At 42.1% G+C, this 526,753-nt stretch overlaps 1 protein-coding gene across 2 annotated transcripts; it reads right to left on the minus strand.

The window, feature by feature from the left end:
* Positions 1–34,745: 34,745 nt before the first annotated feature.
* Positions 34,746–284,292, minus strand: prkd1 (protein kinase D1). 2 transcript variants are annotated; one of them, XM_067991385.1, is made up of 19 exons: positions 283,859–284,292; positions 161,079–161,217; positions 119,436–119,567; positions 94,665–94,825; positions 79,267–79,290; positions 77,344–77,554; positions 74,214–74,291; positions 73,633–73,843; positions 59,192–59,315; positions 55,869–55,946; positions 53,773–54,052; positions 50,716–50,768; positions 44,840–44,912; positions 42,911–43,017; positions 42,210–42,371; positions 40,540–40,638; positions 40,129–40,396; positions 37,817–37,902; positions 34,746–35,805 (listed from the first exon to the last, which is right to left on the minus strand). In XM_067991385.1, the coding sequence occupies exons 1-19, from the start codon at positions 284,048–284,050 to the stop codon at positions 35,587–35,589; spliced, it is 2,697 nt and encodes an 898-aa protein (XP_067847486.1). In that variant the 5' UTR covers positions 284,051–284,292; the 3' UTR covers positions 34,746–35,586. The 2 variants fall into 2 exon arrangements, with proteins under 2 accessions (XP_067847486.1, XP_067847487.1); XM_067991386.1 differs by lacking the exon at positions 79,267–79,290.
* Between the last annotated feature and the right edge of the window lie 242,461 nt (positions 284,293–526,753).

A 526,753-nucleotide genomic window follows, 5' to 3' on the forward strand; every position in this document is an offset into this window, starting at 1 on the left:
CCACTGATGCTAGAGCCGCTGATCTTCTCCAGGGCCCACCCAATGATGTCCACCTACCCCACTCCTCCAATTTCTTCCATGACCCACGATCTCTCTCTCCCTCTGCCCTCTCCGATTCGCAGCTCCTTTCCCTCCCAACACGCGGCCAGCCTGTCAATCTGGCTGCCTGGCGCATGGGAAACCTGGAAGATCAAATACTTACCTTCAATTGAGTTGCGATCGCAGATTGCGATGCACTCACTTGACTTCTGGGTTCCCCATGCGAATATCTGTGGACGCGCTGGGTTCCCGGCTCCAAGTGAAAATTATGCCCAAGGAATCAGGACCAAGTGTGATCTTCAGATGAAGTAGGGTTAGAGGGTAGGAGATAATTGGATCCATTTTAAAATCATATATTCTGTCCTCAATTTTAAATAATAGCTTGAATTTGTATTATTATTCATACTTAAATAGCGAAACATATGGAATTTTGGAAAACTGAGAAGTAAAGTTGCTTGGAGCTTAGGAGTTTCTCTGCAATACAGGCTGAGGAGCTGGAGGCGCAAAATTAAGGTGCAACAGAACCAATATTAGAAAGGTGAAATTACAGTGTGTCAACTTTACATAGGCAGTTTCCATTTTAAATGTGGACATAGTCATTTATAATGGACAAAGTTCACAATAGGAAGTGCATAGTGGCTTGGAATCACCTCTTCAAGGCAGAGTTTTGACAGAGTGGTACTTCCGTCCACCTTGCCATGGCTGCCCCAGCTTTTGACCCATTTTCCTGGCTGGGAGCTCATTAGAGAAGTACAACAAGCTTCCGGCCAGATTCCCGCCGTTAAAAGGGAACCTGATAGCGTGGAGAGCAGAAGATCCAATGAGGGACCATAAAGGGGCAGAAACACCTGAAGATTGGAACAAAGGCTCCCGCTGAAGGCCTTAGCTGAGATTGAGGCTTTCAACGAAGTCTCTGGGGCCTTCAGAAGAGAGAGGAAGCCACTTCCCCATTAGGCACGTGGTGATAAGTTCACAGTGCACCCTACACACTCACCTTTTTAAATTTATTATAGCTATAGATATGCTGAGAATTACACACGAGAGAACTGCGCAGTGTTTTTAATAGCCCCATTTCCAAAGCCCTGCTGATGGTAAGGAGCCTCATGGCTGGTGTGTGTGAGTTGGAAAGTCAGGTTGCCATACTCTCTTGTACAATTGCTGTATGACCAATTTTGCACAGTGCACTTGGGTGGAGTGGGAGATAGAAAGGCGTCACTACAGGCAAGGCACACCCATATTGCATACATAAGTTATGGAACTTAGATCCAATGCTGAATTTCATGACTATGGGAAAGGTTCTATCCCTTGCATACACCTTGCGCATATAAAATAGTTGTGTGACTTTTCATCAGGCCTGGCCTGTTTTGGATCAATGAAAGTAAGGTTGCTGGCATTTCAGGAAGTATTGAAGAGTAGGTTTGTGGTAGTGATTAATGACCTACTTCTGCATTGAACATTCAGCATACTTTTCTCTTTGTGAATTTATGCCTTGTTCCTGAAGACTTCAGTTTGCTAAGCAACACCTTTGCTGAAAATCGTGCCAATTGTTGCTGCAGTACAAGTTGCAGCTGACAAAGTTGAGAGGATAAGAATCCCCTTGCCACAGTGCTTAGCTGAGGAGGACAGAATTATGAAGGGATAACAGGCCCGCAACAGCTCAGGTGGGTTTTTTTTTATTCGTTCATGGGATGTGGACATTTCTGGCAATGCCAGCATTTATTCCCCATCCCTAATTGCCCTTGAGAAGGTGGTGGTGAGCCGCCTTCTTGAACCGCTGCAGTCCATGTGGTGAAGGTTCTTCCACAGTGCTGTTAGGAAGGGAGTTCCAGGATTTTGACCCAGCGACGATGAAGGAACGACAATATATTTCCAAGTCGGGATGGTGTGTGACTTGGAAGAAAACGTGCAGGTGGTGTTGTTCCCATGTGCCTTCTGCCCTTGTCCATCTAGGTGGTAGAGGTCGCAGGTTTGGGAGGTGCTGTCGAAGAAGCCTTGGCGAGTTGCTGCAGTGCATCCTGTGGAAGGTCACGCTGCAGCCACTGTGCGCCAGTGGTGAAGGGAGTGAATGTTTAGGGTGGTGGATGGGCTGCCAATCAAGCAGGCTGCTTTGACCTGGATGGCATCGAGTTTCTTGAGTGTTGTTGGAGCTGTACTCATCCAGGCAAGTGGAGAGTATTCCATCACATTCCTGACTTGTGCCTTGTAGATGGTGGAAAGGCTTTGGGGAGTCAGGAGGTGAGTCACCCGCCACAGAATACCCAGCCTCCAACCTGCTCTTGTAGCCATAGTATTTATGTGGCTAGTCCAGTTAAGTTTCTGGTCAATGGTGACTCCCAGGATGTTGATGGTGGGGGATTCGGCGATGGTATTGCCGTTGAATGTCAAGGTGGTGGAGGTGGTTAGACTCTTGTTAGAGATGGTCATTGCCTAGCACTTGTGTGGTGTGAATGTTCGTTGCCACTTATCAGCCTAAGCCTGGATGTTGTCCAGGTCTTGCTGCATGCGGGCTCGGACTGCTTCATTATCTGAGGGGTTGCGAATGGAACTGAACACTGTGCAATCATCAGCGAACATCCCCATTTCTGACCTTATGATGGAGGGAAGGTCATTGATGAAGCAGCTGAAGATGGTTGGGCCTAGGACACTGCCTTGAGGAACTCCTGCAGCAATGTCCTGGGACTGAGATGACTGGCCTCCAACAACCACTACCATCTTCCTTTGCTAGGTATGACTCCAGCCCCTGGAGAGTTTTCCCCCTGATTCCCATTGACTTCAGTTTTACTAGGGCTCCTTGGTGCCACACTCGGTCAAATGTTGCCTTGATGTCAAGGGCAGTCACTCTCACCTCACCTCCGGAATTCAGCTCTTTTGTCCATGTTTGGACCAAGGCTGTAATGAGGTCTGGAGCTGAGTGGTCCTGGCGGAACCCAAACTGAGCATCGGTGAGCAGGTTATTGGTGAGTAAGTGCCGCTTGATAGCACTGTCGATGACACCTTCCATCACTTTGCTGATGATTGAGAGTAGACTGATGGGGCGGTAATTGGCCGGATTGGATTTGTCCTGCTTTTTGTGGACAGGACATACCTGGGCAATTTTCCACATTGTCGGGTGGATGCTAGTGTTGTAGCTGTACTGGAACAGCTTGGCTAGAGGCGCAGCTAGTTCTGGAGCACAAGTCTTCAGCACTACAGCCGGGATGTTGTCGGGGCCCATAGCCTTTGCTGTATCCAGTGTACTCAGCCGTTTCTTGATATCACGTGGAGTGAATTGAATTTGCTGAAGACTGGCTTCTGTGATGGTGGGGATATCGGGAGGAGGCCGAGATGGATCATCCACTCGGCACTTCTGTCTGAAAATGCTTCAGGCTTGTCTTTTGCACTCACGTGCTGGACTCTGCCATCATTGAGGATGGGGGTGTTCACGGAGCCTCCTCCTCCCGTCAGTTGTTTAATTGTCCACCACCATTCATGACAGGATGTGGCAGGACTGCAGAGCTTTGATCTGATCTGTTGGTTGTGGAATCACTTAGCTCTGTCTATAGCCTGTTGCTTCCGCTATTTAGCATGCATGTAGTCCTGAGTTGCAGCTTCACCAGGTTGGCACCTCATTTTTAGGTACGCCTGGTGCTGCTCCTGTCATGCTGTTCTACACTCCTCATTGAACCAGGGTTGATCCCCTGGCTTGTTGGTAATGGTAGAGTGAGGAATATGCCGGGCCATGAGGTTACAGATTGTGCTGGAATACAATTCTGCTGCTGCTGATGGCCCACAGTGCCTCATGGATGCCCAGTTTTGAGCTGCTAGATCTGTTCTGAATCTATCCCATTTAGCACGGTGGTAGTGCCACACAACACGTTGGATGGTGTCCTCAGTGTGAAGACGGGACTTCATCTCCACGAGAACTGTGCGGTGGTCACTCCTACCAATACTGTCATGGACAGATGCATTTGCGACAGGTAGATTGGTGAGGACGAGGTCAAGTAAGTTTTTCCCTTGTGTTGGTTCGCTCACCACTTGCCGCAGGCCCAGTCTGGCAGCTATGTCCTTCAGGAATCGGTCAGTAGTGGTGCTACCGAGCCACTCTTAGTGATGGACATTGAAGTCCCCCACCCAGAATACATTCTGTGCCCATGGTACCCTCAGTGCTTCCTTCAAGTGGTGTTCAACATGGAGGAGGACTGATTCATCAGCTGAGGGAGGGCGGTAGGTGGTAATCAGCAGGAGGTTTCCTTGCCCATATTTGAACTGATGCCATGAGATTTCATGGGGTCCGGAGTCAATGTTGAGGATTCCCAGAGCCACTCCCTCCTGACTGTATATCACTGTACCACCACCTCTGGTGGGTCTGTCCTGCCAGTGGGACAGGAGATACCCAGGGATGGTGATGGAAGAGTCTGGGATGTTGGCTGAAAGTTATGATTCTGTGAGTGTGGCTATGTCAGACTGTTGCGTGACTAGTCTGTGGGACAGCTCTCCCAATTTTGGCGCAAGTCCCCAGATGTTAGTGAGGAGAACTTTGCAGGGTCGACTGGGCTTGGTTTGCCTTTGTCGTGTCCGGTGCCTAGTGGTCTGACGCCGGGTGGTCCGTCCAGTTTTACTCTTATTGTAACTTTTTGTAGCGAGATTGTACAACTTAGTAGCTTGCTAGACCATTTCAGAGGGTAATTAAGAATCAACCCCATTGCTGTGGGTCTGGAGTCACATCTCGGCCAGACCGGGTAAGGACGGCAGGTTTCCTTCCCTAAAGGGCATTAGTGAACCAGATGGGTTTTTACGACAGTCTGGTAGTTTCATGGCCACCATTACTGATACTAGTTTTTTTTAATTCCAGATTTTATTTAATTAATTGAATTTATATTCTCCAGCTGCCATGGTGGGATTTGAACTCATGACTCCGGATTATTAGTCCAATTACTAGTCCAGTAGCATAACCACATATGTTTGCTCCTATCCGTGCCCAAGGACCCATCTTTACAGACTCACCTTTGTCGATCATCTCTACAGATTTATGACCCAAAGGAGACAAGGCCATCTCCTCATATTATGTGAGATGCTTAAGCATTGCTGGGCCACAGTCTCTGATCCTTTCTCAGTGGTTGTGAACTACCTATGACCGGTAGGCAAAACACTTTAGGAAGATGCAAAATAGTGGCTAATATGTTATTTGGAACCTGAGAGAAGGCAATCTTAGCAAAATCGTAAACGCTTTCTTTATTCTCGTATTTACAATTTCACAACAAGCAGCAACATCTCCCCCACTGGACTTTACTTTCATTTTAACTATTCTTGTCTTTTACACTATTCCTCAATTTTTTCTGGTGATTCAGAGAGAGAAGTAATTTCTTGGCCCTACAACATCCATCTTCCAGTTTCATTTCTTCCAGTTCAATTGCTTCCCAATATTTTACCTGGAATTTCTCTTGGTTCTCTCAATACTATCTGCTAAATGTGATTCTGTGGCAGGCTTAGTTTGATTTAGTTTGACTAAGTTGACTTAATGTGCGGCCTACCAGTTAAGTACCTTGATAGTCACCTTATTCAAACCTCGTACATGCACCAGATCTCAGAAAATTGCACAGTGTACATCAACGCTCAAACTGTATATATTATTTTCCTTGTTCGTGGAAGCCCAACACTACCCAATGTTCATCCAAGGCAAATTGAGTCCATCAATTAGATCTTTATTCTCCTGCGAATTGGGTCTTCCTTAGACGACCACGCATTGTAATTATGTATGGCAGTGATTCAAGAGATTTCAAATATACCCTATGATTCCCTCATATATTACCATGAGGTCAGCCGACACAAGTCTCACAGAAGAAAGAAAGAACTTGCATTTATTTAGCACCTTTAATGACCTTGGGACATCCCAAAGCACTTTACAGTCAATTAAATACATTTTTGAAGTGTAGTCACTGATATAACGTAGGAAGTTGGCAGCAGTCAATTTGCGCACAGCAAGGTCCCACAAACAGCAATGCAATAAATGACCAGATAACCCGTTTTACTTAAAATTAATTTAATGGTTGAGCAATAAATATTGGCCAGGACACCGGGGAGAATTCCCCTGCTCTTCTTTGAATAGTGCCATGAGATTTCCTACATCCACCTGACAGAGCAGACGAGGCCTCTGTTTAATAGCTCATCCAAAAGACGGCACCTCCGACAGTACTGCACACCCTCAGTACTGCACTGAAGTTTCAACCTGGAGTTTATGCTCAAGAACTGGAGTGGGCACCATTGTCTTTTTTTGTCCTTTTGCTCTGTAGTGTATGGTAATGTGCCTCCTAAAGTGTTTATGCTTCATTTTAAGGTGGCAGGTATGTTAACGATCCTCATTTTTTTGTTTTCCTGTTTTATAATTCAAAAATTGTTTAAAATTTATGAAAATGTCTGTTGCCAGCAGCTTATAAACCGAAAGTTAAATTTCCACACCTGTGATAGGCCACGGTCTGCTTTTATGATTGATGCTCCAAATCCCTTCATTATTCTCAAACAATTTTATTTCATCTTAGAGGAAGATACCGTACTGTACTGGACAGATCTACTTTAATCCAAGGCACTTACTCCTTTTGCGTCTCATATATTTAACGTATATTTAAAAAAATTACACTTGATTGCTACTGTTGTACTGCACTTCTGAGATTTTTGGATCTGGTAGAGGCCCTTATCTGAGCTCAGTTGATATCAGCCACATATCTAGTCAATGATCGCCTGTACCTACAGAATGGAGATTGTCATCCTTTTCATTCAGGGATTGATTTGGGACTTTCAATCATTTCCTAATTTGGCTCTGGTTGAGTACAACTGTATAATTAATCAGTACTGAATCAGAAAATGATTAAAAGATCCACCAGGGACTTCAACTGAGGATTCATATAAGGTGAAAAATGGGTGCTCTTTCTATATTTTGTTTAAACCCTTAATTCAGGTGAAGTGCCTCATTGTACTAAAATTGTATAGTTCTGTGGAGATCACCCTTGTTCATAGAATCAAGAATGCTGGTGAGTAATGCATTTTGCATCTTTTACCTCTAAGTTCATTTATGCAATGAAACCGTCTAGGTTCTGCCTTTGTTCCCTGTAATCATCCCACTACACTGTTTGCAGATCGGCTGAGCAGCAGTGCAGCCTGGCTCCTACCACAGTGCTACATGAGAGCACCCAAACTATTTCTCCATTTTTTTCCACTCATAATGCTTCTTGTGACAAAAACCTTTTAAAACTGATGGGTTCTCCCTTGACTTCTTGACATTTTCCTTCAGTGCTTCCTCAAATCCAGATGATCAAAACTGTCTGATTCCCTTCAGAGTCTGGTGAATCACAGTTGTGTTACAAAACCTTCTATGTGAAAATCTCACCTGATTTTAACTTTTAACATCTTAATAATAGTAAGTTTGTATTTTTTTCCCCAAGGAATAAAAAATGCTTCAGTGACGATGGCATAGTTTAGTACAGCTAGTCTTATCACAATAGTCAAGTTCTGTTCGAACAGTGATTATAACCCAGAGTTTAATTTTCTCCTCAATCACCACTGGGTCTCCTTTCGGATGCATAATCTCCTCTTCTGACAACTGTTATTTGCTTGACCCTGAATATCTTCATTGTCTTCAGCACTTACATCATTGGTGCAATGTTTTTGCGCCAAAAAGATCGAGGAAATTTGTGTTTTAGCTCATTTGGGTGCATTTCCGCAAATCCCCTTTATCTTTTGAACAGTACAAATCTTATGCCTGTCAAAGCCCCTCAGGGCTCATTTGCATAGCTGCATTATTCAAGTACACGGAAGTTTCCTGGTTTTACATCACTCCTACAATTGGTGTAACATTATACCACCAAAAAAAGGTCCAACAGCACCTCCTAGCACTTCAGAAGTGAGGGGTTGGTGAGCTGAAAGGGACACGAACTTCACTTACTGATTTCAGACTTCCAAGAAACATTTTTTTAACCCATTCCTTCACAGTTTTTTTTAATGATTGATTGACACCTGCACTGCATTTTACCACAATGCTTTCCTCTCTTCCCAGAAATGCTTTTTGGGACCCATGACTTAACCCAGCCCCAAACCCACACTCAGCTTGACTTCAAACAAGGGATGGCTTTCCTCATGAGCATACCCCTCTATACCATCATAGAATTATAGAAAGGTTACAGCACGAAAGGAGGCCATTCGGCCCATTGAGTCCATGCCAGCTCCATGCAAGAGCAATCCAACGAGTCCCACTCCCCCGTCCTATCCCCGTAGCCCTGCAAATTTTTTCCTTTCAAGTACTTATCCAGTTCCCTTTTGAAAGCCACGATTGAATCTGCCTCCACCACCCCCTTAGGCAGTGCATTCCAGATCATAACCGCTCCCTGTGTAAAAATGTTTTTTCTCATGTCACCTTTGGTTCTTTTGCCAAAGAAGTGATGATGAAGGAGGAGTTGCAGCAGCAGCGTGTCCACACCAGGAGAATCAGGCAGCAAGGCAGAGGACAGATACGATCCTCCCCAACGTGGACCTTCTCAAGGAGCTGCACATCTGACAGCTGCACCTCTCTAAGGAGGCCATTGGGCATCTCTGCCAACTTTATCACAAAGACTTGCAGACTCGCTCCACTGCCACGACTGCTCTGTCCATGGCAATTAAAGTGACAGCAGCCCTCAACTTTTACGGGTCTGGATCCTTCCAGGCTGCCGGAGGGGATCTGTGCACGATAAGCCAGGGAGCTGTCAGAGACTGCACCCAGCAGGTGACGGATGTCCTTTTTCATAGAGAAGATGAATTCATCACTTCAGCATTGCCCCCAGATGTCACCAAAGGACATCTCTTTGGCCCAACTGGACCTGGCCAGGAATCCTCACATGTGAAGAAGCTGTAACCTACTGAATTGTCCATTTCCTGACTTAATATAATGTTCATAAATAACAAATCATGGGACAAGTGCCCAGTGTATTTCAAAGCAAACATTCCTTTTATTGCAAACAATGGGGCTGGAAGTTGCGTGTGTGAGGACAAGGAGTGTGTGTGGATTGTGATGGAAGAAGTGAGAGATGTGGAGTTGTGAGGATGTTAGAGTGGAGGAAGGGGTTTTGGCGATGTGCAAGGTACTTGGTAAGTGTCAGGGGAGTTGGACAGACCCTTCCCCAAGTGTAGTGCGCTTAGTAGTGTGAGTGTTGCTTTAAGAGGGTGAAGAGTGTGGTGGTTCCCAGGGTGAACAGGGAGGGTGTGATAACATGCTACCCTGGCCTGCCCTCACAGTATAACCCCTACAAGGCCAATATATCCTTCCTGTGGTATGGTATCCAGAACTGAATGCCTGGGAATCCCTGCCCCCCCAGTCCTGTCCATTCTATAAGTGACCTTGAAAATGGCGCTGAATGGAAATTCTTATCTAAGGTCAGGGCCCAGCCTTTTTTCAAGCTGTTCTGCCAGAGTTACAGTGGGAATCTGGTGCAACAGCTGAGGGATTTAGCCCCTCATTTTTATGACAGCTGGCTCATTGTAATTTTAGCACGATGCTCGCAGCACCTACAGATGACGCGCTAAGTGCTAAAGGATCAAGGGGAGGAGAATTCCAAGCAGCACATTTTAAAGGAATGCTGCTGTCTCTTAAACCTATCCTATTAACGAACAGCAGGAGAAATGATTAGAAGAACACAAGCGAGCCAAACAGCTCCATTTAATCAAATGGTTTTGGAGATCCAGGAGGTACTGCAAAGGAACCTGGTTATTTTCGGAGCAGAGGGCCACCCTCCAATGAAGACCATTATCATGGCTACAGGGGTGGGTGTAGCATCAGGCTCAGTGCAGGTCAAGAAGAAATTTGCTGGTCTTGGGAAGGTTGTCAAGGTAACAGCTATTCACATTTTGCTTCCTTTGAAAATGTTGCCTTACAATGCATCTTAACAGCACTTCACTGTAAGCTTGTTGCCATGTCACAGAGGGACGATACACAACACTCCACAACTATTTGTATTCTTTCTAAATGCACAGGCATACCCCTCTTCTTCCTGGACTCTCTTCATTGTGGGTAGTATAAGGTGTTTTCCCACTGCCCATTAAGTGAGGCAAACAATGATCACCAAGCATACTGCCCACACCAGATACCTGAATGATCACATATTTGCATAAGGTGGCTGATGGCCTGGGCAATTGGATCAAACATATCTTCCTTCACATCTTTCATAATTACATATGTCCCTGGTCCATATCCTGGCAAGAGAAGGCCACACCAGCATCTGAAGACAGAGGGAGATTTGCTGAAGATCTGACCCTCGACTTCTTATGAGGAAAAGGCCTCAGAGATTGTAGCATGGAGGTAAGTGAGGTGTGTGAGTTCCTCCAAGCTCATGGCAAGCATTATCCTTTGCTTTTCATTCCTTATCTCCTTATGCACTGACTCATTCAGTCCCTCGTATACAGACATAGACTGCAGCACTTTAGCATAACACATTACATGTTTCAAGGACTGCTTCACTGCTAGTATTCCGAAATATATTCTAACAGGAGAAGGTTGTAGAGTGCAATGACCTACCTCAACCAAGCACCTCACAGAATCCTGAGTCACCTACTGCTAAATCAGCAAGCACCAACACATATATCCACTTTGGGGGCCGACACTGAGAGCTACTTCAACTGCAGAGCCCAGAGGTTTGGACCTCACAAATGGAGTCTGGTAACTCATTGTGGGCATTTCATGCAGTCACAATTAATGTGCCAAATATATGTGCAGTTCTGTATGATTGCCTGAGCAAGCTGCTGACCACTGGGAAGAGTGTGGCCACTTCAGGACCCTTGGCAGTTGAGCCCCCGCTTACAGAGCTTAGGGTTGGGTGCCATAAAAAGAAAGACTTGCATTTATATAGTGCCTTCCATGACCTCAGGATTTTCCAAAGTGCTTTACAGCCAATGAAGTACTTTTGAAGTGCAGTCACTGTTGAAAGAAACACAACAGTTAATTTGCACACAGCAAGGTCCCACAAACAGCAATGTGATAATGACCAGATAATCTGTTTTAATGGTGCTGGTTAATATTGATAAATATTGGCCAGAACACCAGGGACAACTCCCTTGCTCTTATTCAAAATATGGGATCTTTTACATCCACCTGAGAGGGCAGACGAGGCCTCGGTTTAACGTTTCGTCCAAAAGGTGGCACCTCCAATAGTGCAGCACTCCCTCAGTACTACCCTGAAGTGTCAGCCTAGATTTTGTGCTCAAGTCTCTGGAATGGGACTTGAACCCACAACCTTCTGACTCAGAGGTGATAGTGAGCCACTGGGCCAAGGCTGACACAATGAATAACAAATGCTTTGCCTGGGCTTATCGGGATCTTGGACTCTAGATTACACCAGTCTTTCTTATCTGGATTCACCATGTTGGAGAACGAGATAACACTGGTTCAACAACCTCATTGCTGTCCAGAGATCTGCTCATTAATAAATATTTGCCCTTGCTGAGGGGTCGCTCAGCAGCAGGGGAATGATGGCGATGTCTCACATGATGGTGCCACATACATTCCACCCAACACACTGCTCCAATGACTCCGCATTTGCCAGATAATGTGCAGACTCAGACAGCCACCATAGTGATACCCATGGTGCCTGCAGTTGCAGGGCCATCTACTGATCCATCACAGGCAGGTACCAATCGCCTCCGTCCCTGGAGGCAGACACTGACTTCAAGCAGTCATCCACCTCACTTCTTCCTTCCACTGAGGAACCATTCAGAAGGAGAATACAGAAAGGGGAAGCACCTGGGCAAAATACAGCGAACACACCTGCACTGTTAAGGTGAATAAAATTTGGGTTAACTGGTACTCCAATGTGTTAAGAGACGTTCTTTCACTGGACTACTAATCTAGAGAATATGAGTTCAAATCCCACCATGGCAATAAGTAAAAGTGACCGTAAAGCTGTCAGATTGTTGTAAAAACCCAACAGGTTCACTAATGTCCTTTCGGAAGGAAATCTGTCAACATTACCCAGTCTAGTCTATATGTGACACCAATCCCATACCAACGCAGTTAACTCTTACTGTTCTCTGAAGTGGCCGACCAAACCACTCAGCTGTATCAAATCACTACAGTAGGTGGTCCACCACCACCTTCTCAGGGCAATTGGGGCAATAGACACTGGTCTTGCCAGTGACACCCACATCCTGAGAATGAATTTTTAAAGAGGCAGAATAAGGCCATTATATTATTGTATTCACAGGTGCTAATGTAAGGCTGTGGGCAATGTCGGTGAAGGTATGGAATACATGACTGTAGTGCATTGGATGTTTCAGGCATTTAACTAAATCTTGTCTTCTATTAGACCTGCCTTAAGACTCTTGCTGAATAACTGGTTGTATGTACAAGTATGTCTTTTGTCTTCTGGTCTTGGTAGCCTTCTGTATCTGGTTGATGTTGTGCGTCTTCTCCGACCTGCTCCACGGCAATTCCTTGTCACAGTGTGAAGTTATGTAAGATGCTGCAGGCAATGGTCATTTTGGTAATCTTGGCTGGGCTGTACTGCAGCACTCAGCCTCATCATTCCAGGGATCCGAATCCTTCTTTAAGGATGCCGATGGTCTCCTCCACTGAGACCCTTGTAGCAGCGGGCACTTCATTACATTTCCCATTGGATCTCATCCTTTGTGGGTTACAACACATCTAACACTGATTGAAATACATTATCATTGCGGGTAGTTCAATTCTTGAGATAATTACTACTACTCTGTATTTTTCATATTATCTTTAAACAACTTGTAGTTCTGCAAATTATCTATAATATGAATTAAGGTAATTACTAAGCGGTGGATCTGACTAAAAGTAAAAGTGGTATTGTCTTCAGGAAATAGTTCAAGCTGTATTATTGGTGTGCAGTCAAAATTAACGTAGCTTTAATTTCCACTCCCCTTGCCACATTTGTGAGTTCAGAAATGTGGGGACTTCCCTTCGGTTGGTAGTGTAATGTGCTATGGACAAGATAGAGGAAAGAGGCAAGTATGGAGGATGAGAGAAAGAATCCTTTACAAAAGATATGCAGTACTGACCAAAGATGAATTACTGACTTGAAATAAGGAATAGCGTGTATTCAACATGTAAAATCAGTATCTGAATCTCCATGTCTACCTGTGATAGGTCAGCCAGGCACAGTGATATTAATGAGCCAAATTATTTTTATACAGTCAGCTCTTTCCAGGCACCAGGATGTGATTTGTAGCATTGCGCAATCTACAAGTTATGTCGAATAGATTGTATTGAAGACAGAGAGATACATACATTTCCCCAGTCACTTTTAACAGATATAGACAGAATTCAACAGTAGATTAACACACTTGTTTGAAGGACTGAGACAATTCTTGTTTTGGACTTGGTGAAAGACAGTAATCTCATTTCCCCCTGCTGGTAATCTCAACTAACTAACCTGTTTGGGCTCTGGAACCTTTCTTTGGGTCCTTGAGTAGTGGGGAGGAAATTTATAGTTACTACTTCCTACCAGCACTGTAGAAACAGTATTTGTGGTGTTGGATCTTCGCGATTAAGGGAAATAAATGTTAGAGAAATAAAACTAATTTTAAAGTTAAAATAACATTAAGACAGGGGATGATGCAAAAACCAACCAAGAATCTTTGGCCAGAATATCTTGAAGCACATATTTTTTTTGTTCAACCCATTGAAGCAGGTTTGTAGTAAGTGTGGTTCCTTAAATATGAATTAATTCAGATATATATAATCAAATGACAACTACACAATCAATATTTAATGATAAAGTACAATTGTTGTTTTTTCAGTGATATTTGTGTTTAGCTTTTTGATGTATGCTCAGCTGGTTGTCTTTGTGATCCTTGTTACAAGTGGGGCATTGTTAGTGTAGGGAACGAGCACATCCAATACCATACTGAGGTTGTGAACTAGGCCTAATAGACGAGACAGTGGTGCTAGTTGTTCTGACCTAGGGCCTTCAGGACATTGAGGGTGCATGCTGCCTCACTAGAGGACATATTGTCACTACAGGTGATGTGTAGATTGTATTTGACACCACCACAGGCATAATATTGACCAGGGAATCCTCATTCTGCCTCAACTGTTCCAAGTCAAATTGTACAGGAGTCTGCAGAACAGCCAGGTAATCATCTGAATGGTGAAAACCAGTTTGGATACATGTACTTTTTGTTCCTGCTAATTTTCTTCTCTTCTCTCTGGTGTAGAAGGTGAAGTTCGATGGGCAGTGGATGCCTTCTGTTACCTCACCCAAATCGGGTCTTGGCGGCGAGCAGCAGGCTATTCAATCACAAGTTTGGGGAGTGGGGGAGTGACATAACCGCTGAGCCCTATTCTGTCCTCACCTGACATGCACACATCCTTGGGGATTTCTGGATAGGGAGCTGCAGCAGGAACCTTGGCTAATTTTTCTTCCTAACCCAAGGATAGTGAGGCCAATTGTAACACCCTTCAGCTGGCCCTTCAGTACCCCAGCTAAGATCAGCTAACTCACTACAGACCATGGGTCAATCCTGTGACCTGTCTGGTGTGATGGCTCAAGTACTCAATGGAAAAGTGTGCAAAGCCATTAGGGGAGCTTATCTCTTAATCTTTCATGCAGTAAAGTCTGCAGGTCATCCTAAAACTTGCATGCAGGACCAGTGGTATTCCAGCCAAATCGTCAACAAAATCATGACACAGTTCAGACCACAATGGACAGCAAAGCCAACAGTAAAAGTTGTCGCCAAGTTAGGAACATAGGAACAGGAGTAGGCCATTCAGCCCCTCGAGCCTGCTCCTCCATTCAATTAGATTATGTCTGATCTGTATCTTGACTTCATCCACCCGCCTTGGTTCTGTACCCCTTAATACCCTTGCCTAACAAAAGTCTATTTATCGCAGTTTTGAAATTTTCAATTGATCTAGCCTTTTTGGCAGGGTGGGGTGGGGCGGAGTTCAAGATTTTCACTAACCTTTGTGTGAAGAAGTGCTTCCTGACATCACCCCTGAATGGCCTAGCTCTAATTTTAAGGTTATGTCCCCTTGTCCTGGACTCCCCCACCAGAAGAAATAGTTTCTCTCCATCTACCCTATCAATTCCTTTAGTCATCTTAGTCGGTTGACATATCTGACTGGAATGCATCACCTATGTTGATTGCACTAACCGGAAAACCAGACTGACATGCAGTCATTAAGTTGGTTGCAGCAACTTGCATTACAGACTAAAATCCTGCCTAACATATTCCAATAAATCATACAAGCTATGAATAAATCTTTGCAAGTCTAGCACACTGACCTGCCCACCTTTCATAATGTGGAGCACAGTTCTTCCATGTATTGCAGCACTGAACACTTTAGGCCCACTATCAAATTGTGTTCACGCAGCAAACTCCTTTCCCTGAAGGTGGAAGCAAAGAGGTTGGTTTGCATTTCATCATCAACCTGTACCTGGAGCCTGTATCTGCTTTGGATTTTTTTATAAAAAAAGCTGTGGGAACCACTGGCAGAGCCATGGTTTGTAGAACCGGTGAATGCTTATGTGATGGTGTGGATTGTGCTTGTCCTGGTCCATATTCAAGTTGTGTTGCTCGGCTGTAGCAGCTTCTGTGCTGGTGTTCTATCTAATGGATCCTCAAAATTCCCAATGGCCAAACAAAACCTGTGGAGAGATTAAAATCATGAAGAATTAACCTGTTTATATATTTCTAATATTGTCACGAGACATCAAAGGCGATTGCACATTTAGAATTAAATATACAGTATTTTGGAAATGGAAATTTCTCGTTGAGTATTGTACGTTATTTGCATGAACTGAATCCCACGGTTTATACATTTATTGTATTAAAAGAGATACTCTGAAAGATATACCAAGAGAAGGGAGTTCCACTCGTGTCATAGCCTACAACTGTCTCCAAGCACTCCAGAGAAAAGAGTGCAGATAATCTCTCAGCAGTTGCTGTTTCTTACGCTGGTCCAACTGCTGTGGCCATGGAAGCCATGAGCTTAAACGCAATCTTCTCCCTGGCTGTCTTTCATGTATCACTAAACTTTTCATTCTTTTGATTCTAGAGACTGTGTTCAGCCGTTTGGTAACCTGTTCCCGTGTCTTTCAACTTGTTCTATGATTAAAGTAATTAATACCAGTGCCAAACATTCCAGTACGTTTCTTCATGACATTGAGATCAACCTCTTTTGTGTACCGAGGTTTCATCTGTTAGTTAGCTGCTTTCTGCAATTGTGGTATGTTAGTACCATCGTACACTAATTTGTCGGAAGCAAAGGCCCTGTACTCAATGTGCTCAGGCTAAGTTAGTTAAGCCAGTTATTGAAATGTTCATTTTAATTTACCACTGGTAGTAAATTGCCGTGTGTGATCCTGTCTATATTACTGATGAGTAGTGAGGATATGCTGTTTGTGCATAATTACCTCCAGAATTGCCTTCTGTCTCCACTCAGGATAATTCCCTTCATTTGTTATCTCTCTGGCACAAGTAAACTGGCAACAGCAGTGGATGATGACATTGTCTGACTGATTTCACATCACAACTGCTCTTTGTAGCAATCAGCTTACCTGAAAGATGTACTTAAAATAGAAAATACAAAACATTAATGTTATATAAAGGTTCTTTAAAAAAAAAATCTGATCTGGACTTCATAGTCTATTCATATTTGAGACATCCATGAGTCATGTAATCTAAAATAATGGATCTGCTTATTTTTCCTATGAGTGTTTAAAACCAGGTAACCTCTCCTTAACACCTTTATAAAAGGAGCTGTTTTGTGGTGGTGATTGCTATGAAGTTGTCACTAGATATCATTTCAGAGAACCTATGGCTATCGTCACCAGATTTCTGTCCTTGCATTCAAAATATACAGTATAAAACTCAAATTGTCTATCAACATGGTAACAAACTGAGATTTAAAAAAAGAAAATATTTCTCCTGATTTCACTCTACAATTGAAGAGGCCATTTTTTACATTTAAAACTGACTAAATAGTTGATGGATGGGGATCACTGAAAAATGTAGTTGGTAAAATTACCATAAGGTGGCAGAAGATACTTGTCCTGCCAGATGTTTTGTGGCAGCTGATCAATAAGGTATAGTCTTTAACACCTTTTATATTATGGAAATATTAAGCTGAAGGAACTGATTTTAGTGTGTGCACGAGCTACTCTGTCATCAAAGTAATATGTTTATAATATCCTTCTGATCAATGTCCTACATTTCATTATGCCACTTAAGCTTTTAATGTATCTTCAGTGCCAAGAATGGCACATAGATAGAACAGAGCTAAATGAAGTAACTCAGTTTGGGGTTCAATATATATAAACTGCATGAAACATCATTCATGTGGTTTATGACATTTGAGCCCTTGGTTGAATCACATGCGGTGGTGACACCCTCCTGCTTATCCATTGGTCTATAATTCTTCAATATTGTTGCAGTAATGACTGCCCAGGAATGAATCCACTCTGTAGAAAGCCTTTTAGAGTCTACAGTTTTACAGGAGTATTGGAGAAGTGCAGATGTGTGTAACAACACATGTTACCACAAAAATAGAATTCATTGTCATGTGACCTTTTAAAGTGATGCTATCCATTAAACCTGTGAGAATACGGGCTCAATTGTTCAAATAAGTGGAATTATTCCTGCAATTTGGTCGTTCTAATGATGCTTATAGCACTGTGGTTCTTATCAGAGTAAGCAAAAAGCCTGGTGTTTATGATATATTGAAAGCTGAAGTTGCACTCAGCAGTGTTAAGTGATAACTTGTGTGTTAGTTTTTGCCAGTAATGTATCTGTACAGTGCTAAAAAGTCACCTAATGATTATTGTGGCTCACCAGCACGCTGAAGCAGTCGGCTTTATTTGGTTTAGAAGGCAAAATCTTTCACTAAATTTGCACTGATACCAATAGCGATATGCAAGTCCTGAAAAGACGGTCATCAGCACTCTATGGCATGTTAAGCAGCAATGGCTTTTATTTTTTAGTGATTTTCTTTGGCTCGTTAAAGCAAGGAATATTTGTGCTCGGAAATAGAACACTTTCCCCATTTCAATGCCCCTGTGCCAGGATGAAGCAATTTGAGGTTGAGCTTTCATTGGGTAGATTCAAATTAAAGATCTTTGAACTCCACGTGATAATATCAGTTCCATATCAGAAGAATACCCATACTGCAATGTGACATTTCCATTTTCTATAATAACTCTCCATCAAGGATAAGTGAGGTTGCGAGGTTATGTTATGACCACTTATACCCACTCGGACCTGAAGTGACTCAGCCCAGATCATTTTATATAGGACTCAAAGATAGCAAATAAAGGAGTCTTTCACCCCATCAGCCTGGACTGAATTGAAACCTAAGTCCCAGAAATGAAAGGAAAAGTGCTGATCAATTTTTCCACCTGGTGTCTCTTCACATCAACACTAGTCCTAGATGTCACACAAGACAGGTGGGTACCAGATCCTGCGTCTGTGCTCGGATAGCTGATCTCAACTGGAATGGCAGTGGGAGTGACACAGTTGGCCTCAGCAGTCCTAGGCATGGATGAGATTAAAAATAGCTGGGGATCCAGTTCCTTGTGGTTTAATTTGTTCTGTCCCATAAAGCTAGCACATGCACTAATTGTATATTAAGAGAGAGTCATGTTTTGAGTTGGAGGTATTTAAAAAAAAATTCTGCAGTTGTTTCCTCCTTTACCCCCCCCAAAAAAAATCCTTCAATTTTGACCTAGTGGAGGAAAGAGTTTTGACATTTGTCCTGCACCCCATGAAGATATTTTCTCCCCAGCACTGCTGCACTATTCTTGCACAAAAACACATCAATATAGATGGAAATGGTATTATTAATATTCAGTTGCAGGGATAGTCAAAACAATACCCTGAGGAATTGCAAGACACAATGCAATGGCACTCAAGCCAATGTTTTTAAGAGGAACAAAATTCATCCCACTGTCTTGCTAAGTAACTGCTTTAAGCTAGTTTCTTCCTGAAATAATCCATAACATTTACTGCTGAAACTTCAAGTATGCAGAAAATATGACGATTAATGGTTATTTATAATATTGAGCAGTATTAGTTCCTGGTATTTGCTGCAGGTTAAAATCCCTTACCATTGATATTGGCCTCTTCATCCATTTTGATGACTAAAACTCCCGAGATGCAATTATTGTTCAGACTTACATTTAAGTGGATTAAAATGAGTGTTTTTTTCTATATGGAGCATCACTCCCTAATTGTTTAACAGATTTGGGCAGAGAATAGGTGAGCTGCACAAACCAGGAACATCCCAAGGACAACCCCTGATCTCTGCTGAGTTGGTTGATCTCGGATGGGGTTGCCAGTTATTGTACTAAATTGGTCCGAATGCTCCTTTGTTAGGGAGGGAAGATCAACCTGATTTTCTATCTCTGATCACTATCCCACAGCCTCTGCTGGAAGTGCCTGTGCGTACCTTGCGTAAGGACAGGATAGTGATGTTCCTGTAGTTAGAAAGCCCACACACACACTCACTGTCAAGGGACTCAGTGTCAGTGTCCACTTTCTGATAGCTATGAGAGTGTTAGGGAAATCTATGGGAATGGGAATGCATAGTATAACACTATTTTATAATTTAACATAAATTGACATATTCAGAAATGCCTCAAAGATTGCAGACATTTTTGTCCGATTATGCTTCAGTGAAGCACCTTGGGACTTGTCTTTTACATTAAAGGCACTATATAAATGCAAGTTAATGTTGCTTTTAGTAGTAGTAGTAGTAGTAATAGTAGTAGTTCTAACAAGGTTGGGGTTAAATCATAGTTGGAGGCCAGAATGGTGGGATAACATTTTTATACATGACCTGAAACTGCTGATGTCAACACTGGTTACAAAAAAGTATCCCCCACCTTTATAAATATTATTTAAAGTCTTGCCTCACTGCAACATTTCCTGAGGCAATCAATTGTTTTCCCAACTAACCCTTTGAGACTATTATCCAGCACTTTTTTCCTAATTTTGAGTTAAGCAGTCTGAGCTAAGAGATTTCCTCCAGTAAGAAGAAAATTGGCAGCATAGCATTTCTGCCCATATTGCTTTTTCTCACCAAGTGAAATTGTCCTATAACTGCATCCAAGATCTCTTGCGGAGAACCATATTGTCCCCACTGGTTCCTTACTGCCAACTGAATCTGCATATAGCAGAAGAATTCTGAGTTAAAGGCGGCAGGGGGGGGTGGGAGGGGGGGTAGAGAGGAGAATTTTAGTTTTGGGATTTTAGGTTATTCAACATTTATTTCAACTCTCCTGAAATAAAAACTTTACTTTGGGTTTAAAATGAATTTCTGGCAATCAGATGGTGTTGCATAAGGGGAGGAGAAAAAAAACATATGTTTATTTTCATTAATTTTGCCTGAGAGCTCAGTGAGGTGCAGTAAATGTTGGAGAGAATCTCTTCCGTTTCCTTTCCTGGCTGTCACACATAACACACACACGCACACAGTTACACTGATATCACACCCAACTGTGCTGCCAGCAGGAATATTTGAATGGAATCAGTACAAAATAAAAGAAAAGTGTGTATATAATAAAATTGCTGTTTGTTTTTCTTCAGGCTAACAGTAAACATTAAAATGATCTTGCAATGCTCAAACGCCCACATTTGTTCTGGCTTTGGGCTGTTTATTTTTAATCTAGATTGATCATATTTTGTGTTGACGCTCATGAAGTTTAAGAAAGAAAACAGGCTTTCAACTTCCAAATTTAACAAAAAAAACCCTCATAAATTCCTATGTAGTCTGAGCTGACGGAATAAACAAAAATGATGCCCTCATATTTAAAGGTATAAATGCAGATCTGTCCAGGTTTCCCTGAGTTTAATTTTGGCATAAGCTTACAGCTAGATTACAAGGATGTAGATATTATTCATAAACACTCGATCTCCATGACTGTTTCAGGGTAGTCTGACAAATGATAGGTGTCATGGTTCTCGAGATTTCTGCTGCTTCTCCTCAAATGATTTTGCTTTGAAAGTGCTATTAACGGGAAGGTTCAGCAAAAAGGGAAGGCAACCTCTCAGCGGTATACTCAGAGAAATGGGGTGAACTTCAACAGTAGTTTAGCTAACAGTCTAATTATATGCTACTTGCATCTCAATGCTGCTATTAAAGGGGGACCATTGCTGTTTTGGGGAAGGATGTCACATATAAGTGATGCAGTGGCATTTCAAAGAAACAACAGATCAGACTTCTAATGAGAAATGCAAAATGGTTTAAAATATTTTTACAGTAACTGGGAAAAATCAGAGGATTAAATACTGTTCTGCCATGTTTATTGAGCCTGCTGTAATGCAGTGCTTTCCAGTTTTGTGTGTGGAGGTAAAATATTATGTTAGGTTTGATATTTTTATAGCAGCACTCTACTATTTTAAAGCTTACATGATTTGATCTTTCATCATTGAGAACTGCACTAGGTAATGGATCCTGAATAATAGCTTGCAATGTCTTCTTGAGTGTTATGCTCATTTCTTTAAACTGACAAGTGTCATTAACTGCCTTATCCATCTAAAAGTAATTATTTAATAATCCATTTTAAACCTTGTAAAGATTCTGGAAAGCAGAGCAGAGAGCAAAGTGAGAAGGATTGCGCAGTAATCAATCAAAAATGACTGCAGATTTTGACAGAAGTGTACACTGGTTACTTAGAAAACATTTTAAAGGAAAACATTATTTTCAATCTTTTAAAAAATCTCAAAAGTGCAGATGTTCATAAAATGACTTTCATTATTTTTGTTTATTTAGATGAAGCAATCGGCTAAGGTAGTTGTTGCACAGAATTGAATATGAATTACAATGATACCTTAGGAAACATAACTTGAAGACAAATGTCTAATGCTTAGATGATAAATAAACCTAATAGAAATGGTGCACAGTTATTATATGAAAAAAACAACACCCTGCTCTGATACTCAGAGTTTAAATGTCAACCATTGCTAATGGTGAAAAGTCATATCCACATCTCTGTTAAAGTTGTCATTTTGTATGTAACTGCAACAGTAATATTTGGGGGTGATTTATATATCACAATTAAAATATTATTTCAGTTTTACAAGCGATTTAGAATAGGGTGCCCTTAAAATAAAAATTATATTTCCACAAATGTGCAAATATTACAATGACATTTTAAAAGATACAAGTGATAACGTACCTCATGGCAAACATGAAGATAAAATATAGAGAATGTTGAGTCTGACAACAATTTTGGCTGTGACATTATTGTTTGAGAGTTATCTGGTTTGGCTGTGTATAAAGATATTCTCACATCCCATAATTGGACGTGGCACAGCTGTTTAGTAATACAGTCCAGCTGAACAAACTCCAAAAATACAGGTATCAGTGATTGGCTGTGATACAACGTGCACATCCAAGAATCAGCATATTGAATCATTTATAAGCAACAATTATTCTGATGATATCAAATAGTTAAATATGATTTAAAAGTTATTTGTCTTTGTTTTAATTTTAAAGAGGTAAGTATCAGCAGAGAAGCCACGTTAATGTTCACGATTATAAGCCATCTCTTGCATTTGCCCACGGCTGCCATTTTGAAATTCCCCTAAATGTATATTATTATTTAATGCGGCTGTTCCAACATGAAGTATGAATTGATTCAGCCAGTGAGATAAATATGGAGGTAATATGAATTTGGAGCTATCTTGGTTTTTTATCTCTGTGACTTGCTATGAAAGCCAAACATTTGAGACCATATTGAAACTTATTGATGGGCACTGTATGAAAGCAAACCCTATGGTTATTACTTTAGCTCTGTTCAGCAACCTGTAAGTACAGTACTCTTAAAAAATCCGTGAGTATTTTGATTCCCAACACAGTGCAGTTATGGTCAAGTCCAATATATCCAGGTTCCCACACCACAAGCATGTTATAAATACAGTTTTTTTGAAAATTGCTGCAATTTCATATAATTTGAGAGGCATTAAATACTTAATCGATCAGTTCCAGGAGTTATTTGTTTCTCCATCAGTTGATGTAAGAGTATAGGAGATCATGGAAAGGGTAAAAACCTTCAGTTCACTAGGCCACCATTTCCACAGATCTTGTGCAATCAACCCAATGCTGATCTCCACTTCCTGTCTTTAAGTATCTGAAGGAAACTTTGGGAAAATTTCCGCCTCCCTTCAATCCTCAGAGATAATCAAGCAACACTCAAGAATATCTTATTATTCCCCATAACTCCACTGCTCAACTTAGATGGTAGCTTTCAACACACATTTCCTGAACACAACAGCACAGGAATGATCATACTCCATAGAATATTTAAGAACATAAGAAATAGGAGCAGGAGTAGGCCCCTCGAGCCTGCTCTGCCATTCAATAAGATCATGGCTGATCTTCAACCTCAACTCCACTTTCCCGCCCTGCCCCCATATCCCTTGATTCCCTAAGAGTCCAAAAATCTATCGATCTCAGTCAACTCAATGACTGAGCATCCACAGCCCTCTGGGGTAGAGAATTCCAAATATTCACAACCCTCTGAGTGAAGAAATTTTTCCTCATCTTGGTCCTAAATAGCCGACCCCTTATCTTGAGATTATGATCCCTAGTTCTAGAATCTCTAGCCAGGGGAAACAGCCTTTCAGCATCTACCCTGTCAATCCCTCTAAGAATTTTGTTTGTTTCAATGAGATCACCTCTCATTCTTCTAAACTCCAGAGAATATAGGCCCATTCTACTCAATCTCTCCTCCTAGGACAATCCTCTCATCCCAGGAATTGATCTAGTGAACTTTTGTTGCACTGCCTCTAAGGTAAGTATATCCTTCCTTAGGTGAGGAAACCAAAACTGTACACAGTAGTCCAGGTGTGGTCTCACCAGAGCCCTATATAATTGCAGCATTCCACAACATTCACCTGAGGAAGGAGGAAGCCTCCGAAAGCTTGTGAATTTCAAATAAAATTGCTGGACTATAACTTGGTGTTGTAAAATTGTTTACAATATATAATTGCAGCAAGATCTCCTTCCTCTTATACTCCAACCCCCTTGCAATAAAGGCTAACATACCATTTGCCCTCCTAATTGCTTGCTGTACCTGCATGTTAACTTTCTGTGATTCGTGTACAGGGACACCCAAATCCCTCTGAATACCAACATTTCTTAGTCTCTCACCTTTTAAAAAATATTCTGCTTTTCTACTGCACTGATCCTTATGGCACCCCACTAGTTACAACCTGCCAACCCGAAACTGACCCGTTTATTCCTACTCTCAGTTTTCTGTCTATTAACCAATCCTCAATCCATGCTAATATATTACTTCCAATCCCATGAGCCCTAATCTTGTGTAACAACCTCTTGTGTGGCACCCTATCGAATGTCTTTTGAAAATCCAAATATATGACATCCACTGGTTCCCCTTTATCTACCCTGCTAGTTACCCTGTTCAAAAAACTCAAATAAATTTGTTAAACACGATTTGCCTTTCATAAAACCGTGTTGATTCTGCCCAATCATATTCTGATTTTCTAAGTGCCCTGTTACTATGTCCTTAATAATAGATTCTAGCATTTTTCCTACCACTGATGTCAGGCTAACTGGCCTGTAATTCCCTGGTATCTCTCTCCCTCTTATCTTAAATAGCGGGATTGCATTTGCTACCTTCCAATCCGATGGAATATCATAACCAATGCACCCACTATCTCTGACGCCACCTCTTTAAAAACCCTCGGTTATAGGCCATTAGGTCCAGGGGATTGATTGGCTTTTAGTCCCATTAGTTTCTCAAGTACTTTTTCCCTACTGATAATAATTACTTTAAGTTCCTCACTTTCATTAGCCCCTTGGTTCCAAACTATTTCTAGTATGCTTTTTGTGTCTTCTACTGTGAAGACAGATACAAAATATTTGTTTAATGCATCTGCCATTTCCTGATTCCCCATTATAATTTCTCCTGTCTCAGCCTCGAGGGGAACAACGTTTACTTTTGCTACTCTTTTCTCTGGATTACTTTTCCTCTGGAGTTTTTATTTCTCAATGGAATGTATATTTGTTGAGAATATTGAAATATTTCTTTAAATGTTTGCTGTTGCTTTTCAACCATCATACCCTTTAATTTAATTTCCCAATCTACCTTAGCCAACTCGCCCCTCATATCTATATAATTAGCTTTATTTAAGTTTAAGACTCCAGTTTCAGACTTAAGTACGTCACTCTCAAACTCAATGTGAAATTCTATCATATTATGATCACTCTTCCCCAGAGAATCCTTTACTGTGAGTTTACTACTTAACCCTGTCTCATTACACAGTGAATAACAATAAGGCTAAACATGGGTGGTCAGCAGCTTTTCCAGAATTGCAGGAAAGCTTGCTGACATAGGTCAGTAAAATAATGTAATGAAAAGTTAAGTTTGACATTATTGAATTTATCAGAGTTCAAGCAATAGCCTGGAAATTTCTGCAGCTTTGTGAATCAGAGATTAATGGTGCATTACTGCAGGTTATCATAAGAATGCTCACCTAGTCAATAACCACATTGAAAAAATCCTGAAATGTGACAATCATTTTTCAACAAAAAATTTGAGCGATAAAGTTTATATTTGAAGTTGGGCTTTTAAGACCATAACATAACCACACAAATTTAAAACAAGAGGTTCTGAGACAATAGTCAAGATACTAATGAACTAGCATTAATGTTTCTTCATTAATGTTTCTCGGAATTGTAGTAAACAATGAGGAGGATAGTAATAGACTTCAGGAGGACATAATGGGCAAACACATGGCAGATGAAATTTAATGCAGAGAAGTGTGAAGTGATACATTTTGTTAGGAAGAATGAGGAGAGGCAATGAGGAGAAGCTAAATGGTACAATTTTAAAGGAGGTGCAGGAACAGAGAGACCTGGGGGTGTATGTACATAAATCTTTTAAGGTGGCAGGACAATTTGAGAAGGCTGTTAAAAAAGCATATGGGATCCTTGGCTTTGTAAATAGATGTGGAGATGCCGGTGATGGACTGGGGTTGACAATTGTAAACAATTTTACAACACCAAGTTATAGTCCAACAAATTTATTTTAAATTCCACAAGCTTTCGGAGGCTTCCTCCTTCCACACCGTTCACCTGAGGAAGGAGGAAGCCTCCGAAAGCTTGTGGAATTTAAAATAAATTTGTTGGCCTATAACTTGGTGTTGTAAAATTGTTTACATTTATAAATAGAGACATAAGGTACAAAAGCAAGGAAGTTATGCTAAACCTTTATAAAACACTGGTTAGGCCCCAGCTGGAGTAGTGTGTCCCATTCTGGGCAACACACTTAGAGATATTATAAAGGTACATTTTGTAGCATGTATATTTAGAGAGGGTGTAGAAGAGATTTACTAGAATGGCACCAGGGATGAAAGACTTTGGTTACGTGGAGAGACTATAGAAACTGGGATTGTTTTCCTTAGAGCAGAGAAGGTTAAGGGGAGATTTGATAGAGGTGTTCAAAATCATGAAGGGTTTTGATAGAGTAAATAAGGAGAAACTGTTTCCAGTAGCAGAAGGGTTGGTAACCAGACGTCACAAATTTAAGGTAATTGGCAAAAGAACAAGAGGCAAAATGAGGGAAAAAAAATTATGCAGCGAGTTGTTACGATGTACCCACTGCCTGAAGGGGTAGTGGAAGCAGATTCACAGCAACCTTCAAAAGGGAATTGGATAAATACTTGAAGGGGGAAAATTTGCAGGGCTATGGGGAAAGAGCAGGGATGTGGGACTAGTTGGATAGCTCTTCCAAAGAGCCAGCAGAGGTACAATGAGCCGAATGGCCGCCTTCTGTGCTGTGTCATTCTATAATTCTATGATTCATTGGCTGTTAATAATAAGCATATTGATAGACTGTCTCAACAATTGAAAAATATGTCACACCCAATGAGTTGGAAAGTCTATGATCCCTTTTCTGGTTATGGAAGGTGAGAGATAAAATACAGTGATGGACAAGCAGCCAGGGAGGGTTTTTTTCAAACACAATGCTGTGAGGCAGTCAGGCACCAAAGGGTTCAACAAGGTTGGAATGCAGGAGAGAATAATCAGAAATTATCTTGTTCATTAAGATGACCCAGCACTGTGGGGAAGTGTGGTGTGTTCTCTATTTTGTATTATTACGTGAAAGTAAGTTGGACCATTTGAATTAGTGAATCTGATCATAACTGCTGTTCTGCACTTTCATCCTGTTGTAAAATAAAGCAGCTTAACGATTTGTATCAAGCCTCATCTCACCAAACTATGTGCTCAGTCTGCCTTTAAAAAGATTGAAGAAGCTCCCTTAAGATGCCAATATCCAGTTTAGATCCCAATGGGATTCTATCGTTAGGCACTTGGATTGCATGCTACAAAATGTACCTTTATGGTACCTTTATGGGTTCAAGTCCCACTTCAGAGACTTGAGCACATAATCTAGGCTGACACTTCAGTGCAATATTGAGGGAATGCTGTATTGTGGAAGGTGCCGTCTTTCGGATGAGACGTTAAACCGAGGCACCGTCTACCCTCTCAAGTGGACGTAAAGGATCCCATAGCACTATTTAAAAAAAGAGGAGGGGAGTTCTCCCCGGTGTCCTGGCCAATATCCCTCAACCATCATCACTATCTGGTCATTATCTCATTGCTGTTTGTAGGACCTTGCTGTGTGCAAATTGACTGCTGTGTTTCCCTACGTTACAACAGTGACTACACTTCAAAAGTATTTAATTGACTGTAAAGCACTTTGGGACATCCTGAGGTCATGAAAGGCACTATATAAATGCAGGTTCTTTCTTTCTATCTTTCTTGTAACTCATTTAGTCTTGCCTCATTATAAGCATTTATTGCGAGCAAACTACAAAATGCTTACCATTCTGCAGCAAGACATAGGTACAAGCAACAATTTACAGCATGGTATTGCTTTGAAATCTTCAATGCATCTGATGCAGGAGAATCTTGCAAGACAACCTAGCTGGCTGATGCATGTCCATTTACAGTCAAACAGGATGGGTAGATTCATGTCATTGTGTGTGCTTCCTAGACTTGCAAAGTCTCCACAACATTTTTCTGTTGGTTGCTGCTTCATTTATAAAGGCAGGGTTCTTCTCTTTCCCTCCCACCCCCTCTCCCGTGTTCAAACATTTGTAAGTAGGAGCTGCTATCTACATAATTGACAAATTCTTTACTTCTACTTTTCCACCAGATGTAGACACCACTAATGAATAGGAAATTTATATTTTTCTATTTTTGAGTGACTAATCAATCACCAGTTAAGATCATTTTTATTGCCTGGATTCTAAGTACTCCTTTTCATTAAATGGTATATTTGCTATTCCTAGTTGACTACTTTTTGGTTGAAAATAATGACACTAACTATCAGGTGAAGGATTTCAAGCTGAAGAATCCATAACTCTTCTTGCTGCAGGTGGCAGAAGGATTGAGGAAGCTTAACTCAAACAGATTGAAACAGATAAGGAGAGGATGTAACAAAAGACACTTGATGAAGAATGTTTTGAAAAGTGGGTCAGGTAAGTTAGCTGGAGAAATGTATCTTTATCTAGAATTTCAAAAGGTATGTTTTTAATAGTTGAAGAGCATCTATTCAAATTAAGAATAAGGGGAAGTGAGCTTAATGGCATGTCTCATCTTTCTTCAGCAGCAGCCAGACCCTGCTGTTTACACAGTGAGTGAGCACTGCTTAAAGTAGAATTAAATGTGGATACCCCAATCGTGGTTGAAATCATACAAAATACATCGATTATTGATTTGATATAGAGCAAAACAAAGACTAGGAAATTGTGTGATTCCAGTTTATCCCAGGAGTCTGAGTGCACCATAAGTGGGAAATTAGCATAAAGTTAGTAAATCATAAGATTAGTAATAAACTGGAAGAAAGCCGATTTTCAGGGGATGAGCATGGAACTAAGGAAAATAAACTGGAAAAATTTACTGACAAACAAAGAAATAGAGCAGCACTGAGAAACATTCAAAACGGTGATCAATAGAGTTCAGGAGAAATATATCCCACTAAAAAAGCAAGAACAAACTAGCCAGTAATGATACACCATGAATGAATAAAGAAATAAGGGCAAATTTGAAACTAAAGAGAAAGGCATACACTAAATACATAGACATCAAAGGAGAGGATGACAAAGGGGAATATAAAAAGGTTAGGGAAGAAGTTAAAAAAACACAATTAGGAAAGCAAGGAGAAACTACAAAATTAAATTATCAAGGAATATAAAAAGAAATAGTAAAGTATTCCACAGACACATAAACAACAAAAGAAAAATCAGGACAGGATACACATGAAAAACTCACAGGAAATGTCAGCGAAATGGCAGAAATATTAAATAATTACTTTGTTTCAGTATTTACCAGGGAAACTAACAAGGTGGGCATGACATTAGAAAAAGAGATCAAAAAAGATATAAAGACATTTAAGATAGAAAGGGGGGAGATAATTTATAAACTAATCAAACTTAGAGAGGATAAAACCTCTGGTCCGGATGGATTGCATCCGTGCATATTAAAAGAAGTTAGGAAAGAGAAAGCAGAGGCACTATTACATATATATAAAAATTCATTAGAAAAGCGAATAGTGCCAGAGGACTGGCGGACTGCTAATGTGATTCCTATATTTATAAAGGGAGATAGAACCAGTCCAGGGAACTGTAGACCAATTAGCTTAACGTCAGTGGTTGGAAAGCTAATGAAATCTTTACTCAAAGATGTATTAGAAAAATATCTAGAAACCGAAAATATAATAAAGAATAGTCAGCACGGATTTCAAAAGGGAAGGTCATGCCTGACCAACCTTACTGAATTCTTTGAAGTAACAGAAAGGGTAAACAAGGGTAATGCAGTAGATGTAATATATTTGGATTTTGAAAAGATCTTCGATAAGGTGCCGCATAGTAGACTCATGACTAAGGTCAGAGCATGTAGCATCAGGGGCTAATGAATTAGCAGAATGGATAGCAAGCTGGCTACAAAACAGAAAACAGAAAGTAGGGGTTAAAGGTCGTTACTCAGACTGGCAAAAGGTGGGAATTGGTGTTCCACAAGGATCGGTGCTGAGACCTCTGTTGTTCACCATTTACATAAACAATTTGGACTTGGGAATCGGAAGTACAATTTCAAAATTTGTGGACAACATCAAATAGGGGGTATAGTCTAGACCGAGGAGGACTGTGACAAAATATAGGAAGATATTAATAAACTTGCAGAATGGGTGTGTAATTGGTAAATGAATTTCAATATAGATAAGTGTGAAATGGTGCATTTTAGTAGGAAGAATAAGGAGGCCACATACTGCTTGGATAATAAGAGTCTAAATGGGGTAGAGGAGCAAAGGGATCTGGGGTACAGATACACAAATCACTAAAAATAGGTTAATGAGGCCATAAAAAAAAGTAAACCAAGCACTGGGGTTCATTTCTAGAGAGATAGAATTGAAAAGCAGTGAAGTTATGTTAAACTTGTATACAACCTTGATAAGACCACACTTGGAGTACTGTGAACAGTTCTGGTCTCCATATCATAAAAAGGATATAGAGGCACTGGAGAAGGTGCAAAATAGATTTACTCGGATGATACCAGGACTGAGAGATTATACCTATCAGGAAAGATTATGCAGGCTGGGGTTCTTTCTCCAGAGAAGAGAAAACTGAGGGGTGACCCGATAGAGGTCTTTAAGAATTTAAAAGGGTTTGATAGGGTTGACGTAGAGAAGATGTTTCCACTTGCGGGGGAGACCAGAGCTTGGGGTCATAAATATAAGATAGTCACTAATAAATCCAATAGGGAATTCAGGAGAAACTTCTTTACCCAGAGAGTGGTTAGAATGTGGAACTTGTTACCATAAGGAATAGTTGAGGTGACTGGCATAGATCCTTTTAAGGGGAAGCTAGATAAACATATGAGGGAGAAAGGAACAGAAGGATATGCTGATAGGGTTAGATGAAGTAGGGAGGGAGGAGGCTCATGTGGAGTATAAACACCGGCATGGACCTGTTGGGCCAAATGGCCTGTTTCTGTGCTGTACATTCTATGTAAATAGCGCAAAATAAATCAATACATGGGAGGGATATCTGAGTTGTAATTCATTGAGAGATTCAGGTAATGTTGATAAATATGCCAGGTATTCATTGCTTTTTAAGCACAAATGCTCAATAATTGATGATGGCAGTTTTTCTTTTTTTTTGCAAATGGCAGTTGTCATGGCAAACAAGAATGGACTACAGCTGATGCATATGACATCTTCGCTAAAAGATGGAATTGCTAATGTTTACCAAAACTCAACCTGTAGTGGATTGTAAAATAGTACCCATTTAATTTCTTGTATCAGTACATCGGTTTGTTAAAAAGGGCCACCATATTAACATTCTGAATTACACAGTGTGAAATGATTGCAACCTCATTTGTGTTGATGTTAGTAATCCTGGAGTTCAGAAGGGTCAGAGGTTGTATGAAGTTAAGACTAAATGAACAAACAGACAAGAATCAAAGCAGGGGGAAGGTACTGGATAGAAGCATGTGTTGGCAGCAGAGCAAAGCTTCGAGCACTCAGGGAAATGCCAACATAGTCCGTCTAGAAAATAAGTTGGACTTGGCAAGAATGCTAATCACACAGCTACAAACTAAAAAGAAATAAAATATAGTGTGCTTCTGTAAAGCAATTGCATATTTTGGCCTTGCTGCTACCCAGCTGTGTTTAATAGGCATTCATTTCACTGGTATTCTGTCAGGAGGCATTGGGATACTTCGTAATGAAGGTAAAACCATTCTACTGCGTAAAAACTAACATGGGTTAAGGGGAGGAGGTGGGGGCCAGCAGAGACCTGGAAACAAGTCAAGAATGCATCAACTATTTAATGGTGAAGGTGAGATAAACCCATGTTATTACTTCAAAGTACACTAAGAAATTAGAACCAGAGGACATAAATGGAAATTAATTCAAAGTAAATTGAAAACACCTGTTAGGGAAACAAAATCTTTAGTAAAAATGTTTGGAATAATCTACCCAGCAAGGGAATAGAAACAAAAACACTGGGATCATTCAACATACTGTTAGATGCTATGATGGGAGAGTTACTGTATGAGAGGGATGACTTTTAAAGACCAATTGGCCATTTCTCATCCCTGGTTTTTCTTGTGCACATATTCAGTTCTACAACTCCTGATGAAAACCAGATTTCAGTACTTAGATTTTTTATTTAAGCTGTTGATTTAAAGTGATAAATGAATCGGTTAACACACATTAAGCAGGGCTCAAAGCAGTTCATGATAACTACTTAGTGAGTTTAAAAACATGCATTTTGTAGCCATAATGAACTGATAAAATGACAAAACTAATAGCTTCCATCAAATAGTAAAGAATTGCTCTGTTTATTAAATATGTGTTTTGCCAATTAAGTTTACCTTTTGGAATTAGGTAGACACTTTAAGGTAATACTGACGGAGAGCTGCATTGTCGGAGGTGGTGCCTTTTAGATGAGGCATTAAACCAAGGCCCATCCCCCGGCGCTATTCAAAGAAGATCAGGGAGTTCTCTTGGTGTCCTGGCCAACATTCCTCCTCCAACCAACACCCCAAAAAATGCATTATCTGGTCATTCATTTATTTGTTGTTTCTGTGACCTTGCTGTCACAAATTGGCTACTGTGTTTGTCTACGTTACAAAATGACAGCACTTCAAAAATAATCCATTGGTTGTAAAGCATTTTGGTACATCCTGAGGATGCGACAAGGCACTATATAAATGCAATTTCTTTCTTTCATTGTATTTGCTCCCAAGTTGAGTCACAGGTTGAAATTTCCAAACTATGGTTCTTGAACACTATGGTGGGCAGTACAAATTTCAGAAGGTTTTTCAGTGTATGACTATATACCCCTTCAAGTTTTTTTTCTACAGAATGATGCCGAAGAATGTACAAAATTCCCATATTAGTCCTTAATGTAAGTTAATTCAACTGCTTTTAATATTGAAACCTAAAATAAATAAATTAATGATAAATAAACGGAAGCATATAGTACTTATTTAATATTGGTCAATCTGTGGTGTTACACATGGGGAGTCAAGGCCAAATGCAGTCTTCAGGTGAGGCAGGGTTAGAGGATGGACAATAATTGTCCCTGGGTGCACAGATGTAATTCAGTCCCATTTTAAAATAATGCACTCTGTCCTTTTTAAATATATTTGATTTTCTATTATTATTTAAACTTTTTGTAGTTTGGGAATCAGAGAGGTGGAGTTGCTTGGAGCATAGGGGTCTCAATGCAGTATTAGCTGAGGAATTGGGAGATGCAAAACTTAAGTGCTACAGTGCACCACTGGCATGAGGGTGTATTATAGCAGAGCAAGTTTAGGCAGTTTCCATTATAAAAGTGGAATATAAAAGAATTTATCATGGTAAAGTCAATATAAAAGTGAAACAAAAACATGACAGCAGTGTGTGTAGTCAAGAAGTACCTGTATGTATAACATTTTTAATATATTATACATATACCAGAATGTACCTGTAAATTGTAGACATATGAAATACTTCAGGTGCTGTCATGTGACTCACAAAAATAATCAGAACTTCAATCCAAAAATTTTCATATTTTAATGGCTCCTCAGCTAGGGTTTTCAGCCTTCCCGGATTGTCTCCCAGGAGTCTTCCGGAATCAGTGATTGATCTCCTGGGCGCTGCTGTTCATGGTATGCAGGCGTGGGACTTCTCAAACGACAGCTTTGTGTTCTGGCGCCAAACCCTTTCTGCCCCCAGTGTCGTGAAGGAGAACTCTCGGAAGACTACAGTCAGTGGGAAACGGCATATGTAACATGGGTGAGGTCGCCATGTTTGAATCAAATTCAAAGGGAGTGGTTAGAATGTGGAACTTGCTACCACGAGGAGTAGTTGAGGCAAATAGCATAGATACGTTTAAGGGGAACCTAGATAAGTACATGAGGGAGAAAGGAATAGAAGGATATGCTGATAGGGTTAGATGAAGTAGAGTGGGAGGAGGCTCGTGTGGAGCATGAACACCGGCACAGACCTGTTGGGCCGAATGGCCTGTTCCTGTGTAATTCTCTGTAAATCCAAAACCTGACAAGAGGTGAGATGGATTCACAAAATATCCTTAATTGCTTCACACCGTAACAAGTGATTCTTTTTAAATGTAGTACCTGTTGTATTGATGAATGTATCAGCCATTTTGTGTATAACAACATCCCACAAACGGCCACAAAAGGAGGAATGTTGGACAAGACATAGAGAGATCTCATTGCTCTATTTTGAATGGTGAATCCACCTAAACAATAGGAGCAAACAGACTACATCGATGTAACGTATCTTCCCAAGAGTGGAAATCTATATCTTTTTTGTTTGATTTTGGTGTTATTTAATTGTAGATGAGAAATTTGATTCTGTGATGTCAAGTGAAGCCTCAGTGTGTGCATATAGCAAAGGAGAGCAGCTCGACAGAAACTACAGCTGAGGTGGTGGGCACCTAGTGGATTAGGGTTTCATAGCAAGAACCTTGCTACAGTAATTCAGAAGTTTGTTTTATGGCAAAGAGTTGAAATGGCCAGGACAGGCATGGCGGTTAGTCATGTTGGAGAGAAATCTAGGCAGTTGGAGAGATGCCAAGGACCATATGATTATATGCCAGAGATTTCAAAAGTTCGATTCAGTTTTTGTTCTTGAAGTTGTGGCAAAAAAATTTCAAGGCTACCTGGAAATGAAACTTCCTGATCAGACAAATTTTGACAACACTTTAATTCATTCAAACCTTTTAGACAGAGGCCACATGGTATCAAGCAATGTTTAGTTAAAATGCTACAACATAAAGAAGGTAGCAGAATTCAACCTGACCAATCCTGTAAGAAACACCATAACTAAGGCATTGAGGCTTACAAGAGCAGCTCACATTTGTACATAAAACAAGTGTTCTTTCACTGTACATCGAGTATTATTCCCTCATTGCAGTTTGTTGCTGATAAGCTATACATTTTGAACATGGTTATCCCAAAAATTACATGTATATTTTTAAAAATTCTTTCTTCTAAACAAGCTGAAAATTGTTCACAGAACAGCTATAATGTTATACTCTTCCAAGAGTTGGCATACAGCTAAATACTGAAAGAGGTTAAAAACACGTTATAAAGCAAAATTTACAAATAAGTTCTCACCCCAACTGGAGGTACGTTGTAGAATACATGGAAATGCTCACCAGCAAAGGCACACTGGAAACCGGAATGTGAAAAATACAATCTATTAACTTGGAGTTATAGATTTAGTGCTTCCCATTAGCACAGGGTGTACAAGAACATAGTCGCACACACACAAAAATATATGCACAATGCTGTTTGAAATGCAATAAGTGAACTTGTCAAATTTAAAAGTCTCAAGTGTACATTACTTTTTAACTGTTGGAGTATGACCATTGGGGTTGAAACTGGATTAGAATAGCAGTTGCTTTGCAAGTTTACATTCATCAGTAGAAACCAAGCAACCCTCCCATCTGTGATTGGGGCAGAAGTTGCAGCTGTTTGACATGGGTTCTTCCCGCTTGCTCCTTGGTCTGCTCGTTAGAATACTTGAGTCCTACTTCCTTTCAAAGAATGCTGACCCGCTCGCTCAGAGCCTTCATTTCTACCTCCTCCATCTCGGTGTTCTCACTGCAGTCAGTTTTTTGATTGACTAGATGCGTTGGGTACTCCAAGCCATGCAGTCCAGCAAACTGTTCCCAGCGGGAATCATCACTCTCATGAGTGATATAGCGTTCTCCAAATTTACACTCAAGCTCTCGTAAATCCAGCCACGTTTGGTAATCCTTCAAAACAAAGAAAAAGAAAAGAAACCATGAGGTTGCAGAGTCAACATGTTGCTGTTTACAGAGTTCATACACATGTAAAACCTTTAGGTCAAAAGCAAAATCCTGCGGATGCTTGAAATCTGAAATAAAAACAGAAAATGCTGGAAATACTCAGCAGGTCAAACAGCATCCATCGGAAAAGAAACAGAGTTAACATTTCAGGTCAATGCCCTTTCATCAGGACTGGAAGAAGTTAAAGATTTAACAGTTTTTGAGCAAGTACAGAGCCAGGGAAAGGGAGGGGGGGAGGAGGAAGGGGAGAGAAGGAAAAACAAAAAGGAAGGTCTCTGATAGGGTGGGAGGGCAGGAGTGATTAAATGACAAAACGAGTGATGGTGCAAGGCAAGGAGGGTGGTAATGGGACAAGTAAAGAAGCAAAAGATGGGTCAAGAGGAACTGTAAATGGCAACATCAGAACCATTACCAACGCTTCCAGTTCTGACGAAAGGTCATCGACCTGAAACATTAACTCTGTTTCTCTCTCCACAGATGCTGCCTGACCTGCTGAGTATTTCCAGCATTTTGTGTTCTTATTTTAAAACCTTTAAGTAGATTGTGATCAGCTTTATATTTTTCTTTATCACTGTCACTTTTTGGGATTTTTTTGGACCATTGTTCCACAGAAAGGATTTGGAAAAGAGTTACATTTAATGTTTGTTTTTTAAAGCAAAGTTCATTCACACAATTTTTTAAAGAAACACCAAACCAAAGGGTGGTTAAAATGCTAATGAGCTAGGCAATGAAGCTGTTTTCCAAACACTGGACACAATAAGCAATATGTTAGCCTGTCTCAGTAATTGATAAACACCTTGCACCCATTATGTTGGGAAGTCTCTGGTCCTGCATTCAGCAGGGGTTCTCCGGCATAGGCCCTCTCCTCTGGTTGTGAACAGATGGGTTCAAAATAGGGACAGAAACATGTGCTGACAGGTTTTTAAACAGAAAGCTGTTCGGGCAGGCTTTTGTCCAGACTCAGAAGGTTAGGGTGCAGGAGGGTAGTTAGAAATTATTTTGCTTAAGTCAAACAAGATGACCACCAATATGAGAAGCACAGCATATTTATTATTTTGTATTACTATAGATAGACAAGTTGTGCTGATTAAATTAAGTGAGTCCAATCATAACGGTATGTTCACTTGCTGTATGAAAAATAAAACAACTTAATGATTCTTCTGGCCATGTCTCATTGAATGGGTAACAATCTGCCTGGTGAATGATTGGAGGAGCACAGGTGGAGACATGATATCCAGGACGTATGTCAAGGGGGATGTGTTGTTACATCACCTGTGTTAAGCTATCACATAAGGAGGTATTGGGCAGTGAGAGGGTGAAATTCATCCTGGGCAGGTAGCGTAAAATGAGCAGTGAGGGACGTGGGAACCATTTATGTGAACGACCAATGCCACTGAACCTAAGAAACTATTTACAGCAAATCCAAATCTTTAACAATCATATTAAAATCGATTTAGACAAATGGTTTTAAAAACCTAGTTACAGTACAAATACTAATATAGCAAGGATGGCAACGGGTGCATGTTTACTCCTGGTTTTAGGACAGTAGTGGTCCTGATAGGACACAAGAATGGACTGACCTACAATATACATATATGCACTTATACACACTCACTCTTATTCCATTATAGCTGGGTGTTAGTACATTTTTTTCCGAGCTGATTTCTACAGTTATGAAATGAGAAGGGACTATGTCTAAACAAAATGCAGTTCAGTCTGCAAGGTCTGGTTCCCAGCTATGGGAGATTTACAAAAATGAAATGAAAGCAATTCAATTTTAAAATAAAACATTGACAAACTATTGCATTCTTGAATCTTTGTGCTAGTCTGAGAGAGACTGTACTGAAGTTGATAATGCAGGAGCATCTTCCAGGATTGGCTTAAGAAATGACAAATTGTGCAGAAATTCTGACTGACTATCCTAATGAATTATAGAAAAAAACTCCCCTAATCTCACCTGCAACCAAGGATGACTGAGAGACTTGTCCACACTAAAACGTTTCCTCATTTTTACTTGCAATAGGTTATTGATGACATCAATAGCTGGAACATAAAAAAACAATCAATTGCCATGCACTTTTTAAATCCAGAAGTATAATTTAGATTCTAAAGCCAAATATGTCAATGAAAACAGCAAGTGCGTGTAAACAAAATAAAGCTTATCTGAAGGGTCAAGTGCTGGCTCTGTGAACTTGACCCCAGGGCTACAGATTTCAAAAGCTATCCATCATCATCATTCGGCTGAATGAACAATCACAAAAAAAGCATACACATTTGACATGAATTATAAAGGCCGTTTACAAATGCTTTGGCAAACACAAGCAATTCCGTTTACCAGTGTGATTGCTACTTAGTGCAGTAGTTTGTTCTCAAGTTACACTGAGGTATTATGAAACAAAAATATGCTAATCAGAAAGTTAAGCAGTAGCTCTGACATAAATGAAAAATGTTGAGGTATACGGGGTTTAACTTATTATTCTGAAAGTGAACACAGTTATACATTATACTGAAAACAAAACTGAGCAGCAACTGCGAAATATTTCTTCTAACTTGATATTATACTCTTGAACAAAGTAACTAAGGAGCTGGTGCTATCATTCCAGACCTAGTATCTCAGCTTCCCCTACAGCTATGCTGGTTCTTCAATTTATGGAATCTAACCAGTGACCAGAAAAAATAAAATTATGTTTTCCAATATCTTTACTTGGTCTTCCATCCAACATACAATCACTGAAGCCTATTTTGAATCTCATTAGTTGCATTCACAATTTAGGAAAATAATTTGGGTAGATTTAGACTCCAAATTAAATCTGAAGTTTTAATTTAACACGGCCAATGTGAAGATCAGGCACTCAAAACTCATATTTCTCCAACTAACCCACCAAGGATTCCTATGGTTAACCCACAATGGCAAAAATGAAAATGGCTGTCTTTGCAATCACTTCTGGCTGATTACACCTGTTATGTTAGAGGCTAATCTATGGCACACTGAACAAAATGGAGTCACATTCTGTTTGAATATTTGCAGCGTTGTTTTCAACTGTGCCACTAGGTTCAATCAATACTATGTTAGTTATTCTCAGCCGGTTTGTGCTATAATTGGCCAATGATAGTGGGGGGGGGAATTGCCCAGATTACTATCTAGTGACTCCCACTGGAAAGTGGATGCTGAGTGAGGACAAGATCTAGTCTGGCTGTGATACTCTACAGTGAACAGCCTGCCAACACTCACAGTCTAGACACACACATGAAGAACAACTGCTTGTGACAACATAAGGAAGTACCTTCAGGAGAGAAGAGGAGAAAAAGGGGAGAAAAAAAATGAGGGTTTAAATATTTTTTTAAAGCTTCTGCAGAACATGTGGGTGCATTATAGTTTCAGAGATTAAAAGTATGATCGAATAAGGATGACAAAGATAGACTGGAGTTTGGCTCCATATGTGATTGCTATAACCCGGTTCCACTAAAAGCTGTGTGCTTTGATACATTTACTGTCACACCAGCACCAACTGGTAAACTAGTATCGTTATCCTGATACCGTTGCATTGTTTAAATCCCATTGCGTGCATGAGAGAAACCAGGACTGTCAGCTCTTTCCTATTCTTTGCGTTATAAATTTACATGTGGTGCAGGAATGATCTGAGTTATTTTAAAAAGTCAGCTGTAGTTATACTGCAGCTGTTGCACAGGGCTTATCGTTCTCACAACTGTTGCCAATCTGCCAAATTCTCTGTAATTATCAGCGCAACAGTGCCTTTCTGACAGCTCTTTTGTACTCAGAGACCACAATTTGTAAAGGGAAGAAATGTAAAATTCAAAATGGAAACAAACAAGACAGACACAGTATTTAGAATTACTTTGATAATACCTCTGAACATAAAGCAGATCAAACAAAGTATTATAAGATGGAGATTAGCAAGCAACATCGTTATAATTTTCACCTCCATGAAGAGGTGACGATATCACAATGTTGTATGAAACAATGTTGAGTAAATATTCAGGATGTGTGCCTGATGGAGTGGGGTATTGCACTCATACCTACCAAAGATATTAAATGTGTGATTAATTTTTCTTTGGTCTGATTTTTACTCTGCAAAATAATTAAAGCTGGGCGGTAACCAAAGCATTGTTTTCTATGTAACTCTCCTTCAGAGAATAATGAGACTGCATCTCGCTTTGAGCTTAGAAATGAAATGAGAAATACTAAAATATTACCTTGATTCTAGCACCCCATTGCTGTGCTTTAGTGAGTCTGTTTATTACATTTACCTTCAAGGGAGATCTCCTTCCAGGGATTAGGTGGGTACATGAAAGCAGCATTCTGGATTTGATCATGAATGTCTTCGTCCTCATTAAATGGAAAGGTGCCACTAAGACTGACATAGACGATAACGCCTACAGACCACATATCTAACGATCGATTATAACCTTTGTTCCGAAGCACTTCTGGGGCCAAATATGCTGGTGTTCCCACCACAGAACGCCTGAAAGACTTCTCCCCAATTATACGTGCAAATCCAAAGTCACAAAGCTTGACCTATATTTAGAAAAGCACCAGTATGATGAGTATTAAAATGATTAGGGCAACATTTTGAGAGAAAAGGATGGTACAGAAGTGGAAAGAAATAGAAAATCTACAGGATCTGTATTCAGATACTAAGATTTTACATTGACTCTAACCTGTGGTAAGGGATCAGCCGATGCTAGCAGCACATTCTCGGGTTTCAGGTCACAGTGAACTATGTTCTTGAAATGAAGATGTCGCAAAGCAACAAGTATCTGTTTTTAAAAAATATCAAATTACTAAAAACACGATGCAAGGACGATTATCTACTGTTTATTCAACATATGTTTTGGGAATAGACATAATTGGATTTTACTATACTGTAAGAAGTGCTCTATGAGCACTAAAGAAAGGAAGAATGCACAATGTAGAATATAGCAATTTGAGCTACTGTAATGGGAAATAATGTGTACCACAATTCTATGCAATGTATAGCATTTTCATTTTTACAGCATGATGAACATCTGGCTGTTGTGAGGGTATGATGCCAAGCAATCTGTTCAATTTTCTATATGTAAGAACTCATCAAAAATTCACTCAATTGCATATCTGACAGATTTGTGTTGCAACAAGGTGAGTCTTTACATTTTGGGATTTTAATTGACTGGAAAACCAGGTGTTTAATGCTGGTTTTCAAGCATTAAATAAAAAAAATTCCCCCCAGAGCTAATTTGGTATCATCTGTAAATTTTGACACTACTCCCTCTAGGCCTACATCCCAATCATTGATATACACAATGAACAGAAGTGGCCCCAGAAATGAACCCTGAGGGACACCACTACCAACCACTCTGAAAAAACTGCCTCTAACTCCTAAGCTCTGCTTTCTCGTAAATTTTTAATTAAAAAACAATTTTTAATCCAGTTTGCCCTAATTTCACACCCTTTAATCTTCTCCAGTAATCTGTCATGTGGTACATTGTCAAAGGCTTTCCGAAATTCCATGTAGACTACATCCACCGCATTTCCCCCTCTACCATGTCTTGATTGCTCTAACCGTTATTTTCATAGTCAGTGAGCTGAAAACTTGAAAACTATTTTCAACCAAGGAGCCAAGAGTTTTGCTGGACCTGGCAGCAGTTTAAGGGTTAATTCTGTTGTTAAACTGAGATGAATGGTAAATAGAGTCAAGAAGCCAGCAAAGAAGAATCAGCATCCTTCGATAACAGGCAAGAGTTTTGACTAATGGAAAGAAAAGATAGGGCTTCAGATCTGTGATGATCAAACTACTACTTAAGCTTGTGGTGAAAGACAGCAGTGGAGGGATATGTCATGACTAACTGGAAGGAATCTCAAGTGAGACAACCAGAAATGACTTGATGAATATGTAGAGCAGGCTGCAAAGTAGTTTGAGCAGCACTATTTTTCACCACTCTGAATCAGTCTTAAGATCAGACCTATGGTGAGCACAGGTGGTGCCCAAGGTCTAAATTGATTTCAACAGAGTAATCTGGGTGAGGAATAGATCTATAATGTAAATTCAGAAATGAGTTTGAGCTTCTCCCTTGTTCGAACTAAACACAAATAGCTAAGGGTTCAAAGGGGATTGCAAATTAAATCCCATACATTGGCTTTTTAATATTTCATTTCCTTTCACGTTAAGTCACCTTAGAGATATTTTTGCAGCAGAGATGCTTCACTTTAGCTGCAGGCTGGGTATTGGTTTTGACAACTATTTAAAAAAAATACAGTGAAAGTGCACCAGCAGTACTATTGATGATCCTGTTTACATGCCAGTTTTGAAGAATGTATTATTAATCAGCTGGCCCTTGTAATTGTCACATACCTGTGTAATAAGAAACTTTGTTATGCGTTCTGGCAGTCGTCCTTTCTCACTTGACAGGATCATTTCCAGCATGTCTCCATGGAGTTTTTCCATGACAACAAACACTCTTTCTGGAGTCTCAAACATGCATTCCAAATTCACTACACCAGGGTGATGCAGGTTCTAGGCAAAGAAATTGTATCTATAAAAAGATGTTCTTTCCCACAGATAATGGAAGTTTTAAATGGAACAATATCCTTAAAATAAGTTGTCTGGGTGTTTTGTGGAAAAGTTAAACATTATGGTAAGATTGACATTACAGAATAGGCACCGACCATTTAAAGTTTAAGACATTAAAAGTTTATATTTGAAAGATTTATATTTTGGGTGTTTTTTTGCATTCAAGATGATTTCAGCCCGACAGAATGAAACAATTTTTTTCAGTGTTGGTACCAAGCAATTCGCCTCGGATAGAGTAAAGCTCCCTCTACTCTGCCCACTAGAAAATGGGCTGAGAATTCCCAAAATTACTTTACATAGGATCCTTACAGCCAGTTGTGAGAGGGCTTTCAATGCTTCAGTCAGGACTAGATTTTACCCTGGGTCTCAAAGGTGAAAGGACAGTGTGTTAGCCCCCTATGTCCCACCCTCCATGCTCCCAATGCTAATTCTGAAGTTTCCAAGTGTTTTGTGCTAATATTCAGAATTTCTCCTCCATTTACCTGTAAAATGGCAACTTCATTCCGAAGCTGACTTTCTTGCTTAGTTGGGAATCTTAGCTTATCAATTACTTTGATCGCTACATCTCTGCCTGTCTTGCGATGTTTGCCTAACAAAAAAAAATTCAAGTCTTAAGTAAGGACTGTAATGATGGAACATTTTTTTTGTGATATTTAAATTGTTGAATTGCATTTCCTCCCCTCTCCATCTCTCCTCGGTTATCATTCGATGGTCGTATGGAGCTTCGCCCAAATGGCCACTATTGTTGTCGGAATCCTGGCAGCGAGTGTCAGCAGGCTATTCCTGTCCTCAACCAGTGCCCACATGTGCACATTTTCAACAATGGTATTTACTGCCTTAATGGGCTGAGCATTGCTTCTATGCCAATTGCTTATAATTTTTGAGCTACATCACCAAAGTAAAATGATCGTTGCTGCCTCTTCTTTGGTGGAGACTGAGAAAAGACCCAGCTGTAATCAGTAGCTGAAGAGAACAAGCACAAGGACTGAGTGCTTGTGCTGCAAGAGGATTCCTTAGCTGACTGGGTATCAGTGCATCCATGCCAGTCTCTGCATCACTGACTCAACTAATAAAGGGCCTGAGGGACAATTTCCATGACTAGATATTGTTAAAGCTCTTGGAATTTAGAAAGACATAAAGATGACTGCAGTGAAGCACTTTCATTGACGGTAATTGTCCTTTAGCAAGGCAGAAAATAGATTGTAAAAATGAATCACGAGTGGAAGAATAGATTTCTTGGTGACTGGCTGGTTTGTTGGTACTCTTCAGTAAGTGATTATTTGCCAATTGTAACATGTTTTGCATGTTTTGTGTGTGTAGCCGCTCACTGTGACTTTACTATTCAGGATATGTTTAAGCTGATCTAGTGACTGTAGTATATACCTGCACATTTTCCATGAAGTGCAATTCATGATTTGAAATAGAATCTATATGCATCTGATTTTCCTGGTTTGTGATTTCATCCACTTACATTCCAGGTTTTGATGGTTGAAATTTGTATCCAATCATTCTGGATATCAATGCAGGCAAAAGTAAGATCTGCAAGAATGATCAATTATTTGGCATGATAATAACAGATTTAGCACAGCAATAGGAGCTCGCAGGAGTTTACTCTTTTCGTTTAGTGCTTTGTTGTAGATAAATGTTTAATTATAGTATTTAAATAAGAAATTAAGCTTAAATATAGGTGACATTTCCTGTAAAATTTTCATACAATATCTGCAATCTATGCAAAGCTTTGCACTACCATCTGCCCATCATATGATGGAGGAATCATTAACTTACATGTTGCAGACAGCTGTTAAACCTTTTCTCCTACATCTCTTGCATCACTTGGTGCAACTGTCAAGTTCTTCACACTAACAGGAGAATTGGCACATCAAAGCGAGTGATTGCCCAGGTTAAAGATTCATTTTACAAACCTGATTTTTCTTTCTCTCAGACCATAAAATGTCATGTATAAAATAGTACCAGTTTATTTTATACTACTTGCTGGAGAGAAATACCTTTGCAAAAAAGATTATTCAGTCTGAAAATCACTGCCTGCAGATCACCAAATGTAGATTGTGTGACTGGTTATAATACAAAATAGGATTTTGTACCATGAATGGAGAAATTAAAGTTTACAGAAATATTAATAAATTGGGAAATCGCTCAACATAAAATAGCTACTTTCAACTGAATGAGTGTACTTAGGATATAGTTTCCTACATTACAACAGTGACTACACTTCAAAAGTAACCCATTGGCTAAAAAGCGCTTTGGGATGTCCTGAGGTCATGAAAGGCACTATATAAATGCAAGTCTTTCTTTCTTTATAGTTATTCTACAGTTCAATTACCCGTGAATACAGACATCCTTGATGCTGTTAAATTATGGTAATTTCTAGATGTTATGGTAAGTTTTATTACCTCCGTAGACTATTCCAAACTGTCCCGATCCCAGCACTTCATCTGGAAATATTTGATACACTGTGCTGATATCCTGTTGGAATACAGTAACATTATTGCATTTTAACATTTACTAAAATAGCTTACACAAGCCTCATTACTGAAGAAAGATTTCCTCACCAAGATAAAAAAAAAATCGCAGTTAAAGACTCTGCATCTATTCCTGAAAAGGCAAAAATTAAGCTCCTGTATATTGCTCTCATATTTTCCTCATCTCCAACTCAGAGTAATATTTTATAGCATTCAGGGGCAAAATATTTCACAAGTTCTATGACAGAAAAGTATATATTTAGGAATCATCAGAGATGTTTTGTAACTTAAGCAAGTATTGTCTGAATAAATGGAAATACATACAAACCTTTCATAAAGATTGAATTAAAATTTGAAACTATAATATAAGATTTTTTATAAAGAGCTAGGTTACCTTGTAAGACGACTTTCTCTTTTTATACCACAGGTCGTAATGCTTTATCAGTAACTTATGAACTGATACCACTGTCAGTGCTCTCTTTGTGATGTTTTTCATGATATAAACTAGTTATAAGATACACAAATAAAGCTAATAAACTCTGAAGAAACACAATTTAGTTGCACCCTTAGGGCATCAACTGAGAATGTAATAGATGAGTGTGAAACAGTCATTTATGTTTAGTGTGTGAAGATCACTGACACAACCCATTGAAGACAGTGTCACTCATGATCCTTGAAATTATCCTCACCCATCAAATATAAATAGGTATTTGACATTTGGCTACAACATGTCCTCAAAGTACCCCAATCACATTCTTTAATATAAAAAGCAACTTTTTCAAGTTAAAATTATTTTTGTCGAATGGCTGGAGAGAAACATCTGCTTCAGGCTGATTCATTTCTTACAGTGATGACGGTTTTTACAGAGAAGGCTATTCCAAGGATACATCCGATCCGCATAACCCATTTTAAATGTTCTATTGATTTTCCCATTAGTTTAACAAGTGTAGAGATGCAATTGAACCAATTGACCACATACACAAGTGGATAATTGGAAGACTTGTGGAAAATTAAGTAGAGTAACTCTTGGATGTTCTAAATGCCCCCGCTCGGGAAGGTGGAGAAATGAAAATATTGGAAGGGTAGAAACCCAATAGAAATAAAAACTCTGCAACACATGAGTATATAAATCAAGTCAATGGGGAAATGAACTATTGTGATCTCAGGTTACCCTTTCATAATCTCCTGCGGCCCTCCAAATCCTTCTTTGTTCAACACAGATTGAGAGGTCCTCATAAAGTACTCCATTTATATACTTGTATATATCATGGTGGACTAGATTAAGGTGATTTTATGTTAACAGCCTGTGAAGACTTTGGACCTTGGTTCTAAAATTTTACGCAGAACGGTAAATTAAAAGTGGAAATTTAAGCCATAAATTGCTATTAGGAGCTAAGTGTTTAGCCTGTTCATATGACATTCCTCTGTCAGTTATTTTAGCAGAGATATTAATCCACTTAAAATAAATGGGATAAATATGTTAAAAAGAGCGACAAATGAAATGTCATACAAGCAATGCAGGGTAAAAAATTGCCTTGGGCAGTAATGCAAAACAGGCGGGATTGCCTTCGTTGCCCATTAGAGCCCCACCCATTAAATGCCTCGCCCGATATACACTCCGCCCGCTACAATCAATGGACTTCAATATCAGGCATGTAACGGGCGGGGAGTGTATCGGAAGGGGAATGTAACAGGCCGGCGAGTAACGGGCGGGGCATGTATCAGGCAGGGAGTTTTTTTTTATTCGTTCATGGGATGTGGGCATTGCTGGCGAGGCCAGCATTTATTGCCCATCCCTAATTGCCCTTGAGAAGGTGGTGGTGAGCCGTCTCCTTGAACTGCTGCAGTCTGTGTGGTGAAGGTTCTCCCACATTGCTGTTAGGAAGGGAGTTCCAGGATTTTGACCCAGCGACGATGAAGGAATGGTGATATATTTCCAAGTCGGGATGGTGTGTGACTTGGAGGGGAACGTGCAGGTGGTGTTGTTCCCATGTGCCTGCTGCTCTTGTCCTTCTAGGTGGTAGAGGTCGTGGGTTTGGGAGGTGCTGTCGAAGAAGCCTTGGCGAGTTGCTGCAGTGCATCCTGTGGATGGTACACACTGCAGCCACTGTGCGCCGGTGGTGAAGGGAGTGAATGTTTAGGGTGGTGGATGGGGTGCCAATCAAGCGGGCTGCTTTGTCCTGGATGGTGTCGAGCTTCATAAGTGTTGTTGGAGCTGCACTCATCCAGGCAAGTGGAGAGTATTCCATCACACTCCTGACTTGTGCCTTGTAGATGGTAGAAAGGCTCTGGGGAGTCAGGAGGTGAGTCACTCGCCGCAGAATACCCAGCCTCTGACCCGATCTCGTAGCCACAGTATTTATATGGCTGGTCCAATTAAGTTTCTGGTCAATGGTGACCCCCAGGATGTTGATGGTGGGGGATTCGGCAATGATAATGCCGTTGAATGTGAAGGGGAGGTGGTTAGACTCTCTCTTGTTGGAGATGGTCATTGCCTGGCACTTGTCTGGCGTGAATGTTACTTGCCACTTATGAGCCCAAGCCTGGATGTTGTCCAGGTCTTGCTGCATGCGGGCTCGGACTGCTTCATTATTTGAAGGGTTGCGAATGGAACTGAACACTGTGCAATCATCAGCGAACATCCCTATTTCTGACCTTATGATGGAGGGAAGGTCATTGATGAAGCAGCTGAAGATGGTTGGGCCTAGGACACTGCCCTGAGGAACTCCTGCAGCAATGTCCTGGGGCTGAGATGATTGGCCTCCAATAACCACTACCATCTTCCTTTGTGCTAGGTATGACTCCAGCCAATGGAGAATTTTCCCCCTGATTCCCATTGACTTCAATTTTACTAGGGCTCCTTGGTGCCACACTCGGTCAAATGCTGCCTTGATGTCAAAGGCAGTCACTCTCACTTCACCTCTGGAATTCAGCTCTTTTGTCCATGTTTGGACCAAGGCTGTAATGAGGTCTGGAGCCGAGTGGTCCTGGCGGAACCCAAACTGAGCATCGGTGAGCAGGTTATTGGTGAGTAGGTGCTGCTTGATAGCACTGTCAATGACACCTTCAATCACTTTGCTGATGATTGAGAGTAGGCTGATGAGGCAGTAATTGGCCGGATTGGATTTGTCCTGCTTTTTGTGGACAGGACATACCTGGGCAATTTTCCACATTGTCGGGTAGATGCCAGTGTTATAGCTGTACTGGAACAGCTTGGCTAGAGGCGTGGCTAGTTCTGGAGCACAAGTCTTCAGCACTACAGCTGGGATGTTGTCGGGGCCGATAGCCTTTGCTGTATCCAGTGCACTCAGCCGTTTCTTGATATCATGTGGAGTGAATCGAATTGGCTGAAGACTGGCTTCTGTGATGGTGGGGATATCGGGAGGAGGCCGAAATGGATCATCCACTTGGCACTTCTGGCTGAAGATGGTTGCAAACACTTCAGCCTTGTCTTTTTCACTCTTGTGCTGGACTCCGCCATCATTGAGGATGAGAATGTTTGCAGAGCCTCCTCCTCCTGTTGTAATGGGCGGGGAGACTATCCAGCGGGGCATATAATAGGCGGGGAGTGTATTGAGCGGGGAGTGTAACGGGCGTGGAGTATAACAGGCAGGGCGTGTATCGGGTGGGCCGTATATCGGGCAGGGAGTCTAATGGGCGGGTGTGTAACGGGCGGGGAGTGTAACGGATGGGGAGTATAACGTGCAGGGAGTTTATTGGGCAGGGAATATAATGGGAGGAGAGTGTATGGGGCGGGGCAAGAATCGGGCGGAGCATATAACAGGAGTAATGGGCGGGGATTGTATCGGGTGGGGAATGTAATGGCGGGCGTGTATCGGGCGGGCCGTGTATCAGGCGTGGGGTGTAATGGGCGGGGAGTCTATCGGGCAGGCCGTGTATCAGGCGGGGAGAGTATCGCCGGAGCATATAACGGGCAGGGAGCATATCAGGCGGGGAGTATAACGGGTGACCCATCGTCTACCACCCGTTTTGTGCCACTGCCCAAGGTGGATTTCTGCCCCCTAGTGTTCATCTGATAATATTGCCATCAATCATTTCTAGGCTCTAATTAGTTTCTGCTCCTCAAAGCTAACTTCCTCTCTGCCGTTCTCTTGCCTTCTTTTAATGAGTATTTCCATTTTCCAGGAAACACGTTTAAAAATAATAGTTTACAGCTGGAAATTTATTTCTTACATTTGCATTTTACTTTTTAGCTCCTCTATTTCCCGGTCCACAGACAGACCTGTGATACAAGATAAGGGCACATGGGGTTGGGGATAATATATTAGCATGGATAGAGGATTGGTTAAAGGACAGAAAACAGAGAGTAGGGAAAAATGGGTCATTCTCAGGTTGGCAGGTTGTAACTAGTGGGGTGTCACAAGGATCGGTGCTTGGGTCTCAGCTATTTACAATCTATATTAATGACTTGGATGAAGGGACCGAGTGTAATGTATCCAAGTTTGCTGACAATACAAAGCTAGGTGGGAAAGTAAGCTGTGAGGAGGACACAAAGAATCTGCAAAGGGATATAGATAGATGAAGTGAGTGGGCAAGAAGGTGGCAGGTGGAGTATAATGTGGGGAAATGTGAAGTTATTCACTTTGGTAGGAAGAATAGAAAAACAGAATTTTTTTAAATGGTGAGAAACTATTAAATGTTGGTGTTCAGAGAGACTTGGGTGTCCTCATACAAGAAACACAAAAAGTTAGTTTGCAGTTACAGCAAGCAATTAGGAAAGCAAATGGCATGTTGGCCTTTATTGCAAGGGGGTTGGAGTACAAGAGTAAGGAAGTCTTACTACAATTGAACAGGGCTTTAGTGAGACCTCACCTGGAGTACTGCATACAGTTTTGGTCTCCTTATCTAAGGAAGGATATACTTGCCTTGGAGGCAGTGAAGGTTCACTAGATTAATTCCTGGGACGAGAGGGCTGTCCTATGAAGACAGGTTGAGTAGAATGGACTCTCTGGAGTTTAGAAAAATGAGAAGTGATCTCATTGAAACATTTAAGATTATGAGGAGGATTGACAGGGTAGATGCTGAGAGATTGTATCTCCTGGCTAGAGAGTCTAGAACTAGGGGAATAGTCACTGGATAAGAGGGTGGCCATTCAAGACTGAGATGAGGAGGAATTTCTTCACGCAGAAGGTTGTGAATCTTTGGAATTCTCTACCTCAGAGGGCTGTGGATGCTGAGTCATTGAATATATTCAAGGTTGAGATGGATAGATTTTTGGACTCTGGGGTAATCAAGGGATATGAGGATCGGGCGGGAAAGTGGAATTGAGGTCGAAGATCAGCCTTAATCTTATTGAATGGCACAGCAGGCTCGAGGGGCCGTATGGCCTACTCCTGCTCCTATTTCTTATGTTCTTATGAAACAGCCTATCTGCATTGAAGTGATTTAAGTTGCAACTTTGACCAGTACTTGCTACTTTAAAAAAACTGATCCGAGATTAGGTGAACATTTACACCTGAACCATAGTGTCTCATTGCAGGCAAGATAGGATTGGAGGGGCTGTGGAATATGAAGGGTCAATAATCAGCTACTCTTGAATTTGGTTGTGACTTTTCTGATCGATCATCCGTATCTATTTTCAGTATCCTGCAAGAGGCCATTGACTGGCCCTCCCAGAATTGACTGTTCTTTTAAGCAGGCTTGATAAACAAAATGGACAGCACAGAAGAAAAATAAGACTGTCTGAAGTGCAGTAATTTAAAATGGCACAATTGGGCTGCAGTGATGGATTTTCATTGCAGTTTGTGAACATTAAAGTGCTTTTCTCTTCTTCAAACACTACTCACCACATTCTCTTGGATCTGGCAGTTTGACACTGAGATACTGATAGACACGTCTCCTGTTAAAAGAGAATAAAACTGAATTTACTGCCATGAAATGACCCTGCTCGCAGCGGATCTGTTCAGTAATTCAAAATATGTCTTTATTTGTGTCATCTCAAAAAAGGGGGCACTTGTCTTAGTTTTCTTTAATTTGGGTTGATGACACTGGGGCAACCCAGTGTCTCCTAAAAAGAAAAGAAATGATTTGTAACTCTTGTGTGCCAATTACGGTAAGCTGATGGTCCTTGCTGCTTCAAATTATTTATTTATCTAGAGGGGAAGCAAACAATCTAATGTTGGTGACATCACAACACTCTCTAGACAGAACTGTCAATTGGTTTTACTCGATTTGTTAAAAAATTTTAGTGCCGGTCATAATGCAAACACCCAATATGTTAGCTAGCACGGTGTACGTGAAGAGTTTCATACTGTGAGAGTGTGTGTTGGGCAAGTAAGTGATGCCAGGTATAATAGGGCCTTCTCAGGTATCTAATCATTCACACTGTGCTTGTGTGGCCAGAGCTATGACTGTTCTGCCATTCAATTGTGAAGCTCTCGCATTTGTGAAAAAGATTACAATAAAAGTTCTCGTCTACTCAAACCCAAGATCTGCCGGTCACGTTCGAGGCAATCCCCTACAGCCCTGACCAGTAGATCCAAATATATCATGTAATAGTGTCCTTATATATCTACTTCTCCAGATTTCAAACATATTTTGACATTGGAACCTGAGCAATACTTTAAGAAGAAAAAAGAATCAAGGGGATTTTCAGTCACAGGTTCAAATCAAAGATTTATTCGATAAATGTTTATTTCGTGCTTACCTGAAATTATATTTGCATTCTGTGCCTATTCTAGAAACAGCCTGCACAGTTTCACCTGAATGCTCAATTAAAAAGTTTCCAATATCGTGTGCAAGGGAGAAGGGGAAACATAGGAATTGCTAGATGAAAAAAGACCAAGGTCCATCCAGTTCGCCTTCTACCATCCTGGTAGTTGCATGATACAATGATAATGGAGTTTTTGACTAATCGAAGGGGAGGGGGTGGAAGCAGAAAATAAATTTACAGCTTTTCATAGAATAACTTTGCATTAAAAAAAAGTTATTCTATTGATAGCCATAGAAAACAGCATTACGACTGGACCTGCGTTCTGCTTCTTCCCTTTCCTTCTACAGCTTTGTTTCACTTGGAGTGTTCAGTTTCAGTCATGTCTGGGCTAGGTTGGCCACAAAGAAACAGGTAGTTTTCTGATGATCACAGAACTGATTTTTTTTAAAAACTCAATGGCTGAGTACGACGAGATGTCATCCTTGGCTGAGTGGTTGTGCTCTAATCTCTGAGCCAGAAAGTCAAGCCCCACTTCAGAGACTTGAGCCCATAATCTAGGATGACACTTCAGTGCAGTACTGAGGGAGCACTGCACCATTGGAGGCACCTCTTTTGAAAGGGACATTAAACTGAGGCCCCATCTGGCTTCTCAGGTGGACGTAAAAGATTCCATGGCACTTTTTCAAAGAAGAGCAGGAGATTTCTCCTGGGATTCTGGTCAACAATTATCCCTCAACCAACACCACTAAAACAATTTATCTCATCATTTATCTCATTGCTGTTTATGCGCAAATTCGCTGTCACATTTGACTACCTTACAACAGTGACTATACTTTAAAAGTACTTCAATAGCTGTGAAGCGCTTTGAAACATCCTGAGGATGCGAAAGTTGCTATGTAAATGCTGACTCTGGATTCATAGAAACATAGAAAATAGGAGCAAGAGTCGGCCATTCGGGCCTCCTCCGCCATTCAAAATGATCATGGCTGATCGTCTAACTCAGTACCCTGTTCCCGCTTTTTCCCCATATCCCTTGATCCCTTTAGCATTAAGAAATATATCTATCCCCTTCTTGAATACATCTAATGACTTGGCCTCCACTGCCTTCTGTGGTAGAGAATTCCACAGGTTCACCACCCTCTGAGTGAAGAAATTTCTCCTCATCTCGGTTCTAAATGGCATACCCCATATCCTGAGACTATGACCCCTGGTTCTGGACTCCCCAACCATCGGGAACATCCTCCCTGCATCTAGTCTGTCTCGTCCTGTTAGAATTTTATATGTTTTGATGAGATCACCTCTCATTCTTCTAAACTCTAGTGAATAAAGGCCTAGTTGACCCAATCTCTCCTCATACGTCAGTCCTGCCATCCCAGGAATCAGTCTGGTAAACTTTTGTTGCACTCCCTCCATGGCAAGGACATCCTTCCTCAGATAAGGAGACCAAAACTGCACACAATACTCCAGATGAGGTCTCACAAGGCCCTGTATAACTGCAGTAAGACATCCCTGCTCCTATACTCAAATCCTCTTGCAATGAAGGCCAACATACCATTCACCTTCCTAACTGCTTGCTGCACCTGAATACTTGCTTTCAGTGACTGGTGTACAAGGATACCCAGGTCTCATTGCACCTCCCCTTTTCCCAATCTATCACCATTCAGATCATAATCTGCCTTTCTGTTTTTACAACCAAAGTGGATAACCTCACATTTATCCACGTTATACTGCATCTGCCATGTTCTTGCCCACTCACCCTGCATTTACATTGCAGGCTGCATTTACGTTGTTAACTGCAGTGTTGGTGTGAAGTGAAACCTTTTCACACTGATGCTGCAGCCTTAAATAAAAGCTTTCACTAGATTTCTAATCAACAATATGATGATGGGCTAACACAAATTGTGACAGCCCACATAGTTTTACCAAGATTCTCCCCCACTACTTTTTTCCCAATATTATGGTGAAATATTCGTGAAGGCAGGTGAATCCTGTTTTATATGGTTCTGGGAATAGTAACACATCACAAATCTTAGATATTCTCCAACTACCTTTTAAAAATAACACATTTTTCTTCTTGTATAAATATATAGAAGGGAAAAGCATTTTACTGTTAGCAGCGAGTGTTTTCCACTATATTTAAGACGTTAAAGATTTTTGCATTGGATTATTTCATATTATAAATCTCACTTACTGTGCAGGCTGTGCACTGATGCTGCAGATGAACCTTTTGGAATGACTGGCATCAAAGCATGCTGGATGGCCAACTCCCACATCTGGGCAACATCCAACCCTGTGCCACCTGTCAACACACTGTTGTTTTTTGGTGTACTCAAATGATTAGTCAGGTTTTCACCAACAAAGTAGACCACATTTGCAGTGGTAATTTCAAAACAGTGAGCATTAGCTCCAGCAGGTAATACATTGAAGTTCTTTGCAGGTTCCAAAGATAGAATTTCAGATAGCGGAATTTCCTGCAATTAAAAAGAGTTTTAAAAAATTTCATGCATTAAAAAAAAATCACTCATAATAAGCAATATGACAATTTGAGCAAGGTGTTATTTTAGGATCACAGATTGTGAAAGCACTGTTCAAAATTATATCAGAGTGGGTTACAATTTTGTAACAAATATATTTTTCCCTCCTCCCAATTTTTCTCTTCCCCTTTCTCTACTCCTTCCTTGAAGGCTAATGTTGGGATCCAGTTCCATTGGTACAGGCAGCCTTCTGGTATCCGGACAATGAGTGTTAACAGACTATTCAACTGAGGAACACTGCAGTTCAGGCCAATATTCTCCTCTCCAGAAGTATGTGCATGCACACTTTCCATTAGGGATCGCTGAATAATGATCAGGAGCCTGAACCCTGACTCATGTCCCCACTGCGAACCCAGGGACACTGAGGCCAATTGTTGTCGCCTTAGGTCAGGTCACTCAGTCCAGAGCAACGTTTGAACCAGAAACCTTCCTTATCTGTGTGGCTCAGTTCCGCAACATTTAATATATTACACGCTCAGACATCAGGGAACACCCATGATGCAGTTTGTTACAAGTTTGTAAAACTAAATGATTTGTGAATTTTTGAGACTCTTCATTTAAAAAATATTTTTGGCCTATGTAATTTTGGGGAGGAAAATCTTGCAGAGTAACCTCCCAGAGGAAGCTTGTCTCAAATTTTCACCTCCATGGAATATGATGTATTTTTCATCCCTCCCCATTGTTTTGTCAGTGGGGATATATTGAATTGTGTTGGACTATAAAACACATGTCACAATATTTGCTTTATAGATTTACAAATGGGTTAAAATCACCGTGTACATGCAATGTTACTTTAGGTTTTAAAATTCTGCAATCTATGTGTTTATAACTTACGTTTATATAATACACACAACTTTAAGTGCCACTGAATCAGCAGCTTTTATTACAATAATGCAGTACTCAAAATTACACTTTATTTTAAAAACAAAAATGTTGAAAGTTGCTTTTAAAGTTATAACTATATAAACTTTAACACTGGCAAATGGATGCTTACCATCTGTTGACACAAGGTCTACAATGCTAGCTGTCAATCATAGGCAGCAATGTGCCATGATGATATAATTCCTCCACATGTCAAAGTGGCATAGATTATGAATCACAGTATGTCGTCCTCTGAGATTGACAGTCACTTTTACAGGACCAATGTAAATAGGTGATGAGCATATTTGTTTACAAAGACTGACATTTTAAACTTGTTATAGGTTCACTGTGGATTAGATTTTAAAATAATTTTTCAAGGGCACTATCATTTTCTGAGTACTGTTATCTTTTCCATATGCACAGTGGAGGAAGTGAAGCTTTAAAATGTTTCAAACTGTAGACTGTTAAGGTTGTAGTACTTATTTCTGTTAATCTTCAATGTGCTTCTCAATACCATTAAAAAAATCACAAACATCCCATTTTGCCCATTGAAGATAACACAGATCAGTCCAACTTTGTTTTCCACTATATCCCAAGTATGTTAGTCTTATTTTATTCCTCATATTGTAAAAGTACAATTTAAAACAATTCATTTTACTTGACTAATTGAAGTATTCAAAGTAGAAAAGCTGATTCCATTTCAATATTATGTCATTATTTTCAAATGCAATCCATTAAAAAGTACCCCAAATGCTTTCAATAGTGATCTGAAATGGAAGGGTTAAAGCAAGAGTTCAACCGGAACTTTTCACTGACATTTAGCTTGCATCATTTTGGATTATTTATTCAGTGTTAATGTCTGACTGAGAAAATCAAGTAAGGAATGTTTTACCTTGTAATATTTGCTTCCTGTATCATTCTGAAAGAGGGTGATACATTTACTGTCTAGTCTCCAATAGTGTCTTTTTCTCTATAGGATAAAAACACACTCCAATGTTAGAAAATTCTTAAAAGAACAGTGAATAGCACATTTAAATGGTAGCATCATTTATGTACTAGTATTAGGCAATAAAAGCCTTCTGTGCTGAATAAATGTCAGTGTCACAGGCGGAGGTGTTTATACAGTAGTGCGGAGGTTTTTATGCTAAGTGCCCAAAAAGGTTTTATCGATATTATAGTATATCTCAGGAGACAGGATAATGCTGAGAGACTGATGCAAATTGGACAACACCATACTGAAGAGTCATATAATAATAAAAAATAAAACAGATTGTGTCTCACTTTCCACTCCCCCTCCCCAAAGTATCCTTGCTTACAGTCTCCAATCTCCAGTGTTTATTTTATTTTAGTGTACTTTTTAAAGGTTTTTCTCCTTCCCTGAACTCCTTCCCCACCCTTTACTCCTATTTCTCAGCTTTAACTGTTCATCACCATGCACACCCAGATTAATTATAATGTAACTTTAAGATATCTTATTATTGACAAAGGGATCAGGCTATAAACTAATACATTGTCAAAATGGTCATCTGACATATGACAGTATAGCTACTATTAAGCGTCTCTGTCTCAATTACCGCTACAATGAAATTATATTGCAACATATATTGAAACTGGGCAGCCACAGAGCAAACTCTGTGCATATCTGTTTAAAGTATCTAAACAGAGAACAGTTGAGAAAAAGAGTGTGCATTAATAGTGAATATAGCACACCTTGCATAGAAAGAGCAGCTCACATACACCATCTTTTGCAGTTGCAAATATATTAAATGGATTGTTCATGTTCAACTCTTGTAACAGTAGTTATTTACTGCATTAATCACATGCAGCTTCTGATCAGCTTCGTAACAATTAGCTAAATACATTTTGAAGCTATGAAGCATAGTATGAGGGCAATAATAAGGCAGTGTATATCATTCATTAAGAATACAATTTATAGGCTCTCATCCTTTCTAAAGCAGCAGTAGGTCAACAATAACAACAAGTTGCATTTATATAGCACTTTTATCGCAGTAAAACACCCCAAGGCGCTTCACAGGAGCGTTATCAAACAAAGTTTGACATCGAGCCACGTAAGGAGATATTAGGACAGGTGACCAAATGCATGGTCAAAGAGGTAGGTTTCAAGGAGCGTCTTAAAGGAGGAGAGAGAGGTAGAGAGGCAGAGAGGTTAAGGGAGGGAATTCCAGAGCTTAGGGCCTAGGCAGCCGAAGGCATGGTTGCTAATGGTGAAGCGATTAAAATCGGGGATGCACAAGAGGCAAGGATTGGAGGAGCGCAGAGATCTCGGATGGTTATCGGGCTGGAGGAGGTTACAGAGATAGGGAGGGGCGAGGCCATTGAGGGATTTGAAAACAAGGATGAGAATTTTTAAATCAAGGCATTGCTGGACCGAGAGTCAATGTAGGTCTCCAAATATACCAATCATTTCTTACATTATCATGTAAGTATAACAAAGCTTAAATATGGACTAAGCTTGCAACACCAAGTGATGGTAGGATAACTGCTCAGACTGCAGTAACGTTTCTGTGACATCAAAGAAGGTAATATGGCTGATGGAGAATAGTGTCACTTGTTGTGGATGTTCCCCACAGAGGCTGAGAGGAGAAATTCTTCCAAATCTGAGGACAGGTCATCATTATTAACTGCACAAGAAGCAGAGGCCTGGTAACTGATTACTTGCTTGTAGGAGAACTGAGATGACTGATGCAGAAAGTATAACTAAGAGAGTCACTCTCAGCATTGGATCTCACCCTTTGTGACTGGACATTTCTACTGATCAAACGTCCATGCCACTATTTCTTGCAGGATAACAGGTGGTAATTGCACTGTGTGGCGAGTGCCATTTCATTCAGTTATACAGAACTAGGATGTTGGATTTTTTCTGCAATCTACATCACTTTTCACTATGAGCAGGTGTCAATTTCTAGTTTAAAATGGCAACTTGCATTTGGGGTGAAAACACTGTGTGTGCTGTCAGTGGCAAGATAATTCATTTGTACTGGGAAAAACAGTCTTGATATCAGTGAAGGAAAACATTTAACTCCATATGAATTATCTGCGAAGGAATTTGCTTCCTTTCCCTGCGACACTCTCACTTTCCATATAGTTGAACTATTTTGCTATTTTAGTATTGTAAGAAGATTACTCAGCAATCCTGCGTCATAATTGTAAAAACACAAATTGTTGCGATAAGAAATTATTGATTTTCTTTTTAAAAACGTGGCCGTATTTAAAAACAAAGTGCTTGAATTGACAGAAAATGATCAACAACTGGAAACAATAAGAAATACATAAAAATAGTGTAAGCATTTCAAAACGTAAAGAGGAGTAAATCTCATTCCATTATTGGTATAGAACAATGTTCATATATAGTTGGTGCACAGTTTGTCAGTCTGTTCATAAACTTTCCCAGATGTTACAGGAAGATATAAAGAGGGCAGCAATACCGACAGCAGAGTTTATTCATGAGCAGATCCAAAATGGTGAACCTGACTTGGTGCCAGCATTACACACTGTTTAAATTTGTTGCCAACAGCTGCCCAGAATGTTGGGGACACCAAGCCATGCTCCTGAATAAAGGAAGACCCTTGGTGCCTCTTATAGCACTGCCAGGGCTAAATTTGCTTTGCAGAGTTGTCTCCAATGGTGCTTTTTGTATTGGAGCCAATCCTGAAAATAAATGGGCATTTTATAAATCAAGTTTAACAAAGCACATCAAGAAGTTCACTTTGATTTTACACTGCAGTTCCCAGTCTCAGACCTGTAGCCACAGTTCTGGTTGCAGCCAGGCCCAGTTTACACTGCCTGGCTGGAATACCAGTTCTTCAACCTATGTGCAGAACTCCTTTCCCAGCAGATCAAATTTAAATGTTTAGAGAGCACAGGTAGTAATGTCCGCACTGTCTAAACATTTAAATTAATTCCAGAAGGACCAAGGGAATTGCTGTCCATATGGTGCGACACCCAAGCGGTATGAGATTACCTCCTCCAGGGAGGTACACATTTCTTACCTCAGGAGTAAGGTCGGGTCCTTACAATGGATTTATTCAGAAACATTAGCATTAGTAGGAAGCAGAAATCACTTTGCAGCAATGCTAAATTTGTCATCTAAACAAACCCTTCCAAGAATTTAAACATATTGTTGTACGTGTCTTTAACACAGGTGTGAACACTCAGTACCCAATACCTGACAGGTCTGTATAATAATATTCTTACCAGAGTGTCCTTGCTGGTGAAGTGAACCATCCACCCCTCCTTCAGTACGGTGCTACTTCTCCTCTTTGTGTGTTTAACAGACTGTACCACTCTCATCAAAGGAATGTTATTACTTGTGGAAGGGCTTAAAAGAGAAAAACAGCAAAACATCAATCATTTAGAATTCTGACACATTTTTGGGGGCAATGTGATGCTATCCACATCTGGAGCCAAACAATACATCTCGAAAGACCCACTGGAGTTCCTGAACTTCATCATTTTTTATTTTAAATTAATACTGTTCAATTAACTGTTTTAAAAAGATGGATGAAAATTTAATTAAGATGTTACTGAAGAGCTCCCCTGATGGCTCAGTTGGTAAATGTGCCACTCAATGTCCATACAGACCAGGAAGATCCCAAATTCAATCCCTGGTCTTTGTTGGGTTAACATAAGTGCATGAATAAATTCAGGCTGTTGAGGTTTATGATACTCCCAACTCCCCCATTATATCCAACTGCATTATGAACATTTCTAATGTTTGTCCTTATTGCCCTTCCTGGCAGATTATTTCAAACATTTATTACTTTTTGAGTAAAAACGTACTTTCTATTACCTGGTTGAAATTCTCTTTTCACTAATTTAACTGGTTTTACTTGCCAGACTTTAAAGTAGCTGTACCATTTAATACATATACCTCAATGAGGTTCCCCTCTAATTGCCTTCATTCTGCACTGTAGAGCTTGAGATTCTGTAACCTTTCCTCATAGCTCATTCCCTTTGCACTTAGGATTCATCCTGTTGCTCTTTTCTGTACCTCTGTTTGTTTTTGTGACATAGGGCATGATTTTAAAAGGGTGGCGGGATGGCGCCGGTTGGGGAGGGGGAGTGAACATGTGCATGGGTAACCTGAATAATAAAAACTTACCGTTCCCCACGCGATCGCAACTTAATTGGTGGCCATTAACCTTGTTTCCAGGTTTGCCGTCCGAAAGCTGCGCAGCGGGCGGACTGCGCAGCCACATGACCTGCTGTCAGCTGGAGCATCTAGATTTAAAGGGCCATTGCTCCAATGGATTTTGCTGAAGCAAGGAACAAGGAGACAAAATGGAACAGCACAGGGGCAAGGCTGCTCCAAGATTCAGCGATGCCTCACTTGAGGTGCTACTGGCTGGGGTGAGGAGGAGGAGGGAACCATTTTACCCAGCCGTCAGGAGGAAGTGCCCTGCCTCTGCCACCAAGAAGGCCTGGCTCGAGGTGGCAGAGGAGGTCACGAACAGGAGCAACATATCCCGCACCTGGGTCCAGTGCAGGAAGCGTTTCAATGACCTAACTAGGTCAGCAAAAGTGAGTACACTTACTGATACTCCTGCATTCCGTCTTCCACATCACCACCCCCACCCCACAACTCATTCTGCCCTGCCAAGTCTACTCCATCACATCACTCCTCACACCCACTTAAGGCTCATCCTCAACTTACCTTCACTTCCTGAGCACTTCCTCACCTCCCCATTTGCGACCCCACCACTACCACTCACCCCAATCTTGATCCGATGTGATGTCTCTGTCTGATACTCACCCTCTGATGCACCTCTTTCACGGTCAGCCTCACCCAAAGCAATGCATTCATCGGCTGACCACTTCACCATCATTCACTCAATCGTCTGTACTTTCTCCCTTTCTAGAAGAAAGCGCAAAATGCACACAGGAGGGCGAGGACTGGAGGGGGGCACAACAAGTAGTGGTCCTCACAGAGGAGGAGGAGGCCCTGCAGATCAGCTGCACCCTCAAATGCCTGTCCGTCGGGGACGCTGGGACTGGCACCCCACAAACGTCTGGTGACACAACTTTAACATTCATCACATACGACATGAATTGATGTGAGCAATGATTGGCATGTTGAACACCTCGGTATGCTCATCGCAACATGACACATCTGTGATGATGCTTAATATTACCTTCTGTTCTCTTACAGGCCAATCAACGACCACAGTGAGGGGAGAGGGCGATTCCTCAGAGGAGCTCCCGGCCTCTGAGGGCACACCGTCACATCTTAGTGAGCCATCCACCAGCACAAATACTTGGTGGGTCCTAATAGTTAGTTAGTTGGGTTGGCACCTGGTGAGGCACCACACACAAGTGAGCACAAGCAGATACTGGTGGCAGGGGCAGCTGTGGAGAGTCCGTGTCGGTGGGCGCACTCCTCTCCAGGTTCTGCTCAGCTGGACGCAGATGCTGAACCCCAGGGGCCATCCTTTAAAAGGAGAATGATTGAGGGACAGCAGCACATTTGCGAGGTACTGGAACAGGTGCCACGCACACTCTCCACAATAGCGCAGAGGATGGAGGAGTCCAACTCCTGAATGAGTGGAATGGTGGCACAGGTGCGTGAGGGAATCTCTGAGATACTGTCACAGGGAGGTGAGGAACTGCCTGAGATGGTGTCGCACATAACTGCTGAAATGTCTGAGATAGTGTCGCAGGTAACTGCGGAAATGTCTGAGATAGTGTCACTGGTAAGTGCGGGAATGTCTGCAATGGAGAGAAGGCTGGCCTCCATTGAGCTTCAAGCACGGCTCACAAATGAGTCCATTCAGGCCAGGATAACGGCCGTTCGGACTCAGGGTAAACAACATTCTGCCGCCTTAAACATGCAGTCAGAAACTTTACAACTGGGCTTACAAGGCGTCACACATGTCCTCCAAACTGTTGTCCAGCAGGGTGGCAGGAGAGGGATGATGGCGAAAGGGGACATGGAAGTGGGGACGCCACTCAAAGCGCTCCCACGTCTCACCCGTTGTGCCCCTCTCAACCAGTACCTGCAATGCTGCCTCCACTCCAGGTGGCCGAGTCTGCCCCTGCACAGGTGCAGGTGGAGCAGTCTTTGGCAGGACCGTTATGGGCTCCAAAACCCAGTAGGCCGAAAGCATCTAAGCAGTCTGGGCATGGACATGAGCAACCTGCCACTACCTCTGCTGCAGCCACAGGGGATGCACCACATAGAAGTAGTAGGAAGAGAAAGGATAACGTTTAGTGATCATGAAGGGTTTGCACAAGGGTGTTTGACAGACTGTCATGTTTTTCATTTATATTTGGTTTTTGTTTAAGCCACATTAAATGTTATTATTCTCACCACTATTGCCACATCTTGTCCATTCTTGACTGCCTTTTGTGATAGCGCCCTTTCATGTGCTTCATCATGAAAGGTGAGACTTGATGCCACCCAGTGGGTGACATTACAATGGGTGTACGTGTAGTTATAGGACTGTTTTGTGCAGGGAGGTGCGGGGGAGCTGGTGTTGGCGCTGCTCTTTCCAGGTGGTCTGAAGACTGGACTATCCTCACTTTGTGATCTTATGAGAAGCGTTCACATATGAGTGACTCCCTGACCTCACGAGCAGCCAGGTGAGCCGCTGCTCTGCCAATGGGTTCATCGTCCTCCTCCTCCTTCTGCTGCTGCTGCTCCTCCTCAATGTTCATTGCAGATGAGGATGCTGGATGGGGGCATGGGTCCTCATCAACCAGTACCTCTCTCTGTTGCACCATGTTGTGCAGGACGCAACACACTATTATAATTCTACCCACTCTCGCTGGTGGGTATTGAATGATCGAGTCACCGAAATCGCATCTTCAGCAGTCCTATCGCATGTTCAATGACCGATCTGGTGGCGATGTGGCTGTCATTGCATTGACGTTGTTGCTCACTGATGGGGTTCCTCAGAGGTGTCATCAGCCACGAGTGCAGGGGGTATCCCTTGTCCCCAAGGAGCCAGCCCTTAAGGGTGTTCAGTGCGTGGAAGAGGTCCGGGATGTTGGATTCCCTCAGGATGAACAAATCATGGCAGCTGCCAAGGAATCTGGCGCACACGTGAAGGAATCTTTTGCGATGGTCACAAACGAGCTGGGTGTTGATGGAGTGATACCCCTTTCTGTTGATGAACAGTTCTGGCTCATGTGGAGGTGCTCGTATTGCTATATGCGTGCAATCGATTGCATCCTGCACATGTGGGAAGCCAGCCACAGAGTGGAATCCTGCTGCCCTTTCCGTCTGGCTGAGGTCGTCCATGGGGAAATTGACGTATTGCGTGGCCCAGCGAAACAAACCATCGGTGTCCTGCCTTATGCACTTGTGGGCGTACGACTGAGAGACCCCGGCGATGTCACCGGTGGCACCCCGGAATGATCCGGAGGCGAAGAAGTTAAGGGCAGTGGTCACTTTAAGGGCGACGGGTGGTGAGATGTCGCCAGGCCCAGTCGACAGCAGCTCGGCATGAAGGAGGCTGCAGATGTCTGCGACACCTGGCGACTGACTCTCAGCCTCTATAGGCTCCGCTCCTTAGAGAGGTCCAGGAAGCTCAACCTCGGTCTGTAGACCCTCTGACGAGGATGGTGCCTCCTGCAATGTTGCTCCCTCTGTTGTTCCCCTCTCTGCTCTTGTGCAGGTGCCTGTGGCACAGCACTGTGTTGTGGAGCTCCACGTGGTGGAAGTGCATGCCATGCCTGGCGAGGATGGTGATGTTCCTCGTTCTCAGATGTGCTGGTGAATGCAGCCATGGTGCCCTGCATCCTGATGGTGTCAGTTTGATTGGGGTCCGAAAAGTTGGTAAATATGTGTAAACAGAATAATTCTGAGTGGAAACCAAGAATTTTCAGTCTAAACACAAAGATCTCCCGGCCAAAAGTTTGTCTGAGGGAACTGAGTGCTCTGCTGCAATAACTGACCTTTTACCCCCATCTGTCAATCAGGGATTTAAATGTCCAAATGGCTGCCAGCTGAAACCTGACTACTTTCCTACGGCGTGCTTCACACAGCACAGGAAACACGATGAGACAGCGTTGAAATCGCTTGCCTTCATTCTTAATTAGATTTATGTACATTTCAGTTACTTTAAGTATTTGAATTACTGCTTTGAATGACGTCCTGCTGGCAACTTCCGGGTTTGGGAACGGCGCGTGAACTCAGATGGCTCTGGGTCGTGCGCGTTCTTTGGTGTGTTGGAGCCGGGATTTCTGCCCGCTCCTCAAAAACCTGATTTTCTTTGTCCCGCCACCCCCAACGCACCCGCACTTTTCTTTTAAAATCGTGCTCATAGTGACCACAGCACTCTGGTGTGATCAGTGCATTGTAAATCCTTAGCATAACCACTGAAGACTTCTACTTTACGGTTAGCTCTGCAGAATGTTCCAGCATTCTTTCGCTATCTATAATTGTTCTGCCACATTGCCCAGAAGTTGAAAGTGATGAGTCTACTATTCCTCCCACGTCCCTTTATAATTTTCCCTCACAATTCCATTTTTTTCCACCAATGTACACTACAGGGCAGGTTTGTTGGTGCAATTACAGTGCTGCACCACACTGAATAGTTGCCTGGTGTTGTCCTTTGCGAGATGGCCCTGTATAAAGCTTGTTTGATTAGTGTGTTCCAGTCCAGGGAGAACTGGCCAATGCTCAGCCCCTCTCTTGTGCCCAGGTCTACTCGACTGGCTGGCTACAGAGTGCGTGAGTTCTGGTTTGTTAGGTCATCTGCTGGGATTACCAAACCCCAGTTGGCAACTCTGTTGTCACAGGGTCAAAGACCCTTGCATTTAGTGAATAGCATATGTCTTTCCCCATATAGTTATATTGTGTATAGGTTTGTTGGCAATAGTGCAATAAGTTAAGTACTTATGCAGATAATATTGAATGTCTAGTAGCCACTGGGCTCAACAACTAACCCCTCCATCACTGGGGGGGGGGGGGAGGGGGGGTGCACTGTGGCTACACTATGTATGATCTACAAGATGCCATGCAGCAACTCACCATTCTCACTTTGACACCCCTGTGACCTTTATCACCAAGAAGGACAAGAGCAGCAATGTTGTGGGAACAACATCACTACCAAGTTCCTCTCTACATCATCCTGACTTGGACATATGTCACTATTCCTTCATTGTCACTGGGTCACTATCTTGGAATTCTCGACAGAACACCACCAGATCAACATCACCACATGTACTGCAGTGGTTCAAGAAGAAGGCCCACCACCACTTGTCCATGGCAATAGGTTGCTTGTAGTTTTTGGGTTTTTTTGTTACTCGGGTGTGACATCTTTTATTCATAGCTGGGTGAGATGTTACTTTGTTCTTCTGAGTATTAGGATCTCCGGTGTTGACAGGAGTTTGGGATTTGGTGGTGCTATGCGTGGCAATTTGGGGTAGCAGCAAAGAGTGGCATATACTGCGTTGGTGGGGGGGGGGGGTTGAGATCTGGGTGGGGAGAGATGCCCTTTTTTCTCCCCTTCCTTGTCAACTGATAGTTGGTCGCTATAGTGCCCTCTCCCCATCACACAACTAGTGACTGTCTTTCACCCCTATGATTAAGTTAAGTTAATCCCCCATTCTTCTCCACCCTTCCCCCCCCCCACTCCCCGCCATGATCCCAATCTCTTCCCTCCTACCTGTCGGTGTCCAACGTCATTCTGCTCAGTTTGGGCGGGTTGTCAGATTTTGCATATCCTGGTGCTTTAGCAGTGGGGGTAGGGGGTGGCGTATAGGTCTTTGCATTGACAACCCTTTCTCCTGGGTTACATGGTGAGCGGTAGGTATGTATATCTTTCTCCTGTTTAGGAAGGGCTTGAGCATGTTTGGGATCTTGAAAGGGGAAGCGGCACCTCCTGCACAATTTTCAGAGTGGTGGAATACAGCATTCTGTACTCAATATTGTGATATTGGAGGACAGGCTAATGCCAATGAAGGTCTTCTATTTTTGGAAACAGATCTGAGATAATGGATATGATGGCCCTGGCAGTGCACATCTCCCTTCGTCCTTGCTTGAGACATTATCAACTTTATCAACTTCTGGGCTACTGTGAGTTGGTGGATATGGGGACCAGCATTCTATGGGCCCTGTCCAAAGCCAGATTCACCTGTCTCCTGGCTCTGAATGAAGGGCATAGTTTTATTTTGTGAAAAAGATGTTATTGTAATGCCCTCAGTTGTCTAGGTCATTATCTTTGTGATCATTTCTAGGTTCCTCGTTAGCAGGTGGGCTACCTGGGCCTGCAGAGTCATATCTCATCTTTGTTTTTGCAATCTGGGATTCCAGTTCATTTATTTGGTTTTCCACATGGGTGTTCACAGTGTGGAGCTCACCGATTTCTGCATTCATACTCTGGATAGCTCCCAGAAAAGCTTTAGTCAGCCTTCTAAATACCGCTTCTAAGTCAGGTTTGATCTGTCTGCCCTTGGTGCCCAGGGAGACCATTGTGAGAGGGATTTGGGGAATCTGAGTGGAGCTCTCCGCATTCCAGAATGTAGGATGTACTTTGGTGGGGCAGATTTAGGTTGTTGTTGGCGATGGCGTATCTGATGGAACTTTACGTCGTCCATACCCTGAAGAGTACCACATCGGGGTGGTGGGAGGGGCATTGGCTGAATCTCCGGGGTGGGGAGGGCAGGTTTGCCACGGCCAGCTTTGGTAAGCGCGTTTGCCTTCAGAGATGCTTGTAAATAGCTACTCCTTCCTGGTTCAGTGGCTTGAGATCCTGCAGTGTGATTACCTGGGTCGTGGTGGGAGGTGTCTATTATGGAGCCTTGTTCCAACTGGGGAGTTTTGTGCTTGGGCTGGGTCAGTTTTCCCCAGTTTTGTGGGAATAGTGACCCAGCTGTCTGGGCATTTCGAGGGAGCACTGGGAGAGATAGCTATTCTGCAATTGAGAGGACGGTAGCTCTGTTGTGGTTTGTGTGACAGAGACTGTGGTAGAGTTGTTGAGGGTGGCCACATGAGCTCTTCTGCGTACACCTCTTTGGGTCAGGAACAGCTCTGTTTAAGTCATGGTAGGGTATCTCCATGCTGACATAGTTGGCTGTCTCTTGGCTTCACTGATAGAGGAAGTGGGTTGGCCCACGGCTTGAGGGGGTCCAGAGCCATTTTAGCATTTCCTGTTCCTTACAGTTGCTGTGTTAAGGGTGAGTGTGAGTTTGCAGCAGCCTAGCACTCACCTGGTTTCCTCCTCCTGTTGTCCAGGCTGGAGGGGCTGCAGTAATGCTGTTAAATATCGTGCCTGGTCTCCTCACGCTCTTTGTATCCAAGCTCCTCGTGGCCTTTTGAGCTGAGGTTTTCTTCTTTGGAGAAATATTTGCTCTTTTTTTTGTCTCTTTCCTTGGATGCATTTTGTATAGTTACAGCACTGGCTTCCTTTCTGGCAATTATTGAGTTCCATGGGGAAATGATCTGGTGGGAAATGATCTGGTGGGAAATGATGCAAGAGACCAATGTTCCCTGATTAGGCTGCTGGCCAGGTTATTGCATGAACAGCAGCCTCCTCTTTAACCTTATTCCCGTACTTTCACCTTTCTCGCTTTGACTTCTTTATTTCTCCCTTTCTTCCTTTCCCTCTCATAGCAGCACTATTCCAACCTCTTACTGTAGTGACTGCTCCTTCTTTTGCTGCTGTAATCTTCCTGTTTTCATCTGGTTTCTGAGGCTTTTTTTAAAAAAAAGAAAATTCAGCTTCAACTGCTATCTCTTTCTTCTCTCTGTCCTGCTGCAGCTTTTCCCTCTGTCACTGTTTTTGTTTGCTTTAGTTCGTTTACCATTTTTATTTTCCTTTTTGCTCTGCCTCTTCCTCTTTTTAAATTATGAGGACAGATGGCATAAATTGGTTTCTATTCCCTTGAGTGTAGAAAGTTGAGGGGTGATCTAATCGAAGTCTTTAAAATGATAAAGGGATTCGATGGGGTAGATGCAGAGAAATTATTTCCTCTGTTTCATATCAACATACCACTACTCTTACATCTACTCTTTCCATTACAATTAGTGAACAGAAGAAAATACGACCCATCATGGCATGTGTGTCACTTTGACGGAGTCATTGCAGTCAAACTGCTCTGAATCTGTGTCATACCTGGCAAAATGCTTAGAGTCATGTTTACATACATTTTTCTCATACACTCATTTCTCTCATAATAAAAATACATGGGGTAGAGTTTCCGCTTTGGGCACAATTGTTAATTGGGCATAAATTGCGCCCGAAAATTGCGCCGGTTGGGTTACAGTTCGAATTTCTGCTAAAATGCATTTGCATAATCACAAATGTAAAATCTTCCATGAACCAGTGCAATCCAGCTGCTTAACAGAGTGTAATTGTTTATTTTGTTTCCTTTGCAATAAAAAATATTCATTGATGTATTTAAGAGTGGTAACCTGGTGCAATTGTATTAATACAGATGAAAATAGGTTTATCACAAAAAGTAAGCATTTTTAATGAGTGTCTCGTCTTCCAACTGTGAGTAACCTGATTTTAAATTACTGAAAATGACTTAAGATTATACTGAACCATTTACTACTTTTATTGGTGTACACTAGTCAATGTCTTAGTAAATTAAATATTTTTTAATATGTAAAAATGTTTAAAATGTGTCTACTAGTGCCTGTGCGCCTAAGAAAACGAGCTTAATTTCAAGACCCTCCTCGAACGGCCGCAATCAGCGGAAATGCTCCATCCTCATCTTTTCGATTGGGGGGGGGGGGGCGCGTGGTCAGTTTTGTGGACGGGGCAGGCATCAGTGCAATGATTTTTAAACCAACACAAAAGATCGCGGAAACTCAAATTACACTGGACGTGATTTACGCCAAGCGTAAACAGAAATTCCGCAATCTTTTGCGCTGGTTTGGTCGCATTGCGCTGATAAAACCAGCGCAATCTAGCGGAAACTCTACCCCATTAAAACAGATTTCCATTTTCTTCACTCATTACTTTCTCATTTTTATTTTTTCTTCTTACTTCTTTGGTTTTTCTTTCCTGATGCTTTTATTTCCTTCCATTTTGAATGTTTTCATTTTTCTTTGATTATCTTTCCCTTCCCCCAACCATTTACGCTGTGTCACCTCCACATACCTGATCTTCCTGCTACCAGTATCTCACCTTAGTATCTCCTGTTTCTCCATAGGACCATCTGCTTCTACACGTACTTTCAGGTTAAATATGCAGCTGACTGGAAAATTAAAGATCTTACACAATGCTTTGGAGATGCATATTCACTAGACAGAATTAGCAACACCCTGTTGGGCATTTAGAGGAACAAAAGACAGGAACATTGGCAGTTTGAACGACAATGCCACAGAGAATGAAAATTACGATAGCAAAGAGCATTCTTTCTCCTTGATATCAGGTTTACTACACAAAGGCACAACCTATAAAAAGGGCTGTGGTTAATTAAAGAACTGCAATGTCTCAAGACTACAAGTAGAGTACTTTTTAGTGAAAATGGATAATGGTACTTCTTGTGATAGAAATATTTGCAGGTAACTGTTCTACCACAATCTTCCCAGATTGAACTGACAACAATGGTTAAAATGTTTAGAGAAAGCATGCAGAGAAAACCCAAGTTGGTACCCGAACCATCCCATCCACTAAAATTGACAGCTGCTGCAAAACGAGGAATGCCATGATGGCTGGTAGTCCAGATTTACTGGCCTGTGAATATGTTAAGTATTTAGTAATGAAGCAACCACTGGACCATCCTTGTAGGAAATGTACCATAGAACCAGAAGTCTTGAGAACTTAATGTGGTCTACGCAAAAGCAAACAGCTCTATGCACAGAGTTAAAGTCACAGGCTATTTATCAAGGACTGTGCACGTAGGAAGAAATGCAACCCAATCCTTGAAGGTTTATTGTAAATAAAGTACATTTGACTTTAAAAAATAAACAGCAACTAGAGTCTGTATTTTAACTTATGCGATGATGGCTGGAAGCCATTTTGCTTTCCATAATAAAAATGTTCAACAACTGTACTGTTTATAGACTTATTCTGTAAATAATTCTTGTGAGCCTTCAATGAACATTTTTGCCTGTAAATTTTGTTAGGGAGCATTGCTCATATATTAAATTTGTGTTCTCTATCAACTTGGTCAATGCATTGTGTACTGGAAATTATCTCAGCAATATTTAATCAAGTAGGAATTTTGACTTGATTCCCAATTTGTGCAATTCTGTAAGGCAATACATAGATCAGAATGTTGGCTCCCCTGGTGATTTGCTTTCTGCTTTGCAATAAGCTTAAGGCAATCATCCCTATTTATAGCAGCCAATTAACAGAAGCGAATAGAGAAATGCATGGCTACTGTCCACCAGTTCACAGGAAATATGTCTGGGTTGTGCTTGTTGAACATTTGAGGAAGTCAACTTGACAGCGTTCAAATCCCAAGCCATTTACAGTAGAATCAATGTTAAATCAAGTCATAGATAAACTTTTAACTTATAGCCTTTAAATCCTAAAATGATCCGAAGAGTTAAAAATGTATTTTAAACCATTACTTTAAAAATATAATGGATACCATTTTCTGTGGCACCGTACAAATTCAGAGGAATTGCTTAGTGTTACGTTTGAATGCCCACTTGTACACCACTACTCATTATGTTCATTATGCTGGGCTTTGGCTGACTCAATACAGTAATGAAAATACTTTATGTACTCCATGCCTTGAAATACGAAAAAAAGCTGGCTCTACTAAATGTTGGAGATATGAGGATTGGTCAGGAACCCTACCTCAATTCTTGTGGGATTATCCCAGAGGACAACTATAATCGTGTCAGGTGATAGTATTCTACAGGGAAGCTCACCACATCCCAATTAACCTGGTGCTATTAATTTTGTGCAGCTATATACTCTTGTGAGTATTGAACTATAAATCAGATTAATGCTGTTGTGTCCCTTGGTAGTGCAGAGAGCAATTAGATACTCTTCAAAAAATAAATGTAATGGACTAGGTAATTCAAGTTAAAAAATATGGTTGGGTGCTTCCACATATAACCTGAGAAATGTGAGAAAACTTGAGAAGCAGAAATGACCAATAAAATGAGCCATTTTAATGGACAGAGCTGAGGTGCTACTGAGACATTCCATCAGCCAAAAGCCAAACTACTTTATTTATGGATTGTTGCAAACCGCGAAGGAGCTCTCAAGAAACTGGTGTTGTCAGACTTTAGTTATACTAAGTAAGCCCCTAATTGTTTGCTTTAATAAGTTTACTTCCTCTCACTATACCAGGTGACAGCATTCCATACTTACTGTGAGTAAATGATGTGGATTTTCACATCGTTCACCTGACGAAGGAGGAAGCCTCCGAAAGCTTGTGAATTTAAAATAAAATTGCTGGACTATAACTTGGTGTTGTAAAATTGTTTACAAGTGAGTAAATGAGTAAGGGCCCAATCACATTCTGAAAGGGAAGGAAGGGTTCAGTGAGGCAAACTGTGGGCCCCACTACATAAAGCAATAACAATCTTTAGAAAGTAATTAGCAGGCCTTGTCCAGGTTAAGCATGTCAATACATCCTCTTAAGCTTCTATACTAGAAAAGAACAGATTGCAAAGGAAGGAGCAGTCTTACACTTGTGCCTGACAAGAGTAGAGTCAAGCTGTGCCCTGTTTATCAGTCTGGAAAACAGAAGTGCTCTGCTCAGTAAAAATGGATAAAGAGACTCCTTATAAAGACTGAGATTTTGGCTCTGGTGTACCCACTTTGATCTATTGATGTTTGCCAATGGTCTATATGTGGTAGCCTTCTGTTGTCTGATGTACTTCTGGGAATGCATCAAGTACTTTATAAACACTATTTACCTCAATAGATTTTTTCCTTAAAAATTATCTGTACCTTTGCTTTGCTGTATCAAATGTTGAAAAAAGCCTGTGGGAAAGCAGAGCAGACACCAGCCTCTTTTAACATGGCTACCCGCACTACAACAGAACAAACTTGTGAACAGAAAACTCTTAATCATCCACGTGAAGCAAGATGGCACATGGCGTTTTCAATTCTTTATGATCTGTACAGGCAGGTGCAGAATAGACTTTAGGATCCAGCGGCTCAGCAACATACATATATTACTCCACTTCATGTAAAAAATTAAAGCTTAATTTCAGCACATAATGTTGCTGCAGAGTTGACTTGTCCAATTCATCTTTATTTGCCAAATTTAACTGATTTCAGTCCTAAGTCCACAACAAAGTACATCTGACATCCGACAGGACATCATTTCCTCACCCTCTCCAGCTCATTAGTGTAGAGAACTTCCATAGTCACCTCATGTCACAATGTATCAATATTCTTATAATCACAAACTGAATGATGATTGGATCTTATCATCTTTGATGCATTCAAGTTTCTTGGAATAGGGAAAGAATTGAGCTTTTTGTACCCACCCTAATATACAATTAATATATAAAATATTCAGAATTTGTCAAATATGGCACAGCCAATTCTTGTTAAATGAAGAACTGCTTTCATTTAGTGGATGCAGGAATAACATGAATCACAACATATGCTGAAGGTGTGTAATCTTCAGCTGTGAACATGATAAAATGTGTCATTTGGCCTACAATGCATCTAGTTAAAGGAGAAGGTTATTCGTCTGAATGTCTCCACAATACTATGATTAAAGTACAATGTCTGCAATCTAATAGTGCTTTCACTTTTCATTTGTCCTCATATTTTATGCTTTATAACCTGACCATGTGCAACCTCAACCCTGAGCTGAGGTACATATCTTAACCATCAACAAGACTGCCTACTTCCACCTCTGCATCATGACCTGTCTACACTATTAATCTTCACTATTGCCACTGAAGCCCTTATCTACATTTTCATTACTTTCAATGGCCTCCAACTCCCTTCTCGGTGTCCTCCTGAGTTCCACCGTACACAAACTCCAACTTGTCCACAGTTCTGCTATTCACATCCTGTCCCTCTCTCTTGTCCATCAATCCTGGCCTCCCTAATCTCTAATGGCTCTCCAACACTGATGCATTGAATTCAAAATGCTGATCCTTGATTACTAATCCCCCTATGGTCTCATTTTGAGATTTTGTGAATATGAATCATTCAGGGATATAGGGCTACCATTGCCATAACCCAGCCCCTGTCCTTTTGTGTTCTGACTCTGGTCTCTCGTGCATGTTCCCTCATTCTCCTTCACCTCTGGTAGCAAAACCTTCAGCCATTTTCATCCTAATCTCTGGAACTCCCTCTCTAAACACCTCCACCATTCTAACTCTCTCCCTATCTTCAAAAGCCTCCTTAAAACCTTTTTGATGCTTTTGGTCATTTCCCCTAACTCTCCTATAACTGCTTGACATCTGTTTTTCCTCTGTGAAACAGCCTGGAACGTTTCAAGATGCTATTAAATGCAAGTAGTTGTTGCTCAGAGGCAACCCAGAAGCAGACATTATGCCTAACATTTCCTCATCCTTACATGAACTTTTCCGGTGACATTGTGAGCCAGGAGCATTGTCTAAGACTCTTTAACAGCATTGTGTTATGGAGTGCAATTGGCAGCTTTAACCCAGTCCATTAGATGGCATATATATAATTGTGTGAACATGAAACATTTAGCAATATACAGCCTAGTCAAATATATCTGTCTATTTTCCAGCCATCTCTTCATATTGTAAACTCTATTTATTCTCATCAGCACAGACTAACCTTATCGTTCGGTTTACATCGTCATGTTCATGGTCCTGATCATGGTCCTGCATGTCACCATTGTCACCGTGACTCCCTGGGATTAATATTTCAGAGTCATGAGATATGGACTCTTCCATGTCATCGATAAGTGCACTGTTTCTTTCACTGTCATTGTCATCACTTCCTTCTTCCATTACTACTTCCGACTCTGCACCAGGACTAAGCAAATCTAGCAAAATATACAGACCACACAAACCAATCACTAATTTTGCTGGTGATGCTCCAATATTAATCTAATACATAAGAACTATTAAAGAGAAAAATGTCTAGGAGTCCGTAGACTTTACAAAAGTAACATATATGACTAGGGAACACTTCCTCTTGACATTTGACACCAAGTGTACAATTTCTTTACAGTTTAAGTGATGACTGAAGAGGTTCCACAGGTGATGGCTCACCAAATCACTTATTTGCATGAAATATTCAAGTGCATTATTGTGTCATAAAGAATTAAGATTTTGAATCAGAAAAAAACCAAAATGTTAAAAACTCCTTCGAAGATCCATAGTTTGTGCAGATGGGTATGAGTTTCAACTTGCCTCCATTAATAGCCACTTCACCAAGGCAATTATTTGGCACTTTAGGGGCACAACGTTTATGACAGTTGAACTTGCAATCTAACAGAAAAAATTGAAGATTTAGTTAATAATTTGTGCTCGTGGAATATTATTCATTAATACAGTTCTTGAAAACGCAATACTGCAAAAACTTGGTTGATTATAAAAGGCAAAGATGGAAATCACATCAACAACAATTAATTTTAGTAAACAATTGAACTTTGTCATATTATGTGAAAAATAAAGTAGGTTGTGTCCTGAGTCAGTTCACTGGTACCGCACACTGTGAGCTGGCCTGCTGCACAATGGGAAACAATGGGGAGACATGGGATTGACCCTTGATCTTCGGTCAGTATCCAATCAGAGATTCGAGAGAGACTGAAGTGAAGGGAGGTGCTTCCCCACAGTGAGGGGTGGGTTAAAAATTCTACTTAGACAGGAGTCAATCAATATTTCAGGAAAGCATTTCCTGACAGTTGGGTCAAAAGCAGCATTCCAAGAGCTCTGGGAGGAGGCTGGTGCCTGTCCGATCAGATGGGGAATAGAAACATGAAATAGGGTGAAAAACTGCAAATTGCATTTCGATTAAACACCATTTTAATTTTCAGTAATGGATCAAGCAAATGGAATATAAAAGCAAGAAAATCGATAAGCAAGTTAACTAATGAACATGAAGTTCTGAGCGAGAACGGCCTTTTAGCCCATCAAGGCCACTCTATGCAGAATTTTAGTTTTATTCTCAGGATATTGGCTTAGCTAGCAAGGCCGGCATTTTATTGCCCATCCCTAGTTACCCTTGAGAAGGTGGTGTGCCTTCATCTTGAACCGCTGCAGCCCATGTGGTGAAGGTACTTCCACAATACTTTAGGTAGGGAATTCCAGGAGTTTATCCCAACGATGATGAAGGAATGGTGATATATGTCCAACTCAGGATGACATGTGCCTTGGATTGGAACTTGGAGGTGATGGTGTTCCTATGCACCTGCTACCCTTGTCCTTCTAGGTGATGTAGGTCATGGGTTTGGGAGGTGCTGCCAAAGAAACCTTGGCGACTTGCTGCAGTGCATCCTGTAGATAGTACACACTGCAGCCACGGTACGCCAGTGGTGGAAGAGGTGGATCTCTGAGCTGGTGGATGGGGTGCTGATCAAGCAGACCGCTTTGTCCTGGATGGTGTTGAGCTTCTTGAGTGTTGTTGCAGCTGTGCCCATCCAGGCAAGTGAAGAGCATTTCATCACACTCCTGACTTGTACCTTGTAGGTGATGGAGAGGCTTTGGGGAGTCAGAAGGTGAGCCACCCACCAAAGAATACCCAGCTTCTGACCTCCTCTAGTAGCCACAGCATTTTTGTGACTGGTCCAGTTGAGTTTCTGGTCAATGGTGACCCCCAGGATGTTGATGGTGGGGGATTCGGCATTGGTAATCCCACTGAATGTCAAGGGGAGGTGGTTAGGCTCTCTCTTGTTGGAGATGATCATTGCCTGGCATTTTTGTGGCACAAATGTTATTTGCCATTCATCAGCCCAAGCCTGGAGCTTGTCCAGTTCTTGCTGCATGAGGGCATGGACTGCTTCATTATCTGAGAAATTTTGAATGGAGCTGAACACTGTGCAATCATCAGTGATCAGCCCCAATTCTGACCTTATGATGGGGGGGAAGGTCATTGATGAAGCAGCTGAAGATAGTTGAGCCTAGAACACTACCCTGATTATGTCTGATTACTCTAACATGGACCTCCCCAAATTAGCAAGTTTATTATGATTACCTTTTAGACATTCTGAAACCTTTGACTATTTATGTTGAGTCCTCCAGGATGGTAGTTGTGACAGGAACTGCCCGTTATTTAAGTGTAGCTGGGACGGGAGTTTCTGCTAGGTCTTATAGAAACATGTAAGCCAGTTGATAATTTTGGTCAGCAAAATTACAGATTAATTGTGAACAGAGATAAATGTACAAAGATGCTGGTTTATTAACATTGCATCCCAAAACTTTAGTTCATACAAATTAATTATGACCTGGAATCCTCTGCTTAGTGGTTCAGGTCTTCAACCACAACAGCAAAAATATCTTATTTATTGTTTCTTTATCCTTCACATTTTCAATAAAGAAACGCCCATCACAGCAGTGCTTGGCAGACATTAACATATTTGAATTTTTGCTTTCCGCTGGCACAAAATGAGAATGCAATTAGACGGCCATTTTCAATTCAATACAAAGGAGTTTCAAGTATGTACTGATGCAAAAAGGGGCAACAGTTCCTGATCTAACCCTGCCATGCATTAAAACCAAAAGGTGTGAGACCCCTTTGGGGAAGCCCTCTCACACCACTTGGGCTTGGCACAATGTGGAATGTAACTTCAATGCAGCGTGAAGCCCAGTTTAAAAAATGCTCAGTACTTACTACGGAGTCTACTTAATGGTTTGAGATAGTAGAGCTTGCAGCTGTGCTCTCAAAATATTAAAATATACTGTCTAAGGAATGGAATTCTGCATACAGGTGTAACTTAACTGCACTTTGCAGCTACCGGTCTCAGATCGGTAATGCAGTATATCTTCAGCCTGAGCTATGAGATGAAATAGGATTTACCATCAAACCTGAGTAAAAAATTCTCATGTTATACTTTCAGACATTAAAATAGGATGATTTTAGAAAAATGAAATCAATAGAGTTGTAGATAATGTGTGACACGTGCCATTTTCCCAAAGTCTGAACTGTATCACAAATTAGATTGGTTAAGGGTGGTGAGGAGCTATGGTGGTTATATTGTGAACAAGCTTTGAAAACAGATTTGTAACATTTGAGTTTAAACAGTGTGGAGTATGTTGGAGACTTTTTCAAGCAGAAGAGATTTTAGACAATTTTAAAATGTAGCCTCTGAATGAAATATAAATATATTATTAATATGGGCATTTTGGTGACCTTTATTGAACAAGATGAGTCGGATCTGAACTAATTTAATGTGCCAACACTGTACAAATAAACTGCAGCGATTTAATCTGAGAGAAGTAAATGCAATACACATAACACAACTTTTTTATTAGTTTTCACAGAAATTTCAACAGTTTTCACTGTTTAGAGCAACAGTGCATGCATATTGATTACAATACTCACCTTTACACTGCATACCCTGTCTAAAAAGCCCTTTCAAAAGCTTCTTACAGTACTGGCAAACAGTGGGACGAGTGTAGGAATGAATTACAAATGTGTGAGGCACTTTAACTTTGGAAAGCAAAATCTTATCCAGTTGAATGGGACGACCAATGTATGACTGTGAGTTTGAGCGTTTCTCTCTTCCAATGAAAGACTCAGATGGTGTCTTCTGCTACAAGTACATAATAACAAAGTGTCATTTCATTTGCACAGTTATTTTTCTGTAACAGATTAGAAAGACTTTTGTAAAAATGTTAAGCACGTAATGATCAAAGGCTAAATAGATAGTCATTTACATGATATTGAATAAGGCTGGGTAACCTGTTAATAAATTGCAAACATGGCAAAATGTATACAGCAATTAGGAATTACCCAATTACTTAGGAATAGTACATATTAGAGACAGACACATTTTTATCCTTCGCTATCTATTGTTTCTTGTTCTATTAAACAGCAATTTGTTGATTGGTTTAAATTTCTACAGCTATTTGGTTCACACTTAGTGATCAGACAGCATTATACAGGCTGGAAAGATATACTGTTGAGTCAGTTTTAAAGTGCTTTGGAAAGTGAGAGGCTTTAGTAAGTACGTGCAATATGCAGCTATGCAAATATAGTTGTAGCTTAGCAATAACATTTAGGTTAAAACACAAAACGAATGTATGATCTTTATGTTATTTTACTGAATCAGAGATGTGATTGTTATTTTCTATCAATGACATTGCAGCAGTCAGTGTGTGCCTAGGTTTTAAAATACTGTTTTATCTGACATTTTCTTTGAATTCTAAAACATTTGCACTCTATGTTTTCTCAGTTTCCGGCAGATGCTACTAGTACACCTATTATGCAACTTAAATACTAATGTATTGAACTCACAGTATGTTGGTATTTATACCACAAGTGTGAGGGTAGATTGCTGAATAACAAATGCAGTCATTTGAATAATTTATTCTACTGTAGGGACTGGGATTGCTTATCCTGCCACTCATTCCTTTGTTCCCTCCCCACAACTAATTCCATAGCCCAGAATATGCTATATTTTAATAATATGATGGCGGTATAGCCTACTCCTTTTAATTTAAAGTCATTTAATTTGAATTATCCAGTAACTAGGCATCTTAATTAAAGCAAAAGTTAATGTATAATTCATTTTCTTCATGCAAAAATGTCTTTGAATTAACAGGAGTAGACTGTACTTTAAATTTCTACCTCTATGGCTTACTGGGACTTCAATATTAAGAAATAGATATGCACACACACTTTAACCTTGCAGCATTACTGGTAAGGCCTTGTAAGGGGGTTATGTTTCTCCCTTCAGCTTTGCATTTGGCAACCTTTAGCAAATAGCAATACCTGGCATGTGTTTTAAAATCTTCACACTCCCATGAAGCCAGGCTGCCAAAAAAGTAAACTATTTCTGTGACAATTTAAAATAATATTTTGGGGGCTGGGTTCCTAATTTGTAACTTCAATCCTATTTCATGACTTTGCAACAAATCTGCCAAAATCAATTAAAAATCATGGGAAATGTTGAATTAACTAATCTGGTAATAATAATTAAAATTAAATACCCCCCAAATAAAATGAAGTAAAATTTTATTTCACAACTAAACTTGTATAAAGACTCAACAACTAACCGTTGGACATAGAATTCTTCTTACATGAGGGGAATTACATGTACCACTCAAAATTTGTCACTCATGAATTATTTGGTATCCTTAATCGAAGAATAAACAGTATTTCAACCATTGGATATTGAATATCTTCTAGGTCTGCTACTGAGGTTACTGTATCTTCTGACACTAAGCTATGTGGATGGAGGTAACTGAATTGTTTGTCCTCTGTAAATATTAGTATGGGTAGCAGACATGAATTTGTACATACCTCAGTGTTGGAGCCAAGAGGAGACTGAAGCAAGAAGCAGAAAGTAAAACCCATATTGGAAATACACAAAAAAAAAGAGACAGAAATGAGGGGATATTTAAGTGCAGACTTTCAATATTTAGGTTCACAAACTTGGGTTAGAAATTTCTCATCAAACCATACTTAGTCACTGAATTGAAGCCGTCAGTGTTTAAAATTCACTTTCATCCATTTCCTTCGGAATGGTTAAGATGTTAGTTATTTGGTTTCTAGCCATTGTATATAATGAAATATTTCACAAGAGGTGAGCTACAAAGGTGTAATCTGATTGACAGCTTCCCATAATATAAATTAAAGAGCAAAGCTTTATATACATCTTCTGAACCTCCAGATTAAATTATAACTTTGAAATTACTCTCTGCTGCAGTGGACAATATTTCAAATGTAATTGTGTAGCTAAGGTACTATTTTTTTGTACTGTTTCAGGTTTTGTGAGGTATTTGAAAATCGAATAGTCACAGAAGGTATTACATTGGTTTGTGATGTCAACACATCGACACATAAACAGTTTAGATTGCAGGGAAATCTATGCCAAATGTAGTTAATATACAAGTTACTGTCCCCATAGCATATAGCAGGCATGTTCGTGCTAACGTGATTTACCTGCTATACATGGTGGACAGTAAATCCATCAGACGTCCTAGTGCAAAACAAAACTGATCAGTCTCGATTATAATGTTGTTGGTGATATATAATCTTGTTAACAATCGATCGCAATAACCTGTAGCATTGATCAGCCAGAGTAGCGAGAAAATCATGTTGGTTTGTGAAAGTGGAATCCTTTTGGCTATAGACAGATGAACTGTATGTAATATAAAAAGAAAGAAAGAAAAAACTTGCATTTATATAGTGTTTTTCATGACCTCCGGATGTCCCAAAGCGCTTTACAGCTAATTAAGTGCTTTTGAAGTGTAGTCACTGTTATAATGTAGGTAACATGCAGCCAATTTGAGCACAGCAAGGTCCCACAAACAACACTGAGATAAATGACAAATAATTTGTTTCAATGATGTTCGTTGAGGGATAACTATTGGCCAGGACACTGGGGAGAACTCCCCTGCTCTTCTTCGAAATAGTGCCATGGGATCTTTTATATCCAACTGAGAGGGCAGACGGGACCTCGATTTAACATCTCATCCAAAAGACAGCACCTCCAAAGAGTGCAGCACATCCTCAAACTGCACTGAAGTGTCAGCCTGGATTACGTGCTCAAGTCTCTCAAATGGGACTTGAACCCAAAACCTTCCATAGTACAGTACCGCATACTGATCGAGTGTGCTTATTGATAAAAATGTATTAATTCTCCAGCCTCTCTGTACCAGATAATAATTTATTTAACTGGAAACCAATAGATCATGCGTATTTAGCGAACAGCTGATTGAAGCTGCCTCTAGTCGCCATCAGCTGCTCGCACTGTTAACAACTGCGGGAGGCAGTCAGAAAGTGGAAACTTTGGGCAGCTTCAAACAACTGTTTTCTGTGGCATTAAAAACATGAAACGGGTAGACAGTGTTTTCAATAGACAAGGTTTGTAGGAAGTGGATTCCTTTTTGCTAAAACATTTTGCATTATAGCGGCACAACAGTACTGAGACACTTGCCTCCTCAGGTGAATGGTTAACAGTACTTAATCACATTTTAACGAGGTGTAAAAAGCTTATTGAATTGCCCTTAATAGCCAGCGTGCTTAATGACTTATAAGTGGTGCCTTTGTAATTGAATTCAATGGGAATGACAAATGGTTATCACCATTTGCCCGATGTATGGATAAGCGTGTTGAGGACTGTACTTGGTTTGACCCATGCCCTTTACCATGTCAGTCAGTTTAAAATCAATAATTACACAGTCTGAGAGTTGATTACAAAATGATCCTAGATAACCCTTGGACATTGTTTTAATGTGTGAATCCAGCTCCAAATCTCAACCATTAATCAAGGACAATTCACCCAGATTTCAGTGATGCAATAGAGCTTTTTGGGAGCACCATTTAATTAGCAAGGGGACTATCGCTGAACATTTGCATTCTCAGTTGGTCAATAAAAGTAAAAGTTCAAGTCAGATTTTACAGAGTGAAGCATATTCATGAACATGTGTATGACTGCAATACCTAGATGTATTGTCTAATGCAGTATAAACTGCAGAAGCAGCGAATTGTGAGATTACACCAATCTTTTAGCTGCTCAGCACAAGGTCAGAAATCACCCTGAATTGCTGAGCTCTTTTTCTCATGAAGCAAATAATCAGCTATTTGACCAGTGAATTGAAAACCATGAAGTTGCCTGTAAAATGAAATCCACTTGACCAAGATAAATTTAAAATGCCTTAATCTTACCAGTCACATCTAAATTGTCCTTTAGAGGATCTGATGGGGTAAAATTCACCATTAAATGGGCTTCCGTTTAGTGCACTTTAATTAGGTACACTTTACTCTGAGTGATGTAGCGATTTAATTGAACGGGAGTGTGCGTAGGAAGAAAATTGAGACTTGTGTGAACTAGAAATGACTGGGTGTGACATGGAAACTAGAGCTAGTCAGACTGAATTTAACTGAGAGACTGAATATTTTAAAACATTTATATTTGCTTATGGTGGCTGCACATGTTTATGTACACAAATTTACAAAAATGACAAAGTTTTTTTTCCGAAGTATATGCAGTTTTCAAGTTAGCTGGGGGAAATGAGCCACAGCCCTTATTTGAAAAAAAACACAGACCACAATTCGGTTCTACAATGTGTGGTGTTGCATTAACGACACCATATAGTTAATGCATAACTTTATTAAAACCCATCAGTTTCAGATGTTGTACTAAATGCTGAGAAGCTCAAGATGTTAATAAAAATATAATATAATTGTAAGTAATTTTCATAAGCCTGAACCATCCTTCAGATAGAACACAGAGCAGAACCCATTCATCCAATCTGACCAGCAAGCAGGAACGGAGTTTGGAGAGCAAGAAGTTCAGATAAACATGCCCATACTTTCCACTACTGGAATCCAAGTTGGCGTCTCAATAAATCAGTAACAGCAAAACAAACAGTTACCCTGTAACACCTCAGCCTAGCTCACGTGATCTGGCAGCATGTCATTACCGTATACACAGCGGGTCCTGAAGGACCACAGCCAGTTCTTGCAATGGAAGGTTCTGCTTTATTTATGTCAAATTTACTAGCTGGAAAAATAAAGTATTTTTAACACAAATTACTTATTGAAGGAGTTCGGATGACGTTCAAGTCTTCTCATGGTGAGATGTCATCTGAAGCCTTTCACTTGTGTTACTCCTTATGGCAGATTATATATATTGGCTGCATCTTGTCAGGCCACTTGATTTAGAAAAGTTGTACATGCATATGGGAGTCAAGTCTCCACTTTAATCTTAGTGGTGTTTGAATAATGGGTTAAATAATGTAAAACAATAAGGAGAGTGTTGAAGTACTGTCTGTGCTTGTAATAGTCTTCCTAAAAAGTAAATAGCCCAAAATACTACTATTTGATTATAACAGCAACAGCAATGAATCATGAATATAATCCATTCAGGAGGCAGACGATAACTTGTTTATGACTTCATTTTGAGTTTTCAGGCTACAATGGTCTCACCTCTCAGCTGAACTTAATGTACCCACATCTTTAATCTTCATATATATGCTATGCATCAGTCCACTTTCTCTCCAGATACAGCACACAACAGAAAACATGCCCTCTCTATATCTTACCAATCTACAGTTGTTCTCTGTTGATCAAGAGATTCTGTACTGGCAGCATTTCATCAGGAACCAGTTGGATTCCCAATATTTTTGCTTATAGATGGTTTGTCAAAAGAGCCGACTAAATTTCCAAATTGTCCCTATCAGAAGTCTTAATATATTACAGAACATTGCAAATTAGCTCTTAGTACTGCACCGAAAGACATACAAGAATTCAAAGAATAAAAATGAAGACCCTGGAAACTATTCAATATCCTGTAAGTCCATTCATGTTTCAGAAGAGGTGGAAGCTTGGCTCGGCTAATACAAGCAGACTAACTTTGTTTTGATCCAGTTACATGTTCAGAGATTGCTTCTGCGCATGATCTATGTGTGTTGCATTTATTGTGGTCTGCTAGCTCAGGGTCCACATAAGTCGATTTGAGTAATACCATCACGTGTGGTCATTCCAACAGTGGCTTATTTTTAACATAAACCGCTGCTGAAACACTACTACAATATGTATGAAATAGTAAACTTATCTGGCCTTCAATTCATAGTGGGATCCGTCTCAGTGCTGTGTCATCCTTATTCAGAATTTCAAGAAAGAATTTTTTACTTTTTGTAGTCTCTATGTCCACCTCTGCATCTTTTCCTGAAAAGTTAGTGGTGATTTACCTACTCCCTACAACTAGACTTCTGACTCTGTCCATCCAGGTTCGGTTCTGATCTCTTTTATGACTAAGGATTCTCTGCTATTTGATTTTTTTTTCATCTCCAACGTGCTACTCTTGTTCTTTCCATTTCTTTAGTCTCTTTCTCTTCATCACAGAATAACTATAACACCAATCAGTCCCTTGACTGAATTCACACCAAAAACAAACTAAGGTGAAATCATGCATCCCCATTACAAAATCCAGCAGATATTACTCCATTCTCAGTTTCCATTCTACTAAGGTGTATTTGTCCAAAAATGATGTAGTTGTGGTAGAGATATATTCAATTTGAGATTCACTATGCAGTCCCAGAATAGGTAACCTTAGATCTACAGCTTATATGGCCCCATTCACTTTTTAAAAATGTTATGGTACCATAACAAACCATTCATCATGCTGCATACCACTGCAAAAAGTGCTTTCTAAATTCAAATTTATTGCAAATGTACTAACTCCATAACATTTTCCTTAAACAATTTTCTCAGCGGGGTGGGGGGGGGGAGATAATAGAAATACTTTTTCGAAAGGTATTTTGAAAAAGAATCTGGAGAATGTTTCCTGCCTGACAACATGTCATTTTTTCCTGGTCCAAACGTCTGCAGGAAGCATTGGATTCCCTGGTCGCTTGTATAAGATATTTTGTAGGTGTCATTGTGTTGAAGTAGGACACATTTTCAACAAAGTATTTTTAGTGTATTCAATGATTCGGGTGTATTTAAAATGATAAAATACTCTTTCAGTCCTCCTTAGAGATGGGGGTGTTACCAGAGGATTGGAGAATTGCAAACGTTACACCCTTGTTCAAAAAAGGGTGTAAGGATAAATCCAGCAACTACAGGCCAGTCAGTTTAACCTTGGTGGTGGGGAAACTTTTACAAACGATAATCCGGGACAAAAATTAATAGTCACTTGGACAATTGTGGATTGATTATGGAAAGCCAGCACTTGATTGAGTTTTTTGATGAGGTAACAGAAAGGGTTGAAGAGGGCAATGCGATTGATGTTGTGTATATGGACTTTCGAAAGGCACTCGATAAAAGTACCACATAATAGGCTTGTCAGCAAAATTGAAGCCCATGGAATAAAAGGGGCAGTGACAGCATTGATACAAAATTGGCTAAGTGACAGGGAACAGAGAGTAGTGGTGAACGGTTGTTTTTCAGACTGGAGGAAGTTATTCCCCAGTGGTGTTCCCCAGGGGTCGGTACTAGGACCACTGCTTTTTTTGATAAATATTAATGACTTGGACTTAGGCGTACAGGGCACAATCTCAAAATTTGTAGATGACACAAAACTTGGAAGTGTAATAAACAGTGAGGAAGATAGTAATAGACTTTAAGAGGACATAGACAGTCTGGTGGAATGGGCGGTCACATGGCAGATTAAATTTAATGCAGAGAAGTGTAAAGTGATATGAGTAAAGTGATATAAAGAATGAGGAGAGGCAATATAAACTAAATGGTACAATTCTAATGGGGGGGAGGGGGGAGAAGGAACAGAGAGACCAAATCTTTGAAGGTGGCAGGACAGGTTGAGAAAGGGGTTAAAAAAGCATACAGGATCCTGGGCTTTATAAATAGAGGCAGAGTACAAAAGCAAGCAAGTTATGGTGAACCTTTATAAAACACTGCTTCATCCACCGCTGGAGAATTGTGTCCAATTCTGGGCACCGCACTTTAGGAAGGATGTGAAGGCCTTAGAGAGGGTGCAGAAAAGATTTACTAGAATGGTTCCAGGGATAAGGGACAGCAGTTACGTGGCTAGATTAGAGAAGCTGTGGTTGTTCTCCTGAGAGCAGAGAAGGTTAAGAGGAGATTTGATAGAAGTGTTCAAAATCATGAAGGGTTTAGATAAAGTAAATAAAGAGAAACTGTTCCCATTGGCCATTAGAATTGTACCATTTAGTTTACATTGCCTCTCCTCATTCTTTATATCACTTTACTCATATCACTTTAAGGTGTTATGTGTAAAGATTTACGGTAAGATTTAAGGTGATTGGCAATAGAACCAAAGGCGACATGAGGAAAAACTTTTTTGCGCAGAGAGTAGTTATGATCTGGAATGCGCTGTTTGAAAGGGTGGTGGAAGCAGATTCAATCGTGGCTTTCAAAAAGGAATTGGATAAATACTTGAAGGGAAAAAATTTGCGGGGCTATGGAGAAAGAGCGGGGGAATGGGACTAACTGGATTGCTCTTACAAAGAGCCGGCATGGGCTTATTGGGCTGAATGGCCTCCTTCTATGCTGTAACCATTCTATGGTTCCTTTAAATACTGACTTTCTGTGTAAGTTTCACAGCAGACACATGCTATCCATCTACAGAATGGACGTTGCTTGAATTTGGAATGATGAATAAATGGGATATGTCTAGATCACTAAACACGGTTTGCCTATTTTTTTTAAATGTACCTGTTGACTAAGTTAAATTTCTGGAGTGGGCCTTGAACCCATAACCTTTTGCCTTAGAGGTGACAATGCTATCACTGAGCCATTGCTGACACCTAATAACCATTTTAAAAATAAAGTCCCCCTCCCCCACCGAATGCAGTACCAAAGAGCACAATTTATATTTGGGTGGCAAACAGAAATAGAATCTTTTTTGAGGAGGCATTCCGCAGCAATTTATACCCAGTAGTTTTAATGCATTTACAGCAATGATCATCAATGGTAAAATGTTGGACTTGCACCACTTTTTCTCAGATGTAGCCCTTGTAAGAACTTTAGCCAACCACACACTTGGGTTTTAAAAAAACTTGTCTCTCCACTGCTTCGTATAATAGTAATTCAAGATGGTAAGAGTAAAGGGTTAAAGGTCCATGCCAGCTGCTGATATTTATGCGATTTTATTTTGCATTTATTTATCCCACAGACATTTTTACAGGTTTTTAAAGGTGTTCTTTTCAACAGCTGCTTTTATTTTGTTGTAAACACAAACCTCTTATGTCTAATCCCATGAGTCTCCCAATAGGAAACATTAAACATTCAGTGCAAATTACAAATAGATTTGAAGATTTAATTAAACTGCATAGACAACGAACATTATTTTCTTCATTATCAAAACTAATAGATTTGTTGTGTGCTAAACATATATTTTCCAGAATAGCTCAAATATCGAGTAACAAATATAACGACAGCACTTGCAATACTGATCAATAAATGCAGTCAACCTCCATAACAGGTTTCCTGCATCCCAGCTACTCATATCATTTGATGCAATATTGTTGGACGTTTGTCTCAATCTCTCTTATCCTGTGTTGAAAAGTGAACTGCTGCAGTACTTCAAAGGAAGTCTACCTCAAACAAGGGCTAGTAACACCTCTGCAGAAATAACTGGAAATTGGACACGTGAAATCCATGGCTTCAAAGATCAGAACTGAAGAACATGGTTCTTTTATTTTTAAGGTGGGAAGATGTGCAAGTAGAAAATGTCACACTGCACCTGCTGCGCTCATTCTATACTGGATAATGGGCAGTTCAACAATGCTGAAACCAAATTCCAAGTACTGCACTATGGTAAATGATCTAAAGTGCCTGTGTCCTCCACATGCTGCTGTGCCTCTACCCACAGCCCCATTACTGTATCGTCCACTGGGACATCTCAAGTATCGGCACCAGCATAGATCTAGTGTTTTTACCAGCCAGTAATCTACCTCTATAACATAGTATCATTTTTTTTCTGTTTAATTTTAAACATATAGATATTCTGCCTTCTTGTGTATCATTTAAGAGTGAAACAAGGTTATAGGGGGGTTGGGGGATAAGGAGTCTCACTGGATACCAGGTTGACATGATGCCTAACACCTAGCGTAAGGGCTTCATTGGGGTCCAGGATTCTGTCAATTCAGAGGTTAGCCTGGGGATTTCCTTGGGTGTGGGGACTAAATGTGGCTGAAGATTGGGCATGCAGGAAGGGCACTCCCGGCATCATCCTGGCTCTGGGCTTCGGCTGTGTAACACTTACTCCCCTTGACAGATGTAAAAAAAAATCTCAAATATGTACAACACTTAGGTCTAAAGGTGTACAGTCATCAAGAACTTACAAATTGTACAGCAGAATCAAAGACGGCAGGAAACAATTTTCACAAAGATATTTGAGAAGTTCTAAGGTTGTTCTATTTAATCTCCTTGCAACGCTAGCTGTAAAAACTGCAGTAGACTTCTCCTTACTGGCATCAATTTTGTAGCTCAGTTTCTGCACAGTAAATTTCTGGCATGCACTGCTTCTTTTAAACCTGTATTTTAAAATACATATACCAGAAAGTAGTTTTCAACAGGTTAGTCTTTTAGTGCATTTCAGTGATATCAGAATGTTGCAAATGGAAAAGTATTTGGATGGACATAAATTTAATTAAATGAGCCTGTGTTTGACCCCGGATAGATAAATACCTGGCACCGGCACAGAATTTCAATGTGTAAAACAGTTCCCTTCTTTATATATAGAATGTCTGATCTAGTATAAACAGCAAAATGCAAAACTTTGATTCAAGCTTACGATGTTTTCTACGTGTCCATCTTTTTACAAAGAGAAGACAAACAAAATCAGTCTATTGCCAAATTTCAGCAAGCCACAGTAGCATACAACAGAAATGAGCCACCTTTATGGAAAATAGGCTTTTGTACGCAGTTGTTTGTTTTTCTATTTTCCCATTGAATTGTTCAATGAATTAACAGATTTTGGTAAAAATATTTGGAAAAGCCTCACTTTACTTGCCAAGAAGAACAATCTTTTGGCAGTGTGCACAGAAATTTATCGGGATTTGAGTACAGTTAACAACAACCTAAATTCTCAACAATTTACAGCCCTTTCAGACCAACAGTGAGATAGGAAAACTAAGGGAGAAGCAATTCCCAAAAGGGTATATTAAGGTCAAAGATCACAAATTGGGCAAAGTAGTGGTGGTTGGGAAGAAGAATTCATAACACTGGTCTATTTTGTGAGCAAAGTAAAGCACTCTTAAAGGCGAAGAGATGGTGAAGTAATTGTTTGCTTCAGATTACTTGTTTTTCTCCATTTAACTGACCCATCTTTTTCATCTGTTACACATTTCTTTGACTTACTGCTTTGTCTTTACTTACTCAGACCATCTTGTTTGCTATATAATTTATAATTTACCCATACTTCTTAGTGGGAAATATATCATTCCACACTCACTGACTTAACTTGTTGCACTAGCACAACTTTGTTTATCCCACCCCCATGATATTATTCTCAATTAAGCAATGTAACTTTTGATATCGGGCAGTCAATGCACAGAAATGGTAGGAGGGAGTCACACATGTTACCAGTAAATGGTTTCCTCAGCACTATTCGAGGAAAAGGGAAAAGTTTTATGGGTTTAATTTGAAGTGTTAGTTACTATAATTTAATTAGTTGCACTGACCAGAAGAATGAAAAATGGCTGAAAGCATCAACTGCAATTTAAGATAAAACTAAATAATTTAATAAAAAGGTACAAATTTGCCTTTTGGGTTTTAGTTCTTCTGTAATTTATAACAGTATCTTCTTATTGTTAATGGGTCATTTACATCACACAGTCCTTATGGTTCTACTTTGCTTTGCACACGGTCTTCCTCTTGTATTAATATAGAGGATACCATGAAGTCCTGATTTACCACCTGATAAATGGATCTGACCACATTACACATGCGTGGCAAAGTAATTTTAGTTTTAAAACATTTGTTTAAGCAAAACAAAATTCAAGGTGAATTTCAATATCGATAAGTGTGAGGTGGTGCATTTTGATAGGAAGAATGAGGAGGCCACATATTGAAAAGAAAAGGCTGAGGGGTGAACTGACAGTTGTCTTTAAGATTATGGTAGGATTTGATAGGGTAGACGTAGAGAAAATGTTTCCACTAGTGGGGGAGTCTAAAACCAGAGGTCATAAATATAAAATGTTGCTAATAAATCCAATAGGGAATTCAGGAGAAACTTCTTTACCCAAAGTATGGTAAGAGCGTGGAACGTGCTACCACAAGGAGTAGTTGAGGCAAATAGCATAGATGCATTCAAGGTGAAGCTAGATAAGCACATGAGAGAGAAAGGTATAGAAGGCTATCCTGATAGGGTTAGATGAAGTAGGGAGGGAGGAGACTCATATGCAGCATAAACGCTGGCAGTGACCAGTTGGGCCGAATGGCTTGTTTCTGTGCTGCAGTTTCGATGAAACTCAATGTAAGAAAGGGAAGATCTGATAAATGTCATTGAGGAGGATTATAGTAAGTAAAGCAATTATGTTTAGAGTGGATCTCATGAATGAATCATATGATTTGATTGTGTAATGTTGAAGATTTTGTAATCTTTTCATGTTTTAAATTTATTTAAGCATTTCATTTTGCCATTAATTTTATAATACTTGAAGAGTGATAGCAACAGTATGACACCTAGTTATGTAATGCACCTCACAATCTTTAAATTCAAGGGAATGGGTGAAGAGCTTCAGTACATTGATTGGCAGATTCTTTAACAAACCATCAGTAAAGGACAGCTGCAATACCTTTAAAGGCATACCGCTGAGCACACAGGATAAATGCTCACCTAGGATTCAAATCAGTGACATTCACTGGGTTAATTAATGTTAGTATTTCAGCGATATTCATTGAATTAACAGTAGTATTTCAGTGACATTCATTCCGCAAATGTTAGCATTTCAGTGACACTTACTAGAGCAACATTAGTGTTTAAATGACACATTGGGGTAATGCTAGCATTTCAGTGACACTCATTGGAACAACGTTAATATTTCAATGACATTCATTCAGTTAACATTAGCATTTCAGTGACACTTATTGGAACCAATGTCAGTATTTCAGTAACGCTCATTGAGGTAACAGTATTTTAATAACATCCATTGGGGTAATACTAGTATTTCAGTGAGATTCATTCAGTTAACGTTAGCATTTCATTGACACTCATTAGGGTAACGTTAGCCATTTCAGTGGCATTCATTCTGTTAACACGAGTATTTCAATGAAATTCAATGGGCCAATGGGCTAAAGGTCGTATCACCCTGACACTCCTTGGGCTTAACGTTAGCATTTCTGTGACACTCATTATAGTAAGGTTAGTATTTCAGTGGCACTCATTGAGCTATTGCTAGTATTTCAGTAACATTTATATAGTTAACAATACAATTTCAGTGATACTTATTAGGGTAATATTATTTCAGTGAAATTCATTGAGATAACCCTAGTATATCTCAGTGAAATTCACTTAATTGATATTTGCATTTCATTGACATTCATGGGGGTAATGCCAGTATTTCAGTGACACTCTGTGGGGTAATACTAGTATTTCAGTGCTTATTGAGGTAATGCTAGTAGTTCAGTGAAATTTATTCAGTTAATGCTGGCAGTTCAGTGACATTCATTGGGCTAACAGTATTGTGGTGACATTTAACTGGCTAATATTGGTATTTCAAAAATAACAACCTGCATTTATATAGTGCTTTAACATTGAAAAGCTCCCAAGCCACTTACAAGTAAAAATAGACAGGGAAAAACATACTCAGAAGAAAGAAAGGAAAGATTAGGATTGGTGACCAAAAGTCTGATTGAAAAGATGGATTTTGAGAAAGCTTTTAAAGGAGGAGAGAGATGCGGAGAGGTTTCGGGAGGGAGTTACAGAGAGTGGGGCCAAGGCAGCTGCCATCAATGGTGTGCGAAAGGATGGACATACACAAAAGACCAGAGTAATAGGACTAAAGGGGTGTGGGATTAGATAGAAGATGGAACAGGTTGTGGAGTTAGGCTGAGGTATAACCATGGAGGGATTTGAAGACATATATGAGGAGTTTAAAATTTAAAAAAACTAGGGGACAGTGAGCCAACATAGTTTAGAGAGGTTTTAGGTGATATAGAAGCAGATCTTTGTGTTCAACAGGATACAGGTGGCTGCAATGTAGACATGCTGGAGTTTGCGAAAGGTAAAGGGTGGGATGCCAGAAAGCAGGACATTGTGCAAGATGGCTGAAAATTATGACTGCAGTATTCCTGAAGTCACGTTGGAAGAAGGTGTGGCTTTTCTATTACTTGATGTCAGGCAGGGTCTGAAAGTATGGAGGTGGCGATTGGGCTGAGAGATGGTGGACAGGTAGAGTTTTGAGTCATCAGCATATGTGAGCATTGCTGTGACATTCATTGAACTAATATTAATATTTCAGTGATATGCATCAGGATAATGATACCATTATGGTGACATTCATTGGGGTAATGTTAGTATTTTGGTGTTGACCATTTCTGCTGATTGGAGAGACCCTTTCAATGTTTTTCCTCCATTAATGTCTTGGATGTGAAGCACTTCACTAAACTGAATGCCTGAACAGATGGAAAGTTTGAGCAAAAATGTAAATGAGCTGTTTGTTAACAAAGGATACGAACAGTTCTGGGGATTCTTTTCTTTCCTGTGATAACTGATAAAAATAAGTGGTTAAGGAGATAGCAGGGCAGTGTTTTTTTTTAAACTAACAGAGACACACACTGAGGGTAGAGCAAAGAGAAAAACACACAAAGCTGAGGACAATGATGGCAGGGAGAGAAGTAGTTTAAGCTGGAGGAAATGGGAAGAGATTCTGTGGAAACACTATAAAAGAATCAGATTTATACAGTTACCAAATTTAGGGAATGTTTCAATCACGAACAATGCTCAATGTAATTCTATAAACCTGAAATTCAGTTCATTAACAACATGTGGAAATTTAAGGCCATGTCATTCATTTTCTTTTCCAATATTTTATAGTATTTTCTTCCAATAGAGAAAAGCTGAAATTATTTTCAATTGAGATTTTCAGTGCTTGTGTTGTTTTCCCCTCTTTAGATTCCTTTGATCTTTTGATAAATTGTAAAAGATACACATACATAACATGTGCATCATACAAACAGCCCCCAGCATGTTGGATGATACAAATTCCCAACCTGGGATATCAGTGGATTATTACCTATTTAAATACCAGCACTTGTTCATCATTGAATCCTGCGGCATTTAATACTACAGAGTTCAAAATATGCAATATTTCTTAGAGTGGAACAAATTGCTATAAGAAGGTTGGAAATAGAATGAGTACTTTACTCTGTCTCCAAATCCCGTAACGGGTGAAAAATTGCACAAGGCTGATTTGCAAATATATTGAATTAGATAAGTGGCCCTACACAATTTTAAATATAGTACCAATCCTGGGTCAAAGTAATAAAGTCCCAAGCAGTACATAACAAATTCAAGTGCTTTTACATTACAGGACAGCTGCCAATGACAGATGCCCATTCATCCTCTGTTAACTGCACTCCACAGCAACATAGAATGATAAAAATGTAGGTCTGCAAAGTTAACATTGAGTTCAGGCTGCCTGTCCCTGTAAAGAAAATAAAGGGACCTTGAATTTGTTCCGTATTTGTGCCCAGAGACACGTGTACCAGGAGCATAAACCAATTACGTGGTCTAAAAGATAGCAGAATTTTGGCTTAAGTACAATACGCCCAAATCTCCTCCGTCTTTTACAGCCGTCTATCGATCCCTCTGCTCCAACGCATCTCTGCCCATGAAACTCGCCCCGCCCCAAATTACAGAACCTCATATGCGAGTTTCCTGCAATTGCGCTTGCTCAGAGGCTCTCTTCAAATTTTTAGGTGCAGCAGGAAATAGTCATTTTTCTGGTGTTTCATTGCAATATTTTGAGGGTTTCTAAAAAATTTATAATCACGGAGACCTGTTCTGTATTTTCTGTTTCTTTCAATGCATTTTTATGGCATAAGTATAAGTCACATAAAAAATTGAAAAGCTTCCCCGATTGCAGGTTGTTAAACATACTGTGCCTAATGTGCATGAATGATGGTTGAACGAGTTGAAACTTTAATTTTCATACTTAAAAAGAAATATATGGTGTGAGTTTTACGCTTTCCTTAGGCCCCGATTGTTTAGGCCCATTTTTACATTTGGGAGTATTCTAATTAGATTGGCAGGGAATTCCGGCTAATCTTAAGATCAGGAGAATGGACACATTTTCAGCTCCAACTTCCGGGCTGCGCCCATGCAGGAAATTCAAGGCCATGGAGTTGGTCCCCAATTTGCACTTGAAAGCATGTTACAGAGTGGAGCCTAACAATGCTGCACAGAACAACACCCGACTGAAATGGTAAAAGGGTGATAGTGCCGCACACAGATTGCTCTCCCTGAAGAAGTGTAAAAATATCTTTATTTATATATTTGGAACTTCATGCACAATTGATGAAGCATCCAGGACAGAATATTTTCAGAGTATTTACATTTGTTGAATATAGCAGCCATTTAAACAAAAAAGCCAACACAGTAGAGAGCAATTATTCACATACCAGTAAACAAGCTATCAATTCACCTGTACTGTTTAACAGTTACGTTTATTAATTCTTACATCTTTACTTTACTAAAATGCTCAAACAGAAGCTTTTCTCTTAGGGAGGGGAGTGGGGAAATTAGAAGTCCCCCCGTATAACGAGAGGGTTAATATAATTTCAAATTATAAAATTATAATAACCTCAGATGTTTTTCTTAATCACCAGAAATTCTTGTAAGGTATGAGGCCCATTTGTATTCCTGTTATAAAGGCCTCGCCAACAGTGGGAATAAAATGATGGGATTCACCGTCCTTGGGCTACGGTTGTTATTTCTACAGCAATCAGTTGCAGAGAATAACACCTGAAGAAATTTGTATGCTGAGTAAGAATCGTCAACTGTGAAATGTATTGTATCATAATGTGGAATTTACTAAATGCTAGAAATTATACTGCAGCGTAAATCAACAGATGGTGATTTTTCTGTATCAGAAGCCCTTGCAGTCAAGCATCCCATTAAGCAGAGTAAGAAACTGGGATTCCAGTCTTATATACAACTTACTGCACATTGTATATGTGTGCCCACCTGTGTTTTCAGGAGACACTGGTACTGTATTGAACACGTATTATAATAATGTGTGGGTTTCTAAAGGACAACCTACCAGCAACATCTCATCTGGCGTAGTCGGTGATAGATCATTAGAGATGGACCGTGAAGTGCTCAATCCCGTCAGTGAAACATTGGAAAGGCGTCTCTTACGCACACCACTGCAGTTGTTGGGGATTTTGAACGCACATCTCTTGTGGTAATTGAGACCACATCCTGTAAATATTTAAATTAAAAGATGCGATCAGTAAGTAATAGAAGCAGACTCATTTTGATTTTGATTTTTTCAAAAACTGCAGTTCTTTCCTTCCTGTGGGAAAATGATCAGTAGCCATTGAAATTCCTGACAATCAACTCCTTAATGGAGTAACTGCCATTAGACCTGCCACAATCTTAGCTGTAGCTTAGTGGTAGGACTCTCGCCTCTGAGTCAGAAGGATTTGGGTTCAAGTCCAACTCCAGAGACTTGAGCACTAAATCTACGCTGACACTCCAGTGCAGTACTGTGGGAGTGCTGCACTGTCAGAAGTGCTGTCTTTTGGATGAGATATTAAACCGAGGCCTCATCTGGCCTCTCAGGTGGACACAAAAGATCCCCTGGCACTATTTCAAAGAAGAGCAGGGGAGTTCTCCCTGGTCTCCTGGCCAATATTTATCCCTCAACCAACATTACTAAAACAGATGATCTGGTCATTACCTCATTGCTGTTTACGGGGCCTTGCTGCAAATTGGCTGCTGCGTTTCCTACATTACAACACTGCAATAGTACTTAATTGGCTGTAAAGCACTTTGGGATGTCCTGAGGAGCTATATAAATGCCAGTCTTTCTTTAAGAAATAAATCGGACCTGGAACCCTGACAAAGATTGCATTTTACTTTTGTTAAGAGGTACAATAAGGCTCAGCACATAAGAATCACAGTGCTAAATTTTGATACTGATTGGAAAACTTACTGCTGAAATGTATTTTTCTGTAATTTGCAAATAATCATTTGTCATCTACTTGGGCAAATGAAACCCAATTTTAAGAAATTGCAGTAAAGTGGCATAAGATTCACAAATCCTTTACTCACCACATACGTTAACTGTCTATAATAGAGGAATAAAATATTCATGTCTGAGGAAACTAGTAATTATAACAAACACTGCATTACTTAATCACAAGATGTCAAATGTGCTAAAATTGCTTGATTTCTTTCAAATTCATCTTTAGTGTTTTGAAAAACAGATGACCAAATGTAGTCGATAGATTAAATGAATAAGGTCAGTCTGAGCCCACTACCACTCTGCCCTTTCACAATTCCCTATAATTTTCATGAACCCTAAAGCAATGTGAACGCCAAGATTAATCTAGCATTTTTTCACTAACTTCTCCTCACATACATTCATTAGTCTCCTAAAATTGAGCGAGTAGATTTAATTAAGGTTTGAAAGACTTGCAGTTATTCAAAGTCTTGGCCCAGAAATTGCTGCAATGGCGCATCTTGCGGCGAGCTAGGTTAATTGGACATTTTTACCTCACCCTTCAGATCGCACTATATTTGTGTTACTATTGCTGGAATGTCGATCCAATAACAGCGCAGTGATATCAAGGTCGCAACTGGGACCTTATGAACGTCATGCCCAATGATCTATCTCCTTAATCAATAAAAGAAAAGGATAGAGAAAGAAACAGAGTGAATGATGGGTAAGGAAATAGGGTGATTTAGAATGAAGTACAGAAAAAGAAATAAAGAGAAGGAAAGAAAGTGAGTGGATTAAGAGAAAGAGAAAAAAAGAGACAAAGGAAAAGTAAGAAAGACAATAAAAAGAACAAGCAGAAGAAGAGGATATTGTAACCCAGTTGTGTTTGGAAATTGTTGTATTAGTCTCTGAGAAGTTAACGAGTGAATGGCATAGTAGGTGTGTGAAATATACAAACATTCTTGACCTGTGAAATGGAGATCCAGTGGCCCCATCCATCATGATCAGGAACAGTGGATCACCCAGTGGATGCCCCATTGCACTGCTTTCATGGAAACATAGGAATTGCTGGGCGAAAAAAGACCAAGGTTCATCTAGTTCACCTTCTACCATCCTGGTCGTTACATGATACAATGATAATGGAGTTGTTGACTAATCATAGCAATCAATCTCTATCAATTAGTCTACAATAGAACCAGAAATGACCAGAGGAAAACCCCAGTGATGGACAGCTTTGGGAATCATAGGTCCAAAGTTACTTTTTTCCTTCCAAGCATGTTACACTTACCACATCATGTCACAAATTACTCATATACTGTATCCTAAAATTATTTTCTGAAAGAAATCTATCTAATTTGCAATTCTAAGTGTCGAAGCAGCTTCGCATCCAGAAAATTATTGCCTTCTGACACTAACAGAAGGTGGATGGCAAGACTGGCATAAAAATGCTGCCAAGATAGATAAAAAGTTTTAAAAAACCTCTAGGAACAATTCATTACCTGCTGGAGTGAGACTCCATGGCTTCATTGTTCCCTTTCGGGGCCTCCAAGATTGAGTATCATGTCAGGCCCATAATTCATATCATTAACAGGATCCTCATGACATGAATTACCAGCCCGAAATGGCTGCGGCGAGATTAATTCACATTAACGGCGTAAATCCAGCAATTTCATGACACACAATTAATTTCAATGGGGAGGCCAATGGCGAGGTTGCAATTTTTTCGGATTTATCGAGGCTAATGGTGGATCGGCGCAAATCGTCCAGCAATTTGAGGAGCTCACGACATATCTCTTTTTTGCCATAAATTGCTGGATTTTTTACGAACTTATAATGGTGAACGCTGTTAATTCGAACATTTTTTTCCCAGCATTTTCTGGCTCCTTGATTTGTATTGGCACAATTGAGTTTTGTGTCTCACTTTTCTTTACATTTAAAGACAATAATTCCATCTCACTGTTAATTATCCTGGTTTCAAAATGTTGCAGGTTTTACTGATGTCTTTTAAAGATAACCACTTTTACTCATCCACCTCGTCCTGATATATCTTTCTCTTTATTTACTGATTACAGCTTTTTATTATCACATACATTTATCTAAATCTATAGTTACCTAAACAGAAATAACAAAACAGCTGCTTATTTTACAATTATATATATCTTAGATAGAGAGATAACAAAGTGTATAATTCAGCAAATAAGGAGCTAAATTTCCACAATTAAGAATCATTTGGGATTATACTGTTAAGTATCTCTCTTCCTCCCCGCCATCTTTAATTTTCAGTCTCCATACTGCAGTAACTATGGTAACATTAGTAAGACTACACAAGCCAGAACTGTTAAAATTATTTATTTGACAGATTCTTAATAGCTAGAGAGAAAGAACTTGCAAACCAAACTGAGACATTCCAGTTAACTGAATGGCATTACGTTTGCCTTTGTTATTTGCTGTACAAATGTAGAAATTGTTAAGCCATTCAAAGACTGCAAACTCCAATAAATGTTCACATACTAGGCCCTTCAATACTGTGGAGTTTGATGTTGGCAAGCCTGTTTGCTCAATAACATCATCATGAGGTATTTCCAGTCTGTGCTGCCCTTTTCATCTGTTGTGACATATGAGAACTGCTGAAAAGATACTTTAATGGCAGAAAAAGCTCTGTTTATGCTTATATCCAGTGCCTGAGACCTCTGAGCCTGACAGTTCTTGGGGCAAAGCTAAGAAGTGCCTTAATTGTCTGTTGCGTTTCTTTGTACATTTTTCTAAACCATGTGCCCTAGAACAAGTGAGTGTTGGCAAAAGGCATCAGATAATTCTGGAGTCTCAATCTTCTTTTCACAGTAACTTCAGAGATTTTGCCAAACAGTTCTGCAAGCTGTTGGTCAAGATGGTTAGTTGCGACTTGGATGAACTAGCAATGTTCCCACCCACTCTGCCATGCCCATTGCTATCATCCTGTCTTCTCCTCCCCATACCCAAGGAATTAATTAATGTGGACGAGCACAAGACAACCATCAGTATTTCAGATAGTGGTGGCAAACTTGTTGAATAATTACTTTGTGCTGGTCTTCATAGTAAAGGAAGAGGATAATATACCTATCATTCCAGGAAAACTAATAGTGAATCAATGACTGGAACTCGCTAAAGTTAACATAAACAAGAAAACAGTATTAGTAAAAATAATGGCACTAAAGTTTGAGAAATCCCCAGGACCTGATGGTTTCCATCCCAGGGGTTTAAAGGGAGTAGGCGAGGAAATTGCAGATGCTTTAACCGTAATCTTTCAAAGTTCTCTCAATTCAGGAATTGTCCCTTTAGATTGGAAAATTACAAATGTAACTCTATTATTTAAGAAAGGTGACAGAGAGAAACCAGGAAGTTATAGACCTGTTAGTCTAACATCTGTTGTGGGGAAATTATTGGAATCTATAATTAAGAACAGTGTGACTGAGCACTTAGAAAAATTTGAGCTATTTAGAGAGAGAGCCAACATGGATTTGTAAAGGGTAAGTCACATCTAAAGAACCTAATTGAATTTTTTGAGGAAGTAACTAAAGTAATAGACAGGGGAATGTCTATGGATGTCGTTTAAATGGACTTCCAAAAGGCATTTGATAAGGTTCTAAATAAAGAGACTATTAGCTAAAATTAAAGCTTATGGAATTGAAGGCAAATTATTGACCTGGTTAGGAGATTGGTTAGCCGGTAAAAGACAGAGAGTAGGGGTAATAGGTATGTACTCGAATTGGAAGGATGTGACTCGTGGTGTCCCACAAGGATCTGTGCTGGAGCCTCAATTATTCACTAAATTTAGTAATGACTTAGATAACATAATAGAGGGCCATCTCTCCAAGTTTGCCAATGTCACAAAGATTGGTGGCAAAGTAAGAAGCATAGACTGGAGCATAAAATTACAAAGAGACATTGATAGATTAAGTGAGTGGGCAAAACTGTGGCAAATGGATTTCAACGCAGGGAAGTGTGAAGTCATCCATTTTGGACCAAAAAAGGACAGATCCGAGTATGTTTTAAATGGTGAAAAGCTAGGAACAGTGGAGGTCCAAAGAGATTTAGGGGTCCATGTACACAGATCTCTAAAATGTAGTGGTCAGGTACAAAAAATAATCAAAAAGGGTAATGGAATGTTAGCCTTTGTATCTAGAGGACATGAATAAAAGGGGAGGAAGTTTTGCTGCAGATATACAAAGCCCTAGTTAGAACACATCTGGAGTACCATGTACAGTTCTGGGCACCGCACCTTAGATAGGATATATTGGCCTTGGAAGGAGTGCAGCGCAGATTCACCAGAATGTTATCAGAGCTCCAAGGGTTAGATTATGAGGAGAAATTACATAAACTAGGCTTGTATTCCCTGGAATATAGAAGGCTATGGGTTGATTTTTTTGAGGTTTTAAGAATTTTGAAAGGTATTGATAGGGTGGATGGAAAGAAACTCTTTCCGCTGGTGGGGGAGTCTAGGACAAGGGTACACAACCTTAAAATCAGAACCAGGCCTTTCCGGGGAGATGTTAGGAAACACTTCTTCACGCAAAGGGTGGTAGAAGTGTGGAACTCTCTCCCACAAACAGCAGTAGATGCTAGCTCAATTAATTATTTTAAATCTGAGATCGATAGATTTTTGCTAGCCAAGGGTATTAACAGATATGGAGCCCAGGCGGGTAAATGAAGTTATGATATAGATCAGCCACGATCTCATTGAATGGCAGAAACGGCTCGAGGGCCAGCTCCTGTTCCTATAACACAGTTGCCAGTTCTACTGACGTTCTGCATTCCTAAGTGAATTCCAGCATTCGTTTGTCAGTGCCTTTATCTTGAGTTTGGCACAGGTGCCCTAGTGCCCATATATGTGTATGTTATACAAAACCCTGGTTAGACCGCACCTGGAGTACTGTGAGCAGTTCTGGGCACCGCACCTTCGGAAGGACATATTGGCCTTGGAGGGAGTGCAACGTAGGTTTACTAGAATCATACCCGGACTTCAAGGATTAAGTTACGAGGAGAGATTACACAAATTGGGGTTGTATTCTCCAGAGTTTCGAAGGTTAAGGGGTGATCTGATCGAAGTTTATAAGATATTAAGGGGATCAGATAGGGTGGATAGAGAGAAACTATTCCCGCTGGTTGGGGATTTTAGGAGTAGGGGGCACAGTCTAAAAATTAGAGCCAGACCTTTCAGGAGCGAGATTAGAAAACATTTCTACACACAAAGGGTGGTAGAAGTTTGGAACTCTCTTCCGCAAACAGCAATTGATGCTAGCTCAATTGCTAAATTTAAATGTGAGATAGATAGCTTTTTGGCAACCAAAGGTATTAAGGGATATGGGCCAAAGGCAGGTATATGGAGTTAGATCACAGATCAGCCATGATCTTATCAAATGGCAGAGCAGGCACGAGGGGCTGAATGGCCTACTCCTGTTCCTATGTTCCTAATTCCCAATACTGATTTGCAGAGTGACATCAGGGTGGTAATACACAGTGGAAGGGAAGGTACAGTCTTGAAGAAACAGATAGTCTGAAAACATTCCATGGCTTGTGTCAAAACTCAAGATGTAGACAGTAGAAACAAGTGATCAGAATATTTATAGTCAAAACTGCAATAATGGCTGAGAAATTGCTCCGAGCGGTGAACCAACAGTCCTCGCTGCTCCATGGATTTATACTAACCCACTAACTTATCACGGTCTTTACTGGGTGCACTTCCTCTAATAGGAAGTGGAGAAGAGCCCAGCATCAGCTCCAGCGAAGCTAGGACCCATGGGAGAAGTGAGAGGATCAATCTCTCCCCTCGATCAATCAGATTGCAGTACTTTTGACAAACTGTGAACATTTTCTCCAGGCTGGAACATAAAATACAGGAAGTGAAAGGTACAACACTAAAATCATTGTCAAAACAGTTCTAGACTGCGAAAAAGAGGGGGTGAGAAATAATCGAATTAAATAAAAGAGACAGAAGGAAAAAGTAAAAAAAAGCTTAAATTTTTTAATTTTTACATTTTTTTAATGACCATAAACTATTAAAATAAGGAGGAATGAGACACCACATTTTTAAAAGTTAATTTTCAATTGTTTGGCAGTCATTAAGACTTAGATTAGACCTGGTATTTTTAAGTGTACCTGTTTTGTGCCGATATTAGTTACTTTTCAGCTGGGCAGATTCCGCTGATTCCAGCCGGTGATATCCCTTTAATTCAAAGCTGTCTTATCGCCGGCGAACCAGGAGGAGCAAGTTCTGGATTTCTGCGTTTGACTGCGCATTTGAAAACGCCAGAACTTGCTCCTCGATTTCCCCACTAAAAACATTGAGCGCTGTTGAGCTCACCGTTTTTTAAGAAATTTCCAGCCTAATGTATTGAAACAAAAAAACGACCAATATCTTCCATGTACCAGATCAAAGAAACCTTAAATCACAATTGTGTCATTTCATTTTTCTATAAACTTTCTAGACATCTGTGGAATTTTGCTTATAATGTTATCAGAATAAGAGGACTTTTCCTAAAGACAACTTTGTAAAATGTGCAAGAGCAGTATCCAGAATTAATAAAGGTCCCATTCATTGTTTTCAAGTTACGATGTACTGCATTAATCAAATGGTATGAAGTATCAAAGTACTAGTGTGCAAATCTATTATTTAGGATTTGATATAAAAGAACAGAAAATATTTCATCTGTTAGAATCGGTGTTCAGTCAGCTGTGGGTACACAGTTGTCAACTTTCAGACACAAGCTCACATGCTTCTCCCCTCTGTGTTAAGAAATTGAAAAGTCTTAAAAATAATTTCTGTCTCCATCCCATTGGTTTTGATGGCACCTTGGGTTTAGACTGCACAAGGCATACTAGAGTTCCAATTTTGTCATGTCTAATTTTTGTAACTGAGATTTATTTTCAGTAATACAGTTATGGAAATTTCATGGGGTTTGTGTGAAAAATAAACTGCGGCTTTATGTCACATCTGATGCTGATTCATCACATATCAGATTCAAATCTCCAAGGTGTATGCTAGATCAAGATTTTTCCCTAAATTCAGAATTTGTTTACAATTATTAATCTTGTTGAGTCAATTCAATTTATCATAAGACAAAAATATTGCCATGTCAAGGTTACTGTATTACTGAGAGGCAACAGTGTATTTTCAATTTCCCACCAATTTCCTCAAATATTGTGCATTTAGCAGATTTGATTTCTTATTTACTATGGTTATGGGTAATTTAATACTCTGTTGAAAATCAATTGAGGGCAAATTACTTAGATAAAATGCAAAGTACATTTGTAGCATTTTTGCTTCAGTCAGATTCAGAAAGCAAGGGACATAGGCATGTCCAAGAATGGCAAAGAGCATCTTGGTCCATTTGACTGGCCTCAAAATTCAAAACAGAATGTAAATATACAGTTCACTACCTATATCCCTCAAATGATTTTCTCAACAATTGCCTGCCCAACTCCTTCCTAATATTGTCATTATTGATAATTTGCCTCTGAAAAATTTATGCTGGATATTATAGCAGATTTTTTTTTAAAAGCACAGAAAGAACAGCTTTCAGTTAAAATGGGGTGTCTGTTATAGGAAAGTCCACCCAGATACTTTCAGACAATTTGTTCAACAGCAAACAGCACTCATTACAGATATCCTAATTCCAGAGGTACTTAGACTCAGTGAGTGATTTACAAATTTATTTATTAAAAACCAGTTCAGGCTCCTCACATCCATTTCAAAGCAAAGTAGCAGCACTCCATCTCTTGGTGCATACGGTTAGTTCATGCTAGTACAAAAACACCTCGCGCTATCATTCAGCTTTCCAGCAATATACAGTTATAAATAATAAAATTGCCTTCCATTTTCATAAGCCTTTCCATAAAATTCATTTTTTAAATTTGATATAATAATCTCAAAGAAATGAATGTTGCAATAAAGATCATTAATCTTTATCTCAATTCAATTTATCATAAGACAACAATATTGCAATGTCAAGGTTACGGTATTGTTAAAAGGCAACAGGGAATTTTCTATATACATTTATTTTAATAAATTAACACATTTTATAACATTTGTATGAGGAATTATATTATAACAGGCTATCAGCAGTCTATGTATCTGTTCATCACCAAATGTGTCAAATGATTTGGAGATTTGCAAAATTCCCATTTCAGAAATAATCTACTGCAAATAAACCAATGATACTCAATCTGCATATGTGGTTACAAAAGGAAATGGTTAACTTGTCTGCACATGCTGCCCACTACAGGTAATTTAAACAAAAGTTCAGTCGCATAAAGATTTACACATACACTGCATCTTGTTAATTTCAGCAATCTTTACACTTTAGGCAGAGACACCACTTTGTGTGAATGTTTTTTTTAAACAGGTATAGTGAGCCTTGACAAAACAACCATCAACACTGCTATCCAATAAATGTTAGTTTATGTCCTTACTGCTTGAACAACACCACTTCTGGGTCACAGCACCTGCTCAGTCATTAATTTACAAAGCATTCTTGCCAGCAAAATGCTTTGACCTCTTTGGAATTCCCACCTTAACATTCGTTAAGAAAAATAATCATCTCTTGACCAGCCCATGTTTTATGTCGATGGAAATTGTTTCTGTAGGGTACTATACACTATGAAAAATTTACACTATTTACTTTATTTCATCCTAAATGCAGATTTTCAGTGAGTGGAGGTATGACTGTCTGTAGAAGTCATAAATCAGAAGCTCACAGCTATCTAAAAGAGGGTAGCCTCCAAAAAAAATTATGACATCAAAAACCTTCAGCGATGAATCCTACTTAGTTATTTTTGTGCTGTTAATATATCGGGGGTGTGGGAGGGGAGAATTCATGTAGCATTGATTATTTGCCACTAGGTGTTGCTGGTGTGCTTTCTGACGGTTGTACTATAAAGCATAACTTTCAACCTTTTAGCCAGTGTTGGACAAAGACCTTAGGAAATGTGGAGCAGAAATAAAAGGCACTTGTGTTTTTAACTATGGATAGCATTATTAGTCATTTTTGGACCTCTTTTTAAACAATAAAGGATCTCTGCATGTCATGTCATGGGCAGTTGAGTATAGATAATTGGATTCAAGGATGGCCACTAATCCAACTGCCTATGTTAAATTCTCTGATTCAATCACTGGGTGAATGTGAGAAAGGGGACAGGTTTCTTTGCAGAAGAGTTTCCTGACCAATACCTTAAAATGCATTGGTTCAATGAAGGGGTTGAATGTTATCATTCCCCTCAGGTCACCAGTTCCTTCTAAGGGGTTACTGAAGTTAACCGCAGTTTTAGTCAATCAAGTTTAAAAATGTGATCAAATGAAGCAATGGTCTTTGTTCTCTTAAAATAAACTGTCAGTATTTAGAAAGGCTGATCGAGACAACTAGTTGCAATTAAGTTGAACTTATCTAAACATCAGAAGAAAGCAATTGCTTATACCTTTGCAAAGATGTATTGCTTTGATAATGTACAGGTGAGTCAAATTTCAAACTTAACTTAACCAATAGCAAGCTACTGTTATTGTCAAAAGGAAGATTGAGAATTTGTTCTAAAATAAACTTGTATTAAAGTAAAGGTTTGAAAAATGTGATCTTAATATTTGATCTAATGTAGCTATTCTTTACATTCATTGTATTTGTTAAGAATCAGTTAGTAATTATCTTAAAAGAAATTTGGGGGCCAAAATTCCTCAGAGGTTCTGCTGGAATCTTATAGTAACTCCAGGAGACCAATAGAACCCTTTGGGAAAATGTGTAGATTTAGTAGCACCAGTTCTTTGCCATTTCCAGGAGTTTATGATTTGCTTTTTCCAGGTGTTTCCGATTTGCCTTTTAAGGGGCAGAAACTATTTTGCCTTTTAAAAAGCAAATGATACCAAGGATGTAGAGCCAGGGTGGGGAATCCCTGCTCTAGTAGCTCAGTCAGGACTTGGTGTATCTGTGGAGCATGTACACCCAGTGAGGTGAGACATACTGGCCTCCACACGGGCAGATGTGGGACCCACAATCGAGCAACCTGGACCCTGGCAGGAACCCATATTTTTTTAAATATGGGCTATTTCAAGTGCATCTGATATTTAAATTGAACTAAACAGTAAAAGTGAATTTCTGTCTCCAAACCTGTCTCTTGTGTTCCTTTCGGCTTAAGTTTGACTTATTCTGCTGACTATCTTCTTCTTTCTTTTAATGAAGAAACCATTTTGACCTCTTCTGAGGAAGAGGTAATCTGAGTGCCCTCCTTGCTGGTGTAGGTGGGAGGCCTGCTTGTATGCATTTACAACCAGATAGATCAGTGGATTCACATTTCCACATTTCAGGGTGTTGTGGTGACTGATGAGATAGCTCCTGGAGCACAGGAAATTTTAATTAGCTGATTTATCTGGCTGTAAAGGCAAGTAAGTGGGCTGCCAAATAAGTGAGCCCAATTTAACTGAGCCAAAGGCAATCAGCTCAGATTGCGTGCCAATATTAAATTTGGAAGAACAGTGCCTATGAATAAAGATGCATCATTACACCTAAGAAAGTAACTAAGGACGTCTCATTGGTGACAGGCAGTTAAGAGGACTCAGAATTTACAACCACTGTGGATCTGGTGACCTTTGGCATGAGCAAAAAAAAAATCTGGCCCTCACTGAAACCAGGGAACCATTTTGTTCTAATCTATGGAGTTTTAGAACAGGATTCAAATCAACTGTATAATATGTGTGGCTGCTCACTATCTGTATCATCATAAAAGAAAAGCATTAAAACTACTCTAAGAGCCTTTGACCTGTCACCTGATGTCTTCACGTGCTTATGTCAAAAATGGTTGTGATACCCTCTATTTATTGCTCAGTGTTGAACTTCCATGAACAACATTCCTACTGAAGAATGCAGACATCATTGTGAAAAATAATTAGATCCTTTTAGGTACAGTACTTCTGATTTTGGGAATAAAGAATCTCCATATGGGTCGATCAATTATCCAACTAGAAGGGACTTGTACCTTTAAGAAATTTCTGAGTTGAAAGCATAAGACCTTCTCCTTTGTGCACTATGAGAGAGTGCCACCAGGCAGCTACTTTCCTATAACCCATAAGGAGCTTCTCACCATCACAAGTCAAAGAGTAGAGAACTGTACTGTAATAACTAATTGCAATTTAAACCAGAGGAGATTTCCTGAAGTCTTGTTGTACCTAGTTAGAAGCACTGATGTAGTGACATTTGATAATGATAATTTTAAAGGTGCAATTCACTAATTGTAGACTGATCTGTGGGCCAGAATACTATAGAATGGTATTTTAGGTCTTAAACAGCATTCCCCATGTGAAGATGACACTTGTAAATATGGCCTATTTTCTCACTGCCCAGTGTGTCTGATTGCTCCCTGTGATACAGCATGTGTGTGACATACTATGGCCTCAGCCCAATAGCACTATCAACTGAGTCTTGAACCCCCCAGCACTGCTGCCTGAGTCCTGCCTATTGAAGTAGGGGTAGGTTTGCTTTAGATAAGCTATAATTTTGAGATGTTTCATCCACTTGAGGTATATCTAGCTCAGCTGAGCACATGGACTAACATTAAGTCTGAAACAGTGTGATAAAAATCTATTGGGCCAGATTTTGCTGTGAAAATAATGGTGAGATTAATGGCGCTAGCCGCTGTTTATGCGTAAATGGTACGACAACTGCAGGCAGGGGCAGATGCGCAGTTAATTGAGAATATCCAAAAGTTGCTTTCCAAGTTGCACCGCTCCGCCGTTAGCTTTGCGAAAACTGCATCTCGCAGTCTGCCTCACCGTTGAAATGCATTGAATGGCGTGAAGTTGCTGTATTTGCGCAGTAAATACGAACCAAACCTGCTACAGAAAGATAAGCCTTGTCATTTCAAGTCCAAGTACCTTTTAATGACATGATAAGAGTCAATTACTGCCAATCAACCTCACTGAAAATTAAGTACTTCAAGTGTGGAGTCTCATTCCTTCAGGAATTAATTGTTGTTGCAGATTTTAAACAAGTAAACTTTTTTATTTTAAATTTAAACATTTTTTAAAAACTTTTCCTTTCTATCTCTTTCTCTCTTAGTCCAATCTTTCTTTGCCTCTCTTTATTTCTCTTTCTGTACCTGATTTCACATTGAATTCACCCACGCTAATTTACACTTCCTTCTCGGACTTTGTGCTGTTTATTTCTCAATCCTTCAATCAGGTTAGTTAAGGAGATACATAATTGCTTGCCCTGTTCACTCAGATCCCAGATGCCCTGTTTCCCTCACTGCGCCGTAATCAGCTTGCACTTTCAGCAACTTGCCATGCAAAAATTTTTAAAACCTAAGCGAGCAAAGGCATGTCTAACTAACAGCAGACTCCGTTAGATACCCTGCTACAGCAAAATCTGGCCCATTACTTTTATCTGTCTACCTTTGGCTTGGAGGTTGTCTCATTATTTACAGACCCACATGCAGACTAGGTCAAAGGGGGAGGGGCGGTCTCGCAATGGGGGACAAAAGTTCTGAAAACCTTTAGAAAGGCTCATAACATATATCAATCTTTCAGCAACCTTTGCCAAGGCTGAAAGAGCATTGGGTTAAGAAGTTACAGGAAAAGTGAAGACTTGAGTCCACTGTTGACTAGTTTTATCATTTACTGTGTTAGCCCTACTGTGCATATTAGCAAGCTGTGCAACTGGCTGTGCTAACCTGGACCCTGTGAAGACATTTTTCCAGATCCGTTGGTACAACAATGCCTGCAAATATGAATGGTAGCATCTTGGAGGGTGTCGAAAATCAGGCTTCATTGATGATCACCCTGGCATGTTTTCTTTCATGTAATACCATGTGATTGGTGTGATTCTGGAGAACCATCCAGCATAATAGTTAGTCAGGCCTTCACACTTAACTACGCCATCATGCCTACTACCACAACCTATATTGAAAGTTAGAACCTCCACTGCACTAATTGTCCACCAAAGTGAGGCCTGGTCACCTCTGTCAACAGATATATGTATCGATGAGTGGGCACAGCGCACTTCTCATGCATTTCAATGTGGCTGCCATCCCTTCGGGCATTTTCCTCTTTCACCTAGCGCCTCACATCAGAGGATTCCCATTGGGAACCCATTGATGGTTACAATGGTTAAGTAAATAATTGGCCACAAATGTTCACGTGAATCTATGTGCCAGAAGAAAACAAGCAGATAAAACAGGCCTGAAATGGCCTCAGTACAGCTAAAAGTTAGCTTTTCTGTGGCCCTTCATATTTATTTACCTGCAGTGCCCGGAGTCTGGTAACACTGGATACCCAATTTCAATGGGTGTTTGATTTAAAGGCATAATTGGATATGGCGTTAAACTCTCCTGTAACCCCATTACCCCCAGATCCCTTTATATTCCTCCTTTTTAAGTACTTATCCCATTCCCTTTTAAATGATGTTCCAGTGTCCTCAATAGTCACTTGTGGTGAAGCATCCTATGATACAATAGCTATCAGTTCAAAAACCTTCCTTCTCACTTGCCCCTTGGTTCTTCTAGTGAGAATTCTTGGTCTCCATCCTCTTGTTCCCCATTTGCCCACCAGTGGAAACAATCTTTTACTATTTACTCACAGTAAAGTTCACAGGTTTTAATCACCCCTTTACTGGCTGCTCCTTTCAGCGTGGCTCCCACTCACCACGTTGCTGCTGCTGCTTGGGGCTCTGCGGGAAATGCTAGGACCACACCCACCCTGTTACCCAGTCACCCTCTCTGCCCCCCGCCCAAGCCCCAATCCCCGTGCACAAGCCCCAAACCCCCTGAACTCCCAGTCTCCAGTATCCCTCTCTTCCCCACTCCCCTGGACCCCATGCCCTGGTCCCCCTCCAAGAGAGAGTGTCCGTTGGGAGCAGCGATGCAGTAACAGCACGGCAAAATGGACAAGCTAGATAGACCAGCAAGTCTATTCCTGTCCTATTTTATATGTTCATGTTCCAAAGTTTATAGAATTTTATGGTTCAAAGACAAACAAGAGCTGAAACATCTGCATAATCAGTGCAGTCTGTCATGTTTGAGGTGTAACTCTGTTTTCTCTCTCTCACATACACAAATACAGCCTCACTGTTTTAAAGAAGCATTCAATAAGAACTACCTGAATAAAGCTATTGAAACCTGTCCACTACTTAAAAAAAAATGTTGAAAAATAATCACATACTATTATTAGAGCCAGAAGAGAAGCATTGGCCCCAATATTTACGGGGAGACGGGGAGGGAGCGGGGGCGCATGTTTGTGGGGGGCAAGGGGTGGGGGGAACCCAGAAATGCCAGGAACACGGAGGTCCTGCAAATTTTCCAAAAATTACTGAGTGATCCAATTGATTCATCAATAATGTGCGATGAAGAAGTGTTGATCTAGGCTTTTTTCATTATAAATGTTTACATAGAGTTTTTCTTTTTGACATGTTGATATACTGGTGTTCCATTATAAAAGCATGACACAGCAAGTAAGGATAATGTTTATATGAAATGCATGCACATGCAAGACTTTGAATAACACATAGATATTCACATTTTCATTAGATAATGCAAAAATTTTAATTGTTTTTTTAAAGAAAAGTAGTAAGTGTGCTTGTACTTCAAAATGTTGTCCTTCTTTTGTATAAGTAACTCACAGGTTTGAAATGAGTTCATAACTCAGTTTTAGTTTTTGGAGTTTCTGGTATTCGCAGCTTTCCTCAGGTTCCCACAAAGAGAAACCTGGCTTTATAAGTAAGATAAAAGTTTTAATTCATACCAATTGATTTCTTGTAATGTTGCTCAATGATTTATGTGGACTGGGCTCTGATCTCTCCCCATTGCTATTGTTGGGTGGTGTTAAGTTTATGGTGATCAGAAGTGGAGTTGTTGCTTTCTTCCAGGTTACTACCTCTGCCTCCAAAATATTTTTCTCCCTCTGAGCTCATTCCATGGCGCTTTGCTAATGTTGTTTTATTTCAGAATTCCTTCTCTCCACTCCACAGCTGGATTAACACTTGATTTGCTGTAGCAACCACAAATTTTATGTTAAAAATCTAACTGAGCAGGGAATTCAGCTGGAGCTACGATACACATCAATCAGAAATGATTCTGGATTTAATTCATCCTTAGTTACACGTCTCTGGTTTGATTCTCAGTTCTGATAGTTTGAAGGTCAAAGTTCTGGGGTGTGATTGGTGAAGGGAAAGTGTTCTCTGTTATTGTGATCTGAATTGTTGATGGGACTCTGCAGCACTACCTCATGGGCTCGATTTTCGCACCCGCGATCGGGTGCGTTCGTGGCGGGGGGGGGTGGGGAGCTGCGAAAATCGGGGATTCCCGGAGCGGGTGCGGAGCCCGGCTCCAACACGCCAACTTCCGGGTTTCCCACTGATGCGCTCACATGCGCGCGCAGCCCCCGCATGTGGGACTCCCGCCGGCAATTAAAGCCGGCAGGGTGCCACTTAAAGTAATTGAACAGGTACTTCAGGTCGTTTACAGACCTGATTGACCTGTTATTTTAGCAGGGATGGGATTTTGCAACTGACTGTGACTGTTTCCCGTACTGGGGGAAACACTCCCAGTTCAAATGGACGTGTTGCAGCCATCAGCCTGTGGCAGCTGCAAAAGTCCATTTGACAGGTGGAGGGGGGGGGGGGTGCGGTGTGGAGACCGTCACTCATTGCCGGAGGCCACTCTGTCACTTTGGACAAAGTTTGGCCTCCACCACCCTCCTCCTAACAATACAATTCACCAACTTGCACACTTACCCCGGTGTCCAGACACATTTACCTACCTTGCGGACCACCTCAGACGTACATCTTCCGGATGGGGGCTGCCGTAGCTGCAGTCATGACCTCCTCGGAGGGCGAACAGCATCAACAGCCTCGCCGGCCATGCCGTCCACCTCTGACATGTGGAGCTCCACAACACAGTGCTGTGACACAACCACCTGCACAGCAGGAGGGAGGGCAACCGCAGAGAGAGATGCGTCGCAGAGGGCACTACCCTCGCCACAGGGTCCACAGACCGAGGCTCAGCTTCCTGGCCTCTCTGAGCAGCAGTGCACACGGAGGCTCAGAGTCACTCGACATGTAGTCGTGGACATCTGCAGCCTCCTTCATGCCGAGCTGCTCCCAGCTGGCCCGAGCACCATCTTCTTACCTGTCGCTGTCAAAGTCGTCGCTGTCAAAGTCACCACTGCCCTCAACAACTTCTCCTCCACATCCTTCCAGGGTGCCACCGGGGACATCGCCAACGTCTCTCAGTCATCTGCACAAAAGAGCCCTGAAAATACACCTACACCCACTCTGCAGTGATACAATGGGTGGCATCAGTTGTGGGTCTTCATTGTGATCCTCAGGAAAGGGCATTATTGCACAAACCAGACAAGATTCGCGAAGACGTGGCAGTAGTGGTGCCAACATAATATGTAATGAGAGTTGCTCAGAAATTAAATATAAGTAAAAACCATGACAAACCCTCAAACACCCTTGTGCATCCCCTTCATGCTCATGACACGTTTGCCTTACGCATCCTACTGCACATATGTGATGCATGCCCTGTGGCTGCAGCGCAGGTAGTGGCAGGTTGAGTGAGGCTGACCGTGAAAGATATGCATGGGAGGGTGAGTATGAGATTGAGCCATGAGATTGTATGAGGATTGGGTTGAGTGGTAGTGGCGGGATGAGTACTGGTGAGGTGAGTAAGTGCAGGTAAGATGAGGATGAGGTTTGAGTGGGTGTGAGGGGTGATGTGACAGAGTAGTGTTGGCAGTGCAGAAGGAGATGTGGGGTGGGGGCGGTGATGTGGCAGACAGAGTGTAGGGGAATGAGTAAGTGTACTCACTTTGGCTGACCTACTTAGGTCATTGCAGCGCCTCCTGCACTGTATGCAGGTGGGCGATATGTTGATGGTGCAGGTGACCTCCTCTGCCACCTCGAGCCAGGCCTTCTTGGTGGCAGAGGCAGGCCGCTTCCTCTCGCCCGCCAGGGGGAAGATCTCTGTCCTCCCCCTCCTCCTCACCCCATCCAATAAGAGCTGGAGTGAGGCATCATTAAACCTGGGAGCAGCCTTCCCCCTGGGCTGCTCCAGGCTGTAATTTTTCCTATTTCTTGCAGCATCTGTCAGTGGAGGACTGCCCCTTTAAATAGAGCTCCTCCAGCTGACAGACCTTTCTGCGCATGCGCAGTCCGCCCGCCGCGCAGCTTAGCAGCGGGGAACCTGGAAAAACAGGTAAGTGGATCCAATCAGCCTGCGATTGCGTGCGGAGCAGACTGATTTCACCGGGCGCGTTACCCACACGCCCAATCTACCCCCCGCCGCAAACCTGCCGCCATGGTAATATCTGGCCCCATATGTTCATATTACTTTTAATATAATTATATTTAATTATATTAAACAATTTACGCCTTACACGCACTTTTGTCTACAAATCCCATTTTCTGTTTTGAAGACTTTTAGTCATACTTTGTGTCAACTTTTCTCATTGTAAATTCCTGTGCACACATTTCCCATTTAATTTTTCTATGTCAACTTTTACCATCACTCGGAACCAATTGAATCTCTCAAAATGCTTTTTCAAAAAAATTTCATCTGTCATTTTTTTCTCAGCAACAATATTTTAGTATTCAAAATAAGGTTTCAAACAAAATTTTAAAAAATACATATTTCAAAATAACATGATTAAATTTATCAGTTGAATTGTTTTTGTGTCTTCTATTACCTTCATTAATTTTTTTTCCCTAAAGACCTCAGCCTCTCCCAAGTGCCTGGGCTGAGATTTCATATTTTTGTCCAGAGTGGTGGTTCTGTTACTTGAAGACAGGCCCTGCAGTCTGAGCATGTGCAGTGTGCATAATTTCCCAGAATGCATCAGTAGTATTTAAGCTGGACAAATGATAAGACGATTCTCTCTCGGTTTCCACCAAAATCTATTTGGTTGTTTTTCAAAATTACTTGAAGAGAAACTAGAAGACAAATTTCAAAAGTTTTATTCAGGTAACATTTATCTTGACGTTTTAAGGAGAGAAAGAAAAAAACCGTGAAGGATTGTACTAATTACATACCTGTTGCAGCTTTAGTTGGTGTTTGAATCCTACTTTATGGACTTCAGAAAATGTATTAAGCTGAGAGAGAGATAAAAGAAACCCAAGAGTGTCTTTTCTCATTATAACTGGAATTCTTCTTAGAAAAACAAATCAGTTGAATTTTGATAAAAATGAAAAACCTCTAATTATCATTTGATTAGCACTTGTACTTCGTTGATCGTTAAAAATTTACACACTCTAATTGCTGACACCCGAGAAACACAAAGCGACAGATAGAGACACAGAGAAAGAGTGGCAAATCAAGAAATAGACAGACACAAAGAAGCAATTTTAAGAACCTATTACAAATACCAAATTTAACGTTTGCGGAGATCATTTAAAACGTTACAAACCAGTGCTGCCAAACTGAGGATGCCTCTGCCCGACAGTGCCCTCCGCTCACTGTCGACAGACACTAGGGGGTCGATTTTGCAATGGTAGCGGGTTGGCAGCAGGGGGGTGAAGGTGCACGTGGCAAACCCGCATGAACAAAACTTAGCGTTTCCGACGCGATCGCAATGTTGATTGCTGATGATTAACGTCCTCTCCGGGTTTCGCACCCGCAACTTGCCTGATTGACAGGCTGGCTGCCGTCAGGAGCAGCAACGCGAGGGGGAGGGGGCGAGAAAGAAAGAGAGTGAGACGTCATCTGACGCTGGACTGGAAGACCGGGGAGGAGAGAGGGGATGATCGGGGGGGCGGGGGGTGGGGGGGGAAGAGAGGGGATGATCGGGGGGGGGGGAGGGAGGGGGATGATCGGTGGGGAGAGAAGGGAAGATCGGGGATGAAGAGGGGGAAGTCGGGGGGCAGGAGAGTGGACGATCGGGGGGGTGAAGAGGGGAAGATCGGGGGGGTTAAGAGGGGGACATCGGGAGGACATTGGGGGGGGTGAAGAGGAGGAGATCGGAGAGGGAGACATCGGACATCGGAGCAGGGTGCAAAGGTAGGTTCATTTTGTGTTTTAACTTCCTTCTATAGTGCTTTATGTAATTTATTTAGTTTCTTTTTCCCTGATCCGACCCTGAAGCGGTGGGCAAGCCACCCAGATAAGTTAAAAAATCGTTATAATCACTTAATCTGTCACAGGTAAAGTGCCTTAAGTACCATGAGGTACATTTGACTCTTTAACTGACTTCTGGGGCTCAATGTTACCAGGGCTGCGGGTTCGCGGCGGGGGGGCTATTGGGCGCGTGGGAAACGCGCCCAGCGAAATCAGTCTGCCCCCTGCGTGATCGCAGTCTAATTGGATCCACTTACCTGGTCTTCCGGGTTCCCCACTGCTGATCTGCGCGTCAGGCGGGCTGTGCATGCGCAGTAAGATCTGTCAGCTGGAGGAGCTCTATTTAAAGGGGCAGTCCTCCACTGACAGAGGCTGCAACAAATAGGAAAAATTACAGCATGGAGCAGCCCAGGGGGAAGGCTGCTCCCAGTTTAATGATGCCTCACTCTAGGTATCATTAGATGGGGTGAAGAGGAGGGGGAGGACAGAGATCTTCCCCCCGGCGGGCAGGAGGAAGTGGCCTGCCTCTGCCACCAGGAAGGCCTGGCTCGAGGTGGCAGAGGAGGTCACCTGCACCATCAACATATCGCTCACCTGCATACAGTGCAGGAGGTGCTGCAATGACCAAAGTAGGTCAGCCAAAGTGAGTACACTTACTCATTCCCCGACACTCCGTCTGCCACATCACCGCCCCCACCCCACATCTCCTTCTGCACTGCCAACACTACTCTGTCACATCACCCCTCACACCCACTCAAACCTCATCCTCATCTTACCTGCACTTACTCACCTCACCAGTACTCATCCCGCCACTACCACTCAACCCAATCCTCATACAATCTCATGGCTCAATCTCATACTCACCCTCTCATGCATCTCTTTCACGGCCAGCCTCACTCAACCTGCCACTACCTGTGCTGCAGCCACAGGGCATGCATCACATACGTGCAGTAGGAAGCGTAAGGCAAATGTGTCATGAGCATGAAGGGGATGCACAAGGTGTTTGAGGGTTTGTCATGGTTTTTACTTAGATTTAATTTCTGACCAACTCACATCACATATTATATTGGCACCACTACTGCCACGTCTTTGCGAATCTTGTCTGGTTTGTGCAATAATGCCCTTTCCTGAGGATCACAATGAAGACCCACAACTGATGCCACCCATTGTGTCACTGCAGAGTGGGTGTAGGTGTATTTTCAGGGCTCTTTTGTGCAGACGACTGAGAGACGTTGGCGATGTCCCCGGTGGCACCCTGGAAGGATGCGGAGGAGAAGTTGTTGAGGGCAGTGATGACTTTGACAGTGACAGGTTAGAAGATGGTGCTCGGGCCAACCGGGAGCAGCTCGGCATGAAGGAGGCTGCAGATGTCCACGACTACATGTCGAGTGACTCTGAGTCTCCATGTGCACTGCTGCTCAGAGGGGTCCAGGTTGCTGAGCCTCGGTCTGTGGACCCTGTGGCGAGGGTACTGCCCTCTGCGACGCATCTCTCTCTGCCGTTGCCCTCCCTCCTGCTGTGCAGGTGGATGTGTCACAGCACTGTGTTGTGGAGCTCCACGTGACAGAGGTGGATGGCGTGGCCGGCGAGGCTGGTGATGCTGTTCGTCCTCCTCCGAGGTCATGACTGCAGCTACGGCAGCCCCCATCCAGAAGATGTACATCTGAGGGGATCCGCAAAGTAGGTACATGTCTCTGGACCCCAGGGTAAGTGTGCAAGTTGGTGAATTTTCTTGTCAGGAGGAGGGTGGTGGAGGCCAAACTTTGTCCCAAGTGACAGAGTGGCCTCCTGCAATGAGTAAGGGTCTCCCCCCCCGCCCACCTGTCAAATGGACCTTTGCAGCTGCCACAGGCTGACAGCTGCAACACGTCCATTTCAACTAGGAATGTTTCCCCCAGTATGGGAAACAGTCCCAGTTGTCTCTAAAATCCCACCCCTCCTCACATATTCACTTAATCAGGTCTGTTAATGACCTGAAAAAGCTAGATAAATATTGTTAAGTGGCACCCCGCCGGCTTTAATTGCCTGTGAGAGTCCCACATGCGCGCACGTCGGCGCCTCTGTGGGGAACCCAGAAGTGGGCGGGTTGGAGCCGGGCTCCGAACCCGCTCCAGGATTCCCCGATTTTCGGAGCCCCCCCCGCCAGGAACGCACCCGCTAGCGGGTGCTAAAATGAAGCCCCTGGTTTTGGGCCATCCACGCGCACATAGGTGAGTCCCTGGGAAACTCGGAAGTCGGCAGGTTCGAGCCGGCCTCCCAACCCAAACGGGATTTCCTCAATTTTCGGAGCCCCCGCCCCCAACACACCCACAATTGCCCTCTAAAATCGAGCCCCAGGGATCCATCAGTGGGCCAAGCCTCCATTCCTTCCCCTTCCAACAAACATCTGGTTCCCACTCCACAATGATGCCAAAGCAAAGCGTCCTCCCCTGCTGCCAGACACCAGGGCCCCTCACTCCAATAGCACCAAAGCCCATAACCAGTCCCCAGTGCTACCAAAGTCAAAAACTATCCCCGGTGCTACTAAAACCTAGAATTAACCCTACTGCAGCTAAGCCCTGCATCCCTTGCCATTACTGTTAAATGTCAGATATCTAATCTCCAACTGGTACATCTTGCTGTGTATTCTCATCATTAAAATTGGTTGGGGAGAAAATTTAAATACAAAGCTAAAGGAATATAAGGCCACTCATTTATGGTGTTCACAGAATAATGGTCAGTCATGGAATTCAATCCAGTGTACCAGTAAATCGCAGAATACCATTAATAAAAATGAAACTTGTCTTATTCAGTCACAGTAAATCAGCGGTCTTCACGTTAACTGATGCATGGCACAAACACCTCTGTCCGACTCACTGTGAATAATACCAGAGGAAATCTGGTAATATTTGAGAAGATTCAAGGCCATCATACCTGAGATTGAATTGTTGAATGTCGATGTCATTTTCAGTAGGATTATTCAGTACTATTAAATGGCTGTTGTGGCCACCATAAAAAACTGCTCTGCACTCCCGATGAGACCCAGCACTTTAGGTCAAGAAGAAATCAAAATACTCAGCTGTACATTGAATGAAGCGAGAGGGATTGGTATCCCTTTCATTTCTGCACATTGCCAGTCAATTGACAAAAGTATCAGCTGAACACAGCTATCTACATGCCTTGTACTAATATAAGAATATGAGAAAATACAATATTGATTTGTACATGCTAAATATTTAGCACAAAAGACCCACTTTTCATTAATTATTCCTGTCTCTTTAATTTTAAAAAGTCTAAAGTAGGTAATTAAAATTAACAGTGATTTAAATTCTGTACTTGATCCAAAAAATATATGGAGCAATTTTCCTTAATTTGCACCAGGGGAACACTTATTTTCTCAGTCGAAGACCCATGAGGCTGAGTCTCCATCCTCTTTATGCTGCACTGGGACTTCCAGCGGCTCCTCTGAGGGGACAGAATGTTTGCGCCTGCAAGAGCTGTAAGGATGGCAAGAATATGGAAATGAAACAGAAGAGACATTATCATTTCTCCCACCTCAGTTAACTGGGTCTCTGCTTGGCAAAGGCCCAAACGCAGGTGCACCCACTGATAATGGACCTTACTCCTTGCATCCAGCCCTCTCAGATCATAGGACTGCACTGTTGGAGGTGCTGTCCTTTGGATGAGACATTAAACTGAGCTCTAGGTGCCTACTTCTGTGGTTCAGGTGGACATTAAAGATCCAATAGCAGTATGTGAAGAAGAGCACAGAGTTCTCCTGGTGTCCTGGCCAGTATTCTGCCCTCAACCGACACCACCAAAAACAAATTAACTGGTCATTCATCTCATTGATTGTCGGACATTGCTGTGTGTAAAATGACTGCTGCATATGGTTACTTAACAGCAACTTCATTTCAAAGCAATTCATTGTATGTGAAACACTTTGGGACATCTTGACGTACGTGATAAGGAGCTATGTAAGTGCATCTTCTTTCTTTATCCACTCCCAATTTAATTTTTTTCTAAAAAGAGTTGCTTCATAGCTTCCTTTTTATACATTGGGCTTTTATTTCTCTTTTCTGTCTTCTTAACCATTTTCTCTCTTTCTATCTTGACATACTTTTTAGTTTCAGTCTCTCATGTTTTTCCCACCCCTCTATTTCTTTTAATTATACTTTTACGTGTCTTGATTCTTCCACCAGTGTATGTCTCTCCAGCAATTTACTGAAAGAATAATTCTTTACCATTGCTATTAGGTACTGAAGGCTGCTGAGTACAAGGAACCTAGATGAGGTTGATTTAACAGAAATGTTGCACCAGGCTGCTTTACCATCGGGCAGGAAAATGGCCAGAGCATGGCAGGGTTTGCTGTTATAAGTAGCGAAAACTCTGCCTTTATTTTATTTGTTTTTATGAAGATATACCAACATCCATTTTCTTTCAATATATGTGTGTGCATGTACATATGCACATGTGTGTGCAGGATAACAGATGCCTTTACATTAACTCATGAGTATAAGCAGAACTCCTGAGATTTCGATAATGCCTTATACTCAGTGCCAACTATTTGTAATTTATCATTATTTTCTGAAAATTTGTTTGTAACATTTCTTACTGCTTTGTGACAAGGGCGCTGAGTACAATTGAGGCAATATGATGTGGGTGAAAGTACAATGAACAAAGGACCTGAAATTTTATCATGTGCCTGGAGCTTTACTTTTAACAGCTTTCGAGGGCAGCGGGTTACTGGAAAAATATACGATACAGGCTACATATCATTTCTGTTTTGTCTGGCATTGGTTGTCTTAACAAAGTACAGCTTACCTTCACATTTGAGTCCCTGCCGCACTAATCCCCACAGCATCTCCCCACAGTGATCACAGAATGCAGGAGCTCTGTAGGAATGGACAAACAAGGTGTGTGGTCGAATCTGGAAATCTTCAAATGTGGCAGCAGCTGCATATTACAAACAGAAGAAGAATTTAGGAGCCGCGCAAAGTGAACTGCAATTGTATACAATACATTAGTTTGTCAACAGAGTTTGCTTTCCACATGCTTCATAACTGTTTTCTATATCCAATGTAGTGGAGTGTGAAGTCAAGAAATGAAAAAGTACAGGCATTTTTCTAAATTAACCAACATAGTTTTAATTATTGAATCACATGTTGAAAAATTGGAGTGTTATAACAGTAGACGTCATTTGGGTCACTGCCTCGGTTGAAATAGGAGGCAAAGGAATTTCATACAAATTCTGGACGTTATTGTTCAGATACTTCAATTTGAAAGGAAAAGACAGCTACACTGAGAAATGGAAATAATACGCTGTGCAGCAGGAATGCTCTTGTGAGCTCAGTTAAAAAGAAATTATATTGAAGAATAATATTTATGCTGCACCTCTGCTATACCCAGCCTAGGAGTGCCTGATGCCAACGTTTGGTGTACAGTGCTGTAAACATCATAGAAATGTTAGGAGTGACATTTGAATGCATGGAGCTGTATAGAGAGTCCCACACAACAAAACCAAAATGAGTGATTTTTACTCAGTCAATAACAACTTTTAGACCTTTTGAATGGCACATTTTTCCTTAATAGACACAAAATTAGTCAAAACATTAATTAAAAAAGGTTTCATGTGGCGAGATGATAAAAGAATGGCGATATATGTCAAAGTCAGGATGGTGTGTGACTTGGAGGAGAATTTGGAGGTGATGGTGTTCCCATGCACCTGCTGTCCTTGTCCTTCTGGGTGGTGGAGGTCACGGGTTTGGGAGGTACTGATGAAGAAGCCTTGGCAAGTTGCTGCAGTGTATCGTGTAGATACTACACACTGCAGCCACAGTACACCAGTGATGTTTAGGCTAGTGAGAGAAGTACCGACCAATTGGATTGCTCTGACCCAGAAAGTGCCGAGCTTCCTGAGTGTTGCTGCAACTGCAGCCATCCAGGCAAGTGGAAAGTATTCCATCACACTTCTGAGTTGTGGAAAGACTTTTGGGAGTCAGGAGGTGAGCCACTCCCCAAAGAATACCCAACCTCTCACCTGCTATAGTAGCCATGGCATTTATGTGGCTGAAACAGTTGAGTTTCTAGACATTGGTGAACCCCATATATTAACAGTGGAGGACTCGCCAATGGTAATGGCACTGAATGTCAAGGGGACCCTTATGTTTTGCTATTTAACTATAAATAATAGCATAAAATAACAGGATTATATGAAATAAGAAAAGAATGTATAATTTTGAAATGGGAACTGAATATGTCTGCACACCCTGGTCCAACTATCCCTCACCCTCTAACGCTGCTTCACCTAAAGCTGACACTTGGTTCTGGGTTTTCTGCTTCTGCACTTGCCTGCTCATGATTTTTCTGCAATTGAAGCGAATGGGAGAAAAGTTAGGGGCTGGTGAGTGGAGAAGCAGAAAACCCTGATCCCTGTGCAATGCCACGGAAGATCCACTAGTATCTAGAATACATATAAAAACAGATATTAAGGTCTGGATTATGGTTATTTATAGTCCCTTTGTTTTCAGAGCATCTTGGGACTCAAAATAATATGATGATGTTGAAAAGTTCTTCTGCAGCACAGGAGAAAGAGAAGCAAATACTTCCTCAAAACAAAGTACTGCACCTCCTACCAAAGTCATATATACTTTCAACCTGTTGACCCTTAAAAAGGGCTTCTCTCCCCAGTGAATTATTTCAGCTGCCAGTAAAATGAATGGCAAAAATATGGACAAGGGAAAATGTTGCCGTTTATTTGCTAAAGCTCTTTTGCTATTAATTCATCAGTAAGAGAAACAACCAAAATCAAATACTGATCTTTTAGATAGAAAGGTGGGTTGAATTTAATATCATTTAGTGGATGCAGAAAATTGATTTGATTTAACACAATAGCAGCATGAAATTACTGAGGAAGTGGATGAGGGGGTGGGGTGGGTAGAGTTCTACTCATCCTCTTGCAGGATGAATGGCATTTAGTTTTTTTGGACACATTCCCTTAGGTAATAGTCTTTCCTGACACAATGATTTATAAAATGCTTTATTTTGCGAAAGGAAAGGGAGCGTTTAATGTGGACCAATTTATTTGAATTATGGCTTGCAGACATTTGAACAAAGAAGTTAGGAAGGAGCTGAGAGACACATGAATAGGAGAACAAATATTTCTGGCACAGGGCTCTACTTTATAACATTAAAAGGCTATGGCAGTTTCGATACAATGCTTTGTTCTATATTGGTTAGCCAATAGTAATTTCAGGGCAAGGTTTTAATCCTGTTGTGTCGCTAGTATATAGCACAATGATCTGAGGCACCAGTGCTGTTTAATAGTTCAAAAACAACAGTGATAAATGTTAATTTTCTCTCCTCCCCCAAATTAGTGGCGGCAGAGGGAGTTGCAGGCTGTGTTGGCACAGAGGAGCTGTGGACAAACAAATTGTCTATACTGCTGCATGTCAACAATAATGTAACACTGGAGATTGCATTCCCTTCCCCCCCCCCCCCCCCCAGTGCTGTCACTTCCATATTCTGCTACCAGAGATGCTCAAACAGCAGCATCTGTACTTCACTACCTAAGCAGGAGTAAGCAATAGCATCAAAAGTAACATTCCTCCTCAAACAGAATACAGCCGAGAAATTCCATTCCTTCTTGGACTGGAAATTAGGCATCCAGGGAGCAAAGGAGCTGGAAGATGCAGCAGAACCCATATCTGCCCATTTCTCGCTGCATCAGGAACTTCCAATGGAGAGAACAGGTGCTTCTCCAGTCCCACCCTACCCAGGTTCCCCCGTCACTTTTGGGGACGTGGCCGGCAGGAAACCCGGCTCTGCCGAAAATTTCGCCAGTTGTGTCACCTAAATGTTGGGCAGGATTCTAGGAGACCACCCTGCTGCTCCTCGAATAGTGCCATGGGTTCTTTTAGATCCACCTGAACAGGCAGACGGAGCCTTGGTTTAACATCCCACCCAAAAAACAATACTTCTGACAATGTAGCACTCCCTCAGTGCTACACTGATGTGTCAGCCTAGATCGTTTGCTCAAGTTCACACAAACATTTGACTCAGAGACAAGACTGCTATCACTGAGCTAAGGATGACATTTTAGCTGAAGTTGCTACCAGCAGGATTGATGTATAGACCAGATGTAGAGAGCAATGTTGTTTCAATGGATTTTTAGCTTCACTGCAGACTGCACATTATGAAAACAGCTCACGATTCATTAATTTTCGTACCTCACAGCTGAGCTGCAGTCTTGAACTTAACAGTTCAAAAAATCTACTCAACTGAATGTTAAAGAGTACAGTGCAGGAAAAAAAAATCTTCATCCTTGCCAGCAACGGTTTCTTACACTACAATAATAAACCTGGCATTGTTTCTTAATAGACTTGAAACAGTACAGAGAATACTGCCAATTATAATCATTCCAAGTTCATAAAATCATAGAATCAGCACAGAAGGAGGTCATTCTGCCCATCATGCTTGTGCCGGCACTTTGAAAGAGTTATCCAATTAGTCCCATTCCCCTGCTATTTCCCCATAGACCTGCAATTTTTTCCACTTCAAATATTTATCCAATTCCCATTTGAAAGTTATTATTGAATCTGCTTCCACCACCCTTTCAGGCAATGCATTCCAGATCATAACAACTCGTACGTAAAATTTTTTTTCCTCATGTCGCTTCTGGTTCTTTTGCCAATTACCTTAAATCTGAGTCTTCTGGTCACCGACCCTTCTGCCACTGGAAACAGTTTCTCCTTATTTACTCTATCAAAACCGTTCATGATTTTGAACACCTGTAACAAATCTCCCCTTAACCTTCTCTGCTCTAAGGAGAATAACCCCAGCTTCTCAAGTCTCTCCACATAACTGAAGTCTTTCATCCCTGGCACCATTCTAGTAAATCTCTCCTGCACCCTCTCTAAGATCTTGACATCCTTCCTAAAGTGTGGTGCTCAGATTTGGACACAATACTCAAGCTGCAGCCTAACCAGTGTTTTATAAAGGTTTAGCGTAACTTCCTTGCTTTTGTACTCTATGCCTCTATTTATAAAGCCACAGATCCCATATGCCTTTTTTAACAGGCTTCTCAACTTGTCCTGCCACTTTCAAAGACTTGTGTACTTACACCCCCAGGTCTCTCTGTTCCTGCATCCCCTTTAAAATTGTACCATTTAGTTTATATTGCCTCTCCTCATTCTTCCTACCGAAATGAATCACTTCACACTTCTCTGCATTAAATTTCATCAGCAATATGTCTGCCCATTTCATCAGTCTGTCTATGAAGTCTGTACTGTCCGTCTTACTATTTATTACATTTCCGAGTTTCCTGTCAGCTGCAAGCTTTGAAATTATGCCCTGTATACCCAAGCCCAGATCATTAATATATATCAAAAAGAGCAGTGCTCCCAACACCGAGCCCTCGGGGACACCACTGCACAGTTCCCTCCAGTCTGAAAAACAAACGTTAACCACCATTCTCTGCTTTCTGTTCCTTAGCCAACTTCGTATCCACACAGCAACTGTCTCTTTAATCCCATGGGCTTCAATTTTGCTAACAAGTCTATTATGTGGTACTTTATCAAATGCCTTTTGAAAGTCCATATGCACAACATCAACTGCACTACCCTCATCAATCCTTTCTGTTACTTCATTAAAGAATTCAATCAAGTTAGTCAAACACGATTTGCCTTCAACAAATCTGTGCTGGCTTTCATTTATTAGCCCATATTTTTCCAAATGCCAATTAATTTTGTCCCATATTATTGTCTCTAAAAGTTTCCCAACCACCGACGTTAGGCTGACTGACATGTAGTTGCCGGGTTTATCCCTCTCCCCTTTTTTGAACAAGGGTGTAATCCTCCAGTCCTCTGTCACTGCTCCCATATCCAAGGAGGATTGGAAGATTTTGATCTTAGCTTCAAGGATTATTTGAACAAATGATAAAATATCTAGTTTTCTTTTTTTCCCCACTCTCCCACTTTTTCACTCTTGCTTCTCTTACAGATTTCTCTGAGAGAATGAGCAGGTCACCAATTCCTAATTTGACTGGCTACTAGGGAGTTTGGAAAAGAAGACCAGGTCAATTTGGCTATGTTTTTCTCCATCCACAAAGCTGAGGAGAATTGGCACCTTCGCATGGTGGCTCAGCCAGGTTTGTGAAATCAACCTGACAAAGAGCTACAGCCTAATACCATTGCAAGGTACAATATGCTGGGGTGCCAACACCTACTTCTGCTGTGCAGCTACTAAGCTCTTTCTGTACATTTGTAAAATATTACATCTGTTCTCTACCGCCTGCACACTGCCACCACATCTCTCATTGGCCAAACCAACATTGGCATTAATGGTGGCTGTTTCAAACTTTATGAGGTGCTGAACAGCTGAGTAGAAAAAGCATCGTAGTTAGTGATGATGGTGTGGAATATCAAGCATAAAACAAGAACAGACAATTGGTGCAAAGTATCTTTTTTACACCTTCCATATTACATGTGTTATTAAGATTGCTTATGCACTGTTAATTTTCTATAGTTCATGACTCTTACTTTATTGAACTGCTCATCAATACATATTTTGTTGTCCATTGATTTTATTTACCTTTTTTCCATGTCTGCTTTAGAAATGAATGATATTAGGCAATGCCCTGCAGCTTCAGCAACACTATGCTGACTCTCGGCTTGATGGCCTAAGATTTGAATTCCATTCGCAACTGACAATTGAACGCAGTGATCTAGGATCTGTAGGAGTGACTTCCACTGGATCATTGCGAGACTGCTAATTGCTCTATTTTAACATGTGGAAAATTAGTTCGCCTCAAAAATATGCTTTCTGTTTGCTGTTATACAGCAGTATTGTTAGGTTAATGGAAAGTCTGTAGTATAGTCTATCCCCCACCCCACCCCCTATCATACGAGAACAGAATGCAGGTCGACTGGCAGTAGGAACATAGGAACAGGAGTAGGCCATTTAGCCCCTTGAGCCTGTTCTGCCATTCAATGAGATCATGGCTGACCTAACTCCATATACCCGCCATAGCCCTATATTCCTTAATACCTTTGGTTAACAAAAATCTATCAATCTCAGATTTAAAATTAACAATTGAGCTAGCATCAACTGCCGTTTGTGCAAGAGAGTTCCAAACTTCTACCACCCTTTGCATGTAGAAGTGTTTCCTAACTTTACTCCTGAAAGTCTTGGCCCTAATTTTTAGGCTATGTCCCCTAATCCTAGACTTCCCAATCAGCAGAAATAGTTTCTCTCTATCTACCCTATCAGTTCCCCTTAATATCTTGAGAACTTCGATCAAATCACCCCTTAATCTTCCAAATTCCAGGGAATACAACCCTAGTCTGTGTAATCATTCCTCGTAATTTAACCCTTGGAGTGCAGGTATCATTCTAGTAAATCTGCGCTGCACTCCCTTCAAGGCCAATATATCCTTCCTAAGGTGCAGTGCCCAGAAATGAACACAGTATTCCAGGTGTGGTCTAACCAGGGCTTTGTATAGCTGTAGGATAACTTCTACCCCCTTGTATTCTAGTCCTCTAGATATAAAGTCCCACATTTCATTAGCCTTTTTGATTATTTCCTGTACCTGTCCATGACATTTTAATGATCTGTGTACATGGACCCCGAAGTCTCTTTGGACCTCCATTGTTTCAAGCTTTTCACCATTTAGAACGTACTGATCTATCCTTTTTAGGTCCAAAGTAGATGACCTCACACGTGCCTACATTGAAATCCATTTGCCACCGTTTTTCCTATTCATTAATATCTTGCTGTAATTTGATGCTTCCATCTACACTGCTTACAATGCTTCCCATCTTTGTGTCATCGGCAAACTTGGGTATGTGACTCTCTATCCCATCATCTAAGTCGTTAATAAATACAGTGAATAGTTGAGGCCCCAACACAGATCTCTGTGGGACACCACGCATCACATCCTGCCAATTTGAGTACATGACCATCATCCCCACCCTCTGTCTCCTGTCACTCGGCCAATTTCCTAACCAGATCAACAATTTGCCCTCAATTCATGAACTTCAACTTTAACTAACAGTCTCCTATGAGGGACTTTATCAAATGCCTTCTGGAAGTCCATATAAACAACATCCATAGAAATTCCCCTGTCCAGTATTTTAGTCACCTCTTCAAAAAAGGTTCGTCAGGCATGACCTACCCCTTTACAAATCCAAGCTGGCTCTCTCTGATCAGCTGAAAATTTTCAAGGTGCTCAGTCACTCTATCCCTAATTATAGACTCTTATAATTTCCCGACAACAGATGCTAGGCTAACTGGTCTATAATTCCCTGGTTTCCCTCTCTCACCCTTCTTAAATAGCGGAGTGAGATGTACAATTTTCAAGGAATGGTTCCTGAATCGAGAGAACTTTAGAAAATTATAGTTAGGGCATCTGCAATGTTCTCACCTACTTCCTTTAAAACCCTGGGATGGAAACCATCTGGTCCTGGGGATTTGTCACTCTTGAGTGCCATATTTTCTTCATTACTGTTAATTTGCTTACATTATTTATGGTGAGTCCCCGTACATGATTCAAAATTAGTTTCCTTGGGACGTCCGGCATGTTACCCTATTCCTCTACTGTAAATACTGATGCAAAGTAATGATTTAACATGTCTGCCATTTCCTTATTTTCATTCACAATATCACCAATTTCAGTTTTTAAGGAGCCCATATTGCTCTTGACCACCCTCTTTTTCCTAATAATTGTAAAAAATTTTTGTGTTGATTTTGATATCCCTTGCATGTTTCTTTTCATACTCCCTTTTTGTAGCTCTTACTCTCTGTTTTGTCACCCTTTGCTGGCAACTTACCTCATGATTTTTCCTCCATCGCATGGTTAATTGTGTAACCTCTGGTTACTTTCTCTTCTTATTGGTTAATATATATCCCACTACTGGGATCAGATACTCATAAAGATGAAAGCTTTGAATGTTAATTATCCTGATAACTATTGCAGTTAACTACTATCTGAAATGTTTCATTAGATGCCATATAATTTCTCTTTGTAGCTATTCATGAACATTTAAAAATTGCTATATTATAAATAACTATTAATTTCTAGCAAATCCTAATTTAAAGTATCTGATTATGGCAATTAGTTGGCATTGGGATTGCTGGACAGACAGAAGAGCTGGCAAAAATATTCTTGATATTATAAAGTTTTTTGTGGGATGTCCATGTTAGGGAATTAAACACTTTTCTACTTTGGCATTTTATGTCAAGGTCAAACACAACCATGTCTGCTACAAAGCAGGAAAAGTACAAAGTCAACCTCCACCCTAACAGTATACTTGAATCCAAACTTCAGAAGAGCACTCAACAGTCAGTTTAGTGCCAATTGTATTAAATTATGAGCAATTTTGTGCAGTGGACTCCTGCCAACTAGGGACGAGGTTCATACTTTCCAATCTCAATTCATATAAGGAAACTGACAGCTAGCTGAGAGGCCACTTTCATCCCATCACCCATCAGCTGAATTTATTGTGCTAACCACACCCTTCCCCCCATCCATGATCATCAGTATCTGAGACTATATGAACTGATGAAGTGCACATTTGTTATTGGATTGGAGTGAGATCCTGATTTATTACATTTTTACATTACTTGGTTTAAACTGAAATTATGCAATTCTCAATGTGCTGGAGTCATCCCAAATTGAAACTGGACAAATATTGCAAATATAAATAAAGACCAAGCAGCATTTTCACTATTTAAGAATATGTATAAATAGTTTAGTTGGTCCTTTTTTAACCTAAAATAGAAATTCTCTAAAGCATGTTCGACATTGTTTTCTTGCAAGTGGTTTATAGCCCAGTAAAATACAGGTGTTCAGTGAAAAGAATGATATGTCAGTTGGTGCCATCACCTAATAAGTTGATGTATAATTTTCTAACTTGCTTACCAGAAGAAGCTGCAACACATCTTGTCTACAAAACCTTAATTCCGGTATTCACCTTTTTTATTACACTTTTATGTCTACTTTTCCCATTATAAATTCCTATGTCCACATTTGTAATGGAAGCACCTATGTAAGCTTGTCACATTGTAATTACATCCTCGACCAGTGGTGGCTCTGTAACACCTCAATCTCCCGGCTCCACCACGCTGTGGATTTCAAACTATTGAATAAAATCACAGAATCATAGAAAGGTTACAGCACGGAAAGAGGCCATTTGGCCCATCGAGTCTGTGCCTGCTCTCTGCAAGAGCAATCCAGCTAGTCCCACTCCCCTGCCCTATCCCCGAATCACAGGTCATTGGTTCAAATAAATTTATAGTGGACATACACTGTACTGAACTGCCTGTGAGTTTTTAAAATTTAATATTTTTAATATTTTTTCCTCTGACAATGATGCCTGCTGATAGTTTTTCTCTATTTAGCTTATTAAAACCCTTCTTAACTTTGAACTCTCAATCAGATCTCTATTCACCTTTGTTTAACCTTCTGGCTCTGTTATTTTGTTAATAAAAAATGCCCACCCAAACCCAGCCTGAAGCGTAGTCCTTCCAATTTTAATCCCTAACTCAATCAATCCTTTGGCATGGGCCTGCTGATGTAAATTTTGCTTTGGGGCTCTGCTATCGACCTCTTTAGTTTGTACCCTGCTAAAATTATAATGGCTAGTTCCTCAGTTGCCCAGCGCCTCATGTACCAGCACCATCACTACCTCACTTTACAGCCCTGCTCTGAAATTTCCTGACCTGACTGTAAGCATTATTGCCTGCTCCTGCCATGTTCCCTTTCTTGACCTTTTTTTTCTGCTCTCTCCCCTCCCAGCAACCTCCTTGTTCCCCAAACATTTTCCCTCCACTTTATTTCTGCCTGCTCCAATGGCTCGTCACCTGCCCACACTCCCTCCTAGGCTTTCCACCGTTCCAGGCTCAGCTCTGCTGAAATTGGAATCTGGCCTGCTGCCCATCCACTCCAACCCCTCCTTGTGCCTCTGTCTGTAGCCCAGCTCCACTCCTTTGTTAAAATAAAATCTATCACAAAGATATTTCTTCCTCAATAACCCTCTGCATAAAAAGATTTCTTCTAAACTAGCTCTTCATTCCTTTGGTGATGATCTTAAATTTATGCCCTCTAGTTACCGACTCACTGGCCAGTTTAAATAGCTTATTAAAACCCTTCATAATTTTGAACTCTATCAAATCGCTCTTATCCTTTTTTCTAATGAAATGCGCCCGAGTTTATCTAGTCTCTCCTTATAACTAAAGCTTTTGCTCTTTGGTATAATCTTTTGCACTCTCTCCATAGTCTTGACTTACGTGTTAAAGTAAAGCCCTAAAACTGGAGATTATATTCTAACTGTGATCAAGCAAATGATTTGTATAGGTTTAGCATAGCTCTTCATTTTTGTACTCTGTATCCATATTTATAAAACCTAGGATCCCTTATTTTGTCTTAACTTGTCCTCCCACTTTTAAAGATTAGTGTATCTGAACCCCTAAGTCTCTCTGCTCCTCTACTCCTTTTGCAACCCTTCCAAGACTTGATATTGGACAAGCAGTCTGACAGCACAGATTTAGTCAGGGCTCGAGAGATGTGGAAGAGAGGTAGAGTTGGATGTCATAAGCATACTTGTGGACACTGACCCTGTGTCTTTGAATGATGTTATCAAGCAGCAGCATGTAGATAAAGAAAAGGACATGGTTCTGGTACTGGACTAGCAATCCAGAGGTCTTGAGTTCCCAACACGGCAAGCTGTGAAACTGATTTAGATAATTGTTTTTTATTCTCAGGATGTGGGCTTCACTGGCAAGGCCAGAATTTATTGTCCACCCCTAATTGCCCTGGTTTGATACAACTGAATGGCTTGCTAGGCCACTTCAGAAGACAGTTAAGAATCAACCATGTTGTTGTGGGACTGGAGTCACATATCGGCCAGTTCAGATAAGGACGGCAGGTTTCCTTCCCAAAGGACATTAGTGAACCAGTTGGGTTTTAGTGATAATCCAACAGCTTCATGGTCACTTTTTACTGATACCAGCTTCTTATTTCCAGACTTTTTAAACTGAATTCAGAATTCTCAAACTGCCATGGTAGGATTTGAACTTACATTCTCTGGATTATTAGTCTAAGCCTCTGGTTTACTAGTGCAGTAACACAACCACTACACTACCATTCCTATAAAATCTGGTAATTTTTGAGCTGACACCAGAAAAGAGAAACCATGACGGCTGGATTGTTGCACATCCCATTTAGTTCAGGGAAGGGAACCTGCTACCCCTACTTGGTTTGGCCTACACAGGACTAATGACTGCAGTCCCACTAGGTAGTTGTCTTTTATTGTACGCTGAAGTGATCTAGCAAGCCACTCAGTTGTAAAAACAATTGCTAATATTGTGGGTGTACTATCACAACCGAGGACTACAGCACTTCAAGTGGCCTACCACTGTCTTCTCAGGGAAAATAGGAATGGACAATAAATGTAGCCTTGCCAGTGTTGTCCACATTGTGAAAACAAATTTAAAAAGATATAAGATCCTTGGGGTCTCTGGAGGTGACTGAGAGGTCATTGCTTGAGAAGGTACTCGCTGCATCCGGACGAATGGAATGGAAAGGTGCGAGAGCAGTTCCATGGAGAGTCATTGCAGGCGGACAGCGTGGCCAACCATATCAGATGCTGCAGAAAGGTAAAACTGCATAAGTTTACAATAGAGAAGGCCATCTGGCCTATTGTGTTAATGCTGGCTATTTGCTACAATTAACCCAAAACTAATCCCACTGCCTGGCACTCTATAGCCCTTTATAGGAGGGGTAATGCACTGTAAGGTTAATATTTAAGGACCTTGTGCCAGATCAAGTTTACACTGAAGTTTAGCGCAGCAGGTGCAGCTGCTTGTTATTTTCTATCTTCCCAGGAGAGATCATTAAGCTTGTTACTCTGGTAAATCTACTGTGTATTATTGTCATTCTTTATTTGACTATTTACTGTTTAATAATTTGTTTAGCAGTTTTTTTAGCCTTAGCCATGGTCTAGTGAAATGTTTATTCTACCGCCTTCTGATGGCAAGGCAGATCACGTCAGTCCATGTGATACAGCCAATAGATGGAAATACAGTGACAGGAGTTTTCTCTTTGGTCCCTATGCAAATTTCTAGATAAAGCACGTAAAGATGCTTCATAGGGAGCAACACCTCATGAATGGGAATGGTCTGAGATGCTGAACCTAAGAAAAGTGTATGAGTAAAATCACAACAATGTAACAGCCTTCACCCTCTCCTTCTCTCCTTGAGAAAAAATACCCTGAGCTTCCTTACGGGTGCCCTTGCTCCAAGCTTCCTCTGCTCTGGTCCATCACCAGTACAGATATTGAGATCACAATCGATCTACTCTATTACTGTGTTGGCCGAACTTTTGATGCCCAAGGCAGTATTCTTTCATCTCTAGAACATCACTGTACTTGTACCCTCTGTTGTTCTTACACTGGAATACTGATCATACCTCATTCCCTGCACTCCATCGTTAGAGGCTATTCTTTACCCACTAGAATCACAGATAGGTTACAGCACGGAAGAAAACCATTCGGCCCATCGAGTCTGCGTTGGCTCTATGCAAGAGAAATCCAGCTAGTCCCACTCCACTGCCCTTTCCCCATAGCCCTGCAAATTTTTTCCTTTCAAGTATTTATCCAGTTCCCTTTTACAGGCCATGATTGAATCTGCCTCCACCACTCCCTTGGGCAGTGCATTCCAGATCCTAACCACTCGCTGTGTAAAAAAGTTTTACCTCATGTCACCTTTGGTTCTTTTGCCAATCACCTTAAATCTATGTCCACTGGTTCTTGACCCTTCCGCCAATGGGAACAGTTTCTCTCTATCTACTCTGTCTACAGCCTTCAAATCTCGTCGCAACCGTCTCTGTTCCAAGGAGAACAACCCCAGCTTCTCCAGTCTATGCACGTACCTAAATTCCCTCATCCCTGGAATCATTCTAGTACATCGCTCTGCACCTTCTCTAAGGCCTTCACATCTTTCCTAAAGTGCGGTGCCCAGAACTGGACACAATACTCCAGTTGTGGCCGAACCAGTGTTTTATAAAGGTTCATTATAACCTCCTTGTTTTTGTACTCTATGCCTCTATTTATAATGCCCAGAATCATGTATGCTTTTTTAACCGCTTTCTCAACCTGCCCTGCCACCTTCAATGATTTGTGTACATATACCCCCAGATCTCTCTGTTCCTGTACCCCTTTTAGAGTTGTGCCCTCTTGTTTATATTGCCTCTCCTCGTTCTTCCTACCAAAATGTATCACTTCACATTTTTCTGCGTTAAATTTCATCTGCCCATGCCACCAGCCTGTCTATATCCTCTTGAAGTCTATCACTATCCTCCTCACTGTTTACTACCCTTCCAAGTGTTGTGTCATCTGCAAATTTTGAAATTGTGCCCTGTATACCCAAGTCCAAGTCATTAATATATATCAAGAAAAGCAGTGGTCCCAGCACTGACCCCTGGGCAACACCACTGTACACCTCCCTCCAGTCTGAAAAACAACCATTCACCGCTACTCTCTATTTCCAGTCACTTAGCCAATTCTGTATTCATGTTGCTACTGCCCCCTTTATTCCATGGGCCGCAATCTTGATGATAAGCAAATGTAAACAATCTTACAACACCAAGTTATAGTCCAACAGTTTTATTTGAAAATCACAAGCTTTCGGAGGCTTCCTCCTTCGTCAGGTGAAAGCATACCATGCGGCACTTGATGATAAGCATACCATGCGGCACTTTATCAAACGCCATTTGAAAGTCCATATACACCACATCAACTACACTGCCCTCATCTACCCTCTCTGTTACCTCATCAAAAAATTCTATTAGGTTAGCTAAACACAATTTGCCTTTAACAAATCCATGCTGGCTTTCCTTAATCAATTCACACTCATCCAACTGACTGTTAATTCTGTCCCGGATTATCGTTTCTAGAAGTTTCCCCACCACTGAGGTTAAACTGACTGGCCTATTGTAGCTGGGTTTATCCTTACACCCTTTTTTGAACAAGGGTGTAACATTTGCAATTCTTCAGTCCTCTGGCACCACCCCTGTATCTACAGATGTTTGGAAGATTATAGCTGGTACCTCTGCAATTTTCACCCTTACTTCCCTCAGCATCCTAGGATGCACTATATCCTTGCCCCCTGAAATTCACTGGAAAACTACTTTGCCTTGCAACTCCACTTCCTGCCTGCAAAAGCATCCTAAAAACTCTTCTCTTCAAACATGCCTTCAGCCTCTCACTAAATTTTTCCCCTTTATTCCTGCACTGTGTCCACCTTTTTCATCTTAAATGCTCTGAGACATTTTCCTTTACTTGAGTGCTAAAGAAGTGTAACTTGCTTTATTTCCTATTGATTATTATGATATTTTGAATTGATATTTGGACAGGGCTGACTGTTGAATACTCCAATCATTATGTATATTTTGGTATTTTCATGACAAAAAAAATCACCATTATCTGTGTGATGGAAAATAAAAGACACAAAATGTACTCAAAATTTTTTCCGCAGAACTCGGTTCTTTGGATTGCTATTGCCTTCTTTTGAGTCTGCTTTATGACGTGGGGAGACAACAAATGTTTATGTGTGTATGTCAGTTAAAATATAACACCTCAAAGAAAATGCTCAGCACTTACAAAGACTTTTATCTTGTATGTTTAGTGTAAATGGAGTAAGCTGTTTGTTGACGCAGACAGTCAGCACCAGTGAAAACAGATGTGTTGATGTACGTGGAAATCGGATATACTGGAAAAGCACAAAAGGGGCTTCGTGTTGTATCTGAATGATTGAGCAAATACAATAGCAACCATGAATCAATGTATGTTCAGATCCAACAGGCATCATCACTGTTATCTGGAACAGTGGATCAAGACTACATACTGCAATCCTAAACATCAGATCCAATTGCAGAAATGCACTTAATATAATTGAAGCAATTATTTTTTTCACAAAATAATTCAATTATATTAATCAATTGAATTATACAATGATCCCAACATTATTTTCTGAGTTTTCAACATTTAGCTGTAAATTTTATTTCATACTGTAGCAAACCCAGATAAATGCATATCTGATACAAGAACCACCAATTCACCCTAACTACAGAATTCTTCATTCAAGAATATTATCAAGGATCTGTTTAAATGCTCAGCATGTTTAATGGAGTCAATATATCGCCAAGAATCTGCAACCATAGCACAATTTAGAAGTCTAATCACTTTTATGTAATTAGTTTTATCTAAGTTGAATTATTAAATGAATAATTTGTTACATAAATGTCCTTAACTCCCAACTGGGCTGTGGTACAAAATAATTACAAATTAGTTAATTTTATTTGCAAGTTGTACAAACACCTAGCCAAATATGCAATTTGAATTTGTACATAAATTAGTTATACATCTTTTCAAACTATCCAGGGTTACAAACCAACTAATGAAATAAAATGGTTGGTGTTAGCAGACACAGGAACTCAATATGAAAGTGTTAACTGTGTGTTACTAATATACTGCCAAATCGACTTCAACTCCATGGTTTCCAAATTTTGAACTTCTCCCAACTCAACACTAGACAATTACTACAGGGAATGTTATCAGCAGTGCTTTAAAGTTAATTGTAATAGACATGGAGCTAAGAAAATCAGTACAATTTGAAGCCCATCAGTTATTTGGTCAGTATGTATGAGGTAATAACTGAATCCTGTGTTGATTTAATTTCGAAGGCTGCAGACTGAGAAATGTAATCAAAATGTAGGCCTGTTTGTCGATGAAAACACATTCAACAAATTAATCAGGGCTGCTATTAACAAATTGAAGCTACCATGGAAAAGCTATATTTTATGTTAAAATGTGACAGTACATTCAATTCATTCATACAAATCTTTTATTGCGAAAGATAAGATTTTCTTTTCATATCTATTTTTGTCACTAGGTGTCACTATGGCAGGTGTTTAATCCATACGATAAACAAAAGTAGAGCACATTAAAAAAATAAAATTACTTCTTTGCCTGTTTGCATGGTGCACCTTATGCTGTGTGAAGGATAAGTAATGTTATCCTTTGTCTGGAATGCACATAAAGTCTTCACCATGCCTTGTAAATGGAGCCAGTATTGTAAGTAGTGTCAGCTGTGGCTCAGTGGGTAGCACTTTCACCTTTGAGTCAGTAGATTGTGGGTTCAAGTCCCACTCGAGGAACTTGAACACGTAATCCAGGCATGTATATTAATGGTCTGGACTTGGGTATAGGCGGTATAATTTCAAAGTCCGCAGATGATGCAAAGCTTGGAAATGTATTAAACGGTGAGGGGAATTGTTGCAGATTTGAGGAGGACATGGGTAGATACATGGCAGATGAAATTTAATGCAGTGAAGTGATGCACTTTGGAAGGAAAATTGAGGAGAGGCAATATTAACTAAATGGCACAATTTAAAGTGGGTGCAGGAACAGAGAGACCTGGGGGTGGACATACACAAATCTTTGAAGGTGGCAGGACAAGTTGATAAAGCTATTAAAAAAGCATACTGGATCCTTGGCTTTATAAATAGAGGCATAGAATACAAAAGGAAGGAAATTATGGTATCAGCTGTGGCTCAGTTGGTAGCACTCTTGCCTTTGAGTCAGAAGTTGTGGGTTCAAGTCCCACTTGAGAGACTTAAGCACAAAATCCAAGCTGATACTCCAATGCAGTTCTGAGGGAGTACGACACTGTCAGGGGTGCCATCTTTCTAAGGAGATGTTAATCTGAGGTTCTGTCTGCTCTCTCAGGTGGATGTAAAAGATTCCATGGCATTATTTTGAAGAAGACCAGGGGAGTTATCCCCAGTGTCCTGCCCAACATTTATCCCGCAACCAACACCACTAAAACATATTATCTGGTCATTATCACATTTCTGTTTATGGGAGTTTGTTGTGCTCAAATTGGCTGCTGTGTTTACTGAACTACAACAGTGACTACACTTCAAAAGTACTTAATTGATAGTAAAGTGCTTTGGGACATCCTGAGGTCGTGAAAAGTGCTCTATTAATGCAAATCTTTCTTTTCTTTAAACCTTTATAAATCACTGGTCTTCTCGCAGCTAGAGTATTGTGCCCAATTCTGGGCACCACATTTTTAGAAGGATGCTAAGATTTACTAGAATGGTAACAGGGATGAGAGACATCAGTTATATGGAGAGACTAGAGAAGCTGGGACTGTTCTTCTTAGAGCAGAGAAGGTTCAGGGGAGATTTAATAGAGAAATGCAAAATTATGAGGGATTTTGATAGAGTGGATAGGGAGAAACTGTTTCCACTGGCAGGAGGGTCAGTAACCAGAGGGCACAGATATAAGATAACTGTCAAAAAAGCCAGGGGGGAGATAAGGACAATTTTTTTTATGCAGCGAGTTGTTATGATCTGGAATGCATTGCCAGTAAGGGTGGGGGAAGCAGATTCAATAATAACTTTCAAAAGGAAAGTGGATATATACTTGAAAAGGAAAACTTTGCAGGACTATGGGGAAAGAACAGAGGCGTGGGACTAATTGGTTAGCTCTTTCAAAAAGCCGGTACAGGCTTGATGGGCTGAATGGCCTCCTTCTGTACTCTATGATTCTATGAAGTGAAATTAAAGGGGATGGGGACAGTTAAAGGTCAGTGTCACAATAGGGGACAAAAATTCAGAAAACTATCGGATAACCTCAAAAGACATATCGGCCCATTAGTAGCCTTTTCCAAGGCTGATGGGCAGGGCATTAAGAAGTGTCAGCCTAATATGAGGGAAAAGAACTCTAGGTGCATGCGTGAGTCTGTAGACAAGTGATTGAGAAGCCAGCACAGGACCCTCCTGTTTGACAGCTGCAGAAGTTAGAGTGGTGCAGCGTGAGGTGCTTGCCTCATGCAAGGATGGTTGACCCCTGTGGTATTCCATGTTATCACCCTCTTAGGTCAGATTCAGTATGATGGAAATAGGTGAGACAAGTATCTGGCAACAGCGAACTGTTACAGCCCTTAATATCTTAATGCTTAATATCTGCAGATGTCTTTGCAGCAGATTGCATTGTTCTGAATTGGTCTCAATGCTGACCGAGACCCTAAGAAGAGACTTACCTACAATCATTGGCAGGTAAGTGTGCCAGGTCCTGCAGAAATGCCTGGTGGCATATCGGCAGGTACAATTAATCAGGCAATACTGGCTCTTGATCACCTTGGCATGTCTTCTTTCATCCATTACCGCATAAAGCATGACGTACTGTGATTGGGATACTTCTGATGAACCATCCAGCCTCACGGTTGGTCATGCATTCGCATATTTTAATAACATCATTGGTGGTTTTGGTGGCTCAGCTTCTTTTGGAAAGTGAAGCCTCCACCTGCACTAATCATCTGCCAAAGCAATGTCATTTCACTTGTCTGCTGATTCAGGTGCCAGCGGGAGATCATGGAAGACCTCTCAGACAACCTGACCTGCTGGGCATACTTCTTAGATCGTCCTCATCTTCCAAACACATCAGCTTGGAAGATTTCCATTTGGAAACCCTTTAGTGCCAGTAATGTGGTCGGGGACAAAAAATAATAATAATTAGGAACTAGCACAATGACTCATGAGAGTTGAAAAAAAAAATTTTTTTAAGCCTAGAAATAGCCATTGAACATTTCTTTTTCTCATTCTGTGGCCTTTAATTAACTCCCTTATTTGTCAGCCCGTAGCAACCCTGGGCAACAGGTTTCCTTTGCATGGAATGCACTTGACATCCTGCATGCCTGCACATCAGGGAATTGTGTGTAGCATGTCCCTGCTCCTTTTAAATGTATTAATGAAGCTCCTGCCTGTTTCAGACAGGAGCTTTTGACCACCCCAGAAACCATGGTCCTAAAGAATGATGGAAATCAGGCAGAGAAACAGGCACAAATGGGTGTAACAGAGACTAAAATCACCCCCCATACCTCCAACAGCAGTCAATTCCAATCAGCTATGCTTGATAAATGTGTGAGCATTACTCCAATAAATGCTTTACGGACATCCTCTAAAGCTACGTGCTTGAAGTTAGCCCACATAATGGTCGCTTTTTTTTTGTAATAGCCATGGAATTTGTCCTGCTAACTGATTTTATAGTACAATAGGACACAAACAAGTGAGGTTATTTCATGATAGCCTCAGTTATGTCTACATAGTCACAGGAACATCTCTTGATAGTGCCCTGCTTAAATTTATATTCCCCCTCAAACTTATGTGAAGCATACTGCAAGAGTCACACTGTAATCACTTGAATTAAATGAAACTCTATATAACCTTGACCAGGAATTCTGGATGTGAACAAAAACTGCTTTGTCCTCATGCCTCAAGCTGGCCAGTGACCAGGGCATGCAACTCACCTGCCTTCCAGCTAACACGAATGTCAGAAAGAATGAGATCTTTAGGTGCAGATCTTCAAGTTATTAGTAGCTTTAAAGGAAGAATATGTTCATTTATATAACCATATGGATGACCCGGGCCAGAGCCAAGGAGACAAGTCTAATACCACTCTCCTATTTGCTTCTCATAACCTTTAATATCCTTCATTTTCAAGCAACTATCTAATACTCTTTTAAAGGAATTTGACACCCCTTCTTCAATAAGTTTGTACTATAGAATTCCATATTCTCCATAGAGAATTTTTTTCTAATTCCCCTTTAATTCTTCCTGTGATTATCAAAAATTTGGCATAGAAACCATCTCCACTGCCTCCATATGAAATCGATGCACCCTAATCATAGCTCTTTTGAAGATTATCTTAAATTTGTGCCCTCCTGTGACTGTCATGCCAACTAGTGGAAGTCAAATTGGTCAGTTTTTTGTGAAAGGGGACAGATCTAGTTCAATGTTCATTTGCCACAATAAACGAGGATTCAAATTAGCTAAACCATGCTGAAGGGAAATTTGAGATTTGGGGCTAAAATTATTTTAAGCTCTGTAATATGATTCATGCTACTGAGTCCCCTCATTATTACAATAAACATTATTTTTAACTCAGTATCAAAAACTATCCATTGTTATTGTTGCCAATTTCTGGTCATATGACCAAATATGACTAAAAAATGTACAAATACAAAAGCAGCCACATACCATCTTTTTACATAGTAGGTTTTTGTTACAGCGCTTTTCCATATATGGCACATTTGTATATAGTGTCTTATTTCCTTAGTTCCATTCTTTGTTCCAAGTTCTGGCTTTACTCCAGTTCCTGAGAACAAACTATTCCGTGCATGTGAACAGAGAGTTCATCTGCTGCCCCGTGCAGTGTGATATGGAAATGGTTTCACTGACAGACCTTCACAACCTACTGACAAATAATTGTCTCAGTCATATTTTAAATTTGATATATACAGTAATTGATTTTTACATTCAATGCTGCTTCTAGCCTTTCATTTTTAAAATTTATCCATTCTTCTTCTGAGCACTATAGCTTGATTTTTGAGCCAGGCTTGCTCTCTATTTCTCAGTGCTGCAGGTTTTCTCTGACTCCTATAGCAAGAAAGAAGACCATACAATGTTTCTGAATACCATTCCCCAGCATTTGTCTTAAATATGCTAAGATTTTGTAACAGTTCCGTGACTGTGACATTTAATATGCTACCATCCTACATGCTACAGACATTTTCTAATTCTCCAGAGGGGAAGATACTGCAGATACTAAAGGTGCTTTACTGGTGCTCCTATCTGAATCAGGCTGAAAACTGGATGGAAGCACTAGGTCCAAAGCAAATATTATACAGTACCACCTACACTTGACTCAGGAAGGGAGATTATTTATTTATGTATTTTTCTCAATGCAAGTGATCTCCATATTTCCATATTCAAGTCCATGTGCGCTTTCAACTTGAGTTGCCAAGAGAGCAGCCAGCTTGTTCATTGGACAGTGCCCCCTTAACTCGCAATTAGTAGATATAGGGTACCACTAATTCAGGACGCACTTGTATCATCTGTCCTCCTGTATGACGTAGAAGCACAACAGAGGACGGTGTCATTCCATCACAAGGAGTGGAGAAATGACCACCCTCAGCTGAGGAACCTCGGGACCTACATATCAGAGTCCAGCTATGATTAGGAACATAGGAATTACTAGACGAAATAAGACCAAGCTCAGTGTAGTTCACCTTCTGCCATCCTGATAGTCACATGATACTACGATAATGGAGTTGTTGACTAATCATGGAAATCAATCTCTATCAATTAGTCTATAACAGAACTAAATATGACACGAGGAAAACTCCAGTGGTGGAGAGCTTCAGGATCCATATGTCCAAAATCACCTGATCCTTCGAAGTATACTATACATACCACATCATGTCTCAAATTACTCATATACTATAATCCCAAAGCATCAGTTTCATATGGAAGCAGTGGAGACTGTTTCCACGCCACATGGTTGAGATGATGAACAAATGGAAGGAGTCCATTACCCATATCTGCAACACATTGCAGGAAGTTTCCCACAACCTGCTGAACATGCTGGACACTGTGACAGCCAGGGAGATTTCTGCAACATCAAGACACTAGGAACAACTTCTAAAGACATTGATGACCTAGGGAGTGGCAGCTACCACTGATTCAGTAGATGCCTTGAGTGTCAATCTGAACGTCATACTTGCACAGGGCTTCCAAGAGCTGATTGGGGCTATTCGATCTGTAATGACACTGACCAGTAGTACCTCTGTGCCTGTGCCCTGTGTCAGTAGGCTGCACAGAGTGGGAACAGATGTCACAGTCTCTCTGCAGACTGGCAGTGAGCCTGCTTACTTAAGACTCCCTCCACTATTTTTACATGAAGGAGCTCCAGACATGTGCCCGGCACTCTGCCACTGCAAGAGAAAGGCTGCAGGAGGCAAATCCCTTTGGAACAGCAGCTACCCTGAAACAAGTGTCACCTCTGGCCTCTAACACTCCAGGAGAATCATTCCAGTCACCCATCACTCAACCCATTTCACTTGGAGTTTTTTTGTATTTGTTCATGGGATGTGGGCATCGCTGGCGAGGCCAGCATTTATTGCCCATCCCTAATTGCCCTTGAGAAGGTGGTGGTGAGCCGCCTTCTTGAACCGCTGCAGTCCGTGTGGTGAAGGTTCTCCCACAGTGCTGTTAGGAAGGGAGTTCCAGGATTTTGACCCAGCGACGATGAAGGAACGGCAATATGGTAGATTAACAGCTAGAACAAGTAAGTCAGCTGGCACAAAGGCAAAGGGTCATAGAGGTTTACACCACACAGGGAGGCCATTCAGCCCATTGCTAGAGCAATCCAAAACTAATCCCATTACCCAGTTCTCTCCAAAAAGCTGTGTATCTTCCTCTGCTTCAAATATTCATCCAATTTTCCCTTAAAAGATGTAGTGCTCTTGGCTTTAACTACTTCCTTTAGCAAAACATCCTGTGCTCTAGCAACTCTCCATAATCAGCCTGATGTGTCCTCAGAGTGTTTAGTTTGACTAATTAGAAACCGATCACATGATTTCCACGGGAGTTCTCCCGGTCTACTGCCGAAACTTAAGCGGAAAACCAGCCAATTGCCCAAAGAAATGGCCAGAAGTAGTTGTTTATGTCATTTCTCCAGGGTTTCTGCCGATACTCTACTGAAATCATGGCAGGAGATCGGAAGAAGCCTGTGGAAATTTCCCCCCAAAATGTTTTAGGGAAAGAAATATTGGAGACAAGATTGTCATTTACAATAGTAATGGTCTTCTCTTTCTATTTCTCCCCTGAGGCTTAGCTTCATGTAAAGACTGGATCCATACCTAATTCAGAAGAACAAATCATTTTGATAAAAACCTAAGTGAGAAATGTTTTACATCAATTATATCTAGTTGATGCTAGTGTCAATTCACAATGAAACAGGCTTATATCACGGTGTTTAGAACAATTTGTAGATAGGGAGTATGGATTTTTGTGCACTTCCTGCTGAATGTTGTTGTTTAAAGTAAACATGGCTTGATCATATAGAGTTGTGAGTTTATTCACATATATGCTTTCTCCTGTTGGGAGTTGAATGATGGCATGAAAAATGTGTCTTCTTATGAAGGAACATGGCAGAAGTTTTGGACACTGACGGACTTTGTGAAGGTCTGGGAGGAGGACAGGCAATTGTGAAGTGACCTTATTTTGGTGGCTCAAGCTTTATTTTTTGAAAGCATTAGGCTATCAGTTGTGCCGTCCTCACTTTGGCAGCTGGCTGCTCAATCTCCTGTTCCACTTCCTCTCCTTCCTGCACACCCTCTCCGTGCTGTGGGGCTGCAGGTGTTTCCTTCCCCTCATCGTCAACGCCTTCAGGTTCCAGTAACAAAAACCTTTCCTAATGGCAATGTTATGAAGCACACAACATGCGACAATAATCCTGGAGACTTTGGCTGGGCTGTACTGCATTGCTCCACCCGATTTATCTAGGCATCTAAACAGAGACTTCAGAATGCCTGCGATCTGCTCTATAACACTTCTTTGGTTGCATGGGTCTCATTAGATCTGTTCTCCCATCTGTTTGTGGAAGCCTAATTGGAGTCATCAGCGGAATGGAGGGGATAGCCCTGGTCACCAATTAACCAGCCTGATATGTGGCCTTGAGTCATGAAAGCTGGAATGGTATTTTTGCATGATAAAAGAGTCGTAGCAGCTCACTGGATATCTGGCACTGACATGTAGGATTAGGCGATTAGTGTCACACATTAGCTGCACATTGATGGAATGGAAGTCCTTTCTGTTCATAAAATACAAATTACTGAGGGCTTTGCGTGGCACATAGGTTCCATCACTTGCTCCCTGCACCTGTGGGAAGCCAGCCAGCCGAAAGAACTAGATAGCTCTCCCTCTTTGCTTCTTTGGTTCCATTGGGAAAGAAAAAGATTGTGCAGCCCTTCTGCCCGGACACTTCCCTCCCCCACCCCTCCGATCGCACACTTGCTGACCCCTCCCCCCAGCAAATGAGTTGGTATCGGGACATGCAAATGAGGCCCGGGAGTTGACATCTCCGAGGCCTCACGCTAGTGGGCCAGATGGTTCGCCACCCACTTCAACCTCCGTACCGCCAATTCCCACCCTGACTTAAAATCAACCACTAAGAGTCTCTAATCTAGTACTCTAGCATGTCTCATTCATTCTTCTCTTCATAATACAGTACTTTGAGCAGACTTGAGCAAAAGTAGCAGCAAACATCCTGACTCAACCACCCAAAAGTACTTTAAAGATCACTGTGCAGACACAGAACCTTCACTATGAACACACAAAATGACTACTTCCAAGCTGCAACCTCCGCTTTTCTAGTGGAGTTAATTATTTGGGGTTGGTTTAGGATGGATATAGAGGGGAATGGGTCAGAGGGGCTGGCCATGCCCCCTTGACCATATTATATAGACAGTAAACACTTCTGGTGAGTCTTAAAGGCATTTTTTTGGAAGGAGAATGCAAGAGCAGATTTTTGGGATGAATTTGCCCCGGGAGCTTTAAAGAACCCATTCTGCTCCTTTTACCACCCAATATCTGCCCCATAATGTGGATCCCAATTTAAGCTTGTCTCTCTGAATTTTATGTAATTTGACAAGTAGAATTCAGCAGTGAGGAAGTGCTGCTTCAGTTGTAAAGAGTCTTGGTCAGACCCCATCTGGAGTACTGCATTCAGTTTTGGGCTCTGAATCTCAGGAAAGATATTTTGGCCTTAGAAGGGGTGCAGTGCAAATTCATCAGAATTATACTAGAGTTTACAGGGTTACATTATGAGGACAAGTTGCATAAACTTGGCTCGTATTCCCTTAAGTTTAGAAGTTTGAGGAGTGAACTAATCGAGGTCTTTAAAATTATTACGGGATTCGATAGGGTAGACAGAGAAACGATTTCCACTGGTAGGGGAATCCAAGACAAAAGGGCATAATCTTAAAATTAGAGCTAGGTCATTTCGGAGTGAAATCAGGAAGCATTTTTTCACACAATGGGTCGTGGAAATTTGGAACTCACTCCCCCAAAAAGCTTTAGATGCTAGGTCAATTGAAATTTTCAAGACTGAGATAGATAGATTTTTGTTAGGAAAGAGTATCAAGGGATATGGAACAAAGGCGGGTAAATGGAGTTGAGGTACAGATCAGTCATGATCTAACTGAATGGTGGAACAGGCTCGAGGAGCTGAATGGCCGACTCCTGTCCCTAAGCATCATGCAGGGACTTCTCAGTGCCTAATTGTTTTTGAACTCTTCATTTCTTCCTATTTTACTCCTCTCCTTTTTCAAAAAAATTAATGGACAAAATGTTTGTTTTTATGCTCAAGATTGAACTAGCCCATTCTTAGATTCTGTTGTGGTTGTACTCCACTTTACTTGCTGCATTTTTGATGTAAACACAGGCTTATTATTCAACGGAATAATCTGTTGCAATCCCAAACCCTGAAAGCCTCAATTACACAAAATGACAGTTGACAATATGTTGATTAATCAGAACAACTCTCATCCCCAGGAGCTATAGTGCCAGTGTTAGTAATTACTTTAACAATACTGACAAGAAAAATTCTTTTTCTGTGAAGACTGCAACTTAATTGCTTGTTTTAAGAGGCACCTCTACATTTGGAAAAATCACTAACAACTAAAGACCTATTTTTCAAGATTTAAACATTCTGTAAAGCATCTATTTGCTAAATTTCTCAGCTCCAGTGGGAGCTTTCACTGTTAATGTATTTCAGATTTGTCCAAACATTAACATGAAAATGACTGTCAGCTCAATCTAATACTGAAAGAGCTTAAAATAACCAATCAGTTTAAAGGAAACAATTATTGCAAAGTTTTAGTCTGGACTTTGTGGGTTTTTTTGGAAAATACAGTTACTGGCCAAGATAAATACTTATTCTTTCAACAATAAAAAAAAGTGTTTTCAGGGTCAGAACTCCTAAAATGTAATCATGAGCAATGTCAGAAGTTCAGAGTCTTCAGTTCTTAAAAATATCCTTTTTAGCACCACCAGTAACTGCTGCAAGATTGCTTGTGCTAAAACACTAGCGACGATTTTAACTTGGTCCGTCAAGTGGGAATGGGGTGGTAGCAGCCCTAAAATCAGAGTGCTGCACTTACTATCCCATTCCCGCTCCAATCCCACCCACCACCATTTTGCTCAGGGCCTTTACAAGGGCTGCCCAGGCTCTTGCCTGAATCAGGTGGGAGCCTCATTAAATTATGCAAATCGACGTCTGATGACTTACATAGGACCCTGATTGCAATTTGGAGGTACAAGTGGGTGGAGCAAGCACTGCTGGAGGCCGTGCTCAAAATGGCCCAAGATATAACTAATTTTGTTTATGGTGAGATCAGCAGAAGAAGTCCCCTTCCTGGGCTCACAAAAAAAATGCAGCCATTGAAAGCACATCCAAGGCCTCCTCCAGAATGACCTCCCCCCCCCCCCCCACCTTCCCCCACTACACTGCAACGTCAGCAGACTTAGCATGGGAGCCAGCCATGTCACACCCTCCCAGAAACGATGAGCTGCACTGCACAGTTTAGCTCTCCACTCGCCAGCGGTATGGAAATGAGACCTAGGCCTCAAAATGGCTTGGTCCTCAAAATGGTTCAGGCCTCCTGGCAGCAAGAATGGTGCACCCCACCCACTGCCTGTCCATTCTCCGCCGGTAGTTAAAATCGGTTCTACTTACTTTACACTATACTATACAGAGATATATATATAGAACAACATGGCATTTAAACACAATGGCATTTCAAGTAAAGGCTGACAAGATTATATTTTTTATTTTGTTATATCCTTGGATTGAAAAAGTTCCAATAATGCCTTTCCGATTGAGGTCAGAAAGCCAAAGACTGCACCAGGTGATATCAGTGAGAGAACAATGACAACTGCCTATTGACTCTGCAAAACACACAGAAATCTCCATTTGGCCCAGCTTTTTGTGCAGCCAAGTTGGAGAATTGTAAGGAGTCGCACAACACCAGGTTATAGTCCAACAGCTTTATTTGAAATCACAAGCTTTCGGAGCTTTGCTCCTTCGTCAGGTGAGTGAAGAGTTTCATAAAGGCACAGCATATATAGTCAGAGAACAATGCCTGGTGATTACAGATAATCTTTCTAACTGCCCTTTATCACACCTCGGCAGAGAGATAATCACAGCAATCAAAGGTGTGAATGGTGTTCATACAGGTTAGTAAGGGAAACATTACATCCAAGAATACTGAGGTGGGGTCACAAGGAGTCAAATCAGAAAGACAGAGAGAGAGAGAGAGAGAGAGAGAGAGACCAGAAAGACAGAGAGAGAGAGAGAGAATGACCAGTTGTATTAAAAACAGATAACTTTTTTTCGCTGGAAATCGCAGCAGGTCCGGCCGCCTCTGTGTATGGAGAACAAGCCAACTACGACTTGAGTCTGGATGACTCTACGTCAGGTGGGGTTACATGTAGCGTGACATGAACCCAAGATCCTGGTTGAGGCCGTCCTCATGGGTGCGGAACTTGACTATCAATTTCTGCTCGACGATTTTGCGTTGTCGTGTGTCTCGAAGGCCGCCTTGGAGAACGCTTACCCGAAGATCAGAGGCTGAATGTCCTTGACTGCTGAAGTGTTCCCCAACTGGGAGGGAACCCTCCTGTCTGGCGATTGTTGTGCGGTGTCCGTTCATCCGTTGTCGCAGTGTCTGCCTGGTCTCGCCAATGTACCATGCTCCGGGGCATCCTTTCCCGCAACGTATGAGGTAGACAACGTTGGCCGAGTCACAGGAGTATGAACCATGTACCTGGTGGGTGGTGTCCTCTCGTGTGATGGTGGTGTCTGTGTCGATGATCTGGCATGTCTTGCAGAGGTTGCCGTGGCAGGGTTGTGTGCTGCCGTGGACGCTGTTCTCCTGAAAGCTGGGTAATTTGCTGCGCACGATGGTCTGTTTGAGGTTAGGTGGCTGTTTGAAGGCAAGTAGTGGAGGCGTGGGGATGGCCTTAGCGAGGTGTTCATCGTCATCGATGACATGTTGAAGGCTGCGAAGAACATGGTGTAGTTTCTCCGTTCTGGGGAAGTACTGGACGACGAAGGGTACTCTGTTGGTTGTGTCCCGTGTTTGTCTTCTGAGGAGGTCTATGCGATTTTTCGCTGTGGCCCGTCGGAACTGTCGATCGACGAGTCGAGCGACATATCCCGTTCTTACGAGGGCGTCTTTCAGGGTTCCTCCTCGTCTGAGCAGATCCTGTGTATTCACAGGACCTGTCCATAGGGGATGGCCTCTTTGACGTGGTTTGGGTGGAAGCTGGAGAAGTGAAGCATCGTGAGGTTGTCCGTGGGCTTGCGGTAGAGTGAGGTGCTGAGGTGCCCATCTTTGATGGAGATTCGTGTGTCCAAGAATGAAACCGTTTCTGAGCAGTAGTCCATGGTGAGTTTGATGGTGGGATGGAACTTGTTGATGTTATCGTGTAATCTCTTCAGTGATTCTTCACCGTGGGTCCATAGAAAGAAAATGTCGTCGATGTATCTGGTGTATAGCGTTGGTTGGAGGTCTTGTGCAGTGAAGAAGTCATGCTCGAACTTGTGCATGAAAATGTTGGCGTATTGGGGTGCGAATTTGGTCCCCATGGCTGTTCCGTGTGTTGGAGAATAGTACTATTCTCCAAGTTGGAGAATAGTACTGAATTTTATGACATAAGAAACTCTAACATGACTTTAGGTAGAAACTTCTCGCATTGCTCTTTCTTCATGCCAGGTGAAGTCAGGTGACTCTGACACCTGTGACCAGTGACAATATAGTGCAAAGCTTGCTCACTTTCTGAAGTGAAGTCAGAGTCAAAATGAATTTGCTCCTTCAGCAAAGGGAGTGCAAGTAGGGAGCTGCATCATCAGCACCACTTTAAAAATTCAAATAGTTAAGCAATTATGGTTAATATCTTTTCTCTTGTCAGTGGAAGGGTGCTAATTTAACATTTGCAATTGGATTATTCACAGCATCTTTGCTGATACTGGTTTAGCTTCCCAAAGTCTGTAAACCAGTTCCTCCTATAATGTCATCAGCACTCAATGTTTAAACAAGTCTTTTTTTAACATCAATAAAGAAAAGGTGAACACAAAGGTTAAAGGTGACCATATTTCTTTGCAACGTGCATACTTTCTCAATGAAAGATTGAGATGTAACTCTATCAGAGTGTATATGACAATTATTACTGATTTTACACATTGATGGGTGGAAACTTATTAGGAGGATACCCATTATTTTCAGGAAGGGGCTTTTTAAAAGGATACTCACTTTTTACAGTCATATTAACCATAAGCTCAAATGAAAATATGTATTGCTAAAGCTGCCTCCAACAAGCTCAGTTTACTCTGTCATGTCCAGTACTTCTTTTCCTCACAATAATTCTTTATTTTCTATAAAGCCAAAGTCCTACAAAGACTTCAGTATCTTCACACATCCCTCCAACACTACTAGATAAAATATAAAGACATGGTAAATGATCTGTGAAGCTTTCCTCTCTTGTTCCTTTTAAGCCTCACTTATATTGTCTAAAACATTCTTTCTCCCCCCACTGTGTTGACCTATTTCATGTCTTCTACACTAACTTATTCTTTCCCAGCACCTCAAAACTGAGGAACTCCTCACCTCTCTCAGTCTTTTCTTTAAAACCCAAGATTAGCATCATCTAAGCACAACTTACAGATCTACCTCATCTCTTTTCAGTCTTGCATTGTGGGCCTTAGCCCTTCATCCCAAGCCATCCCAGTTTACCAGACTGATTCCTGGGATGGCAGGACTGACGTATGAAGAGTGATTGGGTCAACTAGGCCCATATTCACTAGAGTTTAGAAGAATGAGAGGTGATCTCATCGAAACATATAAAATTCTAACAAGGCTAGACAGACTAGATGCAGGGAGGATGTTCCTGATGGCTGGGGAGTCCAGAACCAGGGGTCACAGTCTCAGGATACGGGGTATGCCATTTAGAACCGAGATGAAGAGAAATTTCTTCACTCAGAAGGTGGTGAACCAGTGGAATTCTCTACACAGTAGGCAGTGGAGGTCAAGTCATGAGATGTATTCAAGAAGGAGATCGATATATTTCTTAATGCTAAAAGGATCAAGGGATTATCGGGAAAAAGCGGGAACAGGGTACTGAGTTAGATGATCAGCCATGATCATTTTGAATGGCGGAACAGGCCCGAAGGGCTGAATGGCTTACTGTTGCTTCTATTTTCTATGTTTCTATGTTTCCATGTTTCATGTTGGCTTCTCAATTTTTAAAAATGTCAAATATCTCAGTGACACAGAGACTTGATGGGTATTCGGATTTGCTAAACCTCTTGCTCAGAATAATATGTGTCCTCCTCGGCAATTCCATATGGTTATGTGAAAATCAATTATGTTTATCTTTTATACGCTGATGAGGTTAGGATTTATCCTGTCGTTGAGAAGTGTTGCAAGCAGGAAAACTGTTGTACTATTTTAAATTAGTTCATGTATACCTTGTCCTTGACATCCGATTTATTTTGCTTATAACTATAAAAGTTACATAAATTGAAGGGAATCAGAATTAAACAAGTTTAATGTGCTTAATGACCATGGCATCAGGCACAGTTCATCTGGGATTGTGTACCAGAATTCCACTTGTTTATGGGATAACTGTCTAGCAGTTAGAAAGGATGATCTTGCAATCTGTAAATAATGGTTTCCTTTGCCTATACGGAACCACAAGGATGAAGCTAACATGCTATCTTCCATGACTCTGGTGAGAAGGCAGGGAGGTAACCCATTAATTGTTCAAACACTGGGACGCCAGAAATAGACTAAGTATATTCTCCATCACAATAGACATATTGACCCCTGTGCAGAGTCAATTTGTGGGTTTGGATTGTGCACTTTCTGAGAAGATACACCATTATGTTTTCTGTGGCCAGCAGACGCTGAGCTGTCAATGCAACATTATGAGATAAACTTTCATCTTCATCGCCTGGCTGGTAATTTGGCAGAGTGGATTGTTTTCAATGGATTGAAGATCAGGCAGGTTCTACAACGGTTGGGCGATCCACTCCGCCAGATCACCACCCAGGTGGTGAAGATGAAATTTACCTGTGGATCCCAATGTGTTTTATCTCCGTGGTATGCACACATGAATTCCTGATTGTCTGCCCATTCTCCTCATTGGTTTATGTAACATACTACAGTGGAGTTCTCTGCGCATTGCCAAAACAAATGTTTCTGTAACTCTGGCTGAAATGTTAAAACACAGTCAGTTTGCCCTACATTCTAATTTATTGATGTGTGAGGCAGGCAACATTTATGACCAAGTGCCTTGGGTTCACATGCCTTGCAGATAAGCTGCCCAGTTATAATTACGGAAGGTCAATTGAAAATTTCAAAACTGAGATTGATAGATTTTTGTTAGGCAAGGTTATTAAGGGTTACAGAACTAAAGCAAGTAAATGGAGTTAAGATGGTCTAATTAAATGGCGGAAAAGGCTTGAGGGGCTTAATGGCCTTTTCCTGTTCCTATGTTCCTTTGTAGTGAAGGACACTCTATAAATGATCCCACCAGAATATTGGCTCAACTTTTTCGCTATTGGTGTTACTGACTCAATTGAAAGGTATAATTGGCTGGTTGGTTCTTGTACTGGGAGTTAGGATAGTATCCTGACATACCCTGCTAAGAATTTAGACTCTCATCATGAAGAAGTTGCTATCTGGTTTTAGATTTCTCATGGGTCTGCACTTTCAATTCATAGTATGTGAAGTCGGAGAGATGCAATAACCCACTATGGGGGTAAATTTCCATTTTCACCACCTGGACGGTAATCTGGTGGAACAGGTGGCAACCCCCACCCCCGGCATTTGTAGAACCCGCTCAATTTTCAATGATTCATTGATTTCAATGAAATAAAAATTGGGCACAGGTTCTACAATGGCGAGCAATTCACTCCACCAGATTACTGCCCAGGCACTGAAGATGACAATTTACCTTCATATGAAGGCAAGACTTTCCTTCTTTTGGGTAGCTTGCTTTTGACCAAAAATGAGGAATTCCCTTCCTGATTCACTGATTCTAAATGCATTTTGATACACATCTCTTCTTCTCACCAAAAAAAAGTTGGTTGTAAGATTTTTGCATTCCCAATACTTTTCACCACACATTGATGTAGTCGGTGATACCACATCACAGGTATTATGAGGCCTGATGCTGCAGGAAAGTAACCTGCAGTACACTATCACTATGAAATAAAGGAAGAACTTGCATTTTTGTAGTGGCTTATCATGACCTCAGGCTATCTCAAAGCACACTCACCTGACGAAGGAGAAAGCCTCCGAAAGCTTGTGATTTTCAAATAAAACTGTTGGACTATAACCTGGTGTTGTAAGATTCCTTACATTTGTCCACCCCAGTCCATCACCGACATCTCCACATCACAACTAATAAGAGGCACAGCAGCCTCTTGTTTCTGTGACTTGAGGTGTTGTGTAATGCTACCTAGCTGTCCTGTTTGATGATAGACAAAATTTTCACCTTGCAGTTAGTTTGTAGCAATACAAGTAGCCTGCAAGTACAACTCACACCATATTGAAATCTACCTTACTTGCTTTTTTGGGTGGGTACTGGATGGTGCACCTAAAGGACCACAGACATTTATAGCACAGACGGAGTATATTTGGCCTATCGTGTCTGTTCCATAGCCCTGCATCAAATGTTAATCATCCAAATGTTTAGCTACTCTTCCCTTAAAAGATGCAATTACTCACTATTAAAGAGTATTCCTTATTAATGTTTGAACTAGCTGTAACATTTCATTCTCTGAAGGAGTTTTTAAATGATAGATGGCACTGCAACATAAATCCCAAGATAAATAAAGTAATAATGTAAGCAAGAGTGGGAAGAAAATTACACCCATGAAGAATGTTAATGTGCTCCATTTGTAGCATCCTGTGTTACAGCCTTCTTAAACATTTTACTTTTGGATTATTTAAACTGTGGTATTGTTATTTCATAAAGAGTTTCACAAAAACAGTCAAAACCACTTTTATTTGGTGTAAATGTATGTGCCATTTGTTGATACAACATTTTAAAAAGCCATACTTTGCCCCCTTTATTTCAATGATATTATAATCCATTTGTAATTTAAAAAAGTATTCTATAATCTATTGCAATGCAAATCTCTATAAAAAGTTCCATATACAATTCTGGCAAAAAATAATGTAAAAATGAATAGATCTCATGTATTATAAAAAATTAGATTGCAAATGCAGTTTTCAACATAACAGCAAATTGTGTACTCTGAGTTGCAGATTAAATGCAGATTAAGAAAACTCTGGATTTGGGTTTTATTTTTACGTTAGCATAAATTACTATGCCCAATCTGGTTATATGCAAATTCAAAAATCTTCACATTTTCTAGGCTCAAAGGATCTTAATTCACTGTACTGAAATAACAAAAATTGTGAATGCTGGAAATCTAAAATAAAAACAGAAAATGCTGGAAATATGCAGTAGGTTCATCAGCGTCTAAACGAGCTCTGATTTAACCTATCTTTCTCTTTCAGATGTTGTCTGGCCTGTTGCATATTTCCAACATTTTCTGTTTTCAGTCACAATATATTGAAGCCTGGGCAGAAGTAGTGCACAATTTTCTTTATTGCCATTTTTACAGGAAAAAATCAAGCATGATAAATTGGGCCAGTGGGCCGATGAATGGCAGATGGAGTTTAATTTAGATAAATGTGAGGTGATGCATTTTGGTCGATCAAATCGGGCCAGGACCTACTCCGTTAATGGTAGGGCGTTGGGGAGAGTTATAGAACAAAGATATCTAGGAGTACAGGTTCATAGCTCCTTGAAAGTGGAGTCACAGGTGGATAGGGTGGTGAAGAAGGCATTCGGCATGCTTGGTTTCATTGGTCAGAACATTGAATACAGGAGTTGGGATGTCTTGTTGAAGTTGTACAAGACATTAGTAAGGCCACACTTGGATTACTGTGTACAGTTCTGGTCACCCTATTATAGAAAGGATATTATTAAACTAGAAAGAGTGCAGAAAAGATTTACTAGGATGCTACCGGGACTTGATGGTTTGACTTATAGGGAGAGGTTAGATAGACTGGGACTTTTTTCCCTGGAGAGTAGGAGGTTAAGGGGTGATCTTATAGAAGTCTATAAAATAATGAGGGGCATAGATAAGGTAGATAGTCAAAATCTTTTCCCAAAGGTAGAGGAGTCTATAACGAGGGGGCATAGATTTAAGGTGAGAGGGGAGAGATACAAAAGGGTCCAGAGGGGCAATTTTTTCACTCAAAGGGTGGTGAGTGTCTGGAACGAGCTGCCAGAGGCAGTAGTAGAGGCGGGTACAATTTTGTCTTTTAAAAAGCATTTGGACAGTTACATGGGTAAGATGGGTATAGAGGGATATGGGCCAAGTGCAGGCAATTGGGACTAGCTTAGTGGTATAAACTGGGCGACATGGACATGTGGGGCCGAAGGGCCTGTTTCCATGTTGTAAACTTCTATGATTCTATGATTCATTCTCTTCTATTAATCCTAATACAAATATATCAGTTTAACTGGTAACCATACAATAATAAACTCATCAAATAACTGGCAAAAAAAGAATTCTGGAGCGGTTAATACAACACAAGTGAACAAGAGAGCCTCCAGCACCTCCATATCTCTATGTCCCAGAATGATACAGGGAGTGGAGCAAAGACTTGATTTAAGCTTCTATAGTTTGGAAAATGATATTGTTCTGGTGGATGTTGTCTCCAGTGTGTAAGAGCAGGTGCTCTAAGGCAAAATACGTAGACTGGGATCCATATTCATGAAACTCTATTTGCATTATGGCTAGAAACCCTGAAAATCTGATTTGGAAACAGCTGCTCCCTGACATGTGAACTGAAGTGCAGTTCCTGTCATTATCTGCATGTCATTTACTTTAGTAAGCACAAACACTCGCTGTTATTACATCTTTTGTTTGAAGACATAAGATACTTTTTTAGATTTTCGAAGAATCGGCTTCAGTTTTAACTGCTAATACTATAGCAAAGGCAAAAATGCAACTGACAGACATTTTTAAGGAGAAATTGCACTAAATAATTATACTAACAACAGCCCATTTTAAAATACTAGATCTCTAACACACTAACCAAATCCCTTTGGAGTGTTGGGGCAGAAGCCCTGAATTTGCTAATCTCCACAGATAGTACGGAGCCTTGCTGTGGACAAGCATGGGTCAGGATTTTGGAAAAGCTCCTGAGTGGCTGTGCCAGTTCCAGTTTGTCACAGGAAAAAAAAGATGGGACAAAGGGGGACTATTACTGCTGGCTAGCATCAGCCGCTTTGTAAAGGAAGAGTTATGTTAATAAGTTCCTATGCCAAAATTCACCATTGTTTAAATGAGCTCCGCCCCCAGCATTCCCAGTGCCCATTTAAAATAGGTGAATTATTAAGCCAGAGCATTAGCCTGCTGTAGTTGGATTCATAAAACTTCCTTTCTGCTCTTAAATTACATTAAAAAGTTGTACCTGTTCTGGTGGAAGTGTAGATACTTAGTTGCATTTTGCTCCCTATATTAGGTTATTTTGACGTGGAGGCTGTCTTATTTGCGTATTTCTTTTGTTTCCTTACTGACCACTTCGAAAGTATTGTGAATTGCCAGGCTTATCTGCCAGGGCCTATTTTCCAGGCACCAGGAGCCTATTACAATTAGAAAGGCTTCCTCGCTGCTGTCCCTGTAGTGTTGTTTTAATGGGTGATATAAACTAAACTATCTGATGGGAAACATTAAACAAGTTCCGGAGCCCGAAAAATGTTTATGTTTGAATATGACCTTTCAAAACCCTATTTAAATATCTTCGATACCTCAATGGATCAGCATGTTTAAGTACAAACTTGGAAAGCCATTGGGTGAAAGAATGGTGGTTCATTACCATTTGAGTTCCTGAACTCAGCCTTGCTGCCCCAGGGATGCTGACAAAGGGATGTCATGTGTGTTTCTTTAAAAGATTGAGGGAAAGTTGGACAGGGAATTTCCTTTAGGACATTTTGCGCTCTTCCTATTGTCTGGTCAAAAAGATTATGACCTCGATATTAACCCCCACCACCACCCGATGGTGCAATTGGGAGCCTGATTTAAATTTAACAGTTGCTGCGCTGGTTTCCCAGGATCGGGAAACCCAGCAGTGAAAGGGAGGTGGGAGCCGCCGGCTGCACAGGGTAGGTGCCTTTTACAGCACTTCTATGGGCCAGAAGGAGCAGGAGTGCTCCCCTCAGCCCCTCAAGGAAGCCTTTTGACTCCCCTCTGCCTATTGCAGTCTCTCTCTCCCCCTGCCGCGATCGCAGACCTCCCCCTACACCCAAAACCGCAACGGCCTTTCTCCCCATCCAGCTGATCGCAACCGATCCCACCCCCAACCATGTACTGATCTCTCGATCCCCCCTCCCGATTGCCTTTCTCTTCCCCCTCCCCCAAGCCCCAATCTTCAGCCTTCTCCCTCCCAATTGCTGAAGACCGCCCCAAGAGTCCCAGCTCCGGCCTGCTGCCGCTGCTTTTTCCGCTCGGCCGCTGCCCAGCCTGGCAATTTGACCCGGCAAGGCTGGGGACGCGGAGGTCCTGCCAATTTGAACTTAGGACCTTGTTCTAATTTTTTTCTTCCGTTTCCCGCCCAGCCTGGCAATTTGGCAGCTGCCGGGCGGGAAACAAAAGAAAAAAATTAGAACGAGGTCCTAAGTTCAAATTGGCAGGACCTCCACGTCCCCAGCCTTGTCGGGTTTCCCCGCACCCTCTACGCCTCCACGTAAATATGGGAGCCTATGTTTCTGCCTCACCCTCTCCGATGCTGGACATACACGAGAAGTGGAATGGCAAGGAGGGAAATTGAAAGTAAAATATTATTATTGTAATGCCTTTCAAATGCACTCAGACAAGTGGGCACAGCCAAGCAAAGTCAGAAAATAAAAGACTGGTATTCATTGTTTTAACATGTCTCTCCATTCGATTAAAAACTGAATTCTATGACACACACGATAATGGTAAGGTTTTGGGTAAATTTGCAAATCTGATTTCAGGTGCAATTCAGTAAAAATTGATTGGGAATTAATTCATAATCTAGGAATTATCAGAAGAATCTGGTAAAATTCTTGGGCCAATGTCCTGGCCAATATTTATCCCTTAACCAACATCGCTAAAAACAGATTATCTGGTCATTATCACATTGCTGTTTGTGGGACCTTGCTGAGTGCAAATTGGCTACCGGGTTTCCTACACTACAACAATGACTACACTTTAAAAGTACTTCATTGGCTGTAAAGTGTTTTTGGATGTCCTGAGGTTGTGAAAGACACTATGTAAATGCAAGTCTTTCTTTCTTTAAAATCTAAAAATCAAGAAACTTAAGCATCTGGCACTGGCCTTGCTAACTGAAAAGTATTGTGATAAAAGTACAGAAGCAGTTCATTAGACTAACAGGACAAGTGGGCATAGCAAAGTGCATACTGGGTAAAAACTCTCTTGTGAATGATTATCAAGCAGCATCAACCTTATGGTTAACAAAAACAAAATTGTCTGAAATGCTGAATGCATCTGAAAGGCATTATAATAATTCAAATGCTATATAATTGAAGAGTTTGTCAGACTGTTAACAAAAAATGTGAGCATTATCATACACTTCAAAAATTGTGTGTAGGTGGGAGATTTGCATTGCACTGAATACTTTCTTAAAAATGTTACTGAAAAAATAAATAAAATGCATGCATGGATCATTCATTATCGTAAATGTGCATTGCCTTTATATTTTAAGCTTCACTGTTAATGAGAATACAGAGGCAAACACTGAAATTATAGAGAAGTAGGTGAAAATACTGTAATAAGAACACATTTGCCAACATGCCTTTGATGCCTGGCCTGATGGCTCAGTAGACATATGCACTGATCATTATGTAATTGAACCGCATGGGAGGATCCCAAGTTCAATTCCTGGTCTGTGCTGAGTTAGCTGATTAAAATGGATGGCAATTTCGTCAGGCTTTGTTCCGGGTGTGCAATCCTCCCTGCCTGATTTTCCTCTATGCACTCCACCCAAAGCATAACAGAGGAAAAGCTGCTCTTTTGTATTTTATCCTATAGTGAGCCCTAATGAGATTCCAGTCTTCGGTTTATCAGCAGAACAACTGACAGATATAGTAGCTGAAAATTGTGATCTAAATGACCGGTGCTTCGCTCAGTGTGACTTCAATAGTAATCATTCAAGCCACTACGTATTTAAACAAAAAGTAGCATTATTTAAAGGTAATTTTATGTGTCCAAGTATTTGATTATCATCATTGACAAACAACAGAATATTCAACATTGAATTGCCTCAGTGCAAAAATGAATAGCTACTTAAGTTCTGCCTGGACCACATTATGTATAGCACAAATAATTTGGATATACAGTATCTAAATTTGGAGGGTACAGCATTATTACCTCAACAAATCCTATAAATATTTTCCCTAAACTCAATGGCAACAAAAGCAAACTAATTAAAATATTCCTACTCTACATATAAAAGTTCGAGAAGACATAGTTCTCATATTTGCATTCATCACCTAACAGTAACGGAAATGAATTTCCATTATATTTACAGTTCATTGGCTAAACAAATTAAAAGATGCAGGTGTAAGTCAGAACAGTTCCTGTCTCATGCCTAATGAGTATGTCTTTTGCACAGCTGAGGTTAACAGCTACTCAAGTGTCATGACAACAATGCTGAAAAAAGTCATACACATTCAGATTCCGTTTCTTCTTTTTACATGCTTCATGATCTCTTGCACGCATCTGTGGATTCTGTTGTAATTCTGTCTCACTGTTTGGAAGAAGTTATCACCTATAAATTTCCAATTTGATGCAAGAGCAATAATCCCTGCCATGTGTAAGCCCTCTGCATATGTAAACCATATGTTGTCAGTCTGCAATGCAGCAGTCCCTGCTGCAAGAATTGTAATCACAGGTTCTGTTTTTATCTCAAGATACACTCTAATAGAAGTAGGCTTCAATCCCTCATTGACAGATATTGGAGCTAGGATAGGACTTTGACCAAAGTGGAGACGGGTTCCATGTGAACAGCAGTTCAACATGGGTCAGTTGGTCCCAAATGCAATGGGGGCCTGGAATGGGGGCCTACAATGGGGATAATGGGTGTGCTCACCTACAGTATAAAGAGGCTGCAATTCCAGCCATTAAGGATCATGATCAGTGTGGAGAGGAGACAGGGACCTGTTTCAATACATTAGCATCCTGACTCAAGTCGGAGCAGATGGGCAGCGGGGGGAGATGGCAATGAAAGGGGGAATGGATGGCATTGAAGGAGAGTGGGAAGAGGAAAATGAGGAAAGATGAAAGCAGAAATGATTGGCAATGAAGGAGAGAGTGAAATGGATGGTAATCCAGCCTAGAGTACCAGCTCAGAGGGGTAGAATGCTAGGTTCAATTGATGTGGAGATGACGGTGATGGACTAGGGTGGACAAATGTAAGGACTTGCACAACACCAGGTTATAGTCCAACAGTTTTATTTTAAATCACAAGCTTTTGGAGCTTACCTCCTTCGTCACCTGACGAAGGAGGTAAGCTCCGAAAGCTTGTGATTTAAAATAAAACTGTTGGACTATAACCTGGCGTTGTGCAAGTCCTTACATAGGTTCAATTGAGGGGGAGATGGAAATAAGTGACAGTATGCACTGGGAGAGTTGTGAAAGGTACAGATTTAGATGGGGTACAGTGTCTCTGTGAAGTGGGACCGGGGTTCACCCCCTCCGTACCCACTTCACAGAGACAATGTACCCCATCTAAAGTGCCTTTATGAACTGGGCAGCAGGGTGGGGGAGTTGGATGGGGGAGAGTGACTGTTAAGAAAACCTTTGAATAACTGATGGTCTGGTTCACCTGTAATAAAAACTGCTTCAAGGGACCTCTAACCACGTCAGTAGGGCAGTAGGCGTAGCATTAGAACTTCAAATCTCACTCCACAAGTGCAGATGGTTGTAAATTAGCTGAAGGGTAGGAAACAATGAGTACTCATTAGGAGTTATGTCAGAGTGGGGGTGGGGGGGGGAGGGGGTGATGAGTGCAGTCCCCCAGGGCTCAGTGTTGGAAACAGTGTTCTACTGTTTCTAATTTCCGTAAATAACGTAGATTCAGAAACTCAATGTAAAGTGGTCAAGTTCGTAGATTGTACCGAACTAAGCGGGGCAGTGGAATTAAATGAGGCAGCTCAGAAATTATAGAATGAATTGGACAAGATATGTAAGTGGGCCGAACAATGGCAGGTGAAATTTAAAGCAAACAAGTGTAAAGTGCTACTCCATCAGTGGTGCTGAAATAACAAAAGGATGAAACAAAAAAAGACTAGGAGTCTTAATAGACTTAATGCTAAACATGTTCAACCAATGCAGAGCAGCAAACAACAAAACCAATAGGATCATAGAATCATACAGCACAGAAGGAGACCATTCTGCCCATCGTTCCTGTGCCGGCTCTTTGAAAGAGCTATCCAATGTTGAACAACATAACCAAAACAGTAGAATTTAAGTCAGCGGAGATAGTGGTCAAACTTTATAGTGCTCTGGTCAGACCGTATCTTGAATACTGTGTCCAATTCTGGTCACGCAGAAACAAGAGAGACATTCAAGCACTCGAGACAGTGCAGTGAAGAGCTACTATGCTGATCCTAGTGTCAGGGGCCAGTGTTATAAGTGAAGACTGGAAAATTTGGACTTTTCAGCTTAGAAAAGAGGCATCTGAGGGGTGACCGTCTAGAGGTATATAAAGATTGCTAAGAGTATAGAAAAAGTTAACCTGGAACATTACTTTAAACTAAACTGCAGGAGTTGAACTAGGGGGAATGTATTCAAACTATGAAAGGTCAGGATAGAGCAGTGGAGGCAAAAACCCTGCAATCATTTAAGAAACAAATGCATGCTACAGTTGAGGGATGCTAGGATCTCTCTGTCTGGATGAATTAAGTCGGGCGGAATGGCCTTCTTAATCGTAATTACCTGGTGATCTTGTGAATTGTTAGGCAAGTTTCCATTGTAGCTTCTCAAAGAACATGATTCTGGTGACCCCTGCCTAACAAATTTATTTTAAATTCCACAAGCTTTCGGAGGCTTCCTCCTTCGTCAGGTGAACGGTGTCAGGCTTCCTCCTTCGTCAGGTCACCTGACGAAGGAGGAAGCCTCCGAAAGCTTGTGGAATTTAAAATAAATTTGTTGGACTATAACTTGGTGTTGTAAAATTGTTTACAATTGTCAACCCCAGTCCATCACCGGCATCTCCACATCCTGCCTAACAGTTATTGCAGAAGCTTGCCATGATAGCTGACACCTCTCAAGAGGGCAGGCCATCAGTAACTTCCACTGCCAGTTACTTTAGTACTAAAGTTATCAATGGAGATCGAGCCTGAATCAATACCAATATTAAATTCAAATCAAGTTGTGTTATATAATTGCATTATTGGGAGAGAAAAGATGCATTTATGTTATATAGTACCTGACAGGACAACTTCAATCAAATCTCCCTCTTGAATGTCAGTAGCAGCCTTCACCAACTGTAGGATGTTTTCTGAGTTAGATTCGTGACGGAACAAGAGAATTTTATCATACATCCCATAGAATCCGCATTCAGGAAACTGAAATTAAAGAGATTAAAATATAAATAATTGGTAATGTGTAATCATGTAAAAGAACATTAAATTGACATTAAACTAGCTGGTAAAACTACAAACTTCGATAAACTATTTACTATAGCAGCATTTCTGTTGTACTGTAATTTAGGAATAGTCCAATGAGAGTTTTACAGAAGCAAACTTTACTGGTCAGCTACCCTGTAAGCCCCCAATATTGTAACACAGGAAAGATATCTATATAGGATACCTGTGATAATGGGTCCTGACATATTGGGCCAATTTTCCTGGGACATTCTCCCCTCCCCAGTACACCTGAATTTGGTGGGCCAGGTCATTTGACTGACCCCACAGTGCAGGCCTATTCCCGGGATCTTCCAGCTGCTTTCCCAAAACAGCAGCCAGTAGGTCTCCAGCCAATTCCTCGTCCAGCATCAATGAAAAGCAGAAAATTGACTTACCTTCAGGCCCACAAGGTCTTAAGGCCTGCTTCTTTTGGGTGCCCTTCCAAATGGGTGCCTGGCTGGTGAGAGACCAGGAAAATGGGGTGGGTGAGCCAGGAATGCCTCTTCCTGCCTCATTTGAATAACTGCCCTGGCCTGCATCTATTACAGACACTTTGGGCTCAATTTTGAAATGGTGGCGGGTTCACAGCGGGGGAGTGAAGGTGCACGTGGCAAACCCGAATAAAAAAAACTTAACGTTTCCAACGCGATCGCATCGTAATTGATGGTGATTAAAGTTCTTTCTGGGTTTCGCGCCCGGCAGCCAGCCTGTCAATCAGGCTGGCTGCCGACAGGAGCTGCAACGCTGAGGTTGGGGTGGGGAAGAGAAGGAGAAAGAGCGAGTTGTCATCCGGCACTGGAATGGAAGATTGGGGGGGAGAGAGTGGTAGATCGGGGGGTGGGGGGAGAGGGGAAGATCAGGGGACGTGGGGGGGAAGCGGGAGAGATCGGAGAGGGGGACATTGGAGAGGGAGACATTGGAGCAGGGTGGAAAGGTAAGTTGATTTTGTGTTTTAACTTTTTTATTTCATTTATTTTGTTTATTTTTGCCTGATCCAGCCCTTCACGCCGCCCAGGTAAGTTAAAAATCGTTCTAACTACCTAATATGTCACAAGTAAAGTGCCTTAAGTACCTCGGTACATTTGGTTCTTTAACTATAAAGCCGGACGGACTTCCGGATTCGGGACGCCCGTGCGCACACAGGTGCGTCTGTGGGAAACTCAGAAGTCGGCGGGTTAGAGCCGGCTTCCGAACCCGCTCTGCATTTTTGCAATTCTTGCAGCACCCCCCCCCATCCCCAACGCACCCGCAATTTAAGTTTAAAATTGAGCCCATACTGGCTGCCGCCTCTTTGGATAAAGCCCCAGAAATCCCAAAGCAACAAAGCTGGAGAACTAATGTCATGGGTCCCTGTACCACTTTTGTGCTTAACACCCAGAAAATAAGTTGTCTGGGTGCAAGTTACAGCAAAATTGGCTTCATTCTTTTCATACCACATTTAATATGTACTAGTGAATCACCCGTGGAATTGCTCCAAGTAAGCTGCAGGATGCAGTGTATGTTCAATATATGTTATTCATAGAAATGTAGAGAGGAGATCCAAGATAGCTAACAGGTCTGAGATTTGGAAAGAACTTTGTGACAGATCTGCTCAAAATAAGTTTTCAAGCATTTGATGACTGGTTCAAAGAAATTTCAGCCAATCAGAAAAGTTTGCAGTTTTTTTTGTCCTAAAAGTACATTTAATGTGTGATATATGCTATACACAAGAATTTGATTATTTAAAATAATTGTTAGGAAGTGACCCAAATATCCATTTTGTCACATGCACCACCTCTTTCCCGTCTTTTAAAGTGACTTGTCAATTTTCTTTTGGAATTTTCAAGATGGTAAATGTTCAATGGAGAAGGCAACCTTGGCCACAGTCATATGGAGGATACAAAATGGGTTCCGGTGTGCTTCAACATTTCATAACAAGTGGAACTGAATGTGACAGACTATGTTACATCGGCTGGACCCAGGTATTGTTTAAATGTTGTATCACTTCAAGACCAGTGCAGTGTTCGATTTATACAAAATAGTTGTCAAAAGTTGAAAGAAAAAGGATTGGCTGAAACAAAGAATAAGAAAATAAATGGAGGTCCAACCTTATATTTACATGTGGTAACATAGAGGAAAGCTGTAGTTGTAGATTGTAGTGGTTCGCTTGGCACAGTGGCCATTGGCATTTGGTTCTGGTAATATATGCTTATGTTAAAAGCTGTAGTTTTATTTTCCAGAGATATTTGTACACAGTATTTCCATGTATAGAACATTGCTAATTTTTTTTTAGTGTTTGATTTTTTTTTTGGCCTCCTGGTTGAATTTGGCCTCCCAAGAACTATGACAGCAGCAATGTAAAACCAGGTCACGTGGTGCCATTTGTGACTGTCAAAAGTGGTTCCTTAAAAATTGGTATCGCACTGTTCTTGAGATTACAGCCATTGTACAAAATCTGCTTCACTAGCGAGTCACAGAGCTGGTATGAAATTGTAGCTCTGAGGCTCGATATAAACAGATAATATTAAGTATTCATTCATCCATTTATAATCAATGTGCAGCACTGTACAAAAATAAATTCTACTGCATGAAGCATTAGTTTATTTTCATCCAGCATCTGACACTTACTTGCCCACAGCCAAGACCTGATGAAACATTTTAGTCTCACACCAGGAAAAAGAAACTAACACTGGCCTATTACTGATGATCTACTTCCCTTATGCCTCAACTTTACAATAGCCAAGTAATGTAGTATTGAGAGCATGTTCAACAGCAACATGTAGAAACAGCTGCAATTTTGAGTGCTGTTGAGTGGGGTAAAATAGAGCTCTGTGTATAGTAATTCAAGTACATGCAAGGAGGTCTGCTCATCAGCCTCCAGAGAAATTACTGATAGTGGAAAAGTGACAAAGTGAGCAGAATGATATCAGTGGAAGAGTAGTAATAATGGTGTCAAAATATGGAGCACAGGTCTGCTATTTATTCAGCATGACAAGTGCTAACATTTAGTGTGTGTGTATTAAGTGTATATGACAGTTATGTCCTCACTAGTTTTTCTCCCATGACATTCCACATGGGGAATCAAGGCCAAGTGTAGAATTCAGGTGAAGCAGGGTTAGTGGGCAGAGAATGATTAGACTAGGGCACATAGACATAATTCAGTCCCCATTTTAAAGTCATATATTCTCTTCTTATTGTGATATTTTCATTATAAATTCCTGTGTCAAAATTTATAATGGAGACTGTCTATGTAAACTTGTCATGCTGTAATTACATCCTCCCACCAAACACTAATGTTTACATCGACACCTGTCAATCAGTCATCTTGTGGCAAGATGGTATCTTTAAAAAGACCAACTTAAACCGATTGGAGTAAAGTGCAACATATTTAAGTTACATTTCTCTAGTATTTTATTATATTTAAAATTATTCCCTCAGATAACCCGTGTAAAATTCAGCTCAGTACATTGAATTATTTTTGCTTCTTCTTTAATGCTTGTTGCTCATTACCAAAGGCTCTATACCTCTGAGATCAATTCACCTTAATGGACTGCCTGTATTTTTTCCTAAATTGAAATGAAGATTGTACCTTATACGTGCAATATGAAGTACCAAACAGGGAATTAATTCCAAAGAAATTGTTTTGGAACATAAGTGTATGGATGAGAAGTACATATATGATAGTCTGCTATTCTATTCGAAATGCTCATCAGAGCAAACATAAGCACGAATGTTTACATTGAGACCTGTCAATCAATCATCCTGTAGTAGCATATCTTAGGTAGACGCTGCAGTCAGCCATGTTTGAAGGGCAGAGGTTGATTGGCATGTCTTACTCTATTACAGCGAACTTTACTTACATTTAACAGAATTTCAAGCTCTATTTTGTTAAGTTTTTTGTAGAGTATTTTGGAAACTGAAATAAATTAGAATGTGAAGCAATGAATGCATTAAAACATTTTGAAATTAATTGGCCAACAACTTGCTCCAGAACAATTCTGTTGTTTTCCTTTTGGGAATTTGATTTAATTGTGATATTTGTACAAGTCAGGCTCTTTGTCAGCGTGTCTGAGTCATTTTTCATCTTAACAGTTTTATTTCAAATAACTTGATACACATTTAGTTTTTAAGCTAGATAATAGTGACAAAAATTGCTTCCACAGCTGTGTACAACACGAACTCAGGATTTAAACTATCTTGAAAGTGACAGGATTATTGGCCCAGAATTTCCTCAATCCAATTTATGTCGATGTTGTGCAGAAATCACGTCGATTTCCACACAGACCTCACTGACGGCAACTTACACTGAAATGTCCTGAGAATCTCATTAGCACACACCAGTATGTAAAAATCAGCATAAAACTAGCGAAAACCAGCATAAACAATCGGGGCTAGAGGAAAGTGCAGAGTATCCGCCGTCTTTCTACTTTAAGTTCCTCTTTATTTTATAGATGTTATGAAAATTAAAGTTTCAAGCCATCAAGCCATCATTTATGCACATTAAACCCAGCATGTTTGAGAAAATGCAATTGTGGAAGCTTTTCTCTTTTTAATGTAACAGATTCTGATACCATGAAAAAGCATTCAAAGGTATAGATAATACATAGCAGGTCTCAATAAGGAGAACTAAAAAAAAGCTTTAAAAATTTGATGTAAAACACCCGAAATAGTGACTTCAGATCTTGCTGTGCCTAAAACTATGGACGTAAATTTACGCCCTTGCAGAATGAGTGTAAATGCAGGAAACCTGCGTTCTCTGGTCTTTTACCTGGGGGTGGGGCTATGCCAATGACTCAAGTGGAGTTTCAGTGGACATATCTCAGGAACGGAGCAAATAAATGAGGAAATTCACATGTAGCGATATTTCAACTTAAAACTGGCGTGGATCAGTTACACGTGAATTTCCTTAGAAAAAATGGCACAACTCCGCTCTTATGCCATAGTTACGCCAAAACTTTCTAGGAAATTCTAAACCATTGCCTTAAAGCAAATGAATCACACTATCATTAATAAAAAGAGAAAATGCTGGAAATACTCAGCAGGTCAGGCAGCATCTGTGGAGAGAGAAACAGAGTTAACGTTTCAGGTCAATGACCTTTCGTCAGAACTGGAAGCAGTTAGAGATTTAATAGTTTATAAGCAAGCAGGGAAAAGGGGGGGGAGGAGGGGAAGAAAGAACAAAAGGGAAAGTCTATGATAGGGTGGAGGGCAGGACATATTAAATGACAAAAGGGATGATGGTACAAGGTAAAAAGGGGCGGTAATGGGACCAGTGAGAAAACAAAAGATGGGTCTTGAGGAGCTGTAAATGGCAACATCAGAACCATTACCAGCACCTGCTATCCGAAAAAATGGGAGCAGTAGTTATTATCTGAAGTTGTTGAATGCCATGTTGAGTCCGGAAGGTTGTAAAGTGCCTAATCGAAAGATTAGATGCTGTTCCTCGAGCTTCTGTTGAGCTTCACTGGAACAGTGTAGGAGGCCGAGGACAGAGAGATCAGAGTGGGACGGAGAATTAAAATGGCAAGTGACCGGAGGGTCAGGGTCACACTTGCGGACTGAACATAGGTGTTCAGCAAAGCGATCACCCAATCTGCGTTTGGTCTCTTCAATGTAGAGGAGACCGCATCGTGAGCAGCAAATACAGTATACTAAATTGAAAGAAGTAGAAGTACAAGTCATTAGTTATCTGATAATTCCTTATTCACATTTACCAAGTTAAGTGCTAATTTATGCAAGTGGTACAGCACCATTCACCAACATAGATTTGTTTAAGATATTGAGCAGTATCTACAGTTTGTTGATGTACAAATATATACCATTCCACCAAAAAGTATGGCACGGGTGCATACACAATTCCACAAAGTCCCCAATCTCGACCAAGCTACCGAGGAAAGGTATCAAGCTGAAATAAAGTGCTTCATCACTAGAAGGGGAGGGAGAGGCAGAGATATGGCAGGTGAAATTTCTGGTACATCTCTTGTAACTGGCTTAAGAGCAGAATTGGTCAAAAGCAAGAAGAAAGCTGCCTTCCCCTATTGGGAAAGAATAACTAATATACATGTCATTAAAAAAAAGTAGTGTAAGAAAAAGCAACAACAATTCATTGAAAAAATAGCAATGGGTCAGTTAAAGGGGAAAAAACTGAGGTTAGCAATGTAACTTTTCACTATTTAACTGATACTATTTACCAGCTTAAAAACTTGGTTATGCTTACTAAATGTGAATTCAGTATAAGCATTCCTTTGATTATGACTGGAATTCAACAAAAGCCTTGAAGAAGATTTTAGGGTGCCACTCATTGTCCATCTGTTAATTACCAATGTATTATTGCTCTGCGTTATGACAAAGCAACAAATAACAGCAAAGCAGCAGATTCAACATACTATTAGACACCTAATTTGTTGAATGAATGTATTACAAATTACAGTTGTTTTCATGTGTTTTGGAACAAAGAACTCCTTCCTGTACTTAACATAAATTTTGCTTTACACTTGTACTCAGGACTAGCCACTGTACGTTGACTGATGAACAGAGCATTAAGGTTATGGTGCAGTTGTCATGACAGCAGTACCCAAGGCTCTTTCCTGATTGAATACTGTTTTCCTACTTGGCAGAATAAATGCACGCAAGCAAGTCTGCTATGTCCTTTGTTCGAAACAACATAAAATATAAAAAGGTTCACCATTTCACCATACTCCCTAACCCATATTCACTTTATGCCTAAATTTAAAAAGAAAGTCATTTTTTTAGGGGGGGGGGATTCCACCAATGCTTCAAAAATGTTTTCCCATTTATCCAAGTACAAGTTCAAAAAGAAAATCTGCATAAAACATTACTTGACTGCAAATGTGTGCAGATAAAATAAATGCAACTATTTTTGGAACAAACTGCCTGTAATTTCTGATGCTCACAGTTGTTTCCTGTTCTACATTTAAATCATATTTGAGACTCATTTGCTGACCAGAGCATGGAGATTTTGTCAACATGCCCAGATGAAACTCAGACAGCCAGGAAGAAACCAACTCCATTAACCATTAGCAGAGAAATGAAGGAATGGCACAAAGTGTGACAAACAACAGCAAACTTACTGCAGAGGAAAATTTATGTTGTGTTGAAGGCTTTTTGATAGCACTTATTAGTTTAAGCCATTAACACTAAGAAGTTTGAAATAAACCACAGGAGTAATATCCTGAATTGGGCATATTAATTAATAGAGAGTTATGCAGTGGTAAGTGTGTTCGCTTACCGCCTATGCAGGAATGTTGCAAATTTCAATAAGAAGCAACTTAATTTGCCATCACTGGCAATCAGAAATGAGTTGGAATTATTTAAATCTCTCACTTCAACAAGCAGGAATAAGATACTTGACCCATGCTGATGAATGTGCTCTGATGCATTGATAGTGGTCAAAGGCTTAAAGTGGAGGCTACAATTGAAGTGCAAAGGCAATTATGTTTCACAGAGACCAAAACTCTTATTTTGGGGAAACTATTCATTTTGGTTCAAAGTCGTTAATGGAACAATGTCCCTCTCATCTCCACGGGTGAGGTATCTTCAAGGAGCTCCATGACTCTCATTCTGAGGCTATACCCATTTCAAAGGAGGACAATGATGAGCCATAGGGGGATGTTGTTTCCTCAGTTGCGAGGGAATCAGTATCAGTCATTGGAAACGTGTCACTCAATGGCCAGATTCTATAATGTGCCCCCACATGTCCGTTCCTTCACAAAGTTTTCTTTGGGGTACACCATACAAGCCAGAAGGTCTGTAGCAACAGAATAGGAATAATGCAAATCATATGAGGCAGATGCTGGCCCTTCCATACCGCACCATCCCAGATCTTGCTGGAGGAAAGTATACACTTACTTCATCAGGCTACTAAGAATATCTATGCATTTTGGTAACAACTGGATTAGTAATGATCACCTTGCATTATTAGGCAGCTGGGTTAAGTGCAGCTGCCAGTGCAGATTGACCAGAGGGCCATTTTGTTCACGTTTATGTAAAACCAGCAACTATTTTGTTGCCAATTACAACTCTCATATGAAGTTAACTACACTGACATATACATTAGTTTGGAAGTATAAGTGAATATTTACCTGTGATAATACCTGTAATTTTTCTGGTTCTTAAAATAAAAGTCTTGAATGAGTCACCACTTCCTTCAGCTGAAAATCAGAAAGACCGAAGCCATTGTTTTTGACACCTGCCATAAACTCCCACTCCCTTGCCATTAATGCCACCCCCACACTGACACTTGTTCAGGCTGAACAAAAAGAACCTGTTCAATCTGAATTTCATATTCTACATGCTCTTCATTACCAAGAGCACCTACCTCCACCTTCGCCCCTACCTCAGCATCCCCACCCCTCAAGACTTTGTGCATGTTTTTGTTAACTCCAGACTCAGTTACTCCAGTGCTCTCCGTGGTGGCCTTCCATCGTCTACCCTCCATAATCTCCAACTTGCCAGAACCCAAATGCCTGCATCCTGCCCCATATTAATTCTCATTCACTCATCACCCCTGTGTTTGCCAACCTAAACAGGCTCCCTATTTCCCAACGCAACCAATTTAAAATCCATGTTCTCACCTTCAGATTCTTGCACAGCCTCACCCTCCCTCTGCAACCTCCCCCAGTCATATACCTCGTCCCACACCCCTCAGTCTTCTGACTCTGGCCTCCTGTGTTTCCCCGAGAGATCAGAATCTTTACCTCTTGTTATTTCTCTGCAAAGTGCCTAGGGATGTCTTCTACATTAAAGGCACTATATAAACGCAAGTTGTTATCGTAAAAGATGTTTAATTTTCTCACTTCTGTCACCAATCATGCCTCATTTTGTATATAGATTTGAAACCTTCAGTATGTTGGTTATTAACCTTTCTTGGTTTGGTGTTTCTGGAATATTCAATTATATGTAATACTTTTTTATCCTGTATATCCCTAATAGATTCATTCCTCCAAGTATCAGCTTGGCTCAGTGCTGCTGCTCTCACCTCCCAGTCAGAAGCTTATGGGCTCAGGCCCCACCCCAGGTGTTAAGTGCATAATCTAGGCTAATACCTCAGTGCTGAAGTGAGGCAGTGCTGCATTGTCGGAGGTGCGATCTTTTGGATGACACATTAAACCGAGGTCCTGCCTGCCTGTTCAGGTGGACCTAAAAGATCCTATGACTTCAAACAAAAGTGGGGCACTCCCCCAGTGTCCTGGCCAACATTTATCCCTCAACCAATACCAATAAAACAGATGATCTTGTCATTATCTCATTGCTGTTTGTGGGACTTTGCTGTGTGCAAATTGGCAGCTGTGTTTGGCTAGATAAAAACAATAACAATACTTCAAAGGAATTAAATAGCTGTGAAGTACTTTGGGTCATCCTGAGGATGTGAAAGATGCTATGTAAATGCAAGTTCTTTCTTTCTATATAGATGTTGCATATTCATCCATATCCAATGTACACATTCAGAGTGATCCAATAATCTCATGCAAGTGCATTTTTTACTTGCATTCCAATGCATACCATCATCAGCATTTGAGCATGATGCCTCCATAATCATTAGTACGACAAGCATACTCATACTTTCTGGCACACTGGGCTCGATCTTGCAATGGTGGCGGTTTGGCAGCGGGGGGGGGGTGAAGGTGCGGGTGGCAAACCCGCATGAACAAAACTTACCGTTTCCGACGCAATCGCATGTTGATTGCTGATGATTAACGTCCTCTCCGGGTTTCACGCCCAGCAGCCAGCCTGATTGACTGGCTGGCTGCCGTCAGCAGCAGCAACTCGAGGTGGGGTGGGGGGATAGAAAGAGTGAGAGTGAGACGTCATCCATTGCTCGATTGGAAGATCGGTGGGGGGGGAATGGTAGATCCAGGTGAAGAATGGAAGATCGGGGTGGGGGGGAGAGAGGGGAAGATTGGGGGTGAAGAGGGGGACATCGGGGGGAGAGGGGAAGATTGGGGTGGTGAGGGGAAGATCGGGAGGACATTGGGGGGATGAAGAGGAGGACATCGGGGGGGGTGAAGCGGGGGAGATCAGGAGGACATGGGGGGGGGTGAAGATGGGGAGATCGGGAGGACATCGGGGGAGGGTGAAGAGGGGGAGATCGGAGAGGGAGATATCGGACATCGGAGCAGGGTGCAAAGGTAGGTTCATTTTGTGTTTTAACTTCCTTCTATGGTGTTTTATGTAATTTATTTAGTTTCTTTTTCCCTGATCCGGCCCTCGCCAGGCGTGAATCAAAAGCAGTGGACAAGCCGCCAGGTAAGTTAAAAAAATCGTTACAATTACTTCATCTGTCACAGGTAAAGTGCCTTAAGTACCCCAATGAGGTACATTTGGCTCTTTAACCATCATCCCGCCAGCTTTAATTGCCGGCGGGACTTCCGTTTTCCGGTCGCCCATGCGCACACAGGTGGGTCCCTGGGAAATTCAGAAGTCGTCGGGTTTGAGCCGGCTTCCCAACCCAAACGGGATTTCTGCCATTTTCGGAGCCCCCCCACCCCCAATGCACCCGCAATTGCCCCCTAAAATTGAGCCCATTATAACAGATATTTATGATAAAACAATTGAATCATATTTACTTTAGTGTGCTGGTGCACATTATAACATGGTCTGAGTGTGACTTGTAATGCCGGTAGAGTACAAATTATTGCAGTAATGATTCAGAATTTACATTCAGCGGTGATTTAAGTTACTTGCATCAATTTTTTTGTCAACCAGTGTCAGGGGTTTATTGCCATATTAAACCTACGTCAGAATTTATGACATTGAGTCACTTTGATGTACATTTTGACATGACAGTAAGTCTGTTTATAAATTACCAACAGATGGGATATCACCTAATGATACCACACACAGCAAGAGGAATAAGTAAAAGGTAAGGTAAAGACGATTACCTGAAAAATCAAAGGAGGTATCACACAAATTGATCTGTGGGTAGAAAACCTACCCAAGTCAGGAATAAATGAAATATTAACAGCTGTAACACAGCACAATACAGGGCATAATTATATGATGGGGATCAAGAAAAAGGAAAGAAAATTAATTGTTCCAAACATTAGGGAATTTACAGAAAGGGAAAAATAACAAATTTGTAGTTATTTCTCTGTTGACTGATCATTTATCTGACTGAAAAAAGGCCCATACATTTGGAATAAATTGCAACCAGTTTTTACTAGAAGTCTATATCATATTTTCTACAAGTATTGTCAAAAATGTATCTTATGTTCTTTTTTGCAATAACTGTTTAAAGTTGTATCTTCCCATCTATAATGGCTTGTTAAACCTCCCCTTGATGGTTTACTGAGATTGTCATACTGGCTTGTTTTCCTCTGAACAGATTTGAAGGTTTCCTACCTTGTGGGTGGCAGTTTGAAATGGAAAAATTGCTTCCTGGAAGGTGGGCGATTAACTTTTGAACCGGAAATGCTGAATAGTTTTAATAGGGCTTTTTTGGGGAATTTTCAGAGCATGCTCAGCTCCCATCCTGCAGTCACTATATTATCCTCTGCAAAAATTCACATTGCATCAGATAACACTAAACTTTGTATTTTTTTGCCAGGTTTTTAAAATATATTTTGCAAAAACACATTTTGTGATTAAAATCACAGCGGTAAGTTGAATGTATACATATCCCTTTAAGATAATGGCAGTTCTTGTGGTTTTATTGCAAACCCACCCAGAAGAAAATATTAAAGTTGATTCATACAAATGCTCTGCCAGCATGATTGATAGTTGCAAGGTTAGAACAAATGAACACACAATAGAACTGATCAGCAAAAACATTTATTCTCAAAAAAAATACTGACAAAAAAGTGATGGGCTTGTGGGTGTAGCACAAGGTTATGGACTCCACCAACATTGCCACATGAAGAGGTAGGATATAGTTTGCATCATCATTCCCCAAGGACTTCAATTTCAGCTGTACAGTACTTTCATGGAGATAGGCCAGATTTAAACCAAGGAGGAAGTGAAAATCAGGTGAGTGAGTCACCTCAGGCATTCTTGTGCACCTCCTAGGGACCAGTTATAAGGGCAACATTGACTGAGTCCTGTGAGCAGGTCTCCAGGGAAGGTGTGTGGTGTGAGGAGAAAAAGGGGGATGGGGAAAAAGTGATAAAATAAATTACCAAAAAAAATTGGGTGACAGTTCAATAAATAGGAAACTAACTATTAATGTATGAAAAAGATACAAAAAGTCATAAGTTTAAAAAAATGAACATTTCTCTTCTAAAAGATTGTGTAATATGGTTCATAATTAGAAGGTGTGTGCAATATTTTAATCTGGTTTGGATATTGGATGTTCCCACCTACCTTTATATAATGATTAGTCAACCATCGTTACACATTTAAATACTTATCAAATATATCTTAGGTATAATTTTCAAGGCATACCATCAGTTGAGGTCAAAATAACTGACAACAACTCCCTAACTTTTAGATTAGCTTAGTGTATTACTGATTCACTCAGTAAGAAATTATTCCATACCTAGGACATGACCAATTTGTTTCACTTTGTTTATGTGGCTTTTAAGAGAGGTATTAAAAACACTTTCAGTTTTACTCAGACCAAATGATTTGCCTTACTGTTTACATATGATCAAAAGCATTCTTCCCTGTTGAGATTCACAGATGGTCCTCTATTGTGTTTATAGTGACAAACGTTGGGCTGGATTCAAGCCAAAATTGGGCAAATTCCTGATCTCTATCACTCTAACTTATGTTTTCCAATTCAGTGCCAGCAGAGTCTTATACTGGTGCTGATTTGGATGCATACCACGATAACCTACAGATTCATAATCTCCCCATACTTGCAAAAGTATTCCTTATTACTTGGCCACTTGTCCCAATCAGCAACAGCATCTTTCCCCAAAAACAAATTGTTTGTGCACAGACAGCATTTGTACATGCAGACTCCAATGAACCATTTCCATTGATAACAATACTATTGCACCAGGTCTTAACATAAAATGGTACTTGAGTCATGCCGAAGCATCCACTGTTGACTGAACACAGTTCGGATTCACATAAGCCGTTCGGTCTACATCGTTATGTTTGTATATTCTGAAGTGAGCGAAACTAGCCCTGTTTATAGTGTTCTTTAATTCAGAGTGATTTTAAATGTACAACTCAAATGTAACTTAATTCTACAAATTGCCATTAAGTATTATCTGGATTTTGAGGAAAGGAGAAACAGAGAACTAATTAGACTGCAGTGTAAGTGGCTAGTCTGCAGATGGAGATTTTATTTTCGGTGTCTGTATTCTGTTTGTGTAATGCCATTATTTGACAGGTAACGAGGAACAGTTTGAAACATGGCCTCTGCCTCTGCCTCTGGTATTAAGTCCACAAAAGTAAGTGTGAGAGAGGTATATAAGAGGCCAAAATATCCAAACAGATAAAGTGCACTATGGAAAATTAAAAATGTGACTCAGAGCTTATGTTGCACCACAGCAGATCACAATACAGTCTGACGTTGGTCTGTGAATACATGTGCTTATTGTGTCCTGCACATATAGCAAAACTGTGGTGTTAATATCATCTTTGAGAGAGGAATAATGACAGGCATCAAGACTGCGCACTGGACACCGTCAAACATAACAGCTTTATGTAAGAGTTATTTGGCAAAACCACCGGATGTAGCACATTGCAATGGATAAAACTTATGGATAGACATGAGGACGATTTCACTTTGCTGCAGCATTTAGGGTTCAATTGTTATCAGTGGGCACATTTCTTTAAAATCCTAAACTGGCCAAGCAAAGGGAGGCTGTCATCCTAGGAATTGTTTATGAAGACAAGTGCAAAAATGCAAATATGTACACAGAATAATCTTTAGTACTACAAGTTTAAATCAAAAGGATAAAACACTCTAATTCACACTTTAAACCTAAAATGTTAGATTTGGAAAAATAAATAACTCCTCATTTGTGCAAAAATAAATAGTAATTGTCATTAAATCACATTCATCTGATTGATAATAAAGTAGTTGCTGGGAAATCAAAAATGCTTTTGTTTGAAGCAGAAGGGGTGTCAACTTCTTTAGATAAAAGCTTGAACAGGTGATTGGGAGCACCAGGACCAGCATCCACTTTGGTAGCAGGCGATGCGGGAAATGCTAATTTATGGCATAAGCTGTTGCCCTGATGCTTCTGCCTATTTCATTACACTTTCTACCGACTTCCCCGTTTGGTTCACCAAGTCTTCTGTACCCCTGCCTCTTATGTTCTACTAGGTGTGTTCTACTATCCCTTACCCCACCTCTCCAAAGACGTTAGCTCTTCTCTTAACTACTTGCTTTTATTCTTTCCTCCTAAATTTCCCTCACCTCCTCATGGCCTCTTGCACAGCTTCCCCAAACGTCCCAGTTGTACATTCAACTAATTCAAGCTTTGTCTTTTGCTGGTCCATGCACTCCCTCTCAATTATACCCACACAACATGTTGTAATGTTGTCTATCAGATTAACAGTCAGTACACTTCATCTGAGGAATCCTCCTGATGAAATGTAGAAATTAGTGATATTACATCCTTTGTTCCGAGAACATCAATGGCTACACTTTTACATCTATGGATTACAAAGTTAATAGACATTAATTAATGCAGTTTGCAAAAGAGTAGTTGTATAAGATAAATAAATAATTATGCACGTACCTATTTGTATGCTGCCCTATATATTCAACTTGATTCCAATTTAATCTTTATGTATACATGTTTCTGTGCTGGGATCACTATCCTGGAGCAGGAGTGGAAATTTGAAACATTTTTTTAACAGTACACTTTTATTTTGTCATCATTAACAAAGGGAGGCATGTGTAGAAAGTTTAATATTTGTTATACATATTCTCCTTCTACTTTGCTACAGCAAGAAAAACATCAGCAAATACAACAATTACACAATTTGTGACAAACTCCAGTATTTCAGAATAACCTATCTATTACTAGGTCAGTTATACATATAAAAGATTATATTTGTCTGTTACTTTGTTTGAAGTTTCCTTTCTAAGAAATGAACAGTTTTCTTATATTACTGACTATGAAATAAGAGGTATGCTAAGTTGGGTTAATTATCATCACATCATTGATGTTTGAAGCACACTGCACAATTTTGCATCAACAACCTTTTGTACCTATGTCATTACACTTTTTTTGTTGATCTATTTCCCAGATTGGTGCAATTTGAGTACAGATATTTTTCCATTCTTCTGTGGTGTTTGAGATTTAAATGGATCGCAAATGACATTATAGCGATTAAAATTAGCGACGAGAATCTATAAATGGGCAGTTTAAAGCTGGAGTTTACAAAGTAAGATGCCATAACGCAGAAATGGTTGACGAAGGGTACAGCAGTTGCAGCAACACTGAGCTCTCCAGTTGAGGGAAAACTCATTTCATTGAGCAGGATCTGGAGTTTCTCGTGACTGGATTATAGAATCATAGAAAATAGGAGAAAGAGTAGGCCATTCGGCCCTTCGGGCCTGCACCGCCATTCAAAATGATCATGGCTGATCGTCCAACTCAGTACCCTGTTCCCGCTTTTTCCCCATATCCCTTGATCCCTTTAGCATTAAGAAATATATTTATCTCCTTCTTGAATATATTTAATGACTTGGCCTCCACTGCCTTCTGTGGTAGAGAATTCCACAGGTTCACCACCCTCTGAGTGAAGAAATTTCTCCTCATCTCAGTTCTAAATGGCATACCCTGTTTCCTGAGACTGTGACCCCTGGTTATGGATTCCCCATCCATCGGGAACATCCTCCCTGCATCTAGTCTGTCTCGTCTAGAATTTTATATGTTTCGATGAGATCACCTCTCATTCTTCTAAACTCTAGTGAATATAGGTTTAGTTGACCCAATCTCTCCTCATACGTCAGTCCTGCCATCCCAGGAATCAGTCTGGTAAACCTTTGTTGCACTCCCTCCATAGCAAGGACATCCTTCCTCAGATAAGGAGACCAAAACTGCACACAATACTCCAGATGAGGTCTCACCAAGGCCCTGTACAACTGCAGTAAGACATCCCTGTTCCTGTACTCAAATCCTCTTGCAATGAACGGCAACATACCATTCACCTTCCTAACTGCTTGCTGCACCTGAATGCTCGCTTTCAGCGACTGGTGTACAATGATACCCAGGTCTCGTTGCACCTCCCCTTTTCCCAATCTATCACCATTCAGATAATAATCTGTCTTTCTGTTTTTACAACCAAAGTGGATAACCTCACATTTATCCACGTTATACTGCATCTGCCATGTTCGTGCCCACTCACCCAACTTGTCCAAATCACATTGGAGCCTCTTTGCATCCTCCTCACAGCTCACATTCCACCCCAGCTTTATTGAGAGACAAGCAAAAACTCTTCAGAACTGATAAATCAATGTCTGAAAACCAGCAAAAACATGGGTAGATATTATCCAACTCAAAAATGCCTGTTCCAAAGATAAGATGAGAGTAAGGAGCAACAGATATCCTGGAACAATATGGCCAAAATAATAGGTACATGCTGCAAAAGTAGGGAAGGAACAAGCAATCTTCCTGGCTGTAGGGGGAGCTAATATATTTTGCAGACCCAAAACAGTAAAACCACCACTATGCAGCCCGACTCCTGGTTGTTCCCAGCAGTGAAATGAACACCCACCACCACCATCCCATCAGTCAAGATCACCACTATGACAAACCTCTAAGTGAGCTGCAAAGCTTATAAGTAAGTAAAAATTTTATTTAATTCAATCACTTCAGCACTGACAAAATCAAGTGTTGTTACAAGCAGCTGTCTAAGATGTTAGTTTAATTTTGCTGAATATTTTTAATTTGTATAGTTTTAGTTGGATTAATGTCTCTATATTCCACAGAAAATGATGAACTCTGGTTCCAGACAGTCAGAAGCTGACTACGTCCCAGGGATGTTGGAGGCCCACTCTTCAGGTAAAGAATTGTTCTCTTTTCTGCCAGATAACCTCAGCTTCCATTGAGTGTAATCTTAATGTGTTTAGAGAGCATATCTGGGCCTATAATTTATTAAAAAGCTATAAAAGAGGATGAAACTCATGGAAAGGAGTTATAATAGACAAATAATGAAGAAATAAGGGAGCTAAGTCAAGTTATATTAGGAAGGATGTTCGATAGGGTGGATGTGGAGAAACTGTTTCCACTTTTGGTAAGTCCAGAGCAAGGGGACATAAATATAAGATACCCGCTAACAGATCAAATAAAGAATTTAGTAGAATTTTCTTTACACAGAGAGAGGTGAGAATGTGAAACCCACTGCCACAGAGAATGGTCACTCCAGAAGTAGTAGTGGCAGGCCTCATAACCCCTACCAAAAATACAAACAGGTAAAAGTTAGCAGACATGTAATTAATTTTATTTTATTCATTTATGTAACGGATGAAAGAAATAATTATTTTTGTGAAAACTGCATAATATTTTATAAATGAAAATAAATATCTTACTTTTTGTTACAATAAAAATGTAGCACATCTCACACTATGCAAAATCTCTTCTCCATCCTTTGAGGGGTTTTAAGATATTCATTCATTGCAGACGTTTTCTTAGACTTCAGAATATCCTTCACCTTCCCCTATTCTTTCTGTGGCAAATCTTGATCGTACAAAGCAAAATATGCTCACAGCTAGCACTTGTACCCACAAGACATAAAGGAAAATGATGGCGTGTCAGTGAACCATTGGTTTTGTCCGCACAATATACTTCATGTGAGAATGTGAACGTGGTGCCAAATCACCGTCTGTAAATATTAGAAGATGATGGCATCATCAAGTCCTTGACAGCCACATGATTTTGATGCATAGGTCCTTGGACAGCTACCTCCACTGTCCATCCTTCATTGTTGGCCTTTCATTGGCATTACAGTCAACCTCACAGCAAGTTTCTATGTTGTGCAGGATACAATAGACAACAAAACACCTTCTTAGGGTCATCTCCCAAAATTATTTACCCATCCAAATGTCATCTCTAAAATTCCAAATATGTACCTTGGGGCTATCTGAGTAGCTACCTGAGCACTGCTATACTTTTCTTGATGTAAGGAATCTTACAACACCAGGTTATAGTCCAACAAATTTATTTTAAAATCACAAGCTTTCGGAGATTATCCCCTTCATCAGATGAATGAGTGAAAAGGTTCTCAAATCGTATATCTTATACTAGGCTGGGACAGCATCACACCAATCAAAAGGTGTCATTGTTATTCAAACAGGCCAGTCACGGAGAACAGCACGTCCCAGTACACTGGATATACATTGTGTCAATTACACAGACAGGCAGAAAGAAACCCAAAATGGCAGAGAGAGAGAGAAAATATTAAAAAACATAATTTTTTTCCCCCTTTTTGCTGGTGGGGTTACGTGTAGCGTGACATGAACCCAAGATCCCGGTTGAGGCCGTCCTCATGGGTGCAGAACTTGGCTATCAACTTCTGCTCGACGATTTTGCGTTGTCATGTGTCTCGAAGGCCGCCTTGGAGAACGCTTACCCGAAGATCGGTGGCTGAATGTCCTTGACTGCTAAAGTGTTCCCCGACTGGGAGGGAACCCTCCTGTCTGGCGATTGTTGCGCGGTGTCCGTTCATCCGTTGTCGCAGTGTCTGCATGGTCTCGCCAATGTACCATGCTCCGGGGCATCCTTTCCTGCAACGTATGAGGTAGACAACGTTGGCTGAGTCACAGGAGTATGAACCATGTACCTGGTGGGTGGTGTCCTCTCGTGTGATGGTGGTGTCTGTGTCGATGATCTGGCATGTCTTGCAGAGGTTGCCGTGGCAGGGTTGTGTGGTGTCGTGGACGCTGTTCTCCTGAAAACTGGGTAACTTGCTGCGAACGATGGTCTGTTTGAGGTTGGGTGGCTGTTTGAAGGCGAGTAGTGGAGGCGTGGGGATGGCCTTAGCGAGGTGTTCGTCGTCATCGATGACATGTTGAAGGCTGCGGAGAACATGGTGTAGTTTCTCCGCTCCAGGGAAGTACTGGACGACGAAGGGTACTCTGTTGGTTGCGTCCCGTGTTTGTCTTCTGAGGAGGTCTATGCGATTCTTCGCTGTGGCCCATCGGAACTGTCGATCGACAAGTCGAGCGTCATATCCCGTTCTTACGAGGGCGTCTTTCAGCGTCTGTAGGTGTCCATCGCGTTCCTCCTCGTCTGAGCAGATCCTGTGTATTCGTAGGGCCTGTCCATAGGAGATGGCCTCTTTGACGTGGTTGGGGTGGAAGCTGGAAAAGTGGAGCATCGTGAGGTTGTCCGTGGGCTTGCGGTAGAGTGAGGTGCTGAGATGCCCGTCTTTGATGGAGATTTGTGTGTCCAAGAAAGAAACCGATTCTGAGGAGTAGTCCATGGTGAGTTTGATGGTGGGATGGAACTTGTTGATGTTATCGTGTAGTCTCTTCAGTGATTCTTCGCCGTGGGTCCATAGGAAGAAAATGTCGTCGATGTATCTGGTGTATAGCGTTGGTTGGAGGTCCTGTGCAGTGAAGAAGTCGTGCTCGAACTTGTGCATGAAAATGTTGGCGTATTGGGGTGCGAATTTGGTCCCCATGGCTGTTCCGTGTGTTTGGGTAAAGAACTGGTTATCGAAGGTGAAGACATTGTGATCCAGGATGAAGCGGATGAGTTGTAGGATGGCGTCTGGAGATTGGCTGTTGTTGGTGTTGAGTACTGAGGCTGTTGCAGCGATGCCGTCATCGTGGGGGATACTGGTGTAGAGTGCCGAGACGTCCATCGTGGTGAGAAGTGTTCCTGGTTCAACTGGTCCGTGGGTGCTGAGTTTTTGTAGGAAGTCTGTAGTGTCGCGACAGAAGCTGGGGGTTCCCTGTACGATGGGTTTCAGGATGCCCTCGACGTATCCAGAGAGGTTCTCACACAGGGTTCCGTTGCCTGATACGATAGGACGTCCGGGTGTGTTGGCTTTGTGTATCTTTGGGAGGCAGTAAAAGTCTCCCACGCGGGGAGTACGTGGGATGAGAGTGCGTAGGATGCTTTGAAGGTCTGGATCGGTGTGATGCTGTCCCAGCCTAGTATAAGATATGCGATTTGAGAACCTTTTCACTCATTCATCTGACGAAGGGGATAATCTCCGAAAGCTTGTGATTTTAAAATAAATTTGTTGGACTATAACCTGGTGTTGTAAGATTCCTTACATTTGTCCACCCCATCTCCACATCATGGATACTTTTCTTAAGTACAATTTTATGAGATTGCAATGGTAATACAAGTCACAGCCTCGAATGACTATAAAAGATTCAAAGGCATGAGTCAGACACATTGAGATTCACGGACTCATGCGTTACCCTGCAGTCATCGTTCATTTAATCCTCGCTAAAATTTTCTACCTAGTAACAGAAGTGGCCAGGGTAAATGAGTCATGGTGCTGTAGGTAATTTGGCACAAATAATAATATTGATCTCACATAACTCATAGACATTAGTAGAATGTAAGCATTTGTAGTTAATATGGATGTGCACATTTTCTGCAGAGAAACCAATAGCTCCATGGGTGCAGTTGATGGATCTGAAAGCATTTGAGAAGTCGGCCATGGCAAATAATTCCTCTTTGGATCTCTGTTGCTGTGGCAATGTTGGGAAACTGGCTTAGTGAGGTGTCCTCCTGAGCTGGTGATTTGAGAAATGACTTTGCGCATTTTCAGCTAACTGATGGCCAGAGATGCTCTGTCAGAAGTCTGAATTCCAAATCTGTTTTACTCTCCACACAGCTCCTACCTGCTGTATTTCCATGTTAAATCTATGTCCTAAAATCTGTGAGTGTCCAACTCGTCAAAAACAAATCTGCGGCAGTTCTAAATCTTCATGGCTATATTTGCTTTCTGATTTCAACTGTACCCGCTATCAATAAGCAGCATCTATTTTCACATCTGAAAATATGTCCAGTTCAGCAGCTGTTTGTTACTTTGGTCCATCATTTGCCCCACTAAGCAATGCACTAATCAGTGATGTAGAAAATAGATCATAAAACCACTTATTAGTGAACTGAATTGCAATCTGTGCCATATTTAATTTACAAAGATGCAAAATGCATAATCCACAGAAGACATAACAGATATTCTACTCTTCCAGCAGTGACATACACCACAAAATATGCTGCTTTAGCCAAAGTTCCTTGTGAGACTTTAGGCCTCAACCTCAAACACAAAGGAAACTACTGCGACTCACAAAGCTCATTGAGTATGGCCACATTTGCATTTGAGTTGCTGTTCGAATCATATTTTATTCAAAAACACAAATTTAAAAAACTAAAAGCAATAATCTGGAATAACCATTTATTTGTAACCTTAATTCACACTTGAGGAATTAACTTCCTGGTAATAAATCAATAAAAGTTAGTCACTGCAATGCTTATGAACGTTTAGATAATTCACCATCACCTACTTCTTGTAAACCTGGAATACATTATGTTGTATTTCTGTATTTCTCTTCCTTTTAAAGTAACATTTCTCCCACACACGTTCCCTCCATGCCACGTACCATTGTCTGAGGCGAGGGCACCCTGCTCCCAGATCATTGTCAGTGATTATCTTTGCTCCCTCCCCTACTCCCTTTCTGAAGAAGTCACCTCCCTGTGTCTAGCAGGTCCTTTGCATGGCCCAAGTGATGTTAGGAACTCATTGAGTGAGGAATTGCACTCGTAATTCTGTGCCCCAACACAACTTAGTGCAGCATGCTGGCGTAACAATTTGACACCCTGCTGGATGCAGCTCTGAAGTTCATTCAACATCAAATAATTCCTGAAAATAGTGCCAACATTCAAGTTGTTCTGATTCCAGTCTCCGTATAAATGCATGAGTAAAATAGTTGTCCCCTCTTCACCTTTATTATCTGCAGAATGGTTTTTTTTGCAAATAAATTCAATTTTATATGTTTCATGTAAACCCTTTCATTAATAAATTAATGTTGCAGTTTCTCTTTCTTAAAATACTCAGAAATATACATTTCCAGCTCTAAATTCTCTACAATACGAAATATGGAACAAAAAGAATCACAGTATTCTTAGAACACACACACACAGATGTAACTCTACAATCCATGTTTAGTGGATAGATTTTGCTGTGGTTCACAGGAAATTAATGGATGCTATCTAACACATTTGTAAATTTGTATTTTTTGACACGAGCACTACACCTATGACTGTGATTGTGTGGGAGCTCACAGAATGACTAATTACTTGTTATTTACTGAGTCATTGTTGAATTCTGTTTTCTTTATTTTCTTGGTGTGTTTTTTTTCTAAAGCACAAAACTAAATAAACAACTCTCACTTGATTGCAGGCAGGAACGTTTGCTTTGAGACTAGTAAGGGGCTCAGTCACACTGACAGAATACCATATTTATACAACATGTGAACTTGCTCAAAAAGCACATAAATGACAAAGTTAAGAGTGTATGTGTTGGTTGGGGAAACGGATTGTACAAATGTGGTATAGCACCAGGACCCATTGGGCATCCTATTTACACAGTGAATGTGCCAAAACTGTCCAGTTATTTTTGTGTGTCTGCCTGGCATTGCACAAGGTAAGCCGGATGATGCACTGACCTATAAGAACAGGAATGTTCTGCCATGTGATATACAATGCATTATTCTGATAATCATGATGTGGAGATGCCGGTGATGGACTGGGGTTGACAATTGTAAACAATTTTACAACACCAAGTTATAGTCCAGCAATTTTATTTTAAATTCACAAGCTTTCGGAGGCTACCTCCTTCCTCAGGTGAATCCGCATCGTTCACCTGAGGAAGGAGGTAGCCTCCGAAAGCTTGTGAATTTAAAATAAAATTGCTGGACTATAACTTGGTGTTGTAAAATTGTTTACAATTATTCTGATAAGGTGGAGTTGTGCCCATTTAAGGCCATAGAGGATGAATTTCCATGGGAGTCCTCCCACATGTCCGCAGTAAGTTTCACGAAAGAGTGGTGGAAACCTGAAAAAACAATGTAAAGAACCTCATGGAAACTCATCGCCATGAAGTCTAATTGTTGCTCAGTGAATAGAGGCTCAGGTCATTCAGAGTTTAATTGTTGTTTGGCGAGGGAACTTTGCAGATTGCCATGTGCAAGTCAGTTTTAGACTGGAGGTTAGATGTGCAGGTCAAAGGCACCCGGCATTTTAAGATTGTTCATATCTGTAACAATGTGTGACACCTGCAAGTGCTGAGGTACCGTTTTAATGTATTATCAGTGAATCTCCCATGACATTGTTCATGGTAAGTAGGACGATACACTTTTAAAACAATGGGAGTTCTACACCATGTAATGCACAATGTATTATTCTGCTAATAGGCAGCTATATCCCTTTAAGACAACAAAGTCTTAACAGTTGCTAAGTAAACACAAGTTCAGGTCAGTCAGAGTTTAATTGTTGTTTAGTCAGGGAACTTTGGAAATTTTAAAGTGCTCTTTATAATTTCAGGCTCCAGGTCAGAAGAACCCAGCGTTAAGTAACTTGCATTTTTCTCTTTTTTTAAATACTGCTTTGCATCTGTGCAATATCTACGGTGTGCCATCGTATATATCTAGCTGCATATATTGTTAAAAATGTGGTAACAAAACATTCTCTGACATATTGGCCCAGATTTTCCTGGGGTCTTGTGCCATTGTAATGGCATGTCTATGGCATAGGGACCCTTGAACAGCACAAAAGGAGGAAATTATGGAGTAAGTGCCTTACACTATTAATTATACCTCTCCATAATTTCCTGGCACTTCTGCGCCATTACCCTTGGTGAAAAAAGTTAGAAGGTAATTATCATAGTTCCACCTCCATTAAAATCAATATCGATCGTGATTTTCCTGCATTTAAGCCAGTTTTCCAGCCATTGCCACTCTGAGTGATTTTTTTGATTCAAAGGATCAGCAGTGAAACTAACAAAAATCTTGAAACTCGGAAAGGGACACTACAGCTTAAAATAAATCATAATTAGCAAACATCATTGTCACGTAACAGTAAAATGTCCAAAGTGCAGTCTAAAATTAATTTCCCCTATTTCCTGCAAAATTTTTGAAAACAAAATAAAACAATCGCGGTCAAGTTTCCACATTTCCCCAGAAGAAACGAACACGGAAATCACAGGTTTTAACCTACGATGGCGCCTGTTGCTTTTCATGTAGTTTCTCAGCCGAAATCATTGCTGCCTCTGTAATCACTTTCGATTTTGTCTTCGTTATTCGTGGAAAGGTGGTTAATGCCCATGAACTAAAATATTTCAGTGTCAAAATGCACAGCGGTCCTTCATTCACTGCATTCTTGACTTCCCATTATCAATTGGATTTAAAGTGTAACCTATTAATTAAAGTCCACAATGGTATTCGCTTGAAATTACTGGATGCCTGGCAATTTTAAATTGAGGTAAAAAAAATTTTTTAGCCACTAGGGGGTTTAGTTTATTTATTGCAGTTTTTCAGATACAGCATTTTGTTCACATGCTTTCTTTCACTTTTTAAAATTTCCTTGGAGTTACATTTGAAACTGACTTTTTTTTCAAAAAATATACTTTATTCATAAAATTTGTAGCAAAAACATACAATGCAGTTGTCATATCACATTCCAAATGTACACAATACAGATTATACAATTTGCAGGTTAAATCAAGTACAGTTCAATGAACACATTGCACATAATTACAGTTCATGACACTCTTGGGGTGTCTCATTGCATTACACTCAATACAGATTATTGATTACAGATTCATTACAGGTACATTACAGCAATTTGAATTTTACATTCTGCCCGGGGTTTTTTTTCCCTGATTGCAGCCCCTCAGTATACAATGGCGGGAAGGCTCTAAATGGTTGCCTTTCCCCACAGAGCCTTTGCGGCGGCCGCACCTAGCTTCATTGCGTCCCTGAGTACGTAGTCCTGGACCTTGGAATGTTCCAGTCTGCAACACTCGGTCAAGGACAGCTCCATGCACTGGAAGACCAGCAGGTTTGGAAAGTGACCAAAGCACCCCTGACAGCCTGTGAACACTGCTGTGGTTCAATGACCATTTGCTGTGCTGCATCTGATTCACCTCCATGGTCACTGCGGTGAATTCTAATTAGATACCAGCAAAATAAAAGCCCAGATTTTGCTGGAACATTATTTGGACTTTGTCCCTCATCCTTCAGCTCGAAAATGTTTTGTCCTGTAAGTTGCTGCAAATGCAAGCTGATAACAGCACAATGATGGCAACGGGACATCTGGGACCTTGCTGAACGACGGGACCAATAGTCGATCTCCTTAACCATTGAAGTTTAAGGATAGAGAAAGAAACAGAGGAACAATGGAGAAGGAAATAGTGTGAATTAGAGTCAAATCAGGTACAGAAAGAGAAATAAAAAGAGGGAAAGAAAGAATGGATTAAGAGAGAGAAAAAAGAGACAGAAAGGAAAAGTAAGAATTTTTTTTAAAAAACTTAAATTAAAATGTTTTTAAATCCCCAACAACAATTTACTATCTGTAAGAATGAGACTCCACAGTTTAAACTGTTCCCTTTCTGGGCTGGAGAAGTTGAGTGGCATTGCAGGAACATAAATCTCGTCATTAAAAAGGTACTTACGCTGTTAATTTCCAGCCCTAACTTTCTGCGGCGAGTTTAATTGGCAATTAATGTGCAAATGCAGAAACCTCATGAAACTCACAAGAGGTTAAGCGCGAGCTGTCATTTTCGTGAGGTTTACGGCGGAGCTGTGCAAATCATCCAACAACTTGCGATTCGCAATTCATTTGATATCTCTTTGTCGCCACAAATTGTTGGACGATTTACACATTAATAATGGCAAGAGGATTAAACTTGCTGTTACTTTGGCAGCAAAATCTGGGCTAAGGAGTAAGTTATCAACAGCAAGATCCATGCACATCATGGCAAAATTCACAGTGTACATTTCAGGAAAGGCTGGACAACATATGTCCATGGATATATATTTAAGAAACATGTTTTGTGACATCACTCACTTGTGCAGAGACAGAACCACTCAGTTGAATTACTGGCTTGTAAGCTCACTGACTCACCACTAACCACCCATTATCATTCATGTATTTCACCAGCACTGGAACACGGTTCATACAGTTAAGCTCAAAGTGCCTTAGTGTTGGCATCTTTTAAATTCCACCACTGGAGTATGGTAAAGCTGTTGGCTCTGTCTCTGCCCAAGTGAGTGATGCCAGAATCCAGTGATGGCATCTTACAAGTGCTATCATTAGGGCGTACTGAGATTCAAAACATGCTGTGCGAGTCACTGGCCACTTTCATTGTATGAATCCTGTTCCACTGGTCCTGATCAATGATAATTGCTAATTGGTGGTGAGTCAGGCAGCTACAAGGCATTTATTCAATTGAGTAGTTCTGATTATGTTGTGATCTACGACAGCAAAGCTTCACTGGTGTATGAATATAAACAGAACCCAGATGATGCGGCTTTCCTAAGCGTTTCAGTGAATGTCATTTGCAGAATTCTATTTTTTTTAATTCGTTCGTGGGATGTGGGCGTTGCTGGCGAGGCCGGCATTTATTGCCCATCCCTATTTGCCCTTCAGAAGGTGGTGGTGAGCCGCCTTCTTGAACCGCTGCAATCTGTGTGGTGAAGGTTTTCCCACAGTGCTGTTAGGAAGGGAGTTCCAGGATTTTGACCCAGCGACGATGAAGGAACGGCGATATATTTCCAAGTCGGGATGGTGTGTGACTTGGAGGGGAATGTGCAGGTGGTGTTGTTCCCATGTGCCTGCTGCCCTTGTCCTTCTAGGTGGTAGAGGTCGTGGGTTTGGGAGGTGCTGTCGAAGAAGCCTAGGCAAGTTGCTGCAGTGCATCCTATGGATGGTACACACAGCAGCCACAGTACGCCGGTGGTGAAGGGAGTGAATGTTTAGGGTGGTGGATGGGGTGCCAATCAAGTGGGCTGCTTTATCCTGGATAGTGTCGAGCTTCTTGAGTGTTGTTGGAGCTGCACTCATCCAGGCAAATGGAGAGTATTCCATCACACTCCTGACTTGTGCCTTGTAGATGGTGGAAAGGCTTTGGTGAGTCACTCACCACAGAATACCCAGTCTCTGACCTGCTCTTGTAGCCATAGTATTTATGTGGCTGGCCCAGTTAAGTTTCTGGTCAATGGTGACCCCCAGGATGTTGACTGTGGGGGATTCGGCAATGGCAATGCCGTTGAATGTCAAGGGGTGGTGGTTAGACTCTCTCTTGTTGGAGATGGTCATTGCCTGGCACTTGTCTGGCGCAAATGTTACTTGCCACTTATCAGCCCAAGCCTGGATGTTGTCCAGGTCTTGCTGCATGCGGGCTCGGACTGCTTCATTATATGAGGAGTTGCGAATGGAACTGAACACTGTGGAATCATCAGCGAACATCCCCATTTCTGACCTTATGAAGGAGGAAAGGTCATTGATGAAGCAGCTGAAGATGGTTGGGCCAAGGATACTGCCCTGAGGACCTCCTGCAGCAATGTCCTGGGGCTGAGATGATTGGCCTCCAACAACCACTACCATCTTCCTTTGGGCTAGGTATGACTCCGGCCACTGGACAGTTTTCCCTCGATTCACATTGACTTGAATTTTACTTGGGCTCCTTGGTGCCACACTCGGTCAAATGCTGCCTTGATGTCAAGGGCAGTCACTCTCACCTCACCTCTGGAATTCAGCTCTTTTGTCCATGTTTGGACCAAGGCTGTAATGAGGTCTGGAGCCGAATGGTCCTGATGGAACCCAAACTGAGCATCGGTGAGCAGGTTATTGGTGAGTAAGTGCCGCTTGATTGCACTGTCGACGACACCTTCCGTCACTTTGCTGATGATTGAGAGTAGACTGATGGGGCGGTAATTGGCCGGATTGGATTTGTCCTGCTTTTTGTGGACAGGACATACCTGGGAAATTTTCCACATTGTCGGGTAGATGCCAGTGTTGTAGCTGTACTGGAACAGTTTGGCTAGAGGCGCGGCTAGTTCTGGAGCATATATCTTCAGCAGTACAGCCAGGATGTTGTCGGGGCCCATAACCTTTGTTACATCCAGTGCACTCAGTCGTTTCTTGATATCACATGGAGTGAATCGAATTGGCTGAAGACTGGCTTCTGTGATGGTGGGGATATCGGGAGGAGGCCGAGATGGATCATCTACTCGGCACTTCTGGCTGAAGATGGTTGCAAACGCTTCAGCCTTGTCTTTTGCACTCACATTCTGGACTCTGCCTCATTGAGGATGGGGATGTTTACAGGATATTATATAATATGGCATTTTCGTTGATTTTCTGCACAAAGGGAAACTTTGGTTAATTACGTCTGAGGGATATTTAGTTCAGCCTGGCAGGTTGGTATGGGACCTGGTGCCAGTGTATCTTGATAGGCATGTAGCTAAATTGTCAGCAAAAATCTAAACTTAGCTCACCTTTTTAAAAAGATTCTTTGTTGATTTTTGGTATGTCAAATAACAAACAATGTAAATACATTCATTTATAAAAAACAGAATACATAATATCAATGCAAAATGTGTCCAGTATTATAATGCAAATTTTTCAATGGTAGAATATCATAATCCAAAATTATTTAAGAGAACTTTGTGTAAAATATATTAGCCTTGGTGACTTATATACCGACATAAGAAAGCCCAGTTTGGATTAGAATTCTGTAATGAGAGTAAACAGCAATGGTTTATTAACATTTTAGATTCAGAGCAGGTATACATTTCACCATATTCTGTAACATAGTGACATGCTGCTAGATTTCAAAATATTATTTCATCACTTGTGTATTAGGGAATAACTGGTTCATATTTAAGTGTTTGCTTTCTGGTGCATGTCTGAACCAGACACAGAATGGTCGGGGCATGATAACTATACATAACTGTTATGAATTGTCTGTTGTCGATACTTCCTCAGGTTCAGTGGTCACAGTTGCTCCTTTAAGCAGTTTGAATGTCTTGTTTTTATAGGAGTTGACTCACATTGCCCTATATTTACTTGTATGAGTATAACCCAGGGATGTGACAGTAGCTTTCCCTGTGAACTGGACAGGATATTTTGCACATATGTTTCTTCAATCGCTCAAAACCCTCAGCAAGTTAACACTACATGAGGCGAAGTTTGCTTTGAATCATATGCTGCCTTATTCCACAGTAAGGTGAAATGCACAGAACAATAGGTATGATCAGAGTCATTTAGTTCAATACATACAGTTTGGCTTCACTTAATGATACAGAGATATAATGAATGCACAACACTATGCCACTTTGACGGGTCGTCAAACCTAACATAAACAGAATAACTTTTCTGCTTTCTGACCTCCAGACCTGGGGTAGACCATTTATCTCTGCAGCCTCTTGCAATCTGATTACCTTTACAATCCTGTTCCCAAAAGCTGAACTGTCTTTTGGCATTGGTGTCTCTAGTTTTAAGAGCTTGACTGCAGTCTCAGTTTTTAGTCAAAATCCTCCCCACCAAGAGCAGGGTCCACCAACCTAACTTGGCAATGGCCTCTGCTGAGTTCAAATGGATAGTCAGCAGCAATGAGTGTGACGATCATTGGAATGTCAAATGATCTTTCATTGCCTCCAGGATGTTTGGTTCAGACACCCTGTCTGAAACCTAATAGACATCTGCAAACCCTGCTGTCCTGTTAATTTAGCCCCTTTAAAGCACGCCTTAACTTAAAAGCACATTTTTAAATAACTCACATCTAGCTCTTTTCTATGGAAAAATGGTCAAAAATATCCAGAAATGTGACAATAACCAACAAGTGAAAATATTTATAACTCAAGGATGACCACAGGGACATCAAGTGGAATTACACAGAACATTTCAGGTAATCCTAAGACTGATCTCTTCAAAAAGTGGACCTGTGACCATTTTCTAAAATTAGACATATATTCCACTTTCACTTCTTTATAATACAAAATAGAATGTAAAAGAAAAAGTATTTTAAGAAGAAATGCAAAAAGAACGATGAGGTGGTCTAAGGTGCTAGAGTTCTAGATTTGTACAAAATCCTTAATTTTGGCCTTATTTTGATGAGACTTGATTCGAGTTGACCAGTCCCTTAAAAAAAAGGCCAGTCCTGTGCGCAGCCTTATTGCCATTTTTAAATCCCCCCACTCCAGAATATTTACTTTTAAAACAGCAAGTGGTGAGCAAAGGACTGCTAACCTAGCTGCAGCCTATGCTACAAAGGCAGCTGCATTTTCTGTATTGTAATATACCTGATCTACTAAAGGGGGAAGGGCATTGGATTCATTCGCCAGAGGAAAGAGGTGTGGTGGGTGTCTCGCATCTGACTTGTGGTCCATATACAACTGTGCACACTTTAAGTATCCAGCTTGTCGATCCAGACTCTGCTTTTGTTCAGGTAAGTATGCGTCAGCTTCCCTAGGGGTTTAGCATGGGTTTGCATCAGTATTGCTTTGCACCCAACAACTGGAATAATCTTTGGAGTTGACTTCAATGAAAGCCAAATTAAATGTTTGAACCTGAAGAAAAATCATATTTTTACCAAAGCTGACAGAATGCAGAATAACGCCCATTCACTTAGATTCCGTTTTTTGCATCAAGTACACCATACGTCAACTGTCCAAATTATAAAAACAAAAATTTCAATTCAGTATTTTGTTATTACAACAGTTTACCTGACTTCCATTGAACAGGATCTGAATTACTTTGTACACACTACTGTGTGACTGTGATAGAGATTTCTGGGAGTGATTACAAGGCAGTAATACAATTGAAGGCTTAAGATAACGTCACAAAGCACAAGACCACAGCTAGAGTGGTTACTAACAGTCATCTAATCTCAAGATTAGATTAAAGCCCTGACATCATTCTTTAGTATCTGCTATTTTTCTGATAAACATACAGTTTTAATTTAATATGGGGATTTATTCAGTTTCGGTGTGTAGGTGTGTTCCATGTCACTGGTGCATGATGATCCCCACACTGTTGTAGCAGCTACTGTGAAAATTTTGCTGAGAAATAATATGAAGTTGATTATTGCTAAGTTCTTTGTATATTTTAAACTGAATTTAGTTTCTGTGATCAAAATTTTCAAATCAACAACAACTTGCATTTATATAATGTTTTTAACAAGGTTCCAAGGTGCTTCACACAAGTGTAATCAGACAGAAATTGACACCTCGCCACAGAAGGATATATTAGGAGGATATATTAGGAGGGCTAACTGAAAGCTTGGTTTAAGGATGGTCTTAAAGGAGGTGAGGTAGATGGAGAGGCGGAGAGATTTAGGGTGGGAATTCCAGAGCTTGGGACGTAGATGGCTGAATGGTGGGATGAAGGGATTTTGGGATGCACAAGAGATCAGAGTTGGAAGAACGCAGAGTTCTCAGAGGGTTATAGGGTTGGAGAAGGTTGCAGAGATAGGGAGAGATGAGGCCATGAAGGGATTTAAACGTGAGGATGAGTATTTTCAATTTGAGGCATTGGAAGACCAGGAGCTAAAGTAGGTCAGCAAGCATAGGAGTCATAGGTGAGTGGGAGTTGCTGCAGAATAGGATACAGGCTGCAGAATTTTGGAAGCGCTGAAGTTTATGATGGGTGGAGGATGGGAGGCTGTCCAGGAGACCATTGGAATAGTCGAATTTGGAGATTATATAGGTATGGATGAGGATTTTGGCAGCTGCTGGGCTGAGGCAAGGGCAGAAACTGGTGATCTTACAGAGGCAGAACTAGGCTGTCTTTTTAAGGAGGACATGGAATTGAAGCTTAACTGCGTCAAATAGGACGCCAAGGCTGCGAACAGTCTGGTTCAACCTGAGACTATGGCCCCGATACTAATGAGAAGGCAGGGTGGGTGCAGGAGAGTACAGCAGCGTGTGGAAAACCCAGCAAGGTCGGGGACGTGAAGACCCTGCCGATCTTAACAACAGGGCCTCATTTAAATAATGTGCTGCAGTCTCCCGCCCGTCGGCCAACCACAATGACAGCCTGGCCGGCAGGCGGGAGCACTACCAAGCAGACCGCAGCCGGGGACCCGTTGGGGGAGAAGCTCAGGGCCGTGATTGGTGGTGGGTGGGGGAGGCGAGGGAGGCGAGGAGTTCCGGGCCACCATCAGGAGGAGGGGGGAGGCTGAGAGGTCTGGACCACGATCGGGGGGTTTGGGAAGCTAAGAGGTCGGGACCATGATCTGGATTGGGGGTGATCTTGCTGTGATTGTTGGTGGAGGGATTGAGATGTCGGGGCCACGAACTGGAGCGGGGTGGGGGGGGAATCTTGCCACAATCAGGGGGGTGTTGGAGGCTGAGAAGTCGGGGGCCACGATCGGTGGTGGGAGGGGTTGTGCGGGAGGCTGAGAGGTCGGGTCCCCCACGATCGGGAGTGGGAGGGGGGTCTTGCTGCGATCGGGAGTGGGGGTGGAGGCTGAGGTCGAGGCCACGATCGGGAGTGTGGGGGGTCTTGCCGCAATCGGGTGGGAGGGCTGAGAGGTCGGGTCCTCGATCGGGAGTGGGGGGCGGGGTGTCTTGCCGCGATCGGGGAGGGAGCGTGGAGACTGAGAGGTCGGGGCCACGATTGGAAGGAGGAGGGAATCTTGTCGCGATCAGGAGAAGGGAGGCCCAAGGCTTCCTCATGAGGCCAGGAGGAGCACTTCTGCCCCTCGTGACCCACAAAGAAACCTGAAAAATTAATATTAAATTTAAACTTACCTTCTGGGCCAGGTTCCGGCTCCCATCAGGTTCTGTGACCCTTTCCTCCTCCCCCAGCTCAGGCCTCAGGTTGAAATTGCAGACCAGGTTCAGATGACATCATTGGATCCGAAATGTATATTTAAAGTAGGACCCCGCTTCCTTCCTGCGGGTGTCCTGCTCGCCTGCGCAAAGGAGCAGGTTAATAAGGGGGCACGGCAGGAAGAAAGTTAGAGCGGTGGGGGTAATGACTCCCATTACTTTAACTGCCACCCCACCTGCTGGGGGCAGTTAAAATCGGGACCAATGTCTTCGGATGATTTTACCAAAAGGCAGCATGTAGATGAGTAGACGGCCAATGGTGGATAGGAGATTCCAGAGGAAATGGTGGAGGGGCAGAAAGAGAAGCCAATTCTGGAGAAGCTCTGGGTACAGTTGGATTGGTAAGAGTGGAACCAAATGAGCACAGTCTCACTTAGCTGGAGGAGAGGTGTTGGAGGAGAATGGTGTAGTCGACCGTGTCAAAGATTGCAGAGAGATCAAAAAGGATGAGTAGGGCTAGTGCACCATGGTCGTGGTTACAGACTATGTCATTAGTGACTTTTATAAGGGCCGTTTCACTGCTATGGCAGTGACGGAAATCTGATTGGAGAGATTTAAACATGGAGTTGTGGGAAAGATGGGCATAGATTTGGGAGGCAACAACATGTTCAAGGACTTTGGAGAGAAAAGAGTAGTTGGAGATGGGACAGTAGCTTAGAAGGGCAGAGGAGTTAGAGGGTGTTTTTTGGGGGGAGGGGGATGATGATAGTGATTTTGAAAGGATGGCGGACAGTACTGGAGGAAGGGAACCATTTACAATGTCAGCATGGGATCCAGGAAGGGAAGTTGGGTGGTCAGCAGTTTAGTGAGAGTGGGGACAAGGGATGGGAAGGTGGGTCTCAATGAAAAGATGAGCTCAGAGAGTGCTTGTGGGGGGGATTAAAGAAAAATTCTAAAAAGACGCAGGTTCCAGGATAGGGCACAAGGGAAACATGGGGAAGGTTTGGCTTGATGGGCAGGGGAAAGGAGGGGATGCAGCAGAGTTAGCTAATTGAATGGTCTCAATCTTAGTGATAAAGAAGTCCAGGAGCTGCTCGCACTTGTTGGAGGTGAGGGGGCAGGGGAGAGGGGTTTAAGGAGATAGTTGTTGCTGGGGAAAGGGAGGTTGGGGTTATATTTGCTTTCCAGAATGATCCTTGAGTAATAAGGGGTTTTGTCAAAGGACAGCAAGGTCCAATAATACTTGATGTGGTCCATCCAGATCTGGCGATGAATGGTTAAACTAGTTGTGTGCTAAATACTCTCAAATCTGCACCTCTTGGACTTGAGGAAGTGAAAATGGGGTCTATACCAGGGGGAATGACCAGACTGGGGGAAAGTATTGGTTTTACTGGGGACAATGGCATCAAAGGTGGAGGTGAGTGAATGGTTGTACAGATCACAGCTGCAGAAGTATTGGGGCAAATGGAGGGTCAAAGGCTAGACAGCTGGGAGCTCGAAAGTGCCATTTTAAGTGACTTGGGGGAGAGTTTTTTCTAGGGCCGTCTACAGGAGGAAAAGGGGTTGGAAGGCGGTAAGGGGATGTGAATGGTGAGGGATACAAGGAAGTTGTCAGAGATGGCCCTGTCTGTGATGGAGACCATGGGAGTAGAGAGACCACATAAGAAGGCAAGGTCGAGGGGATGACCATGAATATGGGTAGGAGAGTTGATATGGAGTTCAAATCAACTACAAATTCTGTAGCTCTATTCACTGCATAGGGTGACTAAACTCCACTACCATTTAAGTGACGTTTTCACAAGAACCTTCTTGGTTAGAAACTGTAATAATGAACAAATACTTTTTTAAGGGGCCATTTCCCTCTTCCCTTAAGATTTCATTTATTTTCCTTGCTTGTGTTTCTCTATCTCACACGACCCCCTCAAGTAGCAGGTGCCGAAGCTTCACTAACATTGCTCTTAAGCCAACTGATAAGAGGCACACATTCTAATTTCCCTCCCTAAATGAGCTGTTTACAGTAGTTGAGGGGTCAGAAACATGGGCCTATAGATACAATATAACTGTACTAGAATTAGAACAGACAGCAGGAAAAACTTATGAAAACAGAGAAGTGTGTGGCTGTGGAATTCATTTACAACGTTAGTGGTTGAGGCAGAAACTATGTCAACATTCAATATTACATTGGATAGGTGGGATGAAGAAATAAGAGATTGAAGGGAAATGAGAACATGGTGGGTAAATGTGATTAGCTCATATTATTATCTCAAGTGGCGGGTAAACAATAACACAGACTGTTTGGGCCGAATAGCCTGTTTCCATATTGTAAGTTTTATGTATATCTACGTCTGGTTTCCACTCGGTAGTTCCCTACAATAGCAGAGGTCAGATCAGGAGCGTGGTGCATGTGGCCGCACAGGTGAAAACCCATATTGTACCTCTTTGGGGCACAGCACACTGGAGTTTCAATATACTGTGACACTATGCTATCCCAAATTGAAGGAATAGTCCTTAAAAAATTATTTGTGAATGACTTAGATAAAGGAATAAAGAGTTTTGCATCCAAGTTTGCACATGACACTAATTTAGGAGGCACAGTAAGTTGTGTAGATGGGAACAGGAAGTTACAATGGAACATAGATAGAATAGGTGAGTGGGTAAAACCATGGCATATGAAGTTCATCATGAAGAACTGAAAGGTCATCCAATTTGGATCTGAGAAACACAAATTGGAATGTTTTCTGAATGGCAAGAAACTAGGAACTGTGGAGGAGCAATGGGATTTAGGTGTCCATTAGGTTTTTCACTAAAAGCTAGTGCACAGATACAAAATATAATCAAAAAAGCTAATGGAATGCTGGCTTTTAAACAAGGGGGTTGGAATACAAAAGTGAAGAAGTGATGCTTCAGTTGTACAGATCCTTGGTCAGACCACATCTGGAGTACTACAAATGGGCACCGAACCTCAGGAAAAATATAATGGCCTTGGAGAGGGTACAGCACACATTTACCAGGATGAAACATTCCAATTAAAGGGTTAAGGGTTAACTTATGAGGACAGGTTGCATAAGCTTGGTTATGTATTCCCTTGAGTTTAGAACATTGAGGAGTGATCTAATCGAGGTCTTTAAATTAATAAAGGGATGCAATAGGGTAGATACAGAGAAACTATTTCCTCTGGTGGGGGAATCCAGAACAAGGGGGGCATAATCTTAAAATTAGAACAAGGCCATTTAGGAGTGTAATTAGGAAGCACTTTTTCACACAAAGGTTAATGGAAATTTGAAACTCGCTCCCCCAAGCAGCTGTGAATATTGAGTCAATTGAAAGTTTCAAGTGTAAGATTGATAGATTTTTGTCAAGCAAGGGTATCAAGGGATATGGAACAAAGGTGGGTAAGTGGAGCTGAGGTACAGATCAGCCATGATCTAACTGAATGACAGAACAGGCTCGTGAGGATGAATGGCCCTCTATTACTATGTTCAGTTTAAATTTATCTTCCTTTACTGATTTATTTTTTAAATAATAAAAAGTTTTCCACATATCAGAATGGCTGAGTCATCACATACTTCCCACTTTTATTTTTGAAGCACTGAGACACCCAACAACGATGATACTGAGTCCAGCATAACTCTGACTTTAGTGCTGAGTCAAAATAAAATTGCATTATAACAGTGTACTGTACTCCCAGCTGTCAAGAAGTATGCACTTAATGACACGGAAAGGCATACAAACTGCATCACCTTAGCTCACACCATTTATCCTTCCATAGTCGTAATGGTAAGTGGACCCAAAAATGAAGAGTACGGCAGTTATTAATTTTCGAAGTTGATATCATGAATATTTCCCACAAAGCTGAATCTTGGAGGTTCAGAAGTGATATTATTGGTTGATTAGGCTTCAACCCGATTATTGTGAATTGCTCAAAACAAAAAAATGAAAATACTCAAATTTCAGGTGCAAAAAGATAAATGCTAAAATTATGGGCAAGATGATTCAATTGAAACTATTAGAAAGTCACCCAGAATTAATTTGGTTCGTATCGATGTTTTTAAATCTCTTTTATGTATTTTAATTCATAGAAAATGAACAAGAAAACAAAGTATTTCAACTTCAGAAACTTAATAAAAGAAAATAAGCCTTTTCCATGTGAGCACTAAAATAGTCTCAGCATAACACACTACTGATGCATGCTTATGCTCTCTATTGAAGGTCTGAACTCTTACATTTCACTTTGTGACACACTTCGAGAAGCAAATTAAAACAGTCTACCTACTTTATCTGCCCAGTCATTCAACAGACAGCAGAATTGTGTATCTCCTCTATTGGAGTTCTACTGCTCAGTCTTTGACTGTTAAAGAGAGGAGTACACCAACCCCATATTGATAACTTTTAAAGAACCAGAGGGAACAGGAAATGTGGAAAACAACAGAACCTATTATCTCTCTACCTATTTTCATGTTTCAATTTCATTAATTCAAAATTTTTCTTAAGTATTTAGAAGCAGTATTCTTGAAAATTGGCAAATGTAGATTGCAAAGAATTAACATACATTTTGTTATGCTGATGTATTTTGATCTACAAAACCAATCTCCCTGATTATTTAACATGAATTGGTACAGATTATGACCACTGCAACTTGAACATCTTTCTGTTCTCTACACATTTCCGTTCTTGAACTGACAGCATCAAGGGGTCGAGCAAAAAGGAGGTACTCGGCATGTCAATATGATGGTGCTGAATTGACATCAATAGATACACTCATTAGTCCACAATGTTTCAGTGATCATATCATTTCAATAGATGTACGCTAATGTAGCTCTCTGCTACTGTTGAGCTGAATATTCCCTCTTAGCCAGCTCCTCCTACTATCTCATCAGCAAAAAAAGAGAAAGTGACTGGGAAAAAAAACGAAATGGACTCTAATATTAACCACAGCTCTTTGTATCTAACTGATTTCCAAAAGAGATACCTTAACCATTTGAACTTTGAATTTTTCCACAGAAAATAACATTTAAAACCTGATATTAGGTGTCCCTTTCTGTTTGACTTCTCAGCTCTGTTGGATGTGAATTCAACACTAGCTGGCATATAGTTCCAACTTCACACAATACAGATCGACATCTTTGGATTCATCAGCATATCTGAAGCCTGCCCCAGTATTACCGAATTGTAAACAATTTGGCACAAGCTTGAGAATACAGCGACCTAGCCCACTGCTACTCTGTAAACACAAAACAAGGACAATTTGGCCTGGTTCTTGAGCTGCTAGGACTATGAAAATGTCATATAAATAAAAGACAGATGGCCTAGGATGTGATATCTAATAACAACGGTTCGCCAATCATTATAATACAACAAACTAGCACTGACTTCCTGTTACAGGCTGTACACATTCATACCTAGGCCTTGACCTTTTCAATTTCCCTGACTGACTGGTGAGAAAGATCTCTCTGTGTATCTCCTTGTTTCCCTCTTCAGAAGGAGAGAGAGAAAACAAAGACTGTCTTCTGACCCCTCCCTCACCTCTGGGTGTCGAGTATTGTTAGCTGAGCCACCAATCAAAGTTACCGTCTTGAATGAAAAACCACACCTTTGGTATGGAAGCTTCTGGCACTGGGTTGTCAATTCAGCTAAGCTCCCCTTTTGAGATGCACTGAATGAAAAATACATTCTATTAAAATAGTATGAAATACCTAGTACCAAGCATTAATGAATTACATTGTCTGAAAACGAACACAATATGCATAAGTAAGCAGTTTGATGGCTGTCCTATTTCCCTTCCAATCACCCAGGCTTCCACCCACTTGTCCTGGGAATACAGGCTTTTTAATATTGTCGAAAAGAATGATGCACCTCTGGGAATTAACCCTTTGTAAGCTGGATTTAGTCTTTATGGCAATAAGAAACAGCAACTCAAGGACAGTTAATAATGTGAACATATTTTTTTATTCATTCATAGGATGTGGGCATCGCTGGCAAGGCCAGCATTTATTTCTCATCCCTAATTGCCCTTGAGAAGGGGGTGGTGAGCCGCCTTCTTGAACCGCTGAAGTCGGTATGGTGAAGGTTCTCCCACAGTGCTGTTAGGTAGGGAGTTCCAGGCGTTTGACGCACCGACAATGAAGGAACGGCAATATATTTCCAAGTCAGGATGGTGTGTGACTTGGAGGGGAATGTGCAGGTGGTGTTGTTCCCATGTGCCTGCTGCACTTGTCCTTCTAGGTGGTAGAGGTCACGGGTTTGGGAGGTGCTGTCAAAGAAGCATCCTGTAGATGGTACACACTGCAGCCATGGTGCGCCGGTGGTGAAGGGAGTGAATTTTTAGGGTGGTGGATGGGGTACCAATCAGGCAGGCTGCTTTGTTCTGGTGTCGAGCTTCTTGAGTGTTGTTGGAGCTGCACTCATCCAGGCAAGTGGAGAGTATTCCATCACACTCCTGACTTGTGCCTTGTAGATGGTGGAAAGGCTTTGGGGAGTCAGGAGGTGAGTCACTCGCCGCAGAATACCCAGCCTCTGACCTGCTCTTGTAGCCACAGTATTTATGTGGCTGGTCCTGTTATATTTCTGGTCAATGGTGAACCCCGGGATGTTGATGGTGGGGGATTCGGCGATGGTAATGCCGTTGAATGTCAAGGGGAGGTGGTTAGACTTTCTCTTGTTGGAGATGGTCATTGCCTGGCACTTGTCTGGCGCAAATGTTACTTGCCACTTATCAGCCCAAGCCTGGATGTTATCCAGGCCTTGCCGCATGCGGGTACAGACTGCTTCATGATCTTCATTATCAATATTCATTACCCTAAACCCTTTTACTCCACCACAGCTCCTAGTCTCACCATTAAGAAAATAGTCTTCAACTAAAAAGAGAGTGCACTGAGTAGATTATATAGTTACAATTTTATAAATAATATGAATGATCTAAAGTATACTTTATGATGCGTCTCTGCACAAGTTGCAAAATTACTGAACCTGTAGCACAATAAACTGAAATTCCACAAACCTATCAACTTTAAGGTTTTAAACGAGCTTTCAATTTAAAAAAAAATTAGATGTATTTTTAAACCTGACCAAGTAGAACGTCTTCTAGAAGATGAATTAGAACCAAATAGAAATGATCATGTTTCTAGCCATGTGTAACAAGTAATGGTTTTACATCACACTGACTGAAATGCATTTAAAAAACTACCCCGCCCCCAAACTCACCAGGCCTATTATTTTGGAATCATTCATTTGCAGAACTTTGTCCTTCTTATTCTTCTTCATTTAGACAAAAATCCTTTCTTAAAATACTCTGCCTCTTAAGTCTGCATCTCTGTTCCCTTCAGCAAAGCTAGGGCTTGAGCTGGCCTTCCAGTTAGCTCTTCCCTTGGCAGGCAGTTTAGCAAGTGTTCAGTACATTACAGGAATTGTATTTCAAGTTTACTGTGAGAAATCTCAACTGGATCCCATGCAGAGACTGATATTTGTTGGGGAACATATCAGTATGCTATTTGGGAGGGCATTCTAAGCTTTAGACAGGTTCACAGTATTCTTGGGATCCCACAGTATTTATGTGGCTGGTCCAGATAAGTTTCTGGTCAATGATGACCCCCAGGATGTTGATGGTGGGGGATTTGGCAATGGTAATGCCATTGAATATCAAGGGGAGGTGTTTAGACTCTCTCTTGTTGGAGATGGTCATTGCCTGGCACTTGTCTGGCACAAATGTTACTTGCCACTTATAAGCCCAAGCCTGGATATTGTCCAGGTCTCACCGCATGCAGTCACGGATGCTTCATTATCCTTTAACCTATCATGTGCAATGTCACAAGAGATCATTTAGTGTATATCAATGGATCTTCTGTCTCACTTCTCACAGTAAGTCCAAGATGCGCTATTTGCTGAGGGACGGACCGTTATAACTTTTAATGAACAATATTATTATTCTACTGCTAAAGCACAAGTAAGTGTCCCTTTAAGGCTACAAGATATAATTGCTCTGCTTCTGATGCTGTTCAGTTTTTACAGATAAACGAGACAATTGGATGTCAAATTGACTTTCCTTCTTTTGTTAAAATACATTTTTATGTGACTCCTGAAGTCAGAAGGTATATTTTGTACCTTGTTCATGTCAATTAAAAGCTGATTAATCTCAGCAGAGGTTCAGGTCAATTACAGATCAGGCTGGCTTTCTTTTTTCTGTGTGACACAGAAATTTGCTTGTGACCGCGACACCTGGTATTATTCACACTGCATGCAACATTTTCTTATACATAGATCGGTAAAATGCTACTTTATTCCTAAAACAGTTGGAACGTCATTAACTCAAAGCATGTAGAATCATAGAAAGGTTACAGCATGGAAGGAGGCCATTTGGCCCATGCTTGCTCTATGCAAGAGCAATCCAGCTAGTCCCACTCCCCCGCCCTATCCCCATTGCCCTGCAAATGTTTTCCTTTCAAGTACTTATCCAGTTCCCTTTTAAAGGCCATGATTGAATCTGACTCCACCACCCCCTCGGGCAGTGCATTCCAGATCCTAACCACTTGCCCTGTAAAAAAAAGTTTCTCCTCATGTCACCTTTGGTTCTTCTGCCAATCACCTTAAACCTATGTCCTCTGGTCCTTGACCCTTCCGCCAATGAGAACAGTTTCTCTCTCTCTACTCTCTAGACCCTTCATGATTTTGAATACCTCTATCAAATCTCCTCTCAACCTTCTCTGTTCCAAGGAGAACAACCCCAGCTTCTCCAGTCTATCCACCTAACGAAGGTCCCTCATCCCTGGAATCATTCTAATAAATCTCTTCTGCACCCTCTCTAAGGCCTTCACATCTTTCCTAAAGTGCGGTGCCCAGAACTGGACACAATACTCCAGCTATAGCCGAACCAGTGTTTTATAAAGGTTCGTCATGACTTCCTTACTTTTGTACTGTATGCCTCTCTTTATAAAGCCCAGGATCCTATATGCTTTTTTAACTGCTTTCTCAACCTACCCTGCCACCTTCATTGATTTGTGTACATTTATCCCCCGATCTCTCTGTTCCTGTACCCCTTTTAGAATTGTGCCCTTTAGTTTATATTGCCTCTCCTCATTCTTCCTACTGAAATGCATCAACTCGCATTTTTCTGTGTTAAATTTCATCTGCCACATGTCCACCCATGCCACCAGCTTGTCTATATCCTCTTGCAGTCTTTCACTATCCTCCTCACTGTTCACAACCCTTCCAAGTTTTGTGTCATTTGCAAACTTTGCAATTGTGCCCTATACACCGAAGTCCAAGTTATTAATATATATAAAGAAAAGCAGTGGTCCGAGTACCGACCCCTGGGGAACACCACTGTACACCTCCCTCCAGTCCAAAAAACAACCGTTCACTACTACTCTCTGTTTCCTGTTACTTAGCCAATTCTGTATCCATGCTTCTACTTCCCCTTTTATTCCATAGGCTTCAATCTTGATGACAAGCCTATTATGCGACACTTTATCAAACGCATTTTGAAAGTCCATATACACCACATCAACTACACTGCCCTCATCTACCTTCTCTGTTACCTCATCAAAAAACTCAATCAAGTTAGTTAAACATGATTTGCCTTTCACAAATCTGTGCTGGCTTTCCCTAATCAATCCACACTTGTCCAAGTGACTGTTAATTCTGTCCTAGATTATCGTTTCTAAAAGTTTCCCCACCACCAAGGTCTGTCGCATATCTGTTAAAGTAAGCAGGATCTATGTTGTGCATATCAAGAAATGGATAACAGCATAATCAGATGCACAATGCAAGTGGACGCCCTGATTTTAGCCAGTGCGTTCCCTCTCCTGAGCTCCTGCTTGCTTCTTTACTGCTGCATTTGCAGGAAACACCCCAATTGATTCCTTGATGGGGTACAGTTGCATGGTGTTGGATCCTCTCCCTCTTGCCCAAATGCCATTAATCACAGGTGGTTCTGAAGATAGGTTATGGCAGCCATTTCAACTGTGCAGGGGAGTAGGAGAGGAATAACATGACCGAGCCTGCACCTGCTGTCACCTGACTTCCACAAGCACATGTTTCCAGCAGGAGTGGCTGGATAGTGAGCAGGAGTGTGGAATTTCATTTCCCCCCTCCCTAATAAAGGGACACTGAGACCAATTACAGCATCCCTACCATTGTACTGGTTGAGATCAGCTAACTTGGCACAGACCAAGAATCTGAACCGGGACTTTCTTGTAAGGTTCAGTTACTCACTGGATAAACTCACTGAACCATTGAGAAAGCTTTTACAACTATTGTTCCTGAGGGAAAAATGAAGCCCTTATATCAAATTAATTTTATTTGTCAGATGGGCTCACGATTTGAGCCAATGATATTAAAATCTGAGTCTTGAATACTTGCATGCCATTGATCATCCTGACTTCGAGTTCATATTTTATGTAACATGTTGTGAATGGCGTGTTGAATTTATGGGGATAGTTGGGCTTTCAATCATAATATACATGACAACATTCTTTGCTTCTTGATAAAGTCTACACATAGAAGGTCTTTTTTTTTATTCGTTCACGGGATGTGGGCGTCGCTGGCAAGGCCGGCATTTATTGCCCATCCCTAATTGCCCTCGAGAAGGTGGTGGTGAGCCGCCTTCTTGAACCGCTGCAGTCCGTGTGGTGACGGTTCTCCCACAATGCTGTTAGGAAGGGAGTTCCAGGATTTTGACCCAGCGACAATGAAGGAACGGCGATATATTTCCAAGTCGGGATGGTGTGTGACTTGGAGGGGAACGTGCAGGTGGTGTTGTTCCCATGCGCCTGCTGCCCTTGTCCTTCTAGGTGGTAGAGGTCGCGGGTTTGGGAGGTGCTGTCGAAGAAGCCTTGGCGAGTTGCTGCAGTGCATCCTGTGGATGGTGCACACTGCAGCCACAGTGCGCCGGTGGTGAAGGGAGTGAATGTTTAGGGTGGTGGATGGGGTGCCAATCAAGCGGGCTGCTTTATCTTGGATGGTGTCGAGCTTCTTGAGTGTTGTTGGAGCTGCACTCATCCAGGCAAGTGGAGAGTATTCCATCACACTCCTGACTTGTGCCTTGTAGATAGTGGAAAGGCTTTGGGGAGTCAGGAGGTGAGTCACTCGCCGCAGAATACCCAGCCTCTGACCTGCTCTCGTAGCCACAGTATTTATATGGCTGGTCCAGTTAAGTTTCTGGTCAGTGGTGACCCCCAGGATGTTGATGGTGGGGGATTCGGCGATGGTAATGCCGTTGAATGTCAACGGGAGGTGGTTAGACTCTCTCTTATTGGAGATGGTCATTGCCTGGCACTTATCTGGCGCGAATGTTACTTGCCACTTATGAGCCCAAGCCTGGATGTTGTCCAGGTCTTGCTGCATGCAGGCTTGGACTGCTTCATTATCTGAGGGGTTGCGAATGGAACTGAACACTGTGCAGTCATCAGCGAACATCCCCATTTCTGACCTTATGATGGAGGGAAGGTCATTGATGAAGCAGCTGAAGATGGTTGGGCCAAGGACACTGCCCTGAGGAACTCCTGCAGCAATGCCCTGGGGCTGAGATGACTGGCCTCCAAAAACCACTACCATCTTCCTTTGTGCCAGGTATGACTCCAGCCACTGGAGAGTTTTCCCCCTGATTCCCATTGACTTCAATTTTACTAGGGCTCCTTGGTGCCACACTCGGTCAAATGCTGCCTTGATGTCAAGGGCAGTCACTCTCACCTCACCTCTGGAATTCAGCTCTTTTGTCCATGTTTGGACCAAGGCTGTAATGAGGTCTGGAGCCGAGTGGTCCTGGCGGAACCCAAACTGAGCATCGGTGAGCAGGTTATTGGTGAGTAAGTGCCGCTTGATAGCAGTGTCGACGACACCTTCCATCACTTTGCTGATGATTGAGAGTAGACTGATGGGGCAGTAATTGGCCGGATTGGATTTGTCCTGCTTTTTGTGGACAGGACATACCTGGGCAATTTTCCACATTGTCGGGTAGATGCCAGTGTTGTAGCTGTACTGGAACAGCTTGGCTAGAGGCGCAGCTAGTTCTGGAGCACAAGTCTTCAGCACTACAGCTGGGATGTTGTCGGGACCCATAGCCTTTGCTGTATCCAGTGCACTCAGCCGTTTCTTGATATCACGTGGAGTGAATCGAATTGGCCGAAGACTGGCTTCCGTGATGGTGGGGATATCGGGAGGAGGCTGAGATGGATTATCCACTCGGCACTTCTGGCTGAAGATGGATGCAAACGCTTCGGACTCCGCCATCATTGAGAATGGGGATGTTTGCAGAGCCTCCTCCTCCCGTTAGTTGTTTAATTGTCCACCACCATTCACGACTGGATGTGGCAGGACTGCAGAGCTTTGATCTGATCCGTTGGTTGTGGAATCGCTTAGCTCTGTCTATAGCATGTTGCTTCCGCTGTTTAGCATGCATGTAGTCCTGAGTTGTAGCTTCACCAGGTTGGCACCTCATTTTTAGGTACGCCTGGTGCTGCTCCTGGCATGCTCTTCTACACTCCTCATTGAACCAGGGTTGATCCCCTGGCTTGTTGGTAATGGTAGAGTGAGGAATATGCCGGGCCATGAGGTTACAGATTGTGCTGGAATACAATTCTGCTGCTGCTGATGGCCCACAGCGCCTCATGGATGCCCAGTTTTGAGCTGCTAGATCTGTTCTGAATCTATCCCATTTAGCACGGTGGTAGTGCCACACAACACGTTGGATGGTGTCCTCAGTGCGAAGACGGGATTTCATCTCCACGAGGACTGTGCGGTGGTCACTCCTACCAATACTGTCATGGACAGATGCATTTGCGACAGGTAGATTGGTGAGAACGAGGTCAAGTAAGTTTTTCCCTCGTGTTGGTTCGCTCACCACCTGCCGCAGGCCCAGTCTGGCAGCTATGTCCTTCAGGACTCGGCCAGCTCGGTCAGTAGTGGTGCTTCCGAGCCACTCTTGGTGATGGACATTGAAGTCCCCCACCCAGAGTACATTTTGTGCCCTTGCTACCCTCAGTGCTTCCTCCAAGTGGTGCTCAACATGGAGGAGGACTGATTCATCAGCTGAGGGAGGACGGTAGGTGGTAATCAGCAGGAGGTTTCCTTGCCCATGTTTGACCTGATGCCATGAGATTTCATGGGGTCCAGAGTCTTAGTGTACTTATGCAGTCAGTTCTAATGTTCATCATTCACGAAAGATTATTAGATAATTAGATATTGCTAGTGCAGGTATTGTAATTTCAATCCATCACACATCTGAGGAAATTAATATAGTTATTTACTCGGTACATTTTTCGTATTGTGCTGACCCAATTTACATCATTTATACTTGCAAGATGCACATCCATAAAGCTTAAAGTTTCTATTAAGTTTGTACAGTTTTCTTTTCATATGGCTTTAGTTTTTGTTTACTCCTTCAACCATGACCATCCGTTTACTTGGCATATTGTGGAGCACTTCAGCAATATCCTATCCCTTTTATTAAATCGCACTGTTCTTGTGCAAAAAGAATGACTCCAGTGTTCTTTACAGTGACAAAAAACCGCCTAACATTTCAAATTGACTTGAAATAGTACATCACTAAGTCATTTTATCTGTAAAGTATTGGATTATAGTTCGCAAACCAACTGTATTGCAAAACAAATTCAGTGTTGTACGAACAAAGCAACATTAAACCAACTCATTCACATGCAAAGCTTAGAACAAAAGTTTGAAACAGTAAAGGCGATTGTATGCAGCCGACGATAAGATGTTACTCCAGTGGGCTGCACGTTATGTAGCTTTCCTCTATCTCGTTTTCACCAAAAACTTCACATTCCTGTAATTTGACCTGCCCTTACCCAGCCCCCATATGGAAAATCTGAATCACCCATTACTTCAGCATTTCATTGCAAGCTTTTACTCACAATGTGCCTTTGTGCACTACTGGAAAATAGTAAAGAAAAATTCCCCATGCTTACTACAACTACTGACTAAATAAATATTCAGGCTGACCACTTCAGAGGATTTTGACTCGGGTCGGTTTTTCCTTTCGGGTGTTCAATTTTATCAGATTCTTTCCTCTGCAAATTGCAATGTTCTATGAAAATGTTTATGTTGCCCAGTCATATCATGATTGGAAAAAAATGAGATCCTTCATTTAGTCACAGGACCAAAGTTGAAATTTTACTGACATTTGAACCATATTGTATTCAATAGAGTTTTCCCAATTGTCATCCTGTCTACGAGATGGAGCACTTCACAGTATCTAAGTGCTCCATCTCAGAGGCAAGAAAAAAAGAGCAGGATAAATATACAGAGTGACACTGATGGCAGCCATGGAAACATCTATGGCCTATCCACACAATCCCTCCCTGATGAAGGCAGAATAGTGACAGTGACAAGTAATATGTGCAACCTAAGGACAAAAAGCAGAGAGCGATTTCTTGTTTTATTTATTTAAAGAGGGGGTGGTATACATTGATGAGAGCAACGCAAATTGATTAATGTAGATTGATTCTTTGATTATAACTTACCGTGCACAGAAATTTACACTGAAGGTTTAGCCAGAAAGATGTTAGGCTCTCTTTTTTAAATCTTTATGTAAAACATCTTTGTAGATGGTCAAGTTCTAGTCTTCTCCATTAACAAAGGCACTTTGCACATTTCAGCACTCTCTCAAGAGCACTTATTTTTTGAATATTCCATAATAGCAAGCCTGCGGCAATAATGAATTTTTAAAATGTGCCGAGACAGACTGGGAGTGACCAAATTCCACTCTTATCATTCCCTATTTAAATTACAGAAGCTGGTTTACATTTGTAAAATTTGGCATTGAAAATATGCATTTTACAAAGTTTTACAAATTATGTCAAAGTATCCCAAAACGGAATCACATTTTTGTGCTCCCATCTCTATCAATGTGGTAAGGTGACAAACTGCTTAAATGTTAGAAAAAACATTTTGATAATGATCAGATGCTATCAGTGTATTTTTTCCAATTGCTCAATTTTACACTGCACGTTATTCCTCATTACCTTGTGTTAAGTCTCTGTAAATTGAAATTAATTGCCATGTAATGCTATCCATGCAATGTTTAAATAATTCTGCTGTTCACTTGCCACATTTTGGCCCACACTTCGACCCAATGTGGCATTACTGGATGCAAAATGAGTGTAAAGGTCTTATTTTTGTACAGATAATGATGCTGATTAATGCAAAAAAAAATCAATTTAAAAAAGTTTATTATTAGGAATAAAATATTCTATAAGAAATTGTAGCTTCCTTTCTTTATATATGGATGTGACAACTTATCATTGATTGTACAAAGGTACATTGCTAGAGTACAGTATTCATCATAAATTATGGGTAAATTTAGGTAGTCCAATATGGGGCGCAGAAAAGAGAGGAATCTACATACGTAAGAACATACGATCATACGAATTAAGAGCAGGAGTAGGCCATTCGGCCCCTCGAGCCTGCTCTGCCATTTGATAAGATCATAGCTGATCTGATTGTGACCTCAACCCTACTTTCCCATCTACCTACTAAAACCTTTGACTCCCCTGTTAATCAGGAATCTAGCTAACTCTGCCTTAAAAATATTCAATGACCCTGCCTCCACCGCTCTCTGGGGAAGGGAGTTCCACTGACTCACGACCCTCAGGGAAAACATTTCTCCTCATCTCCGTCTTAAATGGGAGACCCCTTATTTTTAAACTGTGGCCTCTAGTTCTAGTCTTTCCCACAAGGGGAAACATTCTCTCAGCATCCACCCCTTCTAGTCCCCTCAGGATCTTATATGTTTCAATAAGATCACCCCCCATTCTTCTAAACTCCAGTGTAAACAGGCCCAACTTGTCCAACCTTTCCTCATAAGACAACCCCCTCATCCCAGGAATCAGTCGAGTGAACCTTCTCTGAACTGCCTCCAAAGCAATTATGTCCTTTCTTAAATAAGGAGACCAAAACTGCACACAGTATTCTAGATGCGGTCTCTCCAATGCCCTGTACAACTGTCGCAAAACATCTCTACTTTTATATTCCATTCCCCCTGCAATAAATGACAACATTCCATTTGCTTTCCTAATCACTTGCTGTACCTGCATACGAACTTTTTGTGATTCATGTACTAGGACACCCAGATTCCTCTGTACCTCAGAGTTCTGCAATCTCTCTCCATTTAAATAATATACTGCTTTTCTATTCCTCCTGCCAAGGTGGACAAGTTCACATTTTCCCTCATTATACTCCATCTGCCAAATTTTTGCCCACTCACTTAACCTATCTATATCCCTTTGCAGACTCCTTATGTCTTCTTCACAATTTACTTTCCTACCTACTTTTGTGTCATCAGCAAATTTAGCAACCGTACATTCGGTCCCTTCATCCAAGTCATTGATATAGATTGTAAATAGTTGAGGCCCCAGCACTGATCCCTGTGGCACTCCCCTTGTTACATCTTGCCAACCTGAAAATGACCCATTTATGCTACTCTGTTTCCTGTTAGGAATCTAGGAATGTCTGTCTCTAATGGATTTTCCCCCCATACTCTGTGATTTCTCCTTCCTGCAACACCTTTATGCAGTCCATCTTCAATAAATTTATTTTAAAAAGAGTGCAAGTCAAATATGATTAGAAAGGCAACTCAAAACAAAACTATCCCCGTTAGATCTAGCTACAAATATCTGATCAGCAAATTAAGTACGTTTAAAACAAATTTTAATTAAAAACATATTGGGCAGGATTTTAATATGCCGGTGGGATGTTAGCGGAGGGAGGGGGGGTCATTCAGTGTTCGGGAAACCCTCCAAAAACATCCCTAACTTTCCCCACATGAGCACAACTTAATTGATGGCTCTTAACGTGGCTTCCAGGTTTGGTGTATGAAAGCTGCGTAGCGAGCGGACTGTGCATCCGCATGACGTGCTGTCAGCTGGAGTGTTTGTATTTAAAGGACCATTGATGCAATGGTTTTTGCTGGAGGAAGGAGGAATTCTGAAGACAGTGGAACAGGCGAGGAACAAGCATGCCCCAAAGTTCAGTGATGCCTCACTTGAGATGTTGCTGGCCTGGCTGAGGAGAAGAGGAGAAATATTCTACCTGGCAGACAGGAGGAAGTGCCTCTGCCACCAAGAAGGCCTGGCTCAAGGTGGCAGAGGAGGTGACCAGGAGGAGCAACAGCTCCTGCACTTGGGTGCAGTGTAGGAAGCGCTTCAATGACCTGACCAGGTCAGGAAAAGTGAGTATACTTACTGATTCACCTGCATTCTATGGTGCACACCACTCCCCCCCACTTACATTCTGCTCTGCGAAGCCAACTCCATCACATCACTCCTCACACCCACTTAAGGCTCATCGTCAACTGTGCACTTCCTCACCTTCCCATTTGTGAACCCACCACGACCACTCACCCCAGTCCTGATCCAATGTGATGTCTCTGTCTCATACTCACCCTCTCATTCACCTCTTTCATGGTCAGCCTCACCCAAAGTAATGCATTCGTCGGCTGACCACTTCACCATCACTCACTCACATGTCTGTACTTTCTCCCCTTCTAGAAGAAGAATGTTCAGAATGCACGGGAGATCACAGAGGAGGAGGAGGCCCTGGAAATCAGCCGCACGGTCGAGTACCTGTCCCTCGGGGACTCCAAGACTGGTACCCCACAAACTGGTGACACAACTTTAACATTCATCACACACAACATGAATTGATGTTATTAATTATTGACATGTCGAACACCTCAATATGCTCATCGCAACATTACATCTGTGATGATTCTTCATATTGCCTTCTGATCGCTTCCAAGCCCTTCAACCACTGAAGTGACAGGAGAGAGCGATTCCTCAGAGGAGCTCCCAGCCTCCGAGGGCGCATCGTCACATCTTAGCAAGCCATCCACCAGCGCAGATACTCACACCTCAGTGGGCCCTCGTAGTCAGTTAGTTGGGTTGGCACCTAGTGAGTTGCCACACACAAGTGAGCACGAATAGACACTGGTTGCAGGGGCAGCTGTGAAGAGTCTGCATCGGTGGGCACACTCCTCTCCAGGCTCTGCTCAGCTGGACGCAGATGCAGAACCCCGGAGGCCATTCTTTAAAAGGAGAATGATCAAGGCAGCAGCACATTTGCGAGGTACTGGAACAGGTGCCACGCGCACTTTCCACAAGCGAATGGAGGAGTCCAACTCCTGCATGAGTGGCCTGGTGGCACAGGTACGTGCAGGAATGTCTGCAATGGAAAGAATGGCAGCCTCCATTGAGTTTCAAGCACAGCTCACAAATGAGTCTTTTCAGGCCCTGACAATGGCCATGCGGACTCACGGCAAACTACATTCTGCTGCCTTAAACAGGCTGACAGATACTTTAGAAGTGGCCTTCCAAGGCATTACATATGTACTCCAAGCTTCTTTTTTTTATTCATTCATGGGATGTGGGCGTCGCTGGCAAGGCCAGCATTTATTGCCCATCCCTAATTGCCCTTGAGAAGGTGGTGGTAAGCCGCCTTCTTGAACCGCTGCAGTCCGTGTGGTGAAAGTTCTCCCACAGTGCTGTTAGGAAGGGAGTTCCAGGATTTTGACCCAGCGACGATGAAGGAACGGCGATATATTTCCAAGTCAGGATGGTGTGTGACTTGGAGGGGAACGTGCAGGTGGTGTTATTCCCATGTGCCTGCTGCTCTTGTCCTTCTAGGTGATAGAGGTCGTGGGTTTGGGAGGTGCTGTCGAAGAAACCTTGGCGAGTTGCTGCAGTGCATCCTGTGGATGGTACACACTGCAGCCACTGTGTGCCGGTGGTGAAGGGAGTGAAAGTTTAGGGTGGTGGATGGGGTGCCAATCAAGCGGGCTGCTTTGTCCTGGATGGTGTCGAGCTTCTTGAGTGTTGTTGGAGCTGCACTCATCCAGGCAAGTGGAGAGTATTCCATCACACTCCTGACTTGTGCCTTGTAGATGGTGGAAAGGCTTTGGGGAGTCAGAAGGTGAGTCACTCGCCGCAAAATACGCAGCCTCTAACCTGCTCTCGTAGCCAGATTATTTATATGGATGGTCCAGTTAAGTTTCTGGTCAATGGTGACCCCCACGATGTTGATGGTGGGGGATTTGGCGATGGTAATGCCGTTGAATGTCAAGGGGAGGTGGTTAGACTCTCTCTTGTTGGAGATGGTCATTGCCTGGCACTTGTCTGGCGTGAATGTTACTTGCCACTTATCAGCCCAAGCCTGGATGTTGTCCAGGTCTTGCTGCATGCGGGCATGGACTGCTTCATTATTTGAGGTTGTCCAGCAGAGTGGTAGGAGTGATGTGGCCCTGGCCCAGGGGAGGGATGATGGCGAAAGGGGACATAGAAGTGGGGACTCCACCCAAAGAGCTCCACGTCTCACCCGTTGCCCCCTTCTCAACCAGTACCTGCAATGCTGCCTCCTCTTCAGGTGGCCGAGTCTGCCCCTGCACAGGTGCAGGTGGAGCAGTCCTTGGAGGGGACCTCATGGGCACCAAATCCCAGAGGGCATAGACCTAGAACATCTGATCAGTCAGGACATGAACATGGGCAACCTGCCACTACCGCTGCTACAGCCACATGGGATGCACCATGTAGAAGTAGTAGGAAGCGAAAGGCTGCGATTTTGTGATCACAAAGGGTATGCACAAGGGTGTTTGACAGAGTGTCATGTTTTTCATTTATATTTGTTTTTTGTTCCATGCACATTAAATCTTATACTTGCCACCACCACTGCCACGTCTTGTCTATTCTTGAGTCCCTTTTGTGAAAGCGCCCTTTCCTGTGCTTCATCATGAACGGCGAGCCTTGATGCCACCCAGTGGGTGTGTTTACAGTGGGTGTATCTGTGGTCGTGGGAATGTTTTGTGCGGGGGTGGGGGGGGCTGGTGTTGGTGATGCTCATTCCAGTTGGTCCGAGAACTTAACTATCCTCACTTTCCAGATCTCCTTATGAGAATTGATCACATACGAGTGACTCTCTGGCATCATGAGCAACCAGGTGAGCCACTGGTCTGCCGATGGGTTGCAGTTGTTCCTCCTCCTCCTCCTCCTCGACCTCGTCCTTGTCTTCGTCATCCTCCTCGTCCTCGCCTTCCTCCACCTTCTCCTCCATCATCATGATGTTGATGGCTGATGAGGATGCTGCATGAGGGCATGGGGCCTCATCCACTGTAACGCTCTCTGTTGCATCATGTAATGCAGGACACAACATACAACGATAATTCTACCCACTCTCACTGGTGCGTACTGAAGCGTTCCCCCAGATCGATCCAGGCACCGAAATCGCATCTTGAGCAGTCCTATCACATGTTCAATGACAGACCTGGTGGTGATGTGACTGTCATTGCACCGACAGTGCACCTCGCTGATGGGGTTTCTCACTGGTGTCATGAGCCATGTCTGCAGGGGATATCCCTTGTCTCCGTGGAGCCAGCCCTTAAGTCTGTTTGGTGCGTGGAAGAAGACCTGGATGTTGAATTCCCGCAGAATGAAGGAATCATGGCAACTGCCAGGGAATCTGGCACACACATGAAGAAATCTTTTCCGGTGGTCGCAAACGAACTGCGCGATGATGGAGTGATATCCCTTTCTGTCGATGAACAGTCCTGGCTCATGTGGAGGTGCTCGGATTGCTACGTGTATGCAATCATTTGCGCCCTGTACCTGTGGGAAGCCAGTAAGAGAGTGGAAACCCACTGCCCTCTGAGTCTGGCTGATGTTGTCGATGGGGAAGTTGACTTAGTGGGACGTCCTGCAAAACAATCCATCTGTGACCTGTTGTATGCACTTGTGGGCAGATGACTGAGAGATCCTGGTGATGTCACCAGTGCCGCCTGGAAGGATCCAGAGGCGAAGAAATTGAGGGCAGTGGTCAATTTATCTGCCATGGGCAATGCGACGCCACCAGGCCCAGCTCTGCATGAAGGAGCCTGCAGATGTCTGCGACCACCTAGTGACTCACTCTAAGCCTCCATTGGCACTGCTCCTTAGAGAGGTCCAGGAAGCTCAACCTCTGTCTGTAGACCCTCTCACAAGGGTAGTGCCTCCTGCGACCTCGGGCCCTCTGTTGTTACCCCTCTCTGCTCTTCTGCAGGTGCCTGTCCTCTGTTTTGTGGAGCTACAAATGGTGGAACTGCATGCCGTGCCTGGCGATGGTGATGTGCCTCCTCCTCGGATGTATTGGTGAATGCAGCCATTGCGCCCCCCCCCATCCTGATGTTGTTAGTTTGATGGGATCCAAAAAGTAGGTTAACATGTGTAAACAGAACAATTCTGAGTGTGAACCAAGAATTCTCAGACTAAACACAAAAAACTCCCAACCAAAAGTTTGTCTGAGAGAACTGAGTGCCCTGCTGCAATAACTCACTTTTTTATCCCCATCTATCAAACACGGATTTAAATGGCCAAATGGCTGCCAGTTGCAATCCCCCTCGGTTTCCGTGGCGTGTTTCACTCAGCACGGGAAACATGCTGAGGCAGCACTGAAATCGTTTCCCTGCATCAATAAAAATAAAAATCTCCATTTCAACGACTTTAACTACCTTCATTCCTGCTTTAAATATCAGCCTGCCAGCTTTAATTGCTGGCGGGACTTCCAGCTTCCTGAACGCGTCTGGATCGTACGCTTTTTTTGGCAGGTTGGAGCCGGGATTCCTTCCCGCTCCACAAATCCGCGATTTTGATTGCCCCCCTGCACCCAACACACCCGGACGTCGGGGCTAAAATCGGGTCCATTATTTCAGTTTTTCTAAATTATTGCAATTTGATAATAGATCAAAACATGAATAATCCAGAAATCCAAACAATGGAACCTCATCACATTAGACATAAGGTCATGTGGGTACAAACTTTGGAGAGGACATTATTGGAAGAATTCCTGCATCTAATAGGTGAGTGATCTACCTTGTTTCTTGATTCATTACCCTCCATTACATCGGATGTAATCTTTTTAGTGGTAGAAGGGGAGGACTATGTAGCATCGGATCTGGTCACCAGTTCTTAAGGGTAGAGCAGTTTTTCAATGATGTCTGACCTCAGGGGTCATCACTCAATCCTTTTGTCCATATCAATCTACTGGGTTAGTAAGGGGGTTTCTTACCAGCCTGAAAGCATATTCTTTCTTCATACTGCTTCAGTTTCTAAGTATGTTTGTTCAGTGCTGTCTTTAATGCCAAAGAATGGATCTTTAGCTTACACATGCAAACTTGGATCTCCTCAGTCCTGATCTTCCTTTGCAAATTTTCAATCACAGAAGTGTAAATACAAAGAATTGTAAATTGTTTTTGAATACTTCCTGGTTTGCTTTTTCAGCAACTCAATTTTGAATCTGTTATTTCCTTAGGTTTTCTAAAAGCACAAAACATTCCCGAGATAACAGCATCGGCTGATAAACTTCTTGTAGTAATTTGACAATACTGCTTTGATTTAGTTGCTCAGAAGTGGGCAGTAGTCACCTGGGGTGATTTTCCCACAGGTTAAAGTGTTGTGTTGGCTCACTTTGACAGCATGGCAGAGATCAGGAACTCATCACAAGTGCAAACCTGTCACAGTGCCTGATCTATGGGAGGCATGGGTCATGACCTTCAGCTACAAGAAACACCTTGGTATATTTGATGAAAATCCTGAAGCCAGGAATTTAGCATAAGTTAGAATTGTTGATTTACAAATTGTTTGAACTCAAACTCACCATACTGTAAATAATTCCTAAAGCCAACTCAGAAAAGAACTGAACAGGCCACACTGAAGGAAAGGGGTGGGACATAAAGGAAGGACGATGAGTAATTGTGGTGCAGGAAGAGATATGTATCCCTAGTGATGTTGCCACTGGATCACCTGACTTACAAAAAGTATGTGGAGAACTAATTAAAGTGTAGTCATTTTAACTGTTCAAAAGATTCTGTTTAATTTCTATTTCTGAAATCTAGAATATCTCAATACTACGTTAACCACTCAGTTTGTATTCTTTGTAAAGTTATGGGATGAGATTATGAATGCTTAACATGTTCATCTGAAATTCCTCTCTATTTTAGCAGAAGCATTAACACCTTTGTTTCAATCCATTACCCCATTAATCAATATACGTAACACCCATTCAGGTAAAATATGAGGCTGAAGTTCAGAAGTTATCTTTTAATTAAACCTGATATTCCGCAGATTAAGATAATACATTTGAACATTTTTAATGCTTAAATTTTAGCTACTTCTCATGTCGCCTGTATCTAATATGCACAATAGCAACTTCACTCATTAGAATGCTTAATCAGACATTCCATAGAAGAAAACAGACTTGTCATGTCAATAAGTTAAATATTTTTTGGATTTTTACCAAAATTGATAATAAATCAGCTGATAAAAAACACCTCTGTACCTGACCATGCATTTCTAATTCCTGTTTCTTTAAATATTAGCATGTCACAACAAATTATTAAAATCTCCTTACTGGATTTTCACAAGACTTGGGTTTCTTTGTGCAGCTATGAAAAGTAGTTGAATACTTTAACAAGGCATTGTCAGATTTTTACTAAAGCTGAGTGACTTCTTTTCGGATGTCAGCCTTAGCTCAGAGGCACTCTTGCCTCTGAGTCAGAAAGTCATGGGTCAAGTCCCACTCCAGAGACTTGAGCACATGATCTAGGCTGAACACCTCCGCTCAGTCCGCAAGCGTGACCCTAACCTGCCAGTCGCTCGACATTTTAATTCCCCTTCCCATTCCCACTCTGACCTCTCTGTTCTCGGTTTCTTACACTCTTCTGATAAAGCTCAATGGAAGCTCAAGGAACAGCACCTCATATTTCGATTAGGCACTTTACAACCTTCTGGACTCAACACTGATTTCAGTAACTTCAGATCATAACCACTGCCCCCTTTTTGTCGGATAGCAAGTGCTGGTAACGGTTCTGATGTTGCCATTTACAGCTCCTCTAGACCCATCTTTGTTTCTTTACTTGTCCCATTGCCACCCTCCTTGCCTTGCACCATCATCCCTTTTGTCATTTAATCAGTCCTGCCCTCCACCCTATCAGGGACCTTCTCAATTGTTCTTTCCTCCCCTCCTGTTCCTCCCCCCTTTTCCTGGCTCTGTACCTTCTTGAAAACTGTTTAATCTTCAACTTTTTCCAGTTCCGACAAAGGGTCATCGACCTGAAACGTTGACTCTGTTTCCTTCTCCACAGATGCTGCCTGACTTGCTGAGTATTTCCAGCAATTTCTGTTTTTATTTCATTATTGGTTCAGTTTGAAGGTCATATTCAAAAAAGGGTGTAGGGATAAACCCAGCAATTACAGGCCAGTCAGTTTAACCTCGGTGATGGGGAAACTTTTAGAAACGATAATCCCAGACAAAATTAATAGTCACTTGGACAAGTCTGGATTAATAAAGGAAAGCCAGCACGGATTTGTTAAAGGCAAATCGTGTTTAACTAACTTGATTGAGTTTTTTGATAAGGTAACAGAGAGGGTCGATGAGGGCAATGCGGTTGATGTGGTGTATATGGACTTCCAAAAGGCGTTTGATAAAGTACCACATAATAGGCTTGTCATCAAAGTTGAAGCCCGTGGAATAAAGGGGCAGTGGCAGCATGGATACAAAATTGGCTAAGTAATAGGAAACAGAGAGTAGTGGTAAATGGTCATTTTTCAGACTGGAGGGAGGTATACAGTGATGTTCCCCAGGGTCGATTCTAGGACCATTGCTTTTTTTGATATATATTAATGACTTGGACTTGGGTGTACAGGACACAATTTCCAAATTTGCAATGACACAAAACTTGGAAGGGTAGTAAACAGCAAGGAGGATAGCGATAGACTTCAAGAGGACATAGACAGGCTGGTGGAATGGGCGGACACGTGGCAGATGAAATTCAATGCAGGAAAGTGTGAAGTGATACATTTCAGTAGGAAGAACAAGGAGAGGCAATATAAACTAAAGGGTACAATTCTAAAAGGGTGCAGGAACCGAGCGATCTGGGGGAACATGTGCACAAATCGTTGAAGGTGGCAGGGCAGGTTGAGAAAGCGGTTAAGAAAGCATACGGGATCCTGGGCTTTATAAACAGCGGCATAGAGTACAAAAACAAGGAGGTTATGATGAACCTTTATAAAACACTGGTTCGGCCACAGCTGGAATATTGTGTGCACTTCTGGGCACCGCACTTTAGGAAGGATGTGAAGGCCTTCGAGAGGTTGCAGAAGAGATTTGCTAGAATGATTCCAGGGATGAGGGACTTCAGTTACATGCACTGACTGAAGAAGCTGGGGTTGTTCTCCTTAGAGCAGAGTAGGTTGAGAGGAGATTTGATAGAGGTATTCAAAATCATGAAGGGTCTGGACAGAGTAGATCGAGGGAAACTGTTCCCATTGGCAGAGGGGTCAAGAACCAGAGGACATAGATTTAAGATGATTGGCAAAAGAACCAAAGGCAACATGAGAAAAAACTTTTTTACATAGCCAGTGGTTATGATCTGGAACGCACTGCCTGAGGGGGTGGTGGAGGCAGATTCAATCATGGCTCTCAAAAGGGAATTGGATAGGTACTTGAAGGGAAAACATTTGCAGGGCTACAGGGATAAGACGGGGGAGTGGGACTAGCTGGATTGCTCTTGCAGAGAGCCGGCAGGGGGCCGAATGGCCTCCTTCCATGCTGTAACCATTCAATGATTCTATGATTCTATATGCCTAAATATAAGGCGAATCTAAAAAGCTGGTTTGTTATTCCTTTGAGCAATGTAGCTCTAAGTCAAGTCTTTTAGGTGGGGTAAACGGATCAGCTGTATTTGAATTCTGTTGATTTCCTAATTTAGATAAATATTTTTGAATTGAAGAGTAAAACTGGTCTCTAGTTCAAAATCAAGGGGTTATACTATAAATTTAGGTGAGTTATTACAACATTAGGCAGGTTAGCACCGAACATCTTTTCCCACGTCATGGTTTGAACTATTTCCTGAGTAGATAGATAGACATTCTGTTCTTGGATCTAAGATCTGAAAGTAATTGCTAGAAAGTACCCCAGGCTGTCATTTTAATGGTTATTTCTAATTATCTCCCTCCACCTTTTTTTTGCTTATTACTTAATGTGGTAATATGATTTTAGGAATTTAAGTTCCTGACAATTGTGTGAAAATCTGCATTCATAGAATCATAGAATCTTACAGCGCAGAAAGAGGCCATTCATCCCATCACGCCTCTGCGGGCTCTTTGAAAGAGCTATCCAATTAGACCCACTCCCCTGCTCATTCCCCATAGCCCTGCAATTTTTCCTTTTTCAAGTATTTATCCAATCCCCTTTTGAAAGTTATTATTGAATCCGCTTCCGCCACCCTTTCAGGCAGTGCATTCCAGATCTTAACAACTCGCTGCATAAAAATCTTTCTCCCCATCACACCTCTACACTTTGCTGCACAGTGGATTTGTATTGGACTTCTGTTCAATGAACTTGATGGTTTCCTACCCCTGGACTTTTTTCGATGAGAAATTCAACACCTTTCCCTGAGCATTATTGAAGTTGGTCATTTTTTAAAATTAATGTTTATGAACTATTAGTGTACCACTTAATTTCTTTATAAACCTAATTACCAATACTTTAGTGATATTTCATTATAAGTGTACTCCATTCTTCTTATGCAATTTTAACCATAAGTGTACGTAAGTACATCAAAACTACATATTTTAATCTGTTAAAGAGCTAAGTTCATAGTCTGAGAAGATTCAAAGATTGGTTTCAATGCATTCACTCTCAAGCCATTTAAGTTTTAGGGAAATTCTGATCAGTTTTTGAAATGTTTTAAGGGTATTAGAAATGTGGAATTTTTCAGTAATTTTATTGCTTTACTAATTTCATGACTTCCCTCTACTTTTACAAAGAATTTTGACCAAATGAATTAAATTTCTATTGTCAGCAGTCGGCAATGTAGAATATGTGTGTGTACTATCTAATGTATTTCAAGACATCCAATCACTATTCCAATTATGCAACAACAAACTTAAAATCAATGCTCTTTTTAACTGATGTGAATTTTCAAGTGACAACATCCAGAGTGAGAAGCTGCTGTTTACTTAGAACTGTAGGTAGCACATAACATTAAATGATTTTATTGTGTTCTAGGGAGATTCAAAATCTTATGACTAGAGATTGGGTGGCATAGTGGGTTAAAACAATGCATTTTCACCTTTGGGACTCATATTTTAATCTTTCTTAGGCTAATGGCATGAAAGTACTATCCCAGATGGCTGTAAGAGTCCTGACTGAAGTGAATTTGAGAAGTCTTCATCCAGCTGCCAGTGGGAATGAGTCCACAGTACATAATTCCACAGTAACTGAAAGTCTTACTTTAAAAAGATTCTGAGTTTTGGATTAAAGTATATTGTTGAAACAGGCTTGACCAGAGCGAGCTGGCCTCTTGAACCGCTCCATGCTGTAGTTCACCAGGGAGTGCTCTATACTAACGCTGTATGCCCATGAATAAAAGATTGTTCAAATCCCCAGAACTGCCATCCCTCACTTCATTAAACCTATTTTTACTTGGTATATATTTGAACTCCAGTACATCAGGCAGTGAAACATAGGTTCATTCATATTCACAGCTCACCACAAATCTGGCCACGTGGCAGATGTTTCTGTGTGATCAGGGACAATCAGAGCCACCTTGGACCACTCTCGCACAGCATCACAGAGCAACAAGACCCAGAATAGGGATGGGGAGGAAACATAAATTGTGCAAATAAATTATATTATTTAGAAAGTATTATGATTGATTGAGAAACTTTCCATGTAAAAATGACAGCTAATGGAAAGAGAGGTTTAGTTGTCACGTGATAATCAGCACTCTACCAATTTTTCTCCTCTCTCTCTCTCTTGTCGGTGTTGACTTCTGCCTGGGTTGTGGGCCAGAGTTGTCCTTCACCCTCTAGTATCTTACCCAAGTCACCATTACGCACATGTGAGCCTTGTCAGAGTGTTGATGAGTTATTCAACTATGAAGTCCAACCCTGGTTGTTATTTTTTCTTTTCCCCTCCCTAAATCAAGTGAACCTAGGCTAATTGTAATCAGACAACTGTGCCCTGGCTGAAATCAGTTCAACCAGCACAGATTGGGGATCAACGTGGTCCGTAGTGCTCAGCTACTCACAGGATACACTTGCTGCCTTTGGACAGAACTCCTGAAGCAGCCATTGTGAGTTTTCAATTTATGGAGATTAAGCCTAGGTCATTTTTCAGCTTCAAATATGCAGCATGCAACAACTTTAAAACTCTGGTTGCTATTTACATTCAGGCCCAGTAGGATTAATGTATTGATGTGATTTGTATCATAAATTGACCGATATTGATACCTTTGGGGAGAAAAAAAAATTGGTCACCTGGATAATTTATGGGAATCAAAATATCAGTTTTTGGTGGAAGTGAGATCAGGGTTGGAGGAAGAGAGAACTGAATCTGAGAAAGATATGGGTTTTAAAATGTGCTTAATAGCTGATACCTGAATGTAATAAACAATGCTTTCAGTGGGGATGACCACTGTTCTGTTCGGTGCTGAGTCCCTTTTCAAAGGCAGTGCAGACTTGATGGCTCCGATTTTCGAATCAAATTGCGAGTGCGTTAGGGGCGGGGGGGCTTCAAAAATCGGGGAAATCCCGAGCGGGTATGGAAGCCGGCTCCAACCCGCCAATTTCCAGGTTCCCCACAGTCGCGGGATGATAGTTAAAGAACCAAAAGTACCTCATTGAGGTACTTAAGGTACTTGATTTCTGACGTAGTAGATAGTTGAAAAGATTTTAAACTTACCTGGGCAGCTTTCCCACGGCTTCCGATTCATGCCTGGTGAAACCAGACATGAAGGGCCAGATCAGGCAAAAATAAACAAAATAAATTAAATAAAAAACCATTGCTCAAAGTTAAAAACCAAAATAAACCTACCTTTCCACCCTGCTCCGATGTCCGTGTCTCCCTCTCCGATGTCCCCCCTCAGCCCCCGACATCTCCCTCTCCAATGTCCCTCTCAGCCCCCAATGTCCCCCTCTCCCCCCCCCTCCACCACACCCCTCTCCAATCTCCCCCTCTCCCCTCTGATCTTCCACTCTCCCCCCCCCCCCCGATCTTCCCCTCTCCCCCCCCACCCCGATCTTCAGCATCCTCCACTCTCTGTTCCAGTGCCGGATAACATCTCGCCCTCTCTCTTTCTCCCCCCACCCCCCAACGCCCCACCCCCAACCTAGGTGTTGCAGCTCTTGTCAGTAGCCAGCCTGTCAATCAGGCTAGCTGCCGCGCATGAAACCCCAAAACCCCGAAACCCTGGAACCCGGATGCAATGATATGCCCAAGTTATCTTAGTTTAGGCAGTTATAAATATAATTGTGAGCTTTCGATACTGGCACCAACCTAAAAATTGTTGAGGAAATGGATTGGACTAGGGAAATACTGAGAAAGGATCGATTACCTACATTGTAGAATCTTCATTCTTTGAATGATGGGCACCCTTGTCACACACTAGGAAAATAGATAAGTTTGGTTCACATTCATGTTTGACTCTCTTTAAAAAAAAATGCTGTCATGGCCATGCTGAGCGGAGTGGCACAAAACCTCCAATTTCTATATCGTATAAATCTGCATTTCAAATCTAGCTCAAAGTGATGGGGTGGAAGTCTCCTCTAACTGTTATCTACTGACTTTAAGGGTCCTATATGTATTGAGTTTGTGCAGTCTCAATCCAGTTCCTAGTAGACGTGGGCCTACACCACAAATCTACCCTAATTTGAAAATCTCACCATGAAGCTATAGGATGGTTAGGGGGATGGAATGTCATTGTTGGTGCAGAAGGGGGTGTCTTTCTGAGGTTGGGACTGAGGTGCATTGTTGTGACAGAATAGAGGGAGCTTTACTCTGCATCTAACTGTACTATAGCCGGCCTGGGAGTGCCTCAAGCTGACACTGGTTGCCTGAAATGGAAAGTATTCCCATCATTCACATCCTTCACCTTGATGAGCATAAAAACACAAGCCTGAGGAGATGGCTCATGTGTGAAGAGTGATAAAAACATTAGATGGTAGGTTATTGTTTTCCTTTTTGGGGCCATGTGAGGAACACTCCTTATAACTGCTTTACAAACAGGCATCGCCAGTTGAGACCTGACTAAGGGTTGCCCAGGAAGCAGCTGAGTAATGAGAAGCCCTAAACTGGACACCTGTATTTCTTTCCAGTCATATGGCAACAGTGAAGAACACATGCTGAGAACTCTTTTGCTATCTATTGCTTGGTCATCAATTTACCTTCAGACCCAATTAGCTGTCTAGAATTCCTTATATTGGGCGAGCATAAAAACACAGCTCTGTGAGAATCAACACAGTGGAATCTATGGTCCATTTCTGTTTGACTTGGCAGTGAATAAAATGAGGCAAAACTTTCCTTATTTAATTGAAACCACTTGGAAGAGAAACACTGAGTGAGTCCTAAGAACTAATCTATCTTGATGCCAAATCAAATAAGGCTAATCTACCACAAAGGCCTACAATTCACTAAAGCTGTGAGCAGAATTGAATGCTCACATTGTCTTCCATGTGAGGCATGTTTGAAGAGGCTCAAATGGTGGATACATTAGCTTCCAGTGAATTTGAAACCAATGGGAGATCTATCTGGACAGTTATTTTTGTGTAAAGTGAGGCACCAAAAGATATCCTCCAACTAGTTCTGAAGCCTCTGATTCCTGAAAAGTTGTGGTAGCAGCCTTTGAGGAGAAGTGAGAGAAGCTACCCTCAAAGATAAGGCAGCATTTGACTAAGTATGCCATCAAGAGCCCGAGCAGATGTGAGGTCAGTGGGGGGTCAACAGGAAAACCCTTCAGTGGCTGGAGTCATACCTGACAGAAAGGAAAATGGTTATGCCTGTTGGAGGTTAAACATCACAGCCCCAGGACATCGCTGCAAAGGTTCCTCAGGGAAGTGCCCGAGGCCGAGTCACCTTCAGCTGCTCCATCGACCTTTCCTCCATCATGGAGCTATTCGCTAATGATTCTACAATGTTCACCTCCATTCACAACACCTCCGATAATGAAGCAGGACCTGGACAACATCAAGCCTTGGGCTGAAAGGTAGCAGGTACCACATAAGGGAATGATGATCACCAACAAGAAAAAGTCCAAGCACTTCCCTCTGACCTTCAACGGCACCACCATTGCTGAATCATCCAGCTATGATTAGAAACTTAACTAGACCAGCCATATGAAAACCGTCACTACAAGAACAACGCTAAGGCTGTGTACTCTGTGACGAGTGGCTCACCTCCCTTAAACCCTCTCCAGCATCTATAAAGCTCAAGCCAGAAGTGTGATGGAATACTCGCAACTCACCTGGATGGGATAGCTACAACAACACTCAAAACGTTCGACACCATCCAGGCAGGGCAGTCCCTTTGATCGGTGCCCCTGCTACTAGTTTTAATATTTGTCCCCTCCAACACCAATGCACTTTGGATGCAGTATATACTATCTACAGGATGCACTGCAGCAACTCACCGAGCTTACTTCAACCGCACCTCCCTCCCCTGTGAGCTCTACCACAAAGAAAGACAAGAACAGCAAGATCATGGGAACACCATCACCTCCAAGTTACCCTCAATGTTGCTAGGACAAAATCCTGTAATTCCCTAACTAACACTATTGTGCGGGCACTATCACCACAAGGACTGCAGATCAAGGAGATGGCCCACCACTACTTTCTCAGGACAACTAGGGATAGGCGATAAAAATGTGGCTTTTCCAGCATTGACCACATGCCAAAAACAGAAACAAAATGTGTACGTGAATGGCACTGGGCTTTAAACTCTGTTCAAACAAATGTACATACACTAAAATATAATTAAACCCACATACTAGAGGGTTAATCAATATTTTAAGCTTTGAATATTTCAGAGATACTAATCAAGTAACGGCTAGAGCAAGCAATCTTCAACATTCAAAAATCAGAAATAGTCCAGTTCCAGCCTATAATCTTGCACAACCTGGCCTCGCAGATGTGAGAATACATCCTGCCTTCTGGGCAATGTCATTTTGGAAGTCTGAAATTCACAATTGATGTGGCCATTAGTAGGTTACAAGAATGATTTTCACCTACTCTGAGCATACTTTTTGCAGCACCCTAGGGAACCAGGGCTGGGGACAGAAACAGAGGAGCATGTACCATATCCAGAAAAAGGAGAGGCCATCTAGCTTCCAAGCAGACATATCACCTGACTTAGAACCGAAACAGGGGAGCTGACAGCTATCCAGAGATGCAAACATGGCTATATCTAGCAAACCCTAAGCTTCAAAGATCTCCTGAACCACCTTTGAGTGGATCTTCCAATCATGCTGATTAGCTATATGACTCAGCATCTCCTGTCGTGTTGACTACCCTGAGCAGGTGCTGAGCTCCTGGCAGTGTTGAGAGAATGAGTCCCCCTTGCTTGTGAATGTAACAGCTAAACCTGTGCTGAGGCATGATCCATCCTGTGTGGGTGGGAGAAAGGGATGTGAGATCCCAAGAGTACTGTGAACCCGTCTAAAGCTTAGAATGCCCTCCCAAATAGCATACTGAGTTGTTCCCCAACAAATATCAGTCTCTGCGTGGAATCCAGTTGAGATTTCTCACAGTAAACTTGAAATACAATTCCTGTAATGTACTGAACACTTGCTAAACTGCCTGCCAAGGGAAGAGCGAACTGGAAGGCCAGCTCAAGTCCTAGCTTTGCTGAAGGGAACAGAGATGCAGACTTAAGAGGCAGAGTATTTTAAGAAAGGATTTTTGTCTAAATGAAGAAGAATAAGAAGGACAAAGTTCTGCAATTGAATGATTCCAAAATAATAGGCCTGGTGAGTTTGGGGGCGGGGTAGTTTTTTAAATGCATTTCAGTCAGTGCGATATAAAACCATTACTTGTTACACATGGCTAGAAACATGATCATTTCTATTTGGTTCTAATTCATCTTCTAGAAGACGTTCTACTTGGTCAGGTTTAAAAATACATCTAATTTTTTTTAAATTGAAAGCTCGTTTAAAACCTTAAAGTTGATAGGTTTGTGGAATTTCAGTTTATTGTGCTACAGATTCAGTAATTTTGCAACTTGTGCAGAGACGCATCATAAAGTATACTTTAGATCATTCATATTATTTATAAAATTGTAACTATATAATCTACTCAGTGCACTCTCTTTTTAGTTGAAGACTATTTTCTTAATGGTGAGACTAGGAGCTGTGGTGGAGTAAAAGGGTTTAGGGTAATGAATATTGATAATGAAGATCATGAAGCAGTCTGTACCCGCATGCGGCAAGACCTGGATAACATCCAGGCTTGGGCTGATAAGTGGCAAGTAACATTTGCGCCAGACAAGTGCCAGGCAATGACCATCTCCAACAAGAGAAAGTCTAACCACCTCCCCTTGACATTCAACTGCATTACCATCACCGAATCCCCCACCATCAACATCCTGGAAGTCACCATTGACCAGAAACTTAACTGGATCAGCCACATAAATACTGTGGCTACAGGAGCAGGTCAGAGGCTGGGTATTCTGCAACGAGTGACTCACCTCCTGACTCCCCAAAGCCTTTCCACCATCTACAAGGCACAAGTCAGGAGTGTGATGGAATACTCTCCACTTGCCTGGATGAGTGCAGCTCCAACAACACTCAAGCAGATCGACACCATCCAGGACAAAGCAGCCCGCTTGATTGGCACCCCATCCACCACTCGAAACATTCACTCCCTCCACCACCAGCGCACCGTGGCTACAGTGTGTACCATCTACAAGATGCACTGTGGCAACGCGCCAAGGCTTCTTCGACAGCACCTCCCAAACCCATGACCTCTACCACCTACAAGGGCAAGGGCAGCAGGCGCATGGGAACAACACCACCTGCACGTTCCCCTCCAAGTCATCCCGACTTGGAAATATATCGCCGTTCCTTCATAGTTGCTGGGTCAAAATCCTGGAACTCCCTACCTAACAGCACTGTGGGAGAACCTTCACCACACGGACTGCAGCGGTTCAAAAAGGCGGCTCACCACCACCTTCTCAGGACAATTAGGGATGGGCAATAAATGCTGGTCTTGCCAGCGACGTCCACATCCCATGAATGAATAAAAAAAAGATAAAAGGATCCGTGTACACAAATCACTAAAAGCTAGTGCACAGGTACAAAAAGTAATTTAAAAAGCTAATGGAATGTTGGCCTTTATCTTAACGGAGCTGGAATACGAAAGTGAGGAAGTAATGCTTCAGTTGTACAGAGCCTTGGTCAGACACCATCTGAAGTACTGTGTTCAGTTTTGGGCACCGAACCTCAGGACATATTGGCCTTGGAAGGGGTACAGCACAGATTCACCACAATGGTACCAGGGCTTAAAGAGCTAAATTATGAGGACAGGTTACATAAACTTGCCGTGTACTCCCTGAGCTGTGGAAGGTGCATGGGTGATCTAATCGAGGTCTTTAAAATGATCGAGGAATTTGATGAGGTGGATATAGAGAAACTCTTTCCTCTGGTGGGGAATCTTAAAATTTAGAGCTAAGCAAATTGGGAGAGAAAGTAGGAAGCACAAATAGGGTCATTGGTTTAAGAAACAGAGTGGGAAATTGGAAGGAAAGAACTTGTATTTATATGTCGCCTTAGCATGTCCTCAAATGTCTCAAAGTGCTTCACAAGCAATTAATTACTTTTGAAGTCCAATCACAATTATGTAGCCAAACATAGCAGCCAATTTGTACACAGCAAGGTCCAACAAATCATAAATTAGATGGTTTTGATTAAGGAAGAAATGTTGTCCAGAACTCCCTGTCCTTTTTTGAATCATGCCATGGTATCTTTTACATCCACCTGAACATTTGATTTGAAAGTTGGCACCGTTGACAATGTAGCAGCTCGTTAGTAGTGCATGGAAGCGCCAGCATAGATTACGTGCTCAACTTCTGGAGTAGGTCTTGAACCCACGACCTGACTCAGCGACAAATCCTACCAACTAAACCAAGCTGACATTACAACCTTTGAGCTGAACAATTAGAATGGTATGGTTGAGAAGTTTACATTCTCTCAGATTCAATTTGAATTGTCCCTCAGCTATTTTAATTTGACATATATGATTAAAACTGAAGATTCACCAAGCAGAAACAGACCTTTAAACAATGGCAGTAGTTTCAGAATCACATCTGCTCATTTGAGTATTTTGACTGCCTGGTGGGGCACTATGTGATCAATATCTTGCTGCTGCGATCACTCTTCTCCATTCAAATTTATTGATAAAAACGGCAAGAAAACTTAAACACAAGCAACGCTAAAAATAAAGTTCACTGGGAAGCTGTTTGAAATCCTACGTTTTATGCTGTTCGCCTTCCACCTCCACAGACTTTTCAGTATCCTCCATGGGAGTTGCCCAACTGCTAACATCACAATCAAATCACTGCACACAACTGCTGTCTCCCTGCAAAATGACATGTATATACATAGGAATTGCCTCCATTTCTTTCAACAAAAAACACTAAAATTACAATGAATAAAAACTTCACGGGGCCACTATGATATGACAAAATAAATTGTGAATCTCATCAGACATAACAGGCGTGCAACTTAATTCCTATGTGATGTGACTGGCTTCTTTTTGTTTAAATCTGATGTCACACCAGGACTTGTGCAGCATACTCATTTAGGTTTGCTTGTTACTGTCAATGAAGAGTAGAATGATGCATTTTACACACCACCATCAGTGGGTGTATGGCAGACAATGTCATCCCTCACCTTGATGAAGACAAATGCACAATAAAACTAAAAATAAATTGGGTACACACTGAGTACTGAAGTTATGGTGAAATTTGAGCAATCTTTCTGGTTTCTTAAGCTCTGAGTGTCATTATAAATTCCTTTTAACCACCTAACCCCTGCCCTCCCCCAGAAGTTCTTACTTAGTGCTTTTTGCCTACTTTGGTTATTTGACTTTTTTTCCAATTTAATGAATTATATAGTTGTAAAATCAGTGTATCTCTCAGGTGCATTTTTAAAATCTCAATATTGAAAGTTGTTTATCTATACCAGGGCTTGAAAAGAGATACTGGCTTGATGTGTATAGAAAAGTAATGTTTTTTGTCAATGTAATTTAACTACTCTTTTAATAAGACTTTACGCAGTTTGCCTTTATTTGCGCTTTCACGTGTGTGTGTGTGTGTGCGCGCACCGCGCGCCTGCGTGCTTGCTTGCGTGCGTAGTCCAGTACCTGCTGGATTATGAATAGCAAGTTACTGATGACCTATTTCTCTCATTATGCCTCCTACTGTCTCATGCTTATATCACTTCTGCTATTTTACCATCTCTTGTTTTCCACTTCAGAACTTTACAGGTCATTCTATTTCTTTTCATGTGTGTGTTTCATTTTATTCCCTTCTCCTTCGCTTTTTAAATGCAGTTCTTCTGTAACATCTTTCAGTTCTGACAAAGGATCCATACATGAAATGTCAACTTATCTGTTCTCTCCACAGATGCTGCCTGATCTGCTGCATGTTTGCAGCATTTTATGGTCTTGTATCTTTTCACTGTCTGTTTTGTTCATTGCTCTGAACTCCTTTCCATGACTGAACAAAGATCAGCTGAAGCTACTTTGTGAAAATCTGTTTGTGGATTTTATTTTTAGAAGCGTTGTGATAAACCTCAATATAGATATGGTCTTCCATGCAGTATTTAGTTTTATTTTATTTATGAAGTTTAATATTTAAGGTTAGGCAACCAGAGCAAATTAGTGCAATTTTACTCTGCTATAGAAGATCATGTAGTGCAACTTTGTAAACATTACCCTGCTGAATAAAGATACCCCATATCAAATATAGTGGCCAGAACCACACGGTTGGGTAAAGACACTACAGCTTGAATACTGTACAATGACTGAGTAATACAAGCTATGCAAGAACATAAAATTTAGTCCGTCAAGCATGTGGCCTCCACAGACCATGTGTAATAGGTCCTGTCATGATTGCAGTCCAAGATAAATAAACTGCTTACAACCACATTATTCATGCCCCTTTTAAATTTGAAAGACCTGAATTGTATCCCTTCTCTTCAATGAAAACAAGTTTGGTTCTCAGAATCTGCCTTCATGACTAAAGGTACAGTTATACTGCCACTTTTGTAGTGCTTTCAGGTGTGTATCAACATGAAAATAGTGGTGTAACTCAGATGTTGGTTTTCAATCTGATGCACAAGTGTAATACCCTCTCCATCTGAATTTGTACCACCTGCAGTATAGCTTCAGCCCTGTGCAAAGTTGATTTTAGAAGTGCCCAGGTGGTCCATTGGATTGGCTGGGAACTTTTAAAACTCTGCATTGAATAATTTCAGTGTTATGAGAGAATGAATGGCTCCTGTACTCTCTCTCCTAATATCTGTCCAAACAGCATTCCTTTACGGCTGACCTCGCTGTTATCTGAGGGTTGTGCGATTGCCGGTATAACTCCGATCGGCAGTCTGCACATCATACACTTGATACTGATCTGAGACCAATTATACCTGTAACCTTGTTGCCTTAAGTCCTGGACTTATCCTACTTCATCTCTGAACTCTTCCTAACACAATGTGGGTGAATTTCCTCAGGACTTCTCCCACTCCAGCGCCGTAACTGTGCTGGAAGCTCAAAGTCATGGCGACCAAGTGGGACGAAATTCTCGGCGAATATCTTTTTTGAAGGTAGGATGCCCAAAATTGCACACCACATTCTAAATGTGATCTTAATGATGAGTTATACAGGGTTAAAATCCAATTTAGTTATCCCATTTATCATTGTACTTAACCTTGACCAATTAAGCTTGTACAATATCATTTTTAAAAACTGACTTTTAACCCAACACTTTCAAAAGGACTCTTAAATCCCTTATCAGATCAAATGTTACTTCCGTAAAATAAAAGTAGGGAGCTTGATCTTTTAAGCCCGTATCTCTGTATTACCAACTTAATAGAAACAGACTGCAGCCCGATACTTATGTATGCCTGGTCGAGATAAGGTTCTGACATCTTGCCAGTTGAAAATAAAACTTCTCCTAGTTATTGACATTGGCAAAGTTACACTACATGGGAGGGAGGAGGAAGCATAAAGTTCTCGGCTTTACACCTTCACAAACCTTTCTTGTAACTTATATTGAATCCATATGAAGTATCAATTGTACGTTTACAATCACCAGAAGATACGTTTGCTTTAATTAATGAGGATTTAAGTTAAATTAAAATGCTGCCTTGGCGCAAAAGAAATCACTTTAGTTTCAGCTTGTGCACATTCGTCAATATTTCCTGCTCAGAAAATCCAATGTCCCTTCACAACATGATGCCTTGTATAGAGCAGAGGATATCAGCACACTGTACTAACTCATTTTAGATTCCTTATTAAAGGCCATCTGTGTAATGTTTATGTACTTCAGGTCATGTGTGTGAGATGAGGAGTTGCTGATTAGACATTAATACCTGTATAAATTACAAAAAAAGTCATTAAACTGGACTCTTAAATAATTAAAAGCACGCAGGGAACTGTGTAAAATTTTAATGAAGAATGATTGTAAGGAAGTCTACAACACAGCTAGCACTAGTACATAATTGTTTTATCCAATTTAAAAAGGCAGTAGTCCAAGATTATGAATTAAAATGCAGTTAAGGTCTCCCAGCAACAAACCTTTTTCACTCTTGAAAAACCAAGAGAACTATGACAGCTCATTCCCCGCCCTTGATAGAAGCTTAGGATTTTGGACAGATGCCACTTTGTGCCTTCCTAGTCTGGAGCCTCTTATCAACAGCAAACTAAACAGAAGGGTTTCACTGATATAGCTGCCACACATCATTTCCTGAGTGTCATTATTTATCTGTTGTATTTTAGACAAGTGGTTCATTCTTCCTTAAAGGGTAGTAAAAATGAATATGTGATCTGAATTGTACAGTCAACAGTTTATTTTTTAAGTGTCTTACATTAGTAATTTGAAAAAGTGCAATATTTAAATTCTGTGAAATCTTCAAAATATCACTTCAAATATCATCTTCAAATCTGATCACTTGAATGCTTTTCTCGATGTTTCTATTTACCTAATCTATTATACAGCTTTTAAAACAATACTGAATGCTGTCAGAATGTGGATTAAGATTGCAAAGTTAACAATTCTATACTATAGAAAATGAGAGTTTTGAAAATGAAAGTTTTCGTTCAAACTCCATCAGCTGTTTTACTTGCAATGTATATGCATGGGGCTCGATGTTACCAGGCCTGCGGGTTTCCGGCGGGTTGGGTTTCGGGAGCGTGGTCAACACGCTCGGTAAAATTAGTGGGTTGCCCGCGCGATCGTAGCAGGCAACACACTAATAGGAATCAATTACCTGCTCCTCCGGGGTCCGCGCTGCTGGTCTGCGCGTCGGGCGGGCTGCGCATGCGCAGTACGATCTGTCAGCTGGAGGCTCTCTAGTTAAAGGGGCAGTCCTCCACTGACAGATGCTGCAACCAATGGAACAAATTACAGCATGGAGCAGCCCAGGGGGAAGGCTGCTCCCAGTTTAATGATGCCTCACCCCAGGTATCATCAGATGGGGTGAGGAGGAGGGCGAAGACAGAGATCTTCCACCCGGCGGGCGGGAGGAAGCGGCCAGCCTCTGCCACCAAGAAGGCCTGGCTCGAGGTGGCAGAGGGGGTCACCTACGCAACCAACATATCGCCCACCTGCATACAGTGCAGGAGGCGCTGCAATGACCTCAGTAGGTCAGCCACAGTGAGAACACGAAGTCTTTCCCCTACACTCCATCTGCCACAACACTGCCCCAACCCCACATCTCCTTCGACACCGCCAACACTACTCTGTCACATCACCCCTCATACCCACTCAAACCCCATCCTCATCTTACCTCCACCTACTCACCTCGCCAGTACTCATCCTGCCACTAACACGCGACCCAATCCTCATACAATCTCATGGCTCTATCCCATACTCACCCTCTCGTGCATCTCCCTCACGGCCAGCCTCACTCAACCTGCCACCACCTGTGCTGCAGCAACAGGGCATGCATCACATATGTGCAGTAGGCAGCGTAAGGCAAATGTTTCGTGAGCATGAAGGGGGTGCACAAGGGTGTCGGAGGGTTTGCCATGGGTGTTACCTATATTGAATTTCAGAGCAACAAACAGCACACATTATATTGGCACCACCACTGCCATGTCTCCGCGAATCCTGTCTGTTGTGTCCAATAATGCCCGCTCCTGGGTATCACTATGAGGACCCACCACTGATGCCACTCATCGTGTTACTGCAGAGTAGGTGCAGGTGTATTTGCAGGGCTCTTCCGCGCAGACCACTGAGAGACATCGGCGGTGTAGCCGGCTGCACCCTGGAAGGATGCGGAGGAGAAGTTGTGGAGGGCAGTGGTGACTTTGACAGCGACAGGTAAGCACTTGGTGCTGCGGCCAGCCAGGAGCAGCTCGGCATGAAAGAGCCTGCAGATCTCCACGACTACATGTCGAGCGAATCTGTGCCTCCGTGTGCACTGCTGCTCGGAGAGGTCCAGGGAGCTGCGCCTCGGTCTGTGGACCCTGTGGCGAGGGTAGTGCCCTCTGCGATGCGTCTCTCTCTGCGGTAGCCCTCCCTCCTGCTGTGCAGGTGGGCGTGCAACAACACCGTGTTGGGGGGCTCCACGTCTCTGCGGCGGACGGCGTGGACTGCGAGGCTGCTGGGGCTGGTCATGCTGTTCGTCCTCCGAGGGTGTCCATGCACCACCCATCTGGCAGGTGTTGGTCTGAGGGGTTGTGCAGGGTAGGTGGGTGGTTCCTCGGACTGGGGCTGCGGTTTCGTGTCAGTCTGTCTTCTGGCTTGGCGGGGGGTGGTGGGGAGCAGGGGTTGCCCTATGTGACGCGGTGGCCTCCTGCGTGGGTGAGGGCTCTCCCCCGTGGAGTGCACCTTGGCACCTGCCACAGGCTGCTGGCTGCAACACGCCTGGTTGGAGAGAGACTGTTTCCCCCAGTGTGTGAAACACTCTGCTATGCAGGTGAAATCCCACACTTCCTCTTTTGACAGCTGATTCAGCTCATTAACTGACCTCAACAAGCAAGGTAAGTACTCTCAAGTGGAACCCCGCTGGCTTTAATTGCCTGCGGGATTCCCACCAGCGGGGGCCATGCACGCAGCCCCGCACGTCATCGGGGAACCCGGAAGTGGTCGGGATCGCGGTGCGATCCGGTCACGTGACCGCATATCGGGATTTTCGGGGCCCCCCCGCTGGAAACCCGCAGGAAACCCGACCCTAAAATCGAGCCCATGAAGTCTGCATGTATTTCTGACCTTCGGCACTGGATTTAAACATTGTGCTGTTTTTTGATTCATCTACAAAGAATTTGATTTGGCATGACTTTCATGACCTAATTTGTTTATCAACTTCCTCCACTTTTGCTAACACAGTGCAGCCCATTTAAAAGGAACTAAGATCACTTTCAGATTGGCCGAATCCCTTATCAGATCAAATGCCTATTAGGATCAAACTTTCACTTGACAAAATAAAGTCGATATAATAGAGGTCAGTTTGCAGTCCTTTATATCACGTTCATTTTTTAAAATGATCATGCCACTTTTTTCATTTTTGGACTACAGCTAAAATTGCATCATTACAGCCATCAGTGTAGCTGCCTGTATTCAGTCATTTGATGTCACTCAAATATTGCCCAAGGTGGAATCACTGCTGCTATCAGAGTTTAAGCTGTCCACTAAAATGTAAACTTCCTCTAGAACCAAAGGAAAAAAAGGTGCATTGGTACTTATTAATAAATAATTTTTAAGATACAATGTAGATTAACATATCCCAGTAGTGTTCACTGAAACTCTCGGAATTACCTCTCGGGTGGCTCTCTGGCTGGGAAAACCTTAATCACATGAACTCTGACCTAAATTAAAAAAGAGCAGCTGACTTTGGGTTGACTTTATTCCACTTGCACTATAATTTTATTATATGGAAGCATCTCAGGTACAGCAATAACAGCAGCCAGCACCGTACAGCTGAATTAGTAATGAACAATATTGAGTGCGCCAAGAAGTGTTCTGCTATAATCAAGATTCTGTATAAACTGTGGATAAAAACAGCCACTTTGCCAATGTTTGAACACTTACTCATTCAACAATTCAATTTGAACACATTTTGCACTGGTTATCAGGCTTCAAAATATGGTATTGTCCTTGGATGAATTTGTTACTGTTTTGACTTGGTATACCAAGCATTAAAAAGCAAGACATTTGAGAATATTTTACTTTCATCAAAATTTTGACTTTAAATGTTTGGATTAGTAATTATGCATTGTGGTGAACTAGCAAGTGCACACTACACTTTTATGTTTGGATGAGGCATGTGGTTATCTGAGTTAACTATATCAAATCACATTTGACCCAGACACAACAGAAATTTCTCATATCCTGTACAAAGAAATAAGAATTTATGGGATAGAAGGAAGAGATAGACTTAATCCATTCTGCTGATTTTTGATAATTCTGATCTAGTATTGATCCACATTGTTTAATAAGATGGCTGTTTTTTATTTGGAATTGATCTGAATTCTGTTAATCTAATTTTGCAACCAACAATTCAGCTCTAAATCGCCCCTTCTGGTCTGGGTTGTCTTGGTACAAACACAACTTTAGCTAACCTGTGCCCGTGTAAAGAATTACTTATTGAATCTCTTAACATCAACTATCGGACTGTGTTGGTAATAAAAGTAGACTATTTAGGAATGGCACCTTCATTTGATTGCTAGGCCCTGTACCACCTGGCAACTCCTGGATTCTTTTCCAAGTACTATTTTGTATTTTGCTCTGAATTACATTATTGTCTTTGGGTATAGTAATTCTTTCATTCGAGTCCATAAAATCACCCTCTAACTGGCACTAAGGGAATAGGTTGGACCATTGTATCTGTCAATGTAGAAAGGAAGGCCAACAAAAAAGTGAAAGAATTCCTTCAAGTGGGATCAATAAATAGACATTTGGAGAGTAGCAAACTGGTATCAACTTTGGTTACTCCTATTGGAATATCTACCTTTTAAGGTAGTAAGGAATTTAACATTTCACACACTCCATGCCTGAAAAGGTTAAATGTGAGAGGTAGCAATCAAAATGAATCTCTATATAAATCTGGTTTGACTCTATTGAAAAATGCAACTTGTATTGTGTTGATATTGGTATATGATAATGACAAAGGTTGGATCATTGTACTGCAGAAGCTGATGAACTGATGAACACAAAAGTAAAATGAAGTACTATATTTTTAATTTTGCTTTGCTAAATGTAACAAGAGTATCTATCTAAAGGAGCGTATACTGTGCTAATCTTGCACGATTTCTATACAGAGTACGTTTTTAAAAGCTTTCTTAAGATGTTGGCTGAGATGTGTGGGTGTGGTGAAAACACTCATTCAGAGACCAAGACTACTGAACTAGTGGTTTAAGATTCAGAACAGCCTGGAATGACCTTGATCTTACTCTTTCCCCTCTTATCCCATGTAATTAGATGTGCACGCTTGAAACCTGCATTTATACATAAAAAAACAATGTTTTGTCAAATACTTTATGTGACCGAAATATTTACCCTTCCAAGATTTACATTTTTCTTCAAAACGATTGTTTTCCAAAAATTGGCACTTAATTGTGCATGAAGCTTACAATGTGTTAAGGGGAACACACAGAACTATTGTAAAATTTGCATAACTATTGAGATTTCCATTTCAAACTGTTTCCTAGAATTTTTCAGCACTTAATGGTTACTGTTCTCTAACAAAAACACTGTGCATAAGAACCAGAAACAGACCTTGACTACAGAAAATTAGGACTGATAACCAGGCCTCCGTTGCCATGGGAACAAGAGCTATGAGAATGAAATATCACAAAACAGAACATGGTAATAGTTCTGTGTCACGGTAGCACATATTGCCTGGAACACATCTTACAATAGAGCTGATTGCTAAACTGTCACAGGAGACGCATATTACACAATGGGTACTTTGCCCTCCCACTGTGTCAAACCATTTTTGAAGTTTTAAAACCCCTGGTGGGTGCACTATACACTGTTAATTAAGAGATTAGTCCACACCAGCCATTCTCGAAAGGATTCTCCCATGCCACTACCAAAGTAATGATCAATATCTACTTTAAGCTTTCAATTTATTTAACCATATCCCTATGTCAGCTGAGCAGTTAATATCTCTTTAATCTTACAGCAGGGTTAACCTGTAACATAAAACCCAACCACCGCTATTTCAATTCAAAGTATTAATTGAATAACAGATCAATAACCAAACCAGACACTGGCACGAAGTTACAACAAAGTGCTTGAATACCCAACCAGTATTTCACATGGTTACACTAAGGTTGATTTCGGTCCACATTCTTAGTGTAACAATAATGACTGAAGTCAAATATCTTGTAAAGAATGTTTAACTGGGCTGTGCTTCCATGTATATGGAGTCACAATACCAGTAAGAGTTTGTTCCATTAACAACAATTTCAGGGGAGGGGAAGGGTAGAGAACTTGCAATGTTTTTTGAGCACTGGTGTATCTCCCATGGAGTTGCTCACGGTTAAGTCTAAGGATATTTGTTATAACATGAGCCTGCTGAACTGCAACTATAGTTCCTCCTGCTACCAGCAGAGCTAGAGATGCCCCTAACAGCAGGGTTTTCTGTGCCTGAGGGTCTTTCTCCATCTCTTCCTCACCCCTAACCATATATTTCCCTGCAGAAATAAATAAATCAAAGTCAGGGCCTCATTGAGCAGAGATGGACTCCTGTACATGCACCTATTGGGTCATTGTTAAGTTTTGGAACAAACATGTGGATTGTGAAGTATTAGGGGTGAAAAGGACACGGTGTATCTGGAGTCCAGGATGATCAGAGGACCTGCAGGATGCATCCTGTTTTGTGGAAGAGAGGGTGCCATGGAGTATTAGGATGTGAACTTGCACCTATAATTCCCCGCATTGTAAAAAATCTGATTTAACCCTCCGGCCACAGGTGCATGACTGAGCGGAGAGTAGACACTGCATAGGGTGGGGGGTGGGGGTGAAAATAATGGGCTTGATTTTAACACCCAAGCAAGAACGCAGCAAAGTGAAGCTGTCCGGGAATGGTAGCAGGGAGGCTCAGCCAATTTTAACAGCCGGGCCTCATTAACATGCCGCTTTTCGACTTCCCAACTAAAATGACTGGGAACTAGCTATTAAAATTGGGTAGCAGGGGAATGGTCCACAGCACAAGATAAGTGTTCAAGGAAGGAAATCCTGGGCAAAGGAGACCCAAGGTTTCCTCGTGGGGGAGACGGAGGAGGATTCCTGCTCCTCCCGGCCCACAAGGAAACCTGTAACAAATTTTTAAAACTTACCTTACTGGGCCTCTTCTGGCACTGGCTGCTGTTCCTGGCAGGTTTTGCCTGGCAGGGAAACCACCACTGCTCCCTGCTCAGGCCTCAAGTTAAAATGGGAGATCAAGCCCCAGTGTAGTCATCGGAGCCTGATCTGCAGACTTAAAGAGAACCCCGCCCACTTGGGGCTGGTGTCCTTACCACCTGCAATTTTAAATTGCAGTCGGCCAGATCAGGGCGGGAAAGGTGTGCGTAAGTCCCCAGCTCCATTTTAACTACCGCCCCCCCCCACCCGGGCCTGGTTTCCACCAGCCAGGGGGAGTTAAAATCCACTCCAATATATGAAGTCCAGGCTTTTTGGGCAGTTCTCAGGATTATCCTAGCATCTGCATACATAGTGACTGAGAATAGGTCTTTAGCCTTGGATAACAGGCATCGGTAGATTTAAGAGGAATAGAAGAAAATAATTACAAAAATAATTCAAGCACCGTATTCTCAGCTATAATTTTGTCTTGAGAGTAGCCAAGCCAAGATGTCGGCCAAAACTTGTGTGTTGCTACCACGAGATTTTAAAATCTGGTCAGGCGATAGTTTATTTTCTGTTGTAGGGGGGTGATGTTTAATAAAAACTAACATTTTACATGCAGCAATTCAATCCGGACTTTTTTTAAATTGCAGCTTTTATTTTATTGAAAATCTTTTATGAGCCAAGCCTGATTTCATACAGTATCAGGAAACAAGTCCTTCCTGTCTAAAATCAACTGAGAGAAGGAACTGAAATGAACACGCCAGATGTAATCTTAATGAGCCTGATTTCTCCACAAGGCAACCGCATATGATTTAGAACAGTAGGAAAGGACCTCCCCGATTTTGTCCACTCATTCTTGCTGGAAGATGATTCACTGGGTGCTAGCAGCGCTCTAGTGCCTCACTCCAATCTTCTTGTGTCAGTAGGCTATTTGATCATGGATGCTATCACAGCTTAGCATGATCCTGTCCTCACCCAACATTCATAGATGTGTAATTTCAGGTCGCAATGACTGGATTACCGGCTGAAGTACCCCCTCACCATCCCAGCGATATTAAAGCCAATTGTGCTGCCCTGGATGAGATCAGCTAGCTCAGCATAGAGCAAGGATTGATCCCGGGATCTTCCTGCTCCCAATGGTTCTGCACCACACGACACTGTACATGTATCCACTGTTATTTTTTTAAGTAAACTATTACTCCGTATTTTAACCTCTATTTATCCAAAAGAATTAGGGTGAACCAATTACTTGGATCTTTGAAAGCACTCCTCAGACCTCTACCAACATTGCTGGATAGCTGGCCACTAAAAGGTGCATGAACAGCTGTAAGTAACTTACTTTCCATCATTCCCTAGTGCAGAAGCACCTGGCTTCTACTCAATGCCTTTTCCTCGGTCACTGATCAGATCAAGATCTTGCTGTAGGAAGTGTGAATCCAGCACTTCAGCATATCGCCATTTTGGGTCATCAAGCCACCTATTTTGATACTGTAGCAAGTTTGTTTTAGATTGTCACGTGTCTCGTTGTCGTTAATGAGAACTCGTTAGCTACTAAAAGGAACTGTAGATCTTTTTGGTGAACTTTATGCTCCAGGTCAGCGATGTTCCAATATGAACGCCTCTCTATTCTGAGTACCCAGTGCCAACATAAACTGCGAGGTAGCTACAGTATGGGCCAGATAATCCAGAGCCAGAATAATCACTAAAACATTATTAAAACAGATTACCTGGTCATGTATCTCATGGCTGTTTGTGAGACCTTGCTGTACACAAAATTGGCTGCCGTGTATCCTTACATTACAACAGTGACTACATTTCAAAAACTACTTAATTGGCTGTAAAGCACTTTGGGATGTCCTGAGGTCATGAAAGGCACTATATAAATACAAGTTCTTTCCTTTCCTTTTAAAGCTCCATTCCATCTATCTATTCCTGCATCACCCTTCAGTTATTTTCCTCTTGCCCACCAGTGTGAATTTTTCTGTATGTTATCCTTATGCACCCACTAAAAACTGTGTCAAGACTGCCCAAATTGATTTTCTTGGGACCCTTGCAGCTCAAAGAAGACACTTTCATCCCATCAGTCTGGTCATGATTTGAAACTAGATCTTGAGGCATTTTGACTTAAAGGCCCTGAAATTCTGTGCCATTTTTGGCAGTTCTCTAGCATAAAATCAAGGCAACTCATTCTTCTGCCCAGAAAATTGGGGCAGAGCCATTTCCTCCAGTTTTCTGCCTCCCAAATGTCCGAATGTAATTTGACCCCATTCCATGATCTGCCCATCTGCAACTGGGAATAACTTCCGGAGTGTTTTTTTTTCTTCCACTGAGCTTAGACTGTCTGTGGGAGTGGGAGACCTCTGGGAGATTTCACACCCCACCCCAAGCACAGTGAGGATTTCTCATGAGCAGGTGTTATTCCCTATGGACAAATCTTTTGTATGCCATTATCAAGAAGGAAGAGGAAGAGGAGCAGGAGAGGTTGGAGGAAGGGAGCATGTAGATAGCTCCCCCCCCCGCCCCCAAACAACAATATGTACTAGAAGAGTGCACTAGCAAAAAAAGACAATAGACAGCTGTGTCAGCTACTGCACAAAGAACTGTAGCCACATTATCTGTCCGCATTGCTTTATCTGTGGCTATGAAGGTAACAACCACACTCATTATTTATGGCACTGGGTCATTTCAGACAGCCCAGGGGATCTGTGTAGTATCAGCCAGAATGCAGTACAGGCATGTATTCATCAAGTGACTGATGTGATTTTCAAAAGAGCTAGGGACTTCATCCAGTTTGCCATCACAGCAAGGCAGCAGTGAGATAGGTCCATCAATTTTACAGGGTTGCTGGCTTTCCCAAGGTCCAGGGTGCAATCGATGGCACCCTCATTGCTTTGTGAGCTCTGACAGTTAACTTCATTGACAGAATGGGCTTTCACTCCCTAAATGTACAGATTGTGTGTGACAATATGCAAAGAATCCTGCACATCAACATGTGATTTGCTGGCATTGTCACAATGCTTTTATCCTTTAAAACTCAGCCCTTCCTGAGCTCTTTAAGGAAGAAGATCATGTCAATGAATAGCTCGTGGATGATGAGGCCTACCCCCTGCTCCCATGGATAATGACTCCACTAAGAGTTGCCCAAATAGCAGCAGAGTAGCTCTACTAGGACATAGCTCTACCAGAGTGGTCATTGAGTGCAGCATCAGGGTCTTACAGGGAGTGCTTTTGATGCCAACGACAGGTAGGAGGGGCTTTGCAGTATGCTGTAGCTTGTGTCACGTAGTTACAGCCTGTTGTACTATGTACAGCTTTGTCATCTAGAAAAGGCCTGGATGTGTGCATTCTTGGGGAGGTGGCCCTAGCTGCTTTGGAGCTATAGGAAGGATAGCTTCAGGATGACCATCACTCAGAGGGATCCGCAGTGACTAACGACAGCACAACTGATGACTGAAGTGTTGACTTCTGTTTAATACAGTCTACCTTTGTCACCACTGCCGTAAATTCTTCTCACTAGCCTTCAAAGAAAGGATTAACCCTTCAATTCAGTAGCTATTTTAGAACATTACAATACATCAGACTTCTTTACCCCTACATGACCATGACAAAAATAATCTTTTGATTAATTGTCAGCACGGATTAAATCCATTCTTTCCATTATGAGTCTACTCCCCATGAATAAAAAAGGACAACATAAGTGCATATTCTTCTTTAATATAACAAACGCCAAAGTGAACAGAAGCCATTCTTCTGCTTGCTCACACTGTACTGCCCCTGGGTGGCTGAATGTGCATTTCTTTTTCTTACTGTTGTGCTTCTCCTAGGTGAAATCTGAGGGCCAGCATCACAAAAGGTAGTTAACTGCTCTTGTGTTGCGAAAGGTTCATGGGGCTGAGGTGACCCTCCTCTCATGGCAGCTTGCTCCTGGAGGGAGCCACTCCTGGATGCATCTCCGGAGCTTGTGCCTAGGCAGCCTGGTGTCAGCTCCATGTGCCACTGGTGTGGTGCTCTGAAGGGGATAAGCAGGGGGCCTGGATTGTGCTGCTGTCCTAAGAAATGACACCTATTCATACAGGTCAATTGCAGCCATTACCATTCCACTGGGACCTGAATTTGTGACCCCACTGATCAGCACGATGGGTGAATTGAACAGATATTTTGCATCCGCCTTCACTGCAGAGGATACAAATAACATGCCAGAAATAATTGTGAATCAAGAGGTGAAAGGGAGGGAGGAACTTAAAACATTTACAATCACCAGGGAAAGGGTTCTTAAAAAAATATTAGAAGTAAAAGCTAACAAGTCCCCAGGTCCTGACAGACCTCATCCTAGCATCTTAAAAGAAGTGGCTGCAGAGATAGTAGATGCATTGGTATTGATTTTCCAAAATTCCCTATATTCTGGAAGGGTCCCATCAGAAGGGAAAATAGCGAATGTAACTCCTCTATTCAAGAAAGGAGGGAGACAGAAAGCAGGAAACTACAGGCCAGTTAGCTTAACATCTGGTCATAGGGAAAATGCTGGAATCTATTATTAAGGAGGTTATAGCAGGGCACTTAGAAAATCTCAATACAATCAGGCAGAGTCAACACGGCCTTGTGATAGGGAAATCGTGTTTGACTAATTTATTAGAGTTCTTTGAGGAAGTAACATGCAATATGGATAAAGGGGATCCTGTGGATGTGGTGTACTTAGATTTCCAGAAGGCTTTTGACAAGGTGCCACATCAAAGGCTACTACACAAAATAAGAGCTCATAGTGTAGGAGGTAACATATTAGCATGGATAAAGGATTGGTTAGCTAACAGGAAACAGAGTAGGCAGAAATGGATCATTTTCAGGTTGGCAAGATGTAACGAGTGGAGTGCCACAGGGATCAGTGCTTGGGCCTCAACTATTTACAATCTATATCAATGACTTGGATGAAGGGACTGAATGTATGGTTGCTAAATTTGCTGATGACACAAAGGTAGGTAGGAAAGTAAATTGTGAAGAGGACATAAAGAGTCTGCAAAGGGATATAAATAGGTTAAAGTGAGTGGGCAAAAATCTGGCAGATGGAATATAATGTGGGAAAATGTGAACTTGTCCGCTTTGGCAGGAGGAGTAGAAAAGCAGTATATTATTTAAATGGAGAGAGATTGCAGACCTCTGAGGTACAGAGGGATCTGGGTGTCCTAGTACATGAATCACAAAAAGTTCGTATGCAGGTACAGCTAGTGATTAGGAAGGCAAATGGAATGTTGTCATTTATTGCAGGGGGAATGGACTATAAAAGTAGAGATGTTTTGCTACAGTTGTACAGGGCATTGGTGAGACCGCATCTAGTTTTGGTCTCCTTATTTAAGAAAGGACATAATTGCTTTAGAGGCGGTCCAGAGAAGGTTCACTCGACTGATTCCTGGGATGAGGGGGTTATCTTATAAGGAAAGGTTAGACAAGTTGGGCCTGTTTACACTGGAGTTTAGAAGAATGAGGGCTGATCTTATTGAAATACATAAGATCCTGAGGGGACCAGAAGGGGTGGATGCTGAGAGAATGTTTCCCCTTGTGGGAGAGACTAGAACTAGGGGCCACAGTTTAAAAATAAGGGGTCCCCCATTTAAGACGGTGATGAGGAAAAGATTTTTCTCTCAGAGGGTTGTGAGTCTGTGGAACTCCCTTCTCCAGAAAGCATTGGAGGCAGGGTCATTGAATATTTTTAAGGCAGAGTTAGATAGATTCCTGATTAACAAGGGAGTCAAAGGTTATAGTAGGTAGATGGGAAAGGAGGGTTGAGGTCACAATCAGATCAGCCATGATCTTATCAAATGGCAGAGCAGGCTCAAGGGGCCGAATGGCCTGCTCCTGCTCTTAATTAGTATATGCGTATGGTTTAATGGCAGCTATCAGATTCTGAAAGCCCTGAGAGACATCAGCCTGCATCCCAGCACCCAGGTTGGAAGCCACTGTGCAGGGTGCTGTCTAAATCTCTCCCCTACTGCCACCAGAACTGCAGTCTGCCTTTCTGTGGAGGAGGAGGCACCAACTGGTCGTGGGCCTCAAGAATCACATCTGTCAGTTACTGACCCATCCACATCCTCACCCATTCCCTGCTCCTCCATCTTCCATGTGCTCTCTATGACTCACCCAATGTTGCATCCTCATGAAGACTATATAAGTCCCCCAGGTGAAGGTATCTGAGCTGAGAATGAAAAAGCAAGTGACACAACGGGTGTGATCAAGGGGGTTGTGACCGAGGAACATGGAGCAGAATCTTGTTTCAAGGACACGTGGATAGACTTGGCCTTCACATCCTCTCCCTCTTCTTCATCATCCTCCTCGGCATCATCATAGTCATAGTCCACAAGGTAGAAGTTCCATCTTTCCTGCTCCTCATTATTATCTTCCTTCTCTTTTTCATTTTCCCTTTCTCAGCTGTCTGTGCCAGATCCTCCAGTAGAATACATTCTTGAAAAGTGGACAAAATCACACATGAACTGTCCCATTACAGCTACCTGACAGTGAGCCAAACACTACTTACCTGCTGCTGCAATCTTCAGCCAGACTTGGCATTTTAAAAGCTGCACTCTAATTTCCAATTACTCCCATTTCACATAGGATTTGGTCAAGAGATTTGCCAGTGGATATGCAAGTGAGATGAGCATGAAATTCTAGTGGTTTCAGCTCTGCAAAGCTGCCGCACTGCCGCAAATCTGACACAACTCATTGCGTGGAATTTTGTGACCACAACTTCCATTTGGGAACAGATATTATATTTAATTTAAACTTTTCTGAAATTAGTATTTTTTTATTTGTCTTGCAAATATAAATATATGTCCCCCTCGACCAATTTTCTATACTAAGTCTCATTTGCTACTCGAATATGACCAACCATCCTAGACAGGAATAGAAGAAATAATACTGAGCTTATATTTACCCTTAAATCATCACAACCAAGCCGGCCAAGTGAAAGGAGTATAAGTGGGAGAGCATTTTGGTGGTAGTGATCATAATTCAGTTAATTTTAGCATAGTACTGGAAAAGGACAAAGATAGAATAGGAGTTAAAGTTCTCAATTGGGGAAAGGCCAATTTTACTAAGCTAAGAAGTGATTTAGCAAAAATGGACTGGAAACAGCTACTTGAAGGTAAATCAATGTCAGAGCAGTGGGAGGCATTCAAGGGGGAGATTCAAGGGGTGCAGAGTAAACATGTACCCACAAAGAAAAAGGGTGGGGCTGCCAAATCTAGAGCCCCCTGGATGTCAAGGAGTATACAGGTTAAATAAGGCAGAACAGGAAAGCTTATGTCAGACACCGAGAACTCAATACTATAGAAAGCCAAGAGGAATATAAAAATGCAGGGGTGAAATTAAAAAGGAAATTAGGAAAGCAAAGAGAGGGCATGAAAAAATATTGGCAAGTAAAATCAAGGAAAACCCGAAAATGTTTTATAAATACATTAAGAGCAAGAGGATAATTAAGGAAAGAGTAGGGCCTATTAGAGACCAAAGAGGTAAACTATGTTTGGAGGCAGAAGATGTTGGTATGGTTCTTAATGAATACTTTACGTCTGTCTTCACAAAAGAGAGGGAAGATGCAGACATTGTAGTTAAGGAGGAGGAGTGTGAAATATTGGATGGGATAAACTTAGTGAGAGAGGAAATATTTAGGGGATTAGCATCTTTGAAAATAGATAAATCACCAGGCCCAGATGAAATGTATCCCAGGCTGTTAAAAGAAGCAAGTGAGGAAATAGCGGAGGCTCTGACCATCATTTTCCAATCCTCACTGGATACAGGCATGGTGCCGGAGGATTGGAGGACTGCTAATGTTGTACCATTGCTTAAAAAGGGAGAGAGGGAAAGACCAAGTAATTACAGGCCAGTCAGTCTAACCTCAGTGGTGGGCAAATTATTGGAATCAATTCTGAAGGACAGGATAAACCGTCACTTAGAAAGGCACGGAATAATCAAGGACAGTCAGCATGGATTTGTTAAGGGAAGGTTGTGTCTGACAAACTTGATTGAATTTTTTGAGGAGGTAACAAGGAGGGTTGATGAGGGTAGTGCATTTGATATACATGATGCACATGATACATGGATTTTAGCTTTTGACAAGGTCCCACATAGCAGTCTAGTCAAAAAAGTACAAGCCCATGGGACCCAAGGGAGACTGGCAAATTGGATCCAAAATTGGCTCAGTGGCAGGAAGCAAAGGGTAATGGTCGATGGGTGTTTTTGTGACTGGAAGGCTGTTTCCAGTGGTGTTCCACAGGGCTCAGTACTAGGTCCCTTGCTTTTTGTGATATATGTTAATGATTTGGACTTAAATGTAGGGGGCATGATTAAAAAGTTTGCAGATGATACAAAAATTGGCCGTGTGATTGATAGTGAGGAGGAAAGCTGTAGACTGCAGGAAGCTATCAATGGACTGGTCAGGTGGGCAGAAAAGTGGCAAATGGAATTCAATCCGGAGAAGTGTGAGGTAATGCATTTGGGGAGGGCAAACAAGGCAAGGGAATACACAATAAATGGGAGGATACTGAGAGGTGTAGAGGAAGTGAGGGACCTTGGAGTGCATGACCACAGATCCCTGAAGGTAGCAGGACAGGTAAATAAGGTGGTTAAGAAGGCATATAGAATACTTTCCTTTATTAGCTGAGGCATACAATATAAGAGCAGGGAGGTTATACTGGATCTGTATAAAACACTGGTTAGGCCACAGCTTGAGTGCTGTTTCAGTTCTGGTCACCACATTACAGGAAGGATGTAATTGCACTAGAGAGGGTACAGAGGAGATTTACGAGGATGTTGCCAGGACTGGAGAATTTTAGCTGTGAGGAGAGATTCGATAAGCTGGGTTGTTCTCTTTGGAACAGAGGAGGCTGATGGGTGATTTAATTGAGGTGTACAAAATTATGAGGGACCCAGGTAGCGTGTGTAGGAAGGACCTATTTCCCTTAGCAGAGAGGTCATTAACTAGAGGGCATAGATTTAAAGTGATTGGTAGAAGGATTAGAGGGGAGCTAAGGAATTTTTTTTTCACCCAGAAGGCGGTGGGCGTCTGGAACTCACTGCCTGAAAGGGTGGTAGAGGCAGAAACCCTCAACTAATTTAAAAAGTACCTGGATGTGCACCTGAAGTGCCGTGACCTACAAGGCTATGGACCAAGTGCTGGAAAGTGGGATTAGGCTGGGTGGCTCATTTTCGGCCGGACACGATGGGCCGAATGGCCTTCTTCTGTGCTGTAAATTTTCTATGATTCTAACCAGTGTACTGAAATTTTACAATGTCCTGATGTAGAGGGGGGAGGAGGAGGGAGACACAAGTGGGAGGGGAATAAGGGAGTAGAAGAAGCGATTGGAAGCTTTGCCTGTAGTAAATAAAGCATTTAAAGCAAGTCAGTGCTAGATGGCCATTAATTTGAAATCACAATGCCACCAAGCATTTCAAATCACTATCAAGATATGAGCAACATTATAGTCTCCATTTGGAAACCGTTATCTCAGTCAGATAAGGCTAAATGCCAATAACCCCACTTATCTCAGTTTTATCACTACATACGCTAAGTCTTCCTCCAACCCCAAACTTTGTGTAAACATTGTCAAAAACGTAACTGCAATTGGAATTAATGTATGTGATAAGGTGCTGAGAGAACTTCGGCAGTTGCCTAAGTAAAATCAAATCCAATAGAGAAATACTAGAGATTTAAAACTGAAAATAACAAAGGTGTAACACTGGAAATCAACCAATAATTTTATTGGACCACCTGGGAAGCTAAATGTAGTCTGTAGTGATTCACTTTAAATAATATTTACATTTTTTCTTTTATTATCAACTTGATTTTATTATCTAATTATAAACCAACCCCATAGAAACTAGAAAAGGCAAAAATATTTTAATGAGCATTCTCTGCCGTGCATAGAAAGAGATTTAATCTGGGAAGAAAAATGCAATGTTCTGGAATGAGAAGGTTCAATCCAATGATTTTAGTTCTGAGTGGGTAATATTTCCATCATTTCTATCCACACAAAAGAATTGTTTAAAGTGGCAGTCTTCATGAAAAAGAATCTGATAAGAGTTGCAGAGAAGAACAATAAGCAATTTCAGGATGACAGTATGTGCAAGTAACGCAATGCTGCATTTTGACCCTGTTTATGTACTTACAAATAACTGAGGAAAGATTTAATAAAGCACTTGCTCCTTTAAAGTGTCTCCTGATTGACGGAAATTGTTATTGTTTGAAAAAACATAGAATATATTGCACCTCAATACATATAATTCAAGCAAATGTGTGACTAAAGTTTAGCAAATTCAATCTTTTATAAACTGTGAATTCAGATTCAAATACTAACAAGTACACATATAATGCTTATTAATAAGAGGAACTGATTAAGGAAAAATGAGGATGAAGAAGAAAGCAAAAACTTGCATTTATATAACACCTTATCGCATTCATTGGATATCCAAAAGCTCTTCGCATGAATTATTTTTGAAGGATCCTAAAGAGACTAAAAAATGTAAATCATGGCAAGCTGTGTCACCTTGTCCACAACAGTGTAACTCAAGGACAATGGAAGGGAGTTCAATTCAAAATTAATCTGCGGAAACATTGGCCTCGATTTTAATCCTCCACGATGGGCGGGAGGAGGACATTCTCCCAGGGGTGCTGGCTGCGGCTTCCTGCCCGGCAGTCGGCCAGCCTGTCAATTTGGCCGGTTGCCGGGTGGGAAACGGAATAAAAAACAATGATGAGGTCCTGCCGTTAAATTCAGCAGGACCTCCATGTCCCCAGCCTCACCGGGTTCTTCGGCCGTTTTCAGGATCCCCGCTCCCTCCCTGCCTCCCAGTAAATATCGGGGCCGTTATTTCAGTGAGCGAGTGGTCAAACTATGGAACAGGCTCCCTAGGGAGAAGGCGGAAGCAGATAGTATTGATTCATTCAAATGCAAATTAGGTCGATTTATTTTAGAAAATAGTATTTTAGACATGACATGTGGTAAGTGTAGTATGCTAGGGTGGAACAGGTAACTTTGGACCCATGGTTCCCAAAACTTTCCACCACTTGGGTTTTCTTCGCTTCGTGTCTGGGTCTGTTGTAGATTCATTGATAGAGATTGATTGCTATGATTAGCCAACATCTCCATTATCATTGTATCATGCGACTACCAGGATGCAGAAACGCAAACTAGATGGACTGTGGTCTTTTCTATGTTCCTAAGTGCAGTCACTTACATTGGCAAGTACAGCAATCAATTTTTGCGCAGCAAATTAAATGAATGACCAGTTAGTATGTTTTTAGTGCTGTTGGTTGAGAGAGAAATCTTGATTGGGACACTTTAAAACTCCCTTCTCTTTGAATAGTGCCACTGAATTTTTTACGTCCGTCTGAAGCACTGGAACAAGTAGACAAGGCCTCAGTTTAGAATCTCATCCAAGCACATCAGGCACTGGCGCGCCATAAAATTGAGTGCTAAGGCCTACTCCTCACCATATGCACTTAGCATGGCCAGTGCAGCAAGCCATGTACTGTACTGGGAGGTTGCACATTAAATGTGTGTAATGCTCATGGAGGACCCAAAAGTGATTTGAATTGGGATAGCCTCTCCATGATGTGAGCGGAGCACCTCAGCAGCGCTCCAGTATGGAATGAGAGCTTCGGGGTAGGCCAGTGGGAATTTTTTTTTAAAAATTGATCCTGGGTGGTCATCTTCTTGATACAAGGCCATTTCTACTTGTTGCTGTGTTTTTGTATGTTTTGAACTTCATCAGCCAAACCCTGCAAGAGGACTTCAGTTCAAATCGAGGGAGCCAGTGTGGAATGTTCAGAGAGAATTGGCAGCCCAGTTAGCTCCTGTGGTTGGTAAGATTATAAAAATACATCATATTTTACCTTTTATTATTTCCTTGTTTTGAGGCATTAGTGCAGAATAGCATCTACTATAAATATATATATTACTGTGTTGCTTGTTTATCTATTCACTGAATACATTTGGCAGTGAAAGCCTAAAATGAGGTCTGGTGTTGATATTCTGTTATTTGTCAGAAGACATAAGAAGAATCATATGGAGGCACAGGATAGATCCAGTAACTAAAGAAATCTAAAGGAAAGATTCTGTTTCCTTGAATGCAATTTTATGGCATAAGTATAAATCACATCGAAAATTGAAAAGTTTCCCAGATTGTAGGTTGTGCCTGATGTGCAAGAATGATGTTAAATGAGTTGAAACTTAAATTTTCATACTTAAAGAAGAAATCCATGGGGCTCAATTTTGAAATGGTGGCAGGTTGGCAGCAGTGGGGGAGGCGGTGAAGGTGCGCGATCACAATGTAATTGATGGTGATTAAAGTTCTTTTAAGGGTTTCGTGCCCGGCAGCCAGCCTGATTGACAGGCTTGCTACCGACAGGACTTGCAACGCCGAGGTGGGAGGGAGAGAAAGAGAGAGAGCGAGACGTCATCCAGTGCTGGAATGGAAGATCGGGGGGGGGGGGGCAGGGGGGAAGAGTGGAAGATTGGGGGGGAGAGGGGAAGATCGGGGGGACATGGGCGGAAGAGGGGGAGATCAGACAGGGAGACATCGGACATTGGAGCAATGTGGAAAGGTAGGTTGATTTTGTGTTTTAACTTTGTGCAATGGTTTGTTATTTAATTTATTTTGTTTCTTTTTGCCTGATCCAGCCCTTCACGTCTGGTTTCACCAGGCATGAATCAGAAGCCGTGGGAAAGCCGCCCAGGTAAGTTAAAAATCGTTCTAACTACCTAATATTTCATAAGTAAAGTGCCTTAAGTACCTCAACTGAGGTACATTTGGTTCTTTAACTATCATCCCGCCGGCTTTAATTGCCGGCCGGACTTCCGGATTCGGGATGCCCATGCGCACACAGGTGCGTCTGTGGGAAACTCAGAAGTCGGCGGGTTGGAGCCGGCTTCCGAACCCGCTCTGCATTTCTGCAATTTTCGCAGCCCCAACGCACCCGCAATTTAAATTTAAAATTGAGCCCATGGTGTGGGTTCAGCGCTTTCCTTGGACTCCAATTGTTTTGCTGCTTTACGCCCATTTTAAGCTCAGGTGTATTCTAATGAGATTGGGAGAATACTTGGGCGTAACTTGACGTCAGCAGAATGGGCGGAACATTGGGCGCATTTTCGAGTCTAACTTCTGGTTTGTGCCCAAGAAACTCCAAGCAATTCTTTTATAGTGAATTGAACAATTTTTAATCTATAGAAAGAAAAAGTAAAAATGAGAAAAAGCAACAATCGAGAGAAAATTAAGTATACTAGTAACTCCATATTTCACCTCTTCCCTATTAAAACTGTATTTAGATGGTGGCATGTCATACCATTCCATTTTTAATCAATCATTTAGTATGTTCCATATACCTGAGTGCACGAAGGAGCATTACTGCAACTGTTTGATACATTCAGTATCTCCCAAAATGCATATGAGGAATAATTTTATGAGCATTTGCCATTCCTTTCCAGGAAATTATGGGGCAGTGATCACTTTAATGAATCATAGAATCATAGAAAGGTTAGGAGCACGGAAGGAGGCCATTTAGCCCATCGAGTCCGTGTCAGCGAATGGACATTGAATCAGAACTTTCAAAAAAAAATTATGCAACACAAATACTATTTTACATGCTACAATTGACCACATTAAAGGGCAACTTAGTGTAATAATTCCATTTTATTTGTACACCAGTTACTTGGTTACCATAACCCATTGCTCAGGTGATATATTGTCAAGGCAACAGCTGCACAAATTATTCACTTGTATCTAAGTTAATATTTGTCAAATGGCATTTAAAGATTTGGGTGCTGAGTAAATTATCATGTTTTTACACACCTGACTCCTTCTCAAGCATGTTACAAATTTATCCTAGTGCTGCCCTCCGTTTAAATGCCCATTGGTATGTAATAATTAGTTGCGTCATCTGAATAATATTAAAGGAAGAAAACACTGACCAGTTTGTCATATATTTGCCATACAGACTATCAGCTGATCTCACCGTACCATTGAACACAACATGGAGAAGTCCCTAGATTACTCTATCTGATTAGAGTAAATGAAAGTGAGCTGTCAGGTGGGGTGGAGGGATAGATTCTGAAAACAAAACCAGTTTATGGCTGGCACTTCCAGCTACTTGTGAAATTTGCCATTTTTGTTAATATACACCACATGTTGAAGTATACTTTCTGAATAAATATGCTGCAGTCCTGAAATTATACCATGTGAAATGTGTAGATCTGGGTCAGCTACTAAAATATAATAGTCAACCACAGTTTACTTGTAAACTGAACCCTCAGCTTATCCCTAAGTGGATTCCTGCTGGACTGTTACGTTTCTTGATATGCCTTTTATTAGCTGCCTTTTGACTATTTTTGTCAGTAGTAATGGTACATGTATTCTCTACCAGTGAGGACTTCCAAAACATTCCAGCCTTTCTGTGAGATACACTGATCTTTTTGTCAGTTGGTGGGATTGAATTCTCCCTAAAATTGCTTCACTTTGGCAAAACAAAAGCACATTCATGTTGACGCTGAGATGCTGACACTTGAGGGATATTTATTAGATCAAGAAATTGTGAGCTAATGTCTGGTCTGTACCAGAACAGGACGAGCATTTCATTTTTCATATTCCATACGTTGGTGCCAAAACTTGACTAACTTATGTTGTGATTAAAAATCCTTTCTTGCATCAAATAGGAATTGGATAGAGACTTCAGCTTACTTCGATAAAATGTTCATGACTAGACTTTAACTGTTTTGCAGGACTAGTGTTGCTGCAACTAAGGAACTGTTTGTACCTACTTTCATTTTAATCTATAAAATGAAAACTTACTTAGAGCTAACAAACTTTTATGATATTTTGGTATATAGAATTATGAACTCAAATAAAGTTGACCATAAAGTGTAGCTTGGTGGCTCAACATAATGGCCTGAGAAACCTGAATTTGTATCCTAGCTTTGTCTGTATTTTGTACTCTGGCTTCCTTCTTCCCATCTCTAATCCACACAAATCAGTGAGTTGTTTTGCACAGCCAAGCCCACAGCCACCAAGGAGGAAGGAGAAAATTTCCAGAGGATCTATCTAAGGTTGCACACTAGCAACCCCCCTTACCCTCCCCAATAATTATGTAAGTCCAGAGAAAGAAAAAAGATAATACCCATAAAAATTAGGGTTTTTTGCAGTGCGAAAGTCTATTTGGCTCCGAAACTAGAATTGATTCACATTGCTTTTTTGCTTGAATTTAGACAGACATTTATAAATACCATTTAAGTTTATTGACATCCATATCTTGTTACTATTTTCTCTGCAAAATATAATCCATTGCTTACACATCCTGAAACAGGTTGAATTTGAAATCTACAATTCATATCTTCAATACCTTGGTTTGTTATCTGGAGTGAAGAGCAAAAAGGCGTGAAAGGTCTTGGCCAATTTCCCCAAGCTAGGTGCTAGATATGCCAATTGCAGGTGACACGTGACTATCCTAGGTATGCTTGTTGGTTTAAAGTGGAAAATAGGTTGCTCAGTTGGTTTTTGCTGAATCTAGGTTGCCTCCAGGCTGAACTAAAAATAATCCATTTGCGGAATTCTTAGGACTACCACAAGCAGAAAAGGCAACTCCAAATTATTGCCAAAATGCACGTAGAATTCTTGACCTGTCACAGCTTCTGATTTACCAAGCATTATGTGCAAAATAGTCTAGCCCTAAACTGGCGCATAGGTATCTATCACTTAGTGAAGTAATTAATGGCTATTCAGCTCCACTAAACAATCAAAAATTGTCATGAATTATTTTCTGATTAGTTCCAAACCAATTTTATTTCAGCTGCATTGGAAGATAATTAAAAATTCTCCGACATCCAATTTTTTTCCCAGTGTCTAGCACTGAAGCAAAAAAGAGTTGAAGGATTAGTAAAAGCTTGAGCCCCATGAAATAATTTTGGTTAATAACCAGCTTGTTATGACCTAAATGTTTTGATTCAACTTGCACTTTAATACACATATAGATAACTAATGGGGGAAAGTGTTAGAGGTCTGACATTTATTACACATCATAAATTCACACCCAGAACTGGCCATATATAATAACTAATACCCCAGAGTGATTACAAAGCAAACTAAGGGTTCAGGTAACATCATAAACTGTAAGAGTAATGTTCATGGAAGAATATCGCCACCTGACTTGGAAAAAAAATGCAAAGATTTTAGCAAATTTGTGCTTCTATTATAGTTGTGGCTGTAGCTCCACCCAATCTAAGATCATCCTAAAATTTGTAATTGAATTATTTGTCACTGAGACTGTCCATTTTAAAACTTGTGTGTTCCCAGTTGGCGGTGTTTATATTGGTGTACAAATCATTTAGGATCTCTTGTATCGAGCAGAACATGTGGACCTAAAAATGACCAGTGTAGAATTATAGGTGTAAAATATTGCAATTTAAAGTATGGATTACTATGAAATAGACCACTTGTAGTCACCAAGCATATTTAGTATATTGGTACCAACCTGCTATTGAAAGAAAACATACATAAGCTAAAATGCTTTAATGTTGGGCAGTACACTTCCTTATGATACTTAGTTTGTCACTTCAAAGTTACCCCACCACCATCAGTACTTCACCCTCATATTATACAGCTCTGGGAACATAAAATCCAAGTTGAAAAGGCCAAAATCTATAATTTTACTGCTGGGTGTTTTTTATAGTTTAAGTGGATATGTATAGTATAAAAATTTAATATAACAATCATTTTCCGACACTAAAATCCTCAAATGCTTGTGCAAATACTGTTAAGTTATTTGTAAGACGTAATTATGACAAGAAAGTCTGGTCTCTGTTGACTGGTGTGAGGACATACTGACTGTGCTTTCAATGAGCCAGGTTAAAATTCAAATGTAGATCAAGAGAATGCTAACTGATGCGGCTAAAGCTTGTCAGCTTTCTGTAAACATAAAACCTCAACGATTTAGGCTCTCCTTTAAGAAGCAAATCCCAGCCTTTTGGAATACTATAATTTACATTTTCTTTTATATTTCCATGATTGAAACTTTCTGAAATTAAATATCTAATTTTTTGGTTTAAAAAAAGGAGAAAATAGCTTTTAATCAGAAATATTTTTTAAAAAGTAATAGATTCAAATTATCCAGTCTGCGGTCAAGATACAAGGGTACCCAACAATGTGTATTAAACCCGTTTGAAATCGCTGGATGCTGTATGCATACAATGGAAACTGTTACATTTCACAGAACAATTCTTCAAACATATAATCAACAACTCTATATAAAGGTTACGGCAATTCCCTCAGTGAGCTTGTTACAAATTTGACATGCAGAACAATAGTCACAAAAAGCCTACATCATTTCAGTTGGAACTGACACAAAAGGGAATTATCTAGACATATTTGCATAACTTATGCCGGTCCATAGTTTCTGTACATCTTCAAATATTGTATACACATCACTCAAGATGCCTGCTATATATTTATTTGCATCAATTACCACACTTAACTTCATCCTTTGCACTTTGATTTTGCAGCTACATATTGGTCCTATATCTTTTCTGTAATTCTTATTCAAGATTTCTTCCACTTGGATGTTTCAGCAGTCATTCAATTATTATATAATTTAATATGAAGCAAGAAATTAGAAAAATCCATTTGGCCTTTTCATGCAGTTTCTTCTACAGACTATATGCAGTTTGCTCCATCATGGATTATACCCAACATATTAAATATCTGATGGAAACGTTCTGCAAAAAATCTCCCTGGCTTTCCCAAAGTTAATCGAGCAAAACTCAAGTATGTCTTTCAAAACTTACAACCAAATTAGTCAACTCTGCACAGTTGTTTTCCACTAAACCTGCCCAAGGTTGACTACCTCCCAGTGTCTCCTATTCTCTAGTCATTAGCTGTACTATTGTAGTTCAATAATTCATGGGCACATCTCTGAATGCAACTTGTTTTGATTCCCTTCCCAAGGTTATCATTCCCCATTCATGCAATGCTATGCATGAATGAATGAATGAGCAGTCCCTAGTTGGAGTTGGCAATACGGTATAATCCCGAAGTCACTGTTAGAGTGACCTTCAACCAGGCTATCACTCCAATACAATGGCATGTTCAAGATGCAGTACATTGCAATTATATCACCTCCGTTTACCTTAGTGACTGTATGGCAAAATTAACTTTGCAGTGTTGAAATTTTTTTTAAATTTGTACTCTTCTAATGCTAGGATCAGTATGTAAAGGGGTTACTCCTAAGACTACCCGCACTATTCATTTTAACAAAAAGTCACTGGTTTCAGCTAGTCCATTTGTCCAGTAGATCTTCCTCAAGGTGCAGCTCAGACAACAGTGGTGTGTAGTCTTAATTATTTAATCATCCCGGGTGGCAGTTATCTACAGCCCCAAATAGTTCATGGTATTAGAGATGGCCCCATTGTCCCACTGCGATACCTGGCTGCTTGAGGTGCTCTTCTATTCAATCCACACAGCAGAGCACACAGCCAGGAAATTTCCTGGAGGACTGCTGGTCACACATCAAAGGATAGGCACTCAACCGTGGTGGAATGAAGTGGTTTGTGACTTTGACAGCTATTTTGAGTCCTTTGAAAAGAGGGTGGGTCCCCTGACTGCCTGGGCCCCTCTGTGATTGACAGCTCAACGGGCTAAGATTTCTTCCCAAGGAGACAGAGGCTATCAGTTTATTTGTAACTTGCGGTCACCGGCTGTAAGGCAAGATACTTTAAAGTTTTGTACCAGCCTCACAAGCAAAATTAGGCTTGTCTGAGGCTGTGGTAATTAAAGGCATGGTTAGCAACTATAGTTAGAGAGAAAGTGAGTTGTGTCTTTGTTTTACAAATCAAGGCGTATAGGGAAAATATAACTCTGTCCTGTTCATTCATCTGTCTCATGCAAATAAACCAATTTGTTGGTTGAAATCCTATGTCTCAATTCAATATGAGAGCTTATCAAGTTCACTGTCCTTAAGAAGAGCAGGTTTCATGAGGCAGGTGTATGGAGGAGGGGCTCTCTGTAAAAATCCCTAGGTCTCACTATGGTTTGTCCAAATATTGGGCAGAAAAAGTACATTACAGATCATAGGAGACATGCAAAATGACTGGTAAGGCAAAACCCAAGGATAAAAACTAGCATAAAAACTCAAAAACTATGATCGACTGCGACCACAGTTAACTGTGGATTTAGGGAGACCTCCAAATACTTGAAAATTAAATTTAAGTGTCATATTTATTTTCAAATTATAATTACAAATAAATTAAGAGTTAATGAAAAAGAATCACCAGAATGCTTTAGAGCAAAATAGGTGCAAACTGGCAGCCAGAGTTTCAGAGATCATTTGCAAGTATCCTGGCATAAATCGACTGTTTTGTATAGCCATAAATAAAAAGTTTAACTAGGTAGGAGACCACCATGTAGATGTGACCTAGTACAACTTTAACTTTCACTGGTCACAGTTGTAACTTAAACATTGAAAGGAAAGTCTAAAAGGATCACAGTCTACTGGAATAGCCTTTACGTTTATAATGTTGGAACGCAGGTGACAGTAGCATTGTTGCCAATCAGTAAGCAAAGCCTGAAGGGGCAGAATTTTTCACCCACGCTCCTCATCTTTGGTCACCTGGTGCGTAGATGGGGTGGGTAGGTCGGAAGACCTCCTGGTCGATCTGCTCCTGGGTTTGGCGAAAGTCGCCATCCACAGGTCCAGCATGCATAAAATTGACGGCGGTATGGGGATGGGCGAGTGGAGTGTGGGTCCTCTGGATGCTTGTCCCTCTACCAAGGGCTCATACGTGCCCTGGTGACCCTGAAGCGGGATCACTGCAGGTTTCACTGGTTCGCTACAAGCGTTTCGTGACCGGTGGGCACCGCTGGACATACTGGTTTTCATTGACTGTCAGAATAGAATACTATTCTAAACTCACACACATTATTAATTGTGAACCGATTGTTTTAGTGGTGCCTTCTTTGTAAAAGGCGTACTTGTGAGAAATTGACTATTATTTTGTGGCAAAAGCCACTTATGGGTTCAAACAAAACAGAGCAGTGGAATTGGAGCAGCTTAACTCAGTGCTGCTTGCTCATACCACTCGGAGCAAGTATCAATGTCAAACCAGCACTGCCAGCGTAACTGCAGAATTATCTTTACAGCTGCCAAAAAGGGCAACTGCCAAATTATTGACATAATTGCTAACAAAAATTCTTAAACCTACTCCAGAGCAGGTTTATAGTCATTCCAAAGTATTTAGGTTTCTGAACAATTTAAGTTTAACATTCCTACTTCTCGTTTATAGCATTGTGATTATTTTGAGTTACTCAGCCATGATCTTTTTGTCAAATTGTTTCTTTAAGATTATATCCTCGTTAATGTGATATTGTCAGGAAAGTCTCACCAAAATAAAACGCTTAAAGCCATAACATACAAATGTTGGGCAGAGACTCAACATTTAGAATCATAGAATCATAGAAAGGTTACAGCATGGAAGGAGGCTATTGGGCCCATCGAGTCCGTACCAGCTCTATGCAAGAGCAATCCAGCTAGTCCCACTCCCCCGCCCTATCCCCGTAGCCCTGCAAATGTTTTCTTTTCAAGTACTTATCCAGTTCTCTTTTGAACGCCATGATTGAATCTGACTCCACCACCCCCTCAGGCAGTGCATTCCAGATCCTAACCACTCACTGTGTAAAAAAGTTTTTCCTCATGTCACCTTTGGTTCTTTTGCCAAACACCTTAAATCTATGCCATCTGGTTCTTGATCCTTCCGCCAATGGGAACAGTTTCTCTCTATCTACCCTGTCTAGTCCCTTCATGAATTTGAAATCAAATCTCCTCCCAACCTTCTCTGTTCCAAGAAGAACAACCCCAACTTCTCCAGTCTATGCACATAACTGAAGTCCCTCATCCCTGGAATCATTCTAGTAAATCTCTTCTGCACCCTCTCTAAGGCCTTCAATCTTTCCTAAAGTGCGGTGCCCAGAACTGGACACAATACTCCAGCTGTGGCCAAACCATTGTTTTATAAAGGTTCATCATGGCTTCCTTGCTTTTGTACTCTATGCCTTTATTTATAAAGCCCAGGATCCCGTATGCTTTTTAACCACTTTCTCAACCTGCCCTGCCACCTTCAACAATTTGTGCACATATACCCCCAGATCTCTCTGTTCTTTTATCCCTTTTAGAATTGTGTCCTTTAGTTTATATTGCCTTTCCTCATTCTTCCTACTGAAATGCTTCGCTTCGCATTTTTCTGCATTAAATTTGATCTGCCACATGTCTGCCCATGCCACCAGCCTGTCTATATCCTCTTGAAGTCTATCACTATCCTCCTCACTGTTCACTACACTTCCAAGTTTTGTGTCATCTGCAAATTTGGAAATTGTGCCCTGTACACCCAAGTCCAAGTCATTAATATACATCAAGAAAAGCAGTGGTCCCAGCACCGACCCCTGGGGAAACACCACTGTACACCTCCCTCCAGTCCAAAAAATAACCATTCACCACTACCCCCTGTTTCCTGTCACTTAGCCAATGCTGAATGCATGTTGCTACAGCCCCCTTAATTCCATAGGCCACAATCTTGATGATAAGCCTACCATGCGGCACTCTATCAAACACCTTTTGAAAGTCCATATATCGACTGCATTGCCCTCATCTACCCTCTCTGTTACCTCATCAAAAAACTCAATCAGGTTAGTTCAAGATGGTTTGCCTTTAACAAATCCGTGCTGGTTTTCCCTAATCAAGTGACCGCTAATTCTGTCCCAGATTATCGTTTCTAAAAGTTTCCCCACCACTGAGGTTAATCTGACTGGGTTTATCCTTACACCCTTTTTTGAACAAGGGTGTAACATTTGCAGTTCTCCAGTCCTCTGGCACCACCCCTGTATCTAAGGATGTTTGGAAGATTATGGCCAGTACCTCCGCAATTTCCACCCCTACTTCCCTCAGCAACCTAGGATGCATCCCATCCGGACCGGGTGACTTATCTACTTTAAGTACAGCTAGCCTTTCTAGTACCTCCTCTTCATCAATTTTTAGCCCATTCAGTACCTTTACTGCATCTTCCTTTGCTGAGACTCTGGCAGCATCTTCTTCCTTGGTAAAGACACATGCAAAGTGGTTATTTAGTACCACAGCCATGCCCTCTGCCTCCATGAGTAGATCTCCTTTTTGGTCCCTAATCAGCCCCACCCCTCCTCTTACTACCCGTTTACTGTTTACATGCCTGTAGAAGATTTTTGGATTCTCTTTTATGTTAGCTGCCAGTCTATTCTCATACTCTCTCTTTGCCTCTCTTATTTCCTTTTTCACTTCCCCTCTGAACTTTCTATATTCAACCTGACATCTGTCATACGCCCTTTTTTTCCACTTCGTCTTACTCTCTATCCCTTTTGTCATCCAGGGAGCTCTGGCTTTGGTTGCCTTATCTTTCTCCCTTTTGGGAATGTACCTGAACCATCTCCTCTTTAAAGACCGCCCACTGTTCAATTACAGTTTTGCCTGCCAATCTTTGTCTTCCAATTTACCCGGGCCAGATCTGTTTACATCCCACTGAAATTGGCCCTCCTCCACTTGAGTATTTTTACTTTAGAGTGGGCTGTGACCTTTTCCATAGCTATTCTAAACCTTATGATACTATGTTGCTGTTCCCTAAATGCTCTCACACTGACACTTGCTCCACTTGGCCTGCCTCATTTCCTAGGACCAAGTCCAGCAATGCCTCCTTCCTCATTGGGCTGGAAACGTACTGGTTAAGAAAGTTATCCTGAACACATTTCAAAAATTCCTCCCCCTCTTTGCCCCTTATATTAATATTATTATCCCAGTCTATATTAGGATAGTTGAAGTCCCCCATTATCACTACTCCATGGCTTTTGCACCTCTCTGTAATTTCCCTGCAAATTTGCTCCTCTATATCCTTCCCACCAGTTGATGGCCCAAAGAATACACCCAGTTGTGTAACAGCACCTCTATTGTTTCTGAACTCGAACCAAATAGGTTCTGTCTTTGACCCCTCCAGGACATCCTCTCTCTCCAGCACTGCAATATTCTCCTTAATCAATACTGCCACCCTCCCTCCTTTCTGTCCATCCCTATCTTTCCTGAACACCTTGTATCCAGGAATACTTAGTACCCAATCCTGCCCTTTTTTGAGGCAGGTCTCCGTTATCACCATGACATCATATTCCCATGTGGCTATTTGCGCCTGCAGCTCACCAACCTTGTTTACCACGCTTCGTGCGTTTACACACACACTGCAAACCAGTTTCAGAATTTTTTTTCTCTCTCTTAGTCTGATCCCATCCAATACCGTACTATTTCTTATTCTAGTGCTATCTTTTCCTCCCAGTCCTATATGCACCTTGTTTCTCCTTTCCAATGCTGCATCCTGGTGCCCATCCCCCTGCCAAATTAGTTTAACCCCCCCACAGCACAAGTGAACCTCCCCGCGAGGACATTGGTCCCAGCTCCGTTGAGGTGCAACCCGTCCGGCCTATACAGGTCCCACCTCCCCCAGAACTGGTCCCAATTCCCCAAGAATCTAAAGCCCTCCTTCCTGCACCATCTCTCCAGCTACGCATTCATCTGCTCTATCCTCCTATTTCTATACTCACTAGCGCGTGGCTCCGGGAGTAATCTGGAGATTACTACCTCTGAGGTCCTGCTTCTTAATCTCTTTCCTCACTCCTTAAAATCTGCCTGCAGGACCTCATCCCTCTTTCTACCTATGTCGTTGGTACCGATATGGACCACGACCTCTGGCTGTTCACCCTCCCCTCCAGCTCCCCCCCCCCACCCCCCCCCGAAGAATGTTCTGCAGCCACTCAGTGACATCCTTGACTCTGGCACCGGGGTGGCAACGTACCATCCTAGAATCACATCTGCAGCCACAGAAACATCTGTCTGCTCCCTAACTATGGAATCTCCTATCACTACTGCTCTCCTGACCTTTCTCCTCTCCCCCTGTACTGATGAGCCACCCATGGTGCTGTGGTCTTGGCTCTGGCTGCACTCCGCAGAGGAACCCTCTCCCTCACCAGTATTCGCCGGTTAGAGAGTGAGATGCCCTCAGGGGACTCCTGCACTACCTGCCTGGTCCTCCTTGTCTGTCTAGCGGTCACCCAGTTCCTCTCTGCCTGCACACTCTTAAGCTGTGGGGTGACCATCTCCTGAAACGTGCTATCCATGAAACTCTCAGCCTCGCGGATGCACTGCAGTGACGCCAGCTGCTGCTCAAGCTCCGAAACCCGGAGCTCGAGCTCCTCCAGCTGACAACACTTCCTACACCTGTGGCCGTCCAGGTCACCGGAAGCGTCCTGGAGCCCACGTGGCACAGGATATGCATTCCACGGGACTGAGCTGCCCTGCCATGCCTCGATTTATTAGATTATGAACTAAACTTAACTGAAAATAAACTAAGCCTTAAAAAAAGCACTCACCAGAAAAAGAAATACTCACCAGCTACCAACCAATCAGCTTCTTCCCTTGTGCTGACGTCACTTTTGATTTTCTTACCTCGCTCCCAGGGCCTCGTTCTTTATCCGCTCCGATTCTCCACCCCGAACTCCAACCAGGTCCACTCTCCTTACCTCAGGCGCTCCGATTGAGGCCTACTCCCAGGGCCTCGTTCTTTATCCGCTCCGATTCTCCACCCCGAACTCCAACCAGGTCCACTCTCCTTACCTCAGGCGCTCCGATTGAGGCCTACTCCCAGGGCCTCGCTCTTTATCCTCTCCGGCGATCCGATGCTCCGCCTCGAACTCCAACCAGGTCCACTCCCCTTACCTCAGGCGAAGATTTAGCATCTTCACCTTCATACTCACTGAACTACAATGGCTCCCAGTCCAGCAATGCCTCGCTTTTAAAAATTCTCATCCTTGTTTTCAAATCCCTCCATGGCCTCACTCCTCCCTATCTCTGTAACCTCTTCCAGCCCTACCACCCTCCAAGATCTCTACGCTCCTCCAATTCTGGCCTCTTGCACATCCCCGTTTCTCTTCACTCCACCACTGGCAGCCGTGCCTTCAGCTGCATAGGTACTAAGCTCTGGAATTTCCTCCCTAAACCTCTCCACCTGTCCATAACTCTCCTCCTATGAGCTCCTTAAAATCTACCTCTTTGACCAAGCCTTTGATCAGATGTCCTAGTATCTCCTTACGTGGCTCGGTGTCAAATTGAGTTTGATAATCGCTCCTGTGCAGCGCGTTGGGCCATTTTACTACGTTAATGGCGCCGTATAAATGCAAGTTGTTGTTTTGTTATCCTGAATGCTAAAACAATGCCTGAAGTTTGTCTTCTGTTCTTTCTAGATTGCATTAATGATCCTACTAACTGGAGTGGTTGGGTAATTTGAAGCCATTTAAAAGAGTGAAAAATATTTGCTCCAAGATTTTCCCATGTCTTTATAATAAACTACTAAAAGATGTTACGTTCTTATGGTGAGATGACTGAAATAAAATGTAAGTGACAAAGCGGATAATCTGCAGGCAATGCATAGATATCCGATTATATTGTAAGCTACAAATCCAAAGAATGAGATGTTAGAAGTGTTCACAGTGTAGTATCATAGAGTACCACAGAGTCAGCAATCTTGCCATCATCTGCTAAATGCTGTCCAACATAAAGCTTTTACACCATTTATAATCAATTGCTTTTGATAAGATAGTAGCAAGTACTGTCAATTGTGGCTTTCAATTAACCAATTTGTAAATTTAACTTTGTTTCTACACACACGCCTTTTAAAAACCATTTTGATTTATTTTGATTTATATTCCCTGCAATTACTAATATCATCAATGCTTTTACAGTGACCCACAGTTCTTCCCTGGAGAGCACTTTAACCAGCTATTAAATGTTACTATGTGAGTGGATGAGAAAACCAATTTAAACTAATCCAGAGAAAATATCTGAAGAGGTTCCATTTTGTACTGGACTCTGTATTGGATGCTAATGTGATAAACTGAGGAGAAACGGGCTGTTTAAATGGGCCTTTATACACTACCGTGTAAATAGCGTTCCAAACAGCTTTAGCACTGCGGTCTGTTTTTTCATTTTAAAGTATTGGCTTGGCTCAGTTGGTAGCATTCTCAGATCCTAGTCAGAAACTTGTGGGTTCAAGCTCCACTCCATTACTTGACCACATAATCTAGGCTGATTTTCCAGCACTGAGAAGGTGTTGCATTGCTAGAAGTGTTATCCTTCAGGTAAGACATCACCTGTAATGGATTACTGCAGGAAATGTAGCAGGCATTTTGGTTAAATTGTTGCCCTGTCTGCAACTGTCTGGTAATTCAGTTGATCCTTTTAAAATTAAGCCAGATCAATATCAGTTGAGAAACAGGATTGAGGGTGACAGAGGTATTTAAAAACACCACTTGATTTTTTTTGCCCCCCCGAGGAGGTCAGGGAAAGAAATTAATGTTCCCTAAAGTAGGAATCAGTAGGCGGTGTGGAAAGGAAGTCCATGAAAGAAGAATCATATTTGGACATGTGGAGTAGGCCAAATAGGCTAACTATTTTTTTCATTTTGGATTTTTTTTTACTCTGAATTTTTCTTATGTCATTATATTAGATCCCATGACACTATTTGAAGAAAAGGAGGGAGTTCTAATAGTGTCCTGACCAATATTCCTCCTTCAACCAACAACCCTAAATCATATTAACTCTTATTCATCTCATTGATATTTCTGAGATGTTGCTGTCCGCAACATGTTATGTTTATTTACATAACAATTGCTGCAGTAATTCATTGTGTGTGAAGCACTTTCAGATGTTTGAGAGACATGAAAGTGCTTATGAATACATTTTTTCATTCTAGTGGTCGCTATGGACTCTGTCATTGAAAACCTCTGCTAGATTAAACTCATTTCTGTAATGCTTTAGTGTGAAACCTGAAGGATATTATTTCCCTACCATTTTCTTATCTACGAGAATACTATAGTTTAATGATGAAAATCACATGGAAATGCTGGTACAAACACTGAGACAAGCAACAATTTCTTTCTGGGTTTTTGTGCTCATTAAAATAAGCAATCTCAATGTTAGAAAATATTCCCGTTTCAAGACACCCATGGGGTGAATTTCAACTGCCACCTCCCGCCCTGTTTCTTGCCTGAAAATCAGGCGGACAGCCATTGGAAATTGGGGCAGCACCTCAGCCACCCATTCATGCCCAAGGCCCGCCTGATGCAATTTTCAGGCGGGCCTGTAAATGAGCGAGCAGCCCGCCTGCCTGAAACAAGCGGGAGGTTGCTTAGATATGCAAATCATGCTCCTACACCAGTTGCAGGACCCTGATTGCAATTTTCAGGTACAAATGGGCTGCTAAAAGGACTGCTCACAATACTATCCAGGAAACTTTTTTAAAAATTTGGTGGGCCCAGGAAGAACTTAAGCCCCCAAAAAAACTCTGGCCTGCTGCCGGCCCATTCCAGGCTAGGCCCTGTAATGTGTTCTGGAGCAGCTGATCAGCACTTCAGTATCCATAAAAAACAGGCACTGCATTAGAAGCCTGTTCTCTTAATTTTGCTGTTAAAGGTGTATTGCTATATTACTGATTTCCTGTTTCCCCAATAAATGTTTATTATGTGCTAATTGTAAGAGGAGCTGGGCCATCCCTCTCTGCTGTAGGTTCAGAAGGAGAAGAACCACAGGAGACATGCCGGACAGGTAGCACCTCAGAAGATTAATGAAGACCCAACCTTACACCACCAGCCAATCGTACAGGTCCAGAAATTTGTACCTGGATATGTTGGATGTAACTTGTGTGCAGAAACCACAATTTCCCGAGGAGTCAGTCACTAAACTTTGCATGCTCCTTCAGCAAAGCACTTCAACAGGGATGGCTCTCTCAGTTGCAATTAAGGTGACCACAGCCGTAAACTTTTATGCTGCAGGATGTTTCCAAGCAACAGCAGGAGATACTGGCCAAACAAGTGACATGCCTTGTTTGCCTAAACATCTCAAATCATTAGATTCACCATGGAAAACAGGCTGTATAGCTGGATTCCTCAAAGTGTAAAATATTATTGTTGACACACATATGGCCATACAACCGCCTACCCCTCAATGCCAATCTTTCATGAGCAGAAAGGGGTTCCACTCCATTAATGTGCAGCTGGTCTGTAAACAAAGGTACTGAATCATGCATGCTAATGCTCACTATTCTAGCAAGTTATCACTACCCTGACAGTTGACATCATTCATTCAGTTTACAGCCATCCATGGTTCCCTCGTTACTTGAAGGGCTACATGGGCTGGATGGCTGCTGGAGATCTAAGGGTATCCACTGCAGCCATGGCTGTTTGCCCCAAAGAAGAATTCAAGGATAAGAGGGGAAGCACATGCGACGCACACTGCAGCACACAATTGGCATCCTTAAGCAAAGTTTCAGATGCGTGGACGAATTGCAGGATTGCTTCAGTACAGCCTGGCAAAGATTTCCATAACTATTATTGGCTGCTGCATTTTACACAGCTTCGCCATGCAAAGTGGCCTTACTGTGGAATAGGCTGCACAAGACAGTGCATCAACCAGTTGCAAAAGGTGGCCTAACCAAGGACCAGAAGATGTGTCTTCTGCCCGAACAACTGGTCAATCAGCCAGAGTGATACAGCAGTCTCCAATGGAAGACACTTTCAGTTAGATGCATGACACAACTAATGCACAAAAGTCATTTCCAAATGTGCTTGGCAAATAAAGCACTGTCCCATTGCCCTCAGCCTTACATCAGAACCTCTGAATACAACAGCATTATTCACCAACCACCTTAATCTGCTTCATAGTAATACGGCACACTGAAGTACCAGAGATTCCGCAATTTTATGGAAGGAAACAGTGTGTAGTGCAGGTATGTTCACAGTGGTTCCCTGATGCTTCACCCTTGTCACAATGAATGGGCAAGTGTTGCTTCCATTTCTCCCCCACCTCATTTTCAGATATGGGAGAATCGCAACCTTGTAAGAGTTGTGGCTCCTAAAATCACGATTCTTGATCCTTCTGCACTTCCACGACATCATGTGCCAGGAGCCACTTCAGTCCCATATGCCTTGTGTACAACACGAGCAGCCATCTACCTCCTGTGAGCCTGACCCTCTGGTGGCACCTAGAAGAATCACGAGAATGGTGTCCAGGGGAACGCCAGACCTGCTCCTGAGAAATCCTGACTGTGGGTGGAGCCTGAAAATCTGCCAGTGGTCTGACCCTACGAGAAGTAGTCAGAAACAAGTGTCTGTAGGCAGAACGGCAAAAAGCACGACAAAAAAAATTTTCTACCTGCAGAAATCTGAATTCCAAGATCTCCAGACTCTTCTGTTCCAGATGCTCCTCAATTCCGGCTTCAACAGCTGATCGTGACAGCTGCTGTGGCTCATAGAATTCACTGTGTAGCAACGGTCCAAGTCTCGAAAGCTCGGAGGTGCTTCACCACTGGCTTTCACTATGACATTTTTAAAATTATTTTTATTCATTCATGGGATGTGGATGTTGCTGGCAAATCCGGCATTTATTGCCCATCCCTAATTGCCCTTGAGAAGGTGGTGGTGAGCCACCTTCTTGAATCGCTACAGTCCATGTGATGAAGGTTCTCCCACAGTGCTGTTAGGTAGGGAATTCCAGGATTTTGACCCAGCGACGATGAAGGAACGGTGACATATTTCCAAGACAGGATGGTGTTTCACTTGGAGGGGGACGTGCAGGTCCCATGCGCCTGCTGCCCTTGTCCTTCTAGGTGGTAGAGGAATTGGGTTTGGGAAGTGCTGTCAAAGAAGCCTTGACGAGTTGCTGCAGTGCATCTTGTAGATGGTACACAATGCAGCCATGGTGCATCGGTGGTGGAATGAGTGAATGTTTAAGGTGGTGGATGGGGTGCCAATCAAGCGGGCTGCTTTGTCCTGCATGGTGTTGAGCTTCTTGAGTGTTGTTGGAGCTGCACTCATCCAGGCAAGGTGCCACCAGAGGGTCAGGATCCAGGAGAGTATTCCGTCACATTCCTGACTTGTGTCTTGTAAATGGTGGAAAGGGGCTGGGGAGTCAGCAGGTGAGTTGCTCACCACAGAATACCCAGCCTCTGACCTGCTCTTGTAGCCATAGTATTTATGTGGCTGGTCCAGCTAAGTTTCTGGTCAATGGTGATCCCCAGGATGTTGATGGTGGGGGATTTGGTGATGGTAATGCCGTTGAATGTCAAGGGGAGGTGGTTAGACTCTCTCTTGTTGGAGATAGTCATTGCCTGGTACTTGTCTGGTGCGAATGTTACTTGCCACTTTTCAGCCCAAGCCTGGATGTTGTCCAGGTCTTGCTACATGCGGGCACAGACTGCTTCATTATCTGAGGGGTTGCGAATGGAACTGAACACTGTGCAATCATTAGGGACCATCCCCATTTCTGACCTTATGATGGAGGGGAGGTCATTGATGAAGCAGCTGAAGATGGTTGGGCCTCGGGCACTGCCCTGAGGAACTCTTGCAGCGATGTCCAGGGGCTGAGATGATTGGCCTCCAACTACCACCACCATCTTCCTTTGTGCTAGCTATGACTCCAGCCACTGGAGAGTTTTCCCCCTGATTCCCATTGACTTCAATTTTACTGGGGCTCCTTGGTGCCACACTCAGTCAAATGCTGCCTTGATGTCACTCTCACCTCTTCTCTGGAATTCAGATATTCAAATGAGACCAGTGGCGACTTGGCGGTCGTTTCACTTGAGAGCTGCAGAAACTCCGGAAAGCCATTTAAGGGTGGAAATCAGGCAGAAATGGCCTCCACCTGAATTTCCTTGTAGAAAACATTTCCTACGCTGTTCCTGCATGGTAACTGTATAAGAAACAGTGAGGAGATTCATTGTTTTCTGCATTATTCTTGTGCACTCTAGTGATTTCTTGGCTGATTTGTAGTGGAAGTATGTTTGTGCAGCAAATGAAGCCTTTGCGTCACAATATCAAATAATGTGACTGACAAGCATATTACTGATCTTGAAAATGCACTTTTCATCTAATGATGAGTATTTTAGGAATAAAATTGTAATGCTGTGATCGTAAAACAATGTTTCTTAAAGGGCACAGGATGTTGATCAACATATTGCACCATGTTAAGGAAGTGTCAACCAGGTCAGCATTGGTAGATTCCTATAGGATTGACTGCCAGTCAGGAGTACAGTCCCCACCACTTATACCATCCATGCTTAGCACAAGCAGCCGCCTTTACCACAAGATGTGGTGACTTAAAAAGGAAGGACTTTTTAACTTTCTAAACAAATAGCAATTTTGTCTTGTAGAAAAAAGATAGGGGTAGATTTTCAACTTCACGCCCAGACTTAAAACACGCATAGCAGATCAGCTGCCCATTATAGAAAACTCCCAATTTGGAAATGAAAATCAGACGGTCTCAATAACGGGCCGCCAATCCGCAATGCCGGTTTTAAATGCCTGGGCGGTAAATTAAAGTCTACCCCTTTTTAGTTCACGGACCACAACTTTTTTATTGAGTCTCCAATTCCTTGCAAGTCAAATTACACTCTGTAAGTTGCTATTATACTTTATATACCTAGTGAGGACTTCTTTTGCATAATCTTAAATTGAATAATTACATTATTCTGTACTCACTCCCTCTAGGAACTGAATTAAGATTGTCCAAACTCACTTCACTGAGGACTTTTACAAGTGCCAATAAGAGTCAACTTTCATCTTCTCCTTCTGAACTGGGTTCTAACCCAAGTCCCAGGGATGAATGTTCCATATTCCTGCCCATTGCACCATCCACACGCATTCAGTCCTTTAGCTGTTTACATATTTTTGTTTTGCACTGCAGTAAAACTAACTTTGTCCCATCTACTGTCAATTTTGAGGAATGTAACATAGAATATACTCCCTGCAATTCAGTATTAACTTGTGGCAGCATAAACTAAACTGTGCCTCAGACTTGAAATGTTTGTTTTGTGGCAATTACTTTTGATAATTCAGTCGTATTTTGCACTAAAAAACTTGAATTATCCAATAATTTGAAATAAGCAATATTTATTGCTAAAAAAATGGAATTGTCAGATAATTTAAATTAAGAGTAGACTGCAATTGCCTAATCCATCTAAAAGAGTTTTACACAAACTTCAATGTGAGCGGGAAGGGCTTAATATTGCGATAGCAAAATGCCACATAAGTTTATACTTACAGATGACTGAAGGAGAAATCTTTTCGACTAATTGAGCAATGTTATGGTTCAAAGCAATCAAAAGTTTTTGTTTAGTTTGGGGGTTTTAATTGAAAAAATCAGATGTACAGGGGTCCAATAATACACTAGTTATCCTCTGAGCCATTTCAACCAGACAAGATAAGACGTGGCAGCATCACCAAATTAGTTTGATCTATTTGTTCACATAACATCTCATAGGGCACAAAGTCATAGCTGTACTAAATATTAATATTTTTTTTCAGTTTAATCATAACTAAAATCAAAGCTTTAAGAAGTATTAAACTGGAGGCCTAAATTCCTTAGCCCCCAAACTGGGTGCATTTCTGGAAGCATGCAATGACAGCGTGCCAGAACGGAGAGGCCCAAGGACCGAAGGAAATTCGTCCTTGGGCCTCATCAGAATAATTCAGGCGAGCTGCAGGCGCCAGACAGGCACCCTGACGCAGCATGCCTATCGGGGCAATGTACATTCTGTTTATGGTTCGGTCTTTAATCAAAAAGACTGCAGGTGGTTTGCTCAAAGAATAATGTTTTTTGGGAAATTTACCATTCTGCAAGTTTATTAACGTCTTCTTGTATTTTGTCGCAATCTTCCTCAGTACTAACTATACCCCCCAATTTGGTGACATCTGCAAATTTTGATATAGTACCTTCTGATTCCCAAGTCCAAGTCCTTTATGTAAATGGTGAACAACAGTGGCCCTAGCGCTGATCCCTATGGATCACCGGTTCCCACCTTTTGCCAGTCTGCATAACTAACTTTAAACCCCGACTCTCTGTTTTCTGTTTTGTAGCCAGCTTGCTGTCCATTCTGCCAGTTGTCCCCTGATGCCACATGCTCTGACCTTAATCATGAGTCTATTATGCAGTACCTTATTGAAGGCCTTTTGAAAATCCAGTTATAATACATCTACTGCATTACCCTGGTCTACCCTTTCTGTTACTTCTTCAAAGAATTCAATAAGGTTGGTCATGCATGACCTTACCTTTTGAAATCCGTGCTGACTATTTATTATATTTTCAGTTTCTAGATCCTTTCCAATACATCTTTGAGTAAAGATTCCATCATCTTACCTACCACCGACGTTAAGCTAATTGGTCTGTAGTTCCCTGGTCTTGATCTGTTTCCCTTTTTAAATATAGGAATCACATTAGCTGTCTGCCAGTCCTTTGGCACTATTCCCTTTTCTAATGAATTTTTATGTATATGTAATAGTGCCTCTGCTTTCTCTTCCCTAACTTCTTTTAATATACACGGATGTAATCCATCCGGACCAAGGATTTTATCCTCTCTAAGTTTGATTAGTTTATCGACCATCTCCCCTCTTTCTATCTTAAATGTTGTTATATCTTTCTTGATCTCTTCTTCTAATGGCATGTCCACCATGTTAGTCTGAGGTACAGTAACTATTCAGTATTTCTGCCATTTCGCTGTCATTACCTGTGAGTTTATCCCTTAGTGGCCTTATCCCTATCCTGTTATTTATGTGCCTGTAGAATACTTTACTATTTCTTTTTATATTCCTTAATAATTTAATTTCGTAGTTCCTCTATGCTTTCCTAATTGTTTTTTTGACTTCTTTCCTAACCTCTTTGTATTCCCTTTTGTTATCCTCTTCTTTAGTGTCTATGTACTTAGTGTATGCATTATTATTTCGTTTCAATTTTACCCTTATCTCTTTAATCATCCATGGTGTTTCATTACTGGCTAGTTTATTCTTGTATTTTAGCCAAATATATTTCTCCTGAACTCGATTGATAACCTTTTAAAATATTTTCCACTGCTGCTCTATCTCTTTGTCTGTCAATTTTTTTATCCAGTTTACCTTCCCTAGTTCCATTCTCGTCCCCTCAAAATTAGCTTTTTTCCAATCTATTACTTGGTCTTTGTCTTTCTCAATCATTATTTTAATCCTTATTATGTTGTGATCACTATTGCCTAGATGTTACCCTACTTTTCTTCTCTCCTCTGATTCATTTCCCATTACTAAATCCAGCAGCGATTCCTCTCTTGTTGGGTTTTGCACTTGCGCATGATAACAGGAAAATTCGGCCCTTACCTTACAAAGAAAAGTCTCTCCTCGACTATATGTTATGATGGTATTAACGTTCTTAATAAGACCCTCAAATTTTCTCTAGCACTTCAGTGTGGTGTTTAGTATCCACAGAACCTTAATGCACAGGATTTAATATATCCAGCCAGCATCTAAATTGACTCATGATATCTTTAACTATTCCACGAGGGACACTGAAAAAGCATGATCTGCCTTTTGTTAGCTATCATAGTGCACTGAAGAGGGAATGTTAGCTGGCAATTTTTCAGTGATATTCATTAGAAGAAAAAAGATGATTTGATTTATAAAGTGCATGATCACATCTCTCAGAAACATCTTAAAGCACTTAACATATAATGAATTACTTTAAAGCACGGTGCCTAAGCAAACACAAATGTGAGTCATTTTACACATAGCAAGATCCCACAAATAGGAAATGACCCAGATTATGATTATTATTTTTTTTTGGAGCATGAGCATAAATGGTATTATTTGAAATAGAAATATAACCAGGGCACCATGAAGCCTCTGCTCTTCAAATACTTTAACATCCACCAGAACAGATAAATGGCACCTTGGTTATAGGCAGGTTGTCCAAAGTATCACAAATTGGGCCAAATGCAGCTTGTGGGCCCTGGCAATATGGCCTACCGGGCAATTCAGTCCTATTTGTGTTTATATTTCTTATTTGCTGGTTTGCCGTGTTTGAATTCTAAGGGCCTGGAGGCTTCAGCAGAGCAGTTCTTAGTGCTCTTGGCAAATTGGTAGATATATCCTAAATCAGAACACCAAGATCTATGAATAACTTCAGCTTAAAATATATACAATTTTTTTTATTCGTTTATGGGATGTGGGCGTCACTGGCGAGGCCAGCATTTATTGCCAATCCCTAATTGCCCTTGTAAAGGTGGTGATGAGCCGCCTTCTTGAACAGCTGCAGTCCGTATGGTGAACGTTCTCCCACAGTGCTGTTAGGTAGGGAGTTCCAGGATTTTGACCCAGCGACGATGAAGGAACGGCGATATATTTCCAAATTGGGATGGTGTGTGACTTGGAGGGGAACGTGCAGGTGGTGTTGTTCCCATGTGCCTGCTGCCCTTGTACTTCTAGGTGATAGAGGTGATGGGTTTGGGAGGTGCTGTCGAAGAAGCCTTGGCGAGTTACTGCAGTGCATCCTGTAGAAGGTACACTCTGCAGCCACGGTGCGCTGCACTGCAGCCACGGTGCGCTGGTGGTGAAGGGAGTGAATGTTTAGGGTGGTGCATGGGGTGCCAATCAAGCGGGCTGCTTTGTCGTGGATGGTGTCTAACTTGTTGAGTGTTGTTGGCAAGTGGAGAGCATTCCATCACACTCCTAACTTGTGCCTTGTAGATGGTGGAAAGGCTTTGGGGAGTCAGGAGGTGAGTCACTCGCCACAGAATACCCCAGCCTCTGATCTGCTTTTGTAGCCACAGTATTTATGTGACTGGTCCAGTTAAAAGTTTCTGGTCAATGGTGACCCCCAGGATGTTGATGGTGGGGGATTCAGTGATGGTAATGCTGTTGAATGTCATGGGGAGGTGGTTAGACTCTCTTTTGTCGGAGATGGTCACTGCCTGGCACTTGTCTAGTGCGAATGTTACTTGCCACTTATCAGCCCAAGCCTGGATGTTGTCCAGGTCTTGCTGCATGCGGGCACGGATTGCTTCATTATCTGAGGGGTTGTGAATGGAACTGAACACTGTGCAATCATCAGCGAACATCCTCATTTCTGACCTTATGATGGAGGGGAGGTCATTGATGAAGCAGCTGAGGATGGTTGGGCCTAGTACACTACCCTGAGGAACTCCTGCAGCAATGTCCTGGGGCTGAGATGATTGGCCTCCAATAACCACTACCATCTTCCTTTGTGCTTGCTATGACTTCAGCCACTGGAGAGTTTTCCCCCTGATTCCCATTGACTTCAATTTTACTTGGGCTCCTTGGTGCCACACTCGGTCAAATGCTGCCTTGATGTCAAGGGCAGTCACTCTCACCTCACCTCTGGAATTCAGCTCTTTTGTCCATGTTTGGACCAAGGCTGTAATGAGGTCTGGAGTCAAGTGGTCCTGGCGGAACTTAAACTGAGCATTGGTGAGCAGGTTATTGGTAAGTGCCGCATGATAGCACTGTCAACGACACCTTCCATCACTTTGCTGATGATTGAGAGTAGACTGATGGGGCGGTAATTGGCCGGATTGGATTGTCCTGCTTTTTGTGGACAGGACATACCTGGGCAATTTTCCACATTGTTGGGTAGATGCCAGTGTTGTAGCTGTACTGGAACAGCTTGACTAGAGGTGCGGCTAGTTCTGGAGCACATTAATGGAGTCATTGATTTAAACTTTGTATGTGGCTCCTTTAGACTCTCTGCTATGCACCTGAAGTCTATGAAGACACAAAGCCTTAATGCTCCTGAACATCTCATCTAATTGAAGGCACCCCTAATAATGCAGCACTCCTCACTTCTGTACTGGAATTTTAGCTTAGATTCTGGTCTGCGACTCTGAGCCAAACTGCCAGCCTCTTTGTAGCATTCAAATGCCTTAAACAAAAGACAACTGATGATTAAATAAATGTAAATAATGGATACAGAGGTCACCATAGAGGACACAAGTTGAAATGCCAATCTCCTACATCATGGGTAGCAGGTCTCCACTCACAGTTCCTCCCAACATGAAAGGGGAAGGAACTCAACAAGTAAGAGATGTGCCTCAGGCCACACTTACACATCAACTAGTGGCCAGTGATAGAGGCATCAGCAGTAGTTTGGGACCAGCTGATCTGGCCGACCTCTCATGCACAGTGTGGGAGACCAGAGGATAAGGAGAAAAAATGCTTTCTCGTTGAAAGTGGAAAATAATAGCTGCTTGAGAATGATGACATCTAATGAGAACTCAGACAATTTTATTCACCCCGCACTGGCTAGAACCATCAGGTTAATTTATCGCATTTACTCCTTGGTATCTGTTGGTAGAGAATATATTTTTATGTTATTCTTGTAAAAAATACTGAAGTGGATCTTCGTTTTGACCAGTTGGGTTTGAAGTATCACCTAGGTGGAGCACAGAGAGGAAAATCTGGCAGGGAGGACTGCGTGCTTCTTACAGAACCCACCAGATTTCATTTACTTAAATGGAAGCAAAAATCAGATGGGTTCTGTTACCAGAATGTATCCGCTGCAAGATTTCTGTCTCTGCACTCCACCCAGTCGATGCTTAATGCTCAGGCAGTAAAGATGAATATCTACAACATATTCTCTCCTTCCCTTTTATTGCACTTACCAAACCATAGTGTCAAACTTGAGCTCCATTACTCTGTGATGTGGCGTTTGAGACAATGGGGTCGGGCAGGAGAGGGTCGGAGGGGAGGGTAAAAATTGCAAAACGCGACCCAAACCACCACGTACACGCCTGCTGCCATTTTTACGGTAGTGGGTTGCAAGCCGTGCCTATGTCCCGCTCTCAAGAGGCGGGATACCTCATTATAACATTTAAATTAGGCTCCCACAGTGCAGTTGGGAGCCTGATTTAAATTTAACGCTGGCCGGCTGGGTTTCCCAGGGCTCAGGAAACCCGGCAGCAAACGGGAGATGGGAACAGCTGATCAAGTGGGCAAGTGCTTTTTATAGCACTGCTTGTGAGCCAGGAGGAGCAGGAGTGCAAACCTTCTGCCGACTGCCACCTCTCCTCGCTGCTGCAATCGGCCAAACCCCCCCCCCACCCCGCCCAAACCCACGATCCCGAGTCTTCTGTCCCGCAATCTGCCGGACCTCCCCCTTCTGCCCTGCGATCTGCCGACCACTCCCCCCCCCCCCCCCCGCCCCACAATCTTTCCCCGATTACCAGAGACCATCCCCAACGGTACCCGGCTGCGGCCTTCTGCCGATGACTTTCCCGTCCAGCAGCCGGCAAGCCTGTCAATCTGGCCGGCTGCTGGGCGGGAATTAGAATAAAAACATGATCATGAGATCCTGCCATTAAATTTGGCAAGACCTCCATTTTCCCGAGATTTCCGGCCCCCCTCCCCATATCCACGCTCCAGCACTCCCTCCACCATCTGCCTGTAAATACCAGGGCCAATGTCTGCCATGCTGCATAAAAGCAGCCTGCATGGACTGTCCTGATCTCACTTTCCTCCCTCACTCCATGTGGGGAAGCACCCAAACTGTTCAGTGCTTATCCAGAAAGGCACAGCTGAGATCAAGAACTTGCAATGAAAGGAACTGGATACGGTCTCACAACAACCCACCATGCACTAGAGCTCTGACAGGTTGCATTACTCACAGTATATACATTGATTTCACATCAAGGTTTATTGTGTTTTTGCTTGCTGGTACCAACTGTCAGTGCCATCCTTGATATGTGATGATTTTGAGAAGATTAATGAGTGATCTTGGTCAGATTTATTATGAAATTTACAGTTGATTACCATGCAATACTGTGTACAGTAGATATTATATGGGTTAGAACTGTGACCTTTATTTATGGTATGTAACATTACATTTTTCAGTGTATTGTAGTTTAGCAACACTTGAAGATTAAAGCACAGCAAAAGAGTAGTTTCAAACCAACTCCAGTTGATAATATGGGGTAGAAATTAGCCTGGACCAGTTATTGGGACACCTAAATAACAGACGGGCAATTAGCAGTGCAACTAACACCTTTGCAGGCTGGTCGCAGGCCGTCCCACTGCCAGCATTACTTCATTGAGGCTTCAAAGAGATCGGAGGAGGATGTGTGTTTGACATCAGGAGCTGCTGCAAATAAGTTAGGGGAAGTTTTCTATCCAACCAAGAGCCCTACTTGGATTGAGATGAAAAGTAATATCTGTGGGTAAATGTATTGCGGTAATACGATTTCATTTTTGAATGAAAAATGATTGGAACATGGTAACAATTTAGCTTGTCAATAAATAAAGTGACGATAAAAGCAACAAAGTGGCCATATCAGCACTTCGCCTGAGTATAAAGGTTTCCCTCAGAGTTAAAATGAACTATGTGTCATAAACTCAGTACAAGAGTCATCTTTTTGTAGTGACTGCTACTGATATTTTACATGATGTGGAGATGCCGGTGATGGACTGGGGTTGACAATTGTAAACAATTTTACAACACCAAGTTATAGTCCAACAATTTTATTTTAAAATTCACAAGCTTTCGGAGGCTTCCTCCTTCCTCAGGTGAATGTCAAGAAATCCTCGAACCTCTCGCATTTATAAATCACAGAACAATACCTGGTGATTACAGATAGTCTTTTCAACTGCCCGTTGCCAAGGCAACCAAAGTGTTCAGACAGATAGGTGTTACCTACAGGGCCACCGAATATACAAACGGCCAGAGCAAAAAAAAACAGGGAGAGGCAGAAACATAGAAACATCCGGACGCAACCAACAGAGTACCCTTCGTCGTCCAGTACTTCCCTGGAGCGGAGAAACTACGCCATGTTCTCCACAGCCTTCAACACGTCATCAATGACGACGAACACCTCGCTATGGCCATCCCCACGCCTCCACTACTCGCCTTTAAACAGCCACCCAACCTCAAACAGACCATCGTTCGCAGCAAATTACCCAGCTTTCAGGAGAACAGTGTCCACGACACCACACAACCCTGCCACGGTAACCTCTGCAAGACATGCCAGATCATCGACACAGATACCACCATCACATGAGAGGATACCACCCACCAGGTGCATGGCTCATACTCCTGTGACTCGGCCAACGTTGTCTACCTCATACGTTGCAGGAAAGGATGCCCCAAAGCATGGTACATTGGCGAGACCATGCAGATGCTGCGACAACGGATGAACGGACACCGCGCAACAATCGCCAGACAGGAGGGTTCCCTCCCAGTTGGGGAACACTTCCGCAGTCAAGGACATTCAGCCACCGACCTTCGAGTAAGCGTACTCCAAGGCGGCCTTCGATACACACGACAACGCAAAATCGTCGAGCAGAAATTGATAGCCAAGTTCCGCACCCATGAGGACGGCCTCAACCGGGATCTTGGGTTCATGTCACGCTACACGTAACCCCACCAGCGAACAAAAGTTAACTGTTTTTAATATAACGGGTCAATTGCTGTCTTTTCCTTCCGGATGTTTCTATGTTTCTGCCTCTCTCTCCCTGTTTTTTTTTGTTCTGGCCGTTTGTATATTCGGTGGCCCTGTAGGTAACACCTATCTGTCTGAACACTTTGGTTGCCTTGGCAACGGGCAGTTGAAAAGACTATCTGTAATCACCAGGTATTGTTCTGTGATTTATAAATGCGAGAGGTTCGAGGATTTCTTGACATTCACCTGAGGAAGGAGGAAGCCTCCGAAAGCTTGTGGATTTTAAAATAAAATTGTTGGACTATAACTTGATATTTTACATGACCTTCTATTACATTGCCCATTAAATATATAGTTAAGATTACCTATCTAACTCATATGACCGTAAAATGAAAAAAGTGACTGTCTTGTGTTGACTTGGATAGAAATAATGAGTAATAAATGATAGAAAAGGCTAATAAGAGCTAATAAAAACTGAGCCATTAATAAACATGGCCACTAATGGGAAACTACTGTAAACAGTGGCCAGCTTACTTCACTTTTTTTCAAGATATCACTTGGGACCCAGGAGCAATACTTCCAAAAATAAAAATCAGGTACTTTCTCTTGTTCCTCCTGATCTTTTATTAATAAATTAAATGTTTTTAGCTAGGACTCCTTCAAATCCAACTATATCCTGTGACATTAGCTGGAAGTCAGGCACAGGTTTAGCATGTCTATCGCATTCGATACATTCCTAACGTTAATTAGGAAGTTGGGTCAGATTATTGGTGCTGGGGAGTGCATGCTGGGAAGGATCCAAGATGGCAGATCTGTCACTAATGTAGCAATGCTGTTTAGCATTTTACATTTTTCCATATGTGAGACATTAATTTTCAAAACCACTACAACTTGCCTTTATTATTTTAGAATGACAATATTCACAATTTCTACAGCTTAGTACCAAGTTCTCAGCTTGGGTAGTGGAGGGATTGCAATTATCCTCAGAGCCCCTCAAAGGAAGAGGGTTCTGTTCAATATCCAGTGATTCCCACTGGAATAAAATAGGTATGCCCTGTGATTCTTTCTCTTCTCCCCCCACCCTATTAGCTGAATAGTTGGAAGTTGGATGCTCGCTGAAGGATGGTTACTTAAAGTACTAGCAGTGCATTAAGATGAGGGTGGAACAGTGAAAAAAAATAACTTGTATCAATATCAGTAGAATGCAATACTAGCTATAACTGTAAGGACCATAATGCTAATATCTTCTGTCTCCCCTGTCTTTGATTGATAAAACACCCGTGCATCCTACAGGAGCATAGACACAACAATGAAAAAGATCAGCGGGGCATGTCTTTCTCTTTTCCCCTCCCACAATTTTTTTTGATGTGGGCTATGGCCTTCTTCCTCCTGCTCCCCAAAATCATGGAATTGCCCTGATGCTCTCTCTCCCAATGGCAGCAGCTCTATCAGAAGCGATAGAACTTACATACTTGCCTGTGGTACATTTTCAGGAGAAGTGATTTTCTGTCACTTACTTATTGAATTGAGTTTGTATGAATAATGTTGAGTTCCTAAGGATAGTATCTCCGTTGAAATGGCATGATTTATTTATGAATTTTCAGTCTATGAACTTTATGCAGTAAAGATACAAAACATATGTGTAAAAGTTCCACAGACCTCAAAACTTTTGCAAAATACCTCTGAGTTTTCAATTTTTATTTCTCAAGGTTTCCTGGCAAATTTCCAGATGTTATTTTGTATATTTCAAAATAGGTAAAAGTCAAAGGGGTAAAATTCTTGCTTTGTTGAAAAAACATGCGTGCGTGTCATCAGTACTAATTCTTAGTGCGTATCAAATTCTTAGTATGTATCAAAGGCGAAAGTATTAATCTAGGACTCCTTAATAATTGGAACACTGGGCAGGAAGGGAGAGGGTGAATTTTTGAGAAACCAAAGCAACATTGCACTTCAAATCCAGATAAAAGAAAAATGTGTTTTTAATTGAAAGACAAGCCAAAAAGTGAAAAACCAGGTGAAAGTCAGAAAAATAACATATAGCCAACGAGAAGCAGTAATTTTTCATTGAAAACTAAAAAATGTGGAACCTTAGTAATAGTTGAGGATGCTATTTCCTAACATTGTATATTGTGGATTTCAACAAATAGAGAAACAAAAAAATAAAAATTGGAAATACACATCAGTCATGTTACTCCAGTGCTGTCTGACTGATTTCATCTTAAACGTGTATTTTTGTTTTCACAGTAATGCAACCTAATGCCAATGCAACTGTTCTTATATGCAAACAGCTGAATAAAGCTAATAACTAATTTCAGTTATGCTCCCACGATGTTTCATTGTAATGCAAGGCTGCAGAAAAAGTGAATGCTATCAAAGCTCACAAAACAAGCTACCTGTCAATTCTTCACTTTAGCTGTCGTGTTACTCTCTATCCTGAAACAGTAGATCATTCCCAGTTCAATACAACCATACATCATGATCATAATTTAGATGCACTTCATCTTTCTCCCAAGTTCACTGTTTTGAAGAGTAGTGCTTTTGTTTGTGTTTTTTTTAAACAACTCAATTTTTACATAATTTGTTTAAACAGCATAATGGCACATTTGATTTTGCCATTGAAATCTTTTTCTATAGCAACTCACTGCCTGTACTGTGATGAAACTCCAAAGTACACTTTGTTTCATCTGTTGGTTGAACAATAGATATTAGCTGAAACGTGTAATTCAATCATTCAGCGTGACAGGAAGATGATAACCCACAAATTGATGACGGTGGCAGGCTTTAGTCAAGACATAATGCCTTTTTACAAGGACTTCATGTACCTGAATAGTTGGTTACTTAAAGTATGCATACTCTAAACATTTACCTTGTATATGGATTTCATGTTTAGTCTGCGTGATGTTACTGGCAATGTTTTTTCTTCTCCTAAGATCCCTATCTCTTAAATGTTGCTAATCAAATCTCAGAACTAATTTTACTCATTGTTCTTTTAGCTCTTGTAGCTTGAAAATATAATCGAATGTAACAGTTTGAGTTATTTAATTAGGTAATTATCATAGTTTTCCACATGCTGTAGTGACTGCTCACCCTTTTGCCCCAGGAGGCGCTGGCAGCGTGTAATCCAATTAGTATTTATTGCAGGCCGGGGTCATCTGTCAGTTTACACTTTGACAAGCAGAAGGTGCCCGCTTGCTCCAAGTCAAAATTTCTAATACGTGTGACTGTTGCCAGGCAACGTGCACATGTATTGAAATAACATTGTAGACACTAACTTTGGTATTTTTTTTGGATAACGTTCTAAACTCTTAAGAAAAAGAGGAAAACAAACTTCGTGTGCGAAGTCAACGTTTTTAAATATGAACATTTAAGTTTTGTTTATATAAAAACGTTTTCCATATGGTTACATCAGCTGTCTGAAAACTGTCTCGTATTACCTTTCCCCAGTTTAGAGACCGTTTAGTTTCCTTATGAGGTTTCACCGCAGTTCTGGATCCCGTTTGTAACAGTTTCGCAAAATTACAAAGTGCAGCTTGACCTAAAGGTACAGTTCGCTAAAAACTGATAGTACAACTTTTATTTTATAAAATTTATGTAAGGGATTTTATCTTGTATTTCTAACATTATCCACTTTGGAATTACAAACCTATTTTCAAAGTTGCAAACTCAGTAAACTGTCCAGCAAGTGAGAGATTCCAAGACATAACTGACTGTACTACTTGCTCAACTCTTCAAAAACACAAGTAACTATTGATCCCCTCACCACACAGCGCGAGTGGAAACTTTCTCTGAAGCTTGTACAAACTCACAGCCTGACTGACCTGTGCAGATCGCGAACAACCAGATGTTGCTGCTGACATCTGGCCCGCCGCAGTACGGGTGACCCGCGCCACATGGCCGGCTGCGGGCAGCCGTTTCGGAGTGGCCGACGGCTGGGTGAGTGAAGACTGATCTCCCCGCCCCCTCCCCCTTCCCACTCCTTGTCCACTGCCCAGAGTTTAAACCACAGACACAGGCAGGACACACGCTCCACATCTGGTAACAAAAAACGCAGCAAACTTTACACCGCAAAGTGACGTTTCCAAACACCTTTCCATCTCAAACATAAGAAGAAGAGGGGGGGAAAAAAAAAACAATTTTATCTTAAAAGTGAAGTCTCCACAACCCCAGCCCTGTCCCAGACCCGCCGCCCTGTCACGGTGACAGCCGCCGACCTTTAGTTGCGACCGATTTAAAGTGAACAACAGCCAGTCCCTCTCTCTCTCCCCCCCCTCTCCCGGTAACCGCGCCAAGTTTGTCCTCGGGTTACCTTTTGGTCCACGATGGAACAGGCCATTTCCCGGACATGTGCGAGGGAGAAGTCGCTGCAGTCGAGGATGACAGGCTCTCTGCTCAGGCCGATCTGGATGTGGAAGGAGATGCCCTGGCCGGACAGCCGCTGCGCTCCCGGGGACGGGGACGGGCAGCGACTCGGCGACCGGATGACTGGAGCCACGTTCATCAGACTCTCGGAGCGGCTCGGCGGACCCAGTAAACAGGAAGGCTGCTCGCCCCCCCTCTCTCTCTCTCCCTCCCTCTAAACTTTGGGAGCACCGCTCTCCGGCTGGGCAGCAACCCGGACGATGGCGACAGGGTGCTGGTTTGGGCGAGAAGGCAAACAGGAAGCGGGTGTGGGAGAGAGCGGCGGAGACGCGGCGGCCCCGAGGCGGCTGCTGCTGCTGCTGATGCTGCCGGCGCGCCGGTCACCAGCCACTGACTGATGCCGCTCTGCTGCCTCCTGCCTTCCTTCGGGCGCTCCCATAGGTCGGAGGTGGACTCTGTCCTTTCCCTTTTTTCTTCTTCACTTTATCTCTCTCTCTCTCTCTGCTTAACTCTGTACATCTCTGTTTCTCTATCTCTATCTCAATCTCAGTCTTTCTATGTGTATCTATCTGTCTCTCTATCTCTCTTTGTCTTGTGTCTCTGTCTCTCTGTCTATCTGTGTGTCTCTCTGTGTCTCTCAATCTGTGTGTCTCTCTGTGTCTCTCAATCTGTGTGTCTCTCACTCTATCTGTGTGTCTCTCTGTGTCTCTCAATCTGTGTGTCTCTCTGTGTCTCTCAATCTGTGTGTCTCTCTGTGTCTCTCACTCTATCTGTGTGTCTCTCTGTGTCTCTCACTCTACCTGTGTCTCTCTGTGTCTCTCACTTTATCTGTGTGTCCCTCTGTGTCTCTCACTCTATCTGTGTGTCTCTCACTCTATCTGTGTCTCTCACTGTATCTGTGTGTCTCTCTGTGTCTCTCACTCTATCTGTGTGTCTCTCACTCTATCTGTGTCTCTCACTGTATCTGTGTGTCTCTCTGTGTCTCTCACTCTATCTGTGTGTCCCTCTGTGTCTCTCACTCTATCTGTGTGTCTCTCACTCTATCTGTGTCTCTCTGTGTCTCTCACTGTATCTGTGTGTCTCTCTGTGTCTCTCACTCTATCTGTGTGTCCCTCTGTGTCTCTCACTCTATCTGTGTGTCTCTCACTCTATCTGTGTCTCTCACTGTATCTGTGTGTCTCTCTGTGTCTCTCACTCTATCTGTGTGTCCCTCTGTGTCTCTCACTCTATCTGTGTCTCTCACTCTATCTGTGTGTCTCTATCCCTGAGTCTCTCTCACTCTATCTGCCTCTCCATTTCTGTCTCTTTATCTCTGTCTCTATAGCTCTCTTTATCTCTCTGCCTGTCTCGTTTGTGTGCTGTTGCTCCCTGCTTCACTCCGATTCCTCACTCCCTTCTTCACTCCTTCCCACGGCCATCAGATCATGGGTAGAGCGGGACAAACTCTGGTCAACCCCGCGTGGGAGACTCTTGTCACTTGGAGACCGCTGCAGTCACACGCTCCCCTGGGGAAGGACAGCACTGGGTGACGGCAGGAGCTCCCCCTCCTAATTATCGCCTTTCCAGTTTGCCGATATTAGCATTGCAAATTCAGGGGGCAGGTCTGGGGGTAGTGTAAGGCTATAATCAACATTTCCATAATGCATTCCGTCAAGCTGTCATTCTGAGGCGAATGTCTAACGCGGTTCCACCCCTTCCACTTTTACTTAGAACAATTGTTATCTTAATTACTATTCTTATAAATACTCTCAAAAGATTGTATTAAGACATAAAAACAGTCCCCACACTCGATAAGTGCTACTCAGGCCTCTCCACTCAGCGTCTCTTTGGAAACTAAGTTTGCAACTCAGGGCTGCAGTCTGAACGGTTCACTTACTCCCCTGCAATAATATTGCTCAAAGCGCGGTCTGTGATTGCAAAAAGTTTCACTCTGTTATATCTCAGAGCGGTTTGTGGGTTTGGGAATTGGTGTGGTCACCCAGCTCTAAGCCACACTGTCAGGTTGATTTATTTCACAGTACTGACTCTCTCCCACTGCCTGCCTTCCGCAGCCCTTGGAGTGTGATCCATCCCCTGTGTCTAAATCGCTTACACTTCGCTTTTTCATCTGGGCAACCCTTGAAGAACACACCAGTCGATTTTTGGAGGGAGCAAGTATCTTTTGTTTTGCGGTTGTGTTCAGTATTAGCGGAACCTTCGTGAACAAAAAAATCTTTTCACCCTTGCGCTAAATTTCAGAGCGGTGCCTGCCTGTTCACTGCCGAAAGTAACTTTCAGCAACTTTGTTTTTCAGTATGTATGAGATTGACATTTTTCCGTCACCACTATAATTTCAAAATTGAATGAAATCATATTATGTCCTTTACCTTAATGTCCATTTAATTAAAATAAATCGAACAAAACGCAGATGCTGCCTTATGCCAGTTGTGAAAATTACAATCCGTCTACTCACCGCAGATTATTTGAGGTTTAGATTTTCTAAATTTAACATGTTTCAATCAGGAGAGATCTCTTTGTGCTTCCCCGAGATTATAATATTTTGCCAAACATGAATATTAAGGCTATTACTTGTAGACATGAGTAATATAAAAGAAAAGACTGACGAGTGGGAGCCCATGTTCGTGCATAAAAAAGGAAACATTATCTGCGCCTGGAGATCCCGATCTTCCCACTTTATTATATTACTTAATAATACCCGCTTATTGCAAATCCGTTTTGGCAATGGGTCTTGTGCTGAGTTCCACCAACAAATCACGTTCCCGAAATCCTAGTGCAAAGAATCACTGACCCCTCTGCCCCATAAAGAAACAGTAGGTATTACAGAGTTTGAGCATCAGCCGCAAGTGGAATAATTGCGGGTTATTTCTCAGACCTGTCGTTTAAAGATTGTGGATGCGTTCCAAACAAAATCTTTTCCACTTCAATTTGTTGGAGATAAATTGTTCTCTTTTCCTTTAAAATTATGTCTACCTTGCTTCCTTTGCAGTATAAGTAAGTAATAATGGAACTATAAACCGTCCTCCCATCATTTATATTCACATACCACTAGATACCACATTGTATTTCTGTAAACCTCTTACTTTTCCTATTCCACACCATGTTCTCAGCAGCAGAGGAGACCGGCTGCTGGCTCTCTGCCTCTGTGACTCTATCTGGCCTGTATTTGGGTCCTACTCCCAAATGTCCGGTGTGCACCTAACCCATTGTGTGGTATTGAGCCATACATTAGAAGACCGACCCAGGTTCAATTCTCCATCTATGTTGAGTTAGTTGATCTTAACCTGGGATATCAGTTGGGGTTCTACAATTGCTCTCAGCACCTGAGCTGAGGAGGGGATAATCAGCCAGTGTCCCTGCACCTGATTGTTATCCAGTGGCCCCTGCTGGAAAATGCACATGTGGATGTTAGATGAAGACAGACTGGCTGCGACACCCTCTGATAGAATAGCCTACTGACACTCACTGTCTCAGCTTACACATGAAGAATGGATACTTGGTAAGGTATCAGAAGGCTGCTGGTACTTGTGCATCTGTACCTCAGCCAAAGTCTGTGCCTTCAGAAAAGCAAGGGAAAAAAGGCCACATCAGTTGAAACTTTGGATTTGAACTTGAGTCACCTGGTTGAGTCTAGCTATCTGGCATCATTATTACATGACTACCCTGACCATCGTAACCTGAATCTTAGCTCGCTAGTCATAATGGTCACAGAGTTCAGGATCACTGCAGTCATCTACGACTGCCTGTTGCCACCTTGTGCAGGAATAAACCGAAAACCAATGTTCTGCAAAATATGCTCAGTCCAGTGATAAGACAGCTGAAAGCAGTCAACATGAATTTATCCCATGGGTACTCATCATGCCATGTCACTAAATACTGAAACCTGAATAAACATATGCTCATCATCGTAGTACCAGAACTGAATCCAATTGCTGATGTATTGCAGGCAAATTTAATTCAGATAAGCATAGGCTTTATGGATTAGCACTCACAGCGCAGAGTTTCATGCAACAGGAGTGCACAGTGCGAATTCGGGCTGGAGGTTAGTGCATCCATCCATTATGGATGGAAATTCACGTGGGGCGTACAAACACCAAGGGCCAGAAATCGCGGCAATGGGCGTTTTGGCAACAAACGATGTTATTTGGACTTTTTCGCTCACCATTGATATCGCACTATATTTTTGCCGCAAATTGCTGGAAAGTCGATCCAAAACGGTGCAGCGATGTCAATGTCGCATCTGGGACCTCGTGAACGTTGTGCAAATAGTCTATCTTCTTAACCAATGAAGGAAAAGGATAGAGAAAGAAATCGTGTGAAAGTCAAAGAAGGAAATAGGGTGGATTACAGTCAAACAAAATATAGAAAGAGGAATAAAGATAGGGAAAGAAAGAGAGTGGATTAGGAGATAGAGGAAAAAAGAGAAAGCAAGAGTAAGAAAAAATAAAATGAACATGCAGAAGAAGAGGACATTGTAACCCAGATGTGTTTGGGAATTGCTGAATTGTTCCTTGAGAAGTGAATGGCAGTGTAGGTGTGCAAATTGTACAAACATGCTTGACCTGTGAAATGTAGAACCAGCGGCCCCATCCATCATGATCAGGAACGGTGGATCACCCAGTGGATTGCACTGCTTTCATAGAAACATAGGAATTACTAGACAAAAAAAGACCAAGGTTCATCGAGTTCACCTTCTACCATCCTGGTAGTCGCATGATGCAATGATAATGGAGTTGTTGACTAATCATAGCAATCAATCTCTATCAATTAGTCTACAATAGACCCAGAAATGACACAAGGAAAACCCCAGTGGTGGAGAGCTTTGGGAACCATAGGTCCAAAGTCACCTTTATCCTCACAAGTATGCTATACTTACCACACGTCTTGTCTCAAATTACTTTAATACTGTATCCTAAAATGTTATTTTCTGAAAGAAATTTATCTAATTTGCATTTTAATGAGTGACCCTCCTCTGAGTGTCAAATCAACTTTGCATCCTAAAAATTATTGCTTTCCGCCACTAACATGAGTGTGGATGGCAAGACTGGCATAAAAAACTGCCAAGACAGACAAAAAGTTTTTAAAACCTCTAGGAACAATTAACTACTTGCTGGAGTGAGACCCCACAGCTTTATTGGTCGCTTTATGGGCCTCCAAGATTCAGTATTAGGTTTAAAATTCTTAAAGAGCAGATTCTAAGAATTAAAGTTTATGCCACATGTTCTGTGTAACAAGAGTACATATCAGGAATTCAGATTCCTGATATGTGCTCTTGTGTCATGTCAGGGCCATAAACCATATCTTTAACAGGGTCCTCTACGACATTAATTATCAGCCCTAAATGGTTGCAGCGGGAATAATTTGTAATATCATCGTAAATGCAGCAATATCACGATCTCCATTAAGTTAATGGCGAGAAGGAACTTTCGGCTTTGGCGAGGCTAACAGCAGAGCAGCGCTAATTGTCCAGCAAATTGCAGAGAATCATAATTCATGGCATATCTCTCTCACTCCGCAAATTCCTGGATTTTTTATGAATTAATAATAGTGAGCGCCGTTAATGCGTCTTTATAATGACGTGACTTCCCAGCAATTTCTGGCCTCATGTCTGAATTCCTGATATGCACTCTTGTAACACAGAACGTGTGGCATGAACTTTAATTCTTAAAATCTGACCTGTAAGAATTTGAAAACTAATACTGAATCTTTAACAGATTAAACTGTGGAAACTGGCAGTGCATCACAAGTGGGTAGCATAAAAACATTGGAAAGAGGCAGCAATAAACTTGGACCAGAGACTTCCTCAGAGCTGTTCCTGCTGTGCCACCATAACTTTGCTGAAAGTGAGGCAGAAATTCCGTTTACGCATGTAAACAGGGTTTCCGCCACATTTCCAGTAAAGTTACGGCATACGTAATGGGAGCAGCTCCAAGGAAATTTCCAGTTTGGATGTTTGTTAATTTTGTGCTGGTGTCATTTAATTCTGCAATCATGGTCTAAATTTTTTTAAGGAACTGACCTGCATCTCTGTTTTTGATGCCTTTCTATATTTTAAAGATCTTTACCCTCCCAGTTTTTCTCTAATGGAAATCAAGTCCAGTTCTATGAGTTACTTTCCATGACTTACCCATTCTAATTGGATTTACCAAAGCTTAAAGTCAGTCATAAGACATGTGTGTGCTTTCGCACTGGGGGGAGGTCTTTGGAACAAAATTCTCAATCACCATGTTGTCATATTTGGGAAGTATACTTTTCAGTACATTTATGTGAGATAACAAACTTAATTTTGTTGGATGTGCAAGTTGTACTCATATTTATCTTACTTTTTTGCAATGTAAAGGATTTAGTTTCCACTTACCTTCCGTATTTCTTCCATTCTAAGTTTGAAGATCTAACATTACAGTTTTCCCACCACTGGAACATGCATTGATAGGGGGATTGGAAGCATTGTATTTTTACATTTAAAGAAAAGTGTTTATCCATATTCAATAAATCAATTTTGAAGAAAATAAACTTAGACTAGTATTGTAACATCAAGAAAGTGCACCTAAATGAAATATTACTGACAAGGTTGGGTTTAAAATTAAAATGGTTTCTGTGGTACTAAAGAATCTGTCTTCGGGGACATAACCAACGTATACAAATCTGTACCCTTTTTATACCCTGTGATAGATAGCAAGTCAGCAAGCCTGCAATGGAACAGCTGATTTTTTTGCCCCAAGGCATCTGGCCAAGAAATTGCTGCCAAGATATCAATCAGATTATCACTTCCTCAAAATACACCTGAACAGTTACTTTCCCCTTCACAGAGACACTCCTCTTCCCCTCAACAAGGCAGTCTCTCCCTTCACCCCACCCCCTGCTCAGAGAAAATCTCTTCCACTCTCCCACCATTTTTCCTGCCTCCAAGTTCAGAGAGGTATTCAACCTGCTCAATCTTTGTACTGCCGGGTCAAGGTGCAGCTCTCATCCTATTCCGTCATAAGTCCAAGAATTCTTGCTTACAGCCCGAAACACAGAGTCCACTCTAGGAGTAAAAAAACAGAATCAGTACAAGCTGCAGTGAGCAGGACATCAAAGAACAAAGTGGCAGCAAGTTCTTGGCCCGATGCCATGGGACAGAAAATCAGCTGTTGCATCGTGAGCTTGCTGACTTGACATCGCAAGGGATAAAAAGTGTACACATTTGCATACGTTACATACTACTGGTTATGTCCCTGAAGACAGATCCTTTAGTACCACAGTAACCACTTTAATTTTAATCCCAACCTTGTCAGTAATATTTCATTCAGCTGCACTTTCTTTATGTTACAATAGCAATCTACGTTTATTTTCCTCAAAATTTTGCCTGTGGTTACTTTGTTCCTCAAAGATTGAGGTGTTAAAATCCATGATACAGTAAATGGAACATGGTCTGTGGAGGGAATGAGCTTGAGAAGGCAAATGGCCTTTTCTCACTTTTTGTTGTCCATTTAAGATCCAATTAACCAAATTTTAATGGCTTCCATTATTCTTTTACTGTGCTTCCACGTTAGGGCATTCCTAATTTTTTAGATCCTGGTTATTTCTGGTGTATTCTGACTGTAATCTGTAGAATAACAAACACATACATAAATCTTTGTGATAATGATCTGTATATGGGGGTTACAGTAAATTATTCACCTATTTTATAATTATCTATAGAATCATGGAATTTTATAGCACAGAAGGAGGCCATTCAGCCCATTGCAGTCAGAATGCTGTGATAAGTAAGCCCATAAACCTGGCAAGGAATATTAAAGGCCACCAGATGAATCTTTAACACCTTCACTGTAACTCCTCATTAAATAATCAGCAAGAGATTTACTGCCCATGTCTACAGTTTAATAGATGCCTAAAAATTAGCTTGCTTCAACTGTCTTACATTAACTGGTCCGAAATATACTGAATGTTATACAAACCAGCCAGCCTTTCGGATGCAGTACCGAACAAAATGAATGAGTTAACATCTTCTTCACAAAGTCATCAAAAAGAAGTCAGACGACAAAATAATAAACTAACATTTCTTTATTAACACACTTATGATAATACAATGAACAGCATCTTAATACTCAACATTAAAGAGTACTTGAAGTAATTGAGCATATGCTATCAACTAACAGAACTGGAAACCCTACGGGGACAAAAGCAGTTTAAATGTATCACAATAACTCACCATTAGCCGGACTCTACTTAGTATGAAATAAAGTTATGTTCAACATCCAAGAGTGATTTAAAGTTGATAAGGCTATTTAAGATTAGATTCCTTGTACAGCCGGAAGATTAACAGCTTTGAGTTAAGAGTATGTCCAAGTGAAATTACATTTTTTAGTGTATTGCTGATAGGTTACTAGCTTTAACCATATCATTCCTTGATTTTATACAACCTCATCCTTCCGATTTGGCTGCAGTAGATTTGATTGTCATCCTTCCCTCTGGAATGCTTGTGTTACCCTCAACATCTGCATCTCTTCCTGGTAGATCTAAGCTTGCCTTCTGTTTTCAGAAACATAACTCTTATGTACAAATGATGCACATAAATATTTGTGTATATCTGGCTGGACTTCTTCAACTTTGAAGTCTCACTCTTAACATTTTTTACGCTTAGAAGTCTCGCTTTACAAGTTATTCCTCCCTTTAATCTTCTGGACCCTTCTTTAGATTTATCCAAGTCCCTGAATTCCTATAAAGATCTTTCTCTCTCAAAAACCATGTGGTTGGATGTCAAGGACACAAACTTCAATATATTTAATATCACAAAGTGAGCTTTCCTTTTCCCACCAATTCTGAAAGCAGACCAATATCGTGCTTCATTTTATTGCAAGGATTCCTTTTTTGTTGTTGATCCCTTAGATAGACATATATCAGGAACTTATAATGAGGAAACCAGATCTGCACATTGCCTGTTAAACTCATTTCCTTTTCTCTGGTCTTAAATAATGGCAGTAAGACAGTACAAGATAGTTCTCCCTTAGGTTACCCCAGGTACTCTTATCTTGGTCAGACAAAATGGGATCAATTTTCGATTGGCCGAGCAGGTGCGTTCATGGCTGGGGCGGCTCCTAAAATTGGGGATTCCCGGAGCGGGTCCGGAGCCCGGCTCCAACCCGCTCACTTCTGGGTTCCCCAATGACGCGAATCGGTGCACGTGCAGCCCCCGCATACGGGACTCCCACCGGCAATTAAAGCTGGCGGGATCCCACTTAACATCATTATCTGGGCACTTGAGGTCATTTACAGACCTCATTAGTTGGAGATTTTAGGAGATTTCGGATTTTGGACTACCCAGAGCATGTTTCCCATGGTGGGGGAAACACTCCTTGTTCAAACAGACGTGTTGCAGCCAGTGGCAGCTGCAAAGGTCCATTTAACAGGTGCGGGGTAAACCCTCATTCATTGCAGCAGGACACTCTGTCACCTCAGATAAAGTTTTGCCTGCCACACCGTTGTCTCCACACTCCAAATTATTAAATCATACCCTAAACTCTGCTGTCCAAACACATTTACCGACTTTGTGGACCCCCTCACACTCACACCATCAGGATAGGGGGGGGAGGGTCCATTGCTGCATTCATCACTCCATTGGAGGACGAGCAACATCACCAGCTTCGCCAGGCATGCTGTCCATCTCCGTCACGTGGAGCTACACAACACAGTGCTGCGCAACAGGCACCTGCACAAAGTAGTCATGCAACTACACATACACCCACTGTAGGGTGACCCAATGGGTGGCATCAAGGGAGTTCATGGAGAACCTCATGAAAGGGCATTATTGCACAAGCCAGTCAAGAATGGCCAAGACACGGCAGTAGTGGTGACAATGTAATATGTAATGTGAGTTGATCAGAAATCAAATATAAGTAAAAACCACGACAAACCCTCAAACACCCTTGTGCATCCCCTTCATGCTCACGACACATTTGCCTTACGCTTCCTACTACACATATGTGATGCATGCCCTGTGGCTGCAGCACAGGTAGTGGCAGGTGGGGTGAGGCTGACCATGAAAGAGATGCATGAGAGGGTGAGTATGAGACAGACCCATGAGATTGTATGAGGATTGGGTTGAGTGGTAGTGGTGGGATGAGTACTGGCGAGATGAGTAAGTGCAGGTAAGATGAGGATGAGCTTTGAGTGGGTGTGAGGAGTGATGTGATAAAGTAGTGTTGGCAGTGCAGAAGGAGATGTGGGGTGGGGGCAGTGATGTGGCAGATGGAGTGCAGGGGAATGAGTAAGTGTACTCACTTCGGCTGACCTACTTAGGTCATTGAAGCGCCTCCTGCACTGTATGCAGGTGCATGATATGTTGGTGGTGCTGGTGACCTCCTCTGCCACCTCGAGCCAGGCCTTCGAGGTGGCACAGGCAGGCCACTTCCTCCCGTCTGCCAGGGAGAAGATCTCTGTCCCTCCCCCTCCTCCTCACCCCATCCAGTAAGACCTGGAGTGAGGCATCATTAAACCTGGCAGCAGCCTTCCCCCTGGACTGCTCCATGCTGTAATTTTGGCTCCTTTCTGCAGCATCAGTCAGTGGAGGACTGCCCCTTTAAATAGGGCTCCGCCAGCTAACAGCCTATGATGTGGCTGCGCAGCTTTCCAGCACGAAACCCGGAAGCCAAGGTAAGTGGCTTCAACTTACTTACGATCGCGTGGGGAACCCACCAATTTCACTGGGCGCGTCGACCCCCTGCTGGCAACCCGCCTCCCTCCTAATATCGGGCCCATAACTCTCCATTCATCCTTGACAAACTTGGCTGTACCTGGCTTTGGCCCAAATTGGAACCAACTGCTAGTTGTGAAAAGTTCTTTGTTCTCAGAATGCTGCCTGAAGTATCGATGGTTCTTAACAGTAATTCTTTTTGTTTTCCCAGAATTCAGCAGGACTGTCAAAAACACATTTTTAGACCAATGTTTTCCTACATTGCATCTGTGTCCGCTCTCTGAAAGAGACATTCTGTTAGTCCCATTCCCCTGCCCTTTCCTCATACCCTTTTAAATCCAAACACGAAACAAACTTTTTGATTTTTTTTTTGCTTTAGAGGAAAAATACACTTGCTCTATAGCTCATGGCACCAATATATTTTGCTGCAGCACAATTTTTAATCATACTGCGCCCTCCATTTGCCACAGTTACATAGGAACAGGAGTAGGCCATTCAGCCCCTCATGCCTGCTCCGCCATTTGATAAGATCATGGCTTATCTGTGATCTAACTCCATATACCTGCCTTTGGCCCATATCCCTTAATACCTTTGGTTGCCAAAAAGCTATCTATCTCAGATTTAAATTTAGCAATTGAGCTAGTATCAATTGCCATTTGCGGAAGAGAGTTCCAAACTTCTACCACCCTTTGTGTGTAGAAATGTTTTCTAATCTCACTCCTGAAAGGTCTGGCTCTAATTTTTAGACTGTGCCCCCTACTCCTAGAGTACCCAACCAGCGGAAATAGTTTCTCTCTATCCACCCTATCTGTTCCCCTTAATATCTTATAAACTTCGATCAGATCACCCCTTAACCTTCGAAACTCTGGAGAATACAACCCCAATTTGTGTAATCTCTCCTCGTAACTTAACCCTTGAAGTCCGGGTATCATTCTAGTAAACCTACGTTGCACTCCCTCCAAGGCCAATATGTCCTTCCGAAGGTGCGGTGCCCAGAACTGCTCACAGTACTCCAGGTGCGGTCTAATCAGGGTTTTGTATAGCTGCAGCATAACTTCTGCCCCCTTGTACTCTAGTCCTCTAGATATAAAGGCCAGCATTCCATTAGCCATCTTGATTATTTTCTGCACCTGTTCATGACACTTCAATGATCTATGTACCTGAACCCCTAAGTCCCTTTGGACATCCACTGTTTTTAACTTTTTACCATTTAGAAAGTACCCTGTTCTATCCTTTTTTGATCCAAAGTGGATGACCTCACATTTGCCCATATTGAATTCCATTTGCCACAGTTTTGCCCATTCACCTAATCTATCAATATCGCTTTGTAATTTTATGTTTTCATCTACATTGCTTACAATGCCACCAATCTTTGTGTCATCAGCAAACTTAAATATGAGACTTTCTATGCCTTCATCTAAGTCGTTAATAAATATTGTGAATAATTGAGGCCCCAAGACAGATCCATGTGGGACTCCACTAGTCACATCCTGCCAATGTGAGTACCTACCCATTATTCCTACTCTCTGTCGCCTTTCGCTCAGCCAACTTCCTAACCAAGTCCGTACTTTTCCCTTGATTCCATGGGCTTCTATCTTAGCTAACAGTCTCTTATGTGGGACCTTATCAAATGCCTTCTGGAAGTCCATATAAATAACATCCATTGACATTCCCCTGTCCACTACTTTAGTTACCGCTTCAAAAAATTCAATCAGGTTTGTCAGGCACGACCTACCTTTCACAAATCCATGCTGGCTGTCTCTGATTAACTGAAAATTCTCAAGGTGTTCAGTCACCCAATCCTTAATTATAGGCTCCAGCATTTTCCCCACAACAGATGTTAGGCTAACTGATCTATAATTCCCTGGTTTCCCTCTCTCTCCTTTCTTAAAACGTGGAGTGACGTGCAATTTTCCAATCTAGAGGGACAGTTCCTGAATCCAGAGAACTTTGAAAGATTATAGTTAGGGCATCTGCAATCTGCTCACCTACTTCATTTAAAACCCTGGGATGGAAACTATCTGGTCCTGGGGATTTGTCACTTTTTAGTGCTATTATTTTCTTCATTACTGTATCTTTACTTATGTTAATTTTATTGAGTCCCTGTCCCTGGTTCAATATTAGTTTGCTTGGGATTTCCGGCATGCTATGCTCTTTTTCTACTGTAAATACTGACGCAAAGTAATTGTTCAACGTGTTCGCCATTTCCCAATTGTCAATGTTGATTTAATTTGTATGGTCTCCTTTAAGGAGAGAAGGAAAGAGTATTAATACGATGTCAATGGTGCTATTAGTGGAATTTTATTTTACGTTTAATTGGCTTATTGACCACAACCAACATCTTCACAAATAATTACTCCATTCTTTTTTTAAAATTTCTTACCTTTTTCCTCCCTTACCGCAGCTCCAAGTTTCAATATTTCCCAAATCCAAATTCTTAGCCCCTTCACCATTTAAATACAGTCCACCTATATTAAATAGTTATTCTGTATATCTATATTAAAAAATCATTTTGTTTGTGTCTCTCACAATTCCTGTATCATGCTATGGCACCATACTCTGGTATCGTACTTGTTGATAGGCTCAAAACAAAACAGTGAAAATCAGAACAAATGAGTTAGGAAATGTATGAATCAAAAACAAGAAAAGCTAGAAAACTACCACTGAAAAACTATTATGGATTTATGAAACAACTAATTGTGAATCATCAGTGAAGATAATCTGCCATTAAAGAAGGGAGAGGTGAATCAATCAAATCATTCAAAATACTTTTTGAAAAGAAAATTGCCCGCCATTTCTCCCCTCAAAATAAGGTTCAACATAAGACTTACAGTTGATACTTTTTCACAACTATCATACTGTGCCTGTAATTCCCTGGATACTGGCATATGCAAAGTGCACAATCTTTATCAGGATGATTCTCACAGTGTAAAATTTGAAGCTTCTCTTTCCTCATGCTGTAAGAGAATTTCCGAGTGTCCTTATTTTTACAAATGATTTGAAAGCCAGCTAGAGAATGAATTTAAAAAAAAACTTTTGTCATGTGCAGCTTCACATTCCTTTTATTAAGTCCTTTTTTATATTTCAGAGAGAGAACCTATGTGTAGCATTTGCAGTTTGCAGTCCTTGCATTCATGTTAATAGTTGCTCTTTTTTTGTTTAAGAAGCTGATAACAACATAAACCATGAGCATTTGGACATTTTTACAACTGACAGCAAGTCTGGCCATTCAAAGTATATCAGAACTTGCTGAAATTATCAGTACATTCCAAATATTTCTTTGCTTATTAGGCAAAAAGGTAAAGGTAAGAGATAAAAGATACGTATGTAGGCAAAGAAACACAATAATAATAATCATCATCAAGGTCACTAATTTAAGGTTTTACTGGAAAAAATGAATGGAATCACAGAATTCAATCTTCAAAACACCAGTACAAATCTCAGAATACCAGGCAATAAAATATAATTTTACTTATTCAGTCGCCATATATCAGTACAAAAATAATACTTTGTGCATGACATGGCAGAACACCCCTGTTATAGAACAGCATATCCTCCAACTCATTGCGAGCTATTCAACAGGAGATCTGTTGGTAATATTCCCTGTTTATCCATCATACTTTGCATGTAATGCTTTGGTGTGCAACTCTTTCTCATATGCAAATATTTTTCACTGGATTGGCTCACATTTCATATTTAAAGTTCAACAAATGAGAAATCTAAATGTGAGCAGTGAGGAAAATCTACCAATCAAATCATTCAAAATGTTCCTCAAATTTTTTTCGGCTGCCATTTTTACTTTAGCCAATGAACTACATACAGGTAAAAAATGTTGAAAATAACCTTTCTAAATAATAGGTATATAGAAACATGACCAATTTCACAATAACGTGATTAAGCTTACCTATAAAATTGACTTTTGCGTCATTGAACACCTACATTAATGCCTTTAATTGGAGGCCTCAGACTCTATTAAAAAAAACCTCAGATTGTAGTTGATTTTCTTCCCAGAGCTATCACTCTGTCAGGTGAAGAGTGGCAACAATGACTGCAATTCCCAGGATGCTACAGTCTGAGTTTGTACTGTGTGGAGAATTTCCCATCATGCATCAGCATGATCCTTAGTGCAAAGACTCAAAATGCATTTTTCCTTCGTTTATGATGATAATTATGAGGTTGTTTCCCTTTCAAAATGATTTCAAAAAAAGCAAGAGGATGCAATTTAGAACTTTTTTGAGGTGCGGTTTGACAGGAATGCTGTTTCAAGTGCATATTTTTTCAGTGAGAGGCTAAGGGTGAGATAGACAGACAGACAAAGAGATAGAAGATGACATTAGTAGATCAAGGCCTTTTGCTTATACTGAGAATTCCCAACAACAAATGTTCCCTTAAAGACTTATTTTTGAAGCTGTGCTATCTATTTATTTCATTAGCTGCAGTGGGTAAAGAAAATGCAAGAGCTTGCTGCAGTGGATATGGAAAACACAACGTATTTATTTTACAGGAATTTATCAAAAACATTTACTTCACAGTCTCTGTGAAGAACTCTTTAATCTGGGGTATGGCAGGAGAACGAGCAGATGAGGCATTTCCTCTCAAGATGTCCTCACTTCTTCCCATTCCAGCCAAGTTCCTCAAAGGATTGGTGGTATGTTGCAGGTTCCTGGTCTTGTGGATTAAATCCATTACACCCCTGGTCACTTGGAAACTCTTGAAAACTGTGCTCTCTTCAGTTGGTGTCTCTTTTCTACTAGGAAAGTGATGGAAGTGTTTCCCCAGACAAACATGGCAGCAGTCAATTATTTTATACAGGTATAAACTGCAGACTGGTTTATCCAACAAACGTCTTCTGCAGTGGCCTGGAAGCATTATGTTGCATAGAAGCTTAATGCTATTGTGACCTTCAGAATTACTGGAAGAACTACCTCAGTCCTTGAAATTATCCTTAAGTCAGCCTGCAGCAAATGGCACAGATCAATCATTGTCTCTGCAGTAAAGTGGGGGCAATGAAGACAAGTCTTCTATGGCATATCCAGGTGGGAGTGCTGTGGTCTGTAAAGGTGGATGCTTGGGAGTTGACAGGAAGGAACCTGAAGATTTCATCTGCTCATGAAATCATCCTCATCAAATTCATGCAGTACAATGGAACCAATCAAAGGGATTCTAATTCTGCCAACTTTGTTAGTTATAACATGGGATGTGTTTGTATGTTAAAGATTAAATAAATGTTGTTGTTGTTGTTGTTGTTGTTGTTGTTATGCAGCACCAATTGCCAGTACTGCAAGAAAATATTGCTTGTCAAACTGAAGGCTTTAGCAAAGGTGCAGAAATGCTCAGACCAAAAAAGCTATGCAAGATCTTAAAGGCAGTCGTAGATATTACCAAAATATCTCATTGTCAAAAAAAACAAGTTCCCATCAATTGAAACAACAGCAACCTTGTTTTAATGATTAGACTAAAGTAGACAAATTCTGTTATTTTTGAAAGTGAGCATTACAAGGAGGTGAGTAACCCAATGGAAGGGATCCGATGTTACAGGAAGGGTAGAAATCATAGCATTGGATTTGAGTTTGGACTAGTGGTTGGGGAGGTGATTAGTTCAGGAGGGAATAATTAGTATTTAGAGGAAAGGAGTGGATAAGGGCAATAACAAAATAGTGAAGAGTTGTTAGTGAGTACTGGGAACAGTAGATACTTGAGGGGGAGTGAGCTGTGTAGATGGTGAGATGGTGGGTAATGGGGATTCAGGCATTATTTGTTCTCGTGTTTGGGAAACATTGACAAGGGCATTCTTCTTCAGTAATTGTTTTTACAACTGAGTGGTCTGATTGGCCACTTCAGAGTGGCATTAAGAATCAACCATGTATGTGAGACTGGAGTCATGGGTAGGCCAGACTGGGTAAGGGTGGTAGGTTGGCTTTCTAAAGAACATAAGAAATATGAGCAGGAGTAGGCCATACGTCCCCAAGAGCCTGAACGATATTCTATAAGGTCATGGCTGATCTTCTACCTCAACTCCACTTTCCCTCCCTATCCCCATATCCCTTGATTCCTTTAGTGTCAAAAGTCTATTCATCTCAGTCATGAATATACACAACGACTGAGCATCCACAGCCCTCTGGGGGGAGAATTCCAAAGAATCACAACCCTCTGAGTGAAGAAATTTTTCCTCATCTAAATGGCTGACCCCTTTTCTTGAGACTATGACCCTTAGTTCTCGACTCTCCAGCCAGGGGAAACAGCCTCTCAGCATCAACCTGTCAAGCCCTCTAAGAATTTAATACATTTCAATGAGATCACTTTACGTTCTTCTAAACTCCAGAGAATGTAGGCCCATTCTACTCAATCTCTTCTCATAGGACTACTCTCTAATCCCAGGAATCAATCTAGTGAACCTTCATTGCACCCCCTCTAAGGCAAGTATATCTTTCCTTAGGTATGGAGACCAAAACTGTACACAGTACTCCAGGTGTGGTCTCACCAAAGCCCTATATAATTGCAGCAAGACCTCCTTTCTCTTATACTCCAAACCCCTTGCAATAAAGGCTAACATATCATCTGCCTTCCTAATTGCTTGCTGCACCTGAATGTTAACTTTCTGTGAGTCGTGTAGACGGACACCCAAATCCAACCGAATACCAACATTTCTTAGACTCTCACCTTTTAAAAAATATTCTGCTTTTCTATTCTTCCTATCAAAGTGGATAATTACACATTTCCCCATGTTATTTACCATCTGCCACCTTCTCGACCATTCACTAAACTTGTCTATATCCCTTTGCAGCCTCTTTGCATCCTCCTCACAGCTTACTTTCCCACCTAGCTTTGTATCATCAGCAAACTTGGATACATTACACTCGGTCCCTTCATCTAACTCATTGATATAAATTGTAAATAGCTGAGGCCCAAGCACCGATCCATGCGGCACCTCACTAGTTACAACCTGCCAACCTGAAAATGACCCATTTATTCCTACTCTCTGTTTTCTGTCTGTTAACCAATCCTCAATCCATGCTAATATATTCCCCCAATCCCATGAGCTCTTATCTTGTGTAACAACCTTTTGTGTGGCACCTTATCAAATGCCTTTTGAAAATTCAAATATACTACATCCACTGGTTCCCCTTTAATACCCTGCTAGTTACATCCCCAAAAACACTTAATAGATATGTCAAACATGATTTCCCTTTCATGAAACCATGTTGACTCTGCCTAATCATATTATGATTTTCTAAGTGCCCTGTTACAACATCCTTAATAATAGATTCCAGCATTTTCCCAAAACTGATGTCAGGCTAACTGGCCTATAGTTCCCTGTTTTCTCTCTCCCTCTTTTCTTGAATAGAGGGTTACATTTGCTACCTTCCAATCCACGGGGACTGTTCGAGAATCGAGGGAATTCTGAAAGATCATAACCAATGAATCCACTATCTCTGCAGCCACCTCTTTTAAAACCCTAGGATGTAGGCCATCAGGTCTAGGTATTTTGTTGGCTTTTAGTCCCATTAATTTCTCCAGTACTTTTTCTTTACTAATTTTAATTACTTTAAGTTCCTCCCTCTCAATAGAACCTTGGTTGCCCACTATTTCCAGTATATTTCTTGTGTGTGCTACTGTGAAGACAGATACAAAATATTTGTTTAATGTCTCTGCCATGTCCTTATTCCCCATTATAATTTCTCCTGTCTCTGCCTCTAAGGGACCCACATTTACTTTCACCAAACTCTTCCTTTTCACATACTTGTAGAAGCTCTTACAATCTGTTTTTATGGGCTCGATATTAGGAGGGTGGCGGGGGGTCTTTTGGGCACGTGGGTAACGCGCCCGGTGGAATCAGTCTGCCCCGCACGTGATCGCTGGCTAATTGGATCCACTTACCTCGTCTTCCGGGTTCCCCGCTGCTGATCTGCGCGTCGGGTGGACTGCACATGCGCAGTAAGGTCTGTCAGCTGGAGGAGCTCTATTTAAAGGGGCAGTCCTCCACTGACTGATGCTGCAACAAATAGAAAAAATTACAGCATGGGGCAGCCCAGGGGGAAGGCTGCTCCCAGGTTAATGATGCCTCACTCCAGGTATCATTAGATGGGGTGAGGAGGAGGAGGGAGAGGACAGAGATTTTTCCCCCGGCGGGCGGGAGGAAGCGGCCTGCCTCTGCCACCAAGAAGGCCTGGCTCGAGGTGGCAGAGGAGGTCACCAGCACCAGCAACACATTACGCACCTGCATACAGTGCAGGAGGCGCTGCAATGACCTAAGTAGGTCAGCCAAAGTGAGTACACTTACTCATTCCCCTACACTCCGTCTGCCACATCACCGCCCCCACCCCACATCTCCTTCTGCACTGCCAACACTACTCTATCACATCACTCCCCACACCCACTCAAACCTCATCCTCATCTTACCTGCACTTACTCACCTCGCCAGTACTCATCCCGCCACTACCACTCAACCCAATCCTCATAAATCTCATGGCTCTATCTCATACTCACCCTCTCATGCTTCTCTTTCACGGTCAGCCTCACTCAACTTGCCACTACCTGTGCTGCAGCCACAGGGCATGCATCACATATGTGCAGTAGGAAGCGTAAGGCAAACGTGTCGTGAGCATGAAGGGGATGCACAAGGGTGTTTGAGGGTTTGTCATGGTTTTTACTTATATTTAATTTCTGACCAACTCACATCACATATTATATTGGCAGCACTACTGCCACATCTTTGCGAATCTTGTCTGGTTTGTGCAATAATGCCCTTTCCTGAGGATTACAATGAAGATCCACACCTGATGCCACCCATTGTGTCACTGCAGAGTGGGTGTAGGTGTATTTGCAGGGCTCTTTTGTGCAGACGACTGAGAGACGTCGGCGATGTCCCCGGTGGCACCCTGGAAGGATGCGGAGGAGAAGTTGTTGAGGGCAGTGGTGACTTTGACAGCGACAGGTAAGAAGATGGTGCTCAGGCCAGCCGGGAGCAGCTCGGCATGAAGGAGGCTGCAGATGTCCACGACTACATGTCGAGTGACTCTGAGCCTCCGTGTGCACTGCTGCTCAGAGAGGTCCAGGAAGCTGAGCCTCGGTCTGTGGACCCTGTGGTGGGGGTAGTGCCCTCTGCGAAGCATCTCTCTCTGCGGTTGCCCTCCCTCCTGCTGTGCAGGTGGATGTGTCACAGCACTGTGTTGTGGAGCTCCACGTGTCAGAGGTGGACGGCGTGGCCAGCGAGGCTGGTGATGCTGTTCGCCCTCCGAGGAGGTCATGACTGCAGCTACGGCGGCCCCCATCCGGAAGATGTGCATCTGAGGGGGTCCGCAAGGTAGGTACACGGGTAAGTGTGCAAGTTTGTGAATTTTGTGTTAGGAGGAGGGTGGTGGAGGCCAAACTTTGTCCAAAGTGACAGAGTGGCCTCCTGCAATGAGTGAGGGTCTCCCCCCCCCCACCTGTCAAATGGACCTTTGCAGCTGCCACAGGCTGATAGCTGCAACACGTCCATTTCAACTGGGAGTGTTTCCCCCAGTACGGGGAACAGTCCCAGTTGTTTCTAAAATCCCACCCCTCCTGAAATATTCCCTTAATCAGGTCTGTTAATGACCTGAAATAGCAGAATAAATATTGTTAAGTGGCACCCCGCCGGCTTTAATTGCCTGCGGGAGTCCCACATGCGGGGGCTGTGCGCGCACGTCGGCGCGTCTGTGGGGAACCCGGAAGTGGGCGGGTTGGAGCCGGGCTCCTGACCCGCTCCGGAATTCCCAGATTTTCGGAGCCCCCCCCCGGCAGGAACGCACCCGATAGCGGGTGCTAATATTGGGCCCTATATTTCTTTCCCGTTTACTCTCATATTCAATTTTCTCCCTCTTTATCAATTGCTTGGTCATCCTTTGCTGATTTCTAAAACCCCCTCAATCCTCAGTCTTACTACTCTTTTTTGGCAACATTGCAAGCTTCTTCTTTGAATCTAATACTATCCTTCTCCAGTTAGCCATGTTTGAATCACTTTTCCCGTGGAGTTTTTATTCCTCAAGGGAATGTATATTCCATGAGAATTATGAATTATTTCTTTAAATGTTCGCCATTGCTAATCTATTGTCATATCTTTTAATCTAATTTCCCAATCTACCTTAGCCAACTCGCCCCTCATACCTACGTAATTGGCTTTGTTTAAATTTAAGACCCTAGTTTCGGAATTAATTACATCACTCTCAAACTCAATATGAAATTCTATCATATTATGATTACTCTTCCACAATCTATCCTTCATTATAAGATTACGAATTAACCCTGTCGCATTAGACAATACTAGATCTAAAATAGCCTGTTCACGAGTTGGTTCCTCGACATATTGTTCTAGAAAACTGTCTCGGATGCATTCCATGAACTCGTCCTCCGAACTTCTTTTGCCAATTTGGTTTGCCCAGTCTATATGAAGATGAGAGTCCCCCACGATTATTGCATTATCCTTGTTACATGCTCCTCTAATTTCCTGATTTATACTCTGTCCAACACTATAACTACTGTTCGGGGGCCTATAAACTACTCCCATCAGTGTTTTTTGCCTCTTGTTATTCCTAAGCTCCACCCATACTGATTCTACATCCTGATTTTCTGAGCTAAGATTCTTTCTCACTACTGCCGTTATCTCATCCTTTATTATCAGGGCTATCCTCCCCCCTTTTCCATTTTGCCTATCATTTCTAAAAGTCAAGTACCCTGGAATATTTATTTCCCAAACTTGGTCACCTTGCAACCACGTCTCAGTAACGGCTACTAGATCAAACCCATTTATCTCTATTTGTGCCATTAATTCATCTATCTTGTTATGCATGCTTCATGCATTCAGATATAGCGCCTCTAATTTTAACTTTTTACTATTTTTCCCTGATGTGACCTGAGTCACTAATGCCCTATTACCTTTGTTAAACTCTCTATCCCTTCCTGACACACTCTACTTGTTTTTTACCCAAATTGCTACTCTGCTCTACAGCCTTGACTTTTCTTTCTAGACTGATAAAATTACCCTTACCTGAACACTCCCCCCTCTTATTAGTTTAAAGCCCTATCTACCACCCTAGTTATTCAATTCATAAGAACATAAGAAATGGGAGCAGGAGTAGGTCATACAGCCACTCGAGCCTGCTCCGCCATTCAGTAAGATCATGGCTGATCTTCTACCTCAACTCCACATCCCCCCATATCCCTTGATTCCCTTAGAGTCCAAAAATGTATCAAACTCAGCCTTAAATATACTCAACGACTCAGCATCCACAGCCCTCCAGGGTAGAGAATTCCAAAGATTCACAACCCTCTGAGTGAAGAAATTTCTCCTCATCTCAGTCCTAAATCGCCCACCCCTTATCCTGAGACCATGCCCCTTCGTTCTAGACTCTCCAGCCAGGGGAAACAGCCTCTCCACATCTACCCTGTCAAGCCCTCTAAGAATTTTATACGTTTCAATGAGAACACCTCTCATTCTTCTAAACTCCAGAGAGTACAGGCCCATTCTACTCAATCTCTCCTCATAGGACAACCCTCTAATCCCAGGAATCAATCTAGTGAACTTTCGTTGCACCGCCTCTAAGGCAAGTATATCCTTCCTTAGGTGAGGAAACCAAAACTGTACACAGTACTCCAGGTGTGGTCTCACCAAAGCCCTGTACAGTTACAGCAAGACTTCCTTACTCTTATACTCCAACCCCCTTGCAATAAAGGCCAACATACCATTTGCCTTCCTAATTGCTTGCTGAACCTGCACGTTAACTTTCTGTGATTTGCCAAGACACTGGTTCCAGCCTGGTTTAAGTGGAGCCTGTCCCAATGGAACAGCTTCCTCTTTCCCCAGTACTGGTGCCAGTGCCCCATGAATTGAAACCCCTGCCTCCCACACCACTCTTTCAACCACGCATTTAACCATCTAATCTGTTTGTCCCTATGCCAATTTGCGCATGGCTCGGGTAGTAATCCAGAGATTATTACCTTTGAGGCTCTGCTTTTTAATTTGGACCCTCGCTCCTCAAACTCCCTCAGCAGAACCTCATTCCTAGTTCTACCTATGTTGTTGGTTCCTACGTAGACCACGATAACTGGATCCTCCCCCTCCTGCTTCAAGTTCCTCTCCAGCCACGAGTAGATTTCCTTAACCCTGGCAGCGGGCAGGCAACAGCTTTGGGGCTCCCGGTCGTGGCTGCAGAGAACAGTATCTATCCCCCTGACTATACTATCCCCTAACACTACCACATTCCTTTTTACTCCCCCCACTTGAATGGCCTCCTGTCAATTTGCCCATCCTCCCTGCAACCTTTGTTCTCATCCACACAGGCAGCAAGTACCCCGTACCTGTTGGACAGGGCAAAGGCTGAGGCTCCTCCACCACTGCATCCTGGATCCCCTTACCTGCCTGACTCGCAGTCCCTGTCCCTGATCACTAACTAAATCTAAACCACTACCTAACCTAAGGAGTGTGACTGCTTCCTGGGTCAAAGTGTCCCCTTCCCTGATGCATTGTAATGTTTGCAGCTCAGACTCCAGCTCAACAACTCTGAGCCAAAGTTCCTCGAGTTGCAGACACTTACTGAAGATGTGGTTACCTGGGAACACACTGCTCTCTACAAACTCCCACATCCTGCAGTTATGGCACACCACCTGCACTGCCATCTCTATCTAACCTTGGTTTATTTTTCGTTTTTTTAAAACTAATTAATTTATCTAGTTTAAGTTATTAATTCAATAAAGTTTAGCAAGTTATAGGTTCCTAGTTTAAACCACTCCTCTAGCTTAGAGAGCAAAATAATGTATTACTCACCAACCAGTCACCAACCTGTTGTCCTCTGATATCACTCTTTCAAACTTCTGCCTCTGTTTGAGTTGGTCTCAGCTTTACGTTCTCTGCTGTCGGTCGCTGGTCCCGCTCCTTCTGCTCTCACGCCTCCGCTCCTGCTGCTTTTATCCCCAAAAACTACAATAACCACTAAAACCACCAACCAATGAACTAAATACTTACTGACTTACCCTCGGCGCTCCTCTTTGTCTTGTGACATCACTTTTTTTTACTTTTTCTTGATCTTTGATTCCTCGCACAGCTCCCTTTATGCTCCGCTCAGTCTTAGGCTATAGTTCTTTGCTTTAAATCACATAGCACCTCCTTCCCCCTCTGCACCTAATTCCCACACTCACCAAGTTCCCAATTGAAAGTCCTCTCTGTTAGTACTTCACTCTGTTAGAGGTTCACTCTCTGTCTTTCCCAATCTCTGTGCTCAAGACATTAGTGAGACATTTGGATTTTTACAATAATTCAGCAGCTTTCAGGGTCATTTTTTCTGTTGCTATCCAGAATTCAATTTTGGTTTGCTAGTCCAGTGCAATAACTGCTGCACTACCATACCCCTATAGTTAATGGGTAGCTGGGAGGAGGGCAGTGGGTATTGGGGATATGATGGGTATTTGGCATGGTAGTAGGAAATGGTGGTTGGTGGGAAGTGTGGGAAGTGGCCAAATGAAAAGTTTAGAATGGGAGGGAAGTAATGGTAGCAGTTTAAAATAAATAAGTAGAGAGGAGTGCAGTTGGCTGAAAATAAATTAATAAATTACTGGCTGTCGTAACAAAACAAGGCTGCCTGACCAACTGCGCTGGAGTTTGTTGATTAAACATTCCCAAGCACACTGTACTAATGCAATGCTAGTGGGATGCTAAAAGTATCTAATTTTATCAATTATAGAATAATAGAATAAGGAGCTCAACTAACTATCTGCCTCCTTCTTAAGTGAATTGACTCTTTTATTTTAATTTTATATTTTTGCTTAAAACAATCTCTCAAATTCATTACATATATTTGGTGTTTAGATTTTATTGAAAAGGTTTTTGCTTGTCATAAATTTAATCCAAAATGTTCTGAAACAGCAGTCTACAGGGAATACTTATCCAACCCAGTAGGGAAGTATAGTTCTTCAATGAAACTCCAGTGCCAATGCCAGGGATCCAGCCATGGAGCCAAAGTATTCAGTACACTTGTATCAAAGCCATGTGTCCATTGAGATTATTTACATATTGGCACTCTTCGATTATATTTTAATGTGGTTTCCCTTTCCTACATCTCTCCCTTGACATCGAACTCAGATTGATGGGATGAAAATCTCTTCTGTCTGTTAGTTCTACTTGAACTGGGTTCCTGGTAGGAGCTAGATTGAAACACATTTATAGTAGGACCCTTATATATCACACTTTCAGCACAGCCGGATCTGAACTGAAGTCCCAGAGGTAAAAGGTCAAATAATGCCTAACCCACAACACTACTCGGACCCCAAAATATTTATTCCTAGTACATATTTGATAAAGTGTTCTATACTTCAATTGAATTAAAAGTCATTGAAATAGTATTCAGGTAATTAAAAGATTATCACAAATGATTTGCAAAATGGTTACAGGTTACAGATTCTTGTTTGAAACAAGCTGTGCTTTTTATTTATTCCAAAATGTATTAAAATAATTATTGGCAAACTGCACAACACAAAACTGCCCCTAGTTTAGCATTGTACTAAACTTGTAATCTCCAAGGGTCCATAGGCTGGCTAGTATGGGAAATGTAAAAACATCAGTAAGCTCCTAGAAAAATCATTTGAACAGAACAGATAGAGTTTTAAAAGCAAAATACTGCAGATGCTGGAGATCTGAAATAAGGTTTTAACCTATATCTAATCATGCTGTATCTTGTAAACAATTTTACAACACCAAGTTATAGTCCAGCAATTTTATTTTAAATTCACAAGCTTTCGGAGGCTTCCTCCTTCCTCAGGTGAATGTTGTGGACTATAACTTGGTGTTGTAAAATTGTTTACAATTGTCAACCCCAGTCCATCACCGGCATCTCCACATCTTGCTGTATCTGACCTGGGAGTGATTGGTGCTGGATGCCCAAAATATAAAGTATTCCATTACCGAGCACTAACACCGCTCAAAATTCATAAATTTCATTAAAAAAGCAAAGGAATAAACATTGAAAATGGAAGAAATGTAAACCTGGTAATTATTATTGGTTATATTAGTGAACAAATGCTTAATGTGCTCATATGATATTCACCTGTCTGCTATTTTAATACAGGCATTAACCTTTTTACCTTCATTAAGGCACCATCTTCATTAAAGTGGACAGCAGAATGTCATCGGAGTACATCCTTTGAAATTGGCAATAGTAATGTCGAAGCTACTGGTTTTCATGTGCCTTCATATTCTATTCAAAATCGTTATCATTCATGTAATATATTATGTAGGTATGTGGAATATTGATGTTATACGGCTATAGATGCATTTCAGAGTGAATGAGTGCTGTGATTTTTCCCTTACACATGGATTTGCTATTTAGGATACAGCGCGATTCAGCGAATCATAGAACAAAATTTGCATACTATGCCACCACCACCAAGTAGTGTTAGCAAGTAAGTCAGCCACTTTCTTTTTCAAAGTTAAGCTTCAGGAATGACAAATTTCAGAGTAGATGAATAACACATTTTTCATAGTAAAAGCCCCAACAGTCAGTTACTGGATCATTTTTCCCACCCACCCACCAGGTTTTAAATTTAAGTGAGGCAAACATCGAAGCGATGAGAAATAAATTGATTACAGTAAACTGGTCTGAACTGTTACTAGGTAAACCTACAGACAAACAGTGGGAAGTATTCAAATAAGTATTTGGTATGATAATGGCCTTGGAGAGGATGCAGTGCAGATTCACCAGAAAGTACTTGGTCTAAAAGGGTTAAATTATGAGGACAGATTGCATAGACCAGACTTGTATTCCCTTGAGTATAGAAGATTAAAGGGCGATCTAATTGAGGTGTTTAAGATGATTAAAGGTGTTGATTGGGTAGATAGAGAGAAACTTATTTCCTCTGGTGGGTGAGTCCAGAACAAGGGGGCATAATATTAAAATTAGAGCTAGGCCGTTCAGGAGTGATGTCAGGAAGCACTTCTTCACACAAAGGGTACTGGAAATCTGGAACTCTCTCCCCAAAAAGCTGTTGAGGCTAGGTCAAATGAAAATTTCAAAACTGAGATTGATAGATTTTTGGTAGGCAAGGGTTTTAAGGGATATGGAACCAAAGTGGGTAAATGGAGTTAAGATACAAATCAGCCATAATCTAATTAAATCGTGGAACAGGCTCGAGGGGCTGAATGGCTTACTCCTGTTCCTATATTTCTATGATACAAAACCAGTACCTGCCTCTTTAAGACAAAGGCTCCGCTTGTGTCGTTAAGCAACCATGGTCAACAAATGAGGCCTGAGGCCATTGGCTCACACAAATACAAGGATAAGTTGAAATTCAACAGACTGGGAGTGCTATAAAGAGCAACAAAGGGATAAAATAAAGTAATAAGAGGTGCAAAAAAAGGAATCGGCAAAAAAACTTGGAAGGGATATCAAAGTTAACAGCAAAAGTTTTTATAAATATATTAATAGAAAGAGAGTGGTAAATGGGAATATAGAGTCATTAAAGACGGTGGCAAGACTATAATAAATAATAAGTAAATGACAGACTTCTTAAATGAGTATTTCACAGTGTAGAAAGAGGACAAAGTCACAGCAATAGAAGGGAACCTAAAAATAAGTCAAGTGGAAGAACTTGGTGGATTTAATATAAGTAAAAAAATGCTAATAGAGAGAATAATGAGACTTAAGATTGAAAAATCTCTAAGACATAATGGTTTCCACCCCAGTGTATTGTAGATGCGTTCGTCATAATTTTCCAAAGTTCTCTAGATTCAGGAATTGTGAATTTAGAATGGAAAATTGCAAATGTCACTCCATTATTTAAGATGGCGGGAGGGAGATACCAGGGGCTCGAATTTAGCAGGCCTGCGGGTTCCCAGCGGGTGGTCCTCCGGGAGCGTCGAAAACGCGAACGGCGAAATTAGTGGGTTGCCCACGCGATCGTAGCAGGCAATCCACTAATAGGATCCAATTACCTGCTCCTCCGGGGTCCACGGCGCTGGCCTGCGCGTCGGGCGGGCTGCGCATGCGCAGTACGATCTGTCAGCTGGAGGCTCTCTAGTTAAAGGGGCAGTCCTCCACTGACAGATGCTGCAACCAATGGGACAAATTGCAGCATGGAGCAGCCCAGGGGGAAGGCTGCTCCCAGTTTAATGATGCCTCACCCCAGCTATCATCAGATGGGGTGAGGAGGAGGGGGAGGACACAGATCTTCCCCCCGGCGGGCGGGAGGAAGCGGCCTGCCTCTGCCACCAAGAAGGCCTGGCTCGAGGTGGCAGAGGGGGTCACCTGCGCCACCAACATATCGCCCACCTGCATACAGTGCAGGAGGCGCTGCAATGACCGCAGTAGGTCAGCCACAGTGAGAACACGAAGTCTTTCCCCTGCACTCCGTCTGCCACAACACTGCCCCCACCCCAAATCTCCTTCGGCACCGCCAACACTATTCTGTCACATCACCCTTCATGCCCACTCACACCCCATCCTCATCTTACCTCCACCTACTCACCTCGCCAGTACTCATCCTGCCACTAACACGCGACCCAATCCTCATACAATCTCATGGCTCCATCCCATACTCACCCTCTCGTGCATCTCCCTCACGGCCAGCCTCACTCAACCTGCCACCACCTGTGCTGCAGCCACAGGGCATGCATCACATATGTGCAGTAGGCAGGGTAAGGCAAACGTCTCGTCAGCATGAAGGGGGTGCACAAGGGTGTCTGAGGGTTTGTCATGGGTGTTACCCATATTGAATTTCAGAGCCACAAACAGCACACATTATATTGACACCACCACTGCCATGTCTCCGCGAATCCTGTCCATTGTGTCCAATAATGCCCGCTCCTGGGTATCACTATGAGGATCCACCACTGATGCCACCCATCGTGTTACTGCAGAGTAGGTGCAGGTGTATTTGCAGGGCTCGTCCGCGCAGACAACTGAGAGACATCGGCGGTGTTGCCGGCTGCACCCTGGAAGGATGCGGAGGAGAAGGTGTGGAGGACAGTGGTGACTTTGCCAGCGACAGGTAAGCAGTTGGTGCTGGGGCCAGCCAGGAGCAGCTCGGCATGAAAGAGGCTGCAGATCTCCACGACTACATGCCGAGCGAATCTGCGCCTCCCTGTGCACTGCTGCTGGGAGAGGTCCGGGGAGCTGCGCCTCGGTCTGTGGACCCTGTGGCGAGGGTAGTGCCCTCTGCGACGCGTCTCTCTCTGCGGTAGCCCTCCCTCCTGCTGTGCAGGTGGGCGTGCAACCACACCGTGTTGGGGGGATCCACGTCTCTGCGGCGGACGGCGTGGACTGCGAGGCTGCTGGTGGTGGTCATGCTCTTCGTCCTCCGAGGGTGTCCACACACCACCCAACTGGCAGGTGTTGATCTGAGGGGTTGTGCAGGGTAGGTGTGTGGGTCCTCGGACTGGGGCTGCGGTTTCGTGTCGGTCTGTCCTCTGGCTTGGCCGGGGGGTGGTGGGGGGCAGGGGTTGCCCTATGTGACGTGGTGGCCTCCTGCGTGGGTGAGGGCGCTCCCCCGTGGAGCGCACCTTGGCACCTGCCACAGGCTGCTGGCTGCAACACGCCTGGTTTGAAGGGTCCTGTTTCCCCCAGTGTGGGAAACTGACTGCTTTGAACGTAAAATCCCACACTTCCTCTTTTGACAGCTGCTTCAGCTCATTAACTGACCACAACGAGCAAGTTAAGTGCTCTCAAGTGGAACCCCGCTGGCTTTAATTGCCTGCGGGATTCCCACCAGCGGGGCTTGCGCGCGCAGCCCCGCACGTCAGCGCGGTACCCGGAAGTGGCCGGGATTTCGTCCGAATCCGGTCACGTGATCGGAGATCGGGATTTTCGGGGCCCCCCCGCTGGAAACCCGCAGGTAACCCGACCCTAAAATCGAGCCCCAGGTAACTGCAGACCCATCAGCTTAACATCAGTTGTGGGGCAGTTACTGGAATCTATCATCAGAGACAGAGTGACTGAACATTTGGATAAGTATCAGCTAATCAAAGAAAGACAGCATGGATTTGTGAAGTGTAGGTCATGTCTAACTAATCAAGTTGAATTTTTTGAGGATGCCACTGGCATGGTGGATAAGGGAATGTCTATGGAAGTTGTCTACATGGACTTCCAGAAGGCATTTGATAAGGTTCCGCACAAGAGATTATTAGCAAAAATGAAAGCACACAGAATTGGATGTCACCTTCTGCCATGGGTTGGTAATTGGTTGGGAGGTAGGAGACAGAGAGTAGGGATAAAGGGAACGTTCTCTGATTGGCAGGATGTGACAAGCGGTGTTCCCCAGGGATCTGTACTCAGCTTTTCACCATATTTATTAATGACTTGGATCAAGGAGTAGAGAGTTCTTTGTCCAAGTTTGCAGATAAACTAAGTTAAGAGTCTTTGGAGTTTGGAGATAGGAGTAAGATGAGTAGATGAGAGCAGGAAGTTACAAAGGAACACAGAACATATGAAATTGATGAGCAGGCAAAGACCAGCTTGTCCATCAAGCCTGCCACAGACTAAGTGAGTGGGCAAAACTATGGCAGATGGGGCTCAACTTGGGAAAGTGTACGTTCATCGACTTTGAATCCGAGAAAGACAAATCAGAATATTTTCTTAATGGTGAGAGACTAGGGACTGTGGAGGCTTTTAAATGTCCATGTACACATGTGACTCACCTCCTGACTCCCCAAAGCCTTTCCACCATCTACAAGGCACAAGTCAGGAGTGTGATGGAATACTCTCCACTTGCTTGGATGAGTGCAGCTTCAACAACACTCAAGAAGCTCGACACTATCCAAGATAAAGCAGCCCGCTTGATTGGCATCCCATCCACCACCCTAAACATTCACTCCCTTCACCACCGGCACACAGTGGCTGCAGTGTGTACCATCCACAGGATGCACTGCAGCAACTCGCCAAGGCTTCTTCGACAGCACCTCCCAAACCCACGACCTCTACCACCTAGAAGGACAAGAGCAGCAGGCACATGGGAACAACACCACCTGCACGTTCCCCTCCAAGTCACACACCATCCCGACTTGGAAATATATCACCGTTCCTTCATTGTCGCTGGGTCAAAATCCTGGAACTCCCTTCCTAACAGCACTGTGGGAGAACCGTCACCACACGGACTGCAGCGGTTCAAGAAGGCGGCTCACCACCACCTTCTCGAGGGCAATTAGGAATGGGCAATAAATGCTGGCCTCGCCAGTGATGCCCACATCCCGTGAACGAATAAAATAAACTACAAATCACTAAAAGCTACTGCACGGTTACAAAAAGTAATCCAAAGGCAAATGGAATGTTGGCCTTTATCTCAAGGGGATTGTGATACAAAAGTGAGGAAGTGATCCTTCAGTTATGCAGAGCCTTGGTCAGACTCCATCTGGAATACTGCATTCCGTTTTGGGCCCCTTGGAGGGAGGTACGTTGCAGATTCACCAGAATGATATCAGGGCTTAACCAGGGCTTAAAAGGTTAAATTATGAGGACAAGTTGCATAAACTTGCTTTGTATTCCCTTGAGTTTAGAAAGTTGCGGGGTGATCTAATAGAGGTGTTTAAAATATTTAAAGTGATTTAATAGGGTAGATACAGAGAAACTATATCCTCTGGTGCAGGAATCCAGAACATGGGGGCATAACCTTAACATTAGAGCTAGGCTATTTAGGAATGAAATCAGGAAACATTTTTTCACACAAAGAACAGTAGAAATCTGAGATTCTCTCTCCCAAAAGGCTGTGGATGCTGGGTCAATTGAAACTTTCAAGACTGAGATTGATAGATTTTTATTAGGTAAGGGTATCAAGGGATATGAAACAAAGGCGGGTAAATGGAGTTGAGGTACAGATCAGCCGTGATCTAATTGAATGGAGGCTCGAGGGTCTGAATGGCCTACTCCTGTTCCTATGTTCCTATGACTCTGTGCACGGGTATGTCAGAACAAACTAATAACTGTGCAGACAAACCAAAGATAAAAAAATATTGGCCTGGGCTTTCCAGCCCTGGGGTCATTGGCATACTGGAGGTGGACTCCCCGGCCTCCACTGGGAATCATGCTCCTCTTCCAGGTCAGTCAGTGCTGACTTTGCTGACCTCTGAATGCTGGATGCTGGGTCCTAACAGGTGGCCCTTTTGTCCAGCATTCCTGCAGTGCAAATGGCAGGAAACTTGGTGGAGGCAGTGTTTCCCTCATTCGCATGTTATTAGTATGTTAGACCATATATGGTGGGCACAGTTCCTCCTGTAACAACCAGCCCATGGAAAGAAGCAAGAAAGCGGGGATTGAGCAAAGAACATACCAAGTTGCTTCCCACCTCCACCTGCTCGAGGTATGTCAAAATATCAGCAGAAAGCTTAGGCCACTTTGTTGTTGCAAAGAATTTGTCCATTTTACCTGATTTTGTCTGTTATGAGGGGAGAGCACCATATTATTTGGTGCTGAAATGCAACTGGCAGTTGTTAAAACGTTATTAAAATGATATCACAGTTTTGAATAATGAAAGATAAATGATTCACAACGGGACAACTTCATTTTAAATTAAACATGAATTTTCACCTATCAGGAATGGCAAAGAAGTTAACTTCCAAGATATTGCCTGTAATGTCTCAAAAGTAGACATACCCCAAATTAGAGCAGCTGAGAGGACCTATATTAGAAGCTTCAATGACAACAAGAGAAAAATTGAGCTATTAATTTAAAAGGATAATTTTCTTTGGCCAAACTAAAGATAGTGATATCAGTAAAGGTTGTTTTCCGTTACTTATTTTGATTTTTAAACAAAATAAGTAAAACAGTAAAACCTGTCAGTTTGATTCTACTCCAAGGCACTAACCTTTCAAATTACTGTTTCTCTCATAAAATGAATGTTTTTGTATTCTTTGAAAATATTGCAGTACAAGTACAGACTTGTGAGAGCAAATTCTGTGCAAATACAAGCCATCAAACCTAGTTAATGTTTCTTTTGCAGGCATTTTTAAACTCTTGATTAAATAGTGGAGGCGATTGTTAGAGGCGCTTATTGTATTTTATATCTTGGATTTTCAAGACAAATTGCTTTAATAATGAGATGTGTCATTGTAGCCCAAAATGATCAGTTCAAACACCTACATACTGACAGTAGCCGCAAGCAATGCTTTTCATAAAATGAATTCTGAATTTAAATTGAGGATTTGGCTATAATGTTAAATATCCCATCTTCTTTGAGTAAAAAAAACAGGAGAAAGAAACTGGAACCTGTGTAAAATTATGGGTTGCTTGTAGATACAGTTTTTATCCGATCTCTTCATTGCTTAAACCACAATTAGCTGATCTTTTTTCTGTTCCATGTGATGAATTGTGTGTATTGTTTATTTTAAGTGAAAAAAATATTAAGTACTATTCAGATTAGAATTTGCCACCAACCTTTGATCTCTATCTTGATCTGTACCTTTAATTACAAACAAGCCAAGAGCTGTGGTCTCTGAAATGAATTCTTTGTGTGGAGCTAAAAGCCCCTCTGGTGGAGGTTGATGATGCATCTAATTTTACTGAAAGAACCATACTGCTGATGGAATAATGGTTTAGCAGATTCATAACATGCCCTGTGCACAAAGAAGAAACGCCACTGTTTTCAAATAATAAATAGGTAGCGCGTTAAAGGGGATGTGTTCATTTTAATGAAAAGGTGCTCATTAGTAAACAGGTAAGCAAGACTGGCAGGAAGTAGTCACAGACTTTGATCATTAGTACCACTTTCCTCAGTCTTTATTCTGTCCAGAATCTGTTTGAAAGAAAATCAGAGGAAAAATTGTGAAGATTTGTTAAAAGTCAATGAAAAGAATATTTTACACTGTTAAGTAAGAGAGGGGTACATAAAAATGTTCAATGAGTCCATAACTCAAAGTCAAAACTAGAGATAGCTTTAAACAGGAAGAATCTTTAGTATTGCTGCAGTGACACAGCCAGGGTTGGAAAAGATTTTTAATGTCATGATGTCTGTGCTGCAAAGATATTGTACAAATATTGTATTGTTCCATACTTTTAAAAAACATGATACTATAGTAAAATTAAAAGCAGTTTTCTCATCAATTTAAACCATGCTACATTGAAATTATAAATAAGGCAAATATGTGATTTATAAAATTACATGATGTATTAAAGGAAAAGAAAAATAATATTGGGAAACATAAGGCAGACCATAGATAAGTTGAAACAGTTTAATAGATTCATGCCTTATTGATGCCTTTGTCACCTCCAGACCCAAGTTTCCAATGGTCTCCTGGCTGGCCTCACATCACCCACCCTCCATAAACTTCAGCTCATCCATTCATCCATTACCCATCTCCTCGCTGACCTACATTGGTTCCTGGTCTCTAAACCTGTCAAATTAAAATTCTCATTCTCATCTATAAATCCCTTCATGGCCACGCCCCTCCCTGCAACACTTCAAGGACTCTGCATTCCTTCTATCCTGGACTCTTGTGCATCTCCTCATTCTTTTGCCCCACCACTGGCAGCTGTGCCTTTAGCAATCTATGCCCTACACTCTGAAATTCCCTCCCAAAACCCTGTGTCTCCCCATCTCCCCCTCCCTCCTTAAAACCCACCTCTTTGATCATGCTTTTGGTCATCCTTCCTAATATCTCCTTTTTTGGCTTGGCTATCATATAGGAATTTGTGGGTAATTCAGGATCATCTTAATTCAGGATCATCTTAATATTCATGAAGTAATTGCACACTTCACAACTGGAATACTAAACTTGTTGTCAGTTATCCCTGGCTGTTTAGCTGTTTCAGAAGTGTGAAAGGAACATTATTACTGGTGTCTTGTGTTTGGTCCATTTCTTGTCATTCCCAATAAAGAATTCAGGTTTCACAAAATCACCTGCAGGAAAATTGTATTCAGCCATTATTCTAATTGTGGTCATTAAGTTCTGCAAATAATATGGTAATTAATCTTTTTTCCAGAAAAGAGGAAAGTGTGTTCCTAAATGCCACACTAGTTTAACATACGTTTACTAATGTGTCAGTTTGACTCTCGAGTTAGATGGTCATGGGTTCAAGCTCCATTCCAGGAGCTGAGAACACTAGCCAGGCTGGTACTTTAGTGTGGTACTGAAAGAATACTGCATTGGTGGAAGTGTTGCCTTTTGGTTGAGATGTTAAATCATGGCCCTGTCAGATGCACACATAAGATTCCATGACAGTTTTTTGAAGAAGATTAGGGAGTTCTCCCAGTGTCCTGGTCAACATTCATCCTTCAACCAATACCACAAAACATTAGCTGATAATTTTTCTCATTTGTCATTTGTGAATCCTTGCTGTGCGCAAATTGGCTGCTAGATTTTGCCTACGTAACAACAATAACTACACTCCAAAAGTACTACATCGGTTATGAAGCTTTATGAAATGTCCAGGGATTATGAAAGGCACTATATAAATGCAAGTTCATTCTTTATTTCTTAAAATGTCCTAAAAGGAACTTTTAGATATTGCATTCAGTAAATTCGAATCTTATCAAGGACAGCAAAAATGGTTAGAATTATCGCAAAACTAACATTTGGCCTCATATTAATTTTTAAGCCATCACTTGGCTAAAGTTTGCGGGTCAAATCTATCTGAAATATTATTCAGGTGCTTTCTGTAGAAGTCCAGCTTTTATTGGACTGATACTGGAATAACCAGATTAAGTCTTTTTTTTGTCTTTCAATTGATTGTTTGCACTTCTACATTAATTTTCTTTATGTCCCCATACAAATCTACTCTTCAAACAGATTCAATCCCAATTAAATGCTGAGTCTGTATAGACTACACTGCATAAATCAGTGCATTCACAAATCACCACATTTGTAAAAGATCAGAATTATAGTAATCTAAACATATTTAAATTCACCATGTTCTTTCTGCTGCTCTAAATTTAGATGAAATATTTTATTCTAGAGTAATAAAATGTCAGAATACCAATTAAGTTGTATTTTTTGGTCCTATAGAACAACATTTAAAGATTGTAAGGATGGGAAGCATAGCAATAAATATTAAGTTAACTCAAATGATGCTTCAGAGTATTGGATGGTACAGTGAGTTAATGCCTTTGAGACCTCTTTTCACTGCCTCTAAGAATCCTACATGAAATGAATTTAAGATGCTTCTACCCATTTCTGAGAGGACATCAGCCCACATTGCAAAACCACCCACAAATTTGCATTAAATTTTGCAGTCTTACTCTAAAAAGCCATAAAGATGACTCTTGTAGAATTTGGAAGTGCCATTCTTGTGCAGTGGAAGATGCTGTTCTGTCTGATACTGGAAGTTTCTGCCTGTTAATGAGCCAGAGTAGTGGAAGCTGAACTTGAACTTTGAGTGCTTGATAATGATTAATTCTGCCTAATCTGTAAAAATGTTCCATTCTTCAGCATTAACATTCCTCACCTTGGCAAGGATATTTACCAAAATAGGAAGAAAAAGTTGTTGAATTTGGCTTTACTCTCCACATTCTTTGTAGCTATATCAACAGCATTGTTTTGCAAAGAGTCATTTTTATTTTATGCATATTGGAGTATTTTAATAGTCCCAATAATTTGAGTCCCAATGGTGTCATTGGCCCAGATTTTCCTGTCAAGATAACGGTAAGGCTAATGGCGATCGCCATTATTTATGCGCAAATGGTACAGCAACTTCAGGCGAGAGGCAGATGCACGATTAAACTCAAAAATCCAAAAGTTGCTCTCCGAGTTGTGCCGCTCTGCCATTAGCTTCGCAAAAACAGTATCTCGCTGTCAGGCTCACCATTGAAATGCTCTGAATGGCGTGAACTTGTTGTATTTGCACTGTAGAAATGAACTAAACTCGCCATGAAAAGTTAAGTCTTGTCCATTTCAGTCTAAGTACCCTTTTAATCACGTTAAGTACTGCCAGTCAATCTCTCTGGAACTGAAAATGAACTATTACAAGTGGGGTGTTTCATTCCTTCATGTTTTAATTGTTGTTGGAGATTTTAAAAATGTAAAATTTTTAATTTAAATTTTTAAAAACTTTTTCTTTTTGTCTCTTTTTTCTCTCTTAATCCAATCTTTCTATCCATCTCTTTGTTTCTCTTTCTGTACCTGATTTCACATTGAATTCACCCACTCTAATTTACACTTCTTACTCAATCCTCGCGCTGTTAATTTCTCAATCCTTCAATCTAATTCGTTAGGGAGATACCCTGTTGGTTGCCCTGTTCACTCAGGTCCCAGGTGCCCTGTTTCCCTCGGCAACTTGCCAAGCAAAAAATTTAAAAACTTGCAAGGGCAAGTCTAACTAACAGCAGTCCTGTTAGATGCCCTGCTGCAGCAAAATCTGGCCCATTAATGTCAAGTCTATTAAAAGTTTTTCAAGATGCACGTAGTTTTTGAATTTGTTTCGATTTCATTTTTACCTTCTTCCTCCTCCCACCTTTATTGTTTCATTCTCTCTTTTAGGTCACCATGCACAACAGGAAGGGTGAGAAAGAGACCCATCTCCAGAACTGTGGATGTCACTATGCTGCCTGCCACATCATTGGACCATCATCAGAGTTTCTGTTTTTTGTTTAAAAAATTTGCATAAGGACAATTTATTCTCAGCAAGAAGAAACTAAGAGACAGAAAGACTGATATGCTGGAATTTTATTTATCTAATTATGGATGATTTGCTGGTTGCTTAAGGCCAAAACATAGGTGCTGAGAGCCAGAAAATCTGGCTTAGCTCCAAATGAAATCATAGACTCATAGAAACGTTACAGCACAGAAGGAGTCCATTCAGCCCATTGAGTCCGTGCCGGCTCTATGCAATAGCTGGATCTCTGCCACTTTAATACCAAGCAGGATTTTCTAGCACATCTTTTAGACCAGCCTACAGTGGCCTCTCCAAAGAGAAACCTTTGCTTCATTTAAATATTATAATTTAAAAGGAGCCAAGCTCAATTTCCTTAGGATGGGAATGGCCTGGTCACTGCCTTTGTTAATGTGGTCCTAAGGGAAACTCCATGGGTGATGGAACTCTTTAAGGGTCTGAGATGTTCCAGTCTTTTTTAATTTTCAAATTTACAATACATTTTTACTACTGGCTTTTCTAAAAATATTTTTCACTATTTAAAAAGGGCAGGTGACAGAAGTGTTAGTGAGGGATCACTTTGGGACCAGTGATCATAATTTCATTAGTTTTAAGATAGCTATGGAGAATGATAGGTCTGGCCCAAAAGTTAAAATTCTAAATTGGGGAAAGGCCAATTTTGATGATATTAGACAGGAACTTTCAGAAGTTGATTGGGAGAGTCTGTTGGCAGGCAAAGGGACGTCTGGTAAGTGGGAGGCTTTCAAAAGTGTGTTAACCAGGGTTCAGGGTAAGCACATTCCTTATAAAGTGAAGGGCAAGGCTGGTAGAAGTAGGGAACCTTGGATGACTCGGGAGATTGAGGCCCTAGTCAGAAAGAAGAAGGAGGCATATGACATGCATAGACAGCTGGGATCAAGTGGATCCCTTGAAGAGTATAGAGATTGCCGGAGTAGAGAGAAATCAGGAGGGCAAAAAGGGGACATGAGATTGCTTTGGCAGATAAGGCAAAGGAGAATCCAAAGAGCTTCTACAAATACATAAAGGGCAAAAGAGTAACTAGGGAGAGAGTAGCGCCTCTTAAGGATCAACAAGGTCATCTATGTGCGGAACCACAAGAGATGGGTGAGATCCTGAATGAATATTTCGCATCGGTATTTACGGTTGAGAAAGGCATGGATGTTAGGGAACTTGGGGAAATAAATAGTGATGTCTTGAGGAGTGTACATATTACAGAGAGGGAGGTGCTGGAAGTCTTAACGCGCATCAAGGTAGATAAATCTCCGGGACCTGATGAAATGTATCCCAGGACGTTATGGGAGGTTAGGGAGGAAATTGCGGGTCCCCTAGCAGAGATATTTGAATCATCGACAGCTACAGGTGAGGTGCCTGAAGATTGGAGGGTAGCAAATGTTGTGCCTTTGTTTAAGAAGGGCGGCAGGGAAAAGCCTGGGAACTACAGACCGGTGAGCCTGACATCTGTAGTGGGTAAGTTGTTAGAGGGTATTCTGAGAGACAGGATCTACAGGCATTTGGAGAGGCAGGGACTGATTAGGAACAGTCAGCATGGTTTTGTGAGAGGAAAATCATGTCTCACGAATTTGATTGAGTTTTTTGAAGGGGTAACCATGAAGATAGATGAGGGCTGTGCAGTTGACGTGGTCTACATGGACTTTAGCAAAGCCTTTGACAAGGTACCGCATGGTAGGTTGTTACATAAGGTTAAATCTCACGGGATCCAAGGTGAGGTAGCCAATTGGATACAAAATTGGCTTGACGACAGAAGACAGAGGGTGGTTGTAGAGGGTTGTTTTTCAAACTGGAGGCCTGTGACCAGCGGTGTGCCTCAGGGATCGGTGCTGGGTCCGCTGTTATTTGTTATTTATATTAATGATTTGGATGAGAATTTAGGAGGAATGGTTAGTAAGTTTGCAGATGACACCAAGATTGATGGCATTGTGGACAGTGAAGAAGGTTATCTAGGATTGCAACGGGATCTTGATCAATTGGGCCAGTGGGCCGATGAATGGCAGATGGAGTTTAATTTAGATAAATGTGAGGTGATGCATTTTGGTAGATCGAATCGGACCAGGACCTACTCTGTTAATGGTAGGGCGTTGTGGGGAGTTATAGAACAAAGAGATCTAGGAGTACAGGTTCATAGCTCCTTGAAAGTGGAGTCACAGGTGGATAGGGTGGTGAAGAAGGCATTCGGCATGCTTGGTTTCATTGGTCAGAACATTGAATACAGGAGTTGGGATATCTTGTTGAAGTTGTACAAGACATTAGTAAGGCCACACTTGGAATACTGTGTACAGTTCTGGTCACCCTACTATAGAAAGGATATTATTAAACTAGAAAGAGTGCAGAAAAGATTTACTAGGATGCTACCGGGACTTGATGGTTTGACTTATAGGGAGAGGTTAGATAGACTGGGACTTTTTTCCCTGGAGAGTAGGAGGTTAAGGGGTGATCTTATAGAAGTCTATAAAATAATGAGGGGCATAGATAAGGTAGATAGTCAAAATCTTTTCCCAAAGGTAGGGGAGTCTATAATGAGGGGACATAGATTTAAGGTGAGAGGGGAGAGATACAAAAGGGTCCAGAGGGGCAATTTTTTCACTCAAAGGGTGGTGAGTGTCTGGAACGAGCTGCCAGAGGCAGTAGTAGAGGCGGGTACAATTTTGTCTTTTAAAAAGCATTTGGACAGTTACATGGGTAAGGTGGGTATAGAGGGATATGGGCCAAGTGCAGGCAATTGGGACTAGCTTAGTGGTATAAACTGGGCGACATGGACATGTTGGGCCGAAGGGCCTGTTTCCATGTTGTAAACTTCTATGATTCTATGATTCTATGAAAAACATTTTTATAGGATGTTTTTCTTTCTCCTCCCAGCACATAATGTTTACCTGGACTCTAAAATAGTTTTTTCTTAATTTGCTCTCAGGATGTGAATGACACTGGCAATGCCACATTCAGTGCCCATTCCTAGTTGCCCTGACAAATTGGTGCTGGGCCTTCCCCTTGAACTGCTGCAGCCTTTGTGCTGATGGTGCTCCCACAATGGTGTTAGGAAGTGATTTCCAAGATTTAGACCTATTGACAATGAAGGAATGTTCAAGTCAGAATGGCAATGTCCATTTTCTTGTCACATTAGAAGACTCAATACTAAGTTTCTTATGTTCTCAGGACATCCAAGTGACCATCCAAGCACTTTTTAAGCACAACTGCATTAAAATTAGATCCAACCTGTTGAAAAATCAAAACAGTTTGAGACTACCTAATCGGGATGTCTTGCACTATTTGGTCTTACACAGTAAGATATTAATACTATAGATAGGAGAAGACCACTGGTTGATCCAGCCTGACCTTCCAAACCTCCTATCAGGTCCTTATCGTGATTCTGAAACTAATAGTCCTGTATCCCTTTTCCTATATTTCCCTGGTCCTTTTTAAAAACCTGCCACAGCTTTCTGTTCCACCACCCCTGCTGGTTGTCTGTTCCACACTTCTACCACCATCTTACTGAAGGAAAGTTGCTTAAATTTCTTATTTTCCTTTGATACTCCTGAGTTTAAACCATATCCCCCAGTCCTCAAACCCTGCACCTGACAGAAGAACTTTCCTAGATCCAAATTTTGAGTAGCTATGAAAATCATAAAGACCTCTATCAAGTTCCCCTTCACCCTCCTTCCCTCCAGAGAATAAATATCAAGCCTCATAAACCTCCTCTGCTTTCCAATATTCCAACATCTTTCTTCTAACATAGAGACCAAAACTGTACTCTAGGTGCAACCAAACTAATGGTTTTATTGACCTATCCACTAAAATCCCAAATCTCCGCCCGCTTTGTTATTTCAAGCATGTAGTCATATGATGTAAATTCCACATTCTCGCTTCTTGTACCTGATCTCATGACATTGCACTTGGACTTCATCTGACAGCTCTTTACCTATTGACCTAGCCAATCATTTGCATCATTGGCCACTGCATCCAATTTGGTGTTACCTGCAAACTTAGACTCCTTGGACAATGTTCCATCATTTATAAAAATTATAATCAACAGCGGCCCCAACGCTGACTCTTGTGTGACTCTGACACCACCTCCTCACCTCAACCGGTAAATGGTTCAACATCCCTCTGTAAGGCAAACGTGTCGTGAGCATGAAGGGGATGCACAAGAGTGTTTGAGGGTTTGTCATGGTTTTTACTTATATTTGATTTCTTATCAACTCATATTACATATTATATTGTCACCACTACTGCCACGTCTTTGCAAATCTTGTCCTTTCCTGAGGATCACTATGAAGACCCACAACTGATGCCACCCATTGTGTGGGTGTAGGTGTATTTGCAAGGCTCTTTTGTGCAGATGATTGAGAGACGCCGGCGATGTCCCCGGTGGCACCCTGGAAGGATGCGGAGGAGAAGTTGTTGAGGGCAGTGGTGACTTTGACAGCAACAGGTAAGAAGATGTGCTCGGGCCAGCCGGGAGCAGCTCGGCATGAAGGAGGCTGCAGATGTCTACGACTACATGTCGAGTGACTCTGAGCCTCCGTGTGCACTGCTGCTCAGAGAGGTCCAGGAAGCTGAGCCTCGGTCTGTAGACCCTGTGGCGAGGGTAGTGCCTTCTGCGACGCATCTCTCTCTGCCGTTGCCCTCCCTCCTGCTGTGCCGATGGATGTGTCACAGCACTGTGTTGTGGAGCTCCACATGTCTGAGGTGGACGGCGAGGCTGGTGATGCTGTTTGTCCTCCGAGGAGGTCATGACTGCAGCTATGGCGGCCCCCATCCGGAAGATGAACATTTGAGGGGGTCCGAAAGGTAGGTGAATGTGACTGCACACTGGGGTTGAGGTTGCAAGTTTGTGAATTTGATTGTTAGGAGGAGGGTCGTGGAGGCCAAACTTTGTCCCAAGTGACAGAGTGGCCTCCTGCAATGAGTGAGGGTCTCGCCCCCCACCTGTCAAATGGACCGTTGCAGCTGCCACAGGCTGGTGGATGCAACACGTCCATTTGAACTGGGAGTGTTTCCCCCAGTACAGGAAACATGCTCAGTTTCGATGAAAATCCCACCCCTCCTAAAATATCCTACAAATTAGGTCTCCTAACGACCTGAACTATCACATTAATTGCCTTAAATGGGATCCTGCCGGCTTTAATTGCCAGCGGGAGTCCCGCATGTGGGGGCTGCGTGCGCATCTAAGCGCGTCACTGGAGAACCCGGAAGTGGGCGGGTTGGAGCCGGGCTCCAGACCCGCCCTGGGAATCCCCGATTTTCGGAGCCCACCCCCACCACGAACCCACCCGCTCGGACGTCCAAAAATTGAGCCACTTGTTATTGTCCTTTATATTTTCCAATATATTTTTCTCATGTTTCCTCTTTGTACCTCTTACCCAATTTCTTGGTGTTCCTTTGCTTGATATTGTAATTTCCCAGTAACTTGATCCTTCCCTGTCCATTTCAGAATTCTTTGTAATGCTGTCCATGTCTTCCCTTTTCATCCATGTCGATGTTACTCTCCTGTTTTGTGCTCAATTTGTTTTGCTTTAATGTGCTTGAGAGTTCGATCAGAATCTGATTCCTGAGTTATGCTCACATTTTTGTATCGATAAACACCTGAAACTTCTTTGTACTGATGAGAAAGTAAAACTACATCCTTGATTACTTCTTAGAAAAACTTTAGTCAGCAAATGTAATTGATTTATTCATCATCATGCTTTTTAAAGCAAAACTATTTCTTAATTAAAGCATTATGCCAAATAGTGTCATTTTCACTATCCAAATCTTTATGGCTGCTTTTATCAGTTACAGATTATTTGTAAAAGCTGTTGATTAAAAATGTATTTTAAGACTTTGCTTTCAATTTTGAATTGCTAGGGATACAAAGTACAGACTTGTTTCCAAAATATCGCCAAAAATTCATCTAGCTTAAAGAATGGTCATGATTAAAATAAATCAGCATATTAAAATATTTTGTTCAGTGTTTATTTGTTGTATAGCAGAATGTAGCACACTTTTTGCAGAAAAACATCACATCTTTAAAAAACAACAAAAGAAACAATAATTAACCTTATATAACTCATTATATAAGGCCAGTGAGCCAGTCCAAGGACACTTGAGTTTTCCATTTTTAGATGGTAACTACCAACATCTATTGAAAATAACTAGTAATATAGTAAATACAACTAGTCCCAGGGATATGAGCAAGTAAGCTTCTTCCCAAACCTCTGCCAGCCAGTGCCCATCTGAGTTGCCATACTGCTGCCTTTCCAATTAAAATACTATTTTGTAAATCCTTGATTCAATTTTATTAAGAGTATTGAGAATAGAATATCTTTCAATACTTCCAGTTTTGTATTTTATGCTCCTGGAGTGCAGAATAATTTTTAAATCCTCTTCTCTGCTATTAACTGTCTCTTCAGACCCCTCCCTAGCTCATCCCATTCTCACCTTGTCCTCAAAATGTGGCCTAATGAGCTATTTTGCGTCCAAACTCAAAGTTATCTGGATTACAGCCACTGCTTCCTCCAGCCCAGAGCTACACCCCCTCCAAGTTCCATTGGCACCCCATGATCCAGCATGTCAATTTCAAATTTCTCATCCTTGTTTTCAAATCTCTCCATGGATTCACCATTCCCAACCTTAATGATCTCCTCCTATCTTGTATTCCTGCGTGCACACGCCATTCTTCTAACCAGACTTCTCCTGGCCCAATTGCTTCCTCCACTTGAGCACTGGTAGCAGTTTGTTAGCCACAGTGTTCCCGTCTTCTGGAATTCTCTATTCAGTTCCCTCCACCACGCCAGCTCCCTTTTTGCTTTCAAAACCTCCTCCTAAACCCTTCTCTTTAACCATCTCTTCAACTGAAAAATCCTCCAAACAGGGATTCATTATCAAACTTACAGGAGCATCTTTTCCTCAAGATAGACTTGGAAACTCTGATTACACTCATTAGAGAAGAGATTGAAGGTGTCATCATTCACCTGTTTAAGATATTAGAGAGAGCTGGTGATGTGAAGGCTGAGAAATCCTTTTGGTAAACCTGTGAAAAGAGGATAAGTGATTATGAGTTTAAAATAAGGAAACCAAGAGCTAAGAAAGAGCTTCTTTACATTCAAGGAAATGGACATGGAGAAACAACTGTCACCCTGTGCAGTTAATGCTGTGTCAATCAAGACAGAGCTCACCATGTTTGTGATACGAGTCAGAGGCTTACATATTGGGCAAGATGGATGGAACTGGTGACTCAAGTTATTCATAGGTTTATATATATGTATTACTTAGCATTTATCTCAAGTTTCTTAATATTTGTTTGCCATGCATGGTTCCAGAGCCTAAAAGATTTGACAGGAAAAACATTGTTGCTGAAGTCTCTTTTGAATTTCAATGTGATAAAAATATAGCTGTATAATCTCACGTCTTAAATTTTTCTTTCAGTAGATTTAAAATATACCTTAATTGTTTTTCTTTATTTGATTTGGATATGTCTATTCTAATAAGACTCATTGCGTGCTGACACAGCAGTCTCTTAAGTCTGTTCACATTGACTCAGCCTAGTATAAAAATCTCCATAGCTGACAACCAGCAACCTTAAGTCAATGTTAATTTTGCTCAAAGTAAAATATTGTCACAAGTTTCATATTGGACAAAGAATCAAAGTTTGTTTGGAGCTCTAAAATGAAAGAATAATGAAATCAGTATTGCAAAGTGAGCACTACATGACATTTGTCGAAGGATTCACTGTACGATAATAGATATTTCATATCTGCTTAGATAGGTCAAAATCTCAGGTCAAATGTCATAGAAAATTATTCAAATTATGCATTACATAAAACAATAAGAAAAGGTTTTAAAACTAGACATGCTTATCATAAAATGAAAATAAATTACAGCTTGTCAGAAATAACAAATTCCAGTTGTACACTTCCTCCTCAGATTGTCTACCTTGGACACAGATCTACCCAGCAATTAACGCCATTTTCATCAAGAGTCCCTACAGCACGGCAAGGCCGACAGGGTGAAAGCAATTTATGAATACAAAAATTAGACTGATGTGGCTTTGCTGCTGCTGCCAGTCACTTTCACTGTATTGAATAAGTCTTTCAACACTGAGATGATCAGTTGGAATTTGTCATGATGTGACATGAATATTTTCGAGATCAATTTTACAACTAGGAGCACTAAACCTTGTGTTTGGGGGGAAAACGATACACTTTTGCTCTTGCTGCATTTTTAGTAATTTGCTTGTTAAATACTTCAGTAACTTCTAACAAGAAAATACTGTAATTGTAACTTATATTCCAGTGTTAATAAGGCCATTAAGGGTGCAAACAAAGTACTGGGGTTCATTTCTAGAGGAATAGAATAAAAAGGCATGGAGGTAATGTTAAATTTATATAGAACTTTGGTTAGACCACACTTGGGCCCCGATATTACCAGGGAGGCGGGATGGCAGCAGGGAGGCAGGGGCGACTGGGCGTGTGGGGAACCCGCCCAGTAAAATCCGTCTGTTCCCAACGTGATCGGGGGTAAATTGAAGCCACTTAATGTTTCCCATCGGAAACCTGCGCAGCGGACGGACTGCGCACCCGCATCACAGGCTGTCAGCTGGAGGAGCCCTATTTAAAGGGGCAGTCCTTCAATGACTGATCCTGCAGCAAACAACGACACAGCACCATGGAGCAGCCCAGGGGAAAGCCTACCCCCAGGTTTAATGATGCCTCACTCCAGGTCTTACTGGATGGGGTGAGGAGGAGGAGAGAGATCTTCTACCCGGCGGATGGGAGGAAGTGGCCTGCCTCTGCCACCAAGAAGGCATGGCTTGAGGTGGCAGAGGAGGTCACCAGCAGCTGCAGCGTCTCCTGCACCTGGATCCAGTGCAGGAAGCGCTTCAATGACCTAACTCGGTCAGCCAAAGTGAGTACACTTACTGATTCTCCTACACTCCGTCTTCCACATCACCGCCCCCACCCCGCAACTCCTTCTGCACTGCCAACACTACTCTATCACATCACTCCTCACACCCACTCAAAGCTCATCCTCAACTTACCTGCACTTCTCACCTCCCCAGTACTCATCCCACCACTACCACTCAACCCAATCCTCATACAATGTCATGGCTCTGTCTCATACTCACCCTCTGATGCATCTCTTTCACGGTCAGCCTCACCCAAACCAATGCATTCAGTGGTTGGCCACGTCACCATCCCTCAAATGCCTCTCTATTTTCTCCCCTTATAGGAGAAGACAGCCAAGAATGCATGGGAGAGGGTGAAGACCGGAGTGGGGGCCACAACATCAGGTCATCCTCATGGACGCAGAGCAGGAGGCTCTTGAAGTGAGCCAGACCCTCGAGTGCCTGTCCGTCGGGGACGCTGAGACTGCCACCCGACAAACGGCTGGTGACGGAACTTTAACATTCAGCACTCACAATAGCAAATGATGTTAACATGCCTTGCCATCTTCAGCACCTCAACATCTGTCATCATGCTTAATATTGCCTTCTGTTCTCTTACAGGGCCTTCAGCGACTACTGAGGGCAATTCCTCAGAGGACCTGCCGGCCTCTGAGGTGAGATACACACACCTCGGTCGGTCCCCGTCCTCAGTTAGTTGGGGTTGTACATGGTGAGTCACCACACACATGTGAGCATGAGCAAACACTGGTGGTAGGGGCAGCTGTGGGGAGCCCACATCGGTGGGAGCATTCTTCTCCAGGCTCTGCTCAGCTGGACACAGATGCTGAACCCTGAGGGCCATCCTTTAAAAGGAGAATGATCGAGGGGCAGCAGCATATTTGCGAGGTGCTGGAACAGGTGCCACGCACACTCTCCACAATCGCGCAGAGGATAGAGGTGTCCAACTCCTGCATGAGTGGAATGGTGGCACAGGTACAGGAGGGGATCTCCGCGATACTGTCACAGGGACATGAGGGCATCTCTGAGATAGTGTCGCGGGTAAGTGTGGGAATGTCTGCGATGGAGGGAAGACTAGCCTCCATCGAGCTTCAAGCACAGCTCATCAATGAGTCTATTGAGGCCCTGACAATGGCCCTTCGGACTCAGGGTGAGCAACTTTCTGCTGCCTTAAACAGGCTGACAGATACACTAGCACTGGCCTTACAAGGCTTCACACATGTCCTCCAAACTGTTGTCCAGCAGGGTGGTAGGAGTGGTCTGGGCCTGGCCCAGGGGAGGGATGATGGCGAAAGGGGACATGGAAGTGGGGACACCACTCAAAGCGCCCCCACGTCTCACCTGTTGCCCCCCTCTCAACCAGTACCCACAATGCTGCCTCCTCTCCAGGTGGCTGAGTCTGCCCCTGCACAGGTGCAGGTGGAGCAGTCTTTGGAGGGGCCCTCACGGGCACCGAAACCCAGAGAGCGTAGGCCCAAAGCATCTAATCGGTCAGGGCATGGACAAGGGCAACCTGCCACTACCTCTGCTGCAGCCACAGGGGATGCACCATGTTGGAGTAGTCGGAAGTGTAAGGCAAAGGTTTTGTAAGCACAAAGGGGATGCACAAGTGTGTTTGACGGTTTGTCATGTTTTTTATTTATATTTGATTTTTGTTAATGGCACATTAAATATTATTATTGTCACCACTACTGCCATGTCTTGGCCATGCTTGACTGGCTTGTGTAATAAGTCCCTTTCATGAGGTTCACCATGAACACCCACACTTGATGCCACCCATTGGGTCACCCTACAGTGGGTGTATGTGTAGTTACATGACTATTTTGTGCAGGTGCCTGTGGCGCAGCACTGTGTTGTGGAGATCCATGTGGCGGAGGTGGACAGTGTGCCTGGCGAGGCTGGTGATGTTGCTTGTCCTCGGATGAAGTGATGAATGCAGCTATGGCGTCCCCATCCTGACGGTGTGAGTTTGAGAGGGTCCGCAAAGTAGGTAAATGTGTTTGCACAGCAGAGTTTAGGGTATAAATTAATAATTTTGAGTGGAAAGACAAAGGTGTTGCAGCCAAAACTTTGTCTGAAGTGACAGAGTGCCCTGCTGCAATAAATGAGTTATTCCCCCCAACTGTCAAATAATCCTTTGCATCTCCCACTGGCTGCTGACTGAAACACGTCTGCTCCAACAGGAAGTGTTTCCCACAGCACGGGAAACATGCTGAGGATCCATGAAAATTGCACCCCTGCCAGAATCTCCAGTCAATGAGGTCTGTCAAGTACCTCAACTACCTAAATAAGTACCTAAATTATCATCCCACCGGCTTTAATTGCTGGTGGGAGTCCCGCATGCGGGAGCTGCGCAGGCACCCAAACGCATCATTGGGGAACCCGGAAGTGAGCGGGTTGGAGCCGGGCTCCAAACCTGTTCCGGGATTCCGCCATTTTCGGAGCCCCCCCCCCCCGCCCCCAATGCACCCGCTCAGTCTTCCAAAAATCGGCCCCTTGATGTATTGCGTGCAGTTCTGGTCTAAACACCACAAAAAAGATATTGAAGCACTGAAGGAAGTTACATCGAGTCTACTGCACAGAAACAGGACATTTGGCCCAACTGATCTGTGCCGGTGTTTATGCTCCACACGAGCCTCCTCCCTCCCTAATTCGTCTAACCCTATCAGGATACCCTTCTATTCTTTTCTCCCTCATGTGATTATCTAGCTTACCCTTAAATGCATCTATGCTATTCGCCTCAACTACGCCTTGTGGTAGCACATTCCACATTCTTACCATTCTTTGGGTAAAGAAGATTCTCCTGAATTCCCTATTGGATTTATTAGTGACGATCCTATATTGATGACCTACTTTTGGACTACTCTACAAGTGGAAACGTTTTCTCCATGTCTACCCTATCAATCCCTTTCATTATCTTAAAGACCTCTATCAGGCCACCCCTCAGCTTTCTCTTTTCTAGAGAAAAGAGCCCCCGCCTGTTTAACCTTTCCTGATAAGTATATCCTCTCAGTTCTGGTATCATCCTTATGAATCTTTTTTGCATCTTCTCCAATGCCTCTGTATCCTTTTTATAAACGGAGACCAGAACTGTGCACAATACTCCAAGAGTGGTCAAACCAAGGTTCTGTACAAGTTTAACATAACTTCTCTGCTTTTCAATTCTATCCCTCTAGAAATGAACCCTAGTGCTTGGTTTGCTTTTTTTAAGGCCTTTTTAACCTGTGTCACTACTTTTAGTGATTGTGTACCTGTAGTGATTTGTGTATCTGTGCAGAAAAGATTTACAAGGATGTTACCAGAATTGAGGGGATGCAACTATCAGGAAAGATTCAGCAGGCTGGGGTTCTTTTCTCTAGAAAAGAGACTGAGGAGACCTGATGGGGTCTTTAAAATTATGAAGGGGTCTGACAGGGTGTACATGGAGAAATTGTTTCCACTTGTGGGTGAATCCAGAACATGGGGGCATAAATATGATAGCCCTTAACACATGAATTAAAGAATTTAGGAAGAATTTCTTTACAGTGTGGTAAGAATGTGCAACTTGCTGCCACGTGTAGCAGTGGAAGCAGAAAGCATTGTTGCATTTAGGAGATGTTTGATCCATACATGAGGGAATAGAGGAATATGGGACCAGGGTGTGAAGAGGTAATTAGAGTGAGGGGAGGCTCATGTGGGGTATAAACTCCGGCATAGACCAGTTGGGCCAAATGGCCTGTTTCTGCGCTGTAGATTCTATCTAAGTTCTCTTTGAGTACTGAAGTAGAAGTTCAATCCTCCCCTCCCCCCACAAAACATGCTCTGTGTATTTTTTAATTATTATTTATTGAATGTAGTGGCAAAGCCAGAAAGGACATGTAGTTTCCAGGTGGTTAACTCATTCTGGCTTCATTTGTTCAATTTTTTCGAAGGAAATAGTGGAGAATACTAGTGTAGCTTGGCTCAAGACAGTGCAAACATTTATACGTTTTCTTGTATAAAAGGAAACTGTTTATTAGGAAAACCTCTAGAAAGCCAACAGAATTAAAAGCTAAATCAGATTATTTTTGTTCATTTTAAGGTGCATTTAAAAGGAGTAATTTTCTGACTTTGCACTCTCGGTGGGAGCCTCACCCATCGGCAGCGTACATCAGACATTTGCATGCATCCTGCACATGATTTTCCAACCCTCTAAATTAAGCCTGAAATTACCTCTATATTGTCACTTTCACATCAGTGCAAAGTGGTTTCAGGTGTGCATCAAAATATAAGTGGTAATATAATTCGGAAGTCAGTTCAGTAATGTAACTCAAATGCTCTAAAGCCAGGTGGGAGATAAGTGTGGAGTTTATAGCAGTGCTTTATGGATCTCCCATTGCTAGAAATACTTTCCAGTGTTCCTGTTGAAGCCACAGCCCTGCCCAGTGAACCTACTGGATAACTATTACTTTCTTCACGTCTACATACAATTTTTACTTCATGTTCTGCATGCATCTATTCATAGTCTGATCTCTCTCTGTTTTTGCCCCTCTTGTTTTTTTGCCTCCCTGTATTTTTTGGCTGTCCTTTCTCCCTGCTGTTCTCCATTCTGGTTTCATCTTACAGAGCTGCTCAGTTGTTGCTATTACAGACTGAACAGCCATGGCACAGGCTGTGGCATTAACCGTATCAACTCATTCGAGCTGCACACAATAAAGAACCTCACAAAATCTTAAAAAGACAACTACAAGTAACTAATGTTCATACATTTGAAACAAATATATTGAAACATAATGCAAAAAAAAATGTCCATCTTGTGCACTGACACATAGCTTATTCACACCTGCGCCACTCATGACTTTCATAGCCCTGCATCGCTCAGTTTATTCTTTCTGAACTGCTGCTTCTTGACATGGATCATCTTTTTATTTGAGACAGTATTTCTTTTTACCCTGTTACAACTGCACTTTCAAATTCCCAACTGTCTGGCCTTTGGCCCTCCATTCACCATGACATTTCTGCAGCTCAATCACGCTCTCACCTCTGCCTTTCATGCCGTTGGCCCCATTAAAACTATTACTCTCTCTTTCACCCTGGTCATTCCCTCGGTATGGCCCTCATCTCCACTCCCTTAAGTCCAAGGGATGCAGCCTTGAATGTTTATGGTGGTGATAAAGCACTATCGGGTCCTGCCAAAACTGCTCACTATTCCAGGATCATCCTTGAATGCAAAGATAACCCCTGGCTTCTCTTCTCCACTACAAACCTTCTTCTTAAACCCTTCTCCCCTCCTCCTCCACCCTCACCTCCAACAACAAGTGCGAGGAGCTCATAGGCTTCTTTGTCACTAAGATTGAGACCATCCATTCAGCTGCCTCTGACGCTGCCCTCCCTTCCCATAGCCCACCTAGCCAAAATTCCCCTAAGATTCCCCCCTGTCCTAGCCCTGATCTCACATCTTTCTTTAGTTTCTCCCCATCTCCCCTCATGCCCTGTCCGAGTTGATCTTGACTATGAGACCCATCACTTGCTCCCGCGACCCAATTCCCACCAAACTGCTGACCACCCAACTTCCCTTCCTGGCCCCCATGTTAGCTGATATTGTTAACAGTTCCCTCTCCTCAGGTACTGTCTCCCTCCCCAACAAATCTGCCGTCATCACCCGCATCCTCACAAAACCCTCCTTTGACCCCTCTGTCCTTGCAAACTATCGCCCCATCTCCAACCTCCCTTTCCTCTCCAAAGTCCTTGATCGTGTTGTCGCCTCCCAAATCCGTGCCCATCTTTCCCGCAACTCCCTGTTGGAATCCCTCCAATCAGGTTTCTGCCCCTGACGTTGTGCACCTTATCAAAGTCACAAATGACATCCTATGTGACTGTCCCTCTTCATCCTATTGGGTTGAATAAACATTGTGAGAGAGGAAATATTAGAGGGATTAGCATCTTTGAAAGTAGATAAATCACCAGGCCCAGATTAAATGTATCCCAGGTTGTTAATTGAAGCAAAGGAGGAAATAACGGAGGCTCTGGCCATCATTTTCCAATCCTCTCTGGCTACAGCCATGGTGCCAGAGGACTAGAGGACTGCTAACGTTGTTCCGTTGTTCAAAAAGGGAGAAAGGGATAGACCGAGTAATTACAGGCCAGTCAGCCTAAACTCATTGGTGGGCAAATTATTGGGAAAATTTCTGAGGGACAGTATTAATCATCATTTAGAAAGGCACGGACTAATCAGGGACAGTCAGCATGGATTTGTTAAGGGAAGGTCGTGTCTGACTAACTTGATTGAATTTTTTGAGGAGGCAACAAGGAGGGTCGATGAGGGTAGCGCGTTTGATATAGTTTACATGGATTTTAGCAAGGCTTTTGACAAGGTCCCACATGGCAGATTGGTCAGAAAAGTAAAAGCCCATGGGATCCAAGGGAAAGTGGCAAGTTGGATCCAAAATTGGCTCAGTGGCAGGATGCAAAGGGTAATGGTCGACGGGTGCTTTTGTGACTCGAAGGCTGTTTCCAGTGGGGTTCCACAGGGCTTGGTACTAGGTCCCTTGCTTTTTGTGGTATATGTCAATGATTTAGACTTAAAAGTAGGGGGCATAAATCGCCAGGCCCAGATGAAATTGTTCGTGTGGTTAATGGTGAGGAGGAAAGCTGTAGACTGCAGGAAGATACCAATAGACTGGTCGGGTTGGTAGAAAAGTGGCAAATGGAATTCAATCCGGAGAAGTGTGAGGTAATGCATTTGGGGAAGGCAAACAAGGCAAGCTGTTTGACCCCGAGATGAGCTTCCAGCCACATAGTCCGTCACAAAGACCGTCTACCTCCACCTCCATAACATCGCCCGTCTCCGCCCCTGCCTCAGCTCATCTGGTGCTGGAACCCTCTCCTATGCTTTTGTTACCTCTAGGCTCGACTATTCCAAAGCTCTCCTGGCCGGCCTCCTATCTTCCACCCTCTATAAACTTGAGCTCATCCAAAACTCTGCTCCAGTACCCTAACTCGCACCAAGTCCTGTTCACCCGTCACCTCTGTGCTTGCTGACCTATATTGGCTCCCAGTCTGGGAACGCCTCGATTTTAAAATTCTCATCCTTGTTTTCAAATCCCTTCATGGCCTCGCCCCTCCCTATCTCTGTAACCTCCTCCAGCCCTACAACCCTCCGAGATATCTGTGCTCCTCCAATTCTTGCCTCTTGCGCATCCTCAATTGAAATCATTCCACCATTGGTGGCCGTGCCTTCAGCTGCCTAATTCTTGAGCTCTGGAATTCCATAATGCTCCTATGAAGCACCTTGGGACGTTTTACTACGTTAAAGGCGCTATATAAATTCAAGTTGTTGTTGTTATATTTAGGAACAGTCCCTAAAAATGATCACACAAAAAATTCCTGAGAATAATGAATTATTATTTTTGATAAAATCTCAATAAATGCATTCTTCATCCAAACACAGAATCCGAATGGAATTTTCCCCATTCACTCCCATTATAAAAGAAAGACTTGCATTTATATAACACTTCTCACAACCTCAGGATATCCCAAAGCACTTTACAGCCAAGAAGTACTTTTGAAGTGTAGTTACTGTTGTAATGTAGGAACATTCCCTATATTGTATAGAACCTCGGATTCAACTGTTGCTTTTCCTGATAAATGATATTACATATTTTTCAGAATTGAACTGTATGTAGGTAAGAATTATAATTAGTGCCTGTACTTTACTGACATCAGTGTTATATAACCGGACAAAGATAATATTACTCGACTACATAACTGGCCGCCAGATGATATACCCCACCTAGTGTCTTCCTGAGCTGAGAACTGTCGATTATCATTAAACATGATTGCTAAGTTTGAATGTCGGCCTTCAAACTCATTCTTAATCTGACATGTGTAGGTGCTTTAACAATAGTAGAGCCAACTCTTGTTTTTGACAGAATTTGACAATAATAGGGCTAAATCCTAACAACTATGCTACCCACTAACTCCAGAACATAGCAATTTTAATGATTTTTGTGCATGGAAATTAAATTGTAGGCTGGAAACCTCCACATTCAAAAGGTTGATCTAATTTGATGTTTTTGATGACAAATTATGTTAATTTGATTCTGCTTTTCAACATTAAGAATAGCCACAAAAGTGGAAACTAAACAGGGTACTTTGAGAACACACTTTGAGCATGGAACGGTATATGAAATCAAATCCCTGACTACAGCGAAATCTATAATACACTTATCAAAACACGGAAGCTCTTATCATTTCTTTACAGACATGCTATAATAAATAATTTTTTCGCTATGGGCTAGCAGTGTTATTGATTTTTGCTTTGACAATCAACACAGCTAGCATTGCAATAGCTCAGGATTGTTGGTACATGCAGAAAAGACAACTGATTTCTAATTGTCTGTACCTGCTGTAACAATCAGGGTGTAATAATAAAGGGCCTCCACTCCCTTCCCCCACCACCCCCCCGCCAAAGTACAGATATATGGCAAGAGGTGAAGCAGATTCCTGATAATCAACCAGTTTGTTGAGATATTCTATACTTAAATTAGGAATTACATATACTGCCTAAAAAAAATACTAACTTGCAATATTTATGCCTCAACTCACTTAATCGTTCATTCTGCAACTGAATCTAGGTGTTAATGTGTGAAGGATTAGACTTCTAACACTTATTGATGTCTTTTTTTGTGAAAATATGCAATAGATTGGCAGTGTGTAGAATGCTGAGCACAGGAATTACAGATAATTGGCTTTAAGCTTGATTGTGCATTTCAGCATTTTGGTTAGATCAGTAGAAAAAAAGTTGTGGAAACATAGAAGGAACTTGTCACTAAAGCAAAAAGTATTAATGTTTATGCTGCAATATTTTATATTGGAAATGAATACAGGTACTGTATGAAATAAAGGAATTGAAAAAATTCTCTTCTTAAAAAAAAAATTAAAGTATGCAAAATACAAATAAAAAGCCTGTTTCAAATGTTGGGTGAAGAGAAGAATAAAATTAAACTTAAAGCATAAAATAGGCATTTTGCACATTATTGAATGAGGTTCTTCCCTATGTTCCGACATGATGTGGAGATGCCGGTGATGGACTGGGGTGGACAAATGTAAGGAATCTTACAACACCAGGTTATAGTCCAACAGTTTTATTTGAAAATCACAAGCTTTCGGAGATTATCTCCTTCATCAGGTGAGTGACTCACCTGACGAAGGAGGTAAGCTCCGAAAGCTTGTGATTTTCAAATAAAACTGTTGGACTATAACCTGGTGTTGTAAGATTCCTTACACATGTTCCGACAATTGGTGGAATAACATCATCCACCCATTGATCTTGTTCATATGAAAACAATAAAGACCTTTTTTGCTATGCAGCAATTATAAACCAATTCCTCCAGTGGATGTAATACCTTGTACACGGACTGGAATCTCTGATGCTTGCTCTGATGTACCAGAATAGACAGGTTTTATTAAAGACTGTCTGGCAACAGGTGGCACATGCTACCGCTTTAAAATTAGATATCATACTTAGAAATGTATAACACCAACTGTGGCAGTTTTGTTGGTTGATGGAGAAAAAACATACTCAGTGTATAACGTGAATTGGGACAGGTCGAGGATCTTATTCTGTTTCACCAAGTTTTGCTTGCTAGCTTTTTTTTCCTTCCAGCAGCAGAATTAAGTACCAAATTTTCCACGTTGCTTTGTTTAAAACATGACTTTACAAGTTCAATTTTACTTTTGGACCATATCTGTGCAGAGCAATTTGATATTGAGAATAATTCCTAATCTTTATTGCTAAGACAACAGCAACTGGCATCTACCCGACAATGTGGAAAATTGCCCAGGTATGTCCTGTCTACAAAAAGCAGGACAAATCCAATCCAGCCAATTACTGCCCCATCAGTCTACTCTCAATCATCAGCAAAATGATGGAAGGTGGCATTGACAGTGCTATCAAGCGGCACTTACTCATCAATAACCTGCTCACCGATGCTCAGTTTGGTTTCCGCCAGGACCACTCGGCTCCAGACCACATTACAGCCTTGGTCCAAACATGGACAAAAGAGCTGAATTCCAGAGGTGAGGTGAGAGTGACTGCCCTTGACATCAAGGCAGTATTTGACCGAGTGTGGCACCAAGGAGCCCAAGTAAAATTGAAGTCAATGGGAATCAGGGGGAAAACTCTCCAGTTGCTGGAGTCATACCTAGCACAAAGGAAGATGGTAGTGGTTCTTGGAGCCCAATCACCTCAGCCCCAGGGCATTGCTGCAGGAGTTCCTCAGGGCAGTGTCCTAGGTCCAACCATCTTCAGCTGCTTCATCAATGACCTTCCCTCCATCATAAGGTCAGAAATGGGAATGTTCGCTGATGATTGCAGAGTGTTCAGTTCCATTCGCAACCCCTCAAATAATGAAGCAGTCCGAGCCTGCATGCAGCAAGACCTGGACAACATCCAGGCTTGGGCTCATAAGTGGCAAGTAACATTCGCGCCAGACAAGTGCCAGGCAATGACCATCTTCAACAAGAGAGAATCTAACCACCTCCCCTTGACATTCAACGGCATTACCATCGCTGAATCCCCCACCATCAACATCCTGGGGGGTCACCATTGACCAGAAACATAACTGGACCAGCCATATAAATACTGTGGCTACAAGAGCGGGTCAGAAGCCGGTGTATTCTGTGGCGAATGACTCACCTCCTGACACCCCAAAGCCTTTCCACCATCTCCAAGGCACAAGTCAGGAGTGTGATGGAATACTCTCCACTTGCCTGGATGAGTGCAGCTCAACAACACTCAAGAAGCTCAACACCATCCAGGACAAAGCAGCCCGCTTGATTGGCACCCCATCCACCACCCTAAACATTCACTCCCTTCCCCACCGGTGCACAGTGGCTGCAGTGTGTACCATCCACAGGATGCACTGCAGCAACTCGCCAAGGCTTCTTTGACAGCACCTCCCAAACCCGCGACCTCTACCACCTAGAAGGACAAGAACAGCAGGTACATGGGAACAACACCACCTGCACGTTTCCCTTCAAGTCACACACCATCCCGACTTGGAAATATATTGCCATTCCTTCATCGTCGCTGGGTCAAAATCCTGGAAGTCCCTTCCTAACAGCACTGTGGGAGAACCTTCACCACACGGACTGCAACGGTTCAAGAAGGTGGCTCACCATCACCTTCTCACGGGCAATTAGGGATGGGCAATAAATTTTGGCCTCGCCAGCGACACCCACATCCCATGAACGAATAAAAAAAAACCCTGAAAATGAATTTACTGTCTCAGGTCTATTAACCATTTATAGTTCTTATATGTACTGACAGAATATTGTTCTCCTTTCAACTATCTCAGTTACATTTTTGTCAATTTTAATTTATGGGACAAACCTCCTAGACAAGGACTCCACAAGCTTCTTATGCTAAAAGGTTCTGACTAAATAATTTTCTGAATATTTTATTGTCTTTCATTAATGGTATTTGGATTGATCTAATTTAGTTGCCTTGGACAAAAGTAAGGCAACATTGCAGATCTCAGATTCTCATTTCATTGCTATCACTATAATCGTGATTCAAAACAGGAATTCACATTGACCATTTTTGTATTAAAAACAATAGTCATTCTGTAAATGGAATACAGATTCCTGGAAAATGCTAATTAAAATATCCATTTTCCTGAATGTTTCATTATGCTGTAGTGAAATCCTTTCTTTTTACTGATCTGCATGATAATTTTCTTGAAGTGGGGAAAACATGGTATCAGGTCAATTTATGAATAATCCTCTATCCACATGTTCACTTTGACTGGATTAACAAAGAGCGGGATTTATACAGACCAGCTTTTGAGATCACAGAAGTCAAATTGGTTAAGAGTTTCGAGTTGATATCAAATGTAATCTAAAACACCAGTATAGAACTGTGTTAGTCAGCCCTACTACAGCTATCGACAGCTATTACACAAGCATGGCTCAAGCTCATACCTTGATGGTTTTTACAGTCATGAAACTGACAAGTAAAATGTCCATTACTGTCCCATTCAAAATTTGCTCTTTTTAACCATTAGTTTATTCTTAATGCAAATACATCCCTTTGAAGCTGCATGTTAAATAATGATGGTGGACATGAGTACAGAGCAAGGCAAGGTTAATCCCCACCTGATTTATAATGTGTATTTTGTTTACCTTACTGTGTTTAGAATGTTTTGGTTTACAGCTCAGCAACACATTATATTAAATTATACAGCTGTTAAGACTGGAACAGGGTTGGATTGTCTTCTACGAATGTTGTACTCTGCACACATTTTCACTCCTCTTCCCTCAGAAGGAGCAGCTGCTATTAACTGATCTCCAAGTAAAACCAGCTCCAGAGTTCAGGGCAGTGGAATTGCTCCATTGGCTCAGACTGGCAATGGGGGAGGGGTTATGCTGATCTCTTTCTTGCAATTGGAGAAACTGCTTTCAAGGGTGGTGCAGAGGGGTATAACCCCCCCCCACCCCCCATAAGATTTTAAAATGTGAATTGATTGCTGTATTTGTTCTAGACACAGAAGCAAGTCTGTTGGACAACCTTTTGACTGGGCTTGTTGAAGGAGAAGCCTTTCCTTCCTCCCCTCTTTCAGCTTTGCAGTGAGTGTGCATTCTTGTCTGTACCTTGACTGACGTATGTTAGGGAAAGAAATACCAATGTGGTTGCTGTAAATAAACCTTTGTTTGGTTGTTTTAAGAATACCGACAACTGACTAGTTTTACTTGCTTTGAAATTCAAACCCTTGGATGATACCAACCCTAACTGTATCCCCAATATATAAACCTCTTCCCCTTATAATGTACTATTTGATGGAACACAAATGTTGAACTAGATAAGATAATAACTGTATAGGAGTCACAGCAATATTTTATGTTTGTTGTTTACATTGTTGGGATGTTGCTATTTCTGTTTCTTTACACCACAGCACAAAACACTAGAACCAGCTAATCCTATCATGTGTACATTGTACCATATATAGAATACATGTTGATGAAAAGGCTGCTGTAAATGGGCAGCATCATTGTTTATGCCAGCAAAATTCAAGACAACCCTGGGTCAGCAGGAAATAAGAGAGAAGAACATTACACAGAGCAGGAAATGGGCTTAAAGACAAAGAGATTAAGAACAGAAATATTGCCAGCCTGGCCTGCTCTTTGATGCCAGGCTGGTATTACATTTGCTTGAAAAATAAATAGCCCCAAGATTTAATATGATTGGCTCTCAATGCAGAAAGAGGTAAAATACTGAGAAAAGAAGGAAAGAGGACAAAATTGTTGAAATGAAGTGCAGAAGAATGCCACAAAGAGCAAAATCATTTGGACCAACCCTGAGTTACCAACTGAGGAAAAGGGCAAGTAAAATTCTCACAAGTGAACCAGTAGCAGACATAGAGGGCTGAGCATCTTGTACTGCTGAGTCCACAGAACAAGAAATGCAAACAAAGCAGTTCCTCACACCACATCTAAGAAAGGAGAAACCAGAAAGGAGAGATCCTTAGATGATATAAAACTGCAACTTGGCCTCTCAAAGGTGTGTACTTTTCTGAACAATTATAGTACTGAAAATTATACTTGCCATTTTATTAAAAATCATCTGCAAACACAATACTATGCCCAAAACAAATCAGGAATCCAACAAGGAGGCAATTTCCACAGATCAAACAACGCCTCATGGTGCCTTCCACAGATCAAACACCCCATGGTGCCCTCCACAGATCAAACACCCCATGGTGCCCTCCACAGATCAAACACCCCATGGTGCCCTCCACAGATCAAACACCCCATGGTGCCCTCCACAGATCAAACACCCCATGGTGCCCTCCACAGATCAAACACCCCATGGTGCCCTCCACAGATCAAACACCCCATGGTGCCCTCCACAGATCAAACACCCCATGGTGCCCTCCACAGATCAAACACCCCATGGTGCCCTCCACAGATCAAACACCCCATGGTACCCTCCACAGATCAAACACCCCATGGTGCCCTCCACAGATCAAACACCCCATGGTGCCCTCCACAGATCAAACACCCCATGGTGCCCTCCACAGATCAAACACCCCATGGTGCCCTCCACAGATCAAACACCCCATGGTGCCCTCCACTAATCAAACACCCCATGGTACCCTCCACAGATCAAACAACGCCTCATGGTGCCCTCCACAGATCAAACACCTCATGGTGCCCTCCACAGATCAAACACCGCCTCATGGTGCCCTCCACAGATCAAACACCCCATGGTACCCTCCACAGATCAAACAACGCCTCATGGTGCCCTCCACAGATCAAACACCCCATGGTGCCCTCCACAGATCAAACACCCCATGGTACCCTCCACAGATCAAACAACGCCTCATGGTGCCCTCCACAGATCAAACACCTCATGGTACCCTCCACAGATCAAACAACGCCTCATGGTGCCTTCCACAGTTCAAACACCCCATGGTACCCTCCACAGATCAAACACCCCATGGTACCCTCCACAGATCAAACACCCCATGGTGCCCTCCACAGATCAAACACCCCATGGTGCCCTCCACAGATCAAACACCCCATGGTGCCCTCCACAGATCAAACACCCCATGGTGCCCTCCACAGATCAAACACCCCATGGTGCCCTCCACAAATCAAACACCCCATGGTACCCTCCACAGATCAAACAACGCCTCATGGTGCCCTCCACAGATCAAACACCCCATGGTACCCTCCACAGATCAAACAACGCCTCATGGTGCCCTCCACAGATCAAACACCCCATGGTACCCTCCACAGATCAAACACCCCATGGTACCCTCCACAGATCAAACACCCCATGGTGCCCTCCACAGATCAAACACCCCATGGTGCCCTCCACAGATCAAACACCCCATGGTGCCCTCCACAGATCAAACACCCCATGGTGCCCTCCACAGATCAAACACCCCATGGTGCCCTCCACAGATCAAACACCCCATGGTGCCCTCCACAGATCAAACACCCCATGGTGCCCTCCACAGATCAAACACCGCCTCATGGTGCCCTCCACAGATCAAACACCCCATGGTGCCCTCCACAGATCAAACACCCCATGGTGCCTTGCCAGATCCTTTCCTCTTGTGAAAACGTAGAAAATGAATCCATCTCATTGAGATATCACCTCTAGATTCTTAGATCTTTGGAGGGTAAGCTTTCCATAAGTTTGTGACAAAATAAATGAATAGGCCACCTTACTGAGGGAAACCATTAAAGAAATTATTGAGGCACTTTGCCAAAACTTCACCAGATAATTCACAATGATTCTATTCCCCTGCCTGACTACACTTCTACCACTTAACCAAGGATAGCGTGGGGAAGGGAATCTGGTATTTATACTTCAAGATAGGGCTGACCCTCTAGCCAGGGAAAAAGTTTAAAAAACAAACAACAATGTACATAATAAACTTTTAACAAATTGCTTTATGGTGGTGCTTTTTCAGTGTAAATTGAGCCAGTGTTCTGTTGTTAATACTGGTCAGGTCCCTGCAGAGTGAAGTCAACTGTTTTTAAGTCCTACGGTTCCTGTTATTTCTGGCACCACAAGACATTTTGGTCATCATGCAAAAGATGGAAATTAATAATTTTGTATATATAAATATATATATACACACACACATAATTAATGGTAAGTTTAAAAATATAACATTGACCTGGCATCAGGTTGCTCACTCGTCATCCCAGCCATAGTTAATGAGGGGCCTTTAAGACCAGGGACAAGGTTTGAAGGGTAAAACTGAGAAGGTAATTTTCAGTCTAAAAAAGACTTTCTTATGGAGTTTCTGTAATCTCCTTCAAGTTAGACCCCAGTAACAGTACAATGTCAATATTCTTAAAGTGTTGTCTGTAAGTAAAAGAGTGGCTTAATGTTGCTATTAGCTCGGGCCCAGTGAAATCGGGGTGCTCCACACGCGATTGCAGCTTGATTGAAGGTATTTACCTTTGCTTCCAGGTTTCACGCTGGAAAGCTGCGCAGTGGGCGGACTGCGCATGCGCAGCATAGGCTGTCAGCTGGAGGAGCTCTATTTAAAGGGGCAGTCCTCCACTGACTGATGCTGCAGAAAACAGGAAAAATTACAGCATGGAGCAGCCAAGGGGGAAGGCTGCTCCCAGGTTTAATGATGCCTCACTCCAGGTCTTATTGGATGGGGTGAGGAGGAGGGGGAGGACAGAGATTTTCCCCCTAGCAGGCGGGAGGAAGTGGCCTGCCTCTGCCACCAAGAAGGCCTGGCTCGAGATGGCAGAGGAGGTCACCAGCACCACCAACATACCACGCATCTGCATACAGTGCAGGAGGCGCTTCAATGACCTCAGTAGGTCAGCCGAAGTGAGTACACTTACTCATTCCCCTACACTCCGTCTGCCACATCACCGCCCCCACCCCACATCTCCTTCTGCACTGCCAACATTACTCTGTCACATCACCCCTCACACCCACTCAAACCTCATCCTCATTTTACCTACACTTACTCACCTCGCCAGTACTCATCCCACCACTACCACTCAACCCAATCCTCATACAATCTCATGGCTCTATGTCATACTCACCCTCTCATGCATCTCTTTCACGGTCAGCCTCACCCCACCTGCCACTACCTGTGCTGCAGCCACAGGGCATGCATCACATATGTGCAGTAGGCAGCGTAAGGCAAACGTGTCGTGAGCATGAAGGGGATGCACAAGGGTGTTTGAGGGTTTATCATGGTTTTTACTTATATTTAATTTCTGAGCCACTCACATTACATATTATATTGGCACCACTACTGCCACGTCTTTGCGAATCTTGTCTGGTTTGTGCAATAATGCCCTTTCCTGAGGATCATTATGAAGACCCACAACTGATGCCACCCATGCAGAGTGGGTGTAGGTGTATTTGCAGAGCTCTTTTGTGCAGACGACTGAGAGTCGTCGGCGATGTCCCCGGTGGCACCCTGGAAGGATGCGGAGGAGAAGTTGTTGAGGGCAGTGGTGACTTTGACAGCGACAGGTAAGAAGATGGTGCTCGGGCTAGCCGGGAGCAGCTTGGCATGAAGGAGGCTGCAGATTTCCACGACTACATGTCGAGTGACTCTGAGCCTCTATGTGCACTGCTGCCCGGAGAGGTCCAGGAAGCTGAGCCTCGGTCTGTAGACCCTGTGCCGAGGGTAGTGCCCTCTGCGAAGCATCTCTCTCTGCAGTTGCCCTCCCTCCTGCTGTACAGGTGGATGTGTCACAGCACTGTGTTGTGGAGCTCCACGTGTCAGAGGTGGACGGCATGGCCGGCGAGGCTGGTGATGCTGTTCGTCCTCTGAGGATGTCATGACTGCAGCTACGGCGGCCCCCATCTGGAAGATGTACATTTGAGAGGGTCCGCAAGGTAGGTAAATGTGTCTGGACACCGGGGTAAGTGTGCAAGTTGGTGAATTTTATTGTTAGGAGGAGGGTGGTGGAGGCCAAACTTTGTCCAAAGTGACAGAGTGGCCTCCTGCAATGAGTGAGGGTCTCCCCCACCACCTGTCAAATGGACTTTTGCAGCTGCCACAGGCTGATGGCTGCAACACGACCATTTCAACTGGGAGTGTTTCCCCTAGTACGGGAAACAGTTCCAGTTGATCTGAAAATCTCACCCCTTTTAAAATAACAGGTCAATCAGGTCTGTAAACGACCTGAAGTACCTGGTTAATTACTTCAAGTGGCATCCCGCCGGCTTTAATTGCTGGTGGGAGTCCCACATGCAGGGGCTGCGTGTGCATGTCAGCACATCACTGGGGAACCCGGAAGTGGGCGGGTTGGAGCCGGGCTCCGGACCCGCCCCGGGAATCCCCTATTGTCGCAGCCCCCCCGCCACGAACGCACCCGCTCGGGGTTGCGAAAATCGAGTCCCTCGAGTCTGTGGATTTAGAACTGGAGCCATTAAGAGCCTATATTACCTTGAAAAAGAGCTATAAATATCTTCATAACTTTCCATAAACAAGTCAGAAATATTGAATAGTATTTGCCAAGCAGCTAGTCAACACTATGCATTGCTCCACTGAATATGAAGGAATAGGGAAACCTGGCCAATACATCCAGATGACATTACGTCATTGAATGCCACTTGCACATCGCCATATGAAACCTGACTTCTGAACAAGAGGTTCCAGTTCTAGAAGATGTATGGAGCAGTACATAATTGGCAGTTGCTCCCAGAACATTGGGAATTTTTTGCAGTGTCAAAGAACTCATAATTATACCTATTTGGTGCGATGTGGTCAATGGAAAGTGAATCAAGCAGTATCATGAACATGGTCCTATTGTCTTGAAGTTGAGTGCCATGTTCACATTGACTGCCAGAGCAAAATCCCTGGGGGCCTGACATTTCAAAACACCTTTGCTCAATGCACAAATGCTACAGAAGTTGCTTGTTGAATCTACATCTTTGAAGAAGTGAATTGCTAAATAACATTTAAACCAAATATGTTGTCCACATTTACATGAGAAGGGTGCTTTTCATCTAAGTCTCCTGTGTTTCAAGTTCAGGAAACTTCACCAAGGTTGCTGAGTAATGCTGCACCTTAATTTTAGAAGCTACCGTGTGGCCTAAATAACAGCATAGCCACTTAGCCTTTAGCAACTCCAAATAGGCACATAAAACAATATGTAGACCGCAAACAGCACAGTGACAGCTCCTTTGGAAATCCATTGACTTTCAATTCACTGATAGAATTGTTTATTAATTTTGGTCCACTGAGCTATGTCATTCATTTGGTATTTATGTATTTAGTTGTCATGCCTGTATTGGGAAATGCAAATTGTGATGAGACAAAATATCACAGCCAAAATATTACATAAAAAATTGTACCACTGCATGGTGAAAAATAACTAGCTGTCAGCTGCAACTGATAGTTGTTTTTTTCCAATGAGTTAAACATTCCAGATTCTTTTTCCTGATAAAATATTTTGCCTTCCATTATGTTTCACTCTTCCTTTCTTGTATTGCAAAAATATTTTCTTTCTGTTAAGAAATGTCCATTTCATATGGATCTCTTACAACCTTTTATTTGACCAAGACTTGTTTCTAATACATTGGAATTTAAATACAATACTGACAAAAGGAACTGTCTCCCATCATTGGATTGGGGGAATAAATCAAACTGGGTCCCAGAACAGTTATTACGCCCTCACTGCCTTATTGTTAAGATAGAATGTGTTTAGGAAGGATAAAGAAACTGTAACTATTGGTTTATTAATAGTACAAGTAGTGAGAAGTTGCAATTGATAAGTTGGCATGCACTAATACCCAAGTTTTTTTTATTCGTTCATGGGATGTGGGCATCGTTGGTGAGGCCAGAATTTATTGCCCATCCCTAATTGCCCTTGAGAAGTTGGTGGTGAGCCGCCTTCTTGAACCGCTGCAGTCCATGTGGTGAAAGTTCTCCCACAGTGCTGTTAGGAAGGGAGTTCCAGGATTTTGACCCAGCGACGATGAAGGAACGGCGATATATTTCCACATTGGGACGGTGTGTGACTTGGAGGGGAACGTGCAGGTGGTGTTGTTCCCATGTGCCTGCTGCTCTTGTCCTTCTAGGTGGTAGAGGTCGCGGGTTTGGGAGGTGCTGTCGAAGAAGCCTTGGCGAGTTGCTGCAGTGCATCCTGTGGATGGTACACACTGCAGCCACTGTGCCGGTGGTGAAGGGAGTGAATGTTTAGGGTGGTGGATGGGATGCCAATCAAGCGGGCTGCTTTATCTTGGATGGTGTAGAGCTTCTTGAGTGTTTTTGGAGCTGCACTCATCCAGGCAAGTGGAGAGTATTCCATCACACTCCTGACTTGTGCCTTGTAGATGGTGGAAAGGCTTTGGGGAGTCAGGAGGTGAGTCACTCGCCACAGAATACCCAGCCTCTGACCTGCTCTCGTAGCCACAGTATTTATATGGCTGGTCCAGTTAAGTTTCTGGTCAATGGTGACCCCCAGGATGTTGATGGTGGGGGATTCGGCGATGGTAATGCCGTTGAATGTCAAGGGGAGGTGGTTAGACTCTCTCTTGTTGGAGATGGTCATTGCCTGGCACTTATCTGGCGCGAATGTTACTTGCCACTTATGAGCCCAAGCCTGGATGTTGTCCAGGTCTTGCTGCATGCAGGCTCGGACTGCTTCATTATTTGAGGGGTTGCGAATGGAACTGAACACTGTGCAGTCATCAGCGAACATCCCCATTTCTGACCTTATGATGGAGGGAAGGTCATTGATGAAGCAGCTGAAGATGGTTGGTCCGAGGACACTGCCCTGAGGAACTCCTGCAGCAATGTCCTGAGGCTGAGATGATTGGCCCCCAACAACCACTACCATCTTCCTTTGTGCTAGGTATGACTCCAGCCACTGGAGAGTTTTCCCCCTAATTCCCATTGACTTCAATTTTACTAGGGCTCCTTGGTGCCACACTCGGTCAAATGCTGCCTTGATGTCAAGGGCAGTCACTCTCACCTCACCTCTGGAATTCAGCTCTTTTGTCCATGTTTGGACCAAGGCTCTAATGTGGTCTGGAGCCGAGTGGTCCTGGCGGAACCCAAACTGAGTTTCTGCTGTCGAAGAAACCTTGGCGAGTTGCTGCAGTGCATCCTGTGGATGGTACACACTGCAGCCACAGTGCGCCGGTGGTGAAGGGAGTGAATGTTTAGAGTGGTGGATGGGGTGCCAATCTAGTGGGCTGCTTTGTCCTGGATGGTATCGAGCTTCTTGAGTGTTGTTGGAACTGCGCTCATCCAGGTAAGTGGAGAGTATTTCATCACACTCCTGACTCAGTTTGCATCCCATAGTGGGTGTCATAGCATCTACATGCAACAGCCAGTTACTGAGACTGAGGATTCTCACTGCAGGCGGGGATCCGCGTGCCCTGATTTTACCTCGCAAGCTCCAATACATGGAGGAGATGCAGGAGGGCAGAGTATGGGCTAGCAGCACCCTACATTCGTGCTGTGGAGTTGGGAGGAGCACTCCTGCTCTTCCATTCTCATGGAAGGGGAAGTAAAAAAAACTTACCCTACCATTTCTTCAGCGGTTTCAAAGGGCCGCTGTTCAGGCCGCTGTAGAACTTGAAAAACTAGTTGGAGCTTGGACGGCATTTGTTCCACTTCATGTTTCACGTATTTTACAGAAGAGTCCTGAAACAGGCACAATTTAAATTGATCCAACGCTCATGTCAGGCAGCTGCCGGGTACGTCTAAGAACAGTAAGGACCAGTATGTTTTTCTACAAATGGGATTTAATATGCCGCTGCTCAGATTAGGTGCAGGACCCTGTGCCCAAAAAATGGTAAACATTACGCCCGTTTTACACCCAAAAAACAGGCAAAACGCATACTAATTTCCACCTCAATGTGCCCAAATAACGTTTTCTGAATGTGGCCCACACCAGGTGCCAGGATGTCAGACCAGGCCCAGCATGTAAATTGAGTTTGACACCCTTGGTTTAAATGGAACCACTTCTGGTGAGCATGAAGCTGTAGTTGAAACTGGAATCATAATTTCTAAAGGAAAGTGGCTGTGTAAGGAAACCAGCTGCAGCCTTATTAAGCAATAAAAGCTCCAAACACAACCATTGAACAATTTCCAGAGTCTTGTAAGTAAAGCAGCAAACCAGCATGATAAATCACCACTTCAGTGATCCCCCTCCCTCCAGACATGATTTATCTTCATTTGCCCCATGTTATTTTGCCATTGGGTTTATTTTAAATTGTGATTAATAAAAACTCTCCAAATTATGACTGAATTAAAAAGCTGTTACTAAATGCAGAGCTGATCAACGTATTCCACTTGTAATCAGAATAAAGAGCAGCCCTGAACAGTCTAGGGTCTCAATTTAAAACTTGTAACCATTTCCTTGCTAAGGCTGTTCCAAGAGCTCTGATTACTGTATGGCAGACAAGCATCTCAGCATATAAAATGGATGTCTCCATCTTATTAATATATATCTTTTTAGATTAACAGGACTATTTTAGAATCTATGCTTCAGTTCTGATTTCCGTAATAACATGTTCCAGTTTTACCTTTAATTAGATATTGGGTTGCATTTGAGTTCCTGAAATAATATTCAAATATCCAACTCTGTAATAATTAATCCGACGGGAAATGTGTTTCCAATGCTGCAACAGCTATCTCTCTGCACCTTTTGAAGTCCTTGTTGACTTTATTTTCCACTTATATCCATTTATGTATTTAATTTTCGTAATGCATTTTTGTTAACATTTATGTAAAGAAATACCCCATTAAATTCATCTGCTCATGTTTTTGTTTCACCATTATAGTTAGTGATGCCCACTTACAATTGGCAAATACACTAAAAATTAAGGGGTTAACCAGAGCTGCCCTTTTAGTTAGCGGAAAATCTTTCAGGAGTCGACCACTTAGTAATTAAGTTAGAACAATGAACTGGACTTTTGTAGCAGAAGGTTTAGAATCACCAACTGGAATTCATTCTCATCTGAACAGAAATTAAGTCCTCCAGACTATGGTTCCTTGCATTTAAAATCAAATTCAAGGCATAAATTTATAACTGTTTTAATTGCACGTGCGACTGAATTGAATGATTTGTGAGCACTTTTTGTTTGAACGATTACAATTTGTGATTGTAATTTTAACATTAAAATATCTGTACTAAAATCAAGAACAGGAATAAAAGTAGTGTGTATTTTTGTTTAAATCACACCATGGCCTTGCCCCTCCTTATCTCTATCGCCTTCTCCAGCCCTCAACTTTTCCCTTACTCTGACTACAACCTCGTGCAACCCTTCTCCCTTCGCCCCACCATTGGCTGCCTTGCCTTCTGCCACCGAGGCCCCATGCTCTGGAATTCCCTCCCTTAACTCCTCTACCTCTCTCTCTTTGTTTAAAACCCTCCTTAAAACCCACCTCTTTGATAAGCTTTTGGTCACCACTCCTAATATTTCCTTCTTTGGTTCAGTTTCCATTTTCTTTTATGGCTCCATTAAACACCTTGGTATATTTTTATGCATTAAAGGTGCTATATAAATGCAAGTTGTTGTTGCAGCCATGCTTATAGCAATGACTTCAGCTAGAAGCTTTACAGTACAAGTTTAGGTACTGTTTAATAGAAATATCTGCTGCCATTTTCTTATTCACAAAATTTTAGATCTGTGATTTCTAAAGGAGTTTTTTATGTCCTGGGAACAGTATTTTTTGACCCCCCTCCCCCCCATATCTTGCATCAGTTTCCAGTTCTCTAGCTGAGATGGGGAGCAGGTGACAGGATCCCATGCTGCTATCCTTAAGCTAATTATAAAGTAATATGAGCAGCCTGGGTTGACTCTCTTTGATTTTTCTTCATTGTGTCACCTGTGTTCAGTCCTTCCCCAATGTCCTAGCCAAGTTTAGAGCTTATTGTAGGTACTTACGAGCATGAACTTTACCCTTATCATTCCATGGCACAGTGTGATGGGGCTCCAATAACAATGCATTGGCATTGAGGTTTTTTTTATTATCGAGTGAACCTAACTCCCAACTCCAAACAAAATGGGTGAATATCAATAATCTAACATGGCAACAGACTAAGAATGTTCCATAATCTTTCCAGCAGTGTAAAATTTCGCAAGTTTTAACCAGGTAAGATCTCGTAGAGGCCTCTGTTTGAATGGGATAACCTTATTTCCTTGATGATAGCAGGTAAGCAGAAAAAGCAATTTTTCCCACTTCTAAAGTTGGCAATAGCAAGTTACAACCAATAGCCAGAATGGAACAACTGTCCCATTGCTTAGTTTTCATGTTTGACAAATTCCAGAGGAAATAAGTTTAGCTCGGAATTGGCCGTATCGTCATTTTGGGGGTTATGAAGCTTCCACTTCTTTCAGACAAATCATTAAGTCCTGTCCTTCATGGAAGTGGAGATCTCCAGTCATTTGTTCAAATGAGGGCAGGAGGGAGAGGAGATGTGATTGCATCACAATGATACTCTTCTCATTGTAGCCTGGTCCTTACCACCATTCAGGTGTGATTTTCACCTTCGTGTCAGCAGAGCACTCCCTGTTCTAACTTCTCTGGGATGGAGGTCTCTATGTCGGTGCTTGGGAGGGATAGAGTGACTGACAGTGCATGCTGCAAAGAGATGCTATTGCCTGAGGCTGCTCCCTGTTATTGGTGGGACACATCTAGAGGAGGAAGAGAGGTTCAAATGTTTCCTGAGGAGCAGAGCTCAGATATCACTTGCAATAGATGGGGTGAGACGAGGGTTTCATGAAAGACGGCACTGAAAATGAATGTAGGATATAATAGGAAGAGAAGCAGAATGTAGGATATAATAGGAAGAGAAGCAGAATGTAGGATATAATAGGAAGAGAAGCAGAATGTAGGATATAATAGGAAGAGAAGCAGAATGTAGGATATAATAGGAAGAGAAGCAGAATGTAGGATATAATAGGAAGAGAAGCAGAATGTAGGATATAATAGGAAGAGAAGCAGAATGTAGGATATAATAGGAAGAGAAGCAGAATGTAGGATATAATAGGAAGAGAAGCAGAATGTAGGATATAATAGGAAGAGAAGCAGAATGTAGGATATAATAGGAAGAGAAGCAGAATGTAGGATATAATAGGAAGAGAAGCAGAATGTAGGATATAATAGGAAGAGAAGCAGAATGTAGGATATAATAGGAAGAGAAGCAGAATGTAGGATATAATAGGAAGAGAAGCAGAATGTAGGATATAATAGGAAGAGAAGCAGAATGTAGGATATAATAGGAAGAGAAGCAGAATGTAGGATATAATAGGAAGAGAAGCAGAATGTAGGATATAATAGGAAGAGAAGCAGAATGTAGGATATAATAGGAAGAGAAGCAGAATGTAGGATATAATAGGAAGAGAAGCAGAATGCCATGATGGACCCTCAGCTTCTCCACGTCCAATACCCTCTGTAGCCTTCGTCCCCGGGATCTGTAAGCTTCCTCCTCATAAGGGGTGAGAGGTCTCAGGTTTTGGGGGCTGCCACATGTTGCCAATCTCTCCTAGCTGTTGTAGGCTGCTTTCTCCTTGAAAAAGATGCAAAAAATAAGAATTACCTTTACTTCCTATGACATACCATAAAACCCAGTTGTTTACACACAGCTTATGATGATAGATTGTAACAAGCAATTGTGGGGGAGATTTTCCACAACAGCACTCTCCGTGCACACTGGGAATGCATCTCGGGAAATTGTACATCCCCAAACTGTGATTTTCCATCCACTAAAATTAGTAGATGGAAAACCACAGGCAGGAGGTCCACAGTTTCCTGATGTACAGTGCTGGCACGTGCTGGGAGCGCTGAAGTGGAATATTTCCTCATATTCCATGTGAGGTTTTTGTGGGGTGAATGCAACTAAGGATAAGACTGAAAAAGCACTTGTCGATGAAGGCTGGAGGTCCAGAGGACACCATATTGCCTCGTGGGCAGCAATGGTAACCAATTTGAGTACTTTAACACAGTGTGAGGGGGACGTCATTCTAAGTGGCAGACATTCTGGCCTAGGCTTTCCACTTGGTCATTGCACAAGTGGAAGTGAGGCAGCAGGGCATTTCCGTCCACACCCGAGATGCCCCCCCACTGGCCTGGAAACTGGCCCTTTTCCAACCCCAGGGTCATTTGTGTGGGTGAGGCAATGTCACCGGCCTCCACAGGGGAGTCGCACCAAGCCGGGAATGCAAAATTACAGCAGTGCTTCTGCTGCAAGGGGGAAGGAGCAACCACTAAGCTGCCTAAAAAGATTTTTCCCCCCAAGATTTGATTGCTGTTCCCGAAGCTTGTGAAGGGCAATGGCTCTGAGAGTGGAATTTAAGCGCTGGACACCAGCACCTGACAGCAACCCTCGCATCCAGCCTTCAATCAGTACCTATGGTGGGACACACACAACAGAGGTATGTATCCTTAAATATAATTTAATTTGCAGCTTACCTAGAAGCCGTTGGGACTGACCTCCAAAAAAAAATTGGGGATGTGGCACTGCCTGTCCCTGAGCACATTTTCAGACCCGTGTCCCCAGATCCACCGGAAATCTCAAGACTGGGTCAAAATGCCTAGGCTGCTGAACACAGTGCATTCTTGCCAGGTATGGCTGCCTTCCTCTTACCTTGCCTGACCTCGTAAGATCATCAAACTTGTTCCCAGCAGTGAATGACTACGCGTGAATCAGTTGACTTGGCATTGATTGCTCTGGTCACTTCCTTGAACTGACCTGCTGCAGCTTTCTGTGGGGTCCTTCTTTAGTTGGTTCCTCTCTGACATTTGAACACCACTTGCAAACAATTCTGCAGCCAACATGAGCTTAAGGACGTCCGACCCTTTAAACTACGTCCTACAGTACACTATTTCCCACCCCCAAACAAACAAGTTCCCAATCAGAGGTATTTACAACACCTGACATTCATCAAAATTATTCTAATTAAGCTGACCCCCAAAACTATGACAGGGTCAGTGCCAGTGATGTAGGGAGGGTAGGATTTCCAACCCAGCCAGAATTCAGGTTGGGATTGTACCCAACAGAAAATCTGGGCTTGCCTGACCTCATACCTTGCCTGACCTCGTAAGATCATCAAACCTGTTTCCAGCACTGAGTGACTATGTGTGAATCAGTTGACTTGACATTGATTGCTCTGGTCAAACATTTTTTTTAATCAGACCATGGCCCGGGTACAAATGGGGAGGCAGGGATGGTGTGGGGGAGTGGGGGAGCTAGGGGAAGATCTGGCAAGGCCGAAGACATGGAGGCCCTGCTGATCTTAACGGCATGACCTCATTTAAATAAAAGAATGCGGACTCCCACCCAATAACGGGCCAAATTGACAGCCTGGCCTGTGGGCGGGAGTGGGAATTTGCAGCAGGAGGCCACACAGCAGTTAGTGAGTGGTTGGCCACGATCAGCAGTTAGTGAGTGGTTGGCCACGATCAGCAGTTAGTGAGTGGTTGGCCACGATCAGCAGTTAGTGGAGGTTCTGGGCGCAATTGGCAGTTAGTGGGTGGTCTGGGCACAATTGGCAGTTAGTGGAGGCTCTGGGTGCAATTGGCAGTTCGTGGGTGGTCTGGCCACGATCAGCGGTTCGTGGGTGGTCTGGCCACGATCAGCGGTTCGTGGGTGGTCTGGCCACGATCAGCGGTTAGTGGGTGGTCTGGCCACGATCAGCGGTGAGTGGGTGGTCTGGCCACAATCAGCGGTTAGTGGGTGGTCTGGCCACGATCAGCGGTTAGTGGGTGGTCTGGCCACGATCAGCATTTAGTGGGTGGTCTGGCCACGATCAGCGGTTAGTGGGTGGTCTGGCCACAATCAGCATTTAGTGGGTGGTCTGGCCACGATCAGCGGTTAGTGGGTGGTCTGGCCACGATCAGCGGTGAGTGGGTGGTCTGGCCACGATCAGCGGTTAGTGGGTGGTCTGGCCACGATCAGCGGTGAGTGGGTGGTCTGGCCATGATCAGGGGGAAGGAGGGGGTCGACACTGCTTCCCCGCTCAGGCCACAGGTTGAAATTGCAGATCGGGTCCTGATGACATCATCAGATCCGATCTGCATATTTAAAGTAGGACCCCACTTCCTTCCCGCAGGTGTCCTACTCGCCTGCACAAAGGAACAGGTTAATAAGGGGACACAGCGAGAAGGAAGTGGGATCGTGGGGGTAAATGATTCCCATTATTTTAACTGCCCCCGCCCAGTTTCCGCCTGACGGGGGCAGTTAAAATCGAGCCCCATGTTTCTGAGCCATGCAAAAATATTGAAATCTCTAGTGTTATGCGTTCAAATCTTTGGGGGAATTTTAACCCCCAAGAATGGGTGGATTGGGGGCGGGTGGGAGTTGAAAATAGTTGTTTTATGGGTCGCAATCTTGACCTGGCCTCCATTTCCAGGTTTAATGTGGGTGGTGAAAGTACAGGCTCCCCAGTGGGAATGCAAGGTCAGAAAATTTTGCAGTCACGACCCAAAAATCAACTACTTTAAATTCCAACCCACCCATTCTTGGAGGTTAAAACTCCCCCCTTGTCTCAGACTGATCCCTTTTTGTGATCAGACTCAGATTTTGCTCCCACAATAAAGAACGGGTAATTCATCATTGCCTAAATAATTAGCAAAAATTCTATTTGGAGTTGAAACCTGTTTCACTGTGTAACTTTTTTTTTCCATTTAGCATTTTTAACTTATGGAATAGACTGCCACCTACTGCAATGTATGGTGACTTGCTAAAATATTCAGATGCTAATGGACATATTCCTGGCTCAACAAGTAGCAAAATGCAGAGACGGGGGAACTGGGAATAATCTGTGTGGGACCTGAGCTTGGATCTAAATGATGGAACAAGGTGATCGGATGAATGGCCTTTTACTCTTCTGTCCTCCTTTTATGTTTTGGCAAAAGGTGAATTATTACTGAACAACACTTGTTAGAATTTTGATTCTGACATCAATTTTCCCCAAGCAATCTCATCAGTTGCCAGACATATGGTTTCATCTACTCTTACTCCTGGGTAACTGTCTTTGTCAGCACAATCGACCAAGGTATACGAGGCCTCCCATTATATCTTGCCTGAACATTTTGTTATAGAAGCTGTTTTCAAATATCGTAGTGTATATCTCAACTATACTGGGTGAGTTAGTGCTTCCTTCTGACCTGTACCTGCTTTTACCCAAAGAGGAAGGAAAGTATAGGGGAGTACCTTTTGTTCGGAGTTAAATTATATACTCGGTAAAATTTTGTCTAACATTTGCAGTAAAAATTCTTAAGTTGCTCTGGTGAGGCTTCTTCATGCTTCCCAAAATGGCTCCAGCAGGGGTAATTGAACCTGAGAGGAACCATACTATCAACTAGGAAATCAATTGGGATGGAGGAGGGATGAGAAAGGTTTCTAATCTCTAGCCTTGCAACTCAAATGCACTTATACAATGCTGCTCTATCTCTCTCTGTGCCCATGATAATCATATAGCCATCATACAGGGTGATAGCAAATGCACTCTCTTGCAATTAAATTGAATGAGACGATAGGGACTTCCATGTATTTCCTCCAGTCCTGTGTATGTAAGTCTATTGCTCTGCTGTACTTTTACTGCTTTCATTGGGTGAGTATCCATGAATAGTCATTAAAAAGAGAATAGTCCTGCAGTTGGAATGACAGCCCAGTTAATTATAGGTTAAACCATATTCCTTAACTAATTAGAATTATACACGAGGGTCCCTAATTTCACTGTGTGTAAAGATATTTATTTTGTCTCTCCCTATTTTCCACCTGCCACGTGCCATACCCTACCCAGTGGTGGGCAGATGAGCTGTCGGCAGAGCTCTGCCAATGCCCCTTTCAGCATGGTTTCTGGAGGTTAGGTGGGACTGGACCCAACGTTCCGCCTTCCATGCATGGAGAACATTGTTAATTTCAGGGCCACAGCATATAACCATTTATGGGGGCACACCCTTGTTCTGTCGGTCAACAGCAAGTTGCATTGGAGCTCTACTTAGTCCTAAATTATCTTAATTTTGTATATAAATAAAGATTTTATTTATAATTCTATTGGCATGTAAACTGTAAACGGGTAGTAAGAGGAGGGGTGGGGCCGATTAGGGACCAAAAAGGAGATCTACTCATGGAGGCAGTGGGCATGGCCGAGGTACTGAATACTTCACATCTGTCTTTACCAAGGAAGAAGATGCCGCCAGAGTCTCAGTAAAGGAAGATGTAGTTGAGATACTGGATGGGCTAAAAATTGATACAGAGAAGGTAGACAGGCTAGCTGTACGGAAAGTAGATAAGTCACCCGGACCGGATGGGATGCATCCGAGGTTGCTGAGGGAAGTAAGGGTGGAAATTGCAGAGGTACTGGCCATAATCTTCCAAACATCCTTAGATACAAGGGTGGTGCCAGAGGACTGGAGAATTGCAAATGTCACACCCTTTTTTGAACAAGGGTGTAAGAATAAACCCAGCAACTGCAGGCCAGTCAATTTAACTTCAGTGGTGGGGAAACTTTTAGAAACTATAATCCAGGACAGAATTAACAGTCACTTGGACAAGTGTGGATTGATTAGGGAAAGCCAGCATGGATTTATTAAAAGCAAATCATGTTTAACTAACTTAATGGAGTTTTTTGATGAGTTAAAAGGGCGGGTTGATGAGGGCAATGCAGTTGATGTGGTGTATATGGACTTTCAAAAGGCGTTTGATAAAGTGCCACATAATAGGCTTGTCATCAAGATTGAAGCCCATGAAATAAAAGGGGCAGTAGCAGCATGGATACAGAATTGGCTAAGTGACAGGAAACGGAGAGTCGTGGTGAACGGTTGTTTTTTGGACTGGAGGGAGGTGTACAGTGGTGTTCCTCAGGGGTCGGTACTAAGACCACTGCTTTTCTTGATGTATATTAATGACTTGGCTGGGTGTATAGGGCACAATTTCCAAATTTGCAGATGACACAAAACTTGGAAGTGTAGTGAACAGTGAGGAGGATAGTGATAGACTTCAAGAGGATATAGACAGGCTGGTGGCATGGGCGGACACGTGGCAGATAAAATTTAACGCAGAAAAATGCAAAGTGATACATTTCGGTAGGAAGAATGAGGAGAGGCAATATAAACTAAAGGGAACAATTCTAAAAGGGGTACAGGAACAGAGAGATCTGGGGGTATATGTACACAAATTGTTGAACGTGGCAGGGTAGGTTGAGAAAGCAGTTAAAAAAGCATACGGGATCCTGGGCTTTATAAATAGAGCATAGAGTACAAAAACAAGGAAGTTATGTTGAACCTTCCTAAAACACTGGTTTGGCCACAACTAGAGTGTTGTGTTCAGTTCTGGGCACCGTACTTTAGGAAAGATGTGACGGCCTTAGAAAGGGTGCAGGAGAGATTTGCTAGAATGATTCCAAGAATGAGGGACTTTAGATACGTGGATAGACTGGAGAAGCTGGGGTTGTTCTCCTTGGAATAGAGAAGGTTGAGAGGAGATTTGATAGAGGTATTCAAAATCATGAAGGGTCTAGACAGAGTAGATAGAGAGAAATTGTTTCCATTGGTGGAAGGGTCAAGAACCAGAGGGCATAGATTTAAGGTGATTGGCAAAAGAACCAAAGGTGACATGAGGAAAAACATTTCTACACAGCGAGTGGTTAGGGTCTGGAATGCACTGCCCGAGGTGGTGGTAGAGGCAGATTCAATCATGGCCTTCAAAAGGGAACTGGATAAGTACTTGAAAGGAAAAGATTTGCAGGGCTACGAGGATAGGGCGGGGGAGTGGGACTAGCTGGATTGCTCTTGCATAGAGCTGGCACAGACTTGATGGTCTGAATGGCCTCCTTCCGTGCTGTAACCTTTCTATGATAATAAAATCAAGAACTGACAATAATACAATTTTAGAACATTTAAGAATTATTCTTCAATAGCAGGTCGGAAGTTCCGATTCTCATCACAGCGATGAACTCCTCAACTGGTTAAATTATTACATATTACACTAAAGATTTTAATAAATTATTGCATTTCTACACTGTTACAAAACAGTGGTTTAATTATTAAGTGGGAACTGTGTGTAGATGCACAGGGCATGATTTTTACTTGGAGCCGGGAAGAGAGCGGGTGGCTAGAAGTGAAGTGAGCACTTTGGAACCTGCGATCACAACTCAATTGAAGGCAGATTGACAGGCTGTCTGGCTGTGGGGCCGGAAGGCCAGGGATCGGAGAGGAGAGAGGGGGAGAGAGAGAGATTGTAGGCCATGGAGGAGATCCAGAGGAGGGGTGGGGGGAGGGCGTGAAGGAGATCGGGGTAGGGGTGGGGGCTGATGCCGGGAGGAGATCTGTGTGGGGGAAGCGGTGGCCATGGAGAAGATCGGCAGGACAGAAGATCGACAGGGCAGAGGATCAGAGGTCGGAAGGAGTCGGAGGTGGGGGGGTGTTGGCCATCAGGAGGAGTCGGCCACCGTGGGGTCTCCCATCTGGAGGGGTCTACCGATCGCGGGGGACTGATGGCAGCAGGTAAGTTTGTTGGGCCTGGATGAAGCACCCCAGTTCCTCCTGGACCACAAACAGTGCAATAAAGGTACTCACCTCATGGATCCGACCCTTTTCGCCTCCTTTCACCTGGCGAGATTCACGAGCCCCGGGAAAGCTGTCCTAGAGACGTTAAATTAAAGGTGAGTAACATTAAATAATGAAAGACCTGCCATAACTATTTCAATAAGGTAACGACCCACCCGCCGGTAGTAATTGGCGATGTGACTTTTGGGTTTCGGCTGCACGCGCATCGAAATGCACCCACGTTAAACTTGGAAGAAGAACTGAATTCCAGAGGTGAGGTAAGAGTGACTGCCCTTGACATCAAGGCAGCATTTGACCGAGTGTGGCACCAAGGAGACCTAGTAAAATTGAAGTCAATGGGAATCAGGGGGAAAGCTCTCCAGTGGCTGGAGTCATACCTAGTACAAAGGAAGATGGTAGTGGTTGTTGGAGGCCAATCATCTCAGCCCCAGGACTTTGCTGCAGGAGTTCCTCAGGGCAGTGTCCTAGGCCCAACCATCTTCAGCTGCTTCATCAATGACCTTCCCTCCATCATAAGGTCAGAAATGGGGATGTTTGCTGATGATTGCACAGTGTTCAGTTCCATTCGCAACCCCTCAAATAATGAAGCAGTCCGAGCCCGCATGCAGTAAGACCTGGACAACATCCAGGCTTGGGCTCATAAGTGGCAAGTAACATTCGCGCCAGACAAGTGCCAAGCAATGACCATCTCCAACAAGAGAGAGTCTAACCACCTCCCCTTCACGTTCAACAGCATTACCATCGCCGAATCCCCCACCATCAACATCCTGGGGGTCAACATTGACCAGAAACTTAACTGGACCAGCCATATAAATACTGTGGCTACAAGAGCAGGTCAGAGGCTGGGTATTCTGCGGCGAGTGACTCACCTCCTGACTCCCCAAAGCCTTTCCACCATCTACAAGGCACAAGTCAGGAGTGTGATGGAATACTCTCCACTTGCCTGGATGAGTGCAGCTCGAACTACACTCAAGAAGCTCAACACCATCCAGGACAAAGCAGCCCACTTGATTGGTACCCCATCCACCACCCTAAACATTCACTCCCTTCACCACCAGTGCACTGTGGCTGCAGTGTGTACCATCCAAAGGATGCACTGCAGCAACTCACCAAGGCTTCTTCGACAGCACCTCCAAAACCCGCAACCTCTACCACCTAGAAGGACAAGAGCAGCAGGCACATGGGAACACCACCACCTGCACATTCCCCTCCAAGTCACACACCATCCCAACTTGGAAATATATCGCCGTTCCTTCATGGTCGCTGGGTCAAAATCCTGGAACTCCATTCCTAACAGCATTGTGGGAGAACCGTCACCACACGGACTGTAGCGGTTCAAGAAGGCGGCTCACCACTACCTTCTCGAGCCATTAGGGATGGGCAATAAATGCTGGCCTTGCCAGCGACGCCCACATCCCATGAAGGAATAAAAAAAAAAGTGGGCGTGTGGAGCAGGGTTGTGGTCACGCTGGAAAAAGCTGCAATTTTGACCTCCCATCCTCCCTCATCCCACCCGTTCTTGAGTGTTAAAATTACCCCCATATTATCTGTACAGCAGAGCAATACACCTAAGTATCCATCCTACATTTACCTCCATGTCAGCTTGCACTGACCTTTCAATAGGAGAGGAAAAAAAATTAATGGAAAAGCTTATCAGACACCAAGAACTCAATACTATATAAAGCCTAGAAGAGTATAGAAAGTGCAGGGGTGAAATTAAAAAGGAAATTAGGAAAGCAAAGAGAGGGCATGAAAAAATACAGGCAAGTAAAATCAAGGAAAACCCAAAGATGTTTTATAAATACATTAAGAGCAAGAGGATAACTAAGGAAAGAATAGGGCCTATTCGAGACCAAAAAGGTAACCTGTGCGTGGAGGCTGAAGATGTTGGTTTGGTTCTTCACAAAAGAGAGGGACGATGCAGACATTGTAGTTAAGGTGGAGGAGTGTACAAAATTATCTGGGGTCAAGATAGAGTGTACAGAAAGGACCAATTTCCCTGAGCAGAGAGGCTAATGACCAGGGGGCATCGATTTAAAGTGATTGGTAGAAGGATTAGAGGGGAGCTGAGGAAAGAATTTTTCACCCAGAGGGTGGTAGGGGTCTGGAACTCACTGCCTGAAAGGGTGGTAGAGGCAGAAACCCTTAATTCATGCAAAAAGTACCTGGATGTGCACCTGAAGTGCCATGACCTACGAGGCTACAGACCAAGTGATGGAAAGTGGGATTAGGCTGGGTGGCTCATTGTCGGCAGGCATGGACACAATGGGCCAAATGGCCTCCTCCTGTGCCGCAGATTTTCTATGATTCAATGCAAATGATTTACATTCGAGAAATGTAATGCAATGAAAACTTTTAAAATATGTATTTGAAATAATCTGCAGCTGAACTACGAACAAATAATGATCTGAAGTGAATTTGATATTTGATTCCGTTTTTATATCAACATTAGTAAAAGTGTATGGAAAGTTCAAAGCAGAGTTTTGTAGAACAAAGCAGCACTTGAAGCAGCCCCCTGTGAAAATGAACGTTTCGGAAAAAGACTAACCCTGACAAATGTTCCTTTTTAAATGCGATGTTCTCCTACTAAAGATTCATCTTGACTTTCCTGTAGGCTAACCTGAGCACTGAAACCGATTATAAAATCCTGATCTCATTAAAAATGAAACTGAAGCTTTAGCACTAATTCATTGTCCCAGTGAGTGTACAATAGTTGCTTGAAAATGCTAAAGAGGGAAGGAACTGTAATTACACAGGAAGCAGAATTATGATTGTATATTAAATGTGAGGAAAATATTATAAAGAGAGGTCAAGATGCAGCTAATTGGTTTTGATGCATAAACAAAAAATAATGTTCTGTTCACAGAAAGCATTGCAGCACTATCATGAAGAAAACCTGAGGCAGATAATAGCACAGTACATATTTAATTATTTAGTCTACATTGTAAACAACTTTAATTAGAATCAAATAACAGCTTGGGACAATGGAGTGGTTTATTAAGGAAAGCCTAGCTCAGGAAAGGACACAATAAGGCCTTTTATAGATTAGTCATATCTTGGTAATATGAAGCCAAAGAAAACGGCACAATCCACTAATTGCTAAGCAAGAGATATTGTCACAATCCAACATACAATGCATTGGGCGTAATTCCAACTAGTGCCACCTACTGTTCATTATTTCTGAAACGACATGTTTCATGTTTGCATGTATATGTTTAGCAGAGAAAGAGAGAGAGGTCCATGAATTGTAGCTGGGCATACACAGTCAGAATAATTACACCCTTCTTAATAACAGTCGTCCTATTACTGTCTCATTATTTGTCATTGGATATTTTAGTCACTAGAGACCGAAGGTCAGGACGTAAACATATGCCTAATACAGGACTTCAGAAAATGTTTTACATTCCACAACAGTTTTAAATAGAGAAATAGAATGCTCTTTTGGATATAATTAGCTTGGATCCATCACTTGACTGATATTTAGGAAAGTTAGACAAGATGTGTAAGGAAATAACTCATTTGGCTATCTGTTTATAAATATATAAATCAAACCTAAATAATTGTACACAAGTGCAAGAAATAGAAATCTCAGATAATGTATTTTTAACAACTAACTTCTAAACATTCAAAAAATTTTGCATGTGTGCATTTAAGATTTCTTCAGTATTACACTCAAGTGTCAGTCTGGAATGGGACTTGAACCCACAACCTTCTGACTCAAAGGCAAGAGTGCTACCAACTGAGCCGAGGCTGACACCATCTAGGCCAAAACCTTGGCTCAGATTAATTTTGTTGCTGTAGGAAATGTATGTGTTAAATGTAAACCTGAATGACAAGTATTCAACACATCGGGAAAATGAAATCACAATATTAGTATGTAACCTATATTAGCTGAAGGGCCACTGCAGTCCTTTCTTTTTAACCAGTATAGAGGAAAAGTGGACTAGGATTTATGCCTTGGTCTAGGGTTTCATATATGAATGGCCAATCTTACAAATGCACAATACCGCGACCACACGTATTGAGAAATTACGGCCACATTGCCCATGATTTTACGTCAATTAAAGTTAATAGTCAGAGAATCATGAGCAGCATACTCATGGGGGGATATTTTGAGGTCTCCCGCCTGGCAGAAACAGGACAGTAGTGCCCCGACGATGGGGGGTTATAACTTACAGCCTCGTTCTCGCCGACAGTGTGGCTGACATTATCTTGCCAAGGGCCTACTGCTAGGTGGCTGGAGTACCCGCCTGAATCAGATAGTAGGCTTTTTTGATATGCAAATTGTGGTCCTATGACTAGGACCCTGGCAGCCATTTTAGGACTCAGCTTGGTGGAGCATGCTCAATTTCAGCTGGCGGTCCAATGGAAGAGAAGCCCAGAAGGTAGGTTTTTATTTATTTTGTAGAACCAGGAGGAGCAGGAGTGACTGAAAACTTGGTTGAAAAGATGTGTTTTGAGAAGGTTTTTAGAAATGGATAGAGATGGGGGGTGGATTTTAGGTCAGAAGTTCCGGAAGAGTAGGATCAAGGCAGCAGAAGGCTCTGTCAGCAATGGTGGTGCAAAGCGGGGTGTTAGCACCAAAGGCAAGAGTCAGAAGACCAAGTCAATGGAAATAAAATCAGGAAAGATAGAAAATGTACTGCCGACTCACTGTTACCCATTTTACACTATCGCACAAGTCAAAATCTATCTGAGGAGTGAAAGGCAATTGGACCTTGTGAAAGATGTTATGTCGGCTTTAGTTAAAGTTTTCAATTTTTTTTTTAAGATTCAAAAACCAAAAATGGCAAATATTTTGTTATTGAAAAATCCAGCAAATTTCAGCCTGTGCTCTTTCTATTCATTTTAAATTGGAATGGCTGAACTTGTTGGACTTTTGATGAGTGTAGTCTTAACATGATTAACATGCAAGCCTACGAGCGCAGGTAGCAATATATTTAAGCGGACGTGACCCTAGAAAATTCACCAGGGTCAGGGTCAGGGTCAGGACCATCTTGCACAAGCAGGTGGAAGGCCACAAGCCCTGCCACTTCCACCAGTGATCATGCTTACAAAGAAAATCTAGGCCAATGGTTCCTTCCAATACGCAGTATTTTGAATATCAAATTTAATCTGCCATTGATCCGTCCATTTGCAAATTTTGGCTGTCTCGTCCGACTCCATTGCCTCCCCCCCCCCCCAGGTTTAGTATCATCTGTAAAATTGATCAAATTGCATTTCTGAATCCATGTTTATATAGATCGGAAACAGTATGGGTCCCAGCACTGTTCCCTCAGCTCGATGCATCTCCCCAGCCTGACATCACTCCCCCAATTAGAATCTACTACTTCCTCTCTTCCAGCCATTCCTTATCTAACCCAGTTTTACCTTGATATCCATTACTTAAGTTTGTGTAGCAACCTTTCATGCAAAACTTTATCCAAAGTTTTCTTCAATTCTAGGTACACAATCATGGTAGTCACCACCCATTTATAGTCAATGGACACATGGCCTAGGGCTTAAGAATGGTGCTTTCTCGTGCGCGGAAAGATTGGTGAAGTGATAGCAAGGGACACAACTCTTATGTCCTGGTTTCCTTTTCTCCTCCTTTGTTATATACAAAGTTCCCCGTATCTCACATTCACTTTTGATCAGGTCAGTAACCAACACTCAAGTCTCACTAATGCTGCTCTGTTGGGCAGTTAGACGAGAGTGTTCATGAGTAATGTAAGCTGACCCTCTCTTCAGATTGTTTGCTTCATTTATCAGGTGTAGTGCTTTGCTTTCACACAGCCCTTCTCTGATGGACACGGTAATGTAGTGGTTATGATATAGGACCAGTAATTCGGAGCCCTGGACTAATGATCCAGAGAAAGTGAGTTCAAATCCCACCATGGCGGTTTGAGAACTCTAGAAATAAAAAGCTGGTATCAGTAAAAGTGACCATGAAGCTGTAGGAGCAGGTTGCGATTCAAGTGGCCCTTTATCTGCCTGTACTGATTCCTGAGATGGCCCTGCAACTGCCTCTGCCACGTTCTTTGTTGCGGTGGCTGACTTGGCCTACATGCTTTCTGGTTCATGTACTGTCACTTGTGCTGTGGGCTAGATGGGACTGATACGGTGCCACCTTGAGAGGCAGCATGTTCAATCATGCCTTCTCCACCCATGTGGTGAGCACTCCCTTAGCCTGTGTGTCAGAACAGTCCAGTTGAGGTCTGTTTCAAGGTTGTCTCGGACAATTATCCGGCCTATTGAGGCCAGTCAACAGAGCCTCTTGAAGCACAAGGACAACATACATCTGCAGTAGAACCTTCTGTGGCTCAGGTGCTAATAGCAATGTGAGCATTCATGAGCGATTCTCCCACTGTTATTAGCACCTGTGGCACAGGAGGCCCTGCTGCAAATGTATCCTAAGTGTCCCCATTCAAACAAGGCATTTTTTGCCCTGATTGTATTGTGTTGCACTGCATCTGAGTAAGCTACTCTTACTGTTTAGTACCTTCCAGTATTAAAGGATTAAATTGTTAGCAGAGAGGAGTTTCTTGTCCGTGTACTTGAAGCAGGTGCTTGTCATATTGAACACTATTGTTGATTTACCTTAACAAATTTCTTGAGGTACGACATTTTTTTTCCTGATGGTTGTAGCAGATTTCCAACACATTTACACTACAGAAGTAAGCTTAGAATATCTCACCTCAGGCACCAGGTAAGAGCCAAGGTCAGCAATGTTTACACTGGTTTAGATCTCAGACCAATGCAGCCATTCCAAAATTTTTCCACATTCACCTGAGGAAGGAGGAAGCCTCCGAAAGCTTGTGAATTTCAAATAAAATTGCTGGACTATAACTTGGTGTTGTAAAATTGTTTACAATTGTCAACCCCAGTCCATCACCGGCATCTCCACATTATGTTAATCAGCCACTGCTTGGTATAAACAGAAAGTTAATTTAAAGATGATGTTGAGGAAATAAACATTGTTAATCCCAAAGTCCTCAATGAGTTGTTTAATTAATTATTATAGACACTAAAATTTTAAAATGAGAACAGAAATAAAATGTTTTATACTACTTATATTTTGTAGCAATCGGTACAAGGAATACTAGGAATGAAATGATATTAAAGTGGAACATACCCCCAATATTGAATCCATTCCTTTCATTAGATTATTCACTGTCCTCCATGTGACTGTTTCATATTTCTGTGTTATTCCTGGCTTGTTATTTAGACTACCAGAGTTGCTGTGACATTTTTAATGCTGGTACGAATTCTGGGTAATTAATGTCACTGCAGGCTGACAGTTCCTGTTGGAAGCCAATCCCACGATGCTATTATTTACTTAATTAAATGGCTAGTACTTGGGGCAAGTGGGGTGAGGCTTTATGTGGGAATAATGCAACTAGTTTTCATATGAGCTACTATTTTATGTGGTCAGTTATGACACGGAAAATCTTTTATTTGTCTCCAATTTACTCTCCTTACCTGTCATTACCTGATAGTTCCGACTCATACTGGGTATCTTTCCAAGGGTGACCGCAGCCCATTTCTTGATGTATATGCCTAGACAGCAAGGTCTGGATTTTCCTCTGCTATTCCACCCCAAATTGGGTGAGATAGTGGTGAAAACAGTGGGAAAAACAGGGCGTCAAGGCCGGCTACTGCCTCCTCTGCTCTCACCTTGATTTTATAGCCCCCACCCTTGACTGGGCAGTCATTGGCTGTCTATTCACCGCTGATCACAAGTAAATTACTGCAGGGAAGCAGGGCATGGCAAACCACCCCATTTCTCATCCTTCTGCCGCTGATTCCCCTCAAACCAGGGAGAGGGGTGGCAATAATCCTGGGGCAATAGTAGGGCCCCAATGACCACTTTGATTGTAGAGAGCCCAATCAGAGTCCCTCCCTGATTTCTCGGGCTCTTCTGCCTCCTTTAGCTTGTCCTGCCACTTCGAGTACTGCAGCAACAGTCCCACTGTAGCACCAACCGAGTTTTCCTCTGGGGCAGCAGTGGGTCTCCACTTGCTGATGGAAATTCTGCCAGGAGCCTATCCTGCTAACTTAATGACTCCGGAACCAGGAAACTGGGCTAAGGTCACAGCATAGTGAGGGTGGGAAGAGTAAAATCCAGGCTTGTAGGTTATATATCCACGGAGCTCATTGGAGCCAACCCCAGTCCTGTCCTCAGCTAGCAACCACAAGTGGGAGTGTCACTGGACAGCAATCAAGAATAGGAAGCCGAGCCAGTTGTAATGCCCCCATCAACTGAACTTGCCTAACACAACATATACCAGGTGTCGAGCTTGGGATCTTCCTAGTTTGTATTGTGGTGGTCTTATGCTACATTGCAATTAGGATCCCTAATAATCCAGCATCTAGTAATAAAGGAAAAACAACTAGATTTATTATGGTTAAAATAATTTTTACATTAAATATCAGGTGATTGAGCCCCTGCTGCACCTACTATTATTCCTGGGTATAAACCTACACCCGCACATTAGTGGCATAAAAGCAAGAAAACGCTTTTGAATGGGGGGAGGAGTTATGTAAATGAGCAGCAGAGGGTTTGAACAGGCATAACACAGAACTGGGCAAAAAGAACAAGGAAACTCATACGTACAGATGTTTCAATATAAAAGCAGCATGAAGTATTTATGCACCAGTTTCCTTGCTACAAATCAGCACTACGCCAGAGTCTCGCTGAAAAATACAAGGAAATTCTGTGCCTTATATATTTTTGGGCAAGATTTTTTTGAAGATCGTCTTGGTGCAATGCATCAACACTCTGTGCTGTGACTTGGACCAGTAAAATGTGTTCACATCCATTGTTTTCCACATGACAAGTTCTCCAATCTTGGCCATGTCATCAGAGGGAGGTGACAAGCAGAGGGGTGAGGGAAATTGAAAGGCCTGCAATCATGCATTACCTAGTGGCTGACTTAAGAGCAGTATCGAGTGATGTGGGACCAGGTTGTTTGCCAGGCCTCTGAGCTGAGAAATGAAGGCCTTTGTTTAATATGGGATGGTGGAAGAAATCATTGATCAGAATCATTTGGTCTCCCTAAATATTATGATACTCGAGGGAAAGAACAACAAGAAACAATATCTGCTTCCCAGTGTCTTTACTTGTGACTTCATCCCCTCCCCCTGTGGTGAACACGATTGGTAGTTCTGTTGTTGCTGTCATCATGATGTATTTGTAACATTAACATGCAGTTTACATGATGATTAATATTCAGCTCATGATCTTACTCTGTAACTGCTATATACGGGAGAAACAGTAATGTTATTTTATTTACAAATTGGGGAAAGATTATCTTGTTTCCATCTTTTTCTATTTTATCATAATTCTAAATACATTCCATCCACTGATACTGTGTTATATCAAGGTTGCTACAGGAACCAAGAGAGCGATGCTGTCAATATCCTTTTATTCTGCAACAGTTTGAAATCCTTTTCTATCCCATTGTCGTCAACTGAAACTAGTGCATATCCTTTGAAGGGCTCACCAGTATACAGCACTCATAGTTTCTGTTTACAGGCTGCAATAGTAGATGTTCTCAAATATGTCAGTTAGAAACTGTGCATACTAATACATATCTTTTAAATTGTCAAGACTCTTATAAAATAGCACCTTGTTGAATGAATAGGGATGGGTCAACATTGGCCAACTGAGCAGATAATAGGCATCCCAAGCCCCTTGCAAGCTGTTATATCTACCTTTGTTCTCATTCATCCTCTTCATCTGCTGCAACATGAAAACTGAAAGCCCTGCCTGAATAATAGGGAAAATGTCCTGATGTGAAGGACTATATCTTCATCTTCTCCCCTGAAACCATTTCATATCCTGCATTGTAACTGAGATCATGATTAGGAGCCCATCTTCCACAGCACTCAGTGATTTCCTGTTTGCTTTCACAATAAGAATCAAACTGGGTCATCTTGATAACCTCCTTGCTGAAATTGAATAAAGGCATAAATAAAGGAGGAAAAACAGAAAACTGTCATCCTCCCCATGTTTTTCTGCTCTACTTTTCCTAATTTTCATGAAGCTGTAGAGAAAAAGGAGGAAGAGGAAAGTGTGGCATGAATCCATGGCAGGAGAGTTGGGTAACAACCGTGTAGAGCAGGAGTGACCAAGATTTTACCTTCATGGGCCATTTAACATGTATTCTTGGGTCCTCATATAATGTTCAAATCCATGTTGCATGAATTTGAATGTACCTTGAGCTGTAGGTGCCAACAGATCTTACTGTTCAGATTTAGGATTTATCCATTGATGAGGCAACACTATTAAGGACAGCTGTTTCCAAAACTCCAGGCCCACAAAATTCATACAGAATAAACCAATGAATAACAATCATAAACACAAGTAGTTATTATTTAGAAATAGCTTACACTTAACCTTCCATTTGCTGTGATCACCTTGTTTTCCAGAAATTCATTTAGTGTCTTCTTGAAGGAATGTAAGGATTCAGTCTTCACTACTTTCTCTGGTTATCTGTTCCACATCTCTGGGAAATACAGTTTTACACACCCGACTTCACCCCTCTGCTTTCTCAGTTTGTACTGTTGGCCCCTAATTCTACCCCATCCCATCACATCAAACACCAGCATGATGTCCATGCCTTTAAAAATCTTGAAACCTGGATCAAAGATGTTTTATAAATACATAAAGAGCAAGAGGATAACTAAGGAAAGAGTTGGGCCTATTAGAGACCAAAAAGGTAACCTATGTGTGGAGGTGGAAGACATGGGTATGGTTCTTAATGAATACTTTGCATCTGTCTTCACAAAAGAGGGGGATGATGTTGTTAAGGGGGAGGAGTGTGAAATATTGGATGGGATAAACATAGTGAGAGAGGAAATATTAAGGCGTTGAGCATCTTTGAAAGTAGATAAATCACCAGGCTCAAATGAAATGTATCCCAGGCTGTTAAGCGGAGGAAAGGGAGGAAATAACAGAGGCTCTGACCCTCATTTCCAATCCTGTCTGACTACAGGCATAGTGCCGGAGGACTGCTAACATTATACTGTTGTTCAAAAAGGGAGAAAGAGATAGACCGAATAATTACAGGCCAGACAGCCTAACCTCGGTGGAGGGAAAATTATTGGAAAAATTTCTGAGGGACAGTATTAATCGTCATTTAGAAAGGCACGGATTAATCAAGGACAATCAGTATGGATTTGTTACGGGAAAGTCGTGTCTGACTAACTTGATTGAATTTTTTGAGGCGGTAACAAGGAGGGTCAGTGAGGGTCGCACATTTGATGTCGTCTACATGGATTTTAGCAAGGCTTTTGACAAGGTCCCACATGGCAGACTGGTCAGAAAAATAAAAGCCCATAGGATCCAAGGGAAAGCGGCTAGTTGGATCCAAAGTTGGCCCAGTGGCAGGAAGCAAAGGGTAATGGTCGGGTGTTTTTGTGAATGGAAGACTGTTTCCAGTGAGGTTCCGCAGGGCTCAATACTAGGTCACTTGCTTTTTGTGATATATATTAATGATTTGGACTTAAATGTAGGGGGCATGATTATGAAGTTTGCAGATGATACAAAAATTGGTCGTGTGGTTGATAGTGAGGAAGAAAGCTATAGATTGCAGGAAGATATCAATGGACTGGTCAGGTGGTGAGAAAAGTGGCAAATGGAATTCAATCAGGAGAATTGTGAGGTAATGCATTTGGGAAGGGCAAACAAGGCAAGGGAATACACAATAAATGGTAGTATATTGAGAAGTGTAGAGGAAGTGAGGGACCTTGGAGTGCATGTCCACGGATCCCTGAAGTTAGCAGGACAGTTAGATAAGGTGGTTAAAAAGGCATATGGAATACTTTCCTTTATTAGCTGAGGCATAGAATATAAGAGCAGGGAGGTTATGCTAGAACGGTATAAAACACTAGTTAGGCCCCAGGTAGAGTACTGTGTACCCTTCTGGTCTCCACATTCCAGGAAAGATGTGATTGCATTAGAGAGGTTACAGAGCAGATTTACGAGGATGTTGCCAGGACTTAAGAATTTTAGCTATGAGGAAAGATTGGATAGGATGGGTTGTTTTCTTTGGAACAGAGGAGGCTGAGGAGAGATTTAATTGAGGTGTATAAAATTATGAGGGGCCTAGATAGAGTGGATAGGGAGGACCTATTTGCCTTTGCAAAGAGGTCAATAACCAGAGGGAATAGATTTAAAGTAATTGATAGAAGAATTAGAGGGGAGCTGAGGAGAAATGTTTTTACCCAGAGGGTAGTGGGGGTCTGGAAATCACTGCCTGAAAGGGTGGTAGAGGCAGAAACCCTCATCGCATTTAAAAAGTACTTGGATATGCACTTGAAGTGCCGTAATCTACAAGGCTATGGACCAAAAGCTGGAAAATGGGATTAGGCTGGATAGCTCTTTTTTTGGCCAGCACAGACTTGATGGGCCAAATGACCTCCTTCTGTGCCGTAAATTTCTATGATTCTATGATCAGATCCCCTCCAAGTCTCCATCTCCAACAAGTATAACCCAACGGAATTAAGAGTATCTTCAGAGTTGAATGTTCTCAGGCAGGTGATCATCCTTGTTGCCTTTCCTTGCACCTTCTCCAGAGCCACAATGTCTTTCCTGAGATGAGGGGGGAAACGAAAACTGGACACAGTACTTCAAATGAGGTTGTGCCAAAGCCTTGTATAATCTTATTATTGGTCCTGGCCTTGTAAATTCCTGATGTGAAATGTATGATGTGTAAACAATCTCAGTAATGGAAATCCGGTGCCATACAATGTAATTCATTCATCTTAAAGGGGAATTGTTGCTCTGGTGTGGCGACAGTCTTTGTATACAGAGGACACTCCAATGACATCACTTACATTATTTTGTCACTGCCACTATAAACTTTTAGTTCATATATTACACTTAAAATAAAAGCTGATGAATCCAACATTTTATTTGCTGACAGATATAGAGGTAGATTTTAACTTTCACCGCTTCAGTGGAAAGCAAAATCGTGTGGGTGTAAAGGGCAGCTGATTTGCAATATAAACTTTACCACCTGCCAATGAAAGTTCAAATCTACCCCAATAGTGTCTACTGCAGTGTGAACCTTCCCTGATAGCCAGTATTACTGAATTTTTTATTGGGCTTTTCTTGATTGTCACAAAACAAAACTCTTCAATACAACTCCACTATTTAATTAAAGAGCAAACTTGCATTTATAGAGCTCCTATCACATATCTCTGGGAAATATTCCAAAGTGCTTTACAAAGAACAAATTACATTGTGCAGTTACTGTTGTTATGTAGGTCAACACAGCAGCCATTTTGTGCACAAGATCAACTCACAAACAACAAGGACATGAATAACCAGTTACTCTATTTTTGGGTGTCTGTTAAGGGAAGAATGTTGACCAGGACATCAGAAGAACTTCCTGCTCCTCTTCAAATACTACCGTGGAATCTTTAATGTCCAATTAAATGCACCTTTAATTCACATAATAGCCATCAAAATAATTTTCTGGAAATTTCTAATGAACATTCAGATACACATAACCAGAAAATGCTGTTAAATTGATAGTACATATTTTTTTCTGGGAACGAGTGAAAAAAGTTGTAGCTTTTTTTTGTTTCTTGGTGCGGAAGTAATACTGCAGACCCTAAGGAATTATCTGCTTGCCTCAAGATGTATGCAAAAGAACATCTTGAATATTTAATTTGCAGAGCAATCCTTTTAAAAAAAAAGATAAAATGATTTAATACTTCTTTCCTTTTCTTTTACTGCAGAGTGCAGTTGTTAGTTGAGTCGTCTTATTGGGCATGAGATTGAATGTCGCTGTACTCTGAGGAGCAAAGGGTAGCAACATATGCAATGCTGCAAAACTAAGCAATTAATTCATAAGAACTTTACAATTAGTCTGATTACATAAGGGCCCCGTGCTTATTTTATACAACTGGCGTTAAAGGCTCGATTTTTTTTTTTTACCTTCTTAGCTGGATGGATCATGAGAAGGGTAAAAAATCCAAAGAAGGTCTCAGTAAAGTCAACGATCTGAAGGGCAGTACATTATTACACCAAGGCACTGTGGTGTTCTAGATTGGAGCACCCTTTCCACAGTAACTTGCTGTAAAGTATTAGAAAGTGGATTTTTGCCCTCAATACAGTGAGTTAAAATCTCTATCACCACGTATTGGGCAAGACAGATAGTGAAGAGGAGAGTCAAGGTAAGGGTCAGCCTGGGCCACTGTGATGCACCTTGTAATGTAGCTGTATCGGCAGAAATGGGAGAGCAGACCACCTGTTCGCTTAGGATAGTGTGTGGTATGGGGTGGCCATACAGAGTGGAAGAGGAGGAAAACTATATGTATAAATAAAAAGAATTGCTTTAAAATCTTTAGCAACATTAGTGACCCAACAGAGATGATATTTGCAAAGTATTACAATGATGCAAGTGTCATCAATTGCAGACATTCAGACCTGAGAAGTGAATACTTCCAGCCCTTCATCTGATACAGGAATGGAGCTTTTAATGTTTCATCAAAGCTGAGTGCTCAGTTAAGTACCCTATCAATATCCCACTTTAGGTTTAAAAAAACATTTTCTCCCAGGGCAGATGCCGTCTCTCTTATTGACTGATTGATTGAGTGGCACCACTGGTATCAGAAATGATGGCAGAGTCCACAACTGGTTTGCTTGCCATTCCAGCAGATGAATGGGCAAAGCCAAGAAGCTTACCAAACTGTCACTGAGTGACAGGCAGCCCAGAACTTGAACTTACAATGGTCCAATTGCGAGTCAAGCACTCAATCACTTGAGCTACTGAGCCACCCTCAAAGCAACCTTTTGAAAGCTGCTATTTGCATCAAAATTACCAGACACATGCAGTGCATTAATGCTTTTTTTTATTCAGGATGTAGCTGGCAAAATCTTTTAGATCCACTAACAGTCCTCATTCAAATACAAAATATTACACATAGTTGCATCTACCAAACTGTGTTTCAAATAAATATAATATTTTCATTAAAGCATCATAATTTCCTACAATTTTCCTAAATTGTTTGATATCAAATCTAAACAAATTCAGAGTGCCAAATAAACCCAAAAATCACCCTTCACTGGAAGTGAAAATGAACTCATGATCCACCACATAATATGTATATTTATGTTTATATACCTTTCAGTCAGAGAAAACTGCTCTTTTTCAGATAAAATTATTTCTTATACGTCTGTAACTATTCATTCTGAAGTGCAAAAAAACAACAAATGAACTAATTTTGTCATTGAACTTAATACAGTTTTGGAATTTATAAATTGTTTAAATAATTTTCAATAATTCATTTACACCATAGTGACAACACTTCAAAAATACTTAATTGGATGTGAAACACTTCAGGACATCCTGAGGATGTGAAAGGTGCTGTATAAAAGTGAATCTTTCTTTCATATTTGATTTTATATTGTATTCTGACAGGTTTTACAAAGATAAGTCCAGATGAGGGAGCCCATTTGGCTGATCCTTCCATACAATTCCCTCCATCACAACATCCAACTGCCTCTTGAATGACTAGAGATTTTTATCTTCCACTATCCTACTTGAAAGACCATTCCAGGTAGGAATCATTCTTTGCATGAAGAACTGCTTCCTGACATCAGTCCTAAACTTGCCTTTTCCCAATATGTACCAATATCTCCCTATCCAGTAGTGATGGTTTAATTTGACATAGTTCTCAGGGATAATCTTTTTTTATTCCACTTAGTATCTAAATACAGTATTCAAGATGTGGTTTGAACAGATCACCCCAATGCAGTTTCAGTACAACAGCCTTAGATTTGGCAATATAGTGCAACATTGTTTGCTTTGTTCATTTCTACTCTGCAATGATTGGACATGACCAGCGTTAAGTCTGCTATCACTCCCATATGTCTTTCAGCCTCTTCCCTAAGTAGTTCAACACTATTCATTAGGTAAGTTCCACCGTTTTCTTCCAATGCACTTATTGGTATTGAATTCGATCTGCCATAGTAATGCCTATTTACAAATGTTCTAGATCCTGTAGTATAATTTGCAAATCTGACCAACTTAGATTGAGCTTCAGAATCCAGGTCCTTTATGTAGATCAGAAATAGTAAGGGACCCACCACTGATAGCTGCAGCACTGTCTCAGTATATGTCCCCAGTTTGACATCACCCTCGTAACTATTACAAGTTGCTTCCTCTCTATTTCAGCCAGTCCCTTATCCTCTTCCAAGTTTTACACTGGATATCCACCAATTTAAACTTGTGTAGTAGCCTTTCATGTGGAACTTTATCCAAGGCATGTACCCTGTGTTTTTTTTATTAGGGGGAGTGTTATCACTTGAGTGATTTTCAGGAAAAGAAATGTAAAAGCTCACAAAATCTTGGCCTTATATTTCACAAGGCACATATCTTGCCGATCTTACCTGATCTACCCCAACTGAGCTGTTGTTATGTATTGTAGACACAACTAAAATTAGCTAATGCTCTTTATAGCACAGACAGCACTAAGAGGGTAAAATTAATAATAACAGCCTTAGCAACGTATCTTAAGTCAGTTTTTAAAAAAAACAATGTTTGGTTGCAGGGCAGAAAAACTCTCTCAGATTAGTTGAAAATCACCAGGTTGCTGGCTAACCCTTCTTCAAACCGCCCTTGTTTATTGCTCTGCTTTCTCCCTGTATCTGGTCCTTTGGCTGCAGTACTTCCTTTTCTTACTCCAAGGACCATTTTTTTCACACCAAAGTTCCATTTGATTTCTTTTTGTTTCCTCCAATTAATATTTAATGAACAGCTTTATGTGAGTGAGAGGTTTAATTAAGGGGACTTCAAAAAGCCCTGGTGAACAACTGAGGGGCAGTTTGAAAACATTTTGGGGGTGAAATTCGCCTCCGGCGGCAGCACAAATGGGCGATAGCGAATCGGCAGCTCGATTTACAATTCTATTGGAAAAGCAAAACGGGGCGGAGTGTAAAACGGGCGGCCGATTCACTGTCTCCAATTTAGTGCTGCCGCCGAAGGCAAATTTCACCCCCTTTAATTTTCACTGTTTTGTAACTCCCCTCTTTTTAGAACTCTCTTTGCCATAAACCTGGGCACAGCTGAGACAGTGAGTAAATCAAGCTGTTATTTTGCACCCTCCTGTCACTCCTTATTTGATCACAATTGAGAATGAACAAGAAGTAATAAGCCTGCTATTTTTCCTCCCTGCGGGAGGCATATCACCCCCCCCATTCAGCACCCCACCCCTCCCTCCCTCCCCCCGCTCAGCACCCCACCCCTCCCTCCCCCCGCTCAGCACCCCACCCCTCCCTCCCCCCGCTCAGCACCCCACCCCTCCCTCCCCCCGCTCAGCACCCCACCCCTCCCTCCCCCCGCTCAGCACCCCACCCCTCCCTCCCCCCGCTCAGCACCCCACCCCTCCCTCCCCCCGCTCAGCACCCCACCCCTCCCTCCCCCCGCTCAGCACCCCACCCCTCCCTCCCCCCGCTCAGCACCCCACCCCTCCCTCCCCCCGCTCAGCACCCCACCCCTCCCTCCCCCCGCTCAGCATCCCCTCCCTCCCCCACCCCCCCCGCTCAGCATCCCCTCCCCCCCCCCGCTCAGCATCCCCCCCCCCCCGCTCAGCATCCCCCCCCCCGCTCAGCATCCCCCCCCCCGCTCAGCATCCCCCCCCCCCGCTCAGCATCCCCCCCCCCCGCTCAGCATCCCCCCCCCCGCTCAGCATCCCCCCCCCCCGCTCAGCATCCCCCCCCCCGCTCAGCATCCCCCCCCCCGCTCAGCATCCCCCCCCCCGCTCAGCATCCCCCCCCCCGCTCAGCATCCCCCCCCCCGCTCAGCATCCCCCCCCCCGCTCAGCATCCCCCCCCCCCGCTCAGCATCCCCCCCCCCGCTCAGCATCCCCCCCCCCGCTCAGCATCCCCCCCCCCCCCCCGCTCAGCATCCCCCCCCCCCGCTCAGCATCCCCCCCCCCCGCTCAGCATCCCCCCCCCCCCCCGCTCAGCATCCCCTCCTCCCCCCCCCCGCTCAGCATCCCCTCCCCCCCCGCTCAGCATCCCCTCCCCCCCCCCCCCCCCCCGCTCAGCATCCCCACCCCTCCCTCCCCCCGCTCAGCATCCCCTCCCTCCCCGCTCAGCATCCCCTCCCCCCCGCTCAGCATCCCCACCCCTCCCTCCCCCCGCTCAGCATCCCCTCCCTCCCCCACCCCCCCCCCGCTCAGCATCCCCTCCCCCCCCGCTCAGCATCCCCTCCCCCCCCGCTCAGCATCCCCTCCCCCCCCGCTCAGCATCCCCTCCCCCCCCGCTCAGCATCCCCTCCCCCCCCGCTCAGCATCCCCTCCCCCCCCGCTCAGCATCCCCTCCCCCCCCGCTCAGCATCCCCTCCCCCCCCGCTCAGCATCCCCTCCCCCCCCGCTCAGCATCCCCTCCCCCCCCGCTCAGCATCCCCTCCCCCCCCGCTCAGCATCCCCTCCCCCCCCCGCTCAGCATCCCCTCCCCCCCCGCTCAGCAACCCCTCCCCCCCCGCTCAGCATCCCCTCCCCCCCCGCTCAGCATCCCCTCCCCCCCCGCTCAGCATCCCCTCCCCCCCCCGCTCAGCATCCCCTCCCCCCCCGCTCAGCATCCCCTCCCCCCCCGCTCAGCATCCCCTCCCCCCCGCTCAGCATCCCCTCCCCCCCGCTCAGCATCCCCTCCCCCCCGCTCAGCATCCCCTCCCCCCCGCTCAGCATCCCCTCCCCCCCCGCTCAGCATCCCCTCCCCCCCGCTCAGCATCCCCTCCCCCCCCGCTCAGCATCCCCTCCCCCCCCGCTCAGCATCCCTTCCCCCCCCCCCGCTCAGCATCCCCTCCCCCCCCCCCCCGCTCAGCATCCCCTCCCCCCCCCCCACTCAGCATCCCCTCCCCCCCCCCCGCTCAGCATCCCCTCCCCCCCCCGCTCAGCATCCCCTACCCCCCCCCCCCCCGCTCAGCATCCCCTCCCCCCCCCCACCCCGCCGCTCAGCATCCCCTCCCTCCCCCCGCTCAGCACTCCCGCCGCAATCACACTCAACTCCCACCTCACCCCCCACTCATTGCTCTCAGTTAATACGGGGAACTTGATGTGGGGAGAAATCATGGGCCTATTATCTGGCCCTGTGATGAGGCGAGTTGGTGCCCCACCTGCTGCATTGATCTTCTTAGTAATCTTTGAAACTACTCAATAATTGCCTTGTGCTGCAAATTGGCTGCACCTTCTTGCCGTGGTTGAGTGAACCCCTTACAGGAACACATCCCACCTGGAATCTTCATTTCTCCCTAATCTGTCTCATTGAACTGAACCCAATTGCTAACAATTTTCAGACGTAGACTATTTTTCCAAAAGCTGATGATGATTTTATTTTTAAATTTTGTTTTAAATCTTTCCAATTTGGAATGACGTGCATTAATTTTACATGCTGTAAATCATCTGTGAGGCACCACTGTTCCGCTAATTACCACAAGAAGCTGTGCTCATTAAATGTTCTCATCTAGTCTACTACACAAGCTAAACAAACTGTAAATGAGCTGGCGATTATTAGCGTGTTATATTTGTGAGCTCTGCACACATCAAAATATCTTGACAAACATAAGAGTGTTGGTATTATTAGCTGCAGAACGTCTTGAGTAAACACATAGAAATAGCTTGTGTGTGGGTTATCAAGGGCCTGGAACACAATGGGTCCACAAAGGGTTACTTCCCGACCTGTCAGAACAGCGATACACCCACATATAATTTGTCAAACAAAGAATTCACATGCTTGTTATCCTGAGCAAAAGATGTAGCGAGCTGATCGTGCCTGGTAATAATATGCAGGTAGCATAGGCGAACGTTGCTATTGGTTGCTGTCCTCTGGATCTGAACTCACATTTATGCACACTGCTGTTGCTGATGATCTCTGTTCTTTACTGTCACACAATGTGCGCTGTGACAAAAAAAAAACAAAAATTAAATAAAGCGAATGCAAATTTTTTCTTTCCAATGCGCTGTGAGGAAGCAGCCGTCCTTTCAATGTTCTACCTCGGAGCTATTATCCGGCATTGTAAAGGATGAAAGACAAGCTGAGCTTTATCGTGGGTGGACGATTCGCTCATCTGGTAAACGTAGCAAAAAAAGAGGATTGAACTGAACAAAAAAGGGTAAAACTCCAGTATTCAGTGCACAATTTTTTTAGATTCACTATATGATTTAGCAGCTTCAAAAATGCACTCAACACAGTCTTACAGTAATAGACCAGGTGTTGTGGCAGAAATGTCTGTCTAATTTGTTCCGTTCTCATCAATGTGTAAATGCTAGATTGATGCTATCCACATCAGAGTTATCAGGTGCAGCACTTCAAACTTATCTTCATGTCCTTGTGGAGCGAGTGTCTCTTCCCCTAGGTGACTTGGGGAGGGGAGACCGGATATTACTGGTGTATTTATGCATTTGGGTCAGGCAGTTCTCAGAAAACATGTACAACATAATGAATTGTATGCCCCATTTTTCATTTGCTAATAATGCTTTGAAAGATCACACACTATCAACTGATGTTGTTTAATTTAATAATAGCTGCCTGTTTAATTTCCTAGCGGTGTTTTGCTGTGATTGTAACCTCCATCAATAATCATCACAAATGATTTTCATTTTCCAGCTACTTGATTTGCTTTTTAAATACTCATTTTTATTAATTTTTGTCTTTCATTTAATTATCCAATCTTCTGTGCATCTTCCAGCTTTCAGCCTGTTGGTCTGGTCAGCCAGTTAATATCCATCTGTTGCAAATGTAATGGGCACTAGCTGTCTATTAGTTTCAATAGACTGAAAAAAACTGAATGACATGTTTTCTGTGAGGATTATTAGAATTTTATAAAAGCAATCAGTCACATCTGATATATTAAAAAAAAAAGAAAATGCAGACTGCTTATATTAAGGATTAGCTTCTGAGTAGATTAACCAGAGAGAATTTTTGTTTGGAGAAAGTGCACAAAATGGGTACATTCTGGAGAGAGTACCACGGAACCTGAGAGGTTGCATGTAAAGTTTAAATCAACGCTCCCTTTAATGTACATATATCTCAAGTTGCTGGTATTAATATATCTAGGTATTCTGATTTAGGATTTGTCTGTCAATTCGGCAACAGTGCTAAAATTGGTCCTTTCCAAAGCTCCTCGAAATTCAAAAAAAGACAAACCAGAGGTAAGAATTATAGGTAAATTTAGAATTGAGTTTCCTGGGCTCCTTGAACTGGATTGTCGGGGCTCAAAGTATAAATGTGAACATCCAGCTGTAGTTTGGACCTCCACGGTCTATGTAGTGTGTGTGTACATAGGCAGATAATGTAGATAAGCAGAGTTTTGTTGTGCTAAGACATTAAGCCAATAAGGCATACTTCCAGGGATTCTCATAGCACAATGCAGCTTGGCAATGCACCACATCATATTTGTGAACTGCTTGCTTTACAACTAGCTGTGACACAATGTGTTCACGTCCCCATGCTGAGGACAGTATTCCCCAAACACCCTATACTGTAAGTGGGTTTGCAGCTGTTTGAAATTTAGTTACCTGTTTTGTACATAATACGGGGGAATATCTGCGATTCTTTCTTCTCAGTCCAACATTGGTAACTTGGCCTAAATGGAGAATAAATTAGAAATAACTTAAAATGCACACAATTAATACCAGGGCCCTACTCATGCTTCACTGGTATTAGATCCTTCATTGCACTGGATTACTCCAATTTGTAGTGACATGGCTCAGTCCTACATCTTGGAGCAGAAGCAGCTTGAAGGGAAAAAAATTGCTGGCATCAGGTTTGAATGATATTTGGGGTTAGTCAGTCTTAAAAGCCTCAGTGCTTTAAAAACTTGCAGGGAGGACACCGTAGAGATTGGCTGTCAGTTTGTAGTTCTCCACACGGACAAGGTTTTTGATCTCTTGTCATCATAGGAAGGTGGTAAGCAAAGGCAGACGGAGGGACGGTCGCTCCTGACACATTCATGCACCTTATCCGGTGACACATTAAAAAGCGTCATCAGCAGATTGTGTGAAACAGGACCCAACGCATGCTCTTGCCTGCAGAAGTAGTCCTTGGGGGAAAGGGGAGAGAAATTGTTTTATATAGAATTACATAGAATGTACAGTCCAGCACAGAAACAGGCCATTCAGCATTTATGCTCTATGTGAGCCTCCTCCCCACCCCTCTTTATCTAACCCTATCAGCATAACCTTCTGTTCCTTTCTCCCTCATGTGTTTATCTAGCTTTCCCTTAAATGCATCTATGTTACTCTCCTCAACTCTGCAAGTTTATTAATGTTGTCTTGTATTTTGTCATGGTCCTCCTCTGTATTAACAATACTCCCCAATTTCATGTCTTCCGCAAATTTTGAAATTGTACCTCTAATGATTTGGACTCGGAAATCAATGTAAATAGTGAACAATAGGGGTCCCAGCACTGATCCCTGTGGAACACCACTTCCCACCTTCTTCCAGCCTCAGTAAGTACCTTTAACCCCTACTCTCTGTTCTCTGTTTTGTAGCCAGTTTGATATCCATTCTGCTACTTATCCCCTGACTCCATATGCTCTGACCTTAGTCATGACTACTATGTGGTAACTTATTGAAGGCCTTTTGAAGATCCAAATATATTACATCTGCTACATTACCCTTGTCTACTCTTTCTGTTGCTTCAAAGAATTCATTAAGGTTGGTCAAGCATGACCTTCCCTTTTGAAATCCTTGCTGACTATTCTTTATTATATTTTCAGTTTCTAGATTTTTTTTAAATTACAAGAACCCCATGTACTTTCACAGGTCAATAAAGAGTAGGAGTAGGGATGGTGTTACATTAAATTATGGTGCTCATACCCCTTTGCAAAAAAAAATTGAGTTGAAGGGAGTTGCTTTAGAGAAAATAAAACCTGATGATGGTTCTACAAGTGTCTTGAAATGGGAACTTACACTCATTGCTCGATGTTATCTTTGGCCGCCTGAGCCATTGCATGTAGTTGGAAAGCAAGATTGGGTCCTGCCCATGTTACAGTTTGGTGTTCATCTTCTGTTAAAAATGTGGTTTAAAATGGTCACTTGTTTAAAGGCAATAATGAAATTATATTGACTTGTATTCAAAAGTACTTTACAAAATATACATAAATGCAGCAATGAATAGTTACACTACTCTTTAGATGGCAATGGATAAACTAGGTTATGATTCACTATAAATATTGTTGGGCAATTTCTTTAACACATTGGGGAACGCAATCAATAACTTGGTCATAAAGAACACATTTTTGAGAAATAAGTAGAAACAGTTTCCACTGGCAGGAGGGTCGGTAACAAGAGGGCACAGATTTAAGATAATTAGCAAAAGAATCAGAGGGGAGATGAGGAGATTTTTTTTTTTTGAACAGCGAGTTGTTATGATCTGGAATGCACTCTCAAAGGGTGGAGGAAGCAGATTCAGTGGTAACTTTTAAAAGGGAATTGGATATACACTTGAAAAGGAACAATTTGCAGGCCTATGGGAAAAGAGCAGGGGAGTGGGACTACTTGGATAGCTCTTTCAAAGAGCCGGCACAGACATGATAGGCCGAATGGCCTCCTTCTGTGCTGTATCGTTCTGTGATTCTATGGCATTTATGATTTTGCTACACAGCCCACAAAGTAAAATTCCCCTCCCCACGGTTGCTTTTATTCTCTTTAACACTTGAAAGACAAAGGTATACAATTTGCATCTCTCTCTCTCCTTTCAGAAAGTTGTACAGTTTATTTTTTTACATGAATTTCAAGAACTCTTGATCTTTTCAGCCTTTCAACTTCACATTCAGCACTGTGAATTCAAAAAGTGCTGATACTCCAATAATTTGGTGATGTTCTGCAAATTTATGGGTGTAAATACTATTACAAACTCTAGAGGCGAAATGTGATAAAATAATACTTCTCTCTACCTACTTAAGCAGAACATGACAGCCAGGAGAAGCTGAAACAGATAATTTATGACAAACAGCCTCTCTGTAATTAGTAGTGTCCCACAGGCTAACACAGTCTCCTTAACATTTTATTACATATGTCAAATGATGCCTCAATTAAAACGTTGCAATTTTTTTTTTGCTTGTATAATGAAAAGAACATTTCACTTCAAGAAATCCACAGCAAATATTTTATTAATATTCTCTTTTAAAACTGAATAAATATATTTTCAGTCATTTCAGACAGTTCATCAGAACATTGTAGCAATAGCACAATGTCCAATTTATTTATTTTATTTATGCTTTACATCAAATTCTATTTATTCCAAAGGAATTACACATTTAGGGCAAAAATCAATATTTCACAATACACTTTGCAAATCACTGCCCTGGCCACGATGTAAATGTACTAATAATATGTATGTGAAAGGTGATGTCAACTTTTTAAAAGTCAGTACTTGAAATATTTGGGTCTCGGGTAAAGGAAAGCAGGGTAATTCCCCACTGATCGGCAACCGTTTCAGAGGATGAACTATGTCCACGGCAACCCATTGCTATGTAAATGTTTCTGTGAAGTAAATTATGCTTTGATTGACTTTAATTTAATAACTGCAATCTGCTCAGAGCGTGTAGCGTTTGAAAGGGTCTGAGGTTGGCACCTTAAGTGACATGTAGCACTCTGTCAGTTCCTGGACAGATAGAGGCTGAAAACGTCTGATTTTGATGGCGAATTTGTGTTGAGTGATCCAGGTACATGATATGTAAAGCAGTGTGACAGCCCAAGGGAACGTGATAATTTCTTTAGGTTAACATATTCTGAAAAAATGTCCAACTCAGCACATTTTTTCTTACTTACAATTAGGGCAAGCGATTTACTGCAGCAACTAGCTTATTATTCAAATCTGCTCAGAAACTAGCATTTTCATCATTTCTGAAGTTTTGTAATGCAAAATTGAGAAACTTGGGCAGTAGATCACGCTACGGTAAACGTGGAAATTGACGGAGTTTGTCCCAGGATGTTACACCAGTCCAACATACATTTATCCTTGCTTATAGTTTCAGAGTTTGCTATTGATATAATATAAAATTATAAGTACATTTTAGGTAAAAGAGAGACCTAAATTGTGGACTGACTGGAGAGCCAGCTCCAAGGGCAGGTAACTCAAAATTGCAAGTATCATTTTGAATGGATGATACCAGAACTGAGAGGATATACTTATCAGGAAAGACTAAACAGTCTGGGGCTCTTTTGTCTAGAAAAGAGAAGGCTGAGGGGTGACCTGATAGAAGTCTTTAAGTTAATGAAAGGGTTTGATCGGGTAAACGTAGAGAAAATGTTTCCACTTGTGGGTGAATCCAAAACTAGAGGTCATCAATATAAGATAGTCACTAACTGGGGCTTGGCAGGGTAGATGCTGAGATGCTGTTTCCCCTGGCTGGAGAGTCTAGAACCAGGGGGCATCGTCTCAAAATAAAGGTTCGGCCATTTAGGACCAAGGTGAGGAAAAATTTCTTCACTCAGAGGGTTGTGAATCTTTGGAATTCTCTACCCCAGAGGGCTTTAGATGCTCTGTCATTGAGTATATTCAAGACTGAGATTGATAGTTTTTGGACACTAAGGGAATCAAAGGATATGGCGATAGGGTGGGAAAGTGGAGTTGAGGTCGAAGATCAGCCATGATCTGATTGAGTGGCGGAGCAGGGTTGAAGGGTCGTATGGCCTACTCCTGCTCCTATTTCATATGTTCTTAGTTCTAATAAATCCAATAGGGAATTCAGGAGAAACTTCCTTACCCAAAGAGTGGTAAGAATGTGGAACTTGCTACCACAAGGCGTAGTTGAGCCAAATAGCATAGATGCATTTAAGGGGAAATTAGATAAGCACACGAAGGAGAAAAGAATAGAAGGGTATATTGATAGGAGTAGATGAAGTAGGGAGGGAGATTGCTCGTGTGGAGCATAAACGTCGGCATAGACCAGTTGGGCCAAATGGCCTGTTTCAGTGCTGTAGACTCAATGTAATGAAAGTATTTGTGAGAAAATATCATCGGTTTTAGTCTATTTTCAACAACTGTTTTTACTTTGTGAGCAGGACTGACATCTAGTGATAGCTTACAAACATTGGAAAAGAAACCATTGCATAATTTATCAACAGGAGCTCTGCACTTGAGGACAGTGCAGGGATTTGTTAAACGTTCCTATCAAGACAATCTGGAGCCGTCAGGAACCCTACTCATTATTTCATCTACTGAGCATGTTTAAGGTGGAAATATTCAGCTGTTGAACCTTACATTCTGGAAAGGGCAAATCAACAGTATTTTTCTTGTTACTTTTGGTTATGCTCCTTCCTGTTTCATGTAAAAATAACTTCCCTTCGGTAAATGTGTGAAAATTAATAACACAACCGAGTGTGAATGATGCAATAGCTACGAAAATGAGATCATGAAGTCAGGGTAGGAACAGTTGTCCTGGTGATAAAATTGCGAATTTTGTACTTCTGAATCTAAAGAATAAATTCTCATATTGAGCATTGATTTTTTTTTTCTTGTATTCTTGGCCTGCACATTTTTCTCTGAATGAAATTTGTTTCAGCACTAATCATTTGATGTAAGGAACAGTGTTAATGCATCTTGTGTCATTTGCCTTATCTACACTGCTTTCTGTAATGGGTCTCCATTTTCAGCTATGCTTTTAATCCCACATCCTAGATGTTGACAGCCCTGAGGCTAATTGTAGAAAGATCATATCTTACCATTTTTGGTTGACATATATGGTGTATACGGTGTAGTGCTGTCATGGTGATTGATTTTGCTAGCGGTAATTGATTGGTCAATATATCAGAAGGTAGTAAGCTTCATTAATGTTCTGTGGATCCCGTGGTTCACAATATGTACTGAACTGCTGAGCAGCATTGCTCTGCAACTGCCAGCCATTTAAACAGCTGATTAAATAGCTGCTCAGAATGTTCACACTGTAAAATTGCTAGTGCTTTTATTTTTTTTTCGCCAGTAGCTACTCTCGACCCGAAACCAACATTCTGAGTGGAGCACTGTTCAGCTGTTCAAAGTGCAGGGGAGTTCTCGGCAGTTGCAGTCACTGGGTGGAACTTTCCAAGGTTCTACATCACTGGTGGGGCCTCACATGTTGGAGGTGGCATAACGGAAAATGGTGGGCGTTTTGCCTGCGATTTTCTGCACATTAATGCCAATGGACAAAATATCATGGGCAAAGCACCCATGCCATTCTAACAAGTCACCTGCTGCGTGCGAGGCCCTGCCAGTGGCATGGGGCCTCAGCAAGTTCGAGCTTTCGAGTCATCCTTAGAATCCTTTACAGTTAACCAGTGAAGGCCAGTTAAGTACAAATAACAACTTATTAGTAATGTGTCATTGCACATTCATATGCTAAAATGTGTAGATTATAATAATAACTGAGACAATTGTCTTTCAACAATGGCAAATTCTCCCTAAAGTGATCACTACAAACGAACTGCACTCATCACTATAAATGATTGTGGTAACATGGCATTAGATGGGATGTGGTTTTGGAGTGCTTATTTTGATTATTAGAAGGTATTGTCCACTGCAAACAGTGAGTAATATATTAGTGCAAGGTTATTGTTTAGGATCCTAAAGAAACCAATTTATTTCTTCACATGACAAAGTATCTTTTTTTAAGCTAGGTGGTGCACTAACACTAAGCAACCATGCCCTCAGATCAATACATGGCAAGTTCCCAACCTTAGCCGGGCAGTCAATAAAAAGAGGCCAGTAACTTGAACCAGAATTTAGGACCAGGAGTCTATTCACACAGTTCTGGCAGGCCTCCTGATGGTTGGTTGAAAAGTAGCTTATACAAAGGCCTGGGAGGAGATTGCCTCAATAGTTCAGTCCAGAAACATGAGCTAAAGCAGAACAAAAAGTGGCAACAATGCCATTTAAGGTGTTAAAGTGCGGTACTTGGAAATATGTAAAATGTAAATACATATAGAATTGTTTATTTGATTAGTTTGGATTGAGGTTTCATTTGTTTCCATGTATTCTCATTATTTCGAATGGTAGTAAGGTACCTGAGCATTTTTGTCTGGTATTGAGAGGACAGGCTTATCGTAGTTTGTATTTTTAATGCAAGGCCAACTTCTGTTGTTGGGAGCAGTGAGCAGCTGAACTGTGATTGTGTGGCAGAAATGCTGGACTAAAAATATGTTAGAATTGAACATGATGTGACCTAGACACAGATCTGGCCTTCAAAGGTAACATCCTCAGATTAGGAATTAAGTACAGATTCATGATGTTGGACATAGTCTAGCGTGTGTTTGGCAATTTCCAGTAGAATTTTTTTTTCCATGTACCACATGTCCCCTCTTTATGTGAGAATTTTCACACTCAATGTATCAATCCATAGCCACTCTTAAAATTTGCAATCAATCTGCCTGAAATCAGAGAAATTTAAGCAAAAATTCATTTGACTATTTTTCAAATTAAACACATTTATCAAGTAGAATACACAGCAGGAACTAATGGCTTATGTAAAATAAACCACTTATGTAACAGCAGCCACTGTCACCCTCTCACACTGGTGATGTCTGTGGGTTATGTGGGCAGTGCTAGGCAGTGGATTATTTTGTATTAATCACTACTTACCAAATGTACATCTAACACAAATATATGTACGTCAGGAAATTGTTTGGGGAGTCGATGTGCACCAATTTCTTCCCCTCTTCCACCAGAAAATGTGACCCATTTATGTACCATATTTCTTTGAGATTATATACCATTTGGGGGGCCAAATAAATTGTTTCCTATCTCTCAACTAGCAACAGAGCTCACTTTATAACACCGAAATGGTTCATTACTGCCAAATGCATAGTCACATGTTGCAAAAACAGAGCTCTATGTGATTGGCAGCACCACCAGAGGGAGAACTTCCTGTGCTGACACCAATCAGGGCATCAAATAGTGTTTCTGTTCTCTCTCATCCCCCACCTACCCTGGCCTTGACCTAAATATGCTGTGAGCAGCTAGTGAATGTAGTGCTGCTGTCACTGTGCTATTAAATGTGTACCATATGTTCAAGAGGTCACAGATACATTGGGGTAGAAATTGGTATGTGTTTCGTACGTTTTCCGAAACGGGCGCCGCGAAGTCGAGTTCTGTGCCAGAACGGCACCATATTGCTTCAGGCGTTCAATAGGTGTCCCAGGCAGCTGCCTGTAGCAAACACCAGCATGGTTTAACTATTTTAATAAGGGTCCTGTGCATGAATTGGGACCCTTTCATGAAATTAGTTTCTTTGCGTGCCTCAAACATCATTTCCTAAACCTGCCCAGCAAATCATGGCAGGAACAATCGGTAAACAGCTTTCCCCAGTGATATTTAAAGGGATCCTCACTTCCAGTAAGGTAAGTCATTTTAGGTTTCCAGGGTTCTTTTGGACCAGGTTTTTGGCTGTTTTGACAATTGTTTGTCTGTGAGATACTTTTGCAAAGAGTGAGTTTGTGGAGGGCAAGAACTATTTCACAGGGTGTGCCTGCTCTCAATTGCTGAACATGGGAATGTGGCTGGGCTTACCAATGAGGCTCCTAAATCAGGAGGAGGCGCAGCAGGAAGGAAGGCAGCAAAGACCTGAACAGGCTGCAAGAAGAGGGAAAAGGAGGCAAGGACACAGTAGGCATTACAGCATGCAGGTATTCAGAAACAGAACATCATACCTGAACTTCAGAGGAGCAGTGAATAAGGTGACTGCATTTCAACAGGGAGACAGTCATTTACCAGTGCCACCTGTTGCACTGTTTCCGAGGTGTCAACAGTTCAATACCCTCCGAATGGAGGCTGACAAACAGGAAGGAAGAGCACTGGGATTTTCCCGCACTGCTTCTTCCCGTAGGTGCAGGGCATCATAGACTGCATGCACGTGGCCCTGCATGCTTCCCATCACAAAGCAGCGCTGTTTCTCAAGAGGAAGGGCTTCCATTCGTTGAATGTTCAACTTGTTTGTGATCTGCAGAGACTCATGCAGGTCTGTGCTCGGTTTTCTGGCAGTAGTCATGATGCTTTCATACTGTCCCAGTCCTCAATAGCCCCTCTGTTCCACCCAGACCATCGGTTGGCAGCCTGACTGCTGGGGGACAAGTACTATCACTTCACCAGCTGGGTCATGACTCCTGTCAGGCATCCAGGCACAGAAACAGAGCGTCAATATAATGAGAGCCATGAAACAAGATGAATTCTGGTTGAGCAGTCCATTGGCGTCCTGAAACAATGCTTCTGCTGTCTGGACAGCTCGGGAGGAGCAATTGCCAAAATTCATAATCTTTTGCTGCATGCTCCACAATCCTGCAATACAAAGGGGGAGTTGTCTTGGAGCTGCCTGAGGAAGAAGAAGTGAAGCAGGAAGATGAAGAAGGGGATGAGGAACCGGAGGATATGAACAGTGACGGACAGGAAATGACCCTCTGGTCCATCCAGCCTTCCCACACAATGTATCACAATATATACATTCCCGACCTCACCCAACGTCCTGGGAGAGGTGACAAAACAGATAAAAACCCTGGCCAATTCTGGACTAAAATCTGAGAAATTCCTTTCCAACCCCCCCCCCACCCCACCCAGGTGATCAAAACTAGTCCAGGAGATTACCCTGACCCTGATAATGCACTGCCTACCTTTTGGTATGAGGTGATCTCTGCCCCAGCCAGAAACCAGTCCAGCTCTCGCTTGAGGAAAACCACAGCCCAGCGGCACTGCGAGCTGCCAGAGCTGTAAGGCAGCAAATTATTGAGGAGAAATTCTCCTGAAAATGTCATGTACCAAAATTTTATTTGTAGATTTTGGTAACTACCTGTACTTCCACTGCTCTTTACTCCCCTCTCTCCCTGTTGAGAAGTGGGTCATACCCACTCTCCACCCCTCGAAACAGATCGGACAAAGTCAAGTGCTCCTGTGGAATTGCAGGCACAGCTCATAGTCATACTCATCTCCTGTCACTCAGTTTGTGTAAACATGCTGCACCACTGGACTACCCAGAAACATTTTTATTATTTTCTACTTGGTGAGTCAGACTTTTTTCAAGTACAGTAGTGAACATAGAAAATTCTGGCAAATATTTTTTCTATTTATAACAATCATAGTCATATATAAACTGATTTATGAATTCACTGTCAATCAAGTAATTTCCCCTACCCGCCATCAATCTTTCCGACACTGAAAAGTACCACGTATGCTTTAATCAAAGCTAACTGTTTCCATGAAACAAAGTACATCTTGTGGTGAAGGTGAACAGTTAGATAGAGTGGAGGAGGTTAGGTAAGAAAGCAGGGTTTCAGTATCCTGACCAATATATGCCGAAGAACCAGACAAATCCATAAAACACCCTCTTTTAACTCTTTACTGGGGAACCATCTGGGGTTTTACCTCCCAGCATAGGTCTGGGGATGAATGATGCCTGACTTGGCTCGCTGAACGAATTTACGTTTAACCCAATTCAGATCGAAATTAATTTAATTTATTAACCCTCGCTTAGGTTACCCTTAAACTGCTGAGTGAGTAACTCTTGCCAAATCATCAAGGAACAAGCCAGACCACAAATCATGCACTAAACATTGGTTATAAATCACTTTAAAGTTAACATTGGGTACACAAATGCTGAATAGACATGCATAAATGTAATCAGAGTTACCTAGCAATTGAGTAGAAAACCATTAATGGACAGAGTTACTTAACAAAATGAGTAGCAAAGGTTACACAGGTAATTCTGTGTATCACTGTAAATCAGTGCTAATGGATGCTGTTATTAATTCTAGCAGTGACTAGAATCTGAGGTGATAAATTTATGAGATTACTTTTGGAGTAATTCCTTAGAAAACTTACACTGGCCGTTAAATGCTATTAACTTGTATCAAATAGCTCAAGTCTAAGTGTGTGATTAATAACGGTCAGAGCTTACACAACCTCATCCTCCTGAGCAGCATGATTGAGTCAATCTCCTTCATTCCCTGGGACGCAGGCATTAGCTTCGAGGAAGATAGGAACAGGAGTAGGCCATTTAGCCCCTCGAGCCTGTTCCGCCATTCAGTGAGATCATGGCTGATCTGTGACCTAACTCCATATACCCGCCTTAACCCCATATCCCTTAATACCTTTAGTTAACAAAAACCAATCAATCTCAGATTTAAAATTAACAATTGAGCTAGCATCAACTGCCGTTTGCAGAAGAGAGTTCCAAACTTCTATCACCCATGTAGAAGTGTTTCCTCACTTCACTCCTGAAAGTCCTGGCTCTAATTTTTGGGCTATGTCCCCTAGTCCTAGACTCCCCAACCAGTGGAAATAGTTTCTCTCTGTCTACCCTATCAGTTCCCCTTAATATTTTAAAAACTTTAATCAAATCACCCCTTAATCTTCTAAATTCCAGGGAATACAACCCTAGTTTGTGTAATCTCGCCTCGTAATTTAACTCTTGGAGTCCAGGTATCATTCTAGTAAATCTACGCTGCACTCCCTCCAAGGTCAATTTATCCATCCTACGGTACGGTGCCCAGAACTGAACACAGTACTCCAGGTGTGGTCTAACCAGGGCTTTGTATCGCTGTAGCCTAACTTCTACCCACTTGTATTCTCGTCCTCTAGATAAAAAGGCCAGCATTCCATTATTTGATTATTTTCTGTACCTGTCCATGATATTTTAATGATCTGTGTACATGGACTCCTAAGTCTCTTTGGACCTCCATTGTTTCAAGCTTTTCACCATTTGGAAAGTACTCTGATCTATCCTTTCTATGTCCAAAGTAGATGACCTCACACTTGCCTACCTTGAAATCTATTTGCCACAGTTTTGCCCATTCACTTAATCTGTTACTATCTCTCTGTAATTTGATGCTTCCATCTACACTGCTTACAATGCTGCCTATCTTTATCATCGGCAAACTTGGATATGTGGCTCTCTATCCCGTCATCTACGTTGTTAATAAATATAGTGAATAGTTGAGGCCTCAACACAGATCCCTGTGGGACACCATTAGTCATATCCTTCCAATTTGAATACCTGCCCACTATCCCTACTTTGTCTCCTGCCACTCAGCCAATTTCCGAACCAGGTCAATAATTTGCCCTCAGTTCCATGAGCTTCATCTTTAGCTAACAGTCTCTTATGAGGGACTTTATAGAATGCCTTCTTGAAGTCCATATTAACAACATCCATAGACATTCCCGTGTCCACCACTTTACTTACAGCTTCAAAAAATTCAGTCAGCTTCATCAGGCAATACCTACCCTTTGAGTCCATGCTAGAGTGTTGAGTTGATGAACCCCTTCACAGTGGGGTTATCTGTTTCACTTGGATCTCTGTTTCTGACTGAACCCACCTTACACATGATTTATGCAATCAGAGCTGGCTTCGCTCTCACCTTTCTTGATCTCAGACTACTCGCAATTATGTGACACTCTTGGGTCTGTCTATAACGGGCTAGTGCAGCCACAATTTAGCTTCCAACCTCTGACACTCTGTCCTTAAAGGTAAGGATACCTCTCACACCTGCTAGGTAAAATTTCTTACAGAAGAGGAAGAGAGAAAATATAAGTTGTCTTCTGATTAATAATTGTAAACAATTTTACAACACCAAGTTATAGTCCAGCAATTTTATTTTAAATTCACAAGCTTTCGGAGGCTTCCTCCTTCCTCAGGTAAATGTTCAGGAGATCCTCGAAGCCTACGCATTTATACATATAGAACAATACATGATGTTTACAGAATGCCCCTGCAACTGCCCGTTGCCAAGGCAATCACCGTGTTCAGACAGAGAGGTGTCACCTGCAGAACCCCCGAATACACATTCAACAAAAAAACAAACAGGAAAAAAAAAAGAGAGAGGCAGAAACATCCGGAAGGCAGAGAAAGCCAGCAAATGACCCATTATATTAAAAACAGATAACATTTGTTCGCTGGTGGGGTAACGTGTAGCGTGACATGAAACCAAGATCCCGGTTGAGGCCATCCTCATGGGTGCGGAACTTGGCTATCAATTTCTGCTCGACGATTTTGCGTTGTCGTGTGTCTCGAAGGCCGCCTTGGAGTACGCTTACCCGAAGGTCGGTGGATGAATGTCCATGACTGCTGAAGTGTTCCCCGACTGGGAGGGAACCCTCCTGTTTGGCGATTGTTGCGCGGTGTCCGTTCATCCGTTGTCGCAGCGTCTGCATGGTCTCGCCAATGTACCATGCTCTGGGGCATCCTTTCCTGCAACGTATGAGGTAGACAACGTTGGCCGAGTCACAGGAGTATGAACCATGCACCTGGTGGGTGGTGTCCTCTCGTGTGATGGTGGTATCTGTGTCGATGATCTGGCATGTCTTGCAGAGGTTACCGTGGCAGGGTTGTGTGGTGTCGTGGACGCTGTTCTCTTGAAAGCTAGGTAATTTGCTGCGAACGATGGTCTGTTTGAGGTTGGGTGGCTGTTTAAAGGCGAGTAGTGGAGGTGTGGGGATGGCCATAGCGAGGTGTTTGTCCTCATTGATGACATATTGAAGGCTGCGGAGAACATGGCGTAGTTTCTCCGCTCCGGGGAAGTACTGGACGACAAAGGGTACTCTGTTGGTTGCGTCCCGTGTTAGTCTCCTGAGGAGGTCTACGCGATTTTTTGCTGTGGCCCGTCGGAACTGTCGATCGATGAGTCGAGCGTCATATCCCGTTCTTACTAGGGCGTCTTTCAGCGTCTGTAGGTGTCCATCGCGTTCCTCCTCGTCTGAGCAGACCCTGTGTATTCGCAGGGCCTGTCCATAGGGGATGACCTCTTTGACGTGGTTAGGGTGGAAGCTGGAAAAGTGGAGCATCGTGAGGTTGTCCGTGGGCTTGCGGTAGAGTGAGGTGCTGAGGTGCCCGTCTTTGATGGAGATTCGTGTGTCCAAGAAAGAAACTGATTCTGAGGAGTAGTCCATGGTGAGCTTGATGGTGGGATGGAACTTGTTGATGTTATCGTGTAGTCTCTTTAGTGATTCCTTGCCGTGGGTCCATAGAAAGAAAATGTCGTCGATGTATCTGGTGTATAGTGTTGGTTGGAGGTCTTGTGCAGTGAAGAAGTCGTGCTCGAACTTGTGCATGAAAATGTTGGCGTATTGGGGTGCGAATTTGGTCCCCATGGCTGTTCCGTGTGTTTGGGTAAAGAACTGGTTATCGAAGGTGAAGACATTGTGATCCAGGATGAAGCGGATGAGTTGTAGGATGGCTTCCGGAGATTGGCTGTTGTTGGTGTTGAGTATTGATGCTGTCGCAGCGATGCCGTCATCGTGGGGGATACTGGTGTATAGTGCCGAGACGTCCATCGTGGTGAGAAGTGTTCCTGGTTCAACTGGTCCGTGGGTACTGAGTTTTTGTAGGAAGTCTGTAGTGTCGCGACAGAAGCTGGGGGTTCCCTGTACGATGGGTTTCAGGATGTCCTCGATGTATCCAGAGAGGTTCTCACACAGGGTTCCGTTGCCTGATACGATGGGACGTCCGGGTGTGTTGGCTTTGTGTATCTTTGGGAGGCAGTAGAAGTCTCCCACGCGGGGAGTACGTGGGATGAGAGTGCGTAGGATGCTTTGAAGGTCTGGATCGAAGGTCTTGATCAGTTTGTTGAGCTGGTGGGTGTGTTCTTTGGTCGGATCTGCGGGTAACCGTCTGTAGTGTTCCTGGTTGTCCAGTTGTCGGTATGCTTCTTTGCAATAGTCTGTTCTGTTCTGTATGACTATGGCTCCTCCTTTGTCCGCTGGTTTGATGACGATGTTGTGGTTGGTCTTGAGAGCGTTGATGGCGTTGCGTTGTGCTCGGGTGACATTCTGGACTGTCTTCTGAGTGCGGCTGATGAATCTGGCATTGACGTATTTCCTGACAGCTTGAGCATACATGTCCAGCTGAGGGCAGCGACCCTCCGGAGGAGTCCAGTTTGACTCTTTCCTCTTCGGTTGCTGTACCGCGGATCCCTCTGTCTGCTGTTCCGGATCGTCGATTGTCTCATTGGGTTCGCTGCTGAAATCTTGGGGTTTGTGGTAGAATTCCCGGAGCCTCATTCTCCTGATGAATTCCTCTGTGTCCGCCGCAAGACTAGTGGGGTCCATTTTGGTAGTGGGGCAGAAATTGAGCCCTCGGCTGAGAACTTCGATTTCGTCTGGTTGAAGGGTGTGGTCGGATAAATTGACAATAGACTTCCCTGTGGTTGCAACCGTGGTACCAGGGGAAGCTTGGTCGTTGCTGGTGGTGATGCCGAGTTTCTCAAGCTTCCTGCTCTTGGTTTTCATGTAGGCAGCGTAGTTCCGTTGCCTCGTCTGTTTGGCGGTATAACGTAGCTGGTCTGCTGTGTCCTGAGTACAGGTTGAGAGTATGGACTCTATCTTGGTTTCGAGGTTGTGGCGTCTGCTGTAGAGTTGGTGTATGAGATGGTTGCGGAGTGTGCGAGAGGTACGGCGGCAGAGTGTCTCAGCGTAATCCGAGTTGTATGTGGACTTGAGTGGGTTCGTGATCTGGAGTCCTTTCGGGATCTTGTCTGCTTTCTTGCAGCTCTGTAAAAACTTGATGTCTGTGTCTAAATGCGCGATCTTCTTGGATATCCTTTCCACTGTGAGCCGGCAGTTTGTGGTGTCGATGGTAGTCATGATGTGGAGATGCCGGTGATGGACTGGGGTTGACAATTGTAAACAATTTTACAACACCAAGTTATAGTCCAGCAATTTTATTTTAAATTCACAAGCTTTCGGAGGCTTCCTCCTTCCTCAGGTAAACTGCCTTGGCAACGGGCAGTTGCAGGGGCATTCTGTGAACATCATGTATTGTTCTATACGTATAAATGCGTAGGCTTCGAGGAGCTCCTGAACATTTACCTGAGGAAGGAGGAAGCCTCCGAAAGCTTGTGAATTTAAAATAAAATTGCTGGACTATAACTTGGTGTTGTAAAATTGTTTACAATTGTCAACCCCAGTCCATCACCGGCATCTCCACATTCTGATTAATAGAGAGAGTAAGAAAGGCTTCGACTTCAAAAACAAAGAGAAACTCAGTTTCTGAATGACCCATGTGTCTTAAGGGCTCGCCCCTTCTTGTATCAATTATCCGCAACAAGTCAGTACCGAAGCATGGATCTCCAGACAGGTGGGCTCCACTTTTACACCCTCTTACCTTTCAGCTTTAGTTTTAACAAAGGAACCCACACAAATATGAAGGGTCATGACCTGTTTATGACTCATTATTGCTTCTTCCCTGGGATAATGACTTTATGACTTAATTGATTAAAAGCCTGCATTAACTGTTCATTTCCCAGCACTCAGTTCAACAGCTGAGCTCCATATTGTATAGATATCCACAGGCAGCTCACAGGATATTTCCCTTACGAATCTCGAAGGTGACCCTTCAGGCAATTTTACGGGGCACTGTTCCTACATTTATCGTAAACCACATTGATTCTAAATGTTGAAAATGCAGAGGATGAAGCATCCAAGATGATGAAAAATATACTGGTGGTACACTCAGACTGCTTGAGTGGCTTTCTTTTCCAGTTTGGTAAATCTGGCAAGCAGCTCATCCCCGGTGAGCTGGCCAGTGGAAATTTTAGTTCTGCCTGTGGTAGTCACAAGTTATGGTCTTTAGAAGAACACGCATGGTCAACATAGTTATTATGAATCTCTTTCTCGTCAGGTAATGTTCTAAGGTTCTTTCCCTCCTGAGTAAGACCTTCATGCACATGAAAGACAAACAATTCTATTGAGAAATCCCTGGGCATACTTGACAATTTCAGTTCCTAAAGATTGATATATTGCATATCTGAAAATTGACGATGGCAATTAGCATGTCGAGTCTTCGAACAGCAACACGCAGCAAATTAATTAAAAATATACGTCTTGCTGATTCAGTATTGAAACCAAGATCAGGTTTGTTGGAACCTATATTCAAATTTGATGTCCGTGTTCATGCTGACTGATAAAATATCCCGCTCAGTGTAGGAGCGGTTTGATGCAGTATACAATTGCTATGGTTACAGTGAGTGTTCAGTTATATATATGTTCAGGAAAAATCAGAGCTATTAATGTAATTCCAGCAGAACTTTCATTGCGTATGGAGTAACTTTGCATGTGAATTATGACGGGTGTTGAAGTGCGTGAAAGATTGCAGGTGTGGCAGTCACTGATGATGGGTTTGGCTTAATGCATTCTTATACATCTATTGGTAGGATCTTAGAACCTGACAGGAAGATGCCTCTCCCCCCTTCCAACTGCCACCCAACACTCTGCATCGTGGTTTGCCCCCTATCTTTGTTGGTGCGCAGAGACTCGATAAATAAGAGACTGGGGGCGCTAAATTGGGCCGTGTAGCGCCTGTTGTTTCAGTGCTACATGGCCTCTCTGACATCCAAGATGGCGTTTTGGATGCGCACGCATGTTTCCAGTGTGACGTGCGTCGGACGCCATCTTGGTATAGGAGTTAGCACAGGCGCAGATAACGAACGCTGGAAGCATGTAAAGTAGGGAGAAAATGCATGCAATCAGTGTGCAATGCTGATTTAAAGTGATAGACACCATTTTGGGACTTAACGCTCAACTCAACGCACAGTCTTAACCCCAACCATCTGAACGTGTCTTACAATGCCTGAAGGGCCCCCCTCCAGCCCTAGTTAAAGGGGCCATGCAGGTGTTGCAGGTTAGTTGCTGGATTATTGCTTCAGGCTGCTGGTGGAGTCGGAAGTGTTTTTTGAAGCTCCCTATTCTTACTGAGAGTTCCTAGACTACATTTGAGAGTGGTTTGCCAGGTACTGCCTTACGGGTCAGAAAGTTACAACCGTGGTTGAACAACATTCCTGTCAACCATGGGCGGTCTGCTCGGGCTCCTGCTGGGCATTGAGCACAACCGGGAGCATGCAGAGAGGCCACGCACAACAGGTCAAACTGTAAGGAGATGGAGGACGAGGAGGCGCAGGGCACTGAGCAGGAGGCCCTACCCATTGAGGGCCTTCCGGGACCAATTCTCTTACCTCAACATGACCGAGGAGGATTGCATCCGACACCTGAGCAAAGGAAGCCATGGCCGAGATCCATCAACTGGTGCGGCCACAACTGCAGCCTCAGAGCAGGACAAGGACAGCATTGCCTGTGGCTGTGAAGGTCACCGAGGCACTGAATTTCTACGGCTCAGGATCATTTCAGGCCTCTGCTGGCAACATGTGCAACATCTCGCAGTATGCAGTGCACTGCTGCACATGGGAGATCACAGACACACTGTACCAGGTGAGGAACAGGTTCATCACCTTCCCTCTTGACAGAGACAAGCAGAACGAGCGAGCACGGGGGTTCGCTCGCATCGCTGTCTTCCCCGTGGTGCAGGGTGCCATTGACTGCACACATATTGCCCTACTTGCCCCGCATATCAACTCAGCCATCTTCGTCAACCGAAAGGGTTTCCACTCCCTCAACGTGCAGCTGGTGTGCGACCACACTCATCGAATCATGGAGGTCGATGCCCGCTACCCTGGGAGCAGTCACGACGCCTTTGTCAAGCAGTAGTCCAACGTGCCAGCTATCTTTCACCCAACTCGGTAGGTCAAAGGCTGGCTACTGGGCGACAAGGGTTATTCCCTCACGCCGTGGGTCATGAATCCGGTCAGGAACCCACGCACATGTGCACAGCAGGCCTATAATGAGAGCCATGCTGCCACACACAACATCGTGGAGCACACGATAGGCCTTCTCAAACAACGCTTCCGCTGCCTAAACCGGTCTGAAGGAGCCCTGCAGTACTCCCCTGAGTGGGTGGGCAGATTCGTGGTGGTCTGCTGCATGCTGCACAACCTCGCCATCATGAAGGACCAGCCTTTGCCACCAATGATTAGAGAAGACCCTGAGCCAGAGGTGGTGGAGGAGGAGGACGAGGCTGAGGAGGAGGTGGGGTGGAGCCGGAAGAGGAAGTGCAGGAAGACGCAATGGTGCAACAGGAACCACACGTCTTGTCTGCAAGGGCTCTGCGTGCTCGCCTGATCCGTGCCCGCTATCAATAGTTTGAACTACGTCCCCCAACTCACCAACAGTCCTACACTCCCCACCTTTCCACTCCCACAAGACGATCAAATTGCCCTCCATCTGATCACACATTGGTGTCCCTCTCAGCTCATTGCATAAATAAAAACCACCGCCAAATGCAAAATCAAAGTCTCATTTATCAATGAATAAATGAAATTATGCAAACATAACAGAACTATTCATCCTTGTGCATTCCCTTAGTGTCTGTTGTTCGTGTGCCTTTACCTTTCCTAGTGCTCCTACGAGGTGCTTCTCCAGTGGCTGGAGCATGGGTGGTGGGAGGCTGCTGACCTTCAATGGAGGAACGTCCAGATGGCCTTGGAGGACGACCTCGAGCAGCTCCGGGCCGGGAGGGCCCCGCTTCTGACTGCACCATCTCAGCATGGGCTGCAGCAGTCTTGCCTGGCTGGTCGATAGGCAACAATAGGGGCACTGGCGGAGTCGCAGGAGTGGGATCAGGAAGGCTGTTGTCTTCTGAGAGTTGTAAACAATTTTACAACACCAAGTTATAGTCCAACGATTTTATTTTTAATCCCACAAGCCTTCGGGGGCTTTCCCCTTCCTCAGGCGGTGTGGAAATGACAATTTCGAATCCTTCGCATTTTAAGATCACATAACAAAGCCTGGTGATTACTGCCCGTTGCCAAGGCAATCACAGTGAGCAGACAGAAAGGTGTCATCTAAAAGGCCACTGAATATACAACCCCCCAAAAAAAAAGAGAGACAGAACGAAGACAGTCAATGACCCGTTATATTAAAAACAGATAACATTTGTTCGCTGGTGGGGTTACGTGTAATGTGACATGAACCCAAGATCCCGGTTGAGGCCGTCCTCATGGGTGCGGAACTTGGCTATTAATTTCTGCTCGATGATTTTGCGTTGTCGTGTGTCTCGAAGGCCGCCTTGGAGTATGCTTACCCGAAGGTCGGTGGATGAATGTCCATGACTGCTGAAGTGTTCCCCGACAGGGAGAGAACCCTCCTGTTTGGCGATTGTTGCGCGGTGTCCGTTCATCCGTTGTCGCAGCGTCTGCATGGTCTCGCCAATGTACCATGCTCTGGGGCATCCTTTCCTGAAATGTATGAGGTAGACAACGTTGGCCGAGTCACAGGAGTATGAACCGTGCACCTGGTGGGTGGTGTCCTCTCGTGTGATGGTGGTATCTGTGTCGATGATCTGGCATGTCTTGCAGAGGTTACCGTGGCAGGGTTGTGTGGTGTCGTGGATGCTGTTCTCCTGAAGGCTGGGTAATTTGCTGCGAACGATGGTTTGTTTGAGGTTGCGTGGCTGTTTAAAGGCGAGTAGTGGAGGTGTGGGGATGGCCATAGCGAGGTGTTCGTCATCATTGATGACATGTTGAAGGCTGCGGAGAACATGGCGTAGTTTCTCCGCTCCGGGGAAGTACTGGACGACGAAGGGTACTCTGTTGGTTGCGTCCCGTGTTAGTCTTCTGAGGAGGTCTACGCGATTTTTCGCTGTGGCCCATCGGAACTGTCGATCGATGAGTCGAGCGTCATATCCCGTTCTTACTAGGGCGTCTTTCAGCGTCTGTAGGTGTCCATCGCGTTCCTCCTCGTCTGAGCAGACCCTGTGTATTCGCAGGGCCTGTCCATAGGGGATGGCCTCTTTGACGTGGTTAGGGTGGAAGCTGGAAAAGTGGAGCATTGTGAGATTGTCCGTGGGCTTGCGGTAGAGTGAGGTGCTGAGGTGCCCGTCTTTGATGGAGATTCGTGTGTCCAAGAAAGAAACTGATTCTGAGGAGTAGTCCATGGTGAGCTTGATGGTGGGATGGAACTTGTTGATGTTATCGTGTAGTCTCTTTAGTGATTCCTCACCGTGGGTCCATAGAAAGAAAATGTCGTCGATGTATCTGGTGTATCGTGTTGGTTGGAGGTCCTGTGCAGTGAAGAAGTCCTGCTCGAACTTGTGCATGAAAATGTTGGCGTATTGGGGTGCGAATTTGGTCCCCATGGCTGTTCCGTGTGTTTGGGTAAAGAACTGGTTATTGAAGGTGAAGACATTGTGATCCAGGATGAAGCGGATGAGTTGTAGGATGGCGTCCGGAGATTGGCTGTTGTTGGTGTTGAGTATTGATGCTGTTGCAGCGATGCCGTCATCGTGGGGGATACTGGTGTATAGTGCCGAGACGTCCATCGTGGTGAGAAGTGTTCCTGGTTCAACAGGTCCGTGGGTACTGAGTTTTTGTAGAAAGTCTGTAGATGACCCACCAGCGAACAAATGTTATCTGTTTTTAATATAACGGGTCATTGACTGTCTTCGTTCTGTCTCTCTCTCTTTTTTTTTTGGGGGGTTGTATATTCAGTGGCCTTTTAGATGACACCTTTCTGTCTGCTCACTGTGATTGCCTTGGCAACGGGCAGTAATCACCAGGCTTTGTTATGTGATCTTAAAATGCAAAGGATTCGAAATTGTCATTTCCACACCGCCTGAGGAAGGGGAAAGCCCCCGAAAGCTTGTGGGATTAAAAATAAAATCGTTGGACTATAACTTGGTGTTGTAAAATTGTTTACAATTGTTAACCCCAGTCCATCACCGGCATCTCCACATCATGTCTTGAGAGAGGACAGCAGGTCCGACTGCCATGGCGCCACTGCCACTCTCCCGGGGCGGTGCCTCAGCAATTCTGGTGATCAGCTGGAGAACGGATTGCTGGAGTGCTGTGACACCCTGGAAACTCTGTTCCACAGTGGTCCCCAGATTCACGATAGCAGCAGTCTGAGCTTCCAAGGCAGCCACCTGAGCTCCAAATGCAGCAGTCAGACCTTGAATAGCAGATGTTTGTGCTGCAATGGAAGCTGTGACATCGGTCATCAGAAGCTGCATCATGGTGAGTTCCACAGGTGTGTGCTGATGGAGGTGACCATGCATTCCATGTGGGAAAGGATGGGCTCCAAGCTCTGCGCAAAGCCCTGTGCCGAGTTGGAACTGGACTCCTCCATGCTCCTTCTCATTGAGCACAGGCTTTCTGGCAGGTTTTCCAGTTCCCCAAGCATTTGTTGGTATACGCCCATCAGCTGTCTTCTGTAGCCTGGCCCATCGAAGTCCTCATCTGACTCCTCTGCAGCAGAACTAGTGAGCGACCTCACCCTCCGGCGAGTTGGCACCTGTGGCATCCGTTCCCTCCGCCCCGGCTCCTGCGCACTTGTGCTCGGTGTCTCACCACGTGCAGATCTCTCCTCTAACCTAACCTCTAAAGGACGCGCAGTGTCAGTCTCTGAACTGGTGGAAGCAAGTGTCAGATCGAGTGACGGTGTGGCTTCAGTGTCCCCCCCCCTCCTCCTCCTCCTCCTCCTCCTCCTCCTCCTCCTCAGACGGTGCCGCCACGTGTTCTTGGGTATTTGCAATGACGAAGGGAAACAGGTTGAGCTGTGGAGTGAGGAGAGGAGCAAGTAAGAGGTGTGTGCTGACAGCATGTGCAGCACGTGAGACAGAAAAGATTACAGGAGGGGGGAGATGTGGAAAAGGAGAAGGAGCGTTGGATATGCTGAGACCCCCTTCATCAGGACCTCCAGCGTGGCATGTTGTGATGGCTGCAGCGACGGCCCGCCCAATGATCCTAAGCACTGTCTCCTCTAGGGGGGTGAGAACGTGTAAGTGTCACCATCCACCCTCAGGTCCCTCCTGCTGCCGGCTGTTATGTGCCACATCCTCCTGCAAGACAGAGAACAGTGTTGTCAGTGGGTCTCCTGCAAGGTGTGTGGGTGATGTGCCTGTCATGGTCGAATAGCTGCCAGTTTGTGAGTCTTGAGTGGTGGTCGTGTGACCTGCAAGCATGGTAATATGTGTGGGTGAGATGCAGCATGCCGAGTGCAGCATTGCATATGGATGGGCAGTGTTTGTTGGTGGGTGAGTGACGGGGAGTGTGACACGTGGAGCAGTGGTGCAGTTGGTAGGATGTGCCACTTGACACTTGCATTCACTCACCTTGACCACTCGTGTCAAATCATTGAACTTCTTTCGGCACTACACCTATGTGCTGCATCGCTCCTGGCGTTTACTTCCTGTGCCACAGCCTGCCAATGCCTGCAGAGCTGCAGTCTGGAGAGTCTCCGGCCACCGTGCAGGTACATGTTGGCCCTCCTTTCGTCCGTGCCTTCCACCAGGGCCTCCAGAGCATCATCAGAGAAGCTCGGTGCCCTCTCTCTTGCCGGTGCTACAATCCTCATGTCATCTTTCCCTCCTCCAAGTAAACTGTGTACCTGCCATTTGAAATGTGCACCTGCACCTTTAAGAGGTGCAGGCTGCTGATGACGTGCGCTGTGCACGCCCCATTTCCAACTTCCTCATTCTCTGTGCAGCCTCTCAGCAGCGCAGGTAGTGCTGGCTGCACGGAATTATCATAATTAGCAGGCAGCCCGAAGTTCACGCGCTGCCTGCGTAGGGGCCATCGGGCGCAGGGTACTAGCACGTCATGCTACCCCCACCCGAAAACGACCCTTAACAAATTTCTCCTTTTTTTTAAATGACCTTTTCTTCAACTCGAGATAATTTCGTTTGATGTCCATGCAGCTGCTAAGGTTGGTAAGAGAATGACCTGGAGAGCTGCAAACATCTGGGGGGGGGGGGGGGGAGTAAGTGGGATCCATTTTTCTGGCAACACATGATTTGTGAAGTCTTATAAGGTTTATGTGCCTTGAAGGAGTTGCTAAGTTCACTATGTTCAGTATCCAAATTAGCTTGAGAATGCAATGTCACTTTGGAATATTAAACGGGATATTTGATTCTACTTACTTAAACCTATAGAAGAAACCAGACTGGTGATCATGTGACCACCATTCTTACACATGTTACAAGCATTACAACTCACTCACAGGGTTTTCCTATTACTTACAAAGGTGCTGTGACAATGTCAATAGCTCTAAATTCTCTAACATATACAAGTGAAAAATCACTGTAACCATGGCAGTAGAATCCAGTAGCTCTAAACCACCTATACTCAAATTATAACAACACGCTGTTCCAGCCAGCAGGTCACTGTGGATTAAGTTGTTTTTCAGAATACATTTTACCACAGCCAGATGTATTGTGTTGTCTATTTCCAAGAGCTGTTGTAAGAGAAGGTGAAGAGCATGCGAAAGAAAATAGGAGGACAGATTCCACAGTCGGGCATAAAAATGGGCTGCATTCCCAGGAGGTAGGAGACAGATAGTAGGAATAAAGGGAACATTCTCTGATTGGCAGGATGTGACAAGTGGTGTTCCCCAGGAATCTGTACTGAGGCCTCAGCTTTTCACCATATATATTAATAACTTGAATGAAGGAATAGAGAGTCGTATATCCAAGTTGGCAGATGTCACTAAGTTAAGAGGCACAGTACGTTGTCTACATAGGAGCAGAAAGTTACAAAGGAACATAGACAGACTAAGTGAGTGGGCAAAACGATGCCAAATGTAGTTCAATCTGGGGGCCACGTGAGGTCATCTACATTGGTTCTGAGAAAATCACAATATTTTCTTAATGGTGAAAGATGAGGAACTGTGGGGGAGCAAAGGGATTTAAGTGTCCATGTTGACAAGTACAAAAAGTAATCAAAAAGGCTAATGGAATGTTGGCCTTTATGTCAAAGGGGTTGGAATATCAGAGCAAGAGTGAGGAAGTGAGCTTTGATCAGAATCCATCTGAAGTGCTGTGTCCAGTTTTAGGCACCGAACCTCAGGAAAGATATGTTGGCCTTGGAGGGGGCACAGTGCAGATTCACCAGAATAATACCAAGGCCTTAAAAGGTTAGATTATGAGAACAAGTTGCACAAACTTGGTTTGTATTCCCTTGAGTTTAGAAGGTTCAGGGGTGATGTAATCGAGATCCTTAAAATGAAAAAGGGATTTGATAAGGCAGCTACAGAGAAACTATTTCCTCTGGTGGGAAATCCAGAACAAGGGGCATAATTTTAAAATTAGAGCTAGGCCTTTTAGGAGTGAAATCAGGAAGCACTTTTTAACACATAGGGTAATGGAAATCTGGAACTCTTTCCATAAAAGGCTCCAAACCATTGGCCCCACCTCTCATTTCTTTAACCTCCTAAATACCTGAAGATGGACCCCCAACCTGTTGGCTGCCAAAGGGATAGGCTTCCTTTCACTCATAGAACTCTGGCATGTTTTCTCACCAACTCACTATACGTCTCTTAGAAGAACTTGAATGCTATCTTCTTGTAATTTGACTCTACGTGCAATGTAGGCTGCCCCTCCTGTTACCTCCCAATGCTCAATAAGTCTCTTTCTTCTCTTATCAGAGGAGAAGGCTGAACATTAGCATGAGCTGCAAATCCACACTGTGCTGGAATGATCAATCTGCAGCACCTCACCCATCACGAGGAGTTCCCAATAATTGGAGTGGAGGCCATCACGGGAGTGCACAACGGACAGCTTGGTGACCTTGCCGGCTGGCACAGTAAACGTTCACTTCAAATTTGTCTTCTTGGCAGCACCTAACACTCAATGACTTAAAGCTAACCATATCAGCCCCTCCACTGCAAGGCATCATAACGGCCGTGCCATTGTATACAAACCAACCTACAACATTTGGAAACACTGAAGAACAGCTTCAAAAAAGCTGAGGCAGCCCCCAAAAGACTGACAACTTAAAAAACAATATACAACTGAAAACCAGCCCTGAATAAAGGCCTATTACCAAGGCCACTGCCTCAAGGTGACAAAATAAGTTAAATTCCCTTTTATTACATTGTAGTTAAAATTTTTATTATTGTTTGAGGATCACATTCTGCAATTCAGTTTGTTTTTCTATGGAAACTGAAACCCAATGTCCTCACATATGACATAGAGAAAGCACTGAGAGTGCAATGCCACGTGAACTTGACATAATGTAGCCTACTTGACCTCGTCCTCACCAATCTACCTGTCGCAGATGCATCTGTCCATGACAGTATTGGTAGGAGTGACCACCGCACAGTCCTCGTGGAGACAAAGTCCCATCTTCACACTGAGGACACCATCCAACGTGTTGTGTGGCACTATCACCATGCTAAATGGGATAGATTCAGAACAGATCTAGCAGCTCAAATCTGGGCATCCATGAGGCGCTATGGGCCATCAGCAGCAGTAGATTTGTATTCCAGCACAATCTGTAACCTCATGGCCCGGCATATTCCTCACTCTACCATTACCAACAAGCCAGGAGATCAACCCTGGTTCATTGAGGAGTGTACAAGAGCATGCCAGGAGCAGCACCAGGTGTAACTAAAAATGAGGTGCCAACCTGGTGAAACTACAACACAGGACAACATGCATGCTAAACAGCGGAAGCAACATGCTATAGACAGAGCTAAGCGATTCCACAACCAACGGATCAGATCAAAGCTCTGCAGTCCTGCCACATCCAGTCGTGAATAGTGGTGGACAATTAAACAACTAACGGGAGGAGGAGGCTCTGCAAACATCCCCATCCTCAATGATGGCAGAGTCCAGCACGCAAGTGCAAAAGACAAGGCTGAAGCGTTTGCAACCATCTTCAGCCAGAAGTGCCAAGTAGATGATCCGTCTCGGCCTCCTCCCGATATCCCCACCATCACAGAAGCCAGTCTTCAGCCAATTCGATTCACTCCACGTGATATCAAGAAACGGCTGAGTGCACTGGATACAGCAAAGGCTATGGGCCCCGACAATATCCTGGCTGTAGTGCTGAAGTCTTGTTCTCCAGAACTAGCTGCGCCTCTAGCCAATCTGTTCCAGTACAGCTACAACACTGGCATCTACCCACCAATGTGGAAAATTGCCCAGGTATGTCCTGTCCACAAAAAGCAGGACAAATCCAATCCGGCCAATTACCGCCCCATCAGTCTACTCTCAATCATCAGCGAAGTGATAGAAGGTGTCGTCGACATTGCTATCAAGCGGCACTTACTCACCAATAACCTGCTCACCGATGCTCAGTTTGGGTTCCACCAGGACCACTTGGCTCCAGACCTCATTACAGCCTTGGTCCAAACATGGATAAAAGAGCTGAATTCCAGAGGTGAGGTGAGAGTAACTGCACTTGACATCAAGGCAGCATTTGACCGAGTGTGGCACCAAATAGCCCTAGTAAAATTGAAGTCAATGGGAATCAGGGGGAAAACTCTCCAGTGGCTGGAGTCATACCTAGCACAAAGGAAGATGGTAGTGGTTGTTGGAGGCCAAACATCTCAGCCCCAGGACATTGCTGCAGGAATTCCTTAGGGCAGTGTCCTAGGCCCAACCATCTTCAACTGCTTCATCAATGACCTTCCCTCCATCATAAGATCAGAAATGGGGATGTTCGCTGATGATTGCACAGTGTTCAGTTCCATTCGCAACCCCTCAGATAATGAAGCGGTCCGAGCCCGCATGCAGCAAGACCTGGACTACATCCAAGCTAGGACTGATAAGTGGCAAGTAACATTCGTGCCAGGCAATGACCGTCTCAAACAAGAGAGAGTCTCACTACGTTCCCTTGACATTCAACGGCATTACCATCGCTGAATCCCCCACCATCAACATCTTGGGGATCCCCATTGACCAGAAACTTAACTGGACCAGCCACATAAATGCTGTGGCTGCAAGAGCAGGTCAGAGGCTGGGTATTCTGTGGAGTGTGACTCACCTCCTGACTCCCCAAAGCCTTTCCATCATCTACAGTCAGGAGTGTGATGGAATACTCTCCACTTGCCTGGATGAGTGCAGCTCCAACAACACTCAAGAAGCTCTACACCATCCAGGACAAAGCAGCCTGCTTGATTGGCACTCCATCCATCACCCTAAACATTCACTTCCCTCACCACCGGCGCACAGTGGCTGCAGTGTGTACTATCCACAGGATGCACTGCAGCAACTCGCCAATGCTTCTTCAACAGCACCTCCCAAATCCACGACCTCTACCACCTAGATGGACAAGGGCAGCAGGCACATGGGAACAACACCACCTGCACGTTCCCCTCCCAGTCACACACCATCCCGACTTGGAAATATATCGCTGTTACTTCATCGTCACTGGGTCAAAATCCTGGAACTCCCTTCCTAACAGCACTGTGGGAGAACCATCACCACACAGACTGCAGCGGTTCAAGAAGGCGGCTCACCACCACCTTCTCCAGGGCAATTAGGGATGGGCAATAAATGCTGGCCTCACCAGCGACGCCCACATCCCATGAACGAATAAAAAAAAAAAGCTGCAGCTACGCCAAATATTCCACATAGTTGCCAGCCATTCACTTTTTATCTGGACAGACAAATTTTCTAGCCCCTGTTCGCACTGTTCAGCTGATCTGGAGTTGGCTCCTTCTTTGGAATGTTTGATGATGATTTGTTGGCCAGAAGGAGCATATGACTCTTATTTTTGGGGGTATACCTGTAGGTTTGGTAGTGGAGGCAGGGGAGATTTGACCCTTCATGTTTGTATGGGGTGTGCAGTGCAGAGAGGCCCATAGGCCTGTTCATGTTGGGGCTGCAGGGCTGTTTTTAATTAAAAGTCTGGTTAATCAATCCTTGGAGCACCAGGCTACCCAGCTGTGCATCTGCCAAGGCCTCTTCTCCTTTTCTTGTGTTCCACCATCTCCCCTTGTTGTTTTTCTACATTTTCCTCCTTTTTCCTCCTTTTCCATATTTTCCTTATCTTCTTCCTCCTCTGTAGGCAAGGGTGCAGGCTCATCTTCCAGCCCTTCTGGCTGCATGAGTTCCCCTCTTGTGATGGCAAAGTTGTGCAGAACACAGAAGATGCAAATGACCTTCAAGACTTTCTTGGGACTGCAGAGTGGGACCCCACTTGATCTGTCAAGATATCAGAAGGACTGCTTTATGATCCAACTTCATTACTACCGTTACACATGAATGATATCATCTTTACACTTCCCAGGAGTGTTTAACAGTTCAGTTAAAACTTCTTTATCATTCCTGATGCCATGATGCTCAAAGTCTCTGCCATTGAATCTGAACATGATTTAGCAGACTAACCTCAAACTACATTTGAATTAACGTGTTTGTAATGAACTTAGAACACAATATCTAATAACTATTGCTACAAATATTGCTAGCTGAACAACTTCTAATTCTGCATGGAAAAGAGATTGTGAATCATTTAGAGTCCCTGCATATCATTATACTCATCAATATGAACTGTAGTGTGGAGTAAAATTGCAGACATTTTAGGCACACACATTAGTGAGATTTACTGATTACAAAATATTTGCAGTGTGAATATATTTAGATATTTAATTTTACAGTCTGTATATGGCAGTAACATCCCTAGAGATACAGGCTTCGACAACGGCTTAAGAAGTCCTTCATTAGCATTAAACATGTGTAAGTGTTCATGCATCATTCTCAAGCACCTGCTTTCCTGCAATCCAATTTTGTGTTTTTGGATGGATGACTGGAGTGTTTATTTTTCAATAATACACCAAAGTCTTGATTCTCAGATATGTATTTCCTGTTCCCCAAAATTTCTGATCATTCTGAATATCTTGTATCAGACACTGTCGTGATGCTTGAATCGCCTAAAAAAAGAGACAGTTGCTATGGTAACTGTTGTTTCCTAGCATTTTAGTAGTGTGCTTTGTGATCATTGGCTGCAGCTAGGAGCACTGCCACACTTAATGTTGAACCTCATTTATTTGTCAGCCTTATGTACGCTATCATTAGTGACCCTGGGTAGCTGTGAAAGAAATGTATTACACTACACGGCTGTATTGTCAACTCCCTAAGGTCTACAGTAACAATCAAAGATGTGGCAAGTCTCTAATTCCTTAATTACATATTGAATGGGTTTTATGCCATTTTTAATCTTCTTTCAGAAATCAGAGATAAAATAGACATCATTTCAATTTTTAGAAAATAGATATTTGAAAGAAGTATCAAAGATTTTCAAAATGCTAAATCAATTTTATTTTCTTAATAACTTTCTTGACTTTGTAATGCTGGGGTGTTTTTTTTTTGCTTTACACATTGAGAAATGAGAGTTGTGCTAATAACTGGGGAAATGTGCCCCTCCCCAAAATAAAGCCCAGATGGCACTGCTTATACAAAATACTTACCCTTTAAACATCAACTATTTGCAGAACATAAGCGAAGTATTTGAAATGATCTGATGATTGTTCTTTAACATACTAATGCTGAATACCATTACAGGTTAGGAAATGCAAGAAATCTTTCTTCATTATCAAAATTTTCTCTGAGACAAAAAAATACATCTAATCTTAAACTTTTATTTTTATGTGTATGAATATTACTGCAGTTTACAATTTATTTATGGAGTATTTCCCCTCTACTTTCTCCTCCTGTCCAAGTTGGCTCCTTAAACGGCCTCTGTTCACCTCAGTCAGGGTAGATGGGACAGGACCATCCAGCCCTGAGACTTTTCCATGCATATCCATTGCTATTCCTTTCCTTGACCTTCAGGCAATATGATTTTGTGCAGTACCTCGAAGGGATTCCTCCTTGTTCTGGTTTAACATCCAATCTTCTTCAACTCACCCATAGAGGAAGCCTAGTTTCACTTTAGTCAAGTCTAGCTTTTAAAATGATATCCCCCATTTTAACTCCGGGTAGGTGGCAAGGTGAGTTCTAAACTCACCTGCTGCTGTAGAAATCAGGCCCGGGCTATTTTAACTCCTGGGCCTTGTTACCATGCCACTCGTCCACTTCCAGTCCAGAAGAGGCAGGAAGTGACTGCCGGCCTCTGGGAAATCCAGCGGCACTCAGGTAACTGTGAGAATGGGGGTCTGGGTGGGCTTCGTGTGAAGTTGTGGGGGGGGGGGGAAGCGAGATGGAGTCCTTGGCAGGAGAGGCCTAGTCTTTCCTTGCCACAGACAATGTTGCAATACATTTAATTTTATAAGGAGTAATGGAAGCATCTATTGTGTGAGTACACTACAGTAGAATTAAAATAATTTTAACCTGCCTGCTGTGATTTCTGTCAAATTTACATTGACTGCTAAAATCATTTCAACATTAAAAATAAGTGACTACCATAACCATCTTTAATTAATTTTTAACAGCTTCAGGAGTGAAGTAATTGAAGTACAAAGTAATATTTGTGTGCCTATTTTCTTCAATTATTTTTTAACCAATTCATGTTGTATTGATACTAAATTAGAGCTTCTTTCATTAACCAAGTGGATTAGTACAGATTAGTATGAATATTGTATTGCAAGTGGAAACAATATGCATGTCACAGCTTATGTTAGGATTAATTCGTTTGGAACTCATGCACAAAGAAGCAATGAATATTAAAAATTAGGCTCCAGTGTTGGTGAAGCTTTCTGTGGAACAAGCAAGAGATGACCTGCCTCCATGCATTGTTGGCTAATTTACATTCTGCCCAGAAAGAAGTCTTAAATACTTATTTGCTGAATTTAGATTTAACTATATTTGGAACAAGATGGCTTGTTTGTGGGATCACTTTAAATGACTGCCGAATTCCTTGCGAATCCTATTATGGTGCAACAGAGTTCTTCACAATTCCCCCCGCTCCCCAGTCCACAATTACTATAAGACCACTGGGAAAATCCCAGGAGACAAGAGTGCTTCAGGTAAGAAATTCATTTTCAACCAGCCATTCTATTGTACAACAGTCCCTCTGGGGAAATCAAGTCATGGTATGGATCCAGAACGAGAGTTAAAAAAATAAATGGGTAGAATTTCTAAAGCAGTTGGGTAGAATCTTTCACACAGTTCTAGGGGTGGCCTTATTTGGGGTGGAACCTGGATCTACTGAGTTTTTACCCCTCCTTAGGTTCCAGTCAAATTGCGATCAAGGAGCGTAGATGCTTCTTAGACCTGTCTCCTTATACGAACATACCAAATTGACGAGCAGGAAAAGACCAGCTGGTCCATCAAGCCTGCCCCACATAATGATGGCCGAACCATAATGGCTAAACACTTCTTCCCTCCTCTGAGCTTCCCCCTCACACCGACTCCCGCAGCCATGTAATCTCCTGGGAGAGGCAAAAAACAGAAAACAACCCAGGGCCAATAAGGGAAAAAATACTCTGGAAAATTCCTCACGGACCCCCTCAAGCGACCGAAACCAGTCCAGGAGATCACATGGACCAAGTGTTATCTGTAAAGACACTTACCTTCTATATGATGCGATCTCTGCCCCAGTCAGGAACCGGTCCAGCTCCCTCTTGAAGGCAAACGGAGAGTCAGCACCCACCACACGAACCGTAATGTATTCCAGAGGCTCACAATTCTCTGGGAAAAGAAGAACGGCCAAATATCCAGTCTATTCCACTCTTCCATAGTTTAAAGTCGTGTCTCCTGGTCCTCCCCAATCTGTTAAACTGGAATAAACTATCAATAGGGACGCTATCCAGCCCTTTGATTATTTTATAGCCCTCTATCAGATCACCTCTAATTCTACACTGCTCTAAAGTAAATAGACCAAGGTCCTTGAGCTTTTCTGAGTAGCTGAGGTTCTTTAAGCTAGGAATCATTCTTGTAGCTCTCCTCTGGGCCTTTTCCAAGACCGCTATATCACCCACCATGTGGGGGAACCAAAACTGGGCACAGTACTCTCGATGTGGTCTGACCAGCGACCTGTGTCAAAATGGTGTCCTTTGATTTATACTGAGTGGCTCTATTAACACATCCCAATACCCTGTTAGGTTTAGCTACAGTTTCTCTACATTGGTCATGAGCCTTTAGTGATCTGTGCACAATAACACCAAGATTTTTTTCTCTCTCAACCTCTTTCAGTATTGTTCCCTGCAAATGATACGTGTGTTCTGTGTTAGACCTACCAACATGCATGACACTATATTGGCAAATGGCGTTTAATTTAGATCAATGTGTGGCCCACTCCCCTAGCATATCTAAATCTTTTTGGAGTTGATTGCGCTCCTTTACCATCTTAACCCTGGTACCGATTTTGGTGTCATTTGCAAACTTACTTATCATACTCCCAACACCACTGGCCAGATCATTAATAAAGACCGTGCAGAGTAGTGGGCCCAGGACCGATCCCTGGGGGACACACTAGTAACATGTCTACCTTTTTGGCTATAGGATTGGAGCCAATTTCTAATCCAGCTTTTCAAATTTCTACTGATACCACAAGATTCTATCTTGTGAAGTAAATTAGTGTGAGGTACCTTATCAAAGGTTTTCTGAAAGTCCAGATAGACCATGTCAACTGAATTACCTTCATCCACTACCCTAGTGACTTCGTCAAAAGACTCTATCAAATTTGTTAGGAACAACCTATTTTTTCGAAAGTCGTGTTGTGAATTTCTAATGGCCCCTTCCTTTCCCAGTGATCATAAACAGCATCTCTTACAATCCCTTCTAGCATCTTCCCAATAATGAATGTCAGGCTGATAGGCCTGTAGTTCCCTGGCTCTGATTTGTCCCCTTTTTTGAAAATATGAGCTAGATGTGCTCGCTTCTAGTCTAAGGGAACTATCCCTGACTCTATTGAACTATTGGAGATACAGGCGGGGGCTCACAGAGCATCTGTCCCATCTCTTTAATTACCCTGAGCTGGATATTATCCGGATCTGAAGCCCTATCAATTTTAAGCTTTCCTGATCTATCCAAGATGACATTACTATCTATTTTAATATTTGTAATGCTATTCAATACTGAGCATCCCTCATCTAGAACATAAGCATCATCTATGGGAGTATCGACTGATGCAAAATAGTCATTTAGCAACTCTGCCACAACCTGAGAATTAGTTTGAATCTGCCCTACATTATCCTTTTACTAGCCCTAGATGGTCCTTTATGGTCTTCTGACTATATTCAAAGTGGGCATGTCTGTGGGGGGCATTCCTGGATTACACTGAAAACTCTACCCAGTTTGTTTCGATAGGCCATCAGGATCTATATCTTCTGAAAGTAGGCTTAGGTTCCATTTTGGACCTTAAGAAAGCCCCATGATTGCAGGAAACAAAGGTGATTGATTCCAGAGGTATTTATTACTTTTACAAAGTCACCCCTCCATTCTCAATGTGGAATGAAGTAAATATTTCTTTGGCCCGATTCGGCTCTTGGGTGTCCCCTTTAGGAGCAGCAAAGTGCCACCCCAGCTTTCTCCTCCTTGGCAGGCTGGACACCTCTGCTGCCCACCAACCCCCCCCCCCCCCAAATATTCTGATGACCCTGCTCCCAGGATTTGGCATGGAATCAGCAGAACAGCAAAGTGACACATGGAAGCCATGCCATTCAGCATTTCCACCCCCTCAAGAGGTCTGAAGAACTTTTAGGCTAAGATTTGGAATGTGTTCCCCCTGTAACCTTGTATCTCCTCGAATCAAATGGATCTCAGGTAGCAATGTTCAAAATTCCATTTGTAAAACATTTACAAGTGACGAGTAGCCTGATGACTTTACAGATCCTAATCCTGGCTGAAATTTGCATTTGGATCACATTGCTATGAGAAAAAGAGAAAATAATAAGCTTCAGGGTTAGCTGTTGTGCAAGCAGCCCTCTGGTCAGGAGTTATACAGCAGTCATAGGGCTCTGGCCAGCGCATGTTAGTTCTTGCCAATGATGGGACTAAATCAGTGGTCATATAAAAAATGCATTTGAGAAAGGTGTTTCGTCCCAGATGTCAGGGGCTCTGCTGCTTCCGCAGATCTCTCTAAGTCTACAACATGCACCATTAGAGATCCCTAGCATCTTTTTTTTGTCAAAGAAATACTATACTACGTGTATTTGTATAGCATTGTATCACATCAAAATGTCTGAAGTATTTCACAGTGAATTATTTTTTGGAGTACAGTGTTAGAGTCCATACGCTATTGTTATGGAGGAAAACAAAATGCATCTGGAAAATCAGGAAGGATATTTAATCATCATATAAGAGAGAGAGTATAAAATTCAGACATGGAAACAAGATAGAAATAAAACTCAAAAGATAGCAGAGGGCAAGCCATCACATAAAGGAGGTTTAAAGAGGTGAGAATTGTTAATGTCAAAAAGGAAAAAAGAAAAGGAGTATTTAATAGATCTAATGAAGAAATGGTCTAGTATATATGTTTGTTAAATAATAAGTAAAGATGTTTGACCATATTGTTAGATACTAAAGAAAAACAAATTGAAGAACCAGTTATACTTTTACCATCTGTTTGCATTTCTACATCAACTGAACTTTTGAACTTAGCTTAGTGAAACAGAGCGGGGGTTTGAAGCACTGGGATCTTGTATTGTATTTTTCTGGTAAGCTCCATGATGTTAGTGACAGGATGAATAAGGGTTTGTTGAAGGATTCAGAGTTTAAAGTCAGTACACAGTAATTTATGTACAGTACATATTGAGAAAATTAACAACAGCCTAAATACCAACAAAACAGCTACGCAATAGGATATATCTCATTGACCCCATAACAGACTCATAGCTGACAGGATAATCTCTGCAAAGAACAAGCTTTCAGAGTGCTCTCATCTCTCTGTCGATTACAGCAACATCAAAGTTACGGTCATATAAAAATTATAAACAAAGACTTAAAAGGACAGAAGGACAGTCTGAGGGTGTGACACTTAAGATGCCACTTTACATCTCTGTGGCAGCAGATTAGATTTCCAAGGCCAGTTAATGGTAGAATCTTACAGTCACACATGATAAATGTCACCGATCCATAACCATGTGACCAGCCACAATGTCTTGTGAAAGTGCAGTATTTTGCCCTAAGCAGGTGAAGAAAAGTTGTGATGCAGAATGTGCCGTCCATCTCCTATCAGCACTGACCTCAGAGCTGTGCAGACTTTTAAAGTGTCCTCACAACCCCTTCAAAGAAAGATCGTGTTTCATTGAGAGCCTTTGAGTAAGGAAAGTAAACTGAAGATATTCCTGCACTAGCTGAAACCGACTAGCATTTTAAAAACCTGCTGAAATGAAATATCGTCAAAAATAGTCTTGTCGTTCCCTCTCATTATTTTCAAAAGTGGGGGGAAAATCAGTACGGATGAAACTATCGGTGGCTGGCTGCCAACCTTTCTCAAAGGTCTAAAACAAATTGCTGCATGATCCCATTTAATATATAATCTCACATAATGTCATGTCTGTGGATGATATACTGACTCACTGCACATTAATGTGGTTGTCACAGTAAATCACAAACATTAGACTTAAAAAACAGAGTTTAATGTAACACCTATAGAATGATCAATCTGTGAACGGCAAATTAATTTATTTAAATGTTCCCCTTTTGTTGGTACCTTGTGCTCATCTGCGATATTAACTTGAGGCCTGAGCAGGAGTGCTCATCAGCACAGGCTTGTCACTCAGGTACTGTCCCCCTATATGTTAACATCGAAAGTTGGTATAAGGGTGACCAGGCACTTCTTGCTCCATCATGGTGTTTAATTGGCTAGTTCCCAAATGGCAAGAATAATATAGAAATATAACCAGAATTTTTTTTAAATGGCACCATTCCAGGTGTATAGGGAAAACAGTACGAGACTCACTTAGCACAAGCAGCAGGGTTAAACATACCTTTCACTCTGGTCTTAGTTTGACACTACACAATGATAGGTCAAGTAGATTTTTTAGTAAAATTCAATGCAAACATGTTTCAATTTATTTATGTGTACGCTGTTGGACTTTGTTGTGAAAAATCTTTGGGAGGAATTATAACCTCCCTCCCCCCGCCCGGCAGAAACCTGGGGACTTGCCCACCGCCTTCCCACCTCGATCTGGCCAATTGCAATTTCGGCAAGGACAGCTGGAGGAGTCCTTCTTTAAATATGCTAATCAGTCTCTGATGATGTCATCAGGGCCCGACTGCGATATTAACTTGAGGCCTGAGCAGGGGTGGCAGCTGGATTGTGGGCCAGAAGAGGCCCAGGTAAGTTTAAATTGTAATTTTTTAAAAGTTTCTTTGTGTGCCTGGAGGAGCAGGAGTCCTCCCACCACCCTGACCATGATCTTCACTCAACACCGTCCGATCCACTTAAATTACAGCCGGGGACTGTTCCATTGGGTCACCGGGGGCAGCATCCTGCCACCTGAATTCCCACTCCCACCCACCAGACAGGCAGTCATTCCCACCCCAGGTTCAGGCTGGAGCCCGATCTACCTTATGGAAATGAGACCTGGGAGCTACGATTTCTCCAGCCTCAAGCGGCTCCAGCACGCGAGCTTGCCACTCACCCCAGCTCCTTCATGCACTAATTCCGCCTCCTGATAAAATCGCTCCCTTTCTCAATGAACTTTGAAATAATAGCCACTGATTTAATATTACTGTGTCCACTATGAGATTGATCGAGATTCCAGTGCTTTCTCAAATAAGAATGTATTATTCACACATAAAGTGCCCTCTCCCTAATTTTCAGTGGGGAAAAATCTTTCAAATTGTGGCAAGCTGACCTTCAAACAGCAGTAGATTCAAATTTCTACAGAAGCTTTCATTGCAACACTAAATTCTCTTCCTCTCTTTGTCTCAATCTCTGCTCCCGGTTCTCTATCTCTGTCTCTGTCTCCTCTTTCTGGTTATCCTCTTTTGGTTTGTCTCTGACTCTCTGGCCTAGATTTTTTGTTTAGCATTATTTTAATGTTGGTGATAGCCTATTTATTTTAAATAAGTTATGTGAGGGCAATTAGGGATGGGCAATAAATGCCGGCCTTGCCAGCGACGCCCACATCCCGTGAACGAATAAAAAAAAAAATGAAAATAATGACAATCTCGGCTTCTCTATCTGATTCTTCTCTCTCTCTCTATCTTTTTTTTTTCTGTGTCTCTATCTTTCTCTTTCTCTCCCTCTCTCACACATATCTTGGTATAAAGGGCCGGTAGTGCTTGGAACAGTTGATGTGCATTAAAACCAAATTTTTTTGCACTCTATGGAGTTGTCCAATAGGCCACAGCAACAGCACAGAGTGTGGGAGATTTGATTTTAATGTGTACACTAACTGTCTCAAGTACTGTGCCACTTTGCACCAAGGCAATTGAGGAGCAGAATACTGGGAGTAGAGAATAAGAGGACAAATAAAACTGGGAGCAGGGAATGAAAAGATGAGGGGCACTGGGAGCAGAGCGTAAGAGGACAATGAAAGAATCATGTATAAGAAAACCCATCCCCATAATTGCAATCCCTAAACAGTGATCTAAATTTCTCATTTTATATATGAATATATATGGTAGTACTCTCCTGAATATCAGTATGGGTGTTTTTTCCTATCGTATAGTTTTCCACAGTTTTCAAAAATCATATTATTCATCCTTCTATTCATCCGTGAAATTTTAGATGTAGTTTTTTCTAATTGTATGTCAACAGACATGAATATTTTTAATACATGCTGCAGTGTCCCTGTTGGTGCTGCTGAGAGCTGATTTAAGCAGGCATGAGCTGCTGTTAAGGGCTGACCTGGATCTAACCCGATCAATACTACCCTCCTTATGATCTGTAAGGATGGTAATGAGGGGAGATACTCGCACCCACACCAGCGCAGGAAGTCTTAGTTCTCTCTTGCAATCACCACATGCACAAAATGGTCAGTTTAAATAAAGTACCTCTATTTCTTAATGTGGTGTATAAGCATCAGCTCAACCTCGCACAAAGGTAACACTGCAGAGAGACTGAATAGAGTCCATCAGAGCCTTCACGTTCCCCCTGCCAATAGTATGACGTATCAGTCATCCTCTTCATTAACTGAACAGCCAGATGGATGTTGCAATATCAGGAGAAGCTGCTGCCAGAGCCCAATCACTTTTATTAACCACATACTAACTTTGAAATATTCCAGTCTTTTCTCTGAAGAATTTGAGCACTGGAAAATAATTTTGAGTCCGTAATGAATGCTGTTTCTAAATACCATACTTAATATACAGGATTACAGTTCAAAATTAATTTGAAATTTTCAGCAACTGAAAATGTTTGTTTTCATCATTATGTTCCTGTGGCAAATAATTCAAACCTTTGACAACACACTCAAATGCAGGTCTGTAAAATATCAATGTATGAAATATTGTGTCTACACAGTATGTACTGACTGGACTCAGTGTGTAAACGCATGATAAACTTCAAAACAGAAAAACTGAGTCTGGTGCGGGGAATTCCGAGAGTAACTGCAACTGTGTGCAGCAGTATTTTTGGAAGATTAGGGCTGCTTATACCTTGGTGACAGCAGACACTTCCTTTAATCTGATATTACACTGAATGATTTAATGAAATTCCGAGATAATCTTTTGCCACATTAATGTTTCAAGTACAACAATAAATTTATTTGCTATGCTTCTCCATCATAATGTAGCATTTTATATTAATTTAGTCCACTGTATTAACTCTTAACAGTTATCAGTGCCTAGCTAAACTACCCTTGTCCCTAGTTACAAATCATCCAGCTGCATAAGCACCAATTTGTCGTGTTTAATATCTCCGTGTCTGCTGTGCCTATTGCGTGCCAGTGTTTTATATGCATCAAATGTCAGTTGGGCCAACTGCGAATATTTCTTTCCCCTTTGACAGTAAAGTGACTGTTTATAGAGCTTGCAATGTCAAAACCTATTAAGCCCACAAGCAGGAGCTGCGGTAAGAAGTCTTACTCATGCACTTTACGTTTCAGTGAACTGTGTTGTGATTTTTTTTCTCTTTAAAGCACAGCCCATTCAAGGCAAGTTATAGTACACTTCGTCAGTGCAGCTCTTGGTTAAATTTGAGAGCCACACTATGTACCCGATTCAGTTCCTTGCTCTCTAACCAATTATAACACCCAGGTAGTTCTTTGTGTGGTCAGGCAGGAAAGTATTCAATGGTCTACAATGCAGAAAGCAAGAAAATTACTTTGAAGGAAGTCTCTTGTTGAGTGACAACACCATTGCCTGAGTCAATTAGACCCCACTGGAAAGCAGTGAATTGGTTCTGCTTTCCTGGTCATTATTTTCTGTCACAAACATGGTGCCTGATTTGAAATTTTGTATCAGATTAGAACATTGAAAGGAATGGAACAAATAGCTTACTCTAACAATGCATTTTTAGTATACAGTGTGACATTACTATCCAGGTGCCAGTCTCCATTAGGGATAGAGGAGGCTTTCCCTAATAAGCTCTTCTGCTGGGACCAGGCAGCCACAATCCCGCAGTCATGTATAAAGAACTAATGGCTAAATGAGGAGAAATGAATTACAGATACATTCTATACACGAGGTAGCAAACAAACCAATCAGCTGAAACAGCACAGACACTGAAGGTGCTGTTTATCTGTCAGGAGCCTCTGTGAAATATTACTGTTTCGTGAAGATCTGAATTGTTCCTATTCTGAATTTTTCCTTTGAAGTAGGCAATTTGTAGTTAATATTTACTTCATAGGCCTTGAAATTTTCACAGTAGAATTTGAGAATGCACAAACCTGCTGAATATCCAGGCCATGGGGGGCAATTTTCAACTCCATTATGACTGCAAACTGGTGACCAGGGGGCAAAAGGGGCGGCGATCAGTGAAGCCTGATCTCCACCCATCCCGTTGGCAGCAGGGGCATGTGCAGGAAGTTCCCACAAAATAGGTGGGAACATCATTATATGTTAATGGCATGAAAGTGCCATCAACATAACCTCTGCACAATTTTCCAGCCATTACATCAGAAATGCAGCTAGTGTGAATTTCTCCCATATAAACTGGGGCGTTCAGTGTTGCTAGGCTTCACCTTTCCATTAAAAGCATTTTGAAGCGGCAGCCAGTAACTTCCAGCAGCAATTTTATATTAGTTTCCTGAACTGATGATAGTGTGTTTTTTTCCCCTCATTTTTCTTTTTTGTGGTTTAAGGGGTTTTATAGGGTGGCTTTGGGGTTACCCTTTATCACTGTCATCATGCACCTTGACACAATAGCTGTCACTATGAGAATCCCGCTTTATTTGTGTTACCTGGAGGGAGAAAATGGGGTGGAAGAAGGTAGAGATGTGAAGGAAACTAGATTATATTATAGGGGTAGGGTGTCTACCTACAATTACCTTTCCAACTGCATTTAAAGAATGGCCTTGTCAGAGGAACAGTGCGTATGAAAGGGAGGGGTGACAGATTTGTGTTGCATGCTGCAGGATGACCTGCAGTCAATCTAGGGCAGACATGGTACTGCCAGTGGCTTGGAGGTAGGGGGTTCTGCTGCAGATCTTGCTGGAAATACCATACATTCCAAGGTCGATGTAATGGCTGGAAAACTGTACAGAGGTTATGCTGCACACGTCCATCATGGTGCCACAGATGTGATTAGTAGGCCCCCTCCATCTGAGCCACATTCAAGGACACGTCCTGATCTGCCTGAACATGGGTTTGATGCACTGAAACCATCCTTATTTTACATGCTGGATCTGAGTCCAGTGGCTCCTCAGCCGAGGGCAGGTGTCTTCTGTCCCTCCATTCAACTACGCTGGCTCCTCATGAGTGACCTCGTGCTTCCCCTTGCTTGGTGCTTCGCTGTGTGACCTGCCCTCGGACTAAATATGACTAAATATTCCATCATGGGTGGATGTCACTGGGCTAACGCTTGCGAGGGTTGAAAGCAATGATGGGGGTGCGTAAAATGTCCATCGGGGAAAGAAGCCCTGTTCCTGTGGCTGCTGCTCCTCCGAGATTCCCCAGAAGGAAGTAAAAAAAAAAAGGAGAGGTTGGATTGGGTGTTGAAGCACTAAGTAGCCAAAGCACTTTCAGAACAAGTTGCAAGGTTACATGTTGACAAATTATTTAGGCAAAGAGGTTACATTTAAGTGGCAGGAACTGACTAGACATGGTCTGTTGACCTTCCTGACCAACCTGCAGTCGGTGCGTCCCCTCCCTCTTCTCGGTCGCCTACGTTCCCCCATGTGTGTCTGTCCAGCAGTTCCAGAGCTTCCTCCTCGAAAGGAATGAGGGGGCAAAGGCTTGGGGGTCCTTTCCCAGTGGCACTGCTCTGGTGGGCATTGTCTTCTCCTTCAAGAGGAAGGTACAGAGTGTGAGTGTACTCTGTTTGCCTTCAGAAGGAATGGAGCCCAGATGTGAGTGAGGATTCCTTAATGGGGATGAGAACAGGTGCGAGAACACAGCGAATACAACACTGAGGCTTTCACATCTTCTCTAAATGTCAGGCTGTGAGTGAAGGATCAGTTGCAGGGTAGGGAGAGAGTATGAAAGATCTATGTTTCTGTATTTGTTGGTTTACTAGCATGTTTGTTCTGTTGCTGTATAATTATATAAAAAAATGTTTTCCAATTATAGTACTGCATTCCTTCCCTGTAGCTGACACGATCTTTTTAATTTGGTGGGGGGGGGGTCTCCAGGATTATGACATCTTTTACAGAGGGTCCTTGGAAATGTGTCTATATTTGCCTGAGGTCCACTACATAGAAAACTTTGAAAACCACTGCTGTATGCAATGGGTGACTCTGATGCCAGCGCCAATTGTGCACTCACTGTGTCTCCTGAAGGGCTACTGTTGTGATATCACATCACTTACACACATCATGACATTTGAAAACACTTCACTTCATGTTATAGAATATGACTCTTCAATAAAATACAATATTTTACCGGGGAACCTTTTAGAGCAATATGAAAATCGAGCAGAGATTGAATTTGAAAATACTGTTAATATTTACATATCCATATTTATATGGTAATTTTTTTTATTTTTAATTTGGCTTACGCAGTAAATAAGTAAATCATCACATTTGTGTAAACATTTGGTGTTAATGCAGTGCTTTACGCAGTTAATATTTTAACAGCCTTGCGTTTTAAAATGTTTAGTTTCTCTGCATAAATGTGTAATCATGTTTCTGTTTCTTTGCATGAATACCTTTTTAAATTTCAAGTGTCATAACAAAAATGACAAGATGTGGTAAACAGCATGAATAGAAAAAGCGTAATAACACAGCCAGGTAGTGCAAGGAGAAGAGCACTGAGCTGTCACTCACAATTGTATGCCTTGGTCAGATGAGGTAACTTGGCAGTTATGACCAGGAGGGGGATGTGGCAAAGCTCAGCACACTAGGTCTCTGTCAATCTAACAGTGAGGCATAAATGGGGCAGTTGCTGTGGAGAGGAGAATTCTCTGAGGTCAAAGAGGTAGGATGTGGGGGCAAGTGGGACAAAATGGGAACAAAACTGGAGTTAAAAAGTAACCGGGTCCATTCTATTCAATCTGGTACATTTTCTATCATTGTGTTCATGTTGGAGGGAGAAAATTGGAATTGAACTAATTCTACATCGCAACACTGAAGCTTCAGTTTTCCACTATAGTAAAGATGATCTTTGCTGTAAATTTTAATTAGCCCTTTTATGCAGGGAAACCACAAACGTATAATTTCAACAAATATGTAGAATGAATGGAGTACAGAGTTTGAGTCTCAAATTCATATTGGATTATCTCCCTTTTTGGAGGACATGGTAGTATAGTCTTCTTGTGAATATTTCATGAAGTAGTCATATCTCACAGGGGCAGACTGAGGATGAACAGTAAATTTTGTTGCTAAGTCAGTAGAGTTTAAATCAGAGGATGTTATGCTGAAACTGAGTCGTGCTCTGGTCAGATTGGCCCCTGAATACTGTGTCCAGTTTTGTCACCAAGACACTAGGGAAGCATTTGCGCCCTGGAGGTGGTGCAAAAAAGAGAGACAAAGCTGAACCCTGCTATCAAAGGATTTGGTTATGAGGGACAGCTAGGGAAATTGAAGCTTTTTGGTCTTGAAACAGGGTTACTGAGAATATAGCACAAAGAAGTATGTCAGATTAAATGGTGGAGAAAATATAAATCTGGAGTGCAATTCAAGGTAAGCCATGACAATAGGACATGGGGGCATTGGTTCAAAGTCAAATTTAGGACTGATATCAAAAAGCTCTCCTGTCGGTTTTTGTTTCTGGATGGGCTAAGATGGCCCAAGTAGCCTTTCTCATCTATATTTGTCTTGTAATTTTATGAATATATAAAGAGTAGAATTCATGTCCAGTGGCAATTATGGCATAATTCTTGGACTTTAGGATTCCCCTGCAGGCCCTATATTTTGTGCTTGTCTAGAAATGAGATTGAATCATGTTGCAACTTTAAATTCAGATTTAAGATGTTGATGGAGCACTGAAACTCAGACAAACTGCTAAAATATGTTTAATTTGAATACATCTCCAGCTTTAGTATTAACTGTATAAGTTAAGTTGCATGTTTGTTATGCAGTAACTGCTTTTATAGGCTTTTTTTGTTGGTGTACTTGGAGATTATTTTCACAGACAGTAATTTAACATCAGTACAGGTGAAAAGAGTTAAGTCAATACAATCAATATTCCGTGGGTTGTCTCTGTAACAAACACAGGCTGGAGTTAGTGTGAGGAATCCTATCAGCTGGTGCATTGGTGTAAAAGAGCCACCGTTATTAAACTGACAAAGCTTTCTTAACAAGTGGAAGGCAGGGAATCGTCTCATTTACACATGACTTGTGGAGTATGAGTGCCTCTTTCTGGTCAATGTAAGGACTGTATCATTGGATTTTAGTCTTTTTTCAAAGTAAAGTAAAATAACAATGGGGACAAAGTAAAATGACTGAAAGCTTTGATAGTACTGATAAGTATTAAAAGAAAATAGTACAACCTCTATCTTATTTACCTCAGACCCAATGCCATAATCTGGGGACAGTAATCATGCAGTCAGATCAGAGGACTTGTCAGATATCATAGAGACCAACTTATTCTAAAACAGTGAATATTATGTTTTTAAGAGTTGTCAAACCTTTTCACTTCTGTAGTGTTTTTTTGTTTTGTTGAAAGTTTTGATAAAGTTTCTATGTTTTAATTTTCTTTTGAAATTCTAGCCATACTAAGAGTTGCTGAAGAAATCCATAGATCAAGACAAGCATATAGTGACTGCATTCTTCAGTAAAGGGCTCTCTAGTGAATATTAGACCTATTGTAGACTGGATAAATAAGTTCATGCAGATCCAAGGATGCAGAAAATGTCAGAGCTGCACATTCCTCCTGATCTGTTGTCAGAGGCACCACTACAAGCCTTAGGATGTCAGCTGAAATGGACTGCAACTGTCCTCTGATGGCCAGAGCACTATCTTCATTACACCGCCCAAGGCATTGAGCCTGCCTTGTCCAGCAGGAATCTGAGACACATTTTTTAAGATACATTCCTCACAAATTTCTTCAAATTCTTGACATGCGAGATTCCTATGCTGGTACAGACCGAAGTCTGCTCACCTTTCTTTGTTTTGATTGTCTCACCTCCTTCCAGATCTCCACACACTAATTTCTAATACAGGTGCTAATCTAGGGATAAACGAAGAAAACTTTGTGTTTTGATCTGGAAGCAAAACTCATTGTCCAGCACTTGGAGCTGGAATGTATCTGAATCCTGCATCAGAAGTCTCCAATCACTTTAGTAATTTTGGTGTAAAAAGGCAATAAAAAGAAAGAAAGACTTGCATTTATATAACGCCTTTCACAACCTCAGGACGTCCCAAAGCACTTTACAGCCAATGAAGTACTTTTAAAGTGTAGTCATTGTTGTAAGGTAGGAATCGCAGCAGACAATTTGCGCACAGCAAGTTCCCACAAATAGCAACGTGATAATGACCAGATCATCTGCTTTAGTGATGTTGGTGAGGGATAAATATTAGCCAGGACAATGGGGAGAACTCCCCTGCTCATCTTCGAAATAGTGCCATGGAATCTTTTATGTACACCTGAGAGGACAGACATCTCATCCAAAAGTCAGCACTTCCGACATTGCAGCACTCCCTCAGCACAGCACTGAAGTTTCAACCTGGATTATGTGCTCAAGCCTTTGGAGTGGGTCTTGAACCTACGACCTTCTGACTCCGAGATGAGAGTGCTGCCATGGCTGACATCTAAGCCTTTCACTAACCAATAGCAAAATATATTCCAATTAAATTGTGCGGTGAAGTTGTATTGCCACTCAAATACCATTTAAAACATCTATTCTGCATAGTTTGTTCAGATTTCATAGTGGAGGGACTTTCACAATGTTTTGTAGTTATATCATTCCATGTAGTGCCAGTAACCTGTTCCATACACGCCTAAACTTTTTTGCACCCAGCAATGGTGGCAATGTGATAACTCCATGAATATTGTTATGAACACATCAAATTGTGATCAGACCTGACCTTTTTGTTAATGATTTAATCCTTTCTCACCTAGTTTTGCAGCCTTTTTGCCACCCTTCCTTTTTCTTTATCATGAATCTTTTGCTCTTTTTCTTTGCTAATTGCTTTCGTCGTTTTATTTCATTTTTGGTTCCACCCCCTCCCCCCCCCCCCCCCCCCCCATCGTTTTCTTTTAACCCAGTTTAATAAAAGTCTCCTTGATGTCACGTACGTCTTGTTTAAAATCATAAATTTGTCTGGCAAATGTGTTCTTGTGATAGCAGAATTCCACTGTGAAGACATTTTAAATGGCATTGGCAAATGCTCTTAGCATATTTATGCTCTGAGCTTTTTGGAGGTTATCAATGGGACATTTTAGAAAATCAAATCAATGTAATTCTGTTCCTGCCTGTCCTATTGGTAAAGAGGATTTCCCAAATTTGAAGGTCGGGGTTTTGCTGGAATACACATAGAAATCCTGCCATGTTTTCAGGGAACCGGTCACTAATAATGCTCAATAGCTCTTCGTAGTAGAAAATCTCAGTGATATTCTCACATTTGTTGAGCCAATAGCATGAATTTCCTGAGGTATGGGCTGAGTTGCAAAAGGAAGAGATACAGATTGATATTGTTGCAGTTTCAGTCACCTTGCTGCCTGTTCAGTTGAGGAATGGTCCATGATGCCTGTAGTACAAGAGAGAAACAATCATGAAACCAAAAAATTTTATCAAAATTCAAATGGCCAGCAATCCTGCAAACACCAGTAAAATCACTGAAACGGCTGCAATTTCATTTCGAACGATTATCTGACCTTTGCAAAGAGATGAAAGGTGGAAGTGAAGTTTTGGTAATCAGTCCTACTTCATTCACTATCAGAGCCTCTGCTGATGCCAGCTCATTATTCTGTCCCATCTGTGAATCAGGTCTTTGTGGTCCAGAGAGTGAACCAGCAGGAAGTGGGCCAATTTAACACATTCCTAAAGTGTAGAGACTTAATAATAGTCCCAAATGTCTGTATGATTACTGTCATATGCGGTTTATTCTAAAAAAAAGGTGTAATCTCTTCCAGATTTCATGTGCATTCGTTCATATTTCATAAAAAGCTATTGGCAGATTTTACAGACTTGTTCTTTAGTTTAATTGGCTCCTGGTCATTATTACTTGAAGTTGATTTCAAAAATGACTTGCAAAGATTCTTGTTTTCCATCTCATGTACCACTCAGCCATTCCCAGGAGTCCTTGAAGGGTGTTCATTTATCTGCTTATATGGGGGAGCAGGAAAGGGGCGGGAGGTGAATGGGGTGAGAGTAGAGGCCACACAATGATTTGGCATGGGACCCGTCCTAGTTTCTGGTCATTAACATGGTGGTGGTGAACTGCCAATGCAAAACATGCTCCTTATGGGTATCTCACCAATTAGGATGTGGGAAATCGGACTATTTAAGCAGCAGCTTAAAGGGGAGGTACTTTTTATGTTAAAAGAGAGAAGAGAGTGGAACTGCAGGAAGATGTCTGTGGGCAGTATAAGTTCTAGCAGGGTCTTAAGATTTTCGGATGCAGTTGTGGAGATGCTGGTAGAGCAAGTGAGCAACAGAACAGAGGTTCTCTTCTCCACATATGGTGGACGGGTACTGAAGGATTATGGACTTTTTAATACCAGTTTTAAGGAAACTAAAAAGAAACCCTGCATTACTCAAAAAAGCAGAATTTGGTTAAGAACAAAGGATAGGTTAACAATTCTGTGTTCTAACAGCTTAGAAGGCTAAATGCACTTTCAGACAAGGTTGAAGAAAACAGCTACCCAGCTAAACCTGAGAGACTGTGATGCAAAAGCAGTTTTCTAATGTTCCCAGAGAGAGAGGGAGGATGGAAAGTTACCGAGAAGTTTGGTTTGCCAGAAGCCAGGGTATAAAGAAGGACCGTTTAACCCTCTAAAAGCAGAAGAGAAAAGGCTGCAGTCGGCGGGGAAGGAGTCCACCGTTCAAGAAGAAATAAGATGTCAAAAGTGTACCCTCAGACAAGGGCATGATAAACACTTCATTTTGGGCATTATACTGACTCTCCTTTAAGATTGTATTATTGCTAACTGTTTATTGAATAATTGTTAGAAGTAATAAAGCATTGTTGATTTTACCAATGTGTTGACTTATGTCTGTGACTCATCTTCCCTCTGGGTTTGAACCTAAAATCTATAGACATTAAAGTGAAATCCTACAAAGTGCATAAAATCCTACAGTAACGCGGCAAATTGGTGAATGGGCATAGCAAGCAATTGCACAATGCATTAATGCTGTCAGGATATGGCTGCAGTAACATAAAAAATGTAATAAGAACATAAGAAATAGGAGCAGAAGTTGGCCATTCAGCCCCTCGAGCCTGCTCCTCCATTCAATCAGATCATGGCTGATCTTTGATCTCAACTCCACTTTCCCGCCCGATCCCCATATCCCTTGATTCTCCTAGAGTCCAAAAATCTATCTATCTCAGTAATGAAATCACCAGGAGTGCAAAGGCAAGGTAAAACTCGCTTTCACATCTCATACTTCCTGCACAGACCCTCAAAGATCCTGCCTTTGCCTCGGCACTATATATCCTTCCCTCCCCCACTGGCTGTCCATAAGTTAGCAGGGAAGACATCACTGCACCTCCTTTCTGCTTGCACTCATACCCTCAAAAGCTGCTACTGCCCTCAACAATAATTTCCTCTTGGCCTCACTTGCTGCGTCTTCTGGTCATCATGCACACTAGGGTAAGCTAGCTCATAAACGTTGAAAGCCCTTTCCCGGGGCAGATGTTAACCCACTTCCACTCTTCTTACAGGAGAAGCTGGCACACAACAGGAGGGAGACACCCAGAACTGGAGGGGTTCCTGCCACTATTCAAACCCTGACACTTATCGAAGAGGCCGCAATTGACATCATTGGAAGTCACAAAGCAGTCAGCATCGGAGGTGGCGATGCTGGAGGCCTGGCACAGCAGGTGTGTTGGCATCTTTCCTTCTTTTTCTCTTTCTACTTAACTCTTTCAGTCGCAAACTCGCACAGTCATGCACTGAGCATAACAACCTGGTGGGACATTGTGCTGCCACTCACCTTCTAGTGCTTACCCCGCATCTCCATTCTAATCATTGTTCCTCTCCCCTTTCTCAAGGTCAATCTGGCGACTCGGTTGCTACAGTCAGACAAACTGATGAGGATAATCTTGAAGACAATGCACCATCACTCTTACCCTGCCAAGCACCAGCACAGAAATTGGCATCCTGCATGACTTAGTGAGTCTGAGAGGACCGCACTCGGGGTTTCACCACAAGTGAGCAGGAGCAATTGGAAGTGGCAAGGAAGACCCAGGAAAGAAGCAACTGGAGTGGCAGCTCACATCCTAGCTCTGCTGAAGAATACTAAGATGCAGACTTCAGGAACCCAGCCTTTAAAGGAAAGGTGATTTCTATGCACCAGCAATTGCTGAATGCATTGGACTGCCTATCAGGGAGCTTCCAGAACATGCTGGCGAGTATGTAGGGGATAACTACTAACTTGTGTAGGGTTCTCATGCATGGCATCAACACTCTGCAATCAACCATAGAGCTTGTCTGCTGCAACTGAGCCCCCCACCCCCACAACCCTCGCCCTCCCTCACGGGAGTTTGTGACACGAGTAATAGCAAGTCTCAGGGATGGTCATACTGGGGCCACTGCAGGTTCTGAGCACAAACATGGACAGGGGCTTCAATCAGATCACGGATTCCCCACAGTCTGCTCTTCCACAGATCAATGGGAATGCTGAGTCACAGCCTAGAACGGGGGGTGGGGGGGAGTCGTGCAATGGGAATGGAGCACAATGATATCTCTCATGACAACATCCCTTCTGAACCATTACGAATCCTTGAACCAATGCCCACCCTGGTGCCACAAAGCCAGCTGGGTCAGACTGTCCTGGCAGATGCTGAGTTTTTGCAGTCAGCAGCTGGGCCTTCTCAGGCCTGAGCTCCTAAAGATCACTGACCACAAGCATTTAAAGAGCCATTGACTGAGCCACAGCAGCCTTGCACCTCCCATTCTGCTGTCACTGGGGGAGCACCTCGTATAAGCACTAGAGTAGGTAAGAGAGCGGTTAAGCCAGGCAATAGGGCTCGCACCTTGGTGATAAATAGTTTGTTGGCCTTTCTGTTGGGCACTTAAACCACAATGTTGTTTCAAATCTATGTGCAGAGATTATTACTGTCATAGCGGATGATCCTGCAATTTTAGTTTATATGGATATCAATGTTAGTCTTTGGGTGGATGCAGTTTATTTGAGGGTGGGAGGGTTGGGAGAGATGTTGGACTTGACTGTTAGTGCTGGGGAGCACAGATTCTTTGGCTGAGTTCTCTTTAATAAGCTGCTGCTGAACAGCTCTGGCTACAGGCAACTGTTGGCAACGGCTTCTTCGCCATCCTCTATGTAATCAGAATCCTCTTCCTCATCATGCTAAAGGTCCTCCTCTAATGGTGGCTGCATGTGTTAGCCCCATTGCAGAGAAAAGCTATGCAGCATACAGCAAACCACTATCATATAGAGCACTCTTTCTGGGCTGTATTGCAGGAAACTACAGGAGCTGTCCAGGCATCTGAATCGTTGCTTGAGCATTCCAATGGATTGTTAGATGAGAGCTCCAGTTGACCCATTGGATCCAATCCACAACCAAACGTGGGTTCCTAAGAGGAGTCATGTGCCAAATGTGCAGGGACAGCCCTTGTCTCCAAGCAGCCAGTCTTTAACTTGCTGTGCAGGAGAAAACAGTGGGGAGTGGGCTATTGATGCAATATAAAAGCATTATGGCAGCTGCTAGATAAGTGGGCACAGATCTACATGATACACTGCTGGTCATCACACACCAGTTGGGTATTAATGGAATGCAAGCCTTTGCAATTTACAAAGGCAGTCACATTGTACAAAGACGCCTTGGACTTGGGTGAATACTGCAGTCTATGCAAACCCCAAAGCCCTATCCTGTTGCTTCCAGATGTCCATGGGGAAAGTGATGAATGTGTTTGCTCCAGCAAACAAAACATCAATCATCTGTTTAATGCAATCATGGACAGCAGACTGACTGATGTTGCTGCTATCTCTTGTGGCAGCCTGGAAGGAGCCAGAAGCAAAGAAGTTCAGGCCTGCAGTGACCTTGACAGCAACAGGCAGTGCTGTGCTAACTGTGGCAGTTGGTTGCAGGTCTTGTTGCACGATGTCACTGTCTCCCTAGTGAATTGAAGCCGCCTTGTGCACTGCTTCCTCCTGCTCTTCCTCCACCCAGAGTGGGATTCCTAGAAGGACACCCATGAAGAAATAACTACAATGCTACGAGCCCCATTTGAGTTCAGGACCTACGAGCACTTTCAAATCTTTGAAAGAACATACACACTACTCCAAGAAAAATGTCTCCTAAAGCTCTATACAATTCTATCTGAGAGCACCTGAGGGTCCATTTAAATACTGTTTGATATGGCCACCTCAGGACTTGTACCACCCATGATTGGTGTGCGGGAGCAGGAAATGGCAGTGAAGGCAGAAATGGCGTTGGCATTGTAATGACGTCACTTCAACCCTGGGTCCTAAACCTGAAAGGATCTGATTGAAAGACACATGTGCTGCTACGATCACCCTAATTTTAGCCTCTGTTGCTTTACATCCCACCCCGTTGGCTGATCATTCACAACCCTGCCTAAGAAAGTGCTAAAGCTATTAATTTTATTTGAAATATGATTTAAAAAATCACTGTCCCATGAATTATTCAGAAATAGACTTAAAGTCTACTTTATTAAATGTCAAAAAATAATGTACTGTACAATGTTTTGTCAAATGTAAGTACTTCAGTAAATGAACGTATGAGATAAAAAAGAAAGGAGAAATCAAATACCCACTGGGTCTTTTGCTCAGTGATTCCTTTTTGTGCTGTAAGAGCTTGCGTGCAGTTTTTGAATGTTTTCATTGATGTCAAGACCCTTGTATAAAACATGATTAGCGCTGCTCTAATTTACTCTACAGTCCCCAGTGTCTTCCTTGGCTGAATGCTTGAGCTACTGACATAGCTGTAGGACTATTTACTCATTATTTCACCTTTATCTTAGATGTCCCAGGATGTCAAAGGCTGTGAATTTAATATTGATTTTATAAAGTACTTTTACTGTAACATGTCAGTTAGGATTATCTTCAACCACAAGGAAGCCCGAGCACTGAGCTGGATTTGCACGCAATGTGGCGCTTCAGCTCTCCAAGACCCCTCTGCCTAAACGAATGCTTTATTTATTAGAGTGACAGTCTGCTGTGAAAGCAGGGACAGCACACAGCCCACAGCTATCTCTGTGTCTTGTATACACAGTGCCTGTGCCCTATGTATACATTAGACTTGAAGATGTAAGTGGATCAGAGAGACATATCATTTGCTGGTATGTAAACAGACAGATGAGTTTATAGATCGCATTAAACCCCAGCGGCTGTAAATAGAGGAAAGGAAGACATGTCTTTTTGTAATCCTTCATTTCCTCCCCCTCCCCCTACTCCTAATTTCATCCGAATAGCAAGTTGAGAAGTCAGCACAGAGTCAGCAGCACAAAGACTAACTGAGGTAACCGACTGCTGCTTCTAATACAGCGTGCAGAGAATGGAGCAAACCCAGTCCAGGAGAAAGAAAATATTGGACTACAACTCTTATCTGCATAGGATGGACTTTAACACTATTGGAACCAAACCTGCCAAGCTTCTTTCTCTTTATGCAAGTATTGTGCCAAAGTTGTATCTGCTTTAACTCACTGTCACCCAACAGTTTTTCAGTATGGCCATTCTGCGAACCAGAATTTTTATATCAAACCACGTCCAAGTCTGGCCTCTGTACAAGTCCAGACACCAAACTCATTGGGAAAATGAAAAACTCTCTCAATGATCACCTGCATGAGACCTGTTTATACAGAAAACTTCTAGAATATTTAAATGCACATTTGAGATGTGGTGAGAATAGAAAACATACAGATGGAAATGACACTGTAAACTGGAAATGTTTATTAATATGTTTTAAAGGTTTCTTCAGAATTTTAAACATTGGATTGGAGGAAAAATAAAAATGGGCTGTCAATTCAATTTGAGTAACAGTCGCATCTGAGATGTCAGCATTAATCAAGTAATTTATAAAAAGATTGCAAATAAAGCTGCAGACTTGAGCCTAAATGTTTAACTATAGAATTACAAAAATAAGCTTTATTCAATAATGTAAACTTAGATTGAAGTTTATGGATAGGTCGGATTATTTATCTGTTAATTTTAGATGGAAGATTTATCCAGTCCAGACTGAAGTATAAAAATCCTCATTAATATGGGTAATGTATTTAAGTAAGCAGACGGCAGCTTGATGCATTAGTACACACTATCGTTGGTAGGCCATGATTCCCTACAAGGTAACTTCCCAATCTCAATAGTTCATTTTAAGGCAGGGTCAAACACATAAGGGGCAATTTTAACCCTACCCGCCTAACGGAAACCAGATGGGCAGTTAAAATGGCAGAGTGGCTTGCCTACCAACGTTCCACACCAATCCCGTTGTCTTCAATTTTAAACTGCTGTTCTGAGCAGGCGGCAAGGACTCCCATCTGAAGCTGGTGGGGTCCTTCTTTAAATATGCAGATCAAGGCCTAGTGACACCATCAGGTCCCAACTACAAGTTTAACTGTGGCCTAAGTGGGGAAGCCATTGTGATTTTCATGCCAGGTCAAAACTGAGGGAAGAGGATCCAGAATCAGAAGAGACCCAAGCAAGTACGTTTTTTTTTTACTTTCTTTGTGGAGCCAGCAGGAGCAGGAGTGCTCGGAAGCCTCCCGCTTGGTACCGGCCAGCGGCCTCCTACTGCCTGAAATTCCACTCCCACCTGCTGGCCAGCAGCCGCTTCCCGTCCATTTCGGAAGAAGGCGGCAACCTGACATGTTCAGCGACAACAAATGTATTACTTGCTTTGAGTCAGACATATGGGGGGTGATTTTAAACCCCAAGACCGGGTGGGTTGGGGGCGGGTGGGAGTTGAAAATAGTTGGTTTCTGGGTCATGACCACAACTCGGCTTTATTTCCAGGTTTAATGTCACGCATAAAAGTACAGGCTTCCCACTGGGAATGCAAAGTCTGAAAATTTTGCGTTTGCGACCCAAGAAAACAACTATTTTCAACTCCCACCTGCCCCCAACCCACCTGTTCTTAGGGTTTAAAATCACCCCCATAGTATTATGAGACAAAAGTCAATACACTTCAACTATAGTCGCAGACTGGCTTTCGGAACCCAGTTAGCCTGGTTAGCGATTCTTTAACTGGCCCCAGCAGCAGCAGCAGATGCGCCTATAAGCGAGGAATTATAAATTGAATTGAGCCCTATTTACACTGTTGGGAGTTTCATAGGCCTTTAGGTCTTTATGACAAGCGCTCTGTGTTGCGTTGGAAGGCCCTTATCTGACCATTCTGAGCCAGGTATTGTGTGGTAATGTTTGAATTGCTTCTTTTACTTACTTCAAAGATCAAAATGGTTCATTTCCTTGATTTAATTGGAAACAACTTCTTTATTTAATTGTATTACTTTGTATGATGATATAGATATGCAAAGTGGTTATATCTTTTTGAAATATGTCCCATTGTATTTGTGGCATTGTCAGTTGAAAACAGCAGAATTCACTAAGTTAACCACCTAAGGGAGTAGTCAAAGTGGTTGATTTGATTCCATGTATGTCTATATCTTGGGCCAGATTTTGCTGTAAAAATAGTGGTGAGGCTAACAGCACTCACCGTTATTCATGTGCAAATCAGACAGTAACTTCCGGTGACCGCACATGCACAGTTAAACGTGGAAATCCGGAAGTTGCTTGCCGATATGCAATGCTCCTCCAAAAGCTGCGCGAAAATGGCATCTCGCTATCTGGCTCCTCGAAGTTTATGTACTTACCTGATAGAGATGGACAAAACTTGCCAAAAAAAGTTAGGGCTTGTCTATTCCAGTATAACAACCTCTCTGGCACTGAAAATTAAATGTTACAAGTGTGGAGTCTCATTCCTTCAGGTATTAATTATTGATGGATATTTATATTAAAAAAATTAAATAAAAAAAAGTTTCTTTTCTCTCTGTCTCCTTTAACTTTGTCTCTTAATCCAATCTTTCTTTCCCTCTCTTTATTTTGTTTACTGTACCTGATTTGACATTGAATTCCCTATTCTAACTTACACTTCCTGGTTCAGTCTCTGTGCTGCTCATTAACGGTTCTTCAATCTGATTGGTTAAGGAGATAGACAGTTGCTTGCCCTGTAGAGGGTGCCACGCTGTTTAGATCTCTAACTTACAGGAACTTGCCATGAAAAAGCTCATAGAAAGTCTATGGGTAAGGGCAAGTCTAATGAGTGGCTGGTGCAATTCGTTCACCGCCCATAACAGAATCCGGCCCAATATATGTACTTTTAGTATTTTCCAGTTTAGGTGCTTCATATTTTTTTAATTGTAAGCATTGATATAGAGTTGTTTTTGTCTGTAAATCTCTGGTCTATGTTGCCATGTTGAAGAAAGTTTGTTCATGTAGTTGAAACTACATTATATCTAGAAAGCAACTTATTGCAAATGAGGTAATTGTTCATTCCTCAGGCCCACACCTCTCTGAAGATAGAGTAAAGGTGCAAATCCCCATTGTTGGGAACAAGGTCCACATGTGGAAACCGCTGTTAACCTTTGAAAGATAAGATAGTTCTATAAAACACAGAAATTGTAACATGAATATGGCTGCCCTTCCCCTATCACGGGAAAAGGACAGTGTCTTCCATGTGAATAGATCTACATCTTCTTGCAATTTCCTAGCATAGTACCGCTGTCACTTTTCATAGATATTGCTAAATCTACAAAGATTCTCAGTGGATGCTGACTCTTTTATTCATTCTCTCTCTCCCCATCTACTTACTTTGTCTCATGCACCTAATCACTTCTTTTTAATTTACTTAATCTTTTCAACCTTGGGACCATGGAACTTCACTCTTCACCTAAGTTTCTAAATTTAAAAAAAATCGTACATTTGAGTAAATTTATAACTGATATTAGTGATTATTTCAACTTCAGAATGAGTAAGCTGAAAACTTTAAAAACTATCCAGGGAGTATGTTATTTCCTCTCAATAGTCTAAGGATTAATTTATAACCTAGGCATTAACTCAATCTGAAGAATTTAATTATTTTACTATGCTAAAGTGCTCCATGACAATAGAACATGTGGTTACAATTTTGGCCTCAGAGGAACTTTGTGCATAAGTACTGGATGAGTAACACGCTGGAATGATCTGGAGATGGGCCCTGAATATCGATAAATTTACTGTTGATTTGCATAAAACAGCTGGGCCCTTATGAGCAAACCTTGTAACAGAGTTTTCAGGGGTTTTTCGCAGTCTGTTAGAATGAATTTTGAATTTTTAGTTCCTGGCTTTGTGGCTCGCTGAGCTGCCTTTTTATTTTTAAGCCTATCTCCATCAAGCTTCACTCTATTTTCTATTAACTAACAACAAAACTTGGGAACAACGGACTTAAAAATAAAATGATACGTTGCGTTCATTGCGTGGGCAGAATAATGCCAGCTAGTGAATACACTCCGTAAGGATCCTCCTGTCTAGCGTATAGAGCACATCTGTTTCACATTTAGTTCACTTAAGTGCCTCTCTCTTATACTCTGTGAAGCAGCTCTTCAATGGCTGATTGTTTTTCAACGGTAGGTGATCTTTCAAATAACATGCTGAACATATGGTGGAGGGGAACAAATACTTCACAGGGAAAATACTTCATATTTTTAAAGAGCTTCCGAAGGAGGAGTTATGTTAACAAGGTCCCACTGCAAAATTCATTAAGTTTGAGCAAACTCCACCTCTTTGGCTTCCCATGCCCAAATACAATGGGCACATTAATAAACCAGTGGCCTGCCTGCTTTCAACAACAACAATAATTTGCGTTTATATCACGCTTTTAATGCAGAAAAAACATCTCAAGATGCTTCATGGAGGTGTAAGGAAAAAATGGACACTGAGTCAAAGGAGGAGATATTAGGAAGGGTCATCAAAGGCATGGTCAAAGAGGCAGGTTTTTAGAAGGGTTTTAAAGGAGGAGAGGGAGGTGGAGAAGCAGAAGGGTTTAAGGAGGGAATTCCAGAGCGTGGGATCTAGCCAGGTGAAGGCACTGGTTTCACTGGATTCTTAAAGCCCTTTGAAAAGTTAGAAACGTAGATCTATATTTGCATTCCCACGTTAGGCTATATTGATGTGGAGACCACAATTTTTGCATACTTCCTTAGTTTTTTTTTTAACTATTTTCACCTTTGCTGGCCTTAGCTCTCTGTCCGTTTTCTAGGCAACAGGAACCTATTACAGTTAATGGAAGGAGCTAGTTTCTCAATTTTCAGCAGGATTAGCCCTCTGTGCTGCCAGTATGGGTATATGGGATCAAACCTGGAATTGTTAGCAGCACAGTTTTAGGGCTATTTTGTTTTTAAAAAATGTATACTGATTATTTTAAAAACATATTCTGTAAATGATAAGGGATTAAAATCCAGCCTGTCTGTGAATTATTAAACTAAGATGGCACTGCACATTTCTGGGGCAAATCAGAGTGGAAGCAGCTTAGTAGAGAGAAGTAAAAAGGGGACCAAGGGAGTAACAATTGGACAGCACATAGTTGCAAATATAAGTATAATTAAATTGGTGTGTACAGATAAGGAGAGATAAAGGCCCAAACAATAATAACAGGCATCAGATCCCACCTCCATGTGCAGACTTTTTAAAAACACCAGAACCAAGCTGGTGAGATCTTTTTAGGACATTACAAGTTGTCAATTGTTTTTTCTTGCCTTTTTCTAATATTGAACCAAATTGTTAAAAAGTGTTTAACGTTAACCACAGTGCCCCATTTTTAATGTAAAAATTCAAAATTCCATGAGAACCATGCCACCAGACTCCCCTAGAAATACCACATTGCCATAGATGGGGTGGGGCAGCATTTGGAAGGATTGTGTATAATTTTAAATTTTCTGCCTATGGCTCTGATGTCATTCAACCCTGTCAAGAAGGCAGGCAAGTGACCTACTCTCAGGCTACAGGCAATGTCCAATAACAGGTATACGAGTACTCGAGTACAGGCCTCGAGATGCTCAACTACCAATTTTTGATTTACCTCCCTCCCTCCCCAACATGAGGCATCAAGCCTCCCGTGGGAGACCTCCAGAGGAAATCTTGGTTACATACATTTAAACCGACAAAACTCATCAACGTTGACACTGCCCTCAAAAAGCTGACAAAATCACAAGCTAATTATGGATGAGGCCCATTTGATTCCTCCACCTAGAAATCATAACATTCCCCCCACCCCCTCACCACCACCCCCACTGTAGCATCTAATTGATTCTTAAACAATTCCAGGCTTTTGCCTCCACTGTTCTATCTGGAAGTTTGTTCCACATGACGCTTAGTCTTTGTGTGAAAAGGATGGATCAGAGTATTTTCTAAATGGTGAAAAGCTTGAAACAGTGGAGGTCCAAAGAGACTTAGGTGTCCATGTACATAGATCATTAAAATGTCATGGACAGGTACAGAAAATAATCAAAAAGGCTAATGGAATGCTGGAGTTTATAGCTAGAGGACTAGAATACAAGGGGGTAGAAGTTATGCTACAGCTATACAAAGCCCTGGTTAGACCATACCTGGAGTTCAGTTCTGGACACCGCACCTTAGGAAGGATATATTGGCCTTGGAGGGAGTGCAGCGTAGATTTACGAGAATGATATCAAAACTCCAAGGGTTAAATTACGAGGCGAGATTACACATAATAGGGTTGTATTCCCTGGAATTTTGAAGATTAAGGGGTGATTTGATTGAAGTTTTCAAGATATTAAGGGGAACCGATAGGGTAGATAGGGAGAAACTATTTCCGCTGGTTGGGGAGTCTAGGACGAGGGGACATAGCGTAAAAATTAGAGCCAGGACTTTCAGGAGCGAAGTTAGGAAACACTTCTACATGGGTGATAGAAGTTTGGAACTCTCTTCTGCAAACGGCAGTTGATGCTAGCTCAATTGTTAATTTTAAATCTAAGATTGATTAATTTTTGTTAACTAAAGGTATTAAGGAACATGGGGCTAAGGCGGGTACATGGAGTTAGGTCACAGATCAGCCATGATCTCATTGAATGACTCGAGGGGATAAATGGCCTACTGTAGTTCCTGTGTTCCTATTTTCCTATGAAGAAGAATTTCCTAATGTCTTTTCTAAAATTCTACTTTGAACTTGTGTCTCCTTGCTCTACTCTCACAATTTAATTTAAAGTAATATTCCAGGTTAACCTTAATAATCTTAGATACCTCAATAAGATCACCTCTCAAGTGCTTCCCTTCCAGGCTGAAAATTAGCCTCAACAGTGGATTAACCTTGTGACTCTTTGGACTGCCTCTCGTGTTTCTTGGCAACCAGAACTGGATGCAGTAATCAAGGTGTGATCTGAGTAGAGCATTATTAAGTTTGATCATTACTTCCCCTGACTTATACTCTACTGTTTTAGCAATGTAGTTCTACATCCTATTAGCTTTGTTGATAGTTGCTCTGCACTGGTTGGACATGTGTAGTGTCAAGCTTACGAAGACTCCCAGGTCTCTCCCAGCTTCATCTTTCATCAACACTATTCATGGAGTGTATGTGTCATCCACTTTTTCTTCCCACATGTAGCACTTCAATGCATTTGTCTGCATTAAATTTCATCTGCCATTATTCTGCCCACTTACATATCTTGTCCAACTCACTCTTTAGTTTCTGAGGGCATATTGCCCATTTCTTCCTTTGTGAATACTTGGAGGAATACTTCATTCAGAATTTTTACTATTCTGTGCTCATCCTCAGTTTCAATTCCATTTGCCTCTTATGGTTTTCATCTCTTCCCTGACTGCCCTCTAAGCTAGTTAAGTTGGTATTCTTCTTCCACTCTTCCCTTGTTTTAGCTGGTACTCTTCAAGCACCCATCTCAGGGTTCTTGCTGGCACTCTTCCTCTCTACTCCTTCTCAGTTCATGCTGGTACTCTCCTTCATCCCCCATTCCAAAGCACCACTCCCAGCTTCTGCCTCTTTCCCTCCCCATTACCATCCAATTTCCCCTTCCCTTTATTGCCATTCATGTGCTTCACCCTTCATTGCCATTAATTTCCCCTTCCCTCTCTCCTTCACCGCCATGTGCTTCCCCTCTTCTTCCCATCTCCTTCCTCTCTCCTCTCATCCTCCATTTTTCCCCAGCCATGCATTCTGCCTCCTCCCCTTGCCATGCATTATTACCCCTTCCTTTGAAATACATTCTCCATGCTCCCTTTGACATCTAGTTTCTACTTTCTGCTCCGACCTGAATCTGGTAACTAATGCCCTGGACGTGGCATTGATACAATACATATGGCAAAAATCCAAATTTCCACAATACATCTAAAGTACTAGTAAAACAATTTATTTGTAAAAAAAGACATCAAATTCCATACAATTTTGTCTAAAATAAGTCAACAAAGTGTTAGAAGAAACTTGAACAGTACAACAACAATCAATAAATGGCAATTATTTTTAATAAGAGCAACAATCCAAGACATCAATGTGCCCAAATGCAAAACAAAAGATGGTTGTAATATTCCACCTCGTCTAACGGGATCTGATACTCCTCCGACTGCAGTGAGTGTTAGATTATTTCATCATCATCAACAACAACAACTTGCATTTATATAGAGCCTTGTAATGTAGAAAAACATCCCAAACACTTAATCAAAACAAAATGGATGCCAAGCCAAAGAAGGAGGGGTGACCAAAGTTTGGCCACAGCAGTGGACTCTTATGGAGGGTCTTAAAAGAGAACAGAGAGATTTAGGGAAGTAACTTCAGATAATGGAGCATAGGCAACTGAAGGCATAGCCAGTAATGGTGGGGAGAGGGGGAGGGATGAACATGAAGCTAGAGTCAGAGGAATGAAAAGGTTGGGAAGGGAGGTTGTAGTGCTGGAGGAGGTTATAGAGATAGGGAGGGGCAAGGCACTATTCATAGAAAAGCAAGGAATTCTTCCTGTGTCCTAGCTTTCAGGGAACTGGCACAGACATGATGAGCCATATGGCCACCTTCTGTGCTGTAAAATTCCATGACTCCAAAACTTTAAAAAAACTTTTAAAATTTGCTTTTAAAGTTTTGTCATTGCAACTGACAAGAATTACACTGGGAGCAAGAAATTCGACTTGCACTTAAAAGGGCACAAAATTGGCAGAGCTGGCACGCTGGTTCATGTTGGCCTGAGCACCAATCCAAATTTGACTTTGGACCTCATTTAAATGTTGCTGGCGATCTGAGAGTTTCACAGATCGCAAGCTGTTGTTCACCAATTGGGGAAAGCAGGAAATAAGCTGGCTCCTACACTGAGCCCTGGCTCCTTGAAAGTCCCGGCAGCGGGCTGGATTTTTTTTTTGTGGGCCCAGGAGTAGCACCCCTGCTCCTCCTGGGCCCACAAAAATAAAGAACTGAAAATTTCCTGGGCCTTTTTTTGAGAGGCCTCTGGTGGCCCCATTAAAGATCACTGGTTCGGTCGCTCAATGCCTGGTAAGGACCATAACACCTGTTTTAGGCGGACGCTCTGGATGAATTGCCCAAGCCATTATGATGTCCGGCGCACTTATGGCCCAGTTCAGGTATGGCGATTACAAAGCAAAATTTGGAAGTCTAACACCAATTTTATGCCGGAAAAACGGACAGCTGTGAGTTGAATTTGTCCTCCTGGGACTTTCTGAATTAGAACAAAGTGCAAAGATTTCCTGTGTGCTATTTGTACTAAAATTCTAAACATATTTAAAAGCAACCTTCTATTTGGTTTAATAAAACTATGTGGATGTCGTCTAAAGAATTAAGATGGCTTATTGCTTACTCCCAACCAACCAGAACTCATATTTGCACATTACTTAATTCACATGGGGTGTAATTCTATATAGCAGCAGCTTGAATGAGCTTGTCTGCATTAATTGAAGATCAAATAAATCAAAATCTCCTGGTTTTTGTAAACGTGGTCTGTTTATTTTAGGTTTCTGAGCAGGCAGATGGATGAAACATACATTTGAAAAGTAGTATAAGCAAAAAATGAGAATTAAAACATTTGTTAAAATATGTCTCCATTTTTTGTGATGCTTATAGTATCCGTCACCATACGGGGGACCAAGAAGGCTTAACGAAGCTTTTATATTATTAATGATCTCCGCTGTTCTTGGAGCTGTATATTGGGATACATTAGAGCCAATCCACTTAAATTAACCAGTACAGTTACACAAAGGAAGATAAACAAACTCCTAAACCATGCATTGAAGTGTGATTCAAGTCTAATGGAGAAACCCCAGAGCGAAAGGCATCACATCAAGTTAAGTAATAATGTTGTTTGATGTATTAAAATGTATTTAAAGGGCGAACACTCCCACAAAGTACATTACGTGCTAATGTCTTGTTGTCCCCTGAACATCATTAATAAAAAATGAACTGAAAAATGAATTAGTTAGATGAAGCTAACTCAGGCCCATAACCAGATATTAGCACAATAATATTCCAAGCATGAAACAAAAGAACCTCTAATCAAAAGAAATTCACTCTGATTGTTTTATTGTACATAAGTAAGAAAAAATACATCAAACAAGAAGTATAAAGTTATCATTAGACAAAACATATTTTTCAAACTACTGATTTTAATTCTGTGAAACTGTCAACTCCTCAAAGTATTGTAAAAATATTAACCATTATTGTGCTGAAGTAAATCGGATCCTCACACATTTAGACAACAAATGTCATGACGAGTATTGAAAGGATTGATAAATCAGTGTTTGTGTGGTTTTTAATGCCAATGCTTATGTTCATAGTAACAATTTAACAATTGATAGGGTACAATTTAAATGGCAGAGAAATGAGTCGCTCTGCTTTGAAGTCTGAAGCACTGATGTAGTAATCGTATTATTTAAGCCTCTGTAGCATGACAGGATGAGGCAATGAAATTCTTCTACTTGGTTGAGTTATCTTCAATTAAAGAAGACATCTGAATGCTTCATACTGTTGTGAGGTGGTTTTGACTGAAGTCTTAGTCTAACAACCATCATTTATTTAATGATTTCATTGTATTAAAGACTTTTTAAGCTTCTTTAACTCAGATGGTAGAAATTTAAAAACAATTACAGTGAAAGCTGTTATATTCATGTGATATATGGAATGAATAGTTACAGGGATTTAGCACAAAGGGATCATCACATTGTTTATTGTTTATGCTGCTACATTTACATGGTCTTCTCTCAACAGTAGTCATCAATAGGTCCCAATCGATATGTGACACACACTGTTAAACTCATCGTCTTTCCACTTTAGTTCTTTTTGTGTATGAACGTTTGCACTGGAGATTCTCTACCAGTACAGATCTGACAGCAATTTTCAAGACTCCAAATCCTCTGAATTATATCAATTCAACACCCAGGTAAAAAAAAGACTTGCACCCATGGACTCTGGTTTTATAGATGTTAGTGTCACGATTCGGGATTTTTCATCAATTGTACTTTTGTCTGCTGAATGCCAATTCCGGCAAATATTAACTGTATTTCCACCAAGAAGAGTGATTGTGATTTGTTGCATTATCTAGATGTTATAAGTCAAATTTTTAAAAGTTGAGCTTAAAATTAGGAATATTTTGGTACCAATACCATAATCTTCGACAAAACCCTTGGGACAATGTTAAGTGTTAACCTGCACTGCAAGTTTTACAAGATGGAAGCCTGGTGAGTTCTGAAGATTTATGGCTCAGGGACTAGTTATATCTTTTAAAGGGAGATGTCTTTTGTGCACACCACTCAACTCATTCAACATTTTGAAAAATATCATCTCACAAAAACACAAGAGGATGGAATGAGGAAAGGCCATTGAGCCCATTTCTTCCCATGTTTCACAAAGGAATGTACAATACTTAATGCACGTGGAGTGAAATTACTGTTTGCAATATTAGAATGCGAGCATTAATACGTTCAGATATCAATGTCACATAGCATGATTTCACCCAAATAATATTCAAATAAACTGTACCTGTGTCCTTTCATAATGGAAAAGAGCTGTAATCAAAATCCCATAGACATGGCTAGTTAATAGTGAAATGTCATCATTCTTTGTTTATCTTCCTTTGTATAACATTGTACAATTTACTATCCCAGGGTATCTTATTGTCCAAGGGACAGGAGCATCTGTGAGTAAAACGTTCAAGAAGGAAAATTATGAAATGCCTTCTTGATCCCAATAATGATGAAATGAAGGGCAGTGATCAAAGATTGTGTTCCAATTTTAAGTTTTACATAAGAACATAAGAAATAGGAGCAGGAGTAGGCCATACGGCCCCTTGAGCCTGCTCCGCCATTCAATCAGATCATGGCTGATCGTCAACCTCAACTCCACTTTCCTGCCCGATCCCTAAATCCCTTGATTCCCCGAGAGTCCGTCTGTCTATTTCAGCCTGGAATATACTCAACGACTCAGCACCAACAGCCCTCTGTGGTACAGAATTCCAAAGATTCACAACCCTCTGCGTGAAGAAATTCCTCCTCATCTCAGTCTTAAATAGCCGACCCCTTATCCTGCGACCCCTATGCTATCTATTTCTAGACTCTCCAGCCAAGGGAAACAACCTCTTAGCCTCGACCCTGTCGAGACCCCCTCAGAATCCTGTATGTTTCAATGAGATCATCTCTCGTTCTTCTAAACTCCAGAGAGTATAGGCCCATTCCACTCAACCTCCCCTCATTGGACAGCCCTCGCATCACATGAATTAATCGAGTGAACCTTCGTTGCACCCCCTCTAAGGCAAGTATATCCTTCCTTGGATAAGGAGACCAAAACTGTACACAGTACTCCAGGTGAGGTCTCACTAAAACCCTGTACAATTGTAGTAAGACTTCCTTCCTCTTGTACTCCAACCCCCTTGCAATAAAGGCCAACATGCCATTTGCTTTCCTGATTGCTTGCTGTACCTGCATGCTAACTTTTTGTGTTTCTTGTACCAGGACACCCAAGTCTCTCTGAACACCAACTTTTAATAGTTTCTCACCATTTAAAAAATAATCTGTTTTTCTATTCTTCCTACCAAAGTGAATAACCTCACATTTCCCCACATTATATTCCATCTGCCACCTTCTTGCCCACTCACTACACCTGTTTTCAGACTCTTTGTGTCCCCCTCAAAGCTTACTTTCCCACCCAGCTTTGATTCATCAGCAAACTTGGATGCACTGCACTCGGTCCCTTCATCTAAGTCTTTAATATAGATTGTAAATAGCTGAGGCCCAGGTACCGATCCTTGCGGCACCCCACTAGTTACAGCCTGCCAACCTGAAAATGACCCGTTTATCCCTACTCTCTGTTTTCTGTCCTTCATCCAATCCTCTATCCATGTTAATATGTTACCCCCAACCACATGAGCCCTTATCTTGCGTAACAACCTTTTATGTGGCACCTCATTGAATGCCTTTTGAAAATCCAAATATACTACATCCACTGGTTTCCCTTTATCTACCCTGCTAGTTACATCCTCAAAAAACTCTAATAAATTTATCAAACACGATTTCCCTTTCATAAAACCATGTTGACTCTGTCTAATCATATTATGATGTTCTAAGTGCCCTGTTACCACTTCTTTAATAATGGATTCCAACATTTTCCTGATGACTGATGTCAAGCTAACTGGTCTGTAGTTCTCTGTTTTCTCTCTCCCTCCTTTCTTGAATAGCTGGGTTACATTTGCTGCCTTCCAATCCGCTGGGACCATTCTAGAATCTGGGGAATTTTGGAAGATCATAACCAATGCATCCACTATCTCTGCAGCCATCTCTTTTAGAACCTTGGATATAGGCCATTGGGTCCAGGGGATTTATTGGCTTTTAGTCCCATTAGTTTGTCAAGTAATTTTTCTCTACTGATTAATAATTACTTTAAGTTCCTCACTCTCATTTGCCCCTTGGTTCCCCACTATTTTTGGTATGTTTTTTGTGTCTTCTACTATGAAGACAGATACAAAATATTTGTTTTACGCATCTGCCATTTCCCGATTCCCCATTATAATTTCTCCTGTCTCAGCCTCGAGGGGACCAACATTTACTTTTGCTACTCTCTTCCTTTTTACATACTTGTCGAAGCTCTTACAATCCATTTTTATATTTCTTGCTAGTTTACTTCCTTATTCTATTTTCTCCCTTTTTATCAATTTTTTGGTTTCTAAAACTCTCCCAATCCTCAGGCTTACTACTCTTCTTGACAGCATTATAGGCCTCTTCTTTAAATCTAATACTCTGCTTAACTTCTTTAGTTAGTCACTGGTGGATCATTTTTTCCATGGAGTTTTTATTTCTCAATGGAATGTATATTTGTTGAGAATATTGAAATATTTTTTTCAATGTTTGCCATTGCTTTTCAACCGTCATACCCTTTAATTTAATTTCCCAATCTACCTTAGCCAAATTGCCCCTCATACCTATATAATTGGCTTTATTTCAGTTTAAGACTTTAGTTTTGGACATAACTCCATCACTCTCAAACTCAGTGTGTAAGGTTTGACTCAGGTCAAACTTGGGCAAGGAAACCTCCTGCTGATTACCACCTACCGCCCTCCCTCAGCTGATGAATCAGTCCTCCTCCATGTTGAGCACCACTTGGAGGAAGCACTGAGGGTATCAAGGGCACAGAATGTACTCTGGGTGAGGGACTTAAATGCCCATCACCAAGAGTGGCTCGGTAGCACCACTACTGACCGAGCTGGCCGAGTCCTGAAGGATATAGCTGCCAGACTGGGCCTGCGGGAGGTGGTGAGCGAACCAACACGAGGGAAAAACCTACTTGACCTTGTCCTCACCAATCGACCTGTCGCAGATGCATCTGTCCATGACAGTATTGGTGGGAGTGACCACCGCACAGTCCTTGTGGAGACAAAGTCCCTTCTTCACACTGAGGACACCATCCAACGTGTTGTGTGGCACTACCACCATGCTAAATGGGATAGATTCAGAACAGACCGAGCAGCTCAAAACTGGGCATCCATGAGGCACTGTGGGCCATCAGCAGCAGCAGAATTGTATTCCAGCACAATCTGTAACCTCATGGCCCGGCATATTCCTCACTCTACCATTACCAACAAGCCAGGGGATCAATCCTGGTTCAATGAGGAGTGTAGAAGAGCATGCCAGGAGCAGCACCAGGCGTACCTAAAAATGAGGTGCCAACCTGGTGAAGCTACAACACAAGACTACATGCATGCTAAACAGTGGAAGCAACATGCTATAAACAAAGCTAAGCGATTCCACAACCAACGGATCAGATCAAGGCTCTTCAGTCCTGCCACATCCAGTCGTGAATGGTGGTGGACAATTAAACAACTAACGGGAGGAGGAGGCTCTGTAAACATCCCCATCCTCAATGATGGCTGAGTCCAGCACGTGAGTGCAAAAGACAAGGCTGAAGCGTTTGCCACCATCTTCAGCCAGAAGTGCCGAGTGGATGATCCATCTCGGCCTCCTCCCGATATCCCCACCATCACAGAAGCCGTTCTTCAGCCAATTTGATTCACTCCACGTGATATCAAGAAACGGCTGAGTGCACTGGACACAGCAAAGGCTATGGGCCCCGACAACATCCCAGCTGTAGTGCTGAAGACTTCTGCTCCAAAACTAGCTGCACCTCTAGCCAAGCTGTTCCAGTACAGCTACAACAATGGCATCTACCCGACAATGCGGAAAATTGCCCAGGTATGTCCTGTCCACAAAAAGCACAAATCCAATCCGGCCAATTACCACCCCATCAGTCTACTCTCAATCATCAGCAAAGTGATGGAAGGTGTCGTCGACAGTGCTATCAAGTGGCACTTACTCACCAATAACCTTTCTCACCGATGCTCAGTTCCGCCAGGACCATTCGGCTCCAGACCTCATTACAGCCTTGGTCCAAACATGGACAAAAGAGCTGAATTCCAGAGGTGAGATGAGAGTGACTGCCCTTGACATCAATGCAGCATTTGACCGAGTGTGGCACCAAGGAGCCCTAGTAAAATTGAAGTCAATGGAAATCAGGGAGAAATCTCTCCAGTGGCTGGAGTCATACCTAGCACAAAGGAAGATGGTAGTGGTTGTTGGAGGCCAATCATCTCAGCCCCAGGACATTGCTGCAGGAGTTCCTCAGGGCAGTGTCCTAGGCCCAACCATCTTCAACTGCTTCATCAATGACCTTCCTTCCATCATAAGGTCAGAAATGGGGATGTTCGCTGATGATTGCACAATGTTCAGTTCCATTCGCAACCCCTCAAATAATGAAGCAGTCCGAGCCCGCATGCAGCAAGACCTGGACAACATCCAGGATTGGGCTGATAAGTGGCAAGTAACATTTGCGCCAGATAAGTGCCAGGCAATGACCATCTCCAACAAGAGAGAAAGTCTAACCACCTCCTCTTGACATTCAACGGCATTACCATCACCGAATCCCCTACCATCAATATCCTGGGGGTCACAATTGACCAGAAACTTAACTGGACCAGCCACATAAATACTGTGGCTACAAGAGCAGGTCAGAGGTTGGGTATTCTGCAGCGAGTGACTCAACTCCTGACTCCCCAAAGCCTTTCCACCATCTACAAGGCACAGGTCAGGGGTGTGATGGAATATTCCCCACTTGCCTGGATGAGTGCAGCTCCAACAACACTCAAGAAGCTCGACACCATGCAGGACAAAGCAGCCCGCTTGATTGGCACCCCATCCGCCACCCTAAACATTCACTCCCTTCACCACCGGCGCACCGTGGCTGCTGTGTGTACCATCCACAGGATGCACTGCAGCAACTCGCCAAAGCTTCTTCGACAGCACCTCCCAAACCTGCAACCTCTACCACCTAGAAGGACAAGAGCAGCAGGCACCACCTGCACATTCCCCTCCAAGTCATACACCATCCCGACTTGGAAATATTTCGCCGTTCCTTCATCGTCGCTGGTTCAAAATCCTGGAACTCCCTCCCTAACAGCACTGTGGGAGAACCTTCACCACACAGACTGCAGCGGTTCAAGAAGGCAGCTCACCACCACCTTCTCAAGGGCAATTAGGGATGGGCAATAATGCCGGCCTCGCCAGCGACACCCACATCCCATGAAATAATTTTTTTTTATTCGATCATATTATGATCCCTCTTCCCCAGAGGATCCTTTACCGTGAGGTTACTAATTAACCTTGTCTCATAACACAATACAAGATCTAAAATACCCTGTTCTCTGATTGGTTCCATAACGTATTGCTCTAGGAAACCTTCTCGAATGCATTCCATGAACTCATCCTCCAAACTACCTTTGCCAATTTGATTTGCCCAGTCTATTTGCAGATTAAATTCCCCCATGGTTACTGCATTACCTTTGTTACAAGCTCCTATTATTTCATGATTAATACTCTGTCCAACGGTATAATTACTATTAGGGGGCCTGTAATCTATTCCAACCAGCGTTTTCTGCCCCTTGTTATTTCTAATTTCCACGCATACTGATTCCACTTCCTGATGTTCTGAGCCAAGGTCCTTTCTCACCACTGTCCTTATGTCATCCTTTATTATTAGGGCTACGCCCCCTCCTTTTCCATTCTGCCTGTCTTTTCTAAACGTCATGTACCCTGGAATATTTAGTTCCCAATCTTGGTCACTTTGCAAACTTGTCTCTGTAATGGCTTTTAGATCAAACCCATTTATCTCTATTTGTGCAATTAATTCATCTATCTTGTTACAAATGCTCTGTGCATTCAGATAAAGAGTCTTTAATTTTGACTTTTTACCAGTTTTTTCCTGCTTTGACCTGATTTGTTGTTGCACTATTATTGCTAAACTCTCTGTCCCTTCCTGCCACACTCTGCTTATCTTTACCCAAACCACTACACTGCTCTGTTGCCTTGACCTTTCTCATTAGATTTCTAAATTTCCCCTCACCTGACCCCTCCGCCCGCCCCCCCCCCTTTTATTTGAAAGCCCTATCTACAGCCCTAGTTATTTGATTTGCCAGGGCACTGGTCCCAGCCCGGTTTAAGTGAAGCCCGTCCCAATGGAACAGCTCCCTCTTTCCCTAGCACTGGTACCAGTACCCCATGAATCGAAACCCCTGTCTCTCACACCACTCTTTGAGTTTTAATAGAATTTTCTTTTTACTCAATGACCTCACAGAGATTCCTGTAAGTAGACTCTGTCCACTATGATCCAGAAGATGTAACTCTTTTTACAATCTGTTTTTAATAGAGGTGCACACCCGAGTATTCCAATTACTTCCAGGATTTGATTTGTCTTGTTCTATATTCCTAATCTCTTTAAATCGAGGATATGAAATGCAGAGCAGAAATTAAAGCAAGTAATCTATTTACAATTAAGTAGCAATGTCAAGTGCAAAAATCTCCAAAAAATATAAATAAATAATCATAAATAATGGGTCAACTAACTTTCATAAGAACAACTTTGGAAGAATTATAAAAAGTCTGATAAATGTTGATCCAAGTTCTGTTTCTGAAGGCAAATTCAGCTGTTTTCGTCTTCTTGTAAAATGTTCCGTATTGAAACATAAAGTCTTGTAAAATAACATATTATGCAAGCTGAAAATGATACCTGGGTTATTTTTCTGTTGAAGTATAACTTCAGTAAGAGCTGTAGCTGTAGTCCTGTTACCAACTCCAATCCTAGGCTTATTAAGTGACAAAATCATAAACTCTGGGGAATTTTCCTAATTCACATCAAATAATGCCTCATGTGACTTTCCAATTTGCATAGGAGATTGCTTGTGGATTGTTTCCCCAAAAAACAAACAATATTTCCTGCAGAAATTTAATTAAACACAGTAGTCTGATTGTTCCATCTACAAATACAAGATCGAATGCATTCTGCAAATTGGTGTAAAACAGTTCAACAAGAATAAGGAGGCCACATATTCCTTGGAAAATAAGAGTCAAATTGGGGTAGAGGAGCAAAGGGATCGAGGGGTACAGATACACAAATCACTAAAAGTAGTGACATAGGTTAATAAGGCCATTAAAAAAACAAACAAAGCACTGGGGTTCATTTCTAGAGGGATGGAATTGAAAAGCAGAGAAGTTGGGCCTGATTTTGCTGTAGCAGGGCACCTAACGTTAGTTCGACTTGCCCCTGCACCCTCCAGCTCAAAACATTTTTGCCCACAAAGTTGCTGAAATTGCAAGCTGATCACAGCGCAGCGAGGGAAACAGGGCACCTCGGACCTGGGTCAACAGGGCACCTCGGACCTGGGTCAACAGGGCACCTCGGACCTGGGTCAACAGGGCAAGCAAAAGGATATTTCCTTAACCAATGAGATTTAGGGATTGGGGGGAAAAAACAGCAGAAGGACTGAGAAGGAGAGTGAATTCAATGCCAAATCAGGTACAGAAAGATAAATAAAGAGAGGGAAAGAAACATTGGATTGAGAGAAAAAAAGAGACAGAAAGGAAAAGTAAGAAAAAAAATTAAAATTTTACATTTTTAAAATCTCCTAAAACAATTCACAACTTGAAGGAATGAAACTCCACACTTGCAATAGTCAATTTTTGGTGCCAGAGAATTGATTGGCAGTCATTAACACTACCACATCGTAAAAGGGTACTTACGTTTGTAATTACCAGCCCTAAATACCTGCTGCAGGTTTAGTTCATATCTACTGCGCAAATACAGCAACTTCACAACTTTCAATGCATTTCAAAGGTGAGGCAGACAGTGAAATGCCGTTTTTACAAAGCTAACTGCGGAGCGGCGCAACTCGGACAGAACTTTTGGATATTCTTATTTAACTGTGCATCTGCCCCTTGCCTGAAGTTGCTGTACCATTTACGTATAAATAACAGGGAGCACCATTTTGACAGCAAAATCTGGTCCGATATGTTAAACTTGTATAGAACCTTGGTTAAACCACACTTGGAGTTCTGGTCTCCATATTATAAAAAGGATTTAGAGGCATTGGAGAAAGTGCAAAAAAGATTTACAAGGCTGATACCAGAACTGAGGTTATACCTATCAGGAAAGACTGAACAGGCTGGGACTCGTTTCTCTTGAAAAGAGAAGACTGAGGGGTGACCTGATAGAGGTCTTTAAGATCATGAAAGGGTTTGATACGGTAGAAGTAGAACAAATGTTTCCACTTGTGGGAGAGTCCAAAACTAGAGATCATAAATATAAGATAGTCACTAATAAATTCAATCGGGAATTCAGGAGGAACTTCTTTACCCAGAGTGGTAAGAATGTGGAATTCACTACCACAAAGAGTAAATTGAGGCGAATTGCATAGATGCATTTAACGGAAAGCTAGATAAACACATGAGGGAGAAAGGAATATGCTGATAGGGTTCGATGAAGAGGAGTGGGAGGAGGCTTATGTGGAGTATAAACACTGGCATGAACCAGTTGGGCCAAATGGCTTGTTTCTGTGCTGTAAATTCTCTGTAATTCTATGTAAGTGTGGATCAAGACAAATTTCACACAGTAACATAGAACATTACACAGGCCCATCTGCAGAGATACAAGTAAAATTTGCCTATTTCCATCAACTGATGAAAAGCACTGTCTGCTCTGTAATTAAATGGTACAAGGATTTCAAACTTTACGACACATTGCCATCTACATTATTCAATCCCAACTGCTTGTAAATCAAATGATGATTCCATGGATTCAATAGTACTGAGACCAAAATCTACGGTACCGTATTTTATCATTTATGTCTGTATGGATCCCTAACACCAGATTTTTGTTTAAGACTATTTAATTAACACAGCATTAACTACTTTTGATGGGGGTCTATCCACATATTCTGAATGCAGAAATAAATTAGATGTACTGCTGTTCTCAAAATCCAATTTTGTTTTCAAAAAGGACAAATGAAGGCCTCAAAAATAATCATTTTCACAGTGACAATCTAGTAGTGGACTAGACGCATTGATTTAAAATCTGATCTGAATTAACCATTGCATTGTCAAATAGTTTGACTTGAATTTGGATCCAATATGGATGCAAGATTTTTTTTTAAAATAATGAATGACTAACTTGAGTCCTAGATTAACCTGAAAGAAAGCTTTTTAATAACAGTCAAAGCACAACACTCAGAATCGTATTAAAGCCATCTGAGTACAAAGACAATAGCATGATTAGAATACAATGACTTAGATGAACTAGATTATATAATGGCAGAAATGATTGTCCTCAGTAATAGCAGACAACTGTTTAACTCATTCATATTACACTCTTCCGTCCGATATTTTAACAGAAATTGTAATGCAAGAATTAACATCTTTGTTAAAATAGTGGAATGTCACATGAACATATTTGTCTGCTATTATCATCATCAACAGTCATATCTATCATATCAAATCCACACAGGAGTCAATTACAGCATGACTTCAGGGACATAAGGATTTGAATTAAATGAAGATAGTCTCCATGCATTGGGAAAAAAACAAATTGCTTCCAAATATGTTTTGTTTGAACTCATTCCCAAGGAATTTGACAATGTTGTGTTGCCAGCACAGTACCTGATGTTGTTTGAAGGATGTCATTCTTACTTGAAGTATGATTTGACAGTCTGACACTATATCAAAGACATTGCCGATTGCTATAGACAGTGGTCCTGAAAATGCATGGGGCTTCTGATGCACTTCCGTTGTAATTCCAGATGGAGTACAATGGGCCAGTAATCCCACTGCACTGTTCTCTCGCTATTGCCCTGTAGCTTCCTCTGCTTCAAAATGAAACTGAAACAGGAGTATTGTATGCACCTGCTTGACTCCAGACCTCACTGAGATGCGCTAAAAGACTCAAATGTGCTCCAATTACATTCTTGAGGCTTTCAGCAAGTAATTGAACAATGAGAGTCTTGCGTTAAAAAGCAGAGCTCAACCAGGTGAGATTCCTAAAGGGGTAAAACACTGTACTGTGCCAAGCATGCCTAACATTTTAGACTCTACTTGATCCAAAATAGATATTTAAAATGGTGCAAAAGATACCTGTTGAAACACTGCCACAATGTAGAAAAAAAATTGTACCAATGAAAGCAAATATTAAATCTGTTCTTGAACATCCTGTGTTCTGAAGGTTATGTTCAAGATTATGCAACTGATTTAACTCATTTAAAGAGTGCCTGGATGTGCACCTGAAGTGTCATGACCTACAAGGCTACAGATCAAGTGCTGGAAAGTGGGATTAGGCTGAGTGGCTCATTTCGGCCAGCGGGGACACGATGGGCTGAATGGCCTCCTGTTCTGTAAATTTTCTCTGATTCTATCAACTCGTAAATAATAACCATAGGATATTTTTCTCTGTTAAATAGTAAGTTTTTATTTTATAATTTTTGTTTTTTTTTGGAATAAGTGTAGATAAGGAAAGGAAAGCAACAGAGTAGGAATGAGGAGCATGGACTTGGCTTTGTGCCCATTTTGTCATTAGTGCTGAAGAAAATTGTTCCAAATTGGGTCACCATTTCGAAGTGCTCCCTTGAAGGAGTGGACTTCTCCACCATCCATCGATCTACATGCAGGTAACAGATAGGAACTAGGTTAAAATAACAAACATCTCATTTATTGTAAAGAGAAACGTCAATGCACAAAGCAGCAGTAATTTCAAATGTTGCTGCAGGCAGATACAGCTGTGCTCAGTTCAACTCCAGTTCTAACATCGCAGCATAATATGCTGCATGCCTGTTACATCTAGATACTGATTCCCTTGCTAGAACTTGTACCTCCTGTCTGTAACTGAATCAGCATGAGTAGAGCTAGCCAGGGGGTATTGGTAACAGACCTGATGTTCTTCCTATTACTACTTTCTTAAAGTAGCCATGATGTGGAGATGCCGGTGATGGACTGGGGTGGACAAATGTAAGGAGTCTTACAACACCAGGTTATAGTCCAACAGCTTTATTTGAAATCACAAGCTTTCGGAGCTGTCCTCCTTCGTCAGGTGAGTCACCTGGCGAAGGAGGAAAGCTCCGAAAGCTTGTGATTTCAAATAAAGCTGTTGGACTATAACCTGGTGTTGTAAGACTCCTTATATTTTCTTAAACAAAGACCAAACCAATGCTACTTAAAAGACGGACTGTAGACTGCCCTTTGGAACCAGTTAAAATGTTGTCATATTCCACAGATATTCCCAGGCTGCAGAGATTTTAAGCTGATTTTTTAGTCGATGAGTTTCAATGGTGTTTATAGACATTAGAGCCCCAAAATGGTGATGTTGGCCGTATCAACAGTTGGGGTGGGGGCCTGGCCTTGCCAAAAATTGCAAGGCTACCCATTCCCACAAATTATCATGTGCTCCCTTTGCCTGCAAAAGGAGTGCTGGATCTAAGATAGAAATGAAATTGGCTGGGAGTGGGGCAGAAGCTTTGCCGAGTTTTCAGCTTTTAAAGAGCTGCAGTTTATCCTTAAAGCGGAGGGTTTCTTTGCTAAAACAAGTGTATACTTTTGCATACTTTATTAATATTGGGATATGAAACAAAATTGTGAGCTGCAGCATCCTCAGGAAGGTACCGTACTAAGCATCCAAAGACGTTTTCTCCTTTTCTATACAATTGCAGAAAAGCTACAGGGCACAAATAGTTTGTATTGTGACATCTAAAGATTTAAAATTGTGCTCTGAACCAATAGTCCAATAGCTGACTGGCTAGTCTGTCAATTCTGCCAGGTTCTAACATCTGGATGTCTTGTGCATGCTTCCAGAAAATGGTAAATTATGACTACCACAAATGAAAGGACCATCCCATTTAAAGTAGCTGATCCAACATGAGGAGTTGGCCCTTGGCATATGTGGCCCCAAGTCTATGGCAAGAATAGGAAAGGGAGAGTCCAATGGCATGCTGCCCCAACACAGCAAGTACTCCCTCTTCTTTCTCTCATTGTTACCCTTACTCACTCTTTCACTCAGTAACATGGAGACATGCATAACAGTAGCATGGCACACAATATATTGATATCTCTATTACATGGCATTCCATCCTGAAATCATAGTAGCAAATCTTACTTTTCTTCTGCTGGTTCTTCCTAAGATGTGGAAACAGTTGGTGATCGTCCGGGACAGAGCACCTCACAGCACATCCTCCAAATGCCACGAGCACCATCACAGATCCAAGCACCCGTGGCTATTTAGATAGTTTGGGCCAAATTTGGCATCTGAAAGGTCATATCTGCATGGAAAAATGTGTGCAGGCATGAAGTAATGGGCTACAAAATTAAGGGAAAACAGTTCTGCTTTATTTCCCACTAATTTTGACCCAAGTCAAATTTCTGATAAGTCCTGCAACGGGCATTAGACGTTCCTATCCAACGCAGGTTGCAACTTCATTTCAATATTAAAACGAGGACGTGGAAGGCCCACACATCGTTGGCTGGGAGTGGGGCTGACCAGCCTGTGGGATGCCAAGTCTAAAGCATAACAAGGAACTCTTGGTGTCCTGGGTTGCTAGGTGCAGACCTTAAGGTGTAAGGACTTTTAAAAAGTGCAGATTTCAAAGGTAAGTGTGTCTTGGTCATTTCTGGGCCCTTTTGGGGCATTCTTTTTTCTGCTGCTGCTTAAGCTTTCAGTAAGATCAGGCTGCTCAAGAGGTGCTTCATGTCCTCCCACTAGCACCCGTAAATCTGCATCTGCAAAGACAGGTGAAGTTACCTCTCTTTGGCAGACATAGTGTTGGCAGAGGCTCTTCTGCCCAAAGGAAGTTATGCCAGAAAACCCCTGATGCCAACACTATGATATGTGAAGCCTAACTAAACATTATTCCACATGGTTCTTTAGAAGCAACCCAATTACAGCATGTCATGCTTTATGTGGTACTGCATGAAAAGAAGCATGCCACAGTGGTCAACAACCAGTTTTGCCTGACTGACAGCACCTGCCAAGATGCCACCAACTATTTCTATGCGCATTGGTACACAAACTTGTCAATGACCATAGAAATCTTTTCATCAATCTCAGTCTTGAAAATTTCAATTGACCCAGCATTCAAAGCCTTTTGGAGGAGAGAGTTCCAGATTTCCACTACCATTTGTGTGAAAAGGCACTTCCTGATTTCACTTTTGAATTGTCTAGCTCTAATTTTAACATTGTGTCCCCTTCTTCTTGATTCCCCCACCTGAGCAAATAGTTTCTTTGTATCTAGCCTATCAAATCCCTTCATTATTTTAAACACCTCAATTAGATCACATTTCAACCTTCGAAACTCAAGGGAATGCAAACAATGTTTATGCAATCTGTCCTCATAATTTAATCCATTAAACCCTGGTACCATTCTAGTAAATCTGCGCTGTACCCGCTTCAAGGCCAATATATCCTTTCTGAGGTTCGGTGCCCAAAAACTGAACGCAGTACTCCAGATGTGGTCTGACCAAGGCTTTGTACAACTGAAGCAACACTTCCTCCCCTTTGTATTCCAGCCCTCTTGAGATAAAGGCCTTTTTGAATATTTTTGTACCTTTGCACCAGCTGTTAGTGAGTGATGTACTTGGATACCCGAATCTCTTCGCTCCTCCATAGTTCCTAGTTTCTCACCATTATTCTCACCACCATATTCCAATTTGTTTTTCTTGGATCCAAAGAAGATGACCTCACATTTCCCCACATTGAACTCCATCTGACACAGTTTTGCCCACTCACTTAATCTGTCTATATCCCTTTTATTTTCCTGCTTCCATCGACACTACTTGTTGGCCCTCTTTATTCTGCTGCATGATGACTCATTAGGGTAAAAATTGGTTTTGGCCCATTTTTGGGGTCTAGACGATTTTTTATAAACTGTGAATTCAGATTCAAATATTAATAAGTACACATAGAATGCATGTTAATAAGAGGAACTGATTGAGAAAGAAATAAAGATGAAGAGGAAAGCAAGAACTTGCATTTATGTGGCACTTTTTCACATCCATTGGATAGCCAAAAGCTCTTCACAATCACAACCAATTAATTATTATTGAAGGATTCTAAAGGGACTGAATAATGTAGATCGTGACAAGCTGTTTCACCTTGTCCAGAACAGTAGAAGCCGAGCACACAGCCTGCGATTGAAGAGGGGGGGGGGGGTAAATTCAAAACTAATCTGCGGAAACATTATTTCAGTGAGCAAGTGGTAAATCTATTGAAAAGGCTCCCTAGGGAGATGGTAGAAGCAGATCGTATTGATTCATTCAAAGGCACATTAGATAGATTTCTGTCAGAAAATTATATTTTGGGATATAGTATATGAATAATTTGAGACGTGACATGTGGTAAGTCTAGCATGTTTGAGAGGAACAGGTGACTTTGGACCTATGATTCCAAAAGCTTTACACCACTGGGGGTTTCCCTGCCTCGTGTCTGGCCCTGTTATAGACTAATTGATCGAGATTGATTGCCACGATTAGCCAATAACTACATTATTGTTGTATTGTACAATGACCTGGATGGTAGAAGGCAAACTAGATGGAGCTTGGTCTTTTCTCATCTAATAATTCCTATGTTCCTGTGTAGATAAGTGATGGAATGGTGAAGCACCTGATCCCCTGCTTGATAACTAGTGTAAGAAAAGGCGAATAAGCTTAAAAAAAAGATGAAATATGAAATTAATTGTAGACTGGTTAAAGAAACAAAGATTAAGCAGCCAAGCCAGGAGTGTGGAGAAAAAAAAACCATGAACCATCAGCCATTAACCCCGTTGAAAAGAAGGGGTGTGAAGGCATCAGAAATTAACAGGCCAGCAACTCACTGGAAGAAAGAATGCAGACACACAATGGGTCAGCTACCTGGGGAAACATGAAAAGAGGAATGTGGTTGTGTATCAAAAACCTGCAATGGAGACAGCCAAGATCAGCTTATCACAGGTTTGGAGGGAAAACCCCTCTACCTGGCCAAATCACCTGCGAGACAGTACATGCAGGATTGGGCATGACCCAGGCAGAAAACAATGTATAAAGATTGACCCATAGCTACCAGAAGCACAGTCGGAATATCGAAAGGATCAAATACTTCCAGGGGATGTGAATGCTGGCAAAACGGCCTTACCCTGTGTGGTCCTAAAAGGGGAGACGTAATGGAAGCAGACGTAGCGAGGAATATAGAAGTGCCACCCGCACTGGCTGCCCAGTCCGAGACGGGTAATATACTTCCAGTCTGGGGTTGTTAGTTATCGCTCAATGATGTGTGTATCAATTGCTGTTTGTGAACAATAAAGCCTCAATTCTTTACCAATATGGTGTCAGGTCGAATTGATTACAAGGAACTACCGTACCTCATTACGGGATTCCAAAACTAGTAAAGTGGATATGCTGCATCATGAGGAGGGTGCAAGGGTGATTACCCTCCCCAGTGGAAAGCAGTGTGCCTTTCCTGTCAGGAGATGGAGATCATGCTTTGTGGTCTGTACAGTATATTAGTGCATCCTGTACTGTTGGGAACATTTGCACCTGGGAAACATTCGCTATCCTGTTAAGTTGATGCCTCCTTTCCATTGGCAACTGATGAACATGTTGCACTTGCAAAAAAGGCCTCTGTCACTTGCTTAATCTTTGAACGACTGACTAACTGATATGGCATATGTCACCAGTAGTGGCTTGAAAGGATGTGATGGCATAAATGTTTAATGCAATTGTGGCCATCACGCTCACAGGAAGAGTTGTCCCTGTGATACAAGTTGCCTACAGGTCAGAGATAGCACTTCTATGTAGCAGCTCCTTTATGAAGCAGAGCTGCCAAAGACATGACCAAGATGGCTTTGGTCAGTAAGGGTGTGGGTCCTGGGAGAAGGTGTGGTACATACATAATGGCCCCGATATTAGAATGGAGACAGGATAGTGGCAGGGGAGTGGCGGGGGGGCGGGTGAATGGGTGCGTGGGTAACCCGACCAATAAAAAAATGTCCATTTCCCACGCGATCGCAATTCAATTGGAGCCACTTAACGTGACTTCAGGGTTTGCTGTCGGAAAGCTGTGGAGCGGGCGGACTGCGCACCCGCATCACAGGCTGTCAGCTGGAGGAGCTCTATTTAAAGGGCCATTGCTCCAAAGGCTTTTGCTGGAGCAAACACCCACAGGCCACAATGGAGCAGCACAGGGACAAGGCTGCTCCAAGGTTTAATGATGCCTTATTCCAGGTGCTACTGGACGGGGTGAGGAGGAGGAGGGAAGTCTTTTACCCGCAGACGGGAGGAAGTGCCCTGCCTCCGCCACCAAGAAGGCCTGGCTCGAGGTGGCAGAGGAGGTCACCAGCAGCAGCAACATCTCCCGCACCTGGATCCAGTACAGGAAGCTCTTCAATGATCTAACTGTAAGACAATCTTATGGTTCTGCTGATGTTCACAAACCATTCAACTAGACACTTTGTGTTTTTGTCACAAATCTTATGCATCCCTCTCGATCGGAGATTGAGGGATTGAGAACTCGCAGATGCCTGGTGACAGAATCTAAACATCATTCACACAAGTGTTGACTTTATTTCATCAATGACTGACTAAACTGTGAGAAGACTGAGTATGGTGATTTGCAGATTGTTACTTTGCCATGACTAATTCATATCACTTTCTTCACACGTACAAGAACAATCTGCAGAGATTCCTGACAACAATTCTTCTGAGGAACTCATTCCTCCTGCGGGTGCACCGTCACAGGACACACAGCCATGCAGCAGCGCAAATACTCGCACTTCAGTGGGTCCTGTTAGACGGTTAGTTGGGTTTTCACCTCGTGATTCACAACTCACAAGTAAGCACAAGCAGGCACTGGTGGCCGGGGTGGCTGTGGAGAGTCTGCATCGGAGGGCGCATTCCTCTCCAAGCTCTGCTTAGCTGGACACAGATGCTGAACCCTGGGGACCATCATTGAGAATGAGAATGATTGAGGTACAGCTGCATCTTTGCGTGGTACTGGAAAACGTGCCACAGACACTCTCCACAATAGGGGAGTGGATGAAGGAGTCCAACTCCAACATTAGTAGATTGATGTCGCAGGTAATTGTGAGAATGTCTGCCATGGAGAGAGTGGCTGCCTCCATGGAGCTTCAAGCACAGCTCCCAAATGAGTCTATGCAGGCCATGACAACGGCCGTGCAGACTTGGAAGCCAACAGGTCGGCCACCTTAAACAGGGTGACAGGTACTGTATCTGTGGCCTTACTACGCGTCACTGTTGTGCAGCAAGTTGCTCTCCAGTGAGTAGTTGGAGTGATGTGGCGTTGGCCCAGGAGAGGGATGATGGCGAAAGGGAACATGGAAGTGGGAACTCCACTCAAAGCGCTCCCATGTCTCACCCGTTGCCCCCACCCTCTCAACCAGTACCCAACATGCTACCTTCTCTCCGTTTCACTGACGAGATTCACAAACCCCGGGAAACCCACGCTGGAGACCTTAAATTTAAAGCTAAGTAAAATTCAATTGGAAAAAACCTACTTAACGTCTCATAGGATATTAATTGGTGCTATAACTACCCGCCCGCCTGAACTCGCATGCACCCAAACACGCCTCGGTTAAACCCAGAAGTGGGCACGTTGGAGCCGGGTTGTGGTTGCGCTCCGAAAATTGATTATTTTATGTACCCACCCACCCTCAACCCACCCGTTATTGGGGGTTAAAAGTCCCCCCATGGAGTTCACTGCAATGATATTCTGAAGATGCCACCAGTTTTTATATCACAGGACAAAGTGATGGCAGCACAATAACATTTATCATTTTATGTGGGAGGAAGAGCCAGTGATAAATGCAACTCTTTGTTCATGTGATTAAAACTTTATGTGGAACCATATTCCTTGATATATTCCCATTCACTTTTATTTTCTTTATCAGGATCGATATTTTACAAACCCTCCAAGAGTGACAAAAGCCTGACTTTAATTTTTCTGGGTCAGGCTACTAACATGCATACATCCACTTGTGTGATTTCACTAATTTACATTTTACAAGCCTATGTTATCTGTTTTGGTATCTATGTGTTGAAAACCTAACTTTTAATTTTCTAGGTCACGCGTCAGAATGTGTACATTCATTTGTGTGACTTCATTAATTTACAATTTAAAACTACTTTTTCTCTGTTACTGTCTGCATTGAAAAACAAACTTTTAATTATCTTGATCCTGCCATCAGGACAAACACATTCATTTGTGCATTTCAAAGAACTCTGCCATCTGCACCAGGATGACCTGCAGACAACTTCTAGAACAGGGGCAGCATTAAGCTGTCTACTGGCCACTGGATCCTCCCAAGCCACCACAAAGGACACCCACCAAATCAGCAAGCATGCAGTCCATAGATATATCACACAAGAGGCAAATGTTATGTTTAAAAGGGGCAACACATTCATCAGTTTCTCTGTGGAAAGAAGGCGTTGGCTGGACAAAGCACAGACCTTCACCAGGTGATAGAATTTCCACAAGTACTAGCATGTTAGCATTAGGGTTCGTGACATCAACCGTAAAGCCAAAAGGAACGGAAAGGGATTCCATTCAATTAATATTCAGGTGGTGTCTGAGGATAGAAGCACCACAATGCAAGTCAGTGCCTTTGTTTTGCAGCAGTCAATGGTTCCCATGTTGTTTAAATGTTCATGTACATTGAGTAGATGGCTATTGAGATACCAGGCCTATCCTTTGCAGTTGTGATTGATAAGTCCACTGAGAAACCCCCGAACAACAATGAAACATAACTACAATGATGCATGTGCCTCCATTAGAGTTAATGCAGTTTGGGTTCTACCAGGACCACTCAGCTTATGACCTTATACAGCCTTGGTCCAAACATGGACAAACATGGAATTCCAGAAGTGAGGCGAGGGTGACTGGCTTTAACATCAAGGCAGCATTTGATCAAGTGTGGCACCAGAGAGCCCTGGTAAAACTAAGTCAATGGGGATCAGGGAGAAAACTCTCCAGTGGCTGGTGTCATACCTAGCACAAAGGAAGATGGTAGTGGTTGTTGGAGGCTAATCATCTCAGCCCTAGGACATCACTGCAGGAGTTCCTCAAGGCAGCATCCCAGGCCCAGCTATCTTCAGCTGCTTCATTAATGACCTTTCTTCCATCATAAAGAAAGAAAGACTTGTATTTATACAGCTCCTTTCATGACCTCAGGATGTCCCAAAGCTCTTTACAGCCAATAAAGTACTTTTGAAGTGTAGTTGCTGTTGTAATGTAGGACAGAAGGTCAAAATTGGGGCTCTTCGCTGATGATTGCACAATGTCCAGCTCCATTTGCAATTCCTCAGATAATGGAGCAGTCCTTGACCGTATACATAAGACCTGAACAACGTCCAGGCTTGGGCTGATAAGTGGCAAGTAACATTTGTGCCATACCAGTACCAGGCAATGATCTCCAACAAGAGAGAGTCTAACCACCTCCCCTTGACATTCAACAGCATTACAATCACCAAATCCCTCACCATCAACATCCTGAGAGTTTCCATTGACCAGAAACTCAACTGGACCAGCCACATAAATACCGTGGCTACTAGAGCAGGTCAGAGGCTGGGTATTCTGAGGTGAGTGACTCACCTCCTGTATCCTCAAAGTCTCTCCACCATCTACAAGGCACGAGTCAGGAGTGTGATGGAATACTCTCCACTTGCCTGGATGAGTGCAGCTCCAACAACACTCAAGGAGCTCAACACCATCCAGGACAAAACAGCCCACTTGATCGGCACCCCATCCACCACCTTAAACATTCACTCCCTTCACCACCGGCGCACCGTGGCTATAGTGCGTACCATCCACAGGATGCACTGCAGCAATTCACCAAGGCTTCTTCGACAGCACCTCCCAAACTGGCAACCCACCTAGAAGGACAAGAGCAGTAGGTGCATGGAAACACCATCACCTCTAAATTTCCCTCCAAGTCACACTTCATCCAGACTTGGAAATGTATCGCCGTAACTTCATCGTCGCTGGGTCAAAATCCTGGAATCCCTACCTAACAGCACGAAGGGAGCACTTTCTCCACACAGACTGCAGCGGTTCAAGAAGGCGGCTCACCACCACCTTCTCAAGTGCAATTAGAGATGCTCCTCTCGGCTCCACGTTCAGGTAAGTATTTTTTACAAGTTTAGCTTTTTGGCAGTGACTGTCAGGTAGGCTGCACGTAGACCTGGTTTTCCTGAAGGCAGATGGCCCAGCACTGGCTACCTTCAGGGCAACCCAACTTTGCACAGGGGGCCTCAAACAGCTGTTAGGCCCCTTATTTGCAAATGTAAAGGGCCTAATACCTGTTTCAGGCCAGGCCTAGATGCTTTTTTTTTGGCCTATATCAATATGGCGGGCGTTGCACTTCTCTCTCACAATGAGCATGTGCTACCAGCCCACCATATTGGAGGCTTAGTCACCTGTTTAGTGCACAAAAAGGGGCACAGCACCATCAAATTTCGATGCCTTGTAAAAAAAAATTCCCCAAAGATTGTAAATGATAAGCAATTCATTAGCCTGTCTCAACAATCAATAAACACCCATTGCCCTGGGAAGTCTCTGGTCCTAGGTGCTCAACAAGGGCTGTCTGGCCAGCCTCCCTTTCTGGCTGTGAACACAGGGAAATAAAAAGAGAGACAGAAACATAGGCAGCCAATCAGTTCTTTAAAACAAAAAGCTGCAAGGGCAAGCTTTGGCCAGGCTCAGAATGACAATGCAGGAGTTAGTTTACTTTAGTCAATCAAGATGATCCATTGATGTGGGGAAGCATAGAGTGTTCATTATTTTGTATTATTATGCAAATATAAGTTGTACCAAAAGATTTAAATGAGTCCGATTAAAACCGTTGTTATGTGTGTTCACTTCTTGTGAAATAAAGCAGTTTAATGATTCATATCTGGTTTTTTCTTCCCAAGTATTTTCTTAGTCCACCTGCAAAAAGTTTGGGAGAAGCACATGCAAAAGACATGACTATCTGGTTCAGCTCACGAAGAATATCATTATTCCCTCCCTGGGTTATGCTATCATATAAGTAGTTATCGGGCAGTTTGAGTCTACTCTGGTATGCAAGGGGCATGGAATTCACTTACTTTCTTGGGTTGTCACTCTTGTATCTGTGGCAGACCTGAATTTGTAAACTAATCAATCACAAATTATTTTAGAGTACCATCATGCTGACTGAATGCAGTAATGACTGTTGTTCTGTTCTGCACTACAGGCTCTATATTTTGTTTTGTTCTATGAATGGTACTACATTTTGTAACATAATTAATTATTATGAAGTTTATTTAGTGCTGCTAATGTATCTTGTTATAAATGTCATCACACCTGAAAAAGACATGTCCTTGCACTTCTCAGATGTTGAATGGGAAATTGGTTTCCCTTTTACACACCTTGGCCTCAATATGTAATTTCCATTATATTTGAGTATAAACCAAACTGTCTTTTTATTCCAAGTACATCCACATAATGTTGTGTCAAACCAAACCAGAAGTGTACAATTCCATCTGCCTTCAGCCCCTGATTAGTGGATGACTGTACGTTTAAAATCACATTTTGTGCTGACAAGTCATCAGACTTAATTGTTTAAGCGATTCACTACACTGTAAGCAGAATGTTAATTTTGTTCTTTTTTTGTTCATAATTGCTGTTTTCCTTCTAACAACTAAGCAAGTAGTGTTGGTACACTGCTGTGACAGTAAAGTTTGTGCAATGCCTGAAGTATCCAAGACAATAATTAAGACTGTGACAACTTTGTTCTTTCTTCATTTGCACCTTCAGTTTATTGCAGTGTTCCACACACTATGATAACATCTAGGAATTTGATGCAGAACTAGTTTAGGAATCAGAGGCAGCATTTATACTCTGTACTTTGAAATATGCTGTCAAACACCTTTCAGTAAGAACCAGCTAGAAATGTTTTCCCCAGTGGCACATGTCATCAGCTTCCTCAGCATGTTCCCATCTATTGCTGCATCACTAGAAATAATGATGCTGTTCATTGTAAACTGGGATTATTTGTGCTAAAATGTGTTAAATATTGATGATGTTATCTTCTGTTAATGTTCTTGGCACTCCACTGTTTTTACTTTGTTGACAGAATGGTGTTTTTGACAATAGATTGTCAGTGAAATACTAACAGTTGCCAAAGGGGTTCCAGTTCTTACTCAACTAACATTTCAGGTAAAACTGTTTGAATAAATGGCTGTCTCACCAATGTTCCTACATCTTTTTTTTAATAAATATTTATTTTAGTAACTTTATATTTTATTGACATAATTGCTTGTTTTATTCTCTTTCTACTAAGGAATGAATCCAAACATACCTGCTTTGCACTTTGAGCATTAGTTATATGTCTGTAACTCATTGATGATTACATGTAACACTCCCACAGCCATGACCTTTACAAAGCAATTTGATGAGGTTCAGAATTATTATTAATACTCTTGTGGAATGCAGATAACAATCTGCCAGATCCATCTCTTGTCAGGTTTACAGATCGGAAGTATCACTTATGTTTGAGAAGTGTCCACAATTTATTCCTACATTACCATCACGTATTCTTAACTCTGTACAGAATCTGTTATTTCTTCAGCTTTCCTACTGGGTTTCTTCTCCAGCATCAGAGCAGTTGGGTTCTGAATCAAACTCCCTGCTATTTCTGAAATCTCCCTATCTATCCATCATCTTTAACTACCTCGGCGATTATGTTATGATGATCTATAGGGCACAAAGCATAAAGAAAACCCACTTAAGACATATAGTTGAACAAATAATTCAATAAATACACCATTTTAATCTATGTATCATATTTAGGACAATAGTGCATGAATAATGATTTTGTGATAATTACCTAAATTATATTAGTAGTGGAATTGTATATAATGTTCACCAAAATGACAAGACATGTTAAATGATTATTTTATAAATGTAATCATTATTAAGAAGATATGCTAAAGGTTTTAAATCCTCTTCTCACCAATTTTCTCCCTTATTCTGAAGATAACTGGGATACAGTTCAACGTGCTCAGGAGCCCTCTAGTACCTCGTTCAAGAGGTCATTATCAGGGCCACTCGTTTACAGTGATTAAAATAAAAATTGACTTACTCAATGACAGAATTCTAGGGGCTTTAACAACAGGCTGCGATTCAGTCCACTTATAATTGGGACCATGGTTTTGCTGAGTGCATGGGACCCCAAGAATTTTACCTGTTACATTCCCCAATTCTACTTTCCATGAAAAACGTAAATCAGTAGCCTGCACTATTATTCATGTTTGAGCCACCAGGACAACTGGCAGCAGGCTATTTGACCATAGACATAACGTATCCAACTCTGGTCCTGTCCTCACCTAACAGCCACATGTGCGTACTTCGAGCAGGTATAACTAGATGGTAACAAGGAGTGGGTAACCTGCCCAATTGCCATTCCTTAACCCAGAGATGCAGAAGTCAATTGTAACTTTCCTACCACCACCCCGGCTAAGATCAGCAAATCAGCACCGACCGAACCTGGGATCCTCCGGGTCTGTATAACACTGCTGCTCACTGGATAAACATATTGAGCCATCAAAGATGTTATAGTAAGAAAAGAAAGAACTTGCATTTATATAGCACCTTTCACATCATCAGGATGTCCCAAAGTGCTTCACAAATAATGAATTCCTTTTGAAGTGTAGTCACTGTTGTTCTGTAAGTAAACACAAAGTCAATTTGTGCACAGCAAGGTCCCACAAACAGCACTGAGATAAATAACCAGTTAAGCTGTTTTGATGGTGTTGGTTGAGGGATAAATGTTGACCAGGACACTAGAAGAACCTTTTTATTTTTTGAATTGTGCCATGGGATCTTTTATGCAGGAGTTAGTTTTGGGTTGAGTCTGAGGCAATCACTGGTAGCTGCATGGTAATTGTAATGGCAACATGGCTGTATGTATGTTTTGAAAGCTAGAAGTTGTTTGATATACATCCCCCCAAGCTAGGCATGTTATCTTGTATTGAACCACATCATCAGAGCATCAGACGACTATTTCTGGGCAATTATTCCCTGAGCCTAGTTTTAGAATGAAACCTCTCTTTGATATCCCGTGCCCTGGCGCGTAAACAGGCTTTACACTGAACGTCCGCCAAAGCCCCTAGAAATCCAGCCCATTGTTTTTATTAAGTAGCACCATTAGGCAACGTTATATTTGTACGATTCTGACCTTAGTCTTGGAGGGTTTTTTTGTACTAAGACCTTTGCTATACATAAAATGAATAAAAACATGTGTTTTACAGTTGCTAGTTTCAGGTCAAAACCCTTCAGGACTCTTACTCATGCTGTACAGTGGAAACAATTCTCTGTAATATGTGTGGTAGAGTCAGAACAGTGGCAAGGATACAGTCTACACACAACCTACACTAAGCCAGTAAAAGACAATAACGGCAATGTAACACAACCTTTACAAAGGAAGCAAACACACCAGGACATTGTACTGAACTAATTGATTCCCTCTGCAGAATAATTCTATTAGAAGCTTCATAAGCTGTTCAGTAATCATAACTTAGTGATTATTTACATCGGATGCATTTGTGTATTATTTAATTGCACTCACTCCCAGCCCTGAGTGTTTGTATTTTGTTACACATGCTTCCATTTCAAGCTCCAGCTACCTCTGCCTATTGTCACATACAACAGAGAATGAGCTTAAAAAAAACACCAGAACCAACATCAAAATTAGGGCTACAACAAACCTCAGCCAAAGGCTCTATACTATTGGTGAGCAATATTTCTCAATATAAAAATGTTAAAGCTGGAAAAGGATGATTAAGCCTCAGCAAAAATAAATACTGACAGTTTCACAAGCATCAAGTAACAAATCAGGGCAGACTATGGTACATTACAGACAAACAAATCAAATTATTGTAAGTCCTACATCTAATGCGGGTTGTATTGACTAACAATAGTAAAAGAGCAAAGCTGGATATTAAATATATCAGCAATTAAGCAAAGGTTTCAACTATTTGCAATATGTATCATGTCAAAAGTAGCTTCCGATGGCATGGTAGTTCCAGTACTACTGTGTTTGACTTTAGATTATGAGACCTGATTTCAAGTCTCCATCTTGGGTGATACTTAGACTCAGTTTCGCTAGGACATGACTTTGCCAATCTTAGCTGAGTTATCCATAGGAGACGGGGGAGATGTGTCTTTGGATTTAGATATCTATTCTCACGTTTTTCAAATGTGTCTTCTGACAGGCCAGCTAAGGAACAGCAATGAAAGTGAACGTGAAGATACCTGAAGGTTGAACCTCCCAAGGAAGATAGTATTGATGTGGGAGAGGAGAATAATTTTCACCTGACAGAGAAGGAAGAAAATGATAACAATGAGCATCTAAAAGAAAGAGTTCTTAAAGTTCTCACAGTGATAAGTAATAATTAGCTTCAACGAGTTCTCATACAGCAAAACATAATCTAAGAAGTTTTCCTTTCAGGTTTTTAATTTTTAAGAAGGTCACTGCCTGCATACTAAAAAGATGAATAAAATCCTCAGATGACTGCAAATTTCCTCTCGGCTATGAAGAAAGGTTTTGCCATCAGCGGAAATATGATTAGCCGTCCTTCAGAATGATAAGAATCCATTGTTAGAGGTCAGGCAAGGAATGGGCTGATGGTACTACCAACCCAGAGATTCATTTTTCTCTTTTGTTTCCAGTTACCACCAATGGAGTTAAGGGCATATAAAGCCTCCCATTTGAGATCGTCTGCTCCTTGACTCTGCAACAGTTTCCACAGTCTGCAATCCAGTTTTCAATGGGACGGGACTCTACATGTGATACCTTTTTTATTCTTTTTCTCCTTTTTTATATAATGAAACTGGACTACCTCCCACCAAGAGATAATTACTGTCTGAAGCTCCCTCGTATATAATCACAATAGTGGCTGAGCAAAACGGCCATTGCTACAGTGAAAGTCCACTTAGCAAACAATATATTTAAATTTGCAACAAAGAGCAATTTGTAGAAGTGAATTTCCTCCAGCAAACTTGTGCCCCAGGCACCAGTCAGAGGTGCCTATTAACTTCAGCATTGACTGTCAGGAGCCCGTTTTAGTAGCAGTTGTTTTTTTTTCTGATTTACAGCAGAGAAAATTCACGTTTATTTTTGAAAACAATTTCATGTTAATCTATGCAGTGCTAGCCTCACCAGTGTTCCCAAGTGTTACCCTATGAGGGCACTTGCTTGCTATTCAAAGGCTTAAAAGTATTTTACATCTTTACATTTTTGATATGCGCTGAAATATAAAACTACAATTTTGTTTCAATTTTTACTCTGAATAAATCATTTTTTGCAAGGACACAACTGTACACTCAAAGGACAGGAAGTATTGTAATTACATCGACTGGACTCAGTCCAGTAAATTTGCACATGTTAAAACATATCCACAGTTATCCCAGGAGTGAAGGATGGTAAATGTGTCTCCACTTCATCAATACACAGATTAATTCTGTTACAGAATCAACATTTCTAAACTATAAATAAAAGTGAGATGACATTTTGTCCTGTTTCTCCTTCAATTCCCTTCACTTTAATAGAATGAGATGAATAAATCACTGGGCTTAACTTACTGCATTTTATTTCCTAGGCAACTCATACAATGTCTGATCTTTTGAAATTATAGATATTAAGAATGAGCTAAATGTAATGATTTGAAATCTCTCTTTAATTGCTAAGTGGTAAGCATTTTGTTGATTTCATTTTTCCCTTTGAGTAGATTGAAATTTTTTTTACCTAAAATATCATTATAGTATTTATATAAGACCATAGAATCATAGAAAATTTACGGCACAGAAGGAGGCCATTCGGCCCATCGTGTCTGCGCCGGCCAAAAATGAGCCACCCAGCCTAATCTCACTTTCCAGCACTTGGTCCGTAGCCTTGTAGGTTACGGCACTTCAAGTGCATATCCAAGTACTCTTTAAATGTGTAAACAATTTTACAACACCAAGTTATAGTCCAGCAATTTTATTTTAAATTCACAAGCTTTCGGAGGCTTCCTCCTTCGTCAGGTGAACGATGTGAAAATGAAATCCTCGAAATGAAATCGCATTTATAATTCACAGAACAATGCTTGTTGATTACAGACAGTTTTTTCAACTGCCCGTTGCCAAGGCAATCAGTGTGCAGACAGACAGGTGTTACCTGCCAGGTCTCAGAATATACAAATCACCAAAAAAAAACAACAAACAAAAAAAAAACAGAGATAGAGAGGTAGAAACATAGAAAAGACAGCAACTGACCCGTTATATTAAAAACAGATAACATTTGTTCGCTGGTGGGGTAACGTGTAGCGTGACATGAACCCAAGATCCCGGTTGAGGCCGTCCTCATGGGTGCGGAACTTGGCTATCAATTTCTGCTCGACGATTTTGCGTTGTCGTGTGTCTCGAAGGCCGCCTTGGAGTACGCTTACCCGAAGGTCGGTGGTATCTTTAAATGTGATGAGGGTTTGTGCCTCTACCACCCTTTCAAGCAGTGAGATCCAGACCCCGACCACCCTCTGGGTGAAAACATTTCTCCTCAGCTCCCCTCTAATCCTTCTACCAATCACTTTAAATCTATTCCCTCTGTTTATTGACCTCTGTTAAGGGAAATAGGTCCTTCCTATCCACTCTATCTAGGCCCCTCATAATTTTGTACACTTCAATTAAATCACCCCTCAGCCTCCTCTGTTCCAAAGAAAACAACCCCAATCTTTCCTCAGAGTTAAAATTCTCTAGTCCTGGCAACATCTCGTAAATCTCCTCTGTACCCTCTCTAGTACAATTACATCCTTCCTGCAATGTGGTGACCAGAACTGTACGCAGTACTCAAGCTGTGGCCTAACTAGTGTTTTATACCGTTCTAGCATAACCTCCCTGCTCTTATATTCTATGCCTCAGCTAATAAAGGAAAGTATCCCGTATGCCTTCTTAACCACCTTATCTACCTGTCTTGCTACCTTCAGGGATCTGTGGACATGCACTCCAAGGTCCCTCACTTCCTCTACACCCCTCAGTATCGTCCCATTTATTGTGTATTCCCTTGCCTTCTTTGCCCTCCCCAAATGTATTACCTCATACTTCTCTGGATTGAATTCCATTTGCCACTTTTCGATCCACCTGATCAGTCCATTGACATCTTCCTGCAGTCTACAGATTTCCTGCTCACCATCAAGCAGACGGCCAATTTTTGTATCATCTGCAAATTTCTTAATCATGGCTCCTACATTTAAGTCCAAATCATTAATATATACCACAAAAAGCAAAGGACCTAGTACTGAGTCCTGCAGAACTCCACTGGAAACATCCTTCCAGTCACAAAAACACCCGACCATTACCCTTCGCATCCTGCCACTGAGCCAATTTTGGATCCAACTTGCCACTTTCCTTGGATCCAATGGGCTTGTACTTTTTTGACCAGTCTGCCATGTTGTTCCTTGTCAAAAGCCTTGCTAAAATCCATGTAGACCACATCAAATGCACTACCCTCATTACCTCCTCAAAAAATTCAATCAAGCTAGTCAGACATGACCTTCCCTTAACAAATCCATGCTGACTGTCCTTGATCAATCCGTGCCTTTCTAAGTGAAAGTTTATCCTGTCCCTCAGAATTGATTACAATAATTTGCCCACCACTGAGGTTAAACGGACTGGCCTATAATTACTCGGTCTATCCCTCTCTCCATTTTTAAACAATGGTACAACGTTCGCAGTTCTTCAATCCTCCAGCACCACTCCTGTTTCCAGGGAGGATTGGAAAATGATGGTCAGAGCCTCCGTTATTTCCTCCCTTGGTTTCTTTTAACAGCCTGGGATACATTTCATCCGGCCCTGGTGATTTATCTACTTTCAAAGAGGCTAATCCCCTTAGTATTTCTTCTTTCACTACGTTTATCCCATCCAATATTTCACACTCCTCCTCCTTAACTACAATCTCTGTATCGTCCTTCTCTTCTGTGAAGACAGACGCAAAGTATTCATTAAGAACCATACCCACATCTTCTGCCTCGACATGACCAGTGCGACACTTGGTCATTATTGGAGCACTGATGAAATACCCTACTATGCTGCTGTCACCAATTATAATGAGTTCCTGTCTGATATCTAATCAAGGTCCCTCCTAAAGTGTAGCTTCCAAAGCTTTATGCAACAGTAGAAAAAGATATTAAAATCTTTCTAGAACAAAAAAAAATTCTGAAACTCCTTTTTTACCTGTTTTTTCTGATGCCTTACTGTATTTTTTTTTATTCTCCATTTTTTTGTTGCATTCTCTCTCTTTCTGGTTACATTGCATTGTCCCCCAACCAAGAGGGTTTCAGGCAGCAGCTGCCAGGCCTCTACCAATGTGATCTTGTGCATCCATTCACGAGAAGCTGCATGACAGTATCCAAGCCTGAGTACTTTCACTACCTCCCTACCTGCTGTGCAATGCCAAATCTGTACCTGGCTCAATCCTTGATTGTCCAGTTTAGAACGGGAAGTTGCCATGCGGGCAATCACAACCTGATTCTACCAGTACATTGTACATTTTTGTAGTGCTAATATGGTGTGCTGCCAAACTGCCTATAGTTCCTTCAACAACACTGTGCATTTATATAGCACCTTTAACAGAAAAAAACATCCCAAGGTGGTTCACCAATAGCTGCAGGAAAAACACACCTTGAGTCAGAATGGAAGAGGATAGGAGGGGTAACTGAAGGCTTAGTTAAAGTGATGGGTCTTGAGGAGGTATTTAAAAGTGGAAAGAAAGGTGGAGAGGTTTAGAGAGGGAGTTTCAAAGGATAGATTCAAGGTGGCTGAAAGCTGTGCAACCAATAGTGGGGTAAAAGGAAGGGGAGAGTTAGAACAGGAGAATGTTTGGGAGCAGATGTAAGATTGAAGGAGAATGCTGGGATGGGGTAAGCCTGTGGTGGAATTTACAAATGAGGACAACGATTTTGAATTTAATACGTTGGGGGAACAGGGAGACAGTGTAGGTCCACAAAGATGGGGTAGGGGCAAGTGGTACTTAGTGTAGGATAGGATACATGTGGCAGAGTTTTGGACAAGTAGGAGTTTATTTAGGGCTAAGAATGGGAGATTAGCAGAGACAGCGTTAGTTGCGTCTGGAGGTGACAAAGGCATGTGAAAGGGTTTCAGCGGCAAAGGAGCTGAGCTGTTACAGAAATGGAGGTAAGTCTTGGTGATGGATAGGATACGGGGGTCAAACAGGGTGGTAAGTTTATGAAAGGTCCAGTTCAGCCTGGGAGAGTGCTGGTGAGGGGCATGGAATCAGTGGCAAGGAAGCAGCATTTGTGGCAGGCGCCAAAGCTGATGGCTTTAGTTTTCATGATGTTGAGTTGCTACAATCATATTCGGCTGGTTGTGAGCCTTTGTGAACTTTATTTTCTGAATTAACTTCAACCCCGACCACAACACTGCTGAAAGCTTTCCATTTTCCTCTATTCCATGATAACTATGCTTGAAATCAAGTTTAGGAGAAATTAGCCATTGTTAGGCTTATGTCACTTCTGCAGCATCTTCTGGATTTTCATTTCATTTCAAGAACCAACCACTTTTAGTGCAAGGTGATAAGGACAAAGGGCAGGAACTCTCTCGTGGTAAACCACCTGAAAAACCTCAGACTAAACACAAAGAAACAGAAAGAAAAGAACTAATACCAACCCAATCTACCTAAGCAGGTTAATGTGTTACACACAGTAGCAAATCAGTACATTGTACTGCTTTACTTATTAGAATGGCAGGGTTTAAAGATATCGTGATGTAAAATTGCAAATAAAATTGTGTGTTCTGCTTTTTACAGAAATTCGAAAAACTATCACCACCGAAGCTCCTTTCCATTGACAACGTTCTTCACACAATGCAAATCACAATAGTCTGCCTGTCCTGAAGTGTTATTCTCTAAGCCCATGAGTGTTATTTTCACTGTATAATGCACAGTTATTTCACCAAAGTAAAATAAAAATTACCTTTAACACAAGTGAAAATAATAACATTGCACAGTTATTATTTATGCAGTTTTGCTGTGCTTGCAATGAAACCAGCCACTAAACACGCTTTCCTTCTAATCTGTCTAGCACTAGGCCCTGCTGGAGTGGGCAGCTCTCAACTGAGGCACAATTGGTCTATGCAAATGACCTAAATCCACAAATCCGGATGGGGGCAGGTCAGACACAGTGGGTCTTGGGTGCGCTGCATGTGACTAGCCCTATAAAATGTACAGCAGCTCCAACTCACCCCAGTGTCCAACAGTAGAGTAGATCAGATCTGATCTGATCTGATCTTCAGCTATACTTTGAAGAAGGGCTGTTTTTATTCCAGGAACTTAGTATCGAAACTCACTAATGCAGTGACAGTGCCTTTTTAACTTGAGGTCATATGCAATCCCCATGATGAGAATTAATCATCCATTAACCTTGTCCGAAAATAATCTGATTAGCTATATACTATATATATAACCTCATGTGAGGATAATCTGTGGCTCTAACAGATGACAGAATGCCAATCAATCACCTCTTCATCATGTCAACACCAGTCAATAATGTTCTGTCACTGTCTGAGCCTGAACAATGCTTTTTGAACAGAAAAACAAGGTAGTGACTCAAATAAACAGAAAACCTTGAAACCAATAATAATAACGAGCTCCATCCATACCGTACCAAGGAAATGCAGACATCAGTTTCGTTTTTAAACCTGCAAATTGCTCGGGCCTCCTGACAGTGACTTTGGCTGGGGCCTGTGAATGCACTGACTTTTGACCCTTTTCATTGTTCCCTTTAAATTTTACTTGGGTGCAATTTTCCACTGCCATTGCTCGTTTTCTCCCCATACCTGTCCCATTCTGCATCCAAAGCTATACAAATGGGCTAATATCAGAAAATTGGGTGCAAGAGCACACATCCATTTCAGTCTGTCTAAAACCTGCCACTAACCAATTGGGTCTAAACTATGGCAATAGTCGAAATTCAAGGCATTAGTGCTGATTGAAGCTTGCATGGTTAAATTATTTTCCTTCTAAAGTTTCATTGATTAATTTGTGTGATGTGGAGAACAAGTTGTTTTGAGGACTTGTACAGACTCTGATCAAATTGTATGTTTTTCCAATAATTAACTCTATTTGTATCTACTTGTATGGAGCTCTAATATATCCGAGTTGTATGCAAGTGTTTTTCTCCCCATGTCCCAGTTCCTTTGCATTACATTACACTCAATACAAATTTTCCTGCCTGTATGGAATTCTGATATGTGTAAATGGCATTTGCATGCAGCAAATTCCCCCTAAAAGTGAAAGACATTAATAGGACTTGAATGCCATTAAATTTCATCATTATCAATGGAACAGTTGCTTTGTTTGTCTGTGGTTGAAGCTATGGCCAATTGACAACTCTGCTCTTCCTTGTTACTCTCTTCAAAGTAACACAGTATCCCATTAGCAAACTGGCTATTGTTAAGAGAGCTGCAGCCACTGACCTGTATTAAAACAGACTTGCAATAATGTACTGAGTAGGAAAAGAGGAGGGAGAAGGACCAAGACACAAAGGACAAGTATTGTAGTTCTCTTTTTATTTGTTTTTAATATGTATTATGACTGGTGGTACATTATTTGCCAGGAAATGTATATGAGTTTCAGTATATTCAACCTCAAAGTAATAGAAAACAATGATATATATCTTAGCTGCATATGGATTTTCAAAAAATGTTATGCTCTGTATTTTTACTTTTTGTATATAAACTCTGAATATAGTATTAAACGATAATGTGCTTTTCTAAATTTTACCTCTACGAGCAAAGCCTGATCACTTGTCATTTTTAACCAATTTCAGAATCTCCATTTTGTTAATCAGAATGTTTATTGTTAGACTGAGACGATAAGAACTTTTTAATTACTACACACTTCGTATAGTGGATATCTTGTGACATTGTTCACAGTAAGTCGCAATAAGGTGGGGAGGAAGTCATACCTAGCACAAAGGAAGATGGTAGTGGTTGTTGGAGGCCAATCATCTCTGCCACAGGGCATTGCTGCAGGAGTTCCTCCGGGCAGTGTTCTAGACCCAACCATCTTCAGCTGCTTCATCAATGACCTTCCCTCCAACATAAGGTCAGAAATGGGGATGTTCGCTGATGATTGCACAGTGTTCAGTTTCATTCGTAACCCCTCAGATAATGAAGCAGTCCGTGCCCACATGCAGCAAGACCTGGACAACATCCAGGCTTGGGCTGATAAGTGGCAAGTGACATTCGCGCCAGACAAGTGCCAGGCAATGACCATCTCCAACAGGAGAGAGTCTAACCACCTCCCCTTGACATTCAATGACATTACCATCACCGAATCCCCCACCATCAACATCCTGGGGGTCACCATTGACCAGAAACTTAACTGGACCAGCCATATAAATACTGTGGCTACAAGAGCAGGTCAGAGGCTGGGTATTCAGCGGCGAGTGACTCACCTCCTGACCCCCCAAAGCCTTTCCATCATCTACAAGGCACAAGTCAGGAGTGTAATGAAATACTCGCCACTTGCCTGGATGAGTGCAGCTCCAACAACACTCAAGAAGCTCGACACCATCCAGGACAAAGCAGCCCACTTGATTGGCACCCCATCCACCTCCCTAAACATTCACTCCCTTCACCACCGGCGCACTGTGGCTGCAGTGTGCACCATCCACAGGATGCACTGCAGCAACTCGCCAAGGCTTCTTTGACAACACCTCCCAAACCCGCGACCTCTACCACCTAGAAGGACAAGAGCAGCAGGAACATGAGAACAACACCACCTGCACGTTCTCCTCCAAGTCACACACAATCCCGACTTGGAAATATATTGCCGTTCCTTCATCGTCGCTGGGTCAAAATCCTGGAACTCCCTTCCTAACAGCACTGTGGGAGAACCTTCACCACACGGACTGCAGCAGTTCAAGAAGGCAGCTCATCACCACCTTCTCAAGGGCAATTAGGGATGGGCAATAAATGCTGGCTTCGCCAGCGACGCCCACATCCCATGAATGAATAAAAAAAAGTGGAGATGGGGTGAATTGGTGAAATAAGGATTTGAGGCTCAGGTAGGGAAGAAAAAGATTTGAGATGGGATGGGACTGTTTTTAATGGATATATATAATAAATCAACTTTTTCTAAATAGTGAATCTGTCATAGTGTTACTCATGATAAGTTGCAGGACATGTCCTTTGACTTATCGGGCATGATTTTAGCGAGGGGAGTTGTTGGGGGGGTTGGAATTCCTGATGGAAAACCCGGAAGAACGGAAGTAAGGGTGTCGTTTTTTTCTTTTCTGCCGGTTTCTCACCCAAAAGCCAGTCTGATTGACAAGCAGGCTCTCAGTCAGATGGGAGAAGAACTAGGAAGAGGACATGATCAGGTAAGTGTTAGATTGTGGTGGGGGGATCACGGGGGGAGTTGAGGTTCACCAGGGGGTTGGGGATCAACGGGGGAGGGGGGTGGTCAGTTATTGGGGGGGTGGAATCAGTCATCGGTGGGGGTGGGGGGGGGTGTCTGGAGTCATGGGGGTGGTCGGGGATAACCGCAGGAGGTAGTCCGTCATCAGTGGGGGGGCGGTCAGACATCGGGAGGTGGGGATCAGACATCGAGAGGTGTGTCAGTCATCAAGGGCGCGGTCAGTCATCAGTAGGGCAGTCAGTCATTGGGGGCGGGGTCTGGGGTCACGGGTGGGGGGTCGGGGATCATCGGGGAGGGTGGTCAGTCATCCGGGGGGGGATGTCAGTCATCGGCGAGGTAGTCAGGAGTCATCTGGGGGGCGGTCAGTCATCGGCGGTGGTGGGGGGGGGGGGTCGGGAGTCAAATGGGGGGGGTCAGTCATCGGGGGAGGGTCGCAGTCATTGCGGGTCGGAGATCATAGGAGGGGGTCAGAGATAGTGGCGGGGCGTCGCTGCAGGTAGGCTTGTCGGGCCTGAGGGAAGCACTCCAGCTACTCCGGGCACCTAACTGCAGTTTCGGGCTTTCTCACCTCCTCTAACGTGGCGTGAAGGAGAAGGCCCCCGAATCCCAGCCCCTGGGGACTAAAATCAAAAAGCTATGAAAATGGTGGTCTGCAGCCTCCCTAAAAGCTTTAAATGTCTGACCCGCCTCCTGAGACCAAGTTAGTCATCTGCTCCTCATCCCACTCTCATGGAAACCGGAAACGGGCGGGTTGGAGGTGGGTTTTAGATTTTTGCAGTTGTTACTGCCCCCCCGCCCCCAACCCACCCGTTTTTCCAGGCTAAATTCATGCCCATCGTCTTCGTGTTGCTGTTTCTTGCACACTTTCCTCTTTTAGTTCTCTCGGTGACTTTGTGTTCGTTTCCACTTTTTTGTGTGCCCTCTTTTGTTTCTCTCTTTCTTTGCCTTCTTTTGTGGTCCTTTTTCTGTCCTGTTCTTTTCTCTCTCTCTTTCTCTTGTTCGTTTGTCTTCTCTCTCTTCTTTTGTCATTAGGAGCTTATAGTTGGTGGGTGGGAGGGGTTGGGTGATCAGGTCAGAGTTATAGGCAGATTGCAGGTCCCAGGTTGCGGGGGTGATCCAGCTAAACTCTTAGGGTTAGAAATCCGTCTAGGGCGGCAGTGCAAAATGGGAGGTAGCACATTCCTGACCCATTCTACACCCCGTCTGATATTCAGTTTGATTTGACTTCAATGTATAACAAGCAGCCGACGCAACACTGCCCATTTTGCGCTACTGCCCAGATGAATTTCTACTCCTTACACGCTGAATATAAACTTTGCCTGAACAAAGCTTTTGAAATTTGCTCTCTCTTTCCTTCAAATAATTTTGAAAACACCCCAAAAGGATACAGGAAGAGACTGAAGGAAACAGTTTTTCACATAGTCTGGCACACCTACACATGCTCTGACCTCAGGGCCCACCTTCAACTAACAGTGTCACAGGTCTGGGTATGAATAACAAGCCTAAGACTGAGCTTTTGAGATAAGCTGAAGCCTTCAAATAAAAATGTGAATGAAGGTACCCAAAGGTGCAAAAGATAACTTTCTAGTTGAGTTTAATCATGTTATTGTGAAATATATAATTTTTAGACTGTCTTTTTACGAACGAACATACGAATTAAGAGCAGGAGTAGGCCATTCAGCCCCTCGAGCCTGTTCTGCCATTTGATAAGATCATGGCTGATCTGATTGTGACCTCAACCCTACTTTCCTGTCTACCTACTATAACTATAATTTTTATTTTGCAAACCTTATTTTGGACAGTAAAATTTCAGATGTTCAAAATAAGGTTGATACCATGAAAAAACACTTAAAATTTTTCATATTTTGCAATAACTTGATTGAACTTAATTATAAAGTTGTCTTTTGTGTCTTTGAGCACCTGAGGAAAAAATATCAGATGAATTTTTCTTTCAAAAAAATGTTCTGAATGATTCGTTTGGTTCACCTTCTCGTTTGTTTTATCGTTAGGTTCTCCTGACTGGTCACTCAGGATTGGTTGTTTTTTTACGTGCTTAGGAGATTCTCATTGTCAGTTTTCTAGCCACTTTCTTCACTTTCGATTCAGAACCCCTTCAGTTCTGATTTGCTGCTGATTTATTATGAGCAAATCAACAAAGTGTGACAGGGAAAAGTGTGACAGGGAAAAGTGTGACAGGGAAAAGTGTGACAGGGAAAGCATTTCACAAAATGGCACTGACAAGAAGTATTACAGGAAGTATGTGCAAGACTTTTAATAGATTACTAGCAGATCCCCTGTGGCATTGCACATGGTAAGTCAGAGGTCTTCAAGTAAAAACTTTTATGAAGCTATTAAAAACACAAAAAAATTCAATAGATAAATTTAATCATGTTATTATGAAATATGTAATTTTGTGATTTTATTTTGTTTAAAACCTTATTTTGGATTTCAGAAATTTCAATTAATCAGAAAAATAGCAGTCTAAAATATTTTCAGAATGTATTTTGGGTGATTTGTGAGAAAAAGATGATAGAGCATTATATGGTAGTGTTAAAGGGAGCTGTATTAGACCATGGATTCAAAAGTTCACTGTTTTTGGTTCCAGACCTTCATTGAAACACTCCCCCTAAGGTCAGTCTTTATTTTTAAATGTAGATTCCACATTTATGATATAAGAGAGTCTACAAAAATTATTATTCACTTACTATAACATTCATATAATGAGACAATATGCATAGTAAATTTCTTCATCTAAAAAGCTGTGTCTACAAACTGAACTGATTGATTGTTACCACATCTGGGAGGCGCCGGAAAATATTCCACTTTGACTGTAGCTGTCAGCTTTCTTGTCTCAGCAGCACACACTCAACTAAGGTGCTTACTGCCCCTTTATTTAAGGCCTGAAACTACAGTCTACATGACTCTTGACACATCTGCCAATTGCATCATTATACCAGAGAAAAGTTACAGAACAAACAATCTTACAGGGTAAAATGAATGGGCTGACAAAGGGCTTCTATCTAACTGAAGTAGTGTAGTCCTCTTATCATCTAATGCATTCCTTTCACAGATATGGCCTTGTAGATTTGTTTTTTCAGGTAATAGTTCAGCAATACATTACCCACGATTAAATGCTGTGCTTCAGGAACTAATTGAAACTATAAACTTCCAAATTATTAGCTAAACTATATAGTTTGCCAATTAATTAGACAACAAGGCAATGTTTAGGTATATCCACAAACATTTGTTTCTGTGCAGCCAATGTCAGTTAATTACTGCACTGATCTGCGATGGCACTTAGCTATCATAAAGATGTCACATATCGCCTACATCCCCATCAAACTAGAAAGATGGATGGGCTAGCAAGTAGCTACGCTGTCCCACATGCACTCATGTCCTGGATGTTCCCGAGGCCTTTCTATGTCTGTTAGAGGATTGTTAACACCAAAAGGGTAATTAAACTTCTGATGCTGCAAGGTCAGCCACAAGTCAAATGTTTCAGCAGCTTGCATGATATTTTTAATTCAGAATCTAATAGCGTCTATTTTAGATAGGCCTGTATGTAATACAAAGCAGACTTGTCCTGTTACCAAAATGTCACTTTATAATCTCATTTACTAACGGCTGTTACAGATCAGTGACCAGATTAACAATGGAACATCTGTTAGAATGCCACCTACAGAGGTTACAGAGAAGCATCATGGATAAATGTATAGGGTAAGTGTAGACATTTTCACATTGGAATTCCCGTAGAAAATATTTACATAGCAGCCATCAATGGAGCTCACAACCCACACAAAAATGTCAACATATTGAAAAGATCAATAGATACATAAATATATATTATAACACACTCATTAGTCTATTGATAAAATTGTTAATTTTCCATATGCAATTTCTGGAAAACAAACCATAGTTGTTTTTTCTTTGTTTAAAAGTCAAGGTGCAAAGGCTTTGCCACCAGAGTTCTATTTCAACAGTTTAGATTGTGGCATCTTTCTTTGCGATTTGTTCGTTTCAAACGAGCTTTTTTGCTTGCAACGCTCTATTTTTTTTCATAAGTTAATGTAACATAAAAGGAAGCTTGGTTATATTCACATCACAGTGAAATATGAATAATATATAATCAATGACTGACTTCTTTCTGCCTACCCTCGCACTGCTACACAGGTGCTATGATGTCAGAGTGGATATAAGTGCTCTTATTCATTAAAGCAGTGAGGTCAGATTGGCAGAAAGGGCTTGTCTACCTCCAGTTTGTTTTATATTGCTTCACTTAACACTGTCGGTGGATATGTTGAGCCACAACTGATGCGATCCTAGTCATTTAAACTTAGATAACATTACTTTTAATGTCCTTTTCAATCTCATCACTGTTAGGAGGAGATCCTTGTGGGGACAATTTTTTAAAAACTTTTACTTATATTACATCAAACTTTATTTGTTCTTTCAAGCATTTAGTGAAGCATGCTGCTTTAGTTAGGTTCAGCATATCCCTCATTCAGTCTGCATATTAAATGTATTAATCCAATTAGGGAAGGATGGGCCAGTGCTTAAACTGTGTTGAACTGTAATGTACGATCACATTTCCTGACTCAAAGACAAATACAAAACATACTCTGTCTTTAATCCACTGGTTGGATTTTAGTTGCAAATTCCATGTTTAGAAAACCTTTTGCACAAGAGCAAATGATGGGTTAATTTTTTTATATTTCTAATTAAATTTTGAATTCTATAAAATATATGCTTTCTATGCACAATCAATAATGGATATATTGGGATGCCAAATGCTGCTGTTACATGTTACTTTAGTACCAGTGTCAAAGATGCAGTGTAACCATGGAAATGCCATTGCCATCTAACTAAATATATTGCTTTTAGTTTTTTAGAAATATCATATACAAGAGGCCACCTTTCTATTTTCGGCCAATTAAAAAGAATTGATGACACCAATTACAATCTGTAGAAAACAAACTAGTGGTACACATGGTGGGTAAATCACATTCCATACATGTGTTTGAGTACAGGTATGAGGGGCTCTGATATACCACCTCCCCTCCCCCCCAGGTATGAAAGCTGCCAGTATAACCTAATAACTGGATAATCTCTGCATGCACCAGTGCACAAATGGTGCAAGTATTGGACCAAAGAACCCAATTTAAAAATAGCATATGTAGCATTCAGGTAGAAGTTAGCATATTGATAAAGGACCATGGACAGTATATAGTTTTCATGCTCAGCACTCTGCTTTGAGTGGTACATACACCACAGGGATGTGTTACATGGATGATTATTGTCACTTTGCAAAAACTAATTTTCTTTTACTAAGACACTAAGGTGACTGTGTGAAACAGACCAAAAGTCACTGGAGGCAGAATGAGACTTTATTGAATAGAGCATAAGGTTTGATAATTAGAGATTACACTTTTCAGCCATTCCTGAGGGCTAGAGGGAAGAATGTATTTAGTTTTGCTGACAGAAATTTCCCCAAATGGAGGTGACTAAGCTCAAGCTGTTACAAATGTTATGCAATAGAAACACAAAACACTGGTCTTAGCTAGAGACACATTCTCTATTGAAAGTAGCTTCTAACTATAGACTGATGACTTAATTTGGTTCTTGTGAAAAGCTGCATGTTCTCCAAAACGTAGCAGGTTTGATCACAATTCATCCACTACTTAATAACAAAATGTAATTTGTAAGCTAAGTTTTATGGAATGAGTGGGATCATTGGCTGATACCCATAGAAATGGAAAGCTATAAATGCTGTATTAGAAATACTTTGAAGAAAAAACATTGGGGGAATTGAAGCACATCCTCAAAAAATAGTACTTACATGTAATAATTTTCATAGACCCCAGAAATGTAAAACTAGTTTTCAATTATTTTAATGTATTTGATTCAGTAATATTAGGACAAAAATATTGCTGTGTTAAAATCCCCTGAGGAGCTGGATTAGGTTGGTCTAACGCTCATTAAAAACTTTTTGATGTGGTAAGAGTCACTTTTCTCTGGGTTGCCTGATTAAATATTAATTCTGATATAAATTTATGGTTCCAAATATTTAGTTGATTCAGAAACTAGTACAACTTTTTCAGATAGAAAAAAATGTTTTGGAATTGGGTTCCACATTCAGCATCTGGAAGACTAAAGTATACATTTCTGCTGCACCTCTGAACACATGTTTGAATTGAATAATGATCAATAAAATTCTGCAATGGGGACTGGGTGGTACAGTGGGTTCGGATTAGGCGCTTTTGGCAAGTAGCTGTGCTCACAAGCAACGTTAGTCGGGAAACTGAAGGCCCACAGTCCCTGATTTTCCATCCATTAATTGAAATGAATGGAAAATTAAGGGGTGTGGGCCTGTTATTTCCCGACCTTGTGATTACCATACCACTCCACATAATCGGGGAATTAGTCCAACTGCCCTTCCACCCCATGACCTGGATTTGAATCCAGCCCAGACTGATTGGGTGCAAGTCTCCTCTACCTGTTGGCTGTAACAGTGCTATGTGAAAAAAAAGTTTGGGCACTCTCAATGCTAATGCACATGAATAAAAGGCCACCATCCCCAATAGGAAGTGCGCTCACAGGGTGCAGGCAAAGAATCAGGGCTGCAACGTTCTTGGCCTTCCTGCGACCCAGGTTCCCGGTGAGAGTAGCTCCCCTGCTGCCAGCACAAAATAGCTTGGTATGTTGCAATGATGAAGGAGAAGGCCTGGGAATGCAGGGGACAGAGAAGGTGCATGGCTCATAGCAGCTACTACTCCAGTTAGTGGGTGCAATGTAACAGAGGCAGGTACCTGGGCATGGCAGAGGTGTAGTACATGAGGCTCAGGCTTACCAGGTGTGCCTAAGTCTTGATCAACAAAGATTTGCAGGGACAGTCAGTCGTCTGTAATGCACTATAAGTAATAGTAAAGGTCAGAAGTTCCCTCAGCTTTTATGTCACAGACCCTTCCAGATGCCCAAACGGAACATTTCAGAAGTCAGACATTTTGGGGTTGAAATTAGTCTTCACCAGTAGCTCGAAACGGGCTCATAGCGAATCGACAGCCCGTTTTACACCGCATCAATGGAAAAGAAAATTGAGTCCATTTCATGTCACCAGCAAAGACCCCCCCAATTTCGTCCCCTTTGATTGCCTTTTGGATATATTTTTTGTGCATGGTGAAATAAGTAAAATATAGTTGAAGTGAATTAATTTTATTGAATTATGCAGTGGGAGTTGTATACATACTTAAGGGGCTAGATTTCCACCTTCACCACTAGGGTAGTAATCTGGTGGGGCGGATCCCATGCTCTTTCTGGAACCTGCCTGCTGAATTTAATTCCATTGAAATTAATGGAATGAAAATCAGATGGGTTCTGTAAATCGGATCCATAAAACCAGATTATCAGCCAGGCGGTGAAAATGAAAATCTATCCCAGTGCATTTCATTGGTCCAATTGCTTCTTGTGTGTCATGCACTTTTCCATACTAGTGATGCATCTGCCCCACTACTAAGTGCTCCTCTTATTGAAAGAGTAGCACTAATGGGTAGCTGCTAACGAGCAAGATGCAGGAGATTCATAGGTCGCAATAGCTGTACCTGTAACTAACTCTGCACCAATATCAATGTTAGGGATCCCTGACGCTACAGTTTCTGTGAGATCACTGCTTTCAGAGGCAGTGCTGCTGTTACTTGTATAAGGTTACATGAGGGCACAGAACCTCAACAAGGCTTTGACATGTAGAAATCAGCTTTTCCTCTCATCTTTCACTAGCGTTCATTTTTCAAAGTTTAGAGATCCTCAGAGGAATGCTAAGCATGGAGAATAGCCCATTAGTGATTTCTTTCTTTACTGACATTACACCTTTTTATTTGTGTCAACGATTACCTTAAAATTATTGAAGAGTGGAAATTATGATCTGCAAATGTCTCAATTCTCTGTGACAGCATCAGTGGCAGTATGTGTGGCATCTGGAACAGTGGTGTGGAGCCATTAACATAGTCTCACAAAGAATTCTGTTTAACTGTTGAACTAAAAATGCAATATTATAATCTACACAACAGATCATCCTTCAAAAGTCAATTTTTAGCAGCTCATTTTCAGCAAACCTTGGAGAGTTGACTAAGCCCTGAATCAAGCTTAAAAGTTTTTTTTAAATGCACATAGATTGCATGGCGGTTCATTTCAGGCATGAATACAATCCTGATGATTGACACACCTCTCACAATTCCCAACACTGCATGCTCGATCCTTGTCTGACTTGGATTTTTTTTTAAACTGAACAGACCAAATGCAGATGTGTTCCACAAAATGACCTCATTTAATCAGTGTGCACTGCTACCTTTTACTGATAGAATCCTTTTTCTGGTGTTATAACCTTTTTCTGCTGAAACAGCTCTGAATGCCGCCTGGTTGGCTTGCGATATTTCTCTATAGCAACAGTCCTGTTCCTTAATGGACTGAGTATAAAAAAAACACAAATCAAAGCCTAGGTGCATACATACAAAGCAACCAAAAACCTGGGCACATACATGTGGAGCTATTCATCTTGTCGTTCTCTACCAGTGACAGCTGTGCTAATTAGCACTATAGATGCAGGGACTAATCATGATGTTACTATATTTTTCTGTTTCTCCATGGTTAAGTATTTATTGAAGGAAATGCAGGCAGTAACTTTGAGTTGGGCTCTTTATATTTTTTCATGCCTTGTGTATTCCCTCATTTCATTTCTAATTGGTTGTTATTCAAACAGAGGAAAAAAATAGTATATATTAACACGACTGTCTAAGTTTGCATTCAGAATATAAAATTATTGTAAACTCATTTTTTGATGATTAACTATTATCTTTTGATATATCTCTATATAAAGAAGTTACTTTACAGCAGGACAAAAAAAATTTGAAATTTCCTGTGATTTTGCCTTGTGGCTTTCCGTAGGGATGAAGGTAGGAATAAAAGCAAGGCAAGTGAAGTAGTTTACTTATGAAACTGGAAGTATGTGAATACAATTTACAGCTTGTCACGCCTCTGTAGCCCACACCATATAGCACGTGCTAAAAAAATGACAGTTTGCAGGGCAATTTAAATATTCATTTTCAACAAATTGCATTCAACTGTAAATAGTAACACAGTGGAGACCACTTATCATCATACATCCTTTTACCTTTGGTTAACTATTATCATAGAATTTTCAACTATTTCTTATTCATGTCAATATATTCTAGCTTGCTCTTTGTCACAATAAATGCTGCTTTATCTCACCATTTTTCTAAGCTTCACTGCCCCTCCAAATCATATGGCCTATGTGTAATTTTTTTAAATGCTTCCTTATTTTACATGACAAGTTTTATTCATGTTCTTTGCTTTTCTGCCTTTGGTTCAATAGCACTGTGTCTATTGCTATTAGCTTACGGAAAATATACTCCAAGGCTAAAATGCTGCCTTTCTTGTTTAGATACTGGTCCAAATTTCAGTCCTGAGTAAAATCTTATTCTAAAGCACTGGCTAGATGGTCATACTGTTGTTTTTTTTTCTGCCTGTTCTGAATATGTAAAGCATAAGATATATTAAAGAAGAAACAGAGACATCCATTGTAATCTGAAATATTATATATCCTTCAATATCCTCTCCAGCATAAGACTGTAATACTCCCTTTGCCTGCATTAAGCCCAGTTGAATCAGGGAACATATATTTTGATTCTTCTACTCAGGATTGGATTGACACTATTTTTTGTGATTATGGCTTTTAACAGAAAAGAAATTGGAAAAAGTGATATTTAATGTTTTTTAACTGATGTACTCCGCTCCTGGCTGAAGGCAGTGACTCATGCTGATGCATGGTTCCCCAGTAGCTTTCCCAAATGACAATTCTTCATGTGTAAACCTAAACAGTGAGTTTCTGCAGGCCACTCAGCTGGTTGGGAATGAGGGAGAGTGCCCCTGTCCTCATCTGATATCCACACGGATGTACTTTCCTACAGGGATCACTGGACAACAATCAGGAGTGGTAACAATGGCTGATTTTATTTTCCCCTCCCTACCCTGAGGTCACTAAGGCCAGTTGGTTTACCTCCACCATTACCTCAGCTGAGATCAGCTAACTTAATGCAGACCAGGGAACAAACCTGGGACATCACCGGTCTCTATGGTTCAGCAGTATGCAATGCATTTACCCACTGCACCTTTGAACGCTTTCAAAGTCAACCTGTTCTAAACTAGAGTCTCCATAGTTGAAGCCCTATTTTAGCAGCAAGTAGTGTGGCGTAATGGATTGACACATGGGGCAGATTTTCCTGTTCCTGGTCCTGGGTGAACTGAATTGCCCAGGCACAGTGTGTAGAGGAAAATCAGGTGGGAAGGATCACGGTTCTGTAAAGGAGACAATCTGATTTCATATCTATTTAAATTAATAGATGGAAAATTAGGTAGGTTCTCTTATGAGCGTGCAATCTCCCCCACCTGATTTTCATCTATACAGTGCACACAGGTGATCCAACATACCCAGCTGTAGAAATAGGAAAATCTGCCCCAGTGCCCTTTCACCTCTGACACCTGCAATTCCACGCAGCCCAAACTGATGGACTGTGGCCGAAAAATTGGACTTGTGCCTAAAATGCGCAGCAACGCAGCGAAGCTTTGTGTGCTGGGCCCCGGCGACCTGAACCCTGATCGAAATTGAGCCTCAGGCCTTATTTGCATTAAACAGGCCAATCTGGTGTGCTGATGTTGCTCGCCGGTCAGGACCTGACCGCTTCCGGCCGGCACCAATGCCAAGCAGGTCCGCAGGTAGGTCCTGCGAGGGGGAGGAGGAACAGAGGGGGTCAGGCCCTGGCAGGCAGTGGCCTGCAGAATTTTAGTGGAGTCAAGAGGAGCCACTTTTGTGGAGCCACTTCTGCTCCTCCTGGCTCCACAGAAATGTAACTAATAATATTTTTCTGTCCATTTTTTGAATGGCCTCCAGCGTTCACTTTAAGGACCGCTGCTTAGGCCGTTCAAGACGGGAAACAACCGGACAGAGTATGTGTGGCGCAAGCTCCACACATTTGTAGAAAAATTCCAATTAGAGTCCTATAACCGGCATTAGGTCCCTGATATGCATATGTGTTGGGCACCCTTCACACCTAGACGTCACTGGCTTCCAAATTGGCATCCAGGTGAGATCAGGTGAGGGAAATCGTGAGCCAAAATTCATCCCCGTATCCTTAATTTTTCACCCAAAAAATGAGCAAAATTATGTTGAATTTCGTCCCCCTGCAACTTCAGTTTCCAGACAATGTCAGAGTGGAAAACCTATTAAGAAGAGTCACAGTCAGAGGGTTACACAGTATTTTTTAACGGAAAGGTAACAGCACATACTGATTTTAATATGTTTACTAGTCAATCTCCCATGGCGTTGCACATGGGGAGTCAAGACCAAGCGCGGCCACCTGCAACAGACACAGACATCATTTAAATATATTAATAAGGGTTCTGCAACTGAATCAGGGCTTTTTTGTGAAATTGGTATCCGTGCGAGCCAAAAATGTCACTTCCTAAACCTGCACAGCAAATCATGGCAGGAGCAATCAGTAAACAGCTTTCCCCAGTGGTATTTAAAGGGATCCTCACTTCCAGTAAGGTAAGTCATTTTAGGCTTCCAGGTTTTTGGACCAGGTTTTTGGCTGTTTTGACAATTGTTTGTCTGTGAGATACTTTTGCAGAGAGTGAGTTTGTGGAGGGCAAGAACTATTTCACAGGGTGTGCCTGCTCTCAATTGCTGAACATGGGAATGTTGCTGGGCTTACCAATGAGGCTCCTAAATCAGGAGGAGGCGCAGCAGGAAGGAAGGCAGCAAACACCTGAACAGGCTGCAAGAAGAGGGAAAAGGAGGCAAGGACACAGTAGGCATTACAGCATGCAGGTATTCAGAAACAGTGGAACAACACAGAGGATCAGTGTGTAAGATGGTGGGAGACAGTCACTTACCAATGCCACCTGTTGGAACGAGAATTGGAGCCCAAAACCAGGCCATGCACTGCACTGCTTGTGGCAGTGAAGGTCACCGTCACTCTAAACCTTTATCCCTCTGGCTCCTTCCAAACTGCTTCTGGTGACATCAGTCAGTTTGCTGTGCACACGACAATCCAGAAGGTCACTGTTGCACTGTTTGCAAGGTGATAACAGTTCAATGCCTTCCCCATGGAGGCTGACAAACAGGAAGGAAGAGCACTGGGATTTGCCCGCACTGCTTCTTCCCGTAGGTGCAGGGCATCATAGACTGCATGCCAGTAGAACCACATGTTCCCCATCAGGACCCAGTTCTGTTTCTCAACAGGAGGGGCTTCCACTCACTCAATGTTCACTTGTTTGTGACCACAGGCAGCGACTGATGCAGGTGTATGCCTGGTTTCCCGGCCGTAATCATACCGCACCAGTCCTCAATACCCCCTCTGTTCCACCCAGACCATCAGGTAGCAGGCTGGCTGATGGGTGACAAAGGTTATCCCCTCACCAACTGGTTCATGACTCCTTTCAGGAACCCAGGCACAGATGCAGATTGCCAATATAATGACATACCTCCACATTCAAATACAGAAACTTTTAAGAGGTTAATTGGTGTCACTCCCAAATTCCCTCCTTCCCCCCCCCCCCACCCCTACGCCCCCACCACGGGTGAACTGCCAAATAACCAGCACAAGTAGCACTGACAGCTTGCCCATCATTTCAGGTTCATGCCTCTCACCCACGTCATCGGGCAGGCGCTGCAGGCACTCCACCCACTTTGCGCCTGTTTTGTGTGTTAAGTTGAAAATTCCCACCCCCGACGTTTTTCGGAAGAGACATTAAACCAAGGCCTGTTCAGGTGAATATAAAAGATTCCATGACATTATTTGAAGAAGATTGGGGAGATTTCCAGGTGTCCTGGCCAACATTCTTTCCTCAACCAAAACCATCAAATATTGATCATTCATCTCATTTGCTGTTTGTGGGACCTTGTTGAGCTGTGGTTGCCATGGTCGCCTACATAACAGCGACTGCACTTTGAAAGTACTGTATTGGCTGTGAAGCACTTGGACGTGATGAAAAGGCACTATATAAATGCAAGTTCTTTCTGATTAGTACATACTACTTCCATCCAGAAGGTCATGAGTTTTTGTTTCAGTACTGTCTCACCCTTGAACTCAGCAGCTTCTAGCGGTAGGACTATTTCTTGACCAGGCTACTAGATGGAAGGATACATTTAACAGAGAAGTTCCACCTCAAAAGATTTTTTTTTAAAACTGATATTGTCCAACTCGCTCCATTTGCACTGTGCCAAGGCCTGACAAATATTGATGGAGGAACAAATGTAGAGAAAGCTGCAACTTTACTGGCTGGTAGATAATATGTGGTGATGATTGGCCTGGAAAAATAAGGAAACAAAATAAATTTTAATTATCTCAACTGTATTTCTAAATGATTTCTCCAGCTCATCTCCCCTTCAACCGAGGTCTGAGACAGAAGAAATGGTGTGTGAGAATAACAGTGAAATGTGAATGTTGTACATGATGATTTTGTGACCTTCTATGGTTTATGGAATGGTTTTAACAGCATATCTCTTTATAATCAACTAACAAAATAACAGCATCATGGACATTGTTTTGTTTTAAAGTCATTACATGGCTAGATTAACATTTTGCTTGTACCTTGCGTTAATTTCTTTCTATAAACAACTGTTCAGAATGCATTCATTATCTTATGATGACTGGGAATGTCATCATAAGATTTTTTGCTAGCCTTTATCAAAAAAAAATGAATTTTCATTGAGTGATTACAGCTGGCACATGGATGATGCACAGCAGGCAACTAACTGAGATGGAGAACATTGAAGCTACAAATGTTTTCAAGATGGGGTGAGGTGTGCAACAACATCATTTGAAACCTAAACCTGGCAGTAGGTGCATGGAAAGCCAGTCAAAACTGAATATCAGGTCAAACAGTTAGCTAAATAAATCCACCCAATTGAAGACAAGCTTCAAATCCAAATGTTTGGTTCTCTAGAGTCAGCATTAGCATATTCCAGGATATAGTCACCGAGGTTCAAGCACAATAAAAAGAACCCAAAATACAAAGTAATTAGTTGAATATTAACATTTTTCTGTAAAATGTTCCTGTAACATTATGCCTGATCTACTGTTGCGCGGAGCTGTCTCTTTCAGTGACAGCCTTTCTTTTTCTTTTATTCATATGCTAAACATATTGTAATAAAGGCAAATTGAATACCTGCTGGGACTGTGCTGTGTATTTCATTATGCAAAACAAATGTAACATTTGTTCAACAAAGGATAATGGCGGTTTGAGACTTGTGGCAATCACAAAAGCAAACTGGAAAAAAAAATTACTGTTTATACAGTTACATCTGATGTCTGTATCAGCGTTACTATGGAATTAGGTTTCCATGGGAGACAAACACATTCCCATAACCCTTTGTCTGCACCTTCTGCACCTAGTTATTCAATCCGATGTGGCTTTCATATTCAACATTGTTTACAACTGGAAATAGACCAAATTGAATGTGACTGGTTCGTTCTCTGTCCTCTAAACAATAGCAAACGGTTGTGCATAACATTTTCTTAGAACTATGACATGAACAAGTATTAACTTTCTTTAGTATTCAATGTCTTTGGCTGCTGTATATTTTAGATGTTATTCCCATTTTCAAATTGTACAGCAGTGCCATCATCTGGCAGAGTTAATATTAATACGAGCGTGTCGAACATTTTGACTTGACTTTTGCAATTGCTATGTGATGCCTAATTGCTGAGTTCTATGTAAAGTCAAGAAATCAGTTACTTCCTTAAAATTTTAATATCAAAGGTGACAATGTGCAGCATGTTACCTTTCCCCCTATGAGTTCCAACATTCAGAGTTCCCAATATAAGCACAGGACATCAAGGAAGGCACCAAATGGAGGAAGAGAAAATCAGGAGGCAAACATACCTACAGAACACTTGCTTATTTCCTAGTAACTGGCCATATAGCATTATTAGCAGAAGCCAGAAATCACCTGCCTCACTCTTTTGGTGAGGGTGTGGCGCATCATGTGAAGAACTTGCAAGAATAAGACTATTTCATCTCAGTAAAGCACGAAAATCAATGGGAATCAGATATGAAATTCAGCAAATTCATAACCAACATGTTTCACGTTTGTTCCTTGTACATAAACACACGTGGTCAATGAGCTGTGAACTATAAAGAAAATATTCATACACAATGCCATACATTACATGGAAAGGTATTGTTCTGCCATTTAAAATTGAATGGATCTACAGTGTACATATGATATAGCAAGCAACATATTTTAACCCATGGCAGGTCAGGCAGCATCTGTGGAGAGAGAAACAGAGTTAACGTTTCAGGTCGGTAACCTTTCATCAGAACAGATTTTCAGCAGTATTTAGCTTTTGTAGTTTTAAAATATTTTAATCCATATCTGTCAAGAAAACTCAGTTAACTGAGGTTTAAATAATTAAATAGTACGTGCAGCAATTTTTCAAAGATATCGACAGTTAAATGGTGCAAATAAACAGATGGATGTACTTACCGTCTTTTAAAATGGCATCCTGGAAGTTGTGGCTTCGTACAGCTTCTATTCTCACATGTTCTTTGAAGTCCTTGTTTTATTAGCCATAGAAAATACTGTATAACTGCTCTTAGCTATTGCAATATCCATGCCATTGCCACCCGAACCAGTGTGTACTAGTGTCACTACAAGTTCTCGGTTAGAAATCAAAAAGTGCAGATTCAGGATTGCTCAGTATAAAGTGCCAGAATGGAAGAGTGAGCAGATTAATCGTCCATAGGCTGTGTGGACAAAGCTGTCAATTCCAGATCAGTGAGAGCTGACAAACTCCTTACACATATGACTGCAAATTAACCTCTGGATACTGAACTAAAACCATACAGGTTTCAGTGTCAGTATTAGACCACTGTTTGGATGCTATTTTTTCTTTTATCCTTTAAAGCGCTAAAGTCACAACATCTGTTCTGTCAAATTTGCATATCTCTTAGTTACGCAGTGATTCCCCATGACAGTCATAAGATCAAGCATGAATAATACTATTTTAGAATGTTAATGTTTATAAGAAAAGTTCAGTGTGAAATTTGAAAACTATTATTTTACATTTATTTCACTCTTTGCACCATTATGCTACATCAAGCAGCAACACAAGGGGGACCCCATTAACAGAATTCAAAATTGTTCATTTCAAATAAAAGTATTCTCCTCAAACACATCTAGCCTGTGGGTATTTCTGTTCAATTTATTTTGTAACTGTTAGATTACATTTTGTTTCATAATCTATGCTTCCAGCTACGTATATTACTTTTTTCATAAACTAACACATGGAAATTGAAATAGAAAAAAAATGAGTATTTATTTTCTGCATTTGCTAATTTTGGCAAGGTTTGGGGGAATGTGAGTGGTGATGAGATGTTGGCATGCATTCAGGGTAGAGCCTTCTGACCTGATGCCAGATGTATGAATATATAAGCTAATGAACTCATGTGTGTGGGAGTTGGCATCATGCCCTGTTAGAGAAGGGTGACATCTTGTCTGGTATAGTGTCTGTGATCATGAAAGTGTGGTGGCTGTGGCTGTAGGCTATCTTTACATATGGTATGTGGGTGGTAGTGCCGGTGTAACAGTATCGCTGTCTCAGCCTGGTCTCATTGCAGTGGGGGAGTGGTCACATTACTTTTGAATTTTGCTCCTACAGTGATTTGAGTGGAGTTATGCACACCAACGCTATGTTACCCATACACCATCACTTACATGAGCTTTGCATAAGAAAAAAAAACACCTGCTCTTTAACTGTATCTTAATTTGGCAAAATTTGTGGGACACAGCAATCTGTTCAATTTTTTTTTTCCGGTTGTAAAAATTAATTGGTGAGGCAATAATTTGATTGGGGCAGTTGCCTTGGTTACTTGAGTAATATGTTCCTCATTTTTATGTTTGGATGCTATAAAAAAAATCATAAATTACAGATTTGTTTCTCCTAGTGTTTGCACAATTTTTCTCATTTGGTATCGACAATCAGCATTGTGCAAGAACATTCCTCCAATTAGAAGGTATGAAGTCCCAGACTGCAGATTGTTTCAATTTATACCTCTCTTTGATCGAGTAGCGGAAGTCAAGCCAGATTATGTCAGTTTCTCCTTCCCTCTGAAACAGAACATCTTTCTTCTACGTGGACCAAAACTCTGTTCGCCTGTAGGTCAATCAGATACTCAGTGTAGAGTTCAAAGGAAGGTTTAGAAATTGCTACACAGTCACAGGTAGACTAAGTCAGACAGTAACAGGTCTTAAAAGGGAAAGAACACTATTTTGGTACAGTGAAGCCCATTTAAGTGCGTATTGGTTGAATGCACATACTGGTTAAATGCACACTTGAAAATTGTATTTAGCCAATTTTTAACTGTGACCTCCATATTCAATTGGTATAGGAGTACCTTTATTTCTCTCTCTCTTACACACACACTCTGTCACCCTCAGTCATTGCAGGACTTCCTGGCTCTTGCCTGTTTGCCAAGTCATTGTTTAGATTCTGCAGATTTAAATACAGTCCCTCTTGCTCCTTATTTGTGCTTAGTATTTATATGATATTGTGTAATAGTAAGCAGTTGCTGTATTAGTTTCTATATATATGGTACCCAGTTATAGTTCCATTCAGTTTTTGGCGTTCCATTATCCTCCAGTTCAAAAATAATTTCTTCTATTTTACCTGGTTTTGAACTACAGATATTGCTTCGGGCTTCCCAAAACCTCATGCTTCCTCTTAATGTCCTGCACTCCAATAGTTAAGCTGGTCTAAAACTTTTGCTTTTTACACGAACACAAGAAGGAAATACACTGAGAATGAAGATTGATGACATACACAACTTTTTAATTAAGTGTGTAAGATCATTTTTTTCTTTGATATCCTACAAAATTTGACTTTTGACTATTTTCTTTGATTTTTACCCATTTTCAAAAAGTTCAAAATAAACCCCGGAGAATTCCAAGGAATTTGTTTTCAAAAATAAAAACTGGAAGTGCATAGCTCTGTACTTTTTGTTATATTTATTTTGACACTGTCTTTCCAGTTCTTGCCAGCTCTGATTTTAACTGACATGAGGAGTTGGATGAATTCTTTCTGTGTCCGGAATCAGATCCTGGCTTTATAACGGGAAATAAACCATACTGGCCACATTATCATTGAATGCACTCCTGGCCGTGGCCAGTTTTAGCTTTACAAGCTTGTTGTACTTCTCCTTAAAGCAGCACTCAGCTGCTTGAGCAGCTCTCATGACTCCTCTCCAGCTACTCAATGTCATGCTTCCTCAGAAGCCTCTCACTCTGCAGCGTCAATTATTTCACGATTATGTCTCAGGACTAGCCTCTTCTCTCCTTGTTGGAGGCACTGAACTTCATTTTGAGGCCCTGGTATATTTTGTGGGCATGGGAATGATTCAGAGCCATCTGGTTTCAGTATTTTATGGTAAATCCTATAGTACTGGATTTTAAAAATCTGGTGAAAGTAAGACAAAATCTGGAAAACTGGACTTTTGCCACATGGTTTACGGTATAAAAAACTGAGAGCCTCCCCAAAAAAAATACCATCCAGCTGAAAACAAGATGGCTGGCAATCCCTATCAGTGCTTCCAGGTTAAGGAAGGAGAAATCAGCCAGTGTTCCCTTAATTGCTATCCTATCACCCCTTCTGCAAGTGCAGCTTTATGAGTCCAGGTGAGGGCAGGGTCTGGCTTGGCTGTGATTCTCTCATGGTTGAATAAGCTGTCAACACTCCTGTCAAAGCTTATACGTGAGGAACAGCCATTTGGGCAACGGCTTCTAAACCTTGTGGAACCACATCATAGGAAGGAGGCAATGGGAGGATAAGAGGGCATGGGTGGAAATTGGAATAAAAAATAAAGACAATTTTGCCTTTAACTCAATGTTAAATATTCTGGTTAAGTGCAAACTGATTTATAGCACATCCCTTTTAAGGGCACAGATTTTCACACTTCCAATGGGTCATTCATCATCTAAATGTCCAAATTCTCAATTCATCAGTCCATTGTCCTGTGCAGACATGCCTACCATGAGGTGTAGTAATATAATATCAGTCAAATTTTTTGCTGTACGATCAATCTGAATAAGTGAATGGTGAATGAGTAGTACCCGCAATAAGATGGTCCCTGATGAAATTAAATGACCAGTGACAGGTCATTGTCAACATTCCTGTAAAAATAAAACTCCCAAATTGTGTCTGTAATTTATAGAAACTACACACACACAAACTATATATCACTGATGGAAATGTCCTGCTACTTCACTGCTATATCATTTTTTAATAATAAGTCTGTTGAGGCTGAGAAATGGATTAAGAACGAATTTGAAAAATCTCACCAGATTATAGTACAAGAATTGAAATGGAAATAGAAAAACATGGAAGTGATGAATGGGAAAATTGAGAAGAAAAGTGAAGACATTTCATCACTTTCATTCACCATTGAAGTACGTCTGAAAACTAAATGGACAGGACAGTGTTACGTTTTAACAGCACTTTAAAAAATAATCCAATCTGACACTCCTTAAATAGAAATGTGAAATAGGTTATCAGTATTAACAAGATAAAGTAAACCCAGGCCATTTATACTTGTTAATCTCCAGTCACTGAAGCAAAACCCATTAATTCTAGTGGTCAATTGATTTAATGCACAGCCCAGTTTAGAGCACATGCACATTTTTAACTGGAGAAAAAAATGATAATTCCATAAGTGGGCTTCATTTGCAAAAGGCGCACATGTTGTATTTTTATTTTTATTTCCATGAGCAAAAAAGTGAATTACACTTTAGAATATGCAATTTATGTACTAATGCAGCTTTTCTTAAAGATAATTTCTAACTCTTTACAGTTCTACCAGATGATGTGTAATAAGTTAATAAACAAATTGTACCTTGTGGAAATTAGCACAGCTGTGTGCTTTTTGTTTCTGTAACATAAACAAAGCAAATAAAGTTTGCAAATTCACTGAAGTACTAAAGTTTTTAATTTAAGGTAACGTGAAACAACCTGACTAAACATGAGCATTAAAAACAGAACAGGTTTAGCTTATCCCTAAATAAAATTGCTGCAATTCAAAATAAACCAGGTGTGTTAGCCAGACTCATCTTACAAAGATCTAAATATTGACAAAAGACATTTTCTGCTGAGGAAGCAGAAGAGTAGTAATTATCACCTTTACTTGTTAAGTGCATTGAGATTTAAAAGCTACAAATATATCAATACAGATTAATTCACTTCCATCAGCAATCAGTATCAGTGTCATTGTCAGTTCAGTAATGTGTATTTAACTGAATTTTAGTTTCTTTGCAGCAAGAGGCGCCTTTACTACTGTGATGTGAAGAAGAAAATAGCTGCTGTAGAAAACATTGTGCAAAGATCAGATTAAAAGGCTTATCAGTGCTTTTGAAAACTGTGTAAGCACTGAGAAGCAAAGAGATGATAATATTCCCACTGTAATATATTTCTATTGATTTTTTTTCCCTTTACCTCTTCAGAAGCTGGTGATACCGTGAGGTACAAATCTATGGATAGCGGCTGACCCTGGAACTAAGTGGTGAGCCTGGACTGTTGGTGTTGGTGGGTTATTTTATCACAGGCACTATCACAGCCTGGTCCAATCTTGTCCTCACCCAATATCCAGACACATAGGTCCCGATTTTAACTGCCCCCACCTGCTGGCGGAAACCGGGCGGATGGGCAGTTAAAATAATTGGAGTCACTTACCCGCTTCCTTCCTGCCTTGTCACCATATTAACCTGCTCTTTTGAACAGGCCAGCAGGACAGGCAGGAAGGAAGTGGGGTCCAGTTTTAAATATACAGATCAGGTCCGATGATGTGGCAAAAGGTGGGGATTGGTGTTACACAGGGATCGGTGCTGGGACCACTGTTGTTCACAATTTACATTAACGATTTGGACTCGGAAATCAGAATTGGGGGGTATAGTTAATACAAAGGAAGAATGCATCAAAATGCAAGAAGACATTAATAAACTTGCAGAATGGGTGTATAATTGCCAAATGAATTTCAATATAAGTTAAGTGTGAGGTGGTGCATTTTGGTAGGAAGAATAAGGAGGCCACATACTGCTTGGATAATAAGAGTCTAAATGGGGTAGAGGAGCAAAGGGATCTGGGGTACAGATACACAAATCACTAAAAGTAGCAACGCAAGTTAATAAGGCCATAAAAAGGCAAACCAAGCACTGGGGTTCATTTCTAGATGGATAGAATTGAAAAGCAGAGAAGTTATGTTCAACTTGTATAGAACCTTGGTTAGGCCACACTTGGAGTACTGTGCACAGTTCTGGTCTCCAAATTATAAGAAGGATATGGAGGCATTGGAGAAGGTGCAAAAAAGATTCACAAGGATGATACAAGAACTATGAGGTTACACGTATCAGGAAAGGCTAAACAGCCTGGGGCTCTTTTCTCTTCAAAAAAATAGCGAAGGCTGAGGGGTGACCTGATAGAGGTCTTTAAGATAATGACAGGGTTTGATAGGGTAGACATAGAGAAAATGGGCTCGATTTTCGCACCCCCGAGCGGCTGCGTTTGTGACGGGGGGGCTGCGACAATCCCGGCTCCAACCCGCCCACTTCCGGGTTCCCCAGTGACACACTTAGATGCGCGCACAGCCCCCGCATGTGGGACTCCCACCGGCAATTAAAGCCAGCGGGATGCCACTTAAACTAATTAAGTAGATACTTCAGGTTGTTTGCAGACCTGATTGACCTGATATTTTAGGAGGGGTGGGATTTTCAAGTCAACTGGGACTGTTTCCCGTACTGGGGGAAACACTCCCAGTTGAAATGAACGTGATGCAGCCATCAGCCTGTGGCAGCTGCAAAGGTCCATTTGACAGGTGGAGGGGGGAGACCCTCACTCATTGCAGGCGGCCACTCTGTCACTTTGGACAAAGTTTGGCCTCCACCACCCTCCTCCTAACAATAAAATTCACCAACTTGCACACTTACCCCGGTGTCCAGACACATTTACCTACCTTGCGGACCCCCTCAAATGTACATCTTCCGGATGGGGGCCGCCGTAGCTGCAGTCAAGACCTCCTCGGAGGACAAACAGCATCACCAGCCTTGCTGGCCACGCCGACCACCTCTGACACGTGGAGTTCCACAACACAGTGCTGTGACACATCCACCTACACAGCAGGAGGGAGGGCAACGGCAGAGAGAGATGCGTCACAGAAGGCACTACCCTCGCCACAGGGTCCACAGACTGAGGCTCAGCTTCCTGGACCTCTCTGAGCAGCAGTGCACATGGAGACTGAGAGTCACTCGACATGTAGTCGTGGACATCCGCAACCTCCTTCATGCCGAGCTGCTCCCGGCTGGCCCGAGCACCATCTTCTTACCTGTCGCTGTCAAAGTCACCACTGCCCTCAACAACTTCTCCTCCGCATCCTTCCAGGGTGCCACCGGGGACATCGCCGACGTCTCTCAGTCGTCTGCACAAAAGAGCCCTGCAAATACACCTACATCCACTCTGCAGTGACACAATGGGTGGCATCAGTTGTGGGTCTTCATAGTGATCCTCAGGAAAGGGCATTATTGCACAAACCAGACAAGATTCGCAAAGACGTGGCAGTAGTGGTGCCAATATAATATGTAATGTGAGTGGCTCAGAAATTAAATATAAGTAAAAACCATGATAAACCCTCAAACACCCTTGTGCATCCCCTTCATGCTCACGACACGTTTGCCTTACGCTTCCTACTGCACATATGTGATGCATGCCCTGTGGCTGCAGGACAGGTAGTGGCAGGTTGAGTGAGGCTGACCGTGAAAGAGATGCATCAGAGGGTGAGTATGAGATACAGCCATGAGATTGTATGAGGATTGGGTTGAGTAGTAGTGGTGGGATGAGTACTGGCGAGGTGAGTAAGTGCAGGTAAGATGAGGATGAGGTTTGAGTGAGTGTGAGGAGTGATGTGATAGAGTAGCGTTGGCAGTGCAGAAGGAGATGTGGGGTGGGGGTGGTGGTGTGGCAGACGGAGTGTAGGGGAATGAGTAAGTGTGCTCACTTCGGCTGACCTACTTAAGTCATTGAAGCGCCTCCTGCACTGTATGCAGGTGCACGATATGTTGGTGGTGCTGGTGACCTCCTCTGCCACCTCGAGCCAGGCCTACTTGGTGGCAGAGGCAGGCCACTTCCTCCCACCCGCCGAGGTGAAGATCTCTGTCCTCCCCCTCCTCACCCCATTCAATAAGACCTGGAGTGAGGCATCATTAAATCTGGGAGCAGCCTTCCACCAGGGCTGTTCCATGCTGTAATTTTTCCTATTTTCTGCAGCATCAGTCAGTGGAGGACTGCCCCTTTAAATAGGGCTCCTCCAGCTGACAGCCTATGATGCGGCTGTGCAGTCCGCCCACTGCGCAGCTTTCCAGCTCAAAACCCGGAAGCACATGTAAGTACCTTCAATCAAGCTGCAATTGCGAGCAGAGCACCCCGATTTCACTGGGCGCGTTACCCATGCGCCCAGTCAACCCCCCGCTGTCAACCCGTCGCCCTCCTAATATCGGGCCCAATGTTTCCACTTGTGGGGGAGTCCAAAACTAGAGGTCATAAATATAAGATAGTCACTAATAAATGCAACAGGGAATTCAGGAGAAACTTCTTTACCCAAAAAGTGGTAAGAATGTAGAACGCGGCACCACAAGGAGTAGTTGAGGCAAATAGCATAGATTTATTTAAGGGGAACTAGATAAGCACACGAGGGAGAATGGATAGAAGGGTATCCTGATAGGGTTTGATGAAGTAGAGTGGGAGGAGACTAGTGTGACACATAAACGCCGGCATAGACCAGTTGGGTGGAATTGCCTGTTCCTGTGCTGTGGACTCGATATACTGCTGCCCAATGTTGAGATCAGCTAATTCACCACACAGGTGAAGGATGGAGTCTGGGACCTTCCTGCCCATACAGGCCAGCAATACACTGAATGCTGCATTCATCTACAGAGCTATCAGGGAGACAAGGGTACCGTTCTGTTCAAGGGGATCTTTACTGCAGAGGTTTGAAAAAGCAAATTGTTTGGTCCAAGAAAGAGAAGGGTGAAGAAAAATTCTAAACTGACTATACAATCAAGGTCTAAGCAATTAGTCGATCAGTTGGAAATTTTGCTCACAGCTTTGTGCCACAATCATACTGGGCAGTCACTGTTCATACTCCACATTTTAAAGGACAGATGGGGTCCATTCTGTTCCTGTAACTAGATTAGGACATTTGTAACTTGGCTATATATAATATATAAGTTTTATTTTGGTGGTGAGGGGAGGGGAAAGGAAAGATGGACATAGCTCAAGGTCACTTCAGGCTAGTCAGCTTCTAAAATCTCCTCCGTTTCAGCCAACTGCTGCTGAAGTAGCTGAAGATCTTTCAGGACCTGTGGCCGATCCTCCAGGTCATCGTAAAACAATCCAACAATCTTCAGGTTCCTATATTCCTCTCACTTCACAAGACTCCACACCTCTTGCAGACACCTCTCCTTTAGTGTATAAACTGGTGTGGTGCTGTTAACCATGACGTATTGAGGCTGCCCAATATTGTTAACATGCCCAGGTGGTACAAAGACCTCATGCCCATTGACGAGGAGCTGGTCATCAGAAACAGCGTGCGGAACGTCCACGGGTGACCCAGGAACGTGTTCATCCTGTAGGACTGATCCTTCTGGTTCCACATTAAAAGATCATGGGCAGCTACCACCCCCCCACCCAACACACATCCCCCCCCACCACCTGAAGATCACCACCACTCCCCCCGCCCCTCCCCCCTCCCCACCATTCAGGCGCAGGGATTATACCTTGCACCCATCACCCGCGCAACCAAAAATGGGCGTGCCTGAATTTCTAGACCATTAGCTCTAAGTATAAAACCAGCTATTGTGTTAACAGCTGGGGTGTTTCTGCAGTTTGAAGTTGCTAAAATTAGTTAAACCTTACATTGAAAACCCTTAACACAGTGCCACCTACAGACATAACAGACATTGCAGGTAAATCTACTGTAAAAATGCCACAAGGACAGTTGGCATTGGGATTTTCAATGAATTTTGAAATAGAAGGTTGTGATCCACCCACCATTTTTATATATTATAGATAGAGGTTTATATTAGAGCTTTGTATATTTGAGGCCCAACCATTCCAAAATCAGCAATACATATAGAAAGATTTTGCTGCTCAAGTACCGGCAAATCACATTTTTAGGAGAATCAGAATGCATATTTTTTTAATTTTCTTAATTTTATACATTTAGTTATTTTTCAATTTTAGACATTTAACAGCAAAACCTTAAGATTTCCTCAGTTCATTACTTTTCTAAACAAAATTTTGCCTATAAATCCATGAACATGTCTATTCATTTTGGACCAAAGCCAAGGACACAGATGTAGACAAATACTGGATGCACCCCCCACATTAATAAATAAACAGTACACAGTATAAAATATCATAACTCATATATTAATGAAAAATAATCTAACCACTTAACATGAACAAAAAAAATGATCATTCAAAAGAATTTACTGCTAAATGTTCCCCACTCTTTTTGAAAAGTAAAATATGTAATGATACACTGAATGTCACCAAAACTAATTTTATGAGTTGTCTGATACTTTTATTTCATACTATATTAATTGCTAGAAAAAAACCTCAAAAACGAGAAAACTGTGCACATACTGAATTATTCATTTCAATATTTGTCAATTTTGTTTATTGATGTTTTTCCAGCGAGGGAAAGAAGTTTCACAAACCCATCTGTTTAGCTGGATATAAACATGCATTACAAACTGGAAGACCACGGACCTGGTAATTAGAGCATGTGGTTTGTATGCCTATGGCCCTAGAGTAATAACTGATTAGCAGAAAATGAATGTAGAGCCGGCAGGATAATTGCACCCTGGACAAAGCTTGGCCAAACGTAATTAGCTGCATTTAGATAAGTTCCCAACTTGCTATTCAGGAGACTGAATAGAAAAATCATATACTTCATTGACCATGAATAAGGTTGAAAATGAACATTTGGATTATTGTTGAATATCTTGAAAAGAATAATAGGCAAGAGATTTCAGACAGCCTGATATAATATTGAGGATAGTCTGTTCCTTTGTCAACTTACAAAAAATAATTCAATTTTGCAATTTTTATACAGCTATTATCTGCCAAATTTTTCATACAAAATAACAGTTCCACGAGAGACTCAATTTCAGTTTTCTATTTGCTGTCACTTCGAGTTTTTAAGAAAGCAAAATGTATTATCTTTCTTTCACTTTATTATGGGAGAGTAATCATGAATGTATGTTGAGATTAAGAAATACGGTCACAGAACGACTTTAATCATTATCCATTTTATGCTATTTTTAACTACAGTACATAAGGCTAGAAAGTCGAGTTCAGTTTACCTAAGTTCAAAGTTTTCTCTGTCTTGTTGAATATTCTTTATAACATACAGATATAACTTTAATGCTTTATCATTTATTCACTAGTTTTATTTAAATATGTACATATAAGTATTTAAATATTTTATTTAATTATATTAAGTTGTATAACTTGCCTATTTTTAATGCATATAAATTTTTCCTTGGAAATATAGTTATAAGCTGAACTAATTCCTAATCATAGTGAAACCTCTATAGTGCCTCTGTGTTCTCTACATTGTGAGAAAAACTTTAATGTGGAAACTCCAATACACACACACACACACAAAAAAATTCAATGGTGGAGTTTTTAAATATGCTTATCATGTACTAAATATCAGCGTGACCTTAAGTTTATTTCGAGACTGATTTTACCAACAACACTGACACTGCTGAATTCATGTAAGCAAAGTTGTGAAACCTATTGGTGATATATACACATACACAGAGGTATTAGAGATCAGTCCAATAGTCCACAACAAAAATTAAAGAAAAATATTATCAACATGATATGTTTGATCTATTTATTAATATTATCCCTAATTAAAATTGACAACCTCTTCAGGTACAAATAGTTAAGAATTTGTCCTGTGAGTTTGATAATGTTGTTGGAATATATTGATTTGACACAGAGCCAGTTGATATTATAGTATCATAGTATGTTACAGCACAGAAGGAAGCCATTCGGCCCATTGTGCCCGTGCTGGCTCTTTGAAAGAGCTATCCAATTAGTCCTACTCCCCTGCTCTTTCACCATAACCCAGTAATTTTTTTCTCTTCAAGTACCAATCCAATTCCCTTTTGAAAGTTATTATTTCAGGCAGTGCAATCCAGATCATAACAACTCTCTTAGTTCTGTCTCCTCTGGTTACTGAATATGTGTCCTCTGGTTACTGACCCCTCTGCCACTGGTAACAGTTTCTCCTTATTTACTCTATCAAAACCATTCATGATTTCGAACACCTCTATCAAATCTCCTCTTAACCTTCTCTGCTCTAAGGAGAACAACTCCAGCTTCTCCAGTCTCTTCACATAACTGAAGTCCCTCATCCCTGGTACCATTCTAGTAAATCTTTTCTGCACCCTCTCTAAGGTCTTGACATCCTTCCTAAAGTGTGGTGCCCAGAATTGAACACAATATTACAGCTGAGGCCTAGCCAGTGTTTTATAAAGGTTTAGCATAACTTCCTTGCTTTTGTACTCTATGCCTCTATTAATAAAGCCCAGGATCTGATATGCTTTTTAAACAGCCTTCTCAACTTGTCCTGTCACCTTCAAAGATTTGTGTATGTGCACCCCCGGGTCTCTCTGTTCCTGCAGCCCCTTTAACATTGTACCATTTAGTTTATATTGACTCTCCTCATTCATCCTACCAAAATGTATCACTTCATACTTCTGTGTGTTAAATTTCATCTGCCATGTATCTGCCCATTTCACCAGTCTGTCTATGTCCTCCTGAAGTCTGTTACTATCCTCCACATTATTTACTACGTTTCCGAGTTTCGTATCATTTGCAAACTTTGAAATTATACCCTCTATACCCAAGTCCAGGTCATTAATATACATCAAAAAGAGCAGTGGTCCTAATACTGACCCCTGGGGAACACCACTAAATACTTACTTCCAGCCTGAAAAATAACCGTTCACCACTTTTCTCTGCTTTCTTTCCCTCAGCCAATTTTGTATCCATGTTGCCATTGTCCCTTTAATCGTATGGGCTTTAATTTTGCTAACAAAGTCTATTATGTGGTACTTTTTCAAATGCCTTTTGAAAGTCCATATACACAAAATCAACCGCACTACCTTCTCCGTTACTTCATCAAAGAACTCAATCAAGTTAGTCAAACATGATTTTCCTTTCACAAATCCGTGCTGACTTTCATTTCTTAGCCCATACTTTTCCAAGTGCCAATTAATTTTGTCCTGGATTATTGTCTCTAAAAGTTTCCCACCATTGACGTTAGGCTGACTGGCCTGTAATTGATTGGTTTATCCTCTCCCCTTTTTTGAACAGGGGTGTATCATTTGCAATCCTTTAGTCCTCTGGCACCAGCCCCACATCTAAGGGGGATTAGAAGATTGTGGCCAGAGCCTCCGCAATTTCTACCTTTACTTCCCTTAGTGACCTAGGATGCATCCCATCTGGACCGGGTGACTTTTCTACTTTGAGTACTCCCAACCTTTTAAGTACCTCCTCTTTCTCTGTTTTTTTCTATCCAATATCGCTACTACCTCCTCCTTTTTTTTTTATTCGTTCACGGGATGTGGGCGTCGCTGGTGAGGCCAGCATTTATTGCCCATCCCTAATTGCCCTCGAGAAGGTGGTGGTGAGCCGCCTTCATGAACCGCTGCAGTCCGTGTGGTGACGGTTCTCCCACAGTGCTGTTAGGAAGGGAGTTCCAGGATTTTGACCCAGCGACAATGAAGGAACGGCGATATATTTCCAAGTCGGGATGGTGTGTGACTTGGAAGGGAACGTGCAGGTGGTGTTGTTCCCATGTGCCTGCTGCTCTTGTCCTTCTAGGTGGTAGAGGTCGCGGGTTTGGGAGGTGCTGTCGAAGAAGCCTTGGCGAGTTGCTGCAGTGCATCCTGTGGATGGTACACACTGCAGCCACAGTGCGCCGGTGGTGAAGGGAGTGAATGTTTAGGGTGGTGGAAGGGGTGCAAATCAAGCAGGCTGCTTTATCTTGGATGGTGTCGAGCTTCTTGATTGTTGTTGGAGCTGCACTCATCCAAGCAAGTGGAGAGTATTCCATCACACTCCTGACTTCTGCCTTGTAGATGGTGGAAAGGCTTTGGGGAGTCAGGAGGTGAGTCACTCGCCACAGAATACCCAGCCTCTGACCTGCTCTCGTAGCCACAGTATTTATATGGCTGGTCCAGTTAAGTTTCTGGTCAATGGTGACCCCCAGGATGTTGATGGTGGGGGATTCGGCGATGGTAATGCCATTGAATGTCAAGGGGAGGTGGTTAGACTCTCTCTTGTTGGAGATGGTCATTGCCTGGCACTTATCTGGCGCGAATGTTACTTGCCACTTATGAGCCCAAGCCTGGATGTTGTCCAGGTCTTGCTGCATGTGGGCTCGGACTGCTTCATTATTTGAGGGGTTGCGAATGGAACTGAACACTGTGCAGTCATCAGCGAACATCCCCATTGATGAAGCAGCTGAAGATGGTTGGGCCTTGGACACTGCCCTGAGGAACTCCTGCAGCAATGTCCTGGGGCTGAGATGATTGGCCTCCAACAACCACTACCATCTTCCTTTGTGCTAGGTATGACTCTAGCCACTGGAGAGGTTCCCCCTGATTCCCATTGACTTCAATTTTACTAGGGCTCCTTGGTGCCACACTCAGTCAAATGCTGCCTTGAAGTCAAGGGCAATCACTCTCACCTCACCTCTGGAATTCAGCTCTTTTGTCCATGTTTGGACCAAGGCTGTAATGAGGTCTGGAGCCGAGTGGTCCTGGCGGAACCCAAACTGAGCATCGGTGAGCAGGTTATTGGTGAGTAAGTGCCGCTTGATAGCACTGTCGACGACACCTTCCATCACTTTGCTGATGACTGAGAGTAGACTGATGGGGCGGTAATTGGCCGGATTGGATTTGTCCTGCTTTTTGTGGACAGGACATACCTGGGCAATTTTCCACATTGTCGGTGAGATGCCAGTGTTGTAGCTGTACTGGAACAGCTTGGCTAGAGGCGCAGCTAGTTCTGGAGCTACATAGGCAGCATCCTCTGGAGCTTTCATTCTGGAGCTACATAGGCAGCATCCTCTTCTCTAGTAAAGACCAATTCAAAGTATTCATTTAGTGCCTCAGCCATACCCTCTGCCTCCACAAGAATATCTCCCTTTTTGTCGCTAATCTGTCCCACCTTCCTTTGACTACCCTTTTACTATTTATATGTTTATTCAAGACTTTTGGGTTTCCTTTTATGTTAGCCGCTAATCTATTCTCACACTCTCTCTTTGCCCCTCTTATTCCCTTTTCTCGATCTCCACTGTACTTTCTGTATTCAGCTTGATTCTCTACTGTATTAAGAACCTTACATTTGTCATAAGCCTCCTTTTCTTGTTTCATTTTAAACTTTATATCTTTAGTCATCCAGGAAACTCTAGCTTTGGATGCCCTTCTTTTCCCCCTCGTGGGAATGTATCTACTCTGTACCCGAACCATTTCCTCCTTGAAGGCCTCCCATTGTTCAATTACAGTTTTGTCTACCAATTTTTGATTCCAATCCACCAGGGCAAGATCCCTTTTTAACTCACTGAAATTAGCTCTCCTCCAGTTAAGTATTTTTATGCTTGATTGTTCCTTGTCCTTTTCCATAACTATTCTAAACCTGATATTATGATCACTGTTCCCCAAATGCTCCCCTGCTGAAATATGCCCCACTTCATTCCCCAGAGCTAGATTCAGCATTGCTTCCTTCCTCGTTGGGCTGGAAACACACTGATCAAAAAAGTTCTCTTGTATACATTTCAGGAATTCCTCCCCTTCTTTGCCCTTTACACTGTTACTATCCCAGTCTATATTGGGTTAATTGAAGTCCCTCATTATCAGTACTCTATAGTTCTTGCATCTTTCTGTAATTTGCCTCCAAATTTGCTCCTCTAGCTCCTTCCTACTATTTGGTGGCCTATAATATACATCTAGTACCGTAACAGCTCCTCTATTGTTCTTTAATTCTAACCAAATAGATTCTGTCTTTGACCCCTCAACTATATTATCCCTTTCCAGTGTTGTAATAGTTTCTTTGATCAATACTGCCACCCCCCCCCCCCCACCCCCATTTCTTTCCTTCCCTTCCCTATTTTTTCTGAATACCTTGTAGCCAGGAATATTAAATACCCAAAAATGGCCAAACAATCCTGAAAGTGACACTCATTAAAAATATAGCTTGAGATAGCTGAAAGGAACAAGACAGACAACTGTTGTGGTTATCACACAGCACCTTATAAATTATATGGTCCAAAATAATAGGAAAAGCTAAGCTGCTTGTGTCTAAGTACCACCTTATGATAGATTAACAGGTGAGAATATAAAAAGTGGTGATGGTTACAACAAAATTAACATCACAATATCACAAAAAAATAAAAAGCAGGATAGTTAAAGTTACTTCTTTGGCAGTTACATAAAGTAAAGCAATTGTAGAGAGAATGAACTTTAGAGTTGTCTACCTGCTACCTTGTACACACAATCTTAGTTAGAAAGTGCAGTTATACAGTTTCTGCTTTTACCTTCAATGATTCAGAGGAACAAAAATAGTATCATTAGTATGGAATGCTTAGAGAGGAAAGATTGAAATGGCAACAATTTGTAACTATGTAGCCATATTAATATTGAATAATATACTAGCAGAGTAAATTATTTGAGCAATCTCTAACTCCCAGCATTCTGCTTAATAATACAAGTATTTATTTTCAAATTATGTTGCATAAAAGGATACAAGAAGCAACCCCACTTCGTGTTTCGAGCTTATAAAAATACTGTGCTAAATATTGTGATGTTTTCATATTTCTCATCAACATAGTATTTCAATAATTTTTCATTCAGAGCTAATAACTAACTATTTGTGAAATTTTATTTTCCTACATCTTACCACTTTGGAGAAATTGTACTTAAAAGCATAATTACTTTTTAGTAGAAAATGTGCATTAAAGATATCAAAGATCCATCTATATTTGAAACTGAAATATGTAACTTCTCAAAAGATTGCACCGAATTAAATGGCATGTATCAAGGAACAAGGTAAATCACATCTGAAGATCTACATTTTTCCAATTTTTTTTTGGGATGTTAGTTTATGTGTTAATTAATACACCACCTGTATCTAACTTGCACAACAGTAACGGGATTTAATCATTAATTACAGTTGGTGCTAGGGTTGATACAACAGGGAAACCCAATAGTGTGGTTATACATTGCTGCTGTTCTGTGCACACAGATGTGCTAAATAGAAATTAAAAGCTGATTTATACAAATTGCTACTAATATTTTCTTAAATGTTAGTGCCCCTGTCCACCGCTATAAACTTCCATTATTGATTTTATATATATATATATTTCAATCTTTCAGTTTAACCTTAGAAGGAAAAATGCTTTAATTTTAAATGTCCTACAGCACAAACATTTTCCAGCTGGTTGCTGTTGTTATAACTTATTGCTTGGCTGCCTCCCAAGTCCTGCTTTATAATCCAAGTCTATGCTAATTAGCTATTTAAAGTTAATGGGCGATTATTCAAATTTGATGTTCTGATTTTGCCTTTGGATGTGATATTGCACACATGCGGTTCTTCAATTTTCCCTTTCCAAGCTATACAAATCTGTCCAACTATATGCAAATATCCCTTTGACATGTAATGTCAATGGCACCTACTCTACATCAGCTGGCACCAACACATCAGAAATTATACCATCCATCAACAGACTAATGCTGATCCAATACCTGCCAATTGATCCTTTCCTATTTTGTTCATGTTGTTTGATAGCCTCCAGAGTTGCTCATTAACCACACTTTTCTTTTACCAAATTGCACCTCCAGAGTGGCAGGAAGATTTGTGGGGGGGGGGGGTGAAGAGGTGGTGGAATTTATCCCCACCCGCCCAGCGGAAACAGAGCAGGTGGGTGATTAAAATGCCCTGGGTTACTTACCTGCCAGAAAGCCGCCTGAATCCCGCCATGTCCGATTTTAACATGCTCAGGTTGGAGCCCGATGATGTCAATTGGACCACTATGGCATTTTAACTCAGCATTGAGTGGGGAACCCACTGCGGCTTTCTTGCCAGGCTGAAGCAAGTCAGAAGAGCATGGGGATGTGAAGAGACCCTAAAAGTTAAGTTTTTTACTTTCCTTTGTGGAGCCAGGAGCAGGAGTGCTCCTCCGGGCCCCATAAGAAAAGTTTAGGCCTCCTCTGCCCCGGACTCCTCCCACTCCCACACATGTGAGCGTCCCGGAACCCTCTTCCCCACACCTATCTGCATGTCAGCAGCTGATTCCCACCCACCACTCACCACTTCCAGTTGTGAAGTGAACCAGCGACATGGTAAGGAGGCTCGGCGGTTAAAATCACCGTGGCTTCGTGCTGTCATGGACGAGCGGGAAACCAACTGGGAATTAAAATCAACGCCTTATTCTCATTGTGTTAATCAACAAGTTAAGATTGCCAGATACACCACCAACACTTGTTTCGTGAATAATCTAAATAGTAGCACACAAAAGTGTCACCTTGTTTCTGAGTCCAGTACACCTCTCATGGACATATTGGGCTCAATTTTAAAACGGAGCTGGGAAGGGGGCGGGGGAGTCAATTTGAGGTCGGGAAACCCATTAGTACGGGTTTCCTGAACATCCTTACGATTTTGATGTAAGGATGCCTTTTATTTTTTTTGTCAGTTTCCCGTCTGACTGACCAGCTGATTGACAGGCTGGTCTCTGTCAGACGGGAAACCAGCCAGGGAGAGGACATCTTCAGGTAAGTCTTTGTTTGCATGGATGGGGGGCGGCACAGGGGAGCATGGGTGGGCACGGATGGGCAAAGGGCACAGGTGAACAAGGGGCACGGGTGGGCATAGGTGTACACAAGAGTTGCGAATCATGGGAGATAGGATCGGGGGTCAGTCACGGGGGGGGGGGGTGTTAGTGGGATCGGGGGTCATCGGGGAGGTCCGCAATCATTGAGGGGAATGGTCAGGGGATCGGGGTCCGCGAGTGGAGGTTGGGGGTCCGCGATCGGCTGAGGGGGGTGGATCCGCGATCGGTTGTTGGGGGGGGGCGGTGCAGGTAACTTGTTGGGCCTGGGGGAAGCACTCCTGCTGCTCTGGGCCCACAAGCTGTGCCTTTCTAGACACTTACCTGTTAGTGTCGGGCCTTCTCGCCTCCTTTCACGAGTCATAAAACAGAAGGCCCGGGAATCCCAGCCCTCCGGGGTTGAAATTGGGAATTAGTGAAAAATGGAGGCCTGAAGCTTCCCTGAAAGGTTTTAAGGCCCAATCCGCTCTTGGGAGCGGGTTGGCCCCCGCCCCTCGTCCCAGAAATGGGCGGGTTGGAGGCGGGTCTGAAATGATGGCAAGTTTCAATGCCCCCCACCCTGCCCCCAACCCACCCGTTTTTTACTTTTAAAATCAAGCCCATAGAATTGGTTCATTGATGCAAACCATAACTTACAGGCTGTTTGATATTCTGCACACTGGAGAATTGGACGAAAGACTGCACATCCAGTGTAACTTTCCATTTTTTTCCTGGTTTTTGATAGTTCTGTCAACTCTAGGATAATTTTTAAAAATCTCTCCTCCCCTAATGGGGCAGGAGTCCATTGGAATATAAGGGCAGATTTCTGTGAAATAACAAAATTGCTGGTACACATAGACAAAACCAGCCATGAATGGATCTCATTTGCACTCACCACCACCTTCTCAAGGGTAATTAGGGATGGGCAATAAATGTTGGCCTTGCCAGTGACGCCCACATCCCATGAACGAATAAAAAAAACTCAATTGCTTTTGCTATTCGGGAAAATTAGCTTGGATGTTGCAGTTGGGTATGCTTCCCTGGTTTCAATGGGAATACTGCACTCCCCTCTCTGATGGCATTTTTATTGTTAATATATCGTTAATGCCTTCTTAATTTTTGTCTCTTTTTCCTGTGATTCCCCCACATAACCATCCTCTCCTGCAGGTGGTGATTCATGAGGGGGTAAGCTTCTGTTGGTGCTAGTATCGCTCCATTTTTCATGTGTGCAACTGGACTGTGTTGTTTCATTATAGGGACCATCACAACTGTTCCTGATCCAATCCTCACCTGATATCCACATGCATGCATCACCAGCAGGGATTGCTGATTTTCTCTTCCATAGACCAGGTATAGCGATGCAAGTTGTGGCCCCCAGGCTATTGCCCAACTGAGATAAGCTAACTCAACACTGTGAACTTGAACTGTGATTCAATTTTTAAAATGCTCAGAATAATGTCTAAATTATTCCACACTTTATTGCTTATTAGACTCACTTCTAAATACATAAAACAGAATTGGACAAAACAGGACCACATGTAGATTTCCTGCATAAAAGTAATTGAAACCTTCTCTGAGATCACATAACACAGATTTGATCCAGCTCCAAATGCAATGGTAAAATAGAAGCCACACATTGTTATTAGTTGCCCGTTTTGCAGTGGTGCAGTTAATCTATGTTATCTAAAAGTTTGTTCCATTTATGAGTACTTTCTTAGTTATTAACATATTTTAAAGCTTTCTGCCTTTTAGTTGATCATTTCTGACAGCAGCAATTGCTGCTGCTGCTGAGGCAGAAGATAAACTGAGAGGATTCTATATTATTGGGCCTCATAGTGGCATTTCAGTGACTAATTATTTCCATAAAACACCAACTGCACCAGTACCAGCTATAAATGGAAAACACATGTCACAAATAAAGGTGTCAAAAAAGTCAGAAGCAGAGAACAATGGAAAGCCAGTCAAGATAACACAAAGGAAAGCTAGCATGATCAGAGGATGTGAAAATGAACTAAGAACATTACATGGATACAAGGTGCATTTTCTTTTTACATATTTAACAAACAAGCAATAATAAAAATTTTAAAATCTTAACATAAGCATTGAATGGAACAACATCATACAGCTCATCGGGCCCTTTTCTTCCACATATTTGTACAATATCTACAACAGAATCTACCCGAACCATGTAATCTTCTGAGGAAAATGACTCAGTCACAGGTAAAATCTTTAACAAGTAATTGGTCTGTGAAATGTCTTCCTCATACTTAAATGTCAATCAAATCCAGGATATAAATACAACCTTACAAATCTTGACCCTCATTCAACACTTGACTTTTACTCAACCCTTGACTAGATCACTCCATATATGATTCATCCATTGCCCCAGCAACACAAGAACCATCACATTATTTAAAGCATTTGATCATATGCTTAGTCTTTCCTGTTTTATGCAGGAAATCTACATGTGGTCCTATTTTGTCTTAAATATTTAGAAAGAGTCTAATAAGCAATAACAAGTGGAATAATTTAGAAATTATTCTAAGCATTTTAAAAATCTTAACCAGGAATCTAGCCTTTTTAAATGAGTTCATTAACACGGCATTAGCTCCTTTTGCTGAGACTATTCAATACTGATCTGTGGGGAAAAAAAATCTTCTGTAATCTCAGTTGCTGTTTGTTAATTTTGCCCCCTTGTTCTATGATCACTGTCTAATAAATAACTACCGGATTCCCCCACACCCCATTAATATCGGGACCAATATTTCAGTGGACAAGTGGTCAATCCATGGAACAGAATCCCAAGGGAAACAGTGGTAGGAGCTAATATTGATTCATTCAAATGCAAATTAGATTGATTTCTTTCAGAAAATAACATTTTGGGATACAGTATATGAATAATTTGAGACATGACATGTGATAAGTGTAGCATGCTTGGGAGGAAAAAGGTGACTTTGGACCTCCCAAGGATCTCCACCATTGGGGTTTTCCTGGTGTCATTTCTGGGTCTGTTGTAGAATAATTGATAGATATTGATTGCTATGATTAGTCAACAACTCCATTATCATAGCATCATGTGACTACCAGGATGGTAGTTGGCAAAGTAGATGGACCTTGTTCTTTTTTTGTCTAGTAATTTGATTTCCAGAAAGCATTCAATAAAGTACCATATAGGACAAACTTTGATCTTATGGGTTTATTGGGCAGATATTATGCTGGATAGATAATTGGTTGAAATTTCATAGGCAGTGGTTTCACTTTAATGGGAGTGGATCTGAATGGGGTCTGGTCACAGGTGGAGTTCCTCAGGGATCCACATTGGAACTGTTGCTGTTCATCACTTCATTAATGATTCTGATGAGGGAATAAATGGAACCATTCTTAAACTCACAGAAGATACAAAAATGTGTACGGTGTGAGTAACTCAGATCAAATCAATAGATTGCAGACCAATCTCGACAAGTTAGGGGACTGGGACATAGTGTGGCAGATATCCTTTAATGTGGTCAAATGCAGTGTGCTGCAGACATAGTTATATCATGTAGGCATCCATGTTAGGGGTAGAAGATCAAAAAAGAAGCCTGGGGGTAAATACTGATCACTCATTAAAGATACACAAGCAGTATAAGGTGACTAAGGAAAGCAAATAGGGTTTCAGCTGGGACCATCAAGTATAAAAGCAAGAGCATTACACTATAAGGCTTTGGTACATCCCCACTTGACGGTTCACGTCCAGTTTTTGTACCTATACGTAGTGAAGGATTTCAAAGGTGTAGAGAAGATACAGAAGAGAGTGACCAAAATAATATCTAGTCCATAGTTATGAGCCAGACTCCAAAAGTTAGGGCTATTTACTTTAGAGAACAAAGGCTTAGAGAAGACATGATTGAGGTTTTTAAAATGATGAAGGGATTGAATTCACTAAGATTAGATAAGTTATTTGAGATGGATCTGGATGGTAAGACTAGAGGCCATGCATATAACAGCTGTAGGCAAAGAGTTAAGTTAGTTGCTGGTTAGTATTTCTTTTCATATTGCCCTCTAGGATAGACTACCTGAACACGAGGTAGATATTGATTCACTACAGCCCCTTAAAAGTGAAGAGGTCATTTCCATAGCTTAAAACCATAATTCTGATTTATTGTCCACTGTAAGTTGAATTTGAAGCAATTTCTAGTTCCATCTCAGCTTTGCACACTAGTACAAGTAGAGGTTTTGTCACAAGTGAGTCATCATCAGCTTCACTGACACAGATGATCATCAGCTCTGTATGGATCAAGACATATATTCCAACCATTACCAGAGCTGTTAACGAGGTCAGACATTAGGTTTTTGATGAAAAGAAGATAATTTAAAGTCCACTTAAATTTACAGTGTGGTGGTAGCTTTTTTTAGAGTTATATAAAAGAACTTGTATTTATATAAAACCTTTCACAACCCCAGGACATCCCAAAGCGCTTTACAGCCAATTAAGTACTTTTGAAGTGTAGTGTAGGGAATGCCTACTTTTCCAGTGATTCGTAAACCTGGACAACAGTCAGTCAAAGACAGTCACATTACTCTGTATTTTATATAATCAAAAGTTAGTTTAGTGATTTAACAATTCACACAAGCATCAAGCAACACATACAACCTTAAACCAAGGATTTCAGCATCAAGGCAGTAAAGAGTGATCAGCTCTCGTAGCTCTTTAGGCCTCCTTCCTGTTGGACTTCCTTCCTGTAGGCGAAGTTTCCTCCGGCTCCATCAACTGCAGTGTAGAATCTGCCACCATGTCCCATTTTCATATTGTTTTTTCCAATTGAGGCCTACGTAAAAGCCAGGGGAAGTTCCATTTTGGCCAATCATCTACTGTTGCTGGGTCTCAAGGGTCAACAGGCCCCAATGATGGACTGTTGGCTGTTGTGCTTCACTCAACTGCCTGAGATGTTAAACCAGGTCTCATCCTTCAACCGTTATGTCTTTTAACTCACTTGCTCCAGACCATGGAACGCATAGGCCTCCCTTATCAGTATCCAAACCCTCTCAGAGCCTTGCTTTGTCCAGACATGTAACCAGTTTCTCGGTTTATGAGTTCTGTATTGTGCTAGTTCAGCGTTTCTGCACAATGCTGTCTTCGCATTTTAAATTCACAATTGTCCAAAGGGTAGTCACTGCTGTAATGTAGGAAACTTTCTGAGATGTTAAACCAGGTCTCAGCCTTCAACCGCTATCTATCTTTTATCTCACTTGTTCCAGATCATGGAACACATAGGCCGCCCTTATCAGTGTCCAAGCCCTCTCAGAGTCTTCCTTTGCTCAGGCGTGTAACCACTTTGTTCTCAGTTTATCAGTTCTGTGTTGTGCTGGTTCAGCGTTTCTGCACAATGCTGTCTTTGCATTTTAAATTCAAAACTGTCCAAGGAGTTGTTAACCCCTTTCCTTCAGTCCCTCCTCAAGTGACTCCGTCAGATCTTCTGACTGATTCACTTCATACACCTTGAACATTGTCCTTGGTTGTTAGTTGTTTTAATCACTGTTCACGTTCCCACTTACAATGGATTTGCAGTGACACACGCAAAAAGGATATTTCCTTTCCATTTTTTCTAACTAGACATCTCATTACATATAAGCAAATTATCATAACAAACACTTGTATACATTGTGCACATATTAAAGGTATACTAATCATTCTAACCCGTGGATGTTGTCCAACATTATATACTGTCTCCCTCCATTCGTGATCCCCCAGCACATTTATCACTTTTTCTATGTTCTCATTGTCTTGTTGCATTTTTACAAGATACTTCTGTGAATGCTAAGGGTCACAATTGGTCCCATTTTTTGCAGGATTGCCCAATCAACTTCTTTAGCATTGTTTTTAGTGTTCGATTCATTTTCTTCACTGTGCCTGATGAGGTAAGATTATGGGAGATATGGAATCTTGTTTTGATTCCTAGCAGCTGCAAGGTGGCTTGCTGGTCCGAATCGATGAATTTCGAGAGTCCCCATTTGGTGAATATTCATCAGTATCTTATCCAAGGTCTGTATCATTGCATCAGGGGTTGGGGGAGGAGTCAGCCAGTACAATAGCAGTTTCAGACGTGCTGTTAAGGCAATTAAAAAAGTGCATTGAAAAAGTTCAAACTGCAATTTTGTAATTTCCCAAAGCAGCCCTTTTACCCTTTCTAAAAAAAACTCTGTGTACATGTTAACATTGGTATAATGTAATTTACAGTCAAAATAAATCCATACCACATGTCCTTAATTTAAAATGTATAAATCCAAACACTTTTATAAAAGCACAAAATTTTTCCTCAAATCTTCCATATACTGGGGGCACCATATTATAAGTATATGACATTAATTTCAGCTTAACATCCATATTCACACTCTCAACATAACACTCCTTAATCACATTCAATTGTCCAATCCTTATTTGCTCCCATCCACATTAAAAAAATGAATTCCCTTTAATGGTTATGAACTCAAAGTGAAATATAATTTGATCAGACACTCAAAATCAGTTCAAAACCAAAAACAAAAGGACTCAATATCTCAAAAATAACAAAAACAATTAACAAACTGAAGACAGCACATGCTCATGGAAAGCACCATGATTAATTGCTTAATGTACTCCTAATATAAAGCCAAGGACTACATCAAGCTGCATTGAAACTACAGCACAGAAACAGACCATTCATCCCAACTGGTCTATGCCGGCGATTATGCTGCACATGAGCCTCCACCCTCCCAACTTCATCAAACCCTATCAGGATACCCTTCTATTCCTTTCTCCCTCATGTGATTATCTAGCTTCCCCTTAAATGTATCGATGTTATTTGCCTCAACTACTCCTTGTGGTAGCGCATTCCACATTCTAACCACTCTCTGGGTAAAGAAGTTTCTCCTGAATTCCCTATTGGATTCATTAGTGACTATTTTATATTTATGACCTCTAGTTTTAGACTCCCCCACAAGGATTAAACTGCTTTTAGCTCTGAAAAGAAGAGAAACAAGGACAGCCCCAGAAAACCTGAAAGAACTTTTTTTCATCCTTAAGAAAAGCAAATCTATTAAGACAGCAGCAGTTTCTGATAAACAGATTATCAGTTGATAACATCACTGTTAATTGTCAAGATCAAAGGGGTCTATCAGCAAAATTACTTTATTAATACCTTGTATTTAACTGAACAGAAAGTTAGCTTTTTCAGTAAGGCTTACAAAAGATTTAACACTGAAACAAGCTGTAAAAAGGAGGAGCTGAGCCAGCAGCAAACTTTCACACCTCACACACACTCTTTCAGAGAGACTTTCAGGGACTATAAAAACACTCAAACTATAAAGAAAAATTCTCTAGCTTGTCACAGAAGAGAGACAGAATCTTTCCTTTTCCCTTTTCTCCTGTTTTAAATGATTTATCCTTTATCTCTGCACTCCATTTTCAATCTCCAATGTTTCCTACTTAATTCAATTTTGTATCGATTTAAAATCTCATGTGGGAAAGACCTTTTGTCAGGCTTGTATTGGCTCTCCTGTTTAAAAGTTTTCTCCCTGTCCTCCGTTGCTGGAAGAACAGGGTATAGTGAATGAAAAAGGGGTACTGGGGAACCAGCCAAGAGTTCTAGGGGATTATATTGGTTAACCCCCAAAATCGGTTGCGGGGGTCATGTAACATTCGTGCTGCCTGGTGATTTACCTGATAGCTGCATGCAGCCAGGCCTAGCTGAGCTGTTGAGTGGCTGCTCACCAGCCAGGGGCCCAGATATCACGAGTGGCTAGCACCTCTTAAAGGCAGCCTGCACCTCTTATTTGCAAAATATAAGATACAGGTCCACACGGAGTCTGAACGGAGATCAGACATTGCACACGTAAAACACAGAGGCAGGTCCCGTCCCTATATTTACAAACTGTGGAGTTATTTTAAAACATTGAATAAAGGTTGTGCACTATTAAATCCCACATCCTCCAATCTGCATGCCAGGCCCCATCAATCTGTCGATCTGACAGTGCGTGCACCAAGGTTCTCTGATGATGCACTAGAGGCCTTGGTGCAAGAGGTGGACAGAAGGAGGGACATCCTATATCCGCAGGGGGGCAAGAGGCCCTCCAGACATGTGCTCCCGAGGCAGTAGGGGACAAAGTCAATGCCAGGCGCATAGCACCACGAGCATGGATACTGTGCAGGAAGAAGTTCAATGCTTTGACACGAGTGGTCAAGGTGAGTGATGTCAACTGTCAAGTGGCATCACCTACCAACTGCACCACTAGCCGCATCCACTGCTCCACGCACTACACCCCTCATCACCCACCTACCAACAAACTCTTTCAATCAGTACTCAACTCTTCCAATCAGATGCTTCCTCTCACCCTCACACATTATCACCGTTGCAAGCAGCACACCTACAACTCACAGATCACACACACTGGCAGCTATTCAACCATAACAGGCACATCACCCAAACATCTTGCAGGACACTCACCGACACACGTCCTGCTTTCTTACAGGAGAAGGTGGTGCATAACAGGAGGCAGCAAATGGCAGTGGCTCCATGGAACATGAACCTGCTGTCCTTTCTCAGGATGACAGCATTCCTGTCCCACCCCTGCCACTCTGCCAGTGCCCTTTCTTTTGCCTGTCAGCTCGCCAGCCCACTCCATGTAGAGTATTGAAACTTTATTATAAGAAGATAGAAACAGGAGTAAGCCATCTAGCCCCTTGAACCTGTTCCACCATTCAATGAGATCATGGTTCATCTCTGACCTAACTCCATTACTCGCCTAGCCCCATATCCCTTAATACCCTTGGTTAACAAAAATCTATCAATCTCCAATTTAAAATTAACAATTGAATTAGCATCAACTGCCAATTGTGGAAGACCGTTCCAAACTTCTACCACCCTTTGCATGTAGAAGCAGTTCCTAATTTCACTCCTGAAAGTCCTGGCTCTAATTTTTAGGCTATGTCCCCTAGTCCTTGTATTCAAGTATAGGAGACCTCCAAAAACAGGTACAAATGCATCAGCAGTCAGAAGCAATAATCGAGCAACTAACCTGTAACTCCTGCATGATCCCTTTAAATAGCACTGGTGGGGGGGTCCTCCATGCTATTTAAGATCTGTTCAGCTGTGTGAGGATAAGTTCCAAAATCGCATCTGTTCCTTTAAATCAGTGTTATACACTGATCTACCATATATCTCCCTACTTTACATGCTGCCGGCGTTCGTTATCTGCGTTTGCGCAAATGGCTTTACCAAGATGGCGTCAGGCGCACATCACGCTAGAAGTTTGCGCGCGCATTCCAGACATTATTTTGGGTCTTTAGGAGGCCGAGTAGCACTTACAAAATGGCCGCTATGCGGCCCAATTTATAGCCCCTAGTCTCTTTCTTGGTTCACTTTCTATGACTCTATGACTGTCTCTCTCAATCCTGCAACTCCAAGACCTTCTTTACACCTCTCATGTTTTCCTTTTTCACCCTCAGTTTTGAAACAGTCCCTTTCTACAGAAACTTTAAATGCTTCTGAACAAGCTACTGCTGCTTATTGGTCATCAATCTCATCTTTAAGTTGCTGGATTTCCTTCTCCTGTGCTTCTATTTCTAACTGGGTGATTTTATGTTTACAGTGAGAATGGGATACCTTTGATCCTAGATGGCTTTCTTTGTTGGTGGTCATCTGTACTCATATGGCTGCCTTTAGATCATCCTGCTGTATGACTACTTTTCTTAATTTTTCTAATATTTCTTGTTGGGCTGCCTGATTTAGGGTCAAATTATTTTTGTTAACTATTGCCTGGGTTTCAAAGTAGTCTACATGGCCTACATCCGAAGGTTCTGAAAGAGGTAGCTGCAGAGTTGGTGGATGCATTGGTTATAATCTTCCAAAATTCTCTAGATTCTGGAACGGCCCCAGTAGACTGGAAGGTAGCAAATGTTACCCTGCTATTCAAGAAGGGAGAGAAAGAGAAAACAGGGAACTACAGGCCAGTTAGCCTGATATTGTGGGCGGGAAAATGCTGGAATCCATTATTGAGGAAGTCGTAAAAGGGCACTTAGAAAATCATAATATGATTAGGCAGAGTCAACATGGTTTTATGAAAGGGAAATCGTGTTTGACAAATTTATTAGAGTTTTTTAAGGATGTAACTAGCAGGGTAGATAAAGGGGAACCAGTGGATGTAGTATATTTGGATTTTCAAAAGACATTCGATAAGGTGCCACATAAAAGGTTGTTGCACAAGGTAAAGGCTGATGGGGTTGGGGATAATATATTAGCATGGATAGAGGATTGGATAAAGGACAGAAAACAGGGAGTAGGGAAAAACAGGTCATTCTCAGGTTGGCAGGTTGTAACTAGTGGGGTGTCACAAGGATCGGTGCTTGGGCCTCAGCTATTTACAATCTATATTAATGACTTAGATGAAGGGACCAAGTGTAATGTATCCAGGTTTGCTGACAATGCAAAGCTAAGAGGGAAAGTAAGCTGTGAGGAGGACACAAAGAGTCTGCAATGGGATATAGATAGATTAAGTGAGTGGGCAAGAAGGTGGCAGGTGGGGTATAATGTGGGGAAATGTAAGGTCATTCACTTTGGTAGGAAGAATAGAAAAACAGAATATTTTTTAAATGGTGAGAAACTATTAAATGTTGGTGTTCAGAGAGACTTGGGTGTCCTCGTAGAAGAAACACAAAAAGTTAGTATGCTGGTTAAGCAGGCAATTGGGAAAGCAAATGGCATGATGGCCTTTATTGCAAGGGGGTTGGAGTACAAGAGTAAGGAAGTCTTACTACTATTGTACAGGGCTTTAGTGAGACCTCACCTGGAGTATTGCGTACAATTTTGGTCTCCTTGTCTAAGGAAGGATATACTTGCCTTGGAGGCGGTACAACGAAGTTTCACTAGTTTAATTCCTGGGATGAGAGGGTTGTCCTATGAAGAGAGGTTGAGTAGAATGGGCCTATACTCTCTGGAGTTTAGAAGAATTAGAGGTGATCTCATTGAAACATATAAGATTCTGAGGGGGCTTGACAGGGTAGATGCTGAGAAATTGTTTCCCCTGGCTAGAGAGTCTAGAACTAGGGGGCAAAATCGCAGGATAAGGGGTCGGCCATTCAAGACTGAGATGAGGAGGAATTTCTTCACGCAGAGGGTTGTGAATCTTTGCAATTCTCTACCCCAGAGGGCTGTGGATGCTGAGTCATTGAATATATTCAAAGCTGAGATGGATAGATTTTTGGACTTCTTGGGGAATCAAGGGATATGGGGATTGGGCAGGAAAGTGTAGTTGAGATCGAAGATCAGCCATGATCTGATTGAATGGCAGAGCAGGCTCGAGGGTCCGTATAGCCTACTCCTGCTCCTATTTCTTATGTTCTTAGGGCCTTCTCGGGTCTGAATACTTTTTTTACCATTCTTACCCT

The sequence above is a fragment of the Heptranchias perlo genome, chromosome 10 (assembly GCF_035084215.1).
Source record: "Heptranchias perlo isolate sHepPer1 chromosome 10, sHepPer1.hap1, whole genome shotgun sequence".
In the NCBI taxonomy this organism is placed as follows: Eukaryota; Metazoa; Chordata; class Chondrichthyes; order Hexanchiformes; family Hexanchidae; genus Heptranchias; species Heptranchias perlo.

Coding starts and splice junctions, on each gene's coding strand:
- prkd1 (XM_067991385.1), bottom strand. CDS start 284,050: ATGAACGTGGCTCCAGTCATCCGGTCGCCGAGTCGCTGCCCGTCCCCG. Junction 74,292..77,343: donor ACAGGGTATGCAGTGTAAAG/GTGAGTATTGTA, acceptor TTTTTCTGTTAG/ATTGCAAGTTCAACTGTCAT. Junction 40,639..42,209: donor CAAAGTTTCTTATTACACAG/GTATGTGACAAT, acceptor TTTTAAAAACAG/ATACTTGTTGCTTTGCGACA.